Raw genomic sequence first — 472566 nt, 5'->3', positions numbered from 1 at the left:
AAAGTCTATCTTATGCAAGAAACAAAAGAGGGACTTTCTCTTCTTCCCATGAGCCTGAAGTCAGATCTTTGTCCTGTGATATTACCATACCATTGTGTTGTATTTGTCTCAAAGATGCTTGAAATAAAGTACAGTAAATGACAGTTTTCGCTGGGCACAGTAGCTCACGCCTGTAATCCCAGCACTTTGGGAGGCCATGGTGGGCAGATCATGAGATCAGGAGTTCAAGACGAGCCCCAACATAGTGAAACCCCCTCTCTACTAAAAATAGAAAAGTTAGCCAGGTGTGGTGGCGATTGCCTGTAGTCCCATCTAGGGTGGGAGAATCCTTTGAACTCAGGAAGCGGAGGTCGCAGTGAGCTGAGATTTCGCCACTGCACTCGGGCCTAGGCAACAGAGCAAGACTCCATCTCAAAAAAAAAAAAAAAGACAATTTTACCGGACAATAAAGTTGTTGCATAGAAAAAAATGGTTTTAGTCCAATTTAAAACTGAATTGCAAGAAATAAAGTCTCAGGGACTTTATCACTCTCACTGTGGACATAGATATTACTTGCTATTACTCTGCCTTCAAAGCTTACCTGTCCAAAGTTTACCTCTAAGGGATTCAAAACATGCACAGGTCTCTGCCACACATGGAAAGCATCTGTGCTGCATCAGGTTACATATGGTTGCCTAGGATTAAGCATGGGTAAGGCTTTCTAAAGGCAATAAGCAAGAGTAACCATAAAAGTGCAAAGACTGCTTACCTGAATTCCTGGTCTCCCTTGTCCCTGTCTCATTACCTTTCTCCTCTGCCTAGTCAATTGTGGTCAAGCACCTAGTATTCTTCTACTGTCCCTATCCCTCTTCTATTCTTATTTATATACTATCGGTCATTTATGTTTCATCATAAATGAGTTTATTGCTTTCCTATTGCTCCCAAACCATCTTCATTTTTAGCTTTCAGTGTAACTATAGAATAAAAATGTATTGATTTTAAGCATCTACACAAGGGCAACTTATAAATAAAGAGAATATATCTCTGTTTATACTCAAAATAATACATTAAAAGGAGTTCCAGTTTCGCCTTCTACAGTATGGGTTTATGTGAAAATGGAGCAGAAAGAGCATAAGGTCATGGAAAATACAGAGGCGTTCCTAACAGGCCTATGTTGAAATCTGCTTTTTTGAGAGGCTCTCATCCAGATTCAATGATCTAATGTTTCTAAATATTTAAATACAATCTTTGGCACATAACAGTAGATAAATAATAAATATTAACTCTAAAACTAACTATTTTAGTAATATTTTTTACTAAATTAGGGTGAGAACATCTGGCTCCGCCAATTCTTAAGTGATAATTTAATTTCAAACAATAATCTGCCCCAGGTTTTTGTAACCCCCTCCCCCACACACATACACAAGAAATTCTCTTTTGTACTTTTGTTTTGTTTTTGTATATTAGGTGAGTGTGTGGGAGGCCTAAAAGCAAATGATATATTAAATTTTCTTTAAAAAAAAGTTCCAACTGTGCATACTTTTTAAAAGTGCCCGTCCCAGACTCAAAAGAGGATTAAAGTTGTTTTATAGCCTAATCCCTTAATGGCCATTCCAATTACATTCGCGCTGCTGTCACCTAGTGGAGAGTTTAGTGAGTGGAAAACAGAAAAGGGAACGTCCTGGATCCATTTTTTTCCAGAGTGCACTGCTGCCATCTGGTGGCCATATTTACTATGCCTGCCCTCAGCTCTTAAAGCTTTTACCAAAGGGACAAAATAATATGCCACACTGTAATTAGAATCAGTGGGATAGCATGACTAAGAGCTCCTGTAACCACTACTTTTGATACTCTCTCATCTTTCAAGAAAAGAAATGTGATTGGCCTCAAGTCATACTGACACTTGAAGGCAGAACTGTAACACTCAACATCAACTCTTGACTCTAAGACACATCTTATGCTAAAGCTAAAAGCTAGATGAATGCCTGGAAATTGTCCCATTCCTAATCTCTTCAAATGGGTTAAAATTTTAAGAATATTAAACAATTTTCTGCTTGTTTCAGAGTTGGTATGATCTCCTGAATTTCTACATATGTAGCCTTCTGTATTGAGGGTGGCTTTAAATATTATTTTTTAGTAACTTTTTACTAAAATTAAACTTTAATAGTGTTTATCTGTACCATTGTTTAACACAATTCTTACGTTCTCCTCTCATATAATTGAATAAATATAATTTTATTTATATGAGAAATAATTTTTAAAACTGTCAGACAGGGCCCTTAAATCTTAACACCTCTTGATTTCTCCTTCCAAACCTACACGGTCTAAGAGGATATATTCTTTAGAGGAAAGACAACCTTTCTGGTTTCTTCCAAATAATCACTTAGTCCAGGCTCTTGCCTAACATGAGGTGAGAATATTCAACGGAAGTGAATGACTTCAGAATCCGAACCCAGATTTCTGCCAGCGCAGTTGCTCCACTTTCATTTTACAGATGCTGTGACTCATGTACCTCATCCAATTTCACTCTATTTGCAGACTGCTGCAAAATTAGGGTGAAATGGGGACCCTCTCTTCTTTGCGGAGTGTATAGGATGTCCTTGTGTGCATTTTGAGCCCCACCTGCATTCCTAGCTCCATTTCATAATCTTCCCTTTCCCGCCTCTTCCTTCCTGCCTTAAATATATGGTAACCCACAGCGCAGTCTTTCCCCAAAGCCTTATACTTACTGAAAAGATGCAGTATATACAGAACTATATAGACTATATAGAGAATTGTGTGTCTGTGCTTACAATATATGCATATATACACAAATAAAATCCAAATGTAAAAGGCTCTCTTTCAAAAGGAAAAAAATTGAAGTAAATATTGTAACTTTTAAATAAATAATTTTTTTCAGTATAAAATATTCTCTGACTAGAATTTTTCAGCTAGATGAAAAGAGATTCAAAGCTTGCACTGTTTTGCTTATCCTATACTCCATTTTCAAATTCCTGACAAAGAAAAGATAATAATTCTTATGCTAATTTAACTGGTGGGTTTTTCTCGGCTATGAAACAAGCACTAAAATATCTCACATTAGAATTAGTTTCAAAGTTGGGAAATGGTGTTTAGATAATTACTTGAATAATAAAACTATGTGCAGGCCAGATTCAAAAGCATATCAGTAAATATAAATGAAACAGCAGTTAACTAAGTTTTTTTCTTAAAAAAAAAGAATTATTTTAAAAGCTGAAACATTTCTAATCAATACTTAATAGTTAGAATAATTGTATTGTTCCTGCTGCAGAAGTTTTCTTTTTTTAAAATATAATTACAAACCACTTTCATGAATTGCAAACCTAGGAAAAACCTTTCATTTTGCTTATCATTAATATATAAATGCACAACTGTTAGAGCTGTTTTTCACGTTATTCAAGAAGATTCTTGACAAAGACCCTCTCCTTGATCTAATGCTAGTTAAGCTTTCCCAGTGTCTTTCTGACTAGGCTTTGGATTTTGGGTTGTGTCCATGGTTGGCTTATTCCACTTTTGGCAAAAATCTCGCTGAGTCAGTTTAGGGTAAATCTACTGCCCTCTATATGGTATCTTATCACCACCATGGCCTGCCTTCAACAAAAATTCTGTTAGGTCACTTTAGCAAATTACCCTACTCTGAGGTAGATGGATATTCCATCCATCAAAGCCTGACTGTTCTCCTTAGCTACAAGTCTCCACTTTTCCTTACCATATTCAGAGTAGAGACTGATCCCTTCTCTTTACTGTTAAGACCCCATTGCAGAAGCCTCCCTTGAATAAGGTCATCTTTACTGCCTTTAACATGTGTCGTAAGCAGTTTTTTTCTTTTTTCTCTTTTGAGACCGACTCTTGCTCTGTCACCCAGACTGGAGTGCAGTGGTGCAATCTCGGCTCACTTCAATCTCCACCTCCTGGGTTTAAGTGATTCTCCTGTCTCAGGCTCCTGAGTAGCTGGAATTACAGGCATGTGCCATCATGCCTGGCTAATTTTTGTATTTCTTTTTCAGTAGAGATGGGGTTTCACCATGTTGGTGTTAGGCTGATCTCAAACTCCTGACCTCATGATTCACCTGCCTCGGCCTCCCAAAATGCTGGGATTACAGGCATGAGCCACAGCACCGGGCCAGTTTTTTCTTTGACATTCCCAGTGGTTGTCCATGGACACCAGCGTCCCATGCGGCCCCATGCCTGCTGCCTGCCCACCTGAACAATTCCATCCTGGCCTTATTAAGAATTCAACAGACATAATTGTATCTTCTACATTGCATAATTTTTAAAACCCTACCACTTCTACAAGCTCATTTCATCTCAACTATAATCTTGGGAGATAAGTGTAAACGCCATATTTTACAAGAAGAGATTGAGGCTCAGGGACATCAAAAGACTTGTCAGAACCAAATTGCAATGAGAGCTTAGATCTAGTAAACCTATTCTGACTGTTCTTTCTGCTATAGTTTTTATTTTCTCATGGCTATAGTGGGGGCCTTGATATGGTCCAGCTGTTGATGAAAACAACAGAAGTGCCTCTCCTCTCCTCCACCCCATAGCTATGCATACACTCAGCCCCAGTCTCTGAGTGAGTACAAAAACACCCTGCTTTAATAAGGGCAAACACAGTTATGCCCAGCATGTCAGTAAACCTGAATGCCATATGCTTGTACCATTTTGTAATTTAGCCTTGTGGGGCTTCTTTGTAAGGTAAAAAAGTAAATGCTAGACTCTATGATTAAGAATATGTATGAGTTAATTTATCTATCTTAGTAAGTTTTGTGGATAGAATGTCTTTCCCCTATGACAATGTTCCAGAGTACAGGATTTGATTTCTTTAACTTTGCCTTTAGTTATCCCTAAATTAGATGTCAGTCCCAGCAAGCCCCAACGCCTCTGTGTCAGGAAGGAGTTTGGCTTCAGAGGAACTGACATCAAACCCACACTGAAGAACCTCACCTCCTGCAACCCTGCAGGTGTGCATTGTCTGCATCAGAGGTTCGGTGAGGTGAAGCCCTCAAACATTCACTCTCCAATGTGCTGCCATGTACATTGTTTAGCGAGTATCTGTAACTATGTACAAGCCATAGTTTAGCAACAGAATTTGTTCCCAGGCTTTTCTCACCTTTGCATAATAGGCCTTTATAATGCACGTTTCTTAATGTATGCTGACCGGACACTGAGTTTCATCTTGTTCACCATGATAGAAAGCAGAAAGAAAAGGATCATCTTTTATTTCCCTGTATCCTTTAATTATTCTTTCACCACCAGAGGGCAGGTGTGCACCAGGATGCCAAACCACAGCTTTCCTATTTTGAAGGCAGTATTTCAGTTATGTCAGTATACAGAAATCTTGACAAATGAGTGGAGAACTTCCAAAGGAATACAAGTGATTAATTGTGCTGATTAAGCCCTAGGGCAGGGAGCAGGGGAGCCTGCCGGGATCACTGAGTGTGCATCAGCACAGAAAAGTGGCAGTAATTGGGGTCCCATACTGAGAAGACTTCAGATCAAGGAAGTTCAAGCTGGGCACACCGACCTCATTAACCAAATCTTCTACAGTGCCTTTTCACAAGTGTGGTTCATGCCTGTTAAAAAAATGCAGAATCTCAGGACAGCTGCATCAGAATCTTCATGTTTAACAAGCTCCCTGGGTGATTCTTTCTCTCTTAAGTTTGAAACAGTATTTTGAGGAGTGTCAGCAGATCAGCAAACTCTTTCAAAGCTAAGGTTCAGGTTGGGGAAACCCACAAGGGTTCTGGGTTTTGCTGTGAACTTTTTTAAATGCCCCCTCCAGGGTCCCATGAAGGTAAGGCCAAGTTGGTGGCACTTTCCTCTGGAACAAACAGGCGGATGTAGAGTTACAAATCATCTCTGTCCTAGCTCTTTCCTCTGCCTTCACATGTGTACTCCTCGGGAATTCAAGCTTCATGAGCAATGTAGCCTTCAAGATGTTTACAAGTGGATCTTTATTTAACAGCTACTTTATACTTTAAAGCTAGAATTTGTATTCATTTTAAATATAATCATGAGCCTGCCTCAGTCATCAGGGATAATGCAATAATGACTCCCTTGTTCATCAATAAGAATTTTGTGTGAATTGAGGGTTAGAACTCTAGCCATATATTATACCTAAAGATGATTTCTAGGATACAAAGCCACTCTTTCTAACTCCAAATTTATGTGACAGGTTTGAATTCTACAGATACCAGCTTGAGTGAGAAGAAATAGAACTCTTGTCCTGTCTCCAGAAAGACAGTACTGGGGCTAAAGTCAGTCAAATCAGTCTTTTATCAGAGTTACTAACTCAGTCAAAATTAAATTCAAATTATAATTCAGCTTCCTACCCTTCCTCTGGAAGATGTGTAAGTGTAGAAAGAAGTCCATTCATTCACGGCAGGGATGGCGAGATTCTATCTACTTACATTATTTTGTGGTGCCAGTGCTGGATCGTACTCGCTCCCACAGGTGACACAGTCATCACCAGTACAGTGTGCAGGAAATGCCAGCCAGCAGCTCACTTATAAACATCTACATACATCACAGGAATGTGCATATCCTTGATCTATGACTTGTTTTGGTCAGGTTGCCTCTGGCAATGGTCATTGGCTCAGGCTCCAAGCTAATTTCCACAGCTTACCCTAGAGCCCTGGGAAGAGTACAGACATCTTCAATGCCAATCCCCAGCCACAGGGAATCTCAGGTAGAACCAGGTCCTTCTTTTATCAAAATAGATCATTTCTGTTGTTTTCCCCAGGACTCATGATATAGGGTGCATCTCTGAAGTGTCTGCTCTCAAACTGCATCCCAAACATGTAAAATTTGTTTTTACATCTCTCAGAAATGCCACATTTTTCAAGGGACATACTTATATTTTCTTCCTTTCCCTTCTTCACCTACCCCAGGGAGGAAGTACAAATTCCTCCCTTCATCTGAAACAGCATTTCTAGGTCAGCTATGTCTTCCTGGAGCTCAAATTTTTAACATCATTCCAAGGAAACAATAGAAGTAAGTTTGATCTCTTATGCCCCACTTGAGTCAGTCCTGTTTTGTGATAAGAGCAGCATTGCTGAATGAGATTATTTAGACAGTCCTTGCTCTCTGTGGAGGTCTTCACATTCATTGATGCAGTTTGAGTTCGAAGTCAGGTGGGAATGCGGCTACAGGTATCTTCAGGAAAAAAAAAGGAAATAGTATTCATACTTGGTTACTCTTTCTTATTTTGCCTCGCCATGTGTGCTTGTGCCCAGAGATGGTGAGTCATGACATAATCTTAATCTCCTTTATCTATTTTGGTACATTTTCAGAGCCTATCTACAGAATATGAGTAATGTTACTATCTATACCCAGACAATAAAAGAGTTCTGGGATTTCCCTGGAGTGGTGGGACCCTTTGTAGGAAACACTAAGTAAAATGTATTTGACAAGAGGCAAATGGAGAAAAGACTAGCCGAAGCCAAGAGCTGGTGCGGTTTCAGTGTGTGCATACAAAGGGGAAGAATAAAGAATATTTTGGTAGTTGCTCTGTATCCTGATTCTGGTCGAAGACATATTGATCTATAAATGTTTTTCAACTCATAGTACTATAAACCAAAAACATCACTTTTATTGAATGTTGTTTGTCTTCTTATTATCTATCTATCTATCTATCTATCTATCTATCTATCTACATATCTATCTTTCTGTGGCAAATAAAAACTTATTCTCAGAAGGTTCTGTATCAAATAGCTTCTACAGGTAGGCATAAGTGAGCTGCCATTTATGGCAAACAAAAAAAAAAAAACCAAAAATTGAAGCTACAGGGGAGGACTCAAGATGGCGCTGTGAGAACAACCCAGGATTGAAGATCTCAGTGAATTCGCGGAGAGGGTGAGTCAGGGCCGCATTTCCAGATGGATCTTTGTTGCCCACAGAACAAGGAAATTCCCAGGTATAAAAGAGACACGGGACGCCAGGCAGAGGTTTTGGCTGGAGCAGCCGGCAGCCGGTGTGGCGGCGGCCCGCACTGTAGTGAAGCCCAGCAGCACTACACAGTGCTCCACACAAAGCGCACTGGTCCGGGTGCCCTGTTGGACCAGCAACCTGACACTTGAGAGGACTGAACTTGAGACTGAACGGGACATGGAAAGTAAGCTAGCCCAGGAGATTTCAGGAACACAGCATTTGAGGTAGTGCAGTGGGATGAATGAAATGGAAATTCCAAACGCTCCCAGTGGAGAGGTTCCCTGAGACTGCAGCTCCATGGGGGAGGGGCATCTGCCATTACTGAGGCAAACCGCCCCTACTGAGGTACACGCCCATTGCTAACACAGCCTGCCATTGCCAAGGCAACCCGCTCCAACAGAGAGACTCCGCCTCAGGGCATAGCCCGTGGCAGCAGGGCAGAGACCGCAGCAGAAGGGCAGAGCCTGCAGCAACAGGGTGAACCTCACACCGGCAGGGCAGAGCCTTGGCAGGCAAATAGTGACTAGACTGCCTCCTAGCTGGGCAGGACATCACAACGGACACTCAAAAATAAAGCCCCAACCCCCCCAGACAGAGCATCTGAGAAAAAAAGGGTTTTTTAATGAGTTCTGTTCAGCAGAATTAAACATGGCAGCCTAACAGCCTTGAATGAACAACAGAGCTCACAGCTCAGCAATTGAGCTCCTATAAAGTACAGACTGTCTCCTGAAGCAGCTCCCTGATCCCTCTATATCCAAAAGACTGACATTTGGCAGGAATCATTCTGGGACAAAGATAGCAGAAAAAGAAACTGGTAGTATCCCTCACTGTTCCGCAGCTGCTATAGGTGCACCCAAGACAAGCAGGGCCTGGAGTGGACCTTAGCAGTCGTACAGCAAAGAGGCTAGACTGGTAGAAGGAAAACCAAGTAACAGAAATACTTCATCATCAACAATCTGGGTGTCCACTCAGAGACCCAATCGAAAAGTCAGCAACTATGCAGACGATAGGTGGATAAATCCAGAGAGGTGGGAAGAAACCAGCACAAAAAGGAGAAAAACACCCAAAACCAGAACACCTCGCCTCCTAGAAAAGACCAAAACTCCACACCAGCAAGGGAACAAAGCTGGATGGAGAATGACTGTGACGAAATGACGAAATTAGACTTCAGAAGGTGGATAATGAGAAACTTTTGTGAGCTAAAAGATCATGTTTTAAATCAATGCAAAGAAACTAAGAACCTTGAAAAAAGATATGAAAAAAGATTTGAGGAAATGATAACAAGAATGGATAACATAGAGAGGAATATGATTGAATTAAAGGAGCTGAAAAACACAATACGAAAACTTCGCGAAGCATGCACAAGTTTCAATAGGCGAACAGACCAAGCAAAAGAAAGAATATCAGAAGTTGAAATTCAACTCAATGAAATAAAATGAGAAACCAAGATCAGAGAAAAAAGGGCAAAAAGGAATGAACAAAGTCTCCAAGAAATGTGGGACTATGTGAAGAGACCTAACCTACGTTTGATAGGCGTACAAGAATGTGACGAAGAGAATGAATCCAAGCTGGAAAATACTCTTCAGGATATTATCCAAGAAAATTTCCCCCACCTAGCAAGACAGGCCAGCACTCAAATGCAGGAAATACAGAAAATACCACAAAGATATTCCGCAAGAAGAGCAACCCCAAGGCACACAATAGACAGACTCAACAAGGTTGAAATAAAGGAGAAAATACTAAGGGCAGCCAGAGAGAAAGGTCTGGTCACCCACAAAGGAAAGCCCATCAGACTCACGGCGGATCTCTCGGCAGAAACACTACAAGCCAGAAGAGAGTGGGGGCCAATATTCAACATCCTTAAAGAAAAGAACTTTCAACCCAGAATTTCATATCCAGCCAAACTGAGCTTCAGAAGTGAAGGAAAAATAAAATCCTTTGCGAACAAGCAAGTACTTAGAGATTTTATCACCACCAGGTCTGCTTTACAAGAGCTCCTGAAAGAGGCACTACACATAGAAAGGAACAACCAGTACCAGCCATTCCAAAATCACACTAAATGCTAAAGAGCATCAACATAATAAAGAATCTACAACAACTAACAGGCAAAACAGCCAGCTAGCATCAAAATGGCAGTATCAAATTCACACATAACAATATTAACCCTAAATGTAAATGGACTAAATGCACCAATCAAAAGACACAGACTGGCAAATTGGATAAAAAGCCAAAACCCATCAGTGTGCTGTATCCAGAAAACCCATCTCACATGCAAGGATACAAAAAGGCTCAAAATAAAGGGATGAAGAAAGATTTACCAAGAAAATGGAGAGCAAAAAAAAAGCAGGAGTTGCAATTCACATCTCTAATAAAATAGACTTTAAAGCAACAAAGATCAAAAGAGACAAAAAAGGCCATTACATAATGGCAAAAGGAAGAGCTAACGATCCTAAACATATATGGACCCAATACAGAAGCACCCAGATACATAAGGCAAGTTCTTAATGACTTACAAAGAGACTTAGACTCCCATACAATTATAGTGGGAGACTTTAACACTCCACTGTCAATATTAGACAGATCAACCACACAGAAAATCAACAAGGATAACCAGGGCTTGAATTCAGACCTGCAGCAAGCTAATCTGATAGACATTTACAGAACTCTCCACCCCAAATCCACAGAATATACATTCTTCTCAGCACCACATCACACCTACTCTAAAATTGACCACATAATTGGAAGTAAAGCACTGCTCAGCAAATGGAAAACAACTGAAATCATAACAAACAGCCTTTCAGACCATAGTGCAATTACGTTAGAACTCAGAATTCAGAAACCAACCCAGAACCACACAGTTCCATGGAAACTGAGCAACAGGCTCTTGAATGTTGACTGGATAAACAATGAAATGAAGGCAGAAATAAAGAAGTTCTTCAAAATCAATGAGAACAAAGACACAACATGCCAGAATCTCTGGGACACATTTAAAGCAGTCTCTAGAGGAAAATATATAGCAATAAGTGCCCATATAAGGAGAATGGAGAGATCCAAAATTGACACCCTATCGTCAAAATTGAAAGAGCTAGAGGAGCAAGATAAAAAAAAACTCAAAACCCAGCAGAAGACAAGAAATAACTAAGATCAGAGCTGAACTGAAAGAGATTGAGACACAAAAAACTTTTCAAAAAATCAATAAATCCAAGAGCTGGTTTTTTGAAAAAATCAACAAAATAGACAAACCACTAGCCAGATTGATTAAAAATAAAAGAGAGAACAACCAAATAGATGCAATAAAAATGATAAATGGGAAATCACCACAGATTCCACAGAAATTCAAACCATCATCAGAGAATATTACAAACAACTCTATGCACATAAACTAGTAAATCTTGAAGAAATAAATAAATTCCTGGACTCCTGTGTCCTCTGAAGCCTAAACCAGGAGGAAGCTGAAACTATGAATAGATCAATAACAAGGACAGAAGTCGAGGCAGCAATTAAGAGCCTACCACACAAAAAAGCCCAGGTCCATTGGGTTCACAGCCGAATTCTACCAGACACACAAAGAGGATCTGGTAGCATTCCTTGTGAAACTATTCCAAATAATCCAAAAAGAGGAAATCCTTCCCAAATCATTTTATGAGACCAATATCATCCTGATACCAAAACCCGGCAGAGACCCAACAAGAAAAGAAAACTTCAGGCCAGTATCCATGATGAACATAGATGCAAAAATCTTCAATAAAATATTGGCAAGACGATTGCAACAGCAAATCAAAAAAACTTATTCATCATGATCAAGTAGGATTCATCCCAGGGATGCAAGTCTGGTTAAACATATGCAAGTCTATAAACGTAATTCATTACATAAACAGAACCAAAAACAAAAACCACATGATTATCTCAACTGATGCAGAGAAGGCATTTGACAAAATTCAACAGTCCTTTATGCTAAAAACCCTCAATAAACTCGGTATCGATGGAACGTATCTCAAAGTAATAAAAGCTATTTATGACAAACCAACAGCCAATATCATACTGAATGGGCAAAAACTGGAAGCATTCCCTTTGAAATCCGGCACTAGACAAGGATGCCCTCTTTCACCACTCCTATTCAATATAGTACTGGAAGTTCTAGCCAGAGCAATCAGGCAAGAAAAAGAAATAAAGGGTATTCAAATAGGAAAGTTGGAAGCCAAATTGTCTCTATTTGCAGACGACATGACAGTATACCTAGAAGACCCCATCACCTCAGCCCAAAAGCTCCTGAAACTGATAAACAACTTCAGCAAAGTCTCAGGATATAAAATCAATGTGCAAAAATCACAAGCCTTCCTCTACACCAATAACAGACTTAAAGAAAGCCAAATCAAGAATGCACTGCCATTCACAATTGCTACAAAAAGAATACAATACCTAGGAATACAACTTACAAGGAACGTAAGAGACCTCTTCAAGGAAAACTAGAAACCACTGCTCAATGAAATAAGAGAGGACACAAACAAATGGAGAAACATTCCACGTTCATGGTTAGGAAGAATTAATATTGTGAAAATGGCTATACTGCCCAAAGTAATTTACAGAATCAATGCTATCCCCATCAAGCTACCATTGACTTTCTTCACAGAACTGGAAAAAACCACCATGAACTTCATATGAAACCAAAAGAGAGCCCGCATAGCCAAGTCAATTCTAAGCAAAAAGAACACAGCGGGAGGCATCACACTACCAGACTTCAAACTATACTACAAGGCTACAGTAATCAAAACAGCATGGTACTGGTACCAAAACAGAGATATAGACCAATGGAACAAAACAGAGGCATCGGAGGCAACACAACATATCTGCAACCTTACAATCTTTGATAAACCTGACAAAAACAAACAATGGGGAAAAGATTCCCTGTTTAACAAATGGTGTTGGGAAAACTGGCTAGCCATGTGCAGAAAGCAGAAACTGGACCCCTTCCTGACACCTTACACTAAAACTAACTCCAGATGGATTAAAGACTTAAACATAAGACCAGGCACCATAAGAACCTTAGAAGAAAATCTAGGCAAAACCATCCAGGACATAGGAGTAGGCAAGGACTTCATGAACAAAACACCAAAAGCATTGGCATCAAAAACCAAAATAGACAAATGATACCTAAGCAAACTCCACAGATTCTGCACAGCAAAAGAAGCAGTCATTAGAGTGAATTGGCAACCAACAGAATGGGAAAAAATTTTTGCAGTTTACCCATCTGACAAAGGGCTGATATCCAGAATTTACAAAGAACTCAAACAGATTTACAGGAAAAAACAAACAAGCCCATTCAAAATTGGGCAAAGGATATGAACAGACACCTTACAAAAGAAGACATATATGAAGCCAACAATCATATGAAAAAATGCTCATCATCACTGGTCATTAGAGAGATGCAAATCAAAACCACATTGAGATACCATCTCATGCCAGTTAGAGTGGTGATTATTAAAAAAATCTGGAGACAACAGATGCTGGATAGGATGTGGAGAAAAAGGAACACTTTTACACTGTTGGTGGGAGTGTAAATTAGTTCAACCATTGTGGAAAACAGTGTGGCGATTCCTCAAGGCCTTAGAAATAGAAATTCCATTTGACCCAGCAATCCCATTACTAGGTATATACCCAAAGGACTATAAATCATTCTACTATAAGGACACATGTACACGAATGTTCATTGCAGCACTGTTTACAATAGCAAAGACCTGGAACCAACTCAAATGCCCATTGATGATAGACTGGACTGGGAAAATGTGGCACATATACACCATGGAATATTATGCAGCAAGCAGAAATGATGAGTTTGTGTCGTTTGTAGGGACATGGATGAATCTGGAGAACATCATTCTTAGCAAACTGACACAAGAACAGAAAATGAAATACCGCATATTCTCCCTCATAGGCGGGTGATGAAAAATGAGAACACATGGACACAGGGAGAGGAGTACTAAACACCGGGGTCTATTGGGGGGAAAAGCGGAGGGCCAGTGTGGGGGAGGTGGGGAGAGATAGCCTGGGGAAAGATGCCAAATGTGGGTGAAGGGGAGAAAGGAAGCAAAACACACTGCCATGTGTGTACCTATGCAACTGTCTTGCACGTTCTGCACATGTACCCCAAACCAGAAAATGCAATAAAAAATTTTTAAAAAAAGATTCTTTCCTTCATCTTTACTTTAGATAGACTATGTGCCTAGGCAATTATCTTTTTGTGATTAATTTCCCAGCTTCTTATATTTGAATGTCTTGATCTCTAGGAGGGCTAGATAAGTTTTCCTCAATTATTCCTCAAATATGTTTTCCAAATTTTTAGATTTCTCTTCTTTCTTAGGGACACCAATTATTCTTAGGTGTGGACATTTAACATAGTACAAAATTTATTGGAGACTTTTTTTTTTTTGAGACAGAGTCTCGCTCTGTTGCCAGGCACCAGGGTGGATTGCAGTGGTATGATCTTGGCTCAGTGCAACCTCTGCCTCCCAGATTAAATCAATTCTTCCACATCAGCCTCACAAGTAGTTGGGACTACAGGCAAACACCATCATGCCCAGCTAATTTTTGTATTTTAGTAGAGATGAGATTTCACCATGTTAGCCAGGATGGTCTTGATCTCTTGACCTTGTGATCTGCCCACCTCTGCCTCTCAAAGTGGTGGGATTAGAGGTGTGAGCCATTGCACCAGGCTGGCTTTGTTCATTTTTATTTTTAAATGTTGTTTGTTTGTCTTTGACAGATTTGGTTAATTTGAATGTCTTGTCTTCAAGTTCTGAAGTTCTTTCTTCTGCTTGTTCAATTTTATTGCTGAGACTTTCCAGTGCATTTTGCATTTTTCAAAGTGTATCTTTCATTTCTATAAGTTGATTGTTTTTTACTTATGCTTTCTGTTTCACTGAATAATTTTTCTTTCATAATCTGTATCATTTCTTGATTTCTTTAATTTGGACTTCACTTTTCTCTGATGCCTCCATGATGAGCTTAATAATTGACTTTCTGAATACTTTTTCTGGCAATTCAGAGATTTTTGCCTTTGTTTGGATCCACTTCTGGTGAGCTGGAATGATCTTTTAAGGGTGTTAAAGAACCTTGTGTTGTCCTATTACCAGAATTGTTTTTCTACTTCCTTCTCATTTGGGTAGACTATGTCAGAGGGAAGATCTGGGATTCAAGGGCTGCCGTTCAGATTCTTTTGTACCATAGGGTGCTCCCTTGATGTGGTGTTGTTCCCCTTCTCCTTGGAATGGGGTGTCCTGAGAGCCCAACTGAAGTGATGATTATTGCTCTTCTGGCTCTAGCCACCCAGCAGAACTACTGTGCTCTGGGCTGGTACTGGGGAGTGTCTGCAGAGTCCTGTGATGTGATCCATCTTCAGGTCTTGCAGCTGTGGACACCAGCATCTGCTCTAGTGAAGGTAGCAGGGGAGTAAAGTGGACTCTGTGAGGGTCCTTGGTTGTGTTTTGGGCTGGTGTTATGTCAATTGTCATCCAGCCCGGAGGTGGCACTTTTAAGGGTGCATCAGCTACACTTAGTTTTTTGGCATCTCAGGGAGCCTGCAGCAGTGATCCACTTCCTTCAAAGGGACTGTGGACTCACTCAGCTTTTCTGGTATGTTCCTGTGGTAGTTCATGGAGCAAAAATTCATAGTGTGAGTCTCCATATGCTGCTCTGTTCATCCGAGTGGGAGCTGCAAGCCAGTCCTGCTTTCTACCCACCACATTCCAGATTAAATGTTTAAAAGGCAAGTCACAGCTTTTTGCTGTGTAAGAAACCCTCTTTAAATATTAAAATGTAGATGTATTAAAAATTATAAAAAGGAAAAGCTCTATGATGCCCACACTATCCACAAGAAAATTGGAGTAGTTATATAACATCAGGCAAAACAGACTTCAGAAAAAGAAACGTTATATAATGATAAAGGGTCAGTTCTCCAAAAAGACATAACAATCTGAAATATGTGTGTACCTATCAAATCTTGATCAAATCTTCAAAGTACATGAAACAAAAATAATGGAACTTTAAGGGGAAATAAGAAATAATTGCAACTATAGTGGAAGATTTTAACACTCCTCTCTCAGGAATCAACGAAACAGTAATAATAAATTAGTAAAGATCTTGTGGTGCTTTGTAGTATACAAAGTAGTATTACTACTTTGTAGTAATTTGGCTAGGCTGATTTATGTTTTTCATAATTCCATTTCCTATATGTTTCTGGTTAAGAATGATCAATAGAAACGTTCTTGTACCAGATTAGAAAGGTGGAAGTGAAAACAAAGCCATTTTATAGCTCACACATGTTACTGCTTATCTGCTAGCTAATTTTGCGGGGGAAAGTACAGCAATCAAGTATGTAACTGCTGTACCTTTCTCTGATTCTCCTTCAGTTCCACTAATTCCTGAGCCAGGAGTGTGTCAAGTTCTAATAATGAGGGGCAACAGCAATTGCTTATCTTGTAGGAAATCCATATCATTAAGGACAGAGGTATAATCACTGAAGTGTTTCAGTCTATCTTATGATGCAGCTCTTGTTTGCAGGTCACAGCTTGTCCTGACTCTTCCCTATATTACGTTGTCTTTTCTTCCTAACTGCATGCCCTGTCAACTTCAGCTTCAGCATCAAATGCAAAGACAAGAGTCTTACAGACACTAACAAGTTCCTATAATTGTATAATGTCAAATCCTAGTAATAAATCCAATAATTTATCTGTAATACATAGCTCTATATATATCTGCATCTACATCTCCACTTACATTTGTGTTTACATCTACATTCATATTTATATTGACATCTTATGGTCTGCTTCTCTGATTAAAGCCTATTTGGTTCAGACTTGAGTACTAAGAGTGGTTTCAGAGTGACAGAAACTTTAGAATGAGTTCTGTGAAATGATTTTTTAAACTGGATTCTTGAATATGATTAGACTTAAAGGCATTAATAACCTTATTTCTGAGGCCAAAGGGAATATTGACCATCTGTGACATGCAGCAGCAAAACAGTACTCAAAATATCACCTGCAGATAATGTAATCAGTGCCTATAGAATGGAGGTAATTGCTGCCATAGAACATTTTTGTGAAAATAAGAAATATAATGGGATCTGTTGATTGGTTATGCTGAAGACATGTGGAAAAGAAAATGAGATCGGGACCTTAAATCCTAAGCTTATGGGCTGCATCAGAGACCTGAAAGCTTTGATAACTGTCCTAAAGTAAATTCTTATTTCTTGTAGCCATAGGGCAGACATTTCTGGATACCAGATCCAACATCTGATCCTGCAGGTGGCTGAATTACAAATGCAAAGTGAGTTTACAGTTCCATAGTATCTCTTTTGTTAAAGTTAGAGCATTGATATGGATGGAGTAGATCCTGGAAAATTGGGAAGGGGGCAGATAGGCAGAATCCAATAATGCTGGGGACTTTGAACTCCAAAATTCTGCTGAGCCTATGGAAGATCCTTTTAACCACTGCCCTAAGGAGGTTAGTCACCCTTGCCTAAGAACCTGTAACGTCTTTCCCTGAAGTAGATATCTTGCAAGGTGTTACTGATGATCCTTCAGTCCTATTCCCATTACATGTCTTTGCTTCTAAACCTATAATCAAAATTGTGTTTCACCCTCTAAGCGTACTGGTGAAACACAAGGTATGGCCTGTGATAAGATCTGATATATACAAAAAATGACTTTTTCAGAAAACTGAAAAATATATGTAGGAATGGATTTTAAAAGTGTAGGATAAAAATGGAAGGAATATAAAGTTGGATTATGATAAATTTATTTACAGGGCTCACTAATAACAGATTCTGAATTTAAAACTGAAGTACTGAAAATGACTCTAACAATTTCCTTGGTTAGCTGTCCAAAATGCAGAGCCAAAAGTAGTCTCCACCACCACATCTTAAGTAGATTAGAGTAAGTGTCAGATCTTTGTTCTGGTACACTATAGAGTATGTTTTTTTAAAATTTTTTATTGCATTTTAGGTTTTGGGGTACATGTGCAGAACATGCAAGACAGTTGCATAGGTACACACATGGCAGTGTGTTTTGCTTCCTTTCTCCCCTTCACCCACATTTGGCATTTCTCCCCAGGCTATCCCTCCCCAGCTCCCCCCCACTGACCCTCCCCTTTCCCCCCCAATAGACCCCAGTGTTTAGTACTCCCCTCCCTGTGTCCATGTGTTCTCATTTTTCATCCCCCGCCTATGAGGGAGAATATGCGGTATTTCATTTTCTGTTCTTGTGTCAGTTTGCTAAGAATGATGTTCTCCAGATTCGTCCATGTCCCTACAAAAGACATGAACTCATCATTTCTGCTTGCTGCATAATATTCCATGGTGTATATGTGTCACATTTTCCTAGTCCAGTCTATCATCAATGGGCATTTGAGTTGGTTCCAGGTCTTTGCTATTGTAAACAGTGCTGCAATGAACATTCGTGTACATGTGTCCTTATAGTAGAACGATTTATAGTCCTTTGGATATATACCCAGTAATGGGATTGCTGGGTCAAATGGAATTTCTATTTCTAAGGCCTTGAGTAATTGCCACACTGTTTTCCACAATGGTTGAACTAATTTACACTCCCACCAACAGTGTAAAGGTGTTCCTTTTTCTCCACATCCTCTCCCACATCTGTTGTTTCCAGATTTTTTAATGATCACCATTCTAACTGATGTGAGATGGTATGTCAATGTGGTTTTGATTTGCATCTCCCTAATGACCAGTGATGATGAGCATTTTTTCATATGATTGTTGGCCTCATATATGTCTTCTTTTGTAAAGTGTCTGTTCATATCCTTTGCCCATTTTTGAACCACCATAAAAACCCTAGAAGAAAATCTTGGCAAAACCATCCAGGACATAGGAGTAGGCAAGGACTTTATGAACAAAACACCAAAAGCATTGGCAACAAAAGCCAAAATAGACAAATGGGACCTAATGAAACTCCACAGCTTCTGCACAGCAATAGAGTATGTTATTCAAAGGTTTAGGGAGACTGTTTTAAGACAATGTAGAGACTGTTTAGTGCATGCCTTTTCTTTTTATCATTTTTTTCATTATTTTTTGTGAGTATGTAGTAGGTGTATTGCATGCATTTTCTACTTGTTGTATACAAAGTTTTATTTATAGCTATTTGTTTGAACTTATTAATTATATTATTCAACTTTGATATCTGTGATAATTTTCTTCTTCACCTGTTTCTGAGAAGCATTTGCTAAAACTCTCTGGCATCAGTGGTTTATTTTTCTGTTTCTTCTCCTAATTCTGTTAGTTTGCTTTTTTACGAAAGTGATTCTGTAATGTTAACAAAAAAAAATGTATACTTTCTTTTAACTTGACCTTTCCTTTGGGCATTGTCTAAACAAGAGCCTATTCACAAAATAACATTAATAAGTGTAATAATAATTTTATTAAAGCTTACATAGGTCACATGGAAAAGGGTTATATTTTACAGTGTATAGCATTCATTTAAAAATTTTTTATTATAGTTGGCTTCTTCCAACTTTCTCTTTCTGGCCTCAAATCCAACTGATATCCTCCTTTTATTTTCTTCCTTTTGGCACTACAATTCCTGACTCTACCCTGTGCCCTTGCCCCAACTCACTTCACTCACAAACATGAAACTGCCACCAATATCTCTCTTGGTTTATCATGTACAGAAATTCAGCTCTATCTAGGATTCTTGCCCTCAAACATATGATTTTGCCTGCTACTCCATATAAATTCAATACATCAAAGACAATTTTGATGAAAAGAGACATACTGATTATGCTCAGAAAATGAATTATTCTTTAGTAAGTAGGCCCCATCTTTTTTAAGAGGCAGTTGCAACTTATATATGTGATTAGTACAATATTTTTTATTTCAAATATTTCAATTTAAAATGATGCATCTTTTTATATTCAAAGAGGAGATAGACAAAATTGCATTTTTCTTTTTTTGTTATCTAAAGATTCACGAGTAACAATCTGAATAAATGAACTGGATTTATGTTTTGACTGCAGGTTTTAATCAGATTACTGAATCTGATGTTTCAGCGTCTCTTATAGGCAGACACTCCACTGACTGCTGGCCTGACATGTCACTTAACGCAACCCTAATCTAAGATCATGACAAGAGAAAATGATAAACTTCCTTGGAAAAATCAATGAATTTAGTGTGCTTTTTAATCTCATTGAATGATTTGTCTACTGACTGTGCTTACTCTCTTCACAAATTTACACACAGAAAACGTCTTTTCGGCTGGACTTGGTGGCTTACACCTCTAATCCCAGCACTTTGGGAGGTTGAGGCAGGTGGTTCAACTGAGGTCAATGGGGTGAAACTCCATTTCTACTAAAAATACAAAAATTAGCCAGCTACTCAGGAGGCTGAGTCACGAGAATCACTTAAACCCAGATGGCGGAGGTTGCAGTGAGCTGAGATCATGCCACTGCACTCCAGCCTGGGTGACAGAGTAAGATTCGGTCTCAAAAAAATGTAAAGAAAACCTCTTTTAAAAATAAATAATATAATGTTTTAGATGATAAGACATCGGTCTGAGATCAGGATTGGAAATTATAATAGTCTCAGGTGACATAATTCAGGAAGGCAAAATTAACTTTAACTTTATACCCTTTATCTTTATTTCTATTTCAAGTCTACACATCTTCTTTTGATAACATAAAATATAACCTTAGTCAATCCTAGGCATGAACTCAGCTCTGGAATTTCTCCCAATTTATTTCCTGTCTGTGGCATCATCTAAGTTCAAGATAACTCAGATGGAATAAATTAGGTGGTCTGTGATCACTGACTTTGTCTACTTTGCTATCTGCCGAGATTCCCTCGCCCAGGCTTGTCCTTATGCCTGATATCTTCTCTCTGTTATCTTTTCCATCTATGAGGTCAGGCTAGTCATTGATACCTGCACCCTGAAACCTCCATACACTAGCTGAGTGATGCCTTCAGTTCTACCAAATCTCTCTCTCATCCAACTTTGTACCTTCTTGATAGCAAATGGAGATTTGGAACTATTCCAATTCATTCCACGGCTCCAAAGATTTCATCTGAGGTCTATTTGGGCTCTAAAAATCCATGCAGCAAATTGTGTTTATTGCTTCAATATCAGGATTATCACACCACGCTGCTGCTCCTTAAATGGGAAGCAGATCATTGTGCTGTCTACACTTAAATCCCCAAACTCAGCTATTTATATTGGCATATGCCTACCAGCCTTGAAGAACTAGTCCTAAGTGAAGAAGGGTGCAAGCTCTAAAGAGCATCTAACTCGCTATAAAACCCGTTCACTCGACCCACTATTTGAGTATTTTAAGTTTAGTGTATAGCAGTTATTGAACTCTGACTATTTTGTTCTGTTATGCTCCTCATACCACCTCTCCACAGTTTAGTTCCTGCCTAAAATTAAAGAAGAGGAACAGCAACAAAAATAAGTATGTTCAATCCCAAAAAGCACATCAATTTATATCACTGCAAATAAATACTGACTTTCTACTCATGGTTCCTCTATTAATCCATCCTATGATACTGTATGAATCATTGTACCTTTCTGAGTGTTAGTTTCCTCATCTGTAAATTATGGGGATTAAACTAGGTGCTTTTTAGAATCCTTAGCAGCGTTAATATTCCATGATTGCGTGTTTTCAGACTACAATGCATTCCAAGTCCAGCATTGACAAGTTCCATCTACAATCAGCCCCCCAGTTTAAAGAGGAAGACATTATATAATTTATGTTAAAGTAATTTGAAAAGTTAAATGTACCATAGAAATAAACCTTGAGGTACAGCAATTTGATGTCTGACAATTTTCTTTTACATCCTTTAGCCGATTAAATGTGTCTTAGCAATTCACTACACTCATTGCTGCAGAGCACAAAAATGAACCTCAATCTTCCATACTCCTTTTTAATGTACTCCAGATACTAGTTTCAGCACCATCTAAATTCTCACCCTTTCTTACAGCCTTCCACCATTCCTCATCCATGGGATCAGGCAAGTTAAGCAGAATAAACAAAAGAGGCAAGAGACTTTGGGCCAATGTTGAGTGCCTTGACCAAGTGTGTTGGTTTTTATCCATTATTGTTCTTTTCACATGTTAAGCACTTCTTTCAGCTATTTCAAAGGAAGTGATGCCAAAAGATAAGTAGTTACTTCCCAAATCTCTGCTTTGAAGAATTCCACCCTACTGGTGTTCACGTTCATGATTTAGTGAGAAAGAGCTTAGGCTTTAGAGTTGGACAAACTAGCACAAAATTCATGCTTGATTCTCAGCACCTTTGTGGCCTTGGGCCAGCCTCTTAGAGCCTCAATTATTCCTCTTTTAAAAATGTTGATTAAAATAAGAAACCAGAGTGTTTGTGTGTATTATAGGTTAGAGTTAACACATATACTGGTTGTGGAGTACTTTATGCACTGTGGCTCCTCAATGCTTGGTCAATAATACCTATGGCCAGAACGGCCCATGGATGTGGGAAGTCCCAGACAAACATTTTGTATGGGGCCATTGTCTATATAAACAATTCAATTTAAAACCATTATTATACAATCTATTGGGATGTGAAGTTTATTGATTTATTAATGATTAAGAGTAATGTGAAGAGGCACATAATTAATAATCATTGTTTAATTAATGCACATGAAAATTCTTCATGGTGTTTAGACACAGTTTCTAATTGTTTAAGTCTAAGAACCTCATCTTGTATTTTTTATTGTCAAATATACTATCCTTATTGAATTTCTTATTCTTCACTGTGAGAAAAGAAGTAGCAACACTATTGTTATAAACAATGTCCCGGTCTTCAGAATCTGTGTATATTGAAACAGTATAGATCTTCTTGCCTCTGTAATCCTTAATGTCATTCATTTATTCTTGGTTCTCTCATTACTTATAACACCATATTATTCTTCACTTGGTCTATGAATACTAGCTTCCAATGACCCCATCAGAGGTTGTTGCTGAGCTTTGTTAATGAAGATCACAAATGCATGTGTACTCAGAGTATGCAGGAAAATGTGACTAAAATTTTTTTATGGTTGTGTTAAATGTGTCATTTTATAACATAAAATATAGAACATCTTTCAACTATGTCTTCCTAGGCCACATGTAATAACAACATTCTTAGAATGTAATCTCTGTCAATGTTGACCACATTCCTGCCTTCTACATGCTGTCATCAGCAAAAACGATAAGAAGATATTCATGAGCAGAATGAGTGGAATGTCACCTCTTTTCTAGCATGGTGTAAGAATGCACTGGGTGCTTACATGTAAGGTAAGAGAGGACTTTCTCAGAAGGTCCTGTGGTGTTGTCAGCAACAGTTCTGAAAGTTCTCAAGTCCTCAGAGGAAAATGGTGGGGCTTCTCCAGAAGGTCTACAGACTCAGGGTGCCACCCTTTCAAAAAAAATGTGGTGACCATCCTGGGTGCCAGTGGAAAGGGCAGCAGGGGAAAGGATAACGATGCTACCCTCTTCTAACCTTAGGTGCTGTATTTGAGCAGGGAAAGTCTCAGGGTAGGAATACAGATGGGTGAATCCCAATATACAGGCTCACACATGGCCCAGAGATTGGCAATGAACCCTAGGTGTCCCAGAGCCCTGAATTTATCCCATACCCAATGTGAGCTGCACCCATAATAAATGTGTAAATACTGTTCTGGAGTCACAATTTTGTACAATGACATGGAAGAAATATTATACTGGTAGCGGAAATAATATTTCCACTAGGCTGGATGAGGCTACCTACCTAGACAGGACCTGACCCCTAGCAACAGCAATGACCTATTAGGTAAAATTTCTTGACATCTTTGGCCAATCTAATGTGATTGGGAGGGGTATAGATTTGGAGAGCTCTCAAAAATAGAGAAACGAGGACTAGGACCCACTAAATACTGGGCTGGATGTGGGACTTTAGCCTAGATGACTTTATTGATATTGATGAGTTCCAGGCACCAGATGAGGACTTAGAACATTTTAAGAAAGAAACTGTAAAGTATGGAACCCTCTGAGAAGTCAGGAGCAGAAGCCCTGTTTGTTCAGGCCTAGAGCAGTACTCCCTGTTGCCACAGGCAAAGTCAAATATTTAACAAAACTGACTGAAGAAAGCAGTGTTCCCATGATCTTATGGGTCAAGTGAAGGACTTTACAATAGAATAAAAAAACTGTTATTTTCAGGATTGGGGAACTGTTTTAGAAAACCTCTTAAACTATATTTTTCTTCTACTCTAACACCACAACTGCAATAATCATCGACATGGAAGAGGACTTCTGACCAAATGTGTGGGGGTTCCTCCCCATCACCAAGCAGTGGACACCAGCTGTATGTCCTCCAATTCAATTCCAACACTATGTACTTGGAGACAGTGTCAGATTCCACAAGTTAAGGGCTCAGTCCCCAAGGCTGCCCCACCCCTGCCAGGCACCTGGTGTAAGTATGGGCCTCTGGAACTTCTGACTGGATTCAACTTGGGGTTCCTGTGACCCCCTCTTTGTGTTTGCTTAATTTTCTGGAGAAGGCCACATAACTCAGAGAAACACTTACATTTACTGGCTTATTATAAAAGGATTATAAATCGATCTGTTATAAAGACACATGCACACATATGTTCGTTGCAGCACTGTTTACAATAGAACTGGAACCAACCCAAATGCCCATCAGTGATAGACTGGACAAAGAAAATGTGACACATATACACCATGGAATACTATGCAGCCATAAAAAACGATGAATTTATGTCCTTTGTAGAGACATGGATGAATCTATAAACCAACATTCTCAGCAAACTGACACAAGAACAGAAAACCAAATACTGCATGTTTTCACTCATAGATGGGTGATGAACAATGAGAATACTTGAGCACAGGGAAGGGAACAACACTCACAGGGCTAGGTGGGAGGGTGGAGAGAAGGGGAGGGGAGGAACAGTGGTGGGTGGGGAGGATAGGGAGGGTTAACAGTGGGAGAAATGCCTGATGTAGGTGATGGGGGTTGTGGGGGGATGGAGACAGCAAACCACCATGGTATGTATGTACCTATGCAACAATCCTGTAGGATGCAGGATGTGCACATGTGCCCCAGAGCCTAAAGTACATTTAAAAAAAAAAGAAGATATTATAAAGGTACAGATAAAGAGAGATGCATAAGGCAAGGTATGGGGGAAGGTGTGTGGAGCTTCCATGCCTTCCCTAAGTGTTCCACCCTCCTAGAACCTCCATGTGTTAAACTATCTGGAAGTTTCTCAAACACAGTCATCTTGGGTTTTAATGGCTCCATGAGATCACCATTCCTTCCCCTAGGGTATAGAATGGGAATGCAGATGTCATGGAAACAATAACTACCAATTGCAATTGCCCAATCAGGTTCTTCTTGCCCACTGCACAGAAAATGCCACCAATACACTGAGACAGATAGTGTTGCAGTAGAGAGAGTATAATTATCACCAGGCTGCTGAGCAGAAGGACAGGAGATATTTCTCAAATCTGCCAAGGTAGGGTTTTAAAGAATAATTTAGTGGGCAGGGGCTAGAAAATGGGAACTACTGATTGGCTGTGGATGAAATCATAGGAATGTCAAAACTATCTTTGTGCACTGAGTTTGTTTCTGGTTGGGGACACAGGACCTTTCAAGTTGTTTTCTTGGTATTAGTAACAGGTCCAGTTGAAGTTAGAAGGTCACCAGAATGCAAAGGTCTGATAAAGATCTCAAACATTAGTCTTAGGTTTGGCAATAGTGATGTTATCTATAGGAGCAATTGGGGAAGTTACTACGACCTCTAGCTACATGACTCCTGAGCAGTAAGCAGTTACAAAAAGACAAATTATAGAACAATGACTGGTTAGAATTTAATTATGCCTACATCTTAACAGAATTTAGGCCCCTACCATAATTCTAATCTTGTGGCAAATTTATTAGGTATACAAAGGCACTTTTGGTCCCTGAGCAAGGAGGAGGTTAGTTTCAGGAAGGAACTGTTATCATCTTTGTTTCAAAGTTATACTGTAAACCAATTCCTTCCATAGTTGGCTTAGCTTAAGTTCAGGAATGGGCAAGAAAAATTGGTTTGTGAGGTTAGTAGCAAGATGGAGTCAGCCATGTTAGATTTCTCTCACTGTCATCATTTTGGAAAAAGCAGTTTCACAATGAACATTAATAATTATTTAATATTGAGCTCCAGGTCATCTGCTGGGAGGAAGATAAGAAAGTGGGAAAATACTGCTTGAAATTTAAAAAGGAACATTGTTTAGGTGACAAAGTTGACTAAGATTAAAATGTAGTATTTTAGTTTATTTTGAAAGATTCCATATTCTTCATGGAAGGTCAGGTGCATGAAGCATACATTTTATATGTCAGTTTACCTGGATACTTACACCATCCCAAGACTAAACCAGGAAGAATTCGAATCCCTGAATAGATCAATAACAAGGTCTCAAATTAAGGTAGCAATTAATAGCTGAGAAACCAAAAAGTCCAGGACCAGACAGGTTTACAGCCAAACTCCACCAGAGGTACAAAGAGGAGCTGGTATCATTCCTTCAGAAACTATTTCAAACAATACTAAAAGAGAGAATCCTCCCTAACTCATTTTATGACACCAACATCATCCTGATACCAAAACCTGACAGAAACAAAACTACAAAGGAAAATTTCAGGCCAATACCCATGAAAAACATTGATGTGAAAATCCTAAATAAAATACTGGCAAACTGAAAGTAACAGCACATCAAAAAGCTTATTCATCATGATCAAGTTGGCTTCATCCCTGGGATGCAAGGCTGGCTCAATATACCCAAATCCATAAACAGAACCAAAGACAAAAACCACATGAGTATCTCAACAGATGCAGAGAATGCCTTCCACAAAATTCACTGGCCCATTATGTTAAAAACTCTCAATAAACTAGGTATTGATGGAACACATCTCAAAATAATAAGAGATATTTATGACAAAACCACAGCCAATATCATACTGAACAGGCAAAAACTGGAAGCATTCCCTTTGAAAACTGGCAGAAGACAAGGATAGCCTCTAACTTCTTCTAGTCAACATAGTATTGGAAGTTTTGACCAAGGTCATCAGGCAAGAAAAAGAAAGAAAGGGTATTTAATTAGGAAAAGCAGAAGTCCAATTGTCTCTATTTGCAGATAACATGATTATATATTTAGAAGATCCCATCATCTCAAACCTCCTTGAGCTGATAAGCAACTTCTGCAAAGTCTCAGGATAAAAAACCAACATGCAAAAATCACACATTCCTATACACCAGTAACAGACATAGTTGAATCATGAGTGAACTCCCATTCACAATTGCTACAGAGAATAAAATACCTAGGAATACAACTAACAAGGGATGTGAAGGAACTCTTCAAGGAAAACTACAAACCACTGTTAAGGAAATAAGAGAGGACATATGGGGAAAGGATTTCCTATTTAATAAATGATGTTGGGAAAACTGGCTAACCATATGCAGAAAGCTGAAACTGGATCCCTTCCTTACACCTTATACAAAAATTAACTCCAGATGGATTAAAGATTTAAATATAAGACCTAACATCATAAAAACCCTAGAAGTAAACCTAGGTAATGTCATTCAGGAAACGGGAATAGGCAAGAACTTCATAACTAAAACATCAAAAGCAATGGCAACAAAAACCAAAATAGACAAATGGGATCCAATTAAATTTAAAGGCTTCTGCACAGCAAAAGAAACTATCAATAGAGTGAACTGGCAGCCAAAAGAATGGGAAAAAAATCTTTGCAATCTACCCATCTGACAAACTGCTAATATTCAGAATCTACAAAGAACTTAGATTTATAAGAAAAAAAGAAACAACCCCATCAAAAAGTAGACGAAGGATATGAACAGATACTTCTCAAATAAGGACATTTATGCAGCCAACAAATATATGAAAAAAAGCACATCATCATTGGTCATTAGAGAAATGCAAATCAAAACCACATTGAGATACCATCTCACACCAGATAGAATGGCAACAAAAATCAGGAGACAACAGATGCTGGAGTGGATGTGGAAAAATAGGAATGCTTTCACACTGTTGGTGGGAGTGTTAATTATTTCAACCATTGTGGAAGACTGTGTGGTGATTCCTCAAGGATCTATAACTAGAAATACAATTTGACCCAGCAATACCATTACTGGGTATGTACCCAAAGGATTACAAATCATTTTACTATAAAGACACATGCACAAGTATGTTTATTGTGACACTGTTCACAATAGCAAAGACCTGGAACCAACCCAAATGCCCATCAATGATAGACTGGATACACCATGGAATACTATGCAGCCACAAAAAAGGATGAGTTCACATCTTTTGCAGGGACATGGATAAAACTGGAAACCATCATTCTCAGCAAACTAACACAAGAACAGAAAACTAAACATCACAGGTTCTTACTTAAGTGGGTGTTGAAAAATGAGAACACGTGGAGACGGGGAAGGGAACAACACACACTGGGGCATGTTGAGGTTGGGGGGCTAGAGGAGGGATAGCAGTGGGTGGGGGGATTGGGGAGTGATAGCATTAGGAGAAATACCTAATGTAGATGACAGGGTGATGGATGCAGCAAACCACCATGGCACGTGTATGCCTATGTAACAAACCTGCACATTCTGCATATGTACCCCAGAACTTAAAGTACGGTAAAAAAGCAAATACATCTAAAAGTAAAAAAAAGAAAAAGCAACACCCCCACACACACACACACCATAGCTAACAATTCATAACTCTAATAGTGTGCTAAGTATTATGAGAGTTCAGAGAAGAGGCGAAGACAAGATTATCTTATTTTATATTCAGAAAATGTCAGCAGCAAAAAAGTATTGGCCAAAGGGTAAACATTTCTTTTCTTATCAGTTCAATATTCTTAATGTAAATGTAATATCTTACTCTTTTTTTCTAAACAATTCAGATTCACAAAGTGCCCAGGAAACTGCATTTTTCAACAAGTTTTATAAATTAAATATTCTTGATAAAAATAAAATATAGAACAAAAAAATCTATTTTCTATCCTGAAATGTCACCCTTTGGCCACATTTGCCAGTATCTATGCTCTGCACACCAGGCTCTTCCCAACTCAGATGATATCATAGAGACCCATTTGGTACAATGTAACTGCTACCTTTTCAAGTAGAATTTCTGGCTTAGAATGAAAAAGCAGAAAACTTCTTTTAAAGATTCTAATGCTTTTCTCATTAATCTATTCTTTATGATGAAGAGAAGACTGGGGGCACTAAAATGATGTAGGGTTTTTCTGTAAGAGTGGGAGAGTCAATCTAGAATTTTTACCTCTCAGACTCTTTCAAGTCTTCCTTCTAAATTATGCCATTATTTTTCTGGTCTGTCTTGCTATTCAAGGTCCCAATTCAGTTGAGGTTCTAGTAAAGCATATCTAAATAGAACTACAATGTTGGATACAGAAACTACCATGGGTTCACCCATATAAAAATTCAGTTTAATCCAAAATTATGTTTTATCATTCTTAGTTAGGGACTCACAATATCCATTTTTATATGTGTTCCCCAGAACTTTAAATTTATGAATTTCTATAATATTTTTACTTTGATTTTTCATTTTACTGCCTAAGCAAAATTGAGTTTTTAAAAACCCTGCATACTTAGAAGCAATAAGGCACCACTGGAAATTTCAGTTCTCTTTCAAGGGAGGCATATTCTATTCAGCCAAGAGAGGAGCAGTGAAAATTATTTCAAATGGATTCATTAGTACAGGGTTCTCCAAGCCTTTAAAATCCTCTGAGATTTCATTGTTTCAGGTATCAAGATATCACTTTTATTTGATTAGGACTCTTTCACTTAAAATACTTGGCAGAGCTGTCAATCCAAAGGCTGCTCTAATTCAGCAACTCAAAAAAAATCAATCTTCCAATTGATTTTCAGTGATCTCTGACCAACTGTTGTAGTCAGTAAGGTATTTAGTTTAGCATTGCCACAGGAAGGTCAGTAGTTTTATTCCGTGTCCTGAGTGAGCATTTCACAAAGTGAGCTTGGTTTCTCTGACTTTAAGTTATCCAACACCACCAAGATCAAATATTTGGCCTCAATGTCTGACATTCCTTATCCCCTTTAAGTTGGTCTATTGGAATAGCATCCTATCCCAGAGAGTGTCATCATGAGTCAGCACATGGCTTCAGGGGAACAGACTTGATGGACTGCTTACCCCTATTGCCATGGTAAAACATGAGCAGCTATTCTTTCATTTCAGAATGAAATAAATTTTATTGTATTTACTCCATCTCAGGCAAACACCAAATCCAGATAGCTCACATTTTCCTGGGGGTCATTACCTAGAATTCAATTTCCATATTTAATTTTGTTAGATGTCTTCATCTAACAAAAACCAATTAAGGGAAAAAAGAACTTATCAGAAAGTTATTTTTCTAGTAAGTTCTAATACAAATGTGTAGCTCACAGAATCAAAGGAACAGTTGAAAACCAAATCTGAGGGCAGACTAAAATAGTTTTAATATCTTATTTTATTTTTGTGTGTTTATTTTTTGAGACAGGGTCTTACTTTGTTGCCCATGCTGGAGGGCAATGGAAACTTCATGGCTCACTGCCACCTTGACCTGCTGTGGTTAAGTGATTTCCCACCTCAGCCACTCAAGTAACTGGGACTACAGGCATGCACCACCATGCCGGGCTAACTTTTTTTTTTGTAAAGATAAGATCTCAGTATGTTGTCCAGGTTGGTCTCAAACTCCTGAGATCCTCCCTACTCAGCCTTCCAAAGTATTAAAATTGCAGGCATGAGCCACTGTGCACAGCCAGTTTCAGGTATTTTAATATCAGAGATTAGCCAGCATGAGTCATGGACCTGCCTCTTCATTGGTGAGGGGCAGGTTGGCCTCACAATTCCTCCAAAATTACCCAGACTTGGAAAACAGCAAATCTTACTCCACCTGCCAAAGAAAGGATGCTGTACTGGGAAGACTATATACATAAATATGTACATGCATAATGCAAATGCATATATATGCATGCATAAAAGACTGTCATACGTTGAAAATAATGAAAACTTTGTATTAATTTGGACAATAATTCTAGAAAAGAAATTAGACTGCCCAAATGATGGTAAGTGCTCTTAGTTCAACTTCATACTTTAGCCACCAGTCATAGCTTTGTGAAAACTATTTCCAGTGCACAAATTCTACATACTTTCACTTCTGAAACTGGATATTCACTCACTCTAGCTCAAGGAAGACTGGTCATCAAGGTTTCACAGCTGTTTTACTGTTCAATAAATTACTTCAAGTTCCACCAAAGATCCTAGTCCTGCTGAATTTCTAATTAGGTGATTTTTTAGCTGTATAAATTCAGATATTGATGAAAAATTAGAGGACAAGCAATCATAGATTGCAAGCAATGCTCTGCTCCTACCACCAACTCTTCATGTGTTTTTGTTTTATAAAACAATAATTGTATTGTTCTGTGATGGTAACTTTGCTCTGGGGCTTTTTTCCCCCACAGGAAAAATAGACAACATTGGCTACTGAAACATCATTATGCTGTTCAATCTTGAAAACAGTTCTCTAATGTCGGGCTACAACTTGCCCCTGTGATATATTTTTGCAAATTAGAAAAATTCCCCCACTTTGAGAATGGAATTAGAAAAGTCACTCTCAGAGCGAAAACAATCCGTAGGGTATAAAACTGGGTATGCAGAGCAAGAACAGAACCTCAGTCGTCCCTCATCTTATGGCCTTGGCCTTTGTGCAATGCATAATTTGATTCACCATTCATGGTAGCTTTTCTTTTGAGGTAATTTGGACAAACTGGAACAACTTAAAACCTTTTCTTTGAGTCATTTGGTTGGAAGCTTCAGATAAAAAGATCACAACACGTTCTGAATTGCAATCATGCAGTATTTCTACATTTATTTTAGATACTAAAGAAAATCACTAAACCTAACTCATTAAAAAGAATTTTGTGATTGTGGTTCCTACTACTTGAGCTGCTTCAATTTTCTCAGTGTTCAATGTGATGCATCCTATGTAAGATGCTGGGCACATAAAGAATCAGTCAAAATTGCAGAAAAGTTGCTTACTGGACTGCCCACCTTCCTTGTGTCTTATTCTCTCTCACACCTTGCTTTTGATTCCTCTTGCTATAATCCACAACATGCCTTGGTTCCTTAAGTCAAATTGGTTCAGGCTCTCACATCTTGACAACTATTCTGTCTATAAATGGCATAGTCTCTCTAGTTCAGCAGTGCTTACACAGACATAACTAACTAATGTTCTTTGCATTTTAGCTGGGTCTTCAGGACACCATAATATGTATACTTCTGACAGATTCTCTCTGGTTTATTTTCCTTCCTCTCTCAATTTGGACTGAGGCTTACTATTTTGACCCAAGTTTTATCGGCACTATGTATTTATTTTGATCCTCTGTCACCACTCTCCAGCTGAGATCCTTAACCTAATCATTCTCAAACTATGTTCTTATAACACTTTAAACCAGTAGATTTCAAATATAATATGGGACCCCTGAAGGTCCTAGAAGCCATTTCAGAACATCAGTGAGGTAAGAATCACTTTTATCATAATAATTGTATGCCATTTGGGTTTCTAATTCTCATTTTACTCTCTGTAATGTACAGAAGAGCTTTCCAGACTGAATACAGAATATGAGAATCTGCCTGTCTTGTGTTCATCCACACATTAAAGAGAGCTGCAGAAATTTAAAGCAATGCTACTCTTCCCACTAAATTACTTGTTTTTCATATGCAGTTATTTACCCAAAAATGTTCACATGCAAAGGATTTAGTTTTTAATGAATTAATAAATAACGTTAAGGTTCTTAAAGGCTATGTGGCAAAAGCTTACAGATATACACAATTACGCAGCTCTGTGGGAACTCAGTAAGTGATAAGACTGTAAAGTTCCTCTGAGACCAAAAAGGTAGAAAATTCTATTCTAAAATATGAGCTAATAACAAAAAATTCTGAACTTAAGCTTGATACTTGACCAATTGGAACTAATAGATATCTACATAATTCACTCCACCCAACAACTACAGAATATACATCTTTTCCATCTGCATACAGAACATATTCTAAGATAAACCACATGCTTGGCCATAAAGGAAGTCTCAATAAATTCAAAAAATTTAAAATCACACCAACCACACTCTCAGACCACAGTACAATAAAAATAGAAATCAATACCAAGAAGCTGTCTCAAAATGAACAATTATATAGAAACTGAAAAAAGTTGTTCCTGAATGACTTTTGGGGAAACAATAAAATTAAAGCACAAATCAAAAAATTCTTTGAAACTAATAAAAACAGAGATACTATTATACCACACTTTTTGGGATACAACAGTAGCAAGAGGAAACTTTTATAGTGCTAAATACCTACATCAAGAAGTTACAATGAACTCCAATTGAAAACCTAACATGGAACCCAGAGGAATGTGAAAACAAAAATAAACCAACCCCAAAGCCAAGAAGAAAATAAATAACAAAAATCCAAGCAGAACTGAACAAAATCAAGATGCAAAAATCTATACGAAAGGTCTACAAAAGTGTTTTCTTGAAAGAATATAGAAGACTGATTGATACTAGCTAGATTAACAAAGTGAAAAAGAGACAATCCAAATAAGCACAACCACAAATCACAAAAGTAACATTGCAGCCAACCTCACAGAAATATAAAATATCCTCAGAGACTATCACCAACACCTCTATGTACCCAAAACTAGATAGCCTAGGAGAAATGGATAAATTCCTGGAAAAAAACAACTTCCCAAGATTGAACTAGGAAGAAAGCAAAACCCTGAACAGACCAGTAATGAATTCTGAAACTGAATCAGTAACAAAAATCCTACCAACCGGTAAAAAGCCCTGGACCAGACAGATTCACAGCCAAATTCTACCAAATGTACAAAGAACTGGTACCAATCCCACTGAAACTATTTCAAAAAATTGAGAAAAAGGGCTTCTTTCTAACTCAACCTATAAAGCTAGCATCATCTTGATATCAAAACCTGGAAGAGACACAACAGAAGAAAACTTTAGGCCAGTATCTCTGATGAACATAGATGTAAAAATTCTCAAAACAATTTTAGCAAAACCCAATCCAGAAGCACAACAAAACATTAATACACTGTGATCAAGTAGGCTGTTTTCCTGGGATACAAGGCTGGTTCAACAAATGTAAGTCAACAAATGTGATTTATCACAAAAACAGAATTAAAAACAAAACCCATATATGATCTCAATAGGCGCAGAAAAAACTTTCAGTATAATCCAACATTCCTTCATGTCGAATACCCTCAACAAAATAGGCATTGAAGGAACATACATCAAAATAAAAAGAGCCATCTATGAAAAACCCACAGCCAGCATCATACTAAACAGGCAAAAGATGGAAGTCTCCCCCTTGAAGACTAGAACAAGACAAGGATGCTCACTCTCTCCACTCCTGTTCAGTATAATACTGATAGTCCTAGCCAGAGCAATTGGGCAAGAGAAAGAAATACATGGCATCCAAACAGGAAAAGAAGAAGTCAAACTATATCTTTTTGCTAATGATATAATTCTATACCTAAAAATACCTAAAATCTCTGACAAAAGGCTCCTCCTAGTTATGATAAACAACTTCAACAAAGTTTCAGGATACAAATTCAGTGTACAAAAATCAGTAGCATTTGTATGCATCAATAACATTTAAGCTGAAAGCTAAATTAAAAATGCAATCCCACATACAATAGACACAAAAAGAATGAAACATCTAGAAATATGGTTAATCAAGGAGATAAGAGATCCTGGAATAAGAAATACAAAACGACACTGGAAGAAATCAGAGATGACACAAATAAATGGAAAAACATTCCATGCTCATGGTTAGAAAGAATCAAGATAGTTAAAGTGACAATACTGTCTAAAGCAATTCACAGATTCAATGCTATTCCTATCAAACTACCAACATTATTCTTTCACAAATTTAGAAAAGACTATTGTAAAATTCATATGGATACAATGAATAGCTTGAATAGCCAAAGCAATCCTAAGCAACAAGAACAAAGCCAGGAGCATCACATTCTCTGACTTCCAATTATATTACGAGGCTAGTGTAACCAAGATATCATGGTACTGGTACAAAAAACTGGTACAAAGAAAATCTACAAACCTACATTCATCTGATCTTTCATAAAGTCGAGAAAAATAAGCAATGAGGGAAAGATTCCCTATGCAATAAATGGTGTTGGGATAACTGGCTAGCCATATGCAGAAAAACGAAACTGGACCCTATCCATCATCATATACAAAAATTAACTCAATTTGTATTAAAGACTTAAATGTTGAACTAAAAGTAGAAAAACTAGAAGAAAACCTAGGAAATATTCTTCTTGATATTTTTCTTAGCAAAGAATTCATGGCTAAGTCCTCAAAAGCAATGGCAACAAAAACAAAAATTGGTAAATTGGGCCTAATTAAACTAAAGAGCTTCTACAAAGTAAGAGAAACTATCAAGGGAGTAAACCAACAACCTACATTTCAGAAGAAAATATCTGCAAACTATGCATCTGACAAAGGCCGAATATCCAGAATCTATAAGGAACTTAAAGAAATCAATAAGCAAAAAACAAATAATCCCATTAAAAAGTGGACAAAAGACATGAGTAGACACTTCTCAACAATACACATACAAGTGGCCAACAAACATGAAAAAATGCTCATCAGGCTGGGCATGGTGGTTCATGCTTGTAATCCCAGCACTTTGGGGGGCCAAGGTGGGTGGATCACCTGAGTTTAGGAGTTCCAGACCACCTTGGCCAATATGGGGAAACCCTGTTCCTACTAAAAATACAAAATGGAGCTGGGCATGGTGGCCTGTGAGTTTAATCCCAGATACTTGGGGGGTGGAGGCAGGAGAATCACTTGAACCCAGGAGGCAGAGGTTGCAGTGAGTCAAAATCACTCAGAAGTGCCACTGCACCTCAGACAGGGTGACAGAGCAAGATTCCGTCTTAAAAAAAAAAAAAAAAGGCTCATCATCCCTAATCATCAGAGAAATGCAAATGAAAACCACAATGAGATATGATCTCATGCTAGTTAGAATGGCCTGTGTTAAAAATTCTAAAAACAAGATTCTAGAGAGGCTGCAGAGCCAGGGCAACACTTATATACTGTTGGTGGGGATGTACATTTGTACTGCCACTGTAGAGGGTAGTTTGGAGATCCCTCAAAGAAATAAGAGTTAAACTATTATTCAACCCAGCAATCCCATTCCTGGGGGATAGCCCCAAAGGAAAATAAGTCATTCTACCAAAAAGATGCATGCATTTGTATGTTCATCACAGTACTATTCACCATAGCAAAGACATGGAATCAACCCGGGTTCTCATCAACTCTGGAATGGATCAAGAAAATGTGGTACTTATATACTATGGAATACCACACTACCAAAAAAGAGAAGGAAATCATGACCCTTATAGCATCGTGGATGTAGTGGAGGCCATTATTCTAAGTGAACTAATGCAGAAACAGAAAACCAAATATCACATGTTCTCACTTGTGAGACCAGACCTCTGAGTATAGATAAACATAAAGATGAGAACAATAAGCACTGGAGAATACAAGAGGGAAGAGGCAGGGGATTGGGCAAGGGGTGAAAAGCTACCTGTTGGGTCCTAGGCTGACTACCTGGGAGACAGATCATTTATACTCCAAACTTCAGGGTCATGATACACCTTTGTAACAAACCTGCACATGTATCCCCAGAACCTATAATAAAAGTTGAAACAAAAGTGGAGTTGGAAACAAAATAGAAGAAAATAAAAGAGTTAAGTTGTGAATACTTTGGAAGTATTATATTCCTGGATGCTTATAACACCCAGGAATATAATACTTCCAAAGTATTCACAACTTAACACCCAGGAATATAGGTGTTATAAGTACCCAGGAATATAACACTGGATATTCTGCCCCATAGTAGTTGGATATGGGAGTGTGGAGGTCAGAATACGGATATATGAGAAAGATTCATTGGAGCTATGTGAGTCCTTGGTATGTAAATAATAATTTAAGCAATAGGTATGGTTAAAATGTTCCAGAGAATGTATAGAGCAAGAAGAAAATTAGCACTCACTGCAAGGGAACAGCAACCTGAAATGATAGATATTTAAAGAAGAACTTGCAAAGAAGGCCAAAATGAAATGTCCAGAACAAGGAAATGAGGAGACTGAAATGTCATAAAAACCAAGGAAAACTTGTTTCTGTAGGAACAGTGCTCAACAGTGTTTAATGCTGCTAATGGATCAAGTAAGAAATCTCATTTTGCCCCAGGGAAGGTCTTAGTGACTTCAGTAAGAGAGTCAGTGATATGGTGGGTGAGGGGTTGGCAGAAGACACCTTTAAATGGTTTTAGATAAAGTAGAAGATAAAAAATTTGAGATAGCAACACCCTCAAGGAAGTTACTTGAGAAGAAGAGGGTTAATGTGATAACTCTGTGGGAGTATACATAGGATAAGGAAGGGTTTTGTATAGGAGGGAATATTAATAACTAGTTCACAAAAGGGTTTAATAGCCTTTTAATGTAATTATCTCCACGTGTTTGTGTTTTGTGTATAACTGCAAGTACCTTGAGTTAAATGGTCTATTTAATATATCTATATATTCTCAGCATCTGCTACTTATATGGAAAATTACAGAAACATTATACAGATTTGCTTCTAATTAGTTAATTACCTATATTAGTGTTTCTTAAAATAAAACAAGTCTTACAGTTTCTCATGAACAATAGAAATACAGAGTTAGCTATCATTCTGCATGAAAGAGGCTTTAAAAATCCCTATGTTTTCACAAGGCCATGGTAGCTCATAAATACCATATGGACAGAAGAATATCATATTAAAATTCTAAAAAACACAGAACCTTGTTAATCCTCAGTAAAATAGGCATTCCTTGTTCTCCACAGAAGACAGGATGTGCACTGTGACATCTATGTCAAGCCAATGGCAGCAGGTAGAACAGAGGAGAAACACCAACTATGGGAACTCTGAAAAAATGGCTGACTTTTGACAGATGTAAAGATGTCCTCATCCATCTACGTATATCTGTAAGTAGGACTTTGAAATCCTAAATCGACATTGTAGTTATTAAGCAATCTTCTAAAGGTCTATGAAGTATTAGTGAAGCAAAATCATTACAGGAAGTCATATGTTCAGAAGGAAAATAAAATGAGCTGAGTTAAAAGAATGGTGATTAAAATTTATATATCCACTTTATAATTCTTCAGTTATTTTCATGAGACTGCTCTAACATCTGTGTATAAAAAATTTCATTACAAACACAAGACACATAGGGGCCTCTATAGACTCACAAATAAAATGAAAATTATGCACAACTGAGAAATCAGAAGTATGTTAATGATTATTTGTTTTGTTCATTTGTGAGATGGATAATTGGCAAAGTGAATATTCGCTTCCATAATTTTTCATTAAAGAAACATTTTATTCCAAACTAGCAGCTTGTTTTAAAGAGAGTAGGGCCAATGATATGCTCTGAAAATGTGTAAATAGATGGTATCTAGCTCTAATTACTGATAGCAGCCACTCAGGGCAAATAAACAATTATCTCTCAGTATGTAGGTAAAACATAGAGTAAAAATCAAACTTCGACCTTGTTTCTAATGGACATTATCATATTATTGCCCATTGCCTTTGCATGGCCTTTTGTCTGGGGGAGAAATGTCCACATTGTGACCATTGACTCCCCAATGTGGAAATCAGAAATAAATTCTCAGCCTCCCTTGCAGATAGGAAGAAGGTATGTGACCTGAGTGCTGCAGTCAGACAGACCTGCTTCCCAGTGGGTGCAAGGCTGAGTTTCTAACACAGAAGTGCAATCAGTGCTGGCAGCAGTGCTAGTCAGGTTAAACTTCTGGCATTTAACATACAACAGAGGCTGTGGGCACAGTATCCTGAATAGTCCTGTTCCATGTCGTAATTTGGCATATCGCTGTTAGGAGCTTGGTTTTGAGTTTATTGTTTTTCAATGCCACCCCAGTGAATCTATTAATCACCTAGTATTCTTTTTTTTTTAATTTTAATTTTTATTTTGTATTACATTTTAGGTTTTGGGTACATGTGCAGAGCATGCAATACAGTTGCATAGGTACACACATGGCAGTGTGTTTTGTTTGATTTCTCCCCTTCACCCACATTTGGCATTTTCCCCAGGCTATTCCTCCCCACCTCCCCCTCCCACTGGCCCTCCTCTTTTCCCCCCAATAGACCCCAGTGTTTAGTACTCCCCTCTCTGTGTCCATGTGTTCTCATTTTTCATCACCCACCTATGAGTGAGAATATGTGGTGTTTCATTTTCTGTTCTTGTGTCAGTTTGCTGAGAATGATGTTCTCCAGATTCATCCATGTCCCTACAAATGACACAAACTCATCATTTCTGATTGCTGCATAATATTCCATGGTGTATATGTGCCACAGTTTCCCATTCCAGTCTATCATCAATGGGCATTTGGGTTGATTCCAGGTCTTTGCTATTGTAAACAGTGCTGCAATGAATATTCGTGTGCATGTGTCCTTATAGTAGAACGATTTATAGTCCTTTGGATATATACCCAGTAACAGGATTGCTGGGTCAAATGGAATTTCTATTTCTAAGGCCTTGAGGAATCGCCACACTGTCTTCCACAATGGTTGAACTAATTTACACTCCCACCAACAGTGTAAAAGTGTTCCTTTTTCTCCACATCCTCTTCAGCATCTGTTGTCTCCAGATTTTTTAATGATCGCCATTCTAACTGGCGTGAGATGGTATTTCAATGTGGTTTTGATTTGCATCTCTCTGATGACCAGTGACGATGAGCATTTTTTCATATGATTGTTGGCCTCATATATGTCTTCTTTCATAAAGTGTCTGTTCATATCCTTTGCCCACTTTTGAATGGGCTTGTTTGTTTTTTTCCTGTAAATCTGTTTGAGTTCTTTGTAAATTCTAGATATCAGCCCTTTGTCAGATGGGTAAACTGCAAAAATGTTTTCCCATTCTGTTGGTTGCCGATTCACTCTAGAGACTGTTTCTTTTGCCGTGCAGAAGCTGTGGAGTTTCATTAGGTCCCATTTGTCTATTTTGGCTTTTGTTGCCAATGCTTTTTGTGTTTTGTTTATGAAGTCCTTGCCTACTCCTATGTCCTGGATGGTTTTGCCTAGATTTCCTTCTAGGGTTTTTATGGTGCCAGGTCTTATGTTTAAGTCTTTAATCCATCTGGAGTTAATTTTGGTGTAAGGTGTCAGGAAGGGGTCCAGTTTCTGCTTTCTGCACATGGCTAGCCAGTTTTCCCAACACGATTTGTTGAACAGGGAATCGTTTCCCCATTGCTTGTTTTTTTTGGGTTTATCAAAGATTGTATGGTTGTAGATATGTTGTGTGGCCTCCGATGCCTCTGTTCTGTTCCATTGGTCTATATCTCTGTTTTGGTACCAGTACCATGCTGTTTTGATTACTGTAGCCTTGTAGTATAGTTTGAAATCTGGTAGTGTGATGCCCCCCGCTGTGTTCTTTTTGCTTAGAATTGACTTGGCTATGTGGGCTCTCTTTTGGTTCCATATGAAGTTCAAGGTGGTTTTTTCCAGTTCTGTGAAGAAAGTCAATGGTAGCTTGATGGGTATAGCATTGATTCTGTAAATTACTTTGGGCAGTATAGCTATTTTTATAATATTAATTCTTCCTAACCATGAACATGGAATGTTTCTGCATCTGTTTGTGTCCTCTCTGATTTCGTTGAGCAGTGGTTTGTAGTTCTCCTTGAAGAGATCCCTTACGTTCCTTGTGAGTTGTATTCCAAGGTATTGTATTCTTTTTGTAGCAATTGTGAATGGCAGTTTGTTTTTGATTTGGCTCTCTTTAAGTCTGTTATTGGTGTAGAGGAAGGCTTGTGATTTTTGCACATTGATTTTATATCCTGAGACTTTGCTGAAGTTGCTTATCAGTTTCAGGAGTTTTTGGGCTGAGGTAATGGGGTCTTCTAGGTATACTATCATGTCGTTTGCAAATAGAGACAATTTGGCTTCCAACTTACCTATTTGAATACCCTTTACTTCTTTTTCTTGCCTGATTGCTCTGCCTAGAACTTCCAGTACTATATTGAATAGGAGTGGTGAAAGAGGGCATCCTTGCCTAGTGCCTGATTTCAAAGGGAATGCCTCCAGTTTTTGCCCATTCAGTATGATATTGGCTGTTGGTTTGTCATAAATAGCTTTTATTACTTTGAGATACGTTCCATCAATACCGAGTTTATTGAGGGTTTTTAGCATAAAGGGCTGTTGAATTTTGTCAAATGCCTTCTCTGTGTCAATTGAGATAATCATGTGGTTTTTGTTTTTGGTTCTGTTTATGTGGTGAATTACGTTGATAGACTTGCGTATGTTGAACCAGCCTTGCATTTCTGGGATGAATCCTACTTGATCATGATGGATAAGTTTTTTGATTTGCTGTTGCAATCAGCTTGCCAATATTTTATTGAAGATTTTTGCATCTATGTTCATCATGGATATTGGCCTGAAGTTTTCTTTTCTTGTTGGGTCTATGCAGGGTTTTGGTATCAGGATGATATTGGTCTCATAGAATGATTCGGGAAGGATTCCTTCTTTTTGGATTATTTTGAATAGTTTCAGAAGGAATGGTACCAGGTTCTCCTTGTGTGTCTGGTAGAATTCGGCCTGAACCCGTCTGGACCTGGGCTTTTTTTGTGTGGTAGGCTCTTAATTGCTGCCTCGACTTCTGCCATTGTTATTGGTCTATTCATTTTTTCAGCTTCCTCCTGGTTTAGGCTTGGGAGGACACAGGAGTCCAGGAATTTATCCATTTCTTCCAGGTTTACTAGTTTATGTGCATAGAGTTGTTTGTAATATTCTCTGATGATGGTTTGAATTTCTGTGGAATCTGTGGTGATTTCCCCTTTATCATTTTTTATTGCATCTATTTGGTTGTTCTCTCTCTTATTTTTAATCAATCTGGCTAGTGGTCTGTCTACTTTGTTGATCTTTAAAAAAAACCAGCTCTTGGTTTTATTGATTTTTTGGAGGGTTTTTCATGTCTCAATCTCCTTCAGTTCAGCTCTGATCTTAGTTATTTCTTGTCTTCTGCTGGGTTTTGAGTTTTTTTGATCTTGCTCCTCTATCAATTTTGATGATAGGGTGTCAATTTTGGATCTCTCCCTTCTTCTCATATGGGCACTTATTGCTATATACTTTCCTCTAGAGACTGCTTTAAATGTGTCCCAGAGATTCTGGCATGTTGTGTCTTCGTTCTCATTGGTTTCAAAGAACTTCTTTATTTCTGCCTTCATTTCATTGTTTATCCAGTCAACATTCAAGAGCTAGTTGTTCAGTTTACATGAAGCTGTGTGGTTCTGGGTTGGTTTCTGAATTCTGAGTTCTAACATGATTGCACTATGGTCTGAAAGGCTGTTTGTTAAAATTTCAGTTGTTTTGCATTTGCTGTGGAGTGCTTTACTTCCAATTATGTGGTCAATTTTAGAGTAGGTGTGATGTGGTGCTGAGAAGAATGTATATTCTATGGATTTGGGGTGGAGAGTTCTGTAAATGTCTATCAGGTTTGCTTGCTCCAGGTCTGAGTTCAAGCCCTGGATATACTTGTTGATTTTCTGTCTGGTTGATCTGTCTAATACTGACAGTGGAGTGTTACAGTCTCCCACTATTATTATTTGGGAGTCTAAGTCTCTTTGTAAGTCATTAAGAACTCGTCTTATGTATGTGGGCGCTCCTGCATTGGGTCCATATATGTTTAGGATCGTTCGCTCTTCTTGTTGTATCGATCCTTTTGCCATTATGTAATGGCCTTCTTTGTCTCTTTTGATCTTTGTTGATTTAAAGTCTATTTTATCAGAGATGAGAATTGCAACTCCTGCTTTTTTTTGCTCTCCATTTGCTTGGTAAATCTTCCTCCATCCCTTTATTTTGAGCCTTTGTGTATCCTTGCATGTGAGATGGGTTTCCTGGATACAGCACGCTGATGGATTTTGGATTTTTATCCAATTTGCCAGTCTGTGTCTTTTGATTGGTGCATTTAGTCCATTTACATTTAGGGTTTATATTGTTATGTGTGAATTTGATACTGCCATTTTGATGCTAGCTGGCTGTTTTGCCCGTTAGTTGTTGTAGATTCTTTATTATGTTGATGCTCTTTAGCATTTAGTGTGATTTTGGAATGGCTGGTACTGGTTGTTCCTTTCTATGTGTAGTGCCTTTTTCAGGAGCTCTTGTAAAGCAGGCCTCGTGGTGACAAAATCTCTGAGTACTTGCTTGTTCGCAAAGGATTTTATTTTTCCTTCGCTTATGAAGCTCAATTTGACTGGTTATGAGATTCTGGTTTGAAAGTTCTTTTCTCTAAGGATGTTGAATATTGGCCCCCACTCTCTTCTGGCTTGTAGGGTTTCTGCCGAGAGATCTGCTGTGAGTCTGATGGGCTTCCCTTTGTGGGTGACCCGACCTTTCTCTCTGGCTGCCCTTAGTATTTTCTCCTTCATTTCAACCTTGTTGAATCTGACGATTATGTGCCTTGGGGTTGCTCTTTTTGTGGAATATCTTTGTGGTGTTCTCTGTATTTTCTGAAATTGAGTGTTGGCCTGTCTTGCTAGGTTGGGAAATTTTCCTGGATAATGTCCTGAAGAGTATTTTCCAGCTTGGATTCATTCTCTTCGTCACATTCTGGTACACCTATCAAACATAGGTTAGGTCTCTTCACATAGTCCCACATTTCTTGGAGACTTTGTTCATTCCTTTTTGCGCTTTTTTCTCTGATCTTGGTTTCTTGTTTTATTTCATTGAGTTGATCTTCGACTTCTGATATTCTTTCTTCTGCTTGGTAAATTCGGCTATTGAAAATTGTGCATGCTTCACGAAGTTCTCGTATTGTGTTTTTCAGCTCCTTTAATTCATTCATATTTCTCTCTAAGTTATCCATTCTTGTTATCATTTCCTCGAATCTTTTTTCAAATGTTTTTTCAAGGTTCTTAGTTTCTTTGCATTGATTTAAACATGTTTTTTGAGCTCACAAAAGTTTCTCATCATCCACCTTCTGAAGTCTAATTCCGTCATTTCATCACAGTCATTCTCCATCCAGCTTTGTTCCCTTGCTGGTGAGGAGTTTTGGTCCTTTCTAGGAGACGAGGTGTTCTGGTTTCGGGTGTTTTTCTCCTTTTTACGCTGGTTTCTTCCCATCCTTGTGGATTTATCCACCTGTCATCTGCGTAGTTGCTGACTTTTCGATTGGGTCTCTGAATGGACACCCAGATTGTTGATGATGAAGTATTTCTGTTACTTGGTTTTCCTTCTACTAGTCTAGCCCCTTCACTATATGACTGCTGAGGTCCACTTTAGGCCCTGCTTGTCTGGGGTGCACCTATAGCAGCTGCGGAACAGTGAGGGATGCTACCAGTTTCTTTTTCTGCTATCTTTGTCCCAGAATGATGCCTGCCAAATGTCAGTCTTTTGGATATAGAGGGGTCAGGGCGCTGCTTGAGGAGACAGTTTGTACTTTATAGGAGCTCAAGTGCTGAGCTGTGAGCTCTGTTGCTCATTCAGGGCTGTTAGGCTGCTATGTTGAATTCTGCTGCAACATAACTCATAAAAAAAACCCTTCTTTTCTCAGATGCTGTGTCTGGAAGGGGGGGTTGGGGCTTTCCTTGTGAGTGTCTGCCGTGGTGTCCTGCCCAGCTAGGAGGCAGTCAAGTCACTATTTGCCTTCCGAGGCTTTGCCCTGCTGGTGTGAGGCTTGCCCTGTTGCTGCAGGCTCTGCCCTTCTGCTGCGGTCTTTGCCCTTCTGCCACGGGCTACGCCCTGCAGTGGAGTCTCTCTGTTGTAGCGGGTTGCCTGGGCAACGGCAGGCTGAGTCAGCAATGGGCGTGTACCTCAGTAGGGGCAGTTTGCCTTGGTAATGGCAGACGCCACTCCCTCATGGACCTGCGGCCTCAGGCAACCCCTCCACGGGGAGCGTTTCGAATCTCCATTTTGTTTGTCCCACTGTGCTACCCCAAACGCTGTGACCCTGGAATCGCCTGGGCTGGCTCACTGTCCAAGTCCCATTCAGTCTCAAGTTCAACCCTCCCAAGTCTCAGGTTGCTGGCCCAACAGGGCACCCGGATGAGTGCGCTTTGTGCGGAGCGCTGTGTAGTGCTGCCACAGTGCGGGCTGCTGCTGCACCGGCCACCGGCTGTGCCAGCCAAAACCTCTGCCTGGCGCCCCACATCTCCTCTATACCTAGGAATTTCCCCATTCTGTGGGCAACAAAGATCCGTCTGGAAATGCGGCCCTGACTCACCCTCTTTGTGCATTGACCGCGATCTTCAATCCTGGGTTGTTCTCACAGAGCCATCTTCTCTCTTTTTCCATATTCTGTTCTTGCTAACACTTGGTGTGTCCTGCCTTCTTTATTTTACCCACTCTAGTAAATCTGTGATTAATAAAATTCCGCATCTTTTAAATATGTGTATTCCCATTATGATACTCTTGTTTATGAAGTGTCTGATCAAGTTTTCAGCACAATATATTTTTGCATTGCCTTTTTTATTTTTTAATTTGTAGGCATTATTTTTATATTCAAATACAAGTGCTTTGTTGGATACATGCATGTGGACTGGATGATTGATCCTAATTATCTCAGTGTGGTAAGCTTGCTGTTATTGAATGGGGTTGGGATTAAGTCTAAAATCCAGGTGAAACTCTATAGTGTTTTTTAAGTGGGCATCTACCCCAATTTTTTGCATCCTCCACATTATAAGGCTACCTAAAATTCTACAATCCTTTGCAGTAGCTTTCTAAGCTGTGTTTATTTTTTCAGTTTTCAAAAATTTATTTTTTTTATTTTAAAATTTATTCCATGGTTTATTTATTTTTCCATAGGTTATTGGGGTACAGGTGGTGTTTGGTTACATGAATAAGTTCTTTAGCGGTGATTGGTGAGATTTTTGTGTACCCATCGCCTGAGCAGTATACACTGCCCTCTGTTTGTAGTCGTTTATCCCTCACCTCCCTCCCACTCTTGCCCTCAAGTGTCCAAAGTCCACTCTGTCATTCTTATGCTTTTCTGTCCTCATAGCTTACCTCCCACATCAGAGAGAACATACGATGTTTGGTTTTCCATTCCTGAGTTACATCACTTAGAATAACAGTCTCCAATCTCATCCAGGTAGCTGTGAATACCATTAATTCATTCCTTTTTATGGCTGAGTAGTTTATTTCAAGTATTTTGAGAAGAAACACCTTCACATGCACGGCTCACTTCAGTGTCTCCCTTCTCTTCAGAATGCTGCCCATTTTGGCAGTCCCAAATCTCATCTTTGTCTTCCTACTTCTAAGCAGTTGCCAAAAGCTCTGCTGGCTTCTCTACTTATTACATGTAGTTACTGCCTGATTTGTCTTCTAACACCCTACAAAAATTGTCAAATACCCTTAGAGAAAAAGGCAGAATTCAGTTCACTTATCCATGCTTCTCTTACATTTGTAATCTTGTTTCTCATATTCTGGTTGCTGGGAAGTTCTTTATACCCTCAAAAAGATGATTCTGTATTTTGGAGCATTGTGTAACTAAGTATTCTCAATAGGAGACATAGTCTGCTGAATCCAATAATACCTAGAAGCAGAAGTCCCTCAATAGAAATTTAAAGTGTTAAATGTCACATCCATTCATATTTGTTCCAAATTCCCTCATTCTTGTAGTACTACAATTTTTCAAATAATACCACTGTTTTACAAATTTAACATCCACAACGTTAAACTCGTTTCTGATTTTTTTTTTTTTGGGGGGGTAGAGTCTCACTCAGTTGCCCAGGTTGGAGTGCAATGGTGTGATCCCAGCTCACTGCAACCTCTGCTTCCTGGGTTCAAGCAATTCTCTTGTTAGCCTCCCGAGTAGCAGGAATTATAGGCACTCATCACCATGCTCAGCTAATTTTGTGTACTTTTAGTAGGGACAGTGTTTCATCGTATTGTCAGGCTGGTCTTGAACTCCTGAGTTCAGGCAATCTACCTGCCTTATCCTCCCAAAGTGCTAGGATTACAGGTGTGAGTTACAGAGCCTGGCCTCATTTCAGATTTTCAGCTATACCAGCCCTTGTAGCCAGTGATAAAAGAATATTCAGGAAAATCATAGAATTTTGCTCAACTTTTAATTGTGCCTTGTTCTGAGAATGTAAAACTATGAGTTTATGTTCTTTCTTCTCTAGTGTGGTTGGAAGGAATAAGTCTCCCATTATATTCTATTTGCATTCTTCTTTCTCACCCAAATGGTTTATTGCAACAGCTGCTCATTCTAACAAAAATCTAGTGTCATTTCCTACTAAATGACCACAAATGAAAATTAATTGTCTTGCCATGGTATAGCATGGATCATCAATTTATTATTTCATGTTCCTGCATTTGTTTCTAGATAAGAGAACCTGTCCCTTATCCCCATTTCTTGTAGAGTTCTGTGACCTATACATACTTTCCTGTTACTTAGATGTGCATTATTTCAGATACAGATACCACATGGCATAATCAAAAAGAGAACTTTTTACCTTTCTTCCAGAATGGTTGGAAAAACTAAAGGAATGGACGATTGGCTAAACTTCTGCTATAATCAACAAACTGTAGAATCAAAAATTCCACTGCTTCTGTGTCTCCAAAACCATGCTGTCTCTGCTATGTCTTGTTTCAAAAAAGAGCTGAGCCCTGCCTTTTCCTCATTTCACTCAGTTTTGAATCCAAGTCTCATATGAGCATATGTAATTAGCAAAATCTTGTTTATTGCTAAGACCCTCACTGCAAGAGATGAAGGAAATGCAGCATTAGGTAGTAATGCTGCATTACATTGCCAGCCTTTGTAGTACCAGAAAGCATCCAAGAAGGAAGCTGGAACAAATGATGAGCATGTTGACCTGCTGTGCCCACCAGTCCCATCATGGCCTATTTCTCAATTGTTATTTTTAACATTATTTGACAGGACTGCCTTGCTTTTATGCCCCTTGCAATTTATGTGACTAATATTGAATTATTTCCCCACACCTGCTCCTCTCCCTGTTTTCTATTTCAGTAAAGAAGAGCAGAGGTCCAAACCAGAGACCTATTAGTAGCCTGAATTATTTTCATTGTCACTCTATTACACCCTCTTTTTCCTGTCTAAACCAGCGCCCAATACTGGAATTCTGTCTTCTTACTAGCAGTCATTTTATTCTCCATATCCTCTCTGCTAGCTAATCATTTGGGACTTTTATAATTTGTTCTTTAGATTATTTTAATAGCCTTTTAATTGTCCTTCCTGCTAAGCTCTCTTTTCACATATCCATCTTCTAACAGAACACATTCTTGACACTAATGATGGCCTTTCCCACTTCGCTCTGTGTATCCCAGGTATGCACTCTTTACCCAGTTACTAGTAATTGACCAAGTTTAATTTGTATCTATCTTTCTACTTCCTTTACTTCATTTATGTTATTCCCGTTGCCTAAATATTTATTTCCTAAGTCCTACCTATCCATTAAAACTCAGTCAAGTGTTACTTATTACAGAAAGCCTTTCCAAACTTCCATCTTCTCTGGATGTGCATGACAGTATAATGCCACTATGCTCCCTATTCATCATGGCTTTAGTTGTCAGATTCTTTCAAATAGAATATCAGCTCCTCAAAGCCATCTATCACATCTTCTTAACTGTTGCTTGCCTGAAGTAAAGTGTTATAAGTGGTGTTCCGTATCCAGGCACATTGTGAATAAAATCCACAATTAGTGTAGAAATCTTAACAGTATTTTGCAAAGCTCATAGATTTGATTAGATTTTTGAGCTACTTATAAGCTGGAATTTGATAGACTGTATTTCACATTTGCTATGGTCTCAATAAATGTCAGTGGGGATGAATAAACTGTGCTTATTTGGGCCAGAAAGATTTATACCAAAAATATTTTTTGTTCAAGTTAGAATCCCAATATTTAGGAGAAAATTAATGAATGTTAATAGAAATTAGGGAATAATTTTAGTGTCATTGATAGGGCATAATTTTCTCAAAAAAATGTCCAAAATGGACACATTGTAAGCAGGGTAAAGCTATAAATTTCACAACTGTATTAGAATTAAATTCTCACATGGACAACATTTTCTACAGAATTAGATGTGTTTTTTTAAAATCGATTCTAACCTAATAAAGGAGTTTGCCTTACTAAATATATGCTTAAACCATGTTTCTTAAAACGTTTTCAGGAAAAATATACCTCCGTGATATGGCACAAATAATCTGAATAAAAAAATACTGTTCTCTATCTACAAAGACGACACTACTGACCAGGGATCAGTAGCCCAGGTACCTTTTCAAAAGGCATAATGAACATCCAATTGTGAATCTAAGCTGTACCAAACTTAGTCCTGAAGTTTCAAAAAAAAAAAAACAAAAAACAAAAAACAGCATGCATTTGCAAAATGTCCAACCAAAATTAGAGGCTTATCTCTTATTTAGAAATAGAGCAAATAGGCTCTAACCAAGTTGTTTATCAAGTTATATTTAAAGGAACATCAATAACATTTTTAATGTATTCCTTGAAAAGTGGCTGTGTAGCAAATAAATTTGGGAAATACTGGGTTAAACAAATTCGAATAAGCTTGTTTTTATTTTGTGTGATGTTTGGTTTTTACAACAAGACTTCTCAGTCTTGATATGGTGATAAAAATTTCTATGATTCTCCAAGAAAGCACTGGACTCTGCAATGTACCCAAACTTAAACTTATCTAACCACAGAATTGTACCCTCCCTCCAAATATGCAAACATTTTCCTTTTTTTCAGATTACTGGTTTACATTTTTCAGAGAAAACAATTCTAAGAGTTCAGTTAGGAAAACACTACTCTAATAAAAAGAGCTGAGTTTCCAGGAAATCTTAACAGCTTTATAAAGACAGTTCAAAACTCTAAATTGAAACTTCTACATCAGAAAAAAAAATCTACAAATATTTAAATATTTTTTTAAAATCAGTAATAAAAATATAACTATTGAGTTCCTTTTGCTGAGTTCCTTTGCCTCAGTGGGAACAATGGCTGGTTTGCAGGATGGTTAGGTTTTGTTCTGCATTATTTTACATCTATGACAAAATCAAATATAAATTAATTAATATTGCCAGAAATGAAATACTCCCTTAGAACTCATTCCTATATTCAGTAGCTAGCTCTAGCTGGAATATCTCTCTTGAATCTAAACCATTCAGATTTGCTCCTGGTAAGACAACTTCTGAGAGCTGCACTAAATTCACTTTCAAGTCTCAAATGGTATTAGTCTATTAGTAAACCAGTATGTTTGTCCATTTTTACATTCCTGTAAAGAACCGCCTGAGACTGGGTAATTTGTAAAGGAAAGAGGTTTGATTGACTCATAGTTCAGCATGGCTGAACTTACAATCATGGCAGAAGGCAAAGGGAAAGCAAGGCACCTTCTTTACAGGGTGGTAGGAAGGAGAAGTGCTGAGCAAAAGTGGGAAGAGCCCCTTATAAAAACATCAGACCTCATAAGAACTCACTCAGTATCATGAAAACAGCATGGCATTAACGATTCCCATGATTCAGTTACCTCCACCTGGTCTCTCCCTTGACACATGAGGATTATGGGGGTTATGGGATTATAGTTCAAAATAAGACTAGGGTGAGGAGACAAGCCCTAACTGTATCAATCAGTGTACAATTAGATGGCATGTTCTAAGCCATAATTTATACCTGTCTCTGCCTATTATACTTCTGATTAATTTTTATTGAGATATAATTTATATAACATAAAGACACCATTTAATGTGTACAGTTGGGTGAGTTTTAGTAAATTTACCATGTTGTGGAATCATCACTATCTAATTCTAGAACATTTCCATTACCCTTCCAAAAAGCTTTGCACCTATTAGCAGTCACTCCCAATCCCCCCATCCACTCATAACCACTAATTTATTTTCTCTCTTTATGTATGTGCCTATCTGGGCATTTCATATAAATGTAATCATACAATGTGTGGTGTTTTGTGCCTGACTTCTTTCTCGAAGTTTATTCACATCATACCATAACTTTATGGTATAACTTTCTCAAAGTTTATTCACATCATACCATAAATCAGTACTTCTTTTCTTTTGTATTTTTGAATAATATTTTATTGTATGAAAATACAATATATTATTTATCTGCTAATGCATTCAGGGGCATTTAGAGTGATTCTACTTTGGGGGCCATTATGAATAATGTACAGTTTTTATGTAAACATGTTTTTAATCATTTTGCGTATATACCTAAGAGTGGAATCGCTATGTTATATAACTCTAACTTTTTGAGGAACTGCCAAAATGTTTTTCATATAGGCAGCCCCCATTATAGATTCCTACCAATAGTATAGGAGGGTTTCAATTTCTCTGTGTTGCCACCAACAACAGGTTATTTGTTATTTTCCCCCTAACATAAAGACCTGTTACAACTCAGCAAGAGATAATAAGCAAATAACCTCATTAGAAAATGGACAAAGAAATTAAATAGAGAATTCTACAAAGCTATACAAATGGCTGATATCCACATGAAAAAATGTTCCAACATTATTAGTATTTAGGGAAATGCAAATCACTTCTAGTTCTTTTGAACTTGGATGGAACAATGTCTTATAAATTTCTCTGTTTTTTTGTTAGGAAATTCAGTTAGTGTCAGGGCAACTAACTTCACTAAATATCAAAACCCTGGTAATCATTGTTCTTATGTAAACTTTTCATTAAGTGTTATTTTATCGACATAGGCATTCATACTCCACTTGCCATTTCACTGTTAGCTCTGTTTCTCTTTTTATACACATTACCACTTCATGTACTTTGGAAACATTATCAGAGACAGAGCTGATGTTGTTCCCTATGTTTTTCTAGCATCTGTGATAACCTTTTGCCATCCAGAAGGGATTAATTTTCCATTTTCAAGAGAAGATTTTGTCTCTCAAACAGTATTTGACTTAGTGCTCCTTATGGACTGTTGCTAACACCTCTTTCCTATAATTCCCTGGCCTCTTACCTTTCTATAATCTTTGGTCCAGTAATTTTTCTTTCCTAAATGAGTCATACTTCTTTTCAAAGACCATGTGAGATCCTCAGTGTTAAAACACAGTTAAACATAACAATATCATATTAAATGGAGTTATAAAGGTCATATTTCAGAGTATATCAGATAGGACATTAACATTTTTGTGCCTAAACTCTAAAAATAACATCTTCTCTGCAGTTATGTATGTATTTGAAGAGTGTTTCTAATGTATTAGCAACAGTCGGACACAGACATACACGTGTTCTTAGTGAAATACTGAGAGAAAAACCTTTCTAATAGAAAGGAGGGCCCTATTTAATCTTCTCTTTATGTTCTATCTTTGGGGCTAAAATTTCACAGGTAAAGGTTTGGTTTAAAATATAATGGAAAATATTTATGAGAATCATTCCATGTGAATGTTAAATCCTTTTCTTCATGACAAGGCATAATAAGATCATCTTAAAATACAAGCTTGTGCTCATTTTTGCATGCTAGTGAGAAAAATAGCATAGTCATGTAATTGCTTTAAAGGAGGTCATTAAAAGTGAGAAATATATCTTTGCACAGCATTTTTTATTGTATAAAACTGCTCTACTTCCCAATCTAGATGAGTATGCTCAAGTATGCAAATAGATGTTGAAGAATAAATTGTAAGAGACCATATTGGCAATACTGATTTTAGAAACATATGTGTCCTACTGGAATTTTGATGAATGTCTTCAATGTATATTTATGCATATTAATAGCATTTGAATTCTTTCTTGACGTAGTGCTGCATTTCAAATATTGAGCTTTAAAGCTGGCAAAAACATTTTATTAAAGATGATGTTTTTCACTTTATCTCTGGGCACACACTTGCTTATTCCTCATTCTAGGTGGATATGCCTATGCTAAAGAAAATAATGTACCTTCATACTTCCAAATACTAAGAACTTTAATATGATTAAAATGCAATTTCTCTATCTCACTTCCAGTCTGTTTTCTTTAACAGTCATCTGCATTACATAATCTGTTTTGTTTCAGTGGTAGGATCTTTTCCTTTTTCTCGAATAAACATTTCAGAAGGTAGAACCTAAGCCTTTTTAGAAGCCAAGGTGTCGCTTATGATGTAACCTTTTATTTGCAAGCAATTCTCAAGCCACCAAACAATCAGTAATAGTATTACATATTCAAGACCAGTACCCATGACTTGAACATTTGAAGGACTCTTAAAGCAAAGTTGACTTATTTTATTAGTAAGATGCTAAATGCTCTTTTGTATTATTTGATTTTAGTATGTGGTCCTCTATCAGGTATGCTACTTTTTGATAATTTATATTTAAATGGTCACCTAAAATATTTTATAGATAGTTTTTCATCTACCGTCACTGGTAACCATTTGAAAACCCACAGGTTTTTCCTCTATTACTGATTTTTATCACATTCCCTGAGAAAAATGTGGGTTCTTATCTCTTGATGCCAAATGCACATATCAGCATATTTCTGTTTCATTTGCTCTTTCATTCAGAAGAGAGTCGAAAACTGATGGTAAAAAGTGCAGTCGAATCCCAGCTCTGTCAAGAAAGAGTCAATGTCTCCTGAGCATAATCCACAGGTATGCCACCCATTCTCCATATCATCAAGCCTGACCATTCCCTATATCTCCAGACCTATAGCACAACTCCTTGTACCTTGATCTTTCTCAAGGGCCTCTGGGGTACAGGAGAAGAAATTATAAGAGCATCAACCAGTGGCATGGTACCATTATGGAAGCTGTCTGGAAAAATCTTTCCCAAATCTCTTTCACTATTTTTTCAATATCTTTAATTAGATTTTTCCAAGTTTCTGAAAATGGGAACTGAATCCCTAACCATACAAAACTATATCAATAGAGACATCTTCTGGATCCAGATATCATAGCTTCATGGGGCCAGCACTTTTTCCATCCCTTCTTAAATCATATTTTTAAAGCAGTCATTTTTCAAATACATTTTTAATAAACGTAGGTAAAAGAAAATGGAAATTGACATTAAAAAAAAAACAAAAGCACCAAAGTGAACAAATGAGATAACACAGATTTTATGTACTAGCTCAATTATAATTTCTCACATTTACTGAACTCTCATTATGTAAAGGCAATGTCTTGAATGTCTGACATAGCTAATCCCATTCAGTCCTTACAACAAGCTAATGAGGTAAGTCATATTATCATTCCCATTTCACAGACTAGAAAACCGATAATGAGTAAATTGGCCAGGATCACATTGCTAGTAAGAAGTGGTACTGTGGTTAAGGGTAAAATCTTTCAAATTGGCACAGCTTGAAGACAACAGACACTGTGCTGCTTAGCCCTAGAGAAACTAGACTTTAGGTCACTTTTTTTAACCTGTTGAACACTTAATCTTGTCTGTAGAATATAATATGAATAATGAACTTGAGTTTATACTAAATTTTACATATCTATTTCCTTTATCACAAAATCTTTGTGGTAACATTGAATGAAATAATGTGAAATATAAAATACGAAATATAAAATACAATGTGGAATATAAAAATAAAATTAAAGTATTATTAAACTGATGGCTTTAGTAGATCAGGTGAATAGGATGATGGCTTCTTTCTAGGTCAAAATTGGAAACCCTTTATTTCTCTTGTGATACAGCATACTGAAATACTAGATTTACACCTTCACAGACCCTTCTGTATGTTTGACAGTACCAGTCATGAAAAGTTCAGATATTCTAGTTCCCCCTTCATAATGCTAGGGATTCAGGTGGGGTGGGAAGAGAAGCTAATCCATCCATAGTGGCTACATATGAACTATTGCAGTCATGAAAACTACAGTCTAGTTGCTGCAGAAAGGCTTAGAGATTGTAGTGGGCATCCTGTCTTGTTTTGTCTTGAAATTTGCAGGAGACCTTGGACACTAGTAGTGATAACACATGTGATTTCAAAGGCTATGGATTCCTTTGCAGGTCATGGAGAGGTAATAAAAACAATTATCCCTTTGTGCCAAACATTACATGTATTATATATGCACACACACATTTCATCTTCATAAAAACCCTTAGTGGTAGATACAAAATGTAGAAGCATTTGGATAGCAAAAAACATAGGCAAGTTTATGGGCAATAAATGAAAGAATGACATTTCTTCCTATTAGTAGCAGGTGATATTTGTGCAGTAAATGAAGAAAGACAATCTCTGCAAAACAATATTAATAGATAATATACATATATGATGAACTTCAGCTGTAAAAATTGATTATGTAAAAATAGTAACACTAGTGATAGTCATTCTTCCACATAACTTCTGTGGACAAGGACAGTTGGTAGAAACATAGTGGTCCAGGCTAATCTGGTTATTAAGGAGGAGGAGCTCCTCCCAGAATTGAACAAAAGTAATTCTTGAGGCATTGGCTTAGTGTTGTAACTAAATTCTGGCTTTAGTAGATCTGGTAAATAGGATGATGGCTTCTTTATTCTAGAAGAATGAAAATTTTATACTAAAAATCTACTATATACAATTAGTATAACTTAGGCATTTGTGCTAAGTTAATTGCATAAGAACTTTAATGTACTTATTTTTCCTAAAGTCATCAGTTAAAAGAACCCTCCAGCTACTTTGTATAGATAAATGTCTGGACTAATTGTATAATAACTTTCATATAGTTATTCTTCCTAAAGTCATGAGTTAAAGGAACTCTCAAGATACTGTTATAGATAAATATCTGGATTATATGTGTCTATGTTGCAATTGCAATAAAAATAAGTGAGATAAAATTAGTCATATAACTTTTGGGGCTGCCTTGGCTTGAGAAAACACCACTGAGATGGTCTATAGTAGAAATACTCTGATAAGACAGGCGCACATGGGCAGAAAAGACTGTGTCTCTGTGAGTAGCATTTTGTGATGGCCTCTTCATAATGCTGGGGATTCAGGTGGGATGGGGAGGGAAACTAATCCATCTGCAGTAGCTACATATGAACCGAAATACCATATATTGGACTCTTTTTCTATCTTTCTACAGAAAATACTTTGAAGCAGCTTGTTCTGAGATCCATCCTGTGTATAGGTTAATAAAGAAAAATTAGGCAAACAGGTTAAGTTTAATGTCCCTGGACACATGAGATAAAACACAAGACAAGGGCAAATACAATATGATTTGCTGGACCTAAAAAGAGCACCAGTAAGTCTGAGTCCCAATGGCAGACAGATCACTGTGTATTAAATGACCTTCATACCAAGCTGCTTTGAGGACCTGTCAACTCTGGAGGCATCATATGCCAGACCTGTCACCCTGAGGAGAAACTTCATCTGCAGTGTTGCCATCACAAAGGAACATAATGTTGAAAATAATTGTAATGGATCATTTAGAATCAAGAATGCTGACAGAAAGCCTGGTAGAAAGAAGACCTTGAGAAAGCTGTGACTCCTGATTATGCTTACCTAAGGAAAAAAATATATATATATATATTGAGACATTTCAAGTTTGATCAAAATCCCAGAGCAACTAAAGAGCTAGAAGAGGCAAAACCTCCTCAAAATCTTTTGCATCAGAGCAAGTCTCAAAGTAATGAAACCCAGAGGGGCAGCGGTGCATAGTGGCTGATGGATGACAATCCAGCACTCTCTTAAGCTTTTCTCCACAACAAGCACCAGTTCCCAAAATGCCTAGTAGGTCTAGTGTTGAGTTAAATTCAGTACCAAGAAAAGAGAAATTATTAACAATATTAAAATGTCAGGAAATGAATGTGAAAAGCGTGTAGAAAGACATATTAACCTGTCAACCATATGTATGAATTGTACAATTGTGATATTTGTTTTTGTTACCTACAATTTATAAATTATCCACAATGAACCAGTATCATTACTGAAATAAGAAAACAGTAAAAACGATTAATTTTTAAATCTCTTTTCATTGGGGTCTTTTCTCAAACCATCATTTTTATCATCTGTTTTCTTTCACTTTCTATTATTATTTATTGTTCCCATTGTTATATATTAAATGAATTCTTATTATGCATATTTGTTTGGCATTGTCTGATTACTAACATGATATAGTCCTTTAAGTCCTGGGATAAATCTTGGTCTAATTTTATCTAATTTGGTAATTTAGTGATATAACTCTTCCAGTTCTGTATCCTCATCTTTAAAGTGTAGTATTTAGGATTACTTAAAATTATACAATCAGTGCATATAATATGGCTATGTATAGGAGGACTTAATTCATGTTTGTTATTATTTTTCAATTTCTTCAGAACTTATTTTCATTACACCCTGAGCAAGAATATTAAACTCTCCCATGGCTCCAAGTGGCATTTACTAGTCATCTCAGATGAAACTTCACCTTAAGTAACTCCTAAAATATGTTGCTCAAAGAAATTGATTGCATACCTCATAGGTAAAAGCAGCTAAAATTGGTGACGTGTGGAAGGATAATTAGCTAAACTATTCTGAGCATAAAAGAAGTGATTGTCTAAAATGTTTCACAGGTACACATTGATATTAGGAGTAGGAATAGTTTTCCTACAGGTGGCAGAAGTAGGGAGTGGAGAAGAGAGCAGATGGGAGCTAGAAGGGAGATGGTCAAGACTGCTGATGTTGCCTAACCAGAATGAGTGAGAGTATATGAGAATAAGAGTCAACCACTGGTCTCTGCATTGTTAGAGAGCTGATTCAGCAAACAGCATATTGTAAAAGAATACCTTGCAGAAGGAGTCAAAGGTCTAATCTTCAGAGCCAATGCTACAATTTATGACTTTGCAAATCCTTAGCAAATCTCAAACTTCCAGATTGTCAATGTTCTCTTTATAAATAAAAACAACTATCAAACTTACTGTGAAAATAAGGATATGTGTATAAAATTGCATCTTAAAAATATTATTTAGATGTAATTTGTTATTACTTAGTTAGATTGACAGCCTTCCTCTCCTTTTGACTGAGGCTTCCCAGGTGCTGTTCTAGAAGACCAACAGGAATACAAGAAGACCAAAGTTATAATGTATTTTCCAGGGATGTTCACACATTTAGTAATTAAGCAAATACCTAATAAGTACCTTTATAGATATGTGAGACATTCTTCCAGGCATGGAGGCAACAGTGGTAAATAAAGCAGAGAGATTGCAATCCCTCAAGATTACAAACTATGTTATAATAACTCTACGAAGGAGATTGTAGGCTGCTGTGGGATGGGGATGGGATCTGGTTAGGTAATTCTCAAGGAAGGGACATTTGACATGAGAGCTAAATGATGAAGAGAGACAAACCAGACAAAGAGAGGGAGAAATAATCTTTCAACAGATAATAATGTATAAATGCCCCCAGAAACAAAGGGAGCTTGTATACTGGGGGAACTGAAAATAGCTCAGTAAGGAAGGCTAAAAGCGGGAGGCAAACAGAGTGAGTTAAGGTTCAGATGTAGTCCAGGTTCAGTCTGTGCAGGCATGCCATTACTGGCCACTCTGAGGATTTTGGTCTTGTGGCAGAATGCAATATCCATGTCTTCAGTGTGACAAGCACGGTGGCAGGGAAGTATGAATGAAGTAGACATACTGAAAATCAATAGGACATTCTAAGGTAGCCAAATCAATAGGATTTTCTAAGGTTGGAGGTATGTAGGTGATAGCAGTGAAAGAATAGGTATTTTGTAGGTTTCTGGCTTTTGTATTCTGATGGATAATGGTCCACTTCTTGGGAGCCAGGTTTGAGAGAAAGGCCATCAATTCAAATTTAGCATGATGAACCCAAAGTGATTTTGTGATATCAGACGGAACATGCCAAATAAGTATATGTAATTTCATATCTGGCATTCAGAAGAAGTCTGGGCTGAAGTCATGTGATCCTTGTTGAAGGGTATAGGGGCTTAAAGCCAAGAACATGTAGATGGGATTGTACCAGATAAGAAATACAAAGAGAAAAGAGCATATGCACAAGCATAAAATAAAACTTTGACAGCTATGGTGAGATATATGGTCCTTGCTTAACCTTGTACATAATAAGTGTCCATAGATTGCACATTTGAATGCTCAGCATGCCCCCAACTCAATTTTCAGACACAAATTGGATCAATTATACATATTTTATAGCTTGGAGATACTTATGCTATAATCGTGACATTTTTAGTGTTCCTTCTATTTTGTTATCCTTTGCTACCTCTTTAGATTATTGAAAGAAATAGTCTATTTTAGAGAACAGGCCACTTACTTAAATTGTGCCTTAGTTCCAGAAATGTCACTTAACAAAACAAATGGAAAATAAAACAAGGCACTTCGATGTAAGGACTTATAAAATAGTATGCCAAAGCAATTAGGGAACCCTCTAAAATGTTTTTCTAAGGTTAGAAATTGAATCTCTGAACAGAATTTCTAACCATCTAACATTGGAAACCGTTCCAGTAAGCTGGTTCTAGAAATGACCAACTCTACTAAGCCTTTCTATGTTTGTCTCACCAATATACTTTTAATTGCCATAAAACAAAACCATTGAAGATGTGACCATGAGAGACAAATGTATAAACGACAATCTCCACCTTTTTGATTTATGAACAATCATACCCTTTCAGTGACCCACTTAAAGGTAATAGAAAATAAATGTCCATTAAGCTGAGCCATTCTGAGCTTGGCCTTACATGTAATGAAACCTAATCCTCCTTTAATTAACAGTGTGAGTGAGAATGTCCATTTTCTTGCCTTTTAGGTGTAACGTATTTGATCATAGAAGATCATCAAGAAAGCTAAATAGTTAAGATCAATTCAGTTTTGTTCCAAATGAAAGATTATTGAAGAAACCAGAGAAGCTGAGCAGTCACCTAGATCGACCACTGAGAGGGTTACAGTGAATTAATAGGCTGCAGCAGGATGCATTTGTTTTGGCATTTAAGATGTACCCTGGCAACGTTTTGCCGAGAAAGATTTCATAGAGATTCTGGTATCCAAATAATACAGAAGCATTCATGGTTCTGTCATCTCTGTCTCTTTCTCTGTGCATCCACATATCCATCTGCTTTTCTGCTTTTTCACTGATTTATTAACTGAGGACACACATGAAGAGTTAAGCTCTTTTCTTCCAGCTTCAGCTAGATGAGGTTTTTGGATGATTGTTCTTAATGACAACTGTGCAATCACCAAGTAATTAAGCAAACACCACCCCCTTAATCTACAAATGCTGACACCGATAACTACTAGGTAATAAGCTACATATCCAGAATTTATTTGTGAGTTTTTTCAATTTATTAAAGTTTGAAAAATGTTTAAGAAGTGTGACTATTGCAAAATATGCATAATAGCTAAAATTAACTAGAAAAAATAAGAGATTCAAAAGAGAATTAATTTATAGGAGAAGAAAATGTAAGTCTGCAATTATGACAGAGAGTATAAAAGAGAGAGGTGGAAATGAAAGCAGTGAAACAGTATCAGGTGCAAATAGCAAGCACTAATTATGTCACAAAAAATAGCTCGATAAACAACATAAAGTTAAACTAGACATTATAACATAAAATATAAGGAAGGAGAGTTAAATCAGTTTAAAATCATAATAATTTGGTCCATAAGTTTTCCTGGATTTGTATAAGTTTTGCTAGGCAGATTATGAACCAAGTTACTTGGAGACTAACATTAAAAGACTACATCAGTGATAAAGCAACAGATAAGTTATTTGTGAATGATACCAGACCTGCCTTCCCCCAAAAAAGGACAATCTGATTTTTTAACTTTTGTTGTAACTATAATACCATATGCAATTTAGAAACCAAAATAAATCATGAAGACAAAGGTGGAGGTAATGTGTGACAAGAGGAGTTAAGAATTATAGCAGGGTGTGGCTCATGTCTGTAATCCCAGCACTTTGGGAGGCCGAGGCAGGTGGATCATGAGGTCAAGAGATCGAGACCATCCTGATCAACATAGTGAAACCCCGTCTCTACTAAAAATACAAAAAAAAAAGTAGCTGGGTGTTGTGGCACGCGCCTGTAATTCCAGCTACTCGGGAGGCTGAGGCAGGAGAATTGCCTGAACCCAGGAGGCGGAGGTAGCGGTGAGCCGAGATTGCGCCATTGCACTCCAGCCTGGGTAAGGAGAGCGAAACTCCGTCTCAAAAAAAAAAAAAGAAAAAGAAAAAAAGAAAGAAAAGAAAAAGGAATTATAATTTGGGGGAGGGGAAGAAATAGGAAAAAGGAATTTCATAATTTGTTTACAGTAGTTAATATAACTTTCTGATTTATACACATCCTTTAAAGATCCATCTTTAGAAAATAATGGTTTTAAGTGGATGTTAAGTTTCTTTCTGAGAAACAAACCAAACAAGCATGGATCCAAAAAGCCTTCAGTCATCAATATGTGTTCTTTTGCCAGCTGTGTGTTTAAAAGTATCTTTGGATTTTGAAAGGTAAATATAGGTTACAGAATGAATTTTGACATTGCCCTAACAGGAAGTAGGGATTTGAATGTTCTAAAGTCGGGAATTATTGCACTTTAATACAAGCTAACATTTTTTAAGGGATTTGTGTCAGATGCTTTGATAGGGAGTTTACATGCTTTGGCAGGTACTGTAATTAACCCAATTTTTCCAGGTGAAGAGTCTGAACATAGACATTTTCACTAATAACCTGTGGTTGCTCGGTGACGAAACCTGCTTTCACACTGAGCAGCGCAATGCTACAGCCCAGGTGCTTCCTTGCTGTGCTGAATTTTGTGATGCTGGGAGGAAAGAGATGGAAGGTTCAGGTCAGAACTATACAGCACTGAAATGCTTGCCACTAGGTGGGAAAATCTGTGGTTCCAATTTTATTTCATTTTTCCAGTTTTGAAATTAATATAGCAGGAAAAATCAGGAGTACTAACTGTAATGCTATCATAGTAATGTTCACATACTAGTTAGGCCTTACCAAGTATCCAAGTTAGCCATGGTTTGCCTACAAAAAATGTGGAACCACCATAAAAATAAGACAGAAAGTCTCATACCTGAGCCTCCCTTGGGCAAGACTGCTTTCACGTGGTGTATAGATGGAATCCAGTTTCCTATGTAATCATACCTATTAATGATGGCAGTCACAGCAATAGCAAAATAACAAATCCAAGGTATAATTTTATTGAAATTTGTTTAGAGAACATAGGAAGAAACCAGCATCTCATAGCTCAGAATCAAGTTCTCAACAGTCCCTGGCCATCTTGGCTTTTTTTATAAACTTTTTCTTAAAGACCACTGTCAAAGTGTTCCCTGGCTTTCTCTCAACGTTCCTCCTCTTTGTCTTCTTTTCCAGACCTTTTACAATCCCCTTTCACCTACAATTTCTCTTCATCTGTGAACCCTGCATCTTCCCTTCAGTGTTTCTTTTTCCCTTTGGTAGGTATCATGGTGCATCCCAATCATGCCCAAGATGACGGGAAAATCCACTCATCATCTTGCTCCACAAAAATTTCAGGATTCACTCTTTTAAGAAGGTTCAAGGTGGGAAGCAATGTCACTACGAATCTGGCATGTTTTCCCTGGTTACACCTGTCAGGGCGTTACGATAAACAGAGAGATTTGCTGCTGGAGCCCTTATCTCTAATCTGCCCTTGGGTCTTCCCAACAGGTTTTGTATGAGGGACTCAGATCTCCACTTTCTCCCTACATATTTGGAAACATTACAGTGCAAGGGACAACCATATATACATAAAGAATAGGGAACACTTTCAAGTTTAGAGGCTCACATTCTGTCTGCTCACAGGGAACTCAATTCTTATTGATCCAGGCTGAGAAGAGACAAGAGTCCTTATGAACAGAAATTGGAAAGTGGAAAGTTTGATGGCCACATTCCTCTATGTGCACAGATGAGACTTTTCACCATTATTTTCCATACCGTGTGAGAGGCACCAAAAATGAGGACTACTCTCCAGGAAGTTGTCCCCGTCACTTTTACTGTTATAGTTTGATTTCTTAAAATCAATAATTTTATCACACATTCATATGTACACATCATAAAGGAGGACATTTATATGATTAAATGCATCCTCTTTACTGCTGTCAGCAGGAGTAAAGGAGAGACTATGAGCAAAGGATAGAATCACCTTTCTGTAGGTGGGGAGTGCCTCTGAGCTCCCAGGAAGACTGTGGCACTGTGGGATTGTACACCTCCAGCAACAGGAGTTAAGTGAGGCCTCTAACTCTGCATGGGGCTAAGGAGAGCCCCACACAACCCTCCCAACACTCACAGCCTCTCACTACTACCTGCCCTAGGAACATTGGACTCAATATCCATTCTCATTCTTGTGAGTATAAACTACCACAAGAAAGGAAGGCTTCAAGTCATCTCTCATTCCCCACTAATCTCTAGAGGGCAGTCTGTTGCCTTTTCTGACCCCGTCTTTTATGCCTCCATGGCTTTTGAAAGACTTTCATGTGCCTTCTAGTACTCAAACTATTTTCTAACAAAATCCCCTGTGTCCTCATCCATTTCACTGAGCATTTTCCTCACTTTTTTGCTCTAATAATATCTGAACCTCAGTTAAGGACACTCTTTCCTCTGCTGTTTTCTAAAGAATGGCTGTTTTCTCTCCCACTCCTGCCATTCCACTGGCCTGGAAATGGGAATCAGTGACCTCCCTGGTCTTCATCCTGCTTTAATGCCATTATCCCTCTATTTCTTAAAATGTCATTTTGTATTTTATTTTATCAGGCTATACTTCTGGCTTTTCTTATTGCCATTATCTACCACTGCTGGGACACTGTCTTTCATTCCCTGAATATTTCCTTGCCACTGTCAATCTCCAACTCAACTTCTTGGTAATATTCATATGCAACATAAATGATATCAATACTCTGCCCTCTTAATCCTTGATCTCTTTCTTCCCCCACCATGTTACCTCAAATACTTACATTCTTTAGTTATCCCCTTAATCTGGTCACTATAAATAATTGCAATCCCTCCAAAATCCCGATTTCAAATATGCTACTCTATGACCTCATATCTCTCTGGCTCACTCCTAGTAACCCTACTACATCAATGCTACAATAGCATCAACATTTGCAAATCACTGACACTGTCACTTACTCATCTCTTCATTCCCAGCATAAATGTCATTGTCAGTGAGCCCATTTCCCAGCCAATGCCCTTGCCTGCTTCTGCTGTTGTCCTTCAAATCTCTCATTTGATTGTACCACTAGCCAGGTTAATTTCAACTCTGTGCAGCCAAAAGTGACTGAGGAAAGATACACAACCATGCTAACTTGTCTCACTTCAAAAACGTGATCACTAATGTCAGCTGGGTCTTTGGAGTTGCCTGGTGATCGGACTATATTCCCTGAGGCCATTTACTCAGCCACTATACTGAATTATTAATTCATACTTTCTCTTCAATCAGAAAAAAATTCAACAAGCTAGTTCCACATCTACCTGTTGACCTGCATCTTTGCTCAGATGCTTTTCTTAATCTCCTGTTACAGAATATTGAAAATCCCCAAATCTGTATCCAGCCAGCTAGAGACAGAGAGAGAGAAAGGGGTAACAGAGTAAATGTGGAAAGTGTTAACATGGAGATAATGTAGAAATTTTTATATTGCCTTTTTAACTTTTCTGTGGAATCGATGTCATTAAAAAAGAACAGTCCTTACTTCCTGACTATGCTTTATTAGGTCCTGCGCAGTCTGGATCCTCTTACCTCTCTGAGCTCATGTGCTACTGTGTATTTTTGCTCTTTTGATCCACTCTCTACCCTTCTCCACCCTGATCTGTGCCTAAAGAGCCTCACCTATGTGAGGACATCAACAGTTTCCCTTCTCTGTGCCAATCGGATTTGAACAACAGGAAGTACTTTCAGAAGATAGAAGAGTGGAAGAAAAGAGAGGTGGGGATATTTATTCCCCTAGATCTCTCGTCACCAGGCCTCATATTGGCAGGAGCTGTGTTCTGTATGAGTCTCTTCTACATCTGCAGTAAAAGCTCCCTCCTTGCTTTGGCCATCCCTCTCTCCTACTCCATTTGAAGCCTAGACCTCCCTAGGGCCTTCATTGTCTCTCGTTTTCTTCCCTCGTTTGCCTTTATAAATACCCCATTCATCAAATTCTCAATTATCCTATGTGATTGTCCGCTTTTCCTTCAAGAATCTGAATGGAAAAAAACACCTCTCCTGCCATTCTGTCCCCAGAGCGCTCTGTTTCATCTATACTGGCTTCCACGCTGATCCTTGGACCTGCTAGGGACATCTTTGTTCTGTTTTCTCCCCCTGAAACATTCTTTCTTCAGATATTCACATAGCTTGCTTCCTCATCTCCTTTCTGCATTTAATCTAAAGTCACTTTCCCTGTGAAACCCCAAATTTCAACCCCTGATATTACCTACTGGCCCTATCCATAACACTACTTACTAATGGATGTACTTTATTTGCCTTTCTCTTTCTTACCTGCTTCCCCTTTAGAATATAAGCCACAGGTTTGCAGGAATTTCTGTCTCTGTGTTTACAATGCTGTATCCTGGGACTAAGAACAGGACCCGGCACATCATCAGGGCTCATTCAATATTTGTTGTTGAATAAATTGAAGTCTATGTGTCTGACATAAGGTTATCAATGAATTTTTTGATGAATTACTGATTGATTTACTGACTGAATGAATAAATTGTTAGACATTGAATCAGAAGCTTTATGGGCTGAGTGGAACTTGAGAGTTGAGAGGTGATTTGCCTCAACCTGCAAATTTCACAGATAAGGAAATTTGAGGCCCAAATTTTAGTGATTTATACTGCAACTCAGTGTCTCTTACAGCACTAGTGAAAAACTAGGTCAGGATGATAATTCAACTCTGTCCTCTGAGTCCAGTTCTCTGTCACATTTATAGATTAGCTTTGAGGGTGGGGAAAAATACATTTCATATTATTCTAACTAGTACTTTATATAAAACATGGTTAGAGCCGGGCGCGGTGGCTCATGCCTATAATACCAGCACTTTGGGAGGCCGAGGCGGGTGGATCACGAGGTCAAGAGATCGAGACCATCCTGATCAACATGGTGAAACCCCATCTCTACTAAAAATACAAAAGATTGGCTGGGCATGGTGGCGCGTGCCTGTAATCCCAGCTACTCGGGAGGCTGAGGCAGGAGAATTGCCTGAACCCAGGAGGCGGAGATTGCGGTGAGCCGAGATCGCGGTGAGCCGAGATTGCGCCATCGCACTCCAGCCTGAGTAACAAGAGCGAAACTCCGTCTCAAAAAAACAAAAACAAAAACAAAAACAAAAACAAAAACAAAAAACAAAACAAAAAAAAACCATGGTTAGAATATTGGAATAAGCCCCTCTGAATCTTAGATTAGTGTCACAGTCATTTTCAGGGCTTAAGCCTAGGTAGCTCTGGCTTTAGGCTGGTTTATTATCAAAGCCTCTGTAACTCGTCTCTGAGCTTTTCAGTATTACTTCTCACTTTATGAGGGATGGGTGATTTTTTGATTCCTCTAAGCTGCTGAAGCTAATAAAAGTAAAGGTCCTTTTGCCTCTCCAGCATTCCTGTTGATGCACAAATTTTTTTTCTATGTTCTTTTGCACTAAGTTCTCTTGTTTCCTAATTATCCAGAGGATGGAAAACTAAAAGAAAAAACATTTGTGCCCAGCCTATACTGGAACAGGAGAAAATAGTTTCCAAACTATTTCTATTTTTAAAACAGATTTAGTAAGTAAAAAATCTTTTTAACTTAAATCTCCCTACATTATTTGCCACTTAAAAGTGACTCATAAATAATCAATTTTTGGAATAGGCAAAAGAAAACTTCTAAGCTTTTGTTATTGATGTTTGTTGCTAATAGACCATTTGTTGGTTTTTAAATATTATATACTTATAGCAGAATAGAATATTTTTTTAAAAAATAAGGGTAACTAATAGTATTTCCCTGAGGAAAGCATAGTGATTACTCAGTAAATTGGTCTTATCTCATTTTACAGAGGAAGAAACTGAAGTAAAATAGTTTATCTAAGGACACATAGCTAGAAATTAGCAGAATTTGGTTTTAATTCAGATCTGTCTGCTTCCAGTATCCAAGAACTTTCGGACATTATGGTATAATGTATAAAGTAGAATTTTTTTTTCCCATGAAAGTACAAGTTGTTCTTAAACTAGTATTCTTAAAACGCTTTTACCTATTTAAAAATATTTCCATTGTAATTCAAAAGCACCGAATCTAAGGTTGGAGGCCTCTATGGTTATCTAATTCAAACTTCTGGAAGCTTGAATATTTTTCACAATATCTGGTCAGCAGAGCATCTGGCCTCAAGTGAGAGGAACTCAGTTATTCTACCTAAAGTAGGTTTCCATGTAACACTCATGATTAGAATAGTCTCTTATTTTGAGATGAATTCTGTATCTTTATGACTTTTGAATTGTGATCTTTAGGACCAAGACATGGCTAGTTCATCAAAAATATATTCCAATTCTCTCATCTCTCAACTTCTTTTTATATTGTAGGATCAGAACACAATACCATAAAACTTCACTGTAAAACATTGTGTGGGGGGGTCCAAACAATTTTTAAGTTTAAAATGAAGACGGGTTCAGTATTCGAATCTTTAAAATGCACGTGGGATATTGTCAGGTCAATTAAATAACTGATGAGTCAGAATTTCAGGGTCTGTCTTGGGATACTAATCCACCCTCATCCCTGCTGTGCTTTGACGCCACCTGGTGGTAGTTACTATGCGAAAGACACTAATTTGTGGGCTGGGTATTCAGTGGGTTAGATGCCAGTGAGGGAACAGATAGATTCAAATCAACAATGACACAAATAAGAATAGTATAACAAATTGTAATAACTTCAAAAACGAATGGAAAGACTGATTATGAGAGAATAGATCAAAATATTTTATTAACAGTGGAAATGAAGAAAGTTTTTTTTTTTAAAGTGGCATTTTAGACTTGGAGGTCTAACAGGAGTTTCAAATGTGAGTTCAAGGAAAAGAAAACAGCAGGTGGAAAGATCCTCAATAATATCAAAACATGTATTCAAAAAACTACAAGAGGTTCAATGAGGCTAATAAGTAGTTAATTAAAGGAAAATGAGACTGGAGAAATAGCTAGAAGCCTGAACTTGAAGGGTCTTGAAGAGACTGGAGATCTTAGACCAATGGGAAGCTATTAAGGCAAGAACCGATATTATCTGAGAAAGAACAAGAGTAAAAGAAAATTAGGAATATATTGCAATGATTTGGGTGAGTGGTGCTGGCAGCAATAGAAATGGTGGCTAATTTGTTGGGAATTTCATTTCTCTTGATTTCATTTGATTTTCCTTTTTTTAAAATCCTTGTGTGGTTTATGAACATGCCTCTGAATTCCAAATGAAGAAAATGCAGTAATGAGAAGTACCATTGGTTGAAGTAAGACCAAAGTTTTCATTCTCATTTTGTCTGTTTGCTTATTTTCTTAGGTAGACAGTTTGTCAGGGATCAGTCTCTAAGTTGCAACTGCAGCCATTAAAAATCCTGACCTTCCTCATGTCCCCTTAGGAGAGGAGGAGAAACACTGCAAAGCTGCTGACAACACACTGGTCATTTGACCTTCATGGAGCTACTAAAGAAGAGACTGGAAATTGAGGACTAGGAAGGAAACGTCTCTTCCTTCCCGAATCTATCAGGATGTTTGTCTAGCTTCCTCTCAGATGTGAACAAGAAAAGTGTGTACCCAGGCAGTATAATTCACTGCGGAGGAATGCAGGGTCCGAGGCACAACTGCCTGACAGCCATCTCAGCGTCACCCCTCACTTGAGAAAGTCATATAAACTCTTTGGGCCTCAGTTCTATATCTGCAAAATGAAAACAAAATTCGTATCCATTTTACAAAGTTTGGAGTATGATTAAATGTATCAGCACATGTAAGTCTTTAGAAAAGTGGCAATAGGTGATGTTAAAAAAAATAGCTTCTTAGTTTGTGAAAAATTGGTAGGTAGTTGGTTCTTAAGTACTCTGAACACAATAAAATTGTCACCACTAAGAGGGTTATATATTTAGAGTGGGGATAAAAGTATAGTGCTTCAACATTTTCTATCAGCTACCTGGAGCTGACTCATGTACCGAAAATACTTTCTCTTAACTTGAACACCCACAAAAATCTAAGCTCAGCAAAAGGATAACATGAAGAAGAGGAAAGTGAAATAAACTAGGGTTTCTACTTATATCCCATTTCTATTAAGAATGTTAAGGGAGACGCTCTTAGTGGATGTTTTCTATTTCTCCAAAGATTAAAATCTGGTGGAAGAAACCTTCCCACCGCCCACTTAAAGGCATTTTGATGCCTCTAATCAGTGTACTGTAGATAAGGAAGAAAATAAGTAAAAGATAATGCTCTCAAGAGAGGAAATGGACTCTGTAGTGACTAACCTGAACTATAAATAAAGACATAAACTCTTAACTGCATTTTCTCTCAAAGCACTGTATGTACAATGTTAAAAAATAGTTTTGTCTGGATAGCTGAGTTGGACTATAAACAACAGTCTGCAAGAGTAATATTTCCCAAGATGGCACTCTGATTTTTTTTTTTTTAACCAGCAGACTGCTTTGGCAATAGCCAAAACATTCAGGAATAACTTAATGACATAGCCAGATGTGTCTTAGAAAATCAACTGTCTGGCCAAACCACCAAACCCTAAAAAAGGGGCGAATGAGCTCAGCAGGTAGAAAAAATTCCATTATGCGTGATGTATGCTAGGAATATTGTTGTGACTCAATTAATAGCATAGTCTCTGTTTGCTATTTGGTTTTAAAACTCTTTCTCATTGAAGCTAGTTTCTCTCAGTGCTGCTGCAAGATAACAAATATACCTTTACTAAGTCATATCCTAGCATCCTGAGAGTGCTCCTGTGTGTTCCAGCAGTGTTTGCTTAACTCCCCATCATACTGTACTCAGCTGGTGATTCTGGCCTGTTATTACAGAAAAGCGGCATGTGTTCGTCCTTTAGATGTAACGATATCTAGGAAACCACTACACTATGGTTTATTAACAATTGGTTTGCAAAGCTATTTAAAGATGTTTCTTGAAAGAAAGACAAGTTTATGTTCCTTTTTTTTTTTTTTTTTTCTTTCTGAGATGGAGTTTCACACTTGTTACCCAGCTGGAGTTCAATTGCGTGATCTCGGCTCACTGCATCCTCTGCCTTCTGGGTTCAAGCAATTCTCCTGCCTCAGCCTCCCGAGTAGCTGGGACTACAGGCATGCGCCACCATGCCCAGCTAATTTTTGTATTTTTTTTTTTTTTTAGTAGAGACAGGGTTTCACCATGTTGACCAGGATGGTCTCGATCTCTTGACCTCGTGATCCACCCGCCTCGGCCTCCCAAAGTGCTGGGATTATAGGCGTAAGCCACTGCGCCTAGCCGACAATTTTATCTTTCTATGAGTGGGCAACATGTCTCCCCCACTTCTCCCCACTTCCCGATGCTTCATACATTTCAGGATTCTTCACCAGAGGTGGCCTCTCTTTACCTTTCTTTCACTTCTCCACGGAGGAGGAAGGTAATTTATCTGATTGGAAAGTTTGGAAGCTCGATCAGGTCAATTTCTCTTTCTCTCACTCTCTCTCATCTCTGTCTCTGTCTATCTTTCTGTGCCACTGTCTCTTTCTGTCCATCTCTCTGTGTCTCTCTATCTCTGTTTCTCTGTGTTTCTGTCTCTGTCTCTCTGTGTGTCTCTTTCTGACTCTCTCTGTCTCTCTCTCTCTCTCTGCCTCTCTGTTTCTCTCTGTCTGTCTCTCTATTTCTCTCTGTGTGTCTGTCTCTCTGTTTCTCTCTCTCTCTGCTACTTTCCCTGTCAGCTTGCTACTGGCAGAAAGATGCATTCTCTACTGCCCTTAGCACCACAAGGACTTTCTTGCCTATGGGTATTTGGCAGTTTCACCTGCTTTCTGTCATCCTGGTAACTTTACTAGTTTAAGTTGTCTCAGGAAATTGGGGAAGAGGAATGAAAGAGTTATGGCAGTTAATTCTGGAGAGGGTAATAAATTCATCTCAGGGCACAGGAGCCAATTTGAGCAGCAGGCCTTAAAATCTTCTCTCCTGTTAATTTCATGTATAGTAAAGGCATCTATGTCTCAGTTTTTTAGAATTTGGGCAAAGAAAAAAGAAGTGTTTTATATTAACCTCTAAAATGTCATCTCTAGCCTGGGCAACATGGTGAAAACCTGTCTCTACAAAAAAAAAAAAAAAAAATTTAGCCCGGTGTGATGGTGCATGCCTGTAGTTATAACCACAGGAGGCTGAGGTGGGAGGATCACTTAAGTCCAGGAGGCAGAGGTTGCAGTGAGCTGAGATCACACCACAGCACTCCAGCCTGGGTAACAGGGTGAGACCCTGTCTCAAAAAAATAAATAAAATAAAAAACACTTTTTAAATAAGTGAATAATGAATGCATGTCAAAGCTTTTATTTCAGGCCTTCCATGAGGGAAGTGTTCTGAAGAAGCCAAATCACAGATTATTTCCTGATAGGGACATTTCGTAGGAAAAGAGAGTAAGAATAGACATAATTTTTTTTTTTTTTTTTTACAAAACGTCTAGCTCAAGCTCATTAGACCTCTGATTAACAGTCACTTGGAAGAGAGCTGCCTACCTAAAGCTCTTCATCTTTTTCAGGTTTGTCAGAAAATTGCTTAAACATTTTAAAAGATATGCATATTTCTTCCCAGAAGAAGAACATACATTACTGCAAGTAATAGTTTTGTCCCAGACCAGAATATAAACAATTTCTGCTTTATCATTTCTTATGCTAAAACATTTCAATAATGAGATGTTTGACTTTTCTTCTATATGACCCTTTTTGACATCATGTATGTACTCACATCAAAGCACACTTCCAATAACTGTCAGAATGATGTGCCAAATAATAATGATGATAATAATGATAAGCAACCATATGTGAAGCATTCATTATGTGCCAGGTGTTATAACTACTTGATAATTACTAAATTATTTTAATCTCACAACCCCATGACATGGTTGGGTCCCAGCTATGTCCCCTGAGGCCTCAACATTGTAGCATAGGTTGGATGCCTTTCAAATTTTAGGATATGTATCTCTTTGCCTAAAACTTTTTCTGGATGCTTGAGCCTATTCTGCCTGTATTCACTGAAATGTCAGAGAATTAAGACTTCCTGGAAGAGCCTTCAACCAAGTACTTATGGGACTGGGTGTTCAAATACCCAAGCTCCTTCTCCCCTTAGATGGGATGACTCTGAGGCCATGTGCTCCCCACTGACTGCCAGCAGGTTTAAGCCCCACTTATCTACAGAGGTAAATTCCTTGATAATGCACACTATTCATTGGCTGCTTTTACCTTCATTTCTCACCTTCCCACTTCCCAAGAGTATTTCCTGGATCACCTACCAAATAAATTACTTATAATTGAATCCCTGCCTCAAAGTTGGCTTCTCAAGGAATCCAAATGAAAATAATTGGTATGAAAAATGATTCTAGGATGCAGACTTTTGAGATGGGATTATACAATTGGATTGTATACTGGACAGATGGCAATAATTACCTAACTAGGTTTTATTCACACACAACTGGGGTGTGATGGACTGGTGACATCTTCAGAAATTCTAGAATGAGACTCTGACTGCTGGTGAAATTGTTTTGAGTTATAGATTGAGGAATATACTGACTTATCCAGTGTTTCCAGCATTTCAGCAATATAGAGATAATGATACTTATAAGGGTTGTGAGGCTGGTTAGTAGTCGTCCTGTGCTGTTTATTCAGTTTCATATGAGCTGACAGCTATGTCAACTCAGTGTGAAAGGCCTAGAAGGACTCTGTATGAACATTTAAAGCAACCCTCATCTTCCCATGTCAGAGGGTAACACTATTTTAAAGTTCTGCCCCAGGAGCTGATTTTGAGACAAGCAGATTTACAAGACGGCTAAATTAACAGCCTTGGTAAGTCTTCCAGGGTCATATTGCGGCCATGATAAAGGAGGAGAGAGATCCTGAGATATGAGATGAGGATATATGGATGGCTGACCATGAGACCCACACTCCAAGCATTACCCTGAATCTTCTAAGTATGCTGCAAAAGTGTAGCCACCTGTTGCTATAACATCCACTCCTTGCTTGGAGATCATTTAAAACACTAATGTGAGGTATATGCCTTGTAAAATGATGCTTGCCTACCCTCAGCTTTGCCCCAATTTCCCTCATTCCTTCTAGACCACTAACTAGACTCAGTGTCAGCATGGCCTGATCAGTAAAGCACTATTCCTGCTTTGGAGGAAATGGATTATTCATCAAAAATACTTTAGGACCTGGCTAATGTGTATTGGCAGGGACCAAAATAGCATGCAATGAATGGATTAAGATATCCTGTGATTTAAGGTTTAATGTCCTAGCAATGATACTTATAGTCATTCCTAATAGGTTGCCAATATAGCTCTCTGAGGTTGGAAAAAGTTATGTCTCCATAGGCTGGAGGTTTATGAATGAGTATTTGAGGCAAGGCTCAGAAAACTAGTCATTTAAGAATAGATTTATTATAATACCAGACTATAATTGACTATGTTCTCCTGAAGGTCCCAAGGAAATTTCCCTTCACTCTAGCAACAGAAATATGCAGATCCAGTGTCAGTGAGAAGCTCAGTGGTGATTTTCCTCTTTAGGAAGGACTGAGAGTAAGATGTACTTTTATGGAACTGGGTTCCCTGGAGATGATAGGATTCCAGACTAGTCAAGGCCAGGTGGCGGCACCAAATTATCAGAGTCAAGATTAATGTGTTTCTTCTAATGGGCAGCACTGTCAGAAATCCCTAAACCATACAAATCAATGATGATGACTTCTAGACCCTAGTGATCCTAGGGTCAAGACAGATAGGAAGCCAATAAGAGTATTGCTTAATATCTATAATAAAAAGTGATCAAGCGTACAGAAGGAGAAGGCATATGTTAGCCACAGTGAAGGAAAATCATTATCTTTTGCCCTGTTTCCAGACATGAGTCTATTTTCAGACCTACACTCATAGATTTAAGAAAAGACTGAGTCATCTGGAGGAAAAACCCTGTATTCAAATCTCAAGGGAAATTGTATAAAGGGTCTAAGCTGTTGCTATACAGAAAACAAAAACACTATCATGGCCTCGCTGTAATAATGTGAATGCTGGTGATAGTATCTTGCTCAAAGTTTGTCTCACAGTGGGACCAACACTTCAGTTCCCCAGTCCCTGAGTATGGAATAGTAATGGATATTCTTGGCAGCTGGTAGTACCCTCACACTCATTCCCTAGCCTGTGGAGTTAGGAGCCAGAAGGGGAAGAAAGGCCACATGGAAGCTCCTGAACCTGCTTAGCCCAGCCAAGCTCTAATAAATTGGAAGCAATACACCATCCTGTTTACAATCCTCAAAAAATGTGAAGATATAAGTTCTCATTATTTCCTCCATTTAAGTGATCCCTGTAAAAGTCAGGTACATTAAGGCAGACGATATGAACCCCTTTTATAAGGTAATATGAAAAGCTGCCAGGTGTGAGTGAGGCTCTTCAGTAAATTCAAGCAAAATTACAAGCACTGATGTTGTCTGGGCCTTATGTTATGGCAAATGCTGTGGTGCTAGAGGTTCCTGTGCTAGATAAGGATGTCACATATGGTTTCTGTAGACTGTAAGAGAAGAGTCACAGCACAGACTCCCCGCAGTTTTGGAGCAAAATCATGCTGTTTTCAATATGAAACTATTCATCATTTACACAGTAGCTCCTAGTCTGCTACTGAGCCCCAATAGATGCCCATCATCATTTGTATATTGTCAACTGCCAAGTAATTGATTGCCAAGTAGTAACATTGAGGAGCAATGACGTGATGGAAATGATACATTCAAGATTGGGCCAAAGTGGGGCATACAGAATCAGAAACTTAAAGATGATCCCGATTCCCTCTCCACATCACTTTCTTCTATTACAATGAGGCCAGTCCTACATCTCATACCTATAGCCATGTGGGGGTTACCTCAGACCAGCTGTCAGAATGTGATGGATTCAAGGTGTCATGTTGTTAACATTCAAAAGTGTATTGCTTCTACATTACAACCCCACTCAATGGTGGCCCCGAAAGACAGCAGTGAGAAACCCACCTTTGGACACAGCTTCAAATGGCATACCTACCATCAAGTAGGTGTGGAAAAGAAGTAATCTCAAGTAAAAAGAAGTAATCTGAAGTCTATAAATAGACTTCTTAACATTAAAAAGTGGCTTAGTCAATGGGTCAATCATGTGGAAAGAGTAAGACTGAAATATTAGAGACATCTGGGAAGACACAAGGGAGTAGAAACAAAATGTGCAGATTTTTGTGTCTCATGTCAATGTTCACACTAACAGCAGAGGAGGCACTGAACAAATAGAAAGATAGGATGATTGTGAAACAGTGAAAGCCATTTAGGCCCCATTCAAGGCAGCTCAAAGCTTGAAAAATCAGGCTTTAAATGAGGAAGCAAGGTGTCGGGGATGAAGGCTATGCATGTGCTTGCTCTCATCAAGGCTGGCATAGTTACTACCATGCTGAATGTTAACCTATCAATAGAAAAGATTGATGTTGAACTTTCAATATGGCACTATTCCTAAAAAAACCAAACAGCCATTTAGTGCAAGTTAGGTAAATCAGACTTCTTTCAGCCTGGAGGAGGCAACAATTTTGGGAGTTGATGAGACTGATGCATGTTTTGGCATGTTTTTTCCATCCTTTCCCATAGCACCTTGGCCACCACTACTATCTGAGGACTCAGAATTTCTGATTTATTGTCATGGAATCTTATGTAACAGCACCTTGAATGAAGCAGATATGACATTGGGTACACGTCCACGGGTCCCAACACACTGTCATTCTTCATCAGCTTCCAACCTGATAGAGCATTAGACTGGCCTCTTAGAGGTATAACTAAAGCAGCAGAATAGAAATGAAATAGAAACGACACCCTCAAGAGTCTGGGTGCTGTTCTTCAAGAAGCAGCATACCAACCAACAGCCATTATAGAGTTCAGTATTTCAAGTACAATAAACAAATGCATCTAGTAACCAAGGTGTGGAAGAAGGAGTAGCCCTCTTCACCATCAACCCCAGTGATCCATTGGGGCTTTGTGCTTCCTGTCCCTGATACGTAGGTTCCTGGACAAGAGGCCTGGGTTCCTGAAGAAATGTGATTACTTCTATTAGACCACAGAGTATAGGTTTCAAAAAACCTAAAGATATGCCTTCCACTTGATCATTTTAGGTGTAGCAAACCAATAGACTAGCAGGCAAAGAAAGGATTCACTATATCAGCAAGGAAACTTGACACTGATTATCATGCAGAGATTAAGAGTTGCTGCTACATGGGGATAATGCAGAGCATTTTTGGAATTCAGAGGGTTCACTGGGGAACCACTTATTCTGTTCAAGCCTGGTAATGCTCATCCAACATGATAGCAACCTGCCAAAGTAAGGCGTTCAGAACCCTCAAGGAAGAATATCTAGGTTGTGCAAGGGGCAAATACTGTAGAATAGCAGATGTGATAGCCAAAGTAAAGCATCTGCAATGAGTGGTAGAAGAGACAATGAATACCATTTGTGGCCTTGGGACCAACTGCAGCAGGAAAGAATGTAGCTGGTCTTACTAATCCATTTCTTATAATTATTTTCTTTAAAAATGATAACTCACCACCACCTTGAAGATAGTGGAATAAACTAATGAGAGTCTTGAATGAATTTGAGTGATGCAAAAGGTGAACTGCAGCAGATGTTAAGACTTGTATTAATATCTTCTTTCTACTGATGAGGAAACTGAAACAAGAGAATAGCAACTCAACTTGCCTAAGGTTATCCAGCTAGTAACTGGTGGGGCCAAAGTTTTAACTCAGGTTCTTCTTCATTGATAATGACTTGAAGAAATCACAAATAGAGAGAGTCGGCTGGGCACGGTGGCTCATGCCTATAATCCCAGCACTTTGGGAAGCCAAGGCAGGTGGATCACAAGGTCAGGGGTTCAAGACTAGCCTGGACAACACGGTGAAACCCCATCTCTACTAAAAATACAAAAAAATTAGCCAGGTGTGGTGGCACCTGCCTGTAATCCCAGTTACTCAGAGGCTGGGGCAGGAGAATAGCTTGAACTTGGGAAGCGGAGGTTGCAGTGGGCCGCAATTGAGCCATTGCACTCCAGCCTAGGTGACAGAGCAAGACTGTCTCAAAAAAAAAAAAAAAAAAAAAAAGCAGGCATGGGGCTCATGCCTATAATCTTAATACTTCTTTGAGAGGTTGAGGTGGGGAAATTGCTTGAGTTCAGGAGTTCAGGGGCAGTCTGGGAAACATAGCGAGGCCTCATCTCTACCAAAAAAAATTTTAAATTAAAAAATAAATTAGCCAGGCCTGGTGGTGTGCACCTGAAGTCCCTGCTACTCAGTAGGATGATGCTACTCAACACCTTGAGACTGGGAGATCAAGGCTGCAGCGGGTAATAATTGTGCTACTGCACACCAGCCTGGGTAACAAAGTGAGATCCTGTCTCAAAAAAAATAGAGATAGCAAGATGTTAATTCATGGATTCAATTTCAGAGTTAGAATTTAAATAAAAAGCAATGTAATGATGTGTATATATGATGGTATACAATATGAGTATAGGATTTGTTTAGTGAACTTATGAATCTATCCTATAGGACAGAAGAGTACAATAGCACATAAAAACCTTACTGTTCCAAGTCAAGAAAAAATCCAGGGTTCAAAGTAAAGAAACAGTTCTTTACTGTGAGTTCAAGTCTTGCATTGCATTCCACACAGAGCTCCCAGGTGGGTGGGGATTTATGGGCCACTTGTCCACTCTTTCAAGTTGTCCTAGCTTTCCTCAAAGGGTCTTTTGATCATGTTTTGGGGGCATGGCTCTGGCTAGCCTCATTGCTGGTAGAGAGAACATGCTCTCCTGGACTTCTTTTTCATTTGCTCAACATTTCTCCAGCTCTGTGATTCTTTTAACCACTTTAATACCATAGGTTTTGGCCCTTCTCCTTGGCATCAAATCTAGGCTCATTCAGTCCTTCAAGTCCAGCTATTTCCACTCTTGTAGGGCCTGGAGCAGGGAGGTGGGAAGGAGAATCTTGCAGGAACTGGGAAAAGAAGTACTTCAGACACTGTGGCTCAATTAGACAAACTGCCAAGTTTGTTATGCTAGAAGCTCTGTTCCTCTGCTTTAGTTCACATCACTAAATGTCTTTTTCCCAGAAACTAGCCTTGATGTTTGTATGTATCTGGAAGAATAATGAGGAAAAGGGAGAAAAACTGCCACACATGAAATTGGCTGCTGTTTTATCCCAAGGAAAGTGTGCAAATGTGTGCTCACTCACATTTGTCAGATTCAAGTTAGTAATATGAATTAGTAAGAATAGGCAATAATCCATAAGTAGACAGTAATCCGTACAATGAGATTTGAATCATAAGAAACGAATTTCTGACCAGAAGTGCCTTCATTAACCAGTTTCAGGACTTTTACCCCTTATGTCGTTAAAGTGGTATGTACTTTGCCCTACACTGGATTAAGTGACGCTTGAGATTACTGAAAAATACTTAGAAAAGAATTTTGGTGGATGCTTATACAAAATTTTAAAATGAACAAAAGTTAGTACAAAGAAAATACTTTGATAAAATGAACAAAAAACACAAATTTAGAAACAAGAGTTCAGGGAAACTGAGGGAAGGTGGTAAAAACTCATGAAGATAACAGATGCTAAAGAGAAGAAATCTGGAAAAAGGTAGATAGGGTTTCATACAAAAATTAAATATATAAATTTTATCTTTTAATTTTTACATTGTATCTATGCTTGTATGTAAACAACATTTCAACACAATTTCCTACTCAAGGAATTAACATGTATTTATTCTTTAAGTTCTTTTGTAAATTATATATGTATAATAAATTTATAAGTATGTGTTATTTTATTTATTTATATCCTTTCCATTTGTTTTTCTTTCCTTTTTGTTTATTTGATTTGCAAATGTATGGGTAGTATTTAAATCTACTTGAAGACTGATTTCTCAATTTATTTCTGAACTTTATATTAATGGTTTTATGCCATATTTTAGGCACATAAAATGTGTTACTATATATATTCTTGGTAATTAACACACATTTTCTTTTTACATTTTTACTGCTTTGGACTTGAATCATTTTATCTGATATAAATTCTATTTTGACTCTTGTTTTTGTCTTATTCTATTTGTCTGAAATATCTTCTGTCCTTTCATTTTAAGCTTTCCACATCATTTTAGCAACTGATATATTTGATTGTATAACTGGTATTTGTTTTGTATATTTTTGCTCTTTCTTTCTTTCCTTTCTTTGGCATTTCTTGTTGGACTGATATAGGGTTTTAACCCCTCCGAAGTTTAGGAAGTTAAACCTACTTTTACTATTCCCTAGTAGTTACACTGATATTTTTGAAACATTTTCTATAAGTGCCATTAGTAGTTATCACTATATCCTCTCTATAGAGAACATGAAGCACATTTTCACCAGACATATTACTACTATCTTCCATGTTTTCTTATAATACTTTAAATTGCATTTCTATATAGTTGTTAATATTTTTCTGCAATCTAAATTTTGTTGTAATTATTTGTACCAGATAGCCTGCTTCACACATATTTAACTTTTGCAAATTTCACTGTATGTATAAACACACACAGACATACATGCAAACATATATATGATTTTTTAATACTTCATGGCCTCTGAAAATAAACCAATTAGCCCTTAACTAGTAATAGGTCTAATAATGAAGGAAACTGAGACTGTATAAATTTATTGAGAAGTGATGTACAGATTAACAGAAAACAATGACTACTCCACTTTATCAGCAATTTAAAGAGATTTAAAGAGTAATATTGATAATACACAACAAGATTCTGTACACTAATGGAAGAGTCTAAAAAGTCCAATAAGATACAATTCACTGTTAAGGTAGAGAGTAGAATGATAGATACCAGAGCCTAGGAAGGATGTGTGAGGGAAGGAGATGAAAAGATTGGGTAACGGGTACAAACATACAGTTAGATAGAAAGTTATAAGGTTTGACAGCACAATAAGGTGACTATAATCAGCAATGATATAGTGCATATTGCAAAACAGTTAGTAGATAGAACCCTAAACGTTTCCAACACAGAAACTTTATAAGTACTGGAGGTGGTAGATACTCTCAAATACTCTAACTTGATCATTAAAAATTATAAGGATGTAAGAAAATATCACATGTATCCTACATATATATATATACATTACGTATCAATTTTTAAAAGAAATAAAAAGATGCACTTCCACTGTATATTTAATTGATTTTTATTTTTAATTTTTTATTGCATTTTAGGTTTGGGGGTACATGTGCAGAACATGCAAGACAGTTGCATAGGTACACACATGGCAGTGTGTTTTGCTTCCTTTCTCCCCTTCACCCACATTTGGAATTTTTCCCCAGGCTATCCCTCCCCACCTATCCCCCACCGCTGGCCCTCCCTTTTCCCCCCTAATAGACCTCAGTGTTTAGTACTCCCCTCCCTCTGTCCATGTGTTTTCATTTTTCATCACCCACCTATGAGTGAGAATATGCGGTGTTTCATTTTCTGTTCTTGTGTCAGTTTGCTGAGAATGATGTTCTCCAGATTCTTCCATGTCCCTACAAACGACACACACTCATCATTTCTGATGGCTGCAGAATATTCCATAGTGTATATGTGCCACATTTTCCCAATCCAGTCTATCACCAATGGGCATTTTGGTTGGTTCCAGGTCTTTGCTATTGTAAACAGTGCTGCAATGAACATTCGTGTGCATGTGTCCTTATAGCAGAACGATTTATAGTCCTTTGGATATATACCCAGTAACAGGATTGCTGGGTCAAATGGAATTTCTATTTCTAAGGCCTTGAGGAATCGCCACACTGTCTTCCACAATGGTTGAACTAATTTACACTCCCACCAACAGTGTAAAAGTGTTCCATTTTCTCCACATCCTCTTCAGCATCTGTTGTCTCCAGATTTTTTAATGATCGCCATTCTAACTGGCGTGAGATGGTATCTCAGTGTGGTTTTGATTTGCATCTCTCTGATGACCAGTGACGATGAGCATTTTTTCATATGATTGTTGGCCTCATATATGTCTTCTTTCATAAAGTGTCTGTTCATATCCTTTGCCCACTTTTGAATGGGCTTGTTTGTTTTTTTCCTGTAAATCTGTTTGAGTTCTTTGTAAATTCTGGATATCAGCCCTTTGTCAGATGGGTAAACTGCAAAATTTTTTCTGATTCTGTTGGTTGCCGATCCACTCTAGTGACTGTTTCTTTTGCTGTGCAGAAGCTGTGGAGTTTCATTAGGTCCCATTTGTCTATTTTGGCTTTTGTTGCCAATGCTTTTGGTGTTTTGTTCATGAAGTCCTTGCCTACTCCTATGTCCTGGATCCTTTTGCCTAGATTTCCTTCTACGGTTTTTATCGTGCTAGGTCTTATGTTTAAGTCTTTAATACATCTGAAGGTAATTTTAGTGTAAGGAGTCAGGAAGGGGTCCAGTTTCTGCTTTCTGCACATGGCTAGCCAGTTTTCCCAACACCATTTGTTAAACAGGGAATCCTTTCCCCATTGCTGGTTTTTGTCAGGTTTATCAAAGATTGTATAGTTGTAGATATGTTGTGTTGCCTCCGGAGTCTCTTTTATTCCATTGGTCTATATCTCTGTTTTGGTACCAGTACCATGCTGTTTTGATTACTGTAGCCTTGTAGTATAGTTTGAAATCCGGTAGTGTGATGCCCCCCGCTGTGTCCTTTTTGCTTAGAATTGACTTGGCTATGCGGGCTCTCTTTTGGTTCCATATGAAGTTCATGGTGGTTTTTTTCCAGTTCTGTGAAGAAAGTCAATGGTAGCTTGATGGGGATAGTGTTGATTCTGTAAATTACTTTGGGCAGTATAGCCACTTTCACAATATTAATTCTTCCTAACCATGAACATGCAATGTTTCTCCATCTGTTTGTGTCCTCTCTGATTTCGTTGAGCAGTGGTTTGTAGTTCTCCCTGAAGAGGTCCCTTACGTTCCTTGTGAGTTGTATTCCAAGGTATTTTATTCTTTTTGTGGCAATTGTGAATGGCAGTTCGTTCTTGATTTGGCTTTCTTTAAGTCTGTTATTGGTGTAGACGAATGCTTGTGATTTTTGCACATTGATTTTATATCCTGAGACTTTGCTGAAGCTGCTTATCAGTTTCAGGAGTTTTTGGGCTGAGGCGATGGGGTCTTCTAGGTATACTATCATGTCGTCTGCAAATAGAGACAATTTGGCTTCCACCTTTCCTATTTGAATACCCTTTATTTCTTTTTCTTGCCTGATTGCTCTGGCTAGAACTTCCAGTACTATATTGAATAGGAGTGGTGAAAGAGGGCATCCTTGTCTAGTGCCAGATTTCAAAGGGAATGCTTCCAGTTTTTGCCCATTCAGTATGATATTGGCTGTTGGTTTGTCATAAATAGCTTTTATTACTTTGAGATACGTTCCATCAATACCGAGTTTATTGAGGGTTTTTAGCATAAAGGGCTGTTGAATTTTGTCAAATGCCTTCTCTGCATCAATTGAGATAATCATGTGGTTTTTGTTTTTGGTTCTGTTTATGTGGTGAATTACGTTGATAGACTTGCTTATGTTGAACCAGATTTGTATCCCCGGGATGAATCCTACTTGATCATGATGAATAAGTTTTTTGATTTGCTGTTGCAATCGGCTTGCCAATATTTTATTGAAGACTTTTGCATCTATGTTCATCATGGATATTGGACTGAAGTTTTCTTTTCTTGTTGGGTCTCTGCCGGGTTTTGGTATCAGAATGATGTTGGTCTCATAAAATGATTTGGGAAGGCTTCCCTCTTTTTGGATTGTTTGAAATAGTTTTAGAAGGAATGGTACCAGCTCCTCTTTGTGTGTCTGGTAGAAGTCGGTTGTGAATCCATCTGGACCTGGGCTTTTTTTGAGTGGTAGGCTCTTAATTGCTGCCTTGACTTCTGACCTTGTTATTGGTCTATTCATAGTTTCAGCTTCCTCCTGGTTTAGGCTTGGGAGGACACAGGAGTCCAGGAATTTATCCATTTCTTCCAGGTTTACTAGTTTGTGTGCATAGAGTTGTTTGTAATATTCTCTGATAATGTTTTGAATTTCTGTGGAATCTGTGGTGATTTCCCCTTTATCATTTTTATTGCATCTATTTGGTTGTTCTCTCTTTTATTTTTAATCAATCTGGCTAGTGGTCTGTCTATTTTGTTGATCTTTTCAAAAAACCAGCTCTTGGATTTATTGATTTTTTGAAGGGTTTTTCGTGTCTCAATCTCCTTCAGTTCAGCTCTGATCTTAGTTATTTCTTGTCTTCTGCTGGGTTTTGAGTTTTTTTTTATCTTGCTCCTCTAGCTCTTTCAATTTTGACGATAGGGTGTCAATTTTGGATCTCTCCATTCTCCTCATATGGGCACTTATTGCTATTTACTTTCCTCTAGAGACTGCTTTAAATGTGTCCCAGAGGTTCTGGCATGTTGTGTCTTCGTTCTCATTGTTTTCAAAGAACTTCTTTACTTCTGTCTTCATTTCATTGTTTACCCAGTCAACATTCAAGAGCCAGTTGTTCAGTTTCCATGAAGCTGTGCAGTTCTGGGTTAGTTTCTGTATTCTGAGTTCTAACTTGATTGCACTATGGTCTGAGAGGCTGTTTGTTATGATTTCAGTTGTTTTCCATTTGTTGAGAAATGCTTTACTTCCAATTATGTGGTCAATTTTAGAGTAGGTGTGATGTGGTGCTGAGAAGAATGTATATTCTGTGGATTTGGGGTGGAGAGTTCTGTAAATGTCTATCAGGTTTGCTTGCTCCAGGTCTGAGTTCAAGCCCTGGATATCCTTGTTGATTTCCTGTCTGGTTGATCTGTCTAATATTGACAGTGGAGTGTTAAAGTCTCCCACTATTATTGTGTGGGAGTCTAAGTCTCTTTGTAAGTCATTAAGAACTTGCCTTATGTATCTGGGTGCTCCTGCATTGGGCCCATATATGTTCAGGATAGTTAGCTCTTCTTGTTGTATTGATCCTTTTACCATTATGTAATGACCTTCTTTATCTCTTTTGATCTTTGTTGCTTTAAAGTCTATTTTATCAGAGATGAGAATTGCAACTCCTGCTTTTTTTTTTTGCTCTCCATTTGCTTGGTAAATCTTCCTCCATCCCTTTATTTTGAGCCTTTGTGTATCCTTGCATGTGAGAAGGGTTTCCTGGATACAGCACACTGATGGGTTTTGGATTTTTATCCAATTTGCCAGTCTGTGTCTTTTGATTGGTGCATTTAGTCCATTTACATTTAGGGTTAATATTGTTATGTGTGAATTTGATACTGCCATTTTGGTGCTAAGTGGCTGTTTTGCCTGTTAGTTGTTGTAGATTCTTCATTATGTTGATGCTCTTTAGCATTTAGTGTGATTTTGGAATGGCTGGTACTGGTTGTTCCTTTCTATGTGTAGTGCCTCTTTTAGGAGCTCTTGTAAAGCAGGCCTGGTGTTGACAAAATCTCTGAGTACTTGCTTGTTCGCAAAGGATTTTATTTTTCCTTCACTCCTGAAGCTCAGTTTGGCTGGATATGAAATTCTGGGTTGAAAGTTCTTTTCTTTAAGAATGTTGAATATTGGCCCCCACTCTCTTCTGGCTTGTAGTGTTTCTGCCGAGAGATCTGCTGTGAGTCTGATGGGCTTCCCTTTGTGGGTGACCCGACCTGTCTCTCTGGCTGCCTTTAGTATTTTCTCCTTTATTTCAACCTTGTTGAATCTGACGATTATGTGCCTTGGGGTTGCTCTTCTTGCAGAATATCTTTGTGGTGTTCTCTGTATTTCCTGTATTTGAGTGTTGGCCTGTCTTGCTAGGTGGGGAAATTTTCCTGGATGATGTCCTGAAGAGTATTTTCCAGCTTGGATTCATTCTCTTCGTCCCCTTCTGGTACACCTATCAAACGTAGGTTAGGTCTTTTCACATAGTCCCACATTTCTTGGAGACTTTTTTCATTCCTTCTTGAGCTTTTTTCTCTAATCTTGGTTTCTCGTTTAATTTCATTGAGTTGGTCTTCGACTTCAGATATTCTTTCTTCTGCTTGGTCAATTCGGTTATTGAAACTTGTGCATGCTTTGCGAAGTTCTCGTATTGTGTTTTTCAGCTCCTTTAATTCATTCATATTCCTCTCTAAGTTATCCATTCTTGTTATCATTTCCTTATATCTTTTTTCATGTTCCTTAGTTTCTTTGCATTGATTTAATACATGTTCTTTTAGCTCACAAAAGTTTCTCACTATCCACCTTCTGAAGTCTAATTCCGTCATTTCGTCACTGTCATTCTCCGTCCAGCTATGTTCCCTTGTTGGTGAGGAGTTTTGGTCCTTTCTAGGAGGTGAGGTGTTCTGGTTTCGCGTGTTTTCCTCCTTTTTTCGCTGGTTTCTTCCTATCTTTGTGGATTTATTTGCTTGTCGTCTGCGTAGTTGCTGACTTTTCGATTGGGTCTCTGAGTGGACACCCAGATTGTTGATGATGAAGTATTTCTGTTACTTGGTTTTCCTTTTACCAGTCTAGCCCCTTCACTGTATGACTGCTGAGGTCCACTCCAGGCCCTGCTTGTCTGGGGTGCACCTGTAGCAGCTGTGGCACAGTGAGGGATGCTACCAGTTTCTTTTTCTGCTATCTTTGTCCCAGGATGATGCCTGCCAAGTGTCAGTCTTTTGGATATAGAGGGGTCAGGGAGCTGGTTGAGGATACAGTCTGTACTTTATAAGAGCTCAGTTGCTGAGCTGTGATCTCTGTTGTTCATTCAGGGCTGTTAGGCTGCTATGTTTGATTCTGCTCCAACAGAGCTCATTAAAAAAACCCTTTTTTTTCTCAAATGCTCTGTGTTGGGGGGTTTGGGCTTTATTTTTGGATGTTTGTTGAGGTGTTCTGCCCAGCTAGGAGGCAGACTAGCCACTCTTTGCCTGCCGAGGCTCTGCCCTGCTTTTGTGAGGCTCGCCCTGTTGGGGCAGGTTCTGCTGTTCTGCTGTGACCTCTACCACGCCCTGAGGCAGAGTCTCTCTGTTATAGCAGGTTGCCTCGGCAATGGCAGGCTGCGTCAGCAGTGGGCATGTATCTCAGTAGGGACGGGTTGCCTCGGCAACGGCTGACTGCCTCAGCAGTGGGCGTGTATCTCAGTTGGGGCGGGTTGCCTCGGTTATGTTGGACGCCCCTCCCCCACAGAGCGTCTCAGACCGACTGCAGGGGGATCGCTTGAAATCGCGGTCTTGTTCGTCCCACTGGGCTAGCCCAAACGCTCTGTCCCTGCAATCCCCTGGGCGGGCCCACTGTCCAAGTCTCGTTCAGTCTCAAGTCCAGCCCTCTCAAATCTCAGGTTGCCGGCTCAACAGGGCACCCGGACAAGCGCGCTCTGTGGGGAGTGATGGACATGGCCGGCCCCCACCACCCCAGCTGCCGGCTTCGCCAGGCAGAGGCACTGCCAGTTGTCCAGCGTCTCCCCTATACTTGGGAATCTCCCCATTCCGTGGGCAACAAAGATCAGTCTGGAAATGCAGCTCCGACTCACCTCTCCTTGAACTCAAAGAGAGCTCCAATCCTGAGTTGTTCTCACAGCGCCATCTTGAGTCCTCCCCTCGGCAGTTCGTTCTTGATTTGACTTTCTTTAAGTCTGTTATTGATGTAGAGGAAGGCTTGTGATTTTTGCACATTGATTTTATATCCTGAGACTTTGCTGAAGTTGCTTATCAGTTTCAGGAGTTTTTGGGCTGCAGCGATATTGGGGTCTTCTAGATATACTATCATGTCGTCTGCAAATAGAGACAATTTGGCTTCCACCTTTCCTATTTGAATACCCTTTCTTTCTTTTTCTTGCCTTATTGCTGTGGCTAGAACTCCCAATACTATATTGAATAGGAGTGGTGAAAGAGGGCATCCTTGTCTAGTGCCAGATTTCAAAGGGAATGCTTCCAGTTTTTGCCCATTCAGTATGATATTGGCTGTTGGTTTGTCATAAATAGCTTTTATTACTTTGAGATACGTTCCATCGATACCGAGTTTATTGAGGGTTTTTAGCATAAAGGGCTGTTGAATTTTGCCAAATGCCTTCTCTGCATCAATTGAGATAATCATGTGGTTTTTGTTTTTGGTTCTGTTTATGTGGTGAATTACGTTGATAGACTTGCGTATGTTGAACCAGCCTTGCAACCCCGGGATGAATCCTACTTGATCATGATGAATAAGTTTTTTGATTTGCTGTTGCAATCGGTTTGCCAATATTTTATTGAAAATTTTTGCATCTATGCTCATCATGGATATTGGCCTGAAGTTTTCTTTTCTTGTTGACTCTGCCGGGTTTTGGTATCAGGATGATATTGGTCTCATAGAATGATTTGGGAAGGATTCCTTCTTTTTGGATTATTTGGAATAGTTTTAGAAGGAATGGTGCCAGCTCCTCTTTGTGTGTCTGGTAGAATTCAGCTGTGAACCCGTCTGTGCCTGGGCTTTTTTTGTGTCATAGGCTCTTAATTGCTGCCTCGACTTCTGACCTTGTTATTGGTCTATTCATAGTTTCAGCTTCCTCGTGGTTTTGGCTTGGGAGGACACAGGAGTTCAGGAATTTATCCATTTCTTTCAGGTTTACTAGTTTATGTGCATAGAGTTGTTTGTAATATTCTCTGATAATGGTTTGAATTTCTGTGAAATCTGTGGTGATTTCCCCTTTACCATTTTTTATTGCATCTATTTGGTTGTTCTCTCTTTTCTTTTTAATCAATCTGGCTAGTGGTCTGTCTATTTTGTTGATCTTTTCAAAAAGTCAGCTCTTGGATTTATTGATTTTTTGGAGGGTTTTTCGCATCTCAATCTCCTTCAGTTCAGCTCTGATCTTAGTTATTTCTTGTCTTCTGCTGGGTTTTGAATTTTTTTGATCTTGCTCCTCTAGCTCTTTCAATTTTGACGATAGGGTGTCAATTTTGGATCTCTCCATTGTTCTCATATAAGCACTTGTTGCTATATACTTTCTTCTAGAGACTGCTTTAAATGTGTCCCACAGATTCTGGCATGTTGTGTCTTCGTTCTCATTGGTTTCAAAGAACTTCTTTATTTCTGCCTTCATTTCATTGTTTATCCAGTCAACATTCAAGAGCTAGTTGTTCAGTTTCCATGAAGCTGTGTGGTTCTGGGTTGATTTCTGAATTCTGAGCTCTAACTTGATTGCACTATGGTCTGAGAGGCTGTTTGTTATGATTTCAGTTGTTTTCCATTTGCTGAGCAGTGCTTTACTTCCAATTATGTGGTCAATTTTAGAGTAGGTGTGATGTGGTGCTGAGAAGAATGTATATTCTGTGGATTTGGGGTGGAGAGTTCTGTAAATGTCTATCAGGTTTGCTTGTTCCAGGTCTGAGTTCAAGCCCTGGATATCGTTGTTGATTTCCTGTCTGGTTGATCTGTCTAATATTGACAGTGGAGTGTTAAAGTCTCCCACTATTATTGTGTGGGAGTCTAAGTCTCTTTGTAAGTTGTTAAGAACTTGCCTTATGTACCTGGGTGCTCCTGTATTGTGTCCATATATATTTAGGATCGTTAGCTCTTCTTGTTGTATTGATCATTTATTATTATGTAATGGCCTTCTTTGTCTCTTGATCTTTGTTGCTTTAAAGTCTATTTTATCAGAGATGAGAATAGCAACTCCTGCTTTTTTTTTTTTTTTTCTCCATTTGCTTGGTAAATCTTCCTCCATCCCTTTATTTTGAGCCTTTTTGTATCCTTGCATGTGAGATGGGTTTCCTGGATACAGCACACTGATGGGTTTTGGATTTTTATTCAATTTGCCAGTCTGTGTCTTTTGATTGATGAATTTAGTCCATTTACATTTAGGGTTAATATTGTTATGTGTGATTTTGATACTGCCATTTTGATGCTAGCTGGCTGTTTTGCCTGTTAGTTGTTGTAGATTCTTCATTATGTTGATAATGTTAACATTTAGTGTGATTTTGGAATGGCTGGTACTGGTTGTTCCTTTCTATGTGTAGTGCCTCTTTCAGGAGCTCTTGTAAAGCAGGCCTGGTGGTGACAAAATCTCTGAGTACTTGCTTGTTCGCAAAGGACTTTATTTTCTCTTCACTTCTGAAGCTCAGTTTGGCTAGATATAAAATTCTGGGTTGAAAGTTCTTTTCTTTAAGGATGTTGAATATTTGCTCCCACTCTCTTCTGGCTTGTAGAGTTTTTGCCGAGACATCTGCTCTGTGTCTGATGGGCTTCCCTTTGTGGGTGACCTGTCGTCTCTCTGTGGCTGTTCTTTGTATTTTCTCCTTCATTTCAACCCTGGTGAATCTGACGATTATGTGCCTTGGGGTTGCTCTTCTTGTAGAATGTCTTTGTGGTGTTCTCTGTATTTTCTGGACTTTAATATTGGCCTTCCTGGCTAGGTTGGGGAAATTTTCTTGGATAATATCCTAAAAAGTATTTTCTAGCTTGGATTCATTCTCTTTGTCACATTCTAGTACACCTATCAAATGTAGGTTAGGTCTTTTCACATAGTCCCACATTTCTTGGAGACTTTGTTCATTCCTTTTCGCACTTTTTTCTCTGATCTTGTTTTCTTGTTTTATTTTATTGAGTTGATCTACGACTTCTGATATTCTTTCTTCTACTTGGTCAATTCGGCTATTGAAACTTGTGCATGCTTCACGAAGTTCTCATATTGTGTTTTTCGGCTCCTTTAATTCATTCATATTCCTCTCTAAGTTATCCATTCTTGTTATCATTTCCTGGAATCTTTTTTCATATATTTTTTCAAGGTTCTTAGTTTCTTTGCATTGATTTAAAACATGTTCTTTTAGCTCACAAAAGTTTCTCACTATCCACCTTCTGAAGTCTAATTCCGTCATTTTGTCACTGTCATTCTCCATCCAGCTTTGTTCCCTTGCTGGTGAGAAGTTTTGGTCCTCTCTAGGAGGCGAGGTGTTCTGGTTTTGGGTGTTTTTCTTTTTTTTACGCTGGTTTCTTTTTATCTTTGTGGATTTATCCACCTGTCATCTGTGTAGTTGCTGACTTTTCTATTGGGTCTCTGAGTGGACACCCAGATTGTTGATGATGAAATATTTCTGTTACTTGGTTTTCCTTCTACTAGTCTAGCCCTTTCACTGTACGACTGCTAATTTCCACTCCAGGCCCTGCTTGTCTGGGGTACACCTATAGCAGCTGTGGAACAATAAGGGATGCTACCAGTTTCTTTTACTGCTATCTTTGTCCCAGAATGATGCCTGCCAAATGTCAGTCTTTTGGATATAGAGGGGTCAGGGAGTTGCTTGAGTAGACAGTCTGTACTTTATAGGAGCTCAAGTGCTGAGCTATGAGCTCTGTTTTTCATTCAGGGCTGTTAGGCTGCTATGTTGAATTCTGCTGCAACATACCTCATAAAAAAACCTTTTTTTCTCTGATGCTCTGTCTGCAGGGGGTTGGGGCTTTCCTTGTGAGTGTCCACTGTGCTGTCCTGCCCAGCTAGGAGGCAGTCTAGTGACTATTTGCCTGCCGAGGCTCCGCCCTGCTTCTGTGAGGTTTGCCCTGTTGCTGCAGGCTCTGCCCTTCTGCTGCGGTCTCTGCCTTGCTGCCACGGGCTACACCCTGTGGCAGAGTCTCTCTGTTGTAGTGGGTTGCCTCGGCAATGGTAGGCTGCGTCAGCAATGGGGGTGTACCTCAGTAGGGGCGGTTTGCCTCGGTAATGGCAGATGCTCCTCCCCCATGGAGCTGCGGCCTCAAGGATCCCCTCTATGGGGAGCATTTGGAATCACTGTTTTGTTTGTCCCACTGCACTACCCCAAACGCTGTCCCCTGGAAAATCCTGGGCTGGCTCACTGTCCAAGTCCCATTCAGTCTCAATTTCAGCCCTTCCAAGTCTCAGGTTGCTGGTTCAACCGGGACCCCAGATGAGCACGCTTTGTGCAGAGCGCTGTGTGTCTCCACCACAGCGTGGGCTTCTGGCTGCGCCAGCCAAAAACCTCTGCCTGGCATCCCGCATCTCCTCTATACCTGGGAATTTCCACGTTCTGTGGGCAACAAAGATCCGTCTGGAAATGTGGCCCAGACTCACCCCCTTCGTGCATTGACCGCGAGCTTCAATCCTGGGTTGTTCTCACAGCGCCATCTTGAGTCCTCCTCCATTTAATTGATTTTTTTTTCAACATGGTTCACTGTGTTCCACCATCTTTTAGGATATAATTTAATGTATGCCTTGGGTACATCTCTAAAATAGCTTTCAGTATTTTAAGTGATGTATTTTATGACTCATTTTATATAAAATATATTTATTTTCTCGAATATTGTAACAGTGTTAAATATGGCAGACAGATGGAGAGGAAAAACTGAAGCAAGAGAAAGGATAAAGTAGTAAAAAAAGGATTTATGTTTTGTTAATGATCAGAAAGAGGGGAACCAGTGATACCATGGGGAACTTACAATTAGAGCTAAAATGCTGAAATGTTTGATGACTTGCATAATCAATTTATTTTAGGCAATAGAAAACGGGTTATCTTCTCCACAAATGGTTCAGAAATAATTGGGAATAATAATAAATAAAGAAAGGAAGGGAGGGAGGAAGAAAAGAGATGGAGGCATAAAGTGAGAAAGAGAGAAGAATAGAGATGAAGAGACAGAAAGAGAGAGAGAGAGACTAAAGGAAGAAGGAGCAAAAGAAAGAAGGAAAAGAAAAAAATAGAATCTTGATTCTTTTTACTCTGTACACAAAAAGTAACTTAACAGGGATCAATGACCTAAATTGAAATTAAAAACCACAAATTTTGTAGAAAAATAACATAGAAAAAAATCTTAGTGACTTCTACATAGCAAATATTTCTTAAACATGCTACGAAAGTGCAAACTATAAAAGAAGAAATTGACAAATTGGTCTCTGAAATTACTGATGGGGTAGGAGAGGGAGGGATGTGTTCCAAAGAGCACAAGAAAAATTTTGGGGGTGACGTACATGTTCATAATCATTATGTAGGTGATGGTTTTATGGGTGTATACTTATGTCAAAACATATTAAATTGTACACTTTAAATATGTGCTGCTTATTTTATGTCAGTTTTACCTCAATAAATCTGTTAAAAAATTAATTAAGTTATATCTTTAGTAAATCGGTCCAAGATGCCATAAATACAATCATAATAATTCCACCCTATTAAGAGTATTATAGTGAGAAAAGAAACACATGCAAAAAAATACATAGTAAGTACAGATTTACCTGCCTATGTGTCTGATTTGTAGTTGCGAGATGATCTGGGGAGGAACTTGGGTTCATGATATGGACTAAGTGTCAGGACAGAGAAAAATAATTTGTATTGTTTAAGGGTCAACTTGACCCTACATGTCTTTACATCTAGAAATCTTCTGGCTACTCTTTATTGCTTCTTTCATGGACTCTGGTCAAGCTGGAGTAAGGGAGGGGAAGAACTTGAAAAATATATTTCAGGATATTGCCCATGAAAACTTTCCCTACCTCGCTAGAGAGGCCAACATTCAAATTAAGGAATTACAGAGAACTCCTGCAAGATTCTATACAAGAAGCTCATTCCCAAGACACATTATCATCAGATTTTCCAAGGTCAAAATGCAAGAAGGATTGTTAAAGGCAGCTAAGCAAAAATATCAGGTAACCTACAAAGGGATGCCCATCAGGCTAACAGTGGACCTCTCTGCTGAAATCCTACAAGCCAGAAGAGGTTGGGTGCCTATACTTAACATTTTTAAAGAAAAAAAAACTTCCACCAAAAATTTCATATCCAGCCATACTAAGATTCCTAAGTGAAGAAGAAATAAAATTCTTTTCCAATAAGTAAATGTTGAGGAGCTTTATTACCACCAGATCTGTCTTATAAGAGATCTTGAAGTACAGAAAAGGAAGACCACTACAAATTAATACAAACTCACACTTAAACACACAGAGCATTGTCACTGTAAGCCAACCACACAAGCCACATGATAGCCAGCTAGCAGCACAGTGACACAATCAAACCCAGACATATCAATACTAACCTTGAGTGTAAATGGGCTAAATGCCAAACTTAAAAGACACAGAGTATCCAGCTGTGTAAAAAAAGCAACACTCAATGGTATGATGTCTTCAAGAGACCCATCTCACACATAATGACACTCACAGGCTCAAAATAAAGGGATGGAGATAAATGTACCAAGCAAATGTAAAACAGAAAAGCAGGGGTGCAATCCTAACTTCAGACAAAATAGATTTCAAACTAATATAGATCAAGAAAGACAAGGAAGGGTATTCTACAATGGTAAATGGTTTAGTTCAACAAGAGAACTTAACTGTCTTAAATATATTATACACCCAACACAGGAGCACCCAGATTCATAAGTTCTAAGAAACTTGCAAAGAGACATAGACTCCCACACAATAATAGTGGGATATTTCAACACTCTACTGACAGATGAATAATCAAGACAGATCATCAAGGCAGAAAATTAACAAAGATCTTGAAGACCTAAACTCAGCATTGGACAAAGTGGATGTGACAGACCTTTACAGAAACCCCAAAACAACAGAATATACATTCTTCTAATTGCAACATGGCATTTACTCTAAAATAAAACATATAGTTGAATATAAAACAACACTCAACAATTGTAAAAGAACCAAAATCATACCAAACACACTCTCAACCATAGCACAATAAAAGTAGAAGTCAACACAATAAAAATCACTCAAAACCATGCAATTACATGAAAACTAATCAACACGTTCCTGAATGACTCTTAGGTAAATTGTGAAATTAAGGCAAAAATCACAAAGTTCTTTGAAAACAATGAGAACAATGATACAACATATCAGAATCTCTGGGACACAGCTAAGGCAGTGTTAAGAGGGAAATTAATAGCACTGAATGTCCACTTCAAAAAGTTAGAAAAATCTCAGATTAACAACTTAACTTCACAACTGAAAGAATTGAGAAGCAAAAACAAATTGACCCCAAAGCTAGCAGAAAACAAGAAATAATAAAAATGAGACCCGAACTGAAGGAAATTGAGACATGAAAACCCATTCAAAAGACCAACACGGCAAGGCACAATGGCTCATGCCTGTAACGCTAGCACTTTGGGAGGCTGAGACAGGTGGATCACCTGAGGTCAGGAGTTTGAGACCAGCCTGGCCAACATGGCAAAATCCCATCTCTAACAAAAAATGCAAAAATTAGCTGGGCATGGTGACATGTTTCTGTAATCCCAGCTACTCAGGAGGCTGAGGCTGAAGAATCACTTGAACCTGGAAGGCAGAGGTTGCAGTGAGCCAAGATCACACCACTGCACTCCAGCCCGGGCAGCACTCTGTCTAAACAAAAAAAACCCGTGAGTTGTTTTTTTGAAAAAACTAATAAAAATCTAGAGAGGCCACTAGTTAGGCTAATTAAGAAGAAAAGAGAGAAAAATCCAAGTAAACACAATTAGAAATGAGAAAATAAATGTTACTACTGACCCCACAGAAATAAAAACAACCATCAGAAACTACTATGATCACCTCTATGCAAACAAACTAGAAATCCTAGAAGAAGTGGATGAATTCCTAGACACATAAACTCTCCAAAGACTGAGCAAGGAAGAAATTGATTCCCTGAAAAAAACAATAATAAGCTCTGAAATTGAATCAGTAATAAATAGTCTACCAACCTAAAAAAGAAAAAGAAGCCCAGGACCTGACGGATTTTCAACTGAATTCTGCCAGATGTACAATGAAGTGTTCGTACTATTCCTACAGAAACTATTCTAAGTAATTAAGGAGGAGGGACTTCTCCCCAACTCATTTTCTGAAGCCAGCATAATCTTGATACCAAAACCTGCCAGAAGCACAATTTAAAAAAAACCAAAAACTTCAAGCCAATGTTCTTGATCAACATCGATGTAAATATCCTCAACAAAATACTTGCAAACTGAATCCAACAGCAAGTCAAAAAGCTAAGCCACCATTATCAAGTAGGCTTTATCCCTGGGATGCAAGTTTGGCTTAACATATGCAAATCAATAAATGTGATTCATCAAATAAATAGATCTAAAGACAAAAACTACATGATTTTCTCAATAGACAAGAAAAGTCTTTGAAAACTGATAAAATTCAACATCCCTTCACGTTAAAAAACAAAAACAAAAAAACTCTCAGTAAACTAGATACTGCAGGAACTTACCTCAAAATAATAAAAGCTATCTGTGACAAACCCACAGCCAACATTATATTGAATGAGCAAAAGCTGAAAGCATTCTCACTGAAAACCAGCACAAGGCAAGGATGACCTCTCTCACCTCTTCTATTCAGCTTAGTATTGAAGTTCTAGCCAGAGCAATCAGGTCAGACAAAGAAATAAAGAAATCCAAGTAGGAAGAGTAGACGTCAAACTATCTTTACTTATAGACAACATAATTCTATATCTAGAAAACCCCATAGTATCAGGCCAAAGAGCTCCTTAAGCTGATAACTACAACAAAGCTGCAAGATACAAAATCAATGTACAAAAATCACTAGCACTTCTATATCCCACACCACCACCAACAAAACTGAGAGCCAAGTCAGAAAGATAGTCCAATTCACAATTGCCACAAAATTAGAAAAAAAAACAACAACTTAGGAATACAGCTAACCATGGAGGTGAAAGATCTCTACAATGAGAGTTACAAAACACTGCTTAAAGAAATCAGAGAAGACATAAGCAAATAAAAAAACATCCCATACTCATGGGATAGGGAGAATCAATATCATTAAAATGACTACACTGCCCAAATCAATTTACAGACTCAATGCTATTCCTATCAAACTACCAAAGACATTTTTCATAGAACTAGGAAAAATTATTTTAAAATTGATATAAAACCAAAGATGATCCCGAATAGCCAAGCAATCCTAAGCAAAAAGAAGAAAGCTGGAGGAATCACATTACCTGACTTCAAACTAAATTAAAAGAATACAGTGACCAAAACAGTATGGTACTAGTACAAAAACAGGCACATAGACCAATGTAACAGAACAGAAAGCCCAGAAATAAGACTGAACATTTATGACCATGTAATCTTTGACAGCACTGACAAAAACAAGCAATGGAGAAAAGACTCCCTATTCAATAATTGGTGCTGGGATACCTGGCTAGCAATATGCAGAAGACTGAAGTTGGACCCCTTCCTTACACCAGATATAAAAATCAACTTAAGATGGATTAAAGACATATATACAGCCTAAAACTATAAAAACCCCAGAAACCGAGCTAGGCAGTACCACACTGGACCTAGAAACAGCCAAAGATTTTATGACAAAGACCCAAAAAGCAATTGCTACAAAAGCAAAAATGACAAATGGGATATAATTAAACTTAAGAGTTTCTTCACAGAAAAGAAAAATCAACAGAGTGAATAGACAACCTACAGAATTGGAGAAAATATTTGCAAACAATGTATCTGAAAAAGGTCTATTATCCAGTATTTATAAGGAACTTAAAAAAAATTGCAAGAGAAACCAAGCAACCCCCTTAATAAGTGGGCAGGGACATCAAAAGATACTTCTCAAAAGAAGACATACATGCAGCCAACACGCATGTGAACAAAAGCTCAATATCACTGCTCATTAGAGGAATGCAAATCAAAACCACAATGAGATATCATCTCAAACCAGTCAGAATGGCTACTATTAAAAAGTAAAAAAATGACAGATGCTGGTGAGGTTGTGGAGAAAACAGAACCTTCATACACAGTTGGTGAGAGTGTAAATTAGTTTAACCATTGTGGAAAGCAATATCAAAGAGTTAAAAGCAGAACTACCATTCAACCCAGCAATCCCATTACTGGGTGTATATCCAGAGGAATATAAAACATTCTACCATAAATACACATACATTTGAATGTTCATTGCAGCACTGTTGACAATCGCAAAGACAAGGAATCAACCTAAATGTCCATCAGTGACAGACTAGAATAAATAATAAAGAGTAAAGAAAATGTGGTAAATGCACACCATGGAATATCATACAGCCATAGAAAAGAATGACATATCTCTTGCGGAAACATGGATGGAGCTAGAGGCTATCATCCTTAGCAAACTAACTCAGGAACAGAAATCAAATACCACGTATTCTCATTTATAAGTGGAAAGTAAATAATACAAACTTATGAACACAAAGAAGGAAACAACAGACACTGGAGTCTACTTGGAGGAGGAGGGTTGCAGGAGGGAGAGGATCAGAAAAGGTAACTATTTGGTCCTGAGCTTAATACTTGGGTGATGTAATAGCATGTACAACAAACCCTCATGACACCTATTTTTCTATGAAACAAACCTTCACATGTATCCCCAAACCTAAAATAGAAATTTTAAAAAATTCTATTCACTGCTCATCTCTGCTAAACTCTAATACTGCTTCGCTAGTAAAATGCACACATGAGAAATGTCCATGGTGAGATTTACTGTGCCTTTACAGACTCATGTTGTCCAATAAACTTTAGCTTAACTCCCCCTTCCTGGTAGACTAAGCAGGCAAAAGTTGATGATGTAGAAAGCTTGGTATAATTTTACTCCAGCATCCCCAAAGCAAAAAAAGAAGATGGTAATGACATCATTTCTTATGTGAGGAACACAGCTAAATGTAATCATGAAGGAAACTGGCCTGGGTAGCATTACAAGAAAGGAAGGGCAAGGAAGAGGAGGCAATAAGTTACCTTTGGGTGCCATAGGGAGGAAAGAAGGCAATTAAGGCTTGGGAGTTTGTGTTTGGTGATAATCTAATTACAGTTACCCACTGTGGTGCATAGTAAATTTAATTTTTATTACCAAATTCAGATTTCTGTTCTTACTGTGATAAGCACTACCCTAAGAACTGGCTTATGGGACTCAAGCAGCTTGACTTTTAACTCAGCTTCCTGAGGTATCTTAATAACTTTATCCCTGTGTATGCAGAGGGATGTGTGGATGGTTGAAGGATTGATAGCAGTGCAATGGCAGATTTGGGGGAAAAATTATTTTGCTTAATTCTTTATTTTAAAAAATGGCTACTTGTTATAGGTATTTCTTTTTTTCTTTTTTTTCTCTTCCTCATGTTTGCTGGACTAATCAGTGTTTTGGTACTTTTTTTTGTTTTCACTTTTTTTTTGTTGTGCTGGTAACTTGTAAATACTATTATAGAGTTCTATTTTGCTAATAGTTAACTTCTTAGTTTTAAACACTAATATCTTCTTCTATATTTCTCCATTTATGTAACACATTTAAATAATAATTGTAAGGCCAGTTGCCTCACCAGGAGCTTAGGCATGCACATCCCTCTCCGCACCTGAAAACTACATCACCACTCCGTGCTTGACATCAAACCCTGCACTCAGCATCTAGCTCCACCACATGGCTCCCCCAACACCCACTTCTGCACTCCGCACCAGAATCTGCACTCAACACTAAACTCTGCACTTGGCACCTAGCCCGCTGTTGGAAAACCCTGCCAAAATTTAAAAGAAGCCCCACCAAAACCTGCCCAATAGCACATTGCCCCATCCAGGTCCCATTCTCCCCAAGCAGCCTGCTCACCAGAAATCCAGCCTACCTACCAATAGCAGCTTGCCCCTTCCATGTCCTTTTTCTCCAATCAAATGCCTTCACTCTCTATTAAACCCCATGCCTGAGAGGAGTCAAATGAAACTTCTCTGGCCTCCCTTTCCTGGACCATAGAACCTCGCCTTGGAGCTGAATAAATTGGCATTTAATTGTTCTTATGCTGGCCTCAGTTTCCTAATTTTAAACTCAGCAATAGCCCTTACAAGTGGTGCTGAAACCTGAGAGGAGTTGTAAGAACCCTCCTGAAAGAAACTGACTCCTTCATCTGAAGCCGGACCAGGGAACCACTCCGCCACAAGGTAAGGCTTCTGTTGCCCACAGCCTCTCCTGTTGCTTGCCTCGTGGACTCCCTGCTCATAATCACAGCCACATCAGGGACTCCTTCCCATCTCACTGTGGGCCCAGGGCCCCGGCCCTGTCTCGAGGACCTGAGCATAGAGGAGATGTCCCTACACTTTTGTATTCTCCCTGTGAGTGGTTTCTCAGGGTCAGGATTCTGAGGGAGACATCCCCACCTTCTTGAACCCTCTCGTATTCTCTGGTGTTCGGTAGTGCAGTCCAGGATGCCTTCCGATCATTTCCGCAGCAGTGGCTGAGGTTTGGGTATTCAGAAGCCCCTTTTGCAGACCCAGGCCCTGCCTAACAGCAGGACCAAATCCCCAGCTTACGGTACTAAATCATCTATCTCAAATCAGCCTTTTGGCATATAAACTCCCATTAATTAAGTAACTGTACTTTCGGTTCCTCTTCCTAATCCTGACCGAGTGAGTGAGTGAGTGAGTTTATGTGTAGTCCCACGGCCTAACAGCTACAGGGCTTGTGTGGGCCTCAACCTAGAGTTCCACAGGGACGTGATAAGGCATAACTGTGATTCACCTCAGGACTGAAACTTCTGAGGTGACCAGGCCTGGGAATTATACGAGTACACCTTAGCCAAGATGCCCTGAAATATCCCTTCGGGGATGTGGCTGGGAAGGCATCAGACTGGTCTCCCATCTGGGGGGGCACCCCCCTTTGTCCGTCAATCCTATATATGTTTCTGTCTCAGATAGCCCTAGCTCTGTCTCTTTTTATTTTCTTTCTTGTCATAATTGTTGCAGCCTGTAAGTTCTCTCAGTACCCCCCCCAACCACCCCAGGAAAGGAGTACTTCTGCCCTTGTTGGGTATAATACCTTTCCATATTCCTTTCTTACCCCTAACTACCCCACAAGAAAGTGAACCATGGGCAATCAGAAGTCCCGCCCGGACCCTAAATCGCCATTAGGATGCCTAGTCCAAAATCTACCCAAAGTGCATCTTTCCATTAAAAAGAAAAGGCTGCTTTTCCTCTCTACTGTGGACTGGCCACAGTATCCCCTAGACAACCAGTCTCAGTGGCCTCCAGAGGGCACACTCGACTTTAATGTCCTGAAAGGCTTAGACAACTTTTGCCAAAAGAACAGTAAATGGTCAGAGGTCCCCTACATGCAGGCTTTCTGGTACCTTCACTCCCACCCCACCCTCTGCTCCTCCTGCACCACCGCCCAGGTTCTACTAGCCAAGGAAACTTCGTCATCTCCCTCAGTCCCTCCACCCTCCTCTTCCTCCTTTTCCGAACCCAACTTACATGAAGAACTCTTTTTTCCACTCTCCTGATCCACCAATCCCCCGCCCTATGTGCAACCTCAAATCCTCCTGTTCCTCCTCTTCCTGATCCCAACTTAGCCTCTCCTGTTAGTGCTCACAGCCGCTCGCATTGTACTGTTGTACTCCCAACAATAAAACTCCTCTCCTATGACCCCTCTGTGAAGTAGCCGGAGCAGAAGGCATTGTCTGAGTACATGTTCCCTTCTCTCTCTCTGATCTATCAGCCATTGAAAATGCCTCGGGTCATTCTCTACCAATCCTACTGCTTATGCCAAAGAATTCTGTTACCTCACCCAGGCGTATGACCTAACCTGGCATGACACCTATGTGATCCTATCCTCCACTCTTACTCCAGATGAGCATGACCACATTCTTACAGTGGCCCAAGCACACACTGATCAGGTATATCTCACAATCAAATGCCAGTAGGTGCAGTGGCAGTCCCTGAGGCTGACCCTAATTGGGACTATCAAACTGGCCAAGATGGCTGCTGCCACTGAGACCAAATGCTACAGTGCCTCCTAGCGGGCATGCAAGGTGCAACTCAAAAGGTAGTTAATTATGACAAGTTAAGGGAAATAACTCAGGGTCCTGATGAAAACCTACCTGCCTTCCTAGACCAATTAACTCATGCTATGATCCTCCATACCCAGCTGGATCAGGCCTCCTTAGCAGGGGCTACAGTCCTAGCCACATAAGGAGGAAACTTACAAAAGCTGAGGAGGACCCCCAAACTCCCATACAGGACCTGGTGAACATGGCGTTTAAAGTTTTCAATGGCTGAAAGGAAAAGGCTGAGGCTACCCACCAGGCAGCTTTACAGCAAAAGGTAAGCCTCTAAATCCAAGCTCTTGTAGCAGCCCTGAGGCTGGTGGCCCACCAAACATCCAGTGGAAGGTGTCCATTTAAACCCTCCCAAAATTCTTCAAAGGCCCTGCCTGGGCTCTGTTTCAAATGTGGCCAGGAGGGACACTGGGCATGGCAGTTCCCCTGTCCTCATCCACCTCCTGGATCCTGCCCAAGCTGCAAACAGACTGGACAATGGAAGGTTGACTGCCCATCCCGGGCTGCAGGCTCACCCCTGACACCTCTATGTGGAGGGCAGGCCAGTCTGCAGGAAGCAGTCCCTTCGCTTGAACTTCTCGGCCTTCTGGATGACTGATGCAGCCTGGACTCAATGACACCTATCACACTTGCTGAGCCCAGGGTAATGCTGCAGGTAGCAGGTAAGTCCATTTCCTTCTTAATGGATATGGGGGCTACCTATCCTGTACTGCTAGGTCACTACTCAGGACCTACCAAAGCTTCCCAGGTTTTAGTCATGGGGATTGATGAAAAGCCCTACTGTCCTAACCAAACTCATCCCTTAGCCTGTGTCCTTGAGGGACACCCCTTCTCCCACTCCTTTCTAATCATACTCTCATGCCCAGTCCCCCTTTTAGGATGAGATATTCTCCAGAGTGTAGGGGCTACCCTCCAACTCACTGCCCCCCCACATTCAAGCCCATCCTCTGCCCACCTCCTATTGCTACTCCTAACCAGTACCACACCCTGTCTTGACCCCTAGCCTCAACCCCCATCCCTCCTAATAAAGTTAATCCCTTGGTATGGGATACCTCCAAGGCTGTGGTGGCCAGACATCACACTCCAATTAAAATACTTCTAAAAAACCCTACCCACTTTCCCTCATGTCCTCAGTTTCCCATCTCAAAAACCCACCACCAGAGCCTAAAGCCTATCATCACCTGACTTCTGGCCCAGGGACTCCTTATCCCCACCAGTTCCCCTTGTACTACTCCTATCTTACCAGTCCAAAAGTCGACCAGTGACTACCACCTAGTTCAGGACCTGTGCCTCATCAGTGAGGCAGTGGTACCCCTTCACCTGGTGGTCCCCAACCCATACACCCTATTATCCAACATTCCCTCCACTATTTCTCATTTTATGATTCTTGACCTCAAAAATGCCTTCTTTACTATTCCCCTTCACCCAGAGTCTTACTTTCTCTTTGCCTTCACCTGGACCTGTCACCAACCTGTCACAGCAGCTCACCTGGACAGTCCTGCCCCCAGGATTTAGAGACAGCCCCCATATTTTTATACAAGTCTTAGCAACTGACCTTAGCTCCTGCTCCCTCCAACCCAGTCTCCTTCTCCAGTATGTGGATGACCTATTACTTTGTAGCCCCTTCCTCTCTCTGTCTCAACAGCATAGTGCCACTCTCCTTAACTTCCTTGGATCCCAGGGGTACCAGGTATCTCCCTCTAAAGCACAGTTGTCAGTCACCTCAGTAGTCTACTTAGGCATTCGCCTCACCCCCAAGCTAAAAGTCTAACAACCGACTGCCGGCAGGCACTTCTTTCACTGCAGCCCCCAGAGACTTCAAACCAGATTCTCTCCTTCTTAGGATTTGTAGGATTCTTCTGCCACTGGGTACCTAACTTTGCTGCTCTAGCTAAACCTCTGTACGTGGTGGCTAAGGACACACCCACAGGACCCCGCTCTCATCCTGGAGTCGTAAAACAAGCTTTCAAAACTCTACAAACTGCTCTGTCCATGGCACCTCCACTTCAACTGCCAGACCTTAACCATCCCTTCCACTTGTTTACTGACGAGAAACGAGGTGTTGCAGTTAGAGTCCTAACCTAACCCCTAGGTCCTGTATATCATCCTGTAGCATACTTATCAAAACAACTTGATCCCACAGTCAGGGGATGGCAGCCTTGCCTACAGGCCCTGGGAGTGGCAACAGAACTTACCAAGGAATCCCTTAAACTTATCTTGGGCCAGCCCATCTCAGTGTTCTCCCCTCATCAGCTAACTGACCTTCTCTCTCACAAATCTCTCGCTCACCTAGGACCCTCTCGCCTACAGGAGTTTCATCTACTCTTTATTACAAATCCTTCAGTCAGCCTTCATCCCACTTCTCCACTCAACCCAGCTACTTTGTTTCCTCTTCCATCCCATTCCCCCTCCCCAGCCCATTCCTGCCCTGAACTAATAAATACATTTGCTAAACCTCAGGAGGGCCTGTCTGACCTTCCTTTATCTAATCCAGACCTTACCTCTTATGTAGATGGGAGTTCAACAGTGACAGCTGAGGGGTGGCGAAAAGCAGCCTATGCAGTAGTCACTGATTCAGTCACCCTTGAGGCATGTCGTTTTTCCAATGGAACCACCTCACAAAAAGCAGAGCTCATTGCCCTGACATGGGCTCTCACCCTAGCATGGGGAAAGTGGGCAAATCTCTACACTGATTCAAAGTATGCTTTCCTTATTACCCACTGTCATTCTGTCCTCTGGAAAGAGCGGGGATTCCTTACCACAAAGGGGTCCCCCATAATCAATGCTACCCAAATCTCTAATCTCCTACAGGCCCTGTCACTGCCCAAAGAAGTTGCTGTCATTCACTGCTGAGGGAACCAAGCCCAGCAGGATGCTGTCTCCCAGGGTAATGCAAAGGCAGATGCAGCAGCAAAATCCTTAACCAATACCAGGCTAGCCCCCACTCGAGTCCTGTTTCTCACCATGGTCACATCACCGATTTACTTGCCGTCAGAGAAACAGGCCCTCATATTAAAAGGGGGACTGAATCTGATCAGGGCTGGATCTTCCAAGACAACAAAATCGCCCTTCTCCGGGAACAGGCCCCCAAAATCATTGCTGAAATCCACCAATTCTTACATATAGGGCCCAAAGCATTGCACTGCTTCATGCAGCCCCTCTTTTTCTCAACAGGTCTGCAACAGACAATTGAGCAAGTACACAAGGCATGCATTACTTGCTCTAAGTTCTCATCTCAGGGAGGCTTAAGGCCAGTTTCCTACCCACCAAATGCGTGGCCACCTGCCAGCCCAAGACTGGCAGATTGATTTTACCCATATTCCCACTCACAAAAAAACACTGCTACCTTCTAACCATTGTGGATACCTTTTCTGGATAGATTGAAGCCTTTCCCACCTCCAGGGAAACTGCAGACATGGTGGCCTCCCTCTTAATTCAGGAAATCATCCCTTGTTTTGGCTTTCCTGGAAACATCCCATCAGAAAATGGTCCAGCATTTACAGCTCAGGTGGTTCAGCTCATGGCCAAGTCTCTCAACATCTCCTGGAAACTACACATCCCCTACAACCCTCAGTCATTGGGTAATGTTGAATGGGCTCACAGCATCCTCAAAGACCATTTAGCCAAACTTACCATCGAGGTAAAACTTTCCTGGCCCACACTCCTGCCTCTTGCTTTAGCCTGGGTCTGGGCCACCCCACGGGGGCCTATGGGTCTCAGCCCCTTTGAACTGCTGTATGGCCAGCCCTTCCTGGTCTCCCATAATCTCCCAGTACAGCCACCTCCCCTAGCCTCCTACCTCCCCTATCGCTCTCTTCTCTGCCACTTACTCAGGAAGCAAGCAGACTGCACCCTCCCAGTTGTTCCAGGACCAGAGGACTTCCACCTAGCGACGCCTCTCCAACCAGGCGACAGCATTCTCCTCCGAAAACTCAAACCAGGATCCTTGCAAGTCAGGTGGTTGGGACCCCACATTGTTATCCTAACCACCCTCACAGCAGCCAAACTCCTAGACCACACTCCGTGGTACCATGTGTCCTGCCTCGAACTGGCCCTCCAAAATAATCAGTGGATATCCGAACCCTTGGGCCCCACTCACCTTCACCTCACCTGTAACCCCTACTCATCAACTCCTAACCTTTCAAATTCTCCTCCTAACAATCTTTCTGGTGTCCCCTCTTAAAGCCAACTCCTACTATATCTGGCAGTTCTACCTTCAGGAGTCCTGGACGGAAGCCCCCACCACTAAAATCCACTACCTTGCCCAAGCAGACTGCCAGCCCACAGACTGCCAATCAGCCATAAAATTTGAATTCCCAAAATCCAAGGCCAATACTTTCAAAAACTCCTGGAATAACTTTGGCCTCTGCTTTCTATATAACCAACCCAAAGACTCCTGTCATTTGTGGAACGATACTTATGGTGGATGCCTGTATGCTTCTTGTGTTAAACACACAACCTTCAGAACAGACACCACCCCAAAAAGTAGAATGCTCTTCACCAATGACCAAGGTAAAGTGTCCCTTAAAATCCACTATCCCTGGGATGCCCGCTGGGTAAAGAATACTGCAGGTAAAATATACACCAGGTTTACAGACAGCCACCCCAGCAGTATGTGACTAATATTTCAGTCCTATACCTGTGTTGTGCCAGTAGAAATAGACCAACTCAACTCATTAAGCAACTCCATCCTGCAGAATGAGGCCACCTTAACTAACCAACTCAAGCCCTTGAGCAATACTTCCCAACCTTTCTCTTGGTTAACACTAGTACAGCAAGGTGTTAACATGTTGAGCTTAACTGAAGCCAAAAACTTCACTACTTGCTTTTCATGTGCCTCCCTTAACTGCAGTTCCCCTCTGGAATGGGTTCAACCTGTCACAATCACCCATGGGGCCTGACACCACCTTAACAGTTATCCCCTTGTTCAAAGTACATTCTCAAAATATCTCTCTCTGCTATGGGACAGCCAGCAGCCCCAGCCTCAGGTGCAACACCACGGTAGAAGTAAAATCCTCCCTTTACACGCCTCTAGGAGGATACTTTTGGTGTAATGGAACCCTAACCAAAGTTATTGATGCCTCCCTCCCCTTCCCCTGTGTGCGCATCACACTAGTCCGGCAGTTAGAAGTGTATGGACAAGCGGAGTTCCTATCCCTCATCGCACTGTCCCCTAATTACTGGAGCAAATGAGCAGTCTTTCTCCTGATAGTAATTGGCCTCTCTTTAGCATCCTCTCTAGCAGCAGCTGGAACAGGGAGTGGCACCATGGGCTACAGCGTCACTTCAGCTGCTCAACTGGAAGACAAGCTCCATGTGGCTATTGAAGCTTCAGCCGCCTCTTTAGCCTCCCTCCAGTGACAAATCACGTCATTGGCTCAGGTAACTCTCCAGAACCGATGGACCCTAGACCTCCTAAGGGCAGAAAAAGGAGGTACCTGTCTATTTCTCCAGGAGCAGTGCTGCTATTACAGCAATGAAGCAGGCCTTGTGGAAGAAAATGTCAACACTCTATCGCCTCCAAGAGGACCTCTGCAAGAAGCAGAGTGCACCAGCCTCGTCTCTCAACTGGTGGCAATCCCCCATGCTTACCAGGCTAGCTCCCATTATCACCCCCATCATCATTGTGTGTCTTCTACTAATGCTAGCCCCTTTTTTCCTCAGGTTTTTACAGGCACACATGAGGGAAATCTCCAGGGTGGCCATAAAGCAAATGCTACTTCACCCCTATGTCCGACTCCCAACCAAGGCACCAGCCAACTGACCCCTCCCCCTGACTCTGCACCTATTCAGCAGGAAGTAGCCAGAAAGAAGTGGCGTCCTGTAGCATCAAAAGGGTCAGAATGTAAGGCCGGTTGCCTCTTCAGGAGCTCGGGCATGCCCATCCCTCTCCACACCTGAAAACTACATCACCACTCCGCGCTCAACATCAAGCCCTGCACTCAGCATCTAGCTCCGCCACATGGCTTCCCCACCCACTTCTACACTCTGCACCAGAATCTGCACTCAACACTAAACTCTGCACTAGGCATCTAGCCTGCCATTGGAAAACCCCACCAAAATTTAAAAGAAGCCCCACCCAAACCTGCCCAATAGCACAGCCTACTCACCAGAAGTCCCACCTACCTACCAATAGCAGCTCGTCCTGTCCACATCCTGTTTCTCCACAGCCAATTAAACGCCTTCACTACTTATAAAACCCCACACCCTAGAGGAGTCAGGCACGACTTCTCTGGCCCCCTTTCCTGGACCATAGAGCCTCGCCCAGGAGCTGAATAAATTGGCATTTAATTGTTCTTATACTGGCCTCAGTTTCCTCATTTTAAACTTGGCAATAACCCTTACGATATCACCCCCAAATAATATAATCAGGCATTAAATAGAAGCTTTGACTTGAAAACCCTACCTCCATTGATTGTACAGGTATGGGAATGGGCAGTGGGACACTCATAGATAGGTGTGGGAGGGGTGGGAAAATGGTCCAGGGTAAAAACAAGAGTCAGTGAGTTAGACTGTATCAGTTCTTCTGTGTTAAACCTACATTTTTAAACCTACATTCTCATTCAGTCCTTGCCGCACTCTCTAGTCTTGTGGTTGTTTTTAGGTTCTGTTTAAAAATAATAATAATATATTTTCTTGAGGTCATCTATATCACCTTTATAGAATTTCAGAGTTTTCAAATTTTCTAGGTTTTGAGATCATTTTTTTTCTGTCTGCTTTAGAGCTTTCATGAAATTCCCTACTTTTCTGGTTTTGTTATGTTAACGCTTCTTGTTTTTCAGGAATTTCAATATGAAATAGATTTGATATTTAGTGTTTCATTTCAGCTGCACTTGTGAGGGAGGTAAAGTCATCATACTTGGTCACTGTGATTTCCATGTAAAAATCCAAGGGAAAAACTTGATGGGTAAATGACAAACTAGTATTTATATTTATTTCTATTTTCTATGAGAAATAAGATACATAATTTTATCAAAAGTTTCTGGAGATAGTATATGATGGATTGAGTTTAAAACTATATAACTCACAGCCATGACTTTGTTTAATGTAAGTACAAGATAAAAAATTTAGGAGATTTTATTTTTAAATAAATGTTGCTGTAAGAATCATTCAAGGGAAAGATGTAAATACATATGACTTCTTGCATTTGTTATTTTTATTATCCTAGCTACTTAATTTTCCTTATCTTTGGCATATAAACATCCAACTTCTCTCGACCACAAATCTGCCCACTGTGAGGGCCTGTTTTGTTTTCTACATTGGTGTGATTCATTTAATCCTTACTGTCCTCTTTGCCATTGCTGTGCTAGAGACTGGTGGTGAATGCAGAGTATGGTGCCCCTCAGTGTGTATTTATGCAGCATTTCACCACCCACTGTTCTTTGTCAGTAATTGAAAGAGAAAACAGAAGCTAACAGGAACCAAAGTTGATGTTGTGGCACACTAAGTTAATGAAGTGGAAGAAATATGAAGATTCAGTAGATGAAGGAAGATTCACCCCATCGATTATGGAAATAACTATTTCCCAGTACTCTATTATGCAAACTCTCAAAAAATCTAGGGTTGTGTATAAAACCACAAAGTAATTAAAAATCCAGAAAACGTAATGGATATAGATAAATGCCATCACAGAAGGAATAGAATCAAGAGTATGGAAAGAGTTGACTAAAAAAAATTATTGTAAATATTAAGGGGAATTAAGAAATAGTAAATCAAGAGAAAAATTAATGTCTCAAAAGAGAACCAAGTTGTGACTGTAAAAGGTAAATAAAATTGTGTAACCAGGAGACATCGGCCAATATACAGCTATAACTATCTATACATATAAACCTAGAAAAAGCCATTTATGCTGCTGTAAAAGTTTAAATATGTGTTTACTTCATAGCAACTAGTACAACAATTCAAATCTGGGAAAACAGCTTTGTTAACTAAGATATTTTGATAATCTTATTAAGGAGAGCAAAAGCATCTTAGGTGAGTTCCCATGATCCTATATGAAATAGAAAGCAACCCTGCAAAATGAAATGTGAGGGGAGGGAAGAGCAGGGATACTAAGTAAGACTTTCATAAGACCAGATATAGCCAATGATAATTTACTAAATTATTAGTGACGGTTGTTTCTTCCATCTCACCTATAAAAATGTCGGCACATTCTTAACTCCCCACTAATGGTTTTTTGTTTGTTTGTTTTTTTTTTTTTTTTTTTTTTTTTTTGAGACGGAATTTCGCTCTTGTTACCCAGGCTAAAGTGCAATGGCGCGATCTCGGCTCACCACAACCTCTGCCTCCTGGGTTCAGGCAATTCTCCTGCCTCAGCCTCTCGAGTAGCTGGGATTACAGGCACGCGCCACCATGCCCAGCTAATTTTTTGTATTTTTAGTAGAGATGGGGTTTCACCATGTTGACCAGTATGGTCTCAATTTCTTGACCTTGTGATCCACCCACCTCGGCCTCCCAAAGTGCTGGGATTACAGGCTTGAGCCACTAATCGTTTTTTAAATGAATTGTTTCCATGGGAAATTTAAAGCTGCATGTAAAGCACTATAATTTGTAAAGAAAATTAAAATGCCCTGGCAAGCCAAAAGCTTACAAACTCAGTCAATCTTACTTTTAAAATTAAACAAAACAAAACAAAAACCCAAACTCAGCTGGGTGCTGTGGCTCACACTTATAATCCCAGCGTTTATGAAGCTGACAGAAGTGGATCACTTGAGCCCAGGAGCTCAGCACCAGCCTAACAACAACCAATGATGAGAACAATAAAATAAAATAAAATAAAATATTTACAAATATTTCTTTCACTTAAAAGTGGACAGAAAACACGTATTTCTACTTATTATGTATTTTAATTCATTAGATCATAAGTTATTGACTTTCCTGAAGTGCTGTTAGGCACAATTGAATAATTACATTTATTCAAAAAAAGGAAGGTAAGTAGCAATGAGTTCCTACATAATCAAACACTAAAATAATTTAATAGACCTTAAGAATCATGAACATTAATCTGAGTACAAGTATAAATTGCTCTAAAGAGGAAACTGAAGATGCAGGAGGGCAGGTCCCCAAATAGCCTTGGCTGACTGGGCTCTCCCCTCTTCCTGTTTGTAGCTCTCAGGGTAACTACAGAATGTGCTGAGAAGAAACATCATGAGACAAGGATGAAATTTCTGAAACAATCCTCATCCCTCCTAAAGCCATGAAGTGCTCTGCAACACTTCAGTCCCAACAATGGCAGTGTCCTCTGGGGTATAAAAACCCAGAGCAGAATGCTTTCTGGGTCCATCAGCTGTGTTGAGATATGGGACAAGCACAGACAAGAGAATCCATGACGCCTAGCAGCTTTCCTGAGCCTTAGGAGCTGGCTTACCATCCTAGGCTTCTGTTGTCCCTTGCTGTATATCTGAGAATAATAAAGTTGCTTTTAACACATGAGTGAATGTTCCTGCAAGTGGTAGACAGAATAACTGGTGCAAAATGAAGCTCCTCCACAAAGGAAAGAACTAGAAAGAAAATTAAATATGAGTTATATCTTTAAAACTAGGTGAAATTTTGTTGAGCAGAGAATAGAGTTTGCATGGTACCCAAGAGGGAGCTGGACAAATGTGAGTAACAAAAAGATGGGTAGGGAAAGCACAGAGTGCTCAGGGGAGAGTGGAGACACAGGTCCAGGAAAAACAGAGAAAGTGCCTAGATAGTGCCAACAACCAAACAGTGTGATGCTGCAGTTATCCTGACTCTCTAGGACTTTTGGGTAAAGTCTAGGAGTTTACTGAGAATCAATGGCACATTGAGAACTGGAATGTTGAAGTTAGGCTAGAGCAGAATGAGTCTGAGAGCCCCGAACACACAAATCCTATAAAATTTCCCTTACAACAGAGACCACCTCTTCTCTCTGTTCTGATGATCTGGCTCAGCTTTGCTTAACAATGCAGTAATGACCTCTGCTGAAGTAGATGTGTGTGGATGAATTTTAAAAGTGGTAGACCAGAGAAGGAATATGACATTAGTGGGACCATCTCATATGCATTCCCTAGATTTCTCTATGTGACTTGGCAAAATCTTTCAATTCCTTTTGAGTGTAAGCTCTTTCTTCCTGAGACTTTGTATTTCTTCCCCAGTGTGTTAGTTTCTGATTGTTACCAATTACCATGGACTTAGTGCTTAAAACAATAAAAACGTATTACTTTAGTGTTTTGGAGAACCGAAGTCCTGAAATGGTCAGCAAGGCTGTATTCTTTCTGCATGCCCTAAAAGAGAATCCATTTCCTTGCCTTTTCTAGCTTCTAAAGGTCCCCTACACTCCTTGGCTAATGGTCCCATTCTCCACCTTCAAGCCAGCATGATAGCATCTTGTTACCTCTCTTTCTGAACCTTCCCTCCTGCCTCCCTCTTATAAGAACCTTGGGTTACACTGAGCTTCACAATTAACCCAGGATCTCATGATTTTTAATTTGAAAACATCTGCAAAGACTCTCTTGCCATGTAGGTAATATAATTCCAAGACCTGGGAATCAGGCCATGGACATCTTTGGCACCAGCACATTCAGCCTGTCATACCTTGAGTGTTCAGGGATTTGATGTTAGTTGTGGGTCTAGAAGCAATGCAAACTGTAAAGAGTGCTACATAAAGAGGATAGGCATTCTATTGTAAAGCACCCGATTCAGGGTAGCTGTGTCAACAATAATGATGTAGTGACAGCAAGTTTCGGAATTATGAATGGTGATAATAGCTTCCTGATTTCTGGATGACAGTGTCAGGGGCATGATTCTTCAGGCAAAGTCTAGTGACATCTCTGCCCCTCTAGTTAATTTGATGGGTTTATAAAAACCTAATGCTTTCTGTGCCTCAGTTTTCTTGCCTGTAAAATGGGTGTTATAGTATTACCTACATATCACTCAGAGTTTATTTTCTTCCTTTTTTTAAACATTAAATTAATGTATTTAGTAATATTTTTAGAAAATATATGGAACATATTGATATTGCTATATAGAACATCACACCCCCAAAATGTAGCAAATACTTTTTCAATACATAAAAAAACCACAATAAGAAAAACAACATAAGTAATTTTTATCTAATTAACTGAAAATGCAAAAAAGAACATGAAGGTTTAACAAGAATATCAACTGCAGGAAGCAGCTATGAACACTAGATCTGAGGAAACAGGGAATTTTAAAAACAGAAGCTTGAAGGAGGGAGCCCCATAGAACTGAATCTGATGTCTCTTCGGATGGTATAATTTGGACAGTGCTAGGGCTTTTAAGGGAAGTATAATAAGGCTGATTCTAAAAGTGTTAAAAAATATGAAATGAATTCAAACACTGTTACAGAAAGATAGTGCAACTCCCCTTATCAGAAATTCGTTTTAGAAGTATTGATAAGATGATGCTTATGAAAGTAGGAAGCAAATATGAAACAAGCAGAAAGCAAACAGGATGGAACAGGTTTACTTTCCCTCCTGTAGCCTCAAGTCTCTCTCTTATGCTTGATATCAGTTGAACCAATAGCAAGCCAGTCAAAAGCAGCAATGTGATTTGCAGGTTCAACCCCAATATCTCAAAGTGAGTACAGAAGGATGGGTTTGCTGGGTAGAGAGAATAGCACAGTAACCAGCAAATTTGCTTTCGACTATACAGCATCACTATAAAGCTTTAAACAAACATGTGAAATTCCATATTTTCACCCAATGCAATGCAACTGTTCTTCATACAAATGAAGAAATATGTCATCTCTTTACTCAAAAATAAGATGAAGCAAAGTTTCTGTCTCTGGAAGATAATCATTATTCATTTCTGTTCTATACTGATTATTATTCAAATATGGTCATGGTTACATTATTGTGTAAAAGACAACTGTAATGCATTTTTTAATCAGAATGCTAAAGGGAAGGAGGGGATAATGCACGGAGAGAACCCCCTTGAAAAGGAAAAGCACAACATTGCTTCATCCATACCATTTTTTACAAAAGAGTCATAATGCTTGGTGGACCTTTTCAGTTTTCCAGGAAACAAATGCCACATTTGAATGCCATCTTTATAATTTACTTACAGAGTAAAATTTTGTTATGTTTAATTCATTGTCCATTTGTGAATCTAACTGTTACATATGCCTAATTTAACACTTAACAATGTTATAATTCAGTATATTTTCTCAATATTTTCTATCATATAAACAGATAGTTACATTTCCAAAATATTTAGATTGTTATAGCAGCTCTCATATGTTCTGTAAATACAATCACTCTTCTCCCTTTCTATTTTCATATGCTTAAACTTGCTTTGCAATCTACTGAACTTTTCTTACTTATCTATAGGCCTTCATGATGCCCAAAAACTTTTAACTTGATGTTGTCATTGATGATAACAATGCACATATGGCCTTCACCACTTCTGGGTCAGTGAAACATTGATTTATTCTAACTGAAATGTAAATAACAGATTTTGAAATGTATTCTATGTTTTTTATCTTTCTAAAATTCCTTTTATGTGACTCTTCTGCCTTCATTCTTCCATGGGCATGATTTTTCCTCAGGACAGATTTTTATTGTTACAAGAAAGATGCCGAGAGGAAGGAGGAGTCAACATTTAACATTTGAATTTCAGAATGGAATTTTCAAGTCAAAACATGAAAATAATCTTGAAGGTCACCCTTTGTTGAGAAAAATATTTTATTAACATATCTGGGGCTAGGACTTGCTGACGAGATAGAATTTTACCATAAACTAGAAATAGAACCAAATTAGAACAATGGAGGGCCAGTCATTATCATACAGAGAAGAGAAAGAAAGAAGGAGGGAGAAAGAGAGAGAGAGCCCACCCTTACTGACCTAGGATTGGAGGAGGGGCAAGGCAACAGAGGTTTTGGAAGTAGAGGTCAAATACCTGGGTCCTGACTTTCCATCTCCAGTCTAGTGTCTCCGGCATCATAAGGATATATACTACATGTGTCAGGGAGAAAGTGGACAACAGAACAGCTTTTGCCTTGTTCTTTATTTGAAGAACTGAAAGACCACACTCAGGATGAGCCCTCTTCATCATGAGCCCTCTTCATCATTCTAGGTTAAAGCATTGATGGCTAGGTGAGTAGAAAGATCTAAGCCATCTTTACTGGCTTACGGTGGAGAAGCCCTTACTCTGCCTTAAGAACTACAAGTTTCCTCTCTACTCTGCTACCAGTTTAAGGAAAGATTGCTACCAGTTTAAGGAGGAAAGTGAAAGGGAAAGCGCTGCAGGCAGTTTAACTTTTGATTTTAAAAAATCAATGCATTAGAGACTTTTAAAATTGAAAACACACTATTTAAAAGGTAATCATCTATTGTTGAAATTCCCCTTAACTCCAGTGCCTGTTTCTTCTCATGGAGAGTTTAGAAAAGTTACAGAAAATAAAGGACCCCTGCATTCTTGGGATATCTGTGAGTATATGCATGAATTTAATACTATAGTAATTATCTAGTGGTTTAACAGAGCTCGGTAATAGTGGTTGTATTCACATAATTATATATAATCTAAGTCTGACAATTTAGAGACAAGACTCCAAATAGCAGAAAAATATAGGGATTATATCATTTAAATATTTATTTAAACTATTTGGTTATGTTGATAGTATATAGTAAGAAATGATTAGTTACAATAATATTCAAATAGAGTCACTCTTACTTTATTCAGATTCATTTATAGTAAAATGGTAATATTTGTAGTCTTTAAGATGTTTTGCTATCCTTCCTTTCCAAAGCATACTTACTGAATTCATTTGAAAGAAAAAGTAATAAAAATTAATATTTGTTAAAAATAATATTTACAAAATAGGTGGATGCATTTACAAGGTATTAACAACAAAAAATCTGTGTCATAGAAAGTTTGATGATTTGTTCTGTGTGTTATACTGTATTGGTTTACATCTGGCTTAGATTCTTACATTTTGACTTAAGCCTAGGAATTGACTAGCTATATTTAAAATAAAACACCAGATTAAATAAAAATTATGATTTTAGTATAATAATTGTTGCCATTTAATTTATTTTTATGTTTCAATACAGATAATTTCATTTTAACGTATTATCATTTTAGTTGCCTCATAAACTAATTAAAAACTCCAGACTGGAACCACATTCCAGTAAACATCTATTATAACATGTCTGTAGAAATGTCTGCTCTGTGTGTATAAAATTTCCAGAAAAGTGGAAACTTAATATTCAAGTTTTTTGTAATTCTGTTAACACCACTCTTAGAAAAAAATTAAGGAAAATTTATGAGTAAGGTACAGAAATAGCTAACAAAAATTCTGCGAATTTAGAATATCTGCTGGTTTGCTGCTATCCATAGAGTTTTTGTTTTAGTGCCAGAATCAAATATTCCATTTAAAAAATAAAATAAATAGAATGTCTGGGGCACTGGTTGGCAACTTTTGATTCATGAATTTTGTGCTACTGGTGTCATCAAATACATGAATTTATGTATTCACTTTTTTATGATCCTATTTTTCACTAAGAATTTATTCATCTTTCTTTGAGCTCCATTTAATTTCACTGTCCTATATTTTCTCTACCTCTTCTTTGCTGAAGTATTGGATTTTTAAAAATTCTGTACTATTATCTAGTTATTTTAAATTTATCTCTTCTTAAACAGGTGATATTTTTAATGTACACCTTATTTGGTGTAGTAATATCTTATATTTATTGAGCACATCTCATGGTCTAGACATTGTGCTATAATACGCATTCTCTCTCTCTCTCTCTCTCTCTTTCTCCCTCCTAATACTCCCCATTGAAAGAGGTTGGTATTTTTAGTATGGCTTTACAGATGAGGAAGCTCAGGAGCACAAAGGGTTAAAGTAACTTTTTTAAGGTCACACAATGGCAAGGGAGAGAATTGGGATTTAATTACATGAGGTCTGACTTCAAAGCACAGTTCACCAATTTTTGTGTCTGTGAAAATTCTATTACTTGTGAGTGGCAGAAGTCCATCACAAAGTAGTTTACGAAAAATGGCATAAACTGCCTCACATAGCTAAAAATCTAGAAGTGAATTTCCAAACACTGCTGGATTTGGATGCTTGAACAACAACAACAAGGTCACCTGTGTGGCTTCATGCTCAAACTGTTTCCGTATGTCTAAAATGAGTCCCCCAGCAGCTCCAGGCTCACAACGTTCTTGCAGCCAGAGATTGTGGAAAAGTGAGAGCATCTTTCCTCTGATCTCTGGCAATGATCCTGTGAGGGGGTATGATTAGGCTTGCTGGGGTTACAGGATGGTCAGAGCTTTGAGACAGCTAGGTACTATAATTGGCCCCGCTTAACCACAAAGACTGAACAGGATTGCTGTAGAAGAGAGATCAGATGATTCCCCAAAAGAAGGATGCTGGGCAGGCAAATAAATAAATAAATAAAAAATTAAAAGCTATTAAGTGAACATTAATAAACATTAACCTTAGACCTTGTGAATCACTAAACTTGTTCAAAGCACAAAGACATCACATAAAACTTTACAAGAACACCATGAGATAAATTTTATCTTCAATTTTTCTGCTAACAAAAGCAAAGACCAAGTTTACATAATTTCTAAGTCATCAGACCTTTTAAAGATAAATTATGCATCCAACTGTACTGCTATTACAGGAATTATGCACAAAATTTACAGGTCTAGGCTGAAGTGTGATGGCGTCACATCTAAGTATCAAATTTAAAGGATTAAATATATTTAAATGAATGAAACGACATTAGTCTGATTTAGTATTTTAGCATTTGGGGATAGTTAATATTTTAAAAATAATCTAATATTCTATGCACCCTAACTCTTGTAACTTCCTGAGAGTATCAAATCAAAGAGAGGAAAATCTCTATAGGATGAATGTCAGATTTATTCATATTCTTTAGTTGAATAAATGTGATTACTAGGAACCATGTTTAATAAAATATGTTCAGAAGTTACAAAAACTTGAAGCAACAGCAAGCACTTAATTAACATTTTATGTAAAAAAGAAGTGTCGTTGGAAAAAGGAGCTTATTTTTAACAAATTTTTTAGGTCATTATTGCCTGAGGGAGACGAGATTGTATATGCTATAAATCTTGGTCTACATATTCAACACACATGCCATGCAACCTTGCTTTATTTTTTTAAGTCTTCTTAAGTCCATCTTCAGTCCTCTATTTTGAGAGGACAGTATGAAAACAAATCTAAGACATTTCTGGGATACATTTTCCCATCAGGGCTATCTAAAGTTGCAGTGTTTTGCATACGATCAAGCATCTGAGATACTTCAAAAAATATGGGTCCTCAATGGTTTCTTCTAACATATCCATCACCCCTTTGTGCATGGTACCTTCTGGTCTAGTGACTCTCTCTGCCCTTTGTTTGGGGTGTCCTGGGTTTTTGTTGAGGCTGGGACCACTGTGTCTAGGGTACCAAATCCCTGGAGGCTGCTACTAGGGGGACTCAAGTCACCAATGATTATGGGACCCACAGATCTTGGTCCCCTTTTCAAAACAAGAAATGTTATCTTACTCTCTGGCTTCAAAGTGCTCATTCCTTTCTCCACTCTCTCCTTAACTGCTGGGACAGCCAAAATGCTCTCATCCATAAACTAATTTAATTTTTTCAATAGACAGGAATGGCTGTTGTCCTCAGGAGGACTCTACTTCCAGCTCGCCAAAAAAGGCTGGCAGCAAGGAAATATAAATGGCCTGGCTACCAGCTTGAAATAGGAGGAAGAAGGAGAAACTCTGAAGATAAATACAAACTACTATCTAAAAGAACCCAACAAAGACATTCCTGTCACACATATATAACCATGATCTGCAGCTTGATTTAACAGTTTCATTAATGTTACCTCTGAAATAATATAGCAAGTGACAAGAAAATCTCATCAACTTTAGCCATATTGAAGTACTGTTAATCAACTACATCTAAGCTCCAATGAGTTGGAGATAATGCTGAAAATAAACACCAGGAGGATCCCTAAGCAACACCTAGATGAAAGAATAAGGAGATACCATTTGCAGAAAAAGAATAATTACTTAAAAAAAACTAGAGAACAAATTAAAGAGGTCAGACATAAATACCTATAGCTAGAAACTAAGTCAGGTCAACTTGTCTGTCATCCTGAGACTGAGGAGTACACAGAACATTGAACTAGAAGAGTCATAAACTCATCTATCTCAGGAGACATCAGCCTATGCTCTGTGGGTCCACTGAAGGGTCTTAGGGATTCCAGAAATGTTTGATTGGAATTCATTAAAAAATAGTGTTTTTAGCTATTTTTAATGCTGTAATGAAGAATAGCAGGTAAACCAAATGTTTTATATTGTGAAGGAATACCAAATGTGTGTGTAACTTAAAATATGAGACTCTAACTATCATGAAGGATGTTACTCCATGAGGCCCATTCGGGAGGAATGTGTGTTAAAACTTAAGTGATGTCAGAGGCCTCCTCTGCTCAAACCTCTGCAATGGCTTCCCATCTCACTCCAAGTGAAGGCCTTACATTGGCCAACAGGTAGGTGCTGAAGGACAGACTCCTTACCTTGCTAACCTCATCTTTGATCACACTCTCCTTACTACATGCCCCTTCAGCCATCCCAGCCTCCCTGCTGTCTCTGGCGCCTATCACGCATGCTTCAATCTGCCTGGAATGCTCCTTCCACAGGAATCATAGCATTTTGCTTCCTCACCTCCTTCAAGTATTTGCTCATCCTCTGAATGAGACCTTTCCTGACCACATATTTAACAATTGCTTCCTTATCCCTAAGTTCTTAACCCACTCTCCTGTCTTATGTTTTCTTTTCTTTCATTCTCCTTTTTTTTTTTTTGAGATGGACTCTTGCTCTGTTGCCAGGCTGGAGAGTGCAGTGGCATGATCTCGGCTCACTGCAACCTCTGTGTCCTTGTTTCAAGCGATTCTCCTGCCTCAGCCTCCCAAGTGGGTGGGACTACAGGCGTGTGCCACCATGCCCAGCTAACTTTCGTATTTTTAGTAGAGACAGGGTTTCAACATATTGGCTAGGATGGTCTCGATCTCTTGACCTTGTGATCTGCCTGCCTCTGCCTCCCAAAGTGCTGGGATTACAGGCGTGAGCCACTATATACTATACAATGTTAAAATATGTTTCATTTTATTATCTGCCACTCCCCACCGGTGTGTAGCTCCTCAAGACAAGAGGCAAGGGAATTTGTTCTGCTTTGTTGAATAAAATGCCAGCACTTAGGACAGCACCAGAAAGCAAGTGCTCAGTAAATCTTTGCCAAATCAACAAATAGGGAACTAGATGGTGGGTGGAGTCAAAGAGCAAATGCCACTTTTGACAGATAGAATAAGAAATCAGATTTTTGTATGTAAATATGTGTGAGTGTATATTTGAGTGATATTCAAATATAGGAAATCTCTATATAGCACTTTCTATTTTCCAGACCTTATGCTAAGGGTGTTCATCTTGTTTAACTAACTTAATCCACACAACAATTTGCAAAGCTATTAAGGAATGTCAGTGGAAGATAAACACTGAACGCAAGGAGTATTTCTCAATTCTCTATCCACCCTCTACTCATTGAAAGGGATTAGTAGGTTATTTTATAGGTAGTATGCTCACACATATGAATATATTCTTTCTCTTAATCTAGTTCAGTAGTTCTCAAACTTAAGTGGCATAAAATGCATCACATAAAGATATGCATATCTAAAATCATGTATAATCTATTTTATAGTCAAATAAGGAGTTTTCAAGGATAATTTTCACTCAACCTAATTTTCACCCTGCTTTCTAATCTAATCTCTTATAATATAATGCCAAATTATACTAACTTTAATTCCACTGTAATTTCAAGTTACCTGTTTCTTCTTGAACTTCAGAATAAAGCTGCACCTGTCATATTTATGCACATACTTGAACATTTTGTGAAGGAACCATTAAGCAAGAAGCCTGTTGTTCTTCACTGCTGTCTTTTTTTTTTTTTGAGACAAAGCTTTGTTCTTGTTGCCCAGGCTGGAGTGCAATGGTGCAATCTTGGCTGACAGCAACCTCTGCCTCTCAGGTTCAATTGATTCTCCTGCTTCAGCCTCCTGAGTAGCTGGAATTGCAGGTAGAGATTGGGTTTCTCCATGTTGGTCAGTCTGGTCTCAAACTTCTGACCTCAGGTGATCCACCATCTCGGCCACCCAAAGTGCTGGTATTACAAGTGTGAGCCACTGCACCTGGGCCTCTTCACTGCTATCTTTTAAATTCAAGCTTGCTTATGTCCACTCACATAAACTTATAGCAGCAAATTCATCTGTTCTTGCCTGCTCCTCAGTGGTGCAATGACAAGAAAACATAAAGTATTAAAATATAGACAGCTTTATCTCTTATTTCATATTCTTGTTGCTTCTTGTCTGATTACTATTTTTTGATTATGAGAGCTCTTCCTGGGTGTCGTCAGCAAAATCAAAATCTTCCATTTATTTTAAAAGAATTTGGATCAGTTTAATTTCAGAGTGTCCTGAGATGGCAAGGTGAGTTGTCAAAAAAAATGCTACTATTTATAATCACTTATCTACTTGAAACAGGATTTTATTTTTAAACTATTCTAACAAAAAAATCCACAGGAATAAATTGTAGGCTGTATCTTCTTTAAGACTGTAATTGCTACCTACAATCCTCAACGTCAAAATTGTTCCTTCCTTAAGTCTATCATGTTCATCAAACCTCATTGTTCCTCATTGAATTTTTTAGTAAGCAATTATCAACAATTTTAAATTGATGGAAACAAATGTGCAATTTATTTGTTCTAAGCAGAGGAGTTTGTATCATAATTGTTCTCTCTTTTTTAAAGTTCCACTACTTAAACAGATTGAAAATCACTGCTGTAGCCAGGAATTGGTGAACTTTTGCTAAAAAAGCCAAATATGAAATATTTTAGGCATTGCATGCCAAATGGCAAAATTGAGGATATTACATACAATGAGATACCATTTCATGCCAGTTAGAATGATGATCATTAAAGTCAGGAAACAGATGCTGGAGAGGATGTGGAGAAATAGGAACACTTTTACACTGTTGGTGGGAGTGTAAATTAGTTGAGCCATTGTGGAAGACAGTGTGGTGATTCCTCAAGGATCTAAAACTAGAAATACCATTTGACCCAGCAATCCCATTACTGGGTATACCCAAGGTATTATAAATCATTCTACTATAAAGACACATGGACACGTATGTTTATTGTAGCACTGTTCACAACAGCGAAGACTTGGTACCAACCCGAATGTCCATCAATAATAGACTGGATAAAAAAATATGTCACATATACACTGTGAAATACTATGCAGCCATAAAAAAGGATGAATTTATGTCCTTTGCAGGGCCATAGATGAAGCTAGAAACCATCATTCTTAGCAAACTAACACAGGAAATGGAAAACCAAACATCGCATGTTCTCACTCATAAGTGTGAGTTGAACAATGAGAACACATGGACACAGGGAGGGAAACATCACACAGTGGGGCCTGTCAGGGGGTATGGGGGTAGGGGAGGGTCAGCAGTAGCAGAAATACCTAATGTAGATGACTGGTTGATGGATGCAGCAAACCACCATGGCACATGTATACCTAGGTAACAAACCTGCACGTTCTGCATGTGTATCCCAGAACTTAAAGTGTAATTAAAAACACACACACATGCACATACACACACACATGCGTGCGCGCACACACACACACACATATTTTAAAGCTTCGAAAACGCAAATTCACAGCCAGTTACTCTCATGTCATCCCAACATTAATATTCCATTAGGGACAGGAAATTCTAACTCTTGATTATTCTTCCTAGGTAATATTTTTTGGTAGTTCTAGCAGAAAAAAAAATAGATAAATTAAGGATTTTCTTTAAATTAGAAATCTTAAACATCTTGTTCTCAAGGTTTCTTAAGCATTTCTTGTATGAGAAATTTAAAATGAGAAAAAAACATTTATTATTTCATATAAAATAACAAACTTAGTATGTGTTAACATGACTAAACAAGATAGTTTGTGACAATAATTATATTTTCAACACCCCTCCCAGAAAATGTTGAAGAGTGGCAGAAAAGAAATCTGCTCTCCTAGTGCTAATATTCCATTGAAAGTCATAAATCCTGACTTATTACGGAAAAGGAATGACCACTACTCTCTTATTTTTGACTATATATGTGCACATATACATACATATATATCATATTTATGTGTATCAATATGCAATTTATTCATATGTTGATATATAAGAAGTCAGCATATAAATCCTGTAAACATTCTGAAATCCAATTTTCTCTGTACATTTAAAGTATTTTTAGGCTTAATAGTCAGAACTGGTATTTGTTTTTTAAGTTAAAAAATGTTTTAGCTTACCCCGCCTTTTAGTTTTAGTTCACATGTAATAATTGTTTATATTTATGGGATACAGAGTGATGTTTTAATACATGTGTATAATGATCAAATCAGAGTAATTAGCATATAATATCCAACACCAGAAACATTTAACCTTTCTTTGTGCTGTGAACATTCAAAAATCTTCTCTTCTAGCTTTTTCAAAATATACAAAAATGATAATGAACCATATTCACTCTATGATGCTTCAGAAGAACAAAACTCATTCTTCGTCTCTAGCTGTAATTTTGTATCCTTTCTCCAAGCTCGCCTCCTCCTACCCTTTTCCCTTCCCAGCTTTGAATACTGACAACTCTACTTTCTACTGTAACTAGAGATATTAAGTCAAATAAAAATAAAATAAAATATATTAGATTAATTTCACATGTCCTTACTTTGTAAATGTGGCTACTAAAAATTTTAAATTACATATGTGGATAGTATTATAACTCCACTGAACAGCACAGATCTATGGGACAGGAAAGGAAACCAAGTAATTAGCAGTGATTGACAAAGCAATAGAAAGAAGGTTGCACATGCATTTTAAGTTTTCTGAGATAGGAAATATTGAATTGAAGATTATTCATATTTTAGGAAAGTATTGAAAAGAGACAATTCAAAATACAAATCTTTTTTAGCATAAATTCAGATTAGTGATTAGGAACTCGAGATTTTGCAGCCCACTACCCAATTATAGACGATTACTACTTACAAAAAAATTCTCATGTGTAAATAGTCCTCCTTTCTTGTGTGTGTGTGAAAGCTTGATCAGGTATTTTACTTATGTCTCAGAGACTGTTATGGGGCCAACAGGGGCTGGAAGAAGTGGATGTTTCCATTTCAATTAATTGCTTTTTGACCCTTCCATAAGTGATAGGAGGAGTCTCATTCTTTCCTTCTCAATTAATCTTCCCACTTATTGTTTAGATAAGTGGACCATCTCTTCGTTAGGTAAATCTATAGGAAATAAACGATGAATATGTGCTGACCTTAAACAAATTAAGCATTTGAAAAAAACTTTTTAGCATAGAGAATTCCAAATTTATCCAAAGATAATTACCTACCCTAATATTAGTGAATACCTGGTCAAGCAGACCCTATTCACATCTACATCCATTTAACATCTCCTTCCATCCCATATATTTAAATCTCAGATATCATAACAGTTCATCTATAAACATTTCAGTATGTTTTTCTGAAAATAAGCACTCATTCTATTAAAAAAAAGCTACAATAGCATTAAAAGGAATTAATGATTAATAAACCCTTGATAGCTAGCATCAAATATCCGATCAGCATAAAAAAATTTACTACAACATTTTCATGGTGATTAAATGCAAATTAATACTAGGCCCTGAAACTTACATAGTTTTATGATATGCTGTAAATAATTACCTTTCCATATTTCAGTATATGAATTTTGATTATCTCCTCATATGCTGATCTCTGAGAAAATAAAAAACAGAATCAAACTGTTATCTTATTATGTCTCTATTATTATAATACTCCTTGGCAATATCAAAAATATTTTGTAACACAATTTATCCCTTAGGAACCAACTGAATTACCATTATGATTATTAACCACTAGATGCCACAGTTGCTTCACACAAATGAAATTAACTCAGCCTTGATCTGTCAAGAAAAAATGATAACATTCAAAATAGCTTAGTAAAATCCTGATTTGAAGTGTCAGTACAAGCCTAATCTTAATTATACCTTGTAACAGAAGCACAAACTAAACATTCATGTTAATACTGACCTTTAACTTTCATAAATGATCAAATGATGATTCCACCCTTTAAATTCTTTGTGACTTTTCTGTGATTTTAAAGTTATTAGCAATCTTTTCTAATTAGTTTTAATATCTAAATGTAGTCCCATCAGAGCAGTCTGTTCAAATGCTTTCTGCTAAGTACAGCAAACTTTGTCTTGGGGTGGTTGACATTAAAGTCTTTCCAAAGCCACAGGAACACAACCTCTACAAGAAGAAATCTGCCTTCACTGTGAATCCAGATGATACCTTATGTTCCAGTAGCTACAGCTCAGAGAAGGTGGCAAATAATTCATATGTTACTGTAGTCTAATATGGACATATTTGAATTTGTTAAAGGATTTAGGAAACACAGAAAATCAATTTTGTGATTTTCTTTGTAAACTATTATAATCTTAGGAGGATTTTATTATTGCTTTTTTCCTCAAAATCCAGCACTGAGGTGCTTCATGGAGATTTTCTGAGATGGTTCACAAGTGTACTTACTGGCACATTCTTGCTTAGATGAGAACAGCAATCATATAAGACAGCTTTTCCCAGAGTTATTATTATAGAATTACCTGTATTTGTATATTCTTTCTTCTAATACAGTATATAGATTTTGCCATATTTTCGTATGCAATTATGTTTATTCTTCTTCAATGATAATTCCATGCAAATTTGCTCCTCAAACAACCTTCATATCCAACTGAAATTTTTTTTCTTAAATTCTTTCTATTATTACTTAATGTTTTGAAAATAAAAAAGTAAGTTCTTGATAGAGATTCCCAAGAAAATTGTCTGCTCTAAAACTCATATATCTTCAAAATTAAAGTAGTATGAGAAAAGCACTTCACTGACTTTGGAAAATTCCCCCAAATAACCACAAGAATCTCAGTACATGTAAAATTAAATTGATATAAAAATCTTTTCCCAAAGCTTCTACTTATTACAAATAAGGAAGGGGCAGATCCTGTACAGAAAGAAAAAAATGAAAGAGGCTTGTTTTCTCCTTCTATTCTAAAGTGATGGGGTCACTTCAATAAAGATTTAAATGATTTCTCTAATTCTACCCTTGTCCCACTCTAGTTTATTTTCTCCCCGAAGGAGCTAGAATGATCCTTGTAAACAATAAATAAAAACCAGATTACTACTCTACACAACAACTTCATTGTCACTCAGAATGAAAGCCAGTCTTTATGAATGTGTGCAAGGATCTAAATATGCACTATCCAATATGGTGGCCCCTAGCTACTTGTGTCTGTTGGACGTGGGAAATGTGGCTAGTTTCAATTCAGATATGCTGTAAGTGGAAAACACATAATGGTTTTGAAAAATTGGTATCAATAAAAAGAATGCAAAATATCTCATATTTTGGATATAATAAGTTGAATAAAAAGTATTAAAATTAATTTAACCTGATTTTAAATAAGGCATCTAGAAAAAAATTAAATTATATATCTTGCATTTGTGGCTTACATTATAATTCTATTCAGCACTGACCTAAATTATCCACAAGTCATCAGCTCCCTCCCATTTCCAATCTACTTTGGTCTCTGCAGCTTCTCAATATACCATATCTGTGTCAAAGACATGTGTTAGCTACTCCTTCTTGAAAATTATTCTTTCAGATATCTTCCGGATTAGTCTTCCTCACTTTTTACCATTCTCTGTTAAAATTATCAGAAAGAACTTTCCTGACAATTAGCTTTAACTGGCCTCACCCAAAACATAATACACCCACCAATCTTCTCCATTTTTTAAAAAAATAAACACTCCCACCCATATATTACATCTATTCATTTCCTTATATGCAATAATACTTCAAATACACACATGAAAATATGCATGCACGTGTGTGTAATCTCTTGGAATATAAATCCCATGAAGTCAGGACTTCATTTTGTCGACTTCTGTTTCTCAGTAATTCTGTCTGCCTTATAGTAAATACTAAATAAGTATTTGTTAAATAAGTGAAAGGTGAAATGTAATAAAAATGAGATGATAGATACCATGAGAGAGAGGTTTCATCATGAAGGAAGGAATTAGAATATAAGGAGAACTAACATTTCCCAAGTGTCTACAATGAACCAAACATTATGCGAAGCACTTCATATAGTATATTAATAAAGCCTTACAGAATGAATTTACAGATGAGAAATCCAAAACTTTGAGAATTTTAATAACTTGCCCAAGGTCACTTGCCTTGTATGTAACTTCACTTCAATGACTTTCATTTTATTTGAATGTTTTCTAGTGCCTTCCCTGATTCCCAGATTAAATTAGACGCTCTTATAAATAGTCTCACAGTACTCCGTATTTCTGTTCATATCATTTATCACCACTGTAATTCATTTTATAGTGTGATGTTTAATGTCTGTCTTCTTCAATGGACTATAAGCTTCATCATCGGAAGCACTTAATAGTTTGTTGACATCACCTTGTCTAATATTTAATCTCTAATATACACTTGTTGAATAAGTAAATGAAGTTAACTTTCTTCCCAAATGTTCTGAACAGTTGATGAATGGGTTATTAATGCCCAATGAGAATTAACGATTTTGTAGATCAACGACATGAATGGAATCAATTAGCATAAAGCCGAGCTGAATACTGCAGGAAAAAGGATGCTGGTGTGTAGGTGGACTTATTTGTTCTTCACTGTTGACCATATGCAAGAGGAAATCCTCTGGAAATATGCTGTTTTACAAGGTAGCCCCTAGCCACATGGGGCTATTTAAATAAACAGTAATTAAAATTAAATAAAATGAAAATTCATTTCATCAGTCACACCACTAGTCACCTTTCAATGCTCCATAATTATATGTGGCTACTAACTGTCTTATCGGCACAAATAAAAACAAATCCATTAAAAAGAAATTTCTATTAAGTAGCACTGTTCTAGAAACTTTACAATACCTTTGGGAAGATATATTTTTAGATATGAAGGAGCCTGTTTGACTAGCTTTGTATTCTAACTAAAATTTAACTTTGAGAGAATCCAGTAATCTGTATTCCCAAGTGTCTCTGGGCAAAACCTAGACATGGAAAAGGAGCTTCATTGTCCAGAAGATGAAACATTTAGTCAGATGTGTTCATGCACAGCCAGTGACCTGTGTGGAAAGAACCATTCCTCCAAGGGCTCCAGGCAGGCCTAGTGTTCCAGAGACACTGCCAGCACCTGGCTGGATCGAGCCATTTTGCCTAATGCCATTCAATACCATCCCTTTGCGTTTGATGTCTAAAACAGAAGACTGACATTTGAAAAGAAGGAAGGGCTTGGGATGCCAAGTGCACACCAGAGTATAGTTTTATGCACAACCTTTGGAGAGAAATTTGTCCATGTTCCCTTCTTCAAAATGTCACACACTTTCAGGTAATTTCTTCCTAATGTAACTAAGTCACGGTGACTTTGGCCAATACGACTTAACTTTTTTTGAGATTCTGTTGGTGGAGACTTTTCCTCCCTCATTGGAGAGGTAAAAAATTTCTTGTCTTTGCCTTAGAAAATAAAACGGGTTCATAGGCAAGAATAAAAATCATATCTTCTATTTTATTTTTTGACTAAGTTTACTTATTTTATGGGGGTAAGAATTTCCTTCGTTTGGATCTTCAGGTTATTGGCCTTGTGAACGAATAATGTGTGCCCATTTTCCCACTATTTCCCAGTCCCACTGAGCCAATCTTCTACCAAGACTGAAAATAGGCCATGGTTCTCATTTCTAGAACAGATATGACCATCAGGCAGCCCCACATTTTCCAACTCAACAGGTGGAGGACATGGTATTTTTACGTGCTTTGGGGACTGAACCCCCACTCATCATCTTCTCCCTTGGCCTTTCAGGATAGGTATTTCCAGTCCCTCAGAGATTTTCCTAGAAGAGACACCAAGCGAAAACGGTGCTTCTGTGAAGGACTAAGGAGGGGTGGTAGGGGATGCAGGTAGGAGGGAATTTAGGCTGGGAGGAGAGGTGCTGGGATGGAATGTTTGGTTTCCTGAGCCGTGACCAGGACAAGGAGTAGAGGGAGAAGGCGCGGAGTGGCAGCGGTAAGAACAACGTGAAAAGGACCGAAAACGCGAAGAGTGGAGCCCTGGCGGACCTGGGGCGGGGCAGAGTGGGAAGGGTCACGCCAGGACGTACACGGCTGTGGGCCTGGGGAGGTGTGCCCCAAGGAACAGGAAGGCACTTGGTGGGGGCTCCGGGACCCGAGCTCCGCCGATGAGGTCAGCTCCGCCGAGGCGCCGGGAGGAGGCCAGTGGAGCCCCCCAGACGCGAGTGTCCGGAGGCCGGCGGAGGGGCGGGACGCGATGGGAAATGGGACGAAGAGCCAGAGCCGGGGGAGGAGGGACGAGGGGGCGTCGGCGCTGCAAGCCGGAGGCGGCCCGACAGGGATCGTTTCCTTCCGGAGAGGAGGCCGGCTCTGGACTGAGGCGCAGACTGGGGGGCGTCCAAGGGCGGGTGACGGGGAAATACTGCGGCCCGCGCTTCCCTCCGGCTGGCAGCGGTGCCGCCTGCGGCTCCTCCCCGCGGCCAGCAAGACCCCGGCGGCGGGGGGAGCGGGAGGCGGGAGCGAGGGCAGGGTCTCGGGAAGGAGGGAGGAGGGAGGGACCAGGCACGCCAGTGACAGGGTGGCAGCCTAGGAGCGGACGCGTTGCCGCCGCCGCTGCTCCTCCTCCTCCTCCTGCAGCTCCTCTCGCTGCCGCCGCCGCCACCACCACTGCCGCCGCTGCCGGGAGAAGTTTCACTCCCGACCCTCGCTCGGAGCCCCGACCCAGAGTGGAGTGGGAGCCGGGCCCGCAGTTGCAGCCCGCGGCAGTCGAGGCGTCCTGGACGCTCCGACCTCCAGCCAGCTTCTGCGCCTAGGCGGGGGGCTGCTGCCGGGGCTGGGGGAGCAAAGGCGGAGGAGGGGCTGGTGTGAGCCAGGGGACCCGCGTGCGGCGCCGCGGCCGCCCAGAGAGCGTCCGCGCCCGGGGCAGCCGCGATGGCCGTGCGCTCTCGCCGCCCGTGGATGAGCGTGGCATTAGGGCTGGTGCTGGGCTTCACCGCCGCGTCCTGGCTCATCGCCCCCAGGGTGGCGGAGCTGAGCGAGAGGAAGAGACGCGGCTCCAGCCTCTGCTCCTACTACGGTCGCTCCGCCGCTGGCCTTGGCGCGGGCGCTCAGCAGCCATTCCCCCAGCCCCAGTCCCGGCCGCGGCTGGAGCAGTCGCCGCCCCCCGCGCGCCAGGAGCTCCAGGGGCCACCGCTGCCAGAGGCAGCGCCCGGGATTACCAATTTTCGAAGCAGCCCCTGGCATCAGCCACCTCCTCTGCAGCAGCGGCGGCGAGGACGCGAGCCTGAGGGCGCGACGGGGCTTCCCGGTGCTCCAGCGGCCGAGGGGGAACCCGAAGAGGAGGACGGGGGCGCGGCTGGGCAGCGGAGAGGCGGCCGGCCGGGGAGTAGCCACAACGGCAGCGGGGACGGGGGCGCTGCCGCCCCGAGCGCCAGACCCCGGGACTTCCTGTACGTGGGGGTGATGACCGCGCAGAAGTACCTGGGCAGCCGTGCGCTGGCCGCGCAGCGGACCTGGGCGCGTTTCATCCCTGGCCGCGTGGAGTTCTTTTCCAGCCAGCAGCCCCCCAACGCCGGCCAGCCCCCACCACCCCTGCCTGTCATCGCGCTGCCGGGGGTGGACGACTCCTATCCGCCCCAGAAAAAGTCCTTCATGATGATCAAGTACATGCACGACCACTACCTGGACAAGTATGAGTGGTTCATGCGTGCCGACGACGATGTCTACATCAAAGGTGACCTCCTTGCGCCGGCTTTCCAGCCAGCCCGCGTCCCCGACTCCTTTCCGTGTAACCTAGCCCCTGCCCAGCCCATCCGCTTCTTCTCTGCCAGCACGTGCTCCGGGCTCCCACAGGCCCTGGCCCGCCCTCCCCACCCCTTGCATCTGCCCACCATTTCTAGCCCGCGCCTCGTCTTCTGCAATCTGGACCCTCCTCACACCTGCCTGGCTTTATTCGCCTTCTTCACTTGCTGTTTTCGGTGCCGCCTCGCGCATAACCCTTAGTCTTTACCGTGTGGGAGAGGTGAGAAAAGGGACCTTAGAGCTAAACCAAAGGCCATTCCCATTCTGCCCTCCTCTGAAAGCCCCCGCTGATGGTAGTTTCCCCAATCGGTCCAGAGGGGCGTGGTCTTTGGTGCAGGAAGACCATCGAGGATGCTGGCTAGAACCAGTCTGAAGATCCAGTGTTCTTGTTTTGAATTTTGCTCTTTTGTTTAAACTGGATCTAGTGCACTTTTGGAACTGTTCAGACTGAGGAATCGTCTTTGCTATTCCGGACTCTCCCCTCTGTGTTCTCTTCCCTTTGGCACAACTCTTCATACCCTGGGAGTCCTTGGGCATCCCCACCGCCCCAGCGCGCTGCTCCTTCTAGCCACTACAGTGCAGCACCAAGCCGTCCCCCATCCCCCTGCCACACCTCAATAAAACTCGGAGAGGATGGGCATATTGTAAGGAATTGGTGGTGGAGAAGAGGAGGAAAGCACGCTCCTATAAGCCAGACCCTGGGAACAGCCGGCTGTGCTAGCACACAGTAGTATTGGATTCTTTCCAGTGCTTTTTGGTGGCCGCGGTGATAAGCAGAGGCTGGAAGTCCTTCCCAGAATCACAGGCAGCCACAGCAAGAAAAAACTTTTTTGTCAGTTTAAAAGAGGCGCGGTCTTTTTCCCGGAGTGTGGGCGGCTCTGGACAGAGAATTTCTAAGCTCAGCGATTCAAAGTTCCCTAGGTCAGAGAAGTGAATCTTTCCTGTCCAGCCAGTTGCTGGGATGGGGAGGAACGTAAGGAAAGCGCAGGGCTGTACTGAATGAGTTTTCTCTGTGCTTTCCATATTTCCTAGCTTCTTGGTCAAAGGGGGGCAGCCCTTCCTTATTTTATGCCTCTCTACTTGTAGCCTTATTGCTTTCTCCTGGTTCAGATAGTACTTTTCACATAATGCAAGAAAAACAAAGAAAAAGCCAAACAATAAACCCTAACTGTCACATTTTGGCACAAGGAATTAGTGTAATTATAATAACTAGAGATCTCTTGGGTTTGGATTGGAAGGAGAGAAGTCACTCTAGAGCTTGTTGGAATAGAAAATGTTGGTAATTGGGTACAAAAATAAAGAATGATTTCATTACATTTTTAACAGTGATAAGATTGACTCAAAGAAGAAATCTTCCTTGAGGTACTTCAAGTACCTTGTCTTGGGTGTCTCAAAATCACAAAGGTTTCTTATCAGAAGTTTGCCACACTTTGAAGAAAATTTATAAAATGCATTAACAGTACCTAATTCTGTCATTTGTTTAAATAGTTTGAAAAGGTGTCCTTCAGAACATTGAAGGACATATTATTTCAATTTTGTTTAGAATGAAATGTGTTTTGTATTAAGAACTCAATAATAGCTGAAACTCATGGAGATCCAGGGGGCAAGGGCTGGGATCAAGATAATGACTGCAGATGCTGTGCTCATCAAAAATAGTAGTAAAGATGCTGACTGGGAATATGAAGAAGGTGACTTTCTACTCACTCCAGTGTAGCACTTGGTCAGTACCAAGTGCTTCTGAACTGTTTTAGCTGAATATTTTTATTTTTAAACTTTTTTTTTCTGATGAACCCACATACTCCAAGTGAAACCGATTACACTAATTTTTGACAAACACATATTTTGTTTTTCCAAAAAGGTGCCTTCCCAAATTAAATTTCAAAACAAGTTTGATTCAAACACCCCCAAAACTGTGTGGGTTGTATATGACTAAGGTTTAGTTAATGGCATACACTGAACTAAACCAGTTTTGAGTAAAAAGCAATTATTAGGTTTCAATAGTCAGCCAAAACAATGCTAAATATCAGTATTTAATATTACTGGGAACTTTTTGTTACTTCAAATGTACTAAGAAACTGTCTTTGCTTTCCTCGTAAATTTTTGCAGAAAAGTGATGCTCATCAGAGCTGTTAAGGTTTTTCAGTGACCTTAACCAGAAGCTGATAGAATTTTAATATGTTTTACTTAATAACTGTGAATTAGTCTTTTTAAAATAACAGAATATTGGGAGAGGTTTTTTTCTTCTTTTCAATTGCATAAGACTGAGGAGTTGAAGCACAATGTTGAACATTCTGTCCCTTACCTTGTACATTATAAGGGATAATGAAATAAGGAGACATAGTAATTGTCACCTTTTTCTTTGTAGGTGATAAATTAGAAGAGTTTCTTAGATCATTGAACAGCAGTAAGCCTCTCTACCTGGGACAGACTGGCCTGGGGAATATTGAAGAGCTTGGAAAGCTGGGACTGGAGCCTGGGGAGAACTTCTGTATGGGAGGACCTGGCATGATCTTTAGCCGAGAAGTTCTCAGGAGGATGGTGCCACACATTGGTGAATGCCTTCGAGAAATGTACACAACTCACGAGGATGTGGAAGTAGGAAGATGCGTTCGCCGTTTTGGTGGGACTCAATGTGTCTGGTCCTATGAGGTAAGACTTGAGCTGTGATGAAAATGTTCACATAGTACTAGTATATGCCATTTTATAATCTAGGGCAGTGATTCTGCTTATTCTCTCTGTATCTTTATATTTACTTGAAAATGATAGTAGCAGCCCTGTAGGGATACAGGAGTGATTGTGGGAGATAACTTCCTCATTAGGTGTCAGACCTGTCTGAGGCTTTGTTATTAGCATGCCCCTTAACTTTAAGCAGTGGCCCATAGTTATGGCCACGTCTCTGGAAGATGCTATATCTTCCTCTGTTTGATTTATTGGTGCTTATGTACATGTGAATCTATTTCCCTTCTCTAACAAGAGGTTTAATTTTACTCCTCTCACCTGTAGCACTAGCATTTGTCCTGTGCATTTTTAATTTTATTTTATTTTTGGTTAGGTATGTAATGGCATCTCTTTGTTTTTAAATGGTTAAAATCTGTAGTTTCCTTGAGTATTTTTCAGTGGAAATTTGCATATTTTAAAAAGTATTAGAAAAGTAAACTAATAGTGTATTACTTATGGTAGATGTATTCACAAAATTCTAATCACTGTATTTCCTTAGGCCTCTAAAAGGAATGACTTATCTGGAAAAAAGCAGAAATTTTAATGGTGTTCAGTAGCTGCTTAGTATTTTCAACAGGTTCCCTAAAATTTGTTTTCCTATTCTTATGCTATTTTCTGAGGAGGAGCCATTATTTAAAAATCTTAGGTATTTATTTATTGCTGTGATTAGTTTTATGAAATAATTTAAGATTTTTTTCTTCAGAAGTTGGTTTTGAAATCTAATATAATTTTATTTAAAATAGATTTCCTAAAAGATAATTTTAGTAAAAATTGATTTAACATTAAAATAATGTACTGTTTTCAGTATAGTCGTCTGGTTTTCAAGTAGTTGGAATTTAGTATTATTTTAGGTACCCAGTGCACAGCTTTGTAAATTATATCTTAACTCCTTTGCTTATGTTTTCAAATTTTTCATGTCACTTAGTGTAGAAGAAACATTTTATGAAAATATGTTCCCTGTGAAGTCACTGTATACACAGTTCCACTTTTTTTCCTTGTATTGCAAGTGTAGTCCCACTTTAGTTAATTTTGCTTTCTTTTATACTTTGTGTGGTATTTATACTTTGGGGACATATTTTATGTATTACAGAAAGTAAAAATTACTGATAATTAGTCATTTGAAATAGGCACTATGGAAATTTAAAATGATTATGTTGCTAATTTCTTTTAATTTGTAAAAACTATCCTACAACTACCCTTTAGGATAAAAATTTATGTAAAAACATATAGTTTAAAGACAGGTAATTTAGAATAAACTCAATAAAAATAATTCTTACTTTGGAACAAAGTAAAAGACAAAAATATTCAATACAAAGAACATAGCCAGTTGATTTTGTTTACATGCTGCTATTATTTTGCAGATATTTACTTTGTATGTTTAAGTAAAAAAAGAATCTCATCTGTAGTTAACAATGTGGATGGGAAATTATTGTGTTTTATGTGATACTTTATTGCCTTAACAAAATATATAAAATTTTAACAAAGATAGTGTTTAAATGTTTCTCTTTTCAAGTTCTCATTGATTTTGCCAGGAAGGCCTAGTCTTCACCTAGCATTCCATCCATTCATGTCCAAGAGAGTAAGATATGCACAAAATTTGGGAGCTCAAAAACTGATTTAATATTTTGTTTACAATATACGCTTTTGTTCTGGTTAAAGTGAAGAGAAGTTATTATAGATGTGTACCCTTTCTGTTAGAATAAGTGGAATCTTAAATCCTTTTATTAACTGATGTAAGAGGCAAACAAAAGAGACCCCAAGTCTTACAGGCTGTAAACTGGTGAATATAACATTTTCAGTAACTTTTCACAATACATTTGAATTTAGACTGGCACTTGACCATCACTGACTTAGGAATCTGTGTAAAACTAAACTAACTAATCATTTCAACATGATTTCCAAGCATTAGAAAATATTTTCTAGATAAATATTGTTGACTTTATGTTTTGCTAAGCTATAACATAGAATTTACTTTGTTTTGGAATTTCAGTCTTTAAAGGAACTGTTTAAATGGTATTTATTTGAAGGAGGCATTGATTTGATTGTAATACAAAGTCTCAAAGGTCTTATGTAAAGATATGACGGTAAATTTTATTACCAAGGGATATGTGAAAGAGCATTGTTAGTAAAACTAGTAAAGATAGATATACAAAGAAATGATATATAAATTTTAATACTAGAATGTGTTCTGTGTCTCATAAGACATCTAATTAGGTAACTTAGGTGCAGCTAAACTGGGTGTAACATTCACAGATCCCATACTTCACTTTCTAATTTGGATTTTATGTTAGTGGTAATGGTGTCCATGTATGATACTGTTCATATTATATAGAAAGATTGGTCTGTTCTACTCTAGGTTAGCATCCTCAGTAAAGATGAGATATCATATCTGGTCATCAAAAAAGTTTTGAAATTTTTCAGTACTTTTTTGTCCATAGTTCTTTTAAAAGAACTATCTGTGACAGCATTTTTTTTTAAATTTAAAATTTTCTTTATCTATACCTTTCATAGATTTCAGGGTTTTGGGTTTTTTGTGTTTTTTTTTTTTTTGTTTGTTTGTTTATCTTCCTAACAAACGTTGTTTCAGAGATGAGAGAACTGTTAAGGCAGCATGTTTATGGTTTTTGAGTTTGAATAGATAAAATGTTCATGATAGAAGGTCATCTTTTAAAAATGGTGAACATGCTTGCAGATCTTATAAAAAGATAATTGAAATAATTATTAAATAAAATATATAATTGTATAGTTTTCCTTGTGTATAAATTGTTTTGTAAAATCTAGGAATTAATCTTCTAGTATTCTTAACTGCTAAACAGAAATTACTTTCTTTGTGTTATATAGACCATTAAAAATATATGGTAAAAGAGAAAGGGAGAGTGGTGATGGGGGATTTGAATTGGAGGTTGAGCTATCATTCTAACACTTATCAGCTTAATTGTCTTTTGGAAGTTACTTCTTTAAGCCTTATGTAATTCAACTGAAAATGGAGACTGTAAGAGTATTTATCTCATACATTTCAGGAAAGATTAGGTGAAATGATCCATGTAAACCCCTTAATGTAGTGTCTGGCACATAGTAAAATTTCAATATATCTTAGTTTTTATTGTTCTAATGTTATAGATATTACATACTGTATTATATAATATGGATTCATATATTTCACTTAATAATTATTAGTAATGGATGTGCGATTGATTTATATCCAAAGGGTTGAAATAGAAAATATATTCTCATAGAGTTAAGCTTTTCTTTTTGTCAAAGTGTAAGAAACCAGTATATTTTAATATTTCAGAAATATGAGGAATTCAGTATTTGTAAAACTTACTATGAAATATGGACATCCATTTTAAAAATGTGTTATAAATATTTGTTTCAGTCTTTGCACCTAATATGTATCAGATATATGTGTGCGTGTGTGTGTGTGTGTGTATGTAACTGAATTTGAGGATGTGTGGAAAATATTACTTAACAAGTTATTATTTAATATACATATATAAAGAATCCCACACAGATCTATGTCAGGAAAAAAATTACTGTATAGATTTCTAAATTAATTGCCAGAACAATGGCCCCCTTTTCTGAGTTTCTCTGGCATCATCAGTAGGGAAGTAAGTGAATAGTATCTCATTCTGCAGTCAACTCATGAACACCCAGAGGGTTGTCTCCCAAGGCAGCGGGAACCTCCTCCTGGTGTACCTCAGGTCTTTGAGGTAATGATCTGCAGCTTCAGGCCTTTCTCACAATAAGGCCCCGGTGGTCTGGGGAAATGTGTCTTGCTTGTTGGTCTCTTGCTCTTTTTCTCTGTCTTCTCTGCTCACTTTTTCTGTTTCCTTCTGCTTGAGTGATAGATAAAATAAATTTCAAATGTATTTTGATATGTACTCTTTTCATCAGGTTCCTAGTCAATTAATGTGCTCATAAAGGATCCAACCCAGATACCTTAAAAGATCACAGGATGTGCACCCAGACCACAGTAGATCACAGTTAGGGCTCCAACATGGCCTGACCTGCTCAGAATAAAGAGGCCTTTGGTTGAAGTTGAGCCTTACACAGACTGGTTCTTTGTGTGCCTGTGATCATTGGATGGTCTGAATTGAGATTCTCCCTTTTCCACCTGGGATTGAGGCATCTTGTTTTAAAACCATATGGCAAATGTTAATAATCAACGGACTTCATGGGTTATACCTCAAACTTTATAAGCAAAGATTACTAACTGAATGAAGCATGGATGCTCATGAAAAAGTCATTCTATTCTATTCACTCTGCAAGTGTTAGAATTTATTGGCTTCTCCAGTTGGCAAAGATTACACTTTTGGTTGAGCTCTATCTTGGCTACTGCTTTTCTAGAGCTACAATCTGGCAGTTTGGGAGGCTGCATATGGCTCTTAAACGTTGTTTGGCACATAGAATATTTTAAGGTTTCTTGTTTTTGTTTTTTTGACACCTTTTGCAGAGGCAATCTACAGTTTTTTCATGTCCTCTTATTGTTTATAAGACTCTTCTTGCATGTTTGTTCTCCCTGCCTGGCTTATGTGGGCATAAAAGTTTTGATCTTTTGAACTAGATAATCCACATCTTGCCAGTTTCATGATAATATTCTATAGAAAGAGAAGTGATTTTCTAGTGAGACTGGGAGGTATGTTTTAAATACTTTAATTTATGGAAGAGTTAATATATTACAAATTTGGCCAATTTAAAATGCATATTATATAACATAGTTACACTTTATTATAGATATGTTTTTAGTAAATAACAAAAATGTTCTCACTGTTAAAAATTATTTATACATTCATGTGTATTAGCAGAATTGGAAGTTTTGTTTTCTGCTTTTGTGTTTAACAAGATCACGTATATTCAAACCATAAGATAATTTTAATTCTGATGATTGTTCTTCTTTCTTTGAGGAAGTTTTGCATTTCTTCTAAGAATCAGTTTAAGAACAGTTTGTATTTATCATTTTAATGTTTGCAGTAAAATAGAGCCAAATAAGATACGTTTCATTCAATCACATGTTATTTCAAAGACAGCAGTGATCTATGTTGGTAAAAACATTTCTTTGTAGTTTTAAAAATTCTTTCATAAGACTAACTAGATTTTTATTATTAGACTTCTTAAATAGTTACTTTCACACTAGAATGTTTTATGTTCAGTCTTAATTCCTTAAAGTCTGTAAACACCCTAGGAAATTACATTATTTCACAAAAGGATATGTTCTAAAAGTGTTTTTCTGAGCTTGTAAGTAATAACCAGAAAGCTGTATGATAAGAAACTGAACTATCTATAAGTTCTTAGTAACATATTTTTAAGGTTAAAAGATCTGTGTCATTCTTACAGGGCTGCTACACATCCTCTTAGCTTCCTATTCCCTATAAATTTCCCTCTTTTTTTTTTTTGTTTAGATGGAGTTTCACTCTTGTTGCCCAGGCTAGAGTGCAGTGGCACAATCTTGGCTCACCAGGACCTCCACCTCCTGGGTTCAAGGGATTCTCCTGCCTTAGCCTCTAGAGTAGCTGGGATTACAGACATGCCCTACTATGCCTGGCTAATTCTGTATTTTCTTAGCAGAGACAGGGTTTCTCCATGTTGGTCAGGTTGGTCTCAAACTTCTGACCTCAGGTGATCCACCTGCCTTGGCCTCCCAAAGTGCTCAGATTATAGGTGTGAGCCACCACTCCCAGCCAAATTTCCCTCTTTTCTAATGTTGATTTTGCTCTATCATGAACATGTTTATGCCTCCGAAGTATATTCATATATATGGAAAATATAAAACTGGGATTTTGATCTAAAATTCAGTCTTTAAAAATCTTTTCTTGGTCTGATTCAGTCACAATTTAGTTTTAACTTTACTAAAAGCAGTAAGCTTCTCACACCTACTCTTCCCACTCTCATCCCACTTGTCAAATGAAATCATCATGCATTGAATTTCTAAAACTTCTTTTCTTCTACACTGTTTTCTTAATTATACAAAATAAAATTGCATTCTGAGTTGATGGAGAAGGATGATATGGTAAGCATTTTAGGCTTAGTGTGTTTTCATCGTTAACTGATGCCTTATCACTTCAATTGTGGTAATTTATGCTTTCCAAGATAATTTCCAACAATTATGAAAAATGTTAAGTTTGGGAGATGCCTACAGACAATTTGAAATAAGCCCTATGATAACAAAAATACTCATATTAATTTAAAAACTTTGAATATTATTCTTTTTCTTTAATTGATTACAAATATTCTAATTTCCTGAAATAATTCCAGGTCAGTTTCCCACTTTAACTTTATTTTTTTTGGTCTCCAAAAAGCTATGTTTTGAGAAATAGTTATTTCAGTCTCTTTTCTACCTAGTGAATTATGCATAAAATACGGAGAAATATATTCTATTCTGTAGCTATACTGCATTTAATTTTTATTATAGCATATTATTTTTGCACAAAGGTATAGCTGTTAATCAGGCATTTCAGTTAAACAAATTTCATTGAAATTAAAAACAAAATCATTGAGTTATATGAGTCATTCAATATCATTGAGCCATAAGAAAACTTAAGGAAACTGAAAAATTGAGGCTTGGAGTTTTCATAATTCTGATGTTCTCTTAAATACTGTCCTGACCATTAAACAACATTCTAGTTGAGGCTTGACCACGTATAAATCAGTTTGAATCATGCTATGTTTAAAAAGTTACTGTATCTTAGAAAGGACATAAAAAGTTTCTAAATTAACTGAACCAAAATAACCTATCTTTTAAAAATAAGCCAGCATAATTTTGGAAGTAACAGATGAATAAAATGCATTTATTAATTTTTTGAGATTTAAAATGTTTTACTCAACCTTTATAATTTTGAAAGCTCTGCTCATTGTTCTTCATAGTCAGTGGTATCTGAATGCATCATTATCTCTTTCAGTTTTGTTAATTTTTATTGCAAAGTTATTTGTTTATAGAGTTCCTGTGTCTCAAAAAGTGGTGATTTAAAGAAATATACATATTAATATAAATACTTAATAGCAAAATAAAATGAAAATGTGAAGAAATAACAGCATGCAGCAAATATGATAAAACCATGAGAATACTTATTATGTTTCTGCTTTCCTGGCATGAAAGAAATCTCCCCCAGAGAACAGAAGGAAGTCGTGAGGGATGTAGCAGATCGGATCCTTAGTACCACTTCTGTAATAAATAGAGTAGCATGGTTTAATTGGTTATTCCTTCTTAATGACCTCAATAGAGCCAGGGCTACAACTCAGAAGGGCAATTCTAAAAAAGAAATTCAACTTAGAGACAATGCAGTTCTGGTCATAGTATACTATTATTTGGTTCCTTGCTTGATTTTGTTTTAAAATTTAGAATACTCTTTAAAGAGCTTTTCCAGACTATTATGTCTCACTCAAATGTTTTATATTAGGTTGGCCAAAAGGAAGTAAAATATGCATATTCTCTGGTGAGAACCCAGAGTGTAGCTATTGTGTTGTTGATTAAGGGCAGATCCATACTCACGCTTTGCTAAGCAAGAGAATGGTAGATATTAGATATACCAGCCACACATGGAGGAAGCCATCTAGGTAAGGACAGGATGGCCCCCAAACTGAGGAGCACAGAGAGGTTCAGAGAATTCTAAACAGCTTGGCTTAGAAATATAGTCACCTAGCTACTGAGATGATTATTTAGAAGGTCTGTTTTTATAATAATTTTATGGTAAAATTTCCTTGTAAAAATTAAAATATGGAAAAATCATTTTAATTAAAACCAGTATATTTTTATAATCTTATATTGTATTATATAGAAATGAATGTTATATGAAGGATATTGAAAACATGAGTATCTCATAAAATATGAAAAAATATGGTGTTAAAATTGAAAATGTTCTGCCTTAGAATCCAGTCATTTCACATCGTATGTAGCTAAATGATTTCATTTGTCCAAATGTATTTATTGAACAGTTTTTATCAGCAATAAACAATATACATGCCTTCCTTTGTCTTCATGGAGTGCACAGGGAGGAGGAGTCAGGCTTCCTACTGATCTCTTGGTTTCAAATCTGATATAGAGTTGGGTTTCTCATTTCTGACATCCTTCCAAATTGTTTTTTTTTTTTTTCTGATTCTAGGTCATGAAATATCTCTAGTTGGGTCCAACACGTGTACCTCTCTCAGAGCTAAGATAAAATTATTGTTATTTAAGTTTTCTTAAGTAAGTCTTTTCTTTTATTTATATAACTATCCCTTGACGAAGAGAAAAATAAAGACATTTTTAGTAATTTTCTTGTATACTAATATATTTTATGCTTGTTTATCACACAGATCACTAGGATTTTGTATTTTAAGTCTATCGCTAGATTACATGGCTTCTTATTCTAGTTTTGCCATTCACTAGCTGTGTGGCCTTACACAAATTATTTAACCTCTCTGTGCCTTAGTTTCCTCATCTATCCAATGGGTCAGCCCTCATATCTGAGGTGCATTGTTTCTACAAATCCTAGGGATACTAAAATCTATGGATGCTCAAGTTCCTTATATAAAATAGTGTAGAACAGTAGGCCTTCGTTATCTGTGGGTTTCACATCCAAATATATAGAGAGCCTTGTAATAACAGTACTTACTTCATAGAGCTGCTATGAAGATTAAACAAGTCAGTGCAAATAGCAGCATTCAGAGTAATGTCTCGCAGTGTTAAGCATTCCACAACTGCCAGCTATTTTTGCAGAAGCAGAAAGGCATAAAATAGCGCCAACTTTACAAAGTGATTTTGAGGCAAAAAAAAGGTCAGTGTATTAGAAACCCTTAGAATGATGCTTGCCACATAATAAGCTCTGCTTAAATGTTAACTGTTATTAATATTTTCCATCTTATAATGTTCGTATTCTTTCTTCCCCTCATGGGAGTGGGATAATGTTGATTGAACACAGTTTCATTGCAATTTCTTTTTGTTTGATGGGCTTTGCTATAATATGGAAGGTGTTCATTCAGGGTGGTTCCTGGCAGCACAATAGAATTTTCAATGGACTTTGAAAAAATTCTGATGCTGGACCCCATCCTTCATCCATTATGTCATAATCTCTTACAGGTGAGGCCTGCAGCATAGGTAGTGTTTAAAACTTCTCAGGTGACTCTAATTTGGCTCTAGATTTAGACCACTGTGTCAATTGTTTTATTAATTTTCCATATTTAAATATCGTCTATTTTTAAACTATTTGTTAAAAATTAGTTTTGCTTTGTTTTCCTTTTGGGGAAATCACAGGAGAGTAATGAACACTGCATTTCTGTTCTTGTCTGACTTGTTAAACATCTATTCTAAAGAACTAATCATTGGACTTAAAGACAGTGGCTACAAAGCCATCACTCACAACTGTATGTTTTCTCACCATTTGATTTTCATGGTTCATATATTAATTACTCTTTTCTTAAAAAATATTCAAGGTGGATTTTAAAACATTCTCGTGAAAAATAATTTTTACCTGTACAAAGCTTAAGGTTTATAGTTGTGTTTATTTATTACATCTTAGTAATGCATCGTAAGAGAGTTCTTATAATATAGATGGAATGTTTTCATTGGCTTGATTGCTTTAACATTGACTTAAATAATTAGAGCTCTGAATGAAAGAGGTATCAGAAGGACATGTGTGATTAAATAATAACTTTTTAGATTTTTTAAAAGCTTAAATGGATAATTTTGATTCTGTTCCATCATTCTCAACAAATAGTTCCGAGCCAACTGCTATAGATGACTGCTATGTTGGAGGAAAGTGCAGGATACATAGGAGTGTAATGGAAGCAATGTTTGAGGAGAACAGGAAAATGCTTCCTCCGAATTGGAAGTAGCACATAGGGGCACTGCCAGGTGAGTGGGGATGCATGGTCAGGCAAAGGTGGAAGAATAGCACACTGGATAATAATGTGTTTGGTTCCAGCATATGTACAGGCAGGAGATGTGAGGCCCAAAAGATCTAGGTAGAACCCAATTATGAAAGGCCTCGTATGTAATGCTCAAAGGTTTAGATCATATGTTGAAGATCAGTGTTTTTTTTTTTAAATTTATTTTGTTGATGTACATTCTTTAGAAGGTAAAATCATGATTCTTGCAAAAATATACGTTTGAAAGTTTTGTTTGTTTCATAAATGAAGGAAGAAATAAATAATACGTTACCAACTGTTCAGAGAAGAACCCAAAGACAATTACACATGTCAGTGTTAGAAAATGCTGGGATGAGACATACCCAAGGCTCATATAAAGAAAAAGAGGTTTAATAGACTCACAGTTCCATGTGACTGGGGAAACCTCACCATCATGACAAAAGGTGAAAGGCACATCTTAGCAGCAGGCAAGAGAGAGAATGAGAATCAAGTGAAAGGGCTTTCCCCTTGTGAAACCATCAGCTCTTGTGAGCCTTATTCACTACCATGGGAACAGTATGGGGCAACTACTCCCATGATTTAGTTATTTCCCAAGGAGTCCCTTCCACAACAGGTGGGAATTATGGGAACTACAAATCAAGATGAGATTTGGGTGGGGACACAGCCAAACCATATCAGTTGGCATTCTGTCAATGACAATAATTTGTTTAACTATAATAAAACATTTTTATTCTTATTATATATTAACAAGTTATAGTTGTACATATTAATAAAGTTAAAAAGTGATGTAATGATTTTTAATACAATGTGGAGTAATTAAATCAAGCTAATTAACTATCATCACCTCAAATATTTGACACTTTTTTCTGAAGAGAACATTCAAGATATACTCTTAGTTATATTGAAATGTATAGTGTTCAAGTATTAACCATATTTATCATGCTGTACAACAGATTGAATTAAAAAATTAAACTTATTCTATTCAGTTGAGGTTTTTTAATCGTTAATTGTCATCCCCTATTTATCCCACCTGAAGTCCCTGGTAACCACCATTCTACTGTCTGCATCTATGAATTCAATTGCTTTAGATTCCACATAGAAGTGAGGGCATATGGCACAATGGTCCCCTCCAGTCCATAAGGAATAGGTTTCTTTTTTTAAGACAGAGTCTTACTCTGTCACCCAGGCTGGAGTGCAATGGCACACAATCTCAGCTCAATGCAAGCTCTGCCTCCCAAGTTCAAGCAATTCTCCTGCCTCCACCTCCTGAATAGCTGGGATGTCAGGTGGACACCACCATGCCTGGCTAATTTTTTTATTTTTAGTAGAGATGGGTTTTTGCCATGTTGGCCAGGCTGGTCTCGAACTCCTGATCTCGTGATCTCTCCACCTTAGCTTCCCAAAGAGCTGGAATTACCGTGTGAGCCACTGCGCCCAGCCAAGGAATAGGTTTCAAGACCACTGGTGGATGCCTGAAAACCTCTGTAGTACTGAACTCAATTGCCATCAGTTGGAACACATTTCTGATTATGTCTTCCATCTATAAATGTAATGCCTTTCTATTATTACTAAGAGCTTATCACACTGTGCTTGTAACTTTTACAGTTTGAAGTGTGACAATTTCATGGAAAGAAGAGTCATTCTTATATTAGACTTTAACAACCCCAACATACGATTTTTGTTTTCGTTTTTATTTGAGACTGTGTTTCACTCTGTCACCCAGGGTGAAGAGCAGTGGTGTAATTATGTCCCTTTGCCGCCTTGACTTCAGGGCTCAGGTGATCCTCTAACCTCAGACTGTCGAGTAGCCGAGACTGTAGGCGCGTACCACCACGCCAATCTAATTTTTGTATTTTTTTTTTTTTGTAGCGACGGAGTTTTGCCACGTTGCCCAGGCTGATCTCAAACTCCTGAGCTCAACGGATCTGCCCGCGTTGGCCTCCCAAAATGTTGAGATTACAGGCATGAACCATTGTGCATGGCAGATTTTTTTCTTAAGCCCAGAACTTTTACCTTTTCACTCAAAGTAGACATTATATGGCTTCTCTTTGGTGTAACAAAGTTTCCAGCATCACTACTCTTGCACTTTGGGGCCATTATTAAGTAAAACAAGTACGATGCCCATTTACTATGATACCTTGACACAAGCAATGTGATGCCTTGAGTACAAGCCTTATGATACCTTGACAGTCAGTCTGATAACCAAGGTGGCTACTGAGTGACCACCAGGCAGGTAGCATCTACATCTACAGATCCCCATCTGTCTAATGGGGATCCATTAGACAGAGATGATTTATGTCCTAAGGAGGATAGCAAGATGACTCAAGATTTTATCACTCTATCAGAACAGTGTGCAATTTAAAACAGATAAATTGTTTGTTTCAAGAATTTTTCATTTAATATTTTTGGACCAGGAATGACTACAGGTAGCTGAAATCACCCCTGGAAAGTGTAACAGTGGATTAGGGAGGACTGCTGTATATGTCTGTCTGTGCTTGCATATGGCATTATCATAATGTTCTCCAATTCCATCCATGTTGTTGCAGATGAGAAAATTTCTTCTATTTTTACTTTAAAACATTTTTTTTTAAATTGTACTTTAGGTTCTAGAGTACGTGTACAGATCATGCAGGATTATTGCATATGTACATATGTGGCAAGGTGGTTTGCTGCCTTCATCCCCCTGTCCCCTATATCTGGTATTTCTCCCCATGTTATCTCTCCCCAATTTCCCCACGCCCTGCTGTCCCTCTCCTACAGAACACATGGACACAAGGGGGGGAATATCAGACATTGGGGTCTGTCAGGGGGGTGGGAGACTAGGGAAGGGATAGCAGGGGGTGGGGAGATTGGGGAGGGGTAGCGCTAGGAGAAGTACCTAATGTAGGTGATGGAGGATGGAGGCAGCAAATCACCACGGCATTTGTATACCTATGTAACAATCCTGCAAGATCTGCAAGTGTACCCCAGAACTTAAATCTAAAAAAAATCGATATTAAAAAAAAGGTAATTTAATGTGCCTCACTGAGAAGATGATATTTAAGCTATGCAGATGTCTGAGGGAGAACCTTTTCTGCAGGGAAGAGTAGGTGGACAAGTGTCCAGGGAAACACACTTGGCAGGTCAAAAACTACTCAGAAGGCAAGGGAAACTAAAACTGAACAAGGCACTTTGGGAGAGTAATAAAAGGTGGGATGAGATAAATAAAAAATGTGAGATGAGGGCGGATATCATGTCTGGCTTTGCAGCCCTTTGTGAGAATTTTTTAGTAGAAAAGTGATGCTCATACAGCTGAAGAACTTTCCCAGATTAGGCAGGCAGGGGTACTAATCCATCGTGAGTATTATCAGACTGCATAAATGCATTTGTTTTAAGCAAATTCTTCTCATGGGTAAAGTAGTTAGTATTTAAAATTAAAAAGAAATTGTAACAAATCAAGAAGTTTAATTTGTTTAAAATTTGATTTATTAAACATAGTAATTTGTTTTAAAATTATTTAAAATTTAAATTGTATTTAATAATTTGTAAATCACTAATGTAAAATGTTTCAAAAACTAAAAAGCATAAAATACATATACTGAAAAATCAATTTATGTTCTCTATCTGCCTAGAGAGTTTCATCCAACCCCTTACTAATCACTATGTTTTATATTTCCATAGTTTCTCTCAAATGTTAGACAACTTGATATGTACAGTATCTCTTCCACCCTCAATTTTTGTTTATCTCAAGAGGTGGCCTATTACCCACATTGTTCTGAATGCTTTTAAAAGTAGAATCAACTCCTGTAGTTACACTTATGCCTGTACCCAGACATCATCCTTATTCTTTTTAATTCTGCCAGCATTTCAAATCAATTGAATGATTGTTTTAAGAGAACTGCACACACTTCTGCGAGAACAAGAGGAAAATGCACTGCACAGCATCCTCCAATTAACACATAAATTCCCCACCTTTTTAGGCTGCTAAAAAATGTGTAAAAGAGGAGCACATTCCTCAAATAATGATTATCCCTCTTTAAAATATGTCATTTGTACATTCTTCATTTACTGAGTACCTCTTGGGAAAGACATACTGTGCTGGGTGGTGGGATAGGTGAGTTCTCTGTCCTTGTGAAATTTATATTTTCACGGAGGGAGATATCAACAAAAAAGTAAAAAAAATAGATGATCACTTGAGAAGAAATAAGCTAGATGATGCTGGAAGGAGTAAATGTGGAGGCCATTTCAGATTATTTCACTAGGGAGGGCTTCTGGTAAGAGGTGACATTTTAGCCTGGAAGTAAAGCATAAGAAGGAACCTGGGAAGAGCTGAATATCCAGACTAAGGCCTTACTGAGATATGTGTAGAATTGGTTATGGGCCTAAGTGGTTGATATATAAACATTCAGGGAGAAGTGACACAAGAATAAGGTTCCTGACAGGAAGGAGCCAGATGTCAGAAGAGAAATTTAGTAAGAAAAATGGGAAGGCTTGAAAGATTTTAAACAGCTGAGTTATCTGCCTTGTTTACAACTTCATGTTCTTTTAAAAATTTTATATTTCAATTAACAAAAATTGCATATTTCTGTGGTGTGCAACATGGCTTTGGTATATGTATACATTATGGAATGGCTGAATTAAGCTAATTAGCATGCATTACCTTGCATACTTATATTTTTGTGGTGAGAACACTTAATATCTGCTATTTTAGTTGTTTTCAAGTATACAATATATTATTATTAACTATAATCACAATATAAAATAGTTCTCTTGAACTTATTTCTCTTATCTAACTGAAATTTTCTGTCCTTTAATGAACATCTCCCAATTTTTTATTCCCCAAGCTCTGGTAACCACCATTCTATTCTCTGCTTCTATGAGTTTACTTTTTATTTTTTTAAGAAATGTCTAGTATGATCTGAAAGGTACAAAATTTAATATTAAAACACATTTTAGATATTCTTGAATATTTCTTGTAAGTGTGTATATATGTGTGTGTGCATATATGTATATATATATATATATATATATGCATTTATATAAAGCATTTATCACTGCACGAGATTGTGAGGGCAGTTACAATAGTGAGTCATGGAGATTCTTTATTACTAAATGGCCAGTAAGGGGATAATTGGCATAAAGCACAAGAAGATTTATCTCCAGTTGTAAGTTAGAGCTTCTGTGTATTTTATGCTATTTACCAGACCTTGAATGCAATATTTACTGTCATTGTAGAGTTTCCAAGTTAGTATTACTAAGCAAATTTGGGGTCATTAAAGCACATAGCATGGAACTTTATCACACATTATTATTTGGTCATGGACTAAGGTTTTTTTTTGGCCCTTGAAAATTCAGTTCAGATGGCCAACTTATTGATTGTTTACATGATATTATTTGTCAGGCCCACAGGTTATTTTTGTAATATAGAAATCATTTTATAAAGTTTCTATCTAAAATGTCTTTAGTTTGCTATTCAAGATCTCTTAAGATATATGTCTTATTTTGTGAAACTGGAGTTTAGATTTATGAAGGTATACTTTATTTTGTGGCTTGATTGAGTTGTAGGTGCTTCTATTGTAAATAGACTGAGTGCAGCATAACCTTCAATTAATTTGCAATATAAATCCATCATCCTTGATTTTCCACCCATATAATTGCTTATGTTAAGATACATGTGATTGCCCTATGGTTGTTTAAAAGTCTGCATTTCTCATATTTGACCTTCGTCTTGTTTTGGTTTCCCTTTTTTATTCAATAATCTTAAATATTTATGCAGTTTTGGTAGATCAGATTTCAGCAAGAATGTTTTCTGTCTTTGGAAAGTCTATGGAAAGATTTACCATAAGCAAATAACTTTTGTTATTCAGTATTTGCTCTTCTGATGATATATTTTATACTTGCGTTTGTGATTTTTCCCCCATTAGTTATAAGCATATAGTTGATAAATCCTCTTGCTGTTATACGTATTTGATACCATAATATTTATATAATCAATGCAGTAACTTCTGCATATAGATTGTCTAACACCTGGTTAAGTGTATAAATAATTTCAAATTTATTGAAATTGATCTGTTGTTTTATTTAAAGAGCATTTAACAGTATACCACAAATTGGTTTTGTTGAAACCTAGGCTATCTAGTGAATGATAGTGTATTAATTAAAATAGATAATTATAATTATAATACCATAATAGAACAAACTTACTTGAAAAAAACTATAAATGTAGATATTTTCATGAGGTCCTATAAGACCTTGATTTATATAAATTTTAGGATTCTGGTTTTTTTCTTAACTAAGTTCTAATTTTCTTTATGCCTCCAATACTTAATTTGTTTTCTAGTGCTCGTAGTGTTCAGTGCTATTAACAGGTTTTATTTTGCCTCAGTTATTTTAGAAATGGTTCATTTTCTGTCAAATACAACCACATTGCTCTGGAATTCTTAGACACATTATGAATTTTGATTACACTTAAAAAAACTTTTGACATTTTAAACAAATGGTCACATGAACTAAGTTTGTGTTCAGGACACTGTGTTCATAGATTTAAAAATCAGCCTACCAAAACAACCTTAAACTATCCAAGGTTGTAAAATTTAAATTGCCTTTGAATTACATAAAAGATCCATTTCATCAAGTATGTCATTTGGAGAATTTATTGAAACACCTGATAAGGAGTGAAATTGAGTTCATCAAATTTGGCAGACAGTTATAAAGTGTATCTGTGGATAATCGAAGAAAAACGCATTTCATTGCTTTTCAAGTTTTTTTGTATAGCAGCAATTATCAGTTTTGTGTGTAAATTTATAAGTAATAATATGGACAATTCCTGGTTATGTAAAATATTTATGTTTGTATTTTTTTAAAGAAACCCTACTTTCATTTTTTTTTTTTAATTTTTATTGGATTTTAGGTTTTGGGGTACATGAGCAGAGCATGCAAGACAGTTGCGTAGGTACACACATGGCAGTGTGCTTTGCTTTTCTTCTCCCCTTCACCCACATTTGGCATTTCTCCCCAGGCTATCCCTCCCCACCTCCCCCTCCCACTGGCCCTCCCCTTTTCCCCCCAATAGACCCCAGTGTTTAGTACTCCCCTTTCTGTGTCCATGTGTTCTCATTTTTTATCACCGCCTATGAGTGAGAATATGCGGTGTTTCATTTTCTGTTCTTGTGTCAGTTTGCTGAGGATGATGTTCTCCTACTTTCATTTATTTTTGCCCAAAATATTTGTGGTTGAATGCATTGCTTGAATATTGTTTTAAAGGATTGGAATGATTAATCCCTTTCTTGTTCCATTTCTCCACATTAGTGTTAAATTCTGTTTGTGTGTGTGTGTGTGTGTGTGTGTATGAGTTTATAGGATGTTTAGTTGACTTGCAGCTCCCACAATTCCTAGGAAAAATGAATCAAGGATGATAATATTATGTGATTCTTATTGGCCAATTCATGTGTTTATTCATCATAGATTTTAGAATGTTCAAAAATTATGAAAATATATTTTTAAAACTTTTAAGTTTAAGAGTACATATGCAAGATGTGCATGTTTGTTAAATAGGTAAACAGATGTCATGGTGATTTTTTATACAGATTATTTCATCACCCAGGTATTAAGTTTAGTATCCGTTAGTTATTTTTCCTGATCCTCCCTCTCCCCACCCTCCACCCTGTGAAAGGCTTCAGTACACAGCATCACCGATCATTAGGGAGAAAAAATACATTTTTTGTTACTTCATGTTTGTCAGTTTTTCAGTAGAATAGAATTTACATGACTTGGCTAAATTAATCTAGAACTGTATCTAATGGGTTTTATTTTTAAATAAAAACAGGTTTTTAATTAAAAAATTTGGTGGGTAATGCTGGCATCATTTTGTACAAAATGCTTTGTACTGCTTTGAGTAGCTTTGTTTCTTTTGGATGCTATAATTACAGCTGAAGTAAATTTAGATGGGTCTCTGCATCATTTTAACATTTAAGGTATCATATAACTTGTGGAGGAAACGGCAGTTCGAAGAAAGACTTATTGTAGTATAAAAACCAGTATAGGCGACCTAACCAAATGCTGATCTGTAGCTCAGTGTGGTTCTATTAATTTCTACTTTCCTTCATTATAGAATGAAAACTATGCTAAACATGTCTCAAATGTCTAGTATTTTATTATACTGATGATTAACAATAATCTAAATGAACATTTCTGAGTGTATAAAATGATAGTAATAAGCATAAAATTGATTCATATTGATATGTAGCTAAAAGAATAAACTATTGACCATCATTTATGTATCAAGCTATGTACTGGGTGCTTTAACACTGTTTTCTGAGCTGTAAAGGGGTTTAAGTAAGTTCCTCTGCCCTGTGCCAGAAATGAGGGAACAGGCCCAGAGAAATTTAACAACTTGCCCAAGATCATTCTGCTAGAGAGTTGTTAGGATCTTGCTTTGAACTGTGGCTTATTTTATTTTAGAGACTATATATTCTTCTCACAATGTTACATTGACATTTTGCTTATGAATTCAAAGAATAGCATTTCATTTTTATTTTAAAACCACAATGTCAGATTGGAATAGACAAGTTCAAGTATATATAATATAAGGAAATGGGAAGGAAAATAGGTAGGTGACAAAGGTCAGACAATAAAGGCCCAGAATGAACTCCTGTCATCCATTTTGGCATTACTAGACTGTTGGAACTAGAGTCACTTCATTGTTCTAGGAGACATCTGTGAGGAGTGAAAGAGACCAAAATTGCTACATTTCTTCCAGTCCCTAGCATGTTTACAGGAAAAATATATAAGAATAAAGTTTTCATTATCAGTAGAAACAGAAAATTGCATCTTTTACTGTGCCTCAGAGCAAGAATAAAATATAGGCTGTCAGTTTTATCTAATGTAATTGTTTTTCTTTCAGCTGTACTATTTAGGAACAAAGTGCACCTGGGACATGGGCATACACATCACACTAGAATTTCATTTAATGGGCTATATTCTGAGAACTCTTCATCGTAGTGCAACATGTTCCTTGTTCTGGTGATTAGTGTATGTTAGAGTGAAGATTTCTCATTTATTGCTCAAAAATATATACCATAGTAGAAATTTCTCAGGAATAAATAGTAAAAATAAAAAACACACACAGACAAACTAGGTACAACTTTGTAGAAATCCTTATTGCTTCAGGAATTTTTAACCTGAGTGTTTAATGATTTTTAATTTCTAGGAGTGTCATTTACATTTTTTTATATTGTTAGTAAATCCTTGTGAAAATCTCTATGGATAAATGGGGTTATTACAACCTTTATTAAAATTACCATATAAGCAGGTTTGTGCTGAATCCAGCAGTATGCTTAGCTGTTGATAGATTATGAAAATGATGATGATCCAGATAATCTCTTTAGATAGGCATGCCTATTTCTGGAGTTAAAACAAAATGTAAAGCCATACAGAAAAATTTCAGGACATCAGACTATACCTGAATGAATGTATTGGAAGTACTTACCAAGTATAAAATTTCTATGTCTTCAGGCATGGTGACTCACGCCTGTAATCTTAGTACTTTGGGAGGCTGAGGCAGGCAGATCACCTGAGGTCAGCAGATCGAGACCAGCCTGGCCAACATGGTGAAACCCCAACTCTACTAAAATACAAAAATTAGCCAGGCATGGTGGCTCATGCCTGTAATCCAAGCTACTCAGGAATCTGAGGCAGGAGAGTTGCTTGCACCTTGGATGCAGAGGTTGGAGTCAGACAAGATCTCCTCACTGCACCACAGCCTGGGCAGCAGAGCAAGACTCTGTTTCAAAAAACAAACAAACTAAAAACAGAAACAAAAAAACTATGCCTTATTCTAAGCACATAACTGTTTTCCTTTAAGAGTGTAGCTATGGAGACAATATAGCCAAGTAAGAATATGAGTAACATAGAAGCTAACATGGCATTGATAAGTCATACATAGATAAGCACCATATATGTTTAAAAGGAGGCATCACTGGGGGTATGTAGTTTTTGCTCCAAGGCTTCATGAAGTTGATCTTAACTGGGAAGAGTAGGTAGATAAACTTTGCAAGCATAGAGAAGGAATGAAACAAGGTGAACTATATATGATGCCCTGAAGGGAGGATGGCTAGCTTCACCCATGGCAAAATTGTAGATAAGGTGGTCACAGAACCAAAGGAGGAAACCTGAGACTCTACCCCAATAAGACTGACTGTATCAGTGACTACCTAGGAGTCCCAACTTGTCAGAAAGCCATGGGAAGACTACAGCCACAGACGGACCATGAAAATATGAAGTAATATCCTCTCCTACTGCTAGGGAGATTGAGCATCTCTTCTAGCATACCAATTAAAGTAAGGTCTTAGAATTCTGGCAACACCTAGGTCACTAGGTTAATTTCGTTTCATTTTGGAAGCAGCTTTATGCAAATTTATGTCTGGTGCAAATCAGTCTTTCCAATCCAATTGGTTTTAAATTGCCTTTGTCTCAGCCTCCTGATTTTATTATACTCTGTCTATAGCAACATTTGTAAGGTCATATATCATGCTAACTAAATTATTTTTTGTCATTTTGAATATTCCACTGAAAACAAGTCCATTTTAGTATGGCTGTGTAAATAATTTAAAACATGTGTGTTTATGAAAAATATATCCAGCCTACACATTTCTTCATTCTTATTTGTTAGTGTTGTCCTACAACCATTTGTACCCATGGACAGACTGACATCCTCATCTTGCTTCCTGGATCTCAGCTGATTGGAAGGGCTGATTTCTTCCAGCATAGCTCTAAATGAAAGCCTATTTAAAACAGCCATTAATTAATTTTTATAATTAAGGAAATCATTAAGTGCTTGATAAATTATACCTGGGCTTTTAATAGTTCTATGTTTTTTAAATTATATTTCACTAAACTTTGTATAAGGATAGAGATATTTACCAGCTGAATGCTATAGATATTTGATCTACAGATATTTTAATAGATCTGTATAAAAACATTATACAAGTTATTGTGTCATTTTTTTTCTTTTTTCCTGAACAGATTATCTACATGAAGCAAATATTGTATCATTTAATAATGTGTTTTACTGAAGAGAACAGAAAACTTGGCCACAGTGTCTTTTGCTTTTCAATTTTCCAGATATGTAGGTGATTAGACCCACTAAATGAGGCTATTAGGGTTAGGGTCTCATACTTTTTTTGTCTTTTTACTCTGCCTTTTTTTCAAGTGTTGGCTTTTGATGTCATGCTTATAGATTTCAGACACTTTTTAAAGTATCTAATTCTAGTTTTAGGTAGGAAAGGGGAAAACTTTTTCCTGGCATGGATTTTATTGATGAAAGTCCCTCCGATGGACTTCTGCCTAAATTGTGTCATATAACCAGGTATAGCTTCAAGAGAGGCAGATAAATTGTGTATTTACATTCTAGCTTTCATTGCAGAAGAAGGGAACGGAGAAGGATCTTGGGAGTAGGTGTTGATAAAGCTAATCTACTTTACTAGTTAGGGTTCTCTACAGAAAAAGAAACAATAGGATGTATGTAAAACAATAAAACCATATATTTGTATGTAAATAGTAAAACCATATATATGTAAATAATAGCATATATTTATATATAAACAATAAAGCCATATTTAATATAAACAATAAAGCCATATATATATGAGAGTTAGCTATCTATCAGAGTCTCAGATAGGTTTTCTTTTCTAAGGAATTGCTTCACGCTGCTCTTGGAGCTGGCAAGTTTAAGATCTGTAGGGCAGGCTGAAAGATGAAAAATTCTAGCAGGAGTTGATGTTGGGGCTCAAGTATAATGGCATTCTGGAGTCTGAAGGTAGACCTTCTTCCTCTTCAGGAACGTATCTTTCCCCTTAAGACTTTCAATTGATTGGATGAGGCCAACATGCAATATGATGAGAATAAGATTTATTCAGAGTCCACTGATTTAAATGTTAATTACATCTTTTAAAATACCTTTACAGCCATATCGAGACTTGTGTTTGACCCAACAACTGGACACCCTAAGTAGCCAAATTTGACACATAAATTTAATCATCATACCTGTATTATCTACAAAGGATTAATAATAAAGTGGTTTATTTTTTATTTTTTAGTTTATTTTTTTCTTTTTCTTTCTAGATCTCAATTCACACATGAGATATTATTTTTATTTTATATTTATTTATTTATTATATTTTAATTTCTAGGGTACATGTGCAGATTGTGCAGGATTGTTATCATGCAATTTTAAAAACTTTTGGATACTAAAGTCCAGCATCAGTTTCTTTGGGTTGACATCTTCCTGGTCTACTTATTAGTTTATGTATATTAAATGCAATAATGTTTCCATGTAAAGTTTCTGTTACCAGAAAGTTCTTATGCTAATTCTGAATTAGAGTTAAAATGTTGATTAATATCCATTTTAAAAAGAGAAAGCTTCTTAAAAAAAAAAGGATATTGAGAATTTCTTAGATTTTGTTTTTAGCCAGTAAATGACTTATATAATAACATTTTAACCAATAAGATTACTGTAACTCAAATGGCCTGGAGAACGTTAGAAGAAATAAAGGAATGTTGACTGGCCTGAAATGAGGAGACATAGGTTTTCGGATTAACTCTGTCATTCGCTAATTTATCACCTTGCTTTTCTAAACTGAAAGATCCCCTACCTTTCCTACCAGATTGTGACAGTTATATGAGATAACAGATTTTAAAAATGCTTTATGAAGCATAGAGTGATAAAAATACATAAAGCAGCACCGGAATTTAGAGATAAATGTCTCATGATAACCTCCTCTGAGGTTGGAGGATGGCATGGCTGACAAGCTGTCAAACAAAGGTTAAAACCGAATGCAGACTCAGAAGTGACCTAGTGCAAACTCTGTTAGCCTGGGTGGCCACAAAGAAACATCCATTATCCATCCATTAAAAGTACAATTCTGTGGAAAGGAAGGCCATTTTTGGCAGCATGAAGAATGTTTTGAAATTAGCATCAGGTTGTCAGGTTTGGTCAGCATGACGGCTTGTTCAACCCCTTTCCTTGGAAATATACAAGCAATTACTCTGCCAATGTTGGAAAAAATTCAATGTAAAAAGTATTCCATTTTAATAACAAATTTCTAAATCTGAAGATTACATGTAAAATACTAAACAAAGAAGGGTGTATCAGAAGTGTTTACTTGATGTATTTATTTTTAAGCTGATCCTTCAAACAGTCAAAGTAATGTTCCTTGTTTTTACTTGTGCACAGAATCATTGGGTACCACTAAAGTTATTGCCAGTTTCTTAATTCAGTGAGACTTATTCAATCAGCCAAAATTCCAAAAATAGGTGATAATAAACACACCCCTGGAATGGGATTGATGTAACCCTACATTCATTTAACATTATCTCTAAATTTTTTCATATAATTCTATTCTTTCATATAATTCTAAATTATTTTATATAATTCTAATTGGGTAAACTTTTCAGAAGATGTACCTAGAATTTAATTTCTTTAAAAATAGTAATTTTAAAACTCTTAAACCCCAGCTATTAACACTTTTTCTTGATGGTCATGTGAAATGGATACTTAAAATTTCAATGTTGGTTTCAAATTTTCAGTGTTGCTTATACATAAACTTCCCTTTGACCTAACAATGTCACTTTTAGTTATTTATCCTAAGGAAACTAGACATGATTTTAGATTTATGTGAAATGATATTTATTATGTGAGGCAACCTAGACAAAAGATAGAAATGGGTAATAAACTACTGTGCACTTATAGAATTACAGACAACCATTAAAAATTATCTCACCATTTATTATATGAAACAGAGAAATGCTTATGATATAATGATATGTGGAAAGAATGAGATAAAATATAATTCAAATCATGATCTTAATTTAAGACACACATTACAATATAATTAGGGCTGTAGGGGCACTACCTTTTTGTCTTTCATACTTGAGAAGATGATGTTAGTATCTGTAATGCTGTGGTTGTTCTGTTTACTGCAATTTAAAGTTCTTTTGTCATAAAGTGATAAAGTGAAAAAAACAAACACAGTGGTTTTATTGCCAGATGATAGGCATACAATAAATATAGAAGAATTCATTTGAATTTAATGCAGTAGACAGTATCCTATGTTGCTCTGCAGTGAAGTTCTGTGATTATGATAGCCTTTTAGGAAGGAAACTGGAGCAGCAGTCTATGGAAGGTTCTGGAGGAGTAAGTCTGGATTTGAAAAAGTTGGGTGTGTTTGTAGGTCAGGATAGGCCCTTCATTTGTACTGGAGTGTAAAAATAAGGCTGAGTACTGGTCCTGGATAGTACTGGAAGTTAACCATAGATATTCTGTATTTTGTTGTCCAAATATAATGCTGACGTCTTTTTATTTCTGTTATGGGTCTGTTATGAATAAAATATGGGAAAAGAGAAGTGGGGAAAAGAGAAGGGAAGCCAAGAGAAAACAGATTGCTTTATTAAAAGATGTAGGTCTCACTGAGAGGGACTTTGCAGGAGTAGAAGCTTACAAACCTAGGAACATTTAGTGTAAATTTGGCACTCTGAAATGCAGAAAGAAATTATTTCTCATAATAAAAACTCTACAATGAGTTCAACCACTGTGGAAGACAGTGTGGTGATTTCTCACAGATCTAGAACCAGAAATACCATTTGACCCAGCAATCCTATTACTGGGTATATACCCAAAGGATTATAAATCATTTTACTATAAAGACACATACACATGTACATTTACTGCAGCACTGTTCACAATAGCAAAAATTTGGAAGCAACCTGAATGCCCATCATTGATAGACAGGATAAAGAAAATGTGGTACATATACACCATGGAATACCATGCAAACATAAAAAAGAATAAATTCATGTTTTTTGCAGGGACATGGATGAAGCTGAACAAGAAAAACCAAGCACTACATGTTTTCACTAACACAAGAACAGAAAACCAAACACTACATGTTTTCACACATTAGTGGGAGTTGAACAATGAGAATGTATGGACATGGGGAGGGGAACATCACACACTGGGGCCTGTCAGTGGGTATAGGGCTAGGGGAGGGATAGCATTAGGAGAAATACCTAATGTTGATGATGGGTTGATGGGTGCAGCAAACCACCATCACATGTATATAACTATTTAACAAACTTGCACGTTCTGCACATGTATCCCAGAAATTAAAGTATAACTTAAAAATTAAAACAAATATATAGGCACTATGAGAGCAGAAAAGAAAATTCTACACTCACATTAAATGAATCATACCAAGAGCTAGGTTATCAAAAGAAGACAAACTATTTAAAATAGTTTTTTAATTGCTGTGCTAAGAAGGATGATTCTCATAAAGATAAAAAAATTTCTTCATTTGCATCGTTTTCTCTTGGCAGTTATCTTTCATTATGGTGAGAAAATTTTAAGTATTCAAATACACATTTCTGAGGTAAACTTTCTATATTATTTTGTTTTGAGCAGTCCCTTTAGTGTTTAACCTCTTTCACATCACACACATGGAAGAGTTTCTTTGTTATGTATCATCTTTTGTCCTAGTAGTCACATTTAGTCATACATGAAATATGAAATAAGATCAAAGATATTTTTTGTTTAATTTTGGCCATGTATATTTTTACTCTTTGTCCCTAAAGTAGACTCACTACAGGGCCTTACCTCAGAATACTCATTTTCTTCTGCCAAATAAAGAAGGGATATAGACATTACTCTTGAGGCCTTTGTTAGTCATCCATTAGTAAGGTTGGTTCTTGACAATCTATCATTTGGAAAAAATATTCGTTTAGCACAGTTTGCATTTTCAGGGATTATTCATCCACAACAGGGATAACAAATAGATGCATATGGGGAATTATTCACAAACTGAATTGCTTGAACAAAAGGGAAGAATGGATGGAACAGAAACCCTGAAATTGTTCCACTTAGAAATGAGATGTGGATACTCTTCTGACTCATCTTGTACAAAATTCTAAGTCAATCACATGGAAATATTGCATTTTAAAGTAAGTGTTACATCACAACATTTACAGCTCTCTAACTCTAAACTGAAGCTGCCACATGTCAAGTGTTGACTTGTATGGCTCATAAATAACCGGCTGTTGTTTAGACAGTTTCTGTCTTCAAAGTTTGTACAGGAAAGGGGCCTATTCAATGCTTTTTTAAACCAAATTTCTGCAGAGGAGTTTCAGACTAGACAGTTCTAGGGAACTAGGCTGAAAATACCTCTTATTTGTTGATGCAAACACACTTTGGGCAAAATTTAACTCATTGCTAAAAAAATATCAGAATTTCAAAGCTGTAGCAAAATACTGATTAAAAGATAATCTATATTTACAGTGTTTTAAACTTTTAATTAATACATTTATCCTTATGTAAAAGTTTGGGGAACTTGAAAGACTATGAAATTCATTGGAGGATAAAAAGAAATCACACTTGTAAATCAAACTGAGATTTGGAGAAAACGGATTTGCCTCTAATTCACTTTGGTTCTATGTATCTTATAAAATAAAGGCCAAGCAATTTTGCATGGCCTGTTAGTCAGGATTCTTGGTTGAAAGCACAAGGATCACCTCTGGTTAATTTATATAGAAGGGCATTTATTTAAAAGGATCTTGTGCAATTTATAGAATCCTCACATAGCCTAAGAACCAGGTTGAGTTCTAGGCTGAAAGGGATAGGGCCTAGAGTTATGGTTTAGACCCTATGTAGTGTGATGTCAAGTGCCACTGCAAGGGCACTCACCAGAATGTGGTCACCAGGCACTGACCCTGGAAACATTTCGCCTCCTTGCTTCCTCAGTGGTCACCACTTTTGCAGGGAAGGAGTTTGCACTGTTTTTGTTTCTCTATGTCACCAGCTTGCTGGGGCAGGTGGGTCTGCTATGGAGATCTCAGGCTGGATTTCTGCACCAAAGCTGTAAGGAAGGTTGTGAACATAACTATGTTTCATTTTTTTTGTTCCTTTGAGAGACAAAAAAGGGATCTTGTATAGGGCAGTCCCCATATAAGAATGGGGAATAGATGATGAGAGGACAGAAGCAAAATATACATGGTATAAAAGGTCTTAAACTACCATTCCCATTCATGTTGCCCTGCATTCTGGCCATAGGCTCCTCATCATCCCTTCAGCATCCTTTATACTTTTCTGACACTGTGATGATGCTCATGTTGTTCCGTTGGTCTGAAATGCTCTCTTGCTCCATATATATAGACTTTCCTTCATGGGCTATCTGAAAGCTCCACAAAGTCTTCCTCTTTTCCCTAGGTAGAAGAAATATCTTATTTCATTTGGAGTTCTCGCTCTTTCTCACTCTTATTCTCTTTTTGGTTTCTGTCTCATCCAATTGAAGGTAAGCTCTTCCAGATGATACACTGTATTTGTCCGTTCTCATACTGCTGTAAAGACATACCTGAAGTTGGGTAATTTATAAAGAAAAGAGGTTTAATTGGTTCATGGTTATGTGGGCTGCACAGGCTTCTGCTTCTGCAAGGCCTCAGGAAACTTACAATCATGGTGGAAGGTGAAGGGGAAGGAGGCACATCTTCACATGGCTGGCAAGAGAGACAATGAGCTCAGAGGTAAGTGCTACACACTTTGAAACAACCAGCTCTCATGAGAACTCTATCAGGAGATAGCAAGTGGGAAGTCCACCCCCATGATTCAATCAAATCCCACCAGACCCCTTCTCCAACACTGGGAATTACAATTTAACATGAGATATGGGTGGGGACACAGAGCCAAACCATATCATTTTGTCCCTGGCACCTCCAAAGTCTCATGTCCTTCTCATATTTCAAATCATAATAATGCCTCCCCAACAGTCCTTGAAAATCTTAACACATTCCAGCATTAATTAGAAAGTCCAAGTCCAATGTCTCATCTGAGACAAGGCAAGTCCCTTCCACCTATGAGCCTGAAAAATAAAATAAAAAAAACAACAAAACAAATTAGCTACTTCCAAGATATATTAGGGGTACTGTAATTGGGTAAATGCTTCCATTCCAAATGGGAGAAATTGGCCAAGTCAAAGGGCCTACAGGGCCCATGCAAGTCCACAACCCAGCAGGGCAGTCATTAAATCTCAAATCTCCAAAACAATTTCCTTTAACTCCATGTCTCACATCCATGCTATTATGAAGCAAGGGGTGGCTCCCAAGGCCTTGGGAAACTCCACTCTTGTGGCTATGCAGCGTACAGCCACCACAACTGCTCTCACAGGCTGGTGTATGGGGGTTCCAACCCTACATTTTCCCTCTGAACTTCCCTAGTCAAGGTTTTCCCCGAAGTCTCCACCCCTGCAGCAGACTTGTGCCTGAACATCCAGGCACTTCCATAATCCTCTGAAATCTAGGTGGAGACCTCAACTCTTGTTCTCTGTACACCCACAGGCTTAACACCATGTGGAAGCCACCAAGGCTTGGGGCTTGCACCCTCCAAAGCTACAGCCCAAGCTGTACCTTGGTCCCTTTTAGCCATGGCTAGAGCTAGAGCAGCCATGATACCAGTAGCCATGTCCCAAGGCTGCACAGAGTAAGGGGCCCTGAACCTGGCCCATGAAACCATTCTTTGGCACTGGGCTTCCAGGCTTGTGATGGGAGGGGCTGGTGGGAAGGTCTCTGAAATGCCTTCAAGGCATTTTCCCCATAGTCTCCGCTACTGACATTCAGTTCCTTTTCACTTATGCAAATTTCTATATCCAGTTTGAATTTCTCCCCAGAAAATGAGTTTTTCTTTTCTACTATGTGGCTGGGCTGCAATTTTTTCCAACATTTATTCTCTGCTTCTGTTTTAAATATAAGTGCCATTGTTCATGCATATGAGTGTATGATGTTAGAAGCAGCCAGGCCACATCTTGAAGACTTTGCTGCTTAGACATTTCTTCTGTCAGATATCCTAAATTTTCTCACTGAAGTTCAAAGTTCTACAGATATCTACAGTAGGGACACAATGCCACTAGTCTCTTTGCTAAGGCATAACAAGTGTGACCTTAGCTCTAGTTTCCAATAAGTTCCTCATCTCCACCTGGATTTCATTGTCCATCTCCCAAGCCTGGACTTCATTGTCCATGTCACTATCAGCATTTGGTCACAACAATTGAACAAATCTCTAGGAAGTTCCCAACTTTCCCTTATTTTCTTGTCTTCTTCTGAGCCCTCCAGACTGTTCCAACCTCTGCCTATTGCTCCGTTCCAAAGTCATTTACAATTTTCAAGTACCTTTATAGCAATGCCCCACTTCTCCGGTACCAATTTTCTGTATTAGTTTATTCTCACATTGCTATAAACACATTCCTGAGACTGGGTAACTTAGGAAGAAAACAGATTTAATTGGCTCACAGTTCTGCCAGTTGTACAGGCTTCTACTTCTGGGGAGCCCTTAGGAAACTTATAATCATGGCAGAAGGTGACAGGGAAGTAGGCACTCCTTCACATGGCTGTCAGGAAAGAGAGAGTGAACAGGGAAGTGCTACATACTTTGAAATAATAAGACTTCATAACTCTATCAGAAGACAGCAAGGAAGAGTCTGCCCCCAATTCAGTCACCTCCTCCCAGGCCCATCCTCCAACACAGTACAACATGAGATTTGGGTGCGGCAGAGCCAAACCGTATCAGATGCCATCCTTTAATCATTCTGTGGAGCTTCAGGGCATAATGAATATTAGACTGTATTCACTCTTGTCCAAAGAATTTTTAATATAACCTTTTAAAACTTGAATTTTATAATATTTGTATGGGATTTTACTTTTTTATTTATTTCCTTTAAGTACCATTTTACATAGAGCCTCAGGTACTACTTTTGTGTTACTTTGAAAAATAAAACAAACTTAGAAATTACATGCTTTGGATTTTTCTCTGCAGATAATAAATGAAGACTTAGAATATGGAAAGTCTTGTCTATCTAAATGATGCTTTGAATTAATGCAATATAGTGAACTCCAGTGAGTCTGAATTTACATTTTTGGATATGAATAATCTTCACTTATGTTGAAAATGTTGGGTTGAAAATAAATGGGCTCATAGCTTTTTCGTGCACACCCTGTAATGTCAATTAACATTGGACATCTTTTTATAAGTACTGCTTCAAGTTTAGAGGATAACTTAAAGCCTGAGGATATAAAGACATAATGACCAGACATATCTCAAAATTCTGATTATTTTATCTCATATTGCAGTGGGAGATACTCCCATTTACTAGGGAACATTGTATGTTATCTGAGTTATAGAACTGTTTAAAAAGTATAATTTCTATATATTAGATTTTAAGAGTTATTATGCTGATCAAATTATAATACCATTAAAAAATTATTTAACGGCTTGACATTAAATAGAAATGTTCTAAATTCCTTTCTCCTGTTTGGATTATCTTCACTTCTGAAAATATGGGGACATATATTCTCTTTGACTACATACACCATGCTGTGTCTCTACACAGAGTGTAAAAAATTTATTTTTATTTTATTTTATTTTTTTTTTAAGGTAAAATTGGGATTTTAATTTGCATTTCTCTGATGATTAGACATGTTGAGCATTTTTGTTATTGTTGCTTATCTGTTGGCCATTTGTATATCTTCTTTTTTTTTTTTTTTTTTAAATTTTTTATTTGATTATAGGTTTTGGGGTACATGAGCAGAGCATGCGAGACAGTTGCATAGGTACACACATGGCAGTGTGCTTTGCTTTTCTTCTCCCCTTCACCCACATTTGGCATTTCTCCCCAGGCTATCCCTCCCCACCTCCCCCTCCCACTGGCCCTCCCCTTTTCCCCCCAATAGACCCCAGTGTTTAGTACTCCCCTTTCTGTGTCCATGTGTTCTTATTTTTCATCACCCACCTATGAGTGAGAATATGCGGTGTTTCATTTTCTGTTCTTGTGTCAGTTTGCTGAGGATGACGTTCTCCAGATTCATCCATGTCCCTACAAACGACACAAACTCATCATTTCTGATTGCTGCATAATATTCCATGGTGTATATGTGCCACATTTTTCCAATCCAGTCTATTATCAATGGGCATTTGGGTTGATTCCAGGTCTTTGCTATTGTAAACAGTGCTGCAATGAACATTCGTGTACATGTGTCCTTATAGTAGAACGATTTATAGTCTTTTGGATATATACCCAGAAATGGGATTGCTGGGTCAAATGGAATTTCTATTTCTAAGGCCTTGAGGAATCGCCACACTGTCTTCCACAATGGTTGAACTAATTTACACTCCCACCAACAGTGTAAAAGTGTTCCTTTTCCTCCACATCCTCTCCAGCATCTGTTGTCTCCAGATTTTTTAATGATCGCCATTCTAACTGGCGTGTGATGGTATCTCAATGTGGTTTTGATTTGCATCTCTCTGATGACCAGTGACGATGAGCATTTTTTCATATGATTGTTGGCCTCATGTATGTCTTCTTTCATAAAGTATCTGTTCATATCCTTTACCCACTTTTGAATGGGCTTGTTTGTTTTTTTCTGTAAATCTGTTTGAGTTCTTTGTAAATTCTGGATATCAGCCCTTTGTCAGATGGGTAGACTGCGAAAATGTTTTCCCATTCTGTTGGTTGCCGATTCACTCTAGTGACTGTTTCTTTTGCCGTGCAGAAACTGTGGAGTTTGATTAGGTCCCATTTGTCTATTTTGGCTTTTGTTGCCAATGCTTTTGGTGTTTTGTTCATGAAGTCCTTGCCTACTCCTATGTCCTGGATAGTTTAGCCTAGATTTTCTTCTAGGGTTTTTATGATGCCAGGTCTTATGTTTAAGTCTTTAATCCATCTGGTGTTAATTTTAGTGTAAGGTGTCAGGAAGGGGTCCAGTTTCTGCTTTCTGCACATGGCTAGCCAGTTTTCCCAACACCATTTGTTAAACATGGAATCCTTTCCCCATTGCTTGTTTTTGTCAGGTTTATCAAAGATTGTATAGTTGTATGTATGTTGTGTTGCCTCCGGTGCCTCTGTTTTGTTCCATTGGTCTATATTTCTGTTTTGGTACCAGTACCATGCTGTTTTGATTACTGTAGCCTTGTAGTATAGTTTGAAATCCGGTAGTGTGATGCCCCCTGCTGTGTACTTTTTGCTTAGAATTGACTTGGCTATGCGGGCTCTCTTTTGGTTCCATATGAAGTTCATGGTGGTTTTTTCCAGTTCTGTGAAGAAAGTCAATGGTAGCTTGATGGGGATAGCGTTGATTCTGTAAATTACTTTGGGCAGTATAGCTATTTTCACGATATTAATTCTTCCTAACCATGAACATGGAATGTTTCTCCATCTGTTTGTGTCCTCTCTGATTTCGTTGAGCAGTGGTTTGTAGTTCTCCTTGAAGAGGTCTCTTACGTTCCTTGTGAGTTGTATTCCAAGGTATTTTATTCTTTTTGTAGCAATTGCGAATGGCAGTTCGCTCTTGATTTGGCTCTCTTTAAGTCTGTTATTGGTGTATAGGAATGTTTGTGATTTTTGCACGTTGATTTTATATCCTGAGACTTTGCTGAAGTTGCTTATCAGTTTCAGGAGTTTTGGGGCTGAGGCAATGGGGTCTTCTAGGTATACTATCATGTCGTCTGCAAATAGAGACAATTTGGCTTCCACCTTTCCTATTTGAATACCCTTTATTTCTTTTTCTTGCCTGATTGCTCTGGCTAGAACTTCCAGTACTATATTGAATAGGAGTGGTGAAAGAGGGCATCCTTGTCTAGTGCCAGATTTCAAAGGGAATGCTTGCAGTTTTTGCCTATTCAGTATGATATTGGCTGTTGGTTTGTCATAAATAGCTTTTATTACTTTGAGATACGTTCCATCGATACCAAGTTTATTGAGGGTTTTTAGCATAAAGGGCTGTTGAATTTTGTCAAATGCCTTCTCTGCGTCAATTGAGATAATCATGTGGTTTTTGTTTTTGGTTCTGTTTATGTGGTGAATTACGTTGATAGACTTGCGTATGTTGAACCAGCCTTGCATCCCTGGGATGAATCCTACTTGATCATGATGAATAAGTTTTTTGATTTGCTGTTGCAATCGGCTTGCCAATATTTTATTGAAGGTTTTTGCATCTATGTTCATCATGGATATTGGCCTGAAGTTTTCTTTTCTTGTTGGGTCTCTGCCGGGTTTTGGTATCAGAATGATGTTGGTCTCATAAAATGATTTGGGAAGGCTTCCCTCTTTTTGGATTGTTTGAAATAGTTTTAGGAGAAATGGTACCAGCTCTTCCTTGTGTGTCTGGTAGAATTCAGCTGTGAACCCGTCTGGATGTGGGCTTTTTTTGTGAGGTAGGCTCTTAATTGCTGCCTCAACTTCAGACCTTGCTATTGGTCTATTCATAGTTTCAGCTTCCTCCTGGTTTAGGCTTGGGAGGACACAGGAATCCAGGAATTTATCCATTTCTTCCAGGTTTACTAGTTTATGCGCATAGAGTTGTTTGTAATATTCTCTGATGATGGTTTGAATTTCTGTGGAATCTGTGGTGATTTCCCCTTTATCATTTTTATTGCATCTATTTGGTTGTTCTCTCTTTTATTTTTAATCAATCTGGCTAGTGGTCTGTCTATTTTGTTGATCTTTTCAAAAAACCAGCTCTTGGATTTATTGATTTTTTGAAGGGTTTTTCGTGTCTCAATCTCCTTCAGCTCAGCTCTGATCTTAGTTATTTCTTGTCTTCTGCTGGGTTTTGAGTTTTTTGATCTTGCTCCTCTAGCTCTTTCAATTTTGACGATAGGGTGTCAATTTTCGATCTCTCCATTCTCCTCATATGGGCACTTATTGCTATATACTTTCCTCTAGAGACTGCTTTAAATGTGTCCCAGAGGTTCTGGCACGTTGTGTCTTCGTTCTCATTGGTTTCGAAGAACTTCTTTATTTCTGCCTTCATTTCATTGTTTACCCAGTCAACATTCAAGAGCCAGTTGTTCATTTTCCATGAAGCTGTGCGGCTCTGGGTCTGTTTCTGAATTCTGAGTTCTAACTTGATTGCACTGTGGTCTGAGAGGCTGTTTGTTATGATTTCAGTTGTTTTGCATTTGTTGAGCAGTGCTTTACTTCCAATTATGTGGTCAATTTTAGAGTAGGTGTGATGTGGTGCTGAGAAGAATGTGTATTCTGTGGATTTGGGGTGGAGAGTTCTGTAAATGTCTATCAGGTTTGCTTGCTCCAGGTCTGAGTTCAAGCCCTGGATGTCCTTTTTGATTTTCTGTCTGGTTGATCTGTCTAGTATTGACAGTGGAGTGTTAAAGTCTCCCACTATTATTGTGTGGGAGTCTAAGTCCTTTTGTAAGTCCTTAAGAACTTGCCTTATGTATCTGGGTGCTCCTGCGTTGGGTCCATATATGTTCAGGATCGTTAGCTCTTCTTGTTGTATTGATCCTTTTACCATTATGTAATCGCCTTCTTTGTCTCTTTTGATCTTTGTTGCTTTAAAGTCTATTTTATCAGAGATGAGAATTGCAACTCCTGCTTTTTTTTGCTTTCCATTTGCTTGGTAAATCTTCCTCCATCCCTTTATTTTGAGCCTTTGTGTATCCTTGCATGTGAGATGGGTTTCCTGTATACAGCACACTGATGGGTTTTGGATTTTTATCCAATTTGCCAGTCTGTGTCTTTTGATTGGTGCATTTAGTCCATTTACATTTAGGGTTAATATTGTTATGTGTGATTTTGATACTACCATTTTGATGCTAAGTGGCTGTTTTGCCTGTTAGTTGTTGTAGATTCTTCATTATGTTGATGCTCTTTAGCATTCAGTGTGATTTTGGAATGGCTGGTACTGGTTGATCCTTTCTATGTGTAGTGCCTCTTTTAGGAGCTCTTGTAAAGCAGGCCTGGTGGTGACAAAATCTCTGAGTACTTGCTTGTTCGCAAAGGATTTTATTTTTCCTTCACTTCTGAAGCTCAGTTTGGCTGGATATGAAATTCTGGGTTGAAAGTTCTTTTCTTTAAGAATGTTGAATATTGGCCCCCACTCTCTTCTGGCTTGTAGTGTTTCTGCCAAGAGATCTGCTGTGAGTCTGATGGGCTTCCCTTTGTGGGTGTCCCGACCTTTCTCTCTGGCTGCCCTTAGTATTCTCTCCTTTATTTCAACCCTGTTGAATCTGACAATTATGTGCCTTGGGGTTGCTCTTTTTGTGGAATATCTTTGTGGTGTTCTCTGTATTTTCTGCAATTGAGTGTTGGCCTGTCTTGCTAGGTGGGGGAAATTTTCCTGGATGATGTTCTGAAGAGTATTTTCCAGCTTGGATTCATTCTCTTCGTCCCCTTCTGGTACACCTATCAAACGTAGGTTAGGTCTTTTCACATAGTCCCACATTTCTTGGAGACTTTGTTTATTCCTTTTTGTGCTTTTTTCTCTAATCTTGGTTTCTCGTTTTATTTCATTGAGTTGGTCTTCGACTTCAGATATTCTTTCTTCTGCTTGGTCAATTCAGCTATTGAAACTTGTGCATGCCTCGCGAAGTTCTCGTATTGTGTTTTTCAGCTGCTTTAATTCATTCATATTCCTCTCTAAGTTATCCATTCTTGTTATCATTTCCTCGAATCTTTTTTCAAATCTTTTTTCAAGATTCTTAGTTTCTTTGCATTGATTTAATACATGATCTTTTAGCTCACAAAAGTTTCTCATTATCCATCTTCTGAAGTCTAATTCCATCATTTCATCGCAGTCATTCTCCGTCCAGCTTTGTTCCCTTTCTGGTGAGGAGTTTTGGTCCTTTCTAGGAGGTGAGGTGTTCTGGTTTCGGGTGTTTTCCTCCTTTTTGCGCTGGTTTCTTCCCATCTTTGTGGATTTGTCCGCTGGTCGTCTGCGTAGTTGCTGACTTTTCGATTGGGTCTCTGAGTGGACAACTTCTCCGCGGACACAATGAGAACTCCAATCCTGGGTTGTTCTCACAGCGCCATCTTCAAGAAATTTAAACCTATTTTCTAGGTCTAATATGAACAGGCATCTTGCTAAGTTTTCAAAACACACACAAAAAAAGAAAAACTGAATTATTTATTACAGAAATTCTGATTTTTGAGTTACTTAAGATATGATGAATCTTTTGATTATTATTAACTGATCTCATTTGTAGTGATTTGTAGTGATGACTTACAGTTGAATCAGAAAGTAAAGTTTTTCAAAAGAGTAATTGCCACGATTATGTCATTATATTGCTGTACAAGTATTGTTTTTAGGAATATAATCTGTAGACACTATGTTAACCTTTAAAAAATAATCTGAGAAAAAATCCACACATTAGTATTTTAATGGAGATGCTTAAATATGTAAGAATATGCTTTTTATATTTTCGAAAATAATATAAAACTGACCTTGTACCTCTTTTTCTAAACTCTGATTTTGAAATTTTACTATTATAAAAAATACTGAAATGCCTATCTTTGTGTGTGTGTGTGTGTGTGTGTGTGTGTGTCTATGCCAGTGTATGTATGTATAGTATATACAGCTGTATAGATCTATGTGAGAGTGAATTATGTGTATGGACTTTATATATACATATATACACAGATATATAAATATATGTTTTTCACTTTCAGAATAAAATTCAATAAATTACACGAGATATTCAACACTTCATTATACAATAAGCTTTGTGTTTGGTGATTTTGCCTAACTGCAGGCTAATGTAAGTGTTCTGAACACATTGAAAGTAGACTATGCTATGATGTTCAGTAGTCACAGTGGCTCATGCCTGTTATACCAGCACTTTGGGAGGCCAAGAAGGGAGGATTGCTTGAAGCCAGGAGTTCAAGACCTGCCTAGACAACAAGGGAGAGTCTATCTCTACAAAAACATACAAAAAATTAACCAAGCATGGTAGCACACACCTGTGGTCCCAGCTATTCAGAAAGCTGAAGTGGGAGGATTGCATGAGCCCAGAGGTCACTGTAGCCAGGCTAGGTGACAGAGCAAGATCCTGTCTCAAATAAATAATGAATGCATTTTTGGCTTATAATGTTTTCAATTTATGATGGATTTATTGGGATGTAACTCCATCATAAGTCAAGGAACATCTATATCTGTATGTAAACATATGTACACACAAATGTATTATCTAAGTAAATCAATATCAAAATTATAGATGATATTCTATTAAATTATATGAGACAGGTCCATATTATTATTATTTTTTTAATTAATAAGTAGTTTTAATTGTAGACAGATTTATGCCAATGTCTTATGATTTTTATATGATGTTTGTTAATATAAGTTGAAATTTACCCAAGTGGCATATACTTTTGATAAAGCAAAGCCCATTTACAGCTTCATACTATGAATGCTAGCCTATAGAATCCATCTAATGAGTAAAGATTATCAGAGTATTTTTATCTGGGAAAAAACTTTCGCAAACCATGTTTTTCCTCAAATGTCATACTACCACAACAATCAACACAGAAGACTTCTATGACAAAAGCAGCAAACACCAGCTGGGTGTTCTCTAATTCAGTTCTCACACTCTCTACCTGGAGATACTGTAAGATTACATGGGTTGGAGGCTCAATTCCCAAGACTGACCACACACCCCAGACACTGGACAAAAGTCCAGGCCTTTGGACTTCTGACCAACTGGTTTGAAGCTGCTGTTTCCATGACCCACTCTTTGGATTTGATTGATTTGCTAGAATCTTTCACAGAACTCAGGGAAATGTATTTAGTAGTTTATTATAAAGGACACTGCAGAGGATACAGATGAAGAGATACGTTGAACAAGGTATAAGAAGCTTCTGAAACCCAGTCCTCATGAGTTTTTATGGGAGCTTCAAGATGTCAGCATTCCTTTCCCCAGGGTATAGGGCAGGACTCTCTCTGGGGAGGGTCATAAAGTCCACAATCAGAAAGGTTGGGAAAGATTAGAGTCTTGCCTTGGGGTAGGTGAAAGGAAGGCAGGAGAGAGATTCTGTTCCCTGAAGCCTATGACACCCAACATTAAAACAAAAAACTGTAACTAGGGCTTTGGGAGTTAATGAGCCTGATCAACACCGTAAGAGCATTTAATTTGTTTTATTTAAATGAGTTCATTATTTTCTTATAAATGTTGACCATTAAAATTTATGTTATGTATTTGGAAAATTACATTTGTCAACTTTTATAAAACCAATTCAGATGTAATAACGTCAAATAATTAACTCTAAATTTTCTTCCCAATAGAGATAGTATGTATTAGCTAGAATAAAAGATTTATATTTATTGTATCGGGCACCATGCATACCATGATCTTTGTTAGCTTGTTTTGTTTTTATAATAATCCTGAGTGTATATTTTATCTCCATTTTATAGATAATGAAACTGCCACTTAGGAGGAGGTTACATAATATTTCTAAAATTTTTCTGATTTCAAAGCCTATGATCTTTGCATTCTACCTAACCAGATCAAGGAGAGAGTGTACACTTTGGTTTGAATGTCTAAAAGTATGTTTTATTTGGTTATGGATTTGGGAGATAGAATTTACATTTAATGTTTTCTTCACTTATGACATGTTGCAAGTTGAGTAGTTAACGGATAATATATGAGAATAGTTTTGTTGACTCATGTATTTATCCTGCCTCCAACAAAAAGTCTTCATTAGAGTGTTTTCTTGGATGTAAAGGATTTGACATCTGCATTCTTATAGGACTAAAAGTTTTCCATAAAATTATTGTGTTTTTCTTTCAATAATAATGAAATAATGTATCTTGGCATGTTGAACAAATTGTGTCATTTTTATGATGCCATTATAACAGTTTTGCCATGCAGTAGCAATATGCATATTTGTGTCAATATTTTCTTTCATTTGAACTAAATAGGTCTCTTCTCATTATCATGAGCTAAGGTTAACAGAAGAAAGTCAGACTAATACAGACTAATATGGATCTAATGTATTAGCACCAAATGAAGATTAAAATATCACCAATGCACATAGAAAGATTTTGCAGTAGTTCAGATACTGAAAACTGTTGGAGGAATTGGTTTATGAAATGGTGATCAAAAATTCATGCTGAACTTTTGCTGTGCCATTGTAGGCAATACTCTAAATAAATTACAAAACAGCAATTATCCATTCAATTAATGCTAAAATTTATGTCAGTTCAAATTTTATTGATTTGTTATGCTGTCATTTAATTTGTAAATTAAATCTGTGTAAATGAAACTATATTATGTCAGATATAAGCCTACAGATTTTGTAATTAGTGATATGTTTGTACAAATTTAGGTAATAGATGTTTTCAGTGAATTTATGAAGAATTAAATTGTATCATATCACATATAGATAGTGTTAAAGAGATCGCTTATGAACATAGATTATAATAATGAGCATTTATGGTTTTTTGGATTCAATATTAAACATTGCCTTAAAATTTGAAAGGCAGTAACTGGAAATCTCACCAAATTAGATAAATGCTTTGTAAGTTGAACAAACTGTGAGTATTGTAGTAAAGTTGAATGAATATCCTTCTACTATTCCATGCTATTTCTCTTCTGTAATGGCAGCTCCTTTACGGTTTGTATCAAATTTAGAGTGTCCACTTGGAAAGTGATAGTCACAGAATATCATTTTCCCCTGGACTTCAACACTAAGTTGATGACATCCCGTCCTGTGGCGCTTGGCCAAGGTCCAGCTGAAATTAATCTGCAGAAGAGGCAGTGCCTCTGACATACAGGTCTCCTTTCTTCGACAGAGATAAGTGACCCATCTGAACGTACATGATAGTTTACTGGTAGGTGTATGGAGGAGGGAGGAGATTAATCATTCTAGACTGGTAATGCAAGGTATCAAGAAAGAGACGAGTTTTAATTTGCCTAAACAGAATAACAAGCTGTATGTAGATGGTCCTATTATTTGCCTGTGACAAACTCATTTGGGACAGTGAACGAATTAACATTTTGAACTGTTGACCACAGCTATATTTTAACTATTTAATCTAATTTTAGGTTAATATATTTGGAAATGTTACATGAAAACAAATTTATAGCAAGTATAGTTTAAAGTTCCCAGTCCTGTAGTTTTACTTCCCTTTTTATTACAAAAGTAATACATGCTTCTTATTATTAACAAAACAATGCAGACAGGTAAGAGGGATTAAGTAAATGTCTCTTTTCTCTGTATATTTCACAGTGTATGTGTTCATAGTTTATATCAAAAAATTCCCACAAAAACAAGTGGGTTTCTTGATTTAAGAAGGAATGAAACAGAAATGATTATCTTGTCACTTCCTTAACAAATGCTGATATCAAATGATAATTTTAGAACACTTACAGTCCATGCTAAGAAATCTATTATTTTCTTTGAATTTATCTATGCAAATTAACTGGATTGGGAATTAAAATGAGCCTGTATGTTAGGCCATTTGTGTCTAGTTAAAACAGATGTGTTTAAACATCTGATTACTGTGATATTTGAAGTTTGTGAATTATTCTGAAGCCTTTGTAATCTACTGCCTTGGGTATTCTAAGTGAAGATGGGCATTAGGAAACTGTGGGACAGGAGGAATGTGAAACATGGCACTTGTGCCTGTTGGGAGAAAACAGAAAACAGAAATTGCTAGTCTGTTCTTTTCAGAGTGGCCAAACATCCCAAGAAAAGCCACAGAATAAACATGGCATAACCTCTTGAAGTATCAACTTTGCTTAAAGTTGTGAGAGGAAAACATTATAATGAAATAAATAAGGCTGTGTTAAGAATTAAAATTAAATACTTAGTTTATGAGATTTTTAAAGTTTTAATATGAAACAAAAGAAATTACTTGTAAGCATTGAACTGAAACCATCAAGTTCCTGAGGGTATGTGTCTCATCTCCCCTTCTGTTAAGGGTTCTACTGTTTGGGAAGAGTTGAAAAACTGCTATATGGACCTGGGGAAAGAAGAGAGGGGGGAAACTTCTGGATTTTTTCTTTGTACAGTGTGAGAGGAAAGATGGATAGGTAAAAATTGAGGATTTCTCACTTATTTTGTATCCCCACAGTATTTAGGATAATACCTTGCAGATGGTAGCGTGGTAGAGCATGTAAAATGCTTGTGGTATTTTTATTATGTTTCTTTTTTTATTAAGGAAAAACCATGTATTATTGAAAACTAGCTTCCAAATTTTGCCAATAAGTTTTTAAAAAAGTTCTTTAACTGGCTGGTACATTCTTTTCTCTCTCTCTCTCTTTTTTTTAATTCTGTAGATGTGAGCTCTGACTCAGAGAAAAAAGAGCAGGATTTTGAGTAAAGTGAACCTATAAAAATATTATTCCAACCACAAAACTTATTTTTAACAATCTTCCCACACTTAGCAGTGACTTGAATAGCAGCACAGAAGCACAACTGCACTAGGTGAAGTACAGTGAGGGTGCTGGGCAGTATTTTTCACCTTTCTGAATATTCTCATTTTGTTCACCAGTTATTTCTTTTGTCCTTATGTGGGTTGATGTTAAATAGCAAATAGAATTTTCTTTTTTGGAAAAAAATAGACACTTCTTGAAATTTTTACTTCTCGTTTCCTAGCTGTTTTCTGAAGAACAGTTTTGAAGTCAGGTTAGGGGATCTTGGAAGTAAGCATATTTCCAGAAAGGATTTTTCCATATAAGGAAATTATTAGCTAAAATTAGTCCAGGGCAAAATTTCATATTATAGAATTAAAAATTTTAAAAGTATAGGTTTTAAACTTAACAATCCAAACACAATCATAAATTTAAACAACTTTTTTGTTTGGATTGAAATTGTATAAGTATTCATAGATAATTTTGTTTTAATGTATAATTTCCATGCACTAAAAAAAAATATAGATACTATGTTGTACATTAGATCTCCAAAACTTATTTATAACTGAAAGTTTATACCCTTTGACCAGCATCTCTGCATTTCTCCCAACACTTGAACCCTGATAACGACATTTCTGCTGTTTCTATGAGTTTGACTTTTTTAGATTCCACATATAAGTGAAATGATGAGTATTTGTCTTTCTGTGCCTGGTTTATTTCACTTAGCATATCTAGCCTCCAGATTCATCCATGTTGTTGCAAATGGCAGGATATCCTTCTTTTTTAAGGCGAAATAATATTTTATTGTATGTATTTATCACATTTTCTCTGTTCATTATCCATTGACAGACACCAAAGTTGTTTATATATCTTAGCTATCGTGAATAATACTACAATGAACATGCAGATATCTCTAGACATAGTGATTTTATTTCCCTTGGATACATACCCAAATGTGGGATTACTGGATCATATGGTAGTTGTAATTTTAATTTTATGAGGGACCTTCTGTATTAGTTCATTCTCACACTGCTAATAAAGACATACGTGAGACTGGGTAATTTATTAATGAAAGACGTTGAATTGACTCACAGTTTACCAGGGCAGTGGGGCCTCAGGAAACTTACAATCATGGCAGAAGGGGAAGTAGACACGTTTTTCTTCACATGGCAGCAGGAAGGAGAAGTGCCCAGTGATAGGGGAAAAAGTCCCTTATAAAACAATTAGAACTCATCAGAACCCACTATCATGAGAACAACATAAAGGTAACTGCCTTCATGATTAAATTACCTCCTACCCTGTTCCTCCCGTGACATGTGGGGGTTATGGGAACTACAATTCAAGATGAGATTTGCGCCGGGCCTAGTGGTTCATGTCTGTAATCCCAGAATTTTGGGAGGCTGAGGCGGGTGGGTCAGTTGGACCTAGGAGTTCGAGACCAGCATGGCCAACAGGGTTAAACCCATCTCTACAAAAAATACAAAAATTAGTGGGGTATGGTAGTACATGGCTGTAATCCCAGCTACTTGGGGGGCTGAGGCATGAGAATCACTTGGACCTGAGAGGAAGAGGCTGCAGTGAGCTGAGAGTGCCTGGGCACAGGGTGAGGCTCCATGTCAAAAAAAAAAAAAAGATGAGATTTGGATGGGAACACAGCCAAACTCTATCACCTCCATACTGTTTTCTATAATGGCTTCACCAGTTTACATTCTTTCTAACAGTATAAATGTTCCTTTATCAACATGTATCTTTTTACTTTTTGATAATGACCATCTTAACAAGTATGAGGTAAAGTCTTGTGGTTTTGATTTGCATTTCCCTGATGATTAGTGATGTTGAACACCTTTTAATATACCTATTGAGTATTTTTCCTCTTTGGGAAAATATCTTTTCATGTTCTTTGCCCATTTCAAAATTTTGATTGTTTTTGGGCTATTCAGCATGTATGTTTCTTATATATTATGGATATTAACCATTTACCATGTAAATTGTTTACAAATATTTTCTCCAATTCTATAGGTTGCCTTTTAATTTTCTTGATGGTGTCCTCTGCTGTGCTGCTAAACAAAATTGACAAACCTAGACTAGACTAAGAAAAGAGAGAAGACTCAAATAAGTACAATTGGAAAAGATGGAAATTGAATAAATAATTTATTTATTTTCTATTTTCATGGGTTTTTGGGGAATAGGTGGTATTTAGTTACATGAGTAAGTTCTTTAGTCATGATTTCTGAGATTTTGGTGCTCTCATCACCCAAGCAGTATATGTTGTACACAATTTATAGTCCTTTATCTTTCACCCTCCTTTCACTCTTTCTCCTGGATCCCCAAAATTCATTGTATCATTTTGTACTGTTTTGCCTTTGTATCCTCATTGCTTACCTCCCATTTATGAATGAGAACATGTGATCTTTGGTTTTCCATTCCTGAGTCATTTCACTTAAAATAATGGTCTCTGATTCCATCCAGGTCACTGTGAATGCCATTATTTTTTTCCTTTTTAAGGCAGAGTAGTAGTCCATGGATGGATGTATATACATACCATAATTTCTTTATTTACTCCTTGATTGATGGGCATTTTGGGCTGGTTCCATATTTTTTTAATAGCAAATAAACATGCATGTGCAAGTATCTTTTTCATATAATGACTTCCTTTTCTCTGACTGGATACCCTGTAGTGGGATTGCTGGATCAAATGGTAGTTCTACTTTTAGTTCTTTAAGGAATCTCCACACTGTTTTCCATAGTGGTTGTACTAGTTTACATCCCCACCAACAGTGTAAAAGTGTTCCCTTTGCACTATATCCATGCCAACATCTATTATCTTTTGATTTTTTTGATTATGACCATTCTTGCAGTAGTGGGATTGCTGAATCAACTGGTAGATCTACGTTTAGTTCTTTAAGGTATCTCTGTGCTGTTTTCCACAGTGGTTGTACTAGGTTATATTCTCACCAGAAGATTGCAAAGCTTTTCTCCCATTCTGTGGGTTGTCTGTTAACTCTGATGATTATTTCTTTTGTTGTGCAGAAGCCTTTTAATGATAAAAGGATTAGTCCAACAGGAAACTATCAAAATCACATATATATGCACCTAACACTGAAGCTCCCAAACTAGGCTTAAGAAATGAGATACACAGCAACAAAATAATAGTGGGGGATTTCAATACTTCATTGACAACACTGGACAGGTCATCAAGACAGAAAGTCAACAAAGATGAAAGATATTACAACTAATACTGCAAAAATAAAAAAATCATAAGAAACTATGAACAATTATACACCAATGAATTGGAAACATAGAAATAATGGATAAATTTCTAAAAATGTACAACCTACCAAGACCAAATCAGGAATACATAGAAAATCTGAACAGACTAATGAGTAAGGAGACAGAATTATTAATAATTTAAAAAATCTCCTAACTGAGAAAAGAAAACCAAAGAAAAGTTCAGTGGCCTGATGGCTTCACTGGTGTATTCTACCAAATATTTAAAGGAGAGCTAATATCAATCCTTGTCAAACTCTTCCCAAAAAACGAAGAAGAGGAAACACTTCCAAACTAACTGTATGAGGCCATTATTGTCCTGATACCAAAGCCAAGATGATGACACTACAAGAAAAGAAAACTATCGGCCAATATCCCTGATGCACATACATGCAAAAATCTCCAACAAAACTGGCGTGAACCAAATTTAATAGCACTTTACAAAGATTATTCACCATGGTCAAGTAGAATTTATCCCTGAGATAACAAGAGTGGTTCAACATACACAAATCAGTAAAGTTGATATACCATATTAACAGAGTGAAGGTTGAAGGATAAAAATCATATGATAAATAGTTACAGGAAAAGCATTTGACAAAATTCAATATCCTTTCATGATAAGAACTTTCAACAAATTAGGTATAAAGGAATATACCTCACTACAGTAAAAACCATGTATGATAAGCCTACATTATCAACATAATGGTGAAAAATTTAGTTTTTCGTGTAAAACCAGAAACAAACAAAAGATGCCTTCTCTCACCACTTCTATTCACCATATTACTGGAAGTCCTAACAACAGAAATTAGATAAACAAATAAAGAAAAGGCATCTAAATAGGAGAGGAAGTAGTAAATTTGTATCTGTTTGCAGATTATATGATCTTACATATAGAAAATTTTAAAGACTTCACCAAAGAACTCTTAGAGCTAATAAATATATTTAGTAAAGTTGCAGGACACAAAATGAATATACAAAAATCAATTGTGTTCTTATACACTAACAATGAAATATCTGAAAAAGAAATTAATAATCCCATTTATGATAGTATGAGAAAAATACTTAGGAATAAATTTAACCAAAATGGTGGAAGGGCTGTACACCGAACACTGTAAAATATTGATGAAAGAAACTGAGTAAGACAAATAAATGGAAAGGCATCCTGTGTTTGTGGAAGAAATAATAATAGTCAATGTATCTATACTACCTGAAACAAGCTGCAGATTCAATGAAATCCTTATCAAAATTCCAATAGCATTTTTCACATAAACAGAAAAAAAAAAACCCTAAAATTCACATGGAAACAAACAACAAAAACCCCAAATAGCTAAAGAACAAGAACAAAGCTGATGGCACAACATTTCCTGATTTCAAATTATATTACACAGCTATAATACTAACAACAGTGTAGTACCAGCATAAAAGCAGACACAAAGACCAATAGGCCAGAATAGAAAGCCCAGAACTGAACTCAAGCATTTATGGTCAACTAATCCTTGACAAAGAATACGCAATGGGGAAAGCAGAATCTCTTCAATAAACAGTGTTAGGGAAACTGCCTATTTACATGCAAAAAAGGTGAAATCGAATCCTTATCTTACATCATATCCAAAAATCAACTCAAAATTAATTATAGTTTTAAACTTAAAACCTGAGCCATAAAACTCCTAAAAGAAAACAGAGAGAAAAACCCGTGACACTGGTCTTGGTGATGATTTTTTACATATGAAACTAAAAGCTCAGGAAGCTAAAGCAAAAAATAAACACGTGAGGCTACATCAAATAAAAATGTTTTTGTACTTTTAATTTAAACAAGCATATCTACACAAAATATGACATTTCCTCTTTGATTTTAATATGGGTTAAATAGCTAAGGATCGTATCTGTAAATTGCTTTTTTAAAATCAATAATGTATATCAATATGAGTAATTACATTTAAGCAACACATGTCTATATAAACAAATTGATTAGGTAGAAAAGTAATATGAGAAAATATAATATTTACACATTTTTATGTCTTTTCCATATTTTGAGAGTCCACATTATTTTTCCAGTGTTTTTCAAATCACTTACAAATTTAAGTGTACAATATAGGTGCATGAAATAACATAATATTTTGTCTAACATTTTGGAGAAATAATTGTAAGAGTGTAAGTAGTAATCAGTGAAATATTTTTTGAGAAATAATTGGAAGAGTATAAGTAGAAAGCAGTGAACATTTATACTGTTTAATATTAAGATACGGTTGAGTACCATGGAAAGTGAATAATTTTTTTATTGTATTTTAAGTTCTGGGGTCCATGTGCAGATCTCGCAGGATTGTTGTGTAGGTATACACTTGCCATGCTGGTTTGCTGTCTCCATACCCCTGTCACCTACATAGGCATTTCTCCCAGTGTTATCTCTTCCCAACTTCCCCACCCACCCCATCCCTCCCTTAGCCCCTCACTCCCCAACATACCCCAGTGTGTGATGTTCCCTTCCCTGTGCCCATGTGTTCTCGTTGTTCAACACCGACCTATAAATGAGAATATGTTGTGCTTGGTTTTCTGTTCTTGTGTCAGTTTGCTATTCATCCATGTCCCTACAAAGGACACAACCTCATGGTATTTTATGGCAACATAGTATTACATGGTATATATGAGCCACATTTTCTTTGTCCAGTCTATCATTGATGGGCATTTGGGTTGGTTCCAAGTTCCAAACAGTGCTGCAATGACCATATGTGTGCACGTGTCTTTATAATAGAAGAATTTATAATCCTTTGAATATATGCCCAGTAATGGGATTGCTGGGTCAAACGGAATTTCTATTTCTAGGTCCTTAAGGAATCGCCGCACTGTCTTCCACAATGGTTGAACTAATTTACACTCCCACTAACAGTGTAAAAGTGTTCCTTTTTCTCCACATCCTCTCCAGCATCCGTTGTCTTCAGATTTTTTAATGATCGCCATTCTAACTGGTGTGAGATGGTATCTCAATGTGGTTTTGATTTGCATTTCTCTAATGACTAGTGATGATGAACATTTTTTCATGTTTGTTGTCCTCATATATGTCTTCTTTTGAAAACTGTCTGTTCATATCCTTCAACTTTTGAAAGGGTGTGTTGGTTTTTTTCTTGTAAATCTGTTTTAGTTCTTTGTAGAATCTGGATATTAGCCCTTTGTCAGATGGGTAGATGGCAAACATTTTTTCCCATTCTGTTGTTTGCTGGTTCACTCTAATGATTGTTTCTTTCGCTGTGCAGAAGCTCTTAAGTTTAATTAGATCTCGTTTATCTGTCTACCTCATTTATCTATCTTTTGTTGCCAATGTTTTTGGTGTTTTAGTCATGAAGTCCTTGCCTATGCCTATGTGCTGAATGGTATTGCCTAGGTTTTCTTCTAAAGTTTTTATGGTGTTAGGTCTTATGTTTAAATCTTTAATCCATCTGGAGTTAATTTAAAAAAAGAAAAACTTTATAATTTTTAAACTATACTTCCATTCAAGGATGGAGTAGTACACACATACACATAGACATACTCATGAATATCCTAAGAATATTTTTAATCTCATCAGCTTTTAAATCAAATCTAGTAATTTGGTATGATTTTCAGTAGACAATAACAGCTAAACAATTCGTCATATTTCCCCCTGGTGATTCTGCCTATAAAATCACATGCCTGTGGTGGAGAGCATGGGAAGGCAGAGCCACACCTGATAGGGATGCCTACCCATTGTCTCTACATGTGGACCCTGAAGAGCTTCTGACAATTCATATACATAGAAGTAGTCTAAACCATTGGCCATCTATGTAGATATTGGCTTTGTAATTTACATTTTCTTAAAATATGATATCCAGATACAAATTGAAAGTCAGACTTCTCCATGTATGTAATATTTAAAAATTTTTTTTTGTCAAACTAAGTAATTACCATTTGTTCTTAACTGTTTTTCAGCTTTATGTTTCTAGCACAGAAATTTATTAAGCATCTGCTAAATACTGCTTATACTAGAAGAAATGACGCAATCAGTCTGGATAGGAAGAGAGAGCATCTATGTAGAAAAATCAGTATAGTATAATTAGCTTTTAACTTACTACCACATTGGTATAGGCGATAAGAACCCATAAATATTCAAGGTAGGAGATAAAGGAAAAAGAGCTGAAGTGGGTTGGGAGGTTTTAAGGCAATCAAGAGATTGATATTAGAGGAGCCTCTAATATTTGTATTGACTAAAAGTGGAAAGAATACATGTAGCTCTTAGAGCAATAAACAGAGCCCTTGTCCTACTGGGTTGGAGGGTTTGGATAAGAGAGGTGAGCAGTATCAAGTTGGAAGAGCAATTGAAACAAGATGTAACAAAAACTTATCATTTGCTTTTGAAGACCCCTGGAAAGTGTTTAACATCTATGAAGATCTGCAGGTCAAATGTGCTGTATACACACACACACACACACACACACACAAATATATATAAAGCACATTTTAAATTATATTAAAAATATAATTGAAATATGTATTAATATATTTACATAAGCAGTGCTAGTAAAACAGAATTGTATTAATTTTGCTTTCAGAGATGAGCTTATAACTTAAGATGCCAATTTGCCTCTCTGATTATCTACATTTACCTCTATGTTTTCAAATCTTTTTTTGAACACATTTGATGAGTCATATTTTCTACCAAATTCCTTTAATGAAAATGTCCATTTTATTATTTAAATTCTGCAATTTCTTCTTTATAAAATTTGCCTAGCCTGTTTCAAGAGAATGCATTTTATTTCTGCGCTTGAAATAAATTCTTAGATGTCTTTTGCATCCATTGGGAAAGCACTTTGGCATACTGTGGTAGTTGCCTAGGAAACACAAATAAAGATAGGATAAGTACTGAGACAAGAAGAGAGGCAAAGTAACTTTTAATGTCTACTCTATGCCAGGCACAGAGCTGGATATTTGGATTATACTGTTTTCTTTAATCATCAAACTGTGAAAAGTGAATATTATTGTACTCATTTTTAAAATTGTATGGCAAACTTTTATTTGAGACTTTAGTAATTGAACAAATAAGAAGGACTGAAAATTGCATAGTATCTTACATCTTCTTTTTAAAAATATGCATTAAGTTCTGGGATACATGGGCAGAACGTGCAGGTTTGTTGCATAGGTATACATGTACCATGGTGGTTTGCTGCACTCATCAACCTGTCATCTACATTAGTTATTTCTTTTAATGCTATCCCTCCCTTAGCCCCACACCCCCTGACAGGCCCCAGTGTGTGATGTTCCCCTCCCCATGTCCATATGTTCTCATTGTTCAACTCCCACTAATGAGTAAGAACATGTAGTGTTTGGTTTTCTGTTCCTGTGTTAGTTTGCTGAGAATGATGGTTTCTGGTTTCATTTATGTCCCCACAAAGGACATGAACTCATCCTTTTTTATGGCTGCATGGTATTCCATGGTGTACATGTACCATGTTTTCTTTATGTAATCTATCATTGATGGGCATTTTGGTTGGTTCCAAGTCTTTGCTATTGTGAACAGTGCTGCAATAAATATATATGTGCATGTGTCCTTATAGTAGAATGATTTATAATCCTTTGGATATATACCCAGTAATGAGATTGTTGGGTCAAATCACATTTCTATTTCTAGATCCTTGAGGAATTACCACACTGTCTTCCACAATGGTTGAAGAATTTACACTGCCACCAACCGTGTAAAAGTGTTCCTATTTCTCCACATCCTCTCCAGCGTCTGTTGTTTCCTGACTGTTTAATGATCGCCATTCTAACTGGCATCAGATGGTATCCAATGTGGTTTTGATTTGCATTTCTCTAATGACCAGTGATGATGAGCTTCTTTTTTCATATGTTTGTTGGTCATATAAATGTCTTCTTTAGGGAAGTGTCCATTCATATCCTTCACCCATTTTTTGATGGGATTTTTTTTTCTTGTAAATTTGTTTAAATTCTCTCTCCTTTCTTCTTCCCTTCCTTTCTCCTTTCTTTCCTTCCTTATTTATATGTATCTTAAGATATATACATCTAATATATATATATATATACACACACACATATATATATAAAATCTTAAAAGTTTATTTAACTTAAAATTTAAATATATATATATATATACTTATGTAGGTTTGTTACATAAGTAAACTCATGTCACAAGGGTTTATTGTGTAGATTATTTCATCACCCAGGTATTAAGCCTAGTACCCATTAGTTATTTTTCCTGTTTCTCTCTCTCCTCCCACTCTTCACCCTCCTTGAAGAGGTTCAAGTGTGTGTTGTTCCCCTCTATGTGTCCATGAGTTTTCATCATTTAGTTCAACTCATAAGTGAGAACATGTGGTATTTGCTTTTCTGTTTTTGCATTAGTTTGCTAAGGATAATGGCCTCCTTCTCCATCCATGTCCCTGCAAAGAACATGATCTCATTTTTTTTAATGGCTGCATAGTATCCCATGATGTACGTGTACCACATTCTCTTTATCCAATCTATTATTGATGTACATTTGTGCTGATTCCATGTCTTTTCTATAAGCAGTGAATGTACACATATATGTTTCTTTATGATAGAAAAATTTATATTTCTTTGGGTACAAAACCAGTAATGGGATTGTTGGGTTAAAGGTTCTCTAAAAAGTTTTCTTTTTAGCTCTTTGAGGAATTGCCACACATCTTTCCACAGTGGTTGAACTAATTTACTCTCCCACCAATGTGTATGAGCATTCCTTTTTCTCCACAACCTTGTCAGCCTCTGTTATTTTTCTACATTTTAATAAAAGCCCCTTTGACTGGTAGTATTTAAAAATAGCCATTCTGATGGTATCTCATTGTGGATTTGATTTTCATTTCTCTAATAAACAGTGACTTGAACTTTTTTTCATATGCTTCTCGGTCGTATTTAGGTCTTTTGGAACAATTTTTAATGGGGTTGTCTTTTGCCCAATTTTTAATGGGTTCATTTGTTTTTATCTTTCAAATTTGTTTAAGTCCCTTATAGATGCTGAATATTAGTCCTTTGTGAAATGCAGTTTGCAAAAATTTTCTCTGATTCTGCAGGTTGTGTCTACTCGGTTAATAGTTTATTTTGCTTTGCAGAAGCTCTGTAGTTTAATAATATCCCATTTGTCAATTTTTGTTTTTGTTACAATTGTTTATGGAATTGCTTTTGAAATCTTTACCTGTTTCTGTATTGCCTAGGTTGTATTCCATGGGTTTTATAGTTTTGATTTTTAAATTTAACTCTTCAATCTATCTTGAATTGATTTTTGTATATGGTATAAGGAAGGGGTCCAGCTTTAATCTTCTGCATGTGGATAGCCTGTTATCCCAGGACTATTCATTGAATAGGTAGTCTTTCCTCATTGCTTATTTTCTTGATTTTGTAAAGATCAGTTGGTTGTAGGTGTTCAATATTATTTCTGGGCTTTCTATTCTGCTTCATTGGTCTATGTGTCTTTTTTTTGTACCAGTACCACAGTATTTTTGTTACTGGAGCTCTTTAGTATAGCTTGAAGATGAGTAGTGTGAGGCCTCCAGTTTTGTTTTTGTTGCATAGGATTTCTTTGGCTATTCGGGCACTTTTTGGTTCCATATGAATTTTAAAATTGTCCTTTTTTCTAGTTCTGTGAAAAATGTCATTGGTATCTTAATAGGAATACCATTGAACCTATACATTGTTTTGTGCAGTATGGCCATTTTAACAATATTGATTCTTCCTGTTCGTAAGCATGGAATGTTTTTCCATGTTTTTGCCATCTCTGATTTCTTTGAACAGTGTTTTGCAACTATCATTGTAGAGATCTTTCACCTCCCTAGTTATCTGTATTTCTATGTATTTTTTTCTTTTTGTGGCAGTTCTGAATGGGGTTGTGCTCCTGATTTTGTTCTCAGCTTGATTGTTTTTGGTGAATAGTTTTGCTAGCGATTTGTGTATGTTGATTTTGTATTCTGGGACTTTGCTGAAGTTGTTTATCAGCTTAAAGAGCTTTTGGGCTAAGACTATGGGGTTTTCTAGATATTGAATTATATTGCTTGCAAACAGGGATAGTTTGACTTCCTCTCCTCCTATTTGGATGCCATTTAGTCCTTTCTCCAGCCTGGCTGATCTTCAGATATTTGACATATAAATATACATGGGAGATAAACTGAATGAATTCCTGCAAGTATGAAAGTATCTGTATTTTTTCCTCACATATAATAGTATTTTTTAATATAGGATTCTAGGTTCACAATATTTTTTCTTCATACTTTGAAGCTATTGTTCAACTGTGTTCTATTGTCTACTGTGAGGTTAAAATATTTGATGATAATCTACCATTTGGGAATCATTCCTTCCTTGTCCTTCATGCCTTCAGGAGCTATTAAGTTCTTCCTTTTTCCCCAATTCTGTAAAATTTCATGATTTATGTCTAGGTGTTGCGGGTTCATATTAATGTCAGTATAAACACCTGTGCCCTTCAAATCTGGATTTCTCTTTTTCTATAATTTCCTTGATTTGTTCTTCCTTTACAACTTCATTTTTGTTCTTTCTTTTCAAAAATAAATCACCATTGGCCATATCTTTAACTTGCCTTGTTGATCCTTTCTCTGTTTTATCTTTTCTTTAATATTTTCCTTCTTTTCAGGTTTACATCTTGGCTGATGTTTTGAACTTTATGTTCTAAACCTTCCATTGATTTTTTAAAATGTGAATTTTTAAAACTTCTAAATATTTTTAATGTTCTCTGATTGCTTCTTTTCAGAACATCCAGTTATTTTTATGGATGTGATACTCTTCTTGAATGTTTGTGTGTTTGAGTTTTCTTTGCTATCTTGAATTATCAATTTGTCCTGTTCTTTCCTTGAGAATCTATTGATTCTTGGTTTTCTGCTTATATTTGAGTGAAAGGCTTAGTTGATTATTCTAGCTATGAAATGTGTATTTCTTCTGCTGGTATATAACTAGGCCTAATTCCAGATGGGCCTTTCTTGAGGGTAGGGTATCTGATAGGTAACTATGTGTAGGAAGAAGATAAACGTATTTAAAATTATTTCTTGCATCGAGTGGGCAGGGAAGCTGCTGTCAAATGACTGACCCCAAACCTGCATTAGAAAGCCCTCCAGGTCACTTTAACATTTTTATAACTTATGTACTTGTGTTGAACTACTTTTGTTATCCAGTAAATATCATTTTACTGCTGGTTCCTTGTTCAGGGAAATCTCACCTATCAACAAGGTAAGAGAATTATTTTCAACCTGCAAAGCAGAATAAAAAGCAAATAAAAAAAGGACTGTAATTGCAAATATCTGTCATGAACACATTAAAGTATGAGCTTAATTTCTTATCTTGTATACAGGACTTTATTGACTCCATAGTTTTCTTGTTTTTCTAACAAAATTGCTTTCTTCTGTTTTTACCCAGTGAAAAAGGAGAATAAAAAAGAAAAATGAACAATGTGTAGTTAGAAGTAGGTGATTTTCTGGAGATTATAAGTAAGCGGAGGTTGGAACCACAGCACTATGAATAATAAGCCATATAATCTCCAACTTAAGCTATATTCAAGCTTTCTTCTTAAAAATATTCTATTTTTTTAAGAGACAGGGTCTTGATCTGTTGCCCAACATGAAGTGTGTCAGTGTGATCACAGATCACTGAAGTCTCAAACTCCTGAGTTCAAGCAATCCTCTACCTCAGCCTCCTGAGTAGCTGAGACTACATGCACATACCATCATGTCTGGCTATTGATTTTATTTTTATTTTTTAATTTTTCCAGGTGGGGTCTCACTATGTTGCCCCGATTTGTCTCAAAGTCCTGGCCTTAAATGATCCTCTTGCCTCAGCTACCCAAAGTGCTGGGATTTTAGGAATTAGCCAATGTTCCTGGCAGATGGAGATGTCTGCTTTGTAAGAAGATAGAGAAGCAATTTCTTTTAGAAAGAGATTATTTTTAATTGCCAAAAAATTGATAAATATTAATCCCTGAAAGAATAAAATATAGGCCTCAATATTTCCTTATTAGCCTAAACAGATGACATATTAATCTAGTTTGTTAGCTAAACACAGCAAATTCTACTATTAATTAGAATGTCACCTTGAATCTTACCCTCTTAATGAAGTCTTCTTGGATAACTCCCAAGTGAATGTGCTCTTTTTAGTGAATTTTTATACTCATATATTTATTTTTCTTTCTCTTATGATAATTAACATATTTTGTATTATATACTGGCTACTACTGGATGTTAATCTTGTCCTGAACAAGATTTAAATGTTCATTTATGTTTCTTCATTTTTAGATACTTTTGCCTAATGTATATGTAAATAATATTTGTTAGATGACTATCGAGATGATCTCATCATCATATTACAATAATAATTTGTTACTTGCTTTCAAAGCAAAAATATTTGCCCATATATCCAGAATGTTGTTTTCTGATGCTTTCACATTTCCTAAAACTACAATGGGAGTGTAGTTTGTATTTTGATTTACGGTTCGCATCTTGAAATTTGGATCTTATGAATAAAAAATTTGAAAACAAGGACTCTCTTCTCTGTTTTCTTCACTTTCATATTTATTATAATTCAGTGAGCACAGATTCTTAATTTGCATGTAAAAGTATAAGATATGTTAATTTCAATATTGTTAAATAGGGAGGAATAACAATAAACATATATTTATGATCTGGAATAGTTCAGTTTATTGTTATTTAGTTTAATTATGCAGCTAAGGAAGCAAGATTATAAATAAGTGGTTTCCATAGATAGCATGTTTAGACTCATTTGCATTAAGATTTCTATGTCATCAGCATAGAAAAGATGCTGAGAGGCCGGCGCGGTGGCTCAAGCCTGTAATCCCAGCACTTTGGGAGGCTGAGGTGGGTGGATCACAAGGTCAAGAGATCGAGACCATCCTGGTCAACATGGTGAAACCCCCGTCTCTACTAAAAATACAAAAAATACTAAAAAATACAAAAAAATTAGCTGGGCATGGTGGCGCATGCCTATAATTCCAGCTACTCAGGAGGCTGAGGCAGGAGAATTGCCTGAACCCAGGAGGCGGAGGTTGCGGTGAGCCGAGATCACGCCATTGCACTCCAGCCTGGGTAACAAGCGTGAAACTCCGTCTCAAAAAAAAAAAAAAAAAAAAAAAAGATGCTGAGAGCTGTGATAAATTTGAAATTTTTCTCCATGTTTACTTTTCATGTGCATTCTGTTACAGTTTAAGGTACTATTTTCCCTTTTACTTCAAGTGATGTGTATCTTTTTTTTTTTTTTTTACTTGTTAACAGCACTTTAAAACTTCTCTGGTATCATATTTGATTATTTCATTGCCATGAAGTTAAGTAGTGTTGAGTGTTTAAGTATTTTTGATGCTGAATATATTTTCAGACAAACCTTAGCAGATTCCTCATCCAAAGAACTCTAAATGGACTAAGTTAGCTTTATGACAACAGATAATGATTTGATGAAGTTAGAAATAGCTTTTCTGGGACCCCGTCATTAGAAATTTCCCTCCCTTCAGATAGCTTCTTTCCATTCCCAACACACTTAGCACGTCCTCTCAACATGGTTCTGATGTTCTTTGTGGGCTTTATGGGATTCTTTCTCTCCCTGTTTGACACCGTCCACAGAAGGACTGGTAGAGTTTGGCAGTAGTGGACATTCACTTAACATGGTTGAATGAATGAAGATTGAACTTATAAACTTTGGAGTATCTTTTGAAAGTTTCTGGCCAAAATTGACATGGTGAATACAATGTCTTCAAAATATTTATATCCTGATACTCTTTAAAATGGTCATTGAGGATGGTATTTTATTACTGGGTATTTTTTAAATAAATAAATCAATAATTAATATATTTTCTTGTGAAATGACTTGGAAAATTTAAATTTTTATCATTTAAAAAAGAAAACTGTAGTATGATGAGCAAGGATTAGGACATTTTGCTTAATTTATGAGAAAACATAAATTACAAAAAAAGATTATTAAACTCCAACTTTGATTTTTTTTCTTTTTTTTTCGAGATGGAGTCTTGCTCTGTCACCCAGGCTGGAGTACAGTGATGCAATCTCAGCTCACTGCAACTTTCGCCTCCCAGGTTCAAGCAATTCTCCTGCCTAAGCCTCCCAAGTAGCTGGGACCACAGGTGTGTAAACCACACCTGGCTAATTTTTTGTATTTTTAGTAGACATGGGGTTTCACCATGTTAGCCAGGATGGTATTGATCGCCTGACCTCATTATTTGCCCACCTCGGCCTCCCAGAGTGCTGGGATTACAGGCGTAAGCCACTGTGTCCAGCCCAACTTTGATTTTAATTAGATTTATTTGTTTTAAAGTTTTAAGCCTCTGAATGTATCCATGATAATTTGGTAAATGTGAAACTTTTTATCAGCATTGTTTTAGTAAATCGTTTTATATATGAAATATTTTTTAAAACAGTAATGCATGTCATTATTTAAGATGTAAACTAGTTTTTATTTTTCCTGCACAATTAACAGATTTTTTATGAAGCATTTTATATGTACCCTGCTCCCAATAATAGCACAAATAAGAAAGGGTATTATAAAAGACTGCCCTTGTATTATTTTACTTAGTGTCTAGTGTTCTTAGTTATCAAATTATAATTTATTTTGCAAGCTACTCTGAATGCTGTGTCCACCAGTGGATATGATCAAACCAGTAGACAATTTTCGCAGTATGTTCTGAGTTGAAATTTTTCCCAGAGTGACTTGAATTGGAATGTTTGGTTGATTGCGGCAAGTCTGACTTGCTTTTCACCATAAATGGTACAGACATGAGTTTTCAGAAAATGGGCAATGGAAATTACAGCTAATGCATGGAATACACCAAAAGGGGTAATTGCTTCCTTCCTTCCCTCTTTTAAGTCAGTATTTCTGACATTGCTAAAGTTGCTCAAAATGCTTACTTTTCTAATTGCAACACAGAAAGTCAGTAAAAGCAGGGAAGGTATGTAACAGTGATAAAAGGGTTTGAAATGAGACAGAATAAAATGTGTGTTCACATTGGCCTATTATTTCTTAAAATAGTTTTATGTGAAATAGCAATAGAGAATTATTTCTCAAAATTGCGTGAACTTTTCAAATTAAACTCTCTTTTGAAAAAAAACAGTTTAGATCACTTACTGCCTCCTCTTAAGAAATGATAATCAATGATGACCATCCCTTCATTTTATATCTGCGCATAGTGTACACAGTATGCACTTAGCCCTGGAAGTTTTTCTCTGATACCCCAAAGCCCTAAATTGCTCCAGGCTTTCCTCACCTTTTGTTTCTATTTTTAAACACTACCTCAGATAACCCCTTCTCTGATCACACATTTCTTTTTCTTTGACCTTAATTATTCAATGATTTCCACCTTTTCTTTCCATTAGCCTCTTTCTTCCTTTCTGATCCAGGATGGTCTATGATTTCACTAACACTGTTCTCTCTATCGTAACTCTCTTTAAGCCTTAATTTGTTTATGAAAGCACAACCTGACATAAACTTCTGAAACAACTGTACTTTTTTCCTCTAGTCAACAAACTTTAAAAAAACTTTCAATAACTCTTTCACATCTTCTCTATTCTCATGTTTTTTTAAATTACTCACCTCATTTTCTATAGATGATTCTCCTTCTTCCATCCAAGAGAAAATAAAAGTCATTTGGGAATTCCCATCTTCTCTCAGCCCAAACCAGGAACCTATCCATACCTGCAGCCAATCTTTCAACTTTGTCCCTAGTTACATACATAAGTTACATACATACTCATCTCATACCAATCCCTTCTGTGTTTTGTTTCCTATATCTCAACCCTCTCAGAAAACTTTCATTATCAATTATTTTCTCCTCTCTTCCATACCAACTATTGCATCTCAAAAGAATCATTCCAATCAAGACTCAGACTCAATACCACTATGGCTGAACACAAAACCTTCAGTATCAAGCCTTGCCTTTTCTTCTCTGATATCAGCAAATGGCACCACCAGCAAGCCAATTGAACAGAAACCCGAGTCATTCATGAAATCTCTCTCTCTCTCTCACTCCCTGAATTTAATCTGTCCCCAAGTCTTGCTGATATTGCCTTCTAAATGTCTCCTGTAAATACACTTCTTCTCTTCTCCCCTCTTAACATCCTCATCTAGGCTGGCATCTGTTTCCAGAGACACTACACAAACTTCCTAATGCATAAAGGTTGTTCTCTGATTTGCAGCTGTATTTATCTTCTCTGATTATAAATATGACCTGTCACTGCCCTGCTTAAAATGATTTAGTTGTTTCCCATAAAACACAAGAAAAAGACCACAGTCCTTTCTGCAGCCCTTAAGATCCTGCATGGTCTGACACATGTGTGCTTTTACAGCCCTGTCTCATGCTCCTTGCTCCCTGTTTTCCAACGACACCAGCCTTCTCTAGTCAAGTGAAGAAATCCTGCTTCCTCCTCTTTGATGGTGACATCAAGTCTCTGGACTCTGGCTTTTTTTTTTTTTTTTTTTTGTATGCATTCACTTGATGGCAGAATTCTGGCTTCAGGGTTTGCATTCAAATGACAATGCCAGCAGAAAGAGCAGAATTATCATCTAGAAGAGTCAGTTGAGAGGTTAGAACGCATGGGTTGTGATATAGGATGCATCTACCTTTGGTATTGATAGCCCATTCTGGAACAGCTATTTTTGGGGTCTTTGGGGGTTATGTTTTACAGTCTGCTTCTGGAGTTGTATTAACTTTAAGGTGGTTGCTGGGAGCCTCAAAGGTAGCTGCCAGCATTTCAGCTCCAGTGGTAAAGCCAGAATGACAAGAATTGACTATAACTTATAATCAGTCTGCAAAACTGTGGCAGGATGGAGAGAGGGTACTTAATACTGAACCTAGGTCTAGAATCCTGTTGATTATTAAAGAGAAATGTGTACATTATTTTATTTCCCAAGCCTGGAAAGTGGGTAATAGCTATTACAAATACCTACATCTCCATAGTCTTTTTATGTTTAGGAAACTATTTTCATCTACTATGTTGGTTGATAGCTTACCTGATTGTTAGGGTAGGCATGACAAATACTTTTTCAATTTCTTTTTGTATCAATGAAGAAGCTAAGAGAAAGGTTATGACTTGGTATGACACTTAAGTGTGAGAGTCCAGGATGAGCTGCTCCTTGTTCTGATATATGTGCTTCCCCTCATGGGACTGGTATAACATTTAGCACTATTCTGGTCACGGTGTGTCCTATTAACATATGAGTGAAGTGTGATGCAGTGGGAAAATGACTAGCAGATGACACTGTGGAGTCAGTTTTCAGCTGCTTTTCAGAGTGCAGCCCTCTATTCAGCAGTTAAATCGACCTATTTTTAGTTGTATTTGGGACAAAGCCCAGAGCTGTACTTTACAGAGTCTACAAGTCTACAACGTCCTGTTAGGTGTTATTGCCCTTAGTCATCATTTGAATGTTTCTTATGTCATCTGACTCAGAAAGTCCACAGTTTCATTTTCTTCTTGGGTCCTACATAATGTCAGGTTTTTTTTCCTTTAAGAATTTGAAAAAATCCCAGGGATGTGTATGTGCATGTGTGTGCTTATATGTATCTGTGTATGTATGTTTAGGTATGCACCTGTATCCATGTGTGTGTGCTTGTATCTGTATGTGTGTCCACATTTCCTGTAATTCACTTGTGATGAAACATTTCTGAATTATGGTAGTGCTCACTTTCTTCATCCTCACTCTTCAGGAGGTTGTATGGCAGTCAGAAACAAATACAGTGGGCAACTTCCCCCTCAAGCCCACCTCATGGGCATCAAGGAAGTCTGTGGTAGATGGGAGTGGAATAATGGTTTGTCTCCTTACTCAGGAGCCAGGCTTTTACGGGGGCTGTAAGTTGTTTTTAAATAAGAAACTCTAATGTACTTGCTGGCTGTGTGATCCTAGACTAACTGACTGAAGGTCTCATTTGACCCGAATACCCAAGCATACATCTACTCTTATATACAAATGTGTGAATAAGAGCAGGTGTATGCATGGGTAAGATGGTATTCCCACTATTACTGCCCTTGCATCTTCTGTTTCATCAATTGGGCTCTAACCTAGCCTGAGAGGGAGAAGGTAGGAGGTGAAGAGAAGAGGGTAATTATAATTACCCTCTAGGAAAGAGAAGAGGGTAATTATAATTTTCCCACAAGCGAGGGGCTAACACAGCCCAAGTGTGCATTCAGATATAGGACTCCAATAGCTCTCAGTCCATCCCTGTCAATGTTATGTGCCTGTCTTCTATTTGGGATTCCCAGCTGGAAAACAATGCACAGTCCTATCTCTTTTTATTTTAAGAACCACTCTTTAACAGTCTAGGATTGAATTACTCAGGACAAATTTTCCTCCGATGTATATAGCAAATAGGATGTAGATAATCTTAATCACTTCAGAAATAATCTTAATTACTGATGTAAGACTATTAGCAAATTTGGTATGTTTAAAATTCAAATTACTATGAAAAGTTTTTATTCATCTCTGTACAACTCTGGAGCTATGAAGCTACTCACAATGTAAATCTTTTTTCCCCCACTTTTCCTGTGGCTGAAAACACAAAAGGTTCTTGATCTTTTCTTTCCTCATCTGCTTTCTGTCATTCAAATATCAATACATTATTTGAAATATATTTAGCCTGCTGCCACAGTACACAGGTTGAATCATGTAACTTTTTGTGTCACCCAATTTAAACTTGACTTTTAGTTGAAAAACATTTTCAAGTGCCTCATGACATCTGTTGGAATTTTCTTGGTTTGTGTGTCAGCAAAGATTTGGATTCAAGAGTTTTCCTTCCAGGGGGAAGAGGCAAAGGAGTTAAATAGTGTGGGTGCATGTTATTTTGTGGAAAGAGCTCTGAAATGGGTTTTCGAAATCTGATTTTCAGGTCAACTTCTGGTAACGCTGCCATTTGACGTTGAAGAAGTGATATTACCTCTTTAGAACGGAGATTTGCCATCTGGAAAATTGGCAGAAGTTAACTAGATATATTCTACCTTGCCAGCTTTGAAATCTGTGACACTATCATGGGTTCTTTCTTTATATTGCAGAATTTCCAACTTACATTTCCGTATAATACAGTGTGATGTGCAGCTGATCGAAAGTTTGCTTTAACTGTCAGTCCTGGTGGTTAAATAAATATTGTACACAGTTGGCTTTGTGGACTCTTCAGTTATAGTTATTGTGTGCTATTTTGGTGCTGCATGGCACCTTGAGGTTACTCCATTTAGATACACTGTTTAATCCAGTGCTTCTATGAGTCATTAAAGAAAAGGTTTTTTCATACCTTTTGTTGAAACCAGATAATTGACAGATTTCAGAGAGAAACCTGGAATTGTGGGGAGGTTACTAATTTCTAACATATAATTGATAAAGGGTAATTGTCTTTTCACATTTGTCAAACGTTTCTTCAGTAATTATTCTTTGCAGCAATAGGAAAGGGATTATAGAGAAGTCTCATTTGAGGCAACTAGAGATTTTATTTTATATCATAAAATACTGGTTCATCAACTATTTGCCTGTTGATAAAATCGCTGGCATAAGAACATTTTAGTTAGTGAGACCAGAGCCTTAAATTATTGTTTGAAAAGCTGTTAGATAAGGAATAGTTGACTGAATAACTCTTCTTATATTCCACAGATTCTAGATTCTGTCCATCAGAAACATGTTTTGGTGAGGGGAGCTCTGTACACACATGCAGAGATGTCAAAGCTCCATCTTAACTTTTCTGACAACATGCTTTATTCCAGGCGATATTCTGTATTTTTATCATAGGAAGTTAAAGAAAAAGCATCTTTAAAGTATTAGAGATACCAAATGATTTTAGAAGAACAGCTGTTGAAAAGTCAAGGAATGTTTGTGTAGTGGAAGCAAAAGTGTGGAATATTTTTCTTCTGTTTAATCTGTTGATCCAAATAAATTCATCTTTGGAAACTATCCAGTGCCTGTGCATAACAGGAACTCAGTAAGTGATTAGCAAGTGAAAATAAGGCTGCATTTCTCCGTGCACAGCTCAGCAGGGGGGTAGTGCGTTGTGTAAAACTTGCTGCACTGCGTAAGTGTGAACCCTGGCTCTCAAGCTACTTGCCAGCTAACCGTTATCTCTCTGAGCTTTTGAGCACTCATCTGAAAATGGGGGCAATGTAAGATCCACATCATAAGGCTGTTATAGCCATTAAATTAGATAATATGGTGTTAATAAAATGATTAAAATTTATGAAAAATAAGTAAGTAAATAATGAATACTTTTATTTGTGTCTTGTAACATTTTGGAGGTATGAAAAGTAAAAGATTTCCCATGACATACTTATCAAATCACAGTTTGGAGTTTATAGACCTTACAAATTTGCTAGGTATTCTTTACATGGGACTTTCACAGTTCCATGAGAGTTTCTGGTTTTATCCAATGTTTACTCGAAGGGCAGATTCTAACCTACTGTTTGCAGATCATTTTTCCTAAAGTGGGTTTAGTTCTGGCCTTGAAAAGGGAATGATAAAAGTCACTAAGAAGTAACCATAAGAAGGTAACCAATGCCTGACTTTATTTTCTTTCTTATTGACCAAGTTGTCCCTCCTACACTACAGATACTGTAAATAACTTTATACTTAAAGTCAAAGTACTTCTTGTATAGGGTCTCAATGTATCTAGTGTTGCCTGTGTCTAAAGCAGTTTAAGAAGGCCATACATGAACGATTTGACCATCTTATTTATATAACCAATTTAGAGTGGCAGAGGTGTAACAGAAAAAAATACTCAGAATCAAAAGCCCTTGTTTAATATCAGATTTCACTTCTTAACTGGCCTCAATATCTCCATCCATAAAATAAAAATAATGTACCAATGTCATAGACCCTATAGTTTAATATGCCCATGCCACATTTGTATAAGTGAGAAAGATTTTGATGGAGGGAAGATGGAATTAGTTATTGGAGTCTTTTTATGTGTTTTAAGAGTCAACATTTTTATACAAGAGGAATCAAGTCATGTAAATGAGGACTATTTTCAAATGATTATACTTGATGAAAGTCTTATGTAGAATACCATTATAGATATGTGTGCATATATGCTTATCTTGTTTACTTTTAAATATCACTTGAAGAGAATTAAACACATTTATTTCTGTAAAATTGAAAAGCAATTTCTAACAGTTATTTTTCTCACTAAATACGGCGTTTATTTAAAAGATCTAATATTTACCAGTCAATGCTGTTTGGTTCTCTGCAAACCCTCCTAATTATCTGTGAAAGCCAAATGTGATCTGAGCTTTCCTGGCAAAAGGATATTGACTTTCATTAAGACTGAATTGCAGTACAGACCTTAAAGCCTTTATCTGCATTCATTAATTGGCATGTGATTTGGGAGAGTGGCTATTAATTATACAGAAGACAGTCAATGAATAGAAAGGATCATTCAAAGGCAAACCATGCTTAAACCTGACTGTGTCCACAGGCATTATATACTTCATCTGGCAGTCATTAATTTTCCTAAGTGTTTGAAATCAGCCATAGTAAGGGCTTTTAAAGGGCACATCTAGAAATCACATTAATGTCTAGATTTTTACAGTTTAATTTAGTGCTAAGTCATTTTTATTTAACTTGCATGAATTTTTGGTTGAAGTTGCAATAGGAGAATATACATAATATAACAGGAGAAGCTACAGGTCCATTCTTAGGGATAAAAAATCTCTTCCCCTTACAATAAACTATGATAGTGTACTCTTCAAAAAATCCACTACAAGTTAAAATAAAGATACAAGAAAAGACAATTCTCACACCTATCATTAAGATGTCAGCAACTAGATTGTCCCTTGTTAAATATATACTGTTAGGGAATCTAAATTATTCTTTCAATTCCATTAGAGTGATATTATATGATATACTTTGATAAATCCACACATAAAAATAGCTCAAAATAAACTTGTAATAAACTCCATGTGAACTCCCTATTTTCCATTTTACCTGTATAGCTAACATTTTTGAAATTTGAGCATATATTTTCAGGTTGTCTCTCTTTATGGACAAACACGTCCATCTAATTGTTGCATTGAAAAATCTTGATCATTTTCAATATTAAATTAATTTTTTAATGCAATTCAGCAAACATATATTAAATATTGAGTGCAAAATGCATTGTTCTACATTAAATCATTTAGATGTGAAGGTTGAAACTTGGTACTCTAATATTTAGCTTTAGAGAAACAGAGTAAAGGATTTTGATTCCACTGATGATGTGAACAGTGTTTAGTCATCTTATCTGACTGGTTTCTCACTAGTTCCTTATGAATACCACTGAAACTGGAAAGGACAGGTATTTCTCACACTTTGATGGGTCAGAAGCAAATGGGAACCAACAGTTTTGAATTTAGGTTTTCATTAAATGGTAAGCATACTGTTACAAGATCTCCCAACACTATGCCAATGTGTGTTCAAAACAGTTTTTTTCTTAAGATTACCCAGGCTCTGAAAGGCAGTGTTTCCCAAAGTGGAGACCAACAATAGTCCACCTGCATCTGAAATATGTGGGGGTATTTGTTCTTGGCTCCACTCCACAGTTAACTGAGTGAGAATCTATAGACCTGGAGCCTGGGAATCTGCATGGGACACATTCCTTTGGGGAATTCTTAATCACTGACTCATTCTTCTGATGTTTTAGCCAGAATGTTTAATTTATGTGAAAAATGCTTATGATTAATGGATATCACATTATAGTTAAGTCAGTGTTGTTATGTCTTGGTATATATTTTACAGCATTACTGGATCTTTCAACAGAAATATTTGTGGGTCAATGGAAGTAAATTGATGCTGGTCCGACAGATCCTTTTCTATTTTCCTATAAAATGATACTTCAAAAAATCTAATTTGCACCTAGATGCACACACATGAAGTTAAGAGGTGACATAGATAGGTTTAAATAAGTTGCTACAAGTTTGAGACCAGATTTCTGGAAGCAATGCATATTCCAATATATTTTTAAATACTTTAATTTAATCTTTATTCCAGGAATTAATTTTTCTGGAAATCATACCAATTTGGAAGCAAAAATTTTTTTTATTGCATTTTAGGTTTTGGGGTACATGTGCAGAACGTGCAAAATAGTTGCATAGGTACACACATGGCAGTGTGTTTAGCTGCCTTCCTGCCCCTCACCCACATTTGGCATTTCTCCCCAGGCTATGCCTCCCCAGCTCCCCAGTCCCCACTGTCCCTCCCCATTCCCCCAAATAGACCTTGATGTGTAGTACTCCCTTCCCTGTGTCCATGTGTTCTATTTTTCCTCACCCGCCTATGAGTGAGAATATGTGGTATTTCATTTTCTGTTCTTGTGTCAGTTGGCTGAGAATGATGTTCTCCAGTTTCATCCATGTCCTTACAAAGGACACGAACTCATTGTTTTTGATTGCTGCATAGTATTACATGGTGTATATGTGCCACATTTTCCCAGTCCAGTCTATCATCGATGGGCATTTGGGTTGGTTCCAGGTCTTTGCTATTGTAAACAGTGCTGCAATGAACATTTGTGTGCATGTGTCCTTACAGTAGAACGATTTATAGTCCTTTGGATATATACCCAGTAATGGGATTGCTGGGTCAAATGGAATTTCTATTTCTAAGGCCTTGAGGAATCGCCACACTGTCTTCCACAATGGTTGAACTAATTTACACTCCCACCAACAGTGTAAAAGTGTTCCTATATCTCCACATCCTCTTCAGCATCTGTTGTCTCCAGATTTTTAAATGATCGCCATTCTAACTGGCATGAGATGGTATCTCAATGTGGTTTTGATTTGCATCTCTCTAATGACCAGTGATGATGAGCATTTTTTCATATGTTTGTTGGCCTCATGTATGTCTTCTTTTGTAAAGTGTCTGTTCATATCCTTTGCCCACTTTTGAATGGACTTGTTTGCTTTTTTCCTGTAAATCTGTTTGAGTTCTTTGTAAATTCTGGATATCAGCCCTTTGTCAGTTGGGTAAATTGCAAAAACTTTTTCCCATTCTATTGGTTGCCGATTCACTCTAGTGACTGTTTCTTTTGCCGTGCAGAAGCTGTGGAGTTTGATTAGGTACCATTTGTCTATTTTGGCTTTTGTTGCCAATGCTTTGGTGTTTTGGTCATGAAGTCCTTGCCTACTCCTATGTCCTGAGTGGTTTTGCCTAGATTTTCTTCTAGGGTTTTTATGGTGCCAGGTCTTATGTTTAAGTCTTTAATCCATCTGGAGTTAATTTTAGTGTAAGGTGTCAGGAAGGGGTCCAGTTTCTGCTTTCTGCACATGGCTAGCCAGTTTTCCCAACACGATTTGTTGAACAGGGAATCCTTTCCCCATTGCTTGTTTTTGTCAGGTTTATCAAAGATTGTATGGTTGTAGATATGTTGTGTTGCCTCCGATGCCTCTGTTTTGTTCCATTGGTCTATATCTCTGTTTTGGTACCAGTACCATGCTGTTTTGATTACTGTAGCCTTGTAGTATAGTTTGAAGTCCGGTAGTGTGATGCCTCTTGCTGTGTTCTTTTTGCTTAGAATTGACTTGGCTATGCGGTCTCTCTTTTGGTTCCATATGAAGTTCATGGTGGATTTTTCCAGTTCTGTGAAGAAAGTCAATGGTCGCTTGATGGGGATAGCATTGATTCTGTAAATTACTTTGGTGAGTGTAGCCATTTTCAGGATATTGATTCCTCCTAACTGTGAACATGGAATGTTTCTCCATCTGTTTGTGTCCTCTCTTATTTCGTTGAGCAGTGGTTTGTAGTTTTCCTTGAAGAGGTTCCTTACATTCTTTGTAAGTTGTATTCCTAGGTATTTTATTGTTTTTGTAGCAATTGTGAATGGCAGTTTGTTCTTGATTTGGCTCTCTTTAAGTCTGTTATTGGTGTATAAGAATGCTTGTAATTTTTGCACATTGATTTTATATCCTGAGACTTGCTGAAGTTGCTTATCAGTTTCAGGAGTTTTTGGTCTGAGACGATGGGGTCTTCTAGATAGACTATCATGTCATCTGCAAATAGAGACAATTTGGCTTCCTCCTTTCCTATTTGAATACCCTTTATTTCTTTTTCTTGCCTGATTGCTCTGGCTAGAACTTCCAGTAGTATATTGAATAGGAGTGGTGAGAGAGGGCATCCTTGTTTAGTGCCGGATTTCAAAGGGAATGCTTCCAGTTTTTGCCCATTCAGTATGATATTGGCTGTTGTTTTGTTGTAAACAGCTTTTATTACTTTGAGATATGTTCCATCAATACCGAGTTTATTGAGGGTTTATAGCATAAAGGGCTGTTGAATTTTGCCAAAGGCCTTCTCTGCATCAATTGAGATAATCATGTGGTTTTTGTTTTGGGTTCTGTTTATGTGGTGAATTATGTTTATAGACTTGCGTATGTTGAACCAGCCTTGCATCCCCGGGATGAATCCTACTTGATCATGATGGATAAGTTTTTTGATGCGCTGTTGCAATCGGTTTGCCAGTATTTTATTGAAGATTTTTACATCTATGTTCATCATGGATATTGGCCTGAAGTTTTCTTTTCTTGTTGAATCTCTGCTGGGTTTTGGTGTCAGGATGATATTGGTCTCATGAAATGATTTGGGAAGGATTCCCTCTTTTTGGATTAATTGGAATAGTTTCAGAAGGAATGGTACCAGCTCCTCTTTGTGTGTCTGGTAAAATTCTGCTGTGAACCCATCTGGACCTGGGCTTTTCTTGTGTGTTAGGCTCTTAATTGCTGCCTTGACTTCAGACCTTGTTATTGGTCTATTCATAGTTTCGGCTTCCTCCTGGTTTAGACTCGGGAGGACACAGATGTCCAGGTTTACTAGTTTATGTGCATAGAGTTGTTTGTAGTATTCTCTGATGATGGTTTCAATTTCTGTGGAATCTTTGGTGATTTCCCCTTTGTTATTTTTTATTGCATCTATTTGGTTGTTCTCTCATTTCTCTTTTATCAGTCTGGCTAGTGGTCTGTCTATTTTGTTGATCTTTTAAAAAAACCAGCTCTTGGATTTATTTTTTGAAGGGTTTTTCGTGTCTCTATCTCCTTCAGTTTCACTCTGATCTTAGTTATTTCTTGTCTTCTGCTAGGTTTTGAGTTTTGTTGATCTTGCTCCTCTAGCTCTTTCAATTTTGAAGATAAGGTGTCAATTTTGGATCTCTCCACTCTTCTCATGTGGGCACTTATTTCTATATATTTTCCTCTAAAGACTGTTTTAAATGTGTCCTAGAGATTCTGGTATGTTGTGTCTTCATTCTCGTTGGTTTTGAAGAACTTCTTTATTTCTGCCTTTATTTCATTGTTTATGCAATCAACATTCAAGAGTCAGTTGTTCAGTTTCCATGATGCTGTGCGGTTCTGAGTTAGTTTCTGAATTCTGAGTTCTAACTTGATTGCACTATGGTCTGAGAGACTATTTGTTATGATTTCAGTTGTTTTGCATTTGCTGAGGAGTGCTTTACTTCCAATTATGTGGTCAATTTTTGAGTAGGTGTGATGTGGTGCTGAGAAGAATGTATATTCTGTGGTTTTGGGGTGGAGAGTTTTGTAAATGTCTCTCAGGTTTGCTTGTTCCTGGTCTGAGTTCAAGCCCTGGATATCCTTGTTAATTTTCTGTCTGGTTGATCTGTCTAATATTGACAGTGGAGTGTTAAAGTCTCCCACTATTATTGTGTGGGAGTCAAAGTCTCTTTTTAAGTCATTAAGAACTTGCTTTATATATCTGGGTGCTCCTGTATTGGGTCCATATATATTTAGGATCGTTAGCTCTTCTTGTTGTATCAATCCTTTTACCATTATGTAATGGCCTTCTTTGTCTCTTTTGATCTTTGTTGCTTTAAAGTCTATTTTATCAGAAATGAGAATTGCAACTCCTGCTTTTTTTCTTGCTCTCCATTTGCTTGATCAATCTTCCTCCATCCCTTTATTTTGAGCCTTTGTGTATCCTTGCATGTGAGATGGGTTTCCTGGATACAGCACACTGATGGGTTTTGGCTTTTTATCCAATTTGCCAGTCTGTGTCTTTTGATTGGTGCATTTAGCCCATTTACATTTAGGGTTAATATTGTTATGTGTGAATTTGATACTGCCTTTTTGATGCTAGCTGGCTGTTTTGCCTGTTAGTTGATGGAGATTCTTCATTTTGTTGATGCTCTTTAGCATTTGGTATGTTTTTAGAATGGCTGGTACTGGTTGTTCCTTTCTATGTATAGTGCCTCTTTCAGGAGCTCTTGTAAAGCAGGCCTGGTGGTGACAAAATCTCTGAAGTACTTGCTTGTTTGCAAAGGATTTAATTTTTCCTTCACTTATGAAGCTCAGTTTGGCTGGATATGAGATTCTGGGTTGAAGGTTCTTTTCTTTAAGGATGTTGAATATTGGCCCCCACTCTCTTCTGGCTTGTAGTGTTTCTGCTGAGGTATCTGCTCTGTGTCTGATGGGCTTCCCTTTGTGGGTGACCTGACCTTTCTCTCTGGCTGTTCTTAGTATTTTCTCCTTCATTTCAACCCTGGTGAATCTGACGATTATGTGCCTTGGGGTTGCTCTTCTTGTAGAATGTCTTTGTGGTGTTCTCTGTATTTTCTGGACTTTAATATTGGCCTTCCTGGCTAGGTTGGGGAAATTTTCTTGGATAATATCCTAAAAAGTATTTTCTAGCTTGGATTCATTCTCTTCGTCACATTCTGGTACACCTATCAAACGTAGGTTAGGTCTCTTCATATAGTCCCACATTTCTTGGAGACTTTGTTCATTCCTTCTTGCACTTTTTTCTCTAATCTTGGTTTCTCGTTTAATTTAGTTGAGTTGATCTTCGACTTCTGATATTCTTTCTTCTGCTTGGTCAATTTGGCTGTTGAAACTTGTGTATGCTTCGTGAAGTTCTCGTGTTGTGTTTTTCAGCTCCTTCAATTCATTCATATTCCTCTCTAAGTTGTCCATTCTTGTTATCATTTCCTCGAATCTTTTTTCAAATCTTTTTTCAAGGTTCTTAGTTTCTTTGCATTGATTTAAGACATGTTCTTTTAGCTCAGAGAAGTTTCTCATTATCCACCTTCTGAAGTCTGATTCCGTCATTTCATCACAGTTATTCTCCATCCAGCTTTGCTCCCTTGCTGGTGAGGAGTTTTTGTCCTTTGTAGGAGGTGAGGTGTTTTGGCTTCGGGTGTTTTCCTCCTTTTTGCGCTGGTTTCTTCCCATCATTGTGGATTTATCCACCTGTCGTCTGAGTAGTTGCTGGCTTTTCGATTGGGTCTCTGAGTGGACGCCCAGATTGTTGATGGTGAAGTATTTCTGTTACTTAGTTTTCCTTTTAACAGTCTAGCCTCTCTGCTGTAGGACTGCTGAGGTCCACTCCAGTCCCTGCTGCTGTGGGCTCCGCCCTGCTGCTGTGGGCTTTACCCAGCTGCTGTGGGCTCCGCCCTTCTGTCTTGGGCTCCACCCTGTTGCCTGTGGGCTCTGCCCTGCTGTTGTGGGCTCCGCCCTGTTGGCAGAGTCTCTCTGTTATGGCGGGTTGCCTTGGCGATGGCAGGCTGCATCAGCAATGGGCGTGTACCTCAGTAGGGGTGGAGTGCCTTGGCAGTGACAGACACCTTTCCCCCACAGAGCCTGTATTCAGCTGTGCCTGCAGTGAAGCTCTCAACCCCAAGCGTTTCGAATCGCCTTTTTTTTGTCCCTGTGGGGGTGGGACTTGCCAAGCCTGATCACCTGGCTTCCTGCCTCAGAGCCCTTTCTCCCTCTTTTGGTAGGGCACTGGGATCTGTGTGATTTCTCGTGCAGGGGCCCACTGCACCGGCTCAAACGTCACTTCCCAGCAATCTCCTTGTTTGGCTCACTGTCCAAGTCCCATTTAATCAGATGGATATGCTAATCTGCCCTCTTAAATCTCAGATTGTTGGTTTAACAGGGCACCCAGATCAGCGCATTTTGTTTGGGGTGCTGCTGCACTGCAGCGCCAGCCAAAACCGCCTGCACAAGCCAAGAGGGCTGCGCTGGCTTCCTGTGACTCTCCTACACCTGGGAATTTTCCCATTCTGTGGACAACAACAATCGTCTGGAAATGCGGCTAGGACTCACTCTCTGCACCTTCAATGAGAGCTGCAATCCAGAGTTGTTTCTACCGTCATCTTTGGAAACGGAAGCTCCCAATATATTTAAAGTAGTTGATATCAGTTTCATTATCAATGTAATGATTTACTCATTAATGTTTAATATTAAGCCTTACTTAATGTAATTAAATGGATCATGTTTTATGATGCATATTTTCTTCAACTAAGCATTAGCTAATTGTAGTTAAGTAATTTAGTGTATTGATTGCATGCTAAAGAGATTTTCTTGCTTTTTACAGGCAATTAATTTGAAACACTGCATGAATATCACTTATTTGCTTCTGACTTTGCTCAAGCCTAAAAAGAAACTCTTTTCATAAAGAATTTAACTCAATTCTTTTTACATAAAAGATTTGTAATTTCAAAGCATATGTAAATGGTTTTGCAAGATTCTTTGAAAAAATGGGTACAGAAATACTTTTCTCCCAGATCTTAAATACATTTACCTTTTATTCAGTGGTGGAATCATTTTGGTAAGGTTGTCTTAAGTGCCACTTCTACAATAATTGAAGGGTATTTAGAAATGGAAGCTTGAGAAAAATATTCACTTTAATTAATATATTTAGGCAGTTTCTTTCTGTTGTATCAAAAAGAAAATGATGAACTTTTTAACCAAAATACTAGTGAAACATTATGAACATATTTATTTGTTGAATAAATAAAATGAACTCCGCAGTTCTTTCTATTTCTTCAGAATTCCAGGCTATTTCCTGAACTATGTTCTTACCCATGTGCTGTCCCTGCTTGTAAAAGTTTCCCCCAAATGCAAAGCTGCCTCTTTCTTATTCTTTAGGTCCCCACTTGAAGGAGATCCTCTCAGATCAACCTTGTCTTAGTACTACGTTTAACGTAGATCTCCACTTCAACCTTTTGTTTGCTTCTTACTTAAGGCTTATTGTAATGTTTTATTTGTCTGTTTACTGATTTATTTTTTGTTTCCCATGGGGCTGTAAGCAACTTAAGATCAGAGGAAATGTTTGTCTTATAAACATTTGGATCACCAGAGCCTAGGAGAATGACTGGCACATGATAGGTACTCAACATCTTTATTTGTTTGACTTCAGGGATAGGTGGATGGATGGATGGATGGATGGATGGATGGATGGATGGATGGATGGATGGATGTAAAGGTGGGTGGGCAAACAGGGATGTACAGAGGAACAGATAGATTAGATAGATAGATAGAAGTGCTTTTGAGTTGAAAATATTTACACAGAGAGATCTTAAATGATGTGCTAGCATGGAATAATGCTTACATTTGATCAGTGGTAAGGAACAAAGTGTAATTTTATATTTATCTAAAGCATTTAAATGGAATAATCAGGCTAGAGAATTCAGTTGTTTTTCTGAAATGCTGTACTTACATTGTTGTGTTTAACTTGATTGATACTGTAGATGCAATTTTCTTTGTATAACTGCATAATTTGTCTCATAAAGAAGACATGACTTGTGGGTAAATTTGATTAATAATTTTACCAGCTACTCTAGGCTATAAAACTGTGTTACCAGAAGCCATGCTGCGATTTGAACTTGGTAAGTGTCCAAACCTGATGATACATTTGAAAACATTGGGGAAAAATGAGTTACTGTTTATAACTCCAAATTGTTATAGTTAAATATCAATGTAAATGCTGCTACTATGCTAGATAAGTATAAGGTTATAACAGGTCTTTTTCATAATGCATGAATATTAAGGCTTATCATAGTATATATCTATAAATGTATGCTTAGCACATTCCTTGGTGTTCTGTTTTAAATATGTGAAAATATTTAGAAGAAAATAGAATATTTGGAATTCAAAGGATATGTACTGAACAGGACCAGGAGGTTGAATGTGAAAAGTTTTCAGGATTATTTTGTTATCTCAATTATAATAAGATGGAATTAACTCTGTATGTATTTTAACTGTAAAAATAATGTAGGGCATATATGCACTTTAGTTTTGTAATTTTATAGTAAAAGATAATAGATATTCAATACATTAATTAGTCAAAATATAGTAAGTTATTTTAAGACAGATACTATTTTAAAGATATGATGTTGGTTTCAAATTTTATTTTCATTCACTAATTTTATTAAAATAAGTAAAAAAATATAATAATTGAATCTTTATTTAGTTATGTAATTCTTCAATCACTGGCTAATAAAAGACCAACATCAGAATACTATGCACTGCTAATTGGATTGCTTAATACATTTTGTTACCAGGTGCTAAGGTAGGCAAGTTTTTAAAATTTCTGTATTCACAGCAGCTCTGTAAGTTAGTATCATTACCTCTATTTTTACAAATAAGAAAACTGTGACTTGGGAAAATGTCTAATGTTATACTGTTAAAAAGTTTCACGGTCAAGTTTATCTGCTTTCAACCCCCTAATTTATTATGGTATATCACATTGCTCATAAGAAATAGCCTCAGCTATTTAAAATAATATTCAGCGACATTATTAATAAGGGATATATATATATATATATATTTTTTTTTTTTTTTTTGAGATGGAGTTTTGCTCTTTTTACCCAGGCTGGAGTGCAATGGCGTGATCTCGGCTCACCTCAACCTCCGCCTCTTAGGTTCAAGCAATTCTCCTGCCTCAGCCTCCCGAGTAGCTGGGATTACAGGCGCGTGCAACCATGCCCAGCTTATTTTTGTATTTTTAGTAGAGACGGGGTTTCACCATGTTGACAAGGATGGTCTCCATGTCTTAACTTTGTGATCCACCCACCTCGGCCTCCCAAAGTTCAGGGATTATAGGTGTAAGCCACCGCTCCCGGCTGGGCTATATTTTTTACATAGCCAATTAACAAGCATTTACAGGGAGTGACCAGGCACTGAACTGATGAGAACTAGAGATAGTCTAAAATTAGACATGAGACTTGTCTCCAAGGACCTTACTGTTGTAAAGTGAAATCATTTCTGGTGGCTGTAAATTTCTCCACATGCTTGGTTGGATTCTACTGGGAATTCAGCTGTGCTATTTTACACATCTCTTTATCTCTAGTTAATTCAAAAGTGTGAAAGAGCTGCTTCCCCTAGAGCAACTCTCACTGTGCCTTGTTTAACCAACAATGCCTAAATCATTCAACCAGGAGGTAGACTTTCCCTTAAGAATCAGATTAGAGTTTTCACTGAATTCAGATAGGTAACTTGAACAAAAAGAACTTCAATATTACCTGTTATTTATAGATTATGTCAAAATCATTTAGAATGATTTAAAAATTATGACATAACCAGTATCCAAGTTTAAAAACATTACAAATTATCTCCAGATATTCCACTCTGAACCCTCAAATCCAAAAGGCCAGTTAGCTACCTCTTTATTTCCTAAATTTACCCTAGTGGTTTTGGTAATATCCTCTGCTGTAGGGTTATCTACTCTTGAAATGTTTTTTGCTGTTTTGACAGATCTTACTCATATTTTATATATCACTCAAGACAACTTTTTGGCAAAAGCATTCTTAACTGTTCCCCTCCCTATTAATCATCCCTCAGCAGAATTCTTTTGACCCACATTGTTTTACAGTTCTTTATTCCCTCCCTGACCCTTTGTATGGCCATACATCTTTGTCTTCAGTGTGTGACTGTATTTTCAAACAGATTGTAAGCCTCTGATGATCAGGGCTCATATCATATATTCATTTTTTTATTCTTGTGACACCCAGCTGGGACCAAGACACAATTGGCATTTAATACCTGTATCTTCAATTTATAAACCCAATTACTAGGTAAGGGCTTGTAATTTCTAGGCACGATTAGCTATAGTTATTTAACCTTTTTCAAGTCAAGATCTCATTAGATTAAGACTAATTCATCATGTTGAGTATTTCAGTAGTGTACTTTTGAGAGTAAGGAGAAATTCCAAACAGAAATGCCTGCTTGCTACCATTGTCAGTCATATGGGACAGAGGGCCAAATGATACAGAAAGTTTAGTTGTAATAAATCTGCAGTGATAGAATTTACACTCAAACTTGATGTGACACTTGAATTTGAACACAAAAGCTTGAGACCATTTAAAACAAAAAGCTTAATTGAACATAAAATGTGCCTATAACATCATCACTGTAAACATGTGGACTGTCATACTATTCTGTTTAGCCTAATTATCTTTCTGACAGTCTCATCGTGTGTTTTGTTTTTGTTTTGCCTTCAACAGATAATAAAACTTAAATGTGTATAACTTCCCTTAATAACCCCCATTATCAGGGTGCCATCTGTAAACTGGTATAAATATATTTTCATCTTTTTCCAGTCCGGATCTCAGTAACAAAATCTACATATAGTTTTTATACCATGAAGTAATACTTTATTTTATTTAACCCAATACTTAGCTTTAGGAATTGCCAATAAATCTAGGTGTTAGGTGTTAGGTGGGGGAACTGGTTCTCAGTGTCTGAGGTGAATGGTCCTCTAATACAGTGCACCTCTGATCTCACTTTCCATTTGGGGTGACGTTAAACCACCCATTGCCCAATAGAGTGGACTGAACTGAAATTCCTTCACTAGATCTTTTCCCAGAAGAGAGGGGTATGCCTATGTTTGTGTGTTTTCTTTGTATGTAGCATTTTAGTATGTGCTCACTTTGAAAAAAATAACAAAAAATATTTTTTTCAGTTAAATTAAGAACTTAATAAAAGTTATAGCCATACCAAGATCAGAACATACTAGAAAATCCTGGTGTCTAAATGGACCTTAGGGTTGCAGAAAAATAAAAGATGAAAAATTATGAGAGAGAAGGGGATGACTCAAAGACCCCTAACTGTTGTTCCTGGTATGTTTCCCTTCCTAGTCTTTATTTATTTTATTCCAGGATATGGTTATGCAAGCCCAGTTTAGTCTTCTCAGTCACATATAGATATATGTTTGTGTATGCTATATATATGTATATACCTTCTATTATTTTTATACAATCTAAAATTTTTGATGTTAGTAGCCTTTTTTTCCTAAGTAAAAGTCTTAATGTTTGTTTTAGGGCCTCTCATCCAAGAAATCTGCATCATTAAAAGAGCTACTGGCCTCGTCTCTGCAGTGTGTGTGTGTGTGTGTCTTGATGAATATGGGAAAACCCTCTGCAATTGAACTGTTACAGTTAACTCCCCCACACCCACCCTCCCAGTCTTAAAACTTTCAAAACCAGAACTATAATAGGCAAGAAATGAGTGGGGCAACTATCTCTGTTTCTTCTCAAATGCCCAGTTCTGACACATTGCCATCTTGAGTGCTGTCTGTTGTTAGTTCCTCTCTTAGTTTTGTGCCTTGCATCCCCTCATAGCTGTCATCTGTTTCATAGGCCTATCTTGCATCCTCTACTCTTCTCCCATGCACTGTCCTGTACCTTCTTACTTGATCTTTAACCCACCGAGTGAGTCTTGTGATGAGTCAATCATGCTTTTTCATCTCATGATGAGTCTTATGCCTGCGTTGCTCTCACATTGTGATTGTAACTCTCTCACATGATGCTCCTGCTCCTCTATCTTCTCAGTAAGTCTTTCATTAAATTGCTGTCTTGCGAGTTATCTTTTAGCTATGGCATTTATGAAACCTTTGTGTCATAGATTCTGTCTACACTGATCATGCATTATAAGGAATGTAGTCCTGTCAGCCATGATTGTTGATCCACATTATATTATTCAGTGCAAGATGATATGCCTTTTAAAAATTTTATTTCTTCTAATTTAATTACACTTTTTATGAAGAATTCAGAGAATCTAGAATTCCATCCATAGTCCTAACTTAGCCACCTCTAACTACATATTCAAATAAACTGAGAAAATTTTGCCTGTTTTTATGTGTCTGAATTACATTCCTGCATGACTAGCTATTTTATGCATATGAAGTTCTTTATTCAGATTCTAATGGATATAAAATGTTTCTTTTTGAATTGTTGCCATTTTTAAAGATAATTAAGTGCAATTTGGTTTCTTCAGAATTTCAAAGTGATTATATACATATTTTCTCTCCCTAATACCCCCCACTATTAAGTATGATTTGTTACAAATTTGCAGTAGTCTATATTGTCATTTTGTGAAATATCCTTTCCTCAATTTTACAGGATTGCCTTGATGAAAGGCCTCATTACCTCTCCTAGAGGAATGATAAGCTGTATCCTCACAGTCCATCCTTTCTCCAAGTGATTGTTTTACCAGTAATCTTCTTAAAAAAATGTATCATTTGGGATAAGTCACTTTTAGTCTTAACAGTCCTTCAGTGTCTTGACAAAACCCAGACTCCGTAGCAACATCTTCCCCTGCTTACTTTCTCAGTAGAAATTATTTCACTGTTTATAAACCCCAGACTACTTGTATTTTCTCCTAGAATGACACGCTATTTCACAACCTCATGATTTTTCATAAGATGGCTCCTAGATCTGCAATGCTCTATTTGTCAGTCTCCTATCTCCTCTGCATTCTTAATAGATTGACCACCTCTGAACTTTCTATAATTGTAAAAATAGCTTATTAGCCCAAATAACTGAATATGAAAGTCAGAATTTCATCAAGTCTATTTTGGAGCAATGGGATTTCCTGGCACACAGCTTATTTCCAATAGCCTTTAATTGGAAGGGATGCCTTTGAGCTAGTAAGCCCTTTTATACTGATCTGGTTACATTCCTGCCTAGTCCTCCTGGTGAATCATGTAAAAGGGATGGAATGTGCCAGTCTGGCTGTGCAGATTATCACCATAGAAAGGATAACTCAATTGACCTTTATGTGGACTTACTCTGATGTGGTGATACTGTGACCTTTAATATGAGTTAGACCAATCGAAAGAACAATAATTCCAGCTGGAATATATAAAATGTGTTTATACTCTCCCCTACCCGCCTGTGGCCTTGCTAGTTTCTCTTGCTAATATTTGAAGGCGGATCATAAAACACTATAATTCTTTAAATTGTCTCTGCTAAAAACAAAAATTACCATGATTGAGAATGAAGAGCAAAGGCCCCTATGTACTTAAAATTCCTCAAGTCTGTCAAGTGTGGTTGGGTTGCTGGTGCTCTTCACAATTCTAGAGAAACTTCATGGCACAGTTTTAAGTCCTGATGCAGGGAATGAGATTCGGGAGCAGAAAACTGAGCACAGGTTTCCTTTACTGAATATCAAGGCGGGCAGGACAGCACATTGGAAAAAGTCACAGCTGATTTTACAGATTTCAGGACACCATAGTGTTTTTGTTTTTTATCTGTAGAAAGGATCTAAATTGATATTTTATACTAGAATATATATTTTCTGTGTAAGATATAGTGTAGAGAGGTAATATTAATCATGAAATTTAAAATCTACTAAGACTATTAGTTTTGTTACCTCTGATACAATTATAGTAGCATCTACTCAGAACTTTAGTTTTCAAACTATATGTAATTATTATTTTACAATGGTTACTTTATAATTTATGATATGACAAGATGACTTATCTTTGACCTTCAATTTCTAAAGGAAGTAGCAAGTTGAAGAACACAAAGCATTGATTGAAAGATGACTGTCATGATTTTTAATGTTACCACCATATTTTAATACAATAATGAGTTATTACTTTATATGTAACAAAAGTATCTCTTTGGAAATTTGACCGAGATGGTTAAATATAAAACTCAAATAGAAAGTGCTTTATCTAATGTGATTATTTGATTTTTTATACATTTTTGGCATATATTACACTATGTAATTCTGTGGGTATTTGAATGGTATTTGGTGTGTTCCATGTATTCAGGCTAGTGAGGAATCAAGGTAATTGAGAAATTAGTTTTAAGCCATCTTTCTGTGGAATTTCTGTTTGGTTATGATGATGGTGACAATGATGGCATCATAGTTATATACAAAATTTGAACTCGTATTATGGACAAGTCAGTCTTCTAAGTATTTTGTATAGGGTTGTTGCATGGATAAAATGAGATAGTTCATGTGATAGGAGTCATCATTTTTCTCTTTATATGGGCAAGGAGACTGATGCATGGAGAGTTGAAATAACTTGCACAGGTCAGTAAGTGGTTGTGTTCAGAGTTTCATCCTAGCTGGTCTGACCATGTTCTGTGTTCTGTGTGTTAAAAAAGAAAAAAAAAAGATAAAATCAGTCTAATTCAATAAGATCAGCTGTAGTGGGTTTGAAAATGTCTGTACCCTTAGATCCCCACAGAACCCACAAATGTGAAAGATGAGCAGTGGAGTTCAGTTAGAACCTAGAATCAGTCTTTGATGAACTGGAAGCTGTCCTGATAGGCAGAAACTTCCTGAGGAATCCTAGAACTTGGCCTCAAAGACTGTTGATGGCAGTTTAAATAGCTGAATGAACTAAATCTGAATCCAAAGCAGAGCACTAAGTTAAAAAGAAACCAGTTAATACATAGCGATTTGCCCTCCATAAACAAACCCACCTTGGTTTCATAGATAATATCCCAGTACATGTGCACAGATATTTGCTGTAACAGAATGTCCACCTAAAGATACAGTGAATTGTCTTAGGACACTAGAATAAAATGTTATAAAAAGGGATAATTGAATGAAGGATATCTGGAAACATTTCCTTCTCTGGCATTTGCATTCCTTTAGGAGTATTTAATATAGAACTTCCTGATTGGAGAACTTATATATACCTAAAAGCTCTTTATACCTAATATTATATATTTTTTAATGGTGGGATTCTTGGCTGTGTATGTAATGGTTTATGAAGAAAATATAGTAGCAGTCGATTTTTAGGCATGGGCTATTCTGGCATTTTTACTTATGAAGAAGAAAACTCTAGTAATCCAAAAAACATTTGTTAAAAAGAGAGTTAAATAAAGCACATTGTTTTTCTTATGACAGCCACTGCCTGGGGGTGGTTCACTTGAGCAGTTCATAAAATATGTCTAATAATTTGCTCTTTGATAAGACAAAGCAACTCTCTTGTTTATTACATAGATATGGAGAAGCTATATATAAGATATTACCATATATGACATGTTCGTTTTTTTTTAGTTTTGCTTTATGTCAATACTAGTCTAAAATTTTCATTTGGTTGAATTGCTACTATGCAAGGCACTTCCTGCTAGGTGTCTTACATTTTACACCTCTAATCTGCAAAATAACTACTTAAGGTAGAAATTATTAACCCTGCTTTACTTAGAAGAAAGTCAGAGCTCAGTTTGGGTAAAGGGATGGTTTCCAAAGGTCCAAATGGCATGATAGCAATCCAAACCTGAATCTCTTTGCCCTAAAGGTCACACAGTATTTGTTACATCACATTGGCTCCCAAGGACAAAATGAATCCAAAGATAGGTATTTCAATGATAGGCATATTTTCAATTACTGATTAGCAGCAAAATTATAAAGTATAAGCAGTCCTTTAAGGACAGTACTTTATTTGGGAACAGATTACTTGGGACTATCTGTGCCCTTGTGAATCCTTGAAACTCACCACTGTGGCAGCTCAAAACAAAGCAGTGCTGTGTGCACATGATATGTTTGCATTATGTAAATTGAATGCACATTTGTCTAATGTCACTCAAAGATAGCTTATATGTAAGATGGTTTTTAAAATGTAGGAAGATACTAAGAAAAATATGCTCATGATTCTTTAAAATATACTTTAAAAGAATGCAATGAGCATAGCGTTTAACTAGGTATCCCATTTCAATGGTAAGTATTTCCTTACAGTAAATTAGTCTTTTACTTTAGGGGAAAATAAAAGAGTGAAAAATAACAAATTTTGTCATGACCATAAAGCTGTGAAAAGATTAATGGTGAGATTATCTGTACTACAGTTTTAATTTAAAGTAAATCTTTGAACCAAACATGTAGGGAAATATTGTCCATTTCTGATTTTGACTGGCTCAGTATGACCATTGTAAATATAAGAAGTAAAAAAAAAAAACTAATAGCTTACTTCAGAACAAAAAAAAAACACACACACAAAAAACCATAGTTGGATTTCTGAGTGGAGATTTTAACAAAGCAGGACTGAAAGAAATTGATTTAAAACTTTCTTTCACTAGATCCCATCAGCAGTTTTTCTGTCTCTGTTGTGCTTCTTTTTCACAATCTTCTGCCTTCCTAGAAAGTAAATGTGTTAATTACTTATACAAGAGTTTACAATGCTGTGAATTAAATGTTAACATTATTTATTTTTAGTTCTGAGCTTAAGAGTATTAATTATTTTGTTGGCATTTTGGCTATATTTTGCTTTGGAGACAAGACGGTCACAATTTGCTTCCAATGAAATTTATAAAGTGATGTTTATGCTATGTCTTTGATTTCAAAACAGTTTAAACTTATAATAATATCTAATATAAATGATTCATTTTAGTCATATCTAAGTTATTTAATATCCAGTATTTTGCCAATACAAATTGTGCTAATGAGTTTTTAATAGCTTCATTCATATTTTTCCTTAAGTTGGAGATATACAAATATGTATTTTTACATATGTACACATGAACACTTTAAAAGATGTAAAGATACAACTGTTTTGAATGCTCTTACAATTAACGTGCAATTTAACAGAAATTTGAACACCTGCTGCATGTTAAACACTATACTCCTTCCTGTGGGAATATAGAGATGAATTATAAACAGTTCTTGAGATCAAGGACTTGCCAATATATCATATGTATTTTATGTACAAATCCTAATGAAGATAAGCCTGTAATGTTGACGGAATGTGTCAATGACAAATAAGTATTTGGCATTTGCTTTAATAACTTTTATAAATTTTCTACAGGAAATATATATTATCCCAGTTTATCTAAATACATAAAAGCATTTTAATCTGCTCAAAAAAGAAAATATAAGTATATTTGATAATTCATTTTTCTAGAGTTTCCCAACTAAAACTGTAATTATTTATTTATACAAAATAATTAAGAATCCTAAGCTATGAGGTCAGAAAAATGTCCATTAGCATTATACTGTCATTAGAAAAACTGGTACTAATTTATCAGTAAGCAGTGTAATTCAGAAATTATTCTAATGAAGAAAATGTTACATTAAGAAGTTGAAATTGTAAGTGAGGTTTAAAAAACTGGCAAGATTTAAATATGGCTTTTTATATACCAAATGTTCATTCATTGCATGATATCATGAAGTATTTAAACTTTACAACTCATCACAAGTGAGTAATCATAATTAGATATTCTGGCCTTGTTTTTAAAGACTATATTTAGAGCGGTCTTTCTTCACAGTAGAATTGAGAGGAAGGTACAGAGATTTCCCGTGTATCCCCTACCTCTACTCGAGCATAGCTGCCCCATTATCAACATCTCTTACCAGAAGGCACATTTGTTACAATTGATGAGCCTAAACGGACACTTCTAATTATCCAAATTCTATATTTACCTTAGGGTACACTCTCAATGTTGTACATTCTATGGGTCTGGTCAAATGTATAATGACATATATTCATGATTGTTATATTTTACAAAGTACATTCTAAATATCCTCTGCACTTGAACTATTCATTCTCTATCACCCATTCCCTGGTAACCACTTATCTTTTTATTGTTTCCATAGTTTCCCTTTGTCCAGAATGTTACATAGTTGGAGCCATAAAGTATATCACCTTTTCAGATTGGTTTCATTCACTTAATAATGTGTATTTAAGATTCTCCTATGTCTTTTCATAGCTTGATAACTCATTTCTCTTTAATGACAGATAATATTTCATTTCCCTGATATATACCTCACTTTATCAGTTCACCAAATGAAAGACATCTTGACTGCTTCTAAGTTTTGGTAATTATGAATAAAGCTGCCATAATCATCACTGTGTAGGCTTTATGTGGATATATGTTTTTAACTCCATAGGGTCAATACTCCAAAGTGTGATTACTGCATTGTATGGTAAAAGTGTGTTTAGCTTTGTGAAAAATCACTGAACTGTCTTCTTTTTTTTTTTTAATTTTTTATTGGATTTTAGGTTTTGGGATACATGAGCAGAGCATGCAAGACAGTTGCGTAGGAACACACATGGCAGTGTGCTTTTCTTTCCTTCTCCCCTTCACCCACATTTGGCATTTCTCCCCAGGCTATCCCTCCCCACCTCCCCCTCCCACTGGCGCTCCCCTTTTCCCCCCAATAGACCCCAGTGTTTAGTACTCCCCTTTCTGTGTCCATGTGTTCTCATTTTTCATCACCCGCCTATGAGTGAGAATATGCGGTGTTTCATTTTCTGTTCTTGTGTCAGTTTGCTGAGGATGACATTCTCCAGATTCATCCATGTCCCTACAAACGACACAAACTCATCATTTCTGATTGCTGCATAATATTCCATGGTATATATGTGCCACATTTTTCCAATCCAGTCTATTATCAATGGGCATTTGGGTTAATTCCAGGTCTTTGCTATTGTAAACACTGCTGCAATGAACATTCGTGTACATGTGTCCTTATAGTAGAACGATTTATAGTCTTTTGGATATATACCTAGTAATGGGATTGCTGGGTCAAATGGAATTTCTATTTCTAAGGCCTTGAGGAATCGCCACACTGTCTTCCACAATGGTTGAACTAATTTACACTCCCACCAACAGTGTAAAAGTGTTCCTTTTTCTCCACATCCTCTCCAGCATCTGTTGTCTCCAGATTTTTTAATGATCGCCATTCTAACTGGCGTGAGATGGTATCTCAATGTGGTTTTGATTTGCATCACTCTGATGACCAGTGACGATGAGCATTTTTTCCTGTGGTTGTTGGCCTCATATATGTCTTCTTTTGTAAAGTGTCTGTTCATATCCTTTGCCCACTTTTGAATGGGCTTGTTTGTTTTTTTCCTGTAAATCCGTTTGAGTTCTTTGTAAATTCTGGATATCAGCCCTTTGTCAGATGGGTACACTGCAAAAATTTTTTCCCATTCTGTTGGTTGCCGATCCACTCTAGTGACTGTTTCTTTTGCCGTGCAGAAACTGTGGAGTTTCATTAGGTCCCATTTGTCTATTTTGGCTTTTGTTGCCAATGCTTTTGGTGTTTTGTTCATGAAGTCCTTGCCTACTCCTATGTCCTGGATGGTTTTGCCTAGATTTTCTTCTAGGGTTTTTATGGTGCCAGGTCTTATGTTTAAGTCTTTAATCCATCTGGAGTTAATTTTAGTGTAAGGTGTCAGGAAGGGGTCCAGTTTCTGCTTTCTGCACATGGCTAGCCAGTTTTCCCAACACCATTTATTAAACAGGGAATCCTTTCCCCATTGCTGGTTTTTGTCAGGTTTATCAAAGATTGTATGGTTGTAGATATGTTGTGTTGCCTCCGGTGCCTCTGTTTTGTTCCATTGGTCTATATCTCTGTTTTGGTACCAGTACCATGCTGTTTTGATTACTGTAGCCTTGTAGTATAGTTTGAAATCCGGTAGTGTGATACCCCCCGCTGTGTTCTTTTTGCTTAGAATTGACTTGGCTATGCGGTCTCTCTTTTGGTTCCATATGAAATTCATGGTGGTTTTTTCCAGTTCTGTGAAGAAAGTCAATGGTAGCTTGATGGGGATAGCATTGATTCTGTAAATTACCTTGGGCAGTATACCCATTTTCACGATGTTAATTCTTCCTAACCATGAACATGGAATTTTCTCCATCAGTTTGTGTCCTCTCTTATTTTGTTGAGCAGTGGTTTGTAGTTCTCCTTGAAGAGGTCCCTTACGTTCCTTGTGAGTTGTATTCCAAGGTATTTTATTCTTTTTGTAGCAATTGTGAATGGCAGTTCGCTCTTGATTTGACTTTCTTTAAGTCTGTTATTGGTGTATAGGAATGCTTGTGATTTTTGCACATTGATTTTATATCCTGAGACTTTGCTGAAGTTGCTTATCAGTTTCAGGAGTTTTTGGGCTGAGGCGATGGGGTCTTCTAGTTATAGTATCATGTCGTCTGCAAATAGAGACAATTTGGCTTCCTCCTCTCCTATTTGAATACCCTTTATTTCTTTTTCTTGCCTGATTTCTCTGGCTAGAACTTCCAGAACTATATTGAATAGGAGTGGTGAAAGAGGGCATCCTTGTCTAGTGCCAGATTTCAAAGGGAATGCTTCCAGTTTTTGCTCATTCAGTATGATATTGGCTGTTGGTTTGTCATAAATAGCTTTTATTACTTTGAGATACGTTCCATCGATACCGAGTTTATTGAGGGTTTTTAGCATAAAGGGCTGTTGAATTTTGTCAAATGCCTTCTCTGCGTCAATTGAGATAATCATGTGGTTTTTGTTTTTGGTTCTGTTTATGTGGTGAATTACATTGATAGACTTGCGTATGTTGAACCAGCCTTGCATCCCCGGGATGAATCCTGCTTGATCATGGTGAATAAGTTTTTTGATTTGCTGTTGAATTCGGCTTGCCAATATTTTATTGAAGATTTTTGCATCTATGTTCATCATGGATATTGGCCTGAAGTTTTCTTTTCTTGTTGGGTCTCTGCCGGGTTTTGGTATCAGAATGATGTTGGTCTCGTAAAATGATTTGGTTGGGAAGTATTCTCTCTTTTTGGATTGTTTGAAATAGTTTTAGAAGGATTGGTACCAGCTCCTCTTTGTGTGTCTGGTAGAATTCGGCTGTGAACCCATCTGGACCTGGGCTTTTTTTGTGTGGTAGGCTCTTAATTGCTGCCTCGACTTCTGACCTTGTTATTGGTCTATTCATAGTTTCAGCTTCCTCCTGGTTTAGGCTTGGGAGGACACAGAAGTCCAGGAATTTATCCACTTCTTCCAGGTTTACTAGTTTATGTGCATAGAGTTGTTTGTAATATTCTCTGATGATGGTTTGAATTTCTGTGGAATCTGTGGTGATTTCCCCTTTATCATTTTTTATTGCATCTACTTGGTTGTCCTCTCTTTTCTTTTTAATCAGTCTGGCTAGTGGTCTGTCTATTTTGTTGATCTTTTCAAAAAACCGGCTCTTGGATTTATTGATTTTTTGAAGGGTTTTTCGTGTCTCAATTTCCTTCAGTTCAGCTTTGATCTTAGTTATTTCTTGTCTTCTGCTGGGTTTTGAGTTTTTTTGATCTTGCTCCTCTAGCTCTTTCAATTTTGACGATAGGGTATCAATTTTGGATCTCTCCATTCTCCTCATATGGGCACTTATTGCTATATACTTTCCTCTAGAGACTGCTTTAAATGTGTCCCAGAGGTTCTGGCACGTTGTGTCTTCGTTCTCATTGGTTTCGAAGAACTTCTTTATTTCTGACTTCATTTCATTGTTTACCCAGTCAACATTCAAGAGCCAGTTGTTCAGTTTCCATGAAGCTGTGAGGTTCTCGGTTGGGTTCTGTATTCTGAGTTCTAACTTGATTGCACTATGGTCTGAGAGGCTGTTATGATTTCAGTTGTTTTGCATTTGCTGAGGAGTGCTTTACTTCCAATTATGTGGTCAATTTTTGAGTAGGTGTGATATGGTGCTGAAAAGAATGTATATTCTGTGGATTTGGTGTGGAGAGTTTTGTAAATGTCTGTCAGGTTTGCTTGTTCCAGGTCTGAGTTCAAGCCCTGGATATCTTTGTTAATTTTCTGTCTGGTTGATCTGTCTAATATTGACAGTGGAGTGTTAAAGTCTCCCACTATTATTTTTTGGGAGTCTAAGTCTCTTTGTAAGTCATTAAGAACTTGCCTTATGTATCTGGGTGCTCCTGCATTGGGTCCATATATGTTTAGGATCGTTAGCTCTTCTTGTTTTATCGATCCTTTTACCATTATGTAATGGCCTTTTTTGTCTCTTTTGATCTTTGTTGCTTTAAAGTCTATTTTATCAGAGATGAGAATTGCAACTCCTGCTTTTTTTTTTTCTCTCCATTTGCTTGGTAAATCTTCCTGCATCCCATTATTTTTAGCCTTTATGTATCCTTGCATGTGAGATGGGTTTCCTGTATACAGCACACTGATGGGTTTTGGATTTTTATCCAATTTGCCAGTCTTTGTCTTTTGATTAGTGCATTTAGTCCATTTACATTTAGGGTTAATATTTTTATGTGCGAATTTGATACTGCCATTTTGGTGCTAAGTGGCTGTTTTGCCTGTTAGTTGTTGTAGATTCTTCATTATGTTGATGCTCTTTAGCATTTAGTGTGATTTTGGAATGGCTGGTACTGGTTGTTCCTTTTTATGTGTAGTACCTCTTTTAGGAGCTCTTGTAAAGCAGGCCTGGTGGTGACAAAATCTCTGAGTACTTGCTTGTTTGCAAAGGATTTTATTTTTCCTTCACTTATGAAGCTCAGTTTGGCAGGATATGGAATTCTGGGTTGAAAGTTCTTTTCTTTAAGAATGTTGAATATTGGCCCCCACTCTCTTCTGGCTTGTAGTGTTTCTGCCAAGAGATCTGCTGTGAGTCTGATGGGCTTCCCTTTGTGGGTAACTAGACCTTTCTCTCTGGCTGCCCTTAGTATTTTCTCCTTTATTTCAACCATGTTAATCTGACGATTATGTGCCTTGGGGTTGCTCTTCTTGTGGAATATCTTTGTGGTGTTCTCTGTATTTTCTGCAATTGAGTGTTGGCCTGTCTTGCTAGGTGGGGGAAGTTTTCCTGGATGATGTCCTGAAGAGTATTTTCCAGCTTGGATTCATTCTCTTCGTCCCCTTCTGGTACACCTATCAAACGTAGGTTAGGTCTTTTCACATAGTCCCACATTTCTTGGAGACTTTGTTCATTCCTTTTTGCGCTTTTTTCTCTCATCTTGGTTTCTCGTTTAATTTCATTGAGTTGGTCTTCGACTTCAGATATTCTTTCTTCTGCTTGGTCAATTCGGCTATTGAAATTTGTGCATGCTTCACGAAGTTCTCGTATTGTGTTTTTCAGCTCCTTTAATTCATTCATATTCCTTTCTAAGTTATCCATTCTTGTTATCATTTCCTGATATCTTTTTTAAGTTTCTTAGTTTCTTTGCATTGATTTAGTACATGTTCTTTTAGCTCACAAAAGTTTCTCATTATCCACCTTCTGAAGTCTAATTCCATCATTTCGTCACAGTCATTTTCCGTCCAGCTTTGTTTCCTTGCTCGTGAGGAGTTTTGTTCCTTTCTAGGAGGCGAGGTGTTCTGGTTTTGGGTGTTTTCCTCCTTTATTCGTTGGTTTCTTCCCATCTTTGTGGGTTTATCCACTTGTCGTCTGCGTAGTTGCTGACTTTTCGATTGGGTCTCTGAGTGGACACCTAGATTGTTGATGATGAAGTATTTCTGTTACTTGGTTTTCCTTCTACCAGCCTAGCCCCTTTGCTGTACAACTGCTGAGGTCCACTCCAGGCCCTGCTTGTCTGGGGTGTACCTCTAGCAGCTGTGGCACAGTGAGGGATGCTACCAGTTTTTTTTTCTGCTATCTCTGTCCCAGGATGATGTCTACCAAATGTCAGTCTTTTGGACATAGAGGGGTCAGGGAGCTGCTTGAGGAGACAGTCTGTACTTTTTAGGAGCTCAGTTGCTGAGCTGTGAGCTCTGTTTTTCATTCAGGGCTGTTAGGCTGCTATGTTTGATTCTGCTGCAACAGAGCTCATTAAAAAAACCCTTTTTTTCTCAAATGCTTTGTGTTGAGGGGTTCGGGCTTTATTTTTTGATGTCCGTTGAGGTGTCCTGCCCAGCTAGGAGTCAGACTAGCCACTGTTTGCCTGCCGAGGCTCCGCCCTGCTGTTTTCGTTCGCCCTGGTCCTGCAGGCTCTGCTGTGGTCTCCGCCATGCCCTTCGGCGGAGTCTCTTTGTTGTAGCGTGTTGCCTCAGCAATGGCAGGCTGCATCAGCAGTGGGCATGTACCTCAATAGGGACGGGTTGCCTCAGCAATGGCTGGCTGCGTCAGCAGTGGGTGTCTATCTCAGTTGGGGCGGGTTGCCTTCGTAGTCGTTGATGCCCCTCCCCCACAGAGCATCTGAGACCGTCTGCTCGGGATAGTTTGAAATCGCGGTTTTTTTCGTCCCACTGGGTACCCCGAATGCTCTGTCCATGCAATCCCCTGGGCTGGCCTACTGTCCTAGTCTCGTTCAGTCTCAAGTCCAGCCCTCTCAAGTCTCAGGTTGCCCGTTCAACAGAGCACCTGGACATGCGCACCCTATGGTGATTGCTGGGTAGGGCCGGCCGCCGCCACCCTGGCTGCCGGCTTCACCAGGCAGACGTACTGCCTGGCGTCCCGTGTCTTTTTTATACTTGGGAGTTTCCCCGTTCTGTGGGCAACAAAGATCAGTCGGGAAATGCTGCTCCGACTCACCTCTTTGTGGATTCAATGATAGCTCCAATCCTGGGTTGTTCTCACAGCGCCATCTTGAGTCCTCTCTTCTTAAGTGGTTATACCGTTTTGCACTCATACCAGCAATGAATGGAAGTTCCTGTTACACCACATCCTTGCAGAATTTCGTGTTATTAGTGATCTGGATTTTGGTATGTAGTAGTATCTCATTCTTGTTTAAATTTGTATTTCACTACTGACATGTAATTTGGAGCATCTTTTCACATTTCATATTTCATTCATATTCACTTCACATTTTCAGATGCTTATTTGCCATCCCTCTTCTTTGGTGAAGTGTCTGTTGAGGTCTTTGACCCATTTTTTAATCAGGTTGTTTGTGTTCTCTTTGTTGGGTCTTAAGTGTTCTTTGTATATTTTGGGTAACAGTTCTTTATCAAATGTGTCCTTTTCACATATTTTCTCCCAGTATAGGGCTTGTAATCTCATTTTCTTAATATTGCCTTTCACAGAGCATAAATTTTTAAATTTATCAAAGGTCGGCTTGTCAATGATTTCTTTTACTGATTGTTCCTCTAGTGTTGTATCTAAAAATAATCACCATACCCAAAGTCATCTAGGTTTTCTCTTATGTTACCATTTAGGAGTTTTGGAGTTTGGTGTTTTATATTGAATTCTAGGATTCATATTGAGTTAATTTTGTGAGGAGAAAAAGGTCTGTGTCTAGATCCATGTTTTTGTATGTGGATGTCCAGTTTTCTAGTTCCATTTGTTGAAATCACTATGTTTGCTATATTGTATTGCCTTTGTTTTTTAGTCAAAGATCAGTTAACTATATTTATGTGCATCTATTTCTGGGCTTTATTTCATGTTTCATTGATCTATATTTTTCTATTCTGCTGTGTGTACCACACTGTGTTGATAACCATAGTTTTATATTAAATTATTTTATTATATTATATTCTACACCCTCGCTATAATCAGTTACTATTTCCAAAAGTTTTTTTCAGTATTTTTGAATTTTTTAAACAGATGATCATATCATCTACAAATTAGGACATTTTTATTTCTTCCAAATCTACATACTTTATTATTATTATTTATTTTTATTTTTGGAATCAGGGTCTCACCGAAACACCCAGGCTGGAGTGCAGAGGCACGATCATAGTTCACTGTACCCTTGAACTCATAGGCTCAAGGAATTCTCCCACCTCAGCCTTTTGAGTACCTTGAATTACACGTGCAAGCCACCATGCCTGGCCCAACCTGTATACTTTTGATTTTATTTTCGTGTTTTATTGTGTTAGTGAAGACTTCCAGTAGGATACTGAAAAGCAATGGAGTGAGGGGACATCCTTGTTCCTTTAATGGGAAAGCTTTGAGGTTCTCATCACTACATATGATGCTAGATGTAAGGTTTTTGTAGATACTCTTTATCAAGTAGAGTAAGTTGCCCTCTTTTCCTAGTTTACTGAGAATTTTTATCATCAATGTTAGATTTTGTCAAATGCTTTTTCTGAATTTATTAAAATAATCATGTGATTGTTCTTTAACCTTTGATGTACTTGATTACATGAATTGATTTTTTTAATGTTGAACCAGTCTTGCATACCTAAAACAGATATGAATTTATTGTGGTATATAATTCTTTTTATACATTGTTGGCTTTGATTTGCTGGCTTGCCTTTTAATAGGATTTGAGTACCATGCATTTTTTTTACTTTGGTAACATGTTTGACACTTGCTATTAGGCTCTTTATAATACATACACTATTCATTTATGTGATAGAAATTTACTCTTCACGGATTGTTGTCCCCACATCTTTCTATATATAACTATATTCTTCCAATGTAAAAAAAATTAATGAACTCTACTCTAAAATAGATGCCTTGGTTATTTTTAATAATTACAAAGTTGTTTTTAACATAGGAGAAATATTCATTTCCAATATCCATCTATTTCATGTACATTTGAAGATATTCTTTTATTCACTTTTTCTTTCTTGTGAAAGTGGAATAATATTGTAAGAGCAGTTACCAAATTTAATCAAAATTTGTATCTTGAATTGTTAGCATGTAATCTTCTTTTGTACAATTCAGAAACATTTTTTAAGAACAGTTACTATATTTAATACTGTACCTTTCATTCAGCTTTCCTAATATGTTTTAATAGCCTCATTGAATACAAATGTAAATGAAACATTCCATTTCAAGGCTTTAAAATTTATATTCATTCAATTAAAGAAAGTACCAAAGGCAGTACTCATAGCAAGTTATATAAACACTAATAGAGATAAAATTGAGAAGTATATTATTTTAGCTTTTGATTTAAAAGTGAAGATTATTTCACCTGTTAATTATGTTTTCTCATCTGATAGAAAGGGAAAGTGATAGCTACTTAGCAGAGTAGATTTAAGAATTACATAAGCCAATGTAGAAAAAAGGCTTAGTCGTACCTTGCATACAATAAACGTATATGGGGGTGTTTATAGTTAATGTTCATGATAATTTTCTGCTTGGGATTTAATTTTGGTTTTTAATAATTAAGCTAACCAGTTTGTAACTTTCCATGTTGTAGTGAAGCATAATGCTTGTTTTTAAACAAAAATTGAACTTCTTAGGTATACTTTGAAAAACACTGTATGATATATCTGCCGTTAAAAATTATAGTATAATGGATGCTTTTTGTGTATTTTAACTTGTGTCTTTGCTTCATCTCTCTTCTCTTCATTTATCAATCCAATAACTGTTTCTAGAATAGAAAGATTAAATCTCTAGACTTTCAATGTCTTGTTCAGGTCTCTTTTAGTGCTGTGGCAATGGTAATTCTTTTATATTTACACTCACAGAGACAGTATGATTAGATCTGCATTATTTTTTGCATGGTGTTCTTTGTCCTCCTAGATCCATATTTCTCAGCATTCCTTATTGCATAATTAATGTAATACATTACTTACGAAATAAATTTATAATTTGTTCTATTTTTAGAAGCATTATTTTTTATGCTATGTACACTTAGATTAAGCTTAAATATTCCAAGAGGTAGAGTAGATGATGATGACAGAACTATGAAAACTGCCGTTAGAATGCTCAGGTACATACAAACTCATTTCAGTGTAGTTTATTAAGTGTTAAGATCAATGTATGCATAAAATGTGAGGGGAATAGAGTGTCATAGAACCATTTAATCCAGCTTCCAGGAAATGAATTCAGACCAAACAACTGTTTTTAAGCTAGAATGGTATTTCTATGTAGAATTATCTCCATCATGATCAGTAAAGGTTCACTTGTGATCCCAGTAATTCTCTGAAGATTGAGCAAATCATCCTAACGTATTTTAGCAAAAACATTGTAATGTGGTAAAGAAGGAGTGTTATTTGATGATTAACTAGAAATTACACCAGAAACTTCATATACTTTCATTTTTCAACTTTTAGGTTCAAGAGATACATGTACAAGTTTGTTACATAGATAAATTGTGTGATGCAGGGGCTTGGTATATAGATAATTGCATCACCCAGGTAATAAGCAGAGTACCGAATAGGTAGTTTTTCAATCCTTACCCTCCTCCCAACCTCTACCCTCAAGTAGGCATCAATTTCTGTTTTTCCCTTCTTTGTGTCAATGTGTACTCAACGTTTAGCTCACACTTATAAGTTAAAACATGTGGTATTTGGTTTTCTATTCCTGTGTTAATTCACTTGTGATCATGGCCTCCAGCTCCATCCATGTTGCTGCAAAGGATATGGTCACATTCTTTTTTATGGCTGTGTAGTATTCCATGGTGTATATGTACCATATTTCTTTATCTGGTCCACCATTGATGGGCATATGGGTTGAGTTGACATCTTTGCTATGGTCAATAGTGCTATGAAACGCACATTCATGTGTCTATATGACAAAACGATTTATATTCCTTTGAGCATATGCCAAGCAATGGGATTGTCAGGTCAAATGGTAGTTCTATTTGAAGTTCTTTGAGAAATCTCAAAACTGCTTTCCAAAGTGACCAAACTAATTTATATTACCACCAGAATTGTATGTGATCCTTTTTCTTTTTTTGCAATCTCACCAGGATCTGTTATTTTTTCACTCTTTAATAGTAGCCATTCTGACTCGTGTGAGATAGTATCTCATTGTGGTTTTGATTTGCATTTGCCTAATTATTTGAAATATTGAGTATTTTTTCATATACTTGTTGGCTATGTATACATCTTCTTTTGAGAAGTCCCTGTTCATGTTCTTTTCCCATCTGGTAAAGGGAGTGTTTATTTTTTGCCTGTTGACTTGTTTAAGTTTTTGGAAGTTGTAGATATTAGACCTTTGAGGGGTGCATAATTTCCAAATAACATCTCCTATTCTGTAGGTTGTCTGTTTATACTATTGATAGTTTTTGTTTTGTTTTGGCTATGCAGATGCTGTTTAGTTTAATTAGGTTCCACTGTCAATTTTTGGTTTTGTTACAAGTGCTCTTGGAGTCTTCATCATGAAGTCTTTGCCAGGGCTGCTGTCCCAAATGGTATTTGCTAGGTTTTCTTCTAGAGTTTTTATAAGTTTAGGTTGTACATTTAAGTATTTAATTAATCTTGAGTTGATTTTTTTTAATATGGTGAAAGGTAAGAGTTCAGTTTTAGTTTTCTGCATATGACTAGCCAGTTATCTTAGCACTATTTATTGAATGGTCAGTCCTTTTCCCATTGCTTGTTATTGTCAGCTTTGTTGAAGATCATATGGTTATAGGTGTGTAGCTTTATTTCTGGGTTCTCTAACCTGTTCCATTGGTCTGTGTATCTGTTTTTATACCAGTACCATGTTGTTTTGGTTACTGTAGCCTGTGGTATAGCTTGAAGTCAGGTAGTATGATGCCTCCAGCTTTGTGCTTTCTGCTTAAGATTTCTTTAGCTATTCAAGATCTTTTTTGGTTCCAAATGAATTTTTGAATTAATTTTTCATATTCTGTGAAAAATGCCATTGTTAGTTTGATAGGAATAGTGTTGAATCTGTAGATTCCTTTGTGTAGTATTGCCATTTTAACAATATTAATTCTTCCTATCCATGGGTATAAATGTTTTTCTATTTGTTTGTGTCATCTCTGACCTCTTTGAGCAGTGTTTTGTAATTCATAGTGTATTGAACTTTTACCTCCCTGGTGAGCTCTGTTCCTAGGTATCTTCTTTTTGTGACTATTGTGAATGGGATTGTGGTCTTGATTTGGCTGTCAGCTTGGACATTATTTGTATATAGAAATGGTACTGCTTTTTGTACATTGGGTTTGTATCTTGAAACTTTGCTCAAGTCATTTATCATATACAAGAGCCTTTGAGGACAAACTATGGGATTTTCTAGGTATAGTATAATATTGTCATCTGTGAGGAGAGATGTTTTGACTTCCCTTCTTCTTATTTGGATGACTTTTATTTATTTATTTTGCCTAATTGCTCTGGACTTCCAGTACTGTGTTGAATAGGAGTGATGAGAATGGGCATCCTTGTCTTGTTCCAGATCTAAATGGGAACGCTCTTAGTTTTTACCCATTCAGTATGTTGTTGGCTGTATTTATGTCATAGATCACTCTTATCATTTTGAGGTATATGCCTTCAGTGCTTAGTTTGTTGAGGGTTTTTAACATGACGGGATGTTATATTTTATCTAAAGCCTTTTCTGCATCTGTTGAGATGGTCATGTGATTTTTGTTTCAGTTCTACTTATGTGATGAATAACAACTATTGATTTGCATATGTTGAACCAACCTTGCATTCCAGGACTAAAGCCTACTTGTCTGTAGTGGATTAGCTTTGCAATGTGCCCTATATTTGATTCACAATTACTTGTTGAGGATTTTTGCATATATATTCATCAGGGATATTGGCTTCGTTTTCTTTTTTTATAATGTTTCTGCCAGGTTTTGCTATCTGAATGATGCTGATCACATAGAATGGTTTAGGGAACAATGCCTAAATCATTTAAAAACATCAGCATGATTAGTTTATTAACATTTTCAACATACCAGAAAAGTTTGCTTTCTGCTTCTGTGTCTTCCTTTTTTTTTTTTTTTTTTTGAGACAGGGTCACAGTCTGTCACCCAGGCTGGAGTACAGCAGTGTATTCTTGGTTCACTGCAGCCTCCACCTCCCAGTTTCAAGCGATCCTCCTGCCTTAGCCACTGAAGTAGCTGAGATTACAGACAGGCACCACCACGCCCAGCTAATTTTTGTATTTTTTGTAGAGACAGTGTTTCACCATCTTTTCCAAGCTGGTCTTGAACTCTTGAGCTTAAACAATCTGCTCTCTTTGGCCTCCAAAGTACTGGGATTACAAGAGTCAGTGATTGTGTCAGGCCACAAGTTTTTGTTAATGACTTTTCTTTGACTAAAAATAAATTGAGCAAAGTTAGAAAAGTGATATCAAAAATTATAGCAATATTTTTATTTTATAATTTTTAAAATTACTCAAAATTGGGTTTTATTGAAGTCCCTTTTTTTGTGAAGTTCAGTGGCCATATTGGACCTTGATATTTAGTTAGCCAAATGAAAATATTAAAATAGAGAACACAGAAAACAAAGATTTCATCACTACCCTAGAATTCAGCTTGGTGATGAAAGGAATTGTGTTCATCAGTTTTTTAAATAAAATTCTCTAGGCCATATGGAGAAGATTAAATATTACATTATTGGTAGAACTGTTTTAAAAATGAGAGAGGACTCATTGTACAAAACTTATGTGAAAAAATTACCCCAGTAACTGTACAGTACTAGAGAATGCTGGATGTTATCCTTGTTGTACGAATTAGGTACAAAATGTTTTTATTATAACAGATTTTTCAAGCTAATTAGAATGTAGGACACATTCTGTGTAATCAATAATAGGATATGTTGCATAATTCATGAGATGAATTTCTTTACAAGCATATATTTGGAGATTATCTTTTAATTAAAATATATGTATTTCTAACAGATATAAATCACTCATGTTTAAAGAAGTTACTTTTGTAGGTTAATATGATCTCATTCAGGGATACTAGAGCTTTGATGCTGTTCTGTACGTTTGTTTTAGTTCCTGTCAAAAGAAGATCACATTGTTAGGTTTTATTTCCCTATCTTGCTCATATGTGTAACATGGCATATTTCTGTCTTGTCTTGTTTGACTATAAATTTAATAAAATAATAGCTGGGTAGTAGAGAAAAATAAGCATAAATGTCTTGAGAAGAAGCATGTTTCATTCGGACTGTTGTGTTTTGTTCATACTAAATATGTTGAGAAAGTTTCTAATTTTTCTAGCTGGCTCTTAAGTAATTTCTTTTTATTTACCTGAAGATGATATTATGACTATTTCAAAGAATTCTTAAAATCTTTCTTTTATTCTTGCAATGTGCCATGATATTTATAAGTATTAATTTTTTTTAGGTAGCTGAAATAATCTATAGGTATTTTTGTGTAGTGAACCAAGAAATGCAACAAAATAAATGCATAGGACACTTACAGACATAGAAGGACATTTGCTTCAAACTGGCATTTGTACTCAGGGTTAAAAACAGGTTATTTTTCTGGCCCAGAGAAATGTACTCTCTTTACAATGACATATTGTTCCCTGAATTTGGATGAGTAATGGCACCAGAGCCATTTTACATGTGAGTCCAGATCTCTCAGATTCTTTTAATCCTGTTTAATCACTAAGGTGATGAGTATGCAGGATGAAAATGTTATTGATAAAAGGCATACCTCAGTCATTCATCTAAAAGGTTATTAGTGTTTTCTTCTACCTTCCTTACAAAATACCTTTTCAGAAACAGGACCTATTTATAAACCTGGTAAAGAATCAGACAGTGGTAAGGACTTTCATTAAGCCCCACTCACTGTCATGGTATCTTCTAGACATATTATTCTCTTTGATAATATTAAAGTTTGACCTCTTCTACTTCAGAGAATACAAACAAATCTAATCAGAAGTTCTTATCAGTTGCATTCACTCCTACATGTTCATTCCCTAAAACAGAGCCTAGCACATAGTAAGCACTCAATAAATATTTCTGAATGAATGAATCAATGAATATATTGTGCAATAATATTCTATTAGAGCTGTCATTTGTGTGAGTGAGTTAATTTTTATTAGATCATTGGGCTAATCAAGTCAAAGAGGTAGCCATCTGAAGCTGCTGACTTTTTAAGAGAAAATTATCTGGGTCCTTGGCATAGTGAGTGTGTTCTCACAAGATCTGGCTACATAAAAGTGCAGTGTTCACCCAACCCTTTCTCTCTCGCTCCTGCTTTTGCCATGTGATATGCCTGCCCCCCACTTGCCTTCTGCCATGATTGGAAGCTTCTGGAAACCCCCCAAGAAGTAGACGTTGCTATGCTACCTGTACAGCCTGCAGAATCATGAGCCAATTAAACCTCTTTTTTAAATAAATTACTCAGTCTTGAGAACTACCGAGGAAGATGGCACTGTAGGACCAACTCAGGATTGCAGCTCCCGGTAACATCGCAGAGGGTGAGTGGATGCCGCATTTCCATATGGATCTTTATGCCCACAGACCAGGAGATTCCCAGGTGTAGGAGCCCCACGGGCTGAAAGCATGGCAGTTTGGGCCAGCGCAGCTGTTTGGGCCGGGGCCACAGTGCAGCGGCACTTCATACAAAATACACTAGTTGGGTTGCCCTGTTAAACCGGCAATTGGAGTCTTTGGAAGGCAGATTAGCAAATTCATCTGATTAAACGAGACTTAAACAGAAAGCCAGGCCAGGAGATTCCTGGGCAGCAACATTGTTTGAGCTGGCGCAGTGGGTCGCTGCATGGGAAATCACACAGATCCTGGTGCCCTTTTAGCAGGCGACTGGAACACCTGGGAGAGAGTCAACCATTCAACTTAAAAAAAAGGGCTCGGAGGCAGGTAGCCAGGTGATCAGGCTTGATGGGTCCCACCTGCACAAAAACAAACAAAACAGCAATTGGAAACGCTCAGGGTTGAGAGTTTCATGGAAAGCACAGCTGAACCCAGGACAGTGCAGCTCAGTGGCGGAGGGGCATCTGCCATTACCGAGGCACTCGACCCTTACGGAGGTACTCTGCCATTGCTGACACAGCCTGCCATTGCTGAGGCAAACCGCCATAACAGAGAGAGTCTGCCACTACAGAGGCGGGCAACCATTGCCACCACAGTTCTAACCACACCCACAGGACTACAGGGAATTATACACAGCAGTGGGGAAGAGCCCACGACAGCAGGGTGGAGCCCATGGCAACAGGGCGGAGGCCATTGCAACAGGACAGAGCCCACAGCAGCTCATCATAGCCACTACAGGCAGGCAGTGACTAGACTGCCTTCTCGCTGGGCAGGACAGTACAACAGATACTCATAAATAAAGCCATAACTCCCCAGGACAACGCACCTGAGGAAAAAAAAAGGGGGCTTTACGAATTCTGCTGCAACAGACTTAAACATACCTGCCTAGCAGCCCTGAATGAACAACGGAGCTCACAGCTCAGCACTTGAACTCCTATAAAGTACAGACTGTCTCCTCAAGCAGCTCCCTGACCCCATATATCCAAAGAATCACCTCACAAAGGACTGATCAGACTGACATTTGGCAGGCATCATTCTGGGACAAAGATAGCAGAAGAAGAATCTGGTAGCAACCCTCACGGTTCTGCAGCTGCTACAGGAGTTCCCCAGGAAAGCAAGGCCTGGAGTGAACCTCAGTAGTCCTACAGCAGAGGGGCCAGACTGTTAGAAGGAAAACTAAGAAACAGATATACTTCACCATCAACAATCTGGACGTCCACTCAGAGACCCAATCGGAAAATCAACAACTACTCAAACAACAGGTGGATAAATCCACAAAGATGGGAAGAAACCAGTGCAAAAAGGAGGAAAACACCCGAAAACAGAACACCTCACCTCCTAAAAAGGAACAACACTCCTCACCAGCAAGGGAACAAAGCTGGACAAAGAATGAGTGTGATGAAATGACAGAATCAGACTTCAGAAAGTGGGTAATGAGAAACTTCCGTGAGCTAAAAGAACATGTTCTAAATCAATGCAAAGAAACTAAGAACCTTGAAAAAAGATTTGAAAAAAGATTCGAGGAAATGATAACAAGAATGGTCAACATAGAGAGGAATATGAGTGAATTGATGGAGCTGAAAAACACAACATGAGATTTTCACGAAGCATGCACAAGTTTCAACAGCTGAATTGACCAAGCAGAAGAAAGAAGATCAGAGGTCAAAGAACAACTCAATGAAATGAAAAGATAAGCCAAGATTAGAGAAAAAAATCACAAAAAGGAATGAACAAAGTCTTCAAGAAATGTGGGACTATGTGAAGAGACCTAATCTACATTTGATAGGTATACCTGAATGTGATGAAGAGAATGAATCAAAGCTAGAAAATACTCTTCAGGATATTATCCAGGAAAATTTCCCCAACCTAGCAAGGCAGGCCAATGTTCAAGTCCAGGAAATACAGAGAACACCACAAAGATATTCCGCAAGAAGAGCAACCCCAAGGCACATAATCGTCAGATTCACCAGGGTTGAAATGAAGGAGAAAATGCTAAGGGCAGCCAGAGAGAAAGGTAGGGTCACGCACAAAAGGAAGCCCATCAGACTCACAGCACATCTCTCAGCAGAAACTCTACAAGCCAGAAGAGAGTGGGGCCAATATCCAACATCCTTAAAGAAAAGAACTTTCAACCCAGAATTTCATATCCAGCCAAACTGAGCTTCATAAGTGAAGGAAAAATAAAATCCTTTGCAAACAAGCAAGTACTCAGAGATTTTGTCACCACCAGGCCTGCTTTACAAGAGTTCCTGAAAGAGGCACTACACATAGAAAGGAACAACCAGTATCAGCCATTCCAAAAACATACCAAATGCTAAAGAGCATTAACAAAATGAAGAATCTGCATCAATTAATGGGCAAAACAGCCAGCTAGCATCAAAATGGCAGTATCAAATTCACACATAGCAATATTAACCCTAAATGTAAATGGGCTAAATGCACCAATCAAAAGACACAGACTGGCAAATTGGATAAAAAGCCAAAACCCATCGGTGTGCTGTATCCAGGAAACCCATCTCACAGGCAAGGATACACAAAGGCTCAAAATAAAGGGATGGAGGAAGATTGACCAAGCAAATGGAGAGCAAAAAAAAAGCAGGAGTTGCAATTCTTGTCTCTCATAAAATAGACTTTAAAGAAACAAAGATCAAAAGAGACAAAGAAGGACATTACATAATGGTAAAAGGATGGATAAAACAAGAAGAGCTAACGATCCTAAGTATATATGGACCACCCAGATATATAAGGCAAGTTCTTAATGACTTTCAAAGAGACTTACACTCCCACACAATAATAGTGAGAGACTTTAACACTCCACTGTCAATATTAAGACAGATCAACCAGACAGACAATTAACAAGGATATCCAGGGCTTGAACTCAGACCAGGAACAAGCAAACCTGATAGACATTTACAGAATTCTCCACCCCAAATTCACAGAATATATGTTCTTCTCAGCAACACATCACGCCTACTCTAAAATTGACCACATACTTGGAAGTAAAGCACACCTCAGCAAATGCAAAACAACTGAAATCATAACAAACAGTCTCTGAGACCATAGTGCAATCAAGTTAGAACTCAGAATTCAGAAACTAACTCAGAACTGCACAGCTTCATGGAAACTGAACAACTGGCTCTTGAATGTTGACTGGAAAAACAATGAAATGAAAGTGAAAATAAAGAAATTCTTTGAAACCAACGAGAATGAAGACACAAAATACCAGAATCTCTGGGGCACATTTAAAGCAGTCTCTAGAGGAAAATATATAGTAATAAGTGCCCACATGAGAAGAGTGGAAAGATCCAAAATTGACACTCTATCATCAGAATTGAAAGAGGTAGAGGAGCAAGATCAAAAAAACTCAAAACCTAGCAGAAGACAAGAAATAACTAAGATCAGAGCAGAACTGAAGGAGGTAGAGACCCGAAAAACCCTTCAAAAAATTAATAAATTTAAGAGCTGGTTTTTGAAAAGATCAACAAAATAGACAGACCACTATCCAGACTGATAAAAAAGAAAAGAGAGAACAACCAAATAGATGCAATAAAAAATGATAAAGGGGAAATCACCACAGATTCCACAGAAATTCATACCATCATCAGAGAATATTACAAACAACTCTATGCACGTAAAGTAGTAAACCTGCAAGAAATGGATACATTTCTGGACACTTGTGTCCTCCCAAGCCTAAACCAGGAGGAAGCCAAGACTATGAATAGGCCAATAACAAGGTCTGAAGTTGAGGCAGTAATTAAGAGCCTACCACACAAAAAAAGCACAGGTCCAGATGAGTTCACAGCTGAATTCTACCAGAAACACAAAGAGGAGCTGGTACCATTTCTTCTGAAACTATTCCAATTAATCCAAAAAGAGGGAATCCTTCCCAAATCATTTTATGAGACCAACCTCATCCTGATACCAAACCTGGCAGAGACTCAACAAGAAAAGAAAGCTTCAGCCAATATCCATGATGAACATGGACACAAATATCTTCAATAAAATACTGGCAAGCCAATTGCAACAGCACATCAAAAAGCTTATCCATTATGATCAAGTAGGATTCATCCCAGGGATGCAAGGGTGGTTCAACATACGCAAGTCTATCAACGTAATTCACCACATAAACAGAACCAAAAACAAAAACCACATGATTATCTCAATTGATGCAGAGAAGGCCTTTGACAAAATTCAACAGCCCTTTATGCTAAAAACCCTCAATAAACTCGGTATCAATGGAATGTATCTCAAAGTAATAAAAGCTATTTATGACAAACCAACAGCCAATATCATACTGAATGGGCAAAAACTGGAATTGTTTCCTTTGAAATCTGGCACTAGACAAGGATGGCCTCTCTCACCACTCCTATTCAATATAGTACAGGAAATACTAGCCAGAGCAATCAGGCAAGAAAAAGAAATAAAGGGTATTCAAATAGGAAAGGAGGAAGCCAAATTGTCTCTATTTGCAGATGAAATGATAGTATACCTAGAAGACCCCATCATCTCAGCCCAAAACCTCCTGAAACTGATAAGCAATTTCAGCAAAGTCTCAGGATATAAAATCAATGTGCAAAAATCACAAGCATTCCTATACACCAATAACAGACTTAAAGAGAGCCAAATCAAGAACAAACTGCCATTCACAATTTCTGCAAAGAGAATAAAATTCCTAGGAATACAACTCACAAGGAATGTAAGGAACATCTTCAAGGAAAACTACAAACCACTGCTCAACAAAATAAGAGAGGACACAAACAGATGGAGAAACATTCCATGTTCATGGTTAGGAAGATCAATATGGTGAAAATGGCCATGCTGCTCAAAGTAATTTACAGAATCAACGCTATCCCCATCAAGCGACCATTGACTTTCTTCACAGAACTGGAAAAAACCACCTTGACTTCATATGGAACCAAAAGAGAGCTCACATAGCCAAGTCAGTTCTAAGCAAAAAGAACACAGCAGGAGGCGTCACACTACCGGATTTCAAACTATACTACAAGGCTACAGTAATCAGAACAGCATGGTACTCGTACCAAAACAGAGATATAGACCAATGGAACAGCACAGAGGAATCGGAGGCAACACAACATATCTACTACCATACAATCTTTGATAAACCTGACAAAAGCAAGCAATGGGGAAAGGATACCCTGTTTAATAAATGGTATTGGGAAAACTGGCTAGCCATGTGCAGAAAGCAGAAACTGGACCCCTTCCTGACACCTTACACTAAAATTAACTCCAGATGGATTAAAGACTTAAACATAAGACCCAACACCATAAAAACCCTAGAAGAAAATTTAGGCAAAACCATTCAGGACATAGGATTAGGCAAGGACTTCATAACCAAAACACCAAAAGCATTGGCAACAAAAGCCAAAATAGACAAATGGGACCTAATGAAACTCCACAGTTTCTGCACGGCAAAAGAAACAGTCACTCGAGTGAATTGGCAACCAGCAGAATGGGAAAAAATATTTGCAGTTTACCCATCTGACAAAGGGCTGATATCCAGAATTTACAAAGAACTCAAACAGATTTACAACAAAAAAACAAACAAGTCATTCAGAAGTGGGCAAAGGGTATGAACAGACACTTTACAAAAGAAGACATACATGAGGCCAACAAACATATGAAAAAATGCTCCTCATCACTGGTCATTAGAGAAATGCAAATCAAAACCACATTGAGATACCATCTCACGCCAGTTATTGTGGTGATCATTAAAAAATCTGGAGACAACAGATGTTGGAGAGGATGTGGAGAAATGGGAACCCTTTTACACTGCTGATGGGAGTGTAAGTTAGTTCAATCATTGTGGAAGACAGTGTGGTGATTCCTCAAGGACCTAGAAATAGAAATCCATTTGACCCAGCAATCCCCTTACTGGGTATGTATCCAAAGGATTGTTAATCGTTCTACTATAAAGACATATGCACACGAATGCTCATTGCAGCACTGTTTACAATAGCAAAGACCTGGCACCAACCCAAATACCCATCGATGATAGAGTGGACTGGGAAAATGTGGCACATATACACCATGGAATATTATGCAGCAATCAAAAATGATGGGTTTGTGTCTTTTGTAGGGACATGGATGAATCTGGAGAACATCATTCTCAGCAAACTGACACAAGGACAGAAAATGAAATACCACATGTTCTCACTTATAGGTGGGTGATGAACAATGAGAGCACATGGACATAGGTGGGGACCACTACACACTGGGATCTATTGGGGGGAATAGGGGAGGGATAGCGGGAGGGGGAGCTGGGGAGGGATAGCATGGTGAGAAATGCCAGATGTGGGTGAAGGGGAGGAAGGCAGCAAAGCACACTGCCACATGTGTACCTATGCAACTATCTTTCATGTTCTGCACATGTACCCTCAAACCTAAAATGCAATAATAAAAAAGAAAACTATCTGATGTTTTATAATACTTTTACTATTTTAACTTATATACGAGACTTTAGAAAACGTGATTTTTCTAGAAGTATAAGTTCATGCTATAGAATTTAAATCTGAGACGGACCTTAAAACCTGTACTTCTGTACCAACATTATTGTAGTTCCCCATTAGTCCCTCTTAAAGAGCAACCTGGCACAGTTTCTATACTGCTTCATATCTGGCATATGTCTTCACAAAGCTGCATTCCAGTAAGGGATGCCTCTAGAATGAAAGGAGGTGCACAGTGAGAAATTTTTTATTCTTTGCTTAGTGTGTTAACTTGTTTATGCTGCTATAACAGAATACCACAGACTAGGTGATTTATAACAAACACAAACTTATTGGCTGACAGTTCTGGAGGCTGGGAAGTCCAAGATCAAGAGGCTTACATCTGCACAGACTTCTTACTGAGTCATCGCATAGTGGAAAGGCAAACAGAGGATGAGAGAAAGCAAGAGGACAACACATTTGTTCTTTTATAAGGAAACGATGCCCATGGATTTGTTATTAATCCATTTATAAGGGCCTTCCCAGGCCTTAACACTTTCCACTAAGCCCCACTCTCTAGCATTGCTGCAGTGAAAATCAAGTTTCCAACATATGAACTTCAAAGGACACATTGAGACAATAGCAATTCATTTCTTCTAAATTAGCTTCACAAGTGGTGATTAAAAACACAGTTTGCAGCCTTTGTCCCAATGCTGCCACCTGTGAACTTTCTGAGGTTGGGCAAATTACTTAACCTATTGATGCCTCAGTTTATCATTTATAAAATGGTGATAATTATAGTGCCTGCTTCATAGTATTAATATTATTTTGGTGATGTAATGAACAGGGTTCAGGAATCTTATTTTGTAAAGGGAGAGATAGTAAATATTTCAGACTTAGCATGCCAAGTTCTACCTCTATACTACTTAACTGCATTGTGCATGCAAGCAATATAGGTAATCCATAAATGAATTAATGTAGCTATGTTCCACTAAATCTTTATTTACCCAAACAGACATTCCAGGAGCTGAGATTTGTTGACCCTTTTATAAGGAAACGATGCCCATGGATTTGTTATTAATCCATTTATAAGGGCCTTCCCAGGCCCTTATGTTCCCAGGTCTAAAACATTCCTCAATATATAGTCAAGTTAAAAATTATTAAATTTTTAATTCCCTTTTGAGCTTTTTTCAGTTAACATGTCGTGTATACATAGAATTCTTCAATTTACTAAAAACTGTATGTTTGCAAATCTAATTTTGACAAAAATATAGAATTATAAAAGAATGTCTAAAAACTTCCAGTGGCAAACTCTTAAATTAATCAAGGGATAGGATTAGAAAAAATTTTTAAAGGAATGTAAATGAAATAGGTGTAGGACAGGTTTCTGGACACTTAATAATTTGTTTCAAGTCAAGCAGCTGGGAAGCATCAGGAATGGGGCTGAAGTGGTGTGAGTGAGTGTGTGTGTGTGTGTGTGTGTCCTTTCTAGTCTGTGGCCTTTTTACCTGTCAAGCATTTATAAGTATAATTTGAATTTTAAAGTATGTTTACTTCCTGGACATACAGAAATTGAATATAAAGCAATGTGTTTGTGAAGATGGATAGGTAATATGTTAACAAACACAAATTTTTATTTTATAGAACTTAACTATACTGTGGTTATATTTGACTCGATGCTAGAAATATTATCCTGGTAGCATTTATATCAGAGTTGGATGAATTCAATCAAATTTTATCCACTTATATAGTAGTAAATTTTACTTATGTTTAATTATTTCTTAGTTAACTTTTTATAATTTCATTCATTTAGCAATAATTTGTTGAATACCTTCCCTAGGTTAGAATCTGAGAGTGACAATATGAAAAAACATAGTCCCAGGGATCAAGAATTTTGTAGTAGAATAAGGATAATAGAGGAGCAGTAAGGTGGTGACATCCTGGTTGACAAATGTAGCATAGAAGGATCCCCCAGGGGGTTGTGAATCTGAAGAGCACATAACCCAGTTTTCCCAAGGAGGTGACACCTAGGCCAACACCTAGTGAAGTTATTGTTAGCAAGTTTAAGGATGCCTGGAAATGCATTTTAGACAAATAGAGCACCAAGATGAGAGATCACAAGGAGTCAGCAAGTAGATCATTAGAAGTGAGTAAAATGAGAAGGGGCTGGGGAGGTTATCTGTATAATTCCTGGGGTGGTGACTAAAGAATTTAAGTTAAAGAATAGCATAAATGTATTTACCCTTGAGAAAGAATGACCTAGTGGCAAGATGGGGAATTCATTGGCAGAAGATGATGCTGGAGTTTGAAACAAATTAGGGAGTTTCTGTAGTAGTAATCTTGATGAATTGAGATGATGCCAGTTGCACTTCTGAAGAATAATTTCGGAGCTAAAATTGAAAGATTTGAGAATTGTTTCCAGAGTGAAATGAGAATGAAGATGAAATCAGGATGATTTCTGGACGTCTAGCTCTCTTTTATACTAATTTATTTATGTTTGGTATCTCAGGTCTGAAATTTCATCAACACATTATTTGCTCTTTTTACAAAGCAATGGTAGTGCTGATATATTTATAAGAGTTTGCTCTTTGATGAGTATAATAGTAAAGCTAAAGAATATGTAGGGTGTTGAGGTCTGATTAACAAGCTTCAGAGTTTTTCCTGAAGTTAGTCTTCACCAGTGTCTGAGATTATTACATTTATGAATTTCAAATTCTGTAAGTAATGTAACTGGCAAACAGCCATGGGTAGGGCATTAATAACAGCATGGAATGAAGAGAAGTAGGAAAAAGGGGAAGAAGAGAAGGAATAGTAGGAAGAAGAGGAATAGGCAGAGGATTCTTGTTTGAGATTGGGAATCAAGGAAGTAGATACATTTTCCCTTAGGTTAAAAAGAAAAATATAACAAATAATGATGTCCCAAAAAGATTTCAGAGAACATGAAGTTGCTTCTGAGAATTCTCTAGGTTGCTCCACTGTGGTTATGCCTTTTCTCTGTTTACAGTTTATGGATAGGCTCATCCTGTAATACAAACTGTTCTTTGTTTCTCCATTCGCTTCTGTCCAAGAAGCACTGGGGACAATCAAAGATGAAGAAAGACTCTTTTAATTAATTAAAGATGTTTTGTAGCTTGCCCTTGAAGTTTCTTTTCTGGGAACTTCTTCAGCAGTTCAAATCAGCCATGTGACCCTGTAAGGCAGCTTGCTGAAATTGCAGGCCTACAAACAATCTTTTTCACTATGCTATACACTTTTGCTAAGGCACACACTTTCTTTACCTTTCAGTCACAACAACAATAAAAATAAGTTAAAATCTGACTGGAATTCAGAGGTACATTACTTCGGCATCCCGAAGTAAATGGGGAACTAAATGATTACCTTGATTAAGCCAAAATATATTTTGGAAGGACTGAGTATGTCCCCTACTGGTATTTATTTTCTAATAACATTTTATTTTATACATAGTTTTTAGTTCGGAATCATATGGCTATTGAAAAATTGCCCTTTTTAATTACCAAAGCATGTAAATTAAACTACAAATACCAGATAAGATAGAGGACAGAATAAATTGGCATTCTCCAGTACTTAAAAATTTAGGTTTTCAAATGGGATCTATTTTTATATCATTCCAGTAAAGCTGGAAAGCAACCTTGATGTCTGTTGTTCAAGGTAATATGAGCAGAGGAGATGGATTTTTACCAATAGTCCTGTCCCATCAATATATTTTGTGCTTCACATATGTTTATTGTGGCGCTGTTCACAATAGCAAAGACTTGGAACCAACCCAAATGCCCAGCAATGATAGACTGGATAAAAAAAATTTGGTGCATATAGACCATGAAATACTATACAGCCATTAAAAAAAAGATAAGTTCATTTTCAGGGACATGGATGAAGCTGGAAACCAGCATTCTCAGCAAACTAACACAGGAAAAGTAAACCAAACACTGCATGTTCTCACTCATAAGTAGGAGTTGAATAGTGAGAACACATGGATACAGGGAGGGGAACATCACACGCTGGAGCCTGTAGGGGCCTCGGGGGGTAGGGGAGGGATAGCATTAGGAGAAATACCTAATAGAGATGACGGGTTGATGGGTGCAGCAAATCATCATTGGCACGTGTATACCTGTGTCACAAATCTGCATGTTCTGTATATGTATCCCAGAACTTAAAGTATAATAATATATATACATATATATATAATAAAAAGTATATATATCATATAAAAAGGGCATATATATAAGTATATATGATATATATATAACCAAGTATATATATATGTATATATACATATATGTGTGTGTGTGTATATATATGTACACATATATGCTGTACTTTATGGCAAGAGCAGCCATTAGTAGTGTTGTCACATTTTGTGGCTTTGGTTTTTAAATGCCTGATTGGCCTTAAGGTTTTGCTCAAAATAACCATTTCTTTCTTTTTTTTTGAGTCGGAGTTTTGCTCTTGTTACCCAGGCTGGAGTGCAATGGTGCAATCTCGGCTCACCACATCCTCCGCCTCCTGGGTTCAGGCAATTCTCCTGCCTCAGCCTCCTGAGTAGCTGGGATTACAGGCAAGTACCACCATGCCCAGCTAATTTTTTGTATTTTTTAGTACAGACGGGGTTTCACCATGTTGACCAGTATGGTCTCGATCTCTTGATCTCGTGATCCACCCGCCTCAGCCTCCCAAAGGGCTGGGATTACAGGCGTGAGCCAACACGCCCAGCCAAAAGAACCATTTCTAATAGTAATATGCTGATCTAATGGCAATTTCCTTGCAAATCCTCAGTCATGCCATATAATATAAAATTGTGCGCTAAAGTGGTAGTTCTTGATTGAAATTCTCATACATATCTATTATTATAGTTGTAATTGGTAAAATAAATTTTTGTTCAGTATTTTGAGTGTTTGAGTGTTTTAAGTTCAATGTTTTGAGTGTTTTGAATCACAAACTTTTTTTCTGGTGGTTTGGCACTCGAAGCACTGTTGCAAATGCTTTACCCATATTGTTTAATTTTCCTTCAGTATTACATGTGCATTAAGGTTGTTCTTTCCTTCCTAATCTTCTTCCCCCTGTCTTCCTTCTCTCTTTTTCCCTATCCCTCTCCCATTTCCCATCTCCCAGTTGTCTCCAATCTCCCATGTTTATCTGTCTCTCCCATCTCCATCTCCCACTGTCCATCTCTCTCTCCCTCTCTGTCTCCCTCTCTCTTCATCTTTCAATTTCTAGATATAGAGCATAGGGCTTTTTTGAAACAAAAAAGATCTTGTTTCAAAGCCTGGTTCTGTCATTTGCCAACCACTTTATTTTTGTTGTGAAGTTAGTAAACCTCCCTAAGACTCAGTTTTTCTGTCTTAAAAATGGGGTAATAATATACTTCTCAGCTTCTAATATAAATTATTTTGTGTCTAGGAAGTGCCTAACAATAGCAGCTGTTATTATGATGAAATTTTGTTGTTACTGTCCATATGATTACTTCAGGTCACCTTAAAACCTCACTTTCAATGCTGTTCTCATCTATATACCCAGCCAGTACAGCCTAATTGCATTGTGGTCCCTTTAGAGCTTATTGAATAACTTGCTTATAAGAACTTTTAAAGGCATGTATTGTTTTATATACTGTGTGTGAGTATCATATATACTCTATGTCGGGGCATGGTGGCATTTGTGCTTCTTGGAATCCTGGAGTTATTTGTGTGTGTTAGTTTTACAACATTCAAAAGCATTTTAAACTGTTTAATGCTATAAACAGTTTCTCTCTTCCAACAAATATACTGGATTTCTTGATTTGGTTTCTTAATTCATTGTCAGAAAGAACTGGCTTTAAAAATGCACAGCCAAGTTCTGTACTGATGAGTATTATAGGTAAGTTTTGTGTGCTCTAGTGTTTGAGGACAAGGGCTTCTAAATCAGACTGGGTGCTTCAAAGGATATCTTATGATCTTTATGGCAAACATCTAGCCATTCTGAGGTCTGCCATCCTCAATACATAGTCCCCACCCCACACCATCCTACATCATTTACATTATTTTTTTATACCATCTATCATCTTTGTAACAACCTCATCTAATTCTTGCTAACTGCGTGCCTTTCCCATCATATTCTAAATAAAAGATGATACATTTTTTCACTTATTTTCAGTTTCCCTAGTGCAAAACACAATTCCTGAATTTATACGTTTTTTTCAAAACAATGAGTGAATCCATGTAAAGTGCCAGTGTTTAGTTCATAACTATGTCTTCTGTCAATACTTGTTCATTTCTTCCTCCTTTTTGGATGAACTTTGCAGAAACTTCTGATGACTGAAGTCTACCACAGGGCATATTTCTCAGATGATTCAAAGGATATTAAGAAAAATAATCCTCTGGCTCTTCTGTTTTATTCTTGAGGATGACTTTTTTAAACAAGTTAAGTAAGACCAGGTTAGTTCATTTTCTGCACTTTGTCAAAACCAATATGTGACAATATATGCCGTATATATGACCAATATGACACCCACCTTCTTTTCTCTCAGACAATAAAGTTACGTCAGCAATGCTACCAAGTCTTTAACTTCTTTTAACCTCATTTTTAATTTAAAAAGCTATGCATGCATATAGTTTTAAAAAATTAAAAAAAAATCACAGTGCAGTGATATGTAAGTCTCCATGCCAGCTCAGATCCTTTGACTTCAAGCTTAGAAATAATAACTTTATAGTAATTTAACAGTAAAATATTTAGAAACATTTCATTCTTATGCTAGCATATATGTATGTGTATAGTTAAATGAATTATATGCTCACTGTTACAATACTTTGGTTACTTTTCCCCATGTAAAAGTATATATCTTTAAGTTCCTTGTTTATTAGCATATGAGGAATTGACTAATTTTATTAAAATTACTGCTTACTGTTTCACTGTGTGTATATAAATCTCTAACTGTAGTAATTAATTTACTAATGAGCATTAAGATCGTTTTGTGTTTTGATATTTAAAAGTAATGCTACAATAATTATTATGGTAAATACTTTTATACACACACTTAAATATATCTATAGGATAAAATCTTAATGTAAAGTGCTAGATCAAAGGATTTATTCTTTGTAAGTGATAATACATCTTGCCAAATTTTCATATACTTTGATTGCTTCAATTTATATTACTGAGAAGAGTCTATGCAGAATATTGTTTATGATCAATCTTTTTGATTTTGTTAATCTGATTAGTGAAAAATAGCAAGTCCTTTTTAAATTGTTTTAACTTGAAGTTTTTTTGACTAAGTAAAAGGCATAAGATCTTTCAAATCTGTGTATTTTTTCTTTTTGCCCATTTTTCTTGTTGCCCATGTTTTTGATTTTTCTTACTGATTTGTAGGAATATCTCATTCAGTGCAGAAATTCACTCTCTATATGCCATATGTTGCAAAATTACTCTTTTTAGTTAGTTGTTTGGGCTTTTTCTTTTAACTTTACCATGTTTTTTATGCAGAATTTTTAAAATGCAGACATAGTTACTAACCTTTTTTATTAATCCTTTTTAAGGCTTCTGTGTTTTTTGACATACAGAAAGGATTTCCTACTTCAAGATTAAGTTAAACATTGTACCAGTTTATTCTAACATATTACAAGATTTTAAGAATATTTAAATCCCTGATCCATCTGGAATTTATTTTTTTGCAAGAGTGAAATACAGATCTTGCTTCTCCCCCTCTCCCTCAACAACTTTTTTTTTCCTGTGTGGCTAGCGAATTGTCCCAACAGTAATTGTTGAATAATGTATCTTTTCTTTTATCTAAGTTGAGATGGTCTCTTTATCATATACATAATTTCTACATACACATATACCCAACCTTTCATAAAAATTGGAAGGAAAAAAGGAAGAGACTGCTATGACTGAAAACAATGTTATTTCATTGCTCCCTTTTTATTTGCAGTTATGTAGAAGAGGCTCAGAGAGGACTATGTCAATTAAAATATCTAAAAACTTTCCACCTCATATTAATAGTGTGTATTATGGTAAGAACTGAGATCCCAGAGATCTGGCTAATGGTAATGGTAGTGGTGAAGTATTCTGTCCTAAGAAATGTACTGATAGCACTAGAAAAGAAAGTCCAAGAACACCCTGCAGTAATGTTGAGACAGTGCTGAATTTTATCTTCCAAGGTTCTGCATTATCAGACCCTTCTTTTCCCTGTAGTCTCATTTTGTCCTGTTCTCTTCCTCATTCAGACGGCCCCAGCTACCCTGGAATTCTTTCTGTTCCCTGAACACACCAGGCTTTCCTGCCTTTGGGAATTTATTCCTCTGGTTTGAGTAATTTATCTTCCTTACTTAGAAGAAATTTGCTTTAAAATAAAATTTAAACTCTACCATATGTCTACATAATATTTTAATTTAAATATTGAGTAACTACAAGATAATGTGACAGCAGAAAGAATGTAATAAAGTGAATACCTTTGAGACAATATCTAGGTTAAAAATTAGGATACCACGAGCATACTAGAAACACCCTATTCTTCCTTTCTGATTCCATCCCTTTTCTTTTCCCTTAGAAGTAACCATTGTCTTTCAAAAAGCTAAAATCTCCTGCTTATCAAGAAACTTATGATAAATTGCAGCATCTCTTAGAAACAGCTAACTTTGAACAGTGGTTAAAAAGTATTTTTTATGAGGAGTATTACCATATTTAAAGAGCTTATAACTTCTTAGATAGTTTTCATAAATGATTATGGGTAATATATATTTTACTTTCTTTTGCTATTTATGGATGATGAGGACATGCTAAGCATGTTTTTCCTTCTCTAAGTTAAAAATCATCTTAGGATTTTGTTGTAAAATTTTGAAAAGCTGCACTATAAAAATAACACCTTCTGTAGCAGGTACAAATAATAAGGTAAAATGAAGGTATATGATTTTTATTTGATTATTAGTAATGGAAGAGTTGATAATTAGAAGTATCTCTGATTTTAAATGTCAAGTCAGTACAAATTCATACTTTATAAAAAATATCTACCTCATGGTTTGAAAGATTCTTTTAACATGGGTTTATATTCATACATGCTAAGTCTCTTGCCAATTATGATACTATGTTCTCTCTCTCTCTCTAACTCCAGAGGTTGATGATTATTTTACAGACTGTAATAGAAGCTAGGTACGTTGTTGCCTTCTTTCCCCCACTGTTTTTATTTTCTGTCACCCAGGCTGGAGTGCAGTGGCACAATGACTCACCATAGCCTGGGCCTCCTGGACTCAAGCCTCCCACCTGAGCTCCCCAAGTAGCTGAGACAGGTGTGTGCCACCACACCTGGCTAATTTTTTAAATTTTCTTCTTCTTATTTATTATTTTTTTTTGTAGAGATGAAATCTCACTATGTTGCCCAGGCTGGTCTTGAACTCCAGGGCTTAAGCCACCCTCTGCCTTGACCTCCTAATGTACTGGGGTTTCCAGCTAGGCCACAGCACCAGTCAGCCTGTCTTCTTTTTTATGTGCATAGTCAGTAATTTAGGCAAAAGACTCCACCTCTCGTGCTCAGGTTACATAGATATTGTATTTATATTCAATGGAAAGAAAAGATTATCTAAGAAACAGTCATGATTCATGATTCAAACAGTTTTAGAATTAGAGCCTTGGTGCAGTTCTTTCATTTTAAAATTATTCTTCCTCCTACTCTTCTCCTCCTCCTCCACAGTTGAGTAAGTTTGCTGCTGAAGAAATTACCAGGTGATGGAGATATCACCATGGACACAGTAGGCATTGCTCCTTTGTGCCTGTGGCAGACTGGTACCAGGATCTAGTAAAGGGCCTGGGATAAACCAAGATAAGCAGGACCCTACGGAGAGTCCCTCATGACTTTGCCTTTATTCCATAAGAATAGTACTAAGTGAGCATTCTGTGAGAATTTATGTGTTGTTGTTTCTAGTTAGGGGGTAGGATAATATGTAGAGAGTATTTATAAGCCTGTGTCTTAACTATTCATAATTCTTTCATAAAAATAAATAACATTATTATTATTTTCTAAATTTTTTATTGGATTTTAGGTTTTGGGGTACATGAGCAGAGCATGCAAGACAGTTGCGTAGGAACACACATGGCAGTGTGCTTTGCTTTGCTTCTCCCCTTCACCCACATTTGGCATTTCTCCCCAGGCTATCCCTCCCCACCTCCCCCTCCCACTAGCCCTCCCCTTTTCCCCCCAATAGACCCCAGTGTTTAGTACTCCCCTCCCTCTGTCCATGTGTTCTCATTTTTCATCACCCGCCTATGAGTGAGAATATGCGGTGTTTCATTTTCTGTTCTTGTGTCAGTTTGCTGAGGATGACGTTCTCCAGATTGATCCATGTCCCTACGAACGACACAAACTCATCATTTCTGATTGCTGCATAATATTCCATGGTGTATATGTGCCACATTTTTCCAATCCAGTCTATTATCAATGGGCATTTGGGTTGATTCCAGGTCTTTGCTATTGTAAACAGTGCTGCAATGAACATTCGTGTACATGTGTCCTTATAGTAGAACGATTTATAGTCTTTTGGATATATACCCAGTAATGGGATTGCTGGGTCAAATGGAATTTCTATTTCTAAGACCTTGAGGAATCGCCACACTGTCTTCCACAATGGTTGAACTCATTTACACTCCCACCAACAGTGTAAAAGTGTTCCTTTTTCTCTACATCCTCTCCAGCATCTGTTGTCTCCAGATTTTTTAATGATCGCCATTCTAACTGGCGTGAGATGGTATCTCAATGTGGTTTTGATTTGCATCTCTCTGATGACCAGCGACGATGAGCATTTTTTCATATGATTGTTGGCCTCATATATGTCTTCTTTTGTAAAGTGTCTGTTCATATCCTTTGCCCACTTTTGAATGGGCTTGTTTGTTCTTTTCCTGTAAATCTGTTTGAGTTCTTTGTAAATTCTGGATATCAGCCCTTTGTCAGATGGGTAAACTGCAAAAACTTTTTCCCATTCTGTTGGTTGCCGATTCACTCTAGTGACTGTTTCTTTTGCTGTGCAGAAGCTGTGGAGTTTCATTAGGTCCCATTTGTCTATTTTGGCTTTTGTTGCCAATGCTTTTGGTGTTTTGTTCATGAAGTCCTTGCCTACTCCTATGTCCTGGATAGTTTTGCCTAGATTTCCTTCTAAAGTTTTTATCGTGCCAGGTCTTATGTTTAAGTCTTTAATCCATCTGGAGATAATTTTAGTGTAAGGTGTCAGGAAGGGGTCCAGTTTCTGCTTTCTGCACATGGCTAGCCAGTTTTCCCAACACCATTTGTTAAACAGGGAATCTTTTCCCCATTGCTGGTTTTTGTCAGGTTTATCAAAGATTGTATAGTTGTAGATATGTTGTGTTGCCTCCGGTGTCTCTGGTACACCTATCAAACGTAGGTTAGGTTTTTCCACATTTCTTGGAGACTTTGTTCATTCCTTTTTGCGCTTTTTTCTCTCATCTTGGTTTCTCGTTTTATTTCATTGAGTTGGTCTTCGACTTCAGATATTCTTTCTTCTGCTTGGTCAATTCGGCTATTGAAACTTGTGCATGCTTCTCGAAGTTCTTGTATTGTGTTTTTCAGCTCTTTAATTCATTCATATTCCTCTCTAAGTTATCCATTCTTGTTATCATTTCCTGATATCTTTTTTCAAGTTCCTTAGTTTCTTTGCATTGATTTAATACATGTTCTTTTAGCTCACAAAATTTTCTCATTATCCACCTTCTGAAGTCTAATTCCATCATGTCGTCACAGTCATTCTCCGTCCAGCTTTGTTCCCTGGTTAGGAGTTTTGTTCCTTTCTAGGAGGCGAGGTGTTCTGGTTGTGGGTGTTTTCCTCCTTTTTTCGCTGGTTTCTTCCCATCTTTGTGGATTTATACGCTTGTCGTCTGCGTAGTTGCTGACTTTTCGATTGGGTCTCTGAGTGAACACCCAGATTGTTGATGATGAAGTATTTCTGTTACTTGGTTTTCCTTCTACCAGTCTAGCCCCTTCACTGTACGACTGCTGAGGTCCACTCCAGGCCCTGCTTGTCTGGGGTGCACCTCTAGCAGCTGTGGCACAGCGAGGGATGCTACCAGTTTCCTTTTCTGCTATCTTTGTCCCAGGATGATGCCTGCCAAATGTCAGTCTTTTGGATATAGAGGGGTCAGGGAGCTGCTTGAGGAGACAGTCTGTACTTTATAGGAGCTCAATTGCTGAGCTGTGATCTCTGTTGTTCATTCAGGGCTGTTAGCCTGCTATGTTTGATTCTGCTGCAACAGAGCTTATTAAAAAAACCCTTTTTTTCTCAAATGCTCTGTGTTGGGGGGTTCGGGCTTTATTTTTGGATGTTCGTTGAGGTGTCCTGCCCATCTAGGAGGCAGACTAGCCACTGTTTGCCTGCCGAGGCTCTGCCCTGCTGTTGTGAGGCTCGCCCTGTTGGGCAGGTTCTGCTGTTCTGCTGTGGTCTCCACCACGCCCTGAGGCAGAGTCTCTCTGTTGCAGCGGGTTGCCTCGGCAATGGCAGGCTGAGTCAGCAGTGGGCATGTACCTCAGTAGGGATGGGTTGCCTCAGCAACGGCTGGCTGTGTCAGCAATGGGTGTGTATCTCAGTTGGGGCGGGTTGCCTCAGTAATGGTGGACGCCCCTCCCCCACAGAGCGTCTGGGACCAACTGCACGGGGATTGTTTGAAATCGTGGTTTTGTTCGTCCCACTGGGCTAGACCAAATGCTCTGTCCCTGCAATCCCCTGGGCTGGCCCACTGTCCAAGTCTCATTTGGTCTCAAGTCCAGCCCTTTCAAGTCTCAGGTTGCCGGTTCAACAGGGCACCCGGACAAGTGCACCCTGTGGGGAATGCTGGGTAGGGCTGGCCGCCACCACCCCGGCTGCCGGCTTCGCCATGCAGAGGTACTGCCCTGCGTCCCGCATCTCCTTTATACTTGGGAATTTCCCCGTTCTGTGGGCAACAAAGATCAGTCTGGAAATGCAGCTCTGACTCACCTCTCCATGGATTCAAGGAGAGCTCCAATCCTGGGTTGTTCTCACAGCGCCATCTTGAGTCCTCCCCTCAATAACATTATTTTTTAAAGATCTTTATGCTCATAAAAATTGGCGGCCTCTATTCTGAACCTGCCCTTGCTGATGGTTTCCTATCTATCTAGGTTATGGGAATACAAATATCTATTTTCCTCTAACTGACATTCAGAAATTTAATCCACTAACATAATCACATGTATAACAAAAAGGTAGTTGGGGAAGCTAAGACAACTACTTAACATTCTGGCTCGTTTCCTTTAAGATGCTAATTAAAGATCAGATGGTTGTAGATATGTTGTGTTGCCTCTGAGGCCTCTGACAAAAACAAGCAATGGGGAAAGGATTCTCTGTTTTATAAATGGTGTTGGAAAAACTAGCTAGCTATGTGCAGAAAGCAGAAACTGGACCCGTTCCTGACACCTTACACTAAAATTAACACCAGATGGATTAAAGACTTAAACGTAAGACCTAACACCATAAAAACCCTAGAAGAAAATCTAGGCAAAACCATTCAGGACATAGGAGTAGGCAAGGACTTCATGACCAAAACACCAAAAGCATTGACAACAAAAGCAAAATAGACAAATGGGACCTAATCAAACTCCACAGCTTATGCACGGCAAAAGAAACCGTCATTACAGTGAATCGACAACCAACAGAATGGGAAAAAATTTTTGCAGTTTACCCATCTGACAAAGGGCTGATATCCAGAATTTACAAAAAACTCAAACAGATTTACAAGAAAAAAACAAGCCCATTCAAAATTGGGCAAAGGATATGAACAGACACTTTACAAAAGAAGACATACAGGAGGCCAACAAACATGAAAAAATGCTCATCATCACTGGTCACTAGAGAAATGCAAATCAAAACTACAGTGAGATACCATCGCATGCCAGTTAGAATGGCGATCATTAAAAAATCTGGAGACAACAGATGCTGGAGAGGATGTGAAGACATAGGAACACTTTCACACCGTTGGTGGGAGTGTAAATTAGTGCAACCATTGTGGAAGACAGTGTGGCGATTCCTCAAGGACCTAGAAATAGAAATTCCATTTGACCCAGCAATCCCCTTACTGGGTATATATCCAAAGAATTGTAAATCTTTCTACTATAAGGACACATGCACACGAATGCTCATTGCAGCACTGTTTACAATAGCAAAGACCTGGAACCAACCCAAATGCCCATTGATGATAGGCTGGACAGGGAAAATGTGGCACATATACACCATGGAATATTATGCAGCCATCGAAAATGATGAGTTCGTGTCCTTTGTGGGGCCATGGATGAACCTGGAGAACATCATTCTCAGCAAACTGACCCAAGAACAGAAAATGAAATATCGCATGTTCTCACTCATAGGCAGGTGATGAACAATGAGAACAGATGGACACAGGGAGGGGAGCACTACACACTGGGGTCTGTTGGGGGGAATAGGGAAGGGACTGCAGGGGGTGGGGAGTTGGGGAGAGATAGCATGGGGAGAAATGCCAGATATAGGTGCAGGGGAGGAAGGCAGCAAATCACACTGCCACATGTGTACATATGCAACTATCTTGCATGTTCTTCACATGTACCCCCAAACCTAAAATGCAATAACAAAAGGATACTAATTAATATGTCAACCAATCCTTATATTGGCTTATAAGCCAAGGCTTATAGTAACTTATAGTTACTCTTTAAGCCCTTTTTCTGTGTTCTTTTTTAACTCACTAATTTAGCAATAGGAGATGAAATTCTGTTGCCTGTAATGAAGGTGGTGCCTGGTAGCTTTCTTCTCTGTCTCTGTGTGTTATCCCTTGAGAGAATCATTTAGGTTTCCACCTTTTATGCCATAGGGCTCAGGACAAATTCTATGAAGCCTACACAGTTAAGGAATAGGTTTTATTGGGAAAACCTGCATAGCCCAGGATCAAAAAGAGAAGAGAAAGCATGGCTGCCCCAGATCCTCCTATCATTCTGTAGAAAACCATGTCCTGGCTAAGGTGTTTCCGGCCCAGGCTGATTTGTGCCAGGCTGCCTGTGTTTAGGATGCCAGCTGTTTGAAAGCTTTTCTGGATGTGCCCCAGTTGCCTAGCACTTGGAGGCCTTATAATCCATGGGCTATTACATTCCCTCTGTAGATACCAGGAAGCCACAGGAAGCTGAGCTTGTATGGGCAGCCCCCATCCTTGCTAGCTTATTATCCAGGCAACTACAGTTCTCTGAGAGTCATTTTTCAGGCAGTTCTGATGCTAGTACTACAATGTAGGAGTCATCAAGAGCACATTAAATCCTAAAGAGACATAGAATCTAGAGACATAAATTTTTTTTAAATGGATAACTATTTGAGATGATGGGTATGTTAATTTATTCCACTATAGTAACCGTTTTATCATATATGTATTTTCTAACATCATGTATACCTTAAATAGACACAATAAATATTATTTTTCAAAAATAATTACAGGTATTAAGCTTAATTTTTTCCCCCTTTTTGGAGGGGCTGAGGGGCTGGGTAGCTTATTTTAAGTCGCATAGCCACACTTCTAACCCAACTGTACTCCCACATGACTTTACATGTGTTCTTGTTTGTTTTTGGATTACTATTTCTCTTTGTGTTTTCAAAAGTTTCCTGTGTTCAGTCCCAGTTTCTTTGGGTTGTTTTGCATATGAATGTCATCAGGACTTCTCAGGTGACTTTCCTACTCAAACTGATTTGTTCTAAGCTGTCCTTCAACAGCTGCAGATCAGATATTCCTGTTGTCAGAAACTTTGCCCTGTTTTTGACGTTGGTGATAGTGTTGTGGCTAATTTGTTAGGACTCTGGATGGAATATCCATGACAGCTCAGGTTCTTGTTATCAAAACCATAATGTAGTAGGAAGCATTATTCCTCATGTAATGAGTTTTTCATGAGGTGCAATGCAATGTTGTAATGGAATTTGCTGGTATGTAAAAAGGGTATTTAACATCTTTGTTTCCTTTTGGTGGACAGAAGGCTGCCAAATGTGCAACAGTTTTAGTTCCCTTTGGGGTTTATTATGTTCAGAGTGCTCTTTCCGACTTCGATCTGATACAACCTAAATGGTGAATTAATTTTTAAAAAATTACCATAAGCCTTGTTGTAGGGACCTTGTATTGGCTCAAGTTAGGCTCAATAAAAGACTGTGTTGTGTTCTTCCCAAGCACAATATGTAAAGAGGATTCCTTTGCATTCTGTCTTTAGTATAAGCCACATGCTCATGTACTCTGGAGGCAAGGCAATGAGGGGTTAGCCAGATGGGGTAAAGCAATATTTACTTAATTAACAAAAATAAGAAAGTGGAACAGAAAAATCATCCCAATGAATAAGAAGAGAGAGATTTTAAAGTTCCTCCATAGGCAATTTGAGTGTGGTCCAGTTTTCTTGAAATTTTCTGTAATTAGGGCATTGAAGTATATGACTGCCAAGTTCGTTTATGCACACCTTAAACATATCAATGGTTAATTTGATGTACATAAAACCTGTTTGTGCCTCATATTTTTTGGGAAAAATCCAACTCTTGTGATGTCAGGAATCAGTGTTTATCAAGTATTTTAGAATTGTTCTCAATATTTTATATAACATATATTTATTTAAAAATTGGTTTAACAGCATATGCATTTTTTGGTTTCATATTATTCCTTTGAGAACTTTACTTATTTAAAATCGCTGGAATATGTTCTGAAACATTCAATAAATTAGATATGTTTCAGGGTTTATGTTAGCTTTAAACTTGCTTTAATATATTCACATTTTAATTCTTAAAATTTATTCATACTATAACTCTTGAAAAGTTAAAATGCAGAAAGGAAGTTGTTTCTCATTTGTTTTTGTATCCTCCATATAGTAGCCATTCAACCTACTTTTCTTAAATGAAATCATGTTCTTTTCTTAACGGAACCACACAAAATAAAGTTGACTGCTGAGTGGCAAATAATGAATAATGCAATGTCTTTCTTAAAATAAGCTTGTGTTTTTTAACATTTAAATTTTTATATATTTACGTATAAGTAATATATTTATTTTTACTTTGAAATTTTTAAACCATCTAGAGTTAGAAATATTGATTGGAACCTGGTCTTTATTAATGATGACCTAAAGTAAAAAGCATGTAAATCCATAGAAGCAATAGTTACCCACTTATTTGCCTATTTGTCCTGTTTGTATTTGTTGAAAATATCTCTTGAATGAGGAAAGACAAAAGGTAAGGCAAAAATGTGAGATTTGATTTTGGTACTAGTTAGGATATCCCAAATTAGTCTAGTTTTAAAAATTGATATTTAGGGGTTTAGGTGACTCTGAATTATTTGCATATTTCTAATAAAAGATTATTTTAAAAATAAATTGTTTACAAGTGAATGAAATATTGTTTAAAATAGTTTTTACAAGACTGGAAAATAATGAGGTAGGTCTTGAAGAGACCTGTCACTTTATAATGATTTTTATGCATATTTTAATTTATTTTTCTTCTCACCAACTATCATGATAATCTCAATATTATTTTGAATGTGGCTATTTTTGTTACATAAATACGTTTTTATCATTATATCAAATAAAATGATGGACTAAGTGAATATTATTCAAACATTTTTCAAAGCTGGTGGTTTGTAAATATGCTTAAAAGTATGTAATTTGAGGATTCTATTTCAATAGCACATATTTAAATTCAACATATTAAAGTTTTTTGAGATATTATAAAGTTTAGTTTGGCCAAAAAACCTATTATCATTTAGATAAGAAATCAGTTAAGATTTTTAAAAGTAAATTCTTTAAAATAACTGTAATATTATTATGTAAAACAAAAATAAAAGTTATTTTTTTAATTCACTCTTGTAGTATACATTGCTAAACATGACTCAATACAATACTGAATTTCAGCTTAAATTCATTTTGATGGTCTGAAGATAGTGTGATGTTTTAAAAACCCATGATATTTAGGAATCACTTGTTTCTTTTTAGATGCATTTTAAATCTATGGGTAATTTCAGTAAGATTTCAAATTAAAATACTTAAATAAGATCATTACGATCTTTATTTTTTACATTCAGATCTGCTATGAAGCAATAATAAATACCTTCTGTCCTAAGCACACTGATACTCTAAATTGCAGATTTTAAACGTCATTCACTCTGAAATATTCAATTGAAAGAGGAATGTAATTGACATGTAATATGCAAATAAGTTTTATTTGGCTATAGAATACATTAATTCATGCCTTTGTTCTTTTTAGTTTATCTTCATTATGCTACCTATAACAAATGTTTATTGCTTCTGTTTAAAGTATTACTAATTATAATGGGAACCCCAGAAGCATAAGATACAGAGCTTAGTCTGCTGGGCAAATTGTACATGAAAAGATAAACCCACAGAAGCCCATGCTAATTTGTGTCAAATTATTAATGTGTGTTTCCCAATTAAATAAGTATTGCAGAATATAGAAGGGTATTTCAGTCACTGGGGTTTGAGGGTAGTCAGTGAACTTCACATTCTTGGATTATACTTGCATACAACCTTGTTTCAACAGAAACAAGGAGGAACAGGTTCCAAGCAGTAAAAGTCTGAATAAAGTTGTAGAGTTAGGAATTTGCCTGGAATGCTTAGAATGTGCCTGGAATGTTAGGACATAGTAAGAGGCAAACCTGGTATGAGAGAGGATAGATGATGTACTGTGGCACTAAGAGATGAGTATGAAGTGTCAGGCTAAAATGTTTGTATTGTGTAGCTCCCGACCGTCTTTAAGCTGTGAGGGACAAGTGCCAAAAAACCAGCTGTACCAGATAATCCGAGGGGTGATCTCTGTGATGATCTGGGTTGGGGAAATATGTTTCAAAATGCCTTATAAAATAAGAATTTATGATACATATTTTGATTGGTGAAACTCAGAATATATAAACTATTCATAAAATTTTGTATTTTCTGAATGCAGTATTGGATTACTCAAGGGGCAAAGGAAGCATAGGAGTAATACATCAGCAAAAGTAGTTACCCTCAACAATATCTTGTGAAATACTATAATATTTTTAAGAAAGGTATCAAATTAGTCACAAATGGAAGAATCAGAGCTATGTCCTTTTTAAGACCTAATATATTTGTTTTCAATTGCATATAGGAAGGGGATATATTTTCAGTGCTTGGACCCTCTAAAAAATGTATATAATCCTATGTAGATACAATCTGTATGAACAGGCGCCCAGACTACAGTGTGCTGGATAACTAAGAAAATCAATTGACTTTCTGAAGAAACTAGATATTGCTGGTTGTCAAACATTATGCCACATTACCTTGGAATCTTGTTAAATGGATATTCTGAGTTTGGTTGCTCTGGAGTAGAGTCAGAGATTCTACATTTCTCAAAAGCTCTTAGATGATATTCATGATGTGTGTCCTTGGACCACATGTTGAGTAATACAATGAAATCTTCAACAAGTTAGTCTCTTAATGTATTGTACATAAACAAAATCTTATACCATGTTGTTATGTATTGGGTTACACTCAAAGTACTGTTCTAAGATTCTATCCAATACTTTTAAATAGTGAGGAATTTAACATCCCCTTACACATTTTTTAAATTATACTTTAGGTTCTTGGGTACAAGTATAGATCATGCAGGATTGTTACACAGGTATATACACAGCAGTGTGGTTTGTTGACCCCAACCCCCCATCACCTATCTGGCGTTTCTCCCGTTATCCCTCCCCAACCTCTCCATCCCCCTGCTGTGCCTCCCCTGCCCCATACCACAGACCCCAGTGTATGATGCTCCCCTCCCTGTGTCCATGTGTTCAACACCCACCTAGGAGTGAGAACATGCGATGTTTTATTTTCTGTTCTTTTGTCACTTTGCTGAGAATGATGGTTTCCAGATTCATTCATGTCCCAACAAAGGACATGAATTCATCCTTTTTAATGGCTGCATAGTATTCCATGGTGTATATGTGCCACATTTTTTTTTGTCCAGTCTATCATCTATGGGCATTTGGGTTGATTTTAGTTCTTTGCTATTGTAAACAGTTATGCACTGAACATATGTGTTCATGTGTCTTTATAATAGAATGATTTATAATCCTTTATGTATATACCCAGTAATGGGATTGCTGAGTCAAATAGAATTTCTATTTCTAAGTCCTTGAGGAATCACCACACTGTCTTCCACAATGGTTGAACTAATATCCTACCAAGAGTGTAAAAGTGTTTCTACACATCCTCTCCAGCATCTGTTGTTTTCAGATTTATTATTATTTTTTTTTGAGATGGAGTTTCGCTCTTGTTACCCAGGGTGGAGTGCAATGGCATGATATCGGCTCACCACAGCCTCCGCCTCCTAGGTTCAGGCAATTCTCCTGCCTCAGCCTCCTGAGTAGCTGGGATTACAGGCATGCACCACCATGCCCAGCTAATTTTTTGTATTTTTAGTAGAGATGGGGTTTCACCATGTTGACCAGGATGGTCTCGATCTCTTAACCTTGTAATCCACCCACCTCAGCCTCCCAAAGTGCTGGGATTACAGGCTTGAGCCACTGCACCAGGCCTGTTTCCAGATTTTTTAATGATCACCATTCTGATCATGGCCTGAGATGGTATCTCAATGTGGTTTTAATTTGCATTTCTCTAATGACCAGTAATGATGAACATTTTTTCATGTTTGTTAGCCTCATATATGTCTTCTTTAGAAATGTGTCTGTTCATATCCTTCACCCACTTTTGAATGGGTTTGTTTGTTTGTTTGTTTGTTTGTTTCTTATAAATCTGTTACAGTTCTTTGTAGATTCTGGATATAAGCCCTTTGTCAGGTAGATTGCAACAATTTTTTCCCATTCTGTTGGTTGCCAGCTAACTCTGATGATTGTTTCTTTTGCTGTACAGAAGCTCTGGAGTTTAATCAGATCCCATTTGTGGATTTTGGCTTTTGTTGCCAATGCTTGGTTTTGCCTAGGTTTTCTTCTAGGATTTTTATGGTGTTAGGTCTTATGTTTAAGTCTTTCATCCATCTGGAATTAATTTTAGTGTAAGGTGTCAGGAAGGGGTCCAGTTCTGCTCTCTGCACATGGCTAGCCAGTTTTCCCAACACCATTTATTAGAGAATCCTTTCCCCATTGCTTGTTTTTGTCAGGTTTGTCAAAGATCAGATGGTTGTAAATGTGTGGCATTGCCTCCGATGCCTCTGTTCTGTTCCATTGGTCTATATCTCTGTTTTGGTATTGGTACTATGCTGTTTTGATTACTGTAGCCTTGTAGTATAATTTGAAGTCAGGTAGTGTGATGCCTCCAGCTTTGTTATTTTTGCTTAGGATTGTCTTGGCTATGTGAGCTCTTTTTTGGTTCCATATGAAGTTTAAGGTGCTTTTTCCAGTTCTGTGAAGATGGTCATTGGTAGCTTGATGGAGATAGCATTAAATCTATAAATAACTTTGGGCAATATGGCCATTTTTATGATGTTGATTCTTCCTAACCATGAGCATGGAATGTTTCTCCATCTGTTTGTGTCCTCTCATTTCATTAAGTAGTCCTCCTTGAAGACTTCCTTTACATCCTTTGTAAGTTGTATTCTTAGGTATTTTATTCTCTTTGTAGCAATCTGAACAGGAGTTCACCCATGATTTGGCTCTCTCTTAGTCTGTTATTGGTGTTTAGGAATTCGTGGGATTTCTGCACATTGATTTTGTATCCTGAGACTTTGCTGAAGTTGCTTATCAGTTTCAGGAGATTTTGGGCTGAGACAATGGGGTCTTCTAAATATACAATCACATCACCTGCAAATGGAGACGATCTGACTTCCTCCTTTCCTAATTGAATACCCTTTCTTTCTTTTTCTTTCCTGATTGCTCTGGCTAGAACTTCCAACACTATATAGAATAGGAGTGGTGAAAGAGGGCATCCTTGTCTAGTGCCAGATTTCAAAAGGAATGCTTACAGTTTTTGCCCATTCAGTATGATATTGGCTGTGGGTTTGTTGTAAATAGCTTTCCTTATTTTGAGATATGTTTGGTCGATACCTAGTTTATTGACTGTTTTTAGCATATAAAGGGCTGTTGGATTTTTGTCAAAGGCATTCTCTGCACCTATTGAGATAATCATGTGGTTTTTGTCTTTGGTTCTGTTTATGTGATAAATTACATTTATACACTTGTGTATGTTGAACCAGCCTTCCATCCCTGGTGTGAAGCCTCCTTGATGGTGATGGATAAACTTTTTGATGTGCTGTTGACATCAGTTTGCCAGTATTTTATTTAATATTTTTGCATTTATGTTCATCATGGATATTGGCCTGAAAGTTTTCTTTTTTTTGTTGTTTTTTTTGAGTCTTTATCAGGTTTTGATATCAAGATCATGTTGGTCTCATAAAATGATTTGGGAAGGATTCCCTCGTTTTGTATTGTTTGGAATAGTTTCAAAAGGAGTGGTACCAGCTCCTCTTCTACATCTGGTACAATTCAGCTGTGAACCCATCTGGACCTGGACTTTTTTTTAGTTGGTAGGCTATTAATTTCTGCCTCAACTTCAGCACTTGTTATTGGTCTATTCAAGGTTTCAACTTCTTCCTCGTTTGGGCTTGGGAGGGTACAAGTGTCTAAGAATTTATCCATTTTTTCCAGGTTTACTGGTTTGTGGGCATAGAGCTGCTTGTAGTAATCTCTGATGATAGTTTGTGTTTCTGTGAAATAAGTGGTAATGTCTCTTTATCATTTTTTATTGAATCTATTTGATTCTTCTCTCTTTTCTTTTTTATTAATCTGGCTAACATTCTATTTTGTTGATCTTTTCAAAAAAAATGAGCTCCTGGATTTATTGATTTTTTTGAGGGTTTTTTGTGTCTCTATCTCATTCAGTTCTGTTCTGATCTTAGTTATGTCTTTTCTTCTGCTAGCTTTTGAGTTTTTTTGATCTTGCTCCTCTATCTCTTTCAATTTTGATGGTAGGGTGTCAATTTTAGATCTTTCCTCACTTCTCATGTGGGCATTTATTGCTATAAATTTTCCTCTAGACACTGCTTTAACTGTGTCCCAGAGATTTTGGTACATTGTATCTTCATTCTCATTGGTTTCAAAGAACATCTTTATTTCTGCCTTCATATCATTGTTTATCCAGTTGACATTCAGGAGCCAATTGTTCAGTTTCCATGAAGTTGTGCTGTTCTGAATTAGTTTCTTAATCCTGAACTTAATTTGATTTCTCTGTGGTCTGAAAGACTGTTTGTTACAATTTCCGTTCTTTTGCACTTGCTGAGTATTGATTTGCTTCCAATTATGTGGTCAATTTTGGAGTAGGTGCATTGTGGTGCTGAGAAGAATGTATATTCTGTGGTTTAGGGGTAAAGATTTCTGAAGATATCTATTTGGTGTGCTTGGTCCAGATCTGAGTTCTAGTCCTGGATATCCTTGTTAATTTTCTTTCTTGTTGATCTTTCTAATCTTGACAGTGGAGTGTTAAAGTGTCCCACTATTATTGTGTGGGAGTCTAAGTGTCTTTGTAGGTAATTAAGAACTTGCTTTATGTATCTGGTGGCTCCTGTATTGGGTGCATATATATTTGGGATCCTTAGCTCTTCTTGTTGCCTTGATCCTTTTATCATTATGTAATGCCCTTCTTTGTCTCTTTCGATCTTTGTTGGTTTAAAGTTTATTTTATCAGAGATGAGAATTGCAACTCCTGCCTTTTTTTGCTCTCCATTTGCTTTATAAATCTTTCTCCATCCTTTATTTTTAGCCTTTGTGTGTCTTCACGGATGAGATGGGTTTCCTGAATACAGAACACTGAGGGGTTTTGACTTTTTATCCAATTTGCCAATCTGTGTCTTTTTATTGGTGCATTTAGCCCATTTACATTTAGGGTTAATATTGTTATGTGTGAATTTGATACTGCCATTTTGATGCTAGCTGGATGTTTTGCCCGTTAGTTGACACGTTCTCTTCATTGTGTTGATGGTCTCAACCATTTCATACATTTTCAGAGTGGCTGGTACTTGTTGTTCTTTTCTAAGTTTAGCGCTTCTTTCAGGAGCTCTTTTAAGTCAGGCCTGGTGGTGACATCTCTCAGCAATTGCCTGTCCATAAAGGATTTCATTTCTCCTTCACTTTTGAAGCTTAGTTTGGCTGGATATGAAATTCTGGGTTGAAAGTTCTTTTGTTTAAGGATGTTGAATATTGGTCCCCACTCTCTTCTGGCTTGTAGGTTTTCTGCTGAGAGATCCACTGTGAGTCTGATGGGCTTCACTTTGTGGGTAACCCGATCTTTCTCTCTGGCTGCCCTTAGCATTTTTTCCATCATTTCAACCCTGGTGAATCTGGTGATTATGTGCCTTGGAGTTGCTCTTTTAAGGAATATCTTTATGGTGTTCTCTGTATTTCCTGTACTCGAATGATGGCCAGCCTTGCTAGGTTGGGGAAGTTCTTCTGGATAATATCCTGAGGAGTGTTTTCCAGCTTGGATTCATTCTCTGTCACATTCAGGTACACCTATCAAACGTAGATTTGGTCTTTTCACATAATCCCATATTTCTTGGAGGCTTTGTTCATTTCTTTTCACTCTTTTTTCTCTAATCTTGCCTTCTCCTTTTATTTCATGAGTTGATCTTCAATCTCTGATATCCTTTCTTTTGACTGATTGATTTGGCTATTGAAAATTGTGTATGTTTTGTGAAGTTCTTGTGCTGTGTTTTTCAGCTCCATCAAGTCATTTATATTCTTCTCTAAGCTGTTTATTCTAGTTAGCAACTCATCTAACCTTTTTTCAAGGTTCTTAGTTTTTTTTTGCATTGGGTTAACTTGTTCTTTTAACTCTGAGAAGTTTGTTATTGCCCACCTTCTGAAGCCTGTTTCTGACAATTCATTCTCCATCCAGCTTTGTTCCCTACCTGGTGAGGAGTTGTGATCCTTTGGAGGAGGAGCAGCATTGTGGTTTTGGTGTTTTCATCTTTTTTGCACTGGTTTCTTCCCATTTTGTGGCTTTATCTTCCTGTGTTATTTGTAGTTGGTGACTTTCAGATGGAGTCTCTGAGTGGAAGTCCTTTTTGTTGTTGTTGAATCTATTTCTTTCTGTTACTTAGTTTTTCTTCTAACAGTCAGGCCCGTCTGCTGCAGGACTGCTGAAGGTCCATTCCAGACTCTGCTTTCCTGAGGATCACCTGCAGGGGCTGCAGAATAGTAAGGGTTGCTGCTAGTTTCTCCTTCTGTTATCTTCATCCTGGAAGGATACCTGCCAGATGTTGCCCTGAGTTCTCCTTTGTGAAGTGTCTATTTGTGTATCCAGGGTCCAGGAGCTGCTCGAGGAGACAGTCTGTCTGTTATTGGAGGTCACATGCTGTGCTGGGAGCTCTGTTGTTCCATGTAGAGCTGCTGGGCAGGTACATTTAAGTCTGCTCCAATGGAAGTCATAACCACCTGTTTTCCCAGGTGCTCGGTCCTAGGAAGGTCGGGCTTTATTTATAAGTTCCTGACATGCTGCTGCCTTTTTTCATAGATGCCCTGCCTCTCACGGAGATAGTCTAGTCACATTCTGCCAGCAGAGGCATTGCTGAGCTTCCACAGGCTCTGCCCAGCTGCTGTATGAACTTCTTTGGGGCAGTTAGAGCTGCCTCAATATTGGCAGACTGCCTGAGTAGTGGCAGACCCCCTTTCCCCCACTGAGCTGAACAGTTCCGGTTCCAGCTGTGCTCTCTGCAAAACTCTCAATCCAGAGTGTTTAAGATTGCTTGTTTTGTCGGGGTGGTACCCTCCAATGCAGATAACCTGTCTCCCTGTCTCAGCCCTCTTCCTTTCAGTTGAATGGGCAGCTGTGTCTCCCAGACATTCCAGACCCCAATTGAAACGGCCACCCAGATTTGTGTGAGTTTCTGTTTGCCAACCTGCGGCACTAGCTGAAACAGCTGTGCTGAAAACTTGTGGTACTTTTCGACCTGAAAATCTCCTGGTCTGTGGGCAGTGAAAACTCATTTGGAAATGTGGTGATCACTCACCCTCTGCATTGTTCCTTCTGGGAACTGCACTCTAGAGCTGTTCCTATTTGGCCATCTTGGATCCTCAAAAAAAAAAAAAAAAAAAAACCCTCTTACACGTTTTTTATGTTGTTTTAATTGTCTCTGCTATGAATGATCAAAAATTTTAAAAGATACTTTTACTGCTGTCAAGAAATTTACATTTAACTCCCTTCATGATGGTTGATTAGACACAGCCAGGAAGTTTCTCCCACTTTGGTGCAAGGCCAGAGCACCAAAAAGATGCACAATCCAAGCATCATCAGAAGGAAGTCATTGAGAATGGAAGGAGGAAGGATTCAGATCCTGGGTTGAAGTGGGAGGAAGCAAAGAACCCTGCATGAGGTTGCTGAGCAGCAACATTTATTCTTGGCCCTGTGTGCTTCCCAGTGAAGGGATGAGTTAAATAGGCATGGAGTGGCCCATATTTTCCACAGACCTCCAGTATCCTAGTAACAGGAGACCCCATGACCCCTGTGATATTTAAGCTGAGAGTGAGAGCTGCCTAGAGAGTTTGCTTGCAGGGTCACAACTACAGTATGCCTGGAGCCCAGATGGTTTGGTGTGGGAACTGCTACAGTGGAGTACAGCCAGGTACACCCATGCCTCAAGACTTGCCACAGTCCTCTGGGTGGCTTTGCTCTTTGTTGACTGTTGGATCTGTACAGAGCAGGGCTATCTTGCCCATGGGATGGGGCCAATCTGATCTGAACTCCTCCTTGTCTGTCAGCCTCTCCCAGGGCCCCTGACTGGCCACACCCTCTTGCAGCACAGCCTCAGATGTTCATATGAGGCACATCTCAGAAGCCACCACCATAACTTTCTTACTGGCAGAACTTTCCAAACCATCAGAGAGCTTTTGCAGATGGGCCCCTGCCAGTGTGTAAGCACATGCGGTTTCCCGTCTACCATTTTGCCAGCATGCATTCATCTGCAGCATCCCCCACCAGTTTGCCAGCATGTGCAGACCCCACTGCTGCACCCCCACTGGAGCACAAGTATGTGTGGACCCTGGTGCTGTTCCAATGCCAGTGCACACACATGTGCATGGACTCAATTGCCACCACTCTGATAAAGCACTGTTGCTGCCCTGGCCACCACCCACTGGAGTGTTGTTGCTAGCAGACTGGGGACACATTGGCCCCTCCAGTGATAGCAGTTCAGAGAATAAAGCCATGGGCCTAGTCTCAGCCACCTAGGGTTAGAACATGCAGCTCAGGAGTGCTAAACTGAGCCTTGGTCCCCTGAAATTATCCAAAAATGAAACCAGTGATGGAACCCAACTTACACCACAGTCAAAGCCTCAAAATAAAGAACATAAAAGCAAAAAGGTTCATCCAAAGGGCAGAAACATCAAAGATTAAAGGAACATCAGCCTACACAGATGGGAAAGAATCAGCACAAGAATGCTGCCAACTCTAAAAGCTAGAGTGTCTTCTTCCTCCAAACAACCCCAGTAGCTCCCCAGCAATGGTTCTTAATCATACTGAAATGGCTGAAGTGACAGACATGGAATTCAGAATCTGGATGGCAATAAAGATCCTTGAAATTTAGGATAAAGTTGAAACCCAATCCAAAAAATCTAGTGAAATGATTTAAGAGCTAAGAGATGAAATAGCCATTTTAAGAAAGAACCAAACTGATCTGATAGAGCAGAAAACTTCACTGTAAGAAATTCATGCTACATTCAGAAGTATTCATTCCAGTGTAGAGGTAAGGGGGTGAGGTAAGAATCTCAGAGCTCAAAGATCAGTTCTGTAAATCAACTCAGACAAGAATAAAGAAAAAAGAATTTTTAAAAAGGAAGAAAATGTCCAAAAAATATGGGATTATATAAGGAGACAAAACCTATGACTCATTGGCATTCCTAAAGGAGAGAGAGAGAGAGCAAGCAATGTGAAAAACATGTTTGAGGATATCCACAAAATTTTTACAACTTCATTAGAGTGAACAACATTCACATTCAGTAAATTCTGAGAACCTTTGCAAAATTCTATACAAGATGACCATCCCAAAGACATATCATCACCATATTCTTCAAGGACAATACAAAAAAACCATATTAAAGGCAGCTAGAAAGAAGGGGCAAATCACCTACAAAGTGAACCCAATCAGGCTAGAGAGGACCTTTCAGCAGAAACTCTATAAGCCAGAGGAGATTGGGAGCCTATATTCAGCATCTTTGAAGAAAATAAATTCCAACCAAGAATTTCATATCAAGCCAAACTGAGCTTCTTAAAATGAGGAGAAATATAATCCTTTTCAGACAACCAAATAGTATGGTAATTCATTACCACCAGACCTGCCTTTCAAGACGCCCTTAAAGGATTGCTCAACATGAAAACAAAAGACATTACTAGCCAATAAAAAAAAAGAAAGAAGAAATAAAACCACACACTTAATTATATGGGTTATTGATACTATAAAGCAACTGACTATACAGTCAACTATGCTCAACAACCAGCTAACCTGACGACAGGATCAAATGCACACATATCAACATTAACCTTGAATGTAAACGGGGTGAACACCCCACTTAAAAGGCACAGAGTGGCAAGTTGGATAGTGAAGTAAGACCCAACTGTATGCTGTCCTCACATGCAGTGATACCCACTGACTCAAAGTAAAGAGACAGAGAAAAATCCATCAAAAAAACAGAAAACATGAGTAAAAGTAGCTGTTCCAATTTCAGACAAAACAGATTTCAAGCCAACAACGATCAAGCAGCACAAAGAGGGGTGTTCCATAATAAAGGGTTCAATTCAAAAAGACTTACCTATTCTAAATATAAGTACATCCAACATTGGAGCACCCAGATCATAAGAAGACTTATCTATTCTAAATATAAGTACATCCAACATTGGAGCACCCAGATCATAAACCAAGTAATTGGAGACCAATTAAGAGACTTCTATAACCACACAATAATAGTATGAAACTGCAATACCCCACTGATAGTATTAGACAGAATATCAACACAGAAAACCATCAAAGATATTTGAGACCTAAATTTGGCATGACCAAATGTGCCTAACAGGCATCCATAGAACATTCCATCCAACAAAAAGAATATACATTCTTCTCATCTGCACATGGCACATATGCTACGATCAACCACATTCTCAAATATAAAGCAATTCTCAACAAATTATAATAACCAAAATTATACCAACCACACACTTGGACCATAATGCAACAAAATTAGAAATCAATAACAAGAATGTCTCTTAAAAAACATACAATTACATGGAAATTAGACAACCTGTTCCTGAAGGACTTTTGGGCAAACACGACATTAAGGCATAAATCAAGAAATTCTTTGAAATCAATGCAAACAAGAATACAACACACCAGAATCTCTGTGACACAGCTAACACAGTGTTAAGAGGAAAGGTAACAGCACTAAATGCATGTTAAAAATTTAGAAAGATTTTAAATTAACAACCTAACATCACACCTAAAGGAGTTGGAGAAACAAGAGCAAACAAAGCCCAAAGATGGCAGAAAAAATTAAATAACCAAATTCAGAGCTGAACTGGGTGAAACAGAGTAATGAAAAATCATATAAAAGATCAACAAAACCAAAAGTGGTGATCTCAATAATATACAAGATTCACAGACCACTAGGTAGACTAATAAAATGAGATGTTTCAAATAAACACAATCAGAAATGACAAGAAACATTATCACCAACTCACAGAAACACATACAAAAAATCCCCAGAGAGTATTATCAACACCTCTAAGTACACAAAGTAGAAAATCTAGGAAAAATGGATAAATTCCTGGAAACATTCAACCTTCCAAGATTGAACTAGAAAGAAATTTAAACCCGGAAGAGACCAATAATGAGTACTAAAATTGAATCAGTAACAAAACACCTACCAACAAAAAAAAAGCCCTGGTTCAGACAAATTCACAGCCAAATTTAAAGAAGAGCTAATGCCAATCCTTCTGAAATGATTCCATTAAATTGAGAAAGCAGGATCCTTCCTAACTCATTTTATGATGCCAGTATGACTGTGATAGCAAAACCTTGCAGAAACAAAAGAAAAAAAGAAAACTTCAGGCCAATATCTCTGATGGGCCTAGATGCAGAAATGCTTAACAAATACAAGCAAACCAAACTCAGCAGCACACCAAAAAGCTAAAACGTCATGATCAAGTAGACTTTATTTGTGAGATGCAAGGTTAGTTGAACATATGCAAATCATGGGAGTGGATTTCACCCTTGCTTTTCTCATGAAAGTGAGAGTTCTCATGAGATCTGATGGTTTAAAAGTATGTGGCACCTCCCTCTTCACTCTCTCTCCTGCTGTCATATGAAGATATGCTGGCTTCCCCTTCTGCCATGATTAAAGTTTCCTGAGGTCTCTCCAGCCATGCATCCAGTGGAACTCTGAATAAATTAAACTTATTTTCTTTATAAATTGCCCAGTATCAGGTATGTCGTTACAGCAGTGTGAGAATGGACTAATATAGGAACTTAAACAAATTAACAAGCTAAAAACAACCTCATTGAAAAAATGGGCAAAGGCCATGAGTAGACACTTCACAAAAGAAGACATGTACAGGGTCAACAGCATATGAAAAAGTGTTCAACATCACCAGTCACTAGGGAAATGCAAATCAAAACCACATTGAGTTTCAATCTGACATGAGCCATAATGCCTATTATTAAAAAGCCAAAAATTAAAGGATGCTGGTAAGGTTGTGGAGAAAAAGGAACACTTATACAGTGCTGGTGGGAATGTAAATTAGTTCAATCACTGTGGAAAAAATTTTAAAGATTTCTCAAAGAACTTAGAACTACAATTCAACACATCAATCCCATTACTGGGTATATACCCAAAGGAATATAAATTATTCTACTGTAAAAATACACATAACTATATGCTCACCTCTGCACTAGTCACCAGAGCAAAGACATGGACTCAACCTAGGTGCCCATTAATGGTGGATTGGATAAAAAAAATATGGTATATATACACCATGGAATACTGCACAGCCATAAAAATGAATGAAATTATGTCCTTGACAGCAGCATGGATGCAGCTAGAGGCCTAGTGATTAATCTAACAATTAACCTAAGTGGATTAATGCAAGAACAGAAAATAAAATAGCACATATTTTCACTTAAAAATAGAAGCTAAACACTGAGGACACATTGATGCAAAGAAGGAAAGAATCAACATTCCAGCCTACTTGAAGGTGGAAGGGAGGATGGTAAGGATCGAAAAACTACCAATTGGGTACTATGGTCTTTACCTGGGTGACGAAGTAATTTTACACCAAACCCCAATGTCACAGAGCTTTCCTAGGTAACAAATCTGCACATGTATAAAAATTGGAAGAAACAAAAGAAAGAGAATTTTCCACTTAAAAAGTGAGAGAAGACACACAGCTGGGGATATAAGACTACCCATATTGTATGTAGAGTGTCTGGAGAGAACAGATAAAGTAATATAACACAGCTGATGATTTTGTCCACCATTTTAGAATATCATTATTAGCAGTAGTAGTATTAATCAAGGAAAGGACAGTCTTGTCCCTAAAATGTCTGAAGCTTAGAGATCATATTACATATTAATTAGGCATGTGACTATAGTAGTCATGATATATTAGATCTAGAATTTCAGCTTGGATTTTGTTTAGTGGCAATGGACACCATCACTTCAAAGGCTTTTGAGATGGTAGAGGAGATTGGGAAGGTACTTCTAAGGAGAATATGATCAACTGACACATTAGGAAAATGGATCTTGATGGGGATATAGTATAGGTAATACTGATGAGAGTCTAAAGATAGTTGGGTTTTTGAGGAGACTGCTGTAAACATCCAGCCATGAGATAAAGATCAGGGTGAAGGCAGTAGCCATGGGAATTGAAAGACACTGATACAAGCCTGATTTATGAAGGTTCTATTTTTAAAATTAGTTTCTTTGTAGTGGTTTGAACTGCTTGGAAGAAAAGGATACTGCTGGCAGTCTTTTTCCATTTGTTTGCCTATTTTATATTCATGCTATGCAGGTGTGTAAGTTCGAGTGTATGGTCAGTGTTCAGGTTGCTGCCCTTCTCAGATATTCGAGTTTGGCAGCTGCATGGTGATTAGAATCCTGCTGCTTTTTCCTCACTCCAAACTTGAGATGCCCTAACAAGCTAGTCTCTCCATTGCCCCAGGCTTTCTCAGATCATTAGACTTCCCATTGCCTCTCCAGTAGGTTTTTAACAGTTTGCAGGCACTGGTGTGGTGGTCTTATGGGGTGGCAAGGAAGGCGGATAGGGTGGGAAAGGCTGCGGTAGTATACTTTCTAATCCTGATAGTAGTAAAAGGTAATGAAAGAGAAAAAGCTACTTGATCTCCCGAGAAGTTCTTACTTTCCTATTTCCTTCAATATGAAAATGTGACAGCCTTAAAAAAAATCTATTTTTGAGGAAATCTCACTCCATATTCCCTCCTAAGTGGTGTTTACATTACTTATTTTATTATTTTCTTTAGACCAGTTGAATGTTAATACACTGAAGTATGTTTTTTAAATGTCCTACTAACAATCTTGTGTTGCAATATATGAAGTTATTAAAACATAGCTTATAAACACATTTAACTAAAACACTGGAGATACTAAGCAGTTATATTAAGTGGATTTAACATAAGAACTCCAGAAAGCAAGAAAAACAGCTTGTTTCCATTTCTTTTTATGATATCTTGAGATGAGAAAACCAACCATAATCCTCTAGAAACCTCTTTGAACAAGAACACTACTTTTGAGAGGATGAGGAGAAAGATAGATAATTCCTTTGTGGTAACTGCTGTGTTTCCTGTTGGGTGGCCTGAGGGTCACAGATGGGTGCCCAATGTCTGGTAATCTTATGGGGAGTTGCCACTAAAAAGAATCAAAGTAGATTGCAGAGGTACGCCTTGAGGCTCTTTTGTTTTTTAAATAAAAGACACTCAACTATTTTGTATTTTTCGTTAAAGGGAGGATGCAATTTCAAATTCTTATTTCTAAAGAATGAATCTTATTTACAAAGAAGATTTTAAATCTTATTACTTAAATATTCTTTCACCATCTTAGTGAAATTATATAGAAATATAATTGCCAAATAAATTGCAGTGCCTTTTGCCCAGATACATATATCTTGATGTCTTAACAAGTATTCAGAAATGTAATTGTTTAAATTACAATCACCAGTACATCTCCAACTATTTAACACACTTTATGAATAACTTTGAAATGGTGCTAATAATTGAGACAATAAATACATTTTTAGTACTCTGCTTCTGGCTCTACCTATGCTTTGCCAATACTCCTGTGGTTTTTGGTTTCTAAATATTTTCTCATTACAAAGAATTCTGTCACGGTTATATTAGGTCAAACACATTTCTAGGACTTCTGCTATTTATCAAATGGTTTTATATCTTAATCATTGATCAGCCTTGTTGATCTATTGTGGTTCTCTCCTAATATATCATTGCTATGGTTTGGATATGATTTGTTTGTCCCCACCAAATCTTACATTGAAATTTGATCCCTAGTGTGGTGATGTTTGGAGGTGTGACTTGATGGGAGGTTGTTTGCATCATGGGGCAGATCTTTCATGAATGGCTCAGTGCCCTTCTAGGTTAGTGAGTTCTCACTCTTGTAACTGGCTCAGTTCTCAGGTGCATGGATTCATTTCCTTGAGAGTGGGTTGCTACACAGCCAGCATGCCCTCAGGCTTGATCCCTCTGTGTGCATGTGCCAGCTTTCCCTTGGACCATTTCTGCCATGTTTTGATGCAGCCCAAAGACCTTCACCAGAAACCAAACAGATGCTGACACCATGTTTCTTGTACAGCCTGCAGAACCATGAGCTAAATAAAACCCTTTATTAACTACCCAGGCTCAGGTATTCCTTTGCAGCAACACGAAACAGACTAAAATAATTGTGTAGAAAAAAATTTTCTAAAATGTGTTCTAGTCTCACTTAAATGACAAATTTTACATGTTTGAAGAATAATTGCTTGCATAATTACCACCATCATGCAGTATTATTAGACCTTAATATAAATTTTAAAACAGCTAATTTTTCCATTCTCTTTCTTTTCTCTACTGTTCACCTGTATTCTTTTTTTTTTTTTTTTTTCAGGGTTAGATTCATATTTATTTATTTATTTATTTTTTAAATTTTTAATTGGATTTTAGGTTTTGGGGTACATGAGCAGAGCATGCAAGACAGTTGCGTAGGAACACACATGGCAGTGTGCTTTTGTTCACCTGTATTCTTCATCAGTGTAAATGGCAACATCAAGTACCCCATCACCCAGCCCAGAAACCTGAGCAATCATCCTTTGCTTCCTGATCCTCATACATTTCCCACAATGCCTCCCACCCCACAACCAATCATTCATGTGGTTCATCTTATATCCTTAATATCACCTGGTCCCATCACTAACTTCCTTTGTCACCACTTGGCTCCCGTCTTCCTTAGTTCAAGTCTGTATCCCTTCTCACTTAGATCACTGCATTTCTCACCTAATTACTCTGCTATGTCCAGTCTATCTGGTTTTTAAGCACACTTATCCCCCAAAGTAACAACCTGGTTTATCTTTCTCTCGTAGAATGTCTTTTAGTTTTTACAACTACAATTCCATAGGTGCTTCACTTTATGTTTGAATCAGAAAATTTTATAAATTTGTTATTCAGAATAGCTGCATCAGTTTAAGTATTGACTAAAGGTTTTTGCATTTCTCGTGTCACTAGCACTATGACAGGTCCTTTTACTTTTCACATATCTATGTGGTTTAGCAATCATGTTGTTTGCTAAACAAGATGTAAATGAGAGCTTGTAAATACTTTAGATATGCTTTAGGAAAATGTTAGGGATTTGCATTGACTTATTATACACTATAATTATTTTCACTTAAAATAATGGAAGATAAGCCCCAATTAGTATTGTGCTGAGGAATATTGGAACATCTTATTTTCATGAGTTACTGACATTTAGAGTGAAATGCATATACTTTATCTACAATGTTGCCTGTGAGATCTTGTTAAAATACAAATTCAACCCTCCGAGTTCTCAGATTAAATTTTTTTCTCTGGCTATGTGCCATGGTTTACTCCAGTAATCCCAACACTTTGGAAGAACAAAGAGGGTGGATCACTTGAGGTCAGGAGTTAGAGAACAGCCTGGCCAACATGGTGAAACACCATCTCTACTAAAAATACAAAAAAACTTTAGCAGGGTGTGATGAGCTGTGCCTGTAGTCCCAGCTACTCAGGAGGCTGAGGCAGGAGAATCACTGGAACCTGGGAGGCAGAGGTTGCAATGAGCTGGAATGGTGCCACTGCACTCCAGCCTAGGCAACAGAGCGAGACTTCATCTCAAAAAAATTAATTTTTTGTCTCTGGCTCCCCCACATCCTTTTGATTAAAGTTTAACCTCTCTGTTTCTTGGTGAAAGCTTTCTATACCTCTCCATGACTTTTCACACTGTCCTTTCAAAGCGGTCTTTCTCCATTCAGGACCAGTGTATCTGAATCACCTGAGATGCATATTAAAAATGTGAGTTCCCAGACAGTTGCCCAGACATACAGAATCAAAGGTTCTTGGGGTCTAGTGAGGGACTCTTCACCTACTACATAAATTGTTGCTTCATAAGTTATTGCTTAGGACAGTATGTATGCCATTCCTTTAAGAAACCTATTGCCTCTTCCCCTGTCCCCTACTCAGTCTGCCGAGATGCTTCAAATCTGGGCTCATATTTGTCCTTGTGCATGTCTTAATCTAACCTCCTCCAAACCACAGTACTTTCAGTTATTTACATGTTTTTTTTTTTCTTCTCAACTCTATGGTATTTTCCTAAGAGAAAGAGCCATGTATAATTCAGTGTTGTGTCCTCAGTATTTGGTGTAGCAAATGTTCAAGTATATTTGCCTAACTAATAAATGAATGGAAGACATCTGCCAAGATGGCAACACTTGGAGATAGGATCTCTGTTTATTTGATGTTATATTACCAATATTTATGTAGCATCTTCCCTTATATATATATTTGAGACAGAGTTTTGCTCTTGAGGCCCAGGATGGAGTGCAATGGCGTGATCTTGGCTCACTGCAACCTCTGCCTCCTGGGTTCAAGCGATTCCTGCCTCAGCCTCCTGAGTAGCTGGGATTACAGGCATGTGCCACCATGCCTGGCTAATTCTTTTTTAAATTTTTATTGCATTTTAGGTTTTGGGGTACATGTGCAGAACATGCAAGACAGTTGCATAGGTACACACATGGCAGTGTGTTTTGCTTCCTTTCTCCCCTTCACCCACATTTGGCATTTCTCCCCAGGCTATCCCTCCTCAGCTCCTGCCCCCCGCTGGCCCTCCCCTTTTCCCCCCAAATAGACCCCAGTGTTTAGTACTCCCCTCCCTGTGCCCATGTGTTCTCATTTTTCATCACCCGCCTATGAGTGAGAATATGCAGTATTTCATTTTCTGTTCTTGTGTCAGTTTGCTGAGAATGATGTTCTCCAGATTCATCCATGTTTCTACAAACGACACGAACTCATCATTTCTGATTGCTGCATAATATTCCATGGTGTATATGTGCCACATTTTCCCAGTCCAGTCTATCATCAATGGGCATTTGGGTTGATTCCAGGTCTTTGCTATTGTAAACAGTGCTGCAATGAACATTCAGGTGCATGTGTCCTTATAGTAGAACGATTTATAGTCCTTTGGATATATACCTAGTTATGGGATTGCTGGGTCAAATGGAATTTCTATTTTGAAGGCCTTGAGGAATCGCCACAGTGTCTTCCACAATGGTTGAACTAATTTACACTCCCACCAACAGTGTAAAAGTGTTCCTTTTTCTCCACAGCCTCACCAGCAACTGTTATCTCCAGATGTTTTAATGATCGCCATTCTAACTGGCATGAGATGGTATCTCAATGTGGTTTTGATTGGCATCTCTCTAATGACCAGTGATGATGAGCATTTTTTCATATGATTGTTGGCCTCATATATGTCTTCTTTTGTAAAGTGTCTGTTCATATCCTTTGCCCAATTTTGAATGGGCTTGTTTGTTTTTTTCCTGTAAATCTGTTTGAGTTCTTTGTAAATTCTGGATATCAGCCCTTTGTCAGATGGGTAAACTGCAAAAATTTTTTCCCATTCTGTTGGTTGCCGATTCACTCTAGTGACTGTTTCTTTTGCCGTGCAGAAACTGTGGAGTTTGCTTAGGTCCCATTTGTCTATTTTGGCTTTTGTTGCCAATGCTTTTGGTGTTTTGGTCATGGAGTCCTTGCCTACTCCTATGTCCTGGATGGTTTTGCCTAGATTTTCCTCTAGGGTTTTTATGGGGCCAGGTCTTATGTTTAAGTCTTTAATCCATCTGGAGTTAATTTTAGTGTAAGGTGTCAGGAAGGGGTCCAGTTTCTGCTTTCTGCACATGGCTAGCCAGTTTTCCCAACACCATTTATTAAACAGGAAATCCTTTCCCCATTGCTTGTTTTTGTCAGCTTTATCAAAGATTGTATGGTTGTACATATGTTGTGTTGCCTCGGATGCCTCTGTTCTGTTCCATTGATCCATATCTCGGTTTGGTACCAGTACCATGCTGTTTTGATTACTGTAGCCTTGTAGTATAATTTGAAATCCGGTAGTGTGATGCCCCCCGCTGTGTTCTTTTTGCTTAGCTATGCGGGCTCTCTTTTGGTTCCATATGAAGTTCATGGTGTTTTTTTCCAGTTCTGTGAAGAAAGTCAATGGTCGCTTGATGGGGATAGCGTTGATTCTGTAAATTACTTTGGGCAGTATAGCCATTTTCACGATATTGATCCTTCCTAACCATGAACATGGAATGTTTCTCCATCTATTTGTGTCCTCTCTTATTTCATTGAGCAGTGGTTTGTAGTTCTCCTTGAAGAGGTCCCTTACGTTCCTTGTGAGTTGTATTCCTAGGTGTTTTATTCTTTTTGTAGCAATTGTGAATGGCAGTTCATTCTTGATTTGGCTTTCTTTAAGTCTGTTATTGGTGTAGAGGAATGTGTGTGATTTTTGCACATTGATTTTACATCCTGAGACTTTGCTGAAGTTGCTTATCAGTTTCAGCAGTTTTTGGGCTGAGGCAATGGGGTCTTCTAGGTATACCATCATGTTGTCTGCATATAGAGACAATTTGGCTTTCTCCTTTCCTATTTGAATACCCTTTATTTCTTTTCTTGCCTGATTGCTCTGGCTAGAACTTCCAGTACTGTATTGAATAGGAGTGGTGAAAGAGGGCATCCTTGTCTAGTGCTGGATTTCAAAGGGAATGCTTCCAGTTTTTGCCCATTCAGTATGATATTGGCTGTTGGTTTGTCATAAATAGCTTTTATTACTTTGAGATACGTTCCATCGATACCGAGTTTATTGAGGGTTTTTAGCATAAAGGGCTGTTGAATTTTGTCAAATGCCTTCTCTGCATCAATTGAGATAATCATGTGGTTTTTGTTTTTGGTTCTGTTTATGTGGTGAATTACATTTATAGACTTGCGTATGTTGAACCAGCCTTGCATCCCTGGGATGAATCCTACTTGATCATGATGAATAAGTTTTTTGATGTGCTGTTGCATTCGGCTTGCCAGTATTTAATTGAAGATTTTTGCATCTATGTTCATCATGGATATTGGCCTGAAGTTTTCTTTTCTTGTTGAGTCTTTGCCGGGTTTTGGTATCAGTATGATGTTGGTCTCATAAAATGATTTGGGAAGGATTTCCTCTTTTTGGATTACTTGGAATAGTTTCAGAAGGAATGGTATTAGCTCCTCTTTGTGTGTCTGGTAGAATTCGGCTGTGAACCCATCTAGACCTGAGCTTTTTTTGTGTGGTAGGCTCTTAATTGCTGCCTCGCCTTCTGATCTTGTTATTGGTCTATTCAGTTTCAGCTTCCTCCTGGTTTAGGCTTTGGAGGACACGGGAGCCCTGGAATTTATCCATTTCTTCCAGGTTTACTAGTTTATGTGCATAGAGTTGTTTGTAAAATTCTCTGATGGTGCTTTGAATTTCTGTGGAATCTGTGGTGATTTCCGCTTTGTCATTTTTTATTGCATCTATTTCATTGTTCTCTCTTTTATTTTTTATGAGTCTGGCTAGTGATCTGTCTGTTTTGTTGATCTTTTCAAAAAACCAGCTCTTGAATTTATTGATTTTTTGAAGGGTTTTTGTGTCTCTATCTCCTTCAGTTCAGCTCTGATCTTAATTATTTCTTTTCTTCTGCTAGGCTTTGAGTTTTTTTGATCTTGCTTCTCTAGCTCTTTCAATTTTGACGATAGGGTGCCAATTTTGGATCTCTCCATTCTCCTCATATGGGCACTTATTGCTATATATTTTCCTCTAGAGACTGCTTTAAATGTGTCCCAGAGATTCTGGCATGTTGTGTCTTCGTTCTCATTGGTTTCGAAGAACTTCTTTATTTCTGCCTTTATTTCATTGTTTATCTAGTCAACATTCAAGAGCCAGTTGTTCAATTTCCATGAAGCTGTGCGGTTCTGAGTTGGTTTGTGAATTCTGAGTTCTAACTTGATTGTGCTATGGTCGGAGAGACTGTTTGTTATGATTTCAGTTGTTTTGCATTTGCTGAGGAGTGCTTTACTTCCAATTATGTGGTCAATTTTCAAGTAGGTGTGATTTGGTGCTGAGAAGAATGTGTATTCTGTGGATTTCGGTTAGAGAGTTCTGTAAATGTCTATCAGGTTTGCTTGTTCCAGGTCTGATTCAGGCCCTGGATATCCTTGTTAATTTTCTGTCTGGTTGATCGGTCTAATATTGACAGTGGAGTGTTAAAGTCTCCCACTATTATTGTGTGGGAGTCTAAGTCTCTTTGAATGTCATTAAGAACTTGCCTTATGTATCTGGGTGCTCCTGTATTGGGTCGATATATGTTTAGGATCGTTACCTTTTCTTGTTATATCGATTCTTTTACCATTATGTAATGGCCTTCTTTGTCTCTGTTGATCTTTGTTGCTTTAAAGTCTATTTTATCAGAGATGAGAATTGCAACTCCTGCTTTTTTTTGCTATTTGCTTGGTAAATCTTCCTCCATCCCTTTATTTTGAGCCTTTATGGATCCTTACATGTGAGATGGGTTTCTTGGATACAGCACACTGATGGGTTTTGGGTTTTTATCCAACTTGCCAGTCTGTGTCTTTTGATTGGTGCACTTAGTCCATTTACATTTAGGGTTAATATTTTTATGTGTGAATTTGATACTGCCATTTTGATGCTAGCTGGCTGTTTTGCCCATTAGTTGATGTAGATTCTTTATTATGTTGATGCTCTTTAGCATTTAGTGTGATTTTGGAATGGCTGGTACTGGTTGTTCCTTTCTATGTGTAGTGCCTCTTTTAGGAGCTCTTGTAAAGCAGGCCTGGTGGTGATAAAATCTCTGAGTACTTACTTGTTCACAAAGAATTTTATTTTTTTTTTCACTTATGAAGCTCAGTTTGGCTGGATATGACATTCTTGGTTGAAAGTTCCTTTCTTTAAGGATGTTGAATATTGGCCCCCACTCTCTTCTGGCTTGTAGAGTTTCTGTCGAGAGATCTGCTGTGAGTCTGATGGGCTTCCCTTTGTGGGTGACCCGACCTTTCTCTCTGGCTGCCCTTAGTATTTTCTTCTTTATTTCAACCCTGTTTAATCTGACAAGTGTGTGCCTTGGGTTGCTCTTCTTGTGGAATATCTTTGTGGTGTTCTCTGTATTTCCTGCATTTGAGTGTTGGCCTGCCTTGCTAGCTGGGGGAAATTTTCCTGGATAATATCCGAAGAGTATTTTCTAGCTTGAATCCATTCTCTTCATCACATTCTGGTACACCTATCTAACATAGGTTAGGTCTCTTCACATAGTTCCACATTTCTTGGAGACTTTGTTCATTTTTTTTTTTCGGCTTTTTTCTCTAATCTTGGTTTCTTGTTTTATTTCATTGAGTTGATCTTCAACTTCTGATATTCTTTCTTCTGCTTGGTCATTCAGCTGTTGAAACTTGTGCATGCTTCGCAAAGTTCTCATATTGTGTTTTTCAGCTCTTTCAATATATTCATATTTCTCTCTAAGTTATCCATTCATGTTATCATTTCTTCGAATCTTTTTTCAAATCTTTTTTCAAGGTTCTTAGTTTCTTTGCATTGATTTAAAACATGTTCTTTTAGCTCACAAAAGTTTCTCATTATCCACCTTCTGAAGTCTAATTCCATGATTTCATCATAGTCATTCTCCGTCCAGCTTTGTTCCCTTGCTGGTGAGGAGTTTTGGTCCTTTCTAGGAGGTGAGGTGTTCTGGTTTGTGTGATTTCCTCCTTTTTGCTCTGGTTTCTTCCCACCTTTGTGGATTTATCCACCTGTCTTCCGAGTAGTTGTTGACTTTTCGATTGGGTCTCTAAGTGGATGCCCAGATTGTTGATGATGAAGTATTTCTGTTACTTGGTTTTCCTTCTACCAGTCTAGTGCCTCCACTGTACAACTGCTGAGGTCCACTCCAGGCCCTGCTTGTCTTGGGTGCACCTATAGCAGCTGCAGAACAGTGTGGGATGCTACCAGTTGTTTTTTCTGCTATCTTTGTCCCAGAATGATGCCTGCCAAATGTCAGTCTTCCTGATATAGAGGGGTCAGGGAGCTGCTTGAGGAGACAGTCTGTACTTTATAGGAGCTCAAGTGCTGAGCTGTGAGCTCTGTTGTTCTTTCAGGGCTGTTAGGCTGCTACATTTAATTCTACTGCAGCAGAACTCATAAAAACAAACCTTTTTTTCTCAGATGCTCTGTCTCCAGGGGGTTGGGGCTTTCTTTATGAGTTTCCGTTGTGCTGTCCTGCCCAGCTAGGAGGCAGTCTAGTCACTATTTGCCTGCCGAGGCTCCGCCCTGCTGGTGTGAGGTCCGCCCTGTTGCTGCAGGCCCTGCCCTCCTGCTGCAGTCTCCGCCCTGCTGCCACGGGCTACGCCCTGCGGCGGAGTCTCTCTGTTGTGGCGGGTTGCCTTGGCAATGGCAGGCTGCGTTAGCAATGGGAGTGTAACCTCAGTAGGGGTGGATTTCCTCAGTAATGGCGGACACCCCTCCCCCACCGAGCTGCACCGTCCTGGGTTCAGCTGTGCCCGCAGTGAAACTCTCCACCTGAAGCGTTTGGAATTGCTGTTTTGTTTGTCCCACTGTGCTGGCCCAAACACTGTTTCCCTGAAATCTTCTGGCCTGGCTCACTGTCCAAGTCCCGTTCAATCAGATGGATATGCCAGTCTGCCCTCTCAAGTCTCAGATTGCCGGATAAACAGGGCACCCAGACCAGTGCGCTTTGTGCGGAGTGCTGTGGAGCACTGCTGTGCTGTAGCGCCAGCCTCCGGCTGCACCAGCCACTGGCTGCACCAGCCAAAACCGCTGCGCTGGTGTCCCACGTCTCTTTTATACCTGGGAATTTCCCTGTTCTGTGGGCAAAAAAGATCCGTCTGGAAATGTGGCCCTGACTCACCCTTCGTGCGTTCACCAAGAGCTCCAATCCTGGGTTGTTCTCACCGCACCATCTTGAGTCGGTCTCTCAGCTAATTTTTATATTATTAGTAGAGACTGAGTTTCTCCATGCTGGTCAGTCTAGTCTCAAACTCCTGACCTCAAGTGATCTGCCTGCCTCAGGCTTCCAAAGTTCTGGGATTACAGGCGTGAGCCACCGCAACTGGCTATATTTTTAATTATATACTTAAGATGATGGGTTTAGTTGCAAGAGTCTTGTCTTGCTTCACAATCCCAATAAGAATATATTAGCCTTATTTACACATTCTTAACCAATGGGCCATGGCTAATATTGCACTAAAGTTTGCCTGTGCCTACTTGTGGTTATTTTGCTGCCCTTACTACCACCACAAATAACATGCTCCAAATAGTAACAATACCTAACCAGCAGTATTAGTTTGAAAATTACTATTATTTTCATTTATAATGGAATTCCTGTTTTCACTGCATCAATACAACCTGATCTTTTCTTCGTATCTTACTAAATAGGAGGAGAGAATAAATAGAAAATAAAGAATTGCTTTTCTTGTCAGTTTCCATGGCAATGGAGCTTTTTATTTGTTTAACCAGGAAAGAATGTTCACACAACCTGTTTTTCTTTTTTTCTCTTCTCACACTCTCTCTCACACACACACACATGCCCAAACATCAAGTTTATATTCTGTCAAATCTAGCCAAAGCTATAATATGTTTTAATGCTTTTTTTCTGCTTTATTTAATTTGTCTTACCTAGTGCTATTTCACTTATATTAAAAAGATAAACACTATGTGAATTTGCATGTATGATAAATATTTAAAAATATTTAGAAAATGTGAAAGGAGCAAATATGTGATATTTTCAAAATATACTACAGCTCTCGGGTTAAGAAGATTATCACTTCTCTAATTGGGGTTTCAATAAAATTAAAAAGACAGTCTTCATTTTTATTGTTTATTCATTGTCTTGCCAATATATGTAATTATGTGCCATCTATTGGAAAGATCCATATGTAGTCAGATCTATGGAGTACAGGAGTAATTAACTGAAATCATTATTCTTTATTTGTGTGAATGAATTAAGTCATTTGCTGGGAAAGTAGATTAAATCTCTTCTGTCTTCTGAAAGGCTGACTTTGCTTTTTGAAATACCCTCCAGACAGGGCTGGATGAATTTCACAATTTGATTTATTGTATTAATGTAGAAATATATTAATTCTATATCCAGGGGATTCGTGAAAATCTATTTCCACCTATACTAGCTTGTTATTCTCAGTAATTGTGGTTTATCATGGCAGTTACTCAACTTTAATTTTCATGTGTTTGTGAGTCACACTATTCTGTAGTATAGTTACATTGTTAGCATATATTAGCATTAACTGCATGGTGTTAGTAAGTAGTCATGACTAACTATTGCACTAAGAAACTCCTTTGGTTTCTATACATTATGTTTGGATTGCCGCTGTTAATACCACCACTAATAATGTGCCTAAAATATAAAATAGTGAATTATATATAGGCTTCAATTTGATCCTAACAAAGTTAAAAATATAGGTAAGGCTTTGAGACCAGCACCAATTCTATTTATTCTGTCAATGACATCTTGTCTTCTTTTTGTGACCCTGTTTGATTAACTATAATTTATAATTTATTTTAAAAAATACATTTCTGACCAGGGAGTGAAGTGAAAACTTAATAAATGACAATCTCAGCAGATAATTTAATGATTTTACATTTAAGCCATGGTGATTTATGAGACCTCCCATTAAATCACATTATTTAAATGTTGCCTTCCTAACTTGCATGTTACTTTGGAAAATATTTTAAAATTAATAGTACATAATGTTACAGTGAATGTAAGGTATTGACAAAATAGTTATTTCTCTTTTGTGTGTTAAGTTTTCTAAAAGGGATCTATGAAACTTCCAGTAAAATGTGAAATTTAACTCACTTAAAATTGAGAGCATAAAAATATGCCCTATACTTGTTATATTTGGGAAAGAGGTAAAGTTAAATAATGATGGAGTCATAAACTTGAGATAGACTGGGAACCATAAACAATGACTAGAATGTCCTTGGATATTCCCAGAGAAGACCTCTCAAAATTCTTGAAACATTTCATAATAACTTCTAGAATGCTCCTGGTCAGAGTGATTTTTCAATCTTAGATAATGAAACCTTCAATTCTTTTTTTAGAAATGAGAAAATCTCTACAGATGAGTGTATAATCCTTGAGTTTTGTTTCTTAGGTTTGGTTTTCCCCACAGGAATAAAAAAGAGATTGTAGGTAATTACAGATGTTAGGAAACCCAGTTATAGCAAATCTAGTAAATGGTAAGAGATTTTTTAAAAAAAAATTTCTTCTCCAGAAATTATGTAAGGAAGAAGGGACTATAATCTAGCCTTTGATTCTGATTATGCTGTACTTTTACTTTTTCAGAGGTCAGTTTCCCAGTTTGCCTCAGAGTATTGGGAAGATAAATAGAAGGCAAAAATTATAATACATGAAAATATAATGGGAAAGAAATTTTATAAATGCTTGAAGCATGTTAATAAGGATCTCATCAATTATTTTAAACTAATATATTTAAAATATAGAGGGAAAGAACCCAACCAAGGTTTGGCAACAGCTAATCATTGGGTCTAAATGTCTTCAGATATATAATTTTTTAGTAAAATGTATGTAAGCAGTAAATAAAGGCTACTGAAGTCTAAAACCATCATCACAGCGTTTTAAAGACAGTCCTGAGAACAGTACTGAAGAAATTAACACCCAGGGCTTACATGTACATCCTGCATCCTTTTCTGTTTTTTTTTTTTTTTTTTTTTAATCTCATGTGTTAATAAAGTGTACAGAGAGGAGAAATGAGTAAGACAATTTAGCAGAAGATAGGAGGAAATGCTTGTTCTCTAAATACACAGCATTACAGCACACATTATTTGAACATAACATAGTAAGACCTTTTTTCCCCCTCAAAATAGCTCTTTAAAAGGAAATACAAGCTTTTTGGCATGAACTACTGTGTCACATTGTCTTAATACTAGGCATTGGTAGCAACTCTTTAAGTTTTTGAACAGTTTATTCCACTTAAAATATGCAAACAATGTAGACACATCTGGGTAGTACTTATACCTCCTATTTAATAAGATTTGCCCTCATGCTTCCCTATGATAAATGGCAAAAAAAAAAAAAAAGGAACCTGTCTCGCTTTTTTTTTTTTTTTTTTTGAGACTGAGTTTCACTCTTGTTACCCAGGCTGGAGTGCGATGGTGCGATCTCGGCTCACCACAACCTCCACCTCCTGGGTTCAAGCAATTCTCCTGCCTCAGCCTCCCGAGTAGCTGGGACTATAGGCACGCACCACCATGCCCAGCTAGTTTTTGTATTTTTAGTAGAGACGGGGTTTCACCATGTTGACCAGGATGGTCTCTATCTCTTGACCTTGTGATCCAGGTGCCTCGACCTCCCAAAGTGCTGGGATTATAGGCGTGAGCCACCACGCCCGGCCCCTGTCTTTCTTTTTTAAGGGCTTTCTCCTTGCCTGTTTTGTAATTGTGTAACCTCCACCCCCAGGGAGAATCTAAATTCTTTCCACATTGGAAAAAAGAATCAAGTTCTTTCTCTAGCTCTTCCTTATTGATAGAATCTAATTTAAATGAGTTTGATAAGATTTTTAAATGGCAGTTGTTCATCTAAATCTTTTAAATATAGAAGCCCATTACAGCAGTCTGTATTTTATTGAGCCTTTACTTGGTTAATATAAGGAAAGTATCTTTCCTGTTTTTCATTTTCAAGCAATTAGTTTGGGAAGTGTTTATTTGTAGGAAAAAACAAATGTGCAGACTCTGACCCTGACTTTCTACAGTGTGTTGCCTTTTCATGGTGACATCTAATCTGTTTTAATGCCTTTTAATGACAATAAAAGATAATCAATCAAATTATGGTTTACAAAACATACTTTTGCTGATGTCATGTTGACAACATGGAGAGTTAATTTTCTTCTTCGTGACTAGAGAAGTGGTCAGAGATGAGAAATTCTTGGTTACCATGACTAGCATTAAAAAATTAGACAAAACATTGAAGCATTTATAAATAATCTACAATTTGAGATAGGCAAATTCAGACTGCTCCCTAATGTTACTTTGTAAATTACTGTGTATAAACTTACGTTGGTAATAGGACAGTTCTAAAGATGTTTTGTATTATTGAGCATGCATCTAGCCCTCCCAACCACAGTTTCAATTCTCTCTGTAAAAAGAAATATATGAGACCTTCCTAGGAATGGCTGATTGGTTAACAATGTTGACAAATATTAAAAAGTGTTTTACAGAGTTAAGACATTTTTTCACATTTTCAATCTCACTTAATCCTTTGGAAAACACTGCAAAAGAGGCTAGAAAGCTATTATTTTGAGTTCAGTTTTAGAAATAAGTTATCTGAGTTTTAATGTTGCACAAGATCAAAAGTGAGAATGTCTGGGCTGGGATTGAGTTTCATTAATCTATATTTATTGATTCAGCAAATGTTTGATGAGTGATGAATTTATGGCTGAAGCAGGTTATATAGTGGAAAATAAAATAGAAAGTTCTTCCCTTGAGAAGTATTTTCATAAAACACATTTTCTCCATTATATAAAACTCATTTCCAGTGTTGTATTAAGGTCCTTGTAGATTTAGTGTTCTGAACATCTCTCAGGCTGGCCAGCCGCTTACTTTGGCTTTGAACGAGAGGAAATAGTGAAATAATCCTAATTTGTGTTTGGTATAGGGATTGGTGAAATTATCTCTAAGGAATTAACCTTTTGGTTGAGACCTGGTGAAATTTGTCATGTGAAAAATCCAGCAAAGAGTGTTCTGTGCAAAAGAAGCAACACACAAAAGGTACAGTGTTGGGAACCAGCTAAGAAAGGCCTGTGTAGTGAACGAAGTAAGGAACAGGTGGACTCAGATGAGCTGGAGGGCCAACAGGGGACACCAGATCAGGTGGGGCTCTGGCTCACAAAAGATTTGCCCTATAACAAAGGAAGCCACGGAATCAAAGAGGAACAGTGACACTGTCTTAGTCTGCTTGGGCTGCTCTAACAAAGTACCATAAACTAGGTGGCTTCCAAACAACCAAAATTTATTTCTCACAGTTCTAGAGGCTGAGAAGTCCCAGGTCAAGGCACCAGTAGATCTGATGTCTGTTGAAGGCTTGCTTTTTAATTCATAGACAGCTGTCTTTGGGCTGAGCCCTCTTATGGCAAAAGGGCAAGGGAACTCCCTGGGATGTCTTCACAAATCTACTAACTCCATTTATGAAGGTTCTGCCTTCATGACCTAATCTCCTCTCAAAGGCCCCATGTCCAAATATGATCACATTGTGCATTTGGATTCAACATACAGATTTGGGGTGGGATACAAACCTTCTAGTCTATACTGGATATTATCTGGTTAGTGCCTAGTTCATTTTGACCACCCCACCATTGAGAATGGATTGAAAGGCCAAGAATGAAGCAAGGAGAGGCCAGTATTACTAAATGGATAGCACCTTACAGTCATTTAGGTAAGAGATGCTGGTGAGGCTAAGGATCAGTACAATGAAGAAAATAAGTGAAGAGATGTAATGGAAATTTCATAGAGCCTTGTTGCCTCACAAGACCAAGTGTCCAAGGAGAGTTACTTCTTTATATATTTTTTTCTGATATTTCTGATCTATGTAGCCCACCCTTTCTTTCTTTGAAATTTCTGCATGACCATGGATTCCTTAGCAGTTTTTAAAATAGCATTCATAAACAGAAATAACTATTTATTTGTAGTATCTCCTCTTAATTACCAATCCAACATTTTGAAAAAAATCACATTTTATTTGGAAAAGTATTAAAATGGGACTAATGAAGTGATAAAATGTTAACTACATTCACCATAATTAAATACTATAATAAAGGAAGACAATTATTTTCAAAATATATTGACTGCTTGTTGAAAACACTGGTAAGCAGCATTTCCTTCAATAGAATTCATTGTTTCACATCAGCAAAAAATATTATTATGGACTCTCAGGTGGGATCTATAAATAGCAGTAATATATTTTAGTGGCATTGATGTAAATATATTTATGCTTTGTAATTTCTGAACCTAATTTGCAGTCTTACAAGAAAATCATGCTTACTTAACCATAGTCCCAAACCAATTCTCTGAAAATGGGGTCTCGCTGCCATTAAAATTGTATGTAGTTGTTATTTGGCATTTTATATTACATTGTGTTTTTAAAAATAAGTTGTTTTAAAACAAGTTATTATAAAAATTTGCCTTCCTTCTGCAAGTTTGGCAGATTAATCTATTTAAATTTGAATAACAAAATAACATGTATTTAAGTAAAATTCTTGTAATATTTTATTCTGTTACCACATTAAAAAAAATACTGGCAAGTTTACTTTCCTGTAATTTGAGATAAAAATATTATTTTTCCCAAGGTCCATATATGTGTGCATTCACACATAAGTGCATAGGTAAATCTAATTTAAAATAGTAGGGAGTGGGATGCTTAATGCTGTCTTTTCCTGTGTTTACAGCCATCATCACTAGGGTGTGGCCACCTCATGTGACTTGCCCTTGCAAGGTCTAGGAACATTGATTAAATTTGTGCCCCAATGGCACTGTAGTAGCAAATGCACACATTCTGGTTTTCTAACACTATGGTACTTCCCTCTGTTTCATTCTGGGGAATGAATTTCATTCTGGTACCAAAACAGAGATACAGACCAATGGAACAGAACAGAGTCCTCGGAGGCAATGCCACATATCTACAACCATCTGATCTTTGACAAATCTGGCAAAAACAAGCAATGGGGAAAGGATTCCCTGTTTAAGAAGTATTGGGGAAACTGGCTAGCCATGAGCAGAAAGCAGAAACTGGACCCCTTCCTGACACCTTATGCTAAATTAACTCCAGATGGATTAAAGACTTAAACATAAAGCATAACAACATAAAAACCCTAGAAGAAAACCTAGGCAATACCATTCAGGACACAGGCCATAGGCAAGGACTTCATGACTCAAACACCAAAAGCACTGACAACAAAAGCCAAAATCCACAAATCGGATCTAATTAAACTCCAGAGCTTCTGTACAGCAAAATAAACCATCATTAGAGTGAACCAGAAACCAACAGAATGGGAAAAAATGTTACAATCTACCCATCTGACAAATGGCTGATATCCAGAATCTACAAAGAACTAAAACAGATTTACCAGAAAAAAAGCAAACAAACCCATTCAAAAGTAGGCGAAGGATATGAACAGACACTTTTCAAAAGAAAACATATATGAGGCCAACAAACATATGAAAACATGCTCATCATCACTGGTCATTAGAGAAATGCAAATCAAAACCACATTGAGATACCATCTCATGCCAGTTAGAATGGTGATCATTAAAAAATCTGGAGACAACAGATGCTGAAGAGGATGTGGAGAAACAGGAACACTTTTACACTGTTGGTGGGAGTGTAAATTAGTTCAACCATTGTGGAAGAGAGTGTGGTGATTTTTCAAGGACCTAGGAATGGAAAATTCTATTTGACCCATCAATCCCATTACTGGGTAAATATCCTAAGGATTATAAATCATTCTATTATAAAGACACATGAACACGAATGTTCACTGCAGCACTTTTTACAATAGCAAAGACCTGGAACCCACCCAAATACCCATTGATGATAGACTGGACTAGGAAAATGTGGCACATATTATACACCATGGAATCCTGTGCAGCCATAAAAAATTATGAGTTCGTGTCCTTTGTAGGGACATAAATGAATCTGGAAATCATCATTGTCAGCAAACTGACACAAGAACAGAAAATCAAACAATGCATGTTCTCACTCATAGGTGGGTGTTGAACAATGAGAACAAATGGACACAGGGAGGGGAGCATCACACACTAGGATCTGTTGAGGGGAGTAAGAGAGGGACAGCTGGTGTAGGGAGGTTGGGGAGGGATAACATAGGGAGAAATGTGAGATATAGGTGATGCGGGGGATGGAGGCAGCAAACCATATTTCTGTTTATGTACCTATGCAACAATCCTGCATGATCTGCACGTGTACCTCAGAACCTAAAGTGCAATTAAATAAATAAATAAATAAATAAATAAATAAATAAATAAATAAGAAGTTCTGCTGTGGCACTGAGCAAATTTTATAATGTGAGTCTAATATCTACAGCAGATAAAGGATCCACTCTTTCATTTGATATCTAGAAATGCCCAAACACTGAACAACTTTGTAAAAGGAGAATATAGCTAGGAGGAAGAATAGCTGCAACTCTGGTGGTAGAGCACCTTGACTTCTGTGAACATCTATGTTACCTGTAAAAGAAATACAGCAATAGGCTTACTGGGAGAATTAAACAAGGCATGCACCATATCAGATGCATAATTTTCAGTAACTATGAACTATTATTACAATTATTATTTTGGTTAAGCATCCAACATGTCACCTGATACATAGTAGCTGCTTAATTAAATTAGCTATAGTGAAAATGACAACATATTATCTCACATAATTGAAATGTATATGGTTCTAGTCCTGGGCTGATCTGCAGAGCATGCTGGAAAAATCTGTCTCTCTCTCTCTTTTTCATTCTCTGTCATTCTCTCTTACTACTTTTTGTATTGTCTATTTTTCTGTTTCCATGTCTTTTCTTTTTTCTTTTGTCTCTTTCTAATGCTCTCTCTTTATATTTTATCTCGTTGTCACTCTCTTGCTACCTCTGTCTCTCTGCCTCTTTCCTCTCTTCCTCTTTGTGTCTCTCCCCTCCACCTGCTTCTCCTACTGACCCTCCTGCCCCATCTCTCATTCTTCTTTTCCCTCCTTCTTTCTGTATCTGTCCCTCTCTCTTTGCTTCTTTATGTATTCTGTCTCCTTCCCTCCTACTTTCCTGTGTGTTGGATATGATTCTTTATAGACAGACATCAGTGCTGGTGGCCTCACAGAAAAGAAATTACTACTTCTATCTTACCCCCAGCCAAAATCCAGTTACTCCAGTCCCCACTGAAGTGAGTGAAGTGCTGTTTGCCAAGCTCTGGAGCCAGAAGCTTTGTTTTACTCAAGTTTCTTGGACTCAAAGGGGATTGTGCGTGACAATAATAAATACTGTTGCTTATTAGTATTTAGCAGGTCCTGTGCTACACATTTTAATAATATTACATCCTCATATCATTTCGGAGTGTTAAGAACTACACTATTCTCATTCAGAAAATCAAAGGATTGAGGTTTAGAAAATTAAGGATCTTTTACACGGTTATATATTTCCTTGTAAGGCAATGGTGTGTCTGCCCTAAGCCCTATACTGTTAATGCGACACACACACCACTGCCTTACAAGGAAATTAAATTTACTGGGTCTCCATGTGTTCATGAAGTGTTTGAGGTTTATACTGTTTAGTTCTTATAATATTAATTATGCAGTTAATCTGCAATATATTATACACACATTTGAGCACCTTCTGCTCCTTACCAAAAGCCCTTAGCTAGCTCTCTTTTTAAAAAATAAAAATTTGTGGAGTTGTCATTTAACATATTGTTTTATATCTACCAGGACTGCAGTAACATAAACTCTTGGTGACAGCCATTAGAGAGAAAGTCAGCATTGGTTGCCCACTGTGGGCACAGAGACAGAATTGATTCTCCTAACCAGCCCCCATCTGCATTGCATCTTTCTGCTCGAAATTTTTTTGGGGGGGCCTAAGTCCAAATATTACTTATATTCAATAACATGTCAAATTATATCTTTTTTGTATAGCTAAAAATGTAAGAAGTAGTGGATTTTACCATTTTCTTTGGCTTTTACAAATGAAAGTTACTACAGGCACAAATATTTGCATCTGTTCTATAATTTTTTTCCCTAGCTTTCTTATTTTTTATTATTTTCTTATTTCTTTCCAAGAGATCCTCTATTTTGTCCTCTAGTTTGATGGTATCCTGTTTTTTTATTATTTTGTATATATTTAAGCACAATTTGAGTTATCTCAACTAAAATATCTTTATCATCTTAATATTTTGTTCCAATGCATTGAAAAAGAAAGCTTTAAATGTCATAGTTTTCTGGTTATGTGATGTTTTGCCAATTTCACACAGGTTTAGAGTTTTAATGACTTTTAAAATTTCTCCCAGTAACAGACGCAGCATTTTAAATTTCCTTTAACTTTACTATATCAGAGATGATATGCTAACTCCTGAATATAAAAAACTGTATATGCTAAAAAATTTTTATCAGGAAGTCAAGAAAACTGACCTTTGTTGTTAGAAGTGTATTTTGAGGTTAATTTTCTGAAAGGGAGCATGTGCTACAACTCTGATATGACACTGGTGCTTAGAACATTGTTCAAAAATAGGGAAATTTTAATGTTACTCTTTAGTCATTATTATCTTGTTTTCTGAAAATAACTTGTCAATTCAATGGAGGTTTTTAAATACTGTTTTTGAAAAGTGATACGTGAATAGTAATTTAACATTTTTAATTCCAGTATTCATTTTTGCAATACTTGTAAAGCTATTATCTGAGACCTAATCCCATAGAGCCTTCCAGGTGGACTCTACTGAGTCATTACAGTTTTGAGAGTTTGGGAGGCTTTAGTGTTATTCCCTGGAGATGGGTTCTTAGAGTGTTAATAAACCTAGTCTCTGGATCTGAACTTTCCATTGAAGATTTGATGATGGTCTAATGAATGGTAAATAAGGTTTATTATAAAACATCTTGCTGTAAGAATAATGAATGAAAGTTTTTGCCTCATTGTATGGCCTTACAAATCAGAGATAGTTTTTACTTTTCTTATTTCAATAGTTAGAGTATAACAGGCTTATCCCAAGATAATTAAATCTATTGTTTACAGAGTATAAGAGGCAGATGGTGTCATATATAGAAGACCAAATGAAATGGCTCATTCTGAGTGGTATGAAAAAGTAAATAAATAAATAAATAAATAAAACAAAGTGGAATTTATAAGACAAGCAGTTTAAAAAAAATGAAGACTGGGATTCTGCTGCTCTGGATGTGTATCCTGATGAGCCATTAATTTCTCTGCACCTTTGCTAACACATGAGTGGGCTGAAGATCTGTTTAAGGAGTTGTATTATTAGACTCCAATTGTCTTTATTCATCCAAGATATACTTATTTATTTGCTCTTATCTCATACTTTAATAGATTTTAAGCATATATGAATTATCTAAATTTAAAATAGCATGATATACATTATCTCACTGTGTGCACAAAATATTTACTAGAGCAACCTCCAAATTAAATTTCCAATGTTAAAGAATTGGGAAATTTCCAAGTTGAGTGGTTTTCTACCTTGTTTACAGTATTCCATGTGGCAACATTGCTTTGGCTAGTACACCAATAAAACTGTCATTGGTAATCAAGATTCAAGTGAATTATACAAGTTTTGAATTGGTTGACAAGTGCAGGGGATCTATATCTTGCATAAATTGTGAATACAATGTACATTGTTCTATATAATATTTGTAAGCCATGCATGGTTTGAATTAAGCTAATGTATTCATTCAACATTGTATCTGTGTTGTTTAAGATGCAACAGCACAAAATTGAACCCAATAGACATAGTATCTTCCCTCAGAAATTATGCAAGATAGTGTTACAAATTGATGTTTGAGCAAACATGTAAAAATCTATTTTCAGTTTTAAAAATAAATAATTTCTTTTGAAATTAACTTGTTCTAACAGAAACATGCCCAAGCCAAACGTTTCAATATTTCACAGATGCAGGCTAGAAACTCAGGAGAAGAAATTATCTTCAACTTAGATGTAACTTGATAAATTTGCAATTTGATAAATCAGAGTATAGGTATTTCATGATGAATTCAGTAAATCAAAGTAAAATCACAACTTGTATTTTATTTATGGTTCCTTCCTATTCTTCTATTGCTTATTGTCAGTAAATCCCAACTACATAAATGCATATGTATGGGTTTGGAATGTATTTGATGCATATCTATATAATATATTCTATTCTGTAATTATATTCTGTTATGGCAGCCTCTGTGTTTGCAAATCATTTTTCCTCACATATTATAGATATGAGATGGCCTTGAACAATAAGGGAATATTTCCCTCCTAAATTCGTTGTTTGGAAGATAGTATTCTTAGCACTTATATGTATTGTCATTTCTACTAGTAAAAATATTTTATTAGGTTGTGCCTATTTGTGTGGGTGTTTAAATGGAAGCTTTGGCAGACACATATTATAAAGGTAGATTTTGCCTAGACTTTCCTCAGAAGAACCCTGCTGTGACACTCAATACCACCCATTTCCAAAATGACAAAGGTGCATGATGCTATCACCACCCTAGGCTTACTGAGAGAGTCTTCCAGGAGATTTATTGGGGTGAACTCTGCTATGCCTCCCCTCCCACTTACCTTCCCAGGAGTGCTCTTCCCCTCACCTCATGTTAAGAGAGGGGATTTCAGGAGATCACTCTGAGAGCATAAAGTGAGTGCCCAAGTTAGACATATGCCTGGGAAATCAAAGCTAAATACCAATGAGAGAGAGGTGTATGCTTTGGGATAAACCTATACTCCTGATGTTTGTTGGAATTTCCCAAAATGAATCTCAGAAGATTCATCTGAGAGTTAATACCATTAACCCCTGTGAAAGAAGGGAGAGGAGGCCTGATTAGTTGGGCCAGGGAAGCCATTAGACAGCTGTGCAGACCAGACAAAGTCTCTGCCAGCCCAGCCAGAGCTCTGAGCAGAATGTGTATTAGACAAATCCCATGTTGTGGGGAAATGGCCAGTCCCAGATACCAGTCTTGCTCAATCCTGGGCTGTGGGCCACTCTGAGAAGACTGTGCCCTTGGTTTAAAAGCTGAAGCAGACCTAGATGAAGCTGCCAGCTGGAGGCTGCCACTAACCACACTCGTCACAGATGGGCATTGAGTGCTATCTTAAATAAGAATCTGAGTAGGACCACTTTGGGAGGCCGAGGCGGGTGAATAACGAGGTCAGGAGATCGAGACCATCCTGGTCAACATGGTGAAATCCCGTCTCTACTGAGAATACAGGAAATTGGCTGGGCATGGTGGCGCGTGCCTGTAATCCCAGCTACTCAGGAGGCTGAGGCAGGAGAATTGCCTGAGCCCAGGAGGCGGAGATTGCGGTGAGCCGAGATCGCGCCATTGCACTCCAGCCTGGGTAACAAGAGCGAAACTCTAAAAAAAAAAAAAAAAGAATCTGAGCAGGACATCTCCATTTGTAAAAGTTCTCTAGCAATTCTGTTGTCACTCCTATAATCAAAGTATTTCATATACTTCTTATCATCAATCTTGTTTAAGTAAATTTTTGATTACAGTGTAATAATCAACATTCTGAATTGTTTTCATTTTTTTAATCCCTTCAACCCAGCATATATGTGACTATTCTCTTTCCTCCATTTGTTTTATAACTCCTCTTTCCCCCACTTGCCAGAGGTAGTTTCTGACTCTTCCAGTTTAGACCCAAAAAGGAGAGGCATTAGTGGAAGAAGACATACTGTTGGAGTCCCCTGATCCATAGATGTGCAATTACTGATTCACTCTCATGAAACTGTCTTGTGACAAATGAATTTCATTAAATAGTAAAAGAATTGGATGATTTTGAATTGTTTTATTAATAACAATAACTCCCATTGATTTGGAACACTCCCAGTAACTGTATTTACAAACTCTATGTATTTTTAACCATTACACCAATCTATACAGCAACCCCCCCTGGTAAATGAAGATGCTGGATCCTGGATGTCTGAAGATCCCAGAGTTCTTATGCCTAGATTGTCCAAATGTGGGGTAGCCTTTTAAAGTGATTTCTACATTTTGTACTTTACATTTGCTTATTAAAAAACTTTTGGTTCAATAAAATTTTTGAGTTTGGTTATATTTACCAATTATTGGTTTTTCTATTTGCACAAATCAGGAAAGTAAATACAGGCAGCTATCTCAGAACAAATTAAAGAAATCCAACTTGCAATTCTCTGGATGTTTGGAAGGTAGTTTTAAATCTGAAAATCTATTTTTGTTTCAGGGATTTATATTTTAAAATGCAAGTTGCAAAAGAGTGAATTTTGTAGAAAAGGGAGGATTCTGAGAATAACATCTTCTTAAACTAAATCTTGCTTTTGACTGTTGCTCAAGTTTGTCTATACAATAAGGTTCCCTAGATGTTTGTTTGCAAATTGTTTTGGTGTTTATTATATGAAATAGAACAAATATTAATTGTGTCTATTTCTAATTTTTCTTATGTAAGAATAATGCAGGAGTTGTTTTTTTTTTCTTTTTCAAAGAACATACGTGTAATGGAAGAAAATTTTACTTCATTTTACAATGAATATGCTAATAGGTTTTTAGCTATTAATCTTGGATGATTCTCCTATGAGAGACTCTATCATTATAAACTTCCTAAGTAATTCAGAATTGATCTTTTCCATATTTATGAGTGGTACAACTTCACATTTTTAAAAAGAATGGTTCGTTTCCTCAAATAGAAATCTTAGCATTGCCAATTTTAGCAACATTTTATTATGAGCAGTTGTCACCATTCTCATCGTTGACATTTAATTGGTTTCCTTTCAAAACCAGGAAAAGATCCATTCAACAGATATTTCTGGTACAGGCCCAGATCTAAGGGCTTTGGATAAAATGGTGAAGAAAACAGGCAAAATCCTTCACTTCATAGAAGTTAGGTTCTAAAGAGGTGCGATAAACAATCAAAAGTAAGCAATCAAGAAAAACATTTAGTATACCTGATGGTGATATGCTATGGTGAAAAAGTAAAGCAGAATGTCAGGACAGGGAGCACTGATGGCATGGGAGCAGACAATGCTGCAATTTTAAATCAGCAAGTTGTCATTCAGAAAATGACACTTAAAACCCAGTGGAGGTCAGAAAATGAGGCAGAAAAATATCTAGGGGTTGAACATCCCAGACAGGTAGAATAGCAAGTGCAAAGGTTTGTCAGCAGGAGCTTGGTTATATTGAAGAAGGAACAGGGAGATCAGTATGGCTAGTACAGAGTGGACAGAGAAGATAAGGATAGAGAACTAATAGGGGACACAGCAAGTAAGCTCTTTTAAGTGATTTGAGGAGTTAGGACTTCTATGCTGGTGAGATGGGAATGCATAGACGTATTTTGATCGGATGAGTCACAATGGTCTGACTTCCATTTCAACATATATTAGAAATATACTATAACAAGGCAAAGGAAAAAGCAGAAAGGTGATGTAGGAGGCTGCTGTTATAATGTAAATGAGAGATGGTGGTAACTTGGGCCAGCATAGTAATAGGAGAGATGAGGGAAGGTAGTTTTATGGGTATATTTTGAATACAGAACCAAGGGGATTTCCTGATGGATTGATAGTAGAAATGAAAAAAAAGAGAGAGAGAGATAGGAATCCAGCTTGCCTTCAAGATTTTTGTTATAAAGAGCCACAATATGTGAATACCTATAGTTCATTCTAAATCACATACGCATTTGGTATTTACTTGTGATAATACAAGACATTGCAAAGAAAAACTAAATCGACTACAGTGAAAGCAAAGCAACATGAAGCCTATAAATGCCTTCAGGCTGTGCATAGCGCTGATAAAGTAAGTAGAAATGAGTGATATGACACACATGCCTCAAGATGTTGAGGAAGCAGAAATGAGCCAACCTGTGTAGCAGTGGGTAAAAATTACCATGTGAAGGGTATAATCATTACTGTTAATGAAAATCTGAGCTATCAGATCTTCAGTCACTTGAAAATGAAGGTTTCTAGCTAATTTATTTTCTTTTTCAAATTCAAATGACAAGATCTGTGCAGGTAAGTCCTATGGCAGTGACTTTAAGAATAAGATATGCAGTTGATGAGGATACTGGCATTCCCAGTGTAATTCTAGGGAACATTCCCATATCTGATCATTCATTTAGTTGTTTGTTTAGTGTTGCTTTAGAAAGTAATTCATGAGCATCACTGTGTGAGGTATGATCATCAAACCCCTATATTAAAAAGATGTACACTCTAAAAATGTGGCAAGGCCCTTTTTTAAATCCTGGGCAGCCAAGAGAAGAGCTTTCATTCCAGATGCACTGGCTGTCTCAAAAAAAAATATGGAAAGATAGATTTAGTATCTCAGTGTTGCTGACCATTCTAATGTAACATGACAGTAATTCCTGGTCATTGTCTTGCACTGTCTCTCCTTGACATCATAAAGAATTAGTTAAGTAATGCCCCTTCTTGAGGGAATATATTCAACAAAAAGGGTAGCAAAAGCTCTTGCATATATTTTATTAGTTTTGTCTCCTGTATCTTCTCAATTCGTGTGATAAGATTAGCAATTTTAAGATTTGCATGCATTCTTAAATTATGTATATATTTTCCAAACATAACTGTGCTAACAGATTATAGCTACTCTAGAGCACCAAATTTAAGTATCTAAAAAACACACAAAAAATGCCTTTGAAATGGGTAATTTCAATGACATTGGGTTTGTGTGCTGTAAATGCTCTCTCTTTTAAACATAAAATGGATTTGTTTATTGCTTAAAAATCATGTCCCCTGGTAAACTGCAAAGGTTGGTGGAAAAGTGGGAAAACCATAGAAGCAGGCTATTGAGAAAAGAGCCCAGACCCTGGAGCCCTACAGATCTGGGCTGGAATCCTAGTCCTGCCAGGGTCCAGCTGTGAGTCCTTCCTTCATCTCCCTAAGCCTCAGTTTCTTCAAGTGTGGAAATATTTTTATTTTAGTGTGGATTAATGAACAAATAACTGAGTAAATGTGGTTTTACTTTCTCCCCATTTAGCTCTGTGTTGTGGCTGTGGGTGGGTGTTCATGTTATGTGTATTGAGGATCATAAAGGTTAAAGATAGAAGAATCATTCCACAACTCCTTTTCAATGAAACTGTTAAAGAGCCATAGTCGAAACCATGGATGATAAGTTCCATGCTAAGTAGACTGAAATCTGGATCAGCTTGAGGAAAGATACTAAAAGAAGAAACATAGCTCCTCTAATTCAAATAACACGTAGATTCTCGAAGACCATATGGTCTCCTGCATGACCCAAAATTGCTTCTTGGAAGTAGGATATATAGGGATGGTAGCTGTCAGAAAACAAGGAAACATGAATAGAGAGAGAGACTTCCTTCTACTCAGTAGAATAGCAAGGAGGCAAATTGAAAGAGGTACCTTTGGGACAGACAGGCCATATTTAATTTCTGGAAGCCACCTCCTCACCTAGAAAAAATTAGCCCAGAAGTTAGGCAGAAGGACCATGGTGAATTTCACCACCAAAGCAGCTGAGGACCTTGATGGGCAAGTGATGAATCTTAGAAAGTAAGATGAGGGACACTCTTCCCACCCTCAGCGCCTTCTTGCCAAGGAAGGTACAGGAAGATGAATCATGAACGTGCCCACAGGGCAGAGGTGAAAGAGTTGGTGAAATAAAAAGAAAATGACCAGTTGGAAAAATTATTTATAAAACATAAACTGGCAAAAGTCTCTATTTCTTAAAAGTATTTTAAAAAGGTTTTAAGTCAATGAGTGGGGAGCAAAGGTAGTTTGCATGTACTCTAGCCCAACTGTTCCATGTCTATGATATATATCAATAAAGCCTTAATAGTAGCTACCTGTCAAGAATGAGATTGAGAGGTGACTTTTCCTTTTTACCCCATAATTTCCTATGTTTTGGGAATTTATAAAATTAAGAATTTAAAAAATTAATTCTCTTTTATTATTTAACTATTTTTTAAATGAGGGAAAGAGCAATATTCCTCAAAGTGCCTAGTACAGGGCAGCAGGTAAATCCTAGAGCTCAACCACTTCTGTAGTTAATTTGTTCAAATTCTGCTTTCACTTAAAAGTTAACAGCTATTTGATCATGTATAGAGACAAGAATGCAGATTTTTTTAAATATAAAAATAATTAGTACTGGTAATGAGATTTTTATTTTTAGAATCACTTATCCTCCTGACCCTTAATTTATGGTGCAGTTTGACCATTAAAAAATTGTGTGAAAGGATGGTGAGATAAATATTATTAACCTGAACTTGATCTTTCATTAGCTCCATGGTATGCAGTGCTACGGAAGTCAAAAAATACCTGTTTTAGCAGGTTAATTTCTGCTGCAGAGGGAGTTGCTGAAATTTACATTCGCTTTGTATTTAGCTGACTGTAAGAAATGACTTTAGATACCTCTGCCTAGGAAAAGGGCAGAATATTAATATTGTGTAATTATCCTTTCCTTTATGTCCCTAGATCATTTGTTCCTAAAAAATATTCAAGGACAGTGAAAAAGGTACCTCTTTATGTTTCTCTATTTGAAAAATTATAAGGCAGCATTGCTCTATTACCTTCTAGGAATAATACAACTAATTGTTATTAAACTTGAAAATAGACTTTTTAATATATAGAATGACCGTGATATTTGTTTGTCATAGTTATGACTTTTAAAATAAAGGCTTGATAAACTTACATGTGATCTTACATATGATCATCAATTTGTATTTAACCAAAATGCAAGTAGTGTAGTGATTTTGTGTGTGTAGATTCCTACCCTGAATGCAAGGATTGGAAAGGATGGAAGCACATCCAAGCCTTAAAGATCCTGTAAGGTAAGATATTCTTTTGAGGGAATCTCCAATTTCCTCTCCATAGTGCATTGTTTGACTATTTCAGTCTTTTATTCCTTTGCCAAATAATTAGTTTTCTCTGCTTTATATCTGCAACAGAAGACAATTAACTTGTGGCATACTGGATATGGAATGGTTTATCTGCACTGCGCTACAAAATATGTGCACTCTTATTGTTATTAAGGGTGAGTGCCTGGTTTATAACAGAATTATAAATAAAGCCAACAGGAAGGAAGAAGTCATTATAATCACTAGATTATTGGCCAGTCTTTTCCCCTTTTCTACCTATTATATTTACATTTCCTTGCAATTATTAGAAGAAAAAGAAACAGAAGCACCACTGAAAGAAATATTTAAATTCAGATGAATATTTCTATAGCATAACAGTTCCTTGAAAATTCTTAGAGAAGAAAATAAAAAATTAAGAGGTTAGGGTTATAATAGTTTATGGCATTTTTCTGATTTTACTTTACCTCAAATTTAAAGCTTCACACAGAACAGGGAGCTCATTGTGTGGCAGATTCCCTTTGAAGGACTTTAGAATTATTTAGAGTATCTACTAGAGATTCCAGGAACGGGACAGTTTGGATTAAAAATAGATGATATCCCAGAAATTTTGGAGACCAAGACAAGAGGTTTGCTTGAAGCCAGGAGTTTAAGACCAGCCTGGACAATATAGGGAGAATCTGTCTCTACAAAAAGTAAGAAAAGAAATGTAACCAGGCTTGATAGTGAGTGCCTGTAGTCCTCTCTATGTGGGTGGCTGAGGTGGGATGATCACTTGAGGCCAGGAGTTCAAGTTACAGTGAGCTCTGATCATGACACTGCACGCCAACCTGGGTGACAGAGCAAGGGCAAGGCCCCGTATCTAAAAACAAAAACACAAACAAAAAAACCAAGATGATAGATTAAAGTGGAATTTTCCCAGTTAGTATAAACTTTTATTGTTGTTGTTGTTGTTGTTTTGAGACAGGGAGTGCAGTGGCATAATAACAGCTCATATTTCCCTCAGGTAGCTGGGACTACAGGCATGCCCCACCATGCCAGGCTAAAATTTTGTAGAGATGGGGTTTCACCATGTTGTTCAGGTTGGTCTCAAACTCCTGAGCTCAAGTGATTCTGCCTCTGGAGTAGCCACTGTACCCCTACCAACATTTTCCCCCTAAATACCAGTTGTGGCAAAGGGCTTTTCCCTGTGAATACTTTTCTGATGCTCTTATTTCTTTACAATATTTGATTTTGCAGAGTTTCCTTTCAAAAGATTCTGGATGTGTGTCTCAGTTGCTTAAATTTTGACACTGATATTGTAGCTTTAGGGAGGTAAGGTAAAAAACTAATTTAAAATTAATTTATTTTATGTGGAAAGTGAAGGGTGCGACTGTAAACATTTTGAACTTTAGTATTTTGTTTCCATCCACCGCAGTATTACTATTGCTAAGCATTCAAATACTTGGGTGTCCATGTGCAAGAGCTCTAGTGAGGTCTTTGAGTGTCTCTCCATTAAATCTGAAATGACACTGATTTCAAAATAAATTTCATTTTCAACCACTAATCAGTGACCATTTTCATGGAAACACCAAGTAACCATCTTGTATTTAGAGTACATCACATGAAGAAAAATCACAGGGAATGCCGTCTTTGTCCAGCCGTCAGCTTCCAGAGTACCAATTTCATCAGGCTTGCAGAATGCCAGTTTCAATACTGACTGACAAAGTATCCATTCTAAAATTTGCTCCCCAAAATTGTTCATACATATAATAATATGTATTTGAGATGGTAAAAATGTTTAAACTATCAATACTGTTTTTCTTTGTCCATATTTAATTTTGAGGAGATGGCAAAGCCTCAGCACAGCCAGGAATTCACTCATGTAATGGTCTATGATAAATCTTCTCTGGCTCTAATGCTTTCAATATCATGTCATGTATAGCTGTAAATAACTTGCAACTATAGTTGTAGAAATGCGAAAGGTAAACAATTTGAAACTTTATGGGCACTCAAAATAAGCAAATCACTAGGTTTCAGGGAAACTGATTCTTATGTCAAACACCTAAATGAACAGTTTGCAGACTATCTATATTGACAGCATTTCTTGAGGAAAGAGGAAAAGCTGTTTTTACAAGGCTCTTCCTAAACTCCTTCAGTGCCTATTCTATATTGATCCCTTTGGGAGGCCCCTATATGGTTCAGTACAAAAAAGTGGTACTTAATTTTTAGAAGAGAAAACACTGTTTAGTAAACTCAAGCAGAAAAATTGCTTGGCTGTTTCTTTAACAGAGGCAAATTAGTATTGATGAACAGATTTGATGATTAAGAAGGATCCTACTTGTCCCAGCTGTTGGGGTACAGCTCAGATTGGCACTTGTATTGTCAGTGCCCATTAGCAAGCTGCTCTAAGCATTGGCTGCTAACAGCTCTGAGTGCTTTCTCTGGAGAATTGCCCTTGGTCCAACTGGAATTGTCTTTCCTCCCAAAAAAATTGTATGCCCCTTACCCACCCAGTGACTAACTGATAATGGGATGTGGAAGATGGTCTCTTTGTCCCAAGGTGGAATAAACTATGCTATGCAATTGACATCCATTTCTCCCCAAGCAATCAGGCTGAAGTTAGACACCAGCTGAGACCACATTCTCTTGCAATGGTTTCCTGACACTGTTCCCAGAGACTACTACCTCAGTAAGACATGTGCACTTGAACCTGCCTCTAGGCATCCCAGCCAAAGACAAGGGTGAATGCTGCATTTCTATGATACTATTTCTATACTATTACATCACTAATATCAAATATAAGAGACATAGAGACACCAAAAGTGACCAGAAAGCCACACATTACTTAGGTTACTTAGCACTAGTCATCATATAAACTGAGAAAACGATAAAAGCAATGAATGTTTTCTCTAAAAAGATATTCCAAATATGTAAAGATAATATTCAGTGAAAGAGAAAAAAGCAGAGAGAGTGACTATAAAGTACTATAAAATGTACTGGTCATTCAATTTTCCTTTTTTAACCATTTAAAAATTTTACTTAATTTTGAGTTATGATGATCCATTTTAACAGATACAGATAAACAATGTAATAATGAGGATTAAATGCATAGTGATCACATCTGAAAGGTTTAAAAATGTGAAAGTTTCCCTTAATATATCTTTTAGGGATGCCTATGTCTTTATAAATTCTAAATTGGGGAGCATGGAGAAAGAGTAAAAAAGATTGAAATAATAAAAGCTTTCTAAATAATTTTAAGGAAGTTTGGAATTTAAAAATCAACCTGGTGTGGTGGCTCACACCTGTAATCCCAGCACTTTGGGTAAGGTAGGAGGATGATTTGAGTGCAGGAGTTCAAGACTAGCCTGGGCAACATATTAAGACCTCATCTCTACAAAATCTGAAGAAAATTACCTGGGCATGGTGACACATGCCTGTAGTCCCAGCTACTTGGGAGGCTGAGTTGGGAGGATCCCTTGAGGCCAGGAGGTTGAGGCTGCAATGAGCCAAGATCGCACCACTGCACTCTAGCCTGAGGGACAGAGTAAGACCCTTCAAATTTTTTTCTAAGTCTCCTCTGTTACAGGATATCATTGCTACCTTCTAGCTTTTAATTTGCATATAAATTTATTATAGCATAGCAGCTCACTAATATGCATTTTCCCCCAAACAGTAATTATTCTGACAAATTTTTAATTAGATCAAGGCAAAATAAATATTCATACACTCTAATTTTGAATTATTGGACCATTTTATTATAATTTTAAAATGATAAGTTCTCATTACAGTATCAATTCCTTTGTCTATTGGTTTTAAAAAGACAAAAACATCATTTTGTTTGCTAGCAACCTGCACATATGAAACTATTTCAATATTTTGTTTGTTTTAGAGCATTTCTAGTCTCAGTTAGTTAGAGGTACTAAGATTTTTTTTTTAATGATGGTGCATTAGAGAAAAAAATCAATCGCTTTCCTTCCATGTATAAAAATATGTAACAGTTACAGTTAGTAGCACAGTTATTACCTACCAAAATGGTGCACTACTCTTTTTAATTTCTTACTCTTCATATAGCAAATAAACATTAATTCAGCATTTTTTTTTTCCAGCATGGAGTACCCTAGAGCAGTTTCTGCTTATTATCATGGTATATTATCTCGCCCTCATTAGTGTAAACACAAAGATATTTTTGCAAAAGTAGTTTTATTTTTTAGTTCTTCAGTAGGGTCATGATAATAATGCAAAGAATTCTATCACAAGAACTGGCATAGCAAACCTGGATCATAAGGAGTTAAGTAGTTGGCCTCTATAGTTATCCGAAAGCTAGAAATTTATGTAGAGTTATTGTTGGTCCAGTGAAAAAGCTGAGACCTTTTCCTTAATTGTGATCTAAATGTGAAATTCTATGTTAACAAGGAGACCTTTGCCTTAAGACTGCCTCTGTAAACTAGGTCAGAAACACAAAAATCCCTCAAGTTAGAGATTATTTTTGTTTTTTTTTTTTTTTGCTGTGCTAAATTGAAATTTATTGTCAAATAAATATTTTTTAATAAATAGCTATTTTATCTATTCATTTAAGATTAATAAACATATACTTAATAAATATATATTATTAAATAAAGTCATACTCCTAAAAGAAGTCATTTATTCATCTAGACTATAATTTATATTTAACATGGGGGGGTGATTCATCAGATATTTCCTTGAGAATAGATTTCAGTTAAGGAATTAGAGATTGAAAAGGAGAGATTTGTATGAATTTGGATGCCTGGAGAGGGGAGAACTTAGAAAGTGGAGATTACTTCAGCTATGTGCCCTGTTTCACAGCCTTGCCCACGTGGATCTGTTTGCATTCTCTGTTTTGGCAGACAGGAATAATGCAGCAGCATCTCTAAATTGAGTGTTAGAACATTAGCCATCTACAATCCTAAATGTAGGGCATTGACAATACAGTTATCCTTTACAGTATTGTTGCCCTCTAGTATGGAAGCAAGTCACGTATAATGCTGGTTAGTCATTTATTATATTTGATGTTATGCAGCAGAATTTGTTTAAGAAATTACTGGAAAAATACCTGAAGTATGCACAAGTTTTATAGTGTTTAAAGTTGTTCTAAAGGTAATAGAAAAAAAATCTTTAACTTGATTGGTGTAAAAAAGATTGACTTCTGGATTTAATCACAATTTAGTTCTAGATTGAGTATCAGTTTTTTTTTAATGTTGAAAAATACCATTTCACCATGCAAGGTCTCCATTGTCAGCTTTGTAGTTTCATAAATTTGGCCATGCTGAGGTTAAAATGCATGTTAGACACCAAGATGGAGATATCAGGCACACAGATGAATGGAGTCTGAAGCTCAGAGAGAGATCAGAATTGGAAATACATATACTGAAATATGTAAATCATCAGCAAATATAAATGGCATTTAAAGGCCCAGAGTCAGATAAGTTTACTTGAAGCAGGTATATATTTAATGTATACTGAGAAAATTTGATCAATTCAAGAATGATTATCTAGGAACTTTATATATGGAGGTCAAGTAGAGGAGAAAGAAGAAGTCACTAAGAAAGTAATATAAAAACCACTGGAGCATATTGACTTGGAGACCAAGAAAGGAGAGTGTTTCACGAAGGGGAGAGGAGGTCAGCTGCATTATCTGTGGCTAAAACAGGAAGATAGAAACATCATCATTGATTTTGGCAACATGGGGTTTTGTAGGTAAACTTGAGGAGACTTTTCAGAAGTGTGGTGGATACCCATCAGATTGGTGGGTACTGAAGCAAATGGTAGGAGAAAAAGAGGAGAGCAGGTGAAGACATTTTGGCCTTGAAACAGGGAGAAAAAAATAGTTGCTGGAGAGAATATGAGGTCAAAGGAGATAAACATTTTTTAAAGCTATAAAACACTTAACCATCATTTTGCATATTGATTAGAATGACGTCACAGAAGGGAGGAATTCATGATCTATATACAGAGCAATGATAATATCTTTCAAGAATAAAATCCATAAGGAGACAGAGGAAGGTAGGTTTCAGAGTATAAGTGAAGAAATTGGCCTTTTGTGAAAGAAGGGACTCCTCCTTCATTGTGACAAGAGAGAAGGCAGGGAGGACACGTACAGATGTGGGCAGATTTCTTGATTCAGTGGTAAGAAGATGAGGTAACTCTCATCTCATACCTTCTTAAAGCAAAAGGTACAATCATTAGCTAAGGTGAGTAGGGAAAGGAATTGGGATAAACTGTTGCAACTGAATTGGGAGAAGGAAATGTGTTAAATAATCATTTTGGAGAGTGGGAAACAGTTTTTCTGGGATGGCCAAGGAGTTGGAAATATTTATAAGGCAATAACTAATGACAAACTGTGGAACTGAAACCACGCAAAGAAAGAAGTGATTCTAAAAGGGATGGTGGTAGGTGGCGGAAAAGTGGATTGGTCAGTGAAAGTCATCATGAAGTAATAGAATTTTCAAATGTATTTGAGTCAATGAAAAGGCTAGAGGAATATAGTCAGATTGAGATATGTATTATAAAGAAGATGAAGGAAGTGGGATATTTTTCTAGGGAAGGTTAGGACTAGGGTACTATTCTGGGAATGGGAAGCTGTCAAGTGATGTAAGAAAAGCTCACTGAAGATGACAAAGTCAAGGAATCAGATGTCAGCATATTGGATGGGTCATTCCCAGGATGCTGATGTAACACAGAAGGACGACAGAGAAGATACTTCAATAGATCTTCAAGGATCTTCAGTGTGACCCATATTTGATAAATTACATGAGGGAAAAAATGGCAGCTAGCATACTTGGAGGGCATAGTTTTTTTTGTTTTTGTTTTGTTTTGTTTTGCTTTGCTTTGAGACAGGGCCTCACTCTGTTGCCCATGCTGGGGTGCAGTGGCACCAACATGGCTTAAGTAGCAGCCTGGCCTCCTGGGCTCAGGCAATCCTCCCACCTCAGCCTCCCAAGTAGCTGAGACTACAGATGCACACCACCATGCCTGTCAGTTTGGGTTTTTAATAGAAATGAATGAATTACAAATGGGAAAAGTAGAGTGAGAACATTCATCTTCACCTCCTGGACCTGAGGCACACAGAGTGTAAAAGAAAATTTAAAAAGCACTCACTAGTGAGGGCTGGTAAAACAATAATATGCTAAGGGTACATTCACATTTGACTTATGGCAAGATGAAGGAGATACTTTTAAAAGAAATTGAGGGTAGAGGTACATTTAGGTACATAGACATGGGGTTCTGTTGGTAACGTTAAAGTGTTTAGAATGGAGTGGAGATGTGAATTAGGGGATGTACACAGAACACACGGTGGGGATGAAAGTCTGCATCATAGTGTTATGATCCTGGAGGTCTGATTGCTAGTGACACAGGGATGTGGGGCAAGATGAAACTAATCCCCAGAGCATCCGAGCAGAAATAAGACTAAACCGTTCTGTCTGTGTCCCTGAAAGGTTATCTGATGTAGATTTGGCGCTCTCTATGGGAGTACGTGAGGATGCCATTGCCCTGGAACTACTGTTTCCTGTGAAGGATGCTGAAGCTTTGTGGATTCTTCCTCTAATCTGCCTCACTCTGAGTCCTACCCAATCAGTAAATTTTCGGAGATGGAAACTTTGTCACTATTATGTCAGCAAATATGAACACCTTGTGCTTGTTCAGAGTGGATAAAAGCTCTCAACCCTGCCAAATATGCTTCAAACTTGATTGCTTTGGCAATTTTCTTGTGCTCAATGTCAGGGCTAGGAGTGAAGGGAAGAAATTTTCACTGAATATCTAGGTATGCTGAACTCTTGAAGCCCTTGCCTCATTTACTGTGGCTTCAATCTACTTTTCTGTTCATTCTGCAAGCCAGAGTCTCAACTCTAATAATGCTAGCAATACTTAGGGGCAGGAAGGGACTATTATAACTCATGTCTATTAAACCCACGTCTTTAAAACTACCATATTAAAGAAAAAGTACTGGCTCGAGGAGGCCACTTTATTAATATATTTATACATTATATTTAAGTCAAAGTGATGCTGCTCTGGGAATTTAGATTTCTTGCATCAAAATCTTTTTGAAGGTTAGTAAGCCATGTAGCATGCAAATGAAGGTGAACTACATTATCACCGAAGTTATACTTATTTATAACCAAATGCTATGTGTTATGCTATTCTTTTAGAATATGCTAATGTATAGAGTTAAAGCTTGCAGAGATGCTCAGAGCAATGTCTTCATGAAAATAAAATCTGGCCAGTTTTTACAGTGCTTCAAAATTAGATTTTCATCATAGTTTTGGTTTGACCCTAAATTTGTAAGCTAATGGATTTGATCTTGTGATTACCTCAAGTATCTGTTAAACAGCTACTTTGTGGGAAGCTGTACCTACAGAGGCAGCTTTATTTTTAAAGTGGAGACAATATTAAATAAGACATATTTCCTGACTTGAATAAGCTTTCCACCTGATGAAAGATACAATCAATTGTCAGTTACAGCACCCTAATCATCTACATTGGAACAACAGAAAAACTAAACTGGGGGACAGGGTATTGGAGCAGAGCTCCTCAATAAGTGGACACCTAGACACCAATAAATAATTTTTATAGATTCCTTGCATAAAATCAGCATTTAAGTGTTTTTAATTTACTATTAAAAATGTCTGTATAGAAAATCAGATTATTTTGTGACCTCTTAAATGGCAGCAAGTTAATTAAAAGTTCAATGTATTCAATTGTCTTCTGTTTTGAAGAGATTGAATTTTTAATTATTAAATTAATACATTAAATATAAATTTTCTTAATTTAAATTATAAAAATAAATTAATTAAAATTTAAAATATAGTATTGTTTCTCTTATGCTGTTTCAGTGGGTATATTTATTTCCATGTCTTCTGTAAATATAAGAAAACTGAATAAAATTTAAAACTATATTTGATAAGTTGCAATATTTGATCCTGCAAAAGTCTTGGGAAAATGAAAATAAAAAAGAAAATATTTTCTTCATATTCAAGAATAAGTATTGGAATGACTTTAGCTCACCTCACCTTTTATCTGATATTTGTTCCCTAAAATTTTAACTGCATTTAGGAGTTGAAATGACTCATTTATCCAGCAATATTCTTTTTTTCTTTCACCTACTTTGTAGAAAGTACCACATGAGTTCTCAGTATGTTATCAAAATAAAGCAAACAGGGCCCCCAGCCACAGAATCTTACGAATACACCTTGACCAATTATAAGTTAAATACCACATTATAGGAAAGTATTTTCTTCTGAAATATTATAGGTTAGTAATTTATTGGTCACCCAAGAAATGATTATGGTCTCTTATTTATCCCAGAATTTTTCTGGACTAGATTTCTCCTCTATGTAGTAGAAGTCTGTTGGGTGCAGTTCATTAGCTGAGATGAATGAAGTTCAAATAATGCATGTTTCTTATATTCTAAAATCCTCAATAACAGCATACTGAACTCTTACTAATGCCAAAGCAAAAATAATACCTAATTCCATTTAAAGTATAGAAACCAGGAAATGGAGATCAATATATTTTTATCACTTTTCTCATTATCTAATTAAATCAAATACTATCATTGCATTATGTATATGCAAATTGATATTTTAACTAATTTTGTCAATTCAAATTTTAATCTAACATTTCACTTTTTGTAATTACTGAACAGAATTACTGTCAGGTTTCTGTTTGTGTTAACTTGTACATCTCAGTGTTATACATCCTTTTTCTTTCTTTTTAAAGTAAAAGTAAAGAATGGCTTTATCACTTTTGCATGTGTGTGACTGTGAAAAAAGTTAAGAAAAAGGAAAAAGCAAGGAAAGAGGAAAAGGTTTAAAAAATGAGAAGGAAAGAAGAGAAAATGAACAAATTAGATAGAATTAAGTATGAATCTAGTTTATGTGTATGGATAGAGATGGGCTCTTCTGAGGTCTACCTTTCTGCCCTGTTGGATCTTAAGTCTAATCCTTATCATTAGCAATAGTCCACACAGGACTGGTTTTTATATGTTTGGTTTCTTATTTTTAATATTGTAATCAGCATCCAAGAACCCTCCATATCCACCAAAAAGGTAGGAGTTTTAAAATATATATATATATAAAATGAAACATATGTTACTCACTGAAATATATTCCTGCTCTTTGATGAGTTTTTCTAGATATTTTTAGTTTCTTCTCCTTCTATTATTTTATAGTTTGAAACTATGATTTTCAGCCTATACCTTTAGACAATAATCACTCTTTTTGTATAATTAATACAACAGATGCAACTCTTCTTTTTCTGTCTCCTTTAATCTATGGAGTGCAGCTTGTAGTAGAGGAAGGATTAGATAGGGCAGAGCCCTGTCTCTGCAGATTTTTGAATGTGCTCCTGTGTTGAATTAGGGAACAAACAACTTCCAGATCTGTGCTAATTACTCTGGCACATTTCTCTTTCTCACTTTCTTTCTCTGTCTCTCTCTCTCTCTCTACCTCCACCCACCATATCATTCTCCTCTCTCTTTTTTCTTCTTCATTATTCTTCTTATGTATCTTTACTACAAGTCCTTCTCTTTCCTTAATGATCTTCCAACTTTTGAGTAAGATGGTGAGGATGAATATTAAGAAAGCAGAGAGAAAATATGGCACATATACACCATGGCATACTATGCAGCCATAAAAAATGATGAGTTTGTGTCCTTTGTAGGGATGTGGATGAACCTGGAAACCATCATTCTCAGCAAACGGACACAAGAACAGAAAATCAAACACCGCATATTCTCACTCATAGGCAGGTGTTGAACAACGAGAACACATGGACAAAGGGAAGGGAGCATCACACACTGGGGTCTGTGGGGGGCGGATCTAGGGGAGGGATAGTGGGGGTGGGAAGTTGAGGAGGGATAACATGGGGAGAAATGCCAGATATAGGTGATGGGAAGGAAGGCAGCAAACCACATTGCCATATATGTACCTACGCAACAATCTTGCATGTTCTTCACATGTACCCCAAAACCTAAAATGCAATTATATATATATATATATTTCATTTAGACAGAAAGAATGAATTTTTTTGAGATGTACAACCTGGCAGCTATTGTTAATAGTGGTGTATTATATATTTCAAAGTTGCTAAGAGAGTAAATTTCAAATGTTGACACCACACACACACACAGAGGCACACACAGAATTTTGATGGTGAGTAAAACCTAGTTTTCAACTCTGGTTTTTCCCCTTCACCAAGCTGCAGCAAAAAGGATGAGACAGTGGTTACATAATTTACAACATTTATAATTTGGCTCTAAGTCATGAGTTATATTAATACATCTTTAAACTCTCATTGTAGAACTGATGTAAAGTTTCTAAATAAAAGATAAAATATGACATTTATTTTATGAGTTGAGAATTTTGATTTTCATGATTGAAATTATCACACAAAGAAGATATTTTCAAAAATTCTTTCATTGACAAAAACAGGAGCTTATCTTTATGTCAGCTGGGAACATGCTTGTATAGTGCAGCGCTTCTCTTATGAAAGAAAATTTATTAAAGCTGCGTGCCCTTATATTTTTCCCATAGATATGTGGCACATACCACAGAAAACAACAGGAAGTCATTCTCAACATTCTGTTACTTGGTGCCCAAGACTGAGGGCCACCATATAAGAAGCTCTACAAAATTAGGGAACCTATCTAAAATTCCTGGAAAAAACCTTTAAATATAACTTATTTGAAGGAGTGGTTGTCAGCAAGATAAGGTCACTTATCTGATAAAGTATGAAGATAAAATTCTCCAACTGGGATGCACTTTATAAATGTCATGATAAAATGCTCTTTGATGCACTAATTAATTGGTGCATAATTGGGTGGTGGTGTTCTATAGCCAAGAATCAATTATAACATATTCCCTATATATCTCACCATCTTCACCATCTTTTTTTTTTTTAAGATTATCAATCACCATGCCTCTTCTTTAGCAATTTAGGGATGGGAAGAAATGTGCCTCTTCTGCTTCATAAAGTTAGTACAATGGGGGAATAAGGGGATCATCATTTTGCTCTGTTAGTAAGACAGCAAAATTTCTCTATGATTTATATTTATTTGATTGCCTTGCCAAGTATTTTAAAAGTAGAACTTTGTACCTTAAAACTGTTTCTTCAACACTTTAAAGACACCTTGGAGAAACCTGTAGGTGTGATTGTAAGCTGTATCTCTTTAATATTTGAACACTGAGAAGCAAAGTATTACTACTAACCCACCTGCTGCTTCAGGGATTTGTTTACTACTCCATGTAGATGAATACACATCAGACTACAACAGCATTGTATTTAAGTACTTTTCTTTTGACGAGTGCATTCTATTCTAGTGTTATAAAAGTCCTGGTAGTTGTATGTCAATTGTCTTCTATTTCATGTTAAAAGATTTTATGCAAATCATTCAAATTAGCTTCCATTCATTATCTATACCTGTTCTAAAATAACTTAAATTTCCTTGTGGTATCTTTAAGCAATGTTATTGATAAAGGGGGGAATTATTAATGACATTATCTGCCAACTAGAGGAAAGAGTGCTACGTCTACACAATGAATACAGATTTATGGTTATGTCATGAAATCTCTTTCTGACAAACTGCTCTTTTTAAATACCAAAAATTTATAAAGAAATAATAATTTTTTAATATTGTACAACAATAGCTAGTTGTATGTAGAATTTACTCTCTATGGAAGATTCAATAAGCACCCATTTAGGAACAAAACCTTATGTTTTAAAACTTGAAACGTGGTGTAATGAAAAGAGCACGGGCACTGTAATCACATAGAATTGGGTTCTAGTTCTAGATAAGAATCTGTCTTAATGATCAAGGAAATGAGAATTTTCCACTAGGCCTATATAAATGTACTCATCTTCAATATTGGCATTCATCTACACATACATATCAGCCAGCTAGACCCAGCAAGGTTTGGGGAAAAGCAGCCAGCAGAATTGTCGCCACACTCACCTGACACATGCAACACCTTAATTTGTCTTTTTCACTGTGGCATTGTTGTTACTTTCCATCAATAAGTTAATGATTGTATTAATACCCACCTTTGGTCTGTTAATGCAGCTATTACAAAAATACGGTATAATTAAATGTACTATCATAAAAACAAAATATATTCCTAAATGGAAAAAAATTTAAAAGCTATAAAGCATTATTTGATTTTTCTTAACAACAGGAAAACATGTTTATAATTACAAGTAAATCTTTAGTAAGAGACAGGAAAAATGTGTATCAAACTTAACAATGATCAACTCTGTGGAAGGGAGTGGATGGAGATGAGGATGTGGTGGAGGTGGGCATGCATGGAGGGAAACTTCACATTATGTTCTGTGCAATTCTATATTGCTTGGATTTATTTTTAGGGTAAAGATACATTCATTTGTTGCTTCTGTAAGTAAAATATAAAGACTATAATTGAAAATCATTATAGAACTTTTTTTTAAGGAGCTAAAGTTCTTTAAAGGCTGTACATTTGTCTACCAGATCCTACAAAATTTTGATTCTTTCTAGGCTGTTTTATTCTTCATCCAAGAAAAACATGTTTTTGAGACACAGTGATCCTGCAGTGCTCACAATATAATCAAGTTATTACACACTAGGGAAGAAAACTCACACCACGTGGATATATATCTAATAGAACCCCAATGAATCACCTAGAAAATGATCATAGGATGTCAGAAATACCTGGGGGATGGGACAGAGATATTTTCTGTGAGGGGGACAAGCTTGATTACTAAAGTGATAAGCCACAATCAGACATTTGAGGAAACGAAAAAGCTTATGGGAAAAGGATAAAGACAACATTTAAAGTGTATTCAGGGGACAGAGACCAGGACAGATGAAATGCAAAACAAGTGAAACATTCTGGGGAAGATAAGGGGAGAAAAGTAAATTGTGGTAAATTGTGAAATGACTTGTAAACCAGATGTTAGAATTTGAGTTGCCAGAGAAGGTGACAGGCAGTTACATTAGATACAGTACATTGAGATGAAAGAAAAAAATATCAGAGGTAGAATTGGGAATGACAACTCTGTGCATTAAAATTCTTTAACAACAACAACAAAAAAACACCTCACCTTGAAAACAAAACTGAAATGTACTAAAAGGATTAGGGCACAGCAAACCGAGAACTATACTTTACCCCTCCCTTGTTCCTCTAGGTGTATCTGCATCATTCTTTTCTTTCTCTCTGCAGATGAGCTTTCACGAACTCTCAGTCCACACTGCCATAGATGGTCATTCCCACAGCTCCTGCTCTGCATGCTGTAGCCCCATAGACAGAGGTACTGGACTCCCTCTCACCCAGTCTCTCTCAGGGGAGAGTGAAATCTGATTAGCCAATCTGGGCTCAAGAACCCACCAATAATCTACAACGAGGAGTAGTGAGCAGTTCATGGTGCAGTCATTACTCCTGGGGGTTCCCCCCATATTGGGGGTGTGGTTTCCAGAGCAAGTGAGGGGAAGAGTTGTGATCAGAAACCTTTTCTCTCCGTTAACTATGTAACTATTAGCTACATCATTGCCATTGGGAAGATTTTGCTTTTGGAATTATCATCCATAAAGATACCAATGAATATTTTGTGACAAAGCATTGATCCTATGGCACTTCTGATGCCAGTTTACCATCAATAACAACATTTATTTTTTGAACTTAAAATATTTATGAGCGTCTTATTTTATGAACTGCTGTGAGAGAAAATAAGTGGGGATTTTATTCAAAGGGAAAACAAAGAGACGTGTCTAATTAAGAAGTGCTGAAACCAAACTTGGGAAATATTTTATTTCTAGTTCTTATGAAAGGGAGCCTATGTCTTTTACCCAAGGCTTTTCACATCTTAATACCATTTAAATATTATAATCAGATAATATCCACAGACATTAATTTCTCCTTTCTGCCTCTGTTGTACAAATGAAAAGCTGACACATTTAAATTTTCTCAATGCTGCATAAGACAGAAAAATTGACTCAGTAACTTTAAGTACTGAAAGAGGCTCCAGTACTAAAACAGGAATGCCCAGAAGAGACAGGAAGCTATAAATCATGATAAGCAAACAATATAAAAATTTAATAATTATGAAATATAACAAACGAGAAGTGACTTAGTTAACAAGACCATGATGAACTGTTGAGGCAGTTGTATGGTGATAGATATTGTAAGTTCAGAGGAAGGCAGTATCCTAACGATTAGACACAGAACAATAATTTACGTATTCCCAAAGAGGAACACTCTTAAATTGAACAATTAAAAAATAATTTGTTTTAACAGGAAAAATAGCTGGTCTGCATAGAGTTGTCTCCTGAAGGAGAAAAGAATCACATGATAGCTAAGTAAAATGAAAACTAGGATGTAATAGATTTTAATATATAGACAATGAGGGCAGAGTCAAAGTTAGGACCAAAATGAGTTTACTTTTAGTTAAAAGTATAAGAACACAAGAGCTATAATTAAGCAAAAGGTACATGGGATGAAAAGTAAGAATTAGTGAATTGGAGGTGGGAAGCCCTGGTAGGCAGATCTGTAGAAGGAATCCATAGAGTAGAAATGCATCTGTTAATAATGATGGTCGTTCCTCATGTTTCTGATTCTCAAATGCATACATACTGTCTCAGTTCCAGAACTATCCTTCAATTCTAATTAGGAGGTCAAGCTTATGATGTGTCTTGATTGTAAACTTTTATATGATCCACTTATCTTTATCATTTTATCATGTCACATGTGTCTTACAGTGGCTCCTTTGCTGGCCTTAGTGAGTCTCTATTCTTTATAATAGGGAAAGATAAAGGAGAACCATATAATAAATAGGCGGGTGATGAACAATGAGAACACATGGACACAGGGAGGGGAGCACTACACACTGGGGTCTTTTGGAGGGAATAGGGGAGGGACAGTGGCGGCAGGGGAGCTGGGGAGGGATAGCATGGGGAGAAATGCCAGATGTGGGTGAAGGGGAGGAAGGCAGCAAATCACACTGCCACGTGTGTACCTATGCAACTATCTTGCATGTTCTGCACATGTACCCCAAAACCTAAAATTCATTTTAAAAATAAATAAATAAATAAATAAATAAATAAAATAAATATGGCCAGAAAATAGGAGAGTTAAAGAAAGCATTGCATTAGGAGCCTGGGTGATTGGAAGAATATCAAGATTAATGAAAAATCGGGAAAATAAAAGGGTATATTTAGGTGAGCTCACTTTTAGGTATATTTTTAGTTATCTTAACTTTGAATTGCTCAAAAATGAAATATAAATTCCTCATATATCTGGTAAATTCCTCCTGAGATATCAAGACATGTTTATTTTACTCATTTCCCCAGTATTCATTAGAACTTGTAAATCCAAGAACCTAAAACTTTCCTCAGTTTTGAGACATTTTGTTCTATGCTTGCTTTACATGTCCTTATGCTTTATTTTCTTATTCTTACTTTCTGGAAAGCCTGCTGTCAAATATTGGAATCAGTCCTTCACATCCTTTGGCTTTACTTTCACGCTTTGTATCTCTTGGTATTTTTAACTGCTTCTGGGAGAATTCCCTGGCTCATTTGTCTAGTTTGTTCGTTAGCTTTGTTCATTCTCCTATTCAGCCCATCTATTGAAATTTAAATGTCAGTGATCATTTTTGTCATTTCTCTGAAAATTAATTGATTCTTTATTATGGATATAGCCTATTTTCCCTGATGATATTAATTATACTTAATCTAAATTTTTGAGAAGTTTTTTCTAACTTTGTTTTCAAATATGTTAATATTTATTAGCTGCTTTCCATGGCGTTGTGTTTCCTCAAATGTCTATGTGCTCCTCTTTGGGATCAGGATTCCTTGTTAGCACAAGAAAAAATCTACTGAAGTAGTTAAGAAGATAAGGCCTGGAGCCCCATGGTCTGTGATGAAATTCCTGCTGTACCATCTGCTGGTCCTGTGATATTAATATTCCCTATGTTACCCTGTGACTCATGTAACTTTACATTTCTATGCCTGAGTTTCCTCACATAGAAAATGAAAATAATAATAACTTGCTTCACAGGGTTTCATGGGAATTAAATTATTAACGCATGGAATGCTTTGAAAGGAAACCTACCACTTAATGGGTATTAGTTTTTAATGTTATGAGAATAGTGAAGTATTTTGGTATTAGTAAATACTAGCTTTCAATATTATGTGACTACTGAAACATTTTATTGCATTCAGACTCCACTGGTTGTGAGAGGTTAGTCTGCATTGCTGAGTGGAGTTGTAGTGTGCTAGTAGTTTTTCCTTTGGATGTGGAGGCTTTCTAATCCTACGGAATGTAGTCAGTCACCTGGGGCATTTACTGCTCCACCAGGGCCAGGTGGGGTCTCACCAGGGATTTTGGCGGAAAATCCTATCTCCTTCTCAATCTCTGGTCCAAGTGTGTGTGTGGCGGTGAAGGACTCCTGTGCTACTCAAATTTTGTCTCACTGCTCTTCACCCTATAGGGAGTATGTCTGCCTTTGGATCTCTGTCTTCTGATATGTATTGGGAATTATGATAAGAAAATGAAGTGCAGCATGTACTCTGGTCCCCATCTTGAGCCAATTCTGGGTGATTGTTTTGAATGTGAGTTGCCTGATGTGATTCAACAATTCTGTGTTTTTGACATGCCCTCCTATCTGGCAATATGTCTTAGAGTTTGCCACTTATAAAAAAAAGTCATTTTGAGCTGTGGATATGGCAGTCTACAAAAGTGTTATAAAGATAGCTTTTGTTTTTATTTCATAGTTTATGATACATGGCTATAATAAGTCAATATATCCATTAATAGCATAATGTACAGATTTTTCTGGTTTTCTTTAATACGTAGAATGAGAAACAAAAGTTGGAAACAACTGGAAAACATTTTAAGTTCTTGGCCTTTTTGTACTGATAAAATGTTAAAACAGATATGGGAGTTTCTTCAGCTATTACTTAGTTGAGCTGTCTTAATTCGTTTCATGGAGTCAAATTATTTCATGATGGCTTTGAGGACATAAAACGAGATGACACATACACCCTCGTAGTATATGTGTATCCTCTCCACATCCCAAAGAATATTTTGAATAGGAGGACAGCTGCTGCTGCTGCCACTGTCGCCAGAAACACTGTGGTGAAAAGGGACTCAATTTTCCAGGCAAAGCGCCACTGGGGCCCGGGCATTTTGACAAGATGATGTATTCAGTGTCTGAGCTCATGTAGGGCAATGGCAGTGGCACCTTCATCCTTCTCCCTGCAGAATTGTCATTGTGGCTCCTGGTCATCAACACCAAGGGACAACATATGATAAAAAATAATGCTGGTAGAAAGATTTGGAAGGGGGATAAGAAGTGGTGGTGATTCTTGTTTCTTTTTGATCACATAAGTATTAATGTTACCTGAATTTGATGCTTATTAAGATTCTTCTTTGTGGAAGAGGTGAATGCCTATAATGCTCTATCTAAGAACTGAAATCAGTATGACATGCCTTGAAAACATCTAACTGCAATTTCTTTCCTCTGAGCATCCTAACTTCCCAGGGTTGGAAGCAGTTCATTGACCCAGAAAGTATCTAATGGCATGGATTTGGCATTTAAACAACCTCTCTGACTCAGCTGGTTCAAGAAAAAACTTCTGGTTCATTAGAAAGAAAAGTTAGTTTTAAAGAAAAAAAACAAGCAGTTAATCTGACAGCTTTGTGTTCACTTTGATTTAAAATTTGCTTCTCTTTTGTTAAAATGATAACATTCCATTTATTGTGTTTCCCATCTTTAGAATTGTTCTTTCTCTTTTGCTTAAAGAGCTTTGATAGAATTGGATTAGAACACTGTGGGCTGTTAAATATGGTTGTGATTTGTAAGAAAAGGAATTTTAAAATGAACCAAAGATGAATCTTCACTGATCTTAGAAAAGCAAAGGATATGTGGAAGTTCGACTTTCAGAATTAATCTTTTTGTTTTACAGTTTGTTTCCATTTCAATAAAAAAGACACTAAGTCTGCAAATACCTATCACAAAATCATAAATGTCATTTTTATTTATAGCATGCAGTGCATAGAGTAGTATAGCTTAGTGATTTTTAGATCATGGGTAAAATCCTGACTCAGCCCTTACTAGCTATGTGGTTTTGGGCATGATGCTTAACTTTTTTTGTGACTCAATGTCCTCATATATAAAGTACGAATAATAATAGTATCTGACTGATGAAGTTGTTAAAAGGACTATGTGAGTCAATACTCAAGACAGCACAAAGACTGCCTACTACCTGGAAACACTATATATATGTTTATATTTAGCATTTCCTTTTTAAAAAACTACCTGAAATTATGGAGAAGCTCAAGTTCTTGGTCTATATAAAGTAAAATTGTTTCTGTAATACATTTTATGATTCTAACATTATGTGTAGTAAATTACTGCTAAATAACTTGTTTTAGTTACAAGTAAGAACAATAATTGTTTTTACTGTTATCACTGTTTTCTGAAACTAAAATATTTTTCTTTCCTTTTTATAGCTCACTATAAAAAGCACAGAAAACATAGGCAATACTTTTAAAAGGAAAATGTTATCAAGGATCCCACAATACTAATATTTGTCATTATTAACCTAGCCAAGCATATCTTACTGTTTGTAGCACTTTCATTCATTTTCAGAGCTGGTAGCAAAAATCACATTAAATTATATTGTTGGATGACAATGCTTATTAATGCAAATATAAAAGGACTAGTGATGGGCTCATATATAATTTTTGGCTTGTTTCTCCGTACCTTCTTCAGTAGTAACTCTGTTAATGAAGATACTCATACTTAGATGTTTACCCAATTCATGAAATTCAACATATTCCAAACTTAATTGTTCATTATTAATGCCCAGTTCTCAAATCTTTATCTGCTTTCTCCCACCTCCTTTCCACCTTTCTCTTACTCTGCCTACATCAACACATACATGCACAGAGAGAGAGAGAGAGAGACAGAGACAGAGACAGAGCATCTCTGTTCAACTTTCTTCTCAGATGTATCTTTGTTTCCTATGCCCCCAACCTCAAATATTTAGTTATATTTGAGTCATTTCTCTTTTTTAAACTGAAAACACAATGAAATTGTAATGAATCTTTCTTTAAAATAACTCTTCTTTTCCACCACTGCTGTCATGTCTCTAGAGATAGCCTTCAATGTCTGATTTTCTTCTTTCCATATTGTGACTACATTAACAATCTGTATTTGTTGATCATATTGATTTTCATTATCAAATCTAGGTGCAAGGTACTTGTTGCTTTTGAAATGCTTCAGTGACAAATTATCCTTTAATTATGGGTAGATGAAAAATGAACAAGGAAAGATGAAATCATATAATATCATAAAAAATAAAATAGAGAAGAAATGGCTGGGTGCAGTGGCTCACACCTGTCATCCCAACACTTTGGGAGGCTGAGGCAGGTAGATCACCTGAGGACAGCAGTTAGAGACCAGCCTAGCTAACATGGTAAAACCCGACTCTACTAAAAATACAAAATTAGTTGGGCATGGTGGTGCACACCTGTAATCCCAGCTATTTAGGGGCCTAAGGCAGGAGAATCAGTTGAAACTGAGAAGTAAAGTTTTCACTGAGTTTAGATCACACCATTACACTCCAGCCTGGAGAAAAAGAGTGAAACCATCTCAAAAGGAGGAGGAGGAGGAGGAGGAGGAGGAGGAGGAGGAGGAGGAGGAGGAGGAGGAGGAGAAATATTTAGACTGATTGGTTAAAAGTATGAGGAACATATGAATTTTCTATTTTCATCTATTTCTTTTCTGTGGCTGTCATATTACCACAAACTGGATGCCATAAAACAGCAGAAATATGTTCTCTTATATTTCTGGAAGCCAAATGACTGAAATCAAGGTGTCAGCAGGGCTGCACTACCTCTGTGGCTCCAGGGGAGAATTCATTTCTTTGCCTCTTCATCATTCTTGCTGTTGCCAGCTTCCTTGACTTATGTCCATCTCTCTTTGCTTTATCTTCAAATGTACTTCTTCTCTGTATGTTTCCTATGTGACAGTTGGTTTTGAATTTAGGGCCTATGAAGATTGATTTTGTGTGTATGTCAACTTGGCTGTGGTGCTCAGTTGTTAGGTCAGACACTTGTCTAGATATTTTTTTTGTGAAGGTACTTCAAAGATGTGATTAATATTTATGAGAAAGTAGATTACCTTCCATAACATGTCGATGGGCCTCATGGAATCAGCTGAGGTTTCAAGGAGAAGAAAGAATTTTGTCTCAAGACTGTAACATAAAAATCCTGTCTGAGTTTTCAGTCTGCTACCCTGATCTATAAATGTCAGACTTAGGACTGAAACATCAACCTTTACCTGAATTTCAAGCCTGCCAGCCTGCTGTATGGATTTTGGACTATTTTGGACTTGCCAGCACTTACAGTTATGGGGACCAATTTCTTAAACCCAGTCTTTCTCTGTGTTCTCTCTCTCTCTCTGTCTCCACCCCCTTCCCCCCTCCCCCCTTCCTCCTCTTCCTCTTCCAATCTCCCTCCTTATTTCTGACTTTGTCTATTGATTCTGTTTCACTAGAGAACCCTGACTAAAACAGGATCCAACTTGAATACTCTGGGATGAACTTGACTCAAAATTCTTAGTTACACCTACAAAACCTTTTTCATCTATGTGAAAAACCCTTTATCCATAAGATAACAGTCCCAACTTCAAGGGATTTGAAGTGAATAAATATCTTTGGGGTGGGGGTACATGTTTTAATAAACTATAACTACCATATAATTAAGAATTATTTATTCTGTCTCACTTGTACCACAGAATATTACCAAGTTTCAAAAGGTATCATATACTTTTCAAAAGACTTATCAACACAAAATTAATTTTATTCACATCAGAAAATGAATATATATGCTAGATGAACTTTATGACAGAAGACTATCTTAAGGTCTAACAAAAATAGTACAGTTAATTTTAACTTTAAATCCCATGCATAAAGCTATATTTGTTAATCAAATCTCGAATCTGAGCCACATTTTTAAAAAATGAAATGAAGATGTACAAAGAAAAACTGGTACCAGTCTTACTGAAACTATTCCAAAAAGTCAAGAAGGAGGAATTCCTCCCTAATCTCTGCAAAACCCTTATCACTCTGATACCAAAACTGGGCAAGAACACAACAAAAAAAGAAAACTACAAGGCAATATTCCTGATGAACATAGATGCAAAATCCTCAAGAAAATACTAACAAACTGAATCCAAAAGCACATCAAAAAGATAATTTACCACAGTCACGTGGGTTTTATTCCAGGATGCAAGGATGGTTCGACATCCCCAAATCAATAAATGTGATTCATCACATAAACAGAAGTACAAACAAAAACCACATGACCATTTTAATAGATGCAGAAAAGGCATCCAATAAAGTCCAGTCAAACATTTCTTCATGATAAAACCTCTCAACAAACTAGGCATAGACAGAACATACCTCAAGATAACAAAGGCCACATACAACACACCCACAGTTACCATACTTAGGGAAAAGCTGAAAGCCTTGTTTTTTTGAGAACTGGAACAAAGCAAGGATGTCTACTGTTACTTCTATCATGCAACATAAGGGTAGAAGTCCTAGCCGGAGCAGTCAGGCAAGAGAAAGAAATAAAAGGCATCTAAATCGAAAGAGAGGAAGTGAAATTATCTCTGTTTGCTTATGACGTGGTCATACACCTAGAGCACATAAAGACTCCTCCAAAAGACTCCTAGACTTAATAAACAAATGAAGTGAAGTTTCAGGACACAAAAATCAGTGTGCAAAAACCAGTAGCATTTCCATACACCAAAAACATTCAAATTGAAAGCTAAATCAAGAACTCAATCCCATTTGCAGTGGACTCACACGCGCGCACACACACACACACACACACCCCTAGGAATACATTTAACCAAGGAGGTGAGAGATCTCTAAAAGGATAACTACCAACACTGGTAACCTACCAACACTAGGATAACTACCCATAGATAACACAAACAAAAGGAAAAATATCTCATGCTCTTGGATTACATGAATCAATATTGTCAAAATCACCATACTGCCTAAAGCAATCTACGGATTCAGTACAATCCTTATAAAATTATAAATGTCATTTTCATAGAAATATAAAAAAAAATCCTAAAGTTTGTATGGAAGCAGAAAAGACCCTGAATAGCCAAAGTAATCCTAAGCAAAAAGAACAAATCTGGAGACATCACACTGCCTGACTTCAAATTACACTACAAGGCCATAGTAACTAAAACAGCATGATACTGGTATAAAAATAAATACTTTGATCAGTGCAACAGAATAGGGCACCCAGATATAAAGCCACATACAACCAATTGATCTTTGACAAAGTTGACAAAAATAAACAATGGGGAAAGGACACCCTATTCAATAAACAGTGGTAGAAAAATAGGCCAGTGATATGCAGATGAATCTCTTTTATCTCTTACCATTTACAAAAATTAACTAAAGTTGGATTAAAGATTTAAATGTAAGACCTGAAACTAAAAATCACAGAAGAAAATCTAGGAAAAATTCTTTACAACATTGACCTAAGCAAAGAATTTGTGATGAAGACCCCAAAAGCAAATGCAGAAAAACAGAAGTAGACCAATGGGACTTAATTAAACTAAAAGCTTCTGCACAACAAAAGAAATAACAGAGTAAACAGAAAACCTGCAGAATAGGAGAAAATATTTGCAAATGATGCCTGTGACAAAAGACAAATGTCCAGAATCTGTAAGGAACTCAGACAATGCAACATGAAAAAGACAACCTCATTGAAAGCTGGGCAAAGGACATGAACAGTCATTCCTCCAAAGAAGAAATACAAGTAGACAAAAAACACATGAGACAATATTAAACTTCATCAATTATCAGAGAAACACAAACTAAAACCACAGTGAAATAGCATCTTACATGAGTCAGAATTGCTGTTGTTAAAAAGTCAAAAAAAGAAAAGATTTTAGCATGGATGCAGGGAAAGGATAACACTTAGACATTATTGGTAAGAATAAATTAGTTTAACCTCTATGGAAAATAATATGAAGATTTCTCTTTTTTTTTTTTGAGACAGAGTCTTGCTCTGTGCAGTGGCACAATCTTGACTCACTGCAACCTCCACCTCCTGGGTTCAAGTAATTCTCCTGCCTCAGCCTCCCAAGTAGCTGGGACTACAGCTTCATGCCACCATGACCAGCTAATTTTTGTATTTTTAGTAGAGATGGGGTTTCACCATGTTGGCCAGGATGGTCTCAATCTCTTGACCTCGTGATCCACCCGCCTTGGCCTCCCAAAGTGCTGGGATTACAGGCATGAGCCACTGCACCCAGCTGAAGATTTATCAAAGAACTAAAAGTAGCACACCATTCAACCCAGCAATCCCCACTACTGGATAGCTACCCAAAGGAAAAGAAATCATTCTGTTAAAAAGACAAGTGTTCTCATATGTTCATTGCTGTACTATTTGCAATAGCAAAGTGATGGAACCAACCTAAGTGTCCATCAACAGTTGACTGGATAAATAAAATGTAGTATATATACACCATGAAATGTTACAGCCATTTTAATAAAGAGTGAAATAATTCCATTTGCCGCAACATGTATGAAGCTGGAGGTCATTATCATAAGTGAACTAACCCAGAAACAGAAAACCAAGTACTAAATGTCTTCACTTATACATGGGAGCTAAACAGTGGGCACACATGGACATAAAGCTGGAAATAATGGACACTGGGGACTCCAAAAAGGGAGAGGCTGAGAGGGTGGAGAGGGCTGAACAATTACCTGTCAGATACAATGTTCACTATTTGGGTAATGGGTACTCTAGATGCCTAATCTCTATCAATATGCAATATACTCATGGAACAAGCAAGCACATGTGCCCTCTGAATATAAAATAAAATAAAATTTTAAATGCAATGAAATCAAAGTAATTTCCAAGGAAATTCATGTTTCTATAAAGAGACCTAATTTTTAAACATTAGGTCCAGAGGCTAGTACAAACTACAATTTGTTCTGTTAATTTGCGTATTTGCCAGAGTTTATGAAGTTTTTTTTTTAGTAAATAACTTATTCAGGCTATATATCAGGGTGAAATAAATATCAAGCATATTTTAAGGTATATATTAACTCTCCTCTGCCTGTACAATTTTTTAAAAGCATGTTGAAAAAATATATAGATTTTTTTCCACATGGGATTCAGTTCCCAAATAAAAAATGAACTTCCATTTAAAAGGAAATTTGCATTTGGTAGATAATAAATAGCTCCTGGATTTTGTTGAGTGTGGCTTCTTTTAGCATTTTCTTCTTTCTTGCATTTTAACATCCATTAAGATTCAGCAGTAGAATTTGGTCTTCTATATTAAATGGCTACATCTATTTTTTGATTTTTAAATTTATTATCTTACTATTTTAAAATTGAACATAAACTTTATAGTTTTTTATTGTATGCATGTAATCTTAGCAATAGTTTTGCGAATATATGTCTACTGGCCTGAATCTCATCAGGTATTTGATATAGGGGATGGGGAGAGTAGCTTAAAATGAAGAAAAAAACAAAGGACTCTCAGCGTAAATAAGGCTTTTGTCTTTAATTTTCGGAGCCCAACTTTCCCTTATACTTCTATACTGATTTTCGTAAAGGTTCACAAAATTGGATGCATTTCAGTAGTGAAACTATCACTGTACTAGAATGTTCTTCATTCGATTTTTCATTGTTGTGACACCTCAAATATATATTTGTGTCATAGTTTTATATCCCTCGTCTTGCTGTTTCTCTAAATTTCTATCTCCATTCCTCTTGAGAATCTTTATTACTGTCGTCATTAAATATTTGAAGAGCATGTACTCTCTTTTTATAAATGTGATATTTTAATTTCCCAGGAGTTCTGTTATGTCTTAGTGCATTTGTGCTGCTACAACAGAACACCACAGACTTAATAATTTATAAACAATAGAAATTTATTTCTCACAGTTCTGGAGGTTGATAAGTTCAAGATCCAGGTGCCAGTATTTTGTGTCTGGTGAGGGCCTTCTTGCAGCATCCTCACCTGGCAGAAGATGGAAGGGCAAGAAAGCAAGTTAGCCCAGTGCTGTGTGGAGCCTCTTTTATCTGGGACTTAATCCCATTCACTTGCAGAGGAGCCCTCATGGCCTAATCACCCCTAGAATGCCTCATTTTTTAATATTATCACATTCGCAACACCTGGATTTTGGAAGGTACACATTCAAACCATAGCATGATAATTAAGGAAGACAATACTGATGAGGATGATTGCTAATGGTAAATTTTTTGATGATTTAGGAGATATCACTCATATTGACTAAGTTTGCCTTCCTATTCAGACGCTAATAAAAATGTAATCACAGAAGACTTTGCAGACATACTAAGGAAGACTTCGGAACAACTGACTTGCTAATTTGGCTGGAGACAATTTTAAAATGTTTTCATCAGCAGCCCATAAGATGATAGACATTCCCATCTAATATATCTTTAGTGATTATTTTAGGTACATACTCTATATTCAGAATGTACCAGATGTTTTGCACGTATTCTCTCCTGTCCCCACAGGAGTCATGTCATGTAGTTATAAGGTCTATTTTACACAGAGAAATTGAGGCTGACAGAAGTTAAGGAGTTGTCACACAATTATGCAGTGGCTAGGGAAGGACTGGAGATGAGTTCTACTTATTGCTTCAATTCTTTACTGCCCGTCCTTTTTGTGTTTGGATAGGGGAGGTGGTTTTGAAATGACTTTTACTTGCTCTAGGCAAATTTCAGAGACAAACCTACTTCTGTGGTTCATGTTAAGAATTTTAAAAACAGTTCAAATAATGTTGCTCAATTTGAGAAACAGATGAAAGTCTTGTCTGCGATTCATTGACTTCACATTTTTACATAATGAGTATATGATGTTGAAATCTGCATATGCCTGATTCTTTATCTAGAGCCAACTCTCAGGGAATTCTCAAGAGCAAGGACTGCTCCCAGAATTCTTCCAGGTGATTTGCAGGGTCTATAAAGTTAAGTCCAAAAAAAGTCATTCACCATGAGAAAAGAGAAAGTCTGGATAGGTTACCAAATAATTGTGCTGCATATGAAATACTATTTGCTTTTTCTTCTTCTAGAACTCCCTTTGTATTGGATTTAAGAACATGCCTCTCTGAGGAGCTGCCTAGGGGTAATATATTTATTGTAAACAGTCAGGAACCCATGTATAGTTTCAACTTTGCACACATCAGTTTGCAAAAGTAGTTTCTTTCACTTTTTTCATTACCGTATGTGCATTGATTTCCTGCATATGCTGTGAATAGAATGTGGTTTCTGTAACTCATTCATCTGGAAGAAGACCTTTATTTTGTTACTACTGAGCCAACAGATGCCAAAGCCTCAGAACAGTTAAATTTATTTAAAATGTTGTTTTTTTAAGTGGTGGTTGTTTGGATTTTGCTTGTAAAATATGAACTCATTGTTCATTATTTTGAAGGAATAAATCCACTTTAAAATAAGAACACCTTTGCTATCTTATAGCAACTTTGACATTTAGAACCAACTTCTAAAAGTTCTCTCCTAATACTTGAATATTTATTGAAGATTTAGTGATAGCCCTCGGCCTCTGTTTAGTACAAATTAAAAGCAAAACAAAATGCAACAAAAAGCAACTCATGTAGGCCATTGGCCCTTCATCTGCTTCTTTCTTTAGAATTTCTGATTATGGGGATTTTGGGGCACTTCATAGAACATGAGATTGCTTCTTGGAATGGTATGGAGGACACTAGGGTTCATCCTCTATGTTACTCTTTGTATTCACTGGGGTAGCTTCTTGTTCTTGGGTGAATCTGAGAAACTGGTGAAGATCACAGACTACCGAAGACTGTCCCTGAGAACCTTACTGATCAACTGTTCAACTCAAGTAAAGCTAGTTAAGTGTAAAATATCTAAGATAGCACTACTGTATCACCAGTTTAAAAGGGTGAAAGTTGTATTGCTAGTCTGACTTTGATCCATTTTGTAAATATGCTCCTAAATTTATTGTGTGACATCATTGTTTGATCACAGCCATTCATCGACTTTTCCAGTTTGGTGAGACTCCAGTTTACTAAACTGAAATGTCTGCTTCACACAGTCTCCTCCCCTGTCACATTGATTCCGGACCCACAGTTTTTTTTAAAATTCTGAACAATATCCCTGTTCATACTGCTTTATATTACATTAAGATCTCCCCAGCCTACTTTCAGGTCATTAACTCTTTATTCCCAAACACTTTTTGGCTTCTACCATGGAAAATAATCCAAAACTTGGAACACACCATGTTCTGAGACTACATCAACATAAAAAGCCATGAATCTTTGCCCTCATTTCTTCATGCTTCTTCAAACCAGCATTTTCTACTGTTTCTGTCAGAGGATTCTGCTACTCATTACTTCCTTTTCAATATCCGTGTTTATGTTTCTCTTTCATTTGTCATATTTTAGAGGATTATTGAATTATTGACCAAAATCATCTTTTATAATTGATTTTGCACACAACTATGCTGGGTATTATTTCAGAACACTCGGGATAATATTTTGCTTCCCCCAAAATAATAGAGTATGCTGAATCCAGAGAGGCCACCGAGAAAACCTCCCTCCTATTGAATACTATGAGAACTAAGGAGAATAAGAGTTAAGTGACTTTTCCAGAGGCTCACAATTAATTAGTAGCAGGATGGAATTTGAACTTAGGGTCTCTTACTATAAGTTCAGTTATATTTACATTACTCTGTTCTCCAAACAGAATTAAACTGGGGTATATAGTATAGTAGGACTTGACTACCCCAAGAGGATTTGAGAAAAAAGTTAAATATAGCATCCTTAATGAATCTCAAGGATTCCACCCAATCCTCAGGTTAGTAGAGCTTTATTTGATCTGATCTCTATTGTTATTACTTGTTTATAACTTGCATAGCACTTTGACATTAGGTGACTTCATTATATAATCTAACTTTTCCATGGAGAAAATAAGGAATCATCTACTCTGAGTATATTCAGGCCAGGAAAAAGCATAAGCTGCATGACCAGCCAGGGAGCACAAAAGCAAGCCTCACTTTTGGATGCTTCTCAGCATCCTTCAGGGTCTGAGGTCTGTGATATGCTTATGGTGGCTATTTCAGCAGGAGTGCTGTTTTATCTCATGCCTGGGCTACTGCCAGCAAGGATTCCTTTTCAGTGATCTGCTAATGTAAGAAATGTGTTACATAACAGTGCTTTAGAATTTTATGAACTAGCCCCTCAGTGTCTCCTCCTGCCTGCATTTCATTTTTATTTTCTTCAAGTATATTTTATACCACACAGTTGTACAAAAGAAGCTGTGGTGACTTTGGGTGGGAAATAACCCTTTACTAAATGTTTCACATCATAGTTTGCTGAAACTCACAAATGTGACTTTCCAATAACAGTGAAATTGCTCTCTTTCTGAAGCCTTCTCTAATTCCACTGACCAAATAGTTCTCTTCTTCGTATGTACTAGAATCATTTTATATCCTGTAAATTTCTCTGTGAATTTGTCAGTATTTTATACTTTTATTAGATGTTCACCGTAGTTCTGTTTTGTAACATGGTTTGAATTAATTGAAAAATTGTCATATCCTTTACAAACTTAGTTGAATAGTTTGTACACAATGTATGCACCCAAATATTTTCTAATCGAATGCTTCTTTGAAGTAGTGAAATTGTGTTCACTCTTCCAACTTCTCAAACAGCTGTGTAATGAAAGCATGAATCTAGAGTATTTATATAAAACAGACTTTTTTAGTGGTAGAAATGTTTGCTTAGCAGAATTAAAGCAGTACAGATACTTATGCCACTTCTGTACTCTATTGTATTGGGCTTTTAAAAGCAAAAACATCCACTCCTAGAGAAGGTACCAGGGAAACAGTACTCTCAGAAGGAAGAGGTTAGAGCAATAAGATAAAAGTAAGTTAGAGCAAGAAGATGAAAGGAATCTTTTGGGTAGGGTAGACTTTGAGACTATGAGTGATTGTGTATGTTTGTATATCTTGATTTTTGTTTACATGATTATAATATTAAAGACATTGACTTATTCATCTCTGTGTTCTACCCATCTTTCACACTAAAGCATTGTTGAATGATTTAATGTTATATAGGCTCCCGAAATAAATGTAGAACTTTTTGCAAAATTAAATCCAAGTTATAGTTTAGGTCTATGAAAGTTTAATGTTTGTTGGTCTATAAATACCTTTCCTAGAGAATAACTGGGTACTGGGCTCATAAATGTTCAGGCAGCTGTAAATATGTATTGCATGTAACTAGCTAATGTTTAAGTTGCCATCACCTCTTCTCACCCCTTCTTCAATGTGGCCTGTTTCAATAGTGAATTTAATTTCATTTGTAATTCTTTATTGGTTTTCCATCCAACAACTAAATGTCATTATCATACACAGAGCACCACCAATTTCTGTTAATTAGCTCTGTAATTGCAAGTGAAAGAACTGAATGCACATGAGTTTCCCATGAAAATTAAAAAATAAGATGGTAAATCCACTAATTGCCCATTTCACTTTCAGAAGATTTCATAATTACCAAAGCATCTCTCAGCTGCATTGAATTGATGTCTCGACTGTACATGATGGTCCAGGTGCTCACAGGATGGGTTGTCTTCAGTTGTGCTGATTTCGTGTTTGTCAGTAGTCACTATGAAAACACTGTAAGAAAAGTACCACTCCTCTAAAGAACAACAACAAAAAAAAACTATACAACAACATGTCTACTCCCTTTCCCAGTATAGAAACCTTTGAGGGGAATTCACTTAACATCCCAAGCATGTATTGGAGGGTTGCCACAGAGCAAGGGCATGCCAAAGCACAAAAGTACAGGTAGAAAATATGAAGCAAGTTAATAGGACTAAGTACCATATAGCAATTCCTTGTGAAAAACACCATTTTAAGTGGTATGAGTCTGTAAAGACATTTTCCAAAAGCTTTCATCAGTCATGGTGGTATGTGATGCCTGCAGTCAATTTATTTATAGTCTGCCACTGTCAGGTTCTGGCCCAAAAAGCTGATCTTTCACTTTCACACATTTATACAGATAGTTAAATAACCACTAGAAAGCAAATTTGTTAAGGAAAAGGATTTGGTTTTGCTAATTTTGGCATCTGCAAAATCTAGTAGCAGAGTCTGTTACCATTCTAGAACTTAGTAATTGTTTTGTGAATGAATGAATAAATGGTTGGAGTAATCAAAATATGTATGTATTTCATTGCATTTATAAACATCTTGTCATAGAAAATCCATATTTTCTAATAGGTTACCCAAGGTTCAATTACCTTTAAGTCATAATAGCTCAGTTTGAAAAGATAAGCACTATTTAACTCTTTGAATGGAGAATGTTATTGAAGAGGCAGAACAGTCCAAGTTCAGGCCTGTCATCACAGCCTCTGTGGTCATCACACCTAGACTGTGGTCATCTTCTCAGTTATGGGACATAAATGCATTTGAAACTATAAGACTATGTAAGTAGAAAATTACTATGAATATTGATCTGTGGCCAATGAAATGAGCAGAAAATAAACACACGTTTCAATCTTATTAAGTGAAATAAACCAAAATAGAAGAAGAGTGTATGACTAGGCATGGTGACTCACTCCTGTAATCCCAACACTTTGGAAGGATGAGGTGAAGGATTGCTTGAGCCCAGGAGTTCAAGACCAGCTTAAGCAACATAGTGAGACCCTTATCTCTATTTTAAAAAATATATATTTTTAAAAATAAATTAAAAATATATATATAAAACAGTTTTCTCACATAACTATTTTTTTGACATGCCATGGCCTATTTGGTAAATGTATACATACAAATCCTTGTAGACTCGGCTACTTAATATTTGCATAATTTTATAGCCTTATTTACACATTATATCATATATGATTTGAATCTTTACTATAGCTATTCTTATTGGATTGAAGTTCTAGGAAACATAGCATATTCCAGACTGTGCTCTAAATTCAGCTAATAGGTAGAAATCTCTGATAATATGGAAAACAAAAGTTATTTATCTTATTTTTATGTTTTTCCTTCTCACCAATTGTTTCATTTCTAAATTAAGATTTTAGAGAATTCCTCTGTCATAAATTAAATGATTAATTACATTTGATAATGTTGATATCTCACTAAGAGGTACTTTATTACCATTTCCACTGTAGCATTTACATTTAATATTGACATTTCTCTTAAATAACATTTTTAATGACACTTATAATATCTAGGTATATATTTCTATTTCTTTGACGATTATAGAATTAGAAGCACAGAAAATATCACATATCTAAGAAAAATGTACCAATAATAAACATAATGAAAAAATAGATCTTATATCTGTTTTACAAACACGGTCCACTCTAGAATTTCAGAACCAGCTTTACACTCAATATTAACCAACAGGAGTACTACCTATGAAAATACTTCTCTTCATGAAAATTATAAATAAGTTTTTATCATTTGATTTGGATTACTGTTATGTATTCATTGTCATACAATGTTAAAAGAAATGATAGACATTATACTGAATCAAGCAATTTGAGTTGTTCCCAGAACTGATTACATTTGATTGCCAGTGAAGGCTGGGATATCTCTTTTTCAGATCAAAACAAGCTAAGATTAGGACACAGTGATTGACAGGCAAAGAACTTGGATAAATGAATCCACTAAGTCCAGCTTTCCTGGGTACATCATAGTAAGCTTTACATGGATTTTGGTGTCAGAAAAATTATGAAATAAAAAACCTTCTTAAGTACAAATGTTCAATTAACTATAGAAATCACAGTGTAGTACTGAAATATTGAAATGATTAAATGCAATTGTTTTTTTGATGTTGAAAATGGAAAATAATTTTAAGGTTATTACTCAATTATTTGGCTAAAGCCCCTATTCCTCATCAATTTGTTACAGTCATATAAAAATAAATTTAACTTTTACTACTTTGGTAAAATATACAGAATTAGGCACTGTTGGAAGTGTTAATAAAAGTAAGACAAATCTTAATAATATGAAAGCTGTTTTCAGCTGCCAAAATAAAACTCACTAGGAATAAACACAGGAAGAACAATGACATTTGACTACTTTAAGACTCAGATTTGTTTTATTGGTGCTTCAGAAAGATTGGAAGTCATTTTTATATTCCTTTTTATTTGCAGAGAGAAAGGTTTGTAGCTTTCATAGATAAAACTATATAGGTCACTGTGTTTATCTATATATGTCTATGCCATTTAGATAGATTAGATAGACAGAAAGACAGACAGTAATAGATAGAGATGCTTTTTCAAGATTATATCAGTTTAGCAGTGCAGTATCCAATCTGATGTCCAACATCGACAATAAAGGAACCCAGTGTTTTCTCTAGGATGAGGCCATTGAGATACAGAGAGCTTCACAAGGATATCTATTATTTTGAAACTAACTGGGAAATTAGTAAATGCACAATTTTATAACTGCATACAAGGGATAACACTTGTCACCTAAAATATTAAGTAGTTCTTGGTTTGCTGGACTCTTAAATTTAAATATTTGCATGAAAATGAAGGTTTCATATCCAAAATAAATTTTCAAACCTGACATTTGTATTCTGCCAAGAGAATAGTTGCGTCCATTCTCTGAACAGTTTGGACAGTTTAAATAAATAAGTGAAAAGACCCATATCTGTGTGAGAAAACAAAACAGTTTATTTTGCTTTATAAAACTGAACAAAATATAGCTAAGTAAAAAGATGAAATTATTGTATTTCTGTGAGTGTGTGTGTGTGTGTGTGTGTGTGTGTGTGTACACATATCACATTACTTTATCTATTTACCCCTTGATGGACAGTTAGATTTCTTACATATCTTGTCTATTGTGAATAATGCTGAAATGAACATTGAAGTTCATATAGCTCTTTGACATACAAATTTCAATTGTTTGTATATATACCCAGAAGTGAACTGCTAAATTATATAGTAATTCTCTTTTTAGATTTTGAGGACCCTTTGTATTATTTTTCTTTTTTTTATTATAAACTTTATTTCTTAACATAATCTCCATCAAGAACAAGACATTTTCCTAAAAAAATGTATTATTTTTCAAAGTGACTACTAATTTACAACCCCACCAACATTGTACAAGGGTTCCCTTTTCTCCACATCCTCACTAACATTTGTTATCTTTCTCTTTTTGATAACAATCATTCTAACAGTCATGATGGGATAGCTCGTTGTGGTTTTAATTTACATTTTCTTGATAATTTTAAGTGCTGAGCATTGTTTAATGTATCTGTTAGCCATTCATATCTCTTCATTTGAGAAATGCCTGTTTAGACCCTTTGCCCATTTTTAATTCAGGGTATTTGTTTCCTTAGTATTGAGTTGTTTGAGTTTCTTCTGTATTTTTTTATACTAACCCCTTATCAGACATATGGTTTGCAAATATTTTTTCTCCCAATCCATGGTTGTCTCTTCACCCTGTTGTTTTCTTTGCAAAACAGGTGCTTTCTAGCTTCAAGCCATCTACCCAAGAAATCATTGCCAAAAGCAATGTTTTGGAGATTTTCCTCTATGCTTTTTCTCCTTGTAGCTTTACAGTTTCAGGTCTTACATTTAAATCTTTAATTCATTTTGAGTTGATTTTTGTGTGATGTGAGAAAATATTTTAATTTTACTCTATTGTCATTCTTCTGCATGTGGATATCCAGTTTTTCCAGCATCATTTATTGAGGAGACTATCCTTTCCCCATGTGTGTTCTTGGCACCCTTCTTGAAAATCTATTAATAGGTAAATACTTGGGATTATTTCTGGGCTTTCTATCCTGTTTCACTGGTCAGTGCATCTGTTTTCATGCCAGTACCATTCTGTTTTGATTACAGTAGTTTATAACATATTTAAGTCAAGAAGCATGATGCCTCCAGCTTTGTTATTTTTGCTCAAGATTGATTTGGCTATTCTGGATCATTTGCAGTTTCATGCAAACTTTAGAATATTTTTTTCTATTTCTATGAAAAAATGGCACTAGGATTTTGATAAGAATGCATTGAATTTGTGGCTTGCTTTGGGTGGCATAGAACATAGTAACAATATTAATTCTTTCTATCTGTAAACTGCAATACTGCACAGCCTTTAAAAAGAAGGAAATTCTGCTATTCATGACAACATGAATTGAAATGGTGCACATAATGCTAAGTGAAATAAGCCAGGAACAGAAACACAAACACTGTATGATCTCCCTTACATGTGGAATCTAAAAATATCAGTCTCACATAGACAGTGTAAGTAGAAAGGTGGCTACCAGAAGCTGGGAAAAGGGCAGGATAGGAAAAGGGAAGATGTTGATCAAAGGGTACAGTTCAGTTCAATCGGACTGGGGGAATAAGTTTTAGTGATCTATTGCACTTCATTGTACCACAGTTAATAATAATGTGTTATGTTCAGAATTGCTAAAAGAGTGGATTTTAATGTACTCACACAAAAAAATAAGATGGTGGGATTGAGTTTTTTTACAGTGTATACATAGATCAACATTTTTGTTCAATTAAAAATGAACTTTGTTTTTCTTTTGAGACAGAATTTTGCTCTGTCACCCAGGCTGGAGTACAATGGTACTCTTGGCTCACTTACTTGCAGTGATCTTGGCTCACTGCAACGTCCACCTCCCAGGTTCACATGACTATCTTGCCTCAGCCTTCCTAGTGGCTGAGATTACAGGCATGCACCACCATGCTTGGCTAATTTTTATATATTTAGTAGGGATGGGGTTTTACCATGTTGGCCAGGCTGGTCTTGAACTCCTGACCTCAGGTGATCCACCTGTTTTGGCCTCCCAAAGTGCTGTGATTACAGGCATGTACCACTGTGCCTGGCCCAAGATAAATAAAAGAAAAATGTCACCATTGGCTAAACTTTATTGAAATTAACTGAATCTTATATTGTCATATTAGGTAATCTATTGTATATAGTTTGCAGTGCATATTTTTATTTATTTATTATCTGATTTTCATAACAGACTTTAGTGACAAGCATGGTAAAAACATCACCCTATGTCACAGACTGGAGAGGTGAGATATAGAGTTTGAATCGACAACCAAGTTCATAGAACTAGTATGTAAAGAGCAATATTTTTCCAAGTGGGGATTAGACTATCTTTGTTCTCCTGACTTTTTGTTTCCTTGTCTGTGTCCTGCTAAAATCATATCATATTGGAAGATTTAACAGTTCTCTTTCAGCTAGAATGCAATACAATTTTTTTTTTTATAAAACAGAGTCTGCTTTTTTATGAAACAGAGTCTGCACTCCAATCTCTGTCACCCAGGCTGGAGTGCAGACAGAGGCTGGAATGCAGTGGCATGAACTCAGCTCACTGCATCCTCTGCCTTCCAGGTTCAAGTGATTCTCATGCATCAGGCTCCTGAGTAGCTGGGACTACAGTTACACGCCATGACACCTGGCTTATTCTTGTATTTTTAGTAGAGATGGAGTTTCATCATGTTGGCCAGGCTGGTCTCAATCTCCCAGCCTGAAGTGGTCCACTCACTTCAACCTCCAAAGTGCTGGGATTACAGGCATGAGGCACAGTGCCTGGTCATACAACTTTTTTTTAATAGTATACCACCACTAGAAGATATGGCACACATTACTAAAAGATAGGATAACAGAGTAGAATAAAATCATTAAAACATAGGAAATGAGAGGATGAATTTGATATAACCAAATTTGCTCTCTTACTATTTAGGAACTGCTGAAATTAAAATATTTTTGTAATATAGAATTTCTGGACGGGGGGACTGCCAAGATGGCACAGTAGGAGCATATCAGGATTGCAGCTCTCAGTGAAGACGCAGAGGGTGAGTTCAATCTGCATTTCCAGACAGATCTTTGTTGCCCACAGAACGGGGAAATTCCCAGGTGTAGGAGAGACACGGGACGCCAGCACAGCTGTTTCAGTTCGCACAGATGCCGCAGCGCAGCGGCACTCCACACAGAACGCACTGGTCTGGGTGCTAAACAAGCAATCTGAGATTTGGGTGGGCAGATTAGCATATCCATCTGATTAAATGGGACTTGGACAATGAGCCAAACCAGGAGATTCCTGGGAAGAGACATTTGAGCTGGTGCAGTGGGTCGCTGCATGGGAAATCACACAGATCCCAGTGCCCTATCAGCAGCCAACTGAAGCACCTGGGAGACAGTCAACCATTCAACTTAAAAAAAAAAAAAAAGAGGGCTCTGAGGCAGGAAGCCAGGTGATCAGGCTCGGCGGGTCCCACCCCCACAGGGACAAACAAAGTGGCGATTCCAAACGCTCAGGGTTGAGAGTTTCACTGCGGGCACAGCTGAACCCTGGACAGTGCAGCTTGGTGGGGGAGGGGCGTCCACCATTACTGAGGCATACTGCCCCTACTGAGGTACACTCCCATTGCTGACACAGCCTGCCATTGCCGAGGCAACCTGCAGTAACAGAGAGACTCCGCCAACAGGGCGGAGCCCATGACTGTAGCGCGGAGCCCACGGCAACAGGGCAGAGTTCACGACAGCAGGGCAGAGCCCACGGCAGCAGGGCAGAGCCCACAGCAAAAAGGCAGACCTCATGGCAGCAGGGCAGAGCCTCGGCAGGCAAATAGGGACTAGACTGCCTCCTAGCTGGGCAGGAAGGTACAACGGATATTCATAAAGAAAGCCCTAACTCCCCGAGACGGAGCATCCGAGGAAAAAAAAGGGGTTTTATGAGTTCTACTGCAGCAGACTTAAATGTACTGGCCTAACAGCCCTGAATGATCAACGGAGCTCACAGCTCAGCACTTGAGCACATATAAAGTAAAGACCACCCCCTCAAGCAGCTCCCTGACCCCTGTATGTCCAAAGAGTCACCTCAAAAAGGACTGATCAGACTAACATTTAGCGGACATCATTCAGGGACAAAGATAGCAGAAGAAGAAACTGGTAGCACCCCTCACTGTTCCACAGCTGCTACAGGTGTACCCGTGACAAGCAGTGCCTGGAGTGGACCTCAGCAGTCCTACAGCAGAGGAGCTAGACTGTTAGAAGGAACACTAAGTAACAGAAATACTTCATCATCAACAATCTGGGCACCCACTCAGAGACCCAATCAAAAGTCAGCAAATACTCAGACAACAGGTGGATAAACCCGCAAAGATGGGAAGAAACCAGCGAAAAAAGGAGGGAAACACCCAAAACCAAAACACCTCACCTACTACAAAGGACCAAAACTCCTCACCAGCAAGGGAACAAAGCTGGACAGAGAATGAGTGTGATGAAATTACGGAATCAGACTTCAGAAGGTGGGTAATGAGAAACGTCCGTAAGCTAAAAGAACATGTTCTAAATCAATGCAAAGAAACTAAGAACCTTGAAAAAAGATTTGAAAAAAGATTCAAGGAAATGATAACAAGAATGGACAACTTAGAGAAGAATATGAATGAATTAAAGGAGCTGAAAAACACAATACGAGAACTTCATGAAGCATGCACAAATTTCAACAGCCGAATTAACCAAGCAGAAGAAAGAATATCAGAAGTTGGAGATCAACTCAATGAAATAAAATGAGAAACCAAGATTAGAAAAAAAAGCGCAAAAAGGAATGAACAATGTCTCCAAGAAATGTGGAACTATGTTAAGAGACCTAACCTAAGCTTGATAGGTGTACCAGAATGTGATGAAGAGAATAAATCAAAGCTGGAAAATACTCTTCAGGATATTAGCCAGGAAAATTTCCCCAACCTAGCAAGGCAGGCCAATATTAAAGTCCAGGAAATACAGAGAACACCACAAAGATATTCCGCAAGAAGAGCAATGTCAAGGCACATAATCGTCAGATTCACCAGGGTTGAAATGAAGGAGAAAATACTAAGGGCATCTAGAGAGAAACGTCGGGTCACCCACAAAGGGAAGCCCATCAGACTCACAGCAGATCTCCTGGCAGAAATGCTACAAGCCAGAAGAGAGTGGGGCCAATATTCAACATCCTTAAAGAAAAGAATTTTCAACCCAGAATTTTATATCCAGCCAAACTGAGCTTCATAAGTGAAGGAAAAAAAAAATCCTTTGCAAACAAGCAAGTACTCAGAGATTTTGTCACCACCAGGCCTGCTTTACAAGAGTTCCTGAAAGAGGCACTACACACAGAAAGGAACAACCAGTACCAGCTATTCCATAAACATACCAAATGCTAAAGAGCATCAACAAAATGACAAATCTGCATCAACTAACGGGCAAAACAGCCAACTAGCATCAAAATGGCAGTATTAAATTCACACATAACAATATTAATCCTAAATGTAAATGGGCTAAATGCACCGATCAAAAGACACAGACTGGCAATCTGAATAAAAAACCAAAACCCATCGATGTGCTGTATCCAGGAAACCCATCTCACATGCAAGGATACACAAAGGCTCAAAATAAAGGGATGGAGGAAGATTTACCAAGCAAATGGAGAGCAAAAAAAGCAGGAGTTGCAATTCTCATCTCTGATAAAATAGACTTTAAAGCAACAAAGATCAAAAGAGATAAAGAAGGTCATTACATAATGGTAAAAGGATCGATACAACAAGAAGAGCTAACAATCCTAAATATATATGGACCCAATACAGGAGCACCCAGATTTATAAGCCAAGTTCTTAACGACTTACAAAAAGACTTAGATTCCCACACAATAATAGTGGGAGACTTTAACACTCCACTGTCAATATTAGACAGATCAACCAGACAGAAAATTAACAAGGATATCCAGGGCTTGAACTCAGACCTGGAACAAGCAAACCTGAGAGACATGAACTGAAAGATAGTGGTAATACAATAAAGCAATATAAAATTCAAAGAGATAGGCCTGCATTCATATATTACATACTTTAATTACTATGCTTATACAATTGTATTCATTCTACTAAAAATATTCCTGTTTGAAAATACTCAATGCCTTTCTGTTCATTTTTATTTAGGTTTTGTGGGAGCACTTTTTTCCTTTCCCATTCACTCAAACTCTTATTTTTCAAGTGGCTGTTAACACAGATAAGACATTATATAGGCACTGTGAAAAATACAAAGACAAAATGTGTATAAATCTTGACCTCAGATTACTTAGCATCAAGTTGGATAAAGGTAAATCACTTACATATGTATAATAAAATGTAAAAAGCCAAAAAGCTGGCAGTGCTTTAGGGAAAATGAAGTAATAGCGCTTGCTATGCCATCTCTGTGGAAGAAAGGACCATGTCAATGGCATGAGATCAAGTAAAGCATGTGCCACCTGAGTTTTCATATAGGCCAATATAATTCATTCGTATTTCTTGTGATAACTTCTGTTGCTATCCCAGTACCTCAAATTCAATAATGTACCAGAATTTATCATGTTTTCAATAAGTACTGTTTCCTCATGATCTCATTTTACTTTTTAGAGGAATTACCACCTTCTCAGCTACCAAGGCTTAAAATCTTGGTAATCTTTGACCCTTCCCTCAGTCTCCATACTCAAGTCCATAAGGATAGGGATCCATGTCTTTTTTGAAACTCTGCATATCTGTTGCCTTTCTGGTCCCAGCCTTGCCTTAACCTGACTACTCTCCACTTGGTCAACTCACCCTGTGTAATTGTATTTCTATGCTCTTGCATACCTATTTTCCTCTACCTGCAATGCCCTACCTCAAAGATTTCTTGAGAGCTGTAAGCATCTAACTAAGATGCAGCCTTAGCTCACTGCAACCTCTGCCTTCCAGGTTCAAGGGATTCTCCTGCCTCAGCCTCCTGAGTAGCTGGGAGAACAGGCGTCTGCCACCATGCCCAGCTAATTTTTTTGTATTTTTAGTAAAGATGGAGTTTCACAAAACTCCATGAGCCTTGTCCAGGAGCCTTGTCTGTCCTCTTTCTCACTACATACCTTCACTTCAGGACACCCTGCCCCCTCAGCTAAAATGAAATCTTTTTTTTTTCTTTCAAAGCCCATGGTCCTTAGTTTCTATCACTTTTGCAGTCTTATCACATTCTATGCCACATTATAATTATCTGAGAACATGCTTTTTTCTGTAATTAGCTTATAATTCCCTAAAGAAAAGAAACTTTTTTTTTTCCATTTTGGTATCCTGTATCTTATAGAGTAAAATAGTAATAAATATTTGTGTATCAGTGACCTAACTACAGATAATTTCAGACAAATAATTTAACAGTATTTCCTTGAGATTAATATTTTAGAAAACATTCCCACATGCACACATCATGTGTTCTCTAAAGAAAAAAATATATATTAAGATACATACATGGCCAGGCATGGTGGCTCATGCCTGTAATCTCAGCACTTTGGGATCCCAAAATGGGTGGATCACAAGGTCAGGAGTTCAAGCCCAGCATGGCCAACGTGGTGAAACTCCATCTTGACTAAAAATACAAAAAAATTAGCTGGGCATGGTGGCAGATGCCTGTACTCCCAGCTACTCAGGAGGCTGAGGCAGGAGAATCCCTTGAACCTGGAAGGCAGAGGTTGCAGTGAGCTGAGATAATGCCACTGCACTCCACCCTGGTCAACAAAAGTGAAACTCCATCTAAAAAAAAAAATACAGATTGGGTTTTACTTCCTTGAAATGTACTCTCAGTATTAAAAAGGAAGGAAATAGTTTTAATAATGCTACATTATTCCTGAAATTTAAATGTAGACTTTTGGGAGTAGGGGGTAGTCAATGATCTTTCATTGGAGTTAAAAGATTTTAAACTACAACAAATCATGCCAAGTTTAGTCGGAAGAGGCATAAATAGCGTCCACATACGTCGCCAGATGACGTAAGAGGCCTGCTTGACAAAACCTTTAAAGTTCTACCCATCCCCCACATCCCCAGTGATTCTGGAATTAATTTTAAGTTTAATAAAGTATACATATGGTAGGAATGTATATAGGCAGTGCCCAACAGGAATAATTCACAATTACTTACAGAAGATCCTGTATCTCTTTAAATTACTGTGTCTAACTTTTTAATAAACATGGTTGTAGTTCTTGCTCTATATAGGTATACATATATATATACACACACCATACTTTTTTTTAAATTGTACTTTGGGCTCTGGGGTACATGTGCACATCCTGCATCTTGCATGATTGTTGCATAAATACATAGATTTCACTTCCCACCCCCACCGCCCACCGTCACCTACATCAGGCATTTCTCCCAGTATTATCCCTCCCCATCTGCTCCACCCCCTGCTGCCCCTCCCCTCCCCTCTATCCCTCCCCCAACCTAGCCCAGTGAGTGTTGTTCCCCTCCCTGTGCCCAAGTGTTCTCATTGTTCATCACCCACCTATGAGTGAAAACATGCAGTGTTTGGTTTTCTGTTCTTGTACACACATACATTTATATATATATATCCTTTTTTGTGAGAATACATATTGAACAAAATTTTTGTTTTACTTTATATAGCAAATAGAAATCTCCTAGAAAGACTATTTCTAAAGAAAGCTAAAAGTGAATATGTAGTCGTAACCACTAACACCTATTGAGCACTTCATACTTGCCAGCCACTGTATTAAGTAGTGCATTTTCTCTGTTGAACTCTACTACAATACTTTGAAGTATTATTTCCATTTTATGGATAAGAAAAGTGAGATTTAGAGAGTTAAAATAACTCATGCAAGGTGAAATATCTAATAAGTGTTAGGGATAGGGTTTTGAATCACATGGTCTGATCCCAGATCCCAAATATATCATGTTGCGGGGGCATCATACAACTTTACCTGGCAGTATTCATGTTTCCTGATTCACACATGACTCTCTGCCAGCCTACCCACTTGGGCTCCAGAATCACCAAATATAATTTTCATAAATTTTACATGATCATGATGCTGTGATGCTTTGACTTCATGGGTCTGCATGTTGTTTTGGGAAGATAACAGTAAGTACTTGCCTATAGAGCTGCCACGTAAAGAGATGCCTATCCTGGTCCCTGAAAAGCAGCTGCCCCATCTTGATAATATGATCATCTAGGATTAAAATGTGTTTCATTACTGAAATCATTTTTGATGTATTTTTAAAGGTTTACACATCAGTTTTGACATTTATGGCAGTTGACTATTTGATTTTTTTATTAGATGTTCAAAAACCTCAGATATTATTTGTGCTTATTGCTCTAACCAGTCATTGCTAAGCTAGAATGATCTCCTAGTCACTATTATGTTTTAAAGACCATTTGGATATAGGCTGCATATCTGGTCCTTAAAAACACAAAATACAAAATGCCAAAGTAAATTCCTACTGACTTCATCAAAGTAGACCTTATTCTTTTGCTCAGTCCTTGAACCTTCAGTGATGCTCAGCTAGGTTCCAAAAGAGAGGGAAGAAGACAGGCAGATGTCTGGAAACAGCTGTGCCTATTAGACAGGCCATGAACAGCAGTGGAGAATAAGGCCCGATCATTGCTATATGTCTGTTATACTCAGCCTCTCTTTAATCACCATCCCTCTGAGCTCACTAGCTCAATATGCTTGTCGTCGTCAAAGCAGAACATTAAGTATATACTGAGATTTCTTCTCCAAAGGTTATTATGAGGATTGATGAGATTATATTTGTGAAAGATTCCAGCAAACATAAAATGAAAAGCACTGCCTGAATGTCAAGAGCTGCTACATTTGAAGGAAAACATAGTTCTTCTCTGCCTTTTTATCTTGTATGCCTCAGAGACCCATGACAACCACCATTCTTCCATTTTCCTAGCCTGGATATAGGTTGTAAAAAGGACAAAGCTCAAAGCTGAGGTCAGAGCTTCTTTCCTTAGAAATTTAGACCAGACTTATATTGCTTTTACCTATTCTAAGTAGAGCATTTCCTTTCAAATACCTTTTATACATTTACAGATTTATTTAAATAAATGGAAGTTTCTTTTATTAAAGACTTGGAGCCAAATCTTACAAGGAAAACGTTTTTCTAGCTATGGTATTTTTGAATTTTTGACATTGGGATGAACTTTAGGATTTTTGCGGAAAATAGAATCTTGTCTTGTTAGGTTTAAAAGCAAATATTTTTGCCTCTTTATGATTTCAGTGAATGCTCTCATATGTGGAGGGAATATCTTTTCACATATCTAAAGAATATAGTTTCAGGGATAAGCAAAATAGAATCATAGTAGAGAACACATAGAAGACTCTTACAGACTGGGATTCAGATACTGGATCTGACACTAGCTACCTGGCTTAAGGCAAATAGTTAAAACTTCCCAAGTCTTTGTTCTTTTTTGTGCAACAGTAGCGTAATAATCATTCTGTTTCATAGAGATGAAGAAACAAGATATTTATAAGAAATACTTAGCACAAATTGTACGTGTGCAGCCATTACTGATGATTTTAATGTACTTTTTCAATCTATATCAGAGACAAGGAAGTCTGTGAGTACTACATTAGCATGAGAATTTATCAATAAAAAGCTAACATTTCTCTCTCTGGTTACCTTCTAATGATCTAAAGGGCCTCAGTAAGTCATTAAATTTTTTGTTTGTTTGTTTTCTGGCAAGCTTATAGCTAGCCTTGCTCAGGAAAATGTTTTCAGCCCTTTAGAAATACACCTAAACACACACACACACACACACACACACTTAAACATATACATAAAATGTATATCTATATATTTGTCATGCTCCTGTTTCTGCAGGCCACAGATTGTTCAATCAATCTATAATATAGCTATATAACATAAACTACTTCAAGGAAGCTTCTCCTTACTCCCTAACTAGGTCAGACTTCCAATACACACTTTCATTACTCCATGTACTCATCACTCTGTGTGACCATGACTTCTCCATGGGTCTGTAATTTCTGTAATTATTCTGCCCAGAATAGTTATCTAGGTATGCTAGCATACTAGGTATTCTATTTGTATTGATGGTACCATTGGTCTATAGGTGAGGACTGATTGATGTAAGCTGTCATATGAAGCCCAGTAGGATGTTTTTTTCCACAGTTTATTTCTGCAAGCAAGGTATTTTGTAATAAACTCATTACTTTGTTTAAAATGTGTTGGCTTTGTTCTTAGGATATTAGGTAAAACCTGGGAATGTAAGCAAAATTTTAGTAATTATTTAATGTAACTCTTGGAAAATAAGATCAGAAGTCAGGGTGTGCTCAGCTGAACAGAATGGTGTATATTTTAAAAAGACTATCTGCATTATTTCATTACTTAAATACCTAAAAATTGTGAGCAGCACATAAAAAGATAAGGACTGGGTGGATTTGAGTGAATAAATAAGTTTCACTTACTGTGTATCATAGTCAATCTTTTAGACTCTCTAAGCCCCTGTTTCTAAATTGAAGATTATGCCTGCAGGGGCCAAGAGAAAACTTCCCCTTCACCCTCAAAAGGTTTACAGTAAAAGAAGCTCACAAAAGACACACTAATAGGAGAAAAGGCATCCAAATTTATTAGCATGCACAAGGAGAAAATTATAGATTGATTACCCCAACATAGTGGGGTGCAGTCACTCTATATCATCTTCTTAGGGACCAGGGAGATGGGGGAATGTGGATGATTTTAGGAAGGTAGTAATTTTTGGGGGGAAATTCAATGGGCTTCAAGATTATACAATGGCCAGGGACAAAGTCTGTTGGGCCTGCGGAGCAGCCAGTGGTTTGTGACAGAAATCTATTCAGATGTTTTGATAGACTTTAGTCTTTCTTCCTGTGATAGGAGTTCAGTTAATGAAAACTCAGGGAGGAGGTCAGCGGTCACTGTTTTCTTCTTTGGTGGATCTAAACTTCAGTCAGATAAAGGGACCTTAGAAAACAGTTTCATTCTGTACTTGGGTGGGACCAAGGATTGTCAGACAGGACAGAAAGGTGTGTGTATTGATGGGGCAGGTCGGGGGGCAGCATGACTTGGGGGAGGGCAGGTCAGAAAGACCTTGAGACTTCTTTTTCAGCTAAGCATATATAAGTGCCATGTTTGAGAGTATTGGTTTCCAAACCCCAACATATCCCATGAAAGTAGTGTGATGATTCAATTGGATATGTTGTGTAATATCTCAAACTAGTACCTGACTACCTGATATGGTTTGGCTGTGTCCACATCCAAATCCAATCCTGAATTGTGGCTCCCATAATCCTTATGTCATGGGAGGAACCCAGTGGGAGGTAATTGAATTGTGAGGGCAGGTTTTCCCATGCTGTTCTCATGATAGTGAATAAGTCTCATGGGATCTGATGGTTTATAAAGGGGAGTTCCCCTGCACAAGGTCTCTTGCCTTCTGCCATGTAGGATGTGCCTTTGCTGTTCCTTCACCTTCTGTGTAATTGGGAGGCCTCCCCAGGAATGTTTAACTGTGAGTTCATTAAACCTCCTTGTCTTTATAAATTACCCAGTCTCGGGTGTTTCTTCATAGCAGTATGAAAATGGACTAATACATTCCAAACTATATATATTTTTTCCTTTCTTTTAAAATATCTGTCTCAAAGATTTAACAGAGGAATTAAGGAAAGTTATTTTGAGTTATTGCTTGAACTATAAATTTTCTTTATGTATAGCTCTATAATTAAAAATAAATCCTAAAGGCATGCTGCATGGAACATAATCTCTCTCCTAGAAATATCCACAGACTGGTGTGCACATAATGGGAATAAAATGGAAAAATCACATTTCCCATCTGAATCCAGGTTAACCAGAACCCGAATGTTAGCATTTGTCATCTCCAGTGGGGTTTCATGGAATTATGATGATTATGATCACAATCTTAAAAGCCCAGCAGTAATGACATATAAAGTAGACTGCTGAATTTTTACTTATATAGAAAGAGTTCTGATTTATTAGAGTAATAAGTGATTGATAATTTCAGTAGAAGTAACAACATTTTTTAAAACATGAATTCTTCATAGAAAAATTAATACAAGAGGTTCTGGAAATGACAAATTTGAGAAGCAGCTACTAATTTTTTTGTTCAGAGATAAGAAATCCAAATCACAGTGTAGTTTGTTTCAAATCAGATGTTTGATCCAACAAAGAATTTTCTTTTAATGCTTTGTCTTAATGATTTAAGCACTGAATTCACTTTCCTTTTCTATTATTATAAGAGTTTATCTGAATAAACATCATTAATGCTAATCTCTAGATTAATCTAGCCAAATTCCTTATCTAGTTATTTTTTTCTTAATGAATATTTTCCTGTTGTCCATATTGTATTTTATTCCCAAAGATTATGTAAATGGACATACTATGTTAAGTGGACATGGAGCAGGGTTAGGAAGGCATGTTGGCATGTGTTTGTGCTTTTAAAAAAAGCCTTCAAAAACACATGATAAACACTATTTTCACAATGACAGAAAAGGAGTGTATTTAATTACTTGTACATGCTTAAGTAACAGTAGTTCTCCTGAAATGTTGGAACACTATACATATATGTGTGTGTGTGTGTGTGTGTGTGTGTGTTTTTAAAGGAATTGTGATGGGTTGATAGCCGCAGCAAATCATCATGGCACATGTTTACCTATACAACAAACTTGCATATTCTGCACATGCATCACAGAACTGAAAATATAAAATAAAATACAATGAAATAAGGAATTGTGTTAGTAATAGAAACAGAGGTGACAGAAATGAGGAGCTTCAATAATTTCCAATGTTGTAATTTCCCATTGAATGCAGAGTGGAAACATACTATTCCAAAATCTGAACTTTTTCTCTCTCCTTCTTAATATAACAAGTGTCTGCTGTGATATAAAAGCACTCTGTGGTCTAATATCAATTATTTTATTTTAGATTTGGGGTTTGTACATTTGATTAGCAGTAAAGCTAATTCATTTCTCAAATCATCTTCCTATGTAGGTACATATGTGAGGATGAAGCAAGTACTAAGCTGGCAAAGCATCTTTATTCACTGGATCCTCTTCTGTTATTTTAAAAACGTATCTCTCTGTGTTAACATATTATGGAAATGTATGCATAGGAAAATACATCCTATTTTTCTCTTTTCTCAAGACTCACTTCCACTGCCCTAAGGCTAATGAGTCCATGTTACAAGCAGGCTTCATTACCTAGCCATAAATATGACGGGAAAAATATTAAAATCAATTTGAGTCATCACATGTGGTAACATCCAATTTATCTGGCATTATTAAAGAATCAGATGAGAAATATAAATGAATGTTTGAGTTAATAAGGGGTTTAGTTCCTTATGTGCTTTTTCATTTTAGCAAGTTGTCTCCAATGCATCTTTCTAAAATATATTATAATTCAGTGAATTCTTGAAATACAGTATTCTGAATACCAGCAAACATTTTTATGATAATTCAGGGTCATTATCATAAACAAATGCTGTTTTGTTTTGTTTCTGGAAAAAAGAAGTATACATTTTTTTTCGGCCTTTCACTGGTCTTTCTGTTTTCTATTTTTCCTTTTCTCCTTTAAGATTGTATTTTAATGTATTCCTCCCTCCAAATAAGAAATGTGCATTTTTATCAATCAAACAATTTGCTACCCACCTTGGATATTTACCTCTCTTCCTTTTAATCAAATAACTAATCATGTTAAACCATTTAATGTAATTTAGCCACAACTGAAGTTTCTGTCATCTGAGGGATATTTATTTAATTATCTCCTTAGGTAATTCATATTAGTTCTAGAATACCCTTCAAAAGGCACTTTTCCACTTGCTATTGAGTTCATGATTTTATTTCAGATATCTGACATTGACAAAAATCTACTGTCTTCAACAAGTGAGAATTTCTTATATTGAAATTTCAAACAGTGACTATAGCCACTAAGAATGTATATTTCAAAATAAAAAAGGAGATTTTAAATGATCTCACCACAAAGAAATGATAAATATTTGAGGTGATAGATATGCAATTAGCTTGATTTTATCATTCCACAATGTATCCATGTATGTGTTGACAAAGAGTCAAACTATGTAAAATATTTGAAAAGATTTATTCAGAGCCAAATATGAGTGACCAAGGGCCCATGACACAACCTCAGTAGATTCTGAGAACATTTACCCAAGGGGTCAGGCTACAGCTTGGTTTTATACATTTTAGGGAGATATAAAACATCAATAGATTAACTGATCTTTTAATTAATTAATTAATGTGTTTAAGATATCAGAATAATAATCTTTCACAGCATTTTGTTTCAGATTGTGCCACTGTGATCCTAAATGTAAACACAATTAATCTGTTGATTTCTTATGTCTCCCTAAAATGTATTAATAATAAGACATCAGGCCAGGCATGGTTGCCCATGCCTGTAATCCCAGCACTTTTAGATGCCAAGGTGGGTGGATCACTGGAGTTAGGAGTTAAAAACCAGTCTGGCCAACATGGTGAAACCTCATCTCTACTAAAAATGCAAAAATTCACCATGCATGCTGGCAAGTGCCTGTAATCCCAGCTACTCAGAAGGCTGAAGCAGGAAAACCACTTGAACCTGAGAGGTGAAGGTTGCAGTGAGCTGAGATCATGCCACTGCACTCTCAGCCTGGGTGACAGAGTGAGACTACATATCCAAAACAAAACAAAACAAAAGCATCAATTAATGTATTGATGTCTTATGTTTCCCCAAAATGTATAAAACCAATCCATAGCCTGAGTGTGGTGGGAAAGGTAATTTCAGGTCATTGGATTAAAAGATTTTCTGATTGGTGATTGGTTGAGACAGTTTATCTAAAGACCTGGAATCAGTAGAAGGGAGTTTCTGGGTTAAGATAAGGAACTGTAGGGAGTAAGGTTTTTATTATGCAGATGTAGCCTCCAGGTAGCTGGCTTCAGAGAGAATAGATTGTAAATGTTTCTTATCACACAGAGTCTGTTCTATCAATTGTAAGATCTCTGTTTTGATGTTAATTCTGGTCAGCTATACCTGATTCCAAAGAGAGGGAGGTATAATGAGACATGTCGTACCTCCATTTCCTATCAAGGCCTGAACTAACTTTTCAGGTTAACATTGGAATGCCCCTGGCCAAAGGGGATTGTTCATCAGTAGGTTGAGAGGATTAGCATTTTATTTTTGGTCTACATATTAAAACATTGCATTGTACCCCAAAATGTATACAATTATTATCTGTCAATGAAAAATAAAGGTTGTAAAAACTTTTAAATAGGAAAATGTAAGGCATTTATTTGATCAAATAATGACATGAATATGTGATATCAAAGCAGCCTTGAAAATATTGCAAATAGGTAAAAATGATTAGACTCAGTCTCAAAAAAAATCATTCTATAATTATGATAATTTTTAAACAGGAGCATCTCCTATTTTGGTTGATATGAATTTATTTTAAAGTACAGAAACCTCATTTTTAATAGATTGATTAAGCATCAAGTTGCCAAAAAAAACTTGCTGCTTTCAAGTGAGTAATAAAATTTTGCTTGTCAATAGTTTCAATTTGCAAATGGTACTAAATGTGTTCATTGACTTAAACTTTCAGCATCTGATCTAGTTGTGACAGGAGAAACACAAGTATTGGTTAAAAATATTTGTTAAATTGCTTTTAGAGGAATAGGCATTGCCTGAGAAACATGATACATGAAACATGATCACTGCTTGATCATGCCTGTTTTATTTCTTCTCATACATTTAGAAAACTGGATTTCTCTTACTTTGTTGTATGTGTATAATAAAATACATTTCTCTCTGGATACAAACTTGTACACAGATAGGTAAAGAAATTACAGAGCTCTATAAATTGGCATCCCTGAAATCCTGATGACAAGGAAAATGGAAGCTTATTACTGTCAGCATGTGTCTAGATAACTGGGGACTAACAAAGGTTGTTCATCCAATATTTATACTTCAGTGCAAAAATGTAGTTGTAACTGATTGATTGAACCAGCCAACACAGTAGGGGGAACACATCTTTATTCCTTCATACTGCCTTTTTTCCTTCATGTTCCTAGCATCAGCCTTTATCCTTTACAGTTCCCATGGCTTGCATTCACTCCAGGTACTGATACCAAAACTTCAACCTTCAATACTTTTTTATTTTTTAAGATGGAGTCTCACTCTGTTGCCGAGGCTGGAGTGCAGTGGCATGAGTTTAGCTTACCACAACCTCTGCCTCCTTGGTTCAAGTGTTCCCCCTTCCTCAGCCTCCCGAGTAGCTGGGACTATAGGCACCTGCCACCATGCTTGGCTAATTTTTGTATTTTTAGTAGAGACAGGGTTTCACTGTTTTGGCCAGGTTGGTCTCAAACTCCTGACGTCATGATCCACCCACCTTGGCCTCCCAAAGTGCTGGGATTACAGGTGTGAGACACCACACCCAGCCTAACCTCTTAATAAACTCAAAGTTTCTGTCTTCCTTGTTCAGGCCTGCTTTGGCTTCTTCACTATTTGCCCTCCTCTTAAACTCACCAGGCTGCCCCTTCATTGGAGAGTTACAAGATAGAGAAGAGGTAATGAGACAGAAAAGGCTTAGGATGGTGTTAGTGTCTTCTGAAAGAGCTGTATATCTAATTGCAGATTATTTTCTTGTGAGGTATGGAGAGCCCTTCACTGGAGTCTTCCAATTCCCTAGCATGCTGAAGACCCTTCCAGTGGGCTCCCAACAACTTAACTCTCCTGCAGTACCTGGCTACCAGTGCTTCCATGCAAGTCACTTCTTCAATCCACATGGTTCACAGAGATAGGATCAGGTTCCCGAAAACAAGACTGGGGCTCTTCTTCAAAGATCTACCTCTGGTGTTTCACCTCTCACCACTGTTGCTTTCTTCTTGCTTTGCACACTCTTGGTGGCTCCTGATCATTTAAACATTTTCAGCTGTGAGCAAATACCAATCCCTACATTCTCCAAAATCTGGAGAACACGTATCACTCATTTTTCTACCCATTGGTTAATGCCATATTTTATTTACTCAGGACACATACATATAACATAAAGTTGTTTCCCATTAAGACTGCCATGCCCATTCAGTGTGATAGCACCAGTAGGACAAAAGGAAGCAATTACTTAATGTGAAGTGCCTCCTCTTCTCAGACTAATACTTCCCAACACTGAAACATTGTAAATCTTTTTTGAGAAGAAAGGGGGAACTATGCCTTTCTTCTAAGTGAATGAATATACTGTTTAAAGCATGTTGTTAGTTTAGCTGGCTAGAAACTATCTGACACAAATGTTTTCTTTCCTTTCAGATCTGTTTTTTGTTTTGGTTTGTTTTTTCATTTGGGATGTTCTGTTTATGAATTATTTATAGCACTTGTTTACCAGAAATTACTTTGGAGCCATGCCCAAATCACCAGGTCTGCTGTTTCTGAACTAAAACACATACTCTCTCTCCCTCCCTCTCTTTCTCTCTCCCTCTTTCCTTTACTTTTGTTCTGTTTAATTATGTAGGCTTCTGCTTTCCTCTTATCAGGGCCATGATTCAGACCTTATAGTGTGTAATTATCCCAGTGTCCTTGATTTGAGAAAGTGAAAATCTCTGTATTTTTGTCGGAAAGCAGTGTTATTCAGCTTTGGAAATCTTTTGTAGCATTTTGTTTCCAGTTGTGCCATTGTGATCCTAAATGTAAACACGAGAATTTGAATTTCTACTCGGTAAAGAAAATTAGTCTTGAAATAAATTAACCAAAAAAAAAGTGAACGAAAATTCTAAGTACTCATTGCTCTATCTGCAAAATAGCTATGGATAGCTTAAATGTTGGAAAGCAGGACTAGGCATAATGATCTTTTCAAGATCCTTCTAGGTCAAAGCACCATAATGTAGACTAAAAACATGAACGGCTGAAAAAAAAACACTTTTTAAATTTCTAGTTTCTTTATGTGTAGGATTAAGATAATTAAACTTCAAAAAGAAAATAGACCATCAGGTGCTATAACAGTACCTGAAACAGCAGTCATTGCATAAATGTCTGCTCACTCTAATAATTCATATTTAGATGGAGGAAAATGGCATTTTAAAAACTGCACTCAAAGGGGTACTTCAGGAAAATTCCTAAAAAATCTCAATTTTACTGACCTCTTTGTGGAATTAATTGTTATTTCTCAGTACCCCAGTCTTCATAAGGTTAATGAGCCCAGAGTTCAAAATGAGATCCCATTAATGGTGAAGACTGTTTTGCTGAGTCCTGTCTAAGTCAAATCACCAACAGTGGTACTGGGGAATCCATGGAGAGAGATAATTCCTTGTACTTGGTCTCAGTCAGTGACCCATTTAGGGGTCTGTCAGTTTCTTCCTCTCTGTCCCTGCCACTTTGAAGGCCCATAGTGTTTACTCATCCATTCTTTTGCCCTCTGCTGCTGGACCCCACTATGCTCTGCAGCAGATAGCTCAAGAAGGCAGATGGGCCTATGCTCTGAAACTCTCAAAACATTGAATCTGCTCTAAATTCCTTGTATGTGACATGGAAGGATGATTTTCTCTCTACCTTGCTACATTTTATCACACTGTGGGAAAGGGTTTGGTTTGGGGGATACATCTAGAGTTACAAATGCCATATACAGAAAGTATTGGCAGGCCTACACTACTATAAGCAAGGCCTGCATAAGTGGGCTGAAACCCACTGCGAATTCATTATAGTCTTGAATTGGAATGATGATGTTTAGGTTCACACCTCTTTATAAAATACTTAGAGCTTTGTTTATGGTACAGACTGAAAAGAACTACGTAATTCACTAACCCTAAAATTTAAGTATTCTGATTCCTCAAAGTACAAAAATACGGACATTTGTAATATACCCAAGAAGTTTCTTGTCCATCTTTCACTTTAAATATTTGCCTTTGCTGTAATCTGAACATAATCTGAATCTAATCTTTTTACCAAAACATCAGGGGTTTGGTTTAGGTTCTGCTACTCACAGCACAGAAAGCCAGTTACTGGCACAAGGATTGCTAGGAAAGAAGGCTTTAATCAGGTGCTGTGGGAGACGAGATGGGAGATCAGCCTTAAATCCATCTCCCTGATCAACTAAAGTTTGGGGTTTATATAGCAGGGAATAAATGTAACCATGTGTAGGAAAACAGGAATTAGGGAGGGGTAAAAAAGAGTAGTTGAACAACAGGAAGCAGGTGGTCAATTAGGCAGTCATAACAGGTGAGATGTCTGGCATCTCATTGTCCAAATGCAGTGAACTAGTGAGTTTCAGCTCTTAGCTACTATCAGGGAGACCTCATAGTTGGTTTCCTTACAAGGGAACTCAGATAAAACAAATGTAACTTTCTCAAGTTTTAAAACTGGGAGAATCAACTTCTATGTTTATTCAAAAAAAATATTATCTCTACGGGACAATTGAGTCAGTTTCGATCTAAACAATTCTATTGAATTCAGAGAGTTTTCTTATGACTACTTTTGGAAATTCCTAGAAATACAAAAATGAAAAAGGCGTGGGTCACTCTTCTAGGAGGCTCCACAGACTATAAGAGAATTAAACACAGATAAAAATTTAGATATATCTTGTTGTTTTTGAATATACAATAACGCATATTATCTTTTTTTTGAAACACAAGCACTATTTAGTTTATTTAAATAATGTAGCCACATTGAAGTCTTTTGGAATTGTGGTTATTTTAACAAACTATGTATGTTCGGTTGTAAATATTAAATACTGCTACTCTTAAATAACCAGATTGCCCTATCACATAAGAAAATATGCACAAATACTACTAATAATGATAATAGCTATTGTTGTTGCATACGTATTTATACTAGATGCTCCGTTTGCTTGAACTTGCTTACTTATGACAAGAACCTTGAAAGTTATATATGATATGGTTTGTTTTGCATTGAAGGAAACTGGTGAGTGATGTAGTAGGTTGCAGAAAGTCATACACAACCGTCCAGGGCAACTGTAAAGTCAATACTTTAGGCTTTACCTTCTCTGCTTGATTACATCTCAAGAACACAGGATCTTCTTAAGTATGGGTTTATTTTCATCCTTTAATTTTCTTGTTTTACCCAGTTATAGTAACCACCAGAAATCTTGCTTTGAGAAGTTGCTATTTCAGCATAGAAAAAGTCCATATAATGGTGATCAGAAATGATTTTAATTTTTTTATCCTAACTAAAAATTACCAAATCTCTTCTATTTCCTTCTCTTAACATTCGGGCAATCACTTGCCTTCTATCCCATGTCACCATTATCTACTATTATGCATATTAAAGACCAAATCTGAACACTAGTGTGTTATAAAACAAATGGCAGTTTGTAGCTTTACCTGTTAGACTTTTTCAGTGTACTGATTTAAAGATATATTCTTACTATGTACTGATTTAAAGATACATTCTTACTATAACATAGTTAAAATGCTCTATTTAATTCTAATTAATTCCAAACCATATGCATGATAATTGAAATAAAAGCTTGCTTTGGTCTAATGTCAGGAGGGAAGGGTTTCCTATACAGGGGTAGCACAGAGAAACTTTGGGGGTGATAAAACAGTTCTGGGTAGAACGGTGGCGGTGGATACACAGCCCCAGGCATTTTTCAAAATCCATAAAACTGTACAACAAAAAAAGTGAATTTTACCTTTCATTTAAAAAGTCCATTAGGAGGTGTCAGGGGGGCTAGAACACAGACAGTAACAAGTGAATCTAACTATATTACACATGAACCACATAACCACATTGGTGGGGGGTGGGAAGACAGGAGCTGACCTAAGAAACTTTAGAAAATGGTCTTTCGACTGGATACTATAAAATAAAGATAAAGGGAACTGTATATGAGCATATTAGTAAGGAATTTTGAAAGTAATATATTTGTATATTAGGATTGAACAAATAGCTATTGTATCATAGATAATAGGAGCTAGGAGTCCCACTACTAGAGTAAGAAGTTACAAAAGAAAGGGGAAGGCTAGAATGAGCCCTGTGATCCTGAATTAGAGGTGGTGGTATTAATGTGGATATACCAAAAAATTATATAGCATATAATTATACACATACACACACACACACACAAACACACAGGAATAGAAATAGGCACAGAAATATAGATGTTTACATATGCATGAGTTAATATGCATACATATATTTTCTTGTTCTCTTCTCTGAGGAAATTAGAAGCAATAAGTTCCCCAACAGTAATGAGCATGCTCAGTGCTTTTATCTTAGTAGTTTCTAAATACAATTCTGCAATAATAAAATAGTAGGGGTTCTTGTAGAACTGTTTGATTGCAGGGCTGGGGCAGGGAAAATACAAATTCCATCTAGAGCATCTTGCAATATCAATCAGAAAGTGCCAGGTGCTAAACATAAGAGAACCAGGGATGAGGCCTAGTGGAAGGAGCATGGAGACAACCTGAAAGAGCTTGAGCAACAAAATAATTATAATAGTGGATTATTCTGCAAAGAATGGAATAAATATCCATGGCCCCATGCCAATATAGATGAAAAATCGAGTCAATGAATAAGGTGGTTAAACAACAGTTCTTTGCAGAAGAATTCCAATTATAAATGTAGAAGAAGAGACTATGCTAAAATGCAAAATTAAGAATAGAAAATCACTATTAGAATACTACAATAACAATTGCTGTAAGGCAAGATCTACCAATGGAGACTAAAATTAATGGGCAAAATTATAAGTAAAAACAGGATATTTGCATAGTCTCAAAGTATCTCTTTCAAATAATATAATAATTACAAATGAAAATAAATAATAACTTGACAGTGGACAATCTTGGCAGACACTATCCTAGTTGAGGTTAACGTAACCACCAATATGTATCGTCATAATGAACCCACAATATGATGCACTGTGAAGGCCACATAACCTGGGTGGTATTGTTCCAGATAATGCGTAGTCTCAATACAATTATGAGCAAATATCAGACAAAATGAAATTCAGGAACTATCTGCCAAATAACTGACTAGTAGTGTTCAAAGTTCTCAAGATCATGAAAGACAAGGAAGATAAAGAAACTGTTACAGACTCAGGGTGACTAAGGTCATAACAATTAAATGCAATATGGGATCTTGAATTGGATCCTGGAACAGAAAAATTACATGACTAGAAAAACTGGAGAAGTATTTTTAAAGTTCTGTTATGCATTTTTGTTAGTGATATTGTATCAAAGCTTTTAGTTTTGATAAATCTTCCATGGTTATATAACATGTTAACAGAGGGGAAGCTGTGAATGGTGTATGGGAATTCTGTGTACTATTTCTGCACCTCTTCTGTAAGTATAAAATTATCTCAAAATAAGGTTTTTTAAAAATTTGCTTTGATTTTTTGCTACCCATTCTTTTCTAAATATGAGGTAAGGTGTTGCCAACCATTTATTTTTTTTTTGTATTTTTAAAATGAGCAACCACCACCTGCAGTTGAAAGCAGTTGTACCAACTTTTATCTGCTACAAAATTAAGTGTCTTTATCCCAAGTACAGAGCTGGTTACTTCCAAATGGTCTTAAGGAGGAGGAGAATCTGTAAGGAGTAGAAGCCTGACTTGTCCAAAAATTATTATTTTTATTCTTTTCTTCTTACAGCATTAACATTTTATTGCTATGACCTTCTCTTAATGTATTTGTTTTATAATCTATAATATTTTGATATTTAAATATGATATTTTAGTAGTTAGCCTCTGCTTCCAAGGAGCTGATTTGTTTTTTGTTCCCCTTGTGGGTACATACATACAAAGTAGACCAATTCTCTTAGATAATTCTATGACAGCTATAATTTTACTAGGAGATTTAGAATGTTTGATTACCCAGACTGTTAGATAGTATATAAATTACAGTACAGTAAGCACTCACTTCTGCTTACAGAGTGGCCCCTCCAGGGCCCCTAGGTAACCCACTGAACTTGTCATTTTCTGAGTGGTTCTTCCTAATTCCAATACCAGGGATTAGACACACCTAATATTAGACTGACCAGAGCAGCCAGTCAGCCAATGTGAACAGACAAAACCTGAATAAAGACTCCTACCCTGTTTTTTGCTTCCCTCTGTGAGCAGCCCCAGGGAAGAGCAGTTCAAACACTGGCTGCCATAGCTTGTATTTCTCCTCTTAGCATATCACAGGTGAACCTCTAGTAGTGGCTGGGACTCTCCCCCTACCTGTGAGAATGACTTGACAAAGTGCTACTGCAGGATTCCACTACTTACTTCTGACTGTCTTTTGGGCTTCCCTCTTGTGCTTGGATTTTGAACCACTGGTCTGACATTTTAGCTTTGTGGTTTACATTTCAAATTAATTGAGTGTAAGTATATGTTAAGATGTCTACACTGTTTTGTTTGTTTGTTTGTTTGTTTTTTGAGACGGAGTTTCACTCTTGCTACCCAGGCTGGAGTGCAATGGCGTGATCTCGGCTCACCGCAACCTCTGCCTCCTGGGTTCAGGCAATTCTCCTGCCTCAGCCTCCTGAATAGCTGGGATTACAGGCACGCGCCATCATACCCAGCTAATTTTTTGTATTTTTAGTAGAGACGGGGTTTCACCATGTTGACCAGAATGGTTTCGATCTCTTGACCTCGTGTGCCACCGCGCCCGGCCGTCAACACTGTTTTTAAGTGAATATTTTTATTTTGAGATAGTTGTAGATTCACATGACATTGTAAGAAGTAATACAGAGAAGATGCCATGTATCCATTACTCAGTTTTTCTCCAATGGAAAAAAAAAAATCCTACAAAACTATAACGCAATACCACAATCAAGGTATTGAAAAAAAAAAGTGGATAATAGGCCGGATGCGGTGGCTCACGCCTGTAATCCCAGCACTTTGGGAGGCCGAGGCGGGTGGATCACGAGATCAAGAGATGGAGACCATCCTGGTCAACATGGTGAAACCCCGTCTCTACTAAAAATACAAAAAATTAGCTGGGCATGGTGGCATGTGCCTGTAATCCCAGCTACTCAGGAGGCTGAGGCAGGAGAATTGCCTGAACCCAGGAGGCGGAGGTTGCGGTGAGCCGAGATCGCGCCATTGCACTCCAGCCTGGGTAACAAGAGCGAAACTCCGTCTCAAAAAAAAAGTGGGGGGGAATAATAATAACATTTATCTTAAAGTGTTTGGGGTGAACTATGTGAGATTATTTGATCAAATTACTCACTATTACCTGTTGGAGTTGCTTCTAGAAGAGTTCAGAATATGAAGAAAAGGCAAGTGATGTCTATAAACCCAGTTTCCTAACTCTGCTTTCTCAGGCTCAGGAGAAAACTAAAAGCAATAAAATTTATACAAGGTTCTTCACAAAGGGAATCATTAAGAATCATTAAGATATTCAGAAACTATGAAATCTAAATTAAAATTAGAAAGTATCCTGGATAATGTTTTAACTTTGAATAACAGTTAGTGACATTTGCCTTTAATTATTAGTGTTTTTAAATTTAACTGTGTTAGAATGTTTCCCTAAAAAATGCCTTTAGGGAAACTGTGTGGATTTGACTTGCAGCACAAACCTAAATGTGCACCTGGGCAGATTTAAATTCATTCCCTACTAAGCATGCAGATCCCACAAGCAGTTGGGCAGAGCAGTGTCTGTAATTGATACAACATATTGGTAAATCAACACATTTATTTTTCCCCCAGTGACTCATGCAGCTGTATTCATCTAAAATAAACCATAATTCTACCTCCCACAAACCAATTTGAAGACTATCTGCTAATGTGTATTTGGTGGTTGATAAAAATGCAATAATTATGTTAAAATCGTTTTTCTTTCTGGCATTTCCAGAGCTCCTTTCCAAACAGGTCTCTTTGTGAGGATATTTGGAAGGGAATGCTTTTCATTCTCCAAACCTCCTTTGATGTGCTGGTAGCAATATAGAGGCAATTAGATGTGTTCATTGTTAGTAGTATGTTCTTTTACTAGGGCTGGATAACATTTTAGTACAGATGCCGAGGATGTAGTGACTATGTAAAGTCTTATTTAATTCTCAAAAATTAGTTTAACAGTGACAATGAAATGGGTATATCTCCCATCTTTACAAGTGAATTAACACATTTATCTATACACAAATGTGTGAGAATGATTCAATTTTGAATTGAATTTGTTTTACATAAAAGTAATTAACTGTAAAAATCATATTCAGAATTTTATCTTTTTGGTTTTTTTGCACTGGTGTGAGGACATATCTACTCTTTTAATTGCATTTGTGAGCACTCTTATAAGTGCATTTGTATAATTGGGGCAGAGCCAAATAGCAAAACATTTTCATGAGGTTTATTTTGCACAGATTCTCAGGCTTAAATCATAAAGTAAGCTATGGCACATAATATGTCAGTTCCTTGAAGTCAACCTCTGCCAAACTTTCAGAACTGACTGGTGAAAGTAGCAGAATCTCTGGTACAGTTGATTCCAAATGAGGCTCAGTCATAGACTGAGCAGTGCCTAATTTAATGAATGTGTCTCACCTCTGAGTCCCTGGGTATCTTGTCTCTACTTTATTTTAATTGTAGTGATTTAAAAAATAGGGAAAGTTTTGCAGAGAGACATTTAGAAAATAGATGCTGTATTTTGGAAAGCATCAAATTAATGAGAGAATATTTCTATGGGCACAGAGAAAAGGTATGGGAATATTTAAAGAAGGGCAGAGATAAAAAGGTAGCTGTCAACCTACTCTATTTGAGGAGTGAGATTTCTAATGCATTTATATCCTTGATGCTTATATATACCTATTTATCAAAATATCTGATTGTCAGCAGATTATTTTTCCCTAGATTCCACCTAAAGCTGAAATGAGAGAGTCAAATTTAGGTCCCTTAGTTATACAAGTTAAATAATGTGGCTATCATTAATTGAATGATTATTATGTTCCAATTAATAGAGTAAGAACGTACCATGAATTCTATAATTTAATCCTTTAACTTTATGGAGTTCATATTTCATTGTAAATGTTATCAGTAAAAGGAAAATGAGGCTTAAAAAAGATAAGTAACATACCCAAGTTGTTGGTATTCAGGAAATGTATACCTGTAAATTTGTAATTACCATTTCAATCCTCTCAAATAAGTCTTAGAAAAGGCACAATTTGTTGACTTTTTCATCTAATCAAACATTAACTGTGCAAAAAACGAAAAGATTTACTTAACTTTGCCTTGAAATATAAATGTTTCACCGATCTTATCAAGTATAAATTTCTCCAGTTTGGTCTCTTCAGGGGTATAAACTCTCCCTTTGCATCTAAATTTATTAAACAGCCCCTCAAGTACTTTTTAATTGAAAATGAAAACTGCTAGCAATTGTCTAACAGCTGGAGTATCTGTGAAGAACTGGCATTCAGTCTGCTATATCCTCATACTCTTATTTTCTCATGCATGATCACACTGCTACAAAATCTTGATAAATCCACCTGAGAGTTTTTTTTTTTGGTATCAATTTAACTTTATCAAAGAGCAATCACAATCAGATTAATAACCAAATAAATCCTGTCTTTTACTGTATCATCTCCTTCATAGGATAGCATGTGTTTTCTCAAAATCACCATTGATTAAGCAGCTACTATAAGCTTCTAAGAAACACCACAAAGCCTAAGTTTTTCCTTAAAAAAAATTACCGAAAAGATATGGTTATGTCAGTTAAGTCTATAAGATATTTTCAACTTATTTCATTCTGTTGTTTTAACTAATAAAAATTGTATATATTTATAGTATACAACGTAATGTTCTATGTGCATACATTGTGGAATGGCTAAATCAATCTCATTGTTATATGCATTACCTCAAATACATTTTTTTTGTGTGCTGAGAACACTGAAAATCTATTTATTGTCTTGGCAATTTTCAAGTATACAATATATTGCTATTAACTATAGTTACCATGTTTTACAACAGGTACAATTTCAATTACAATTGAAATTATTCCTCTTGTCTAACTTATATTTAGAAATGTACATTTAGGCAGATAGGGATGTCATGATATCATAATAGGAACACTTGGAAATCATTTAATTGCAAAAACTTTCTTTCAATACTTTTATTCATAAAGTATTTGAAATCTGCCATTGGTTAAAAATTACATCACAATTTTGTATCATCCTTCGGTTTTTAATCAATCTGGTCAAGATTCACTTGCTCCTTTTGCATTATATTTAAAGGAGTAGATTCTTTCCAAGCATTGTCATACTTTTGTATTTTGTAGCTTGTAATGGATGTTGATGCAGAAACTGTACCATGAAAAACAGCATTCTTTTGGTGTTATTACATTGGAGTGCTTCCTTTTGGAAGATGTCAGTTATATTTTTTCCACCAATTATTGGGCTTGATATCTATCACAAGTTTAAATCCTAATATATTACTCTTTTATATTAACTTGTCATTAATACACTGACTTTAAAATATTTCAATGGTAAATTAAAGGAAAAAAATCAAGATTCTGGCAGTAAGACAGTGCTATAGCTATTAGTTTCCAATAATAAGAGCCAGGTAGCAATGAGACAAATAATCACCTCTATTATTAGCTAATTTGGAAAGAGGATATCTTCAGGGTAGACTTAATTTGCTGCATTAATTATTTGTCCTTGTTGTCATTAGTCTTGAATACTATTATAATTAAACAACATTAAAATTCTTACTGTTTAATAAATCAATGTAATTTGAAAACCTTACTGGGAGTTAGTTAACTATTGAGAAAGATCTTCTTGTTTTTAACTACTCTCCTTCTACAAAAAAAAAATGACTAGTGAACAATAATATTAATAATTTTAGTCATTTTTAGCCATCACCACATTTGTTACATGGTGTAGAGCAGCACAATTATTTCATTTTCAGATAGGGCTAGTCACAGTATCTCTATGTAAACATACACCGAATATTCCATCTGCTAGATATTAGAGCATGATTGCTTGGATAAGAAAATGTTGATGGCCATAAATAATCCTTGAACCTAAAGCCAAATTATGAATATGGCATAACTGAAATTTAAATTCCTACATATTGGCCTGGTTGTTGAGAAGAAGGGAATAGGATACTAGGAATCGGGTCCATGTTATTTCAGAACTCTTTTCTGCTACTTTATTTATACACCTTCATTCCTACACATTTTTCTAACAGCTTGTTCTCTAAGGAAAGACTATATAATTAGTCTAGTACAGTGTTTCACTTGAGAATAAAAGTGTTTATCAAGTAACTCAAAGAGGAAAATATGGATTACTTATTTGTCTAACAACGAAATAAAGTGAATCACATGCCCAGCTAAAAAGAAAAAGAAATAGGACTACTTAGTCTCCTTGTGCCTAGAGGCTTGGTGCTTCCTGGGGTGCAACTATGGATTCAGCCAGACGAACATATGGCAGAGACTAATTACAAGACTCCTCCTGGGAACAAGCCATGCACTTTCAGAGCCATTTCTAGAATGCTGAAAATTTCTAGCAACAGCATACTTTGTGGTCTTATTTAGCCTTCTGGCCAAATTTTCAAGTTGTATTACAAAACTATTAATGCAGGAGATGGGTTGTACACAATCCAGAAGTAAAGGGATCTGTGGAATTCTAGAACTGATATATCATGAAGTTATATTAGAATTTCTCCAATTGAGTTATTTACTTCTATGGCATTGTACCACATTGAGAGCAGAAAGTAAGATAAATCTATGACTGCTAAATGTGATTTAAAAGGCTGGCCAAAATGTTCTATTTATGTGCTGCAGTTTTATTATTATTATTATTATTATCATCTTCTTTTTATGTTTTGTCCCATTCAAGTTTCAACTTTTTGCTGAGTATACGCCAGACCTAGAAAATGGGGTAGCATTGTGTTATCTGATATTTTAAGAGAGGAATATCTCACTGATGGCAGAAAAAAACATATATAGAGAGAGATATGTATGTGTATACATGTATGAAATATCTGTTAACTGAAAATGAAATGTTTTTCTGTATTAGAATGCACATAAACATTTTATGAATGCATATAGCCAATTCTTAATGTTATATATAAGTTTACCTGAGAGCACTGATTCCTTATATATAGTCAGTCCTTGAATTATCTATCTGTATTTCACTCTGTATAAAATATTACCATAGTTCTGGGCCGGGTGCGGTGGCTCAAGCCTGTAATCCCAGCACTTTGGGAGGCCGAGGCGGGTGGATCACGAGGTCAACAGATTGAGACCATCCTGGTCAACATGGTGAAACCCCGTCTCTACTAAAAATTACAAAAAATTAGCTGGGCACGGTGGCGCATGCCTGTAGTCCCAGCTACTCGGGAGGCTGAGGCAGGAGAATTGCCTGAACCCAGGGGGCGGAGGTTGCGGTGAGCCGAGATTGCGCCATTGCACTCCAGCCTGGGTAACAAGAGCGAAACTCCGTCTCAAAAAAAAAAAAAAAAAAATTACCATAGTTCTGGCTATTCTTTGCTTTACACATCCTTTGATGCACATTTCTTGAGCTGGTGACTATACGTTGTTTATTCTGGAATAATTAATAAAATGGTTTGTCACCTAGCGTCTTATATCTTAATAGTGTCTTATCTCTCAAAAACAGTACCTTGTTATAGTCGGAGAGAAATATGTATTGATGGACTTTAAGCATTCTTTTTTTTTTTTTACAAGTAGCTAAATAGATCTGAGCTTTTGGTTGTTAGCCTCAACCATTTTTATGTTACCTTTAGTTTCGTTTTTTGGCATGTTTGTTAAGTTGATTCTTAGGTAGGCTTACGTTTTAGTGTTTATATCACCCACTCATGAAACTCAGCAGAAGCCCAGATAATTGATTATTCTCAATAAAAAAGAATGTGTCTATGATATTTCTCAGAGGATTAAAATTAAAGCTGTTGATTAAACACATATTTCAGCACATCTCAGCTGTGATGTTTTCTCGTGGGAATCCTTTCTCACTGAAGAGTTCCTTTACATGTGGCTTCAGGAATGAATTAACACCTTTGATCAAATTAACTAAAAGTGTTTTCAGGTACCTCCTTCCATCACGGTACCATGCTTTTGTTGATGAAACATAATGTTACTCACAAAGAAAAAAACTGGAGGGTTCAGAGTTGTGGGAAAGAGATTACCTCTTTTTAGGAGAGACTTCACACCAAAAGCCAAAGGTCCGGGGCTTTTGGTCTCATAACATATTAGGTAATCAGAAAGAAGAAGGAAGGACTGGAAGAGCAATGCCATAAGTAAAGGCATAGGGACATTTCTTTAAAACTGCTATCATAGGCATTAATGTGAGAACGAGTAGGGTAAGGCCAGTCCTACTTGTTAATGTTTTTGGTTAATGAATGTGAATTAACAAAAAAGTTTAAGTACATGACTGTAATAGATCCACTTACCTCACTGTAGAGCTAAGCATTGTCTGTTCCTACTAATGAAATAAAATTATCATGCAATTTATATGACTAATTAAATGTGTTATGTGGTACAGTAAAATAATGTAATTGGCAAGTGTTTTCTGAAAGGATCCTGAGACTCTTTTTGTCATGTCCAAATCCACATGACCTTGGTGTGGTTGGAGACAGTTAGGATTTGAGTTAGACTGATAGATAGTCAGGGTTTAGGTTTGACTTACGAGGTCAAGGAAACCATTCTTTGCGTTTGAGCTGAGTGGCCCCAAGTAGTTTTTATGGATGAGTAATGTGATAGCAATGTGGTGATTAATTGGAGGTGGAAAGTATAGAGTAAGGCAAAGTGTCACCTTTCAGCAATATAGCGCTGTGCACATTCTTTCTCTCTTTCTTTTTTCTTATTCTGTTTCTCTCTTCCCCTGAAAATAATTTGGACACAATAATTTCAGAATTTTGAGGTATTATTTGCTTTGAAATATCAGTGTTTAGATCTATAATTTAGTCTCACTAACTAAGATAGAAATGGCTCCTAGGTAAGTAAAGATCGCTATTCATTTAATGCTTCACGTAGACATTTTTACTATGGTGTAGTTTATAATTTTCTGAGTCAATCCAGATTCAACTATATAAAAAGACGACAGAGAGACTTATTACTCACTTCAAGAAAGGCCTACATGAGGTAGTAGCGTTCTTAGAACAAAGTGGCATGGAATTTTTAGCATAACATTTCATCATAGGCCCTGTTTCCTTCTAGAAATATTTTGAAGTTAATGCTGTCATATTATGCACATTCCACTAACTAGATATTGTGAAACTACATTTACATTTATAGCAACTTGACTCGGGTTTATTTTTGTCAGAACTCACTGAAGTATCCCACCCTCAATTGTTACTTTTCAAATGTATGTACCATTGTCATGAGTATTTAATTACCTCCAGATTATTTTATAGGAAGATTATATGTAAAGCAAGGTTTTAAAGATATATGTGGACATTAAATTATTACTGAAAAAATGATAGGCAGCAATTCAGGTACTCTGTTCTCAAAGTTCCAATAATTGATCAATATGCCCAGTTATAATTGTGTCAAAACTATTTTTCTCTAATATTCTCCCAGAGAACTAGGATGCTGTTCCTTTTTTAAAAAAAAGTGCTGATAAGCAGGATTTCGGTTTTTGTTTCAGTTATTTTTCATTGTAAATACGTGAAAATGTTTTCCTCTAATCTCTTATTTAACCTCTCCAAGCACACAAGTTCAAGTGGGTTTGGGTATGAGAATAGGAGTCTCAGTCACCTTTCAGAATATAGTTGCCAATTATGTTATTTTACTATACTACATAATGCATTTAATTAGTCATGTAATTAAAATTGCATGATAATTTTACTTCATTAGTATGAATAGATAATGCTTAGCTCTGCAGTGACTTAAGTGGATGTATTACAGTCATGCACTTATACTTTTTTGTTAATTCACATAATTTTGCTGTTTTTAGATGGTGTAAAAGAGCAATCTTGTCATTAAGTCCTTTATTTTGTGCTATGGCAATATCACCCCCACCAGTACAGAAGAATATGCACTTGTGGGCAAACCAGTTACTTAAAACCCCTACTTTTATGTGTCAATGATTGGGAATAAATCAGAGAATAAAATAAATCAAGTTCTTGCCTTTTAAACCAGCTTTTATTCTACTGTAGAGATACAGAAAATGAACCCATAAAGAAATAAATATATTTCAGGTGGTGACAAAGTTCTATGAAGGAAAATAAAGTGAAGTAGAGTGAGAAGGTATTGTTGGTGGGAAGGCATTAAACACAGTAACCTGCCCTTGAGATGACTTAGCATCATCTATTATAAATATTCATATTTGCATGACTCATTTCTATGTTTGTCTGTCTCTAAACTTACATTTATAATCTCAGCTGTCACTGTTCTCGAAGTCATTGTACCTACCTCTAACTTCACCACTTATTGTATTTATTATTTGCATATGCAAGGAAACATGGAAATTAGACTAGTTAGAAAAATTATGTTAAGAATCAATCAAGGAATGCCAAGGAAGAGTCATTATTATAGGTTAAGCAGTTTTTATGTGTCATGTGCTGTACAGTCTCAGTGACCTTTTAGATACTTTTTTATGCTTTGAAGAGTTGAGAATGAATGACGTTTATTAACAATTGTTATTTTGTCCCTGTAAGTGTTCATTTCTGGATTTACTCTCAATTTATTGGAGGATCTTAGTTTGTTTACTAAAATATGGGTAATTAAGGTGATTAATATGATTATTTAACATGACATTGATGATGATTGCTTCAGTTCTTACTTGTATGATATTGTATTATTTGATCAGAGTCTTCATTCTTTACGTTCATCTATAAAAACAGAAATAAAACTGATTTGCCATCCAAGCATTATGTAAAGGGTAAATTTTCCTGACCTTCTTCACAAGGTTCCTATAACTAATGTTAACAATAGTAGAGTTCCTACTAACTCAGCAAAATAAGTAGTATATATTTAACTACGAAGGTGACTTGCTGTGAGTTCCTGTTACTGAATAATTAAGTATTTCTTAGAGGGCTGGTGGTGTGTATCTGTCTATCTATTTATCTGTCTATCTATCTATCTACATATATATATATATATATGTTTTCAAATTTATTTTAATATATTTAGAGGAAATGGTACTTACATTAAAATAAATTTGAAGATGAGTTGTTTTCCTTCTGCTTTATACATGCTTATACCACTTTTGCAAATGTGCTGTTAGCTTAGACAGCCGTAACTTTACTCTTTGTAGTATTACATATGTATTGTCAGAATCTGTTCTGCCAACAACTATGACAGACCCTGGCAGGCAGGCCTTTGACTACACAGAATAGATACAAAGTAAACCTTAGTGGTATTTGATCAATCAAGTCAGTACTGTTTAATAATTAGGTCTAATTATTGGTATCATGCCTGCAATGCAGCCTCTGTCCTCTCCATCCTGCCTCACAATCACTTAAATCTGTTGACTACTTAATTATTCTCTCTTCTAGTTTATTTCCTCTTGTCAGAGCAGAATAGCTAAGGGGTTATATTTGCTTCAGTGTCTAACATCCTCTTCCCTTTTTTTTTTTTGAGACGGAGTTTCTCTCTTGTTACCCAGGCTGGAGTGCAATGGCACGATCTCGGCTCACCGCAACCTCTGCCTCTTGGGTTCAGGCAATTCTCCTGCCTCAGCCTCCTGAGTAGCTGGGATTACAGGCACGCGCCACCATGCCCAGCTAATTTTTTGTATTTTTAGTAGAGACGGGGTTTCACCTTGACCAGGATGTTCTCGACCTCTTGACCTCGTGATCCACCCACCTCGGCCTCCCAAAGTGCTGGGATTACAGGCATGAGCCACCGCGCCCGGCCTAACATCCTCATTCATAAAGCTGATAGAATCCTTCAGTATGTTACAATAAAAACATTTTTATTATCAAAATAATTTATCAACCAACTATAAGCATAACACATCTGACAATTTTATGATTGTTTATGATTTACAAAGCACTCATATATATATATATTTAATTTTGGTGCTACCAATGGTCTTGTAAGATAGTCGGGGCAGGAATTAATATTTTTGCCTAATTCTATAATTTATGCACTCTAATTGATGGCAATTTAATCAGTTTATGATGCAAAACTTTTTACATCATGAAAATACACATACATATAAATGTTTAAATGTTAGTGTTATGTTTGAAGTTATCTAAATATCATGCTTATATTCGAATTTCCATGCATAATTCCAGAGAACGCTTTCAAAAAGTTATCCTCTAGCATTAGTGTTTTTTATTTTTTTTATTTTTTATTTTTATTTATTTATTTTTTTTGAGACGGAGTTTTGCTCTTGTTACCCAGGCTGGAGTGCAATGGCGCAATCTCGGCTCACTGCAACCTCCGCCTCCTGGGTTCAGGCAATTCTCCTACCTCAGCCTCCTGAGTAGCTGGGATTACAGGTACGTGCCACCATACCCAGCTAATTTTTTGTATTTTTAGTAGAGACGGGGTTTCACCATGTTGACCAAGATGGTCTTGATCTCTTGACCTCGTGATCCACCCTCCTCGGCCTCCCAAAGTGCTGGGATTACAGGCTTGAGCCATCGCACCTGGCCCGTTTTATTTTTATATTATTGTGTATAACACATATTTTTCATTTTATAGGGCCATCCAGAGTCTATGCAAAGTACTTAATACAAATAAATAAATTCTCCTTTGGCTAATTTAAGTGGTAATTTGCCATTTCCCTATGATCGAAGTTTTACTCTTTCAGAAATAATTGTAATTAATATTTCATGAAATGATAGAAAAATGAAAAACTGACAATTTAGATTATAATGCTTTGTCAAAAAGATATATTATCATAAAAGCACCATCACATATATGCGGTTATGATTAGTTAATGGAAGATTTGATCAAAGATGAGCTTGAATTGATTGGTTTTGACTTGAAAATGTGAGAAATTTTTTACAGCATTTAAGAAAATGATTGCATTCACACTTAGGCTTTTCATTAGAACAGTCACATGCTATATTATCAACTTAAAAGCAGATGCACCAATGGAAACGATAATTAAGCATTTTATCCACAACTATTTTAAAAGATTTATTGCTTGAATAACATGTCAAGCACCCAAAATAGTTCTTTTTTATTGCCTCTATTAAATATATGGCATATATTATTATTTTATACTTTGTATACAATTTCTTCTGAAAATAGACCAAAATAGTCTAAAGCGTGGGTATTATCCATTTGATTATGAAGACATGAAGCCCTCAAGTTTCTTAAACAGAAAGAAGATTGCAAATTACTTTAGTCATGTTCTATAGTTTACATTTACAGGCACATTAGTGTCTAAAAATACAATAAGGATATGAAATATAAGTTCTAATGGAAATAGACATTTATTTGTAAATTAGGATACAAGTCCAGGAAACTTTAAAACTGTTAATACAGTCTTATGCAATAGGGACTCATTTCAACTTAGAAATCTATGTCACTTACAAAATTGCCGCTTTAGATTTTGCTTAAGAGTATTAATATCATTTTAGAAGACAGATTTCCTTTAAATTTTCACTAAACAGATTAACACAAAATACCATACTTTCTACTGCATTTCCACTAGGGGGTGATGGTGATCTCCTATTGAAAGTAGCAGAGGAGTATTGAAAACACTGGCCCTACCAAGGCAAAATGGACATCCTTGGTAGGTTAGAAAGTTCTCGACTAAAATGTTGTAAATAAGAGAAAAAAATTAATATATTTGAAGCTAGTTTCAGCAAGGAGAGCATCTAAAATCTTTATATGTCTACAAAACACACAATTGTTAGACTTACAATTTTTCTCAGTTTCAAAATTTCAGTTCTAGTATTTTTCTCATCAATATAGAATATAAGAAGCATTTCATGAAAGAGAGCTTCACCTTTGCTTCTTTCTTAAAGAATACAGTTTCCTATTCTGAGGAGAGTAATTTTTTAAAAGTGCATATTTAGTACTTTGTAGATGAATATTGGAAAATATTAGGTGGGGATTTGACACAGGGTTGGAATCTGACAACTATCCAGGGTTTGCCCAGAGCTAGATAGAGACTGTCTTACGGAGGTTTTATAAATCATCTCATTTAGTTGTCACTGTCATCTTGTTTAAACTGAAAGTGACTTGAAAACTTCACAGATCTCCATGAGAGGAAGTGAACTGGAGTTTGAGTATTAAGCAAGGGAAAGAGATGAGATAGAGAATGGAGAGGTTCAAAATTGCTAGGAAAACTATGGCTTATAATTAATTACTAAAGAAAAAGCCTTATAAGTACTGGAAATGGCGATGCTGAATAACTGTAACTACTCTAATAAAGAAAATTACTGGAAGTTTATGGGTATAATGAGCAAACCTGATTGCTTCTGAATATTTTTTCCTGGGATTTATCTAAAAAACATGCTCTAGAACCTTGTTTTCGTAGTGTCTTCAGAAATGACCTTGGCTTCTAGTAAACATGAGTTCTTAAATAGACGACATTGTTTTTTCTCATTTAATTTCCTGACAACAAAATTTAAATAAAGCTTTGCCTTTAATCAAAATTTCAACCATAAAAAGCTCTGTTTTAGATGCAGTTGTTACCTAAATGCATTAAGAAAAAATATATTCCCACCTGATTTTCTTCATCTTACTATCATGACCATAATAACCCACAGGCAGAGGTACCTATTTTAAAGGTGTTGCTTCTTCAGTATTTTGTAATTCATAAGAAATGCGTTCTGACATTTCTCAAGGGAGAACACAGATAAACCACAGCCTAATCTTTGGCTTTCATTCTGCCCAGAGGGTTTTGTGCTGACAGTATGTGAAGCCCAGACCTCATAAGATCTGTCTTGAGCTTTAGGTAGATAATCTTCATAGTGGATGGATACTTACATGTAGTTTTTTTCTAACTTAGATGAAAAATTCATCCAACTTATTTTCATTTTCATGTAAAAAGCATAGAGAATATTAATGATGACCTATAATACCATTTTACATTTCATTAACTTGGAGATTAAATCTAAATAAACTGTGCAGCATTATAAAAGAACTTAAGACTCTGTATAGTATATTCCTAACAAGAGAAATATTTGGAAGATCTTTAGAAATCTTCATGTTTGGGAATGTAAAAATGTTACAGTCTTCTGCTTTTGTTAGGAATTGAATTTTGGCTATGGGTAGTTTTTATTTCTAGCTTTTCAACTTTCACCAACATTTAATTTATCTGTTGTCTGTTACTCATACACAAACCTCCATGTTTTTATCTTTGAGAAAAGGGATGTATGGCCATATGAAAGAATACTTTCTGTAAGCGAGGCTCACTCACAAGCACAGCAGCTCAAATCCCATTTGCCAGCCCCACGACATGAATCCTTCAAATCTTTCAGTCAAGTACACATCCCCATAGTCATGGATCTTCAGGATGAAAACTGATTAACATTAAATCCTCACATGCTAAGAATCTGCTATACCATGTTTTTAACCATATCACCAGAATTGAAGTATCACCTCTTTAATCAGCCAGTTGTTTAAAATTCTGTACACACTGATGGTGGATTGTCTGCAACTATACATTTTATGACTCTGAATATATATGGCTAATTTTATGCTACATCCTCATATTCATTAAAATCTAGCTGTTATTAAATTTGTAAGCACATTATACAATCAGCTCAAGTTTTTAAAAAGCTATTGGCAGTAGAGATTACCTCGATTCAGTTCGATTAATTATTTGTCTTACAAAAACCCCAAATACGACCACTGTATCCTAGAAACATACTGCTTATTTATAGGTTAAGGCAATAGTTTTCATTCCTAGCTGAATATTATAATTGCCTGGAGAGCTTTTAAAGTATTCCAGTAATTCTAATAATGAAATTAGTAATTTTTAAAAGCTTCCCAGGTGATTCTAATATTCTGCCATGATTGGAAACCAATGGGTTAAAGTGATTTTTTTTGCAACCATCTGGAAATAAAATGCTGGCAAAAGTACACAGGTGCGATGAGGTAACTGTTGGTAAAATATAAGAGATGCAATTGATTCCACACATTTTATTTTAACACACGCATGCTAGAATTCAGGTAGGGTTTTAAGTGGTTGACTCATTTAACTCTTGTAGCATTTTTATGAGGAATATACTAACTCATCCCCATTTACAGATAAGAATTGGATTAAAGTTTTCTTAAATGTATATAGTTGATAAGGGGCTGAGCCTCAATTCAGAATCTATGTTCCAATCCCTTAACTTTCAGACTGTGGTTTCCAAGTCAATTGCATCTGTTTTTTTGTTTTGTTTTTTTGTTTTTTGTGGAAAAATAATCACTTCAAACTTACCAAATAAAAAGGTTTGTAAGTACTATAATTGGAGATATCAAACAACTTGTTGTTCTCATGATAAAGAGAACCTTTGGGAGTTGAACAGTGAGAGCACATGGACACAGGGAGAGGAACATCACACACCGGGGCCTATTGGGGAATGGGGGCCTGGGGGTATAGCGTTAGGAGAAATATGTAATGTAGATGATGGATTGATGGGTGCAGCAAACCACCATGGCACATGTATACCTATGTAACAAACCTGCACGTTCTGCACATATATCCTAGATCTTAAAGTATTAAAAAAAGATCATGAATATCAATAGCACACCTTGCTATATTTGAATATTTTCCTGGAATTTGTCTAAAATAAATGCTCTAGAAAGTTATTTTTGTCGTGACTTCAGAAAAGAGCTTTGGCTTCTAGTGGGTTTTAACAAGTTCTCAGCTGGGAACTTGTTAGAAATGCAAATTCTCAGACCAGATTTCTAGAGTTTCCTAGTCGGTAAACCTGGAGTCTGGCCTGAGAATTTGCATTTCTAAGTTTCAAGGTACTGCTTTTGCTGGTGGTCTGCTAAGCACATGCAGAGAACCACTGCACTGTCTACACCATCTCTCTAAATTAGCCAATGAATTTTACTGTACTGTCCAGCTGTACTCCACTATAGAATACTCTCTTTAATTAAAAGAACAACCTAAGTGTAAAACTCCAAGACTTGGCAAACATAAATTATTTTTATTACTCAGAGTCATCTTTGTTTGTTGGAGAGATATAGGCTGGAATGGCTTAAGTTGATGAATCTGTGTGTAAAATGCACAAGCTGCCAGAGTTTCCTATTAGGGATTGAAAAAGTGAAATTAAACAAGCAAACAGGCAGTGAAAGAAATGAGATTGTAGATATAGAGTATCCTCATTTCACTATTCCTTTGACCACAACCCAACTCATTTTCCCTTTTAGATCTTTTATTTCATGCCATTTTTACTCCATTTCCCTTGGCTAAATAACTCGGTGATTAACAGTATAATGCAGAAAATTACTATTACATAATCATTTGTAGCTGATATTTAAAGGCAATTAGAAGTCACATTTTAAGCCGGTACTATTAATCTTTTGTTTTGTGTAGCCTGTGTTGGAATAAGAGGTATATTTGGAATTTTGTGATCATGAGTCATGTTGTAAAAATGATATGTGTGCGTGTATATATGTTTATATTATATATAATGTATAATTTCTGTTATGTATAACAAATAATTTCTGGTAAGAATAAGAGACAGAATATCAGCTAATGTTTATAGCAAGGAAGATAACAAATGATGAATTCATATATTCTCTTTTTGATAATATTTCAGCTGCAAAATCTCAGCATTTTTGTAAATCATGCATAATGTCCCAATATATTTTTGTCAGAGCATAGATCTTTAGTTGGCCCTTGTCAAATACAAGTGTATATTTCAATCTCTGTAGGAATGTATTTTAAGTACAATTCTGTGCACTTTGTAATCTCTCCATTGATAAATGTCTCAATACGTATTTAAACTCAAACAAAATAAAGCTATTAAAAGAGCATTTTTAATTCATTCAAATATTGTGTTTGTGTTATAGATGGGAATACAGAATTTAAAAATACAGACCTGGCAGAAAACACTAGCACACTTTTATTCTGTGACTTGGCACAGAGTAGGGGTCTGTTGAGTTCCACTCCTATTGCATGATTTCTTTGTCTGTTACAAGGCTCAGTCTCTTCATCTGCAGTCTTCAGTTCCATACATTCCAGGAGTGGCAGGAGAGACAGATCTACAGGAGACTACACCATCAGAGTTGTTTCACCAGACATGTTCATCACAAAATGGAATCATTTTCGTAGTGCTATTTTACAGATACATAAAAACCATCTATGTTCTATAAAAATATGCTCCATCCAAAAATACTGCTACAAAGCAGGAGAGTGCTAAAAATTCTATTAGTGGAGGCAATAAGGTTTAGATACATAATTCCTTAAATTATATTCCCCTTTTGTCATTGCCACTATGAAAATTACATTATGTTTTTGGATATAAAAAATGATATTAACTTTCTGCTTTATGCCAAATCATTTTGAGATTTAATTTTTGTTCATATTTTTTCTTCATTGTTTCTGTAAATGATTTGTGTAAAATGACTAAGCAAACACATTATTATTACAGGTTTCAAAATCTCACATAATAGTTTATCCAAATGCAATGATTATTGAAGCTTGTTTTTGTTGTTTTAATCGTGGTTCTTGATATTGGCTTATAAGGATAATAAAACAGCCAGAAGCTGGTGAGTTGTTCAACTTGAGAATTATGAATAAAGTTCATGTGATGATGGTTGCTGTGGATGAGAAGGCATGGAAACTATGTATAATGAATAATATGGTGAAGGCTGTTGGATATTGCTGTTGTCCTGGTTTTGGGAAACTCAAAAGCCCCTAAGTGAAATTAGAAATGTGGAAAACATACTTTTAAAATCTCTGCTTACTGTGAATAATAATAGCATCCACCTCATGGAGGTATTGTGAGGATTAAGTAAGGTAATATATGTAAAGTTCTGAGAACAGCAACTACTACACAGTACCATGGAACTCTGAAAAATCAGTAATGAATTAACAACCAAGAAAGTCATTTAAAGTTTCTGTATGTGGTATTCCTAAAACAAAAAGCTTTTTCTCTAAATTGTCCCTGCCATTTTCAAAATATTTGCAAGTACTGTTCAGAGTGTGTCCCTTCCGAGCTGTCCCTTTAGGACATCATATGGCACTCCCACGCTGCATGACACAATCCTCCTAGTACCTGTTTCTGTTCCTGTCTATTGCCCACAGGAACATCTGTCCTTAGCTGACTCCTGAAATTGCCACTCAACTATTGAACAGTCCTCTCTAAATTTATCCTAGGTCTTTAACTATCAATAAGATCCATATCTATACTTTGAAATGTGTAACAGAGATCCGTTAAAATCCAATTTTAAAAAATTGTATAGGGAATGATTACAACTACGGAAACATAATTAAGCAAATTGTTCAAAAGGTTTTTTTTGGATTTTAGGTGATTTTATTTCTTTTCTCAAATTTTTATAAATCTTCCACAATGAGATTGAAAGATTACAATATGAATGATTGAAGAGAGATTTTTTTTTAAATCTCATCCTTCTAACACTTTAAAAAGAAAGGTTCACAGTTTTTTCTCCCATTTTTTACCTCCATAAATACAGAGAACATATCATCTTGTAAACAAATACTTATGTTTAATGTCTTAATGGTAATATGTTTATTTAAATTGTAATATTAAACCTGAAAAGTCAGTTCAAAGCAATGTGTAAATTTCACAATTTCCATAAAGTGTTTCCTCAGCTTGTCAACATTTTCTAGTGTTTTCACTTATGTTTTATGTCTCCAGATTACCATAACTAGAACTCCCAATTTTTCCTACTTCATCTTCATATGATTGCTGAAGATGAATGCTGTGATCATTCTACTAGAGCTATAATTTGGCATTATAGTATCCTTTTAAAATATATTTATTAAACACATGATTCAGCCATTCTCTTTGTTTCTGAAGTATCCTTTACTTCCACAAGATCTTCTGTCCAAATCTGTTGACATTTTACTAATTTAGAGCCCAATTATTCACTTCTCACATGGGTTATTGTAGCATTGACTTCTTGTCTGTGAATTTCAGAAAACCAAAAACAAAGCACATGTAATCATGAGTGTTAACTAATGTGGTCTAAGCTCAGCTGAGTTACATACTGACACTTATGGCAGAGCTGCTCTTGGGAATGGCAATGTTCTGTATTCTTCTTCCAGACTAGCAGCCTAGGGGAGCCCACAGTGGCCCACCATCCCTGGAGTCGGACTGTGGTCACGTCAACTTCCTTCTACAATGGCTCAAAGACTCCTCTCCTTATCTTCTTCAGCTCTCTCACCTCACTGATTACACAAGAGGTTCTCATTTCTTGTTATTTTTAATCCTCAGTTCATTATCCATCCCAAAGTGATCAACCTAAGTGCGTCATTGCCCCGTTCGTCTCCAGAATTCCTCTGGCAATTTTTTCACTTGCCTCCCAGAATTATTTCTGAAAATTCTTTCTGGGCAATTTAAGATACTTGACCCAAATAGCAACAACAATAACAGTTTCAGCAGTAAAAAGAGGAGAGTTATACTCCCACAGCCTTAGGCAATCATACTAATTATCTTAGAGTTCACAAAAAAATGTGGCAAGGATAGAGTGCTAATTGTAATGTTCAGTCTTGGACAGAATCAAGCTATAAATAGCATCTTCTGGATCAGAGTACACACTGTGCTTTTACATATGTTATCAAAATAAGTTTGTCACTTTTTTATATCCAATATTCAATTCTTCCATCATTCTTTTCCTATGGACTATACAAGAATTCAGATGAATCATCTATTAGGAAGATTTGCATGCAGTATTAATGCTGTAATTTTAACAGTCTGAGCAAGAAGCTTAATTGGCACTCACTTTTCTTTCTTCCTGATGTAATAGTCACTATAGTTGGCTGTGATGATTTATTCCACCTTCGTGGGTGCCAAGTGGAGTAATTCCTGATTCAGTAGTTACTGCTCCTGAAATGGAGTTCACTATTTGTATGGATCTTGTGAGATCCCACAGAGCCCATCTGTGTGCCACTCATAGGGATGCAGACCTGAGGGCAGTATCAGCAAGTGAAGGTCTGATGACAAATTGTGGCTCTCCAAGCCAAGCTTATTCAGAATTTGTTCTTCTGAAACTTCAGTCAGCAGGATACTAAGAGACTTGACAAATTCTCCTGAAGTAAAACTCACCTTTCAGCTCTAGCTGTTTTTTTCCTTTGAGTAAATAAGTTATTGCGATAGAAACAGAACTTTTGATTAAGCGTTTAATTATTGCCACTTGTATAGAAAATTTGGCATCATTACAAGGGGACCTGGGCTTCTTCTGGGGGAGAGAGTTGAGACTGGAATGCAGAACATCTCAATTCTTGCAATGTGTCCTTTCAGTATGTAGCAATCTCTTGTCACCCAGGTGAAGTTGGATGGGAGCATGCCAAGGAGAACACAGAGACTCACTACAGTGGTGTGATGAGGAGCAATGAGATACGTGCATTGGGACCAGCTGGGTCTGGGAGCCGTAGAGGTGGTGGTAGAACACAAAGAATTTGTGGGAGTGGTAAAGTGATGATCTTGAATTGCCACAAAGATGCAGAGGAGACCAGATATGTAAGATGTTAATCCCTACGCTAAGGAACCATGGGATCATGGAACATTGTTGATAGAAGAAATGTTGGAACTAAAATCTCCAGACTGTTTAGTTTATAGCCAGTGAAAATGAAGCCCAGAAAAGTTCCATTCATATTTCATGGTCAGATAGTGGCAGAGCTAAGAATAAAAACCCAGTCTTCTGATTCCCAGTCAGTGTCTTTTTGTCTGAGCACTTTGCAGTTTCATTAAAGACATTCTATTCATAGTTGCACCATGTCTACTTTCTGGGTTGCTGTTTTTGTTTCCCTGGGTTTTGTTCATAAACAAACTTACAGCAAAATAAACATTTTTTTATTTTTCTTTCATACTTTCTGTGTTACTACAAAAGTTTGTAAAAATATAAATTGTTTTAAACTTCACCACGAAAAGTTTCTTCAAAACTATGGATGTCCAACTACTTATCTAATACAAAAACACATCATACATCTGTTAAATACTGCTGCATCCAGATCATTTTTCTTCACGCTCAGAATAACACTGCTGTGTTTGCATGAAATTCTCAGCATTAATGATATACTTTCGATGTTTTTACCCTCCATATCTCCTGGTGGGAGGGGATTGGACCATTAAAAGAACATGCCACCTCCCCCCACTTTCATCGTGCGACATGCCTGCTCCCTCTTAACTTTCCGCAAGCTCTGGTAAACTTTCTGAGGCCCTCACTAGGAGCAGCTGCCAGCACCCCTGATCCTGTACAGCATGTAGAACTGTGAGCCAATTAAACCACTTTACCTTATAAATTACACAGCTTCACATATTTATTACAGGGATGTAAGAATGGACTAACAGAATTAGTAACTAATATTTTAGCTTTGTTTTCAGTATTTATAAGTCAGGGCATTTATAATGTTTTAAATGCAGATAAACTTAACAAAACAATCAGAATTTACTCAGTTGTTTTATCAATGAAGCAGGTTATTCTAAGTAAGCAATTGATTTCACATCTACAATTACTACATCGCTTTCTCTCTCTCCATGTATGTATATATACACACATACGTATATAATGAGTATACATATATATATATTCATATGCATATATATGTATAATGGTGATTCTCATTAACCTTAGGCTATTTATCTGTGTATGCAGAAGATAAAACTGGAACATCTGCTGTAGAGTATGATACTTTTCAGAAGTAATTTTGCAAATTACCATCCATTTCTTAGGTAACCTTAACATGAATAATTTTGTCTTTTCTTTTAATGGAGGTGAAATTTTCTTCCTTAAATTATCCTCTATAAAGCACTTTATTAAAGTGATTCTCTACCTACATGTCCATGAAACAGGAATGCTGGGTGCTTTTGTATTCCAGGTGTGTCATTAAGCGAGGCTACAGTAATGATAATTCTGCCAAATTTTCCTCCTTCTTTCATATACAGATAGGAGGAAGGAACGTGAGGACTAGAAGCCCAATACTGGCTTTACACATGTCAAATCATTTAATATCCTTATAATAAGGAGGGAGCATATAATTTATTCAAAGTGGGACCATTTTAGAATGAAAGGGAACACTGTTAATAATTACATAGAGGAAAAAACATAAACAAAGACTGTCCTGGGAACTCAAGGAAATATGGTCATTTTACCTTGACCCCTAGACAATGGTATCGGACCCTCCCATTGCACAGGTAGGGGAACTGAGGTTTACAGAGGATATATTTTCTGCCCAAGGTTGTATTTAGAAAGTAGACATCCAGAACTCCAACTCATGACTGACTGACTTCAAAGCAGATGCTCCTTCCTAGACTATATTTCTATGCAGATCGGCAGTTCCTGTTTCTATAAACATGACACTTTGTGGCCATGGTTGCAGGAGTAAGAGGGATGAATGCTTGAGGAAGATAGAGATATGTTAAACATCCTAACTGTTTCTTTGTATGCTTGATTCATTACACGTGTATTTAGTGTGGTAAACAGCTTTGAGGGGCCTAAGGAGCTCCCTGTGGCCATTCCTTCCCTCTCTTGCTGGGAGCTGCACCTGGTCTGTTTTCCAGGCTTCTCCTTCACATGTTCAACCTGAGACTCTCAACTGAAGTGATTATCTTCTGTTTGTAGAGGTTCATAGCTTATATTCCACATCATTTCCTAAATTAGAGAACTCCAGGATCAATAACTAATTTTTGAGTAATGATTACAAAACTAAAGGAAAGACATGCCTTTTCCCTAACTTGATAGAATATTTTATTCCTTTTGTTTTTCTTTTCTATTTACATCACTCCTCTCAAAATCGTTAGGCTCAAAGGGAAATTTTTATCAGTAGAAAGGCAAATTAAAATAGAGAGCATGTTCTTATATCCATGAAAAAATAAAAGGTAGCCTATCTATTTAAAATGGATTTTATTTGCTAAAAGTGTTAAAGGGGTGACATGGCATTGTGTCTGCTTCTTTTTCCTTTTGCACTTTTTAATTCCACATTCTCTTGCTATTCTCAGATTGCCATATACATTTAAATATTCAATTAAAATAGCATCAATTAAACTATCAAACCTGTCCATATAACCTTAAAGAACGTAAATATAAAATTTTAAAAATTTTACAGAAAAAGAAAGTATAAACTTCCACTTCTTCTCTTTTTACCCCACCTGCCCATTTATAGGAAGAGTCTTCCAGACTTGCTGCTTAGGGCCCACCATCTCCTCCAGAGCTTCATTACATCTTACCTACATAGTTTAAGGGACTTCCTTCAAATATTCCTGCCATTTTTTTTCTAACATTGCTACCAGGGTCATATTCATGATAATTAAACTAAATAATAGCACAACTTGGACTATTCCTATAGTGTTCTCTGTAACCTATAACACTCAGGCTTCCCAGAATAAGATATGATCTGCTCCTTAGGGAAAACAATCAATCTCTCAAAGACAGAGAGAGAGAGAGAAGGGAGGAGTGAGGGAGGGATAAAACAGGACTATTTCAGGGACAAACCTTAAAAGCTATTGGTTGCACAGAGCAATCAAATGCTAGAATCTGGCCTGCACACCACTTTCCATATTCCTGAGTCTAGGTATATGGATTGGACCATCCTGAAGAAGAGATTCCTTTTTCTAATTTATACAAAAATCACCTCCACTTACCAATGCATGTGCCCACAGGGCCATCAGAGGATTAGTATCTGTTCGATGTGTGCCCTACTGTTCTGTTTGGGCAGGTTGTGGCCCTGGTTGGTTCCTGTGATAGACTTTGTAAATCTCAAGGGTAAGGCTATGCCTTTTTTTTTTTTTTTTTTTTTTTTGAGACAGAGTTTCACTCTTGTTACCCAGGCTGAAGGGCAATGGCGCGATTTCGGCTCACCGCAACCTCCACCTCCTGGGTTCAAGCAGTTCTCCTGCCTCAGCCTCCTGAATAGCTGGGATTACAGGCGTGCACCACCATGCCCAGCTAATTTTTGTATTTTTAGTAGAGACGGGGTTTTACCATATTGACCAGGATGGTCTCGATCTCTTGACCTCGTGATCCACCCGCCTCGGCCTCCTAAAGTGCTGGGATTATAGGCGTGAGCCACTGCGCCCGAAAGGGCTATGCCTTTATAGTGATTCCCCTACTTAAATGTGTATATGAGTCAGCTGGGGGAGTCTTCTTAAAATGCAGTTTCTAATTCAATGCTTCTGGATACTGATGTTGCTGATCCAAATTTTGAATACCCAGGTCCTAAAATCTAATCTCATTCTTAGCATATAGTAGGACTGCATGAATAAATGCTGATTGGATGGGTAAATGGAAGCATGGAAAGGAAGGATACAGCTATATTTCATACACACTAGAGACCTAGATATCCATTTTTCTAATGTATTTAGAGAAACGATGTCATGTAAAGGTAAAATGATGAAGAGTTATGAATTGTATCTTTCCATAGGTAAACATTTTTGAAATTTAGAAGCAGAGTATAAATCTATTAAAGGAGCTTCCTGCATTTCTTCCAGAGCTTCCCTGTAGCTCTCATAATAAAACATGACCTCCACAGTAGCACAGGAACATAGATACTTAGGACACATCACATATTAAATAACTACTCTATAATATTTGTGTACTCTGAGATTAATGTAATTTGGGGGGAATTTAGGGCAGCAGCATTATTAATAGACTTGAAACCATTCATTTCAATGTTTTTTCTTAAAAAGCAAAAAATGTATACTTTGTCACTGGTGATAGACAAACAATGAGTGCAAGCACATTATTGCCTTTTTGAGCCATGTGTGTCTCCAAATTGCTTATCTTTTTTTCAGAAATAGGAAAAGGAGTCTTCTAAGGAAGATGAGGCTGGGCATAATAGATCCTATAACGGGCTGACAGCCAGAGACTGGTTCCCCTGCTTCATGGCTGAGTGATCCTATATATGTCTGTCTGGGCTAAGCACCCTCAGCTACTCAGTTCACCAATCCAATATCACTTTATTGAGTGCTTAGGCCCTATCCCAAGAAATATGAGTGAGTACACTGAATTAGGTGACCCCATACTCCATTTGTCAGTCTATAAGTCAGTAATATCCATGACTTGCCAGAATATACATGAATACATGAATGAATAAGCAATTAAATATATAGCTCAATAAATACATACCTATATACATACATACATGTAGAAAATCAGTCTGTGATACAGCAGATTTAGACATTCTTCAATTTGTTCCTATATTTGTTGCTTTCCTCTCTATATATAATTATTAGAGCAAATTTCTTCTCAGTTGAATTATTTTTTCAGACTTTAGGATATTTGGGCAAAATAAAATATTAATCTAATCTAAGCCAAACTGTTGATTTGTGTGGCTCTTTACTCCTTAATGAATTTTATTTCACACTTAGGCTTTCTTTTGATGCCTTTTTGGAAGGAAAGAAAGAAATACTTCTTTTTTGTTGTTCTCTAACAGCCTGTGGCAAGTAGCACAAAGGCAGTGCTCAGCTTTCTAACAGCACCATCTTGAAGAAAATGTTTGCATCACTTTTGGAAGGGAGGCGCTCAGACAGTCCCACAGTCAAGGATGCACAACAGCCAGTGGTTTTGTGCTGTTATGATTAGGGTAGTGTTGCTTATGGCATTTCCAAAATGAAAGAGGTTTTTGTTTATTTGTTTGTTTGTTTTTTACAGGTAAATGTAAATATTTCGGTTTGTCTAAATATTTAACAATTAAGAAGAAAATCTTATTGCCAGCTAGGAATAAGCTTGTTAAAGCATATGTGTGTTTTTCTTCATTTCATTTATAAATGTTTTTTCATTACAACACATTTTAGAAGCTATGTATAATGTGAGAAAGTGACTGATATAGAGACTGCATTTCTGGGGTCTGTTTGCTCTCACTTCAGTGGTCCAGAGAGATGATGTTGCTTGGCCTTATGAAAATTCTAGTGATACTACTTGATTTCACATCTTTAGATTTTATATTCTTGAAACAAATATTTTAGAATTCATCCTACTGGCCATTTCCTGAATTGGTAGGTATGACCCCTCCCTTCATAAAGTGCCAAAAAACAGTACCATTACGTTAAACAGAGCCATTAATTAAAAACATTTCCATTGGGTATTTATAAAATAAGAGATTAATTTTATATAGTTGCCACTATGTGAAAAATAAAATTATAGTAATTTGGAAACATTTCTATTGAGCCCCAAATAGGAAGACTGTTTTAGAAAGAGATTATGTTTTAAATTCACCATTTTCAATTGAATAAATATGCGCTGATTTTTCAAATAAACCTGTTAGAATGGCAGTCCCCAGCCTTTTTGGCACCAGGGACCAGTTTCACAGAAGATAGTTTTTCCATAGACCTGTAGGGGAGATGGTTTCAGTATGAAAACTGTTCCACCTCAGGCATTAAATTCTTATAAGGAGTGCAAAACCTGGAACCCTCACATGCACAGTTCACAATAGGGTTTCTTCTCCTATGGAAATCTAATGCCACTGCTGATCTGATGGGAGACAGAGCTCAGGTGGTAATGCTCACATGCTGCTCACCTCCTGCTGTGTGGCTGGGTTCCTAACACCTACCATTCTGTGGCCTGGGGTTTGAGGACTCCTCTGTTAGACCACATCAGCTTCCACTCTTGCTCTCTTTCTTTTGTGCACTTGTGCATGCACACACACAGAGACACAATCAGTGTCCTAAAATAGTTTATAGTGACGGTAAAATATAAAGAAGTAAAGATAAACGGTTCTAAGAGCAATAGAAGAAAAAGCTTAAAATTGACTATATAATATGGAATTAAATCACAGGATAAAATAGAAAACAGAATTCTCTGGATAGCTCTTAGGTGATAACAACAGTAGGTGAGCCGGGGTTGCAGGATAGCGTTTTAAGGACCAAAATAGCTCCACATTCCCTAAGCTAATCTTCTCCTGTGAGGTTAAACTTGCATCTGCTGTCTTCCTTCATTATTCTCTGACCCAGAATCTTCTTCATCTACTCTTCTGAGAATGAACCTACAGTAGTTATCTTCATAATCATGTCTATAAAGTAGGGCAAACCATTTTTGCATCTTATAAATTTATCTGTGCTTCAGTACATCTACTAAAGACATACATAGTGAACTTTTCTTTATTTTTTTTTTTTGAGACAGAGTCTCGCTATGTCACCCAGGTTGGAGTGTAGTGGTGCAATCTCGGTTCACTGCAAACTTCACCTGGACAGGATTTCGCCTTGTTGCCCAGGCTGGTTTTGAAATCCCAAGGTCAAGCAATCCGCCTGCCTAGCATCCCAAAGTGCTGCGATTCAGGCGTGAGCCACCATGCCCAACACGTAGTAAACGTTTTTTTTTAATAATTTTTTTCTTTATATATGTGTGTATATATATATATATTTTTTTTTATTGTACTTTAGGTTCTGGGGTACATGTGCAAATCATGCAGGATTGTTGCATAGGTACATACATGGCAATGTGGTTTGCAGCTTCCATCCCCCCATCACCTATCTGTCATTTCTCCTCATGTTATCCCTCCCTAACCTCCCTACTCCCTACTATCCCTCCCCTAGACCCCCTCAACAGACCCCAGTGTGTGATGCTTCCCTCCCTGTGTCCATGTGTTCTTACTGTTCAACACTCGCCTATGAGTGAGAACATGAGGTGTTTGATTTTCTGTTCTTGTGTCAGTTTGCTGAGAATGATGGTTTCCAGATTCATCCATGTCCCTACAAAGGACATAAACTCATCGTTTTTTATGGCTGCATAGATTCCATGGTGTATATGTGCCATATTTTCCTAGTCCAGTCTATCATTGATGGGCATTTGAGTTGGTTTCAGATCTATTGTAAACAGTGCCACAATGAACATACCTGTGCATGTGACTTTATAATAGAACAATTTCTAATCCTCTGGATATACAACTAGTAATGGGATTGCTGGGTCAAATGGAATTTTTATTTCTAGGTCCTTGAGAAATCACCACACTGTCTGCCACAGTGGTGGAACTAATTGACACTCCCACCAACAGTGTAAAAGTTCCTATTTCTCCACAACCTCTCCAGCATCTGTTGTCTCCAGATTTTTTAATGATCACCATTCTAATTGGCCTGACATGGTATCTCAATGTAGTTTAGATTTGCATTTCTCTAATGACCAGTGATATATGTCTTCTTTTGAAAAGTGTCTGTTCCTGTCCTTTGCCCACTTTTGAATGGGTTTTTTTTTTGTTGTTGTTGTTGTTGTTTGTTTGTAAATCTGTTTTAGTTCTTTGTAGATTCTGGATATTAGCCCTTTTCAGATGGGTAGCTTGAAAAAAATTTTCCCCATTGTATTAGTTGCTGGTTCACTCTAATGATTGTTTCTTTTGCTGTAGAGAAGCTCTGGAGTTTAATTAGATCCCATTTGTGGATTTTGGCTTTTGTTGCCAATGCTTTTGGTGTTTTAGTCATGAAGTCCTTGCCTATGCCTATTTCCTGAATGGTATTGCCTAGGTTTTCTTCTAGGGTTTTTCTGGTGTTAGGTCTTATGTTTAAGTCTTTAATCCATCTGGAGTTAATTTTAGTGTAAGGTTGTCAGGAAGGGGTTCAGTTTTTCTTTCTGCACGTGGCTAGCCAGTTTTCCCAACACCACTTATTAAACAGAGAATCCTTTTCCCCATTACTTGTTTTTGTCAGGTTTGTCAAAGATCAGATGGTTGTAGATGTGTGGCATTGCCTCCAATGACTCTGTTCTGTTCCATTGGTCTATATCTCTGTTTTGGTACCAATACCATGCTGTTTTGATTACTGTAGCCCTGTAGTATAGCTTGAAGTCAGGTAGCATGAAGCCTCCAGCTTTGTTATTTTTGCTTAGCATTGTCTTGGCTATGTGGGCTCTCTTTTGGTTTTATATGAAGTTTAAGGTGGTTTTTTCCAGTTCTATGAAGAGGTTCATAGGTAGCTTGATGGGGATAGCATTGAATCTATAAATTACTTAGGGCAGTATGGCCATTTTCACAGTACTGATTCTTCCTAACCATGAACATGGAATGTTTTTCCATCTGTTTGTGTCCTCTCTTATTTCCTTGAGCAGTGGTTTGTAGCTCTTCTTGAAGAGGTCCTTTGCATCCTTTGTTAGTTGTATTCCTAGGTATTTTATTCTCTTTGTAGCAGTTGTGAATGGCAGTTCGCTCTTGATTTGGTTCTGTTATTAGTGTATAGGAATGCTTGTGATTTCTGTACATTGATTTTGTATCCTGAGACTTTGCTGAAGTTGTTTATCAGTTTCAGGAGATTTTGGGCTGAGATGATGGAGTCTTCTAAATACACAATCATGTCATCGTCATACAGAGACAATTTGACTTCCTCCTTTCCTTATTGAATAACCTTTCTTTTTCTTACCTGATTGCTCTGGCTAGAACTTCCAATACTTTATTGAATAGGAGTGGTGAGAAAGGGCATCCTTGTCTGGTGTCAGCTTTCAAAGGGAATGCTTCCAGTTTTTGCCCATTCGTTATGATATTGGCTGTGGGTTTGTCATAAATAGCTTTTATTATTTTGAGATACGTTCCATCCATACTTACTTTATTGAGTGTTTTTAGTGAAAAGGGTTGTTGAATTTTGTGGAAGGCCTTCCCTGCATCTAGTTGCAGCTCTTCAAATTTGGCTCCAAGTGTGATTTCTTGCTCCTTGTTCTTAAGACAACTCTCATATTTTGCTCTCAATGCCAGTAAAAATTCTAGCAGAGAAATTATTTGTTAATAAATAAATGGATTGGCCTGATATGGTGGCTCATGCCTGTAATCCCAATCCTTTGAGAGGCTGAAGTGGGAGTATTGCTTGAGTTCAGGAGTGGAAAGCCTTGACAAAAGATTGAGTCCTCATCTCTACAAAAATTTAAAAAACAATCAGCTGGGCATGATAGCATACACCTGTAGTTCCAGCTACTCAAGACTGAGGTGGGAAAATTGCATGAGTTCAAGAGATTGAGGCTACAGTGAGCTGTGATCATGCCATTACAGTCCAGCCTGGGGAACAGGGCGAGATCCTGTCTTAGATAGATGGATGGAGGGATGGATGGATAGATAACCAGATAGATAGACTGATAGAAGGATAGATAGATAGATAGATAGATGATAGATAAATGGATTTAATATTAGTTACACTGTAATTTTCTTCTTTTTCAATTCATCACTAGAGAACAAGAGTAAGGGTTGGAAATGAAATGTTGAGCTACATATGATAAAATTTCAGTATAGAGATAATGATGAACTCCAAGTTAATACCTAATTAACATGAGAATATTGGACTCAAAATTTAGTCTCTTAAACCGTATTCTGAACCCAAATCTACATGACTATGTGATGGTCACTTGGAAACAGGTTTGTCTGCCTATAAATCTATTGACTGGTTGGTGGCAATACCAAAAGCAAAAGAGATACATGATCCTAGAAAGCTGCTCTCATAAGAACGGCCACTAAGATTTCCTTGGATAACAAGCCTGAATTTTGTATTTTATGACTCCATCTCTTATGATTATGCAAACTTGTCCCAGGAATGTGATCCATCCCACTCTATAATAAAATCAGCACAGTTCATTAGATCTTTTAAACTGCATATATCTTCCTAGCTCTCAATTGAGCACCTCCCTCACATACTTGTTTTATGTATCTGGTATTGGTCATTATGATAATACCTTGGATTTCGTTTTTGCAATGCCTTTATATATACTTTTTATTGTTCCTTGATGAATGCTGTTTTAATTAATAATCACATTTCGAGGTTGCATGAGTACTAATTTCATGTCTGCCCTGGGATAGTTTTCTTATCAATATGGAGTCCCTAACACACTGTGGGTACTTGATAAGTATGTGTGTATTGATTTCCTGCTGAATGACCTCTCCTGGGCTTATTAACCTTTCCTAAGGAAGAAAGACCAATGATTATTAGTTACATAGGCTGAGTTTAAAAAATGATGGGTCTTAGGCTGTAACATTAAATATTCTTACTGTTCTGCTTCCAAATCTTTATGCAACATGATGGGCTTGTGTTTATAGTCATTCAGTTAACCAGCTTTGAATCAATAAAGGCATAATCATACTCATGGTGTTAGGTGGAACTTCCTGGTGAGAACAGTGTCCATTTGTCTTTTTATTTATTTATTTTTTAATTGCATTTTAGGTTTTGGGGTACATGTGAAGAACATGCAAGATAGTTGCATAGGTATACACGTGGCTGTGTGATTTGCTGCCTTCCTCCCCTTCACCCATATCTGGCATTTCTCCCCATGCTATCTCTCCCCAACTCCCCCCCCAACTGTCCCTCCCCTATTCCCCCCAATAGACCCCAGTGTGTAGCGCTCCCCTCCCTGAGTCCATGTGTTCTCATTGTTCATCACCTGCCTATGAGTGAGAACATGCTGTATTTGATTTTCTGTTCTTGTGTCAGTTTGCTGAGAATGATGTTCTCCAGGTTCATCCATGTCCCTACAAAGCATTTGTCTTTTCTTCTCTGCATTAATAAGATTGACTTGTAATTTTGTTATGGTAGTGAGAGCACTAATAAGAAGAAACAACAGAGAGAGAGAGAGAGAGAGAGAGAGAGAGACCTTGCTTTGTCTATAAACTAAAAATGCATGGTGATCTGATGATTTTATGTTTTTCTCTAGTAGGATAAAACCTGAATGGTTGAATTATTCCCATTTTATTTTGGGGGCTTTTTTTGTCACATAATTTAGTGATAGCATGACTATATGATATCATATAAACCAAACGCTTTAAGAATAAAAGAGGCAACTCTATAATTATCCAAGAATGAAAACCATAAATCCAGACTGTAGGGTTACATTGTCATTGTTTTCATTTCCTTTGATCTTACCGATTAATAAGCCACCTCTGTCTGACTCTGAACAGATGCAGGCAAGGGCCTTGCTGTGGTTCTGGTGCTCATGGCCTGTGTGGCTATGCTGCTGCTTTTTGGCTTTGCACCAACTGAAACATCTTTCAGAGACATGAAAGATATTGGCATCTCCCGGAAAAGGCTGTATCTATTTTCCTCTGATACATATGTGGACACTATTGGGAATCTAATCTGAATCAAGCAGCAGATTTGTTTTCCATGTCTGTATTATCGACATACTGTAATGGACAAAAATGCCATAGCATGAACTAAAGTAGTTCATGCCACATTTTTCTCTTGTGCCAATAACCATCGACTTAGCCTTTCTTTCTCAAACTCAATCTGTGAGTAATTATACCAATCATGTTTCCAAATTAAGCCCCTATTTCAGCTGTTCTCTGTGCCAGAAACTTCCCCACATTATTTCTAATCACTAAAACAACCTGCAAGAGAAGAAGCGTATCCTCATATAAAACCTGAAGAAAAAGGAGAGGAGAAAGGCTAAGACACTGGCCTAGTTAGTAAACTGTAGATTCTAGGTTGCGTCCTGGGTCTGTCTGACTCTAAGCCAATGTTATTTCTACGAAAGCCTCATTTCTCTTTAATTAATAATTATCATAAACTCTCTAGATCATAATTATATCTTGCTCTCAGTTATGATCTAATAGCAGTCATTTGCCGTAAATATATGGATAAAGGCACTTCGTTTTATTTTATTTTCATGTCACTTAGACTATTGTTAAGTCATAAATTAGGAAAACTAAACAGTTACAAAAGTAATGAGAACTCAAATTTAGGTCAGTGACAAATTGCTGATGTTGCAATTGATATCATACCGTCAGTTGCTTAAGAATTAGCACCTGTCTCTGGTGCTTTTTCTTCATGAAGATGAATTAACAAGGTTTTGTTCTATTGTAAAGAATATTATTTCAGAGTGTGGGATGCTTTGTTATGATGATGTACTATTAGTGTTCTCAATTCTATAAATATATGCTTTAAAATATAGCAGCGAGGTATAATTTCAGCACCTTAACAACCAAGTAAGGAAATATATACCTAAATTATTACTGCTTCACCGACAACTTGTAACTTTAATTTATTCACAAAGTTTGGAGGAAATATATATATATATCCCAACTTTATATTTATGGATAATTTAATACAAAAAGTAATGTTTTTTACTTGTTCCAAGAAAATCTTTCATTTCTAACAGTGAACACATAATGAGGAATGAAAATAGCAAAATCTCCGGCCGGGCGCGGTGGCTCAAGCCTGTAATCCCAGCACTTTCGGAGGCCAAGGCGGGTGGATCACAAGGTCAAGAGATCGAGGCCATCCTGGTCGACATGGTGAAACCCCGTCTCTACTAAAAATACAAAAAATTAGCTGAGCATGGTGGCACGTGCCTGTAATCCCAGCTACTTGGGAGGCTGAGGCAGGAGAATTGCCTAAACCCAGGAGGTGGAGGTTGCACTCCAGCCTGGTTTACAAGAGTGAAACTCCATCTAAAAAAAAAAAGAAAGAAAAGAAAATAGCAAAATCTCATAGAGAAAACAAATCATATCTCCTTCAAATATTCTCTCAAGAGATGAACAAAATTAAAGAATAATTCTAGTAGCCAAGATGTGAAAGAAGAAAATGTGGTGTGTGTGTGTGTGTGTGTGTACACGCACATGCAGGCATGCCCATGTACACATATATACGTGTGTGTAAATAATGGAATACTACACAACCTTAAAAAATATGTCCTGCCATTTGTGCTAACATGGATGGACTTGGAGGACATTATGCTGAGTGAAATAAGCCAGACACAAAAAACAAATACCTAGTGTTCCCATTTATTTGTATAATCTAAGTTAAATGCATACAAGCAACAAGTAGAATGGTAATTACCAGAGGCTGAGGGGAGAAGGAAATGGGGAGATGCTGGTCAAACAATATAAACTTTATCATGCAAGATAAATGGAGATTTTTTCATACAGTACAGTGCCTATAGCTAATTATACTGTGTTGCATACCTAAAATTGCTAAAAGAGTGGATCTTATATTAAGTGTTCTTACCACAAAAAAAATTAATAAAAGAAATGGTAGGAAATTTGGGAAGATCATACATATGTCTGTGGCCTTGATGGTAGTGATGGTTTCACATATGTATACTTATTTACAAACTCAAGGAATAATATACATTAAATATGGACAGCTTTTTACATGTCAATAATGCCTTTATAAAGTGGTTAAAATATTTATGAATTAACTTTATTTCTCATTAAAGTAACATCATGGGCATGTGTATGTTGACATAAATGTGAGATTTTTTTTTCCTTTTTTTCAACAGGTCTGCCTAGAGAATGCTCAAAGTTATGGCTATTCTAATTAGCCAATATGGTAGGAGATGTGCCCAGGCAAAGACATCAGCTCAGTTCTACTGAGGCACATAAAAACTAGGGTGGACACAGAAAGCCCTGTGTGCCAAGTTTCCTCAAGATAATCAGCACCAATTTTGTGGATGGTGTACAAGTTTTTGTTGTCTTATTCTCCATTACTTGGCATGCCAAAATATAACATTAATAGAAGACAGCATTATCAATTTAGCTTAGCTGGAAGGTCCCATTTCCATCTAATGAGCAACATTTGGTTGGTCCAAAATGTGGAATTGCTCTAAAAGCATTGGTTTCGCAGGGACCTCTATTCATGCTTTGCACTATTGTGTGCCAAAATATATCTACTCATGGTATGCCATGGTGGTAACAGGATGTGCCAAAATCTCTACTCATGTTATGCCACTAGTTGTACATATGTAAGGTGCAAGCTTTTAGGTTAGCAACTAAATCACTTGGCTTTGTTGGAAATACTTCCTGTTTACGTGGCACTAGTTAATTTATAACACATAAGATCTTCATTATCCTGTTTAGCTTTCTAAGTTAAGTAGCAAAACAGAATGTTGATTTTCCCTTATGTGATTATACATGAGCTATTTATAAAAGTAATAAACACTTTAGGCCTTTATCCTACTTTAGTGATACAATAATATGAATATACATAGCAATTTAAAAAAATGAATATTTAATAATTTTAAATTTTGTCATAAAAGCATTGTAATGGAAAGAACAATGGACCATCTGTCAGAAGCTCTAATTCTGGAGGTCACACTGCGACTTAATAGCTGTGTGTTCCTGTAGGAAGCCACAAATTCAAAGCCTCATTCTCCTTATCAGTAAAATATTGTTGAAACCACATTGCCTGAGTGACCAATAAGGACTCAATGAAAGAAAAATCCTTTAAAAGCTATCAAGCACTGTACAGATATAAGCTAGGGTTCATGAAATGTTACATTTGACATACTTTTCCTCTGAATCTTAAGTAAAATGAAATTGGTTTTTGATAGGAAAAATAGTTATGGTTATTTTTTTAAAAACTAAATTTCACATATTTTTATGCCAAGAAAATTTAATAGGGAAGTAGAAACAGATGAATTATCTTAAATAATTTCTTTCTCACATATTTTCATTTGCTTAACTTCAATGCCCCCACTAGTCATGTACCTTCGTGACTTTTCACACTCTCAAATTCAATTTCATTTGTTGTTTGTCACCATCATTTTTCTCTACCTCTCCCTTTCACAATGAATTGGTTTCCCTGCATGTCAAAACTGTCACTGAAATAATGTTGAAAAAGCTTTCAGGCTTTACCAGTCATGTTGAACTCAGGACTCATTTCTCTGGAAATAACTCAGCGTGTCTCAAGGGGGACCACGTATTAATTATATATTTCCTGATAAAGGTATAAGAGATAGAAGATTGTTTTTGCTATCCTCAGTCTCAAAAGAAATAAGAAAAATCCATTATTATTTTGCTCATATAATTTAGAGACTATGTATAACCAATAAACCAAAATTAAGAATGTTAATTTTCCTTTTGTTTTTCCAAATATTTATTGAAGGCCCTTCAGTTTTTAGGCATTATGCCATGTTTTCAAAATTCACTGAAAAAAGTCCCAGACCCTTGCCTTCACTAAAGCTATTAAGGGAAACAAGTAAAGTGTTTAAGACAAAGTGTTAGATAATTAAGGTGTTACATTGGATACAGTGAAAATCCAGAAGAAGTAATCCACCATAGCTAAACAGGAGTCAGAGTGAGAAAGGCTTCACCAAGGAGGTGATGTTTGATTTTAATCTTAATATGAGAAGATATTAAGCCAGCTAGAGAAGTGGAGTGGTTCCAAGAGGTAGAGAAGTGAGAAAAGGTCCAGGTAGAAGGAGTAAGTCACTCAAAGGCAAAAATCAGCATAATATATTTGGAAAACTGTAAGTAGTTTGGTAAAACTGGAATGTACCGCACTTGGATGGTTGCAAAGAAACCCAAGGGACAGCCATGAAGGCTGATGCCAAGGAGCTTTGAGTAACTGAAGTATGACAGATGGAGTTGAGAAAGAAGAGAGTGGACCCATTTCAAAAGCTACTGAAATAGTCCAGGCATGAACTGATGAGATACAGACCTAAGAACTGGCAGGAATAATGAAAAGAAAATAATAGTTTAAGATTTCTCTAGAAATTAAAAAGATGAGACTTTATTCACTCCTGAATCATTCAACAAGAAGGTAATCATATTAAGTAGAGATTTTAATTACCAGTGGATTTGAGTCATAATCTCATTCTTTGTGATACTTAAGCAACAAAATTTTTGACAATTCTCTTCCAAAAGAAATTAAATCTTGTTTTCATATATTTTTAATTTTTATGTTACTTTATGCACCAGTATTCCTGGTGCACAAAATATAAATATTTATTTAAAATCTAAAGCTTATAATAAACGTTCTTGAACTCACCACCCAACCCAGGAACCAGCATCATCAATGAGTCTATTCACTTCTTCCCTATTTTAATCTCAAGTTCTCAAAGCTTAATAAGACTTAGAAGGCCTCCTGGGCTTTCAAAATCGTTAGGGGTTTCTTGACTCCATTGGCTCCAAACAATATCAAATGTTCAAAACTGTTTTCTACCTTTGTTCTTTCTGTATTTTCCCTTACAAATACATCTCTAACCTTCAGAGAGAACTAAGAAAAAAAATCACTCCTCTCAATAAATTGTCTTTTACTATTTAAAAATGAGACATTTAGGAATGCAAGAAAATTAGATTCCCTAGATGTTCTGTAGGCTCTGTTTGCACATCTCCAGGAATGGAGATCTTGTATCCTGTTTCTTTCCATGGTATTTGATATACTCAAAATGTATCTTCCTACAACTCTTTCCCTTTATCAATCCTGTGGAACTACACACAAAATGTTCATTTCTTATTTGTAGCTCATCAGCTATGTGAAGATTATTATAACCTTCTAAGTTTTCTCTTTTCTAACTAAATATCCCAATATTTTCAGTATGTCTTCTTACTTTTAAATCATTTTGCCATCCTGATCCTTTTTGCCTGTAGCACTATATTATATATACATATAAAAGTGTAAATGCAAGTGGGCATAATGTGAATGTGTGAATTTAACTGAGGATATATCAGAAATGTTGCACATTAAACATCTAAGAATAGGCTTCTCTTTCATTAAAATATATACTCTCATTTATGTATTAACATGTACCTAGGTCAACTATTTGTTTTCCTATTTTTATTAGAGTCAAGAGTAAAAGGATATATTAACTTGAATCTTAGATATAAAATTTAAATATTTTCTTGTAAATATTTCATATGAAAAAAGCAACAGGACAAACATTATGATCAAGATCCTCAAAATTTGGCTACAGTGCGAGGAGGAAGTCAGTTGTTTATGGTAGCAACTGTAACATCTGGAGAGAGTTTATACCCAATCTTAAGAGTCAAGAAGGTTGCCATATGGCCACATGGACCCAATGTTGTTACAACTTCTACCTTCCAGCCAGCTGTTTTTGGTTTTGGTTTTTTATTTGTTTTATGTGAAATTTTTTGATTTGTAAATTTGGTAGACAGTTTAAAGAAAGAAGGAAAGGAAATAGAAGAGAGACAGAGACAGAGAGAAACTCTGTGTGTTAATACTGTGCTAGCCAAAAATAAATACATAAATATTTCTATATGGCAGACATAGCAATTTTGTAACTCTTGCTCACTGATCCCTGATACAGATGTTGTTTAAGAATAGAAGCTTCTTGGGTAGAAGTGTGGAGCAAAAGAGGCACAGCTGGGCTAAGGAGGCCAAGCTGAGCCAGCACCAGGAGCCAAGGCAATATCTAGCAAACCAAGGACACATCTTCTTAGGTTTCTGAGGGCAGGCTGTGACCAGAAATAGGCATAGGCTGTCAAGAAGGTAAGTCATACAAGGTAGGCAAGCCTTACCCAAAATGCTGGTGGAGCAAGCCTGGAAGGACCATGGGTCCACATGGTTCTGGTGATGGGCATGGCTTAGACGTAGGGAGCTCAGAGGCCAGCCAGCTAGGTGGGAAATTTGAAACTGAAGCCTGTTAAATGGCAGGGGTGGGCAACAGGCAAGAAGGTAAGACAGCAGCGGATGCTAGAAATAATGGCAGACAGCCAAGACTGATAAATTTTTAACCTAGAATACTTTTCATTCTTTATGCCCAGAAGCAGTATTGGCTCAAGAGCTAAAATGAGGCTGCGAATTGGCAAGGATGAAATAAAGATAATAGAGGCCACATAAAAAAAAAAAACCCTTAATCTGATTTAGCAATCAGCAAAAGATTGCTAAAATGGCGATAAATTATGAGATAAGGATATATTAACTGAAGAGTTCATACTGTTCTACCAGGTTGGACCCAAATCCTTTTTGTTAAAGTAGAGCGATGATAAGACTATTAAAAATAATATAGTCATGTGTCCCTTAAGTGAATGCATCATTCTGAGAATATGTTCTGAGAAATGCATTTTTGGTGAATTCACCATTGTGTGATTATCAGAGACTGTATTTATGCAAATATAGATGGTATAACCTACTACAGGCATAGGCTATGTGTTATAGCCTGTTGCTCCTAGGCTATATACCTGTACAGCAAGTTACTGTACTGAATATTATAGGTAATGGCAATACAATGGAAAGTATGTAAACATAGAAAAGTTAATGTGTTGCACCACAACATTACAACAACGATGTCACTAGGCAATAAAAATGTTTGAGCTCCGTCATAATCTTATGAGACCACCAACCATATATGCAGTCCATCATTGACTGAAACATCATTGACTAAAAAACATCATTCAAAACATCAGTTCAGCCAAGGGTAGAAATTTATTGGCCCAAGGAGGTCCACTGAGCAAGACCCATTGGAAAGAACATTGAAGAAAGAAGCAGAGATTACATCAGGTGATTATTTTGCCCAGCATATGAAATTCAGAAGCTCAGAGCAAGCAATGTGGACTCTGTCACACTTTAGCAAGATATGAAGTCTATGTGAGATCCAGATTAGAATATGTATGATAACTTTACATCTTTGTCACTCATAAAAGAAGAGAGCAACACTGTTAGAAGATCGAACCAAAGCAATTTTTTGAGAAGAGGAGCTGCCTCATTATAAGTTAAAGTTCTTTGCTTCTCTTCTGCTAATGAGAATATGTGGCTTCCCTCTTGAGATTTTACAACATAAAATCAAAACCATACAGTTCTGCTATGAATATTCTACCTTTAAAATATGGTGAAGAATATTCATAATAATCATTAAAGGTGCCATTATAATAGGTATTGATTACTGTGGAGAAATTGGAAGCCAAAGCAAATATGTTTAAGGGTTCCACAGTATTAGATTACTTAGTAGTATGATTTTAAAACAAATTTTTAGCCAGTTAGTTTGTTAACAATAGATTTTACCTTGAATAATAGATCTTACCTCAAAAGTACAACTTCTTCCCACTACAGCTAAATTTGGCTATCAAGTCAAGTGCAGTGATGGGATTTTGAAGCATTTAAAAAATTCCTATAATGGCCCATTGAATGTGATGACAGCTTTTAGGATTCCTGTGTCTTCACAATCCATGCCATGACTAAAGGCAAACAAACATGTCCAAAGGACCTGCAGTTGGTATTGTTCTTGGCACTAACCTACTGTTGTGTGGGTATTTTCCAGCACAGAAAAGTAGAGATAATTGCCAGGCATCAGGGAAGTGGAACCACTCCAAGCAATGTCATCTTCACTGATACTGAATGATTGATCAGTGATGCTGCAAAGATTCAAGTTGCAATAAATCCCTAACAACATGGTTTTTGATGCCAAATATCTGACTGGATGCAGATTTGATGATGCTGTTGCCCAATTTAATATGAAGCATTGGCCCTTCATAGTGGTAAATGAGCTCAAGATCCAAGCAGAATACAAGGGAGAGACAAAAAGCTTCTATCCAGAGGAGATGTTCTCTATGGTTCTGATAAAGATGAAGAAAATTGCAGAAATCTATCTTGGAAAGACTGTTACCAATGCTGTAGTCACAATGCCAGTTTACTTTAATGACTCTCAGCATCAGGCTACCAAAGATGCTGGGACAATTGTTAGACTTAATGTACTTAGAATTATCAGTAAGCCAACTGCTGCTGCTGCTACTACTTCTTATAGACAAAAGGATCTGAGCTGAAAGAAACATACTGATCTTTAACCTAGGAGGTGGCACTTTTGATGTGTCAATCCTCATTGTTTAGAATGGAATCTCTGAGGTCAGATCTATAGCCATAGTCACCCACGTTGGTGGAGAATACTTTGACAAGTGAATGGTCAACCATTTTATTGCTGAGCTCATGCACAAGCACAGGACATCAGAGAACAACAGAGCTGTCTGATGCCTCCATACTTCTTGTGAATGTGCTAAGCATACTCCATCTTCCAGCACCCACGCCAGTATTGAGATCTATTTTTTTTCTATGCAGGAATTGACTTCTATATCTCAATTTTCCATGTCTTATTTGAAGAATTGAATGCTTACCTGTTCCATGGCACTCTAGACCCCATAGAGAAAGCCCTTAGAAATGCCAAACTAGACGAGTCACAGATTCATGATATTGTTCTGGTTCATGGTTATATTTCTGTCTCCAAGATTTTGTAGCTTCTCCATGACTTCTTTAATGAAAATGAGCTGAATTAGTATGAACCCTGATGAGGTTATTGCTTATGGTACAGTTCTTCAGGCAGCCATTCTATCTGGATACAAACCTGAAAATATTCAAGATTTGCTGCTCTTGGATGTCATTCCTCTTTTTCTTGGTATTGAAATTGCTGGCAGTCATGACTGTCCTCATTAAGCATAATCCCACAATTCCTACGAAGCAGACATAGACCTCATTAACTATGTTGACAACCAGCCTGGTTTATCAAGATGAGAGTGCCATGACCAAGGATAACAACCTGGTTGGAAAGTTTGAACTCACAGTCATTTCTCCTGCATCCCATGGTGTTTCTTTGATTTAAGTCACTTTTGATATTGGTGCCAATGGCATCCTCAATGTCTCTCCTGTGGCCCAGTGTAAGTAAAGGAGAACAAAATTACTATCACTAATGACAAGAACCATTTAAGCAAGGAAGACATTGAATGAATGCATGGTCTAGGAATCTGAGAAATACAGAGCTGAAGATGAGAAGCAGAAGGATAATATGTCATCCAGTAATTCAATTGAATGCTATACATTCAACATGAAAGCAGCTGTTGAAGATGAGAAACTTCAAGCCAAGACTAACATTGAGGACAAACAGAAGATTCTTGACAAGTGTATTAAAGTTATCAACTGGCTGGCTAAGAATCAGACTGCAAAAAAAGGAAGAATTTGAACATCAGCAGAAACAGCTGGAGAAAGTCTGCAACCACATAATTACCAAGCTGTACCAGAGTGCAGGAGGCATGCCAGAGGAATGCCTGGGGGATTCCCCTGATAGTGGAGCTCCTCTCTCTGCTGATGCTACCGCAGGGCCCCTACTGAAGAGGTTGACTAACTCAGCCCAAGTATAGATGTAGCATTGTTCCGCACAGTTAAAACATTGAAGAATTCAAATTTGTAGCAAATTCTGTGGCAGTTTTAAAGTTGAGCTGCTATAGTTAACTATTGACCATTCTCAATACTTGAATATGCACAGGGGAAGGACATAACATTGCACTTTATAAATACCATATTGTAAGTGGAAAATGTAATGTCTTTTTAAAAAACTATATTTAAAATTGGCACCAAAAATCTTATGATAGTGGTTTTCACATAACTAAAGTAGCAGTGGAGATGGGGATCTTAACAGAGTACTTTGAAACTCACAAGTATACATACGCAGTGATTATGTATTTAAAATAAATTGTGACTATTTGGTACCTATTCAATTGGTGGGACATTTATTCCCAATCATTCAAACATTCATTCTCCAACGTGAGAGTCTTGACCTTTTGTTCATAATTTTTCTTCTCTAATTGGAAAATTTAAACCTCACTTTTTGGAAATGTTGCTTTTAGCTAACAAGAAAATAGAATATTCAGACTTGATTATGTTTTAGGAAGTTATTTTAAAGTAAGGTAACAGAATCAATCTCTTTTTAAAGGGTTTTTGTTTTTATTACTGTTGTAGGAATTAATTACATAATATCAAAAGATAAATGAGAGTATAAATTCAAGACCATCAAAGCCTTTCATTTGCAATTGCTTCTAAGAAAAAATTATCCAGACAGTTTCTGTTATTAAATGTGTAGGGAGCTCCTAGGCCATCTGATCAAATCCCAAATTTCCAAATTCCAAAGACAGAATCCATGGTCTTCACCTTAATAGTTGCTTTAGTGAGTGCTCAGTGGGACTGGAAAGGTCAGGCTCTAGAATACAGGGTAGAGTCATGATCCCATATGGTGAAGTTGAAGATGTCCCTCAATCAGAATGCAGGAGATGGTGGAAAGGAGGAGTGAACCAGAGGAAAGGGCGCACCTCTAAAGAGACGTTAATAATGTTTCTGGCACTTGTTCTGTATTCTGTCTTCTATAAAAGTTGGAAGTATGCTATGGCCTTACTTAACACATTGATCTATTGTTAATGCTATCTTCTTTTCAAGGTGCATTGCTAGCATTTCAGTGTATCTACTTGAAAAAATAAATCCTTAATTAAAACAGACAAAAATTTTTTTTGTGGATAAAAATCTAGTGATTGCCTAACATAAAGAGCTAGCTAGTTCTTTCTCCAGATGATTTCTTTCCTTTGCTCATTGTCACAACTGGTCTAATAGAAGTAGTTTGAGTTCATCGAAATAGAAAGGCAATAACCCTCCAGAGTTGGTTGATTACAAGACATAACATTGAATTTACTAGGAAAAAGAAGCAGACCATGAGACAATGGAATTTTTAAAATCCCATTAAGGGACCAGAGTTCTAGGACAGGCCAAATTAATCTATGCTATTTGAACTGAAATATATGAATTTATATAAAAGTGATATTTTGTATCTGGCTTCTATTACTCAAAATTATGTTTGCCAGAGTCACCTGTGTTGTTGCATAGAGCTATGGTTTGCTCATTTTCATGATATAGTCATTCATTCTACTGGTTGATATTTGAGCCATTTCTAATTCAGGGTTATTGCTACTATTGGGGCTATTCCATACTATTACTACTATTAAAATTGTACATGTATTTTGGTGAACATATGTACGTTTATTCCACCAAGAAGTGGAATTTACACCCATTGGATATACATATACTCAGCTGTATTGGATACTTCCAAGTAGTTGGATCAATTGTATATTTCCACTAAATGCATATGAAAGTAAGTATATTGAGGAAAAAGTAAACATCAAACTTCAGAGTGGCAAACTTTAGCTTTACATTGCTGTCTTCTTTTTATTAGGTGATTCAATCTAAGGATATCGAGAGATTGACTGTAATGATTTGTGGGTGGCCTTAGATGTCTATGCTTAAAGGGTTTAAGAGGTGTTTCTTCCATCAATATATAATTCCATGCAAAAAATAATTCACAAGTATTTCCATGTTTACCTATGAAAAAACATCCAATGACTTTTGATGTAAATAATAGTACTTTAGAACACAGAAAAATCTTCCTAAATCTCCAAGTGGAGCAACATGGCTGACTACAGTTTTCTGACACTTATCCCGCCCCAAATAAATATACAACAAATATATGGTTATTTTCTGGACACAAAATCAACACACAAAATTGGTAGCTTTTCTACACACTAATATTACACTACGTGAAAAGTAATCAAGTAAAGCAATTTTATTTACAATCACTGCATAAAAGTAAGATATCTAGGAATAAACTTAACCAATGAAATAAAATATATCTACACTAAAAACTAAAACATTGATGAAAGAATTTGAAGAAGGCACAAATAAATGGACAGAAACCCCATGTTCATAGGCTGGAAGAAACAATACTGTTAAAATGTTCATACTACCTAAAGGAAACTATAGAGCCAATGTAATTCTTATCAAAATAACACTGGAACTCTTCACAGAAATAGAAAAAAAACTTAACTTTTGTATAGAATTAAAGACACAAAATAAATCGGCAAAGCAATTGTGAGAAAGAAGAACAAAGATGGAGAGTCATCACACTGCTTGACTTCAAAATATAGTGTAAAGCCATAATAACCAAATGTATTATGCCCTTCTCTCATTGCTATAAAGAAATATCTGAGATTGAGTAATTTATATATAAAAAAAAGGTTTAATTGACTCACAGTTCTGCAGGCGGTTAGCCAATTACAAAGAAGCATGATGCTGGCATCTGCTTGGCTTCTGGGGGTGCCTCAGAAAACTTAAAATCATGGTGGAAGGAAAAAGGGGGAATCAGCACTTCACATGACTGACACAGGAGGAAGAGAGAGGGAGGGGCAGTGCTACATATATTTAAACAACCAGATATTATGAGAACTCACTCACTATCACAAGAACAGCACCAAGGGGCTGGTGCTAAGCCATTCATGAGAAACCACTTGCATGATCCAGTCACCTCTCACCAGACCCCACCTCCAACACTGGGGATTACAACTGAAGATGAGATTTGGGTGGAGACACAAATCCAAACTGTAACATCAAAACAACTGTGGTGCTGGCATAAAAAAACAGATAAATAAACCAATGGAACATAATAAAGAGCCCAAACATAGTTCACATAGCTACATCGAACTGATTTTTGACAAAGATGCCAAAAACACACATTGGGGAAGAGACAGTATCTTCAGTAAATGTTGCTGAGAAAATTGGATATCCACATGCAGAAGAATGATGCTACACCACTACCTGTCACCATATACAAAATCAATACAACTTTAAGTAGAAGATTAAAGACTTAAATGTAAAACTGGAAATGAAACTACAAGAGAAAATGCTTTATGGCATTGACCTAGGCAAGAATTCTTAAACCAAGACCAAAAATGTGCATGCAGCAAAAACAAAAACAGACAAATGAGATTACATCAAACTAAAAGCTATTGCACAGCAAAGGAAACGACAGAGTAAGGAGACAAGGTAGAGAATAGGAGAGAAATATTTGCCACTATACATCTGCCAATGGGTTAATATCCAGAATATATAAGGAATTTAAACAATTCAACAGCAAAAAATTAAATTACCCAATTAAAAATGAACAAAAGATATTAATAAACATTTCTAGAAAGATATACCAATAGCCAATGTGTACATAAAAAAAAATGTTCGACATCATTAATCATCAATGTGACTATCATTAAAAAGGCAAATGAAAAGTGTTGGCAAAGATATGGAGAAAAGGCAACACTTACACACTGCTGGTGGTATTGTAAATTAGTATATCCATTATGGAAAACAGTATAGAGATTCCTCAAAAAATTAAAAATAGAACTACCATATGATCCAGCAATCCCACTATTTAATATATATCCAAAGGAAATATAATCAGTATGGTGAAGATATATATACACTCCCATGTTTATTATAGCACTACTTATAATAGCCAAGATATAGAATCAACCTGTGTCCAACAATGTATTAATGGTTAAAGCAAATGTGGTATTATCTATATATATATGCATGATGTAATATTATCCAGCCATAAAAATGAATAAAATCCTTCATTTTGCCAGGTGATGTTTCAATCAGGAAGATATTGTGTTAAGTGAAATAAGCAAGTTATGGAAAGGCAAATACTGCATGATTTCACTCATATGTGGAGACTAAAAAAAAAATGATATTATGAAACATTGCAGAGAGTAGATCAGTGATTACCAGAGTCTGGTTAATAGGCACAAGTTACAATTAGATAGGAAAAATATGTTCTTGTGTTACAGTAGAGTAGAGTTAACCGTCATTAGATGGTTAACAGTAAGATATTACATATTATAAAATATCTAGAATATAGGCTTTTAAAAATATTATCTCTACAAAGAAATGATAAATGCATTTATCATTAAGGTAATGAATACTAAATTCTCTGATTTCATCATTATACAACATATGTACATATTGAAACATCAAATTATACCCCATAAATCTCTACAATTATAGTGTGTTAATTTAAAACACTATAATTCTATAATCGTATAATTTTCATGGCTTTGTTTTTTGTTTTTTATTTAGAAAGAGTTTCACTCTTGTTGCTCAGGCTGGAGTGCAATAGCATGATCTTGGCTCAGTGCAACCTCTGCCTCCTAGGTTCAATGATTTTCTTGCCTCAGACTCCCCAGTAACTGGGATTACAAGCATCTGCCACCACACCTCCTAATTTTTGTATTTTTAGTGGAGATGGGGTTTCACCATGCTGGGCAAGCTGGTCACAGACTCCTGACCTTAAGTGATGCACCTGCTTTGGCTCCCAAAATGATGGGATTACAGGAATGAGCCACTGTGCCCAGTCTTCATATGTTTTTATCCCAAGGAAGTACCACTCTCCTTGTTTCCACATGACATATCTGAGATCCAAAGAAGTAAAAAGATTAAAACATTTGTATAAATAGCACCATTCCACATCAGATCTAGGACTACGATCTAGATATGAAGACTGCCAGCCACAATATCACTCTTCATGGATACAGATGGAGAATTGTGAGCCAAAGTCTTTAAAGCATATGTGAAGTTATTGTATCAACTGAGTTTTTTTTTTTAATTCAGGTAGTAAATACCACTGCTAATTTGCATGATTGCTTCATGTTAGTTAATAAATTTATTTCCTTTTGTTAAAAAGATTAGAAATTGAGTCATAGAAAGACTAAATTAAATGCCTGGCTAGACAGTACCACAAAATGACATTCCTTTATGAGCTTCCAGTTAAAGTTGTCTTCAACTTCTATAATAAGCAGTTTAACAGCATATGTGTATTAGACCAATCTTGCATTGCTATGAAGAAATATCTGCAACTGGGTAATTTAGAAAGAAAAATTCAACTGGCTCCTGATTTTGTAGGTGATAGAGGAAGCATGGTCCTGGGTATCTGCTCAGCTTCTGATGAGGCCTCGGGGAACTTACAATCTGGCAGAAGGCAAAGTGGGAGCTTGCATGTCACATGGAAAAGCAGGAATGAGAGAGAGTAGGGGAAGATGGTACACACTTTTATTTCATGTTTTGCTTCTTTTTACATTTTTATTTTTAAATTGACATGTAATTTTTTTAACTTTAAGTTTGGGTTACATGTGCAGGTTTGTTATACAGGTAAACCCGTGTCATGAGGGTTGGTTGTACATATTATTTTGTTACCCAGGTATTAACCTCAGCACCCAGTTATTTTTCCTGATCCCCTCTCTCCTCTCACCCTCCATCCTCCTGGAGGGTGCTGTTTCCCTCTATATGTACATGTATTCTCATCACTGTACCCCATGTATGTTGTTTTCCTATATGTTTACATGTGTTTTCATCATCTTGCTCCCACTTGTAAGTGAGAACATGTGGTATTTGGTTTTCTGTTCCTGCATTACTTTGCTAAAGATAATGGTCTCCAGTTCTTCCATGTTCCTCTGAAGTACATCATTCCATTATATTATGGCTGCATGGTATTCAATGGTGTATATGTACCACATTTTCTTTATCTAGTCTATCATTGATGGGCATTTAGGTTGATTCTATGTCTTTTGTATTGGGAATAGTGCAGCAATGAACATGTGCATGTGTCTTTATGATAGAATGATTTATATCCCTTTGGGTATACACCCAGGAATGGGATTATGGTTAGAATGGTAGTTCTGCTTTTAGGTCTCTGATGAATCACCACACTGTTTTGCACAATGGTTGAAACTAATTTACACTCCTACTAACCGTGTGTAAATGTTTCTTTTTCTCTTCAACCTCTGGTCAGCACCTTTGATTTTTTGATGTTTTAGTAGTAGCCATTCTGACAGGTGTGAGACGGTATCTCATTGAGATTTTGATTTGCATTTCTCTAATTATCAATTATATTTTTGAGGGTTTTTAAATATGCTTATTGGCTAGATGTATATCTTATTTTGAGAAGTGTCTGTTCATGTTCTTTGCCCACTTTCTAGTGGGATTTTTTTTTCTTACAAATTTAAGTTCTTTATAGATGTTGGATATTAGACCTTTGTGAGATGCATAGATTGAAAAATTATCTCCTCTTCTGTAGTGTAGAGAGCCAGAGCAGCCCACCCTCTCTGAGGAGGATCAGCAGCAAGGCTGCTGGGAACTTTGGGTGAACTCTAGAGAAGTGAAACAAAAACAGGGGAATGTGTATGTCTCAGAGAAGAGCAGACAGACCTAGAGAAAGATAACCAGCTTTCACTGATCTTGCTGCAAGATAGTTGTTAGCTGAAGTATGTTAACTGAAGTAAGAGAATTATAACCACAGGCTGTTCTGAGTAACTACACCTTCCCTCTGCTATGTGCTTTGTGAACATATAAAATAAAGTACTCTGAGACAGGTAGGGGCTGGAGAAACTGACATTCTCACTTTCCCAGACTACCTGGCCCAGCTTTCTATATGTCCATCTCTGTGTTTTTCTTTATCCCCCATCATTCCCTCTTAGGTCTTTGAACTGTTGTGCAGTGTAGGACACAGCACACACCAGACTGTAGGTTGTATGGTGACTCTGTTGATAGTTTCCGTTTCTGTGCAGAGTTCTTTAATTTACTTATATCCCATTTGTCAATTCTTGCTTTGGTTGCAGTTGCTTTTGGCATCTTCATTATGAAATCTTTGCCTGTTTGTATGTCCAGAATGGTATTGCCTAGATTATCTTCCAGGGTTTTTACAGTTTTTATTTTACAGTTAAGTCTTTAATCTATCTTGAGTTGATTTGTGTATATGTTTTAAGGAAGTGGACCAGTTTCAATATTCTTATAGCTAGGCAGTTATCCCCGCACCATTTATTGAATAGGGAGTCCTTCCCCCATTGCTTGTTTTTTTTTAAATTTATTTTTATTTTGTCAAAGATCAGATGATTGTAGGTGTGCAGCCTTATTTCTGAGTTCTCCATTCAGTTCCATTGGTCTATATGCCTGTTTTTGTAAGAGTACCCTGCTGTTTGGGTTACTGTAACCCTGTAATACAGTTTGAAGTCACATAGCATGATGCCCCTAGCTTTGTTCTTTTCACTTAGAATTTCCTTGGCTAGTTGGGCTCCATTTTGATTCCACAGAAATTTTAAAATAGTTTTTTTCAAGTTTTGTGAAGAATATCATTGGTAAGTTTATAGGAATAGCATTGAAACTATTTTTAAAAAATTGATCTTTCTATCCATGAACGTGAAGCATTCTTTCATTGGTTTGTATCATACTTGATTTTTTTGAGTAGTGTTTTGTACTTTTCCTTGTAGAGACCTCCCTAGCTATATTTCTAGGTATGTCATACACTTTTAAGTGACCAGCTCTTATGTGAACTCAGAGCAAGAACTCACTATCAAAAAGACAGCATGAAGCCATGCTGATCCATTCCCATGATCCAAATGTCTCCTGACAAGTCCTACCCCCTGCATTGGGGATTATAATTCAACATGAGATCTGTATGGGGACAAACATCCAAACTGTATCATTCTTCCCATGACTTTTCCCAAATCTCATGTCCTCCTCACACTGCAAAATACTATCCTGCCTTCCAACAGTCCCCCAAAGTCTTTTGAGCATTAACTCAAATTCCAAAGTGTCATCTGAGGAAAAACAAATCCCTTTTATTTAAGAGCTTGTAAAATCAAGAACAAGTTAGTTACATCCAAGTTAAAATGGGGTTATAGATATTAGGTAAACATTCCCATTCCAAAAAGGATAAATCAGCCAAAAGAAAGGGGCTATAGGCCCCATGCAGTTTGAAACCCACCAACGAAGTAATCAAATCTTAAAGCTCCAAAATAATCTCCCTTGACTTCATTTCTCCCATCTTGGACATAGTGGTACAAGCGGTCAGATCCAAAGACCTTGGGTGGCTGTACCCCTGTGGCTTTGTGGGGTTTATCCCCCAAGGCTCTTCTCACAGGCTGGAGTTGAATCTCTACAGATTTTCCAGTTACAGGGTCCAAGCAGCCAGTAGATCTACATTCTCAGATCTGGAGGACAGTGGCCTCCTTCTCACAGCTTCACTAGACAGTGCCCCAGTGGGGATCTGTGTGGGGCCTCTATCTCCACCTTTGCCCTTCACATTTCCCTAGTAGAGGTTCTCTGTAAGGGTTTCACCACTGCAGCAGGCTTCTGCCTGGACGCCCAGGCTTCATGAAATATTTCTAAAAGAAATCATGTGTTTGTGTGGGTCTTCCTGTCCATTACCTGTAGATCTACGTTGAAACGTCACACCAAGTTGGTTTCAGAGTATGACAAATAATGCAGGAAAATTTTACAAGCTCACAGGGTCTGAAAAAATCATAGGGACTCTGTAGTTCATTGAGAACCACATGGATATTTTGTGGGGATTATGGGTGTCATATTTCTGTGACAGTTATACATTTGGATTGTAGATGCTGATTTGTTGTCATCCACTAGGTTACTGCAGCTCCTTACAGGTACATTCAAGTTGTGTAGGTCCGAAAGGAAAACTCAAATAAAAATTACACTTTCAAGACTGGTAACTTTGCCTAATGTCATTATTCTGAGCCCAAAAATGCCACTTTTGATGAGCAAATTGGGGCATGCTTGACACAGATCTTTTGCCTTTGGATGGTTAGTGTGGGATCGAAGGTCCAGTGAAGGGCATGAACTTCAGAAAGTAGGTACTGACATGCTCACTTAATTCTTTCACACATTCGTTCAACAAATAGTTATTGACTCTGTGCCAGGTGCTAATCTTAGTGCTGGAAGCATGGCGGTTGTATTAGTCTGTTCTCATGCTGCTGTGAAGAAATACCTGAGACGGTAATTTATAAAGAAAAGAGGCTTAAATGATTTGCAGTTCAGCGTGGCTGGGAAATCCTCAGAAAACTTACAGTCATGGCAGAAGGGGAAGCAAACACATCTTTTTTCATATGGTGGCAGGAAGGAGAAGTGCCAAGTAAAGGGGAGAAAGCCCCTTATAAAACCATCAGATCTCATGAGATTTCACTCACTATGAAGAGAACATCATGGGGGTAACTGCCTCCATGATTCAGTTACCTCCCACTGTGTCCCTCCCACAATACATGGAGATTATGAGGTTACAATTCCAGATGAGATTTGGGTGGAGAAACAAGCCAAACCATATCACCTTTGAACAAAACATGCAAAATTCCTCCCCTCACAATGCTTGCATTCATCAGCATTGTCATTCATCAGCATTGTCATTGTAGATACATCTCAGAAATTTTAATTTCTTTGAGGACAAATCTATGCCAGGCACTAGGTGCCCTTGAGCCAGCCCAGCATTATTCAAAATTTAATTCTGAGACATATGCATCAGAATCACTTGGAACACATTTTAAAAATCAGAATTCAGCTTTTAAGAAAAAGTCTGAAAATCTGCATTTTAACAAGCATCCTAACTCCCTCTTCGCATGAAAGTTTAAAAGCCACTGTTCCAGCATTAATGTCTAATATTTATTATAAGGAAAAAATAATAGCAAAATATTTGAAGCTAAAGTAATTTGCAAACCTTGTGACAGTCTTCCCATTCTAACACTCTGTATTGAGTAAGAAACAGCTGCAGACTGACTATATTAATGATTTCCAGAACACATATTGAAAAATTAAATAAAATATACTTCACAATGTTTTGATCCTCTACTAACTTTCATCATTTCTCTTCTTCCTGTAATTTTTGTAGATATTTTTGTGTTGACTTTTTTTCCTTCACCACAGAGCATTTAAAACTTTTCCTATCATTTCTGTGAGGGTGAGTAAGAGGGTGAGAGTTATTTAAGCTTCTGATTAGTGCTCTCTTGCTAAAATTTGAAGTAAATAAATAATTAAAATTCACATATGGAATACCTACAATTAAAACTATACATACAGCAATAGACACAAGTTTCCTTTAAAAGCAACAGATAAAAGAATCACAGCTGGTGTTAAAAGCTTTTGCAAAGATATATGAAGCTTGACTGATATATTTAAGGCCCTTGGAACATCTGTAAAATGGCCATTTTTCATTTTTTTGGTAGTTTTTGAAAACTGAAGAAATCATTACAAACCATTTGCTAGCCTAAACAACACTAGTTTTATAAAATTCTTACTTTTATACTTTTTTTCCTGTGTACATTGTCGCTATAGGGGGCTATAGAGACAATGTACACAGGAAAAAAAGCAACTACTGATACGATGGGCATAGCAACTTATGCCTGTAATCAATCCCAGTACTTTGGGAGGATGAGACGGGTGGATCACTTGAAGTCAGGAGTTCGAGACCAGCCTGGCCAAAATGATGAAACTCTGCCTCTGCTAAAAATACAAAAATTAGCTGGGCTTGGCGGTGCATGTCTGTGGTCCTGGCTACTTGGGAGGCTGAGGCACGAGAATCACTTGAATCTAGGAGGCAGAGGTTGCAGGGAGGGAGTGAGCAGAGATCACACCACTGCACTCCAGCATGAGCACCTGGGCAACAGAGTGAGACTATTAAAAAAAAAAAAAAAGGATCTATTGATAATGAAAGTTTTTTTTTTTTTTTTTTTTTTTTGCCTCAGCCTGGAAAATTGCTATTCTTGAGAAAAAATCATAGGATATTATGCACCAACTGCTTAAAACTACATAAATTTGTTCTCTTTGCATACCCCTCTCCTAGCCATTCTGATCTCTGATGTTTTCTCAAAACATCATTCTCTCTTAAGCCTTTCAGTTTTGCAAGTTGAGTTTTCTTACTGGTTTATAAATACCTTCTCCTATTTTCTCTCTTCCCATTTTTTTGCACCTTTGATCCTTTAAATCTCAGTGCATAATTCCCAGTCTGGAGAATATTCCAGCCTTTGCTCATTGCTTCAACAGGTACTCCCTTTTTAACCTACAGCTCCTTGAAGGCAGGATTCTACTTCAGCGTGTATCACACTGTACTTCTGCCTGCTATTGCATCTGCAAATGCCACAGCTGGTCTTGATCATTATGGAACTCCCATTGTGAGGACTGCTGCCAAGCCTCTGTTGGGTCAAATTGCTAGAGTTTAGAGTTTGCAAACAACTGGTTCTTGGCAAATGCTTGGTTTTATTTAGTTGGTTCATTGTTTATTTAGTTTTTGTTTTTTCATTTTTTTTTCCCCCGTAACCTGTGTTTAAACATTAGGAGGTTGCATATGCCATAGATATCTGGATTTCTAGCTATTTTTGTTTTGAGACAGAGTCTCACTCTGTCACCCAGGCTGGAGTGCAGTGGTACAATCTAGGCTTACTGCAACCTCCACCTCCCAGATTCAAGAGATTCTGTGGCCTCAGCCTCCAAAGTAGCTGGGACTACAGGTGCACACCACCACGCCCAGCTAATTTTTTGTAATTTTTAGTAGAGACAGGGTTTTACCATATTGGTCAGGCTGATCTCCATCTCCTGACCTCATGTGATCCACCTGCCTCAGGCTCCCAAAGTGCTGGGATTATAGGCGTGAGCCACCACACCCAGCCCTGGCTGTCTTTAAAAAACAAAAGATATGGCATCATCAGTCCCAATAGACTGGAATTTAAAGAATAACTCCTTTTTTAACATAAGACAAATACTTTTTCACTTAGTTTCCTTCAAGTTTTTGCCCCTGGCCTCTGGAATATTAGAATGTGTGTCCCACTTGCTGATTTAAATTTCACATGCCTTGGAATGGAGGACAAAACATTGTCATAGCTAATCAATATTATCTTAAACTATTCCAATGAACCATCCCATGTTCTATTTTCTCCCATTCAGAAAGACTCAGTGCCTTCTTAAATGGCATGCTATTCTGTCTATCCATCCAGCGTTGTGATTATTCATTTGCGATTATATATGTGTGTCTAGACATTATTAAATCTTCAGTTGAAAGTGCGTCTTCTTCAGTTCTGATGGTTATGTAGCACATAGTGGATGTTCATTAATTGTAATATGTTAATTAACTTTGACATGGAAGTGTTTATGTGTTGTTGCTATGTGACTCTCAGATGAAATTATTTTCTATTCAGTATTATATTGTAAGAGAAGAAATTAATATTATTGTTAGGAGCATGAAATAATTACAGTAGAACTACTAAGGGAGTTAAAGATCTTCCTAGGAAGGTAGAGTGTTGGATAGAGACTGACAAACCCTGTGTGACTAAAACTTTAACTTGCATCCAGATCATCTGGGGATTTTGTTAAACTACAGCTTCTGATTCAGTAGGTTTGGGGTGGGGCCTAAGAGTCTTCATTTCTAAAACACTCTATGATGGTGCCCATATTGACACCTAGAACAGCAACTCCAGCAGGTTTGCTTCTTTAGTAGAGAATGTGGTATTGGTTAAGTGGTAGAGCGCTACTCCCTGGGACATACTGTAATTTGAAGATGAGGTCTGAAGGAGGCATTTCCAAGCATTGACTTTGGTTTCAATTCTTCAGTATGCCAAGAAAACTGAGTGTTGGATTCTGGATAGATTGTAATGGGCCAGCAGATTTTCTTTGTATAGTAAACATGGAACCTTTACATATTTAGGAAGCCCCTATTTTGGGAAAAAATGTGTACATAAAAGAAGGCCCTTTGATTTCAGTTCAAGGGCAAACCATCTGGCCCTCTTTTTTTGCAGTAATCAGGCTAATAGTGCCAGTGGCTTTGTTGGAGAAAGCATAGAATGGTACTTTAAATCTGTTCAAGGGCCTATTTTTAGACTCTGGCAGCACTGGAATGGAGTGTTTATTTCATGTTTAATGCAGCCTTCCACTTCAAACTAGAAACGTTTCTTTTCCTCTACTGAGTTTCTATCAAGTCTCCCAAGAAACACTGCCAGCTTTGCATATCCCTATCCTCTAAGATGATTAACTGTTTAAAATTGAAAAGCCTTGAAAATGCAAATCCTGCCACAGGCTCCTCGTGGGGTAAAAAGACAACTCAAATAAAATGTTTCCAGATGGTTTAGGCATTATGTTCTTTATATCCTAAAAGCAAGGGAGAGATCCTAAGCTGGACGAGTTGGTAAAGAGTCATACTGAGGAATATTTAGCAGCTTCTTTTTCAGAAGCCGAAGAAGGCCACTGCATAGTTCCTGGAGTGGCATACATTAGTGAGATTCTATTAAGCAGCTGTTCAGCTCTAGTAAGAGCTGCCTTAGTGGAAGGGTGGGATGGCTTGTGTAGTCTTGTTTTTCAATCATTATATATTTCTGATCTATTCTGCTATCTCAAAACATTTTCTTAACTTTACAGTTTAGCGTTTGAGAGCAGCTGCATCTGCTAATCCAAATCAATAGATCTTATGGTATGAGGAATACAGTTATACCTTCATTATTGATATTGAGTTTTTATAGAAAAGAACTGTTAGATTTCTTATTATAGCATATACTATCTGGAGTAATTTTTTTTTGCCTGAGCAATTTAGTTATTTCTCTTTCGGACAATCACTTAAAATATATTCCCTGCCTTTTAAAAAGACACAGTCAAGTTACTGCATATTTCTAGCTTGCAGGCACAAAATCTATAAAAGTGTCGCTTCAAAATATAATGAGAGAAGGAGTATGGATTTTGAGCAGGTGTCAGGCTGTTTATTTGATTTCCCCCACTTTGTGCAAGGCATTTCAGCATCTAGTCCACCTTAATCCCAAGGAACACTTGTCATCTGTCGGATATACACAGTTAGTATTTAAATAGCAATTTGCATTTTCAAAGTGTTTTGTAAACTATTAATTAGCATTTCTTCACAGCATGCCTATGAGATAGGTCAGTATCATTATCACCATTTTACAGATCACAAAAGTGGAATGACAAAGGCTGAATTATTTGAATGAAGGAATAAAACAAGTCAAAGGCAGCCAAGGACAGATTTCTGGCACCAGCCTGGGAGATCAAACATATTATGCTCTCTGAACAGCAACTCCAGCAGGTTTGCTTCTTCAGTAGAGAATGTGGTATTGGTTAAGTGGTAGAGCACTACTCCCTGGAACATACTGTAATTTGAGCATCAGCACCCTTCAACTCAGTGCTCAAAGGGGGCTTAATATTAGTAAAGACAGAGATAGTTTTGCTTAAGCAAAAGATAAGCAAATTACTGGGGTTTAATTGATTACTACATGAACTAGATTGACTATGGGCAAGCAAGCTACATTCTATAGGCAGCTACTGGCTGAAACCAAAGGATCAGGCTATCTATTGACTATTCTGTGTGAAGACTCTCTTAGAATCTACAAATATCATTGTTACAACAGCTACAAGGATATACTGTCATTCTTAATTTGCTGATTAAGAAACTGAGGTTAAATTCCTTGTCCAAATCACTTGGCTGGTTTGAGGTAAGGCTTTGATTCGAACATAAGTTTCTGAATTACTTACTTGTGGTCCCCAAATGTGCATATGATGAAGTTAAGTATCAGTCTGGACCAGAGAGTTACACAGAGTTGACTTCTGTCTCTCTCATTATTATCAATGACTCAGGTAAAGTTACAGACAGCAAGCACATCATGTTTTAAAAACTGTGAAGATTAATAGAACAAATGTTAGTTATGAGAATAATGGTTTACTGTTTTTTTAAAAGGGCAAAACAATGAGCCAGATCTGGTGCTCAGATTCTCAGGCCATACCTGAAGTGCTATTATGTGCTTAGTTTTGGTTATTATACCTTAATGGGACTACAATACAGTAGAAACATAGTTAAAGGAGAGTGACTAGGGTGCTAATAGAAACTATTTAGGCTGCAGAGCAGCAGACCTAAGTGACCAAAGCTATCTATAACATGAAGGCATGTAATATGGAAGAAGGAAGAGAACCTGAGTTGGACAATGTTAGATGTTAGAATTAATACCAGTAGCTAAGAGTTAAAGGACAAGAGATTTTCACTTAGAAGAGAAAAATTTTCTAGGGGTCACATCTGTCCAAGAAAGCAGTCAACTGAAAAAGAAGGTACTGAATCCCAATAATCATGTTACCTGAAAGGGGTCCCAATCCTGACCCAAGAGAGGGTTCTTGTATTTCACGCAAGAAAGAATTTGAGATGAATCCATAGGGTAAAGTGAAAGAAAGTTTATTAGAAAAGTAAAGGAATAAAAGAATGCCTACTCCATAGGCTGAGTACCGGCATCAGCCGCTGGTTACCCATTTTTACGGTTATTTCTTGACTATATACTAAACAAGAGGTGGATTATTCATTAGTTTTCCAAGAAAGGGTTGGGCAATTCCCAGAACTGAGTGTTTCTCCCCTTTTTAGACCATATAGTGTAACTTCTGGATGTTGCCATGGCATCTGTAAACTATAATGGCACTGATGGGAGTGTCTTTTAGCATGCTAATACATTATAATTGCATATAATAAGCAGTGGGGATGACCAGAGGTCACTCTTGTTGCCATCATGGTTTTGATGGGTTTTGTCTGGCTTCTTTACTGCAACCTATTTTATCTGCAAGGTCTTAATTACCTGTATCTTGTACAGACCTCCTATCTCATCCTGTGACTTAGAATGGCTAACTTACTTGGAATGCAGTTCAGCAGGTCTCAGCCTTATTTTACCCAGCCCCTATTTAAGATGGAGTTGCTCTTGACCAAACCCCTTTTGGCAATCAAAGTTGTCTGGCTGGTGTGGTGAGTGGCAGGAGCATGCCTTTGAAGCCAGATATGCTGGAGTTTGAATGTAAACTCTACCATTGCACTGCTCTGAAAAAAGAGCAATAGTACAGTTGTTCTATCTGTTCTTAAAAGAGCAAGTAACATCTATCTATACCCTATGTTAGGTTTTCTAGAGTACTTCCTAGCCAACAAGTGGTACACTGTAAATACTTAATGTCAATTTCCAAATTGAAAGGAATCAAATAAAATGCATTTAACATCAAACGTGGGTCTATACAAGATGTGCTTTAAAGTGCCCAACATTATGCTCTGGACAGCCTTTGATTCTAAGTCAGGACCAGCCATTCCTCAAGGGGGAATGAATGTTCTAAGTGGTGACCTTTCATAAAGGAAAATATAGGTGAGCTGAAAGCTTATACCAGAGTTTTTGCATCATTTCTGAAAAGCATTACTTAAGTATGAAGAGAGAAAAAAAAAAGTTGTCATCAAAGAAATTTCCATTATTTTTATGTGTTTGTTTATTTATTAGAGACAGGATTTTATTTGTTTGTTTTTAGAGACAGAATTTCTATCTGTTGTCCATACTGCATTGCAGTGGCATGATCACGGCTCACTGCAACTGCAACCAACTAGGGCTCAGGTGATCTTCCCACCTCAGCCTCCAAGTAGATGGAACTACAGGCATGCGCTACCAGGTCCTGCTAATTTTTCCATTTTTTTGTAGAGACGGTTTCACCGTGTTGCCCAGGCTGGATTTGAATTCCTAAGTGCAAGCGACCTGCCTGCATCAGCTTCTCAAAGTGCTGGTATTACAAGCATGAACCATGGTACCCAGCGGAATTTTGGCTTATTAAAAAGCATTTATTCCTTAATTCTGCATTAATATTTGTCTTGGTTTTTTGTTTGTTTTTTGAGACAGGGTCTACTCTGTTGCCTAGGCTGGAGTGCAGTGGCACAATCATGGCTCACTGCAGCCTGGAGCTCCTAAGGCTCAGGTGATCCTCCCACCTCAGTCTCCCAAGTAGTCAGGACTACAGGTGTGCACCATCACATACTGCTAATTTTTCTATTTTTTGTAGGGACAGGGTTTCATGATGTTACCAGGCTGATCTCAAAATCCTGGGCTCAAGGGATCTGCCCATCTTAGCTTGCCAAAGTGTTGGGATTACAGGCTTGAGCCACTGCACCCAGCCACAATTCTGCATTAAGATTTTTAAAAGCATGTTTCATGTAGTACTTGAAACCACTTTAAATTTAGTTTTAAGCACTTTTCTTTTACTTATTATATAGGCTTTTCTTTTTTCTTTATTCATTGAGGTTGCATAAATAAGTGAAGTAAAAGCTTGAATGCAATGTCTAGTAGTTAATTATGCATTTTCTCTGTAATATGCAAATTAAATCTAAAACATTTAAACAAGCAAGTTAGCATATATCAATTCTTAGGTACACATAACTGGAGGTATGAGTGGTGAGATTATGAAACTGGTAATAATTTAAAGGACAAGAGCAAGGATGGGCATCGTTGATCACTGTAAATTAGCCAAGAGATGTATCCAAGGCAATCAGTTACTGACAGTACTTACCATGGAAGAGCGTCTTGGTAGAAGTGGGTACCTATTATGACAAAGAATGTTTCTAGCTAAAAATCTCTAATAGTAAATTTTTTTTTCAGAAAAGATCTAAGGCAACACAGTAGTTTAAAGGGAGTTTGAAGGTGTCACCAGGTTACAGAAAAAGGAAGCATATGTTACTGGAGATACTCTGTTTTGAGACTGTTCGCATGATTTAAAGATTATTTCATCTTAAAAGATGATTTCTGTCAAATTTTGCTTCCAGTTTGGATCTAAATCTGGAACAGATTGAGTATTTGCATTCTATTTTTATTCATAGAAAGATTATGTAAATTGGAACCACAGATTTACTCATTTCAACCAAGCAGAGTTAAATTGAGAACAAGCAAGTTCTTTGTCCATCTGACTCCCAAAACTTGCCTCATCTCCTCATCTCCCTCATCTCCTCACTACCAAATCCTCAGTCCTGCTTTCCTCCTTGCCAACTATCTCTTCAACCCCCCCGTACTAGAACATGGGATTGTCCTTTCTCTTATCATTCATTTTCTGATGCTTTGGTCCTCAATTCTTTCTCAGAGACCTAGCTCCTTCCCTTTGTAAATCCATCCCTCTGCCTATTACTTCATTATTTTCTTTGAAATCCGCTAAACAGTTTCCTGAACACCTACTCTGTGCTTTCCTGGTGTCCTCTGCATTTGGAGATGCTTTCTGCCTCTGAGCCAAAGAGTTTTGTTTCTTTTATTTTCACAGAGGGAAAGAGACTTTCTCCCCAATTAAATGTAATGTCCTAACATTAGCCAGAAGGGACCTACACTGCTTTCAACTCTTTGCCTAACTCTAGGTGTAGGACAATTCTAACCTAGATGGTATCACTCACTTGGCAAATGAGGTTTCAGTGAAGAACAAGGGGTGTGTAACCAGTAAAGGGGTTTCACTTCACCCACAGATAATCCTTTGGAGGGAATATCAGGGAACAGCTCCAGAAAGTGAAGCAAAGTGCTAATCCTTTTTATTACTCTCCAAGGGGCATACCTTATGGCCTCTCAGTGAAATTCAGTTACTGTACTACTTCTATTCTTGGTGAAATGCTTATGTCTATTGAGTTACTATTACATGCCAGAAATTCTTCAAAACACTTTGTATGTATTAATTTCATCTTCATGATAACCATATTTCTCATATTTTGCTGATGATAAAACCAGGACACAAAAATATTAGGTTACTAAGTGATCTATTAAGTTCAAGATCTCCCTAGATAGAACAGGATCCAAACCCAGGTAGTTCTGACACCAGAGCATGACTTTATAAATAGGCCTCATTTGGAGTAAACACAGACAAGATCACTGCTAATCTATTTAGGAAGACACTATTTAAAAGTTTAAGCAAAAAAGTTATCTGTATTTCTTCAGACAAACATGCTCAGTGACTTTGGTTCATTTGAGTTAAAAGAATGAAGAGAAAAACCTATTAGACTGAGACTTTTCCTGTGAAAAGATAGTCCTAACATGGCAGAGACAGATAATTCTCCAGGTCCATTTGAGGACTTGCTATGTATATGCCATAATATGTGCACTCTTTTCCTGTATGAGAATATTTTCTGTCATTCAAAGTGGACTCTAAAGTGTTTCATCTTAGAGAGAGAGAAATGTAATTTTCTCTAATACCTCTTTAGTTTCATGTTTTTCCTTATATATTTTAATAAACTAAAATTCATATTTGTAGTGTATTCCAGATGAGGAAACTCATTTATTTTTCTTAAATTATAGGTAATTGTTTTTATAGCATTTGGTGAATGGTTTATCCTTTAACCACTTATTAGAAATGTTACCTTTCATTTTATAAAATTTATGGAATGTGTAGTACTCTTTCTGGATTGTTCATTCTAGTCTACTGATCTATTTGTCTATTCTAGTTCTATTACTAAACACTTACATTACTCAAATAAATTGGATGTCCATCTTTTCAAGATTTTTGACTAGTTTTGTGCAACCACCATAGATGTTGTAGGAAAAACCTATCAAGTTCTAAATATTCTTTCTGGAATTGTATTTAAACGGCATTTTATTTGATTAATGTAGACATTAACTTTAAAGAATTATATTCTCATTGACAATTGTGGTTATGTTTTGCAATTTATTCAGAGTTTGATCTTAAGTTAGCATAGTTTATTCAATCTTATCACCACTTTAATCTTTGAGTTCTTAACTTTAAAAAAGTTGAAAACTTAAAGCTAGCCATACACAGTGGCTTATACCTATAATCCCAGCACTCTGGGAGACTGAGGTGGGTGGATTGCTTGAGTCCAAGATTCAAGACCAGCCTAGGCAACATAGTGAAACCCTGTCACTACTAAAAATACAAAAAATTAGCCAGTCATGGTGGTGTGTACTTGTAATCCAAGCTACTAGGGAGGCTGAGGTGGGTGGATTGCTTGAGTCCAAGATTCAAGACCAGCCTAGGCAACATACTGAAACCCTGTCTCTACTAAAAATACAAAAAATTAGCCAGTCATGGTGGTGTGTACTTGTAATCCAAGCGAGGCTGAGGTGGGAAAATCACCTGAGCCTGGGAGTTTGAGGCTGCAGTGAGCCAAGATTGTGACATTTCACTCCAGCCTGGGCAACCAGAGTGAAGCCCTGTGTCAAAAAAAATTTAAAAGAAAGAAAGAAAAGTTGACTATCCTTGTATAGTGTTTCAAATCTATACTAGAAAGAGTTCTTTAATCTAATCATTTTGTCAATGAATTTTACCCTTCAATAGACCATTTATCTCTTGACACTTGTATGATGTATAAAAGTCATTCCTCAATTTGTTGCAACATTTATTTTTAAAATGTACATTTAACCAGATTCATTTGTGTCTACTATACATTTAAATAATGTAATATATAAGTATATTTTAATGTTTTCACATAACTGTCCTTTATGACCTTCATATAAGCATTGGCCATTTGAAAAAGCAATGAATTTTCTCCCCATTTTAAAAATGAGAAGATTCCAATTATGTAATCAATTTTAGAATAAGGGTGATGTGGTGCTGAAAAGAATGTATATTCTGTTAATTTGGGGTGGAAAGTTCTATAGATGTCTATTAGGTCTGCTTGGTCCAGAGCTGAGTTCAAGTCCTGAATATCCTTGTTAATTTTATGTCTCCTTGATCTACCTAATATTGACAGTGGGATGACAAAGTCTCCCACTATTATTGTGTGGGTGGGTGCTCCTGTGTTGGGTGCATATATATTTAGGATAGGATAGTTAGCTCTTCTGGTTGCAATGATCCCTGTACAATTATATAATGCCCTTCTTTGTCTTTTTTGATCTTTGTTGGTTTCAAGTCTGTTTTATCAAAGACTAGGATTGCAACCCATTTTTTATTTTTGGTTGTTTTTGTTGTTGCTGTTGTTTTGTTTTGCTTTGCTTTCCATTTGCTTGGCAAATATTCTTCCATCCCTTTATTTTGAGCCTATGGTTGTCTTTGCATGGAGGTGGGTCTCCTGAATATAGCACACCGATAGGTCTTGACTCTATATCCAATTTGCCAGTCTGTATCTTTTAATTGGAGCATTTAGCCTATTTATATTTAAGGTTAATATTGTTATGTGTGAATTTGATCCTCTCGTTATGATGCTAGCTGGTTGTATTGTCCATTAGTTGATGCTGTTTCTTCATTGTGTTGATGGTCTTTACAATTTGGTATGTTTTTGCAGTGGCTGGTACTGGCTGTTCCTTTCCATGTTTAGTGCTTTCTTCAGGAGTTTTTGTAAGGCAGGCCTGGTGGCGATAAAATCCCTCAGCATTTTCTTGTCTGTAAAGGATTTTATTTCTCCTTTACTTATGAAGCTTTGTTTGGCTGGATATGAAATTCTGGGCTGAAAGTTCTTTTCTTTTTTTGAGACAGAGTTTTGCTCTTGTTACCCAGGCTGGAGTGCAATGGCACGATCTCGGCTCACCGCAACCTCCGCCTCCTGGGTTCAGGCAATTCTCATGCCTCAGCCTCCCAAGTAGCTGGGATTACAGGCACGCGCCACCATGCCCAGCTAATGTTTTGTATTTTTAGTAGAGACGGGGTTTCACCATTTTGACCAGGATGGTCTCGATCTCTTGACCTTGTGATCCACCTGCCTCGGCCTCCCAAAGTGCTGGGATTACAGGCTTGAGCCACCACTCCCGGCCTAAAGTTCTTTTCTTTAAGAATGTTGAATATTGGCACCCATTCTCTTCTGGCTTGTAGAATTTCTGCTGAGAGATCCACTGTTAGTCTGATGGGCTTCCCTTTGTGGGTAACCTGACCTTTCTCTCTGGCAGCCCTTAACATTTTTTTCTTCATTTCAACCTTGGTGAGTCTGATGATTATTTATCTTGGGATTGCTTTTCTAAAGGAGTATCTTTGTGGTGTTCTCTGTATTTCCTGAATTTCAGTGTGCTTTGCCCACTATCACAAAGCTGGTCAATGGACTGTCAGTACAATGAACTTCCTTATGAAATCAGCTGCTTCCTAATATTCCTTTATGTAAAACCATATGGCAAACTCTCTAGATTCCTTTATTTATTTATTGAGTTATATAAGCAATGGGGGCTTGCTCTGTCACCCAGGGTGGAGTACAGTGGGATGATCATAGCTCAATGCAGCCTGGAACTTCTGGGCTCAAGAAAGTCTCCCACCTCAGTCACCTGTGTAGCTAGGACTACAGGCACCTACTATCACACTTGGCTCATATCTTTTTTATGTTATTTCTCATTATGCTCTATCCAAGTAGTGGCATAGGAGAACTATCAGGAAGGACAGCCTAAGAAGTGAATCTTGAAGTACAGTAGAAAAGCCGCATACCAATTATAGTGTGGGTGGCACAATGTAGATGGAATAAATTACATAACCACAATCAATTCAGAGCTAAACTCAGGTGATATGAATGTAGCAATATTGTGCTTTTTTTTATGTAATTGCAATTACCTACAAATTTATTTGTCACCAAACAAGTAATTTTTCAATCAGTGCAACTTGTGCAAATCAGTACTCTGGGATGTGGATGATTTAATTCACTTATCATGCACTTCCTGATGCCCAGCCTTACCTCACACATGAAGAAAATAAATAAAGTTTAAGGAGAGATTACATGGAAAGCAGACATGTTGGGCAAAACAGTAATGTCTAAGTTGGTTCTCATTCTTTTTTTTTCAAGGTGAATAATAGCTTTTGATTTATAACACACACAAAACACAGAAGCCACAAAATACTGCAAAATAATCAAAGTCAAAAGAGAAAAGACAGAACTGAAAGGAAGAATATATTTTCCATAGACGCAGTGCTAAATTTCTTAAACACATAAAGAATTCTTAAAAATCAACTAGGAACAAATTTGTTTGTTCCGTGACTCAATTGGAAAGCATACAATATGAACCATCTCTTGTCAGCAAAGAAAATCCAAATAAGTCTTAAAACATAAAAAGGGGCTCAACCTCACTCACAATCAAGGAGATGCACATTGAAACTACTGGGAGGTATTATTTTGCACGAAGCACATTGGCAGAAACCAAACTTTGTAGCAGACAGGTGCGGGGAAACAGGCGTTCTCTTACATTGCCAGTGGAAGTGGGGATTAGGTTTAGAGCCTCATACAACAAAAACCTCTATGAAGAGCAACCTGTAAATGCATGGACCAGTTGACCCAGCTATTACACCTCCAGGAATTTATAGTTCAAAAAGTTCTCACACGTACAAAATGACATATGCACACTGTCTATCACTGCAGCAATATTTGACATAACAAAAGGCTAAAAACATTCTAAATATCCATAAACAGAATATCGGTTAAATAAGTTATAATGCATCCACATTAAAGAATACTGTGTAGCTATTTAAAAAATGAAGAAGCTCTTTATGGGTTGATATTGCCAAGATATATTGTCAAGGTTAAAAAAAAACAGGGCTTAGTACTGTGTTATAAGTAAAAAAAAAAAAAGGAATATACTGAATATACGTTTTTTTTAGTTGATCACTAAAAAAAGTGCTAACTGTGGTTAGTTAAATACCCAGAGAGAATGGTGTCTGAATGGCTCAACCACACAGGGTCTGCTGCTTTCATCAACTCACAATGGTGAAACCTTTCATAATGCTCAAAACTGTGCTCTCCACCTGCCTGCTAGGGTTTACCTAATAGCAGAAGAGAGTGAAAGGTCCCCAGGGAGGCCTGAGCACTCCCTGAGGTATCCTCCAAAAAATACATTAAGTTTTCTTTTTATCTTAATTAATTGGCATTCTGATTAACCACATTTTTGTGTTAGTTTTAAGATAAAAGTAATGATAATGGCCTTCTCCTCAACTTTGGAAGCAAGAGAGGATCCTTTAGGACCCAAAATCACCTTTAAATTGTCCACTTTTCTGTTCTTGATCTCTCCTCCTGAACCCCAAATAATAACAAAAACAACTGAGATTTCTTGTCCACCAGACTCTTTGCTTAGAGGCTCACAGTAATCCTAGGATATGAAGATTCTAATTATCCTCATTTTAAAATGCAAAAGCAAAGGCTCAGAGTTTAAATGACTTTTCCAGAAACACACAAAGCTAAAAAGAAGAAAGGTTGAAATTCTACCACATATTGATCTGACACAAAATTATCTTCCTTTTTCTGTATCAAGCAAATTCCCAATCCTCTCTCTACTGTTTTTTGACACCTACTTAGCACTCTGTCTTTATTTGATTATCTTCCTCCTGGATTATTAAATTTCATACATTCCTCTGGCTTCAGGATCTCCAAATCTAGTGGTTCTCCATCCTGGCGGTGCGTTGGACTCTCTTAGGGAGACTTTAAATTACACTTATACCTAGAGCTCACCACCAAGACATTGCTCATTCTTAAAAAGTTACATGTGAGGACAGTAGATTAAAACCATAAGTGAGATACATAGTTTTATTGAACAAAGTAACACAGTATTAACTAAAATAACAACAAAATAAAGCATATTTTATTAACCAAGAATAAAGCACATTTTATTCTTGGTTTATTTTCCTTCTTTTTAGAGAACTTAATAGACATATATATATATATACATGGTAATTGTTTTGACAAAGAAGACATTTAAGCAGAAAGAGGGTGCCTTCACATTTTATTTCTTTATACAAATGACACATGCCAGATCCATGGAATTCACTCGCAACTAATAATGATACTGTCCCTTCAACTTCTGGACCTTTCTCAACTTGGGGTTTCAAAGAGCTGCTCCCATTTGTTCTAAATTATTCTCTGAGGAAAAAAAAAATCTGTTTTTCTCAAGAAAACCTATTTTTTCTTCCTCATTAAAATTATGATCATTTATTAAATTTTGCCATACTGAATTATCTCAACACTAATCATAGTGAGTAAAATGAAAAATCTGTTATTACCTTTGTCAAATAAACTTAACAGTTTAACTGTGGGTGGGGAGGATTGAAAATAATAACAAAGCTAGCTAACATAAATCTCTAATTGATAGAGGAATAAATTATAAAATAAAGCATTATAGTAAACACCAAACTATGTGATATGGTGAGCTCTGTGATACCTCGCAAAGAAGCATGAGGTTGTCCTGCAGTTGACAGAGGATGCATCTAGATAGGCCTCTAGTCAGATTTAAGGGAATGTGTAGTGTTCAAATTAAGAGAGCTGTGCAAGAAGGTGAAAACTCAGGTGATTGAGAACAGTGATTCTTTTCTCTTTAACAGAGCTTTCTCTTCAAATGAACTACTATTTGGAAACCTAATATGTAACAGCCTAAAGCAGAAATTCCATGACTGAAGGAAAAAGGAAAATGGGCTCCAGAGTCCTGTTAATATGTCCTTCTGGTTTTCTTGAACCTCTCTCTCTCTGATTTAGAATATTCAAAACTCTCTATTTATATTGCATTTGATCTATGCCTTCTGTGGCTTTCTTGAGGATTAATATCGATGTCCTATAATAAAGACACTTGCAATATCAAACTTGAGCCAGGGTCCAGGTAATAAGAGAGGAAGAAACAACAGGATAATTAGGAAGCATAAAATTGATTGACTAGGACATGGGAAGAGGAGGAAAAGAGGAGTTTGTGACGTTGTAGAAGTAAGACGTCTGTATATCAGGAAGGAAAACAGTTGTACAAGGTAGAGAATTGCGATGTCAGGAGAGGAAACTATATCTATTTCTTTGTTTTAGTATATAGATGTTTTATTCAGTCCCCCCCACTTTCAATATATCACTGTATTGAGATGCCTTTAAAGCAGGAACATAAAAACCAGATTTATTCTATTGGATCCATAAGACTATGTTTTCTGAAAAATCGAGAATCCACTCACAGGCATGTGATGTGCATCGAATCTCTCTTCCTAGACAGCTTTGCCCTGCAACATTTACAGTATGTTAGGCACTGGAGATAAAATTATGAAAAAAAGACACAGTCCTAGCTTTCATAAAATTCCCAAATTTGTTAAGAAGGAAGATGTATCTGGATCAATAAAGAAATATAACATTAAAATCGGATTAAATAGTAAGAAAAAAAGGCACTAGTACCAGAAGAATACATATCAGTCCTGGTTTTGTCAAAGAAAGTGTCCATGAGGCAGCCGAGTAAGAGTTAAACAGGCAAATAGGCAGGGCGCGGTGGCTCACGCCTGTAATCCCAGCGCTTTGGGAGGCCAAGGTGGGCGGATCACAAGGTCAAGAAATTGAGACTATCCTGGCCAACATGGTGAAACCCCGTCTCTACTAAAAATACATAAAATAGCCGGGCATGGTGGCATGTGCCTGTGGTCCCAGCTACTCGGGAGGCTGAGGCGGAAGAATCACTTGAACTAGGGAGGCGGAGGTTGCAGTGAGCCGAGATTGCGCCACTGCACTCCAGCCTGGCGACAGAGCAAGACTCCGTCTTAAAAAAAAAAAAAAAAAGAGTTAAATAGGAAAATAAATGGTATTGACAGATGGGAGAACATTCCAAGTAGAATAAAGGAATATTCAAAGGCGCTAGGAGGGAAAGAAGCCAGTATTGCTGGAGTATAGAGGGTGAAAGTTAGCAGAGAAGGCTGGAGAAGAATGCAGGGACCAGATCATAAGAGCCCTTTATTCTACAGTCATCTATTCCATGGTCAGTGGATGGCACTGACAGAAGGGAGAGGCATATGATTACATCTTGTCTTGGAAAGACGCCTCATGTTGCATCATGGAGAACCGAGCGGAGAGTGGCCAGAGGAGATGTAGGTGGACAGGTAGCTATTGCAGACAAAGTTCTTGGAATTTTGGACTAGGGCAGTTGCCCAGAAGATATTAAGAAGCAAATCAAGATTCAAGAGACAGATAAAATAGGTAGGTATTAGTAATGAGGTTTAAAGAAAATCAATAATATAATAATGATTTACAATGATATATTAGGGATAACTCTTGACATGACATCATTATTGCAAAAATCACTTTCCCAATTAAATGTTTGTCTTTTAATTGTATCGTTGTTGCTTTTGATATGTTAATGTACTATTTTAATGTTAATGTACTATTAAAATCCATTATCCTGTCTTTTATTTTTTTGTTTATAATTTTGTGTTTGCTTTAAAAGTACTTCTCCATGTTTACAAAAGGTAAATATTTACTTACATACTTTTCCCATTCTTTTATGGTTTTTTTTTTTCTTATAGGAGAGGGTCCTAGTAGGATTTAGATCTTTTATATATTTGAGATACATGCACATATTTATGTGCACACATACATCTGAACACATACATATACAGGTCTATATATATGTATTTGAATATACCGTATTTAGTATAAGATATGAGGTAGGTATGGATCTAAATTTACTTTTTCCTTGTAAATGGCTAATGGTCTATAAATCCTATATGAAATAATGATTCTGAGTCATTTGCCTTTTTGTGAAATATTTTCTCAATGAATATGGCCCTGAGATTAGCCATACAATATACAAAAAATTAGACATGGTATTCATGTGAATATTTTGATTGTAGTGATCTGTTTTAAACAATTCTGTAAACAGTATATAAAATAAATTATAAATGTCCATTAATATTAGGAGTAATAGTAGTGAAAACAGAGTCATGAAAACAAATCCAAAACCTAGTGAGATTTGGAGTGTTTAGCTTTGCTTCTTTATAAAATGTGGATATTTAGATCATTGATTTTAGTTTTATTCCTAATTATAGTTTTATTCCTCAAATCTCCACAGTTTTTGCCTTAGAATTTTATGCTGCTTTATAGAGTTAAAACTAATTCATTTTATTTTATCTGTTCAGAGAGAAAATTTTAAAAACTTCATTTGAACCATGTTAAAATATAACTGTGCAGACTTAAAACCCAAATCATTCTTTACTTTTTTACCAAAGCTATTATGGTCACAGTGAGTTACTAGGAGACTTACTGAGTCTCATGAAATTATTTTATTAATCTTACTTTTTACCATTATGTAAATTATTCTTTTTGTTGTGACAACTTTATACATAAGAAAGAAAGGTAAGTTATACTTAGTTTCCAGTAAGGATATATAAATGTAATTAGGTCAAAGTGACTCAAGTCATTGCATCTTCATTTCCAGAAAATTTGACTTTTAAGAGTAGGCTTTACTTGATTTTTGTTAGCACTGTCTTAGGAATACCTACCTGCTAATTAGCACTGTGATTCCCGTCCTTTCCCACAGCAGTGTTGTGCCCACGCAGAAGTCTACAGCACTATAATTAGGATATTTTTCCTAAGAAAAATATTATAATAGACATCCTGCCATGCTTATGTTATTTTAATTGGATGTTTAGCTCTAGGGATCTTCATAATTTATCATAAAACTTTAATGTTAATAAAATCAGCTGGAAGGAAACAGTACTTATCTCCTTGATTGCACCATAAGGAGTAGGATCTTAATTTAAGCCTTTCTTTTCTTTTCTTCTTTTTTTAAGCTAATGGAGAAAGAGTTTTAGGTGGATCATGGGATCTAAGCACTGTAACACAATGCTTCATTAAGTTTTGCCCATGATCCACATCAGAAAAAAAAATTACTAAAGGTGGAGGTAAACAGGCAAGGAAGACTTTATTCAAGACTACTACAATAGGGGAGAGAGACTTAACTCCCACTGAAACAAAAGGAAGGAGAGTTTTTCTTTTTTTTCCCTTTCTCCTTTTTGTCTAAATTTAAGGTATACATCTGATTTTTTGGTATACATACACAAAGTAAAGTGATCACTACCTGGAGAGTTTTTAAGTGCAGTGGAAAAGTGCTGGAAGACATTAGAGGGGAAGTTGGCTTGTATGATCGAGCCTTCTGTGTTTGCTAATTAGTGTTTATCAAAGTTAGGCTTCTACCCTCCCAGAGAAACTGAGAGATGGAGGGCTGTCTTTCTTGATGACTACATTTTTGAAGGGTTAGCTAATAGTACCTTGAGAAAGACATTTCTGAATTGTAAAACTATCAGGCAAGAAGCAGGAAGATTTACATCCAAAAGGACAGAAAAGAATGTATGACTGCAAGTTTTCTAAGGTAAATGCTCTAAGAAAAAGGAGATTTGGAATCTATAGTCAGAAAGAAACCTAAGTTTATTCAAACTGAGGGGAATGTTAATGCCATCTTGGCCACACACTGATGGATATTAGATTTTACTTGATCTGGAAACTGAACTAAAAGTACAAGTCCTTTTTTACTTTGTAATATATAATACAATCATAAAACTTTTAAATATTATGTAGAACTAAAGATAACTCATTAGGAAACTAATAAATTATATATTCAGGTGCAGAAGGGATGCCTTTGAAATATGCTTTAGAGTGCAAGAGATTTTACTGTTTAAAGTTTACTAAATAATAACAATAGCAACACCTATTGAGTATTTACCCAATGTCAGATACTACTTTAAGCATGTTTCATATAATGTATACAAAAATCTAGGAGCTCTTATTTTCCCAGAGGGTATAATTTAATCCTATGTCAGACTGGGAATGGAAGAGCAGATCTCAAAACCAGGCCTGTGGCTCTAGAGAGGGGATCTTGGCCTGGAACAGACACACATGCATACACACTGATAGAATAACAGAGGAATATGCTGAAGAGGTTCTTTTTTTCTTTCCTTTAAGTAATTGAAAAATCCTCAAAACCCAGGTCTAACTCCACACCACTTTAAAGTTTCCTGCAGAAGCCCTAATTTTGTCCTGTTTCTTGAATGAAAGACTACCTTGTCTCCATGCAGCTGGCAAAGGCCTTCATTGGGCTTTGCTGTCATTCTCATTTACTGTGGTCTCTCAGCAGCACTTCATTTATTTGTGCAGAAATTATTAATGTGATGGAGTGCCGTCTGACTTAGAATCAGTTTAGACTTCTACAGTCATTTTACATCCCAGTGGCACAAAGCACGAATGATGATGGCTGTCCTTGCCCTTTCTCCCTGCTTGGATGACTACATCAATTACAAAAATAGTAAAGAGATGGAGGACTCCCATCAGTCATGCTACAGTAGTACTGGCCTGTGAGTCACTACTTAAATAAGATATAAAAGCTTTAAGATATGTGCCAAATCTTTTGCAGCACAGATGTGTGAAGTCTTAAGTTGCATTTTATTTTTTAACTTAAAGAAACATTTAAAAGCTTGGGAAATACTGCAGAATGCTGAAAATTGTCTTTTAGACAGTTAAAGTTCCTCCAGTAAACATTTTGCTCCCTGTTTTGGTTATCAGCTAGTTTGGGAGGGTGTATATTAATTTATTAAAAACTAATTCTAAATATTTTGTTAAATATTAGACCTAGGCTATCCCCTAGGAGCTGGTCAACTAGAAAGGCATGCTGTCAAGTAAAGCAGCAAGTACAGTATTGAGTAATTAGTACAATGAGCCTGGCCAAAATTATACTGCTGTTTATGAATTTAGTGCTTGTCTCCTTCACTAGATAGTTAACTCCATGAGGACAAGGCCGTTTTTGTTGTTGTCTCTATATCTACAGTGACTGACGCATTTTAGAAACTTAGTAAATACTTGTAAATTAATGAATAAATATAGCCACAAGTAGGAACTAAACTCCTGGGGAGAATAGACTCAAGAAAGATTTGTTCAGGCAAAATTACTGAAATGACCATGTTGTCATAGAGTATAGTATGTCATCTTTCTCATGGTTTCAATATTTGTGTCAATTAAATTTCACTAACTTCAAGCATCGACTGTATACATGGCAATGAACTATGTTCTCCTTCTCTACCTTATTATTCTGCAATGTACTGAGAGCTGATGCCCATTTCCTACATAATGAATATAAATGTTTTACTCTTAAATCTTGAAAATATGATATATAATTTCTGTTTCTGAGTATATCTGAATGTAGACCAAGTGACACAAGAAACTCCACAAAAATAAATTAACACTGAACACTGCACAATGGCCCTCCTATTTGTTGGAAGGTGGTCACATCTTAGCTCCTTATACACCATTCCAAATTGCCCTGAAGATTACTACAGAAGTATTAATAATGGTCACTGGAAATTATCATGTAGCCAAAGCTCATACTCACAGAGGTATATGTTATCCTTCAAACAAAAAAATCATAAGTTTGTCCTACTCATTATCTGACCCATTTTTATGCTTTCTGACATAAGTGAATGATACAGTGTTTATGCAGAATTAGATAAGCTTATGTTAAGTATTTCACAAGGCTAAATAGCTGGTTGCTTGAATTTGGGGAGCACAGAAAGACAAAAACAAAATAGTAATTACATCCAAGACAGCCTTTGGCTTTTGCTTTAGTACATTAGTTAAATAAGAATCTACTTGGGATTTGAAAGCTTTCAAAACTAGAATGAAACCTGTGAATTAGAAAGAAGTAATTTCCTCTTTTTTATCTGGAAGGGAGTTATGATTTTATGCATGATCAGTGACATCACATACTCATTACATTTCCTCCGTGCATACAATACATTAATTAACTGGGTTGATGTCTTCTGAAATTTTGTAGCAACTACCATCTTCTTTTTATTTCTTAAAGTTTTAAATAAAATATTTTATTTTAGATTCAAGAGGTACATGTGCATATTTGTTATATGGGTACGTTGTGGACTGGTTGAGACTGGGCTTCTAGTGAACCCATTACCCAAATAGTGAATATTGTATCTAAAAGGTAATTTTTCAACTCTTCCCCCATTTCCAGCTCCCTCACTCTAGAGTCCCTAGTGTCTATTATTTCCATCTTTATACTCATGTGTACCCATTGTTTAGTTCCACTTATAAGAAAGAACATGTGATATTTGGTTTCTTGTTTCTGAGTTAGTTCGTTTAGGATAATGGCCTCCAGCTACACCCAATGTTACTGCAAAGGATGTGATTTCATTCTTTTTTATAATTGCATAGTATTCCATGGTATATATATATACCACATTTTCTTTATTCAGTCAACTGTTGATGGACACTTAGATTGATTCCATGACTTTGCTATCGTTAATAATGCTGTGATTAATATACAGGTGCAGATACCTTTGTATGTAATTATTTCTTTTCCTTTGGATAGACACCCAGTAGTAGGATTGCTGAGTATAATCGTAGTTCTGTTTTGAAATGTCCATAATGTTATCCACAGATGTTGAACTAATTTACATTCCCACCAACAGTGTATCAGGATTCCATTTTCTCTGCAATCATGCCAACATGTTGTTTTTTTGACTTTTTAATAATAGCCATTCTGACTGGTGTAAGATGATATCTCATTGTAGTTTTAACTTGCATTTCTCTGATTAGTGATGTTGAGCATTGTTTCATGTGTTTGTTGGCTGTTTGTATTTTTTCTTTTGAGAAATGTTTGTTCATATCCTTTGCCCAGTTTTTAATGAAGTTTTTTTTTTCTTAATGAGTCATTTAAGTAGCTATTACTTTACATTTTGTTTTTTAAAGGTCAAGAAAGTCTAGTTTTGAAGTGGTAACCTCCCTCTTTCCCTTTGTCTATTGTTAGTTATGCTGTGAACTAATCATTTAGAAGGCAATGAAATCACTAGTGAAGGGAGTCATTATATTGGCATTATATGAACAAAGGGTGTATGTATGTTTGCAAAGTGGCAACTTGTAAACCTAATATTCTTTTCTTTACCTCTTTTCTGCAGTAAATAGTGAGTACCTAAAATGTTTAGGGAAAAATAAATTTTAAATCGTCCTTGAAAGTTAACCAAAAAATTTTTTAAAAGTCTACAGAGGAAGAGAACTGGGTAGATTTTAGACTGGACAGGGAAAATGTGGCACATATACACCATGGAATATTATGACAGCGGGGGGTGGGGAGTTGGGGAGAGAAAGCATTGGAGAAATGCCAGATATAGGTGAAGGGGAAGAAGGCAGCAAATCACACTGCCACATGTGTACCTATGCAACTACCTTGCATGTTCTTCACATGTACCCCAAAACCTAAAATGCAATAAAAAAAAGAAAAAAGAAATAAAGATTTTAACAATCATCTAGTGTTATCTTCTTAACTGTATCTCAGGAAGTAACTATATGGTCACTCTCTGAATATATGTATGTCAGGCTAAATAAGGCAGATAGATGAGCAGTTAAGTTCAGTTAACATAAGATTTTTTTTCTTATTAGAGTAATATTTTGGTTCTAAAAGGGTAGTGTTAATTAAGGCACAAGGGTTTATTTAAACTAACATGATTATGAATCATTATACTATTATAAACAAATCTGATGAACTTAGTGATTTCTTAATGATTTTTAATCTCTTTAGTATTTGTTTAAGACATCAGGTGTGCAGAATATACTCTGCTGAGAAATCTATGTCAATGACTGAGAGTTAATATCTATGAGCTATTTTCCATGTTATCTGAAAGTATTTTTGAATTGTATGGAATATATCTTGCTGAGAAATCTTTATCACATAAAAGAGTTGGTATCTGCAAGCTATTTTCTGTGTTGTCTGACAGGATTTATAAAAACTAAAATAGCTTTAAAAAATTAAATGAAACAGGAAAATGTGTTAGTTTTAATGGTGGAGATCACCCAGATCAGATTGTTACTTGGATTTCAACCAAGATTGAACTAATTAGAGGGCAAACCTTCAAAACCATACAGAGCATTAGACAGAACTGAAATTGCAACTTAGCTTATCAGGTCATTTTTGACAGAATGGTTTGTGGTGCAATTGACAGAACCACAGCTAAACTAACTGTAATAAAAAAGTAGCAATACCCTAGGAAGCCAGAAAGTCTGAGTGTGCTCTGGCCTTAGGCATAGCTCAGTGCTGTGTTCAGTGCTCTCAATAGCACTCAGTTTTTCTTGTGTCACTTTTCTGCTCTGTCTGGGTGGTGTGGTCTGCTTTTCTTTTCCTAGGATTATAGTGTGCAAAACATGAGCCTATGGTCAAAGGGAACCATTTTTTTCCCTGTTTCAAGACAGATCTTGATTGAGTCCAGAAGTTTGAGACCAGCCTGGGCAACATGGTGAAACCCCATCTCTAAAAAAAAATAATAATAAAGCTAATGAATAAAGCCCATGAATAAAGCCCATAAATAAAGCTAATCCAGAGGGAACAATTTATAACAAAGTATATTAATTGGCCAGAGTGTGATATGCATTCACTTTTAGGAAAAGATGAGAGTTGTGGAAAATAAAAAAAAGGAAAAATATTGTTTATTGTTTAACTCTTTATTTTTATTTTTATTTTTTGAGACAGTTGAGACAGGGGCTCACTCTCCCACCCAGACTGGAGTGAAGTGGTGCCATCTCAGCTCACCGCAGCCTTGACCTCCCGGGCTCAAACCATTCTCCCACTTTAGCCTCCCAAGTAGCTGGGACTACAGGCGTGTGTTACCATGCCCAGCTAATTTTTCTGTCTTTCTTTCTTTTTTTTTTTTAGAGATGGGGTTTCACCATGTTGCCCAGGCTGGTCTCAAACTTCTGGACTCAAGCAATCTGCCTGTCTCAGCTTCCGAAGTGCTGGGATTACAGGCATGAGCCATTGTGCCCAGCCACATTTAACTTTCCTGAAGTGTACAGTTCAGTAGTGTAAACTATATTCACGTGTTATGTAAAACACCTCTAGAACTTGTTAAGTAGTGTCAACTATATTCATGTGTTATGCAAAACATCTCTAGAACTTTTTTGTCTTGCAAAACTGAAACTCCATGCCCCCATTTTCTATTTCTTTTCTTTCTTTTTTTTTATTATACTTAAAGTTCTGAGGTACCTGTGCAAAACATGCAGGTTTGTTACATAGGTATACAAGTGCCACAGTGGTTGGCTGCATCCATCACCCCATCATCTACATTAAGTATGTCTCCTAATGCTATCCCTCCTGTGGCTTTCTCATCCCCACAACAGACTCGAGTGTGTGGAATCATACAATATTTTGGTTGTTTGTGACTGGCTTATTTTATTTAGTATAATATCCTCAAGTTTCATCCATATGTAGCAAGGGAGAGGATTTAAAAAGGAAAAGAAATTTTAAGATTTCTTAAAAAGTTACTTTAAAAGGATAGTCACAAACACAGAATGTTTTCAGGCAACTTAAATTTATAAAACAAATGTGGAGAAAGGTGATGGGACTGAAAATAACAAGAAAATGCACTGCTTGCTTATTATTTTCAAATTCAAATTTATTCAAAATACTGGCCTCACCAAGAAAAAAGGCAGCAACAAAAATCACATCCATAGCCCTTAGACTATAAGTTTTCAACACTGTTAGTAATATATTTGGGAAGGAATTTCCTTCAAAACAAAAAAGAGAGAAACGGAAGAGAAAATATTATATTTTTTGCATCATATTTTTAAAATTTAACCTTTTGTTTTGAAATAATCATCAAATCACATAGAGTTTTAAACAAATAATACCAAGAGATTCCATGTGTCTTTTACACCCATGTGTCTTTTATCTCTCCCTGATAACATCTTGAAAAACTATTTACAAGTATCACAACCAGGCCATGGATATAATCTACTGATCTTAGATTTTCTGTTTTGCATGTACTCTGTGTGTGTGTGTTTGTGTGCATATGTACACACATGGATTTAGTTCCATGCAATTTTATCACATGTTGAATAGTCAATTTAAAAAGTAGAGTTTATAGATCAAATGCATCTATTACCAAGGTGTTATTGTTTTTATAAATCTTAGTAGCAAAATGTTATTCATTTATATGAAAAATATGCATACATTATAAAAAGAAGAGCATATCTTATTATTCTTATACCAGATCATTGCTTTAAACTATTTAATCAACTTATATACACCCTTTAACATGTTTTCATTATTTTCACAATTATAGAATGACATATGTATGCTCATTTTCCCCCAAATAATTTCTTTTATTTAATATTGAGAATCAGGCTGTTTTTTATTGTATCATTATTACTAGAGAAGTAGGGCACATTTTAAGACTCTTACTGGTAATATCTGCAGGCAATAATTGAGGGAAAACAATTCTGTTAATTTGAAAATTCACTATTTCACTTAGAACTTTTATATTCACTAGTCTTATAAAAGAAAGATTATTGGTCATTTGCATTAAGGACAATAAGACTCTCTAGTTACATAACTAAATCATAGAAAATAAAAGGAGTTTAAAATTTTGCAAAGCAAATTACTGAACTCATAGGTTCACCATTATATTTTACACTACTTTAAAGATTTTTTATTTTCTTATATGCCTTCATAATTTTTCTAATTTTGGGAGTCTTCACTTCCTATGAAAAGAATGCCTCATTCTCCCAAATCCTCCTTAATCTCTTATCTAAGAAGAGATTCAAACAGATTTTTCCAAGTTAGAGGATCCTTTCTCTTCACACATGCACAAAAAAACTTTCTTCCTCACAGACACAAAAAATGTAGTAGCATAATGAGAACAAAATAACTCTTATCAGATTAAAGTAACTTTTTTAAATAAATAAGTGAAGGAGACTTTTCTCCTTCATAGGGAGACCAAAGATGTTCACAGACAGCTTTACCCATAATAGCATGGCCTCATAGTTCTCTTTCATTTCAACAGAGACAGTTTAGTTTCTTAGTTTTCAGATTATGATCTGAAGTCAAATGATAGCTACTGTAAACATATTTGAATCATTTTCTAAGGCAAATTTAATCAAGACCATTCTCATGTACTCATTCATTCAATACCTACGTTAGTAATAATAAAAAGCAAATTTTAATAACTATAAAGATAACAACTACAATAATAATAACTAATTCTTATATAGCAGTTACAAATATGCCACAATGTTTTCTAAATGTTTCAAATACTAATACTAATTTAATACTGGCAGCCACCCTATGAGGTAGATACTATTGTATTTCTCATTTTACAAATAGTTAAACTGAGGTACAAATGTTAACGGATTTGTCCAAGGTCACACGTTTATCAAGTTTTAGAGGCTGGCTCCATCCCAGGCATCGGGCTCCAGAATCTAAGCACTTAATCCCAATGCGCATGCGCTCCCCTGAATTATAATGAGACATACCAATGGAAAAGGCCTGTTCCTTTCCTTCCGGATATTTATAGGCTCATCAGAGAGAAATGACAAACACCTATAGTACAAGACAGAAAGAGACTGGGATAATTAAGACATACACTTAGAGGATTTCTGAGTTATTTATAGAATATAATTTTTTACACGTAGTTGGAAAAGGTGGCAACATTTGTGATGAAATTCAGAGTTAATAGTGTGTTGACAGGATGGAAGAAAGAGAAAACAGGAGGCCTGGCTGGAGACAAGAAGAGATTCTAGGAAAGGTGCCTGGGTCCCTTAAAGTGAGAACAAGTAAAGGTAACAGCTCCTCCTTTATCATGTGGGGAGCCCTTTCTGAAGATATGGGAAAAAATTCTAACATAAGTCTCTTAGTTATGGATAATACTTATCAAAATTTATATGGTGCAGAGATATTATTTGGTTTAACCTAATTTTTGTGGAAGACGTGTATATTGTTAAAAAGTTAAGTGATGCTTTGAATTTATAATGCAAATCCAGAGTTGGGATCAAAATGCTAACTTTTGACTTTTTCATAATTTTTGAAACATAATTTTGATTTTTTAAAATATTGAATTAAAATTCTGTATTTTTATTACCATATCCTTAATAAATTGCTTGTGCTTCTTCACTAACTGTTTCTCCGGATTCATTGGATTTTCTATCGATTTCCTTTTCTGAACGCTCCCTTTCTTTTCCCTTCTGAGCTGCTGGATTCTGTATTGGCTGCCCTTTATGTTTCTGTTTGCACCATGTCTTCTCTTTCTTGGTTTTCTCTCTGCTTGGTAATAACAAATCTGTTAATAGTTCTCTGAGAAATGAGCTTGAGAGATAATTATTTTTTTGTTTTCTTTTTCTTTTCTTTTCTTTTTTTTTTTTTTTTTTTTTGAGACGGAGTTTCACTCTTGTTACCCTGGCTGGAGTGCAATGGCGCGATCTCGGCTCACCGCAACCTCTGCCTCCTGGGTTCAGGCAATTCTCCTGCCTCAGCCTCCTGAGTAGCTGGGATTACAGGCACGCGCCACCATGCCCTGCTAATTTTTTGTATCTTTAATAGAGACGGGGTTTCACCATGTTGACCAGGATGGTCTCGATATCTTGACCTCGTGATCCACCCACCTCGGCCTCCCAAAGTGCTGGGATTACAGGCTTGAGCCACCGCGCCCGGACTGTTTCTTTTTCTTTTATTATTATTTTTTATTATACTTTAAGTTCTGGAGTACATGTGGAGATCTTGCAGGATTGATACATAGGTATACACATGCCATGATGGTTTGCTGCCTCCATCCTCCTGTCACCTACCTTAGATATTTCTCCTAATGTTATCCCTCCCCAATCTCCCCACCCCCTGCTATCCCTCCCCTAGCCCCCCGCCCCCCACAGACCGCAGTGTGTGATGCTCCCCTCCCTGTGTCGATGTGTTCTCATTGTTTGAGAGATAATTCTTTGAGGTATAGCAATGACCTTATTTCCTCCTAACACTTCATTGATATCTTGTTTAGCTAGCTATAGAATTCTAGGTTTGAAACCGTTTTCATCATATTTTAAATTGACTATTCCATTACTTTTTGTACTTCCAGTTTTCATTGAGGAGTCTATAGACATACTGTTTTTTTGAGCCTTTTATCACTGTCCTTCCACGAGGCATCTAACATATTCTCTACCTCAAGGCTCTAAAATTTCACAGTGGTATGCTTCCTACGGGTCTAATTTTATCTGATTTAGCTTTTATAGAATAAGCCCTTTGAATTTGGAAACTTGAGCCCTTTATCTGTTGCATTTTATGGAAATTTTCTTGAATTATTTTGTCGATAATTTTTCCTTTCTGTTTCTCTGCTTACTCATTCTAGAAATACTGTTATTTGCATATTTGATCTCCTGAACTGATCCTGTAATTCTTTAAACTTTTTCTATAGATTTTCCATTTCTTTTTGCTTAACTTTCTAGGAGATTTTATTAACTTTATTTTCCAACTCTTCTTTTCCATTTAAAAATTTGTTATATTTTAATTTGGTGCATTTTATGTTTTGGTTGTTCTAGATGTGTACTTCATATGTGTGATTATGTGTGGATAGATTTAATAAAACATATATAAACATGGATAAATACAGATATAGCTGTGGTCTGGTTTTATGATTTCAATATCTTCCCTCACTTTTCTGATGATAGTAATTCAATATATATTTTTGTCTTCTTCTACCTGAATATTCTCTATTTCTATAGAGATGGCTTCTATCCTTGATAATCTGCTCAAGTCTGACCATAAGATGTCAAATCTGATGAGAAACTCTGAAAAAGTATCTTGGTTTTTGTCGACTATGACAAGGGTATCTCTTAATTCAGAGATGATGGAAAATAAATATTGTTAATGTTTCTTTTTTTGCTCAGAGAGTATCAGTTGTCTGGCTGCATAATCTGATCATTTTCATCCTACCCACTTTCACTCCTCTTTATGGAGGTTCCAGTAAGGGGTTTTTAGGTTCAATTCAAGTTTATTCTTGGTTTTTGCAAGTCTACAATTTAGTTTGCTCCAATTTGCTAAATCTCTTACCACTTATCTGTGTACAGTCAACTTCCACAATTATAGTGTTCTTCACTTTTTTTTTTATCTTTTTGTGTATACCTTTAAATAATTACTGTCCTCATGGATTTCAATAAATAGTAAATGTGGAAATTACTGTTCAATCTACCATTTTTATTCAAAAGTGGACTTGAGCTTTTTATCGACCTTCCAAAGGATTTTTTTCTTTTCTTGAACATTCCAGGTAAATTTCATCTGCACACAGTGAGACCATTTAATATAGATACTATACTCCTTTATTTCAATAACAGTTTCTTAAACTGTATCTTTAAATATGTCTTTCTTTTTTTCAGTCACTCTAAGTATGGTTTTGGCTCTTCTTAGCCTACCCCTCCTATCAGTATGATTTCTCTCTCATCTGTCATTAATTTTTTATTTCTATTTCCTTTTCTTTAGCTTTCCTAGTTTCTACTCTTCTATCCCTTAATAATAGCTATCCACAGTGCCTATTTTTTTATTCCGAATTTATTTTCACGCCTGTTATAGTTTATTTTTTAATTATTTCTTTATTTCTTAGTTCTTTGTGCTGATATTTCATCTTATCATCACATCCCTGATATCTTATGTTTCTGCCTTGTTGTTTATGAAGATAGAGACAAATGCTTCATATGTTTTTAAAAACAGTTGCTTAATATTTTTCCCAATTTCATGACTTTTTTTTTCTGGGGGGAAAAGGTAGTAGTAGTTTTTCATCTGATCTTTTTTATTGAAACTTTGTGTCAGTGTTATACTATTTTTCTTTTTTAGATAAATGATTCATCTCTGAAAAAATACATTTTCCTGGACAAGCTATTCACCGTAGATTTATTTTGGCAGGAGTGGTTCCTATAGTTTTTGGCTTGCTGTTTTCCACAAAGAAAAGACATTGATTTTCTCTGCTGCCTCAGATTAAACCAGGGTTTAACTGTTTAATTCTTTCTGTACCTCTGTCTTTTCTACTTCTCTGAAATAAAATGTTGCCATTAGGGTTTATTCTACCTGCCCAGCTCACCTGAGTTCCTGAACTTAGAGTTGTAAATATAGAGTAAGTTTTAGGCCCTACCTTTTCAGGCAGTGCATTTCCTTGGTGCTTTCTGAGATCTACTGCCCTTGAACCCCATGGGCACTGACATTGATGAATTTAGCGACTTTTTTCCACCTGTTTCCAAATGATCCTGCCTAATCTCAGAAGCCTTTGGAAATTCTAAATGTATTTTGGTGACTATGTAGTATCATTCCATCTCTTCATTTTTCAAGCAACAGTTAGCTGTATTTTATTTTAAGCACTCCCTAATGTTGTCTAAATAGCTTCATCGATGTTTAATTTACATTCCACAAAATTCTCTTTTTATATGTATACATTTTACTATTTAGTAAATGTATACAGTTACACAACCATTACCACAATCTAGTTTTATAAACTTTCCATTGCTCCAAAAGTTACCTTGTGCCTGTTGGTAATCAGCTCCTAAGTGGTTGTAGGTTTTTGTTGCTGTTGTTGTTGTTAAGATTATAAAGTTTCTAATTTAAGACTGGGCATAGTGCCTCACGCCTATAATCCCAGCACCTTGGGAGACTGAGGTGGGAGGATCACTTGAGCCAAGGAGTCCAAGACCAGCCTAAGCAACACAGTGAGACCCCATCTCTAAATAAATAAATAAAAAGTTAAAAGTGAGCCAGGTATGGTGGCACGCCCCTGTAGTCCTAGCTACTCAGAAGGCTGAGGTGGGAGAATTGCTTGAGCCCAGGAGCACTGCAGTGAGCAGAGATCAGGCCACTGTACTCCAGTATGGGTGACAGAGTCATAACCCATCTCAAGAAAACAAGAAACAAACAAAAAGTTTCTCATTTACATAGCTATGATCATTTCAGAAATTAACTTTGCTATGTTTTCATGATTAATAATTCTAAGGAGGCTGATGAAAATTTAATGTGGTAGAAGAGTACATAATTGAACATACAACTACCTCTTGGTATTCATTCTTCTTCTGTCAGGTTTTCTATAGAAGATTTTCCTAGAGCCTTTCAGATAATCTTTCTCAGAGGGTAAGATCATGGGTGATACACTTGAAGCACTGAGGTTAGTTGATACAAACTACTGTTCATTGCTGCTGTGATTTTGTTGTTGTGAAATGATTTTCCTTTGCAGTGTAATGTTCTGGAGGCTCCATGAAATCAACTGATAATTCTTTAAAGGAGAGGAAACCAGTTTAAATTAGAAGTTCTGAATTATTTCAAGCAAATTAATATATTTTTAAAAATAAATTTTACATCTTTTCTTAGAACAATTTTGCTACATTCAAAATGTATCATGATCTGTAAAAACTAAAAATCATGAGCATTCTATTTTTAATTTTATTTTCATCACTCTCAGTAGATACTTGGTTGAATAACTGTTTCTATAAACTGTAGTTTTCAGAAATCCCCCCAGTAATTTGTCTTTCTCATAGTAAGGCACCTAAATGGCATGTTAGATGCATTGAAATACTGAGAATATGTGGCCCAATTTATAATTGTTCCCATGCATTTCCAGGAATAAACAAAGATGAATTAAGTAACCTAAAGGGTGTGTATCTCTTTCTCTGAAGACCCCGAGCTAAAAAGAATAATCTCAAAAGGAGATTGGCACATCCTTATACTGCTATTTACAGAGCTGTCATTTACTGAGTGCTTTCTATTTGCCAGACACAATGCTAAACACTTTATATAGTTTTTTTAAATTGAATAGTGCTTCAATCTCCATTTAAATATTTGACATTTTCCCATTTTACAGCAAAGGAGACTGAGATTTAGACTGCAGGAAGAGGCTTAGAAATGGTGAAGCGAGTATTCAAATCCATACCCTGATTCGATAGCCAAGCTTTTAAACATTCTTCTTTCTATCCTTACCTGTATAAATTGGGCATCCCTACATGTAAAAGTTGAAATTTTGGATATGTTCTATGATTCTTACTGACTAATAACATAAATTCAGGACGCTCTCATCATTAGTACCTGGAGTATGTATGAATGCGCTGCTCTTAAAGATTGTTCTCACCACTTTCTTTTCTCACTTATGATATTTATGCAAAGGAATATGTTTACAAGATAAGCACCGTATAGACATATTGGGCAGAAATGATGATGTAAGTTATTTAGACATTCCAATACTAAGATATTATTTATTTTATAACATAATGCCATTTTCATCAAATTCTGCAGGATATATCACTTCAATATCACTAAAGGAGCAGGACAAGCCTGCAATAACAGCTCACTCCTGGGCAATTTTTAAAATTAATTCTAGCATTTCTCCTTTTCTTAGTAATATAAAGCATTCCCTCAGAAAGAATAGTTTCATAGAATCAATACTTTTTAGAGATGGTATAATTAGTACTCTATTATATCAGAATTTGTTTTACCTTCATACATAGAAGAAAAAAATCTGTGGGAAATTAGATAATGTAAAATATTGAAGAAATTTTTGATAGCAAATATTAGTACTATGCAAATGGAGATATATAGCTCACTGCAAATTATGGATAATTTGATTTAACTTTGATCAAAATTTTATATAAAGGTTGTCATGTGTTTTCAAAAAAAAAAAAAATGGATGCAACCAGACTACTGCAGCTTAAATCAAGTCCAAAATCTTTCTCAAAGTATCTAATGTTATATTCTTCAAAGTCAAATGGTGCTTATTTATTAGTAAAAATGTGTCCAAGTATAGAGAAAATGGATCAGGAGAAATAGCGGAGATTAAGAATCTACTGTGGTATTAGTCATCTCCCTTTTAAGTCACCTTCTCTGGGAAAATCTTTCTGATTTCTCCTCCTACTTCTCCTCCTCCTCCTCCTCCTCCTCCTCCTCCTCCTCCTCTTCTTCCTCCTCCTTTTTCTTCCTCTTCTTGTTCTTTCTTCTTCTTCTCCTTCTCCTCCTTCCCCTTCCCCTTCTCCTCTCCTTCTCCCTTCTTCCTTCTTCCTTCTTTTCTTTCTTCTTCCTTTTTTTCTTTGTTCTTCCTTCCTTCTTCATTTCTTCTTCTTCTCTCTCTCTTTCTCTCTCTCCAGGCCCACATATCTACACACATTTATGAACATACACATAAAAAAAAAAGCATATCTAATTCTATGTCCATATATATGCATACTTTAAAAATAAAGTTCTTCATTAATTGGAGTATAGCAGAAAAATACATCTTAAGCAGCAGTTCAGTGAATGTTCACAAGTTAAATGCCCACACATGACCGCCATCTGGATAAATAAAAGAACATTACCAGCACTCCAGAAGCTTCCCTCTTCTTGATTGTTGATCATTTTTCCAAGAGCAAACAGTATAGGTTAGCTTCACCTGTTTCTGAATTTCACATAAGTGGGATCATACAAAATGTATTATTTTGTTATATGGCTTCTTTCATTTGTTCATGAGGTTCATTCATGTTGTTGCAAGTCATATTTCGAGTATTTAATTAATGTATTGTTTTTCATTACATGAATATACTACATTTATCTATTCTGTTCTTGATGTAAAGTTAGGTTATATTCAGTTTGGGAATATAAGTAATGCAGCTATGAAAATTCTTCTATATGTATTTAGGGGTGTGTGTGTATATGTATGTGTATGTATATATATGTATGTATTCTATTGGGCTTATATCTGAGAGAATTACTGAGTCGTAGGGAATATGTATGTTCATTTTAGTTAATATGGGTTTTCCAAGTGATGGAACCAAGTTACAGTCTCACTAGCAGTGTATGAGAGTTCCAAATCTTCCACTGCCTTGACAATGCATGGTATTATCTATCTGTTTAGTTTTAGACACTTTGCGGATCCATCATATTATCCCATTGTACTTTTAAGTTGCTTTATCTTGATGATGAATAAAGTAGAGAATGTTTTTATATGTCTATTGAGTATTTGCATACCCTTTTGTGAATTATGCATTCAAGTTTTTTTTCCCATTTTTCTGCTAGGTTTGTCCTTCCTTTTATCCTTATTTGTACAAGTTTATTATATATTCTGGGAATTAGTTATTATTCACATAATCTATTAAAATTTTTTTCTTCCTGCTCTGTAATTGACCTTCTTATTTTCTTAATGGGGTTTTTGAGGAACAAAGTTAATTTTAACATAATGCAATATATTACTCTGTTTTTATGGTTAGTGTCTTATGCCCTATTTACAAAATTTTCACCTACCCAAAAGTTATGTGGATATTTTCATGTAAGTTTTAGATACTTTTAAAAGCTTTTTTCTAAAATAAACTTTTATATTTACATCAACAGGTCATCCATTGTAGGATGTAGGGGGTCAGTTTTTACTTTTTTCCCTCGTATGAATATCCAACTGACCTGGCACTTATTACTTAAAAGACCACCATTTCTCCAAACTGTAAGCTCTATTTTATATTTCTATTACTTTGCTAAATTTTTCCAGTCTCTTCTTCTTACATTTTTCATAAATCCCTTCTCATGCTTCTTGCAGTATGTCTATCAATGATGTTATTTTGTCTCCCATTTTCCTTACTCTACCGGTATGCTATTTAGCTTATTTAAGCTTATTTGTCTATTAATTGAATTATTTTTTTGAAGAGGCTGTTTTTTATAATTTGTGTACGATTTTTACCTGCTTCTGACGAGTATTCTTAAGTTTGCAATATTTCTTTCTCCTTATTCATTAGAATATTTGCAGACATCTAATGCTGCTGCTAGCCTTTTTTCTCCTTTTTCAACTATTTTTCCTCATCCTACCTTTTTTTCTTCTTTTTCTTATTCATAATAACTTGAGTGGGTATAAAAGAGGTTTCTTAATTGACTGGCAGAGAAGGAAGAATCAGCTGGCAGTTTGAATTTTGTCCTCATAACTACATTTTTTTAAATTTTTGTTTCTGCCTGAACTAGTGAATTTGTTCTAGACTAGCAGAAAGCCTTTTCGTTTCATAAGGATGTAAAGCATTTTTACTTTGGACATGATACTTTACATCAGAAGTGTAGATCAGTGTAGTTTCTGTTCCACCTTATCTTACCAAGAACTTACTCAATAAAAATGGTATGTTTGGATGCTACATAAAATTTAAGACGCCTCTGGCAAATAGCTTCAGATTGTTATTCCAAACAACAGGTCACTGGTTTTCCTCCTTAGGGTGAATCGCTTATTTTGGAAGACTCATGCAGCATCCATTCTGTGCCTCTCCTTCTCTGTAATCTGTTATGGGGTTACGGACATAGTCATTTCTTGTTTTATTCATAGCTGGAGGTTTGTTTGCAATCTTTAAGCCTATGAACCTGACATTTATGCTCTCACTTATATATAGAAATCAAAAAGTTGATTGTATAGAACTAGAGAGTGGAATGTTGGTTACCAGGGGCTGGTTGACTTGGGGAGAGGGGTTGGGGAGATTTCGTCAAATGATACCGCATTTCAGTTAGATAGGAGGAATAAATGCAAGCAATCTAGTGTGACATGATGATTATAGTTAATAACAATATATTGTATTCTTTAAGATGCTAAAAAATAGATGATGAATGTTATTATCACAATAATAACCATGTGAGGTAATGAATAAACTGGCTAGATTTAATCATCCCACTATATATATGATATATATAATATAATATATAAATATATGATTATATATTTAATCATCCCACTATACACACACACACACACACACACATATACATATACTTCAAAACATGTGGTACATAAGTATATATAATTTTATCTACCAATTACAAATAAAACTATTTTAATTTTTTTAAAATATAAATATTACAAACCATTTTTACTATGAAATACAATACCAAAAGTTTATTAAATATTTTTATTTGGATGCTTTAGTTTATTGCTGGTTTTCTTTTGAAATTAATCCTGTTTTCTCCTTTTTTTTTTTTCACTTTTCAGATGCAACAACTGTTCCATGAAAATTATGAACACAATCGGAAAGGTTATATCCAAGACCTTCACAATAGCAAAATCCATGCAGCCATAACACTTCATCCCAACAAAAAGCCTGCATACCAATACAGGCTGCATAATTACATGCTCAGCCGCAAAATTTCTGAACTTCGCTACCGCACCATTCAGCTCCACAGGGAGAGTGCCCTGATGAGTAAGCTCAGTAACACAGAAGTGAGCAAAGAGGACCAGCAGCTAGGAGTAATACCTTCTTTCAACCACTTTCAGCCTCGGGAGAGAAATGAAGTGATAGAATGGGAGTTCCTGACAGGGAAGCTCCTTTACTCAGCAGCTGAGAACCAGCCTCCTCGACAGAGCATCAGTAGCATTTTAAGAACAGCACTGGATGACACCATCCTGCAGGTGATGGAGATGATCAATGAGAATGCCAAGAGCAGAGGACGGCTCATTGACTTTAAGGAAATTCAGTATGGCTACCGCAGAGTTAACCCCATGCACGGGGTGGAGTACATTTTGGATTTACTCCTTTTATACAAAAGACACAAGGGAAGGAAATTGACTGTGCCAGTGAGACGTCATGCCTATCTTCAGCAGTTGTTCAGCAAGCCTTTCTTCAGAGAAACTGAAGAGCTAGATGTCAACAGTCTTGTGGAAAGTATTAACAGTGAAACTCAGTCATTCTCCTTTATATCTAATTCTTTAAAGATATTATCTTCTTTTCAAGGTGCCAAAGAAATGGGAGGGCACAATGAAAAGAAAATACACATTCTTGTCCCTCTCATTGGAAGATATGACATTTTCTTGAGATTCATGGAGAATTTTGAAAACATGTGTCTTATCCCAAAGCAGAATGTAAAGTTAGTCATTATTCTTTTCAGTAGGGATTCTGGCCAAGATTCCAGTGAGCATATTGAGCTGATAAAAGGATACCAGAACAAGTACCCCAAAGCAGAAATGACCCTGATCCCAATGAAGGGAGAGTTTTCCAGAGGTCTTGGTCTTGAAATGGCTTCTGCCCAGTTTGACAATGACACTTTGCTGCTATTTTGTGATGTTGACTTGATCTTCAGAGGAGACTTTCTTCAACGATGTAGAGACAATACAATTCAGGGACAACAGGTGTACTATCCCATCATCTTTAGCCAGTATGACCCAAAGGTAGCAAATGGGGGAAATCCTCTCACTGATGATTATTTTGTATTCTCAAAAAAGACTGGATTTTGGAGAGACTATGGATACGGAATCACCTGTATTTACAAAAGTGATCTTCTGGGTGCAGGTGGATTTGATACCTCAATACAAGGCTGGGGACTAGAAGATGTAGATCTCTACAATAAAGTCATTCTATCTGGCTTAAGGCCCTTCAGAAGTCAAGAAGTAGGAGTGGTGCATATTTTCCATCCAGTTCATTGTGATCCTAACTTGGACCCTAAGCAGTATAAGATGTGCTTAGGATCCAAGGCAAGTACTTTTGCCTCAACCATGCAACTGGCTGAACTCTGGTTAGAAAAACATTTGGGTGTCAGGTACAATCGAACTCTCTCCTGACAGTGCAGGCAACACATTTTGCCTTTTTAAAGGGGAGTTTACCTCATTGTCGGTTGTTATTATTTTTATTTTATTATTGTTATTTTTATTATTATTATTGTTGTAATTTTATTTTGTTGTTCTGGTCTGAAACTACTCTTGGTTGTCTTCCAAAGGGTGTTTGTTGACCTCAAGCAAGAAGAGTCTGCAGTTCACTGATGTTTCAGATTTCTACTGAAGTCAATACGTGTTATTACTTTTATATATCTTTATTTGAGATTGAGTTAAATCATGGCAATCAAATGACTTTTGAAGCTCATTCATCACAAGAGACAGCTTAGAAGAATGTTCTCTTGGGGCTTAAAGATGCAATATAGACTTTTATTTGGTTTCTCAAATTCAATGTGATACAAATATTTACTGGTGAAAGGTACCACAAAAGTGCTTTATGCTTCCTATGGGGAAGGGACTCTGTAACATAAACTTGAGTTTTGTAATTTATACAAGGACTTAAATATATAGACAATAATTTTCTTCATCTTTAGAATTTTTAAAGTAAATGAACACCTATGATTGTATGTTTATTTTTTAAAAAAAGTTTTAAAAATTGAGGAGTTTTGTTCCACAAGCAACCGGTACTGGCTACCCTGGTCTTAACGACAATTATGAGCTCCTCACACCTGTCTGCTATAAATGCGAATGAACTTTATTTTCTCAAGGAAATATGATTTAATTAAATATTCATGTACATTTTAGAAGCTTTATGAAAGAATGTCCTTCATTTGCTGGCAAGAAGATAAAATATGACAGAACCTGTTTATTTATAATAAAACACAGGTATAGCAGTATTCTTTTTCAAAAACACTGAAAAGGTTTTGTTGTTTCCTTTTAGTCATGCTTGATATGTTTCTATTCACATTCACCAAAACATGCTTGCTGAGCAGGCTTGAAAAGTTAGCAAGGGATTATGGTATGTTGTTTGTATTATTATACTGGAAACCCTAGCCTTCATAAGTGCTTAAAATGAGCAATTTCTTTACTCAATAATTTACAATCTGGGAGAAGCATCCTTCCTCAATCTCTTCAGCTTTGGGATGAAGCTGACCCAAGAACAGTTCAAAAATTGCCTTTAATATGGGTTGGAAGGTATCTAAAAAGTCTCTGAAGAAAATATGAATATAACATCAATTTTACAATTATTAAAAACACTTCAGGAAATCTCATTTAATTTCACATATCATTCTTTCTTTGACCTGGATCAGTGGTGCCCAGTTTCCAGAAAAGTATAATTGAGGTAAAGAAGTGTTCAGAGAAAATGAACATCCGTGCAAAGGAGTGTCATTAATGCATATTTTAAAAATCTTATTTCATAAATAGGTAATACATATGCATGGTTCCAAAACAAAACAAAAATTTTAAATGCCTAAAGCTGTTGGCCCCACTCCTTATCTACTCATATCTGACTCCTGACCACACATAACCACCGTTTGGGCTTTGTGAGTGATGTGTACATGACTTTCTAGACTTTCTGAGGCACAGATTTTATTTTTTTACCCTCTATACACAAAATGTAGTATATTATACATATTGTTCCTCACTTTCATGTTCTGTTTCTACTTAATGAAGAAATAATTTGCATCGAAATTGATTTGAAAGTGATTGTTGTAAATTGTTGCCATTATTTTTAACTGAATGCCATGAAGCCACATATTATTTGCTTTGGTGATGTGTTTCTTACATGTTGACAACCTGTATTACAAAAGACATTTTGGGAGCCTTAACAAATATCATTGCTTAATATTAAGACAAACAGGATGGCAGTCTCCTTGACTATAACTTATAATCTTAATAATGTCAAGTTTATTAGAAAAGAATTAATCACATTTTTAGATGTTAAAATGCTCATATTGACAGGGCCAACAATTCAAATTGATCTCTGCCCTAATATTGTCTCTGGCTTTCACAAACCCTCACTTTAATTGCTTATTTTCCTATATTACAAGACTTAGCTCTCTTGCAGGCTTTATTTTCCTGAACAGTAAATATATTAACATTCAGTAAACATAGTCATTTGGAAAGTCCTATTACCAAATATTAAGTATTAATTATTTTGTTAATGAAGAAAAGAAATTAGTGACTGATCTGCAACTCAGACAAATGAAATATGAGGGAGTTTTGCAGAGGAAATAAATGTAAAGCCCTAGTTTCAAACATTCCAACACTTAGAGCATTAGGAAGCAGCTGCCAGGGGGTGAAATGGCATTCTGTATTACATGATGAAACCATGCTAATGAAACAAGGGAATGCAGAGACTTTCTTTGAACTTAATTACACATGTACACACTATACTGTTAGTATAGGTGCGTTTAAAATCTATTATATAATTTTGCATTCAGCCTTCATATAATCTTTTTCAGGCAATGCAGTATTACGTGACTGATAATACAGGGAGAATGACGTCAGTCCAATTGAGTGTTTTTCTATTCATGTGGTATCAATTACCTAAAGCCTCTAAATTTGAAGAGCAACACACTATATGAATGCAACCAAAAAAAGCACAATATGTGGAGGTGCAGTAGTCCATACATTGTGGTGTTACTTTATCTGGATGGCTGTGGATGTTCTGTTTCAATGTCACCCCAAGAATAATTTCATCAGCCTTCAATGTCATCTTAGTCATCATCTGCTGTCCGCTCAGCACCACACTATGCATTTTATTTTTAAGTTTAATTCTCAGAACAGCATTCAGAGTATCGATATTACTTTCTTCATTAAACAGATATGGAAGCTGAAGGCACACATGGTTGAGTAACTTGTCCCCGATTCATACAGTTGGGATGCTGTAGAGTGAAGATTTAAGCAAAAGCCTGTCTGAATCTGAAGTGCCTGTTTTTTCACTCTACTGCATGGCTTCTCAGTTGCTGGAGGGATATACAAAACAGCAGGGGAACAAAGGGATTCCTGAAACCATGTGCATATGAGATCCACTATTCAGCTTGCTTCTGCTGAATGCTTTTTTGTTCAGAGCTAAATTTACACGCTTGCTCAGTTAAAGCCTCTTCAGGCTTTAATCTCAGGTGTCTACCACTTTGCTAGATCCTTCTGTGTACTGTGTCAGGGAAGGGTAGGGTTTTTCTGTCTACCTGCTCAAACATCACTGAACTTCAGCCAGGAAAAAACTGTCCAGAATTTCTGACGCCAGCAATATTCCTTCTATATCATCTCAGCACCTGAGTGTCGAAACTATCCCCACTGATGAACACCACCAAACAATTGCTTGACTATTTATGTCACTTTACCCATACAGACTTGGGATAAGCAATGTTGTCAATGCTGAAATAGTTATGAATATAGGATTTGAGTCCATTATGCCTAGTTAATAGATAGGGAACTACAGGAAGGAAACACCCAAATGTGTAGACTGAGAGTCCAACAAAGAGAATAAATGTTCCCTGGAAAGGTAAGTTATGAAGTTCCTCAGTTTTTAGCATATGAAACCTGGAGGCCATCTCTAGATAGCAGCCCCATGGCTGGGCCTCTCTCGTTTCATTTTCAGAGGAGCCCTGGAAAGTTCTTTCTTCTAGGAGTAGGGCTCACTAGATGAGGTTCCCTCCTAATGGTTTCAAATTGCTCAGGTGAGAGGCTGTGGGTCTGCCTGCCCTGTTCAACCCTCAGCTAGGACTTCCTTGTCCTGGGGGCTATATTCTAAGGTTGACCTGGATCTAGAAAGAGATTGCTATCTCTCTTCCTTTTCATACACAACAGAAAATATGCCTATGCAGATAAAATATAAATAATCAGCAAAATATTTGTAGCTCCATATTGACCTTGATGATAAGATTTACATGGGGAAATAAAGGTTTCAACATATTTTACATCATATGGCCAAGCTACATTTATTATCTTGTCACCTCCTCCTTTCTAAGTCACTGCACCTGTGGCCCTGCAACTTACAGGAACCTCATGTGCCTTATCCTAGCAATGTCTATCATGATTTCAAGTAATCTGAAGAATTGTCCACGTAATCTCTCATTTGTGCTTAATTATTGATGGCACATCTCTTCAGGATGTAGCCTGCGATTGTGGATATTACAGAATGAATGGGAAAAATGGTGTCCTTAGGGACAATAAAAGAATTTGTTATCAGTTCTTAGTGCTGCTGACATTCCTACCTTCCCCATCCATACTCTTATTAGCATTTAATTCCTGCTGAACAAGTGTTGGAGTATTCGGCCTGTGCTGAGGCCAGGAGCCTCCTAGACCTTTATTTTCAACCAGTGGAAATAGTGGTGCCAGATTGGTGCCAGTGTTGCTCTGCCTCGGTCTGCCCCACAGCCTCTTCCACATGCTGGCTGTGCCGCCAAGCTTGTCGCGACAGATGGTTGAAATGATTTGAGGAACCGACAATGATTCATGCTCCCAGGTGGTTATACAGTCAGCATCTGCATCAAGCAACAAACTACTTGGCACTAGCACAAAGTACCAGGGTATTCTATTGTCAACTTCAATTTGATACCTAGTTGTCCATTTCCCTCTTCCTTTCTGATCTCAAAAGCTGCCAAGGTCTAAGACATATGTGGAATTCTACTCTATGCAAGATTTTATTTCAATCAAATTCAATCAATAGGTATTGTATTCATAGGTTGGTGTCAGTGCTGGGATTCTTCAGTTTTGTTATCCATTATGCCTGAGTATACATTTTTGCTGTACCTTTACCATCCAATCCCCATCTTTATAGGTTCCTTTCTGGAGGATTTGGTAAATATCAGATTAGAATGATAAAACTGTATATAAAATGGTCCTATTATAAAACGACTTCCAACAGAAAAAAAAAACTAACACAGTAACAACAACAACAACAAATAAACCACAATACTTGCTCATATCTGTAATGTTAGCTGATTAGCAAATATTTATTGAGAACTTGATTGGGAACAATACTCTCAGGTGGAAACTCCAAACCTGTAAAAACATGCATCACATGGAAGCAAACCTCTCAGTACTATTAGGCCTCCTTCCTTAGTTAGAGCTGCTCTTCATCTCTTTCTAAGTTCTTCCACAACCACTATCCCCCAGACCCCCACAAACACATTTTCTTATTTTGTCCAAGCGGGGATAAATGTGTGTATATACCAAATGAAATCTAAGACCTATAGCCGAATTACAAATACAGATATGATTGTATCTCAGTTGTTGCATTTTGATTCTTGCAACAAAGATTCAAATTGACATTGGTCAAAAGTAACTCAGGACCAAAAGTTCATATAAAAATGAAAAATTCTTCCAACTGTAGCGTTTGCCACTACTCCAATCAGAAGTTCATATAAAAATGAAAATAAATACCTCCAACAGTAGGGTTTGCCACCACCCCAATACTTTTTAGTATCTAATCTATTAAATGCTCTGTCACCAAAATGGCTCTCAAGTTCTTTTCCCTTTCCCTTCCATATCCACCAAAGTAGATCCAACACCTACTTCTAAAAGAAGTATCTTTAATAAATAGTAAATAAACAAAATGTTAAAGACCTGGTACTAAGAAAATGCATTATTTTCTTTTTTTTAACTTGACTACTAGTTTTCACAACATTCAAACATGTTGACCTACTTTTAAAATATTTTTTCCTGCCATTAAGAACTTCCCTGTCTCTCTAACTTAGAAACTAGATGATACAAACTTTATGCAGTTTAGACTACAAGTTTTTTTTTTTTAATTTTACTTTAAGTTCTGGGGTACATGTGCAGGCTTGTAGGATTGTTACATAGGTATACACATGCCATGGTGGTTTGCTGCCTCCATCCTCCCTCACCTACATTAGGTATTTCTCCTAATGTTATCCCTCCCCAATCTCCCCACCCACTGCTATCTCTCCCCTAGTCTCCCACCCCCCAACAGAACCCAGTGGGTGATGTTCCCCTCCCTGTGTCCATGTGTTCTCATTAGTCAACACCCACTTATGAGTGAGCACTTGCAGTGTTTGGTTTTCTGTTCTTGTGTCAGTTTGCTGAGAATGATGGTTTCCAGCTTCATCCATGTCACACTTACTCTAAAATTGACCACATAATTGGAAGAAATCACTTCTCAGAAAATGCAAAAGAACAGAAATCATAACAGACAGTCTCTCAGACCACAGTGCAATCAAATTAGAATTCAGGATTAAGAAACTCACTCAAAACCACACAACTACATGGAAACTGAACAACCTGCTCCTGAATGACTACTGGATAAATAATGAAATGAAGGCAGAAATAAAGATATTATTCAAAACCAATGAGAACGAAGACACAATGTACCAGAATCTCTGGGACACATTCAAAGCAGTGTCTAGATGGAAATTTTCGCACTAAATGCCCATATGAGAAGTGAGGAAATATTTAAAATTGACACCCTATTGTCAAAATTAAAAGAACCAGAGGAGCAAGATCAAACAAATTCAAAAGCTAGTAGAAGACAAGAAATAGCTAAGATCAGAGCAGAACTGAAGGAGATAGAGACACAAAAAATACCTTCAAAAAATCAATAAGTCGAGGAGCTGGTTTTACAAAAAGATCAACAAAATAGACCACTAGCCAGACTAGTATAAAAGAAAAGAGAGAAGAATCAAATATATGCAATAAAAAATGATAAAGGGGATATCACCACTGATTCCAAGGAAATACAAACTACTATCAGAGATTATTACAAACAATCTTTGTACATAAACCAGTTAATCTAGAAGAAATGGATAAATTCCTGGACACTTACACGCTTCCAAGACTAAACCAGGAAGAAGTTGAATTCCTGAATAAACCAATAACAAAGTCTAAAGTAAAAGCAGCAATTAATAGCCTACCATCCAAAGAAAGTCCAGGTCCAGATGGGTTCACAGCCGAATTCTACCAAACATACAAAGAGGAACTGGTACCATTCCTTCTGAAATTATTCCAAACAATACAAAAAGAGGGAATCCTCTCTAACTCGTTTTATGAGACCAACATCATCTTGATACCAAAACCTGGCAGAGACAAAACTAAAAAGGAAAATTTCAGACCAATATCCATGATGAACATCAAAGCAAAAATCTTCAATAAAATACTGACAAACTGAATGCAACCGCATATTAAAAAGCTTATTCATCACAATCAAGTAGGCTTCAACCCGGGGATGCAAGGCTGATTCAACATAGGCACATCTAAACTACAAATTTTAGTATGAGTACTGAGAAGTTACTGTTATATAATTCATGAGCTTGAGGTACAAAGCTGACATACATTTTTCAACTCCTTTTCTTTAGTAACTTTGGCCTATTTAAAGTGTGCTGGAATATACTTCTTTTTAGTCGACTGAAATCCCAGAGAAGTTTCTACAGTCTCTTGAGATTTTAGACCAGAAACTGAAGGCCAAGGAGTTTGAAACTCTTTGATTCCCTTCAAGTGCTTCCATTTCTCAATTAATCTTTTCAACATTATATTCAGGCATGTGCTTTAATGAAAAAAAGTTTTGCATGAAAATACTTACTGAATTAATTATTCATTTATTTAAAGAGATCATGAATAAATATTAATATGCATTTTTAGAAACTATTTTGCCTTTGCAAACTTAATAATTAATAATAAATTATGTATATATTTTTAATATTTCTAATTCATTATATTGAGTGAAGAATATTAAATAATTATGTTTTACTTATCACTGTTTTCTCAATATCAACAATGTTCACAATTTTATATTCTACCTATGACAGCAGATTCCTTTTAATAAGCCTAAGAGATCAGAAAAGGCATGTGATAAAGATGGAAAGAAATTACTATTGCTCCTCATCATCATTCTTTTCTTTTATGCCTGCTCCCGCCCAATGTGCAGTCAATTTAGAGAAAGGTCATTTTGCCTTCAGCCACTTCTATTTGTCACTTCATACAAGAAGCCACTTGAATAATATAAGAGAAAAAGCACAATGCTTTTTTTGTTATTATTTTAGTAGTTACTGTTCATTAAGTGCTTACCTATTCTGCACTGTTACTCAGAAAAATTACTGTCTTTGAGCTTCATCAGCTCTAAGGTAGGTATCATTATCCTATTTTACAGGGAAGCAAAATAAATTTCAGAGATTAATTTTGCTCTCCAAAATGAAAATATCTATATTTGAGTGGGGGCCCAACCCAACTGAAATGTGTTTGTCTCATCTGCTGCAGATGGCCCCAGAAAGTCCATCTGTGTCTGGAGTACATACTTTCCCCAATACACAGTAAGTTAGGCAGGATAGAGTATCTATCCACCTACCTTCAGAGATTCTTTAGGGGGCTCTTTAAGCAAGACTGGTATGTATTTATATTAGTATCATGTCATCGATGGCATATTTCTGGCAGCAAAATTTTCTTCCTTCCTTCCTTCTTTCTTTTGCTGAGCTAACATATACCAAAGGCTTATTTGAGATAAACTGCCAATATAACATCTCATTTTGTTCAAACTGTCTCAACTGCTTCAATCTAGGGAAATAACTGGATTGTTCATAATGCCACAATTCATGATTTTGCCACAGTAAAACATCCTAAAAAAGACAGTGTATTATGAAAACAAGACTCACAGATAGTGGGACATGTATCTACAAGAAAGATTTCAAAACTCCCCAGACTATATATCTTTTAGAATAAAAACACATGCTTATGTGTTTTTTAAATGTATAATTAATTGTGCTTACTTTTCATCTAAATACGTTTATCAAACCTATTAGTTTATGTTTCTAAGATGCACGATTCACTGTTTCTACTGTAAAATCTCCTATATATTTTCTTAATTTATTAGTTTATTATTTAATGATGCAACTTTTGACTGAGTCATGTGGAAAAATTTCAAATTCATTTTTGAAAAAGCAGATATTCTGGGACATTTATAACAACATTTTTGATAAGAAAAAGTTCTGGACTGGGCGTGGAGGCTCATGCCTGTAATCCCAGCACTTTGGAAGGCTGAGGCGGGCAGATCACTTGAGCTCAGGAGTCTGAGACCAGTGTGGCCAACATGGTGAAGCCCTGTCTCTACTAAAAATATAAAACAGCCAGGCATGCTGGCACGAGCCTTTACTACTACAGGAGGCCGAGTCACAAGAATAGCTTGAACTCAGGAGGCAGAGGTTGCAGTGAGCCAAGACTGTGCCACTACACTCCAGCCTGGGTGACATAGCGAGGCTCTGACTCAAAAAAAAAAAAAAGAAAAGAAAAGAAAAAAGAAGAAAAGTTATATTGTCAGTCTGTTGCAGGTACTATTCTCTGAGTATTCTTTATTCACATAAGAAATTTGAGCTTTACAGTTCTTTACAAAAAAAAAAAAAAAAAACCTGCATAGAAATTGAAGGCCTTTAAATATTTCCTAATAAGAAAGTTAGTCCCTTCCTCCTTCTGTGGTTTTAAATATTTTTCTGTATTCTCTTTTGTCCTTGACCTTTTTTGCTACTACTGTCATTTCCTTTATAGAGAAACTTGTTCCCACACCAGCAACTCTAACCTGCAGTTCTTTTATTTCTCTCGTTCTAAGTAGCTGTCTCTCCTCCATGTGGGCAAAACAGCTGAATTCATTTCTCATTCTAATTGATTTCTTCAGAATGTTTAGACACTGAAGATATAATAGTATAATATTTGGCTATGCATTAAACATTTTTCTCCATGGATATTTCATCAAGTATTTTTTAAACATTTATTTTTTTAACTATCTCAAACTATATGAAAGGATCTAAATAAAGTTAAATAATATTTACAAATTAATATAGTTTGAAAAACTAGGACCTGCCTTACAAATCATGGGATTCATTTTGTTTTAAAATAATATTTAAGAATATTTACTCTTTATTTTTTAATAAGTTGTTATTTGAATTAGCATGTTATAAAACTCCACAAAGAAGCAGGATTTGGATCATAGATAGTTTCATGATGGATACTTTTCTTCTTAAAAGTTTCTAAAGCTTTCCAAATTTACTTAGGGTAACACCTAAACTCCTTTCCTTGGTGTGTAAAACCTTCTGCATGGTACTTGCTGCTATCTCCTCTCTGTTCTCTTCTCTCTCACTCCACTTGGTTCATTCTGCTCTCTTCATGCAGCCTCTGTTTGGACTTGAGATGTGCCAACCTGGTTCCCACCTTTATGCCTTTTATGAGGTTATTCCCTGAGCTTGTAAAGTTTGTCCTTGAAGTCTTCTCAGTTAGTTCCTTTTTGTACTTCAGGTCTTACCACAAATTTATCTCACCAGAAAGGTTTTTCTGACCACCCAATCTTTAATAGCTTCCTTTGTCACCTCCTCCAAGTTATTTTCATTTACCTCTCTGTTTATTCCCATCAAATAATAGTTACCACTGGAACAGCATCTCATATACCTCTATCTGGTATATTCTGTTTACAATGAATCTGGAATATTCATTATTTACTTTTTAAATATATCTCCTTGTCCCTCCTTTCTAAAATAACATGCTTTATAAGAATAGGTAACCTCACTATCTGTCTTGCTCAGTGCTGTGCTCTCAGGTGTTAGAATAGAGCCCTGCTCAGGGATCTCAATGTCAAGAGCAGGAACCTGATTGGAGAGAGCATCTCGGACTCAGTTAATTTTTCCTTCTCTCCATTTGTGTCTTGTCTACCTCCTACCTCCTTTAATCTCTCTTCTCTCTTAGTAAGCCATTTCATTCATTTCAGCCTTGTGGATTTGGAGCTTCATTACACATTGTGTCATTTATTATTTTACCCCATATATTTCTTATGTGTGCATTAGTAAGTCTTCCATCTTTTGCTATAAGCTGAATATTTGTTAAATACTAGGCAATGAAGGAAAAAATACCTTCCCCACATAGAATTAAAACAAAAGCAAGACCAACACAGGAATTAAAAGTATCCTTTAGGATATCAGCAAGGATACTATGACTTATTTCTTCTCCCTACTCTGCACAATTATGGCAGATTCTCTTTAAAAGTTTTTTGACATTGTTTATGATAACAAAGACCTGGAACCAACCCAAATGCCCATCAGTGATAGAGTGGGCAAAGAAAATATGGCACATATACACCATGGAATACTATGCAGCCACAAAAAAGTGATGAGTTCATGTCCTTTGTAGAGACATGGATGAATCTAGAAACAATCATTGTCAGTAAACTGACATAAGAACAGAAAACCAAACACTGCATGTTTTCACTTATAGGCAGGTGATGAACAATGGGAACACTTGGGCACAGGGAAGGGAACAACACTCACTGGTGGGAGGGCTAGGTGGGAGGGTGGAGGAGAGGGGAGGGAGGAAGAGTGGAGGGGGGGTGGAGAGGATGGGGAGGGATAACACCGGGAGAAATGCCTGATATAGGCGCTGGGGTGAAGGGTCAGGGAGACAGCAAACCACCATGGCATGTATGTACCTATGCAACAAACCTGCAGGATGCAGGATGTGCACATGTATCCCAGAGCCCTAAGGAAAAACAACAACAGCCACCAAAAAAAACATGGGCCAGGGATGGGTACAGTGTTACTCAGAATACTCCAGAATACAGACTCCCCAGATGCCCATCAACATAGATGTTTAGGCTGGATGACATAGCTCACACCTGTAATACCAGAACTTTGGGAGGCCAAGGTGGGCAGATCACTTGAGGTCAGGAGTTGGAGATCAGCCTGATCAACATGGTGAAACCCTGTCCTTACTAAAAATACAAAAATAGCCAGGTGTGGTGATGCATATGTGTAATCCCAGCTACTTGGGAGGATGAGGTAGGAGAATCACTTGAACCCAGGAGGTGGATGTTGCAGTGAGCTGAGATGGTGCCACTGCATTTCAGCCTGGGTGGTAGAGCAAAGACTGTCTCAACAATAAATAAATAAATAAATTTTTAAAAATAGGGAAGAAAAAGATTTTTTTCTTCAAAAATGTGAAAATAAACAGTGTCTCTGAGTGTCCTTGTATTGTCATCTAATGTTTCTTTTCCAATCTCCTATGTTTAAAGTTTCAGCACTGTAATCTAAGAAATGCTGCATTTCGGTGGAATCTGAACAGCTCTGGCATGTATCAGTGATCCTTGTCTACTCAGGTGTCTAGTTTGTCAAAGGGTTTAGAACAAATTCTGATACTAATTGATCTCCATTAGCAAATCTTACCAGGTACAGAATTCCAACAGGGCCCTTAATACAAAGATAGCAGTTGCCGATTAATTCATAAAGACATATTCATTGTCCCCATGTTATCATCTTTCAAATATCCAAAGCCTTCTTAGAAGCAAAACAGCAAAAAATGGTTGTTTGCTTAAGCACAAGTTTAGAATTAATCAAAATGAATGACTTTAATGCATAATGCCATCAAACTTTGTGGCCTGGATAGGCAGGGGAGCTTCTACCAAGATCATTCCAACTAGACGATTGTTTCCCAATATCAAGGACCTTCTTTACCCATAATTCCATTGCTACAAGAAACAGCAGGCTATTCACCCAATGTGTGTTATTATATTCTGGTTTTAGTTATAAATGAAAGGTAACTAATTGTGTTATGTGCATATATCAGTCATAATTTAGAAAGTAAATATTCTAACCTATTTCATCTATATAATTTATTAAACTATATTTAGTAAAACATCAACTAGGGGAAATTAAAAACTTACATTCTATGCAACAGCAATCATGAAAACCTGCATATTACCAATGTGCATCAGAGACTAATGGTGAGGCAAAAAAGACAAAAGAGAATTAAAATGATCACATCTGTAATGTCTTGATCTCACTCCAGTTACATCAGGTTTTTCTGTTTTGTTTTGTTTTGCTTTGTTTTGTTTTGTTTGTTTGTTGAGAAGGAGTTTCACTCTTGTTTCCCAGGCTGGAGTGCCCTGGCGTGATCTCAGCTCACCGCAATCTCTGCCTCCTGGGTTCAAGGGATTCTCCTTAGTTGCTAGTATTAAAGGCATGCACCACCACACCCGGCTAATTTTTTATTTATTTTTATTTATTTGTTTTTTTTAGTAGAAACATGGTTTCTTTATGTTGGTCAGGCTGGTCTCTAACTCCCGCCCTCAGGTGATCCGCCTGCCTCGGCCTCCCAAAGTGCTCGAATTACAAGTGTGAGCCACAGCACCTGGACCACAGTTGTTATTTAAATTCAACTATTTTAACTTTGCAACTAAATGAGAAATAGCATATAAAGGTAGCATCTTGTAAGTAATCAACTGAAAAGTAGCCACAGCTAATGACTAACGGCTATCGATAAGTTAAATCCATCACACATGTATATACAAATAAAAGAGAACTGGGTTATATGAAAGAGCATTGATATATGACTTTAAACTTGCCTGTTGCTAGCTCCTGACCAGCTCTGGCTTCTTCAATGTAAGCATGTGAAGAACATGCAACCCAGGCAACTCCGGTCTCCCAAAAGTTGATGAAATGTCTCTTGCTGCTGCATTGTTACCTTCCATGTTGGCCATTATTATTCTATCACAACCACATGCTCTCATTATGGGTATATGAAATATGATTACAGGTTATATTAGTTTCATCATTATATTAAAATGTATAATGAGATTTGGGGATGATTCTCTGATATCAGAAGTCGCACACATGGATACTTTGTCTTAAAACAAACTACTTCTACAATTTATTCCCATTAAAGTTTACTGAGAACTACCTAATGCAAGTCACTGTTCAGGGTTGGGGATGTCAAACTGGTAAAACCTCATTGACAACAATCTCATCCATTTAATAAAGGGGGGAGACTTAATTTTCTGCTTCACTGGCAGCCACTTGGCCCTTGCTCCCAAATTCTGGTAATGCATAGAGTTTTAAGTTTAGCAAAGTTTTACGCAATTCTATTTATTAAATAAATGCTTAATTTTAATCTTGAGTGATGTTTTTAAACAAATAGCACTAACTTTAATAAAATATTTTTATTTGAGGAGAATTAAAGAAAAAGAATAAAGACAGAAACCTGATTAACAGACTCAAGGAGCTCCAAACACCAAACCACATTGCATTCACTACAAGATAGAGGATTTTACTCCACAGTCTACATTTCTAAGTTTTTATGTCTATCTTTACTTGTCCTGACAGAAAACATGAGGTTTCTGATATAGAAAACAGACCGATTACCTAAAAAAATTCTTGTATTGGTTTCTCACACCCCAATCCCCTTCAGGGTGATGTGATGAAAGTCAGATGCACCCAGTTTGTGCAAGAGGAGGAAGGTCTGCTCCACAGGAGAGGAATTCCCCATTTCTGAGCTTTCACAGAATGGCTGCCATAGTTGCCCATCCTTTCTTCAAAAGAAAGAGAAATCATATCTTGTAATATAAACAAATTCTCTCTTGGAAGAAAAAGAGAATATCTTCAGAATCACTACTCTTTGTCATTTAAACAAATGGTTCCAGGAGAAAAAAAATTACAAATCTCTCCAGGAATCATCCAAATTTAATTTTCAAAGGGTTCTTGCCATTCATTCATCTTTGAACCCAGGTTGCTAGCACTCAGAAAGCTCACATCATAAAGAAATATGTAAATATTTATGAGCCATTTCCTCCTGTGATCCCTCTTCAGATCACCTCTTAGTAAACGGAACAGTATATGGCATGCTAAGGGAGTGTCCAGAGCATGAAACTGCTTTACTGTCCCGGCTGGGCATCAGCCACACTGTATCTTAGTTCCTATTCCAAAATGCTTCATTTTCTGTTAATCTTTGCTTATCAGAATGAGTGTGCTTCTCCTTCCCTCTTACCTGTCAATAATTCATGAAATTAGGTTTTGAAAATTTATGTTTACATCAATTCAGAAAACTAAAGGAAGCATTATAATAATTATTTCAGAAGTAAAAATCAAGTATGACTCAATGTTTTTGTCTAGAAAATTCTTAGAAATGTTCTCCTGAAAAAAAGTTATGCTCACCTGTATATATCACTTATGAATTTTCTCTTGTTTCACTTTGCAGTCCATAACCATTCATTGGAATTGTATTGTTTAGGAAGTACTGTGACATCTTAATGTTAAATATCCATGCTTAAAGTTTAAAAAATTATTTTTATCTGAAATTACAGTGTAGTTATCAAAGGCTTCTTTTTAACTGAAATGAAATTTTAACATTAGTATTGTATATGGCTTATCCCTCCAATGAAAGGTTTTCTCCTGACAAAGAGATTACTGTATACCCTAATGTCAAAAGCATTTGTCATTTTTTTTTATGAACTTGACATGCTCTTCTCATTATTTCTTAAGCAAGTCAAAAAGGCAGAAACACTTCTGCAGAAGATTTAAGTGGATGAAATGTTGACATGTTACCATTGCTTGAGGGAGAATTAAGAATGGACATAAAGAATACCAATTTTTTGGTTATTACTGTTATTTGTGGTGGAGAGTTCTATGTTGGTTGCACATTCTCTCAGAGACTTTATTACATGCAAATATAACTTTAATTGCCTTTATAATTTATTATTTTAGTATTTATTTTTTTATTTTGATTTTGATTTATTATTAGTATTTTTTTTGAGACGGAGTTTCACTCTTGTTACCCAGGCTGGAGTGCAATGGTGCGATCTCAGCTCACTGCAATCTCCACCTCCTGGGTTCAGGCAATTCTCTTGCCTCAGTCTCCTGAGTAGCTGGGATTACAGGCACGCACCACCATGTCCAGCTAATTTTTTGTATCTTTAGTAGAGACGGGGTTTCGCCATGTTGACCAGGGTGGTCTCGATCTCTTGACCTCGTGATCCACCTGCCTTGGCCTCCCAAAGTGCTGGGATTACAGGCTTGAGCCACTGCACCCGGCCTATTTTAGTATTTATTTAAATGTTTTACTGTGTGTTCCCCTGATCAAAATGCTCAAGTAGAAAGGAAAGGTGATCTTACAAATATATTTTAGGTTTTTGCTAGACTTGATTCTGATGAGCTACTGCTGCATAATCTACTACCTTCAAAACTTAATGGTTTACAACAAACATTTTTTTATTGTTCATGATTTTTGGAGTCAGGAATATGGGAAGGGCTCAGCTAATTCCCATGGCATCCTCTAGAATGGCTAAGGCTGGATGATCCACCCCAAGATGGCCTCTTCACCCTCTTCTCTAGAGCTTTCATGCTTTTCATCCCCTCTCACTCTCTCTCCACAAGATGTCACATCCCCCAGAGCCTCTTCATATAAGGAGCTTCTGTTAACATGGCTGCCCCAAGGTAGCTGAGTTTCTCACTTGGCAACTTGAGTTACCAAAGCCAAGTGTCCCAAGAGATCAAGGCAGAGTCTGAAGCCTTCTCATAACCCAGTTTTGTAACTGGAACATATTCTATTCATGAAACCAGTCACTGAGGAGGGAGGAGATCCATTCTACCTCTCAATAGGAATTACTGCAAAGAAAGTGTGATCCATACATTCAATAGGCCCAGAAGATTGCTTCATCTCCATCTCTACCTCTCCTGGAAACTCCGTTGTAAATCAAGAGAAAGAAACACTTATTCTCTTCAAAGTTTGACATTTTAATCCCAGTATTAGACCAAATTAAAACAAACAAAATGATATGCTCAGCTATAAAGACAAAAGACCAAGAATTGTTAAGTTTTTTCTCAAGAAGAAAGCAAGTAGCCTCATGGAAAAAAGGTTTAAAGGGCAGTTCACAAAACACTTTTTATAAAAGTTAACACTCAATGTTAACCATCATGGATATATTTACACAACATTTAGAATACTGATCATTAGTGAGTAATTCATAAATCAAAACTGTCTCTTAGCCATATTACTCAAACAAACTAATAGTGCCTAAAATGTCTGTGTCAGTTACGGATGATGTAAGTACTTAAAGAGAATTACATCATCAGCCCCCGGAGTTTGGAAATCAAGCCATGCTTTCTTAGGCATACAACTATCATATTTCTGAGAAATAGCTCCCAATATGCTATTGGGACTTACTCATGACAGAGCATCAGATCAGAGTACAAAATATTCATGCTACCTTAGCTGTCCCTCGTGAACTAGGCTCTATCTTCTCCATTAAGCTACAAAATTCAGCATCAAGGGCAGCATTCAAGTAGGTGGTGGTACCTGAGCAGGTGATTGATGCTTTTAGTGCATGTACTCCCACACCTCTCCACACATCTCCCTCAGCATATATCTATGGAATCATGTCAGGCTCTTCCAGACAGAGTTGACTGAAGAAGTTTTGCAGGTGAGTATGAAAAATATGCTGGCACCAGCCACAAATGAACTGCTATATATAATGTAGTATTTCGGGGTATCCTTGGATAGTACCCTATTGGCTATGTCTTCAGATGATATATCTGGAGGGCCTAGAAAAAAGGAATGGCAAGAAGTATGAGTGTGAACTGATTTGTGAATAGTAGCAAAAGTTTGGATAAAATGATCTGGGTAATCTGAAGAAACGGATTTGAACACATTTTAAATATTGTAGTCTCAGAATTGGCCCAGAGCATAAGAATATGTGTGTCCTACATGAATTATTCATCAAGGGCACACACTGAAGACAATACTTTCAATAATCAGATGGACAATATGACACATCCTAGGGATGTTTGTTACCCACTCTCCCATTACTTCACTGCTTATTTGGTCAAAAGGTTAATGAGAAAAGTGGCCACAGAAACCAGGCTGAAAGTTACATGTTTGCTCAACAACCTTGGCTGTCCCTCACTAAAGCTGATCTGGCACACCACTGCTGAGGCCTATTCTATTAGCAGGAGCAAAAACTGACCTTTTCTCACCAGATTAGGAGAACATGACAGACAGCCATATCATTATGGATGGGACAGAAATTTGCCCCCACAGGAATAAATATTTATTCTGAATATGAAGTTTTCTTTTTCAGACAATCTGACAACCCCAAATGGCTTATTTGCCATCATTTTATCCCATATACTTTGCCTTTAAGAAAAAACATTTACAGTAAAAAGTGAGAAAACAGGCTGATTACTTAGGAATTCTTACAGCATGGTGCGACTGTCAATAAATCTTAGATATGACACCGGTTGGGTGACAACAACTTGCAAATTTAGGGTTCTATTCTACAGGTTGCTTTATGATCTCCAAATCAACAACATGTATCTGGTTTTTCTTTTTTCCAGAGACGTAATATAGCGACTTAAAGCACAGTACTATTTCTCTTAAGAACAGTCTTGCAAAGATTTTGCTTTCATTTTTCTCTAGTTATGCTTTTGGCTGATTAGAATTCTTGGTTTCCAAGGTACAAATGCTTAAACAACGGCACAAGATAATGGTTCTGTTGACCTGGATGCTGAGCCTGTCAGCTGGCCTTTTGGGCTCCCTGTTTCCCGGTACCAATGAGCTAAGGAGATTGATAAAGTATCTATGGCAACTGATCTCAAAGTGAGCATAACTGATGTTTCTGCAACAAAATGGGAAGCATAAACTCTGTCTAAAACCCAGAGTTTCTCTGGGAAGGGATACCTCCTAGCATTTCCACATCCAGCTGAAAAGGTTCATTAAAGTTTCAAAGCAACCAATGCAATAAAAATGACCAAAGTTCAGCCTCTATTTGGAGAAAAGGATGTCACTCAATCTAACCAAGCTGAAGAACATGGTAATTATAAATACCAACTATGGCCTCACAAAACCAACAGTAGAAACAACTAGAGCAAAACCACCCATGTTTGTTTATTTTTGTTTTTGTTATTTGTATTTTTATGTATATTAATCCATTTTCCTTGTTCTTCTTTTTTGTTACTATTAATTCATTAAATATGAGTTGGTAGTGGTTACATTTAAAATTTTATCCTTAGTTTTCAGAATTTTAGAGTAGAACTATGACTAAATTTAGATGAATAAAAAACACTTAGCTATAGATAGTTACTAATGAGATGAAGAATGTATTTAAATATTTAGGAAAGGAGTAGTGTTGTAGATGAGTTTTACTAAACGCAAAAATATTTTAAAAAGAGCACCTTTAAAAGATGAAGCATGCAATCTTAAATAAGGATATAATTTTCTAACATCTTTATTCACCAACTATCACAACACCAAAATACATAAAGCAAAAACGTTAGTACAAAGTCACAACAGTGTAGGTGAATTTAAATAAACTGTCAGTTATAACTGATGAGGTAGTCCAAAATATGTAAGAGTGCATGTAATATAATAAATCATGCAGTTGCCCTAATCAATATATCTCAAACACAATAACCTGCCAACAGGGAACACATTATCTTTATATATTCCTATGAAACTCTTCAAGAACTGCTTATTTATTAGGCTACCAAGAAAACCTAAGCAAATTTTAAAAGGTGGAAATCATGTAGATCATTTTGATTTGCTTTCTAATATAAGCTAAATATTTGCTTTTGTTTCACAGTCATGTAACTCACAGTTTGACTTTTAGAAATCATTTTGCTGTTAAAACACTTAATAGAGAACTTGGAGAAAAAGAATGGAAATGCTTATGAGGAAATTGCTTCTGGCTCCTACACTGGAAAGAGTAGAATCAACTTACTGCATATTTTCCCCCCAGGGAATAAAAAGAATACATTCTTACTCTTACTTAAAACAAACAGAACCATTTACAATTCTTTCATTTTTCTCTTAATAAGCTTTCAGCTCAAGTTAGGCCAGTACTAACAAGCAGAACTTTCCCTTGGGAGAGATATCTGAAAAAAAATTATTACTTTATTCTATTTTCCTTCCAAATTATTTTACTCATCATAAACTTGGTCTCAGAATATCCTAGACTAAATCAAACAGGCCTCTGCAATAAAAATGGAGCATCACAGCTACTAAGGTGAAGCAGATAAAAGAAAGAAGAGTTCACTCACATTTCCCCAAATTTCAATATATTTGAAAAGTTATTGATTACTCTCAATATTCTAGATTACCTAAGTGGACAGAAAATGTCTCTGTATAATTTGATTTCTCTACAAGTTGTTCATACTTTATTTCTCCAAACATGGTCTTTTAAAAAAATATCTAGTAATGTATCTTGTTTCTATGCGACAATATGTACTTGTTTATCATTCAGTACTTATGTACTTATATTGCTGTTTTGCACATCTCATGGCCCAAAGATCCAGCCATGTAATTAATATACAAGAGAAACCATGTATGAACATGAACTTCAGAGCAAGTCTGAGTGTAACGAGCAGCACAGGAATAGTACCAAATGCCTTAGGAATTCAATCTTTCAGCAAATATTTAATGAGGACATACTAAGTGTCAGGGACCATTCCAGGTGCCAGGGATAAAGCAGTGGACACAACAATATAGGGGAAGAAACAGAAAAGCAAAACATGCAAATATAAAATATGTCAGAGTATACTAATTGTATGTGCTATGAAGAAAATAAAGCAGGGGGCTGGGCGTGGTGGCTCATGCTTTTAATTCCTGCAGTTTAGGAGGACAAAGGGGACAGATCACCTGAGGTTAGGAGCTCAAGACCAGCCTGGCCAACATGGTGAAATCCCTTCTCCACTGAAAATACAAAAATTAGTTGGGCATGGTGGCAAGTTCCTGTAATCCCAGCTACTCTGGAATCTGAGGCAGGATAATCACTTGAACTCAGAAGGCAGTGATCTAAGACTGCACCATCACACTCCAGCCTGGTGACAAGAGAGAAATTTCATCTTGGAAAAAAAAAAGAAGGAACAGAAAAAGGATGGTAGGTAGTGCTAAAGTGAGTAGAGGTTGCTGTCTTATCCATGGTAGTAGGGGAAGCTCTCTAAGAGGGCAACAGTTGAGCAGAGACTTGAATAAGTTAAAATTTATTCACATTGATACACAGGGTAAGAATGCCTTTGGCAAAGAGAACAGCAAGTGTAATATCTCAAGGTGGGTGTGTACCTGAGGTTGGAGAACTGGCAAAGAGGCACATGTAGTGGTAAAGCAGCAGTGGGGGTGGAAAGTGGTAAGAGATAGGGCCTTGGAGGTAGTGAGAAAGCAGGTCGTGTAGGTCTTGTGCCACTTAATGACATTGGCTTTAACTGTTAGTGAGATGGAGAGCCTTTGGAGATCATAAGCAAAGCAGTAATGTGATCTAACTTAGATTTTAAAGATTACAGAAGAGCTCAAATATGCGGGACAATAGACAGATACTTCAAATTTGGATAAAAGCTGTTACATTCAGTGGGAAAAAAAATCAGTAAAAGACAGAAAAAACAGTATAAATAATGTTTGGCCAGTAGCTGTTGAATGGAACTGATACAAAATACTGAAAAGTGTTCAGTAACCGAAGTTGGAAATCAGAACTACAGAAGTGGAGCTTGTGGTGGTGATGCAGTATTATAGGAAGCTCTGGCATGAGATCCCAAGCAGGGCTCAGTTATGGGGTTTTACTTCCTCGATCTTCCAATAAAAACACTTCTATCGCTCACCCACACTCAAGAGCAGATGGAAGACTAATTTAAAAAACCAAAACCAAACTTGGGTAGAACTTGGAGCCTAATATTGGTGAAAGTATTGTGTGTGGCTGATGAAACCCAGGAAAATAAAGCGGTCTTATCCTGTTAAAGCTGTCCCTTATGTAAAGCTGGGACATCTCTCTGTAACTTTCTCCAGCATCCCTACACTATATACAACTTGGGAAATAATTTTGTTTTATATTTGCAATTCCACATTTCTACATATATCTTTTCTGGTTTTCTATATATTTTGCCATAATGCATTACAGTTGTTTATCAGAATGTCTCTCTCCCTCAATAACTTGTGAGCAGTTAGACACTAGGTATCATGTACTTTTCATCTTTGCATCTCACAGTCACTAGAACAGCATTTGACATGTAGGATTTACCAAGTAAATAGTAACTTAAATATATTTCTAAAAACAAGAAAGCATGTATACCTTTTTCTTGCTATGTGTAATTTTTAAAAAATCATCCTCTTAGTCATCCACTCTTAATTGGAGAAAAAATTCTATGTTGGCTTTTCATTTTTGTCATTACGGAGGGTTTATAGGTTTGATTTTTCTAACATTTTGAATGTGAGAACTAAGATTTCTCAATGAAATGTGAGCTTTCAATTAACCAAGAAGAGGGAGAAAGGCATCTTGGTAGGCATAAATTTAAAGTGACTTGATTAAAAATGTATATATATATGTATGTTTGTGTGTACACATATATAATTATATTGAATAGATAGAATTATAAAATAAATCTATAGCACATCCAATAAATAGTTATATTTTAAGTTATATTGAGCAATTACTCCATTACAGAACTGTTCTAAGTGCTTTATAGGCTTTTTATTAAACTTCCTCACAATATTATTTTTAATTATATGTGTCAATTAATTTGAAGGTAGAGAAGAAATGGATACTTTTCTACCAAAATGGCCATAATAATTTCTATTTTCTGGATTGTTAAGAATGGTATGAAAATTTGGAAAGCTAGTCAAAGATATAACTGCTAGCTTTTAACTAGACCCAGAAAGGTAAGTTTTAATCAATTTATAATGAACAGATAATTCCTGAGTCATCTGTTCTGATAAAGACAATTGAAATGTTTTAAAATTATTTTATAAAGCAAACAAAATCAAGTGAGGATATCACACAAACTAAAAACTATTATTTAATTTCATGTATGGAAACAGCTGTAAATATTCTAAATTCATGCAAGAGAAATCCACAGCATATGAGGAACAAATGAGTTTAAGTGTAGAAATCCAAAGATGGCTCATTATTTGGAAATGTGTTACTATAATTGACTATATTATCAATGTAAATATTGTGATTATAACAGAAGATTAATAAAAACTGATGAAATACAGTGTTATAATTTGATAAATGGAGAAGCAAAACACTTACCAAGTTTAACTGTCTTTATAAATGATGTTCTGCGAGACATCTACAACAAACATCTTAACTAGACATAAAGCATTGGACATATTTCCATCAAAGTTAGGTATAAGCAATGAACACTGCTATTGTACCACATCATATTGAATTGTAGCCAATGCAGCAAGACAAGAAAAAATAATGAGGTAAAAAATATTGGTATAAAAATATTTTACTGCTGAAAGTTTTTAAATTTATTATTTAATCTTCATTTCCTCACAGTAAAAGGTGAAAGTGTGAATATTAATATACCGTTTGAAAATATACTTGAAGAATTTTTTTTCTGTAAACCTTTTAGTAGAGTCTTACACAAAATAAATACTCAATTGCCTATCATCAACATTATCATCATCAACATCATTTACTCCCTGAGCCTGCAAAGAAGGCACAACCAAATCCATGATAATTTCAATACATTTAAAAGGGTTGATCTGCATCTCCTAGTTAAAGGTGGAGATTGAATATATTCATTATTAAAAGCATAATCTCACAAAGACTTGAAGGATGAAAGAAGAGAGAAATAAAAAAATTACTTTAATTACTTAAAGATTAAAGTACATAAAGAAGATAAAATTACTTAAATAAGCCATAAACATTTCAGCAAAATAGAAAATTCCACCCAAATTTGGAGTTGTTGGCTCTAAGAACCTCTAGAAAAGATGATGAGAGCTGTAGAACTGAGATAAGGAGACCTGGCAGTCTTTTTAAGAAGAGTTATACATCCCCTCCCTTTCCCCTCCATCCCTCCATACTCCCCACAAGACACTGGATAGTTTTTATTTGTGGTGGTAATTTACTTGGGAGACACCACCATATTCATGGTAAAACGTTAATGTCCAGGGTAAAAAAGAATACAATTTTAACATATTTTTTCTTAATGTAAAAAAGTAGTACTACTGTGAAATAAATTTATGTAGTTTTAAGTTAAATCATGGTCTAAGTATTTAAAAACATTGAAAGGTACCTATGAATGCAGAAGAAATGGTGACTCTGAAACCACAAATAATATTTTCTTAATTTAATTCTCTCCAGAAATACTATTCATCAGCATGTTTAAGCTTTAGTTGATAATTTCCAGAATAAATTGTATGAGAAAGTCAAATCATGTGTGGCCTTTTTGTATGGTGAGTATTAGAATTCAGATCTAGGCATCTAGATAACAGTATTTATTCTGAGAGAATTTTCACATGATTAAAAAAATTATACAGGATGCCTATGACAATTGTAGCATAAGGAGCAAATTTAATCTTTTTATTTGGGAGTGTTTTCAATCTCAGTTTCTACTTTTATTATGACTGCTTCCTTATTTAACTTTTAATTAAAGTTCAGGGTATATGTGCAGAATTTGTTACATAGGTAAACTTGAATCATGGGAGTTCGCTGTACAGATTATTTCCACCACCCAGGTATTAAGCCTAGTCCCCATGAGTTACTTTCCTGATCTTCTCCCTCCTCCTGCCTTCCAGCCTCCAACAGACCACAGTGTGTGTTGTTCCCCCTATGTGTTCAAATGTTCTCATCATTTAGCTCCCACTTATAAGGGAAAGCATGCAGTATTTGGTTTTCTGTTCTTGTGTTAATTTGCTGAGGATAATGGTCTCCAGCTCCATCCATGTCCCTGCAAAGGAGTAATCTCATTCCTTTTTATGGCTGCATAGTATTTCATGATATATATGTGTTGCGTTTTCTTTATCTAGTCTATCATTAATAGCCATTTAAGTTGATTCCATGTCTTTGTTATGGTGAATAGTGCTGCAATAAAGATACATGTGCATGTGCCTTTATAATAGAAAGACTTATACTCCTTGGTTTAGCCTCTATTTTGGAAAGAATCTTATAAATTTTAATGAAAAAATTGTCTAAATTGGTTAGAGTGTCTACAAATGGTGTAGCCAAGGAATGGTCCTTCTAACACTATATCTGTTATAGATTTTAGATGTACGTGAACAACATTATATAATGCTGAATGAACATAAGTTTATTACATCATTCTGCAAGATGGAATTGTTCAAGAACGCAATGTGAAACTCTTCCCATATCATACAAGATCCTTTTAGCTGCAAGAAATAGAAAATTTCCATTTCAGCTGGCTTAAAAACAGGGAAAACAATCATGTTATATGCAGAAAGTCCAGAGAAAGAGGTTTTGAAGTTGGTAGATTTAATATCTTAATGTCTCCATTTAATATCATAGGAATCCTCAATGCCAGTTTCATATTCAGGCTTTAGCAAGATGCCTGATGGTTGAGGTGCTGAACACATTTTTAGAAACACTTTAATATCCAGAGAAAGATGAGAGAGCTTCCCTGGAACCAATAACTGGAAAGTGGAATTATATTTTAACCAGTGTAGCCTGACCTGGAAGCTTGAAGATGGGGCATCCTCCTCTGAGATACATGGAGAGGAAATTTTCTAGACAAAAACAGAATTTTTTTTTTTCCTAGAAAAAGTTCTATTGACATAAAAAATGTTCTATTGACATAAGAAAAAAGGAAATACGTGTTGGTTAGGAACAGGCATTGTTATCTTAGATGTGTACTCTTGGCTTGAACTGGAGGGAGTTTAGTCGTGATTGATGAACTGCAAGCACACTATGGTGGTTGGCACTACTAAAATGAGGTTAGGTGGTTTGGTTTGAAGTGGTGCTGAATCCTTTTATGGAAATTTTTAAACGGTGAAAGTCAGCTAACTGATGAAGAATGGATCAAAAAAATTTTGGATGAACATTATTATAGCCTATTGAATTCCTTTGAATATTTCTTGGCAAGGACGTCAAAAGAATTTACACCAACGTATGCTCTGATTTGCACATTCTTAGTGAGACTGTGACTATGAGAGATGTATTTGACAGTGCCCATACTGGTTTTCCTGGAATTGAAGTTCATTTTCAAAATGAAGGCAATGGCCTGGGCCAAATTCTAAAATTTTAGGGTTAAGATTCAGTTTTCAAAAACAGGATTTCTTTGATTTCAAATTTTATGAAAATAGATTACAATTTCCCAGTTCATTTTTTCTTAAAAATTTGACAGTATGAGTGAAAAACTGTAAGTGGATGCTGTTAAATTGTAAGACTACATAATACTAAAACTAAATAGGGCAATATTAGAAACCAGAATTCTACGAATATCTTAGTTGCTTCCCTAAACATACACACCAATCTGCAAGATTTTATCCATGCTCATGAATACTTGTATTCGTGTACTACTGTCTTCACCCAAGTAACTGCTTAAAAATAAATATTGCCCTAAGTTGAAGGATCAAAACTAAAATAAATCCTGATTTTCACATTTTGGTGAAATAGAAATAAGTTAGATTTCAGATTGCAAATCAAAATAGTAACTTGCTGTTAAAGAAAAATTTAAGAATAGTTAAGAATTAAATATTTATATATTTAAAATTAAATTGTCTAATGTTACCTGTGCTTTATTTTGCTAAATGTTTACACTGAGATTATATTTATGGTAGTGGGAATTTTTTTCTACATGCTCTGATTTTTAAATTGAATTATCTGAATGTAGGTATTTTCATTTGTGTCTCTGTTTTAAATCTAAATGAGTTATTTTGTCTTAAAACCAGCCAAAAACTGTATGTGGGACTGTCAAATGATTCTGTCTTGATCTTTTGAAGACTGCTTTCTTTTTTTTTTTTTTGTTTATAGAATAACTTTTTTATTTTTTATTATTTATTTTATTTATTTATTTATTTATTTTTTATTGCATTTTAGGTTTGGGGGTACATGTGCAGAACATGCAAGACAGTTGCATAGGTACACACATGGCAGTGTGTTTTGCTTCCTTTCTCCCCTTCACCCACATTTGGCATTTCTCCCCAGGCTAACCCTCCCCACCTCCCCCTCCCACTGGCCCTCCCCATTTCCCCCCAAATAGACCCCAGTGTTTAATACTCTTCTCTCTGTGTCCATGTGTTATCATTTTTCATCACCCACCTATGAGTGAGAATATGCGGTGTTTCATTTTCTGTTTTTGTGTCAGTTTGCTGAGGATGATGTTCTCCAGATTCATCCATGTCCCTACAAATGACACACACTCATCATTTCTGCTTGCTGCATAATATTCCATGGTGTATATGTGCCACATTTTTCCAATCCAGTCTATCATCAATGGGCATTTGGGTTGATTCCAAGTCTTTGCTATTGTAAACAGTGCTTCAATGAACATTCGTGTACATGTGTCCTTATAGTAGAATGACTTATAGTCTTTTGGATATATACCCAGTAATGGGATTGCTGTGTCAAATGGAATTTCTATTTCTAAGGCCTTGAGGAATCGCCACACTGTCATCCACAGTGGTTGAACTAATTTACACTCCCACCAACAGTGTAAAAGTGTTCCTTTTTCTCCACATCCTCTCCAGCATCTGTTGTCTCCAGATTTTTT

The 472566-nt window shown here is 36.9% G+C and overlaps 1 protein-coding gene across 1 annotated transcript; it reads left to right on the top strand.

The window, feature by feature from the left end:
* Nucleotides 1-128498: 128498 nt before the first annotated feature.
* Nucleotides 128499-447885, top strand: CHSY3 (chondroitin sulfate synthase 3). Its single transcript, XM_002744631.6, has 3 exons — nt 128499-129662; nt 132096-132379; nt 443876-447885. The coding sequence occupies exons 1-3, from the start codon at nt 128861-128863 to the stop codon at nt 445436-445438; spliced, it is 2649 nt and encodes an 882-aa protein (XP_002744677.4). The 5' UTR covers nt 128499-128860; the 3' UTR covers nt 445439-447885.
* The last annotated feature ends 24681 nt before the right edge of the window (nt 447886-472566 follow it).

This window comes from Callithrix jacchus, chromosome 2, assembly GCF_049354715.1.
Source record: "Callithrix jacchus isolate 240 chromosome 2, calJac240_pri, whole genome shotgun sequence".
NCBI lineage: Eukaryota > Metazoa > Chordata > Mammalia > Primates > Cebidae > Callithrix > Callithrix jacchus.
This window is presented reverse-complemented; position numbering and strand designations above follow the sequence as displayed.

Coding starts and splice junctions, on each gene's coding strand:
- CHSY3 (XM_002744631.6), top strand. CDS start 128,861: ATGGCCGTGCGCTCTCGCCGCCCGTGGATGAGCGTGGCATTAGGGCTG. Junction 129,663..132,095: donor CGACGATGTCTACATCAAAG/GTGACCTCCTTG, acceptor TTTTCTTTGTAG/GTGATAAATTAGAAGAGTTT. Junction 132,380..443,875: donor AATGTGTCTGGTCCTATGAG/GTAAGACTTGAG, acceptor TTCACTTTTCAG/ATGCAACAACTGTTCCATGA.